Source organism: Chrysemys picta, chromosome 4 (assembly GCF_011386835.1).
Source record: "Chrysemys picta bellii isolate R12L10 chromosome 4, ASM1138683v2, whole genome shotgun sequence".
In the NCBI taxonomy this organism is placed as follows: domain Eukaryota; kingdom Metazoa; phylum Chordata; order Testudines; family Emydidae; genus Chrysemys; species Chrysemys picta.
In genome coordinates this window covers 105,055,856-105,632,571 of record NC_088794.1, presented here as the reverse complement: position 1 = coordinate 105,632,571, position 576,716 = coordinate 105,055,856, and the positions used below count along the sequence as shown (strand labels likewise).

General features: G+C 41.8%; 1 protein-coding gene across 12 annotated transcripts; it reads left to right on the top strand.

The window, feature by feature from the left end:
• Window positions 1–223,058: 223,058 nt before the first annotated feature.
• PRKD1 (protein kinase D1) lies at window positions 223,059–528,211 on the top strand. Of its 12 annotated transcripts, XM_065595402.1 has the most exons (21): window positions 224,007–224,089; window positions 396,483–396,558; window positions 398,335–398,473; window positions 426,050–426,144; window positions 447,047–447,178; window positions 452,165–452,325; window positions 457,355–457,378; window positions 485,773–485,983; window positions 490,194–490,271; window positions 494,203–494,407; window positions 495,087–495,210; window positions 496,087–496,164; window positions 497,399–497,678; window positions 500,547–500,599; window positions 502,147–502,219; window positions 504,014–504,120; window positions 505,139–505,300; window positions 506,353–506,451; window positions 508,532–508,799; window positions 524,462–524,547; window positions 527,240–528,211. In XM_065595402.1, the coding sequence occupies exons 5-21, from the start codon at window positions 447,139–447,141 to the stop codon at window positions 527,456–527,458; spliced, it is 2,268 nt and encodes a 755-aa protein (XP_065451474.1). In that variant the 5' UTR covers window positions 224,007–224,089; window positions 396,483–396,558; window positions 398,335–398,473; window positions 426,050–426,144; window positions 447,047–447,138; the 3' UTR covers window positions 527,459–528,211. The 12 variants fall into 12 exon arrangements, with proteins under 12 accessions (XP_065451467.1, XP_065451466.1, XP_065451465.1 ...); XM_065595395.1 differs by lacking the exons at window positions 396,483–396,558; window positions 426,050–426,144 and adding an exon at window positions 223,059–223,194 and having other exon boundaries at window positions 223,892–224,089; XM_065595400.1 differs by lacking the exon at window positions 426,050–426,144 and having other exon boundaries at window positions 223,615–224,089.
• Window positions 528,212–576,716: the final 48,505 nt, after the last annotated feature.

Genomic DNA, 576,716 nt, shown 5'->3' with positions numbered 1-576,716 from the left:
CCATGCACATCAAGCCTTAAGTGTGCACAGTCAAATTAGCAGAAAAGTCAGTGGAAATAGCAAAGTACTTGAAACAAAACAAACACAACAAGGCCTGGCAGAGTCAAAGGATCCCTATTTAGTTTTGATAGACTATCAAAACACACTACACAATGCTTTATTAGGATTCCCAGACTTATGGACAGAAGGACAAATACCTTGGAGCCAACATCTAACAAGCTTCTTGAACAAAACACAAGCCTGAAGTAGTCACTAAAAACCACCAAGAAACTAGCACAGAAGAAATAGTACAATGGGAATGCCAAACAGTTCCCCCACCTCAGTGCAAGTAGGAAAAATATTTAGATTTCAAACAAGAAGTGGCTGCCATTCTGCCACATTAACAGCCATACCATCTGCACACAGGTCATGCATCACAAGTATCCCTGAGGGTCAGTCTTAGAGGAGAAGGAAAAGACATCTCAACAAAATGAAGGAGGACACTGGCTCTGTGTGTCATAAGGACATTTGGAATGCTACTCATAGATTCAGACTTTAAGACCAGAAGGGACCATCATGATCATCTAGTCTGACCTCCTGCACATTGCAGGCCACAGAACCTCACTCACCCACTCCTGTAATAGACACCTAAACTCTGGCTGAGTTACTGAAGTCCTCAAATCATGATTTAAAGCAGGGATGGGCAAACATTTTGGCCTGAGGGCCACATTGGGATATGGAAATTGTATGGCGGGCCATGAATGCTCATGAAATTGGGGATGGGGTGCAGGAGGGGGTGAGGACTCTGGCTGGGCGTGCGGGCTCTGGGGTGGGTCCAGAAATGAGAAGTTCAGGGTGCGGGGGGTGGGGTGAAGGCTCTGGGCTGGGGGATGAGGGATTTGGGGTGCAGGAGGGAGCTCCAGGCTGGGACTGAGGGGTTCAGAGGGCGGGAGGTTGATCAAGGCTGGGGCAGGGGGTTGGGGTACGGGGGAGGGGTGTGAGGGCTCCAGCTGGGGGTGCGGGCTCTGGCGTGGGGCTGGGGATGAGGGATTTGGGGCACAGGAGGGTGTTCCTGGTTGGGACCAATAGGTTCAGAGGGCGGGAGGGGGATCAGGGATGGGGCAGGCTATTGAGGCACAGTGGGGGTGGGGCTGGGGATGAGGGGCTTGGGGTACAAGAGGGGGCTCTGGGCTGGGATTGAGGGGTTTGGAGAGTGGGAGGGGGATCAGGGCTGTGGCAGGGGATTGGGGTGCGGGGGGGCACTCAGGGGTGCAGGCTCTGGGCGGCGCTTATCGCAAGCAGCTCCCAGAAGCATGTCCCCCTGCCAGCTCCGAAGCACAGCCAGGTGGCTCTGTGCGCTGCCCTGTCCACAGGCGCCACCCCTGCAGCTCCCATTGCCAGGAACCGTACCTCCACATACTACGTAGGACCCGGAGGGGGGTCATGTGGATAAGATCCACCAGCCAGAGACATGGGAAAGAATTCTCTGTAGTAACTCAGAGCCCTCCCCATCTAGTGTCCCATCATCAGCCACTGGAGATATTTGCTGCAAGCAGTGATAGATCAGCTATATGCCATTGAAGGCAGTCTTATCATACCATCTCCTCCATAAATTTATCAAGCTCAGCCTTGAAGCCAGTTAGGTTTTTTGCCCTCACTGCTCCCCCCTTGGAAGGCTGTTCCAGAACTTCACTCTTCTGATAGTTAGAAACCTTTGTCTAATTTCAAGCCTAAATGTGTTGATGGCCAGTTAACATCCATTTGTTCTTGTGTCCACATTGGTGCTTAACTTAAATAACTCCTCTCACTCCCTGATATTTATCCCTCTGATGTATTTGTAGAGTGCAATCATATCTCCCCTCAGCCTTCTTTTGGTTAGGCTAACCAAGCCAAGCTCTTTGAGTCTCCTCTCAGAAGGTACGTTTTCCATTCCTCAGATCATTCTAGTAGCCCTCCTCTGCACTTGTTCTGGCTTGAATGTATCTTTCTTAAAGATGGGAGACTACTGACCAGACAGAGTAACCCATGCCCACCCAATCACTGACAATAAAACACACCGGCTCCAAGGTGCATCACCTCGATGGCTGAACAGGCCATGGATGAAGAGAATGTTTTGAGAAAAAAAAATTGTAGTGTCCCCAGAAAGCCACTGGGAGGAAAAGATAATAATTATTAATAGATGTTAGTGGATACTGACCCCTGCCCAGGATATCACCATTTGTAACCATGACCCATGAGCCAGAAAAATAAGGAGTAGTCTCTTAACAGCATTCCTGAGTATTTTGCCTGTATTACAAAATGGACTACGTGCTGCTGGTGCTCCAGCTTAGTGACAGTGCTGCACCTGGTCCCAGTAACCTCAGAGTTGATATAATAACTAAGACACATTTTAGTTTAATCCAGAGATGTGTACTGGTTATTTCCTGCAAACACCTAGCAATGTTCCCCTAAAGAATGCCAGTATCTTGCACCACAATACAATATCAATCCTGCTCCCATTAAAGTCCAGCAGATCTTTGCCACTGATTGCATAAAAGCAGGACTGGAGCCTTATCCTACTTGCCTTTTGACACAGATTTTATCCCTGGAAAAACATTCTGCAGAATTGCTATTATCACCCATGGAAGCAGAAATGAAAATATAGGCAGGAATTTTCAGCTGGGATTAGAAAAGGTGCCACAGAACTTGTGAGGTGAACGGATACAGGAAGTTTGTTGCAGACTTCAGCAGCTGCAGAGAAGACTGCATCACTGATGACCAGACTGAGAGAAGGGACAGAGAAAGTCCTATCAGTCTGAGATCAATCCCTGGCAAGATAATGAATTGGCTGATGTGGGAATCAATTAATAAAGAATTAAAGGAAGATCATGTAATTAATGCTAATCAAAATGGGTTTAGGAAAATAGATTCTGGCAAACTAACCTGATACCTTTTTTGATGAGATTACACGTTTGGTTGATAAAGTAATAATGTTTAGAAAATAGACTTCTGTAAGGTATTGACTTAATACTGCATGGCATTTTGATTAAAAAACTAGAATGATATAAAATTAACATGGCACACACAATCTGGCTAATAGGTTTCAAAATGTAATTTTAAACAGGGAATAATCAGATGGATGTATTTCGAGTGGAGTTCTGGGGGGCATGGATCAGCATTCACATTGCACTCACTGTCATTTCCCGGCCCAAGACGGAGAAGATAATGATCCAAGCAGCGGACCAAATTTGGTGATGAATCCTGGTCACATGCCACCTGAGGCACATTGTGCATATGCTAAGAAATGGGGTCCTGCAGGGATTGATTCTGGCTCTATCCTATTCAACATTTTTATCGATGGTCTGGAAGGAAATACAAAATCATAACTGATAAAGTTCGCCAATAACACACCCTCAATTTTTGTGCAAAGTAATGAAGAAGACAGATCACTGATAAAGACATCTGGATTGCTTGGTAAACTGGGTTCAAGCAAATGATGTGTGTTTTAATATGGCTAAATGTAAATGCATATACATATATCTAGGAATAAACAAAATAGGCCATACTTACATGATAGGGGACTCTGTCCTGGGAAGGAATGACTCTGAAGAAGATTGGAGGGGGTGAGGGGGCGTTGGTGGATAACTTGTTCACATGAGCTCCCAGTGCAATGTTGTGGCCATAAGTGCTAATGTGATCCTTGGGTCTCTCGAATAGGAGTAGAGAAGTTATTTTACCTCTGTATTTAGCACTGTGTGATTGCTACTGGAATACTATTCCCAGTTCTGGTGCCCACAATTCAAGAAGGATGTTGATATATTGAACAGGATTCAAAGAAGAGCCACAAGAATGACTAACAGGTTAGAAAACCTACCTTATTGTGATAGATTGAGCTCCATAATTCTATTTAGCTTAATAGAGCAAAGGTTTAGGGGTGACTTGATCACAGTCTATAAGTACCTACATGGGGAACAAGTATTTGATAGTGGGATCTTCAATCTAGCATAAAAAAGCATAACATGATCCAACAGCCGGAAGTTGAAGTTAGACAAATTTAGACTGGAAATAAACCATACATTTTTAATTGTGAGAGTAATTAACAATTGGAACAATTTACCCAGAGTTGTGGATTCTCCCACTTACCTTTTTTTAAATCAAGATTAGATATTGTTCTAAAAGATATGCTGCAGGAATTATTTTGCAGAAGTTCTCTGGGCTGCATTATGCAGGAGGTCAGACCAGATAATCACAATGGTTCCTTCTGGCCTTGGGATCTATGAATCTCTCCAGGTCCCTGGCCTCAACATTCCCCTCTCTTCTAGCACCAGAAGGTAACCTATTTTGCCTCATTGAAAGGATGATGAAGAATTTTAATGATTTGAAGGAATGGGGAAATCTAATCTATCTATCTATATAGATGCCACAAAAATATTCACTATATAAATATTACCAAACAGCAAATTTTGTTGGCTGAGAATTAAGATTTAGAAGTGGTATTCCAAACAACTTGTAAAATTACACAATTTAAATTTGAAACCCCAAATATTAAAAATATGGAAATCACTACTAAGGTTAGGAATACATCTGACACCAAACATCACACACTATTAACATTCCCCATATGCTCACTATCTACACAATGACAAAACAACCTTAACTCTGTCCCTGTGGTGACATCAGCCTCCAGTCTTTCTTTGCTCATTTCTAATCTAAGGCCTGATCTTGAAAGCCTTTGTACATGCAATTAAAGATTTGCAAGATGAGTCCCATACTTGTAAGAGCTATTATTTCTGAATGAACAATTGTTATGTATAGGCTTAAAGAACTATTTACACAGTGGCTGTGGACATATTACATTATAAATGCCAATATATTGATAGGATGAGGATAGTATCTTTTTTTCAAAATAATTGAATCTATTATATTCACACACATTCATATGCTCATTCATACTTATTTGTATACATAAAAACACACCCTTATATGCACTGGGTCTGAACTTGCAAACTCAACACAGGCAACCCCCCCATAGGATCAGAGCTCCTCTTGCATGTGTGTGCATCTGTATTTTTTTATATATATATATATACACACACACACACACACACACACAGAATAAAGAACATAGTTTAAAAAAATCCTGCTACTTTAATTACCATATAAGATATAAACCAGGACTTAGATTATGCTCTACACATTGATGGATGAAGGCTTGAACCTAAAGTTTAAAGATTTAATTTTCTGTTGCTCTTAATGAATATTACAACAGCAGCAGCCCCTGTGGCTTGGTATAAAAAGCAGTGTATATACCTACTACAACATTTGCAGACCTCCTCAGTTTTCTGTTTTTAATGTGATGAAAATTTGTACAAGTAACAAAAGAAAAATGTCATGGTAACTAAAACATTCCCTATACATGTATTTTAGAGGGAAACTAAATCAAAGGTCTTCAAAGAATTACTAGGGTTCTTTCTAGGAGGTTATTGACAAATATGTAGTTTGTCTCCTGAGTTTGTGCCTCTTTCACAGATTGGTGTATTTGTGATCCCACAGGCAGGAATAAGTGTCTGTAATTCATTTCTCCTTGTTAACTAGTGTGCTTTTGTGTGTAGGATGATTGACAGCAAACTCGGCTTAGTCCCAACGGATGAGCTTGTTAGCAAAACCCTAGCATCCTATCTCTAATAAAGCATATCAGCAGTACATTTTGTCCTATCTATTAGCCTCTCTGTTTCTTTTTTGTGAAAAGCTGAGTGTCCCTTTGAAGCAATGACAAATAAACCCCTGAACTGAAGTGCTAGGCTGCCTTATGGACAGCTGGATAGTAAATGTCACACCGTGTACAGAATGCCTATTATCAGAGTGAGCCATTTGTTCCATTCCTTTCAGTATCTTAATGTAATACAAAATTGCTAAATCAAGCCCCATGTCTGTGACAGAACATAATTAATGAGAAAGCAGGAGCCAATTCAACACTCTTTATTGGGACCTAATTGGCTCAGGCAACAGAGTTGTCACTCAACAAGAGACTTCCTTTAAAGCAATTTTGTTCTTGGTTGTATTACAGAGCCTATTAAATTGTCCCCTCCTTGATCACACAAAGAAGTATCTGCATGCAATAATTAGCTTTTCCAAGGGGATTTTTTTAACTCTTTCAATAATAGAACATTTTTAAACTCTGCTGGAGGAAACAGCCAGCCCATGGAGATATGCAACCTCCAGGCTCCGTAACTGTAATGCATGTTTCTTGGGAAAGCCTATGAGGAGCCTACAGAAGCTGCTGCTGGTGCATAATATAGTGACCTGCCTTCTGAGAGGGGTGGGTCAAATTGAGCAGCTAACAGCTGTGCTCTTCATGCGGCACTAGCTACCTATTTAGTTCCAGGTGCAATTCAAGGTGTTGGTGTTTAAAACTCTCCATTATTGGAGATCTGGTTAAGAGACCACTTCATTCCCTATGTAACACTGAAGTAGATTAGATCCATTGTGGGCAAGGAGAAGTTTTGCCCATCAGCGCCTGGAACTTGTCATCCCAAGCTTGACAGTAGGGAACTTTTACTGAGAATGCTCGGTCCTTGGAACTTGCTTCCCCCTGACTGTCCATCAGAGTTTCATGAGCCGCATGGGTTTTTTTGTTCAGTTGGTTATTATGAAAGGTAGAACTGTTTATGAGGTAGTGTGGAGCTCTGAATGCGTTTAAAAAATATTTTATAGCACCTAGAGAAACATGTCCATGTTCTGCAGAAACAGACAATTACTATGTAAATCACACATACACAAGGAGAAACCAGGTTTAGAAATCAGTTCCTTTATCTGCACTGCAAAAATACAAGTAGGTCCCTTGTGTTCTCAGTGGGCCAGTCACTATAGTGCAACATCATCCACAGACACATGCATAGCAGCATTATGATGATGACATTTTAGTGCCATTGTGCTAGGCACTGTACAGAGAACAAAAAAGATTGTCCTTTCTATCCAACAGAACTTGTATTTGGTGCTTTGGTTATACCTAACATAAAATAAATATAGCAAGCAATGAATATACCTGTCTATTTGCCAGCAAATTGTGGCAGCAAGTATTGAGCCACGTGCATTTTAAAAGAGCTAAAATAAAATGTAAAAAAATCCATTTTTTAAAAGAAAAATATTTTAACAGAGTGATAGCTGAATTTTAGGCAATGGGCCCACAATTCATAAGTAAATAATTGGTAATTCTGTTTTCCAGAATTTACTGAACTGCAGTCAGAATACAGTATTTAAAATAAACAGAAGTTCAGAACTATATTTTGCAAAAGTTAAACTTTCAGAAATAAATCAAATTAGAGATGCACCTGAATCAATTATTTTATCCTGAATATTCCCAGGTTTGGAAAAGCTTAGATCCAAATCTGAATTGGAACTTCACAGCTCTGGGCCTATATAAACTGTAATTCTTTTAGAGGCATTGAGGCCCTGCTCCAACTCCCGGTGAAGCCAGCAAGAGGTTTACAGTAGGAGTTGGACTGAACTTTACAGCCTCTGGGCGTCTATGACCTAGATTTACTATATTATACAATAGGAGCCAATCCTGCAGTCATTTCTCAGGCAAAACTCTGTCTAAAATGGAAACCCAGCAATAGTCAGCAGAAATTACAATGGAGAGCGTGCGCTATGCTTTACTTTTACTAGCGACATAATACTTCATGCCTCAGCCGCCTAGAAACAGACACTCAGCTTAGAAACAGACAACTTGATATAGCTGCTGGAAATATCTTGGGAGGCACAGAAATGGGAATGAAAACGATGAGGCTGGATAAACATGCACTTCTTTATTTTTTAAAACTGTGTATCTAATTTTTGTGATAGTGAAAACATTTTGAGCAGCCTAAATAAAGGAAAGCAATAGCTGATCTTTTACATTACAAACAGTTTTAATTTCCCTTCTGTGTCTCCAGAAGACTAGAAAGATATTTCTGATCTATATGGAAGCAGTTCTGGTTACATTCAGAGAGAGCTGTTTGTGGTAACACTATTACAGATACTTTCTTCAGTGTGGAAGTACCAGCTCTTTGGAAAGGAATGAAGAAAAACCTTGAAAAAGAAAGTAGAATTCTTTGTCTTTTTTCCCCCTTCTCCCATAAAAAGGTTTACAGGTGCTGAAGTGCTGTTAGCCCTTGGAATCTGCCATAATTATGGGTACATTAAGCACTTGTTATGTCACACCCATTTTGATTTTCTTGCACATATGGACAAAACAAAAAATTAGCTGTACCTGCTAATTGTTATTTACTGTAATATACCTAAACATGAATTACTTTCTCACAAACCTCTTTAAAACAGTGAGCTAGGAGAGAACATACAACTGCATTCACAATCTGAAAAATATTAATTGTTCCACAGGCTAACAAAATGTAAAACTAAAACAAAAATGAAAATATTAGTAAATAGTGTCCTTTCCTAGGTGACTCCTGCGCCATGTGAAAGCACATATTCTCAACAAAGATTTATTAGTTTATTCTAGTAACAAATGATGATAGAAAAAACTACCAGAATCTAATTTCCTTTAGTTAATCATTCGCAATCAATATCCTACTACCAAAGCTGCACAATGGATTAATTTTGTTCTTTCCAGGCTATTTCAGAATTATAGACATTATACTGCAGACATTTGATGAAACTGAACTTGAACATAATAAAAGTTGGATTAAAATTTTATTTCAACAACAGACATTTTAGAGTGCAATAGTCTGCAGATGACATCAAGTGAGTATTGTGTGTTAAACTAACCACAGAACTGATGAACAGCATTGTCAGAGTACATTCAAAACTCTGAATTCAAATGAACACTCATTTTAAATGTTACAGTAGATAAAATATATGCAATAAAAAAATCTGCTATCATCATTGTCCAATGTTTCAGCATTTATTAATTAACAAAGTGCTCAGTTTCTGTGGTTTTGGCCACAATATCTTTATACCACGAGCTAGCTGCCATGCTGCTTAATTCTAAACACCAGAGCCAAAAGATTGTTTTCCTCGGCATTCCAGAAGAGCTCAAACTCCAGACATTAGTAACACCTTCCCGACTACCACACAGCAAGACTTTGCATCTCCCCACATGTCCTTGCCTGGAACGTATCCATCAATGATGATGTAAGACTGGACTCAGTTGCGCCTAATCAAGAGAGAGCACTGACATCATTTGATGTGTGTGGGGGAGAGAACTAGGGAGTGAGTAGGCTTTCAGGGCTTACTGACACCAATACTGCACTGTCTTAACAAAAGACAATCACACATACTAGTTATGGATTAGGATCGCATCATCTGTTGAAATGATGGTCACACCCTGCTGTGCTATTCTACGTCTAGCTCTATGCTGACTGTGATTAGGAATCAGATAATCCATTTGTACATTTGCCTTTGACTGTACAAACAAACGCTCTGTTTATCATGCATGAAGAACATTATTCAAGTCCATTGGTTCCCCCTCCACATGACAGGGCATCACATGAAATATCTTGGTAATGACCAATTTGGGTTGTGGCACTTTAAACTGTTTGCTTTTGGGGGGCAAGTGCCATTAATTGGCAATGAAATTCTCACTGCCAGTGAAGCTGGCAAAAAAAATCTGTTTTGTGACAAAGTAACACCTCATTTTGTGGGTAACAATAAAATGCAATAGTCACCCTACAAAAATGACAAATTTTGTGTTGCATACAATTTTAGCATATTCATAAAAATATCAGATTTCTCAGATGAATATTGGTTGTTTTCCCCACCTCACCTAACAGTGTATAGTTTGTGCCCTGCTCACTGTTGAAATCACTTTGTGGCTGTTATTGGTCCCTGATACCACTATTTGCCATGGACTGGCTTTCACATGGGATACCTGTGATCAGTGCTTCCTATAAATGCACATTTTGACATCCCAAGTGGTCTTTTGTTGGATTTCAAGGCACCTACTATGATGGAACCTGCAGCTTATAGAGCAGGAGTACTTGTGGCACCTTAGAGACTAACAAATTTATTAGAGCATAAGCTTTCGTGGACTACAGCCCACTTCTGCAGCTTATGAATCTGTGTCATGCCAATGCCAACATCAAGGATGGATTTTCTATAGAACAGATGGCACTTGAAGTGTTAAGAATTCTCTTATGTCCATCTTACCTCGCAGTTGCTTGGCATCTATGTCTTATAGCTAAGGTCATACAATCTGAAAGTGAGTGTCATGTCCCCCTTTAAAGGGCCTGAGTATATGAACTGGTGTAAGTGAGTTCAGAATGCAAATTAATTTCTTTAGGATGGGATTCAAAAGTGAAAAGTTAGAAACAAAGAACAACAATATCTATTCAGAAGGATCTCAAATTGCTTTAGAAACTCAGCAAAATAGCATACATGCAAACTATAACTGGGATGACTTTACCCATCAATATATACAGACGTTAAATGTGAAAAGTCCTTTATTTTAAAAAGTGCTCAGCACTACTACACAACAATTTAGGACTGAAAATTAAAAAGAACAGTAGACTCTATAAAGAGAATGTTAGGTAGGAAGCATACTAATTAGTACAGGGCCAATATAATTACTTTTATAAAAAGCATCATGGGATATTTAATGACCATAAGATGTCCGGGCCTCTGTTTTAGATGACGGCACCTCCAGTATCACAATGACGGCTAATAACATGCAAGAGCAAGGATTCAAATCAATATTGAATCAGAGGGAAGTGTGCCACCTACTAAATAATAAGCACAATATATTGAAGCTTTTGCACTTTTTTGAGATTTAAAAATCAAATACAGACCAGGGCTGACTCTTAGTTCATAGGAATTATTGGGGTCTCACCCTAAGGTGCTAAGGCTGAAACATGTGCAGACCTATTCTTGCACACAGAAGGAAGAATGGTCATGGCTTTGGACTATGACCCAACAGACGTGGGCAGTGGGCTCAATTCCCGCAATATGACAACATTGGGCACTCTATGGGACCTTGCGCATGTCATTAATCCTTGGATTATGATGCTTCATTAACAAACAAGGACATGCGGATAAATTCATTAATGTTTGTGATGTACTCTGATACTGCACTGGTGAGAGAAGAGAGTATATATGTACTTAGAAAGACAGACAGGAGTGTGCTGAGATGAATGAACAGGAGTTAATCCAGTTAAGAGGTGGATTAACTTTCACTAAGAAAAACAGCTTCCTCAACCACAAGAGTTTTTAGTTAGGAAGTGTGGTAAACATTGGCATTACAGGGACGTTTACACACCCCTTTGGCAGTCTGAGAAAGACACTTGCAGAACTGGGCCAAATTAGTTTCCATGGCCTAGCCATGTGTCATCTGAATAGACTGAACAGGCTGCTCAAACCTATTCTATGACCACCTGTGGGTTTTCATACACTGAAAGGTATGCAACATTCAGCATGAATAAAACCCTGAGAAATCAGCTAGTATATTTGGCATTTTAGCTGTATTTTAATGTCATCTGCAGCATTCTCAGCTAAAGTAACATCTCCGCAATCAGTCTAGTATAAAAAGGCCTGTTTATAATAAATTGGTCAGCCTGTTATGTGCCTGTCTATCCTGATGGATTGAGAGAGAAGATTGCTACTGGTATAGTATGTGATATGGTTTTCAAAATGACTAGTATAGAGTGGCTCCCAAATTATACAAATAATTTCCTTCATTTTTATTTCTGTTTATCACCTTTATTTTCTTTATATCTGATCAGTGTTCTCAGAAAGAAAACACCTTGCTTCTAAATTGTAGGTCTTCACTAGATTATGTCTGAGATGTAGTTATGACACAGCCAGTAAATGAAAAACAAATTGTTCTACCTTTTATCATCTTTTCAATTAAGAGATCTGATTAACAATTGTGAACTTTAGTGGTCTGGACTAGAAACACTGGCAGAGTAAGTAATGTGCTACTGATTTGTATGAATATTCTGAGAAATAATAATCACTTTTCCTTGTTAGTGAATAATAATTGCCCAAAGCAAGTTGCCCCAGACCTCTGGAATCACTCAAAGCTTTCATGAAAGAATCAGCAATCTCTTAGACACACTACGGTTTATCTCAACATTGAAATTGTGTATTACAGATTATGCTTCTTGTAAATAAAAGGGACATTTTGTTATGCCTACTCTCAGTTGTCTTTCCCACTGTGACATCTTTAATAGACCCTGCTTGTGACCTATTGACAAATACAATGTATTATTGGTGAGTCTTTCCAGAAAGGTGCTGTCTGTTCAGGAGACAAAATGACTGATTAGGAAGAATAAGAACAAAACAACTTCAAAAGGTAACTTTGACCTTGACTATGGATTACAAATTCTTCATAACATTTGTCTGTCAAGGTGAACAAGTTGACTCAAGCACTGTACCACCTAAGACCTCTGGGAACACCATTACTTTCCAGCTCTATGTGAAATGAGTTTTGTAGTCTCAGCACAGTTTATGAAATGGCTACATGAATAGTTCAGCACTGGGCAGCTGGAGCAGGGACTTTCCAAAAACTGATGATGTCATCATTCAGCTATGTACAGTTTTTACTCTGAATGTTCTTTCCCCTCTGCTGATTGGTTCCTCACTCCTTTCAGCCTTTTACTTCTTCAGCCAAAATATTATTGCCTCATGCTCTTCTCCTTCCTCCCCTCCTTCTTCTTCCCTGCACTATCCCCATCACTCCTTCTCACTGTTCCCCTCCCTCCCTTTATATTTTCTTTTAGCCAATTCCCTCCTAAGATAAACCCCCCCCAAAATTGTTTTTTAAAAATTGTTTAATGAACTCAATGCTTGCAAATCATCACCCAGTTCATTCTGTTTGCATGTTAGATCCCTTCTCCTGCACACTCTCTTTACCTTGTCTATATGGATTGTAAACACTGATTGTCTGGTTGTACAGTACCTAGCACAATGGGGCACAGATCTAAGTTGGGGTCTTGAACTTCTACCATAACACAAATAACAAACATTAATAGTACAGCTATTATTTAGGCTGTAGATATCAACAGAGGATTCACTGACAATTACTGCAAATTCCACAATATTTCCATTCATACTTATTTTTAAAAAAATTTTTAAATGGAATATGATAAACCATGACTAGCAGAAGATCTACATGATAACCAGACATGAATAATTCCAGGTTCTATTGTACTGCAATTATCTGAACATGACACAATATGCCAAAGGACATAGAATAAACTAAATTAGTCACTCAGCTTGGTAAATTTAGAAACATTTATAGAAGTGATACACATGCTGGAAAGGACAGTGTATGAAAAGTAGCATTATTGCCTTCTCTTACCTGTCATCAAGAAGCACTGACATTGACAACAAGTGAAAAAAAGTCTTTGACTTGCCTTCATGACAAGGTATGCTCGAGAGCTATTTTCTTTCTATAGGTGTATAAAACAATAAGTAAAAACTAACATTTACTAGAAAGAAATAAGTGTGTTTAGTTACTCTGTAAGAAAGCATTAAATGAGCAGCTATTACTGATAGTCATTAACAATAAATCTAGATGATCCATTAGAATTTTGTATGTAGAGTCTGCACGACCAATGCAATACTTGAGATATAGGAAATATATTTGCATTTCATTATTTGGAATGCATGATTATTGAGATTTATTGTGGTGAAGCAGTTTAAAAATCTGTTTAATTTGTTACTAGTTTTCCTGTGTTACTGCACATTAAACACAACACACAGCCAGACAGTTTTTAGATTTCCCCCATGTAATATGGTACTAGGAGAGAAAAAACAAAACAATCCTGCCCCGTCCCCCACAATAACCTGAGATGGATTAGATGAAAGAAACTGTTGTATTAATTATTCAGGAGTAGGAGAAGACGCCTCTCCAAAGTTATGATAACCAGTTTTCCATTATGAGTATAATGCTGCAAGGTGCTAAGCGGCCTAAACTCCATTGAATTCAGTTCAGTTCCCACTCACTCTATTAACTTCAACAGTAGCCAAAAGTGCTCAGCTTTTTGAAACATCAGTTTGTCTCCCAATTCTAAAGAACTCACAAATGATCCTTTCCCCTTCACGTTTTGTAAATTAGTAAACAAAGGAGACTTTTACTGCCCAATTTGAAGAAAATCAGAGAAACATATTCTGAGACTTGGGGAATTTGAAATTCTTATAATACTATGTCTAAAGAATGCTTTGGCCTAGCAAAATGAAGCATGTTTTATTCCAAAGATCTTCATGAGATTTAGGTAAAAAGGGACAATTTTGTAGAAAGTAAGCATTGGATACATTACTATTTGCAATATATGCTGTCTAATGTACATAAGTTCTTCATATCAAAAGTTAAAGGTGTACTGTGTTGTGCTGTTCTTTTGTTTTGTTTTGTTTACAGTGAACAGTGTTAGGTTTTCTCATGGACATGGACAGAGACTATATAGCAGGGCCCACAAAGCAGCCTCTGTTCAATACTGATCTCATTATTCTGACTTTATGCATCATTTCCAAATTTAACCAAACAAAACTAGCAATGCAGTTGGATTTTTTTTTAAAATTTCGTATCACCTACATTTTTAGTCTACCCTAGTACTTATGACAGAGACAGAAACACACAGTATTTTCCACTCTGATAAATCTTTAGTTTCCAGCCATTTTGCTTGTCTAACTGTTGTACATTTTCCTAGGGTAACTGCTGCTTTATCTGTAGCAAAAGTAAAGATATTAAGTGATATCTAAGAAGAAATTTTGCTTGTATAGGCAGAAGGATGATTACATATGAGAGGAAAACTATACTTCCAACTTCTTGAATTAAATTAGCATGGACTTCTTTTAAAACTCCTTTTCAGCACTGGAGAAGAAATTAACATATACCAAGCTTCTAAAATATTGTTCTAGTCTTAATTGATGTTCACATGGACAGAAGAAAATATACAAGGAATGTGTCAAAAATATCTGATGTACTGAATAAGTTTACTGTAACATAATCCAATCATTTATATATATATATATTTTTTTTTTAAAAACCTATAAGTCTCCAACTAGACATCTACAATGCAACCAACTTTTATTTCCCACTCACTTCAGGAAAAGCACTGCCCAAAAGATGATGTCCGTCTTTGTTTTCTACCATTCTTCTTTCATTATCTTACTTGCCTGTGTCCTTTTGCTATGTCTTCTGATTAACTCTGAGTTCCTTGAGAAAGGAACAAATGTCATCTTTTCAGTCTGTCATTACTTTTATCACACTTGAGGAAAAGAATAAATGCATATTTTTCTATATTCCGCGAGCAAAGTTACCTGTCAGTGAACAAGGGAGTTATAGGACATGATGTACTATAACAAATTCATATTCCAAGAGAAAAAAAACTTTGTTAAAATTGAGTTAAGGTTAAGAGTGCATATCAGTAATCTGAGGGTAAAACATTACAGAGATCTAATTATCTGAAAACCAAGCAGTCCAAATCCAGGAAACTCAGAGTTAAGGTTTCACTTAAAAGAAATCCAAAAATATTGTGTGGTTCCGTATGATTCACTAAGGCTCATCAGTGATCCATTATAATAAAGACATGGATGGAGCACTTTCATTACTTTTTCTGCAGTGGAGTGCCCTAGAATATTTTTAAAATGCTGTCAGAAAGCTCTTTATAGCAAAACAGACTCCAAAGTGCAATATCCATTGCTACCAGAATCTTGAGGAAAGTATTTAATGCATTTCTGCTGGTCTATAATAGTAGTATCACTTTATGGAAAGGTTCCTGCTGGGCTGGATTCAGGGTTGAAAATGTACTTTTTCTTATTAAAATTCTAGTAAATCTGTGTTAGCCTTATATAATGTTAGGTGGATGATTAAACATATGATCTAGAATTCCAGAGGACTTGTCTGAGGATGACACCAATGGCGTTGGAACAATTTTTATAGTGGGGATGCTGAAAGCCATTGAACAAAACTGTATACCCTGTATATGATGGAAACCAGTTCAACCCCAGGGGCTGCTGCCACACCCCCCAGCACTCCTAGTTCCAGCACCCCCGGATATAGGGTTGCCAACTTTCTAATCACACAAAACCAAACACCCTAGCCCCACCCCTTCCCCAAGGTCCTGCCCCCCATTCACTACATTCCCCCTACCTCAGTGGCTCTCTCTCCCCCCACCCTCACTCACTTTCACTGGGCTGGGGTAGGGGTAGAGGGTTGGGGTATGGAAGGAGGGGAGGGCTTCGGCTGGGGGGTGCGGGCTGTGGGGCGGGGCCAGGGATGAGGGGATTGGGATGCAGGAGGGGGCTCCAGGCTGAGGGGGTGGGGCAGAGGACTTCAAGGTGTGGGAGGGGGCTCTGGGCTGGGGCAGAGAGTTAGGGTGCAGGGGGAGTGAGGGCTCCATCTGGGGGTGCGGGCTCTGGGGTGGGGCCAGGGATGAGGGGTTTGGGGTTCATGAGGGGGCTCAGAGTTTGGGGGGGCTCAGGGCTGAGGCAGGGGTTGGGGCTCAGGCTTACCTCCAGTGGCTCCCAGTCAGCTGTGCAGTGGGGGGCTAAGGCAGGCTTCCTTCCTGTCCTGACTCTGCACTGCACCCCGGAAGCAGCCAGACAGAGGCGCAGCAGGCAGCTCTGCGCGCTGCTCTCGCCTGCAGGCACTGCCCCCATAGCTCCCATTGGCAGCGGTTCCCAGCCAATGGGAGTGCGGAGCCAGTGCTCAGGGTGGGGGCAGCGCACAGAACTACATGCCCCCCCCCCCATCTGCCGGCAGCTTCCAGGATGCAGCGTGGAACCAGGACAGGTAGGGACTAGCCTGCCTTAGCTCCACAGCACCGCCAACCGGACTTTTAACAGCCCAGTATGCAGTGCTGACCGGAGCTGCCAGGGTCCCTTTTCAACTGGTTATTCCAGTCAAAAACCGGACACCTGGTCACCCTACATATATATATATATATACGCCCTTAAGTTGTACAGTAGAATAGTAACTCACCATAGTGTCTCACATGGTGACTCAGTCTCATAGACTAAACAAGTTTTGCATAGTATTCTCAAGTGGGTATGATGAACCACCTACTGGAATCTTTACTCCTATAGCATCACTGTGAGAGAAGATGACAGTTAAGTCATCTTAACTGCCATATGGACAAGCAAAATTTACATTGAAATATAAAAATACTTGAAAAAGACTCTTAGGACTCAAAACTACTTATCTCCTATCTTATGGGTGAAATCCTGGCCCCAGTGAAGTAAAAAAACCAACAACATTGACTTCAGTGGAGCCAGGATTTCACATGAAGGCCCTCTGAAACTCAAAACTAAGCATCCAAATGCACATAATTTCATTTCTCCTTTGTTTTCCAGTTTCTCATAGGTGGAAGTCTTCTCCATCACTGTACTCTTCTGTCACATAAAACTTCACCCAAAACTAACAAGAAATGACCATTCAGATACAGATCATCATCACACATTCATGTCAGTCAAAGCATTGCATTTTGGTTTCAGCAGATTGGCAGGATCCTGCATGTGGAGCAATTTTATATGCAATGGTCTTATATTGTCTGATTCATTGTTCTCTGCGAGTCCAAAATCGGGATGGTCTCATATTGCTTGTTGCAGCTCTTATCCCATGTCATTAGTATACATAAATAAGATAAACAGTTGCAATCGTGCTCCTTTAATATTTACTTCAGAACAAGATTAGAAACGTTAACCCTCTGAGGTTCCCTGGAGATCATTTTGTACCCTTCAGAGGCTTTTTGCTTTAGCAACTCCATTTTTCAACTTCAGGGCCAATGTTTTTAAAAGATATTTTCAACCTATGTGATCTATATAAAATGATAATTTTTTTAGAAATAGATATATGAAAATGTAAGATTATTAATTGTAAGAATATCCTAAGCACCATAAACAGCTAATGATGCTGGATATAGATTGAGGGCCTCATCCTGTTGGAGCTGAGGGCACTAATCACCACAACAAAGGATCAGGCCCTAAGTTGGCTAATAAGACAGATCACCTTTTATCTTGTTTTTCACTTGACCAGGCTATAGCTGTCAACAATACAGCATGCCTGAGAGTTATGGGTCATTACTTGTCCGCGTTGGCAATAAAGGATGTATTGTTTACTGTTTTTTTGTCCATTAAAGCTATATGCTCTCAAAGACACTGTTAGCACTCTGACTGCAAAAGCAGCAGCTACCATTAAATAAGCTTTTCAATACCTGTTCATATGACACAAATAACAATACTAGATGGCCCTGGGGACTTCAGAATGTATGAAGAAAAAACCCACTTTCATTATGCCCAACCAAGAAAAATTGTGTTGCTGCTCAGTGTTTTGGAAAAAAAGATGTCTGATGTGAATTTGATTGTTACTAGATCTCTGAACTACTAGAAGACCTGGTCTATGAATGCACCAATTTGTTCACAAGCCATTTCAAACCTTACCCATGCAAAACTTGCAATGGGCTTGCTTGCCATAAAAAAAGTAGGTCCCATGGGAGTGAATCATCTATCCAAAATGTATTTACATTCCCTTGACTTCAAAAGCCATGCTTCTTTCTGGGGGATTTCCCTTTACTTTCAAACATGTAGAACATTAATAGTGTTTACATGTTTCAAACATTTTATGATGTTCCTGTTTTATGTCTCATGGTTTTTCTTGAATAAACTGTTGAGTTTATTGTAAGATATGCAAAGATTGACTTCCAACAGAGAGAAACTGTAGGAATTGCATTCAGGTTATGTGCTTTATCCAAAGCCCATTGGATCAATGAGCAGATAATATTTTCCTTCTGATAGTGGAGATGAAGGAGCACTGCAACAACAAATCATCTGCACTTATGATAAGAACTTTTTTCTATAGCAAGAAAACTGACATCATGGTTGCTTTAAAGGAGATGCTAGGCAGCTCCTTAAAGATCTTAAGCACTCTAAACTCTCATTGACCACCTCTCATTAACCTCTCAGCACCTCACAAAATTGGATCCTAATATTTTATGATGAAGGTTGATAGAACCAAAATTTGCCCAATTCTTTCCTTTACCTATATGCTTTTAAAGTCCTTCAAATTTTTTATCTGTTTCTCTAAGTAATTAAATGCTTCTCCCCACTTAAAAACCAGTTGCCAGCATTATTAGCAAAGTCACGAGCAATGCTACAACAACAAACTTGGTGTATCTACATGATGAAGAATAAAAAGGTCTTTAAGGAAACAGATTTAAGTTTCATGCATCCAGGAGGTTATTTTATAGAATTGTAAAATATTTGGTTTCAAAATTTAAACTCTCTATTTAGCTTGATAGTGTCCTTTAGTATCACACAGTTAAAAAGCTGAGAAAAAACAAGGTTTCCTACAGGCATACTATCAAAGCTCCATCCAAATAGGTGCTCCCCTAAAATACACAAGAAAAAAAAATCACAGCACTGAACTTCATTGGAGTTCTATGTAGTAACTCTGGAGTTGTAGTAGTGAAGCAGAGCAGAATTTCACTGTAGTGCAGTGCAGTAACTCTGGATTTACAGTAGAGGAGCAGAGCAGAATCTGGCCCAGTGTAAATTTAGATTGGTTTTCCCCAGCGTGGATGAACTCATTCATCTTGTACAATCTGAGACTGATGGAAAATGAAAGGCAGGTTCTTCAAAGGAACACAGTCAAAGCTGGAAGCTCCCGAAGTGTGACTTTCCTGTGTACTCAGTAACAGATGCTCTTGAATTTGAATGTTGTAGGGTCAAAACAGTGCACATTTTGAAAAATTAAAAATAAATAGGCATAGCAGAGCTTATGCATTTTTAAAAAACAAATTCAAGTTATTGGCTAGACACAAACACAGGCTATAGCAATGTCAGAATCCTGTAAAGAAGTGTTAGAAAAAGAAACAAAAGATCCAGAAATCAAAGAAGCTATATTAGTAATGAATTCTGGAAAATGCATGCCTTGTGGGGGCATGGTAGATTTATACCATAACCTAATCAATTATATGAAGAAGGGCTAGAAAATGGCTCATTACCCTGATCAATGCTTCCTTTAATGTTCACAGTTCTATCCAAACCAAATAAGTAGAGTTGGGAAAATGCCACAAATGAATGTTTCATTTTTTAAATTCACGTGACTACTCAGAATTTGGTCTCTGTGTTCCTTTTGGGTAAGCCTTCTGTGAACATGCAAGTAATTGAGATTTACTCCCATACATGTTAAAGAAATCAGATTTTAGAGTGCAGGCTCAAATATTCATGGCTATTTAATTTTATACTTGCATATGGGAGTGTTTGTTTTGGAAGTAGGGTATTTTATATTGGATAGCACTCTTCTTGACAAAGCAAGAGGACAGAGGTCCAAAAAAATCCTTTGCAAGAGCTCTAGCACCCAGGATCTTTATTTAGAACTAGTACAGTAGCATTTTCCAAAAGATCTCCATCCTGAAAGAGGCCCTAATAGAATGTTTTGTAGATCACCTCCACTCCCATTTTTGATCATGCAGACCTCCCCTTCCCTTAATTTTTTTACAACACTGATGTGGCAACTAGCAATTGCTTGTGCAAATAAAAATGTTTGGAGATATATACATATTTTTAGCCCTTCAATTCAGTGTAGCAGCTGGAAATAATGAAGAGAGACCGGGCCATGTGACCAGCCATTTCTTCATGGCCCACCAGCCAGAGTTCTTCATAAACCACAGTTTTGGATACCATTAATCCATCAATATAATCAGTAATCTTTGGAAACACAAAATAGGTGTAAAAGAGGATTAAATATGTATTACTGATGTTACAGCTATTAATTTTAAGCTTTGAAGTTCCAGTTATATCAGTTCAGGGGGCACTGTCATTGAGAACAAAAGCCCTTTCAAGACACCTGAATTGAAAATTTGGCTCCTTTGAAGTCACTGGCAAACTCCCATTGACTTCAATGTAGCCAGGATTTCCCACTCTGTTAATGACTCATTATATGACTTTGGGCAAGTTACTTGAGCACCTTGTGCCTTAGTTACTCCATCTGTAAAATAGGATAAGAATGCTTACCCCACTTTGGAAAACACTGAGCTATACAAATGAAAAATGTCACACCTTGTCCATGCAAAGTACAAAAAAGGAAAACTTGCTTAAGAAGTGAAGTCTTAAAAATGCTGTGCTATTATAATATAGATTTCTTCTATTAGCTGACAAAAAAAAAATCTCAAAAGTATTCACACCATGACTGAAGAACAAATAGTGTAGTTCTGAGAGACACCACAGAGATCTGAGTGAGATTTTCTTGTTTTCTTCACCTATCATACAAAACTCCCAGTCTTGAAACTGCAACAACTTTAACCACATTTGTGCTGCTTAATGTATCAGATAGGTGGGGCAGAAAACAAAAAATACATGTCTTCAGTGCCCTGTGTACCCTATGGCAGAAATGCCAATGTTCGCACCTAATACTGCAACCATATTCCAGTTAATTCCAAGAAAAAACCTGTAATAAAAATTTATTTAAAAACCCCATTTACTTTATCTACTTCAACTTATATAGTACCTCATGCCATGCTGAAACATAACAAGGCACTCTGTACAGAATAAATAGAATAGTTTAATATTACAGTCAGCCAGTAGAATGAAGCTCATGTGCGGAAGGAAGTGTCTTTAGTTTTGATTTAAACAATGATAGTGACAGACTCTCTGACATTCCTGTGCAGGGAGTTTAAGAGAGAAAAGATGCTAAATGGCTGAATTAGTAGCCACGCATTCGCATTTTAAGGTATTGTTGAGACAAGCAGGTCAGCTTAAAATGACTTCAGCTATCACAGAAGGATATCAGTTTCTTCTAAAATTCACAAAGGGATTTTTTTTTTTAAGTCAAGAAGAGCATCTTGAAGCTCATACACATTTTGATTATCAACCAGTGTAACCTTACTTGAATTGGAGGTCAGAATCCTATCAGAAGGAATCTATTAATTGAAGAGAATGAAGGAAAGGCATGAACACAAACCTTAGCAATAGCAAGGGAGAGATGGAGAGTCACTCTAAACATATTCCTAAATTAGAAGGCAGCTGATCTTATCATGCCACAAACAAACAAATCAAAAGACTAAAAGCAGCTGGGATCTATAAGCTTCTAGCCATGGGTGAAGGCTGCTTTAGGACGAGAGCCACCAAGAGGAAGAGTAGAAGAATTGAATTGCACTGTTCAGTGTATTTCAGGTTATTTTTAAACTAGCATGGTGGTAACAAAAAGCATTCAAACTCTTCAGCCCTGAAAGAGATGAAAAGATTACTACAAAAGTGTGAGAAGGCAGAGAAAAAATGAGCATTAGAATATTTTTAGTACAAAAACAAACAATATTTTTCTATATTTAATTTTTTTCATTTAAGGTAGCGTTTAAGAATTGATATGTGGCCATGATAAAGACTCATATAAATACTTTCTTTCTTCCAATACCTAAATCTACTCTGTCTTCCCCTTTCAGCTTCACTGTAGAGCTTCTGCTTAACCAGATTGCCAATCCGCCCCTGCTTGGCTTCCTGGGACAGTTTTAAAGAAATCTATTCTCACAGGAACGTAACATTAACAGCCCAGGAGGCTGAACTCCTGTGCTAACCTGCAGAATAAGTATGGCACAGTGAAAAACATTATATGCCTCCTCACAGAGTCCTACAAACCTAACCTAGGTGGACTAGGAAATCCAATTCCTGGTTCTGCCACAGGGTTTCTGTGTGTGTTTGAGGAGGTCTAGTAGTTCCCATTAGTAGCAGATTCCAAAGCTGAGGGTCCACCTTGAAAAAACACCCTATCGTCAATCTCTCTTTCTTTTAAATGGAGGGAAGTCCAGCTTGAGCACCTACGCTCAGTGTAACTGTGGCAGCAGGGCAGTGGGAGAGAGGTGGTCTCTCAAGTAGGTAAGTCCCAGACCACTTAGGGCAAGACCAATATCTTAAATTTCATCTGAAAACAAAGAAACAGTTAAGTCAGATACAGAGCACCGATGTCATGCACACATGGTGATCAGTCTGCTTTGAAAGCAGGCTGTCACCTATGTATCAGTTAACATTTTTGGGTTGACTTAAGGTAAGCCCCATGTACAGTACATTATAGTAATCAAGACTTTGAGGGAAAAATCCATGGATCTGAGTAGCGAAGTCCACATCAGAAAGTTGCTGTTTCCTAGTAAGGCACAGACAGACAAAAGCATTCCTAGACACTGCCTCTATATGATCAAATGTGATCCAACAATATCCACAGAATCATTTTCAATGTATGCTTGCAAAAGCAACTTCATGTTTCTGAATTTTAAAAATAGCATATTTGATTGTGTTTTGCACCATACAAAAACCTGACACATTTAGTAAATTTTCTACCCACCTGTCAGCAGCAACAAAATGCCTGTTTTAAATAAATTGTGGGAGAGGGAGTGATTTTTTCCTCTTCATCACTTCACAGGAATTAAACAATGTGAGGGCAGATGTTTTCCCAGACTGCCAACAGGAGAGGTGTAATGCAAGATAATGGATGAAGCAATAATAAAAATACTTCAGAGTCTGTAGAATTCAAAATGATTTACAAGCTATAGGCCTGCGCCTGAGATTCCTGACTCATGATCAGGCCTACCCCTTTAGGAACAGTGTTACAAACTACAATAGGCATCCCTTAGACCAGGGGTAGGCAACCTATGGCATGAGTGCCAAAGGCGTTATGCAAGCTGATTTTCAGAGACACACACTGCCCGGATACTGGCCACCAGTCCGGGGGCCTTTGCATTTTAATTTAATTTTAAATGAAGCTTCTTAAACATTTTAAAGACTTTATTTACTTTACGTACAACAATAGTTTAGTTATATATTATAGACTTATAGAAAGAGACCCTCTAAAAACGTTAAAATGTATTACTGGCACGTGAAACCTTAAATTAGAGTGAATAAATGAAGACTTGGCACACCACTTCTGAAAGGTTGCTGACCCCTGCTTTAGACTCTAAGAACCCTACCCAAACAATAACTGTATACAAGTGCTTGCATAGCAATATAATGAGGACCATACTAAAGTCTGTGGTACCAAATTGGATTGCTTGGAATTAAGAAGAGGCATGGGCTAGTAATTCTGAAATGAGTGGTGGTGCCAAGGAAACAGTAGCAGCAGCTTCTTTCCTTTACAGCATCAGCAGCTTGGGTCAAGCACTGCCTCAGCGGAGGGCATCATGCTTCAACAATATAGCTAGTTGGTAATGCCATCCCCTCTACACTTCTCAGACTACAATGCGTCTACCTAGGTACTTACATTGCCTGCCCACCACCAAGACTGTGGTAGAGCCAGGAATTGAATCCAGGTCTCCTGAGTCCCATCATAACCCATTCATCACAAGACCATCTTCCCATTTGTGAGAGGCAACCTCCGAGAGCAGCAGGGCTAATACTGTTACATCTGCTGCAAAAAGGTTGTGGCAATGGTACAGATGGCCCTGAAAGGGACATTATATCATGAGTTGGTACACAGGGAGATGATGTGTGTTGGCACCAGCTTTCCCCCTCTGAATCTGGATGTCATTCTAATGAAAATGATGTCATTCTAAGCCCCAACTGTTCATATCACAAAACCACCACACATTTGGCATGGCTTCTTTTTGAGAAGCCTAGGACCAAAATAACAGGGATAATGCAACTCGGATTGAGATGCTTTGGCATGAAGCTGAAATGGTGCCTGCCTGCACTATGCTTGGCTCCAGAAAGTGCTAATTTTCACTTCCATGGGCACAAAAATCACTCCAAATCCAGTTTGAATAATGATGTGAAACAAAAAAACCCCTCATATTTAGCTTCAACAAAACCACATATATTTGTTTGCTTACTCCAAGCAATTGAATATAAGGGGTATACACTGGTCCAGATCTGTTACTATTTCCTAGAGGTTAGGTAATATGATGTTGGTAATATAGTTATATTCAAGTTGTTTCAGGCAGTGGTAACAGCAGGACACTGAAGTTCTAGATAAGCTTAGTTTACAAGCATCAAACAAATTAAATTTGTTGGGAAGGGGGGCGCTATTCTGTGGAAGCCCCATACAATGCTGTCACTGTGAAAGTTCACACTTGGCACAACAAAAGTATCCTTCATGAATCTTCTTCATGGGACCTGCAAGAATCTGCACTTTTAGATAGCAGTGGATTAAAATCTAAGATTGTTTGTCTGTCTGTGTGTTTTAAGGCAGTGCACATAATCAAGAGAAAGCAGCACAGATCCAGTCAGGTGGCTGTTACACATGTGGCATTTGTGGCCTGTAATAATTTTGGAGTCTGGATCCTACCAATGTCATTTCATTTCAGGTCATGGCTGGGGCACTCTGAGCATATCCACCCTCTCTTGTAGGCTTTATATCTATCCATCAAAGAGATGTCAATAGCAGGGACTACTCCATGGATGGCATGACCAAAGAAGATGATAATCATCCCAAATAGAGGCAAAAGTTGCAAGACATCTGGTACAGTATTCCTAGTGCTCTCGAAGAGATGTTATGATTTTTCAATAGGCTGGGTAATCTTTTTTAAACACTGAGCATATTCCCAGACAGTACCACATGTTCCTTTTCAAGCATGTATCATCACATAATTCTTGAGCTCTGTAACAGCTCTTTCAATGAGGCCAATCGCCAGCATTACTTTCTTTTTTTTTTTTTCAAGAAAATGACCTATGTTAAAAAAAATCAGATATCAAGGTTACCAACAGGAAGAGGCACTGGTGCCATCTTGGAAACTGCTCCTGAGAGATTTCTTGCTGTCCTTAAAAAAAATGTAATTTTTATTCAGTAGAACCTCAGAGTTATGAACACCAGAGTTACAAACTGATCGGTTAACCACACTTCTAATTTGGAACCGGAAGAACACAATCAGGCAGCAGCAGAGACAAAGACAACAAAACAAAAAAAACAAAACTTCCCCCCGCCACACACAAATACAGTGCAGTACTGTGTTAAATGTAAACTACTAAAAAAATAAAGGGAAAACAGCATTTTTCTTCTCTATAGTAAAGTTTCAAAGCTGTATTAAGTCAATGTTCAGTTGTAAACTTTTGAACGAACAACCATAATGTTTTGTTCATAGTTATGAACAGCCTCCATTCCCAAGTGTTTGTAACTCTGAGGTTCTACTGTAGAAATAAATGCACAACTAAAACACATTAGACATGAAGAGACATGGAACTAATATGGCATTCATTTTTATTATTTTATAAATAAGAAGGTTTCATAGCATAGTGGCCATGCAAGATTCTGCTGTCATTTTCTTTCAGGCTTTATGCAGTCTTTGCCCAAACCTCTGGGAACCAACACTTCATACTGTAATTAAGATATCTACACTATAGCTCAAGTACACACTAAATGCAGAAGCTGCCAGTTTGTCTGATTTATTAAGGTCACACACACAGTAGGTGGGTTTAATTTTTAGACAGCGTTTAAAACAGTTGCTTTGATCCTTAGCATATTTAGGGGTCAGTGGATAACAGCATGATGCCTTCTTTACTACTTGCCCTATGAAGGTAGGGATGGGGAGGCAGGTTTTTCCGACTTCTGTCAGTGTTAATATTCTATGATAGGTCTGAAAACGCTTGGCATCTATTTTGCCTCTCTAGATGCTTTGGCTCATCTTTCTAAAAGTTTTTGACAGAATTACTGTCAATAAAACTGAATTTTAATGGAATATACTAGCACTTTAAGGATGAACAGGGAAATTTGGGAGGAGGGGGGCATATAACTTTGTTCCAAGGTTGTAATTCAAACTAGAGTTGGGTGAGTAACTGATTTTTTGATTTGCTGGCAATTCTGAAAAACAAACAAATACATGTTTCAGGTTGAACTGAAAATGTAAATTTTTGGCATGGAATTTTTTAAAAGTTTTTTTTTTACTTTGGGTCAAATGAAACATTGTTTCAATTTGATCACTTTAAAACATTTTTTATTTTTTTAAAAAACTAAAATTAAAGGAACGAACCAAAAATCAAAACATTTCACTCCGAAAACACTGAAAGAAACCATTTTGGTTTTGTCTCCAAATTTGCTTTTCACTTTTTTTTTGCCAAAAAGTTTTATATGAATAATTTCATCCATCTGTAATGCAAACAGAGCCATAGAAAAAGGAAAAAGAGCAAGGAAGTGGTCCTCAGGTGGTAGTTTGTGGTCTCAGGGAAACTCAGGCTGCTGACTACATCTAGGCCTGTGACTGGAAACTTGAAATATGGGAGACTCAAAGCTCCTCTTTTCTCAGCCAGAAGGAATTCCTGTAGAGTGCAGTTCCAGAACTGTTAGAATTTTTAGGCCTCCCTCAGCAGACCATGCTAGGATAGGAGGAAAGGATATAAACAACCTGCTTCCCAGGTAAGAGAAGACATTGTGGAGTGAGCTGGAGAGCTGGCAGCCTTTCCAAAAGAGAGGGAAATTCCACCTGTCTTCTTTGAAATTTTCAAATATTAGGTCTCAGGGTATGTCTACATTACGAAATTAGGTCGATTTTATAGAAGTGGATTTTTAGAAATCGATTTTATACTGTCGATTGCGTATGTCCACACTAAATGCATTAAGTCAACGGAGTGCATCCTCACTACAGTGGCTAGCATCGACTTATGGAGCGGTGCACTGTGGGTAGCTATCCCACACTTCCCGCAGTCTCCACCGCCCATTGGAATTCTGGGTTAAGCTCCCAGTGCCTGATGGGGCAAAAACATTGTAGCAGGTGGTTTTGGATACATGTTATTGGTCGCCCCTCCCTCCATGAAAGCAATGGCAGACAATCATTTCGTGCCAGACACCAGGGCAATTAGAAGAGCACAGCAAGGCACACTGCACATCAGAGAGGCTTTGAAAACCAGTTTCATGACTGGCCAGGCTTTGGCGTGACAGTTGTGTGTGTTTCTCCTTGATGCAAACCCACCCCCTTTGTTAATTTTAATTCCCTGTAAGCCAACCACCCTCCCCCCTTCGAAATAAAGTAACTATTGTTTTGAAACCATGCATTCTTTCTTTATTAATTAAAAAAAAAAGAGAGAGATAATGGACAAGGTAGCCCAGGTGGGGTGAGGGAGGAGGGAAGGACAAGGCCACATTGTTTATTGTAGCCACACTAAAAATAAAACTGTTTGAATGACAGCTTTCTGTTGCTTGGGCCATCCTCTGCAGTTGAGTGGCTGGGTGCCTGGATCCTTCCCTCACCCCCTGCGTTCTTGGGTGTCTGGGTGAGGAGGCTATGGAACATGGGGAGGAGGGGAGGCGGTTATACAGTGGATGCAGCGGGGGTCTGTGCTCTTGTTGGCTTTCCTGCAGCTCTAATAGATGCTTCATCATGTCCGTTTGCTCTCCCAACAGACGCTTCATCATGTCCGTTTGCTCCCCCATTAGCCTCAGCATCGCATCCTGCCTCTGCTCTTCGCACTCACTTAATTCTTTCCTGGCCTCTGCCACTGAATACCTACAGGCATTAAGCTGTGCCCTATCAGTGTGGGAGGACTGATGAGCTTGGAAAACATCTGCGATGTTCTAATCTGCGATAACCTCAGGGACGGAGATGATAGGGGGAGCGTAGAAACAGTCTACCCTCTACAATTCTGGGGGGACTGCATGGTAACCTGTGCTGCTGAGTTCGCCACGCTGACCAAACAGGAAATGAAATTCAAAAGTTCCCGAGGCTTTTCCTGTGTATCTGGCTAGTGCATTGGAGTTCAAAGTGCTGTCCAGAGCGGTCACAATGGAGCACTCTGGGATAGCTCCCGGAGGCCAATACCATCGATTTGTGTCTGCACTATCCCAAATTCGACTCAGCAAAGTCGATTTTAACACTACTCCCTCGTCAGGGTGGAGTACAGAAGTTGATTTTTAGAGCCCTTTAAGTCGACAGAACGGAGTTGGTTGTGTGGACTCATTCATTTTATATCGACCTAACACAGCTAAATTCGACCTAACCCCATAGTGTAGACCAGGCCTCAGGGAAGAGTATGGGATTCCCCTGTGAGGAAGAGGTCTCAGGAAGGGGCTATTTTCTTTAGTTTGCACTTTACTACAAGGTTTCTTCAGTTTACTTGATTTTGAACTTTGACTGGCAGACCATTTGGTTCCCCAGATAACCACCTAGGCCCAGCTTCTGTGGATAACAGCCTGCTACAGGGACACTATTCACAAAACATGTTTTTCTAAAATTATAGTAATAGATTCAGAGATTCTAAGGCCAGAAGGGATCATTGTAATTATCTAGTCTGACCTCTAGTATAACACATGCATAGAACTTCCCCCAAATGATTCCTACAGAATATCTTTTGTTAAAATGTCCAATCTTCATCCACACAATCAGTCCCATCCACCACAACATGTGGTAAATTGTTCCAGAGATTAATTACTCTCAACATTAAGAAGTTATACCTTATTTCCAGTTTGTAGTTGTCTGGCTTCAACTTCCAGCTATTGGTTTGTGCTCTACCTTTCTTTAGCAAATTGAAGAACCCATTATTAAATATTTATTCCCTGTGTAGATACTTGTAGATTGTAATCAAGTCACCCATTAACCGTCTCTTTGTCAAGCTAAATAGATTGAACTCCTTGAGTCTATCACTATAAGGCAGGCTTTCTAATCCTTTAGTCATTCTCACAGCTCTTCTCTGAGCCCTTTCCAATTTATCAACATCTTTCTTGAGTTGTAGACACCAGAACTGGACAAAGTATTCCAGCAGCAGTCACACTGTGATACATACAAAGGTAAAATAACCTCTCTACTCCTATTCAAGATTCCCCTGTTTATGGATCACATTAGTTCTTTAGGCCATAGTGGATATCTCTACACAGCAACTAGACATCTGACTCGAGCTCGTGGGGCTTATGCGGTTGGGCTGTTTCACTGCTGTGTAGTCATTTGGCCTTAAGCTGCAGCCAAGGGTCTAGGAGCATGCGGGGTGGGAAGGTCCCAGAGCTCAGACTCCAGCCTGAGCCCAGAAGTCTGCACAGCAATGAAACAGCCCCACAGCCTGAGCCTGCAAGGAAATACCCACAAAGAACTAATAAAGAATAATATTATTCTTAATAAAGAACTAACGTGATCCTGGGAACTCACGTTCAGCTGATTATCCAACATGACTGCCAAATCTTCAGAGTCATTGCTTCCCAGAATCGAATCCCCCCAACCTGTAAGTATGAGCTATATTCTGTTTTCCTAGATGTATACATTTAGCAACATTAAAATGCATAGTTTCCTTGCATCCATTTTACCAAGCAATCCAGATCACTTTGAATCAGTGAGCTGTCTTCTTCATTATTTACCACTCCCCCAAATTTTTTGTCATCTGCAAATTTTATCAGTGATGATACAAGTTTTCTTCCAGATCATTGATAAATAGCGTAGGACCAAGAACTGATACCTAAGGGGACCTCCCTGGAAACACACCTGATTGTAAATGGGGATTCATCAATTACATTTTGAAAGCTATCAGTTAGACTGGTTTTAATCCACTTAATGTGTGCCATGTTAATGTTATATTGTTCTAGTTTTTTTAATCAAAATGTTGTGCCTTAGAGAAGTCTGTGTGTATCATGTCAACACTGTTACTTTTAACAACCAAACTTGTAATCTTATAAAAAAATATCAAGTTAGTTTGACAGGATCTATTTTTCATAAATCCATGTTGATTGGCATTAAGTACATTACTCTCTTTTAATTCTTTATTAATTGAGTTCCATTTCAGTTACTCTATTATCTTGTAAGGGAACAAGGCTGACAGGCTTATAATTACCCAAGTCATCCGATGTACCCTTTTAAAAAATTGTGTCTATATTAGCTTTTTTCCAGTCTTCTGGAATTTCCAAAACTCATTGAATATCTACTTTAATGGTCCAACAAGCTCCTCAGCCAGCTCTTTTAAAACTCTTGGATACAAGTTATCTGGACCTACTGATTTAAAAATGTCTAACTTTAATAGCTTCTGTTTAACATCTTCTTGAGATACTAGTGGAATGAAAAGAAGTTAACACCATATGATGAGATTAGATCATCTGTTTTTCCTCATTTACAGAACAGAAACATTTATTGAATACCTCTGCCTTTTCTGCATTTGTATTGATATTCTACCATTTCCATCTAGACAGAATACTGTGTTTCTATTCTTTTTAAGAAACTCCTTATTATCCTTAACTTTGCTGGCCATAGATTTTTCTTTTTGTAGGAGTGCTTTTCTTATTAGATTCTACAGTTCCTAACTTCTGATTTATATTCATTACTATCAACATCCCCTTTCTTCTATTTGTTATTTATTTTTTATTTATAGCTGCCTTCACTTCTCCTCTAAACCAGGCCTTTAAAAAAAAAAAAAAAAGAATGGCCTTCTTCCTTGATTGTGGCTTTTTGAGCATCTAGTAAGTTATTCTTAATGATTCTCAATTATCATTCACATTTTTCTGATTAAATTCTTCATTAGAACTGATTTAGCTCATAGTTGTTTTTAGCTTTGTGAAATAGCCTTATTAAAAACACCAAGTATATATATTTCTGGTCTGGACTTTATTCTGTTTGCACATTATAAATATAATCAAGTCATTATCACGTATACCTAAGCTATCAATTTTTAGTTCTGTGATCAGTTCTTTTTTATCTGTTAAGAAAAGGTCTAGTAAAGAATTCCCCTGTGTTTTTTGAGTTAGGGAATTGTCATCTATAATGTTTAAAAATTCCGAGGATGTTTTAGGAGTGGCAGTGAGAGATCTCCAAAATATGTCACTCAAGGTGAAGTCCTCCATGGCTATGCAGCCTTTTTCCTACACATTATAGGTAAGTGAGTAAGGAGGTGCTCATTCTTTTCCCTGTGTGATTTGGTGGTCTGTAGCAGACACCATCTAATACCCCATCTTGTGCTTTCTGAATTAGGACATTTATCCATAGGGATTTAAGGTCATTTTCTTCCAAGTTATCAGTTACTTGGAAACAGGTAATGGAATTTTTGACAGAGAGCAACTCCCCCTTAAAATTATTTGTTTTCAAATGTGCTTTTGCCCCAATTAAACTAGATCCCTATTCCTTGTTACTAGCATTTTCCCCCATATTTTCAACTGTAAACAGACACATTTGGCTTTTTGATTCCTCCAGGATATTTCTCAGTCTTCCCATCCAATTGAAAAATGAATTGGGTATGTTGCATGAGCAGTGATAGTATCAGGTTGTTTCTAAGACTAGATAAAATATGGAAAGGAGGAATTTTAAAGCAATGGATTATTGTTAGGAGAGGCTAATGAAAATCTTAATTGAAATATAAACACACGCACAGTCTGCCAAACTTCAAGCAAATTCTAATTATCACCCAGCTGCATATTTTGGTTATTTGTTGAATGCAGTGTAGCCAGTCCACTAGCCCTTTTGTACATAACATGGGAAATAGAAATGACACACAATGCTGAAATCTAGCTAGGGAAGGGATGATTTTTTTAACATACACCTGAGCTGAGGCAGGCAGAGTGGGCCTTTCCTTCTTCCGACGTACACTGCCTTAAGTAACATTCTAAATCCACTTTTGGCAGAGATTAGCAGGTCTGGTCATCAACCCAAAAATGCATAAGAGACAATACATTAGTCTCAATTTGCCTTGATAATGCTCCCCTTGCTTATGCTGGTACACTGATGCACCTATTATAGAGAAGACAATATAAATAGCCAACCCTAAGTACAAGTACTGAACACGAATATTCTCTTATTTAGAGTTTTGATGCACTCCGCTGGACATATGTGATGGTAATGGAATCTAATTGTTTCATTGCTAAGCTTGAATCAGTTGTCATTGGAGGCAAATTATTAAGGGACTTTTTGATAGTTCTATCATTCAGATCAGATGCTTGGTCAAAGCCTTATTTCAATTACCTATGTTAACAAATACTGTTAAAAATAGTAAAAAAGTGAGACTCTTAACAAATGTCAAAAAAACTATAAACAGAAAAATTAAATGATTTGCTGAAGACCAGAAAGCTAGAGTCAGGATGAGAATGCAGGAGTTTCTTTTTCTCAGTTCCATACTTAAACCAATATAACAGGATGCCTATTGTACTATCATGGTGACTCTCCTTGTAGCCAGAGGCCACAGTTGCTGCTCAGGGCATCCAGTTCAGTTGCAGACAACCAGTGGCTGGGATGGAGTTTAGTACAGACCTTGTGCTGCTAGAAGCAGCCTGTTATCTTGTACTATTTGCTCTTTGGCTATCTTGACTAAGTCATGGAAATGAGCACAGGAGCTATGTGCGGTGATAGTTGGGTCTTTCATAACACTAGACCTTTTCTAAATGTCAGATTCATGCTGTGCCACCACAGCCACCGGTCTCTTAACATAGGAGGGGTATTCAACATACACTGGGTATGGGCTAACTTTGGCTTTCATTTTACCCTGTTGTAAAGCTGTAGTCATAACTCAGCTGATTTGACTGGGCTTGTTCCAGATTTACACTAGTGTAACTGATATCAGAACCCAGCCCAACTGATGTAGCAGGTGGGCAGAATGGGCACTTTTTTTGCTGCCCTGGTGCACGCTTGACCACATAGAGACTTAGGCAGGGTGTTTGGGAGATTTAATTTTGCACCTCGTTGTTATTTGTGCCTAGTTTTGAAGGCAGAGGTTTGTACAGCAAATATCTTGAAATAATACACTAGCCTCTCAAATGTGGAATAAATAAATAAATAAAATCAAAGCATCAGAGACAATTCAAAAAGTATGCCCCACCAGCAGGCAACAATTGTCGAGTAGACAGCACATACTCCTACACAGTCTGGAATAGCCACAACAGCCACACAGAGTACATCACACAGAGAGCCCTCCCCCAGTAACATTTGGCTCTGCTCCAACTTTTACAGAGCTGCTGCAGTATGATGCATTTATCATACATTTTCAACATGTGAAGTTGAAGTATATTGCCCCAATAGACAAAAATGAAATACTGACTCTAGTAGCAGCTGAGTAGAGATACTGGCTCTCAGGAATGAGCTAGACCATTAATACTGAATGCAAAGAGCACTACAGTGAGTGCACATTCAGCTGGAGAAAACTACATATGTAATGTCTTCTATCATGGATATTACTGCTGATGGAGACACCTAGAACACGAGAAGATGTGATACTGCTCCCCCAATACCAGAACTCCCACTGACTACAATGGAAGTAGAATTGGACCTTTTTTATGTTAAGAAATTGGAGGGAATATTCTATACAATCTATGTTGCAGCTCCCCAGACCAGAACAAGTCACATTTTAACCCTATTTAAATAAATTTGCCTAAATTTGAATATATCCAAATAGGATCTAACCTCTGAATAAGACTGTCTTCAAATCCGAATAGTATCACTTGTTCACTACCTCCTCTAGCAAACAACTTTCATTAACGCCCCCGCCCCGGTCATAATGTTTGTATACATACAGTATATGTTGTTTGTAATGTGTGTTTTTCCTTTACATTGTAAACATGCTGTGTTGAAATGTGTTAAATTCATTTTAAGTGGTTTCATTTTAATATACCTTTAATTTATCAGAGACTGGTTTAAATCTACAAAGAGCCATATATTAAACAGCCTTGAATAGAGTCTATGAAAAGAGCTAATTTATGATGTTTAGTATTATGCATTATACAGTTTCTTTATTTTTCACTTACTTGATCATGCTGTGAAAATTCATGAATATTTAACTATTAAATGAAATGCAAAATTTTCATTATCATTTTATTGAAAACTTGACATCTTAAAATACCATACATACCATTAGTATTCTACTGCATTGTCACCTTATTGAAAAATGCTGCTAAAAAACAATACAGCCATTCAGAGAAAAAAAAATTGTCCGCCCAAGGCTATTAACTATAGTTCTACACATACATTAGTGACAAATAAGTGAAGCAGCCAATGCTCACAAAAGATGTCACTAAAATGCTAGGAAACAACTGTAACCATAGAAACCATCTCACACTGCAATCTGAACATCTTTTGTCAGTGTTTGACTAGAAATGAGATGCTTAAAATCATTAGGCTATCAAAAAATCTGAACATCTCTTCATTGAAATTTACATATTTAAATATTTTGAAACCTGCAAAAACTTCAACATGATACTTTCATAAAATATTGTTTCAGCTCTTAGCCCTCAACTATCACTTTAGATATAACAACAAAAATTATACATGAAGACTTACAATTCCCCCCCCCCCCCGACCTTTCTTTAGGCTGCGTGTACTGGATGAAGAATCTAAGCAAAAGGGAAAATGGGTTAAGAGTAAGGACTATTTATCAACCTCTCTCTACCCCAAATCTTCACAACTTTGGCATTCTTCACCTCCACTTATATATTCTTTTATTTTAAACCACCTACAGTCTTAAACACTACCCAGTGTAGTGACAAGATTAGAGATTTCATAAACCTTCATGACAGTAAGTACAAAATTGTCTCTAGATAATGAGATACTTGAATAAGAAATTTTCCAACTGGCTTAGAAAAGTTTTAAAACTTTTGAACATTAAAGTACCTATGCAATCTCTAATAGTAAAATACCAAGCATAACCTAATAACACATTCTTAACAGTCCCTACCTGGTCTGCCATTTATACTGCATTTTATACAGTGAATTTTAGACACACCAGTATGTGAAGTCCTTCATTTCATTCACAGTGTATGAATACCTCCTATAGAATGGGGATTTGTCCTTATTACAGTCTAGCTATGCTAGTGAAAAATCTTAATAGAAAAAAATGCAAACCATGGATTTGCACCCATGGAGTTTAAGTGGGTAAACAAGATTTTACAAGGCTAATTTTTAATCACAGAATTTTCCATGTGTTTTACTCACAGGCCAGAAGTACACATCACAAAAGCAGGTGAAAAAAAAGGCATGTGACTAGAAAGTATGATGTGATGTATGGTGAATCCATAAAGCGTTATTTACGACGTACTATCACTATTTAGGGATTTTTAAACAAGGGGTCTTGCAGAATTAAGCAAATGAGAATTTCCCCATTTTAAATCTGGGGACTAATTCTGCAAATCTTACTCCGCAAAAGTAATATGGATTTCACTGAAAGTTTTGCTATATAAAAACTGCAGAATTGTGCCATGTCAGAGAAAAAAGTTAATAAAAGTTCAAAAATACATTGAGAGGAGCAGACCATGAATAAAGTCTATAATTATTGCAGGAAGCATAATAAATGGTTTGAGAATAAAAAGTTTGTTAGAACAGACTGACTGTGCGTTGTGTGAAAAAATACTTCCCAAGGCCAGGAGGGGGCATTGTGATCATTAAGTCAGACCTCCTATAAAACAGAGGCCATAGAACTTCTCCAAAATATTTCATACATCATATATTTTTGAAAAACATCCAATCTTGAGTTAAAATTTTTCAGTTATGGAGAATCCACCACAGTTATGGAGAATCCTTGGTAAATTATTCTACTGGCTAACTACTCTTTGCATAAAACTGTATGCTTTATTTCCAGTCTAAATTTGTTCAGCTTCAACTTCCAGCCATTGGATTGTGTTATACCTTTCTCTGCTAGATTGAAGAGCCCATTATTAAATATCAACCTGTGGAACTCCTTGCCAGAGGATGTTGTGAAGGCCAAGACTAAGGGCTTGTTTTCACTACCCGCCCAGATCGGCAGGTAGAAATCGATCCCCGAATCGATGCGCGTACTCCACCAACCCAGGTAGGAGTAAGCGCCGTCGATGGGGGAGCCGGGGCGGTCGATTTGCCACCGTCCTCACAGTGGGGTAAATCGGATCAGATATGTCGAATTCAGCTACGCTATTCCCGTAGCTGAATTTGCGTATCTGAAATCGCCCCCCCCCCCCCCCCCGTAGTGTAGACATAGCCTATAATAGGGTTCAAAAAAGAACTAGATAAATTCATGGAGGATAGGTCCATCAATGGCTATTAACCAGGATGGGCAGGGATGGTGTCCCTAGCCTCTGTTTGCCAGAAGCTGGGAATGGGCGACAGGGGATGGATCACTTGATGATTACCTGTTCTGTTCATTCCCCTTGGGGCACCTGGGATTGGCCACTGTCGGAAGGATACTGGGCTAGATGGACCTTTGGTCTGACCCAGTATGACCATTCTTATGTTCTTATTTGTTCCCTATGTAGATACTTGTAGACTAATGAAGTGACCATTAACCTTCTCTTTGTTAAGTTAAATAGATTGAACACTTTGAGTCTATCACTATAAGTTTTCCAACTCTTTAATCATCCTTGTGGTTTTTCTCTGAGCCCTCTCCAATTTATCAACATCCTTCTTGAGCTGTGGACACAAGAACTGGACACAGTATTTGAGCAGCAGTCACACCAGTGTCAATCGTAGAGGTAATATAGCCTCTCTACTCCTACTCAAGATTCCCCTGTTTATGCATCCCAAGATCGCATTAGCTCTTTAGGCCACAGCATCACAATGGGAACTCATGTTCAACTGATTATCCAACACAACCCTCAAATCTTGTTCAGAGTCAATGCTTCCCAGAATAGAGCCCCCCATCCTGTAAGTATGGCCTACATTCTTTGTTCCTAGATGTATACATTTAGCTGTATTAAAATGCATATTGCTTTCCTGAGCCCAGTTTACCAAGTGATCCAGATCACTCTGAATCAGTGAGCTCCCCCCTTCGTTACTTATCACTCTGATTTTTTTTTTTTTTTTGTTATCTATGAACTTTATCAGTGACAATTTTATGTTTTCTTCCAGGTCATTGATAAAAATATTAAATAGCATAGATCCAAGAACCAATGCCTGGAGTACCCCGCTGAAAACACAGCTGCTTGGTGCTGAGTTCCCATTCATGACTACATTTTGAGACCTATCAGTTAGCAAACTTTTAATGTACTTAATCTGTGTCATGTTAATTTTATAGGATTCTAGTTTTTTAATCAAAATGTTGTGCAATACTAACTCAAACAAGACTAAGTATATTACATCAACACTATTATTTTTATCAACAAAACTTGTAATCTCATTAAAGAAAGAAAGATATTAAGTTAGTTTGACAGGACCCAGTATTTTTAATACTCCCATATTAATTGGCATAATTGCATTGCCCTCCTTTAATTCTTTATTAACTGAGTCACATATCAGCTGCTCCATTATCTTGCTAGGGATCAATGTCAGGCTGACAAGATTATTATTACCTGAGTGATCCCATTTACCCTTTTTAAAAATTGGGTCTATATTAGTTTTCTTCCTGTCTTCTGAAATTTCCACAGTGCTCCAAGAATTATTGAAAATCAAAATTAATGGTCCAGCAAGCTCTGCAGCCAGCTCTTCTAAAACTCTTGGATTCAAGTTATCTGGACCTGTCAATTTAAAAATCTCTAATTTTAGCAGCTTCTGTTCATTATCTTCCCAAGACACTAGTGGAATGGAAAGTGTTATGACCATAGGATGAGACTATCTTCTTTTCCCGCAAAATACAGAACAAATATTTATTGAACATCTCTGCCTTTTCTGCATTATTGATAAATTTATTATTTCCATCTAGTAATGGACCATTATCACTGTCAGGATTCTTTCTATTCCTAATCTATTTAAAAAACTCTTATTGCTAGCAGAGGTAAGGACAATAAGATTTTTCCTTGTGTTCCTCAGCTTTCCTTATCAATTTTCTACAATTGCTAACTTCTGATTTATACTCATTACTATCAATTTCCCCTTTCTTCTATTTGTTACTTTTTTTTATATCATTGCCTTCACTGCTCCTCTAAACCAGGCCATTTTTTAACCAGTTTGGCCTACTTCCTGTGGCTTTTAGGGCATCTAGTAATTCATTCTTAAATTATACCCAATTATCTCTCTCTCATTTATCTGAGTAATTTTTTCCTCTTAACTGATTTGGCTTATAATTATTTTTAGCTTTGTGAATAATATATATACTTGGGTGCTAGTAAAGTACCAGGTATATATATTATTGATCTGGAGTTTATTCTGTTTTGCACATTATAAATATGATCAAGTTATGATTGCTTGCACCTAAGCTACCATTAATTTTTAGTTCTGTGATCGGTTCCTCTTTATCTTTAAGACAAGTTTAAGAAAAATTCTCCCATGTTGGTTGCCACACTTTTTGAGTTAGGGAATTCCATCTATAATGTTTAGAAATTCCAAGGATGTTTTAGGATTGGCAGCATGAGACCTCCAACATATGTTCCTCAAATTCAAGCCCTCGACATTATAGATTGGTTCGTAAAGAGGTCCTCATTCTGTTACAGAACCCTGATTCATTCAATGAAAAAGGTTCTGACATTTCTTACTATACAGGCAATCATTTTAATACAATCCAGTTTTGTTTGGAACGGTGTTAAAATGTATCATCATCATTGCATGTGTGGAAGCCTGGTTTTCAAACAACTCATAATTCTGCCAAGACAATGTCAATATTCACCAGAACCCACGAAGGCACTTTTCCTCCCATGTCAAATTTCAACTTTTTTTACTAACCACTTTGAAATTAAAAAAAAAAATACAAGAATTTTTATATTACACACACACACACACAGAGGGGAAAGTATTATCTTAATTCTTTTCTCCTCAAAGACAGTTGAATTCTTTTGCTCAGACTATCCAAAATACATACACCCATGGGCAGAGACTAAGCATGGAATATTAAAGCCTAGAAGGGATTTTTTTTAAAGCTATCAGCAACTAGGGGTCTTTGATTTAATATGCTTGAGCATATTTAACTATATTTGGTGCTAGCATTTGAGCCATAATTTCAGGGGATCATGCAAAACAGAGCAGGTAGAATGATCAAGTCAAAAGAAAATCAGCTGTAATATTAAAGACCTAGGTGCAGAACATATACACAGAGGCAGAATTTGGATGTTGTATACAAACTGAAGAACTATAGATTACAGATGCCACATTCACCTTTCCCATGCATTGGAGAAATGAAACAATTCTATTCTTCCTTCCTACTTAACAGTGGGAGACAATACTATGTATGACCCTTATTTTCAGGACCCAAAATTCCGGAGAAAGCATAAGTGTTGTCATTTTAATAAGGGAAAAACAAATACAAAACCTCATTCCCACAAACATGCACACATTTAACTTCATACATTAGTCCCTTTGGTTTCAGTTTCTGTAAACATTTATTTATACTGGTTCAATATTTCAAAGAACTTCTTTATAGCAAACTGCAGGGTATTTCTTGGTAACATCATTTAGTGTTTTGTTTAGGCTGTGAAATTGTTGAACTTTTTGGCCATAGTTTAAAACCTAGCTCATATCAAAGTGAAACCGAGTTTTACCACATAGTTTGCAAAAATGCAAATCCTGTTTATGGGTAGTGAGACACTGAAGTAACAAAGATACTGCTGGTAGATTGGAGATTGCATTCAGCTTTGGTGAACAGCACACTGACTACCTGCCCACATTATGCCTGGATTACTCCTATGATTAGTGGTCATTAAGTCATTCACTTCCACACATTACAGTCACTCAAGAAAGAGACAATATTGACTGTTTCTGGATTTCCAGGTATTAGCAGTATTCAAGAATGCTTTCCCACCCCCCCTCAGTGCTTGAGTATGAGGGGCTTCAACCATTTCTTATATGTGTACAACTCTTTGAAACTCTATATATTTGTCCCCTCCATACTGGATTACTGCAACGTGCTTTCCAAGGAGCCACAATTCAAGACTACTCAAACCAGTGCAGAATGAGGCTGTCCACCTGCTTAGTTGTGAGTCCTAGTGGGAGTATATTTAGGGTGACCAGATGTCCCAATTTTATAGGGACAGTCCCGATATTTGAGGCTTTTTCTTATATAGAAGCCTATTACTTCCCACCCCCATCCTGATTTTTCACACTTGCTGTCTGGTCATCCAAAGCATATTACACTTGGGTTCCAGCAAAGTCTGCACTGGTTTTGTATTTGTTTCCAGGTGCAAACCAAGGCATTGGTTTCGAATTAATCAATAAAAGGTTTGAACCTCAGCTATTTTAGGATACTGACTCTCCTCATTTTAAAGAGCAGCAGTTCAGCGCAGCTGAAAAGCATGAGCTACCATAAAAATCCAAGATTCCAACAGGAGGTGTCTGCCAGCAAGGAATTTTCAGTGAGGTTCTCAACTCTGGAATTTTCTTCTTCCTTGCCCCAACAGAGCCCTAATTTGTTGGCCTTCAAGTCATATTGCAAAGTCCACCTATTTTCCAGGAGTTTGGTGTGTGTGAGTGAACATGAAGAGGAAGGAGAATATTAGGAAGGGGAAGTTATATAGGCAGTAGTCCTATTGGATTTGAGTATATTTTTGTGATGTTTGTGTGCTCATCTTGATTTTTAGATGAATGAATCTTTAGAAATCAAAATATACAAACAAAATATCTCAGCAATCAAACTGACTACGTTCCCAGAATGGTCAAGGCCATACACTTGATCTTGTGATGGACACACAGATTCCCATTGAGAACACATGAAGGGCTAGGACACAAAGAGCAGAACAATTCACGTTCCAAAAGCTGGTGGCAATATGCATTAATGGCTCTGTGGTCTCTCCTGATAATCATGCCATTAGCCTCTTCATAGTTCTTTCCCCCTCCCCCACACTCCCTCCATAACTTTGAAGAGAGAGAAACGTTCAGGCCAAACCCATTTTCCAAATCAGTTTTTTTTTTTTTGCTTTAGTTATTGAAAAAAAATTCATCAGCAACAAAGTGGTCTTAGAATGTATTTACATCGGCCTTTCTTTTTTCCATTTGTTTCAATGAGGGTAAACTGTGCCTAATTTTCAAATGACAATTTTAGACATTTTATTAATTCTGTCCTTAAAAACTACCTCTTCCATGAGACAATTTCAAAATCTATTTAATTTATCATCATTTATAAAGCACTTATCACTCTGGTTCTATACCTGACCACTGTACATGGATTAAATAGAGTACCACTAAGATTCCATTGGGTAATTAATAAGATGTACTGATGTTTTGAATTTAACAACATAATGACTTTTCCTCTAACTGATGGCAGGACAACAAAACATTAGATATTTCACATACTACTTTATATCAAAAGTATATGATAAACAATTTTACATAGTGGTTAATGCAATCCTGACAATTTGATTACCGTATAACTTAAGATTTCTAACATTCTGAAAATACTCAGCTGTTCTATTTTCAGACTACAGTTTTGATTCTCTCTCTTGTATCAATATGAAGTAACATGAGTATGTTCCTGTGGATCACAGTGCCATGTCATTGCCCACCATCTGGAAACAATATCTTCCAGTCATCATTGGTCAGTACATCATGACCTGCAAAATCACAAGTCACACTATGGTGGCAGACATACCTATTATAAAAACAGAGGAAATGCATATGCTTGTTCTACTTTGTGATATTTTAACATATGCACTTGTAGCAACACTTTCTGGTGAATGATGGAGAATGCTGCAATTTTCCTTTTCCTTGCATGCCAACTTTACCAATCACTGCTGCTGCTCTAATGTTGCATTTCACCTCAGTCACACTTCAAAAATTCTCTTTCCTATTTTTTCCAACTGAATTTAGGCAAGACAAAATTGAAAGTCTTCATTGAAGAACTGTTGGATTCACACAAGTCCAAAAGGGTACTGATAGACTTTTGCTTCATAAGCAGCAAAAGTTATATTAATGCACCATTACAGATTAGCTAGTTCCATAACAGTGGAGAAAGGGAAAAAAAACCAACTGTCTGATATTAAAATCTCTCTTTGATCCTATTTTCAGACCAGAAAACAAAACAAAAAATAACAATGAATCTATAAAAGGTACTATCTCCTCAGTTATTTAATAAATCTCCTGTCTTCTTGGTCCTAATGCTCAGCAAAGGAGCAGACTTCCTCAGTCCATCAAAGTAATTAGCTTCTACCTCAGTCACATTCCCACGGGGATTCCTCAATTCATATTTAGGATATATGATCTCATTAATCATAAAATGAAGACATTTCAGGCATACCTCTGATATCTCTCAGTTCAGGGAAAGGGCTTTGGGTGAAATCCTGGCCTCATTGAAGCCAGTGGTACAACTCCAATTGATTTCAACAGAGCCAGTGTTTCACCCATTAACATTATCCATGTCAAACCGCGCTTAGAGTCTGTGCATCCTGCCTCATATGAAATGAATCCCTCTGCTAGTATCAGACTAGTTCCTCATAGTGCCCACCAAGTGCTTCTTCTCAGTTTTGCTGGATCTCCAATAAATGGTTCCAGCCCCCATGGGTACCAGGAAAAAATGCAGTTTCAAGATTTCAATATCCAGTGCAGTATTTTATGAATACCAGAGTTGGAGAAGGATGCATATGATTAATGGAGAAAATAACCATACGAGAACTCTTTGGAACAGACAGGCAATCATTCACAATTTTATCATCAGCCTATGTTATTATACAATGTATTTTATTCAGTGAGAAGTAGAAAAGAAAAAAATCCTTTATTTCTAAAATCAGTCAGGGAAAATAATTCATCTTACTTATTCCTACAAATCAGAGTAAATGATGCACATTCTTATGCAGAACAACAACATTATTACTGGCAAGTCAACCGTGAAGATGTGTAGGGCTCTGATTCTGAATCTCTAAATGTGAAATACTATACCTAGTTGAAACATTGTCATTAAATCCAGATCAGTGTACTGTCTGGGCTAAAGCAAAAATGAAAGCCAACAGAAGCATTGTGCATATTTTCTCCTTCTGAACTTTAATACACATGATGAGCTAACACAGTTAAGCATGCATATCAGACTCACTCATATGGCTAGGTACAATTCCTAGTAAAAACAACACACATTATACTAAGTAAACAAACCATTCACACACTGTATACAGAGTAAACAAATTTCCATTTTTACCAGATTGTTCTTGCAATATGTTCTTTAGCTGTGAATTGAACATTAATGTCTTATGTTCAACCAAGCCACAGACAGAACCCCACTGTGTAGAATATTCATTTTTCATTCCTTTTCTTATTTAATACCTTTTACTGCTCACACCCAGGTCTCAACAGCTGAGTTGATTCTTTTACTGGGAAATGTCTGCAATAGGGTGACCAGACAGCAAATGTGAAAAATCGGGACAGGGGGTGCAGCCTATATAAGAAAAAGACCCAAAAATTGGGACTGTCCCTATAAAATCAGGACATCTGGTCACCCTAGTCTGCAACCGCACTGTGTAGTCTTCCTCTAAAGAAATGATCTCAATAACATAGTGATGGAAGACATTAAAAAGTAAGGAGATAAGCATAGTTTTTCAGGCTTTCATACCAAACATTGCAGTCACATGTTTATATTTAAAAGTAACATTCTGATTAATACAGTTTTCTCTTGATGACTTGTTTAACCAAGAGTATTCTCTGATTAGTGTTTACTGTTGCAGCCTTCTGCTTGAAACCAAAAGAGAAATAATTCTGAGATCAGTTTCCAAACTTTATTTTTCATTCTTCCCTTCACATTTGGTATGTCTAGAGACTCTACATTAAACTATCTGTGATGGTAATTAAAAATTTCTGGAAGAGATTAAAATCGAGAATCTCCATGGTAGTATTCTCTGAAATGCTCAGAGTCAGTTAGACAGGCAGAACTGCAGGGTCTCCATACATGTCTGAGATGATGGTGTTTGGAGGAGGGATTTAGGTTTATCAGGAACTGGGGAACCTTTTGGGAAAGGAGAAGCCTATAGAGGAAGGATGGGCTCCACCTAAACCAAAATGGAACCCAAATTGCTGACATGCAAAATTAAAAATGTCATAGAGGCATTTTTAAGCTAAAGGCTGGGGGAAAGCCAAGAAGTGCAAAGGAGCACCTGGTTTGGACAGAGATGTCTCGTAGAGGAGGCTCTATTAACAGGGATTCTCTATATCCTAGTAAAGAGGAGGGGACAGAAGTTGATAAAAGACAGGTGGGAACTGAAAAGAAACAGTCAAACAAAAAAGAGTTCCCTTCAACTACATCACATGGAGACAACTAAAAAGTGACAAATTGTATAAATGCTTGTATACAAATGCTAGAAGTCTAAATACTAAGATAGGTCAACTCGAGTGCCTGGTATTAAATGAGGATATCAATATAATAGGCATCACAGAAATTTGGTGAAATGATGATAATCAATTGGACATAGTAATACCAGGGTACAATATATATAGGAATGAGAGAATAAGTCATGCTGGTGGGGGAGTAGCACTATGTGAAAGAAAGCATAGAGTCAAATAAAGTAAAGTAAATCAAATAGTACCATAGAATGGACAGAAATTCCATGCTTGGATAATAAGAATGTAGCAGTAGGAATATACTACCAACCACATGACCAGCATCGTGATGGTGATTGTGAAATGCTCAGGGAGATTAGAGAGGCTACAAAAACAGAAAACCCAATAATAATGGGGGATTTCAACTATCCCCATATTGACTGAGTACATGTCATATCAGGATATAAATTTTCTAAACATCATTAATGACTGCTTCTTGGAGCAGCTAGTTCTGAAACCCACAAGGAGAGAGGCAATTCTCGATCTAGTCCTAAGTGGTGCACAGGATCTGGTCCCAAGAGGTGAAAACAGCTGAACTGCTTGGTAATATAGAATAATGTAATTAAATTTAACATCCCTGTAAGGGGAAAAATACCAAAGAAACACACCACCGTAATATTTAACTTCAAAAAGGGAAACTGCACAAAAATGACAACACTAATTAAGTAGAAATTAAAAGGAACAGTCACAAGAGCAAAATGTCTGCAAGCGGAATGGAAATTTTTTAAAAACACCAAAATAGAGGCTTAAGGTAATTGTACACACCAAATAAAAAAATATCATCAAGAGGATAAAAAAGAATGCCACCATAGCTAAACAGAGTAAAAGAGGCAGATAGAGACAAAAAGACATCCTTAAAAAATAGGAAGTCGTAGCCTACTGAGGAAAATAAAAAGGAGCATAAACTCTGTCAAGACAAGTATAATTAGACAGGCCCAATAAGAATTTCAAGAGCAACAAGCAAAAGACCAAAAAAACTAACAACATTTTTTTAAAGTATATCAGAAGCAGGAAGACTGCCAAACAATCAGTGGGAGCATTGGACAATTGAATGCTTGAGTGCTAAAGGAGCACTCAAGGAAGACAAGGCCATTGTGCAGAAGCTAAATTAATTCTTTGCCTCAGTCTTCACTGCAAAGGATGTCAGGGAGAGTCCCAGATGTGAGCCATTCTTTTTAGATGACAAATCTGAGGAACTGTCCCAGACTGAGGTATCAATAGAGAAGGTTTTGGAACAAACTGATAAATTAAACAGTAGTAAATGACCAGGACCTGACAGTATTCACCTAAGACTTCTGAAGGAACTGAAATATGAAATTGCAGAACTACTAATGTGGTATGTAACCTATCACTTAAATCAGTCTCTGTACCAGATGACTGGAAGCTAATGTAATGCCAACTTTTAAAAAAGACTTCAGAGGTGATCCCAGAAATTACAGGCCAGTAAGCATGACTTCAGAACCAGGAAAATTGGTTGAAACTATAGTAAAGAACAAAATTGTCAGACACATAGATTAACATAATTTGTTGAGGAGGAGTCAACATTGCTTTTGTAAAGAAAAATCATGCCTCACCAATCTATTAGAATTCTTTGAGGGTGTTGACAAACACGTGGACAAGGGTGATTCAGTGGATATCAAGTATCAGGGGGTAGCTGTGTTAGTCTGTATCTACAAAAACAACAAGGAGTCTGGTGGCACCTTAAAGACTAACAGATTTATTTGGGCATAAGCTTTCGTGGGTAAAAACCTCACTTCTTCGGATGCATCCGAAGAAGTGAGGTTTTTACCCACGAAAGCTTATGCCCAAATAAATCAGTGGATATCGTGTACTTGGACTCTCAGAAAGCCTTTGACAAGATCCCACACCAAAGGCTCTTATGCAAAGTAGGCAGTCAAGGGGTTAGAGGGAATGTCCTCTCATGGATCAGTAACTGGTTAAAATGCATGGAGGGAAGTGTAGGGTCAGCTTTCACAGTGGAGAGAGCTAAAATAGTGCTTTCCCCCAGGGTTCTGTATTGGGACCTGTGCTGTTCAACGTATTCATAAGTGATCTGAAAAAAGGTGTAAACAGTGGCAAAGTTTTCAGATGGTACAAAAAATTACTCAAGATAGTTAAGTCCAAAGCTGACCGAAGAATTACAAAGGATTTCACAAAATTGGGTGAATGAATGGCAAAATGGCAGATGAAATTCAATGTTGATAAACGCAAAGTGATGCACATTGGAAAACATAATCCCAACTATGCATACAAAATGATGGGGTCTAAATTAGCTGTTACCACTCAAGAAAGATTTTGGAGTCATTGTTGATAGTTCTCTGAAAACAGCTGATCAATGTGCAGCAGCAGTCAAAAAGTTAAAGAATGTTAGGAACCATTAGGAAAGCGATAGAAAATATGACAGAAAATATCATACTGCCACTATATAAATCAGTGGTATTCCCACATCTTGAATACTGCTCACAGTTCTGGTCACCCCATCTCAAAAACAGATATATTAGAATTGGAAAAAGTATAGAGAAGGGCAACACAAATGATTAGGGGTATGGAAAAGCTTCCATATGAGAAGAGATTAAAAAAACTGGGACTCTTCATCTTAGAAAAGAGACGACTAAGGATATGATAGAGATCTATAAAGTCATGAATGGTGTGAAGAAAGTAAATAAGGAAGTGTTATTTATCCCTTCACATAATACAAGAACCAGGGGTTGTCCTACGAAATTAATAGACAGCAGGTTTAAAACAAAACATAAGGAAACACTTCTTCACATGATGCACAGTCAACCTGTGGAACTTGTTGCCAGTGGATGTTGTGAAGGCCAAAAATATAACTGGATTCAAAAAAATAAATTCACGCAGGATAGGTCCAACAATGGCTATTACCCAAGAGGGTCAGGAACACAACTCCATGCTGTGTGTGTCTCTCTAAACCTCTGACTGCTAGAAGCTGGGACTGGATGACAGGGGATGAATCACTCAATTAAATTGCCCTTTTCTGTTCATTCCCTCTGAAGCATCTGGCACTGACCACTGTCTGAAGACAGGATTTTGGGGTAGATGGACAATTGGTATGACACATTATGGCCATTCTTATTCTCTTATGTGTCTAGTGCCTCTAGGTGCTACCATAATGCAAGTTTTAAACAACAAAAATAATTATTACTATAATAAATCTGCCACAACAGTCACTGACGTGAGTGGAACATTGATGATCCTGCTTGCATTTTGGTAAAGGAACTGACTAGATGCAATGACCTACTACTCCATTTGCAAACCAGTGTGAGTCTCCACCCTCAATAGCATCATTTCCATAGGGCTATACAAAAAGGGAACCTATAGAAATTACATTTCAATGTCTGGCAATGTCAACTAGATTAAATTATTTAGCTATTCTCAAAGATATGGGACTGTTTTCTAGAAGGGAAATGTTTTATGGACTGTTTCTAGAAGGGAAATAAAATTATGGTTATCTATTCACTAGTAGCTAGAATACTTGCTAGTGTCTATAAACATTGAAAACCACTGGCTTAGTCGAACTTGTGGTCTGTGGACCCCCTGGGGGTCCACAGACTATGTCTAAGATTTCCAAAGGGGTCTGCATCTCCATTTGAAAATGTTTAGGGGTCTGCAAATGAAAAAGGGTTGAAAACGCTGGATGAAACCGTGTTTCAGACGGAACATATCATAAGTTCACTACAATAGATCTAGAGCTTGTTGAAGAATGAGAAAAGAAACTTTGAAAATTTCCATCTTTGGTTTTTGTTGAAGATTTTGTTCTCATTTAAATTCTTTGACCAGCTCTAAATGGATCTCTACTATAGACATTTTTTATATCTGCAGATTCATATATTTTAAAGGCCAGCAGGAACCATTGTGATTGTTTTGAATGAGCTCCTGTATAACACAAGCCATAGGATTTGCCTGTATTTATCCGGCTTCAAGTCCAATAGCTGTGCATGAACTAGACCATATGTTTTACAAAAACATCCAATCTTGATTTTACAATTTCCAATATGAAGAATCCACCTCATTCTAAGGTACGTTGTGCCAATGATTTGTTTCCCCACCACCACCACCACCCACCCACCCACCCACACACACACAGTTTAAAAATTGTGCTTTTTTCTAGTCTGAATTTGCCTAGCTTTAGCTTCCAGCCATTGGTTTCTGTTATACTTTGTCTGCTAGATTGAAGAACACTTTATAATCAAATTTCTGTCCCCCTTGTAGATACTTATAGATTGTGATCAAGTCACCCTTTAACCTTCAGATTTTGCTTCTTGAGTCTATCACTAAAAGGCAGGTTTTCTAATCGTTTAACCATTCTTGTGGCTCTTCTCTGAATCCTCTTCAATTTTTCAACATCCTCCTTGAAGCATGGTCATCAGACCTGGACATAGTATTCCAGTAGCAGTCACACATATGCCAGATACAGAAGTAATATAACCTCTCTACTCCTTCTTGATACTCCCCTGTTTATGCATCCAAGGATCATACCTTTTTGGCCACAGTGGTGCACTGGAAGCTCATATTCAGCTTTTTAGCCACCATAAACTTCAAGTCTTTCAGAATAACTGTTTGCCAGAATATCCTGAAAATATAGCCTACATTCTTTGCTCCTACATATATGACCTTACATTTGTCCATATTGAAATGCATATTGTTTGCCTGCACCCAGCTTACCAAGTGACCTAGACCTCTGTTTTAATAACCTATCCTTTTAATTAATTATTTACCCCCCCCCCACCCACCCACACACACACTCCCACACACCAATCTTTGGCTCATATGCAAACTTTACCAAGAATGATTTTATATTTTCTCCAAGTCTTGATTAAAATAACTAAATAGTGTAGAGTCAGGAACGTGTCTACTAGACACACATGCACTAAACGATGAGTCCCCATTTATAATTACACTGAGACCTATTATTTAACCAATTTTTAGTCCTTTTAATGTATGCCATGTTGATTTTTTCTTAATCTAGTTTATTAATCAAGATGGCATGCCATACCTTTGTGGTAGATTGTAGATACAGTTTCTTGCTATATTTTCCAACCACCACAAGAAGTACCTACTATACTTCAGATTTCCACTACAGCAGTATGTGTAACTATAATCTCTTACTCAAGCAACAAGTCTAGGAACTGAACCATGGCTTCTAAATAAACACCTTTACTCCTTCAGACCATGCCATAATCCAGAAGAGACAGAGAAAAATGACAAATTCTTTTCCTTAATTTTAGGTTTTTTTTTAAGTATTGTATATCTCTATAATTATGGCAGCATTGTGCAGGCAGCCCTATCTACAGCAAGCATATGTTCAAAGATGACCAAGTAAGAGAACCCTTGTTCTGGTTTCATGTTCCATCCTGAGTCCTGGTAACCATTTCTTCTGAGTATTTGTATGTCGTTGAAACCCTCTTTATTCTTACGGAGAGGGAACTCCCAGCTCTCCTCTCCCATTCACACTGAAGTGACATGGGCACACGACTGCCTCCAGAGGAATGGAATTAGTCCTTTAGCATATGCTGTGGAGGCTCTCACTTGTAGATCCAGAAAAGTACTGCTTGTAAGGATAGACGGGGTCGGCAACCTTTCAGAAGTGATGTGCCGAGTCTTCATTTATTCACTCTGATTTAATGTTTCACGTGCCAGTAACATTTTTAGAAGGTCTCTTTCTATAAGTCTATAATATATAACTAAACTATTGTTGTATGTAAAGTAAATAAGGTTTTAAAAATGTTCAAGAAGCTTCATTAAAATTAAATTAAAATGCAGAGCCCCCCGGACTGGTGGCCAGGACCTGGGCAATGTGAGTGCCACTGGACATCAGCTAGCCATAGGTTGCCTACCCCTGGGATGGACTAAGGCTATTATTCTGAAGGAGAAGTAGACTCAAATGTTTATATCACCCAGGTTTTAGAGGGTTTCATGTGCTTTATATGTGTAAATGACATCAAGCTTTAATAAAAAGACAAAACAAAAGCTTATGTACAAATACCATTCGGCTTCTAATGTTTTCCCATAGACAAGAGGCAAATGTACTTTCAGAATGAATAAATCATAGAATAGCAGGATTGGAAGGGACCTAAGGAGGTCATCTAGTCCGACCCCCTGCTCAAAACAGGACCAATCCCCAGACAGATTTTTGCCACGGATCCCTAAATGGCCCCCTCAAGGATTGAACTCACAACCCTGGGTTTAGCAGGCCAATGCTCAAACCACTGAGCTATCCCTCCCCCAACTTAGCTTAGATTGAAGGAAACAACAAGAAAGAAAGGAAAAATATAACATCTCCACCAGAGATCATAATCTGACTCACTCTCTCAAACTAACCAACAGTGAGTGTGCCCTGCGGATTGATCAGGGACATTACTCTGAAAGGTGTAAATTCCACTCCTCAGGCCTTATAGTCCTATAACTACCTATGTCACCAGAGTGTATATAAACCAGATCAGAATGTTTGCAGCTTGAGTCAGTTTCTAACTTTAGCAATTGATGTATTTTTAAAAACCAGTTAGTACATAAATGCTCTTTAAAGCTGTTCAGTTAATAAGCATCATATGTTCCCAAAGTATATACTTGAAGGCTGAGATTTATTAGCAAGTCTTCCTTTAAGAATAAACATTGCTCATTGTAGATATGAATATCGTGTTAAAATGAAGTACCCGTTACTCTACATCAATAATTTTCCCTTTAAAATAACGTTGTTTCCTACCAAAGGCTTGGGAAAGCTTGTTATCAAATTTTAGAGTATTGTGCTGTTACAAATTTATTGTGCAATGTGAGAAAGTTTTATTAGTAAGGATTTTTGAAACCGTGCTGAGTTTTCTGAATTGTATATGGGGCAATATGCAATAAAGAGTTAAAGCACATAGTATTGTAAATGAAAGGAAAGTGCTTATTAAAACAGTGCTTTAGGTAGACCTCCTAGCAATACCATTAGCTACCTATTAAGCCCTTCTGTAATTAATTTGCTTAGACTATAGGGATAGCCACAAATATATTTTACTTATATTTGAGGATGTGCAGCTCTTGTCTTAGGGCAGGTCTACACTACCGGTTAAGTCGATCTAACTTATGTGCGAAAAAGCCCTCCCCCCCGAGCGATGCAAGTTTCATGCTGTCCACACTGTTGCCATGTCAGCAGGAGATACTCTCCTGCCGACATAGCTTATGTTTCTTGCAGAGGTGGAATAATTATGCCAATGGGAGAGCACGCCACAGACAGAGTTTTACAAATAAATGTTGAAAGCAACCTACAATTCTTGGCCTTTCTCCTTTTAAAACTTTTTTTTTAAATTGTCACTCACCATGTCTTTCAACTAATTAAGCATCTGATACTCCAAGATAACTAAGACAACAACTGCACTAGATGAATGAGCCAGAAGAAAGGGCAAAGTGTTTATACTGTCACAATAAGAAGGCCAGTTCAAAGAATCTAAGACTGGCTGACACTTGCAGTGGTAAGCCCTGATGACTAGCAAGACACTGCAAAATGTGTCATAAGGTCTGCAGTGCAATTTCTTGGGATCTCAAAGTGACCTAGAAAGAGCTCTAGTTCTAAAACCAGTAAAAAAAGTAATTTCTCAGAGTGAATGCTAACTCCATCATTAAGGGACAGATTGTTCCAAGAAGCTGGAGCAGAGCAGCATCAGCATGAATTTCAAAAACTTGCACAGAGCTATAAATATATTGTGCAATATTTTGCAATATCTAAAGTGTTTTTGGTCTAATGTTGAACATGCTCCATTGTTAAAAGCAGCTGTGTTCTTTCACTTCTTCATTTCTATAAAGCTATGATAAAGGCTGTCAAAGCAAACCCTGAAGCACTAGCCTTTCTTGATAAAAGTTCTATGTACACAGTACATAGTAATCGCAAGATGGAACTTTGTTTCAAGCCAGAACAAAATCATTGGCTAATTATAAGTGAACTATATTAAGCACAAAAGGCAATTTCAATTTATACTGAACAAAGTTACATTTTACTCTTTGCTTTCAAAATGCCTTTCTCACAATTTCTGAAACTAATTGCAAATTCATTTTGCTTAATTTTCTTAGGTTATTTCTTTTATTGCTTTTAAGTACTCTACACATTACTCTATACATGTATCCTCTATAAAAAAGATTAGTGGGGCTTTTTTGTTAATTTGTATTTAAAGAAGTAGAATAAGAAATGAATCATTCTTTTCATTACTTACTTCATATTAGTACAGCAACTACTAAACTAGCTCCGGTTATTATGAATACATTCAAGGCACTTGGAGAAAAATTACCATCCAGAAGTACTACATTAAAAAAATAGATCTTGTGTTTAAGGAGAAAAAGGAATAACAAGTAAGATTGTAACTTAAAGGTGGCCCTGCTAAAGAAAAAGGAATTGAGTTGTGTTTTTTAACTCCCTGCTTATTTTTTATATTAGAAATTTAGGTCTTGTCTAACTCTTTTTCCAGGAAATAATGGACAATCAGACTACTGACAGATTTAGGATATCATAGATACCAAGTGAGTGATTAACTGAGCAGGGAGGGGATTTGTTTGCAAACTGTTCAAAGCTCCTGACTTTGTGTGTGGTTTTGTTAGCACTTCGCTATTTTAAATACCTAGTAAACAACTGGGAGAAAAGCTCTCTTTATTAAAGATTCACAGTCCCATCTCTTCAACTAAAGAATGAGTCCTTGATCCTGCAAGGCAGTGAGCTCGCTAGCCTAATGCAATGAAACACTTAAGCATGTGCTTAACTTTAAGCACACGAATAGTTCAACTGAATTCACTGGGACTACTTACATGCTTACTTTTAAGCATCTGCTTAAGTGCTTTGCTAGAGTAATCAGCGGTTTGTAGGACTGAGCCCTCAGAGAGACCTCCCAATCCACTTACTTGGTCTTGCAAAGGAGCCCTCCAGCAAAAATAAGGAAGACCAGAAGTGATATTCATAAGATGAAAAATATAAGGGGTATGTGTAAAAAAACCCCAAACCTCTAAACCCCCTCCAACATGCACCCCTAACCACTCTGGCCGTCTTTATGCATAAATGCCTTATATGGTCATAAATCCAATATTTTTCCTTTGCAGGTTACTTACACACTTTGCACTGGGAGAAGAAGACACATTAGACAGCCTTCCTAGGATTTGTCTAGACTGGAAAAAAGGTCAAGTTTAGGTCAGAATTAGATAACATGTTTTACCTACCTCTGACCTTTCCCCTAGTCTACATGCAGGTCAATACCATTTAGCATGATTTACCAGCCAGGGTAGACCTAGAACAGCTAAAAGGTGTTAACCCGATACTACACTAGGGAAAAGGTTGAAGTTAGGACAAGGTTAGTGGAAACGCGATAGCTAATCCTGACTTAGACTTGACAGACCTCCATTGTATATCAGGCAGGGACAATGATTTATAGTCAAATGAGATTAGGCTGCAGTAGATTGACTTCTAACTTTCAAACTTTTATTTTTACCCCATTAGGGGAAGTTATACCAATATAGATGAGTCAGATTCTCTCTTACACATCACTTGTGATTTTGGCCCTGTGATGGTGGTATACAACCCCACCCCCAGGGGAAGGAGTTAAGGAGCTGCTTTGGGCTCGTGCAGCCCTACCCCTCTGCAAATCATGCCAAGACTGGAGGAGGAGTTAAAAGGAGAAAACTCCATTCAGATGTGGGGCAACCTTGGGAAGGGCTGTTGTAGTCCCAGCTCCCAGAGCGGGGTCTGACAGCCAACAGAGCCTCTGTCCTTGCAAAATGGAGAACATGGATCCCCTGGGCTAAGAAAGAGAAAGAGACTGAGGCTTGTACCAGAGACCCAGTCAACTCAGGAGTTGACTGTGAAAATTCCATGGCCCTTTGAAGTAAGAGGCATCAATACCCTGACTGCAGCTGCCTAAAGATTTTCTTCCTTTTCCATTATGCTTTTATTTAACCTCATTTGCTGACTGAACTGTTTTGTTTGTTTCACCTGGGACCCTGAGAGGGAAAGAAACAGTCAGCAGGCCTCAGCCTAGAACCCCATTAGACTGACACATCCTGCAGCACCGGCTGGGCTGGGGCAATTGGACCCAGGCACTGGTGCTCCCAGCCCCGCAGCTCCCAAAGGTGGTGCTCTGCCAAGGACAGATTAATGACTGGCCTACTGAGTCTAAGGCCTCATCTACACTAGAAAGGGTTTGCAAACAAATCCTCCTAGTGTAGACACAGCTTATACCAGCTTTTAAGAACACTTTTGATAGTTTTGCCAGTCCCCTGAACAAAGTAAGTTATACAGGCAAAAGCACGTTTTTGCCAGTATAACTGCATCTAAGCTAGGACTTTTGCTGGTATAAAAATGTAATTAACAAATCATACCCCAAGCAATATTACTATACTGGCAAAAGTTTCTAGTGCAGACCACAGCTAAACATGTCCAAGGGAGTCTTAAGCCAGTTATATCTTACATACCAGTAGAGTGAAAAGAGGGATATGGCAGGAAAAGCAGCTAAGAAAAATGGCAAGAAGGTTTAAGTTAAAGGATTCCATCCTGTTCAAGTTCTTATATCACATTCATTGCTGTGGTACAGTATCTGAACAGAGTGTGGCTTCCATGCTGAGATGGATGGAACAAAGCGCGAATAACTCCAGCTTAAATTCCCTTAGAGTGACATCTGAATTTGGTCCAGTGTTTCTCAGAACACTATTTGAGGGTGGGCCTATGTAGCCCCTCTTAACAAGCCCCAAGACAGACATGCGTTGTTAAATGGTTTACTATAATTTAAATTTAGATAGATTTTGAACAATATACATCTAGCTTTGTTAAGACCCTGTTTATTTTGATTTAAATCCTTTTCTCTGATTTTTAATATACCTTATTTTAATAAAGAATGTGGCTCTTTGGCTGGGATGTTCATGCAGTTCCTTCTCTGAAGAGAAAAAAAATGCAGGTAACCTCATTAAACATGTTTGTAAGCAAGAGAGTTCTGAGACCTGGAGCACTCCACTCTTGTCTAGGCCCAGTGGCACAGCTGGAAGAGCTCTCTCCTGGTAAAGTGTGTTTCAAAAGACTAAATGGCACATAATGCTTAAAGTGGAGAAGCCAAACCTAAATTTCTTCATACTGAACTCATTTAGCAGTGTTGTGAATTTCCCATTGTTTTCAATTACACTGCAAGCTCTTGTACATTATTTTTCCTAAATATAGTGATGTGTTCCTCTAACTCCAAAAATTACAAATGATAAGGAAGTGTTTCTGCTATGTCCATCTGCTATGGGATACCATATCAAGTTTATGGGAGAAGAGTTATGGCATTCAAATACTGGGAATAATCTGAAGAGGTCAAGGGCACACAATTATCACAAAAAGCAACAGAGGGTCCTGTGGCACCTTTAAGACTAACAGAAGTATTGGGAGCATAAGCTTTCGTGGGTAAGAACCTCACTTCTTCATGATCATCTGAAGAAGTGAGGTTCTTACCCACGAAAGCTTATGATCCCAATACTTCTGTTAGTCTTAAAGGTGCCACAGGACCCTCTGTTGCTTTTTACAGATTCAGACTAACATGGCTACCCCTCTGATAATTATCACAAAGTAATTTTTTTGTAGTTCACAGAGCCCATAGATCCAGCTCTAGCAAAGAATGTAAGCATGTGCTCAACTTTAAGCACATGACTAGTCTCATTGATTTCAACAGGAATGCCCACATGCTTAAAGTATGTGTTTAAATGCTTTGCTGGATAGGACTGTACATGTGAGGCAGAGCTTCTTTGCCAATTTCTTTTTGGTGTCCCACACTGAATATCTTCTGGGAATTTTTGGTTCTTTACTTTCGATCTGCCTATACTGATGGGCAAAACTCACCTCAACAGACTCTTTCAACATAGAGTATATGAGAAACACTTCACTTAAAGTCTTTTCATTTGACTTATTTTGGTACTGGTTTAATAGCATTAAAAAGAAATCATTTGCTATTCAAATGGATGGCACATTTACTCCTGTGTGTTTTATAATTAAGCATTAGCTAATGGACTGTTATGGCCAAAATTTCAAGCCCAGATTCTGATTTTTCATGTGCAAGTAAAAATGCATCTATTTTCTGCATCCAAATATGGGATATGTGAACAATCAGTTTTAGCTTAAGAAAATGTAGTCCTCACTGCCCATTAAGATAAGAAAGCAAATATAACTCCACCAAAACCTCAGCAAGTTGGACAACACCTTAACTTTTTTGGAAAGGTGGGATGCTAGGTTACTGACATCTTGAGACACATTTCTCTTACATGTTTGTTCCCAAGCAGTGAACAAACATCTATATAAAACTGGAGTAGTTTGAATAACTGCACTATTTTTAAAAACTGAAAAACCACTAATTGGTTTCAGATGCTGAGCACTTCAACATATTATGGTGATGTATGTTTATGCAAGTATGTAGCCTTTCAAGTTTGGATGTTTAACTATATTTTGTGGAATTTCACTTTTTTTTTGGGTAGTGAGTAAGATAATACATGGGCAATATTTTTCATCTGAAACTTTTTTTGGTAACAATGTAGATTTGGCAACACAAACAAATTCATGTTGATTTCAACAAGTTGTTCATGTAAAAGAAAAATCCAAAGAAGTTAAAATATTTTGACACTTTGAACTAAAAAAAAAAAATGAAAATGGTTTATTTCCAAAGTGAACTGAAACAATTTTTTGTTTCCAAAATTGCCAACAAGCTGAAAAAATTTCTTTATATGCAAGTCATATTTTATACTGGAAATTCTTGACTAAGAAATGGGATTTTATAATCTCCTAGTAATTTGTCATTTTGACCTGGGCATATGTTTTTGCAAGAAAAAGTTTGGCATCTGGTTTAAGTCAGGTGGCAAGGTCAAGGATTTTATGGTGGTGAGGAATTGGCTAGGTCCATTAAATGTTCCTTTCCAGACACTGACATTTTTTAAAATGTGCAGAACATGGATCTGAGGAGGCCCATCAAAACATCACTCTCATTCTGCAGATTTGAACAGTCCATAGCAGGTGTCGGTGGAAAATGAAGGATTTATGCCTGTGTCGAATATAAGGGAAGTATACATAGGAGAATAGAAAGGAAGACTTACAGTTTATATTAAACGTTTTTAAAGTTTGTATGTAGAAGATTTTAAACCGTGGATAGAGTATACTTCCCTCTGCCTCCTCATAGACTCATAGACTCTAAGGTCAGAAGGGACCATTATGATCATCTAGTCTGACCTCCCGCATGATGCGGGCCACAAAAGCTGACCCACCCACTCCTGGAATGATTCTCTCCCTTGACTCAGCTGTTGAAGTCCCCAAATCATGATTTAAAGACTACAAATCACTGAGAATCCTCCAGCAAGCGACCCCTGCCCCATGCTACGGAGGAAGGCAAAAAACCTCCAGGGCCTCTGCCAATCTACCCTGGAGGAAAATTCCTTCCCGACCCCAAATATGGCGATCAGCTGAACCCCAAGCATGCGGGCAAGATTCTCTAGCCAGACCCTCTGGAAAAAGTTCTCTGTAGTAACTTTTAATATCCCATCATTGACCACTGTTACTAATTACCAGCAATGGCACGTTATTGACCTATTGACTAAAATCACTTTATCCCATCAAACCATCCCCTCCATAAACTTATCAAGCTTAATCTTAAAGCCAGAGAGGTCTTTCGCCCCCACTGTTTCCCTCGGAAGGCTGTTCCAAAACTTCACCCCTCTGATGGTTAGAAACCTTCGTCTAATTTCAAGCCTAAACTTCCCTCCTGTCCTTTGGACCTTTCTTCTGTTCCTTCCCAGTTTTGGGCACCCTCGTGCACCTTCCTACACATCTTCCATGACCGAGAAATAGATTGGATGTCTCATCTATCTCTTTGAAATCATCTGTGATTCTGTATCGGTTTTCACTATGTACAAGGAAAATTTAAATCTAACTGTAACCCTTCAGCCAGGTGGAGCCGGCAGCAACAAGGGGCGATTTTAATATCTACGTGTTCCTTTTCAACAATACAACACAGAACTGGTTCGAGCCCCCACCCAGTAATCTGGGAAAATTACACACCACCCCTGGGTGCCTCTGAGAGGCAATACTTCCCCACTCGCAAGCACAGAGTCTGAGTGTAGAAAATAAACTTTTAATGAAAGGAGGGAAGTCACCTGACATTAATTAGGGAAAATGTCATAAGCAGGATTCATAATCATAAAACTATGAGCAGGACCCCCACCCCACAGTGCGTGGGGCAGTGCCTTCTGCCTCATGTTCTTGAATTCTACAACCAACAGTTCCTTTTATGTGCCCCTTTCTGCTCCCTCACCATACCCCACTCATGGACCAAGGGTTCAGAGGTGCATCTGTGAGAGTTGACCTCCCACCTACGGAAGAAGGCACTTTGCTTGCTCCTCTCCACTGCCCGCCCCGCCAGCCTCGGCTCTCCTCTGCTGGCCATCCCACCAGCAGTTCATTCTGCTCGCCGCCTCACCAGCCGCTTGTTTGACAGCTGACTGTCAGTCACCTTCTGCTGCCACCTGCCTCTCTACTGTGACTGCTGCACATCAGTCTCTTAGTGATTTTCAGGTCTTTGCAGACTAGGCAGAAACACTTCCCCACAACAAGTCCTTTCAGCTCTCATTTGAGCATTTAAAGATAATAAAAGGCTCCTAAATAAAGCCTATTTAGCTCAGTCTTTGAAAAGTGGGAAGGAACAGGTTAAACCAGACAGGGACCCTTGGGGAGAGTCCACACCTACCTGGACACCTATCCCCACCCCTTACTTTTACGGGGGCCTGGCATTTGAGCCCCTGGCTTAGCAAGTTCAGCTGAGGTGACCCCTCAATCAGGAGAAGCTCAGCACAGTTCTGCTCCCCTTTAGTCATACAATGAAGATAACATTTCACTACCTCTGCATTCAATATTATTAGAGTGATTGAAACCCAACACCAGCCAAAGCTGATCACTTGGAGCCACACAACTCCTAGCTACTAGATACTTACACAGAGTAGGTGTGTTCATGTAAATATAGTTTGCTCCTGAAGTCTTTCCCCCTTCCCGAACTAGCTGTCAGGGGATAGTTCATTCAGAGTCTGCTTACATATGCAAAATTTAAGAATGCAAAACCTAATCAGTGTTTTCATTGTTCTTACAAATTATGTCAAGCAGAGTTAAAAACAAAAATTACTCTAGAATAAGGTATTGGACAGCATCCTTCTAGAATCTCTCTAATGGAAAGACAGCATTAAGGCACCTGTTCAATATGTCTGTACATACTCCCTTGAGGGGAATGTAAGACGTGTGTTTGGCACAGATGCCAAATCTTCAAATTAATTTGATTTGGGATTCTGTTCCAAATTCAGAATTCAATGCTCATGGGACTTCTTGCTTTATCATATTTTCAAATGGTAAATAAATTAATGCTTGATCAATATATAATTAATATTCATGATTTAAACTAAACAACATACACAGTCATCATAGATTCATAAGGAGATTATTTAGAGTGAAGTTCTCTCTCCAGTAACATTACATGTTCAGAGCTAAGAGGCATTCAACAGGAGTAAAAGACAGTTAGAGGGCCTATGGTTCCCAGTGGAGAGAGAAAAATCCACGGATATCTTCAAGTCACATTGAAAAAAATTGCTGTTCATGACCAGCACCAGTAAGTCCAGCACACTCACTTTCCCCTCCCCCTTCTTTCTTTACATGGTTTCATTCATTTATGATCGACAAGTTTTGTGTAGCTAGGAAAACATAGTTACTCTCTAATCAGCTTCTGTATGAGATGAGTGGAGCACAGCTAATATAATGCTGATTTTTTAAAAAGGCTCCAGAGGTGATCCTAGCAATTACAGGCTATTACCACTCAAGAAAGATCTTGAAGTCATTGAGGATAGATCTCTGAAAACATCAGATCAACATGCAGTGGCAGTCAAAAAAGCTAACAGAATGTTAGGGTACCATTAGGAAAGAGATAGATGAAACAGAAAATATCATAATGTCACTATATAAATCAATGGTACACCTGCACCTTGAATACTGCATGCAGTTCTGGTTGCCCCATGTCAAAAAATATATATTAGAATTGGAAAAGGTACAGAGAAGGGCAACAAATTATTAGGGGTATGGAACAGCTTCCATATGAGAGAGATTAAAAAGGGACTTTTCAGCTTAGAAAGTAAATGAATGAGGTCTATAAAATCATGAATGTTATGGGGATAGTGAATAGGGAAGTGTTATTTACTCCTTCACATAACATAGGAAATTAATAGGCAGCAGGTTTAAAATAAACATAAGGAAGTACTTCTTCACACAACACACAGACAGCCTGTGGAACTCATTGCCAGGGGATGTTGTGAAGTCCAAAAGTATAACTGGGTTCAAAAAAGAATTAGTTAATGGAGGGTAGGCCCATCAATGGCTATTAGCCAAGATGGTCAGGGATGCAATCCCATGCTCTGCATGCTCTTACCCACCTTCTCCTAATTGTTGTTTGAGATGTGTTGCATGTGTCCATTAAACAATAAGGGTGTGCGTGTCCCATGCAACAGTGCTCAAGAGTTTTTCCTAGAGGTACCTCTAGGGGCAGCCTTGTCCCCAGGCAAGCTCCCCTTGCTTCAAAGTGAATCTATAAAGAGGGAGGGGGATACCCAGTCCTGCCCCTCCTTCAGTTTCTTTGTACCGGAAGTTGATGGTAGACTGATGTGTTGAGAAAGGAGGGTGGCTCATGTAATGGACATATGCAACACAACTCGAAGAATATAGTTACAAGCAGGAAAGTAACCATTTCTTCTTTGAGTGCTTGCATATGTCCAATACACTGTAAGTGACTCCCAAGCTGTTATGCCAGGCAGATGGGCTCAGAGTCTCATTGGAAGATGGCCCATAGGGCTGCTTTGCCTACATTTCATCTTCCCTTGATGCAGCAAACAATGTATAGTATCTGATAAATGTATGATGGAAAACCATGTCATTGCCCTGCAAGTGTCCATAATGGGGACGTGTGCCACAAATGCTGCAGAGCTCATATGTGGTCTGGTTGAGCAAGCTGAGAGTTTGTCAGGAGGTGTTACCCTTTTGGCAGTATAACACATTGCAATGCAGCTGGTAATCCATTTTGGGAGTCTGAGTTGTGATTCATTGAGCTCTCATATGATCTGTGTAAGAAGCACAGACCTGTGAAGAAACTCAAAGGGCTTTGTCCCACCTAGGTAAAAAGCCAATGCTCAATGAATGCTGAGGGTCTGGAGCCTTTGCTCATCCTTGTGAGTATGCAGCTTTGGGAAGAAGGCTGGCAGTTAGATATCAGATTTCCACTTGAATCAGTCTACTACCTCTATGAGAGGCTTAGGATGTTGTCTAAGAGGAACCACATCCTTGTAGGGTACTGTGTATGGCAGATCAGTGACCAATGCATTCAGTTCACTAACAGGGTGAAACACCGAGGTGGCCATCAAATGCACTTTAATGGAGCTGAGGGCTAGACCTGACTCCTTAAGGTGCCAAAGTTAGTCCAGAATTGTCTAGAGACACATTATGGCCATCCAGATAGAGAAACACTTCCATTTACTCAGGTAAGTAGCTTTTGTGGAAAGATTTCTGCTGTTAAGGAGAACATTCTGGACTCCACTGAGCAACATGCCTTCTTTGCATTCAACCACTGATGAACCATGCCATCACAAGCAACTTTTGAGGATCCATGTGCAGCACACAACCATGGTTCTGTGTTACAAGATCTCTGGTTATTGTAACAGTAAACAGTGTGCGGAGGTCTGAATACCAGAACTGTCTGAATCAGGCTGGTGATATAAGGATCATTCTGCCACGATCTTGCTTGAGGTGATCCTGAGACTCGGGGGTACTGGTGAGTGTGCAAAGAGCAGGTCTTTGTCTCATAGAAACAGGATGTTGGTCTGGACCTGTGACCACCCAGGAACAAAACTGGGGACACTTCCTATTCTGTCAAGTCATAAGCAGATCCATCAATGGCAAACCCCCATGTGGAACACCCAAGTGAGAATGTTCATGTTGAAAGACCATTGGTGGCCAAGTTGAAGGATCTGCACAGAGGATCCACCAGACAATTTTGAATCCCGGCAAATAAGACTCCTTGAGAATGAGCCCCAATGCACCAGTTCCACAACTTAGCTGCCTCCCAACAGGCTGTCTAACCTAGTGCTCCCTTATTCGTTCACATAAAACACCACAGTGGTGTTGTCAGTGTGAACCTGGACAGTCTTGCCCTGAATATGAGGCAGGAACTGCTGACACACAAAATATTATGTGCAACTCAAGAATGTTTATGTGAAGCCTCACCTCTTGGGCAGTATACAAACCCTGACCCCAAAGGTCACCCAGGTGTACTTCCCAATCCATGGCTGAGGCATCCGTTACCAGAATCATGGACAGGAGAAGGGGGAAATAAGGGTATTACCTGGCCTGCATTGTCTTGCCTCATCCACCAGTCCAGGATGCATGCCAGCTTGTCTACGTGGTGAAACTGATGACAATAGACCAACTTGAACCATGCCTGTCCTTTCCTGAGGTGCAGCCTGTTAAGTGGGGTCACATATTACCATGCAGCCATATAACCTAGGAGCCTCAGGCAATTCCTCATAGTGATCTGAAGATGATTGGGGATGATACAGAGGTCCCCCAGAGTCTGAAACCTGGAAAGAGGCAGGAATTCTCTGGCAGAGCTCAAATTGAGGCAGCCTCAACTAATTAGATTCTTTGCAAAGATGACAATGTTAACTTCTCTTTGTTTAATTTCAGGCCCAAGATGTTGAACAGACATAGCATTTGATGAACAGCAGCCTGTGGCTGGTGCCTGGAATGACCCTGAACCTGTAGATGTGTCTCTTGCAGAGATAGCTGGCCACTACTGACATGCATTGGTAAAGATCCTCAGTGCTGATGACAGAATTGGTAATGGTCATCTCCTATGAAAAGCCTCAAGAACTTCCTGTGGCCAAGATGGTTTGCCTCATGGAAGTAGGCATCCTGTAAATTGATGGCATTATCTCCCAGATCTAGGGAAGAGGTAATTCTAGCCAGTGACACCACACTTTTTTTCTTGATATATTTGTTCAAGTTCCAAAGATTTAGGATGAGTCTGAGACCTTCTTTGGCCTTGGGTATTAGAAAGTATCAGGAATAAACCCCTCTGCCCCAAAGAAGAAGGAACACTCTTCTATGGCTCCCAAACAATGTACAGTCTGCACTTGTCTTAGAACAAACTTGTGGGGGTCCCTGAAGAGGGACTGGGTAAAGGGGTGGAAGAGAAAGAAAACAGAGGTTATTACCCCAATTCCACCCATGCTTAGTCCCAACTTGTCTGAGGTGATGAAATAGGATAGTCTGTCCTGGAAAGGTAGGGAAGAACCAGTGAGATCCAAGTCAAGTGCTATGCTGTCATGGACATAAGAGTCAAATGAACTGTTTTGAAAAGTGTGGATGCCAAAATTAAGAGACCAAGGAAGTAGAAGGCATTGACCTTCTCCTGTGTGATCTTTGCTTTCTCTTAAGTTGGTCACCTGTTGGAAGAGTAAAATTGCTGCCTGTGCTAGTATTGAGGATGGTATTTTGTCCTCTTGGTCTCTGGAGTGGGGAGTCCCAAAGACTACCACACTGCTCTGAAGTGCATTAGCATGTGCAAAGCCTCATCGGTTTCGGATGAGAAAAGGCATTTCCCTCAAAAGGGAGGTCCTCAGTTGTTCTTTGCACCTCCACAGGAATCCCTGAGGACTGCAACCAAGAGGAACAGTGAATAGTCACTCCATAACCCTGGCTACAGAATCACCTGTGTCCAAAGAAGCCTGTAGAGCTGACAGGGAGGAGGTTGCCCTCAGCAATGAGTGACTGGAATTGCTCTTTGGAACCCTCTAGCAACTTGCTCGCAAACTGAGATTATGTCTTCTGGGCTGTTGATTAATCGCAGTTAATTCAAAAAAATTAATCCTGATTAATTGCAGTTTTAATCACACCGTTAAACAATAGAATACCAATTGAAATGTATTAAATATTTTGGATGTTTTTCTACATTTTCATATACATTGTATTCTGTGTTGTAATTGAAATCAAAGTGTATATATTTTTTTACAAATATTTGCATTGTAAAAATGATTTAAAAAAATAGTATTTTTCAATTCACCAGATTCAAGTACTGTAGTGCAATCTCTTTGTCGTGAAAGTGTAACTTACAAATGTTTTGTTAAATAACTGCACTCAAAAACAAAACAATGTCAGACTTCAGAGCTTACAAGTTCACTCAGTCCTACTTCTTGTTCAGCCAATCGCTAATACAAACAAGTTAGTTTACATTTACAGGAGATAATGCTGCCCTCTTTTTATGTACAATGTCACCAGAAAGTGCGAACAGGCATCTGCATGGCACTTTTGTAGCTGGCATTGCATGGTATTTACGTGCCAGATGTGCTAAAAATTCACATGCCCCTTCATGCTTCAACCACCTTTCCAGGAGTGGACTTGCAGGGTCTAAAATTTTACATTGTTTTAATTTCGAATGCAGTATTTTTTTATATACATATACATATATATATATATAAAAAAAAAACATTGTTTTAATTTCGAATGCAGTTTTTATATATATATATATATATATATATATATAATTCTACATGTGTAAGTTCAACTTTCATGAAAAAGAGATTGCATTACAGCACTTGTATTAGGTGAATTGAAAAATACTATTTCTTTTTTTTACAATGAAAATACTTGTAATGAAAAATATAAAGTGAGCACTATACACTTTGCATTCTGTTTTGTAATTGAAATTGATATATTTGAAAATGTAGCAAACATCCAAAAATATTTAAATAAATGGTATTCTATTATTGTTTAACAGTGCGATTCATCGCAATAATTAAAAAAAAATGCTTGACAGCCCTAATCTTGACACTAGGGTTGTGATTGGCAATGAGAAGTTGTAAACTCACTATAGAATACATTTTTCTACCAAAAAAGCCAAACTTTTGACACTTTTGTTCTTGGGAGTATCTTTAGCCCTGCCCTGCCAGCCTCTCTCATTCACTGCAGCCACAACTAAAAAGAGCCAGGTGTTGGATGTAAATAAAACTGTTTAAACTCCTGGGACAGAACCTGGTACTTCCATTCTGTTCATTTGGCCATAGGTGGAATGGTACCAGGCCTCAGGCATGTCTGGCTCAAGCATCCCAATCTCTGGCTGAAGTCTACTCAGACTCATGCCTCTATGAACGGGAGACAGGAATGAAGTCCTGGACTCTCAGTATCAAGACATCTGAGAGCTCACCTCAGAGTCCAATGAAGATTGAGTACTCTGGGAATCAGGGCAGTGTGGTACCAGGAAGGGTCCTCAGTGACTGAGATCACTATTTGCATCATGGACATGGCACTTGAGGAAGTCAGCTTCCTAGCTACCAGTAACATGCAAAGTGGAGACACTGGCCTTGAAGAGGAGACAAGAGGCAATTCTGAGCCCAGAGCTGGTAGTCCCAGACTACAGAGGTCTGGAGCGGACAACCTCAGCAGCTGCACCAGGCCTGGACAACAGTCTTCAGCTGAAGCAAGACTGACAGCAGTACTGAGAGGCACAATCACCTGCCCATGGCGTAGGTGTCTGGCATAGTTTGAATAGACCTGGGATGCTATCCTGAAGTAATCATAGATGACTTCAGCATTGTAGCTGAAGAGGTAGCCAGTCTTAATGATCCCAGGGAGGGCACCAGCGTCAATTGCTCTTGTCTGTCTGTATAAGCCAGTACTGGGGAGCAGCAAGCTGAAGGGCGGGCCCTACCATTGATACCAGACTGACCTTCAGTAGAGGAATCCTGCACTTTGGACTTCAAAGAGCCTCTTAGCAACTTTTTGTGTTTCTGAGGCCTGAACTGTTCTGAAGTCCCAGCTCTCAATGCATATAGTCCTGGTGACAGGGATCTCCTGTGGCTCCCTTCAGCGGGCAAAGCTGGAGGAGCACTGAAGAATTTTCCTTGGATGACTAAGGGCTTTCTGACACTTGTCTAAGGATAGTCTCCATGAGGATGTAACAGATGTTCCTCCTTCAGTGTCTTGTCCTGGTCTTGAAACCATGACAAATAGAGCGCCTATCTCTAATGTGACCATCACCTAAGCACTTGAGACAGTAAGAAGGAGGGTCACCCATAAACATAGGTTTTCTGCAGCCTAGGTATGGTAAACCCAGGAGACCTGGGCATATGCTCCCCTGGTACTAGGTAGGGCCTGGAGTCCATCCTGATTAGGAAAAACAGCTAACACTAAAATTCCGAAATAAAATGAAAATAAAAATTAAGATTTTAAAGTATGAGGCAGAAAAGTACCACTAGGTGGTAGTACTAAGGTTTTGTTCAGGAACACAAACAGTCTGACCACCAACCACTGATGGTACTGAAGGAGAGGCAGGGCAGCTGCTTCCTTTACATGCTCACGTCAGAGCATGAGGACCTTGCCTGGGGGTGGGGCCACAACTACGGGTATCGCTGTGGAAAACTCTCTGGCACCAGTGCCTAGGACATGTACGCATCTACGTGTAATGGACATAGTTAAGCATTCAAAGAAGAATTAAAAGCCTCATGGAAGTAGAGTTGCTGATTTATGGGAGGATCTGACTGAATATCCTCAGTTCCTTGGATATTCCATGGACTGGAATATGCTAATCACAAACACTTGGGGCTCCTCTGGGCCAGCTAATTTCTTAGTGAGCCAGGTGGGTGCTGAGTTAGTATCCAGGCTTTCCAGACTGCAGAGGTTGGGAAAGATTAACCACTGAATAGAGCCCTCTTAAGGTACAAACATTACTTAGCTGTGCTCAGCTATTTGCACTGCAGTTTCAGAGTATGCCTCTCATAGGAAAGTGTCTGTTACTGGAGCAGTTTATAAAAATTAAACACTTGCCATTATACAGTGCAACATTCATGAAGCAAAATGAGTATCTTCAGATTTAACATATGTTGCATCTCAAGGATGCTTAATATCAAAAGATCTCTAGAGAAATACAGCTCTTCAAGGATACATTGAGACAAAGCTGGGATATTTATTATATATATTATATATCTGCAGTTGCCACTATATTCCTTATATTCTGCTGCTTGCCAGAGATTATGGTGCCTGACAGGGAGGGGCTTTTCTCTGTTAGGGGAAAGGGAAAAATTATCATTATGCTCTGCTGAGCCTGGTGTGCGTTATTGTAGCATGCATGTTTTAAACCATCTTGAGAGAGTTGGTTTTCAGGTGGAAGCTCTGCATTACCAACAGAGGGTGGGTAAAAGGGAAGGGTGGAGAATCAGGTAGATCTTTTCTCTATATTAGAAACAATGACTTGTAAAGACTATTTGTGAATAGCTTTAGCTGCTTTGAAAAGACCTCCATTTTGCATCTTCTGGTGCAGAGGGGGTATCGGAGCCAATCAATCCCTCCTGCTTGATGATCAATGAATTAGAGATCCAGACAAAATTATTTTATGCTGAAGATTAACAGAAAATGGACTTAAAACTACCTGATTCATTTAACTTAGTTACATTTATATAGCTTTAAATACAAGTTGCATTGGGGGGAAATGTTCATTCTAACCAAATTATTCAAGTAAACATCATTCTTCATTTAAAAGAAGAAAACTCTACTAGTGTATTATGAACTGCCTTGCTTTGTTGTTAAAATGCAAAAGGCAGCAGATTTTGTTCCTAAGGATTATGTGTAGGGAAGGGATTCACTTTAAGAAATGGGGAGAAGAGTCAGAGAAAGGAAGCTTCTGAGACTAGGATTTAACAACAATCTCTCTGTGAAACATATGCCTAAATAAAGCCTGGAAACAGATTTTTTGGTCTTAAACCGCAATATTTCTCTACCACTATACCTACGACCTCAAGAGTAAAAGGCCAAAATTTTGTCCATTTACATACAACAGCTAAGATATTAACTTTGAAAAATACAAATATAAGGCATTAGGGAAGATATTCTACCTGGCACCACTTTATCCATTAAAGTACTGTTTACTGCTTCAGCTTTAGAGCCAGGAGCCTTTGACTGAATTTATTGAATAAAATACAAGTATTCCTGTGTTGTTGAATTACCACTAGGTGTCAGCACAGGACATAAATTCAACTCAGCAGCAGGGCAAGCCTCTGGAATTTTGACAGCTAAAACCCTACCTGTGGTTTTGTGTTTAAAACTGGCATAACTGTTTGTACATTTAAAAAAAATGTAACAATAAATTAAACATAAGGGGAAAAGGTTGCTAATAAATACAGCGCCAGACTGCTTTTTCAGTACCAGCTTAGGCGGATGGGCATTCAGACCTGATTGGTATCAAGGGGGAATTTTATTTGCAAAGTATGGATTTTGTACGGCTTGCGTAAACTGGTTGCGGTAGGTTTTGGGATTTTTAAAATTATCATTGTTTCATGTTGCCAACAGAAAAGTATAAACTAAGCAAGGTTGAATCAGGCAGTGACACCACTGGAAATGGATTGTCATTCAGGGATTTAATGGAACACCACAATATTTACTATACAAACTGTTTGTTATTTTCTTCAGAGCTGGTGGATAAATATTTTGCAAGTACTTAACTCAGTGAACTCGACATGGCAGATATTAGTCGTGTTGCTTTATTCATTGTTAGAAAGAGCCCGGCACCACAATGATGCATGGAGTACAAGAACCTAAATAGTTATTTTTCCTTCATGAAACATTAAAAGTCCATTCCAGTTTTGGGAAATAAATTAATTACAAATGAGTAATTGGCAGTCTAAGGAGTATTCACGAAGTATTTAATTTTGCCATTCGGATCTCATGCTTCAAACTGGTTATTCAAGTGACGTGGTTTACTTCAATGGTTTGCAAATGCCATCAGAACAGAGCCTTGCATTCACATGAATGTTCATGAATATGTATTTTTGTTGTTCAACCAGCTGTAATGTTCATTCAGAAGTTATTTAACTGATTATTTTTGTAGCTCTCTGCACTTCTATTGTTCTAAATGCAACATTTGACTGTTTGAATAAAAACAGGCTAATTATGAAAGTTTTGGTGTTCATACTATTTTTAATTGGATTTCCCACCCCCAAGAGAGTTATGGTACACTTGGGGGGTGGGGGTGGGATAAAATATACAGTACCTAACCACTGGCTTTACAATGTATGTGGGTGTGGCGAGGAGGTAAATCGGACCATGCATGGGATGGGAGCATCCCAGTATAACCAGTGGCCTGTGGTACATATGTGCAAATGCCAGTGAAAAGGAGGTAAGATCTAAGGCTAAAATAGGGAAAGAACAAGTTAAAAGTTAGATCTCTTCAAGTCACCAGGGCCTGATTAAATACATCCTAGAATACTCAAGTAGCTGACTGAGGATATATCTGAGCCATTAGCGATTATCTCTGAAAAGTCATGGAAGACAGGAGAGATTCCAGAGAACTGGAAAAGGGTAAATATAGTGCCAATCTATAAAAAGGGGAAAAAAGACAACCTGGGGAATTACAGACCAGTCAGTTTAACTTCAGTACTCAGAAAGAGAATGGAGCAAATAATTATGCAATCAATTCACAAACATCTAGAAGATAAGGTCATAAGTACCAGTCCCCATGGATTTGTCAAGAACAAAGCATATCAAACCAACCTAATAGCTTTCTTTGACAGGGTAACAAGCCTTGTGGTAGGGGAGAAGTGGTAGATGCGGTATGTCTTGACTTCAGTAAGAATTTTGATACTGTCCACATGACCTTCTCATAAACAAACTAGGGAAATATAACCTTGATGGAGCTTACTAAAGGATGGGTGCATAACTGGTTGGAAAACTGTTTCTAGAGAGTAGTTATCAGGGTTCACAGTCAAGCTGGAAGGATATATCAAGTGTGATCCTGCAGGGATCAGTTCTGGGTCCAGTTCTGTTCAATATCTTCCTTTTTGATCTAAATAACGGCATAGAGAGTACACTTATAAAGTTTGCAGATGATACCAAGCTGGTGGGGTTGTAAGTGCTTTGGAGGATAGGATTAAAATTCAAAATGATCTGGACAAACTGGAGAAATGGCCTGAAGTAAACAGGATGAAATTCAATAAAGACAAATGCAAAGTACTCCACTTAGGAACGAACAATCAGTTGCACACACACAATGTGGGAAATGACTGCCTGAGAAGGAGTACTGCAGAAAGGAATCTGAGGATCACAGTGGATCATAAGCTAAATGAGTCAATGGTGTAAGACTTTTTTGGGGGGCGGGAAGCAAACATCATTCTGGGATATATTAGAAGGAGTGTTGTAAGCAAGACACGAGAAGTAATTATTCTGCTCTACTCTGCAGAGACATGGCCTCCACTGAAGTATAGTGTCCAGTTCTGGATGCCATATTTGAGGAAATGGGCATGAAATCCAGAGAAGAGCAACATAAATGAATAAAGGTCTAGAAAACATGATCTATGAGTAGTGTGACCAGACAGCAAGTGTGAAACGTCAGAATGGGGTGGGAGTAATAGGCTTCTGTATAAGAAAAAGCCCCAAATATCAGGACTGTCTCCATAAAATCAGGATATATGGTCACCCTATCTATAAGGGAAGATTGAAAACATTGGGTTTGTTTAGCATGGAGAAGAGAAGACAGGGAGGGGACATGATAACAGTTTTCAAGTACATAAAAGGTTGTTACAGGAGGAAGGAGAAAAATTGTTCTCCTTGACCTCTGAGGATAGGACAAGAAGCAATGGGCTTAAATTGCAGCAAGGGCGGTTGAGGTTGGACATTAGGAAAATTTTCCTGTCAGGGTGGTTAAGCACTGGAATAAATTGCCTAGGGATGTTGTGAAATCTCCATCATTGGATATTTTTTAAGAGCAGGTTAGACAAACAGCTGTCAGGGATGGTCTAGATAATACTGAGTCCTGCCATGAGTGCAGGGGACTGGACTAGAAGACCACTTGAGGTCCCTTCCAATCCTACAGTTCTATATGGGGACAGCTAAACCTAACCAGTAGCATGACAGCACATATACTGATGGGGTGGAGGGGAAGGACCAGCTAAAATGAATTAGTGGCATTACAGCATGTATAGGCATATTTATGTGAGGGGACAAAGCTCACCAGTGGCATTACTGTATGTGCATTCTTAAGGGAGTGTAGGAAGCCACTAAATCCAAACAAGCATATGTGAAGGGATTAAATGTAACCAATGGAACTACAGTGTATGTTTGTGGGGCCAACAATCTCCCTTCCCCCCAGAAAACGGGGATTACAGTACATTATGTGAGAGAATTGGCCATAGCTGTTCGGGGAATGGTACATGTATGTTTCAGGGTAATTTAGGGACTCTCCAAGACCAGTGAAAGTGAGGTTATGGTGGTTAAGTGTGTGTGTTTCGGGGTGGGGGAACACTTCCTAAAGAAGTTAAAAAACACATGTAGAGTCAGTGGGACAATTTAAGAAGAAATAATGCCTCAGTGAAAAAGGCACCTGACCAGGACTTTCAAAACCTGGGTTCTATTTCTGGCTCTGCCACTGTCCTGCTGGGTGATCTTGGACACGTTACAGTATCTCTGTGCTTCAGTGTCTCCCATCTGTCTAATGGGGATGAGGATACCTACATCCTTGGTAATGCACTTTGAGATCTATGGCTGAAAGACCTCAGCATGTAAGAGCTGGTGCTAGTTTTTAGGAAGGACTTTGTGCATTTTTTAAATTTTCTCAAGTGCAATTACTGTATTCCCTACTGGCCTTCCAAAACTATAGTATTTTTTATGACAATATTGGTTCAAGTTACCGGTGTAACATTGTTGGTGCAGTGCTCATGGCTATTAATATTTAATCGGTAATTATTTCATAGTACAGGGAAACTCACTTCTTAATTTTGTCTTATTGTGGAAATGCAATGTTGTTATCTCTCTAATATCCTGGGATTGACACAGCTACAAGTGGGTGAGGTAATATTGTTTATTTGACCAACTTCTGTTGGGGAGAGAGAGAGAGAGAAGCCATTCCAAGCTCTTTTTGAGGTTTGTATGGCTCCAACAGGGTGACCAGATAGCAAGGGTGAAAAATCAGGACAGGGAGTGGGGGTAATTGGCACCTATATAAGACAAAGCCCCAAATATCGGGACTGTCCCTATAAAATCGGGACATCTGGTCACCCTAGGCTCCAAAGCGTCTCTCTCTCTCTCACCACCAGAAGTTGGTTGAATAAACAATATCTCCCCACCCCACCTCTGGTTGCGCTGGAAATGAATTTGAATGGAAATGTGAGAAGTTTGGTTCAAATTGCTGATTCAGCACCATGCAGTTGTACAGTGGGCTAGGTAACACTATCTAAAGTGTAGGTGCAATGTTCTATAAACTGTAGGTTCTCGCCTAGAGAGACAAGCAAGATTCAGTTCAATGACATGTAAAAGATGATGTTGGTTTTATTTCTTTGAACACTATTTTTTTTAAAATAAGATGCTTTTAATTAGTGATCACCACATTGGGACTCGCCAAGTATCAAACATCCCTGAGGCTGATGTCCTGTCTACGTCTCAGGGGTATATGCATCTGAGAAAGAGCCTTCCCTGTCCCCCACTATAAGCATCCTTTGGAATCAGGGGATGCCAACTAGACTGGGGACTAGGGACCACATTTGTACTAAAGTTTACAGTTATATGCAAATTTTCAAAATGCAAAATAGATTATTTTTATAGAAGTATGGAGGTGCATAAAATTTAGCAGCTATACCACCAAGTCGCTGGGGACTCAGACTCTCTCCTCCTCTTACACCTCAAGTTTCCTTCCCACTCAGTGTCTTTCCTCATCCCCCACCATCCCTATGGTTTTGGTCATTTATCACATCTGCTGGTGATTTAGAAACATGGCCTCTGATATCTTCTATTTTCCTGGGTAGATAATTGGTTGGCTCCCCCTATTGCTCCTGTTACAGGGTGCTTCAGTAACTTGATTACCAGGGGTAGCTAGAAGTTCCTGCTACAGGAGTGAAAACTTGACAGCTTTCCTTCCAACTGACCTCCTCTTAAGAGAGCCTTGCTGTTTTCCCCCTTATGCACTAGCCAAGCAGACAGCAGTCCTTGGAGCTTTATTCTGGCAGCAGCTCCTTACAAGGTCACTACATTTTGGTTGCACTTCTGGAAAGTTACACCCACAGGGCAGAATGAGGTAGGTGAAAAATCATGATTGTCGCTACCAAGGTTCAGCATGGTTTCCTTGACTGCCAGCATTTTGCATGACCAGAAGATTTTTTTTTTTAATATCCTAACCACACTAGCCAGACTGTGCTAGAGAGAACACTGGATTTAGAACAGTGCTCAGAACCACCACGACCCCTGCTACCTTGGTCAAAGAAACAGTTTAAGAACTTTGACAGCAACCATCATGTTTAAACAAGGCTGGCGCTAGCACGGTTCTATTTTAACTTGTGGACAGGGTCAATGTGTTAGTGGTCCAGTGTACCAGCAGAAAGTGAGCCAAATCAAATGTACCTGTATGAGGCACTCATGGTGGAAGGAAAAACATCGAAAAGATTCTGCAAAAAGATCTAAGCAGCAGCATACAGTACTGGAACCTAAAACCAGTCCACAAAATCTAGTTGAAAACGTGCAAAACTGGTCCAAATGAAGCAAAAAGCAGTTTTGAGCCATACTTATTGTAACATCTTTACTAATAATTTTGCATCTTCATTCAATTGTTTTAGGGAAGGATAGGACTTGCAAACAACTGGCAGTGGTGGCGTTTAAAGCTATATTTCAGTATGGAGGGTAAAGACAATTGGTTCTTGGTTCCTGTCAGTTTCTGTTCATATTGAGTATCAGAGTACAACATGGTAACATATTACCTGTAGATTTAATCATTTATAACAATAATTATTCCTATAATAATCTTCAGTATTTTGTTTATGTGCTAGTAGAGAGAGAGAGAAAAAAAACCCACACCACACTTTTAGGGCTCTCTCTTCTTTCTACCATTCTTAGTTCAAAACTTGTCAGATGTGTCTCTTCCTTACAAAATAAGTTGGTTATACTATGCTGTCTACTTAGCTGTCCCCTATTTAGGGTTATTAACTTTTGATCTCTTTGCCTGCACTTCCTTTCATAAATTACATCCCCACTAGATTGAGATTTTCTATTTCATCATGATTGATCTGTTTGAGTACCATCCGTGTGCTCAATGGAAGACATGGCCACTGCAAATGGAGCTTATCTAAATCCTGAATTCTTGTTTTGTTGGCAGAGGAATAGGTGAAGGAAGTGGACCTGTAGCAGTGAGGACAAGGTTTCCCAAATCATTACCTTTTCCGAGCAGAATGTCTTGGGGGTGGGGGTGAGGGGGAGGGGCAGAGATGCTTATGACTAGTCCAAAAAAAAAAAAAGGCTACATGCTCTACTTACAGTGCCTGCTGGAAGATACCTGCAGACAGTGAGAATCCAGTAACCCACTGCCAAGCCACCTGGCCATACCTATTTGGGGCTGAGCAGTACAATTGGGTGAGTTACCTTGGAATGTTAGTTTGTGGAACTGGCTGGAATAGGTGTGTTGGGAGGTGGGACCGATTCTACCTAGCTTCTGCACAATTCACTAGTCCCACCTCCCCTCTCACCCATATAAAGCCAAGTGGAACTTAGCCCTACTTTTGAGTTCTGCTCTCAAGCTACGCAATGACCAACAATTACTCGGTTCCACATATCAATAGTTCTTTATCTCTTTGTTCGTCAGTGATATTTAAAATCATCATATTAGCACTCTGGTTTGGGGCAGCTATCTGCGTGGCATGTCTTACACAATTTTGGATGTAACAGGAGATTTTTGTATGTTTTCAGTTAATCATTAGGATTCCAAACAAGATAGTCAGGGCTCCCTGAAACAACCAGTTTCCTATGCCAGAGAAATTGAACAGGTTACTTAGCCACTTCCATAAAGAACTCTGCTCTTCACAGGGAAGATATGCGATTTGTTCTAAGTGGCTAGCGCGATCTATTACGTCATTGGTGTTGTCAGGTATATACACACACAACATTATTTTCCAATGAGAGCACAGGTCCTTCCTTTAGCCGCCAGCACTATGTCCAATGCCTGACGGTTTTGGAGGGCCATCAGTCGGATCGCCCCTGGTTTTTTGTCCAGGGCTCTTAAACTTCCTCCGGTTTCATTTGCCATTATTTCAACTACTGCTTGTAACCTCAGGAGCCTTTTTGCATGGTGTATTACTCCCCAAAAGGGCACAGGATAATATCCTTACGAGGAGTGGTGTTATTTGCATGGCATTGAAAGATTGTATTGTTTTCACTAATGTTACTGTAGGGGAAACATGAGATTGATTTCTCTGTTTGATCCCAGGTTGAGAAAAAATTCATATCCCCATACACCATTGGCTACAATATGCTGAAGGCAATGGCTTTTCCCCAGATCCAGCCCTGTTCCATTACACACCCAACACCAAAGACCTTTTCCCTCCACCATACTTATCCACTTAGACACATTTATTCCCACCGCTTCCCAAGTGTCATTGCTGTTCCATGTTTTGTTAAACGGATGAGGTCCTCCAGTGAGGTCTGGGGAATTGAGTGGGATTGCCAGGACAGGAACACCAGTTTGAGAGTGGGCTGGGATGTGGCTGCAGATCCAGCAATTAGAAATATTAAGGGTCTGAGCTATCCACACTTGCTGCTGGATAAAATAATTGTTATTGTGGACTCCCCAGACCTTAAGACGCCAGCAGCCACGGAACAGGCACCACCAGAGGTGCATGTTGGAGGCAAGGCCCTTCTGGTTCGGACATCCTCAACTGAGGGAACTGTAGTCACCAGGCGCTACGCTTGCTACTGCTTCTTTTTTGGGCCTTGCTTTAGGTCGTCATCTGCTTCTGGCAACCCTTATGAGAGCATAGATTGTAAGGTATTGCAGGCTGTTCCTCTACATTATCTTCTGGAGTCAAAATTGACTCTGCGTGGTCCTGAGGTGATGATTGGTTCGCTGGGGGTGGTGCCTTCTTACACTGCGAAGCATGTATCCATGCTGCGATGCCAGATAGTTTAACAGTTGTCTGGATAGTAAGCAGTACCTGATGAGGACCCTTCCACTGGGGCTCCAATGCGTGTTTTCGATGATGGTGCTGTACGTAGACCCAATCACCTGGCTCAAGGTCATGGCAAGCATCAGAGGTGGGTTCCGTCGGCCAGGCAGCTCGAACCTGTAATGGAAGTGACTTACGGTTTGCATTAATCCCTTGCAATATTGAAGGAGTGTACGGTGAGTCAAGTTCAAGTCTGGAACTGGAGTAATGGTAGCCATAGCTCGCTTAGGGAATCCCATAACAATTTCAAAAGGACTCAATTTATGCCTTTGGGATGGAGTGGATTGCATTTCCATAAGGGCCCACAGTAAAGCTGCTGGCCAGCTTAACCCTGTAGAGTCGCAAATTTTAGCAAGCTTATTTTTAAGTACACCATTTCGTCTTTCAACTGCACCTGCGCCCTGTGGGTGGTAGGGACAGTGCAACAGGTGTGGGATATGTAATATACGATCCAGGTGTTGAACAAGTTGTCCGGTAAAATGTGTACCCTGATTACTGGACAGGGTGGCAGGAATTCCCTTGGCAAGCATAATATGATTTAACAAACATTTGGCAAACGACAGTGAGTCAGCCTTGTGACAAGGAAAGGCTTCAGTCCAACCAGAAAATAAACATACCGTAACCAAAATAAATTCATATAGTTGACACTTAAGCATTTGTACAAAATCAAGTTGCCAATGCAAGAATGGTGCTTGGGATGGGCCCCGGAACCCCTGAGCCACTTTTATAGGTTTACCAATATTGTGGCTTTGACAAGTGGTACAGGTGGCACAGTGGCGGGCTGCAAAAGAGTTGAAAAGAGCTGAAATGGGGGCCCACCATCCTGCCTTAGTTACAGCAGAGACCATCCCCTCCTTTCCAACATGCAAAACACTGTGTAGCAGGGCGGCCAGAGACAGGTAGAGTGAAAAGGGGGCCACAAAGGCGCCGGTAGGTGAATGCCAAAGGGAATCAGGATGTAGAGAGCAACCTTGGGCAACCCAAGAGTCTTTTTTGGCTTCTGGGGCAGAGTCTTGGAGCAGGGTGAGGTTAGTGAGGGACCATGAGGATAAGAGGAGAGTGGAGGACAAGGGATTCAGATATTTCGACTAGGCACGCCGTGGCAGCCACAGCACGCAGGCAGGGGGGCAAGCCTTGGGCAACAGGTTCAAAGTGGCAGAGAAATAAGCCACTGGGTGGTTCTTGTCTCCGTGCATCTGAGTGAGAACTCCAAGTGGCAGAAAAGGGTAAAAGGCTTAGAATAGTCAGGCAGCCCTAAAGCAGGGGCAGAAGCCAAACCCTGTTTGAGGGAAACAAAGGCAGAGTCAGCCTCAGGGGGCCACGGCATGGGGTCAGGCACAGAGAATCGAGTGAGTTCCTGGAGAGGTTTTGCAAAAAAGGCATATTGGGGAATCCATTGCCTGCAAAATCCAGCCAGGCCCAAAAACTTTCGTAAGCTAAGGATAGCTTGGACGCGGGCGGGAGAAAGTGTACGGGAACCCTGGAAGAGGAGAAAGCCAAGGTATGTGACAGAGGCTTGACAGAGCTGTAGCTTAGAGCGAGAAGCCTTGTGACCCTCGTTTGCTAGGGCAGTAAGGAGCACTAAAGAATCAGTTTCTGAGGCAGACAGCGAAGGGGAACAGAGGAGTAGATCACCTGCATATTGGACTAGTGTGGACCCGGACAGGAAAACAAGGTCAGCGAGGTCTCGGGCTAATGCTTGGGAAAAGTAAGATGGGCTTTCAATATACCCCTGAGGGATCCCGGTCCATGTGTACTGTTGCCCCTTGTAAGAAAAGGCAGAAAGATACTAGGAGTCAGGGTGACCCGGGACAGAAAAGAAAGCAGAGCACAAATCAACAACAGTAAAATGAGTTGCACCTGGTGGGATAGAAGCCAGAATCGTTGCTGGGTTAGGGACAACAGGAAAGGGAGAGAAAGATCATTGATAGTCAAAACACATTCACCCATGGGAGTGAGAGGTAGTAAAGGAGCTAAAATTTCCTGAGGTTCCCCGGCATCCCATCATTGCTGTGGGACAAAGTAAGGCTGGGGATTGTCGCGCTGTGCCGACAGGGGGTCTAGCTGGTTGTTTACAGAACTATTAGGCCGGCGCGGACACTCATTCTTCCAATGTCCGGGTTGCTTACAGTACTTACAAACATCCCAAAAATGTGAAAATCCAGTTCCATGGCCCCTTTGGCCCCGCCCACAACCACGTCCCTGTCCACGGTACTGTTTGCCCTGTCCTGGGCCATTAACTTTTGGGAGGACTGTTCCTCCTTTCCTTTTAGAGTGTGGTGGCAGTGCTCTGCCACTGCTTGCAATTTGTCCATGGTTTCGGTCTCCCACCCAACACTTATTTGCTTTAGCATACTGCCACTAGCAGGTAGGAGGCCATTAACAAACGCATGAGCCAGGGCACCCTGTCCATTTTCATCCGGCTGCTGTATACCAGAATGTTGCAGAAAAACATCAGTCAGCCAGGTGCGATAGTCGCCTGGGCTTTCTCCCTGTTTACAGCAATGTATGGCTGTCCAGTTGGTTTTAGGAGTCCATACTCGAGGGATGGCCTCATGTAGGTTTTTAGCTCGGTCTTTACTTTTTTTTCCCCCCCCCTCCGGTATTCAGTGTCAGGAACGGTTCTGGCAAAGTAGAGTGTCACTCACTGATGGGCCAATTGGCTGCTGTGAGCCATTTTTCATGCTCTCTAGGGGTTACAAGTAGCTTGCACAGCTGCAGGAGGTCTGCCTCAGTGGGTTCATAGGTGTCACACTAACAAAAATTCCTCTGCAAATTTGGTAGGATTTTCCAGGGGCTTCGGAAAGCTTTTTACAATTGAATGGAGCTTTGTACGAGTTCAGGGTTTATAGCTCCAAGTGGGACCCTCTTGTTGGCCCCCAGAATGCAGGATTTGGAGGGGAGCCTGGATAGTTTTAGAGCCAGAGCGCAAGCGTTGAGCCCAATCAGTATCCAGGCTATCTTCGTACGTATGGGAGAAAGCAGAGGAGTCAGGCAGACTGGAGGTTTTCAGGGGAACGGGTTTTTTTTTCTTTATGGGTCTGAGCGGTACCAGAGGAATGGGTCTGGGCAGTATTGGATGATCCGGACTGGTCTGAACTGGAGACCCCGGGAGTTGTTCCTGAACTGGGGAGGTTGGTGACCGTCTATTGATCCGACGCAAGTCTGCCAAGCCAATTAATGAGTCTTCCTCATCGTCATCCCCAGAATTTAACAAGGGGCTTTCTTCGTCCTCTTTCTCAATGAGATGGGAGTATGAAGGGGGTTGGGATCAATCCGAGTCTTCTCGGAGAACGGGGTAAAGGGAAGTGCTCGGTCTGGTGGTGGGAGAGGAGGTTTCCAATAAAGCTTTTAACCTATCATTTGAATCTTTGAGAGAGGCGAGTTTTGATTCTGTTCACCTACGATTTGCCTCTTCCCACCACTGCATGAAACAATCAACCTCTCCTTTAGCCAATTTAGTTTTAAGTTGGCCGAGTTTGTCTTTTAAGATGTCCACTTGGTCTTTGTCCCAAGCTCCTAACAGTGGCCACTGAGTTTTGGGATTCCCCTGAATTAGCCTAGACCATTTTTCCAGAAATTTACAGGAGTCTGGACTCTTCCTAAAATGCATAAAGTGAGCTGGTGTTCCTTTAGAGAACTGTCCTGACTTAGATGTGTGGTTACCCATACAGGAGGACTTCACACCCAAATTGCACAAGAAGGAAACTCTGGTTCGTCAGAGCAATGTGATTTGCAACACACAAAAGGAACCCACAGGCTACTGCCTCAATCGCCCTTGCTTTCACACCAAGGGTTTTATGCAAGGCACGGTGCGGCTACCATTGTGCAGATTTCACTCACTCAGACCGCAAGGACAGGAACCCTTTGGTTGGCCGATCCCCGGATGGAGACGGCGCCCAGACTCAAACACTTCCACAGGGAGGACGGATAGACACAGAGACAGGACAGTCCTCAATCCGGTCAAAACACAGAAATAATTACCTGACCAGATTCCTGATGTCAGATCCCGGGATCCCTACCAGAACAGAGTGGGAACCAACAGGTTCGATGGTGTAGACTTCACTGTGGTCATGCACCCTTCTGTTCCAGCGGAGGACCGCTCGGGCCAAATGCCCAGGTGCTGGCTGCCACAGTCATCCTACAAAAACAGTCAGGAATCACACGGCCCCAGTGAAGGTGGTTGCCATCTCGGTGGAACCTCCAAATTGTCAAAGTCAGACTCAGGACTCACAATTTGTTAGACCAATCTGTTTATTAGCAAAGCACTCTGCTAAGACACCCAGATAATGTGAGCACCATGCAAGACTCAAATTATCTTATTTATACAGATAAAAGGGCACGAACTTAACAAGATAACAAAAGGAAGCAGAACCAATAAGTTTACCTGGGGCTAGACATACATCTTATTTACTTACTAACTATTAACCATCTCCTGTTAATGTCCCACCATTAGCTTAAGTGGACCCATTGTTTCATACCTTAATGTTTCTCTTCCTGACAACTATATTTCAACATTCCTTATTCCTGCTTAAAGGAACATACAGCATTTCTTTAAACCATTCTATTTTAACAATATAATTCATTCTACTTCTCCTGGCAAGCTGCCAACATAGCTCAGCAAGGGACAAAATGTTGATACTCTGAGTCTAGTTCATCCAGCCACAACTACATGAGTGAGTAGTGGGGCAACTCCCAAAGCTGAGAAGTATGTACTGGCAAAGAAGGCCTTATCTGTTAACTATCAAGAGGTGCTACATTAATTGTCTATGCTACCCAAATTTTTAAATTGTATTTGAACCATGCTCTTTTTCCATCTTAAAAAAGTGTTTTCTATTAAAAATGCTAACCCAACTCTATAGCTCTACGCATTTCTGTTTTTTGAAAGAGCCAAGCATACAATATTGATTTAAATAATAGTATGGCATCTGCTCTGCTGGGTATAGTAATGTACACCTGATGTTACTTACACTTTGATGTCCTTTTAACAGCCGTTAAGAATTTTCTTTAAAAAAACCACCACAGAAGATGTGTGTAACAGAAACCAAATTTAGTTATTTGTTTTCTTGTTAAGAAAAAACAAATGGAAGGGGGTGGGGGGGGAAATCAGGATAAAGCTTTAAGTTACTCCAAAGCCAATAACATAAATTTTTCTTGTTAGACAAAGGCATAACCCATAAGACAATAAGTTGACCAGCTGCCATTCTGTTGGTTCTCATTATGAACAGAATGGCAAATAATATCAACATCTCCGTTTCAACAGCTTCTGTGTCTGTGCTGTATAAACTCTGGCGTGAGACAGACTATGCCCTGTTACACAGAAAGACCTGTGATGCATCTTTTGTTTGACAACAGCATGAGGTCTGTGCATTGACAGGGCAGTGTACATATGGCACAATATTACAGAGATTCACTTCTTGTCAAAATGCTGGTAACCTAATGTATGTTAAACAAGACCAAATCAAATTGATTTAACTGTGTGCAAAACTGCTCACAACCCTAATATGAAGGTCTAGCTTAATTTTAATTCTCAAATTATACTGTGTATTACTCAACATTTTGATTGTTAGTTAAAACTAAGGAGAATCTTCACAAAAGTTTTTAAACGTGCTCTGCTAATCACAGCCAAAAAATTAAACATAAAGTTGCTATATTTTTTCCATCAGTATATTTTTTAAAGTCAAAAACATCATATTAAAAATGCAGTTATCTTTGGTGACCTGAACCAACTTTAAATTTAGATCACTAGTTCAAATATTATTTAGCTTTAAGACAAATAAGAACCTGACATACAATTCATAGAAAAAGAACTGAGAGGTTTACAGTACTGAAAATTAAAGGGAAGAAAGTTTATATATGTTTCATGCATTCGCTTTCACCTAAAACATCAATTAGCATAAGAACATTCTAAGGGTCTCCAATAAAATGCATCAGAGAAAACACTGTAGCAACATGTCACTCAGTTACACACCATTTTGCATAGCAATTTCCACACAGGGTCAGTCTTAGGAATTTTGCCAATTTAGGCCAATTAGGAAGTATCCACCTCAGTAATGTTCAGTCAGTACAAAGTTACTGAATGTCTTGCTACTTCGGATACTTTACTCCTCTAGGCAACTAACTGTCCTGCATGTATGGGAGAACCCATGTTCATTAGTTACTAGTCAAATATGTTTAAGCCCAAGGCTTGCAAAGAACTGAGTAAAAATGGGTCAAATCTCTCTGAAAGATAAAAAGATATAGAAATAAGAAACAATATTTAAGAGAATTTCATGATCAGACTTTTATTGCTTCAGTATGACCAGGTAACTACTGCCAACCCTAACATTTAAAAAAATCTGAATCAAAGTGCAGTGTTTTGACCTGTCTTCTACACTGTCCCCAAATTCCTATGCTGTCTGCACCCTTCTTGCTGCTCTCCAAAATTCTCTTCACATCCCCCATCTCCTCCCCCCCCCACCATTCACCTCCCCTCTTCCCCCTTCCCGCTTCTCACATTCTCTTTGCCCCCCCACCATGTCAGTTCCTTGGCCTCCCAACCTCCCTCCCTGCTACCTGTGTCCCACCTCAGTTTCATTTTCTGCCCCTTCATGTTCCCTTGTCCCCTGCCTGGTCCATGTATGATGGAGGGGCCATTTTCTTCGATACCATGTTAGCTTCAGCACTATTGGAAACAATGGAAGGTGGTGAGCATTTAAAGTCTCACTTTCACCCTCTAAGACAGTTACAAAATGGCATCCATGGTTGCTGAGGGCAGTCTATAGCTTTAGCCCCATTGACAGTAATGGGCAATAGTGGCATTCTAAATAAAGGGAAATTTCATGAGTTAAAAACTTCTGATATCTGGCTTTTGAGACATCTTAAAAAACCAAATATCACAAGAATTGGAAACTCTACCTAGCCAGAGTAATCTTAGATCATGGAAAAGACTCCACGCTAACATGCAGACTTTCTGTAGAATAGTGACCAAGCTAGTCACAGTATAGCCAACCCCAAGCGTTCAAAAATCAAGTGTCAGGCCACAAGAAGGTAGAACATTTCTTTAAACACTCTCATGATTTTAAGCCATTCTACATTGAGGTTTCTTTTTCTGAGCTTTCGGAGACATTTAGGTTGCACTTGGGACACATTTTCAAGCCCTTCCCTGAAACCATATGGGCTAGAAATGTACTTTTTTAAAACATGAAAGCTGAGATTCCTCATTCCTCCGGGATCTGAGACCTTAAGAAAAACCACCAAATATCATGAGACTCACACTAAAATCATCGTTGTTGGCATCACTGCAATCATTACCAATGCTGGTAGCAAATCCTAGACTGCCATGTAATGCATATTGTGGCCTGTCCTGATTTAGTGACAAATTGAAACAAAAAGGCCCCAGGCTTACCTCATCTGCTTTGGCTGGGCCCAAGGTATGGTACATGGTATGCCTGTTTGGCCTACTTATTGTCCCATGTGCTTATTATTTTCCCATTTACTGTATCTAGGGGAGTGCCTGAAATATAGTAATTGCTCTGTTTGGACCACTCCAGATCACTCCTGCTCCTGGAGAAACGATACACAAAGGTCAGAGAGAACTGGTCTTTTGGTGTGAGCATCTGAGCAGAACAGACATGAGGTAACTAGTGGGAAGGAGAAAGAGATCCTTCCCATCACACAGAAGTAAAAGAGGCAGTAATTTCAGTCCTCTCTTTTTCAGGGTCTTGCTGTATTTTTCTGAAGTGCAATTGCTTTGTAAAAAAATAGCTAGATTTATTAATAACTGTCTAAATTCACAACATATACCAGTGCTTAGTAGTCAGTCCTAACACGATTACATAGCATAGTTTTACTGAATTAAGTAATCTTGACATAGTGAATGCATGTCTAGTGAATGGCATTGAGAGTTTATTGCATTACTAGCATGTCAAAAGCATATTAATGTGACATTTACCACAGATTGCCATATCTGTGGCCTTCATTTCTAGAGATATGCCTTCTCATATCCCATAATTGTCATGACAATGAGATTGTTTTAGTGGCTTCTAGGATGGGTGTAAAAAGATGGGAAAGACTACTGAATTCTAATAAGCTTGTCTACAGAACAGACATAATGCTAACAAAGATGCTTAAACAGCACTGTGTAAAGATGTTAAGAAAATATTTGTAGTGTTTCACACACACCTACAGACAAAAACAGTTCTTGTTGCTGTAGAAGCAACAACACTGTACAGCCTTAATTAAAGCATCATCTGACCTGTTTTTTTATGCTACAGTTGCAGAATCCTGCTAAAGAAAAAGGATTAATTACAGATGGGCTGTGTGTCATGATAATTAACTATTGCCGCTTCTCCTATTTGTCACATTCTGGTACTTTTTTCTGCTTTAGTAGGTACAGGGAATAAGAATTTTTATCACATTTCATGCCCGCACTCCCTGATGGAATTGTCACCCATAAATTTGCACAGCATACACAAATATTGAGCCATCAGCATTTTTATACCACACCCATCAGAACATTTCTTGTATGGGGAGTGCACTGTATTTAGGTGAAAAATAATCACAAATCCAATGAAGAGGATGATTAAACATGAAAATCTTACTACAAAATTAACACGGGACACTGCTTACATGATCTACTACATTCCTGAATGGTTACATAAATACTAGTTAATAGAATTAAATGAAGGGGAAGGACTACACAATGTCACTTTTTTCAACGTTAGATTAGTGGTGGTGATTTTTCCTCCCAGAGCACGTTAAGTGGGAAGAGGTTAAAGATGACACAGATCTGGTCATGCAGTGCATATGTTTACATGCCAGCTAGAACACCAACACAAGCCATATTCTCAAACTGGAGACTGAAGTCTCAGGACATGTGTAATTTGTTTCTTGTTCTATTTCTATCATCCTGGGCTTCCATGCAAATCCTACCTCCCATGCTATCAAACTTGGGTTATCAAGCAAATTTGCCTCTCAAAGGATTTTCTCTTTGCTCACTTTATATTATTTACAACCCTCAAATTTCACTCCAGATACTACCTTAGAAACAGAACTCCAGCTAAAATTAGTTGAACAGCAATACCAGTACAACAGATTGATCAGTCCCCATTGTGGTCTTCTGCCACCGTTATTTATTCTATACCTAAAAGGATACTGTGAATAAAAGCCTGTTTTCCTGATGTTTTATGTACTGTTGTCAAACCCTACTCCCACACTAGGTAATGAGAGTTGACTTCTATGGGACTAGGCTCAGGCCTCTGATCATTAAGTGCTAGGAAGAGACTAGTAACTGCATGCCCACTGAGATGCACTTTTCACCTTTGTATTACATTAAAAGTCATATTTTAAAGATTTTCATAGTTAATAGTTCTAGTTTCCTGGAAATTAATGATCTTCAGGGGGTAAAGGGCCTAACCTGAACTCAAGGGCCCTCACTCCTCCAATCAATTATTAGCTGCCAGGAAATGCTCTCTTGGTCATTATTTCTCAATTATCTGTCTCAATTAACAGAGTACTATATTACATACTTGATGTAAACATTTAAACATTAGTTGTAGTCTCAGTTACATACACGGACTTCAAAAGAAGTTACTCTCGGAACAAAGTCCAGGCAATGAACAAAATATTAAAAGATTCCCAGATGTGGCTACTTAGTATAAAAAATCTGGTTAATTTTGGCAGAGTTAAGTCAGCCCTTCATTCTCCCAATAAATTGAATTAAATGCAGTTTATGCTGAGTGGGCTCTTTTGGATGCAACTTCGACTGGGATTCACTCTGCTTTCTATGGATATTAAAGACCTCATTTGCACTAATGTCTTGGATTAAAATCTCCCATCTCCCACACTATTGTGCCATGTGCTGGGTGGTTGTCTCCCCCTACCCTAGAAGGGGTTGCATTTCAGTGCAGCTATCTCTAGATAGTATGCAAACTTTTTTGGGGTGGGGAAGAAGTTCGGAGGGGAGAGGATAGAAGCTAGACCCTGGTATATGTAAATATTTGACTCGCTTATGAACAAAGTTCTAGCTCTCTCTCATTATGGCTTCACTCATATATTAGAAATAACCGCTTTATTTAGGATCACTCTGGCACAAAATCCGTGCATTTTCCCAATCTCAATATCTAACAGAGTGCTACTATTGTTACTAATCCAGAATGCTCTTTGAGTTTCGTACTTCAAAGTATTTTGGGTTTTTGTTCACTTTGTTGACTAGCAAGGCATGTAGTGTCTTTACATTCAATAATAATAATAATATATGGAGATACACCTATCTCATAGAACTGGAAGGGACGTCAAGAGGTTATCAAGTCCAGCCCCCTGCTCAAAGCAGGGCCAATCCTCCTCCAATTCTTTTTTTGCCCCAGATCCCTAAATGGCCCCCTCAAGGATTGAACTCACACCCCTGGGTTTAGTAAGCCAATGCTCAAACCACTGAACTATCCCTCCTGCCAAATTTTTTTTTAAATATATGGAGATATACCTATCTTATAGAACTGGAAGGGACCCTGAAAGGTCATCAAGTCCAGCCTCCTGCCTTCACTAGCAGGCCCAAGTACTGATTTTTGCCCCAGATCCCTAAGTGGTCCCCTCAAGGATTGAGCTTACAACCCTGGGTTTAAGCAGGCCAATGCTTAAACCATTGAGCTATCTCTCTCCCCTAGACTTAGCTGTTTTTTTATTTGATTATTCTCACTATGAGGGTCTTCTTTTAGGTTCCCAAGTCAAGGCAATGTACAGTTAGCCTTCCAGCAAGGGGCGGCTGTCGGACATGTCAGGGCACCAGATTATGAGCCAACATCTCCGGTATTAATTGTGATGCTAGCAGTGAATACTCTTAGTTGGGTAAACTGAACATTTCAGTCAGTTGGTCATGTTCCTCTGCATTCCCTGGCAATCTTCAGATTGCTCATTTCACAATAAGAACTTTGCTTGACATTTTGACTTAATGCATGAGGTGAACAGTACTTAGAGAAAGACATGGAATGGAAAGCACTTAAAAATCTTTGCCAAAAATGAATTCCAAAGCATTGCTTTCTCTGACACAAAAGCTCCCAGAAGTATCCTGTAGTGCTGCCCTGTTTCTTTGTCACACTGATCTACTCAGGGATGCTCTCTTTGCCAGTGAGGTCTCTTTGGGAGAAAGCCAGATTGAAAGGGGTCCTGAGAACCCTTTTAATTGTGACACCTTTTAAGCCTCACACTACCCAGGTCCCTCATTCTAGCTGCATTCTCTGGCCAGGACTAGATTGAGAAACTCTGGTTGCTGTCTTCAGACTCAGTCAGCAGGGGCCCCTACATAGGGTGAGTGATCCTAATTCACTCAGGACTGCAGCAGTCCACAGCATACCCAGTCCCCCTCAACCCAAAGAGAATGAAGGTTAGTTCATAAATCCCTTTGAATCTTCTCCCTGCACTGGCCTATCCATATTTCATGTGAGCAGAAAAATATCTGACTTCTGCAGCTAATCCACATTTTTCCACTCCCCAGCAATATTACTGGCCTTGCCAGCTGTAATAAATAGTTTGACTATACTTGCTGTATAGTGTTGTCTCTGTGAGAGACGAGCTGGGCCTCTGTTCTGTAGCTTTGGTTAAAGTTACAGGGATAGTAATTATAGTAGTTGTGCACTATCAGCACACTGCACAAGAATTATACAGATGTCTGCTGACATTTATTGCAGATGTAAGTCTCTGTTAATGCCCCTCTTCAAAACGCACCCTATCTTAGTGCTCTAACCCTGCTAGATGTTATAGTGTTTGCACTTGTTGCCCCCTTTGTGACTAGTACAGAATGCCTTTCTCACTTCAATGCAGCATCATTCCCAAATAAAAAATACATATAGCCACTAATCAGGCAATCATTCTTGGTAGGAGCGGTTCTAACAACCCACCTTTGTATGCCCCAGGGCAAGTGGTCTCATTCTGTCTGAGGGAGATCAAGTTGCATATTCTTTAGGTCAAGTTGTCGTACCAGCTGACTTCAAATTGATCTGCAGTTACACTCCAGGACACACAGTCTACCACTACATGCTCACAGAGCCCTCTGTTGGATGCTGGGATTGTGTTGGCAGCTTCCCCCAACAGCCCCGATGCCCGCATGGTCTTCCATTGATGGTCTTTAGGCTGGTCAGAGCCGCCCTTCATCCTCAGATAGCTCCTCCCTTTCTTGCAAAGCACTAGTAGTGTGCACATACACCCACAACACACCAGCAGTGGGAAGGGATTCTGGTATGTGTGTGGGAAAGTTAGTCCTCACTATTCCAAGGTAGAAAACCAAAGATATTTTGGACACTGGAACCATCTCTCATGCATCTCTTTGGAAGGTCTGCTTTACAGGACCCTGAAAGAATAACCTCAAGACTCTCAGCAAGTTGACTGGAGAAGTGTAAAGGGTGAAACTCAGATTTCTTTAACTGTAATGTTGGAATCAATTATTAACTCTTTAAAATTATATGAAGAAAACAGTGTTGCACACCTTGTCCATCATTCATATTATTCCTGAGTTTTTCAGCTAAAGTGCTCCCTCACCTTAATTTTTCTTCTCTCCTTCCCTAGGATCTTGATCTTTTCCTTTACGGCTATTTACTAATGTTGCCCTCTCACCTTTTCAAAAGCAAGGATGTGGGTGGAGGATCTGTGCTGGAGATAGAGTTAGTTGGAAAACTCCCCCACCTCCCACATAGAACTTTCTTTTTTCCCCTCAAAAAATATTCAAATACACCCCATTTTGGGCCAAACCTGATTATTTTTGGCAGAAAACTGTCAAGTTTGAATTGGAAATGTCACTGTTGTGCCTCATGGCTCCATTCTCTTCTTACCAGCTGGACTTCATCTCCTATTAGGTGCCACAGTCCCTCCTCTTGCTGAAGGGACTGTCGTGCATCAAAGATTTAGTTCAGCGGGGTTCCCCAGCTCATACTGGAGAAGTGAGGCAGTTGAACTACAACACCCATGAAATACCATGAACAGAACTTTCTGAATAGAACTTTTTTGGCTGAAACTGTCAGTTTTGTTGGTTTAAGAAAAGTCAAAACCTGCAGAAAAGTCAAAACCTTCTGCAGAAAACAGATACTTGTCAATCAAAACACGAATTTTCTGTCCATAAAAAAACCAATTGCAATGAGAAATTTTCAGCCAATCTGACCTGGCAGCCAGGAAGAAAGAATAGCCACCACTTCATTCTACAAATATACATACACACAAAAAAAGGATTGTATATGGGGCACTGCCAGCTACCCTCCCTCATGCTTGAGTTCTCCTGAAGTGGAGACAGTTTTCCCAATCCTTAATGATCCCACTGTTACTATGGAGGATCTTTCTTAGGGACCTCCAGATGAATCCACAGGGCTGAAGTGCCCCACTCATCAGCACTCATTTATAAGCAATTTGACATTTGTCTTTCATAGAGGTGGCAGAGATCTTGTCCCCTGTAACCTCCGAAGGGGACTCAATGAGGTAATGCATGGGCCTACCTCTCAGCTTTTTTTTTTTTCCTCCTTCTGCAATTTCCCTTCTCTTCCTTCATCCTCTCTCCACTACCATCTACTCATCTCCTGCACTGGGATAAGTTCTACGATGGCTACTACATTAGTTATACCCAACAGAAGTTTAGGTTTCTCACAAAATGAATTTCATTCATCTATGGGCCCATGTTTTTTCTTTAAATATTTGTATGAACAGAATTTTACTTGCATGGATATTGATGAAAAGTGAATAAAAAGGGATATGAATGTCTTTAAATCAATTCTGAATTCACTAAACACTTCAAAGTTTTTTCCCCCCTTCCACTATCCACTAAATTCAAGTTATGAATCAATCAGTTTCATTTGGTGGGTTGCACATTCAATGCCTTCTGCCAAAATATCCAAATACTCAAAAAACTTATTCTCTTGTAGAAGAGAGACTTACCAACTAGTGCACTCTCTCATGGTTGGATATGGTGTAGCAGGCTGTCCTCCTGCAGCATCCCCTGCCAACAGCTGCTCCAGTTCTGCAGCATTCTGCTTCTTCTAATGACTCAACCCTCTGGTCAGGTCATATTCAGTCATTCCCATTCCTTCTGGTGTATCAGAGGCCCACAAAGCAGTAGTTCAGTGACCTGACACCAGGTCTTTGGCCCAACTCTGAGCTGAATGATCTTGCCACCCTTTATATAAGGGGACTTTCTGGCACCTTCCTCAGTAGATAGTAGGGAAATCCAGGCCCTTCTCAGAGTTCATCCACGACTCAAAGTTCCAGTCCAGAAATCCCATAGCAAGCTAAGATCTGCTTTCTCAATCTCCTTGATGCCTTCCCAGACTACTCCCTACCTCAGCCTGTGTCTAGCCCCTTTCCCTCAGCCCTTTCCTGGCCTCACTCCTCCAGAGACTTCACCTCTTCCTGGGCTCTGCAGAGTTCTTTCCTGCTCTTGTACAGAGCACTGCCTCCTAGGGTTTTCTTCTTGCCATGGTCTGCCACTCCCAATACTCTGTGTGTATCTGTGTCTCTTTCCTGCAGACACCCAACCCACAGACTGGCTCTCTCAGGGGCATTGCCCTTTTGTCAAGGCTCACCACAAAAGTCACCCCTATGACTTCTCAGTGTCTCTCCTAGCCCTTTACCAGAGCTCCCTTCTCAGAAGAAGAGCCAAGCCTACTCTCCCCTATGCCTCCCTTCTCCTAACCTGATGTCCTTCTTTTATTAATTGTCACCCCACTCCTCTCAGGTGGGACTCATCCTTAATACAAACACCCAGCTCCTCCTCAGCTGAGCCTAATCCTAAATTGGGTCCAGTCCACCCTCTAGATACAACTGGGTGCACTGACTGTTTTCTGGCTCCAGTTAACTCTCTCTCTACCACTGTGAGGTATGCACTCTGACACATCTCTCTGGATTTAGGTACTTTTGTGGCTCCTCCAGCATTGTAATCTGTTGTAGTTCTTCCTATTTTTTTTTAACTCTTCCTATTGGCCTGTTTGAAAATTAGGTGGGTTAGTTTAGAGTTTGTCTAAGTAAAACTAACTGAGGGAAAGCTACATTGAGAAATACATTTTGCAATTTGTTCTGAAAGCAATGAGGTGCATGGTCATTATCTCTTTTGGGAGTAAGTTCCCTAGTCTAGCTCTAGCTCCTTTGAAAATTCTATCTCCTCCACTCATGGGTCCCGTGAACAATGCAATTGGTCCAGTGGGATGTCACAGCCACAGAGGGAAAGGTGATCCCTCAAGCAGGTAGGATCCATCCTCAGAAAGCTGTGTATATTAGGACAGATAGCTTGAACTGGATATCAATAGGAAGAACACAGGAAGAGTGGCAGACTGCAGTGATGTGTTCATGCTGACCTGCATTGCTAAGCAGATGGGCTTTTATGTTTTGTACCAACTGTAGCTTTTTATGGATGTTTGGCTTCATTTCTAGATATAGGAAAAATGAAATAATCAAGCTTAGAGGTCATGAATGCAAATATCACAGTAGTCTTGTCTGCCAATCTAATTGCATGGAGTTCAATCTTCTAGTTAATTACAGACTGAAGTAGGGAGGTTTTCCTGCATACAGTCCAACTGAGAAGTCCACAAGGACCCACAGGCACTGGGTCAAGGGTTAACTTAACAGTGAGGGCAGATGCCCTCAACAGTGGAGAGATACAAGTTATTCAAAGTACTTTGATTTCCCTACCAGCATCAATCCCGGGCCTGCACATACTGGGGATTTCAAACATCAATGGTCAGCCACCAGTGGAAAGCCCTAGGATAGGAAATCAAGCTGCTATAAGTCATAATTTGCACTGGTGGAGTTTAACCCTGCTGAATCCAGGGCAAGTGCCCCAATGCAAGTCACAGCTCATGGCAGCATTGTCTGTCTTCATTAGGGGTTTGCACTTGTGCAGCTGTCACAGTGGCTGAAATCACGATGAACACCCCACATAGACAAGGCCTCAGTCTTTACAGGTTCAGGTTTAGCCAGTTATTCTTCAGACAGTTGTTGCTGAATTCAGCTGGGAGCTGGCACTGTTTGTTTGACAAAGAACCCTGCGGCTGGCTACTGTCTGCCTGCTGCTGCCATGTCTGCCTGTGTTCTCTCTCCAGCTCCCCGAACAACTTCAGAAAGACATTGAATAATGTGGGAAAGAAGACTGAACCCTCTGGGACACTGCAAGTCAGAGCTTTGGAGGAGGTGAACGGTTGTCCATAACAATACTCTGGGTTTGGTCTAAGAAAAAGAAACTGAGCACCTTGGGACAATTCCCACTCATCTTGGCAGGTTCTTGGAGATGGACCAGGAGCATTCGATGATCATAGGTATCAAATGTCACACAGGAGTCTAGAAAAATGATTATGAAGGTACTTCCCTTCTCTATGAACAAGAGGAGATCATTCACAAGAGCAATAAGTGCAATCTCTGTACCAGGCCTGGTCTGGTTCTTGACAGAGAGATCCATCATACTCACAGCTGACAAATGACTGTTTGCAAAAAAAATTTCTATAGCTTCTCATTTTGATTCCTCAGACAAGGGAAGTTAGGCAATGGGCAATGGTTTAAATGGTTTCTAGCAGTGAGCAAAGGTTTCTTTAGTATTGGTCAGTCTTCCTAAGCAAGTTTACTTTATTCTTCAGGTAAAAAGCACTACAGAGAAAACACATTTAAAAACTATAATAGAACCTACACACATGCTAATAAGCTTTCCAGGGACTCCAACCATAACATGGGCTCCAGCAGGAGCAGTCTTTTAACCACCATCCTAAGGCAGTCCTTGGGGTTACCACCAGTTCATCACAGCTTTAGCTCAGAATAAGCACCCAGCTTATGGGGCCTCAGTAGGCCCAGTCCTTCCAATCCTTCCTTAGGGATGGAGGTGGGGGGGACCTCTGTGGACCAGAGCTCCTGACTGTTGCTGAATCAGGAAGAAGACCCTGAATCTGTTTAGACGCAGGCTATTTATCCAAAAGCCTTTTCTTTGTCTGTTGGTCTCTGAAGAATCCAGTTTGAACCAGAATATATGTATCTCTTGCGAGGGGAGTAGCAGCTTTAAAGTACATTAGCATCGCCACCTACTAGAGAAGGTACATACAGTGCCACAATAACACATACACAACTGAATTTTTAATACAGTGTACCCCAAAGTTATTAACATTAATTCCATAAATTTAACTTAATTCAGAACATTCATCTTAATTCCGTAGGGTTTGTTCAGGAGATTACCAGTCTGTTGGAGGGGTGGGGGAAAGATTCTCCTTCCCTTTGTGCTCTTGCTGCTAAAAGGAAAGAAAAAGAGGGGAGGTTTGTACGCCTGCTCATGAATAGAGGGGGTGGGTTGTACTTTTCTTCAATTTTATTTAAGAGATTTAATATTTAGACGAGCAGTTGAGAACATAAATGTACAGTATAACATAGATATGAAATGTACTAACAAAACACACCTGATGTTTCACAGGGCTGCTGTGAGATAAGTACACTCAAAGACTCCAGTGCTATTCCATGCCTGCTGCCCATAAGAGGAACAAGAGAGAGCATTTGAATTTGATCCAAATGACTGAGTTTAGCCACTGCACTCACAAATCAAACTGACAAGGTAAAGTCATTTCATTAAACAATGTCATTATTCTGACATGTTTAATTCAACCAACAGTAATCCGATCATCCCTCTGAGTGTAGAAAACCTGAAGCTGACTTGGTTTCATCTGTTTTGGCACTTATACTGTATATTAATTAATGATGTGACCTCTGAACACACACTGCGGCATTCAGCATATGCTAACAAGCAGCCTTAAACTGTCTCCTCATCAACACTAGCTTGATTTTCTACTTCCGTAACCTTTCCAAGCGTTTTTAAAATGACACCTCAGGTTCCTTTTACTTCTCCCACTGAACTTTGCTTTCATTGGGACCTGTAATGAATGCAAGAAGGAATAATTAGCAGCCTTTTGTCATTGTCAATAACTTCTTAGAGCTTAGTGCTTATTAGTAGAGATTTCTAGCAGCAATATTTGGTTTTGGTACTGTTGTGGAAATTTTCAGAGCACACAAGTACTACATACATGGTCTCAAAGGCATTATCTATGAAGTTTGTAACCAGCTTGCATCACGGTTAATTTCACACACTACTCATATCTACACACACTATAGTAAACACAAGGTTCCCAACTGTGTGGGCTGTTTTCACTCTGCTTATAGGTACAGCCCAGTGTAAATCACAATTTTTTTTTTTTTTTAGAAAATTCACTTCTATGCAAATAGCAAAGTGTTGCATTTGAGAGTTTGCACAGAATGAATTTTACAACTATTGTGAGTTCAAATGTAAAAAGTATGTGAAAGTTCATAAAATGCTACACTAACCATGAAAAGTAGGCTAGGCTTTTTTTTTTTCTTGAGATGTTGAATGTTGTAGCAAATGCAAGAGAACCAGATGGAAAAAAAAATTGGATTAGTCTAAACCAGAAAGGCCACATTGATATAATCGAAAAACTGTTGAATTTATACTTCATAAAAACAGAAGATTTGGAAACAGAAGTTAATAGACCAAAATTGGTGTGATGAATATTAGCCCTAGTTGATGAACAAAATAATAAGGAGGATGAACTATGATGCCCACTTTTACCCTTGTGGGGATTCTTAAAAAGAGACTTTGAAAAAAACATTAAAAATTCAGTTCACTTCAGCTCTGTCTTTTCACATCCCATCCCACCCTGAATCCAGGTCATCTTGTCTCATCTTCATCTTCCCTCAGTTCATCCCCAACCTACCAGCACTGCAACTTATCTTGACTCATCTAAAGGACTTTCTTCCTGAGAGGAAGGTTCCCTGGCCTTGCTCCTGTTTAAGGAACTTTCACCTGTGAGTGCTGAAAGTCATCACATTATCATGACATCCATTCCTCAAGCCCACCAGTGGGGATATCTAATTATCAGCACCACAAAGGCACATAAGATCCTGTATTGTATTCCCGTCCCTTGTTGTGTTAATTTCTGCCCCACTGTTTCTTTCTTTCTATTCTATCTCATTCTCTTGGCTTTTTATCCAATTAGAAAGTCAATCTTATTGCATCCATCGAAACCTGCCTTGTCTAAGGAGAAAGAATCCAAACAGATAATGGCCCTGATGAGATCATAACTAACCAGGGTCCAAGCAGCAAGTGAGATGATCAACTTGCCAGCCAACGCATCCACTCCCAACAAACCATTGGTCCACAAACATCAACAAAACGCATATTTCACCCATCTTCTCTATTCTGCCTGTCCTCCATCTTGTGTCTGTCTGTTTGTTAAGAACAGGATGACTGAATGCCTTTCACATCAGGACTGAGAGTAAGATTAACCTTATCATTTTCAACAAAGGTTGCTCTGAAAATAAGAGACTCTGATATTTTGACTCCAAAAGGAGAAATAATTTGATAATGTCTGACTAAATTTGTTTTGCATAATCACTCAACCATAGTTTCAATATAAATGTCTGGTTTATTTTGTTGTTCTTTCTTCTGTTGAATCAATAAACTTTTAATGTTGGACAGTGAGAGAGAGTTTATAAACACCTTTAACTCTTTGGATCTTTGAGATCAATATCCATACAAGAGCATTGTATCCATACAATATCCATCTCCCTGACTCGCTCTCGTGCATGCTCTGGATTACTGTTTCACCCTTTAGGGCCTTTCTGACAGTTAAGAAAAGGGGACACATGTTCTGCAAAGGAATTTCTAAACCACACACACATTACTCATAGAGAAAGCACAAGAGATATACAGAGCTATAGAAAAATAACACGTATATGCAAGAACCTGTCTCAGTTTCCTCATCCTTCCTAAGAGTCCTTTTGAGTCTTAGTGCCTTTCAGGGAATTGAGGATTCTTCTGCACCCCTTCTCCTCCTGTCCAGTCCTCTTTTTCTTATCTCCCCTTGACAGAGAGAGAATATGTCATTTTAAAAAGTAGGTTTTAATTTTTTTGTGTCATTCCCCAACATTTGGTGGTGGTTGTTTTTTTTCATTCTCCAATCCTTTATGGTGTGTGGCCTCCAGCCATCTATCTTCACTACACAAATAAGACATTATCAAGTCAATAAGTTTTGGCCAATAGTTTCCATTGTCCTGCTAGGGAAAGTTTATTCAATTGTTGATGGCCCTTAATGTCTGTTCCATTCATGCACAGACACCCAGAAATAGACAGCTGCAGCAGCACAGGAGCCAGCAAACAGAGCTGTAAACAGGAGAGTTTCAGTGGGAGTTTGCAAGGGGAGTTTGGAGGGAAGACTAAGAGAACTAGGCAGAGGAATAGACAGGCTAGTGAAGGGAGTGGGTGGTGTTTTGGTGCCTGTTGGAGGTTTGTTTTGCTGTGGGTAGTGGTGGTTTGATTTGTGTTTCCCAGACTAACAGGTTTTAGGTGGGAAGGCTATAACCGATACAGAGGCAGCAGTGGAAGACACAATGAGGATGACTGGATGTGGAAGCTGCGGCATGTACATGATCCTAGAGGGGGTATCTGAAAAGAGTTTCATCTGCATGAAGTGCCACCTGATAGAGCTGATAGAAGAAAAGATCCGAGGATTGGAGATGCACGTGGAAACTCTGGTTGAGTTTAGAAGGGGGTTCGAGCAAATGATGGAGCAAAGACATGAGGAGGCTGAAGGAAAAAGCTCAGACTTGCAGATGGAAGCAGGACCAAAGAATTCTGAGGGGAGACTGCTGGGTGAGGAAAGCGGACAGTGGAAGCATGTGATTAAGAGAACCAGGCAGAGGAAAAGACAGACTAGTGAAGGAGAAATAGAGCTCAGGGACAGGTTTGCGGAGTTGGAAAATGAAGAAGGGGCACACCAGGTGGTCGCTGAAGGTGAGAGGGCAAGGAAGAAGAGAAGAGCAGCTAGTCCTATAGGAAGAAGGGAAGAGTCAATGGAGATAACAACACCAAATATGAGCCCCAGGAGGTTACGGGGTGGATTGAAAAGGATTGCAAGGAACAATAGAAATTGAGAGGACTTGCAGCCAGAGGGAGCAGGGGATAGACTGGAGAATCAGACCATCAACTGGAAAAGGCAGGTCTACATGACTGGGGACTCCTTACTAAGAAGAATAGACAGGCCTGTAAGTAGAGCTGATCCGGAGAATAGAAGGGTGTGCTATCTGCCGTGTGCTAAGATACGGGATGTGGACCTGAGGCTGAAAAGGATCCTAACGGGAGCGGGAAAGAATCCGCTGATTGTCCTTCATGTGGGAACAAATAATACGGCTAGATTCTCACTGGAACGTATCAAGGGAGACTATGCCAGGCTGGGGAAGCCGCTTAAGGAAATCGAGGCTCAGGTGATCTTCAGTGGGATTCTGCCTGTTCCTAGAGAAGGGCAACAAAGGTGTTACAAGATTATGGCGATCAACAGATGGCTCAGGCAGTGATGCTATAAGAAGGGCTTTGGGATGTATGGCCAATGGGAAGCATTCATGGACAGAGGACTGTTCTCTCAGGATGGACTTCACCTGAGTAAGGAGGGAAATAGACTTCTAGGATGGAGGCTGGCACAACTGATTAAGAGAGCTTTAAACTAGGAATTTGGGGGAGATGGTTGGGAGATGTCCAGGTAATCTCCACACCGAAATTTAACATTGAGAAGGAAGAAAACAAAGTAAGAAAGGATACAGCTGTGGGTATGAGAATGGACGTAAGAAGGAAGGGTAGTGTAGATACCAGTCTAATAGGTGATACTGGTGGTAGAATGTCTGTGCCTAATCGGGTAAAGAATGTCAGTGAAGCCAAATGGCAAAAATTAAGATGTTTGTACACTAATGCGAGGAGCCTAGGTAACAAAATGGAGGAACTAGAGCTACTGGTGCAGGAAGTGAAACCAGATATTATAGGGATAACAAAAACATGGTGGAATAGTAGTCATGACTGGAGGTATTGAAGGCTATGTGCTGTTTAGGAAGGCTATGTGCTGTTTAGGAAAGACAGAAATAAAGGCAAAGGTGGTGGAGTAGCATTGTATATCAATGATGAGGTAGACTGTAAAGAAATAAGAAGGGATGGAATGGATAAGACAGAGTCTGTCTGGGCAAAAATCACATTGGGAAAGAAAGCTACTAGAGCCTCCCCTGAGATAGTGCTTGGGGTGCGCTACAGACCTCCGGGATCTGATTTGGATATGGATGGAGACCTCTTTAATCTTTTTCATGAAGTAAACACTAATGGGAATTGTGTGATCATGGGAGACTTTAACTTCCCAGATATAGACTGGAGGACAAGTGCTAGTAATAATAATACTAGGGCTCAGATTTTCCTGGCTGCGATAGCTGATGGATTCCTTCACCAAGTAGTTGAAGAACCAACAAGAGGCGATGCCATTTTAGATTTGGTTTGGGTGAGTAGTGAGGACCTCATAGAAGAAATAGTTGTAGGGGACAACCTTGGTTTGAGTGCTCATGAGCTAATTCCGTTCAAATTAGATGGAAGGATAAACAAAAATAGATCTGGGACTAGGGTTTTTTATTTTAATAGGGCTAACTTCAACGAATTAAGGAAATTAGTTAGGGAAGTGGATTGGATTGAAGAACTTGTGGATCTAAAGGCAGAGAAGGCCTGGAATTACTTCAAGTCAAAGTTGCAGAAACTATCAGAAGCCTGCATCCCAATAAAGGGGAAAAAATTCATAGGCAGGAGTTGTAGACCAAGCTGGATGAGCAAGCATCTCAGAAAGGTGATTAAGAAAAAGCAGAAAAACTACAAGGAGTGGAAGAAGGGAGGGATTAGCAAGGAAAGCTACCTTATTGAGGTCAGAACATGTAGGGATAAAGTGAGAAAGGCCAAAAGCCATGTAGAGCTGGACCTTGCAAAGGGAATTAAAACCAATAGTAAAAGGTTCTATAGCCATATAAATAAAAAGAAAACAAAGAAAGAAGTGAGACCGGTAAACACTGAGGATGGAGTGGAGGTTAAGGATAATCTAGGCATGGCCCAATATCTAAACAAATACTTTGCCTCAGTCTTTAATGAGGCTAATGAGGAGCTTACGGATAATGGTAGGATGACAAATGGGAATGAGGATATGGAGGTAGATATTACCACATCCGAGGTAGAAGCCAAACTCAAACAGCTTAATGGGACTAATTCAGGGGGCCCAGATAATCTTCATCCAAGAATATTAAAGGAACTGGCACATGAAATTGCAAGCCCATTAGCAAGAATTTTTAATGAATCAGTAATCTCAGGGGTTGTACCGTACGACTGGAGAGTTGCTAACATAGTTCCTATTTTTAAGAAAAGGAAAAAAAAATAGGCCTGTTAGTTTGACATCTGTAGTATGCCAGGTCTTGGAAAAAATTTTGAAGGAAAAAGTAGTTAAGGACATTGAGGTCATTGGTAATTGGGACAAAATACAACATGGTTTTACAAAAGGTAGATCGTGCCAAACCAACCTGATCGCCTTCTTTGAGAAGGTAACAGATTTTTTAGACAAAGGAAACGCAGTGGATCTAATTTACCTCGATTTCAGTAAGGCATTAGATATGGTTCCACATGGGGAATTATTAGTTAAACTGGAAAAGATGGGGATCAATATGAAAATTGAAAGGTGGATAAGGAACTGGTTAAAGGGGAGACTACAACGGGTCGTACTGAAAGGTGTACTGTCAGGCTGGAAGGAGGTTACTAGTGGAGTTCCTCAGGGATCGGTTTTGGGACCAATCTTATTTAATCTTTTTATTACTGACCTTGGCACAAAAAGTGGGAATGTGCTAATAAAGTTTGCGGATGATACAAAGCTGGGAGGTATTGCTAATACAGAGAAGGACCAGGATATCATACAGGAAAATCTGGATGACCTTGTAAACTGAAGTAATAGTAATAGGATGAAATTTAATAGTGAAAAGTGCAAGGTCATGCATTTAGGGATTAATAACAAGAATTTTGGTTATAAATTGGAGACACATCAGTTGGAAGTAACAGAGGAGGAGAAGGACCTCGGAGTATTGGTTGATCACGGGATGACTATGAGCCGCCAATGTGATATGGCCGTTAAAAAAGCTAATGTGGTCTTGGGATGCATCAGGCGAGGTATTTCCAGTAAAGATAAGGAGGTGTTAGTACCATTATACAAGGCACTGGTGAGACCTCATCTGGAATATTGTGTGCAGTTCTGGTCTCCCATGTTTAGGAAGGATGAATTCAAACTGGAACAGGTACAGAGAAGGGCTATCAGGATGATCCAAGAAATGGAAAACCTGTCTTATGAAAGGAGACTCAAAGAGCTTGGTTTGTTTAGCCTAACCAAAAGAAGGCTGAGGGGAGATACGATTGCTCTTTATAAATATTTCAGAGGGATAAATATCAGGGAGGGAGAGGAATTATTTAAGCTTAGTACCAATGTGGACACAAGAACAAATGGATATAAACTGGACATTAGGAAGTTTAGACTTGAAATTAGATGAAGGTTTCTAACCATTAGAGGAGTGAAGTTCTGGAATAGCCTTCCAAGGGGAGTAGTGGGGGCAAAAGATATATCTGGCTTCAAGACTAAGTTTGATAAGTTTATGGAGGGGATGGTATGATGGGATAGCCTAATTTTGGCAATTAATTGATCTTTGATTATTAGCAGGTAAATATGCCCAATGGTCTGTGATGGGATGTTAGATGGGATGGGATCTGAGTTACTACAGATAATTCTTTCGTGGGTGCTGGCTGGTGAGTCTTGCCCACATGCTCAGGATTTAACTGATCACCATATTTGGGGTCGGGAAGGAATTTTCCTCCAGGGCAGATTGGCAGAGGCCCTGGAGGTTTTTCGCCTTCCTCTGCAGCGCGGGGCACGGGTCACTTGCTGGAGGATTCTCTGCACCTTGAGGTCTTTAAACCACGATTTGAGGACTTCAATAACTCAGGCATAGGTTAGGGGTTTGTTACAGGAGTGGGTGGGTGAGATTCTGTGGCCTGCGTTGTGCAGGAGGTCAGACTAGATGATCATAATGGTCCCTTCTGACCTTAAAGTCTATGAGTCTATGAGATGCCAGATCTCCTCCCCTTAACACAAGATGGATGATACAAATGTAACTCACATGCTTTATATTATACTTGCACCATTTCACTTTGTTTCTTCTGGGGAGGGGGAAAGAAGCAGTCAGAAGGAGGCATGCATCTCAGGGCTTGTCTACACAATGCAGACCACAGGAATGTAAATTGTAGAGTATTCTAAAGAGCTGTGTTCTAACTGCCCATGTAGACTGTTAAGTGTAGACTCTGCTGGCAGGAACTAGAAGATACTTACTTCACACTAGTGAGGACTATGTTAATACAAACTAGGTACTTTATTATTTGTGACAGCAGGCTCTACAGAGAGCAGTTAGTGTGCAACACTTTAGAATGCTCTACAGTTTACACCCCTGTAATCCAGGCTATGGAGCTGTGTAGATGAGATCTTAGTCTCTGAACATGTGAAGAGAGCAGAGCAGGGCAACTCAGTTAGAAAGATTCAGAAACTTCCAGAACAGGGTGCATTAGTTACCAGACATGCTTAGTAGCTGCTCTGTGGGCTTACAGGAAGTTTCCATTCTGGGCAATCCATATGCCAGGCCATACACTAGTTGCCCTCTGAGTACTTCTTTACACAATGAACAGTCAACCTGTGGAACTCATTGCCAGGGGATTTCGTGAAGACCAGAAGTATAACTAAGTTCAAAAAAGAATTCAATAAATTCATGTAGGATAGGTCCATCAATGGCTATTAGCCAAGATGGTCATGGATGCAATCCTGTGCTTTGGGTGTCCCTAAACCTCTGACCACTGGAAGCTGAGATTGGATGACAGGGGACGGATCACTTGATAAATTGTCTTGTTCTGTTCATGCCTTCTAAAGCATCCGGCATCAGCCACTATCAGAAGACAGGATACTGGGCTAGATGGACCATTTGGTCTGATCCTTTATGGCCATTATTATGTACTTATGAGCTGACCCAGTCAGAGAGTAAAGGGGCAGCTGTCGGGAAGGCTATAAATAGAAGAGTTTAACAGCCCTTTGGAGGCAGCAGCTGATCAACAGAGAACCAAGAATTGTGTCTACTGTGATGGCTAGGTCCCCCCAGGGGCGACTCTAGCTTTTTTGCTGCCCAAAGCATGGCAGGCAGGCTGCCTTCGGCGGCGCGCCTGTGGGAGGTCCCCAGTCCTGCAGATTCGGCGGCATGCCTGCAGGAGGTCCGTCAGTCCCGCGGCTTCGGCGTACCCGCCGCCGAATTGCTGCCGAATCTGCGGGACTGGCAGACCTCCTGCAGGCATGTCGCCGAAGGCAGCCTGACTGCTGCCCTCATGGCGACCAGCAGGGCACCCGCTGTGGCTTGCCGCCCCAGGCACATGCTTGGAGTGCTGGTGCCTGGAGCCGCCGTGGGGTCCCCCAATACCTGTACCAATTGGGACACAGGCTACAGCTGTGTTTCTCCATCAGCTGAGAGAAACAATCAGTCATTAACCTGAGGGCTGGAATGCTGATAGCTGTTGAAATCCCCGGACTGTTTGTTTGTTGAGAAATCCTGAAGAGTTTGAAAGGACCAAGCATTTTGGAGCAAGCCTCAAAGCCTGGGTCAGCAGACTTGGGCTAGCACTTTAAAAATAGTGGTCTAGAAAGAGCTTTGAAGTTGCATATTGGGCTGGAGCTTGGGCTCTGAAGCCTAGGGGGGCAAGTGGGCTTCAAAGCCAAGCCACAATTTTAAATTGCTGTCTATACAACTATTTTCAGAGCATAAGAACATAAGAATGTAAGAACGACCATACTAGGTCAGACCAAAGGTCCATCTAGCCCAATAACCTGTTTTCTGACAGTGACCAAAGCCAGGTGCTTCAGAGGGAATTAACAGAACAGGTAATCATCAAGTGTTCCATCCCCTGTCACCCATTCCCAGCTTCTGGCAAAACCGAGGCTAGGGATACCATCCTTGCCCATCCTGGCTAATAGCCATTGATGGGTGTATCCTCCATGAATTTATCCAGTTATTTTTGAACCCTTTTATAGTCTTGGCCTTCACAACATCCTCTGCCAAGGAGTTCCACAGGTTGACTGTATGTTGTGTGAAGAAATACTTCCTTTTGCTTGTTTTAAACCTGCTGCCTATTAATTTCATTTGATGATCCCTAGTTCTTGTGTTATGAGAAGGAGTAAATAACACTTCCTTATTTACTTTCTTCACACCAGTCATGATTTTATAGACATCTATCATATCCCCCTTTAATCATCTCTTTTCCAAGCTGAAAAGTCCCAGTCTTATTAATCTCTCCTCATACAGCAGCCATTCCATACCCCTAATCATTTTTGTTGCCCTTTTCTGAAGCTTTTCCAATTCCAATATATCTTTTTTGACATGGGGCAACCATATCTGCGCACAGTATTCAAGATGTGGACATATCATGGATTTGTATAGAGGCAATATGATATTCTCTGTCTTATTATCTATCCATTTCTTGATGATTCCCATCATTCTCTTAGCTTTTTTCACTGCCGCTGCACATTGAGTGGATGTTTTCAGAGAACTATCTACAATGACTCCAATATCTCTTTCTTGAGTAGTAAGAGCTAATTTAGCCCCCATCATTTTATATGTATAGTTGGGATTCTGTTTTCCAATGTGAATTACTTCGCATTTATCAACACTGAATTTCAGCTGCCATTTTGTTGTCCAGTCACCCAGTTTTGTAAATTTTTGTAACTCTTCACAGTCTGCTTTGGCCTTAACTATTTTGAGTAGTTTTGTATTATCTGCAAATTTTGCCACCTCACTATTTACCCTGTTTTCCAGATCATTTATTAATATATTGAACTGTATTGGTCCCAGTACAGACTCCTGGGGACACCACTATATACCCCTCTCCATTCTGAAAATTGACCATTTATTCCTACCCTTTGTTTCCTGTCTTTTAACTAGTTACCGATCCATGAGAGGATCTTCCCTCTTATCCCAAGAGAGCCTTTGGTGAGGGACCTTGTTAAAGGCTTTCTAAAAATCTAAGTACACTATATCCACCAGATCACCTTTGTCCACATGCTTCTTGACCCCCTCAAAGAATTCTAGGAGATTGGTGAGGCATGATTTCTCTTTACTAAAACTATGTTGACTCTTCCCCCAACAAATCATGTTCATCTATGTGTCTGATAATTCAACTAATTTGCCCAGTACTGAAATTAGGCTTGCCGGACGGAGCCTCTTTTAAGAATTGGCATCAAAACATTAGCTATCCTCCAGGAATCTGGTACAGATGCTGATTTTAATGATAGGTTACATACTACAGTTAGTAGTTCAGCAATGTCATATTTGAGTTCCTTCAAAACTCTTGGGTGAATACAATCTGGTTCTGGTGACTTATTACTATTTAGCTTATCAATTTGTTCCAAAACCTCCTCTAATGACATCTAAATCTGGGACGGTTCTTCAGATTTGTCACCTAAAAAGAATGACTCAGGTTTGGGAATCTCACTCTCATTCTCAACCGTGAAGACTGATGCAAAGAATTCATTTCATTTCTCCATACTAGCATAAGGACTGCTAACCCGAGTCTGTCAACCCAGGCCAGGAGGCTCATTCCAAAATAGAGTGTAGACATACCTTGAGAGCATTTCTCAAGCTCCGACAAGTCCCTCTGACACACAGTATATACAATGATCACACTATAAAGACTGAGAAATCATTTCTGAGAGAAGATCAGAGGGGAATGTGTTTTGATGTATGTGCTAAAGTATAGATAATATTATGCTGAGACCTCATATTTGAGTATTTTGTAACAAACAAAAGGGGGAAGTCTGTAAAAGGAACACCAGTAGATTTACTGTCTAAACGCTTTTGTTTAAAGTTATTCATAGTATTCTAAATATTATTTACAATGTTTTCTATTATTTACAAAGTTTTCTGTGTACACTGAATGTCTGTTTTATTTAAAAAAAGTGTATGGTACTCTCTCTCTCTCTCTCTGTGAAACTGACTGGGAACTATTAACGTCCATTTATCAGGTTTTTACATACAATAGACTCTGAGGTTTAATTATATATAATCCTTAAAAGTCCCCAAAAGACAGAAGTCTGGCCTGTACTTCAGCCAAGAAGGAAGAAGGAGAATGTAATAGATTTATACAGAATGTTGCCTAAGCATCCCCTGCCCCTAGTACAGAAGGATACAATGAAACAATAAAGGTATAAACATTCAGATAATTCATAAAAATAAAACTGGAATTCATAAGACACGTAGACAGATCCCAAACTGTCACACATACAAAAAAACATATGCATGACTGGAATATTGGTATAGAAGAGTACAGCTTGCTCATGAAGGATGGGCAGGGAAAAAAGGGAGAAGGTGTTGGTCCATTTTGGTCAATTTCATGGTCATAGGATTTTAAAAATAATAAATTTCATTATTTCAGCTATTTAAAACTGAAATGTAATGGTGTTGTAATTGTAGGGGTCCTGACCCAAAAAGGAGTTGGGTGGGGGGTGTCACAAGGTTATTATAGGGGGCGTTGCTGTACTGCTAACCTTACTTCTGCCCTGCTACTGGTGGCAGCACTGTCTTCAGAGCTGGGCAGCTGGACAGTGGTGGCTGTTGGCCAGGACCCCAGATCTGAAGGCAGAGCTGCCACCAGCAGCAGAGCAGACATAAGGATGGCATAGTATGGTATTCCCACGCTTACTTCTGTGCTGCTGCCTGCAGAGCTAGGCCCTCGATCAGCAGCTGCCACTTTCCGGTCACCCAGCTCTGAAGGCAGCAGTGCAGAAGTAAGGGTGGCATGGTATGGTATTGCCACCCTTACTTCTGCACTGCTGCTGGTGGGAAGTAAGGATAGCAATATTGCAACCCCCCTTAAATAACTTTGTGAGCCACCTGCAACTCCCTTTTAGGTCAGGACCCCCAATTTGAGAAACGCTGATTTTGCCCATGAAATCTGTATTGTATAGTGAAGAAGCACACAAAATACAAGATTTCACAGGGGGAGACTTGATTTCACGGTCTGTGACGTGTTTTTCATGGCCATGAATTTGGTAGGGCCCAACTTATATATTAAAAATGTATACACTTCAACTGAGGTTCAGATGGAAATAGGTGAGAGACTTGTTTAAAGTCTCTGGGTAAGGATAAAAGGGGTAAAAAACAAGGATGATGTCATGGTAGAGGTCTACTACATACCACGTAATTAGGAAGAAGAGGTGGTTGAAGCTTTTTTTATATACAACTAACAAAATAATCCAAAACACAGGACTTGGTGGTGATGGGGGATTTCAACTACCCAGATATCTATTGGGAAAATAGCACAGCAGGGCACAGATTTATCCAACAAGTTCTTGCAATCTATTGGAGACTTTTTTTTTTATTTCAGAAGGTGGAGAAAGCTATGGGGGAGAGGCTGGTCTAGATTTGATTTTGACAAATAGGGAGGAACTGGTTGAGAATTTGAAAGTGGAAGGCTGCTTAGATGAAAGTGATCATAATATGGTATAGTTCATGATTTTAAGAAATGGTAGGAGGGAAAAGAGCACAATAAAGACAACAGATTTCAAGAAGGCTGACGTCAGCAAACTCAGGCAGTTGGTAGGTAAGAGCCCATGGGAAGCAAGTCTAAGGGAAAAACAATAGAAGACAGTTGGCAGTTTTTCAAAGGTACATTATTAAGGGCACAAGAGTAAACTATCCCACTGTGTAGGATAGATAGGAAGTATGGCAAGAGACCACCCTGGCTTAACCAGGAGACCTTCAATGATCTAAAACTAAAAAAAAGAGTCCTACAAAAAGTGGAAACTAGGTCAAATTACAAAGGATGAATATAAACAAATAACACAAGTATGTAGGGATAATATTAGAAAGACCAAGGCACAAAACGAGGTTATACTAGCTAGAGAGAAAGGGTGACAAGAAAACATTCTACAAATATATTAGAAGCAAGCGGAAGACCAAGGACAGGGTAGGCCCATTATTCAGTGAGGGGGGGAAAACAATAACAGAAAATGTGGAAATGGCAGAAGTGCTAAATGACTTTTTTGTTTTACCAAAAAGGTTAGTAGCGATTGGACATCTAACATAGTGAATGCCAGTGAAAATGAGGTAGGATTAGAGGCTAACATAGGGAAAGAAAAAGTTTTAAATTATAAGTTAGATGTCTTCAAGTCACATGGGCCTGATGAACTACATCCTAGAATCCTCAAGTTGCTGACAGAGGAGATAGCTGAGCCATTAGCGATTATCTTTGAAAAGTCATGGAAGCTGGGGTGGGGAGGGATAGCTCAGTGGTTTGAACATTGGCTGGCTAAACCCAAAGTTGTGAGTTCAATCCTTGAGGGGGGCCATATAGGGATCTGGGGCAAAAATCTGTCTGGGGATTGGTACTGTTTTGAGCAGGGAGTTGGACTAGATGACTTCCTGAGGTCTTGTCCAACCCTGATACTCTATAGAAGAGAGATTACAGGGGACTGGAAAAGGGCAAATACAGTGCCCATCTATAAAAAGGGAAATAAGGACAACCTGGGGAATTACAGATCAGTTAGCTTAACTTCAGTACCCAGAAAAAGAATTAAGCCAACACCTAGAAGGTGATAAGTAACAGTCAGCATGGATTTGTGAAGTATAATTCTTGTCAAAACAACCTAATAGCTTCCTTTGACAGGGTAACAAGCCTTGTGGATGGGGGGGGGAGTGGTAGATGTGGCATATCTTGACTTCAGTAAGGCTTTTTGATAACGTCTCATAAACAAACTAGGGAAATACAACCTAGATGGAGCTACTATAAGGTGAGTGTATAACTGGCTGGAAAACCATTCCCAGAGAGAGTTATCAGTGGTTCACAGTCAAGCTGGAAGGGCATATCAGGGTTCAGTCCTGGGTCCAGTTCTGTTCAATATTTCATCAATGATTTAGATAATGGCATAGAGAATACACTTATAAAGTTTGTAGACAATACCACGCTCAGACAGGTTGCAAGTGCTTTGGACAATAGGATTAAAATTCAAAATGATCTGGACAAACTGGAGAAATGGTCTGAAGAAAATAGAATGAAATTTAATAAGGAAAAATGCAAAGTACTCCACTTAGGAAGGAACAATCAGTTGCACACACACAATGTGGGAAATGACTGCCTAAGAAGGAGCACTGCAGAAAGGGATCTGGGGGTCACAGTGGATCACACTGGGTCAACACTGTAACACTGTTGCAAAAAAAAAAAATCTGGGATGCTTTAGCAGGAGTGTTGTAAGCAAGACACAAGAAGTAATTCTTCTGCTCTAATCCATGCTAATTAGGCTTTAGTTGGAGTATTGGGTCCAGTTCTGGACACCACATTTCAGGAAAGATGTGGAGAAAATGGAAAAAGTTGAGAGAAGAGCAATAAAAATGAATAAATCTCTAGAAAACATGACCTATGAGGGAAGATTGAAAAAAAGATGGTTTAGTCTGGAGAAGAGAAGTGGGACATGATAATAGTTTTCAAGTACATAAAAGGTTGTTACAAGGAGGAGGGAGAAAAAATGTTCTCCTTAATCTCTGAGGATAGGAAAAGAAGCAGTGGGCTTAAATTGCAGCAAGGGCGGTTTAGGTTTGACATTAGGAAAAATTTCCTATCAGGATGGTTAAGCACTGGAATAAATTGCCTAGGGAGGTTATGGAATCTTCATCATTGGAGATTTTTAAGAGTAGGTTAGAAGGGATGGTCTAGATATTTAGTTCTGCCATCAGTGCAGGGACTGGACTAGACCATCTCTTGAGGTTCCTTCCAGTCCTACAATTCTATGATTTTATAAACTTAGGCCAGACCTCACTAACTGAAAGGAAGAGAGAGTGAAATGTTATTTGTATTCTTCATGATGTTGGGAAGCACCCAAATATTATGGTGATAGGGGTCAGATCAGAACCTAAATAAATTAGGTATTGTAATACATGTCTTACAGTATGGTATGTCACATAGTTCTGATGGTCATCTGAGCTCACTGAATTGGTGGAAGATTTAAAGACAGATTGCTCACATTTGTTTGGTCTCAAGTTACCTTAAATGTTGTTTAAGCAATTGTCAATTTGGAGTATTTCCTAGAGACTCACAACTGACTGGGAGTAATCATACAAATCTAGAACTGGAAGGGACCTTGGTAGGTCATCTAGTCCAGTCCCCTGCACTGAGGCAGGACTAAGTATTATCAAGACCATCCCTGACAGATGTTTGTCTAAACTGTTCTTAAAAACCTCCAATGATGGATGTTCTACAACCTCCCTAAGTAATTTGTTCCATTGCTTAATTACTCTTACAGTTAGGATTTTTTTCCTAACATCTAAAATGAAAATTCTCTTGCTGCAGTTTAAGCCCATTACATCTTGTTCTGTCCTCAGTGATTAAGGAGAACAATTTATGCATACAAACTAATCAATAGAACTGGTCATGGTATTGGGTTGTTTGCCATACAAAATTTTAACTTAATAAAAAAATTGGAAATGAAAATATTTCAATTTGGAAATACCGCCAAGGTGCCTCTTGGAAATTGCAGTTTAGGTGCCTTATACTGTCATTCTTCTCTAACAGTCAGGCTCCCTGGTCAGACTATATTTCCCATAATGCACCATAGTCTCTCCTCTTGGTCAGGGGAGGAGATGCATCATGGGAGATGGAGTCCAGCTAAGGACTTTGGACACTAAGGATATGTCTACACTGCAATAAAATCCCACAGCACTGAGCATTAGACCCCAGGTCAGCTTGGACTCAAGGGGCTCAGGCTGTGGGGCTTAAATTGCAATGTTGACTTTCGGGCTCGAGCAGGAGCCTGGGCTCTGAGAACTTCCACATTGTTCAAGAGGAAAAGTGTCAGAGCCTTGGATCCAGCCCAGCCCTGAACTTCTACACTGCAATTTTACAGTCCTGCAGCCTGAGCCCTGCAAGCCTGAGTCAGCTGACCTGGGCCAGCTGCAGCCATGCCATGGATCTTTTAATGCAGTGTAGACATACCCTAGAGGAGAACAGGGACATGAGGCAACCAAACTACAACACTCAGTAGGCACTTCAGGGGCATATTTGATCAAAATGTTTGGTTTTAGCCGAATACCACACTTTTTTTTCCCAGTCATTCAGTTTTTCAATGAAAAAAAAAAAATAAAAACAATTCTGTGGAAAGCAGACACTCAAAAATCCAACTTTCCATCTAAAATCAGTTGCAAACAGAATGTTTTTTTGACCAGCATTACTAATCAATTCCTTCCACCTGGTTATTAGCTCCCAGAGAGTGCCCTACATTGAAGTTATTATAAAGAAGTTTTTAAAAAAAATAAGTTTGTAATTTTAAAGTACCTTTATAATTTAAACTATTTCTGTGATCACTTTATTTTAATATCTTTTTAAAAATGACTCAAAAGCCTCATGGAACAGTGATAACGCTTTTAAGAAATGTTCGTGTTTAGATGAGACTCTGAGTGTTCTTTGTTCTCTCAACCCATACCATATTAGTCCTACTCATTCTTTTACTGGGAGAGGTGGAAGCGGGGGGGGGAAGCCACACACATCAGTCAGGACACTTCTCTGAATAAACCAATTTTAATCTTCCCCACACCTTTTACTATTGTGAAAAGCCTCACTTCAAGTTATAGGAGGCACTACTGTGGTGGATGTGGTGAAAGAACCTAGATAACAGCATCAACAACATTTTGTTTGGCGGTTAATGTCTTTGGACGTTGAAAAAAAACACATTTTATTTCTGCCTTTTTTAAAGAGAAGATATGGGGTAAAACATCCTGTATAAAGTTCTAACCAGAACTAATTTTTACATCCAAGTTTTAAAACCCCTTTTAAAAAGCAAATGAAGTGTTTCCATCTGCATGGAGTGCTGCACCTGAAGCCTGGATCAGAGTTGCCAGCATTCATACACTGATTACTCCTATAACATTTGAGAGTCATTTCAACTGCAGCACCTGGAATAATTGCAGAATTACTGGCAAATGAGAGATAAAGGTGATGTTAAATCTCCCAGTCACTGTGCAGCTAATAGATCATCAGAAACTATATGAAACATAGAGCTATGACCTTTTTATTTTATCCCTTTTCCTTTGAATTTATTGCCATGTTTTATAGCAAAAAAGGATAACCACCCACACCAGTTTCTTTTCCTTGTATCTATTGAAACTGAACATTAATTATATTAACAAAGAGTAAGGGAATAAAAAGGTGGCTACATCTGAAGAATAGACAAATGTGCAACTTACTGGATTGTAGTTGGTCTTTTTGTTGATTTGGATAGCAACAGGCTAGTTCAGATGCAAAACATGCTGTTTAATACAACCCACTGTACGTAACAGGAAAGCAGAAATCCCAAGTAACAAAGAGCATTTAAAATTATACATAATACATTAGCCTCATTTTGATTTTGTAATGCACTCATTTAAAAAGTCAACAAGTGGGTTTGCAGGTTATACTAAATCTATTAAGTTCAGAAAGATAAATGCTTTCAATCCTGTCTTTGTGCAACTTCCTGGACCACAGCAACTCTCTCTTAGAAAGAGGCCCTGGGACTCTCTTTACCTGAAGCAATGGGTGTTCTTAGGAAGTTCTCTCCCTAGGAACATTCTTGGGGCTTTGGATATCTGCTTCCCCATCTTCAGTCTTATGCCAGGAGGAGGACTGATGCCTCCCAAGTCCCAGTAGAGTTTTCTGGGATGAAGGAGTCCTGATCAACCCTGATTCAAAACAGTAAAGAGCATCCCAGCTACTGCCTGAAGGACATCCTGGACACCATTGTACAACAACCACAGAAACCTAGATGGAAGCTCTTGGTGCCCAGGGCAGAGGGCTGTCTGTAGTTTGATGCAAATAAGGGCAGAGAGTGTTGGAGTCTGGTAATGTTTTGGGGTCATCTGATCGATGTTGGACAGTACCTGAATTCTAAACAACGGAACCCTCATGCTACCAAATCCAAATACTGGCCTATCTACCCATCCCTAATGGCCAGGCACAATATAGGATTGCCTAATTGCAATGATATATTGCTTTTGAAAATACAATATAATAATATTGGTGGAAACACCAATTACCTTAATGTTTTTAAGACTTGATGTTGTTTTGGTTTTTTTGTTTCCATTTCCTTTATCCCCAATTTAAAAAAAAAAAGGGTTACGGTGTTGTAATTTTGTTATGGACAATTGTCCAGATAAACTGTGGGTCTGGGAGCTCCCAGAAGACTGGGAGAAAATTCTGGTAATGTTTATGTTATTTTATTCTCATAAGGAATAGCCAGAGAATGTCTAGCCTAAAATTTGTAAAATAAAACTCTCCATCAAACTCAAGTCCAGACCTCTGTTTAATTGGAGGGGGAAAAAAAGTCCCTTAAAGTTCTACTCTCCATGAATCCTACTGTGCTCCCTATGCCACACATAGTTCCCACCACTATTGCTTCCACTTCTCTTCTCCTTGCACATCCTTGCATATGTTCTCCAGAACATTTCCACTAGCTCATTTCCACTAGCTCATTTGCCCGGAAGCACAAATCACACCCAGACAGCTAGATCACTGCTAAAAGATTTACTGCAGAGAACTGCAAACCCCTCAATATCAGAGTGTTCACCAATACATCCTTCTCAGGCAGGGGGTAACCCACAGCTGGGTACTATAATTGCCCTACATATTTCTCCACCCATTTCCACCCTGTGGCTCCCCTTCATTCACCCCAGTCCCACCCCTGACTCCCCATGGTCTGCTGCAATCCCAGCCATCACACTTCCTAGGCCAAGCCCTCCTCTCACATTACCACCCACAGCAGCAGCATAAGAACCTAAAGATTGTTTGCCAGCCACCGCTGGCCCAGTGTGTAAACCAGAGGGCACTGATTTCTTCTTCCTGGTAGCTGTGCAGCTGACAGGTTCTACTCTTCCCATGGCTGTTGGGGTTTTGGTTCAGGCAAAGACTTTGCTGTGCCCAGGCCAGCTCAGAGCACTGCACTCCCTGTCAATGTCCGTAGCTGTTTCCCCCCTTGTGATTTCTGGTCTGCAATGCAGGATAGCAGAATCTGACCACTCCCTCCATGTCTCTTTTCCTCTCCTTGTCTGATTCTCCCCTTGGTTGTCTCGGGCCACTTTCCACTCTCTACCATACCCTCTCCCCTTGAAGAGGAGGAGAAGGGGTGGGGGACAAAGCAGCACTATCCTGAAGTGCAGTTCCCTCTCAGATTCAGTACCACATTGCCTCCTCACCTCCATTTCTCTAATCTCTCTGCTGGTGTCCAGCTCCTGGGCTCGCAAAGAAGAGGCCACTGAAACCCACCCTTGCTCCTCAGGCCCACCAACGTTCCAGGGAAAAACCTCACCAGCCTCTCCCTTCCCTCTTCCTGAGCTTCCCACACCCCATAACAGCCTCAGGAACCTTTACTGGCAGTCTCAAGAGTGAGACTACCCTACCCTTTCCCTCCAATATATCTTGTCCCACCTGCCCCATACTAGCAACGGCTGCATGGTACCCTCTTATCAACCCCTCCTCACCTAGTGCTTGGCCCATTGGCTCTGCTACTCCAACTGGCTGACTCCATATCACCTTCCTCTGGTCAGCAGTCCCTGTGACACCACCATCTGTACACACCACCAGTATCCCCACCAGTCCAGTTGTGGGACCAGTCTCTCCTCTTCTTCTTCCTGGGGTATGTCCACTGGTCGCTGTTGCTGCCCACTCCCAGTGTCAGCCATCAGTTGCCTTCCCAGTTGTCCCCTCCCCATCAGCAGTTCCCACAGTCTCCAGTACATGCTACGGTTCCCCCCGGTCCTCCATTTGGCAATCTCATATGTGGATTACTTGCAGTGACCAGTTCATTGTCCTTTGTGGCTATCTGCAGAATTGCAGCCTCTTCAGCTACTCCTAATGTTCCTGCCATAGCTGCTATCACTTCTATTTCTTTACCAGTCATTAGTGGAGCTCCTTATGGCTGCTTGGCTCCCCGGGGACACTCTCAATCCCTGCAAAAGGTTTTACCTGTCACTCCCCAGTTCCAGCAACTGCTGTGCTAGCATCCTGCTCTCCTTTGCTCCCCAGATCCCTCCCCCACAGCTGCATCCCCTGGGGAAGCCCAAAGATTCCCCCCCACAGAACCAACAATCACTCCAGGTTCCCGACTGTGCTCACCTGTTCTTAACAATGGCTGTACCCCTATAAGAGGTACACCATTCTCCCCACCTCACCTCCAGGTCCCTTGGGCTTTCTCCAGCCCCTTTTTCTCAACTCCTTCTAGGCAGCACTTGAGCCATGCTGTGGCACTAACAACACCTGAAGATGGTGAAGCTCCAGCAGCCAGGTGCCTGGCTGCAGAACCCAGACTTCTCCACCATCAACTTCCTCCCAGCCAAAGGGGGCCAGGTGCCTGAGGCATTTGGAGGGTGAGCCAGGCTTAACTGATGATGAAATGTAGCTGGGGAGGGGCTGGAAGAGGACTATAAACAGAGGAAGTTCAGAGCAGAGTCAAAAAGGCTGATATAACTTAGAGAATTTTTTCACTTCAAGGTCCCAGAAGCAAAGGCAAGGTTTTCATCCCGAGGCCACTTGGACCACAGCTCAAATACTACAAGGCCCTGAGAGAAGGAGCAAAGTGGCTTGATTTAGAATTTTAATTGGCCATTGTGGCTTAAATAGTCATCTGTTTTTAGTAAACAAACCTAAAGTTTGACAATGGGGGATGTGCAAGATCCAGTAAACAGCTGGTCATCTCCTTTGGGAGTGCAAAGAGTGTATTATCAAAATGGGGTATTTATGTGAAAAACAGAGGCTTTAAAGCAGGGGTCGGCAACTTTTCAGAAGTGGTGTGCCGAGTCTTCATTTATTCACTCTAATTTAAGGTTTTGCGTGCCGGTAATACATCTTAACGTTTTTAGAAGGTCTCTTTCTATAAATCTATAATATATAACTAAACTATTGTTGTATATAAAGTAAATAAGGTTTTTAAAATTTTTAAGAAGCTTAATTTAAAATTAAATTAAAATGCAGAGACCCCCGGACTGGTGGCCAGGACCCGGGCAGTGTGAGTGCGACTGAAAATCAGCTCGCGTGCCGCAGGTTGCCTACCCCTGCTTTAAAGTATCAATTTTTTTGCTGTAACACCTAGTAAGAGCATCAGAAAAATGGGGCCCTATGAAAAAAACAATACTGCAATTCTTTGAGAATACTGGGAAAGATGAAAGACTTTAATTCTTGATTTATCTGTGGTGTCCAGTGCTTGGTGGACACCACAGATACTCAGAGACTCAGCAGGTGAGTTTGCTTTGCCATTAAACGAGAAGAAAAAGAAGAAGGAGGCTGCAGAGACAGAAGGAAGAACTCTGCAGTCACACACTGGGAATAGAGAGGGTGTGAGGAGAAATCCCAGCTGGAGAGTTGGCTCTGGGAGCCTCTCCTGAAGTAAAAAATGTGAGGAGACACACACAGCAACCACCAGGGTGTAGCAGGCTCTGGTGACATGCCCTGAAAGAAGGGCAGGAAGCAGACCTCCCAGGGAGAGAGCCTTGGGAGGTGCTCAGCTGAGGAACTGTGCAGGGAAATGCAAGAGGGATGTATGGTCAAGACCAAGTAGAGTTACGTTTATATTTTTGGTCTGGGATTTAATGGAGGATTCCAGGGGGAGTCCTGACAGTCCTGGTCCTGGAAGTAGGGTGAATCTAGAGAGGTTGTGGGGGAGAAAAGTCTTGCTGACAAGTTACAGTAGGAAGAAGTCCAGGGAGACAGCACTAAGGAGTCTGGAGAAGAAGACCTTGGCTGCTACTTATAAGGTCCCTGAACTAGAAACTCGTGAGGTAGTGAGAGGCCAGAGAAGGGGCCAAGGATGACAGAGAAGTGTGGGAGAAGGGGTATGAGGACTACAGGGCCCAGAGTTAGGGCCAAAAACTATTTTGTAAGGACATTTGGATTTTTTAATTTGTTGCCCTGGAAGGGGTGGACTAAATTGTGACCTGGCTGGAGGGCCGAGTTAAGGGAAGAGAGAACACTGCAGGCCAGAGCAATCATCTGGCAGGGACAATAGAGGACAGAGTCTGCTACACCACACTCAAACATGAGGAGGTGCTCTAGAAGCGAGTCTACTTTTCTAAAATCCTTTCCTGTTGGTTCCTCCTTCCTGGTGGCCCGGCCTAGAAGAGGAAAAATAACACTGAGCTGGAGATGGGATAGAAGCTGCTGTCTCCTGATGCCTGGGACACTGGCCAGGACAGCAGTACCCTGGAATCGGTTTTAAAACCTGGAATTGTCCCAGTCAATCCAGGATTCTGGGCAGCCTCTGTTCTACTCTGAGCAATGAGACTGCTCCCCCACTCCATTGCATTGAAGCTCCTGGCTCCCCAGTCCCTGGTACGTTAGAGATAGGGCTCAGTAGTATAAATTTAGAGTATTGTGGTTCTCCTGACTGAGCTGGGTTAATGGGAAAAGCAAGGTGCTGGCCTTGGGCCTAGTTCAGTGGTGGGCAACCTGCAGCCCCCGGGCTGCAGCAACTCGTCAGGGTAATCCACTGGTGGGCCGCAAGATAGAGTTTACATTGACCATCTGCAGGCATGACCACCCACAGCTTCCTGGCCAATGGGAGCTGCAGGAAGCAGCACAGGACACTCCCTGCAGCTCCCATTGGCCAGGAATTGTGGACTGCAGCCACTGGAAGGTGCGGGCGGCCATGCCTGTGGACGGTCAATGTAAACACTGTTTTGTGGCCTGCCAGCGGATTATCCTGATGGGCTGCGGGCCACAGGTTACTCACCACTGGCCTAGTTGCTCTGTAACAGCAGTTCTTAAGGTTTAAGGCTTAGTGTAGCACATATAAAATTTAAATGTATTCAAATGTACCACCTTTGTAATTTTAATTGGTAGTTCCTATTTGGATATTGTACTTTAGACCAACATGTTTACCATCTGATTGTGGTCTGTGTACCAGATGAAAGAAGCACTTGTAGGGTTGCCAACCCTCCAGGATTGGCCTGGGGTCTCCACGACTTAAAGATTAATCTTTAATTAAAGATTATGCCATGTGATTAAATCTCCAGGAATATGTGCAACCAAAATTGGCAACCCTATGTGTGGCACTGGCAGACCAGTTAAACTGTGTATGACCCATAACAACTTAACAGGAGGCATTACAATTGTAATCAAGATGATCGACTTATGTATGGGTATCAAAGAAATGTTAATTAGGCTAACAATCCCCAACTCATTCACTTTGTATTGATAACAATCAAAGGGTAGATGGGAAGTGTATTTGTCTGTGTTTACCTACATCCTGTTAGAAGTTTAATAATGACACCAAATTAGCTTCTAGATGCTAATTCCCTTTCATGTCTTAATTGCCTTAATTATGTATGTGACTGTGTCCAGTTAACCTTTCGATCAAAGCTGTAAGATACGGCAGGAAACTAATAATATTATCTACACTGTCTTCAGCTTAACTATCTATGCTATAATGAAATACAGGCTAATTGCTTTATGTAACTAGTTCACCTATGTATGCATAGGAAAGAGATGATTAGCTTCAAAGCAAAGATGTGCATTGCCTATTCTTTCTCAGGGAAAGACCCTGCTGTGACAATTTCTGTGAGGAGGCTGGTTAGCCTGCTAGAAGAGCTATAAAGGAAAGCCCTGGTCCTGGTCCTTTCATTTTTAGTCTGCTTAAACTTTGAACAGGGATAGTATAAATTGTAAGATGGAGATTTTCCAAATAATTATTTGGAATACTCTGGAAAATGCATGGAAGTACCTGAACAGTCTCTATACCTGGACTGCCTATTGGATTATAACCCTTCAAACTGATTCCACAAACATTTTTACAAAGCCTCACCATCTCTGCTATGAAACTGACACAAGGACTTTACACATGTGTATGTATATTGATCTTTTAAACATTGCAACCCTCTTCTTTTTTCCCCTTTTAGTATAAAAGCTTTAGTTTTTTAGTTGCTAAAGGATTGCTATCGGCGTGATTATTGGGTAAGATCTGAGACTCTCACTGACCTGGGGATAAGTGTCCAGTCCTTTGGGATTGGTGAACCTCACATATGGTGAATCAGGTTTTCAGTAACCCCTACCTATATTAGACTTGGCTGTCTAGCCAGGAGCTTAGGGATAAATTACCTAAAGGGGACTGTGTTTGGCTTCTTGTTAACCGGTGTGATACTACAGCAGCTGTTTTGTTACTGGCTTGGTAAATCTAATTATAGAATAAACCACCAGTTTGGCGCATTGTCTGCCCTATTTCTTGCAGTCTGCCCTGAGTGAGGCATTCTCAGTGTGGCCCATCAAGGCACCCAGTCACAATTTGTCTAAAACACGCTGCCTGAAGCGGTGTCACCTTTAAATCCACCACTTGTTTCCTGTCTGTAAGCAATTACGATTATAGAGGGGAGAAATGTTTCAGATAAAGTTTATTTGCCAAAAAACGCAGTTTTGATCAATCTGAAACTAATTGCAAAGTTGTCACAAATTTGCTGAATAGCTGCTGCAGCAGTACCCCCAAAGGTTAGGGCACTCACCTGGGATGTGGGACACCTGTGTCAAATTCCCCCCTCTGTCTGAAGTGGAAGAAGGATCTGAATTTGGGTCTCTTCTGTCGCCATAGAGTGCCCTAACCACTGGGCAATAGGATATTCTTTCAGTCTCACCTGTGGAAGCTGTTCTATTTTATATAAAATATCTGAATAGTCATTAGGCCAGAGAGAGACTGAGAAAATGACTCTTTAGAACCAGTGGTTAGATTACTCACCTGGGATATGAACCTGGGTTTCCCACAGCTCACGTGAGTGCCCTAACTACTGGGCTAAAACTTATAAAAAGGACACCATTACCTCCTCCCATTTTTTAAAAAAAGCCTGGAAACAAAGGACTTGGGGTTGACTGACCAGTTTTGTTCAACCTGAAACTGATTTTCAATTTGCCTACACTTTTCAGAATTTTTATTTTGTTTTGATTTTAACTGATTTTCAATTTTTTGGAACTGCCACCGAATCAAAAAAATTGGTTATTCACCCTGTTCTAATTATTATGTTGTCTTCCAGCAGCGTTGGGAAGTGCCTCACATGGGAATTGGTCCTAGTGATGTTCTGGCCAAAGCTCTTGAATGGGACAGGCATTATAAAGAACAGTGTCTGAACTTTATTATGTACATGCAGATAGAATTCCTCCAAGAGGATCTTCAACAGCTGAGAACACCACATAGTCTGGTAACCAAATTCAAGTTTTTAGCAGTACCTTGTTTTAGTGTACATACCAAGTTGGGGGGCAGGTTTTGATATGTGTGTGTGTGTGTGTGTATATATATTCTGAATTTCAAGACCTTAAATTCAAAGAAACTGCCTGATGACACCTTGTCACTGTTGAACACTTATTACCACCTCCCACTGCACTGTTTCACTTTAATTGAATTTCAGTTACTTTTAATGAAAACTTCACACTAATATTTTGTTATGGAACATACTTAGCTAGGAGGGACTGATGTTATGTCTGTATTAGCAGTATACCTTGCTAGTATGCCGTCTCCACTCCTATCCCCAAATCAAGACACAAGGCTTATTCTTCTTGTACACTTAGAGTATGCTCACTTAAATTCTTAAATATTCATTCATGAGAATTAATATTCAAGTATTGTACAGTTATAGACAGTAAGATATTATAAATTAAACACACTCAACTGTTTTCTTTGTAAACTATGTTCTGGGAATATTGAATGGTATATGCAGTGATATGTACATTGAAATCCCCTTCATGAGGTATGACCATGGTCAGGGTGGCATCATTGAGATCACCCTGAAAACAGAAACTCTCATGAGTTGGGCTCTTAGCCTTCACACCTGGAATGGGCTGGTGGAAGACTTTGCAAAGAAATGACACCAATGAGGTAAGGTGGGTGAGGTAATAAGTTTTATTTGACCAACTTCTGTTCGTGAGACAAACTTTCAAGCTTATGCAGAGCTCTTCTTCAGGTCTGGGAAAGGTACAGAGTGTCACAGCTAAATACAAGGCAGAACAGATTGTTTAGCATAAGTACTTAACCCAGATTTCAAGGGACCATTCAAGGTGAAGTAGCCAATGAGGCACAAAATATGAGAGATCCACAAAGAAGAAATGAAGACAAGCTTTGATGCAGCAATCCACCCTCAAACCAACAGTTATGTGGAGAGAACCAACCAGATCCTGGAGCAATATCTTTGATGCTGCATAAACTTCTAGCAGAATGACTAGTCCTTGCTGCTACCTCAGGCAGAGTTTGCATACAATAACGCAGGATTCATGTCTACAGTGCAAAGCCCCTTTTGTTTGTTTTGTTTTCTTAACTATGGTTTCCACCTTCAGTTCTACCCAGAGCTACTTGCAGCTTCTCACAACCCAGCAGCCCTGGACTGGATACAACAGATACTCAAAACTGTGCCAAGAAGAGTTACAAACAATAAATGGACCATTGATGACAGGAGGCCAGAAGGCTCTTGACAAAAAACCCTACACACAAACAGCCTATTTTGTAAATTGGTCTACCAGTTCCTTAGCCCCTATCGAATTTGCCAGTAAAATAACCCAGTTGCCTTTTAACTCAACTTACCCCATTCTCTCCAAATACACCTAATTTTCCATATATCACTCTTGAAGCCCCACATTCAGGACCCCATTCCCTCACCACTCCCAACCACCTGACCCTGTACCAATACCCTGTTCAAGACCATGATGAGTATAGTATATTTTCCATGAGACACTTGATGTCAGAATCAGACAGGGTAGACTCTGGTATCTTGTGGATTGGGAAGCTATGGCCCTGAAGAGCACTTTTGGAAACTGGCAGAGAAGGTCTGTTCTCCTGACCTGGTAAATGTCTTACACAAAAACCACCCTGGAAAACTTGATTTACTACAACCCAGAGGGTACTGACAGGGAAAGGATGAGATGAGGAATTGCAGGCCTTGAACACAGGTCCCCAGGTAGTGCACAGACCACAGCTGCCATCCCGCAACTCACCTGAGCCACTGGAGAAAAGGGGCTAGTGAAGCTCTAGCTTGCAAAGAGCCACATTCATGAAGCTCCTGATTGGGGGAGACTTTCATCCCAATCAATTGGCTGGGAAGCGCTACTTAAATCAGAAAGAGGCACAGGAAATTGTCTGACCAACTATGTGAATCCTTGGCTGGCTGCTACTATGGATCCTGCTAACTTGCTTGACTCCTGAGCCCTGCCTGTTCTTGGTTCTCATCTTCCTTACTCCAGACCCCCATGTGTTCCTGCCTCGCTCCAGGTCGCTGCTTCTCTGCCCTACCTCAGAAACTGACTCTGGCTTGAGTCCTGATTCTATCTCCAGCTGTCACCTTTGGCTGGGCACTTGGCTCTGACCCGGGTTCTGGTTCTATGCTCCTGACTCTAACCATTAGGCATAGCCATACATGCCCCAGTCCCTACATCAAGAGCAAGAGACTTGAAGAGACAATGGCCAAGCCCAGACTGAGAGTCAGCTGAGTACAGCCACCAAATATTACTACCATGTTGGAAGCATGGCAGAAATCGTGGGAAGAGAAAATTGGCAAAAGTATCACATCAACACTAATGGTCAGCTTCTTACCACTACCAACTGAAACATTTATGTAAAATGAGCTCATCACCAGGCATGTGTGTGGAAAAGTGCTTTAGATCCAGATGCACCACCAGCTGATCTACTGCAGTATTCAGTTAAAAATTATATTTTATATATATATATATATATATATATATATATATATACACACACACACACACACACACACACACACACACACACATATAACTTAATGATCATTATAATGTGTTGAACATTTTGTGACAGCGTACCCCATAAGGCTTTATGGGGGGACCTTTATAAATGTATGTATGATATAACTGGCTGTATGCTTGCTTGATTTCTAAGTAAGCTCTGTGAGGCATTTGGTCAGCTTCTTTAGGAAGGAATTCACCAGGTTAAGTACCTGATCAGGAAACACTTGGGGAACAATGCATCTTGGAATGCTCCAATCCACATGAGAAGTCTTCCTGGAGACATGCAAGATGCCATATGGACAATGGCGTCGGCCTGCAAAGACTGAGTCATGCAGGGGCATGTGACTTGCCCAGGTGACTCCAAAACTCCATCTTGGAGCTGGACTTTGCAGAGGAGGGAGGAGGGGGGTCTCCACCCACAAGAGAGAGTCTATTTAAACCCAGGGGAGACCCCTCCATTTTGTCTTCAGCTGGCTAAAGAAGGGGCCTCTCCACCCCCCCCAGGATACTTGAAGGAGACTGAAACAAAGGACAGTAACTGCAGGGGGTGTGAGTGATTGCTGGACCCAGGCTAAAAGGAGATTAGCCTGTAAAAGGGAGCACTCTGGAACTGGTGAGGAAATTATCTGTATTCAGTTTGATTAGGCATAGATTCGCGCATTTTATTTTATTTTGCTTGGTGACTTACTTTGTTCTGTCTGTTACTACTTTGAACCACTTAAATCCTACTGTCTGTATTTAATAAAATCACTTTCTACTTAGTAATTCACTCAGAGTATGTATTAATACCTGGGGGAGCAAACAACTGTGCATACCTCTCTATCAGTGTTATAGAGGGCGAACAATTTATGAGTTTGCCCTGCATAAACTTTATGCAGGGTAAAACGGATTTATCTGGGTTTAGACCCCACTGGGAGTTGGGCATCTGAGTGCTAAAGACAAGCGCTCTACTGTGAGCTGTTTTCAGGTAAACTTGCAGCTTTGGGACAAGTGATTCAGACCCTGGATCTGTGTCTGGAGCCAAACAGGAGTGTCTGGCTCAGCAAGACAGGGTGCTGGAGTTCTGAGCTGGCAGGGAAAACAGAAGCAGGGGTAGTCTTTGCACATCTGGTGGCAGCTCCCAAGGGGGTTTCTGTGATCCAACCCGTCACACATTTCACATTAAAAAGAATGGCTGCTGTATCAAATGAAAATTTAGGTCTGTGCTATACCCCCAAACACCCTTGTCATATACCCCTATTACTTGAGTATGTATTGTTAATGATTGATATATTGTAAACATTAGATACAGCCACTTTATCTATTAGAACAAAATCAAGTCAGAAGAGTATGCCTCAGATCATGCCAACTCTTACTGATTATGTGAGAGAGGGGTGGCAAAGATAAGATGAAACCCTGGTAGCCAGGATGAAATGTTGGTATTTCAAAATGCTCAACAGTGATAGTGTCATCAGGCAGATTCTTAAAATTGATGGGTCTGTGATACAGAATCCACACACACACACAGAAAATTGTATGGACCCTAAAATAAACTTAACTAGAGTGACTGCTGGACTAACACTAAGATCACCAGTTCCTATGGGGTTTACTCCATCTGCCATATTCCAACAATCAGCTAAGATCAAAAGCATCTTAACTGCTCCAAAACCAGCTTCTCACATCTCCTACCTATACCACTAAATCAGAAGCTTCACAAAACCTCCCATTCACCTTTTCTATGTCTAATATTAATGAACCTTACTATTATAGCAAGGATGAGAAAAAGGAAAGTCAGGATGGAGAGGAAGGCAGATTTTTTTAAAATTAAGAATAGTATTTGTATACCCATCTGGCTCTCTGTATTCAGAAATTGTCATTATGATGTGTAACCCACTTCTGGTAGCCAACCAAATGTTCTTAGTTGTAGATTCTATTTTCATATCTCCCACCCACCCCAATCATTTCCCAATTACCTGCATCAATATGATTATGAAATTCCTAACCTGATAATACCAACAGAAGCAACATTTGGTGCAGATATTTTGATATGAGAAGATGTGGTAGGGGTAATACAGCAGTAATTGCTGGCTCATTTACGGACTATTTAGCTCGTGCAGTGAGCCAGATGAGAACAGCTAATGAGCACAGCTTCTTGCTGTAATTAGTAGAACAGTAGTGGCTCACAGATGATTTACAGTTTGCAAAAATCTGTGTATTTACTGAAGAGCTCTTGTGTTCTGTAAAGTTGTGACCATGAAATGACTTGGGAATTTCATGCTTCATGCCCTGGCATACCCCTAAAATTGATTAAATAACATCTTCAGAATAAGCAGATAAAAGCAAATGGAAATACAAAGCCTCCAATTTCTGTGTGCCTGCTCTCCCTCTCCCCATATTCTAGGTTATTTGAATACTGTTTTGCCATTTTGGCATTTTTTCCCCCTTGCGTATTATTGTTACATAAGTGAATTAGAAGGCAAATGGTGTTGGCCTAGTAGAGCAATGAAGACAATGCTGCTGTATGGATTGAGAATTGGTAATCCTGCTCATTCAATGGTGAGACTCAAGAATCCTGGGATCTGTTCCAGGTACTGGGGGAGGACTGTGTTCTCCAGTGATTACAGATCCTTTTGCCCTTGTCCCTGCAAACCTGATCACTGCTGGCCCCATCTCCTTGAGCCTGTTCTTGCTCCAGTCTCCCACCCACCCACCCCACTTAGCTCCTTGCCCGAGACTCAGTCCTGCCCCCCATGACTTTGTGTTGTACTCATCTTCACACCCTTGCTCTATTCTCCAGACCACCACCTCATCTCCTTGACCAATCACATTCTTCCCCACCTTGGTTCCAGTCTCAGACTACTCCTCAGACTCTTCATCCCAGTTTCCCTCTTTGTCATTCCACCTGGCCAGACTCCTCAGCCCTCTCCATCCCACTCAGGCTGTTTCCTCCTTGCTACTCGGGCACCCACAGTGAGAGCACTGAGTGCACAGAAGAGACAGCCACCCAGCCATCAGTTCCAGTGCGTGGCAGCCTTGTGGCCCCAGGCTGCTGGCCAGAGCAGTAGCAGAGAAAGTCCCATTCACACCCTGCAGCACTGGGCTGGAGCATGATTAATGCAGACAATCTTCTGAGCAGTTAGCTGCCAAACTCTAACAAGTCTCTACAGCGCATGTGCAAACTGAGTGTCACTTTATGAATGAGTTTTTGGAAATATTTTATTTAGCATAAACAACATCTCCCTAGACTTAGCATTTCCTTGGTCAGGTTCTATGCGAAGAACCTAGTTACAGAATCTGAATCCTAGATTTGAGTTAAAATTGTAATTGGGATATAATTATTTAACAGAAAAACCTTAAGGTGCCACTTTTGCATTTATTGATTTGACATTTCCATGAGAAATACATAATGCAGTGCAAACCTGTTAGGAAGAAATTGCCTTTTGCAAGAGAAAAGCAATACAAGTAAGAATTACATTTACTGTCAGGAGTAGTTGCCTTCAGGCACTTGGACATAAATACCGTAAGGACAGGATAGGAATTCTGGTTCCTACATGCTCTTTAGGCAAGGATTATCAGTGTAAAAATTACAGTAACTTCTTTTATATATAAACATCCCTACCCCAAACCTCTAAGAGAGATGAGTATTTTATCTTGTGTCTAGGAGTAGGGGTGATGAGAGGGAGAAAAAATGGAGTGGATCTAGGAAACACATGAAATATCTACACAGGTAGATTAAGATTGAACAGGAACCAAACTCACCAACATTTTTGTGATCATGTTTCTCATTTACAATTGTTTAGGAAAATACTCCTCCCCCCCAATCCCATTCCTTCAAATTCCTTGATATTCCTTACAACCTACCACTGGGGGGGGGGGGGGGGGGGGAATCTTACTTGGAGGCTTGTTCATAGGGTATCTGCCCCAGGCTTACCCTGTTTGGCCTATATTTTTTTAAAAATCAGTAAGAGTAGCCAGTATAAGTTTTCAAAGTCAAATGAAAGGATTTTTAAAAATACAGGGGAACAGACAGTACAGCACGTTTTATTGATTAAGGACCAACAGGTCCCTAAACCATTCCACAGAGGACAATGGGCCAAAGCCTAAGGTCTTTACTCAGGCAAACTCCCTTGACGATTTCAGTGGAAGTTTGCCTGACAGTTTTTGTTCAGTCCTCTGACTAAAGACTGCAGTAATTTACCCATTCATACCACCACCCTCACCCATTCCCTCTGAAAATGACTTTCCTCTCAGACAGACTCCTTGATTTTCCCTACACAGCAACCCAATGTTTCCCAATCCACTCCTATGCTCTCTGTTCTCTCTCCATTGGCCAGCCTGAACAAGCATCACCTCTTTCTTGTTCTCACTGCAACATTTCATTTTTTTCCAACTCTGAGATCTGCCTTAATGCTTCTATGAATATCCATCTGCCACAATATCAATTATTTTAGCTCATTATTTTGTATACATCTTTGTGGGGGAGTAAGAAGAGTGTGAACTACATAAGCTTATGAAAAATGACCATATTGACTATGACCTTACATCTCAGCATTATTTATCACCTTTCTCAATTCACTCATTAAGCATCATTGCTATAACTAGGGAACTTTTTTTCTGCCTATGGTTTCAAAGTTTTCTATCAGGCCTGCAGGTTCTGTCACCATGTCGCCTTCAAGTCTGTGTCTTCATGTTTTTACCAATCATGCCTCTAAGTTTGCTGCCAACACATTGTTTTTACAGAAGGATAACGATGCTGCTGTTGCACATACACATAAGTCTGAAGCTTTGACTATGAGGCAATTGCTAACTTGGGGAAAGGAATCTGAACACTGGACAGAATAAAGGATTTCCCTAAATATTCTCAGTGATGTATGTAGCATCTGGTATGGAAGTTGATGTAAATATTCTAAATCCCATGTCAATTCTTCATTATCTGGAATGGGGAAAGGGAAAAGTCCGTCCCTGGAACTCCATTCTGTCACCAAGACAATATCAGAGGGGTAGCCGTGTTAGTCTGAATCTGTAAAAAGCAACAGAGGGTCCTGTGGCACCTTTAAGACTAACAGAATTATTGGGAGCCTAAGCTTTCGTGGGTAAGGACCTCACTTCTTCAGATGCAAGACAATATCATTATTCATGACTTAAAGATAAAGATAGACACTGTTCTGGAAAGGATGTAAAAAAAGGCATGGGAGGCTTTAAAACCATATTTTTTAAGACTTTTAAAAAGAAGTACTCATTCAGATAGCAAGCATATTTAGGAGCAAAATATTGCTAAACACTTGAAATTCAAAACAAAACAGGCAGACCTTCAAGCTCTAATGTGAGCATTTTTGGTATTCTTTACAAAAACAAGACAAAGAAAGATACTGGCACAACTTTGAGAAGCAGGTTTGTGCCTGGATTTGCTGAATAATGTGCATGATGCTTTCACAAGTGTTACACAGTATGCTTCTTGGAGTATGCATGAATACAGTCAACTTAAAGTCACACATGCACAGCAAAACAAATCATAAATAATGAGATACTGAAAACCAACTGTCACTGAGGTAGCAATTATTTGTCTCTTTTTTGCTTCAGTGACTCTTGCCTTTTAGCCTGAGACATGCAAACAGAACAAACAATTAGTGCAATAATTGATGATCAGTACCTTCAAAGCTTGTGGTGACCTGGTTGATGCTTTGTAAGTCTATTAATGAGAACACCTCTTGCTTTGTGATTAGTGTGCTGCCTGGTGTTCACCGATGGTGCTCGGGAGGTACATCTGTATCAGACAAAAGGTTTTTATCTGCCCTTTTCAGTTAGTTAGTCCCTAATGAACTGATCTTTTGTCCCTTGCTGTTTTTAGATTCCAATTAAACTTGTTTATGGAAGAAGTGAAATAATTAAATACGTACTGTGTTTTCCAGTACTAAATATTGCCTTCTGATTGGATTGAGTTGGATGGCAGTGTATAAAATAAATGTAAGTATTAAAAGGCATTCCAATTTTATTCAGTACTTTGCCCTCCTTGAATTAATAAACGGTTGGCTTTTCTTTTGAGCTAGATACTATAATTATTATTCACTGCTGGTCTAATTAAACTTTTTTTTTCCTGAAGAATAAAATCAGTTTTCATTTTTATGCCTGAGAACCCCAAAACAGTGTAGTTTAGGCTACAGCTTTCATTAACAGGGCTGGATGCTTTAAGTTTAGGACAAACTGCCATTATGTTGTGTACAACAAAATACATTAAATAATAGAAAAGTAGCAGATCATGGTGGAAACCTCTACTAAAGCACATTTTTCTTATTTTATTAAATTCCCTTCATTCTCTCTTGTAGATTATATCCTTATACACAAGCAGCCTGCATGCCGGCAAAAGGTTTCCTGATGATCATAGAGCATACTAAGAGGGGGATGGGAGGTGGGATGAAGAGCTACAGAGAGCTATTCATCAGAGATTCCAACACCCCCGATAAGCCAGTCTTTCTCCAAAAATGCTTGCCAAGACTCCCTACCTTTACCTTTTGGCTTATGGGTAAAAGCCAGATGGAAATTTAGCCTATCTTGCCTAAGTAACAAGGAAACTCAAATCTCCCCAAGAGCCTTATCAGGGTGTTGTGGGATCCATAACATGGCACTGAAAGGATATGCCTGTGAACCAATTTCACATGGAGGCATGTGATGTTTGGTGCATGAATCATGTAAGAGGAAAACAAGAGAGATCTATAATTTAACCCTTACAATGCTGGTATTTTTCATCTGTATGTCTGCCAGAGAAATGTATGCGTAAGAAGATGCCTTGTGTGTGTGTCTAGTTATTTCATTGCTCTACCATTATACCACTTGGAAAGGTAACAGGCCTAGCTTCTCATGGGGACTGAGTTCTACAAGGTCCAATCCTGAGATTAAAAAGTCACCACTTTTAAGTCTCTTATGTGTAAAATGCTAATATATGACATCAATATAGATTTCTATGGCTTCCTCTGAGCCCCATACTGTAGTTTTCATGGAAACGCAAATTCTCACCTTACAGGGTGAAGGCATACAAAAATACAGGCCCACAATTTTTTCAAAAAATTCTAAAAGTTCTTAAAATGTATATTCTGTAAATGTCCACATATATTACAGAAAATGTAATGGCATACCATGGAATAAAAGGTTTTATGAATGTTTAACTAGAATGATTAGACTCATTCCTGGCTTCAGAACTCTTAATTGATGTCACTTTCACAACCTCATGCTGACAAAGGTCTTATCCCATACTACCATGTTACAAACACCTGTAATGTACAGACACATTATATAATATTCATAAATATCTCTATTACTATGAAATAGTGGGACCTCAGAGAATTTGTTCACATTTTAATAGATCTCATTAGAATAAATAAACCTGCAAGAGCCTGCAAAGCCCACTGCAAGATTTTCAAAAGAGACTTGCCACTTTCCATTGGAAGCCAGCATTACAGTTGTACAATATTTCCTGTGTATCACAGTAACATTCTGAAGAAAAGCTCTGTGTAACTCTAAAGCTTGTCTCTTTCACCAAACAAACATTGCTCCAATAAAAGATACTACTTCCCCCACCTTGTCTCTCTCAGTAGCATTATAGGACAGCTCTATACAATGCTGTGCTGATGTCATACAAAAGCAAAATTTCCAATTAAGTGGGTAAAACATGCTGGATACTTTAATAGATTATAAAAGGCTCTTGATCTGTAGAGAAAAACAGTGAAAGTCCTGGGTAAAACCCTCCCTAAAAATAAACAAGGTAGTATCAATTTGGGATCTACCTTGAATGATATTAGACATATGGAAAGCTGGTTTGCATGTACCTTATTCCTGCATTTCAACTGAAACCAGAGATGTAAGTGCCAAAATTGGACAGGAATAGTTACTCTAAAAAGTTGCAGTCCAGTTTTGCAAACTTGGAGTAGTTAAGATAAAAGTACTAACCTTTTGGGAGCTCTTCCAAATTGAAGTGAGACATTGAGTCTTTTGAAGTGCACCCATCACCATCTTACAACATTTACTTGATTTAAAAAGCAGTTATATCTATTGTCAGCTGTCAGCCTCCTGCAATGTGTGGAAGTAGAGGCAGGGGCTGGAAATATGATTCTGTATTGTAATTAAATTATTACTCAAAGCTCTGTATTAATATGTCTAATAAGGAATCTGTTTGTCAGAAAAACTTTTCCTGAAATTTTTTTGTTGTCTGTATTGTTACAGACATATTTGCTGACAGGTATTTGAAATAAATTACCAAAATAATTGAAACTAGTGTGATTATACTGTTATTCTGACAAATAAAATATGCAGAATTTCAAAATATTGTACACATAATTTTTAAGTTTTTGATGCAGAATTCCTCCAGGAGTACTGTACATAATTCATGATTACTCATGGAAATCAGATAGCTATTATGTATTTATATAGGGGGAGGGATAGCGCAGTGGTTTGAGCATTGGCCTGCTAAAGCTAGGGTTGTGAGCTCAATCCTTGAGGCGGCCGCTTAAGGGTCTGGGACAAAATCAGTACTTGGTCCTGCTAGTGAAGGCAGGGGGCTGGACTTGATGACCTATCAGGGTCCCTTCCAGGTCTATGAGATAGGTATATCTCCATATATTATTATTTATTTACCTGATTTGTGAGAGTAATTCCGATTTACAAGTACCACCATGGATTTGTTTGCCCCAAAAAGGATAAACAAGCAATTGTGCAGGCCTAGGTTCAGAGTACAGTTTGAAAATTTTCTCCTTAGAGCAGAATTCTCTCGTGTAAAGCTTATAAATTATAGGAAAGATGTACGTCAATGCTCTGAGATGCGGTGCTTTTGGAATTACAAGAAGGCATGGAAGGGAAGTCAGCTCACACAAGAAGTGCTCATTTACATTAAGCCCTCAAAAAGAAGCTGTGTAGAACAAACAGAAGCTCTGTGCACACTGGAAACACTATACCTGCATTTTACATACTATTTTATATAGTTTAAACATGCTGTTCTAGATCTGCCAAGTTTTTGATAGCTGGTCTCCATCACTGCGTCAGGTCTGTTGCAGGCACATGTTAAGGCACTTAGATTGACAACATACAGTGCCGGCTTTAGCAAGAGCGGGGCCCGATTCCTGGGGGCGGGGCTTGCTGCAAGCCCCGCCCCCAGGACCCGAGCCGCGCCGCCGGGGGCCGGGGGGGGCCGGGGGGACCCAAGCCGTGCCGCCGGAGGGGGCCGGGGGGGCCCGAGCCGCGCCGCGCCGCCGGGGGGGGCCGGGGGAGCCGGGGGGCCCCGAGCCGCACCGCCGGGGGGGGCCGGGGGGGCCCCGAGCCGAGCCGCGCCGCACCGCCGGGGGGGCCGGGGGGGGCCCCGAGCCGAGCCGCGCCGCGCCGCCCGGGGGCCGGGGGGGCCCCGAGCCGAGCCGCGCCACGCCGCCGGGGGGGCCGGGGGGGCCCCGAGCCGAGCCGCGCCACCGGGGGGGACCCGAGCCAAGCCGTGCCGCGCCGCAGGGGGGCCGGGGGGGGACCCGAGCCGCGCCGCGGGGGGGGACGGGGGGGCCCGAGGTCCCTTCCAGTTCTAGGAGATGGGATATCTCCATTAATTAATTAATTAATTAATATAATTAATTACCTCCCCGGAGCCCTTCTCCCGCCCCCACCCCAGCTTACCTCGTGCTGCCGGCCGGCCCTGACAACATAGCTATGGCACTCAGGGGTCTGAGACGTCCACCCTTCACAGCACTGACATTAGCCCCTGTGTAGATGCAGGAGGTAGATGGAAGAATGCTTTTGTTGACCTAACTACCATCACTTGGAAAGGTAGTGTTCCTTTAGTGAAGGAAAAACCCCTTCGATCGCTGTAGGCTTTTTACACTACAGGGTTATGCCTGCTCTGTTTTTTACGCCCCCAAGCACGGTAGTCAGGAGGCTTTTGGCAGCGCACCTGAGGGCGGTCCGCTGGTCACACAGATTCGGCGGCATGCCTGCGGGAGGTCCACCAGTGCCGGGCCTTCGGCGTCCCCGCCGCAGAATTGCTGCCGAAACCGCAGCACCGTCGGACCTCCTGCAGGCATGCTGCCGAAGGCAGCCTGACTGCCGCCCTCACAGCAACTGGCAGGCCGCCCCCCGCAGCTTGCCGCCCCAAGCACACGCTTGCTGCGCTTGTGCCTGGAGCCGCCCCTGGCCTGTATAAGTACAGTGCCATAGCTATGCTGCTATAGTCCCCATAGTGTAGTACTGAATAAATTTTATAGCCAGTTGTTTGGCTACACCTGTGGTTCATGATGAAAATTTTCAAGAAACCAAATAACCAAACTGAGCCAATTTATTGTCAAAGATAAAGTAATACAATATGAAAGGGAGACATACATACCCCTCCTTATGGGAAGCAATTATTATCTCACAGCAAGCTCATCTTACACTGTAGCTGTGCTTCAAAGGTCCACCCCTTAAACCATTTGTATTTATAGGATGGTTGCTTACAAGTTAGGTGACACATAAAGTGCTTTCTAAGATCTAACCCACCAGTTTGTATCAGTTCCATAACTTGCCACTAGCATTCCAGGTACTGGTCCGTGGAGGTATCACCCCAGCTTGTACTAGGTAAAAATATTAGCATATTTTGTCTTTGACCATTTTCCTATCCACTTATGCCAAATATTGAGTTGTATTGTTCCAAGGGATTGTAGGATATACCAGTGAATGAGAGTTAACAGCACTGTGGGGAATAAACAATATAATTCATTTAGTATAACTTGCCCAACATTCATACATAAAATATTCATACCACACACTTAACACATATTGATGTGGTATAAGTAATACATATAACATATACATTGGCTAACAATCTCCCACTTGGCAAAACAATTATTATTAAATCAGGGTGGCACCTTTGCCATATTGATATATAAAGCAGAGATAAAATAGTCTAAATCTCACAGAAATGATCTTAACAAACTGCCTAAGTGGCAGTACATAATTAATACAATTACAACTATAACTCCTTAAACTGGAATAGGCATTAGTATAGTGTGACCCACGATATTATATACATGAGTAAAATAGACATTTGGAGCAGCGGCATTACAAACGAGGTTCCCATACATAAATTTTAGTTACTAAACAATACTGTCCATTCATATTATACTAGTGTCACCCTGGTCACTGCCACATGATAAACTTTGTAGTGCAAAAGACTGGAACCACTACCATCTGTCTCATAGTACTAGTCCAGCTCATCATGGAGACACAATGTCAAAAACCACTACATCGACACCTACTGAGAGCCTTTAATAGAACAAGGCCCTCCAAGTTTGCATTGCTGAATGACACATCAGTAGCCAAGACAGATCCAGATGTTCCTTGTAGATGCTGTTTTTTAGGTAACCTACTGAGTGGATAGTAGCCACCTTATTACATATTGCGGTTTACAAAAAATATAAATGGAACCCGACACTGAGCATGATTGTTTTGAACAACATGTACCTTGATTAGGATGCGGTGTCACTGACCCCAAATTACAAATTGTGCTAAATTGAATTTGCCTACATGATTTAGCACGTTGCCAATTTACAACAGCCAGTTATACATGGAGGACAATACCATTTAGCTAATTGCCTGATTTTATTAGTGATAAGCTATTTCCTCTTTTCTATATTCCCTAATAAACTGGTTACAGTAGTTACTACACAACTCCCATTGGTAATACAGTTTCTCTACATGATTTTCCTTTGCCTTTTCATTGTTTTCTCTGATCAACTCATCATTTCATTAATTTTTATTTGTGTTTGGTTGAAGCGTTTAGCAATGTCATCTTGTTCAGCTATTAGGTCCTGTGCACCTTCTTGATAGGATGATATATCAATTAACAAAGTAGTATGCAATAATGATACATTTGCTTTTATGCAATAACTAAATTCAGCCATATTCCAATTAGAAAGATTTAAAAACAAAACACGTATATGCATAAACTCACACGGCTTAGTAACATTGAGCTTAAACAACAGTTAGATCTGGTTCAGTATAGTTGATTGCGATGAACTTAGTTTATTATTATACAGTAGAGATCAAGTCCAGCAGAAGAGTGCGGGTTGTCCGGTGTATTGCACTAAATGAAGCATGTATGATTATCTGCCTTGTGAGCAGGTGGCATATGCGTGCTTTTGGTGCAAGCAACACACAGCCCTCAGACTGAGTATGGGCTCTTGAGACCAGAGTGGCCGAACTGGAGGAGCTAAGGGATACAGAGAGGTACATAGACAAGACTTTCTGGGACTTAATACTGTGGGCCTGGCCCTCTGCCCCCACACACACCCTGACAGCCCCTGTGCTATTGATGATGAAAGTCTCAGGAAGGAGAACATCGAGCCTGACAGGAGGAAAAGTGATCCCATAGTGGGGACCCTCCTTCCAGATGATCTCATGGTATCCTCTCACACTGAGGATACCCCTCCATGGGCAGGGACCACTCTAATTAGGAAGACACAGATAATAGTAATGGGGGATTCGATTATTAGAAACAGAGTTGTTTGTTTTGTGATGACTGGGTCAGTCACATGGTGAATCGCCTGCCAGGTACAAAGGGCACAAACCTCTCAAAACATCTTATGTGATGTGGAAGAGCTGGTGGTTATGGTACATGGAGGTACCAATGACAAAGGGAAAAGTAGGAGAAAGGTACTGGAAGCCAAATTTAGGCTACTAGGTAAGATAGATTAAAGTCCAGGACCTCCATAATAGCATTCTCTGAAATGCTTTAGTTATACGTACAGGGCCAGCTAGACAGGCAGAATTTCAGGGTTTCACTGAATGCATGAGGCAATGGTACTCAGAGGCGGGATTTAGGTTTAGTAGTTATTGGGAAACTTTTGGGAAAGGAGGAGCTTATTCAGGAAGGATGGGCTCTAATTAACCGTAATCAGAACCAGATTGCTGGCATGTAAAATTTAAAAGGTCATAGAGGAGTTTAAGCTAAGGGCTGGGGGCAAAGTCAACAGGTGCAGATGAGGAGCTTACAGTTCGGAGAGACCCATCCCTTAGTGGAGGATTTATTAAAGGGGATACTCTATATAGTATTTCCTCAGTAAAGAGGAAAAGATATAAGTTGATAAAGTACAGATAGGAACTGAAGAGAAACAGTAAAATGAAAGATTTCCATTCAATTACATCACATGAAGGCAGACGACTAAATAGTGACAACTTTTATAAGTGCTTGTATACAAATGCTACAAGGGTGAACTTGAGTGCCTGATATTAAATGAGGATATTGATATAATAGGCATCACAAAAAATTGATGGAATGATGATAATCAATGGGACATTAATACTGGGGTACAAAATATATAAGAATGACACAATAAATCATGCTGGTGTGGGAGTGGCACTAGATGCAAAAGAAAGCATAGAGTGAAATATAGTAAAAGTCTTAAATGAATCATATTGTACCAGAGATTCTCTATGGATAGAAATTACATGCTTGGAATAATAAGAATATAGCAGTAGGAATATACGACCGACCACCTGACCAAGGTATTGATGGGGATTATGATATGCTCAGGGAGATTACAGAGGCTACAAAAACAGAAAACTCAATAATAATGGAGGATTTCAGCTTTCTACATATTGACCGGGTACATGTCACATCAGAACAGGATGCAGAAGTAAAATTTCTAGACATCATTAATGACTGCTTCTTGGAGCAGCTAGTTCTGGAAACCACAAGGGGAGAGACAATTCTCGATTTAGTCCTAAGTGGCACACAGGATCTGGTCAAAGAGATAATAATAAATAAATGGAGATAGTCTATCTCCTAGAACTGGAAGGGACCTTGAAAGGTCATTGAGTCCAGCCCCCTCCCTTCACTAGCAGGACCAAGTACTGATTTTGTCCCAGATCCCTAAGTGGCCCCCTCAAGGATTGAACTCACAACCCTGGGTTTATTAGCAGGCTAATGCTCAAACCACTGAGCTATCCCTCCCCCACTAGCTGAACCACTGGGTAATGGCAACCATAATGAAATTAAATTTAACATCCTTATGGGGGGGGGGGAAATACTAAAGGAACCAATCACAATAGCATTTAACTTCAAAACGGGGAACTACACAAAAATGAGGAAGCTAGTTAATTGGAAATTAAAAGGACTGTCATCAGAGTGACATGCTTGCAAGCTGTATGGAAACTTTTCAAAAACACCATAGGAGACTCAAATTAAACATATCCTAAATAATAATAAAAAAAATCAGCAAGAGGACCCAAAAAATGCCACCATAGCTAAACAAAGTAAAAGAGGGGGGTAGAGTCAAAAAGGCATCTTTTAAAAATTGGAAGTCAAATCCTACTGAGGAAAATAAAAAGGAGCATAAACTCTGGCAAGCCAGTCATTTTTGAAACTCTCTCACTGAAGAAATACTTCTACTAGGGCTGTCGATTAATCACAGTTAGCTCACGCAATTAACTCAAAAAATTAATAATGATAAAAAAATTATTTGTGACTAATTTCACTTTTAATCACACTGTTAAATAATAGAATACCAATTAAAATGTATTAAATATTGTGTATGCTTTTCTACATTTTCAGATATATTGATTTCAATTACAACACAGAGTACAAAGTGTACAGTGCTCACTTTCTTATTACAAATATTTGCACTGTAAAATGGCAAACAAAAGAAATAGTATTTTTCAATCCACCACCTACAAGTACTGTAGTGCAATCCATTATCGTGAAAGTACAACTTACAAATAATTTTTCTTGTTACATAACTGCACTAAAAAACAAAACAAAGTAAAACTTTAGAGCCTACAAGTCCAATCAGCCCTACTTCTTGTTCAGCCAATCGCTCAGAAAAACAAGTTTGTTTACATTTATGGGAGATAATGCTGCCCGCTTATTATTTACAATGTCACCTGAAAGTGAGAAACGGCGTTCGTGCGGGGACTTTTGTAGCTGGCATTGCAAGGTATTTATGTGCCGATATGCTAAACATTTGCATGCCCCTTCATGCTTTGGCCACCATTCCAGAGGACATGCTTCCATGCTGATAATGCCTGTTTAAAAAAAAAAAAGTGTGTTAATTAAATTTGTAACTGAACTTCTTGGGGGAGAATTGCATGTCTCCTGCTCTGTTTTCCGCATTCTGCCATATATTTCATGTTACAGCAGTCTCGTATGATGATCCAGCACATGTTGTTCGTTTTAAGAACACTTTCACTACAGATTTGACAAAACACAAACAAGGTACCTGTGATGGATTTGGGCCCTTTGGGGTGTCACCTGATGTGCTAAGATATCACTGAGCTTGTCTATTATGCCAGCCTGGGTCCCCTTTACTTGGCCTTGCTGGGTTAGGCTCACAAGCCTCTTCCAGCCAAGCACACAGGCAGGGCCACACCCAGCTGCACAGAGAGATAGTGATCTGCTCTGAAAAGATTCAGCTATAGGGCTCTCCCCAACACTCTGGTGCCCACTCTCTTTAAGGAGTACAAACCCAAAGGTTTTATGAAATTCGCCCCCTCCCTCAATGTGGAGGGAGATATGCACAACTTCTTGCCCCCCTCCCCCAGTTACAAATTACATAAACTGGGTTATATTATAAACAAGAAATAAGTTTATTAACTACAAAAGGTGAATTTTAAGTGAATATAAGAGATAACAGACAGAACAAAGCAAATTACTGACCAAATAAAGCAAAATACGCAAGCTAAGCTTAATAGACTTAAGAAACAGATTACAAAATGTAATTTCTTACCCTAAATGTTATTTTAGGCAGGTTGTAAAGTTTCTGTGGTTCAGCGTTCTAGTTATATTTCTTTTCAGACTGGACTCCTGTCTCAGTCTGGACTCCCCCGCCCCCCCGCTGCCGCCTTCCCTTCAGGTGGCTTTAGCAGTCTTCCTTCTTGGGCAGATAGGCCAGGGAGAGGAGGAGTCCCGTTTGCCTTCCTCCCTTCCCTTAAATAGGATTTACATAAGGTGGGGATACTTTGTTTCCCAAACTTGACCCCTCTACCCTTCCAGTGGAAAGTTACAAGAAGTCCCAGGCAATGTTTAGTATCAGGTGACAAGACCACCTGACTCTGTAGTATCACAGTATCCATGAGTCAGCCCTATCTTCTACAAAATTTCTGAAAGGGTGGATAAATATATTCTACCTATGTGCTGAAATCCTATTTTTAAGTGTTAATAACAGTTTAAGTTTAAGTTTACTTCTTTGTGTTTTAAGTTTAAAACACCTTATTTCTTATCTATAAGAGATCTTAATTATTAAATTCAATTATTTGAACTTCAGGATAATTAGTTTTATAAATTTTTCTAAGTCACAGAAAACTCATTTCAGTTTTTGTTAGAACATTCCAAACTCATTAATGTTAATTTGAACTATTTTCTTTGTTTTATCAGTGCCGTTTTTTCAATTTATTAATCTACTGTAAAAATTTACTTAAATTCTTCTGACATTAAGTTTCCTTAGCAAAGATGCAGTCACAGAAATAACACATCCATAACAATTACATTAATGTATTTTTAAAAGGCAGCTTTTAGGAAGAAAACATTCAACAATTGCTGGGGTATTAGAAAATGCATTGTAGAGAGGAAACCTGCATTGTCAGGGTGGTAGACTACAGCGGGTGATCTAATAAATGTTGGGTAGAAAAGCCTATTTGATCCTAGTTTTTTTACATAATTGGAAACACTCTTGAATGTTATTTCATATGCTTGGTACACAAGTTTGTCTTTAAATACCAGAAAGACTACTCTAAAAAGATGTCATTATATAAATGATTTTGGAGGGCCTCAGGTCTCCTTTCAGTCTTCTTTTCTCAATACTAAACATGCCTTGTTTTTAAAGCTTTCCTCATAGATCAAGTTTTCTAAACCTTTTGTCATTTTTGTTGCCTTCCTTTGGATGTTCTCCCATTTGTCCACATCTTTCCTAAAATGCAGCACCCAGAACTGGACACAGAACTCTAGCTGAGGCCTCACCAGTGCTGAGTAGAGAAGAAGAATAACCTCCTGGGTCTTGTATATGACACACTTATTAATATACCCTAGAATGATATTAGCAACTGCATCACATTCAATGAGTCAACAGTTTGTGATCTACTGTATCCCCCCAGGTCTTTTTCAGTAGTACTACTGCCTAGCCAGTATTTCCCCATTTTGTAATTCTGCATTTGATGTCAACCACACCTCAATCTTTTTATAATCCACTTAAAGCACAGAGAACAGAACTTTTTCCCTATATTAGCTCTACTGGTTCCAAAGCATATACTGTGACAACAATGAAAGAGGATAAACAACCAATAGAGGAAGAGTTACTCAGGACAGTGACTGTAGCACCAACTCAAGAAAGGTTAACAAAGAAGATCACAAGGAGATTTAAAAATCTTTATGCAATCCTTTCCAGATTTTATTTACACAGGATTAAACAGTAACACACACATCTCTTTTAAGTCAACATAAAACAGACTTCACAGGTACACAACTATGGGAAAAGATTTATTACACTTTGCATTTTTATATATGCAGTACTATCATGGCTTGAGTTGACATTTTAAGGGAGCTGGGGCTCAATCTCACCTGTGCCAGGAATAGCCTGTCTGCCCAGCTGATGACCAAATGAGTACAGGCATCATGTAACCTGAAACAAGGCCTGCGGGGAATCTAAGGGCAGCTGATGCTCACTCAGGTAGTTTGGGGGAGGAAGCCTGTCACTGTTGAGAATAGGACAGATGATCGCTTTCCAAAGTTCACAGGCAGAAAGTGTGGAGCAGGAGCCTGCTGAGTGATCTGGAGCCTATAGGAGGAGAAGCCCCAGCTAGGACTGCAAAAGATTGCAAGCCTGGAGGGAGGGCTATAAGGAAGGAGAAACCTTGATTAAAGACTAAAGAGATTTCTGAGCCTCACAGGACAGCTATGTAGATGCTGAAAAGCGCTATTAACTGAAAAGACTAAGTGAGCCAGAAAAGAGAGCTGGAAGGTTTATGGTTATGAACTACACCCACCAGGGAAGGAATAGTGTGAAAACATTAACATGGTGGTTTGTTTTAAGTGAGATGGAAAGTAACCTGAGCTAGGGGCAGGCCTGAAGCGGAGACTGATTAATCTCTGCTTATGTCACCAGATATAAAGCAATCATTTATGACTTATCTATAAAAGATGCTGAATGAAAGGCTATTTGATTTGTATATGGACATGGGGACCTCTCTATGGTCTCCGGAATGATTACTGAACTGCTGCAGTTAACTGGCATAAAGAAGCACGCATAGCAAAATAAATATTGTAGATGGTGGATTTTGACACTGCTATTGAATAGGACAGCCACTTAGGTAATATTGGCTGTAATCTATACGAGGATTTTATAGATCCAAACCCCATAAACAGACCTTACAAAGACAAGGTGGGTGAGGAAATATCTTTTATTGGATCAACTTCTGAGTGTATTCAGAGCTCTTCTTCAGGTCTGAGAAATGTACACAGAGCATCAGCACTAAATACAGGGTGGAACAGATTGGTTAGTATAAGTAGTGAAAACATTTCAGATTTGCAACTTTGCTAGATACTGAAAATCATGGACTGTTAGAAAAAAGAAAGGCAATTCCATTCTGGACTGTGAGGGGCACTTTATAAGGCCCAAATGAGGCTTCTTGATATTAGACAGAAACAAACACGTGATGCTATTACTGCAAGTGGACTCATTTCTGCTCTGAAATCAATTAAAGTAACAGGAACATTACAAGTTTATTAGTACAGCCAACGCTAGTGATGACCAACCATCTCCCGAAGACTTCATTAAAAAAACATAGTAATAGTAATAGGGTAATTACAAATAAACATAAGCTTTAGAAAGTTGTTTCTGCAGCCGTGAGAGCCAATGACCACTTTTCTTTCCTGCTCAAATCCCTTCCTTACTAACAAAGGAAATGCAAGACACCTTGAAAGATGTGGTCTGGGCAAAAGGCTAGAAGTTAGATTAGACCTCAAAATGTCCTCAGTGCGAACAAGCAGATTCCATATCCCAGTAACAAATAAGGTATTTACACACTGGACTAGTATTCACAATTTGCATCTTCCTCGGGCTTTCCTTTATTCATTTGATTCTTAAGGAAATCAACCTTAGCCTGAGCTGCTTAGAGGGCTGTTTCTAGGGTTTTTCCTTTGCTGAACAGCATTGAATATTGACCAGAGGCTTTCAATGAGTCTTTCAAAACTGCCCACATTTTCCTGAGTGGTTATAATTAATTTATAACTGAGTGGTATCCTTGAGTAGTCTGAGTTTACCTTATGTTTGTCAGCATTGAATTTCATCAGCTATTGTGCTCTGCATTCATGTAGCTTTAAGTCCCCTGAAAATTCCTGTCTTTAATAGTCTTCACTTAACCTAGATTTTATCATTTGCAAATTTTGCTACCTCACCATTCACCCCCCCCTTTCATATTAATATTTTAAACAATGTATCAGTCCCAGAAGGAATTCTTGAAAGTATTGTTTGTTTGCACTTGTTGCAAATTAAAGCTGTGAAAACTCAAGATGTTAGATTACTTATGCATAAAAGCAAGCACATACCTAATCAAAATTAATGGGGAGACTGTTTACAACTTGGATCCCTTTTTAAAAAGTAAATAGGTGAAAGAAACCTACCAGTAGCTAATGAGAGATATAAGAGTGACTGAGGAGGTCAGATCTGCCAAGAATTCAGAAGATCCTGCAAAAGAAAACAATAGGGAAAAAAGCTCTTACCAGGAACTACTAGTACAATAACTTACATCACATGTGTCACACATCAAAGTAGTAAGCTACTGCACTGCTGTTCTGATACAATCGGTTTCCACTTCTAGCTCCAACTGCCCTCCTTTTCAGCAGCCCTAGAGAAATGTAAAAAAAAAATGTCTTAGGGCTTGGCTACACTTGCAAGTTGGAGCGCATTAAATCAGCCCCAGGCGCCCTAACTCCTGAGGTGTCCACACTGACAAGGCACTTAGAGCGCCTGGACTCCATGTCTGGAGCACTCCTGGTCATCTACCTCCACGAGAAGCACATAGCTTGCTGTGCCCCGGCTGAAATGCCCGGGTGTCGGTGTGGACGACGTGTTGCATTACTGCGCTGTGATTGGCCTCTGGAAACATCCCATAATCCCCTGAAGTCAAGTGGCTACTCTTCTCATTGTTTCGAACTCAGCTGCAGGAATGCATCCCCTTTTAAAGCTCCGTGGCTGACAGCCAATATGCTTATCTGCTCCGGGACAAAGCAAACCATTACTGTGGAATGCTGCTGCTGCCGAGGCAGAGGTGTGTGTGTGTGTGTGTGTGTGTGTGTGTGTGTGTGTGTGTGTGTGTGTGTGTGTGAGGCGGGGTGGGGCTGATGTTGGGGGAACGCTGCTGCTGTCTGAATTTACAAGACAGCATGTTGATACACTCTCTGCCCCCCAAAACACTATGTCCCTCCCCCTACATACACACAACACACTCGCTGTCAGACTCCACCCCACCCCTCCATTTGAAAAGCACGTTTCAGCCACTTGCACACTGGGATAGCTACCACAATGCACTGCTCTCTGTGGCATTGCAAGAGTTGCTAATGTGCCCATGCCACTGCTCTTGCAGCTGAGAGTGTAAACACACGGCAGCGCTTTCCCTGCTGCGGTCTCCGAGGGCTGGTTTAACTCCCAGCACTCTACACCTGCAAGTGTAGCCAAGCCCTTAGAGTACATCAGAGCTGGAAGTTAGGTTAAAGTAGGTTGAATCTGGGGACATGACAAAAAGATGTGGTGTCAGCATGTGCGCTGTAAATGGAAGAAAAGCTATTATCATAAACACACTCAAAGCAAACAAAAGTAAGCAATATTATTGCAGACATTAAGGGTCCTAGAATGGTCTCTATAAATTAGAGTTCACGCATGGTGTGTAACAGTATGGGTGATCATGCTGGATTCATATCTCCTGTCATTTAGAACACAGTAGATTACAAATGTGTCTGTTTTATTGGGCAATGCTTCTGTCATAGCAAAATACACTCATTGTTTGAGTTGCAATGCGTTTAGTTTGGTCTCAAATACTTTGTTTTGACAGATGCTTGTCTCCCAGTTTCAATCCACAGCTCAAGTTTGCTGCCATTCTTTTCCTTGTGTATGTGTCTACACACATCCCTCACTAGCTGAAAAAGTAGATGGCACAAAGGGAAAAGAAACAAGTTTTGGGATATGGCAGACAATCTGAATGCAGACAGTACTTAAAAAATAAGAACGGAAGTTTGTAAAATACCTTTTCATCTTTTCTTCCATGCCATGATCAAAATTCAGCCTCTCTGGAAGCAGGCCCAAAATACTCTTGAAGCCAATGGAAGTTGCAGTCTTACACCCAGGCTGAATTTGGCCCTACCAGATTAGCCTTTGACCAGAGAGAATTTTATTGTCATTCCTGAGTGGTTGTACACAAGCACTCAGAATACAATTTTACAGAACTTGTTATTGCATGCCACAGCTATAGCAGAATGGTAAACTTACTGAGATTGTCAAATTTCTTTTGATTTAAGAATGTCACTTCTGGATTTTTGTTAGATATTTTTATTTAATTTTGTTTGCTTTCTACAGGTTCTGACTGAAGTGAAACGTTTTGTTAGACAGTAGATTTAATTTACCATCTCAAACCAAAAATTAATGTAAACTAAAAACCTGCAGAAACTGACTGCTGAGAATCCTGTTGGGAAGAGCATAATTTACTAGTGCCTTGATCTTCCTGTTCGCATACCCAGCATGTTAGTCAGAACATTTGACCAACTAGGTGACAAAACCACTCTAGGGAGTCCCTCCTCAAAACTCACCTTCTACATAATAACTATAGGACACTGTGACCTGCTAACAGAGTGAGGCAGCTGACAAGCTGTGATCAGTACTACTGACTGGCTAAGAAGGGCATACATCCTATTATATATGTTACTCCAACTCCCTCACATGTGTGCCTAAGCCTGCAGCCAACCTCTGACCCACAGCCATCACCAGAACAGATTAGGCCCCGCTGCTGCTTTAGTTGGGGGCCACTCTGCTACTGCTTGGCAGCAGAGGGGACTGTGACGAGTTGGACCCCCGTCCAGGGTGCCACCTGATGTTCTGGGGTCCCACTAAGTCTGCCTGTTCCACCAGCCTGGGTTTCCTCTACACTGTGCTGCTGTGACCGGCTCTCAAGCCCCCTTCCAGCACACAGACAGTTAGGGACACACCCAGCTGTAGAATCACAGAGAGTCTGTAATCAGCTCTCTGTGGGAGAACTCAGCTTGAGGAATTGCCCAGCACTCTGGTGCACACACCCTATGGAGTGTAAACCCAAAATTATATTATCTTGCGCTGTATAGAGATCTATACAGCATAAACTCATAAAATTCGCTCCCTCCCTAATGTGGAGAAAGGCATGCACAGCTTTTTGCCCCCCTCCCCTCCCAGTTATGAATTGCACAAACTGGATTTTGGAATAAACAAAAAAAGTTTATAAACTACAAAAGATAAATTTTAAGTGATTATAAGGGATAGCAGACAGATCAAAGCAGGTCACTGAGCAAATAAAACAAAACACACAACTAATCTTAATGAAATAAGGAATACTGGCTACAAATAATAATCTCTCACCCTAAATGTTGTTTCAAAGTGGGTTGCAGAGTTTCTTGAAGGTAAACTGCACTGCTTGCAGCTTAAATCTTCAGCGATTCCTTTCACAGGCTAGACCTTGCTTGCCTGGGCTCAGCCCCTGCCTCCCCCAGTTCAGTTCCTTTGTTTCTTCAGGTGTTTTCAGCAGTCTTCCTTTTGGGGCAGGGAGGCAGCGGAGAAGAGCCAAGATTAACTCACTTCCCAGTCTTAAATAGGATTTGCATATGGCTGGAATCCTTTGTTTCCTTGTTTGACCCACACCCCCTTCCCGGGGAAAAGCACCAGCATTTCAAGATGATATCCTGTACCAGGTGACATGATCACATGACCTTGAGGTGTCAAAGCAGCATCCTAGGAAACTTCTCAGGAAGGAGGAAGATTAGTATCGTCAAAGCAGGGCCGGCTCCAGGCACCAGCGTAGCAAGCAGACGCTTGGGACGGCCAATGGAGAGGGGGGCGGCACGTCCGGCCGTTCAGTGGCAATTCGGTGGCGGGGCCGTCACTCCCTCTCGGAGCGAAGGACCTGCCGCCGAATTACCATCGTAGAATGAAGCGGCGGTAGAGCTGCCACCAATTGCGGCGGCAAAAACGCTAGTGCCGGCCCTGCTTCAAAGTCCTATTGTCCTTCCTAACGGCTCATCCAGGCTGATGCATACTGTCTGGTGGGTGTTCCCCAAGTGCACACACAGTTGTAATTGTTACATAGTCAATATTCCTAACTTCAGATACGTAAATGATACTTGGATACAAATTGGATAATTACATTCAGTAAATCATAATCTTTCCAGTGATACCTCACATGACCTATCTTGCACAAAACATATTTTAGTTATGCCATATTCGTATCATAACAATATTTCTATGAAGAATGTGGGGCGTAAGATCACAGGGATCACCAATCAAGGAGAGAAGGAGTTATTCCAGGTCCTCTGGGTAGCTAGGGAAAGGAGGATGACATCCAGGGAAGAAGTAGACCCTCCCCATACCCCTTGCTACTAGGAGGCACTTTGAGGGGTGGCCCCCCCTTTGCCACAGAGAATAATCCAGCTGCTTGCTCTAGTGCACTCCAGGTTATCTGGAAAGGAAAGGGGCCACAGCCACCATGGCATTTCCCACCAGCTAGTAGAGAAAGGAGTCCCAGTCTTTGCAGGTCCTGGCTGGCAACAATAGTAGGGGCCAATGTTCCTGGCTCTTGGCTCATTGGCCCAGGTACCATGACTTTTCCTGGCCTATGGGATAGGTAGATCTGAGTCAAATCAAAGCCATAGGCCAATTCATGTGTGTGTGAATACTGTCTTCACTTACTATTTTATTCTCACATTACATTATGTGTACCCTGTACTTAATTAACCCTAGATCAAAAGCATAAGTGAGAATTTACTTGATGTGGAAACTTCATGAAAAGTAAGGAAAGATTGTTAACTAAATGCATTATGTATATCTCTGTAATTGGATTGCCCATCACATAAGACTGGAGCCTTGGGAATGTAAAAGATTGCTAACTTCAAAGCATAGGTCCTTGTGTTCAACAATGGAATTTCACAAGTTCAGTTCGCATTTAGTCAGCATAGGAAGAGCCCATGCTGTGATGAAAATACTTGCCAGATAGCTGTCTTCCCCAGAAAGTAATAAGATTGATCCTGTATCTCTGAACTGTTTTGGATTCTAACAGGCTGGAATACTGAACAAGTCGACAGAAATCACCAGATTTACCCTGGGTAACCCTGAAAAGACTTTTGTAAAACTAGCAGATTACTATATCTCTGCTATCACTTTGCACTTACAAACTTGGACTCTAATTGGTTAATGCATTTTATCTGCTTTAACCTTTCACTAACTCTTATTCCTTTTTCTTGACTAATAAACCATTAGTTCACTAGAGAAATTGGCTTCCAGAATTGTTTTTGGTGTAAGATGGAGAGTATACATTGTCCTGCTGTAAGGGACTGATCCTTTGAGATTGGAAGTAACCTGATATAAAATGATTTTTGTTTTTAATAACCTTTCATCACAAATTATGGTTTGTCTGCATGGCAAGATGCACTAGAGAGCCTAAGGGGGCGCTTTGTGAATCTATGGTAAAACTAATTTAGTAATCCAAGAGTACACATTTGTTACTGGCTTGATGAAATCTGATAATAGAATATACCACCAGTTTGGGGTGTCTGACCTGAAACTGGCACTCAGTTGTGAGCTACTCTAGACAGCCTGACACATATGACTGCAAGAAATCAAGTTTAACATACATGAGCACAGGAGAGAGAGAAAAGAGGTGCTAAATGAATGAGAGTGGAAGAAGGAGTGGGAATGAGTGACTGAAGAGGTAGATGGAATGAAGGATGGTGTGGAATAAGGAGGAAGGTGATGGGAGTGGAATTTGAGCTTGGGCAGCCATTCATTCCACACACACAAAAATAATTAGTGGGGACGTTCTTTGGAACTCCCACCCCTTAGAGCAGAGTGTGTGTGTATGGGTGTGGGTGTCTCTGCCAACACTCATCCTGCAGAGGGTTCTGTGGGGCAAGGGGATGTCATTGCCACCACTCCACCATAGCTTTTTTGTGGAGGAGGAACCAAACACAGAGTTGTCTGCTTGGATGTGGCTGGTTCTCTGCTCAGAAGGGTGGTGGGCAGAGTCCTCTTTCCTCCTAGATGGAACCCAGCCCTCCTGAAAACAGGGAGCAATGATACAGGAAGCACTTAGCCAGCACATGGAAGAGCAGTGGCTGGCAACCCAGCAGAGACCACTCTTGTGTCAGTGACCTCTCCACCACCCCAGAGAGGAGCTGGCTATGGCACAAAAGCCATTCAGCCATTACAAATTAAGTGGCCTTGAATAATATACACTGGGATTCTTAATTAGACTTTGAATCTGAAGGGGAAAAAAAGGTAAATATTCTCAATTTGTCCTCAGAGAAAAATCATCATCATTGCACATGTTACATGAAATAACTAGTAATGGATCCAGAAAGGAGAACACATAAAATTATTTGATTATTCCATGTTCATTGCTGAACACTTACAAAGTGCTGTCCTGTCTAGACTTAAAAGTTCTTCTTATGGGAGAAAGCCAAGTACCAACATTAGGTCTGATCCAAAGCCTTCTGAGATAAATGTAAGATCCCCACTGACTTCAACAGGTTTGGAATCAGTTCTATTACACTATAAATGTAATCAGATATTATGATCATCACTGAGTCCTTTCAATAAAGTAATTTAATAACTTCCATATTGGTAAAGCCCCAGAATTCATGAAAACTGGCCTTGCATCTGACCAGATGATTCACTGTAACAGTTTGGGGATTATGATGATGATGATTTTAATACCCCAACCAGTAGAGAAACCCACTTGAGGGAGAAGTTATATAAATGCAGAAAACACATTGGGCTCATGTAGCTCCTCAGCTGATATAGTCCCTTTGGCTTAATTCCCACTTGGAATCTGGCCAAATATAAGCAAGTCTCCCCTAGCTAAGAGAGACTTATGAAGTATAAGGAGAACTTTCTGATCATATTCACAGTGGAGTACCTTGAGTGCTACAATTAGGAGGAGAAACAAAAAAAATCAACAAATCTTGACATAGTGCTTGTGTGGAATGTCTAATGTGACCTCCAAACATTCTGTTTACATTGAACTATTCATTTATCACATTGCTATAGCAGTAGGAGTTACATAACCAAAGAATTAAATTACATTTTCACTAAAAATAGCCCCATATATTTTCCTCTATACTCTAGAACCTTTTGGCTTCTTTGACAGACAACTTCTATTTTTGCAAAAGACCCTATAAAATACATTTCCTGAAGACAACGTGATTGAGTCCCTAATAAGGGGAAATCACATGACTTAAATGTTCCTGCTTAATAGTGGAAAAATAGACGGACAAACTTTTTGCCCAGCACTATCAAGAGGAGCTCTAGGGCACTCTTCCATGAAAGAAAAACAAGTGAGGAAGAGGTCATTACATTTTCCATTTTTCCTTATATAAAATTATTAGGTGTGACAGTGCCTCATCAGTTGTGTATCAGTTAGCTATACCAAAATGCACAAGTACTGCTGCCAAAATATAAAGCATAACCCTCTCTAATATAGTGAAAGAATACTTACATCAGGGGTAGGGCAACCTATGGCATGCGTGCCAAAGGCGGCACGTGAGCTGATTTTCAGTGGCACTCATACTGCCCGGGTCCTGGCCACCAGTCCGGGAGGGTCTGCATTTTAATTTAATTTTAAATGAAGCTTCTTAAACATTTTAAAAACCTTATTTACTTTACATACAACAATAGTTTAGTTATATATTATAGACTTATAAAATGAGACCTTCTAAAAATGTTAAAATGTATTGCTGGCATGTGAAACCTTAAATTAGAGTGCATAAATGAAGGCCTGGTCTACACTATGAGTTTAGGTCGAATTTAGCAGCGTTAAATCGAATTAAGCCTTTTTTTCGACTTAAAGGGTCCTTTAAACCGGTTTCTTTACGCCACCTCCAACGAGGGGATTAGCGCTGAAATCGGCCTTTCCGGGTCGGATTTGGTGTAGTGTGGACGGAATTCGACGTTATTGGCCTCCGGGAGCTATCCCACAGTGCTTCATTATGGCCGCTCTGGACAGCACTCTCAACTCAGATGCACTGACCAGGTAGACAGGAAAAGCCCCGCGAACTTTTGAATTTCATTTCCTGTTTGCCCAGCGTGGAGAGCACAGGTGACCACGCAGAGCTCATCAGCACAGATAACCATGATGGAGTCCCAGGATCGCAAAAGATCTCCAGCATGGACCAAACAGGAGGTACGGGATCTGCTCGCCATATGGGGAGATGAATCAGTGCTAGCTGAACTCCGTTGCAGTAAACAAAATTGCAAAATATTAGAAAAAGTCTCAAAGGTTATGAAGAACAAAGGCCATAAACAGGGACGCAGAGCAGTGCTGCGTGAAAATTAAGGCGCTAAGGCAAGCCTACCACAAAGCCAGAGAGGCAAACGGAAGGTCCAGGGTAGAGCCGCAGACATGCCGCTTCTACGCGGAGCTGCATGCCATGCTAGCAGGTGCAGCCACCACTACCCCAACCCTGTGCTTTGACTCCATCAATGGAGAATCATGCAACAGGGAAGGGGGTTCGGGGTACAAGGAAGATGATGATGAAGACAATGAAGATAGCAAGGAAGCGGAGAAACTGGTTTCCCCAACAGCCAGGATATGTTTATCACCCTGGACCTGGAACCAGTAAACCCTGAACTCACCCAACACATGCTCCCAGACCCTGAGGGCACATAAGGGACCTCTGGTGGGTGTACCTTTGTAAATATTACACATGGTTTAAAAGCAAGCGTGTTTAATGATTAATTTGCCCTGGCAATCGCGGCCAGTACAACTACTGGAAAAGTCTGTTAACGTGTATGGGGATGGAGTGGAAATCCTCCAGGGACATCTCCAGAAAACTCTCCTTCATGTACTCCCAAAGCCTTTGCAAAAGGTTTCTGGGGAGGGCTGCCTTATCCCGTCCGCCATGGTAGGACACTTTACCACGCCAGGCCAGTAGCACGTAGTCTGGAATCATTGCATAACAAAGCATGGCAGCGTATGATCCCGGTGTTTGCTGGCATGCAGACAACATCCATTCTTTATCTCTCTTTTGATATCATTCACGGTCACCTGGTTGAAATGGGGTGATTTTATTAAGGAGACATTCAGAGGTGCCCGTTCCTGCTCGGCTGAACAGAAATGTTCCCCGCTGTTAGCCACACGGTGTGGGGGGGAGAGGTGAAGTGATCATCCCAGAGAATTGGGGGGGGGGGTAGTTGGGTTTGTGCTGCATGTTAACCCGGAAACTACGGCCCTGCCTTTTACATTACAAACCCATTTTAAATGGCCAACCCATCGGGTCCTTGGTATGGGAAATGAGGGCGCTGCTGTTTGAAACCATTCCCACATGTTATGAAGGTTAAAAAAGCCAAAAGACTGTGGCTTACCATGGCTGCCTGCAAGTCAAATTCTGTTGCCTGGCACTGCGTGAGTGATCTCTCGCACCAAACCGGCAGGCCCTCAATTTAAGAGGAAAAATGCGACCTTGTAACGAAAGCACATGTGCTTTGTAATGTGAACAGCAAAATTTAACGTGAAAGAGTGTACCCATTGTTCTCTAAAATGTGCCTTTTTTAACCATCTCTCCCTTCTCCTCCACCAGCTGCAAATGTTTCTCCTTCACAGAGGCTAGTGAAGATTAGAAGGAGAAAACAGCGGACTCGGGATGATATGTTCTCAGAGCTCCAGATGTCCTCCCACGCTGACAGAGCACAGCAGAATTGTGGAGGCAGTCTGGGGTGGATTGGCTGGGTGGCCGGAGGCCCCCTGCACTGCCTTCTTGGGCGTCTGGGTGAGGAGGCAATGGAACTTGGGGAGGAGGGCTGTTGGTTACGCGGCGGTCTCTGCTCCTGCTGCCTTTCCTGCAGCTCAACCATACGCTGGAGCATATCAGTTTGACTACAATTTCTTGCTCACGCTTTTTTAATTGTTTCCCTTCTCCATTCTTAATTTTTTTATATAGCATCAATTACAAAATAACTATAGTAGGTATGGAACAATAAGATTAAAAACGTAAGTGGAAACATAACTCTGCCTAAAAGTTTGCCCAACAGAAAACATCCACTTAAAAAAATAGATCAATCAGCACCACTACACAACTGACCCTGAATCTCTGTTCTCATTTGATGGTATATTTGAAGTTTAATGTAGTTAGAATAGTCAAAATACTTGTCAAAGCCTTAAATGGTATAAAGTGATATAATTCCACTGACTTCAGAGCTATGCCAGTTTATACCAGCTCAAGATCTGGCCTGTAAATCTACATCAGTAATATAGCTATTCAGTTTACTAAAAGGAGAGATTTTGGAGTTTTAACTTGCATTATTAGACCAAGCACTGATTTTTTTCCTCTTCAGTAGGAACCTTTGAAACCAAACCAAACCAAAAACCAGGGCCCAGCAGCCCCAGCTTGTTTAATGTCTTTTGCAGCTGCTTAAATGCATATATAGTGTGGCAGCATTTTCCTTTGGGAATTCCATTCATTTGAATGGATGTTCAAGACATGACAGGCCTGTCCAGATGCCCTGGATAAAGACATTTGCTAAATACATTTGCTACATCTTTCAGGAATGAAGCAATTAACAGTGTTAGCATTTAAGCAGTCACAATTAGGGTTCAAAGAACACCACATTTAGATGAATGGGGAAAGGTAAAACCTCTCTTGATGCTATTGTTTTAGTCTGACAGGGGCAGGAGTGTCAAACTCTTTGAGGAGACAGTTCAATTCCATTTTTAATTATTGTCCGTGATCTGGGTACACATTTAGGGCTTCTCCCAATCCGTAATGGAATGCCCATTTGTATCAAAGCTTGCCTCTTTCACCAACAGAACTCAATCCAATAAAAAAATATTACTTCACCCATCTTGCCTCCCTTGTATCAGTGGAACATGTGTACAATGATCAAGAAAGAATATGGCCTTTATGTAGTTATTACATTTTGAGTTATTACTCAGTACCTTAAGGTTTGTCTACATAGTGTGATAATACGGAAGGGGGGGGGGGGTGAGACACACCAGCAGGGTTTATATGCACCAACTAATGTGCAAAATGTTAACACTTTAGAAACCACACCCCCATAGGGCACATTAACCCAACCATGTAGATAAGCCCTTAGTGTTCAGGATCACTCAGTGGGAAAAATAGGTTCCCCTGTTGGATCACTACATTTCTGCCTTTTATTTCTCCGTTTTTCCTCCCTCTTTCCTGTGTTTGGGTGCCAACATAGTTCTTCCCTTTATATTTTCTTCCTTGCAACACCTCCCAATCTCTACTCTTGTGAGCTTCACTTGCATTCCTTCCCCACTCCATCCATTAAAATGATCAGCAATATAATAGTGTCAATGCTAACGTAGCATCATTGAGCTTTAGAGTTAAACACCACAGTGAGACTAATGATAGATATGGGAAGTTCATACCTCTCAGTAAATGGATCCAGGCTGTCTGCAGACTCAGGAAGACAATGTTGCATAAGTTTATATTTTGTTAAGACAATCTTCAAAAATGTGACCCATGAAGGCTAGATTTAAAAATAAAAAAATAAAAAATCTTAATATCTGACAATGATCTTTAAAGGCTCCAGCTGAGCATAGCCAGACAGTAACATGCTCTTGCCGCACCTCCTACCATCCTTCCTCCTGCAGAGGAGCTGGAGGGAGGTGGGCATAGAGGTTGGTTAAGCCAGGTCTGTGTCTCCTAGATGGGATACAGCAAGTCTTCGCTCCCTTTGAACTACCTGAAAAAAGCATCTTCACAGCCACATTGTCCAATATAGGTATAACTTTAAGAAATGTTAATCTTCAGTGAGTCTTTGAAAACTGCTCATAGACATTTACTTTTGAGAAATAAAGCTAAAATTCCCCTCCAATGAATTACAGCTCATATTACCATCCCACTCAGTTCCTCTCTGCCCATCTGGGCTAACCCAGCTTCTCTTGGCTTGTCACCTCCACCTTTCAATAAAGTCCACACCTTTAGTAATACTGGCTGTGCCCATTGTCTTCACAGTGTTTTAATTTCTTCATTATTCCAGCTGCTCAGCTAAACCATCAACAATTTGCTTCCCATCAGCTAAATTGGGCAACATTACTGCAATACAATATAAGTGACAATTGATTCAAATTAGGCAAAAGTTACATTGTTCCCAGGTTTACAGCCAGTTTGCAGTTTATGAAATTTAACCCAGATGAAGCTTAGTCAGTTTGACTCTAAGAAACAAACTCCAGCCAACAACATCCTCTTGAGGAAGGGGTAGAGTGTGGTTAATAGGGTCTGTCTTTCAGTGTCTGGGAGTATTCAGCTCCAGTATCCAGTATCTGTAGGGAACAATAAAAAGCAACCCCATTAGGTAAACTAAAGACATGCAGTTTGTTCACTGGCAGGGATAAAAAGTCAATGAAGAGGTCCTGTTGATCTAACACTTCTGACTCAACTATCTCATTGAAGAGAAAAGAGAGGGCCAAGGTAGACAGTGCCTATGTTCCTGGAAGCTAAAAAAATGGTGATCCATTAGTTGAGTTGGTGACTTTAGAAATGTATGACCAGTTTACATCTTAAAAAAACCCCTCAGGCTGATGATATATTGACACTGAAACCATGGGAAGAAGTGTTAGAATCTCAATGTATCAACATCACCCCCAGAAACAAGTATTTAAATAGAAGATGAAAGCTAATGAATATATGGAACCACAAGAGTGGGGGATCTAAATGCTTATCGATGACACACTAGAGAAAACATAGGATAAACATGACAATGTATTCTATTACAGAATGCTGCTAATACCGTCAAACATTTGTAATGCCTATGCCATATGGGCAACTTAAACAACAACTGGAAGGAATGGGAGACTACATCCATGAAAACTTAGAAATATTAGCAGCAGAGATACATCCAGATAACAGCTGTGTCAGGGATGGCTTCTATTATATACTGGATGTGTAATTTGTTACAAACTATAGGCCAGAGTCTGACCCTTTAGAGGATCAACTTCTAATCTACTTAATAAAAAAAACAACAACGTTGAATAGTTTGACACTACAACTATGAACCCCTCTCCCGGTTTGTGGTTTTATTAACAAGTTTTCTTAATATTGCTCTCACCTTGCCACCCCTATTACTCCGTGAAAGGGCCACACAAGCAAAAAGGAAAGTGACTAAATCTGGCTTTTAGGACTACTGAGCACCCACCACTCCAAATGAAACAACTGACTATACAGGACAAGTAGTGAAAATTACTAAACACAAAGTAAACACAGGTAAAGAATATTTAACACACAAGTGTTATTTTTAAATTGGGGTCTTTTTATTTGACCAAACCTGAGTTTGGACTAAAAACTTGACCCTATAAGAGAAGACTCTTCATTTGGCTCTTCCTAGATAGCAAGATAGAAACAGTCACTCCTTAGCTAGGCTTTTGTCAAGTCTAAAGGGTGGCAGTGGGCAACATCAGCATCCAGTCAGAAGTCACATCAAAGCCAGAGTCAGGAGCCATACCAAGAATAGGTGCCAGGGACAGAGTCTAAAGCTAAGCCAAGGATTGGAGTCAGTTACTAGAATCAGGGTGAGGAACAAGGAAGGAACAGGATGGAACTTGCTCTCAGAAGTCTAATCAGCAGTAGGCCTATCAATTAGCTGCTCAGATAAAGGGTGGGCAGGGACAGGAAACTTTATGCCCAGTGGTGTCGAATCAGAAGTCTGCTGTTAGTTACCAGGCCCAGCTGAATCAGTGGGTGTAACCTCTGGCCATGAGGTGTTAGCTGCAGTTCCCTTACAAGAGCTTGCAATGCTATGGAACAGTGGGTCTGTTTCTTGCTTAGCAACACCATGGGCCTAGGTTTGAGAACTGCTACCTTTGATCAGTATGCAGAATGAGGTGGTGCAATATGTTAGATACTTGTTCAAACTGCTACTTGTTTCAGGATCTAAAGAGAAAACTAAAGCCATGTAATCAGAGAAAGTACAGATAGCTTGGAGTTAATTAAGACAAACCTACAAAGTCTCAGTCAAGAAGAGATCAGAGTTAATAGATAAGCCATTGCTGGGAGAGTTTGTGAAGAGGCTCAAGGAGCAAGTAGCAGAAAGTAACTCCAAACATTGTTTTCACTGCAAATGATTAACCGGGGTGATCAGTACTTGAGTTAACCTAGTCCAAGTGACAGCTGCCATGCTGCAAAGCCCTACCCAATTCACTGCATCCTCACTAGTGCTGTACTTACCTGTGTACATGTGTTGCTAAGACTTCAAGGCATTTCCAATTGTTTCTTGTGGTGCAGTAAGCTGAGTCACTGACTCTTTCCTAGTGAGTTGTGGGAGAACTTGTTTGCCTTTGTGGGTACCTGAGGGGAGATGGGGAAAGGCATTAGAAGATTATCTGTACTCAAGCAATCTAGTCTGTGTTCTTCCTACAAAGTGGGTGTTTTACCAGTCTGAGTGAAAGTGGCATCTGAGCACTAGCCTATATCCTCAGCTGGACCATCTAGCCTGGGTTTAAAGTACTGCCAAACTCAGGTAAGAAGGTTATGTGTGGGGACAGGCATGAGTTTAGGAGCAACACCTGAATAAGAGCCCACATTAACTCTAGTGAAGAGACACCCTCAGACAGATTTATTGGAGTAATGGCATTTAGAAAGCATATGAGAAACTATTAGAGGGAAACTAAACATCAATTGTGGAAGAAATGGAGGCAAAAATCAGAGTATAAGAAGACTACAAGAAGAAAATATTAGAAGATGGTATAAATAGAAGAAAACTATGCTAATTCAACATATCTGAATATGAAATTTCCTCATAATTGAATTGTATCTCTTTTTCAAATGATAATTTGAGAGAGATTTCTATTGAACATCTGAACAGTAACTCTCCTGGTTTCATATTTGCAGACATCTTAAAAACCTCTACAGTTATGAGAGGAAAATTCTGCTCAGTTTGGGAGAAGCATCAAAGGGAAAGGAAGAACTTTAATCAGCAACTAAGACATCTAACCATTCCTTAGTAAATTGCAAATGTTTAATGGCTATCCTCAATGGACTTTATGCTATTGACAGGTTATGGATATGGTAGTCTCTTGATAGTAAAAGTTGTGATTAGCTTTTGGCTAGATTCTGATTTTAAAAACAATTTAAAAAAAGTTAAAATCATTGCTTCTGAAACTCCCCAGGTATGCTGTCATCTGCCAGAAGGTTCTTCCTCAGAAGATTTGTGGGTAATCAGCCAAATTGGTTGTCAGGTATGATAGCTTGAGGGTGAGGGATTGAGGAAATCAATTTCTACTCCTGCAAAATTTCCTTAATATTTAACGTCTTCCTTTCTTTCACCATAGTCCACAAGCGTTCTGGCCACACAGGCCTATGTTTAGGGTGTCATCTTTGATTTGACTTACACATCCAAGCCATGCCTAAGTCTTACCATTTCTACTGCTATAACGTCTCAAAGATCTGTCCATTTGTATCGCTATGGACTACAATGATTCTTGTCTAGGACCTTATCTCCTCCTCTCTGGCATTGATGCCTCCAACCTTGCACCTTTCATGTCTATTCAAAATTGCTTCTGCTTCTAGACTCCTCTTCTGGGACTGTTATTCTAACTGCCACATACCCCTCTCTGGATATCTTTTCTTCCTTCTCCACTGCATGACACACAAGTTTCTCTCCATCTTTAAGGCTCTCCCTTTCCCCCATATAGTCTGTCCTACTTTTCAAATCTAAATTTTCTGTGTTTTCAACCCTATATTCACTTCACTAATGATGTCAGGCTTGATCACCCATGTCTCCTCTTGTCTAGCACCACCTTTCTCCCATGCTGCCTCATCCATGATAAGGGCTCCCTGTTAAACTTCAGAAAATCACCACTTTCTCTCTCTCTTTCTGCCTTGATGCATACCACTCACTACCATGTGGTTCTGGTTTGGCTGACAACTACTTGTGACTATTGAAACAATTCTCTTCTATTAATTTGTCTTCCCTCCACCCCTGTTTATGCCCTATTACATACATTTACATTGTTCCAGCTCCAAGGTTGGTGCACAGGGTAGAATCCAATTTCTTCCATTCCTCTGTCATTTGCTGCTGCTTCCCTTTGCTCTATGGTGTTGAGATTGACTATTCTGCCCTTCCTGCTAAGGATTCTTCGAACCCTTATTTCTTCATACCAGTTGATTTCCACTTGATGGTTTCATATGGGAATCTGTGTTGGCATCCAGAGTACATGCCCCAAATATATTCCAGTGCTTCATTCTGATTCTGAAAGCAACCTGGTGGTTGGTGATTTTTCAGATCTCTTTTGTTAGTGATGAAGTCTTCCAAACCAGAATCCTTTGTAGGCACTTATGCCTTATTGCATATTGTCTAAATCTTAGACAATCTTCTTTGGAGCTGAGAAAGAGGAGATTTTTAGTAGCTGAATAAATGTCAGCTGACTAACATAGCAAGAGAAATCTACATTTTGGAGAGTTACAGCAAATACAAAGTATACAGCTATAACCTTGTGGTAGTGAAACATTTTGTTTTTTCACGGCTAAGGTCCTGCCATCCTCTTAGTTCTATGCACACAGGTCTTTAAGAGATAAAGCCATGATTCTGCAAGGCTTCTTGTGATTATTAAAGATCTCATGGCACTTTTCTCAAGTTCAGAGGCGTTAGCCAAAATTCTTACTCAGATAATTACACCCTGAGCTTGATTCCCTCTCCTGGTCAGCCTGTGCTTAGCACAGGAACAGAAGGGAGTGGTGATAAAGATGGCTTTAAGAAATCTTAATCATTGCCCTATTCTCAGGCTAGCCAGCTGCAGGCATAAGGTACAACAGCTTTGAGGCTGCTCTAACTTGCACTCAACTACCTCTGGCTCCAAGGAATCATTTTGACATCAGGGAAACGACTAGAGCACAATAATGCTCCAGCCACAATTCCTTCCCCCAGGGTCCCTTCCCCCAAATGTGCCCACTATTCTGGGGGCTGGGAGGGCATGTTGTAGATTCAGTGTAACTGCTCCACACCACTGAGCAATTCCACTTGCATTGGATAAATCCTCCAGTGGCCATATCCACCCATTGTGTTGAAGTGATGTAAAGATGATATTATGCAACAGAGATTCAGGCTCTGTCTGCCTGCTTTTCATCTACAGTTGTAATAGGATAGGATATTTTTTCCCCCTCTTTTAAACTGTTGGGAGAGACCGTGGCAACACTACCTAATTGCCACATCACACACAAGTTGGTGCATTACAGTAATTAGTAGAGAGATCCCTGTACATCTCCTTTCTCTACTTCAGAGGTATGCACTTTTTGCTTAATGCCTTTTGCCATACATTTTAATTAAATTAAGCACTTTTTGAACCTCACATAAAAGCAGAATGTTATTAAGGGAAAGGGCACGGCTGCACTTATTTAAAGTAACTCAATCGTTTATACATGCAGTAATGAATCCACAAGATTGTAAAAGCAGAAGAGGGTGGTAGCTTGTTTTAGTAACCATTATAAACATAAAAAAAGAATAATTGTTACATCTCCCAGCAACTTCTGTGATGCATCTTTTAAACTTTGGGAAACCTGTATTCTCTTATGGCTAACTTTGCTCCTCCTTAGGTGATATTGCAAAGAAGGAACAGACCAAATGTTGATTTTTAAAACTCCTCCCCCCCTTCATTTATTATGGAAAATTTGTTCCTTTTCTTTGTGTGGCCATTACGTAATCAAGAGCTAGTGTATATAGTGGCATATACACTTTTCCTCACAAGGGAGTAAATACAGCATTTAAAATGCAGTGATTGACTTTATTTAAGATTACATTGTAGAATAATTATTCAGACTTTCAAGAAATAGCCACAGGGAACCATGAATGTGCTAAAATAATAGAACAGGATTATATCACTGTACTGGTGTCACTTCTAGTAAGCCTTTAAACAAGAATTACTGTTTATTTCCAAACAAAAATTTGTGTATAGAGGAAAAATAGAAACTCGGAGTCCTTTTTTGGCACAATAAGTCAACACCAGAGTCAATAGCTTTGTTCTCCATTTATCAAGATCTACTGCTCAATGATGAATCACCAGACAATATAATGACTCTACATCAATCTGTCTTTACTTTTATACAAACCCAGATTTACTGTGTCAGTCTTGTCAACACTGCTGAATATTAATGTGAATAAAGTTAATTGCTGGGTGGATGAAGGTCTGATGCAGTCAGAGTGAAAAGGAAGCACCTAACTGAAATCTGTTGTTTATGACAAGCTGTAATTTATTTCTACCTCATGATATGTACTGACAGGTTTCAAGCCTTATTCAAGTCTTTACCATACATTTCAATTATTATAATTCACAATGACATTTGACCCAAGGGTTGTGACCTAGTTCACCACATATAAAAGATTATCTCAGAAAATTCTCTTGCAAACCAGCCTGAAATTCATTTTGTAATTCCTGGTGTGTTAGACATATATGATGAGCCATAAGAATTTACAACCTGCGCTACTTTACAAAGAGCATATAACTTCAGAGGGGAAAAGTATGATAAAATGTTTTCATGGGTGTTTGCAGACTATGATTATAACTGAACTTCCATATGATTATACATTTACTAATAAGTTGTAAAACTAGATGCTTTCATCCATGGTCCAGGATCTCCCTGAGACCGACGCCAGCACCCAGGTAGGCTCCGAGGGGGAGAGTGGAAGTAGCCCGGGGGCAGCCAACCCCAGTCTGGCTGCAGCACTACCAGAGCCTATGTCAGTGTGTTGCGGCCAGGATCCCCACTGACAAAGCAGCAGGTCTTCTGCCACTGCTAGGGCCCCAGGCTGGGACGCAGTGGAGTGGGAGGGCCTGCGTCCCCGCTGCCACCCAACCCGTTGGTGGCAGTCTCCCCCTCTCCCAGGCCTGTGAGGCTTAGGCCTATTCCTGTTGCTCAACCCTGACCTAGGGCCTGAGCTTATATACTGTGGTTACTGTTGCTCCGCCCTGACCTAGGGCCTGAGCTTATATACTTTGCTGACCGTTGCTCAGCCCTAACTGAGAGTCTGAGCCCGGATAACGTTGGTGCCCGCCTTGAGCCAGGGCCGGGCCTATTGTACTTTTCAGGACTGAAAGGGCTGCCGGGGAAGATTGTGCCACAGGACAAAGTGCCCCAGTCCCAGGGGGTAGTGAGTCGGTGTGGCTCCCCGCCACCCCGGAGCGGGTCGAGCCCCGTCCAACTCTTGTACACGGCCCCATTGAAGTCAATGGGATTTTTGCCATGGACTTCCCTTGGGCCAGGAATTCACCCATGGTCTTCTCAGGCCTCCTGCTTCTAAACAGTGTTAACAATGTTAGAGCTACAGCCCAGGAAAGAAACAGTGTGAAGACAATAACTTGATAGTTTTCCTCAGATTCATGCACAGTTCTCAACTGCCCTCCTTTCTTCTATCTCATCATCCTGCTTTTCTGGGACCCTAATGAGGGCTCCCTGTGGGGTTAGGATTAATGACCAGTCTCCCCCTTCCTGTTACACTGGTCTACAATTTTTGAGAAGTTGTCTGCTTCAGAGATCAAATGTGCTATTTATTATGTATTTTGATGTGCTGATTTCAAATATGACAATTAAAACAACTGGTTGGCTACTGTTTCTAAGATATTTAAGTTTTTACATTTTATGTCTATGTATATTGTGTAGATAGTAGAGTTTTAATCATAAATTGTAAACCTAGGTCTTTTCATGTGTTTATGGTTGCTTTACATGATAATATTTCATCTGTCCTGTTTATGTAACACTTTAAAAATCAGCAAAAGGGTTATATAAATAAAATTTATTATGAAACAAAAGGCAAAAAGCTATTATGTACATAGTTTAGTCCTATTCAGTGTCTACTCGGCGCTTCTTGGCTTGTCTCTTGTATTCATTAAATGGAGCATCTCTTGTCACTGTCCAGCAATAGTCTGCAAGCATTGATGGGCTCCATTTGCCCTGATAGTGTTTCTCCATTGTTGCAATGTCCTGGTGAAATCGCTCGCCGTGCTCGTCGCTCACTGCTCCGCAGTTCGGTGGAAAAAAATCTAGATGAGAGTGCAAAAAATGGATCTTTAGTGACATGTTGCAACCAAGGCTTGAGGAGGTTTTCCACCAACAACCTGTACTTGTCTGCCTTGTTGTTTCTGAGAAATTTATTGCTACTAACTGGAGGGCTTTCTATGCCGTCTTTTCCTTGCCACGCAGTGCATGGTCAAATGCATCATCTCGAAGAAGTTTACGAATCTGAGGACCAACAAAGACACCTTCCTTTATCTTAGCTTCACTTAACCTTGGAAATTTTCCATGGAGGTACTTGAGAGCTGCTTGTGTTTTGTCAATGGCCTTGACAAAGTTCTTCATCAGATCCAGCTAGATGTGTAAGGGTGGTAACAAAATCTTCCTTGATTCAACAAGTGGTGGATGCTGAACACTTTTCCTCCCAGGCTCCAATGACTGTCGGAGTGGCCAATCTTTCTTGATGTAGTGGGAATCTCTTGCACAACTATCCCATTCGCAGAGAAAACAGCAGTACTTTGTGTATCCAGTCTGCAAACCAAGCAAGACAGCAACAACCTTCAAATCACCACAAAGCTGCCACTGATGTTGGTCATAGTTTATGCACCTCAAAAGTTGTTTCAAGTTGTCATAGGTTTCCTTCATATGGACTGCATGACCAACTGGAATTGATGGCAAAACATTGCCATTATGCAGTAAAACAGCTTTAAGACTCGTCTTCGATGAATCAATGAACAGTCTCCACTCATCTGGATCGTGAACGATGTTGAGGGCTGCTATCACACCATCGATGTTGTTGCAGGCTACAAGATCACCTTCCATGAAGAAGAATGGGACAAGATCCTTTTGACGGTCACGGAACATGGAAACCCTAACATCACCTGCCAGGAGATTCCACTGCTGTAGTCTGGAGCCCAACAGCTCTGCCTTACTCTTGGGTAGTTCCAAATCCCTGACAAGGTCATTCAGTTCACCTTGTGTTATGAGGTGTGGTTCAGAGGAGGAGGATGGGAGAAAATGTGGGTCCTGTGACATTGATGGTTCAGGACCAGAAGTTTCATCCTCTTCCTCTTCCTCGTCTGACTCAAGTGAGAATGATTCTGGTGCATCAGGAACCGGCAGTCCTTCTCCGTGGGGTACTGGGCGTATAGCTGATGGAATGTTTGGATAATGCACAGTCCACTTTTTCTTCTTTGACACACCTTTCCCAACTGGAGGCACCATGCAGAAGTAACAATTGCTGGTATGATCTGTTGGCTCTCTCCAAATCATTGGCACTGCAAAAGGCATAGATTTCCTTTTCCTGTTCAACCACTGGCGAAGATTTGTTGCACAAGTGTTGCAGCATATGTGTGGGGCCTACCTCTTGTCCTGATCTCCAATTTTGCAGCCAAAATAAAGGCGATAGGCTTTCTTAACCATAGTGGTTATACTGCACTTTTGTGATGCAAAAGTCACTTCACCACAAACATAGCAGCAGTTATCTGCACTGTTCACACAAGTACGAGGCATCTCTCCTCACTTTGGCTAAACAGAAATGTGTCCCTTTGCAAAATCAAACACTGACAAATAAGAGAGCATGACACTGTATGATTTCTAGAGCTGATATAGGGCAATTTGTTTAGCAGAGTGATGTAAGCTTCGTTATGATTGCATCATCCATGACTTCTAGGAATAACGTGATGCAATTCGTATCATGTATGACGCAATACCAGCTTCAGATTGCATCATTCATTGTTTTGCCTAAAAAGCAAGTACTGTCCAAACCCAGTCATAGATTTATTCATAAATCCAGTCAAAGATGTATTTGAGTCATTTCTGGTTTAAATTGAGATCCCTTCCCTTTATAAGTCACTTATCCTCCGCCATTCCCAAGTCAAGGGTCGTATATACTGACCCAATAGCATATCTTGAAAACTAGAGCCAATCAACAATTTTAAGCATCATTTTCATTCTCAGTGACCCAGAATTAGTAAAGTTTGACTACATTTATTTCAGAAGCATTTTGGCTGTAGAGCAGTGTTATTCATACGTTACTATGGCTATGTCTACACTACGAAATTAGGTCAAATTTATAGAAGCCGGTTTTTTAGAAATCGTTTTCATACGGTCGATTGTGTGTGTCCCCACATAAAATGCTCTAAGTGTATTAAGTCTGCGGACTGCGTCCACAGAACCGAGGCTAGCGTCGACTTCTGGAGCGTTGCACTGTGGGTAGCTATCCCACAGTTTCCGCAGTCTCCGCTGCCCACTGGAATTCTGGGTTGAGATCCCAATACCTGATGAGGCAAAAACAGTGTCGCGGGGGGTTCTGGGTACATGTCGTCAGCCCCCCCCCCCCCATGAGAGCAACGGCAGACAATTGTTTCGCGCCTTTTTTCATGGGTTACCTGTGCAGACGACATACCACAGCAAGCATGGAGCCCGCTCAGCTTAGCTCACCATCACCATATGTCATCTGGGTGCTGGCAGAGAGTCCCACGTGGGACTGCATTGCTATACAGCAGCAGCTTCTTGCCTTTTGGCAGTATATTGTGTATTACAACTGGTATCCGTCGTCGTCCTATTGAACCGTCTTGACGATGATGGCTAGCAGTCGTAATGCAGCATCTTCTGCCAAGCACCCAGAAGATGCCAATGGCTATCAGTCATCCTGCACCATCTGCTGCCAGCCTAAGATGTAAAAGATAGATGGACCAGATTTGTTCTGTATTCATTTGCTTCTCCCTCCCTCCGTGAAATCAACGGCCTGCTAAACCCAGGGTTTTGAGTTCAATCTTTGGGGGGGCCATTCTGTGTGACAGTTGTTTGTGTTTCTCCCTGATGCACAGCCACCTTTGTTGATTTTAATTCCCTGTAAGCCATGTCGTCACTCACCCTTCCCTACCTCCCTCAGTCCCTCCGTCAGACAATAGTTTCGCGCCTTTTTCAGCCCAGACGCCATAGCGCTGGGATCATGGAGCCCGCTCAGATCACCGCGGCAATTATGAGCACTATGAACACCACGCGCATTGTCCTGAAGTATATGCAGAGCCAGAACATGCCAAAGCACAACCAGGCGAGGAGGCAATTGCAGCGCGGCGACGAGATTGATGAAGAAATTGACATGGACATAGATCTCTCAAAAAGTATGGGCCCCAGCAATCTGTAAATCATGGTGTTAATGGGGCAGGTTCATGCCGTGGAACACCGATTCTGGGCCCGGGAAACAAGCACAGACTGGTGGGACCACATCGTGTTGCAGATGTGGGACAATTCCCAGTGGCTGCGAAACTTTTGCATGCGTAAGGGCACTTTCATGGAACTTTGAGTTGCTTTCCCCTGCCCTGAAGTGCCAGAATACCAGGGTGAGAGCAGCCCTCACAGTTGAGAAGCGAGTAGAGATAGCCCTGTGGAAGCTTGCAACACCAGACAGCTACCGGTCAGTCGGGAATCAATTTGGAGTGGGCAAATCTACTGTGGGGGCTACTGTGATCCAAGTAGTCAACGCAATCAAAGACCTGCTGGTATCAAGGGTAGTGACTCTGGGAAACGTGCAAGTCATAGTGGATGGCTTTGCTGCAATGGGATTCCCTAACTGTGGTGGGGCGATAGACGGAACCCATATCCCTATCTTGTCACCGGAGCACCAAGCCAGCGAGTACATAAACCACAAGGGGTACTTTTCAATGCTGCTGCAAGCCCTGGTGGATCACAAGGGACGTTTCACTAACATCAGCGTGGGATGGCCGGGAAAGGTACATGATGCTTGCGTCTTCAGGATCTCTGGTCTGTTTCAAAAGCTGGAGGAAGGGACTTTCTTCCCGGACCAGAAAATAACCGTTGGGGATGTTGAAATGCCTATAGTTATCCTTGGGGACCCAGCCCACCCCTTAATGCCATGGCTCATGAAGCCGTACACAGGCAGCCTGGACAGTAGTCAGGACCTGTTCAACTATAGGCTGAGCAAGTGCAGAATGGTAGTAGAATGTGCATTTGGACGTTTAAAAGTGCGCTGGTGCAGTTTACTGACTCGGATAGACCTCAGCGAAACCAATATCCCCATTGTTATTGCTGCTTCCTGTGCGCTCCACAATATCTGAGAGAGTAAGGGGGAGACATTTATGGCGGGGTGGGAGATTGAGGCAAATCGCCTGGCCGCTGATTATGTGCAGCCAGACACCAGGGCGGTTAGAAGAGTAGAGCAGGGCACGGTGCACATCAGAAAAGCTTTGAAAACCAGTTTTGTGACTGGCCAGGCTACGGTGTGAAACTTCTGTTTGTTTCTCCTTGATGAACCCCCTCCCACCTCCCCCCCACTCTACTTCCCTAAGTAAGCTAACCACCCTCCCCTCCCCACTTGGAGCACTGCTTGCAGAGACAATAAGTCATTGTTACTTCACACGCTTTCAAGTTAAATTTTGCTGTTCACATTACACAGCACATGTGCTTTCATTACAAGGTCGCATTTTTCCTCTTATATTGAGAGCCTGCCGGTTTGGTGTGAGAGATCACTCATGCAGTGCCAGGCAACAGAATTTGGCTTGCAGGCAGCCATGGTAACCCACAGTCTTTTGGCTTTTTTAACCTTCATAACGTGTGGGAATGGTTTCAAACAGCAGCACCCCCATTTCCCATACCAAGGACCCATTGGGTTGGCCATTTAAAATGGGTTTGCAATGTAAAGGGAGGGGCTGCAGTTTCCAGGTTAACATGCAGCACAAACCCAACTACCCCCTCCCCCCCCAATTCTCTCGGATGATCACTTCACCCCTCCCCCCACCGTGTGGCTAACAGCGGGGAACATTTCTGTTCAGCCGAGCAGGAACAGGCACCTCTGAATGTCCCCTTAATAAAATCACCCCATTTCAACCAGGTGACCATGAATGATATCACTCTCCTGAGGATAACAAAGAGAGATAAGGAATGGATGTTGTCTGCATGCCAGCAAACACTGGGACCATACGCTGCCATGCTTTGTTATGCAATGATTCCAGACTGGCCTGGCGTGGTACTTGCCTGGCGTGGTAAAGTGTCCTACCGTGGCGGATGGGATAAGGCAGCCCTCCCCAGAAACCTTTTGCAAAGGCTTTGGGAGTACATGAAGGAGAGCTTTCTGGAGATGTCCCTGGAGGATTTCTGCTCTATCCCCATATACTTTAACAGACTTTTCCAGTAGCTGTACTGGCCGCAATTGCCAGGGCAAATTAATCATTAATCATTAAACACGTTTGCTTTTAAACCATGTGTAATATTTACAAAGGTACACTCACCAGAGGTCCCTTGTGTGCCCTGAGGGTCTGGGAGCACATGTTGGGTGTGTTTGGGGCTTACTGGTTCCAGGTCCAGGGTGATAAACATATCCTGGCTGTTGGGGAAACCGGTTTCTCCGCTTCCTTGCTGTGAGCTATCTTCATTGTCTTCATCATCATCATCTTCCTCGTCCCCCAAACCCGCTTCCGTGTTGCGTGATTCTCCATTGATGGAGTCAAAGCACAGGGTTGGGGTAGTGGTGGCTGCACCCCCTAGCATGGCATGCAGCTCCGCGTAGAAGCGGCATGTCTGCGGCTCTACCCCGGACCTTCCATTTGCCTCTCTGGCTTTGTGGTAGGCTTGCCTTAGCTCCTTAATTTTCACGCGGCACTGCTATGCGTCCCTGCTATGGCCTCTGTCCTTCATGCCCTTTGAGACTTTTTCTAATGTTCTGGCATTTCGTTTACTGCTACGGAGTTCAGCTAGCACTGATTCGTCTCCCCATATGGCGAGCAGATCCCGTACCTCCCGTTTGGTCCATGCTGGAGCTCTTTTGTGATCCTGAGACTCCATCATGGTTATCTGTGCTGATGAGCTCTGCGTGGTCACCTGTGCTCTCCACGCTGGGCAAACAGGAAATGAAATTCAAAAGTTCGCGGGGCTTTTCCTGTCTACCTGGTCAGTGCATCTGAGTTGAATGCTGTCCAGAGCGGTCACAATGAAGCACTCCGGGATAGCTCCCGGATGCCAATACTGTCGAATTCCATCCACACTACCCCAAATCCGACCCGGAAAGGCCAATTTCAGCGCTAATCCCCTCGTTGGAGGTGGAGTAAAGAAATCGGTTTAAAGGGCCCTTTAAGTAAAAAAAAAAAAGGGCTTTGTTGTGTGGACGTGTCCAGGCTTAATTCGATTTAACACTGCTAAATTCGACCTAAACTCGTAGTGTAGACCAGGCCTATTGAAAATTATTACACTATAGGCTATATTACTCTTTTCTACTGATCCCCTTCAAGTTTGGGGATCCTCATTTAAGAGAGACTCTAGGGACAACTGTAGCCAGAAAAAGCCCTTGTAAGGGACTGTGTGTCTGGAGAAGGTGGTGGAAGAGTGATTCCCAGTGCCCTAGAGAAAGCTAAGACATCTTCATTGAAGGCTCTGAGCTTCTTGCAGATCCCTTGTAGGTTTGCCCACCAGGGTATGTACTACAGCTATTTCCATGGCAGTGGGTGACCTGGCACTGAATGAAAAGAGAGGTAGTGGCTTGGCAGAGTAGAATGGGAGAGTCATTCCAGGCACAGTGGGTGGTCTGAAAATAGAGACAATTGTGGGAGAGCACAGAGGGAGGTCTAGAACCTGTGATAGGGTTGTAACATTAGATTTGAACATCAGTGGAAAATGTCATTGTTTTCTTTACAAACATATCCCTTTATTGTATGAAGCTGAACATTTGTACCAGTCCTAAAGTTTACCTAAGATCAGTGTTGCAGTTCCTTCAGTACATACATTCCTGGTATAAAAATTGTGTTTACCAGTCAGCCAATATAAAAAAGTCATTGTTGTCCATGCTTAAGCCATCTGGAGTTGTTTCTGTTTACAGATATATGGGAATGAATGAGATTTGTTTTCCTATTGTATGTTAAAGGATAGTACTGCTTCCACAAATGTCATAGGGTAAACATATTATGGAGATGTTTATTTTGCCTTAGTGGCACTCTATTGCCTAGTTTTGCCAAAGTGTTATTTAAAGTGCTGAAATTGTCTTACAACAAAAGAAATTTCAAAGCTTTTCCACGTATACTTTTCCTAAAAGAAGCTGCAACTATTTCTATTATAGAAAAAGATTGGGTATTGAATGTTTTCAGGACTTACACTTTTATTTGTAAACACTTGGAGAGTAATAAATAATAATCAAAAATGTACTGTAACAATGCAGCTTAACAGAAGGAGTTGGTATATTGCCTCAGCATAAACGGAAAATGAAAATAGTAGGAAGGGGCTAGACATATACATCCAAACTCAGATTAAGAAATCACATAAAATAGCTGGATATGCCACAGTGAAAAATACATCTTGTTTTTAAGCATTCACACTGTGCTCAGTGCTACAAAAATAAAGGTTTTCATTTACAGTATTTACAGAATGAACATAAAGTAGTGACCCTTCAAATAATGATGTCAGGGGAGTAATATCTAAGGGCATTTCTTGTTTCTTTGGGATGTGATTTCTTCCTCTCTCAAGAGATTTTGCAGCATTTTAGGCAATTGTATTGGTTGTGGTTCTTCGACTATGTGGCATCCACTTTGGCTTCTTCACAATTTGCATCAGGGTATTGTACACAATTATTTACGGACAAAAATTGCTTACATAGAGCTGTAATAGCTCTTCAGTTTAATGTATGCTGCATACTCGAACACCATGGTATTTAAGCATATATGATAAGCACAGTTGTCTTAGGGTTTAACTATATGGTTGGGAGCCCAGAGTCTGGTAACCTTTTGTCAATAATATTTTAATAGAGTGCACTATGAATGTGATCATAAATAAAATGCTGTAGATTGATGGTACAGCATTATATTACTCCTAGGGGAATCCTGTGCCAAAGCATTAAAAATTCTGTGCACAATATTTTAAAATTCTGCATATTTTGTGAAAATAATATAATATAATCACACCAGTTTCAATTATTTTGGTAATTTATTTCAAAATACCTGTCAACAAGTATGTCTAACAATACAGATAACAACAAACATTCATGAAATGTTTTTCAACAAATAGATTCCTTACTAGGCATATTAATACAAAACTTGTAGTTCAAATGAATTATTACTCAAATACAGAAACGTATTGCACTCACCCCACAGGAGCAGTGAAAAGGCTTGGGGGAGAGGTAATGGAAGAGCTGAGGGAGAGGGAAGTAATTACAGAGGAGAAGCCTGGTAGTGAACCTGGAGGGTAGTTGGGTGTGGGTGGGAGAGGTATGGAACAGGGTTTTTTGGGGGGGGGGGGTTGTTAGAGAGTTGGGGATCCTCCCCCATGCAGACCCTGGCTGACCCCTAGCCTTTATCATTCAGTCAGGCACATCTGCCCCCACTTCCATGTGGCCCTGCACACACACCCATCCCCATGTGACCCTGCACCCCCACTCAGCCATCCCTATGTGTCTCTGCACCCCTCCCACTGTCCCCATGTGTCCCTGTGCCCCCACTTCCATTCAGCACCCACCACAAACTGTCTCCCTACTAGCCCTTCTGAATCCCAGTTTGTGAGCCCCCAGCAGCCCCATGTGCCCCCATGCTGTCTATTCCCCCCCACACACACACATCCCATGCCTCCTCATCGGGCACTGTGAGAAATGCAGCCTTTTCCTTCTCCCTGGCTGGCTGCTCCTGACCAGGAGCAGCTGCCCTCTGTTCTGATGCCACAGCAGCCCCTAGTGGGCAAACGTTGTAACTTCAGCACCTCTCCAGAAGAATGTATTTTCTGCAGAGGAAAAATAGATTCTGTGGGGGACATGTATTCTGCCCAGGCGCAGTGACACAGAATTCCCCCAGGAGTATTATATACTAGGATACATATTTTGATAACTATTTAGGACTAGTCACCTCTGAGGAGAGTGCCCTAACCACTGGATTATGGGATTTTCTGATGTGAGTCTCCTTCAAACTCTCCTATTTAACTGAATAATATTTAATTGGGCCAGAGAAAATTAATATGACTATAGCCTAATCATAGAATATCAGGGTTGGAAGGGACCTCAGGAGGTCATCTAGTCCAACCCCCTGCTCAAAGCAGGACCAATCCCCAGACAGATTTTTGCCCCAGATCCCTTTATGGCCCCCTCAAGGATTGAACTCACAAGCCTGGGTTTAGCAGGCCAATGCTCAAATCACTGAGCTATCCTTCCCCTAAGAGGTGGCAAATCCTTGTTCAAATCTTTCTCATCGAGCAGTGGAGGGGGGGACTATGAACTTGGGAGTCTCAACCCCAGGCGAGTATCCTAACCACTGGGCTAAATATTATAAGGGAGATCATTGTCTTCCTCCTCCTCCTCCTCCCCCTCCCCCTCCCCCAAGTTGTGTGGGGATTTAGACAGCCTCAGATCAGGCCCTGCAATTAGGCAGCCCAATGCCTATCTTTCCCAGGGTTTATGGATCATTAAAAAAACAGGTCCCAAACTCAAAAAGAAGGGTGTGGTTTAGCATACACATCTCATTGACAACACTTATTAGATATGGAAGAGAGGCCAAGTTTTGGATCACGCGTGTAACATATCCTTTTACCCTCTCAAGTTGGTCCCTCCAGCCATAGGATTGAAGCATAGCAGGGCAGCAGGACTACTCTTTAGTGAAACTAATCCACCACTTTTCACCACCAGTAAAAGTATTTATGAATCATTGTCTTATCAAAAGAAGTTCTTTAAATCAAAGTTTCTAGACACTCATGGAATTAACTAAAGCCATCAAAGTCATTGAATCATATTTACTGTACTACAAACAGCATATTAATCTGCTGAAAGATAAATCTGAGCAGCAAGTTCATTTTGTCTAGATGTACACTGCACTTTTAATAAAGAGCTGACCCATTTTCAGGACTGTCTTTTCATTATGGTAGAACTGAAAGCAAAGGCCTTAAAAGTGGTTAGAAAAGCATGGTGTAATAACTAAGATACCATTATCCTGTCCCTAGCAGCCATTAGATGTAAGCTTCCTAAAGCTAGAACAGCAAATTACTCATTTACTGTTACCTGAGCTGTGTAAAGAAGATTGAAATCTGGGCTATTAATGATCTTTTCATTCTGTTTGGGAGATTCTCTAAGAGATTGTGTGTAGCACAGATGCTGACTGTCTACATTACCTCCAGACATATAATAAATTGTAGAGGTGGAGTGTCACCTATTTTAGATGAAATGAAGCTGAAAAACTCCCATCTCTGTCTGAGAGCAGTTCTAAGGAAACAATTGTATTCTAGTAATCCAGATGCAACTTTGAGAGAAAATTATGGTTTTTTTGTAATATTTGCTTAAAGTAGCAAGTGATCTACATTACTAGGTAACTTAAATGAATTATTAATTGAAATTAAATAGAATTTCTTTTTACTAATTTATGGACTGAATAATATCCCACAGCCAAACAAATCATGTATTCAAAACAAGAGTATCTGGCTGGTATTCTTCTGTTTTCTTTTGCTATGTCAGATGTGTTTTAATAATGGTTCAACTTTCATGGATAGCAAGGGGTCAAAATGCCCTCTAGCCAGCCACTAAAGGTAGCTTAATAAAGCATTGTGGTATCAGGGCCACTGGCTCCAACCTCCAATCTACAGGACTCTTAGAAACCAATATGTTCTAGCCCACTGGTTCTCAAACAGATGTGTACCCCTGGGGGTACACAGAGGTCTTCCAGGGGGTACGTCAACTCATGTAGATATTTGCATAGTTTTACAACAGCATACATAAAAAGCACTTGTGAAATCAGTACAAACTCAAATTTCATACAGACAATGACTTATTTATACTGCTTTATATACTATACACTGAAATGTAAGTACAATATTTATATTCCAATTTATTTATTTTATAATTATATGGTAAAGTAAGTAATTTTCAGTAATAGTGTCATGTGACACTTTTGTATTTTTAATTTTGTAAACATAGTTTTTTTAAGTGAGGTGAAACTTGGGGGACATGCAAGACAAATCAGACTCCTGAAAGGGGTACAGTAGTCTGGAAAGGTTGAGAGCTACTATTCTGGTGCCAGGGGCAGTGCACGGAGCCGCCTTGGCCGACCCTGCAGCTCCCATTGGTCACGGTTCCTGGCCAATGGGAGCTGCAGAGCCCGCCCTCAGGGCAGGGGCAGCGCGCCAAGCCTCCCTGGCTGCCCATTTGTCTAGGGGCTGCAGTGACCTGGCTGCCACTTCCCGGGAGCCATGGTAAACGCTGCCGGGACCCCCAGACCCCAAACCCTCTCCTGCACCCCAACCCTCTGCCTCAGCCCGGAGACCCCTCCTGCACCCAAACTCCCTCCTGGAGCCTGCACCTCCCCCAACACCCCAACATCCTGCCCCAACCCCCTCCTGCACCCCAATCCCCTCATCTCCTGCCCCACCCCAGAATCCACACCTCCAGCCAGAGCCCCCACCCCTGCACCCCAACCCCCTGTCCCATCCCAGAGCCTTCCCTGCACTCTGAATACCTCATTTCTGGCCCCACCCCAGAGCCCACACCCCCAGACCATACCCCATCCTGCACCCCAACCTCCTGCCCCAGCCTAGAGCCCTCTCCCATACCCCAAAACCCTCATCCCTGCCCCCCCCCCAGAGCCTGCATCCCCATCCGGAGCCCTCACTTCTCTGCCACACCCCAACCCCCCTGCCCCAGCTGATGAGTGAAGGTGCGGGAGAGCAAGCAATGGAGGGAGGGGGGTGGAGTGAGTGGGCCTCAGAGAAGGAGTGAGGCAGGGGTGTTCAGTTTTATGCGATTAGAAAGTTGGCAATTCTAGAATGCGCATCTCCTCACGCTGCCTCTTCTACCTCTTCTGAAAATGAAGCATGCAATGAGAGAGGGGAGCTTCATGGGTGTACTGTTTTCCTTAAGTTTCTTCGGGGTTAGAAGAAAGTAACTATTTCTATGCTTCATCATCATGACAGGTAAGATAATACACTGCCTCCTCCACGTCTTCTGTATCCAGCTATGTTTCAGAACTTAAGGGTTTTTTTTAACTTTCAAAAAAAGTGATATTTACCCAGAAAACTAAGTTAACTTTTGCACTGATTTTCACTAGGTTTTTTTTTTTTTTTTTTTTTTGGTAATAAACCGGTAAATTCCTGGAGATTTTTAAAGATAAAGCCTGAAAACAAAGGGCCTTACCCATAGGCCATGGCAGGAAAGCCAAAAATCTGCCTTTAGTACACTACAGCACATTCTTTAAATCTGTCATTCACTGTGATAGCTGAGTACCTTACTCATTTAGAGAGAGGACCGTTTCAGTCTCTGCATTCCCTAGTCCTTGGGTATTTCCGTATTTATTTTTCTTTTTGTTTGACATCAAGCTGCCTGATTTTTATGCCTCAACACAGCAAAAGCAGAAAAGGAGTTAAACTCCTTTATGCTAAACTCATAGGCCAGGCTCAGAGCAGTTTGATCTGAGGCTTTCCAAACATTCCAGAAAACTTGAAATGGTGTTACCATATTCCCCAGAAAATGTATACTGCCTCCAAGTAGACAAATTGTAACCTCATTGGAAAGGTCAGATTTTGGCTTTTTATTTCCTGTCTTTAAAGGAACTACTGGAATAAAGGCCTTCCTTTTGTTTTGCAGAGACTTCAAATGTGTACAGAAAAGGATACTGTTTTCTATTTATTGAAGTGAGCAGAACACGCTGGTAGCCTGGCCAAAATTCCCTTTCTGAACAATAAAGTTCTAGTGTCCAAAGCAGATGCATGAGCTACTTGATGGTTACAGAATGAATTAAATGGTGTTAATACATGAAGTATAAAGTGCTTTTAGACATGCTGTGTAAGAAAAGGAATTCTAGAAAGAAACTCATTTATGAAGAGACCCTTTCACTCAGAAGAAACCCATATTGTTTTATGGGCTGTTTATTGTTGTTTCTGGGAGAAAGTTACTCAGGACTATTCAGCAAACCTAGTTTACCAGCTTTACTTGATCAGACTTTCAAGAGGCTGCTGAGTTGTAATTGCACACCAGCTACTAGGCACAAAGATGATCTAGATTTCAAACAGCTAAATCCCACCTTGGTTAGCTTAATTTGTGATGGCTCACATGATTTCCTTTTGTTTGCTTCAGACAACAACTTTTACTACTTAATTAGAAATAGTTTTCATAACTACTATCCTACCTGTCATGATGATGCAGCATAGAATAGTTTCTTCTAACACCGAAGACACTTAAGGAAAACAGTACACCAATGAAGCTCCGCTCTCTCAATGCACACTTCGTTGTAGTGTTTTTGCCTAAAACCTAGTTCCACTGCCAGGCTTCCTACAACAGAGTTAAAGAAATGGCTCACAGCACAGATAGTCAATAATTATGTGTAAAGAGTCCTAGCTACTCTCTCCTGGAGCCTACTGAGTTATGCAAATATTTTACTTCCAACAGGAAAGCATTTCCCCAATAACTATTGCACAGTAGCCAAAGGGGCAGTGTGGGGTAGTAGAAGGCTTAATGGTCTAAGTTTATGTCTGTGATCCAGAAATTCTCTGGAATATTCCACTCCTGATGAGGTTGATTCAGTCCTTCATCTTTCTAAAGCAAATTAAAACTGAAAGTTACTGAATTTCTTTGAGGGATCTGTTGACAGAGTGAACATGACTGTCAATAGAAAGATAAGGTGGGTGAAGTAATCTCTTTTATTGGACTGCTACCAGAGAAATTTCCCAGAGTCCATTTGGTTTCCCTACTTCCATTTTGAAGAAGCAAGAGTCACTCCACCACTGGAAGCTGCAGGTCACATGGTATTTCACCACTGAAAGTAGGTGAAAGGTCAGATGAGGTAATCATAACTGAGGTAAACAATGGCAGTGAGCACATGTGAAATGTTTGTAATGTTGGCACGCATTCAAAAAATGAGTTAATATTGGCATGCGTTTAGGAATGTTTGGTACTGAGCATGTGCAGTCCAAAAGTAGGCCAAATGTCACATAATAGAGTGTAAACAAGGTAACTGTATGAAAATAGTAAACAATGATTGAAAGTTAATGGTCACGGAAGTGATGGACAATGATTGGAGAATAAAAATAGAATGAGCAGATACCCAGTGAAATCCTGAGACTAAAAATAGATAGTGGAAAAGAACTGACAGCTAGCATAATATAAAAGGCAGGTGATTAAGAGGGTGGAGAAAGAAGCTAGGAGTCAGAAGTCAGGAGCAGAGAGAGAGAGAGAAGTAAGAGCAGGCAGATAGCTGACCTGGCCACAAGGATCTGTAGATGAGTAAAGCTGACAGTGACGGAGAAAACAAGCAGCAGCAGCAAATATAACTCAGTGGAATCAACATACAGAGTAAGCCTGCCAGCTTTAATAATAGAAGAGTATAGCGTAATGTAGTATAGTAGTAGTGAGTATGTGTGTATGCCTGGGTTAATAAAGATGTATGAGTGTATGTTAATTGTAAAAAAAGTTTATATACATAAACTGTATTTAAGAACTGCTGTCAGTGATCTGTGACAGACTGGCCAAAGTGGGGTGAGGGAGTGCAATTCAGCTTAAAAAAAAAATTGTTCTACTTGACCAGGTGAAACTACTTTCATCAACAAACAAGGTGTATAGCCCAGCAGAAACCCCTGTATTTATTGGCTCGGCAGACTAGTATATGCAATACACTATTTGAGATGGTTAGTTAAACCTTTGAAAAGAAGCTAATTAAAGTTTGTATCCTGAATGGGCAATTTCTTAGGCCAGGTCTACACTACAGAGCTATGACAATATAACTATGTTGCTCAATGGTATGAAAGGTAATAGAGTCTTTCAGAGGAGGACAAAGACTGAGTACATGTCTATTCTGCATGGACATTAAGCTTCCCATGGCACTTAGGAACAGCTACATGCTTTTTCCTTGGCCAAAGTTTCCTCTTGTGCTGTGGACTAGCAGTCTGCCTCCCTCCAGCACAAGATAGCTACACCTCTACCCCGATATAACACGGTCCTCGGGAGCCAAAAAAATCTTACCGTGTTATAGGTGAAACTGCGTTATATCGAACTTGCTTTGGCCTTGAGCATTTCTGTTATTAATAGTCAGCAAATCATTTTTGTTAGAACTAACACAGTGTATACAGTAAATAAATCTGTTCTACAGTGGTTAAATTGTATCTTCTTTCTTTAAATTACAACAATTATTTTATAAGCTTACTTAAAAGATACAGTGTATTAACAACACAGGTGCTAAACACTGCTAAATGCAACCATGTGGGCTAGGTTTCATCATACATCAATCATTTGGTCTGCGTTTAATGCTTAGGAAAATGCAAAACTCACATAAAATATCAGAAAATGCTTTTAATTACACATCCTTACAAATTGTTGTAAAAAAGAATTTTGGTATTTTAGCAAATAGGAGCATGGGCCACTTTGTCATTTAACAATCTATGTATAACATAGTTGGCTAAGTAATATGAACTGTTAACTATCAAATACTGTAGTTTGAAAACATTTTGGAGATGGGAGTTTTTACTTATAGAAAAGGTTAAAATGACGCTAAAAAAGGTAAAGTAATCAAGTTTTAGAGACATTGATAAAATGGTAAATACCTTTTTTTGGTGTACAAGATGCTTTCTTATTTAAGATGCACCCCTTAAATTTTTTTTAATTTAAAAAAAAACTTGCTAAACTGTGTTGCTTCATGCTACTGCAAGCCTTCTTCTTCGCCAGGTCAATTATGGATTTTAACTGCAGTATTTGCAGTGAGTCTATCCACATCCTGGCTTTCTAGCCACTTAAGACCAATCTCTAACCCTACAACCGCATGAGCAGCTTTGGGCGGTTGCTCCGAGGGTTCTTCATCACTGTTCTCAGGGTTAGACATTTTCTGAGGCACCAGGTGGTTGAGGGTCAACATTATGAATTATATCTACATCTGTAAGTCGTTCATAGGTTGGACACATAGCATCCACCTCCATCCACTTTTGAACATCAGCTATCCCCCTTTGAGCCATAAGTTCCCTGGAGACTCGTTCTGCCTCCATGGCCTCTTCTTCCGTAAAGCCTTCAAAGTTGTTCTCATCTTCATCTTCTTACTCATCTTGGTTATCATCGCTTTCAATGACAAAAGCACTTTTGAGACCATGATGCCAACATTTCTGTATCATTGACAGAGTGATTCCTAGCTAGGCTGTCTCACCTAAGTTAAATACATCCAGCAAATTCAATTTCTTGATTGCATCTGTTATGCTACTGTTGTCCTCAACAATTTTCTTTACTAAGGCTTTATGATAGTTCATTTTAAATGTGGCTAGAATGCCTTGATCGAAGGGGCTGTATTTTGGACGTCGTGTTCTTAGGAAGGTAGCTCACTTTTATCTTCCCGTCTTTGCCGGTTAAGGTCTCAACTGGGAGGTGGGCGGGACAGTTGTCAAGTAGGATCAATGCCTTTGGCTCCAGGTTTTGTCTGCGTAGGTGGCTCCAGACAGATGGTACAAATATTTATTAAACCATTCCTCAAAAATATCCAGTGTCATCCAGACATTTTTTGAATAGTGATAAATGAATAAAAGCGAATCCATGTTCTTATGGTGGAAAGCCCTAGGTGACCTGGATTTGCCTATGCACAGAGGTTTAAGTTTATGTGAACCAATTTTATTCACACAGAAAAGTATTGTCAGTCTCTCTTTTATCACCTTAAAACCTTCAGCCTTTTGTTCTTTGGTCCTAGAAGCAAGTGCTCTATCCAGCAGCATATGGTAACATAAGCCGGTTTCATCAGCATTATAGATTTGCTCCGGTGCATAGCTACGCTCAATGATGATCTCTTGTAACTTTTTTCAGAGTAGCAGCCGTGTTAGTCTTTGTCCGCAAAAAGAACAGGAGTACTTGTGGCACCTTAGAGACTCTAATAAATTTGTTAGTCTCTAAGGTGCCACAAGTACTCCTGTTCTTTTCTTGTAACTTTAACAAGTATTCATCGCAAGCTTTTATATCTGCGGAGCGCGTCTCTCCTGAAATTGTGACTTGCCAAATGCCATGACGTTTTTTAAAATGATTAAGCCCTCCACTGCTAGTTTTAAATTTGTTACCTTGATGTGCAGAAGCATCCCCGCCTGAGTGTCTAAAATTGAGATCCTTCTTCAATTTCTCCGCTTGTTTCCTCATAATGTCACCAGAAATTGGCGTGCTGTCGGAGCGTTCTTGTGTAAACCACGTAAATACTGCTCTATCTAGTTGGTTATCCTGGGCAGTTTTTAGGTGCTTCCTTTCCAGGCCTTCACTTTCATCCAGTCCAATTAGCATTGATCATAATTTTTCCTCATCTTTGATCCACCCTCTTAAGATTGATTCGCCCACTCCTAGTTCTTTTGAGACCTTCGCTTGGCTCATTCCTGATTTCAGTCTGTCCAAAGCTTCCAATTTTTCTTTGACTGTCCATGCCTTTCATTTCCGTGGCTGTGAACTACTTGCTATCACGTCAATGGTATTTTAATATTAATGCTAACCATTGCTTAGTCTGTGCTGCACACAATTTAGAAACGAGATTAAAATAGGCAGGAGAGATGAGAACGCCTAATGAGACCATGGGCAGACAACATACGTTTACCCCTGCCTTTTCATTGTTGCACATTTGTTCCACCACTTTGATACATGCACATTTGTACAGACAATGTACTGTATGTGTGTAATTTGATACAAGCCACATTTTAAGAGCCGAGGCGCCGACCACGGATGGTTTTGTAACAACTTTAAACTGGCAAGGCAGCAGCAGGTTAGTCAACGATGAAGTTAGATTGAACTCTCCTTTTTGATAAATTAGTCATGATTATAAATACAAAAGCTGTTTTTATTATAACGTCTGTTGAAAATTAGCTACCACCTCGCACATGGTTTTGTTGTCTGCAAAATGAATTTAAACTTTCAATGGTTTTAAACTATCAATGGATTTAAACTGTCAGTGTTATAACTTTAATTAAGACTTGCAGACAGACTGTTTTTTATGCAATGAAGATCAGAGTGAAAGTTTAAAAATGCTGTAAATGCACTCGGCTTTGTGTTTCGACTTTCGATCCAAGGCAGGCTTGTAAAAACATACATACTGAATATGTACGCGGTAATCATTAAATGTATAAACTGGGATTAAACAGAATAAAAGTATGTTGTAGACGAGACAGAAAACCATTTTTGCTTTACCGTGTTATATCTGAATACGTGTTATATCGGATTGTGTTATATCAGGATAGAGGTGTATATTGCAGTGATGCTCTGTGTGTAAATAGTTTGTGACCATTACACAGGCATCAATTGAGACTGAAATAGAATAACTACTGTACTTCAACAACATTATTACAGGAGTTTTTAGGAGGGATGGGAAAAAAGTAACCAGTAAGTAGAATGTAACAGTGTGGACACTATTTAAAATAATGAATTTTCTAAAGTGATGGTAAATTCTAAAACAAGACTTCTAATAAATTCAGTGAAATGCTGTCTTAAACTGAGCATTCCAGAATCTGGATATACCTTTAGATTTCCACCACTACATTAATATAGATATGATTCAAATAGAAGTCAAAAGTTTCATCTTCCATACCCTAGGACATTTATTTCTTCCACACATAAAACATACACATAATAGGTAGCTAAAATTTGTCCATTTTAGATTTACAAACCTCAAAATAATTTTTTTATTGGATTGTAGGGAACATAAGGAGCTCACATTATATTGCTAATAGAATCAGAAAATTGCATTTCTCTGCAGCCAAGTCTTATTGTTTAATAAACTAAATCAAATCCTCCAAGACATGCTGCCCAAAATCCAGGTGCTGCCTAAAATTGATGGGCTGGGACAATTTGTTGTGACCTATTCTTTGTCTCAGACTTTCTATCAGCCTTAGTGGCCATGCTGTAAATGAATTACTATGGTCTATGTGACCAGAACTGGAGAGGTCAAGGAGAGGTGAAGAGCTCATGTACATACTGTAATTCACCTTCCCTTGAAAATCAACTGGCTTAGCTACAGTGTGTGCATTTTGGTAAAATACGTGGTACCTTTTCCCCCAGATAGGAACAAATTAGTGACTGAAAATGAATTATATTCCGCAGTCCACATCTGATCTGCTTAATAATGGCTCGTACTCCCTCTGAGTTGCATCTTGTGTAAATAAAGTTGGGAGACCCTTGATTATGTAAGAGGGGTTTTTAAACTTATTATCCTGTATTTGTTAATTATGACTTTCTGATTGTACAAAAGCTTGAATTGAAAAAGCTAAGAAAGTTTTGTTAAAAAAAACAGGTTTAATGTGTTACAAAGTGGTAAGAAAGAAATTAGGAGCTACATTGTAGGATTATTCTTTGGCAGAGTAATGAAAAACGTCACATGGCTCAAAATTAAGCCAACTCAAAACTGTTTTCCTAAAGCAAAAATTAGTCAAGCTGCAGTGATATTATCCCAGCCATATCAGACTAGTGGTTGAAAGACTGACAATGCTGACTAAATGCACCTTCTTTATATTTCCAGTAGATGGCAGGTACAGTACTTCAAACTTTTAAACCTAACAAAATTTTCAATTTACTCATATTTTGTAAATACCGTATGCTTTAATCTAAGAATAAGTCTTGTTTATAACTCTGCCATCTCTAAAAAGGTGTTGCTTTATATTTAATATGTTATAATACAGACAGCTGTAGCAAAAGAATAAAGTTTGAGGTGTAATTATTAAAAATTGAAAAACAGACGTGATGAAGTTGTTAAAATGCTGAGGGCTTAATAGAAAGCCCATTGAAGTCATTAGAAAGACTCCCATGAATGGAGCTGGGCTTTTGTTCAAAATGGGATTGACCTAAAGCACATCTGATTTTAAAAGATAAGTTTAGGATGAGAATTTTTTTATATCAGTTTGCAGCAATTTTTGTTTAATAATCTGCCATTTATATATAATTGCAACTGGGACCTGGGGAAAGGAGCTGTGAAGGCTGACTAATCTAACTCCAACACAGACTGACATATAAAGGCCAAAGCTTTTAGTACCAGGTTTGTTTGGGTATACACAACCACCACATTATATATTTACACATATTTACAAAAATTACATTAAAATATTAAGGTTGAAGAGTCAACCAGTCAAGAGTGAGGAATGCTAGAATTAAGACTGTCTGTACAACATTAATGCAATTCCCTTGTGCATATGCATTATGATACAGCCTTTAATTACATAATCACATATACCTCTACCCTGATATAACGCGATCCGATATAACATGAATTCAGATATAACATGGTAAAGCAGCGCTCTGGGGGGGAGGGGCTGCGCGCTCCAGCGGATCAAAGCAAGTTCAATATAACATGGTTTCACGTATAACGCAGTAAGATTTTTTGGCTCCCGAGGACAGCGTTATATCGGAGTAGAGGTGTACTATTTTTTCCTGTATCATGCAGTGGATGGATGGTGCTCAGTTAATCTGCAGCTATTTTATTTTATCTTCATTGTTAAGTGTGTGGCTCCATACCTTGTTGACTGCACACTACCCAAATCCTTGCTCTGAAAACAGTATTATTCATTTCCTCACAGGTTTTTCCTGTGGTGCTCATCACGATAGTGCAGGGGTTGGCAACCTATGGCATGCATGCCAAACACAGCACGCAAGCCGATTTTGACTGGCACGCTGCTGCCTACCTCGATCCCGGCCCCCAGACCCACTCAGCCCCCCCGCCCACCGCTCTCCCTTGCGGGGGCAGGAGGAAGAAGCTTCCCTCCCCCACTTCTTCCCCCAATGTGGTGCTTTCGTGCCCCTCCTCCTCCCCCTCCCCCTCCCTGCGCCGATCAGCTGATGGCCCTTGCAAGGGGGAGGGGGAAGCGGAGCAGAGCCGAGCGGCAACGTGCTCGCTGCTCCGTAGAGGAGGCAGAGAAAGGTAAGGATGGGACCTTAGGGAAGGGGGTGGAACAGGGCATATCCCTTCCAGCCCACTGCCATGAGCCGCTGAGGACAGGGGGCTGGGAGCACCCCCATGAGCCAAGCACCCCAGCCCTCTGCCCTGACCCCTGAACCCCCCCCACACACCCAGCCTTCTGCCCTGAAGTCCCCCCACCCACCCAGCCCTCTGCCCTGACCCCTGAAGCCCCCCATACACCCAGCCTTCTGCCCTGAAGTCCCCCATACACCCAGCCTTCTGCCCTGAAGTCCCCCCATCCACCCAGCCCTTTGCCCTGACCCCTGAACCCCCGCACACCCAGCCTTCTGCCCTGCACCCCCCACACCCCTCCAGCCCTCTGCCCTGATCCCTGCACCCCCCACACCCCTCCAGCCCTCTGCCCTGATCCCTGAACCCCCCACACCCCCACTGCCCTCTGCCCTGACCCCTGAACCCCCCCCACACAGCCTTCTGCCTGCACCCCCACAGCCCCCATCCCTCTGCCCTCACCCCTGAACCCCCGCACACACACAACCTTCTGCCCTGCACCCCCACACACACCCCAAGCCCTCTGCCCTCACCCCTGAACCCCCCTCCCAGGTCTGGGGTCCTGGCTGCCGGCCCCTTGCCAGCCGGCATCCTGGCCACAGGCCCCGTTCAGCCCACTGCCGGCCTAGGTGAACAGAACCCCAGGCTGGCAGCAGACAGAGCAGGCTGGTGGCATAAGATCAGCATTTTAATTTAATTTTAAATGAAACTTCTTAAACATTTTGAAAACCTTGTTTACTTTACATACAACAATAGTTTTGTTATATAATATAGACTTATAGAGAGAGACCTTCTAAAAAACGTTAAAATGTATTACCAGCACGCGAAACCTTAAATTAAAGTGAATAAATGAAGACTCGGCACACCACTTCTGAAAGGTTGCCTACCCCTGCTATAGTGTCTGCATGCTTCACAAGCATTAGTCTATCTCCTCACCTCACAGGGGAGGCATGGTGATATTATCCCCATATTGCAGAAGGGGACCTGAGACACAGAGAGTAAAGTCAAGAGTATCCACAAGCTTTCGGTGTCCAACCTGACACACTTACAAGCTAACTTTTCAGAGTACTTAGCATTATATAATACCTTGCTGTTTTAGAGCACTTTATACGTTTAAAGCACAGCTCCCATTCACTTCAGTTGAAGCTATGCACATTCAGCATATCTGCAAGTCAGGCCCCAGGGTCTCGAACTGACTTTCTCATTGTCTGGGTACACACAGTTAGTGACCACCTCTGAAAAGTTGGTTTAAGTGATTTACTTAAGGTATAGGTTCTCAAACAGAGGGGTGTTAAACTTTCTAGGGGGACATGACCATGGGCACCCAAGATGGGTGGAGAGAGGGCAAAGGGCCATTGCCCCCAACTTTTTAAGACAGGGCTGCACTCAGGGTCTTTAACCATGAGACAATCCTTTCTCTTTCAGTAACCCCCTGCCTTATTGATGACATACCTCCGTATATCTGCAACAAATAAAACTGGTGTCCTAGAGACTACAGCCCTCCTTCACTACTCAACATTAATTCATCCCTAGAGTAGGCCCATCCTGTGCACAGTGGCTTGGCCCTCCAGTTGGGTGTCAGTCAAAATGAACTCCTTCCAGCAAGAGTCCAACTGTCTATCTGCCCTGTCTATCTGCCCTCACCAGAGCCTTCAGCCTCAGCTCTGAGCCCTTTATATTCAGCCTTTCACTGAGGCTTCTGAACAAGCCTTGTCCCCTCCTCAGTATTTACACCATTTCACTGGTGGGGGAACCCAGGCCCAGCCACTACTTTAGGACTCAAACAGCTGGGTTTCACAGCCCTATGTTGTAGAAATTCAAATACCAGGGCTACCTATCTACCAACTAAAGCCTGAATAGAATGGCAGCCTATTAAAGACCTTACACCAAAACCATTTACTTCCTCTAGGACAATATGTCATAATGGATGCTCCATTGGTTACTGAGCCTACTCTGTTGCCAAATCATCTTGCCAGAGGTGAGTCCTGATTCTTGAGAATTTCTCTTCTGATGTAGATGGCACTCATTCTGTTCATGACCCTATTACTCTGATGGATGCACTTGGTTCTCCATAAGACTTATTCTGAGGAGGTTTACCCTGACTATATTGTGACAGTTTGCCACCCCCCCCCCTTCCATTGAGCTGCCTGTTCCACCAGCCTGGGCTCCCTTACACTGTCCTGCTGAGCCAGGCCCTCAAACCTCCTACAGCACACAGAAGTAGGGACACACCCAGCTGCAGAAAGATAGATACTAAGATCAGCTCTGCATGGGAAATCTCAGCTAAGGAACTGCCCAGCACTTAAGTGCACACCCACTCTGGAATGTAAATCCTAAATTGTATTGTCTTCTGCTGCACAGAGAATTGTACAGCACAAGCTCGTAACATTTGTTCCCTCCATGTGGAGGAAGATCTGCACAGCTTTTTGCCCCCCAGTTATGAATTCCACAAACTGGTTTTAGAGAAAACAAAAACAAGTTTATTAGCTACAAAAGACAGATTAAGTGATTAGAAGGGTTAGCAAACAGATCAAAGCAGATTAACTAGCAAATGAAACAAACACCCAAACTAAGCTTAATACACTAAAGAAATTGGTTACAAGTAGTAATTTCTCACCCTAAGTGTTGCTTTATGGCAGATTGCAGATGTTCTTGAAGACAAGCTGCTCTTGCTTGCAGCTTAAAACTCAAGGCATTTCTTTTGCAGGCCAGACTGCAGGCCAATTCTTTTCTTCCCAGCCTTTTCTCCCCCTCCCCCCACCCCTTTGTCTTTATTTCTTAAATATTTCCAGCAGTTATCCTGGGTGGGGATTCAGTGAAGTCAGAGCCCTGATTAAGTCACTCCCTGGTCTTCAATAGAGTTTACATATGGCAGGAGTCCTTTGTTTTCCAGTGTGGAAAATACTGATGTTCTATCATGGAGTCCAGTACCAGATGATGTGATCACATGACCCTGCAGTGTCAAAGCAGCCATGAGTCAGAGGTTGTCTGTGGCATCCCAGGAAAGCTTCTCAGGAAGGTGGGAGATTAGAATCTTCAAAGACCTATTATTCTTCCTAAAGGCCCATCAAATTGATTGCATTCTGCCTGGTGGATGTTCCCTAGGTGTAAACCCACTTGTAACTGATACATAATCAATATTCCTAACTTCATATATGGAAATGATACATGCATACAAATGGGATAATCATATTCAGTAAATCAACCTTTCCAATGATCTCACATGACTCATCTTCCATAAAATACATTTTAGATATGCTATAATCATATTATAACAACATTTCTATGAAGAATATGGGGCATGGTGTCACATATATGTTTGTATCCTGGACCCTCAGATACGCCTTTTGAGTCTGTTATATTGTTACTTGAACCACACCAACTTGAAAGTTCAGCTGAAAAAACCTCCTTTAAAGCCTGAGGTGTCCTCACTTTTACTTGAGCGAGATGTTTCCAGACTCTTGCATGGGCACACTTGAACATCTTGTAGGCAGGGACAGCTCACGGTTAATCTGGTAAAGTAGTTCAAGGCACCAAGGGGAACGAGTGATTCTGAGTTGGACCATTCCAAGCTGCACAACCCCACTGAAGATGAGAATTGTTAGAGCCAGAGGTCAGTAACCCTGGATCCTGATTAGACAATAAGACCACTTCATCTCTTCAGACTCAGGAAAAAATGTGAAATGTATACCCAATCATTATGCAAAAAAACAAATAAACAAACAAACAAACAAAAAAACCACCCACACACAACTTTCTAGCTTACAGAACTTTTTCCGTAAGTGCAGATTTGCGTAAATTGGGTTTGTGTGTCTGGGGAGCCTCTGTACCTAGTCCTACCATGAGTGCAGGAAACTTGACTAGATGATCTCTTGAGGTCCCTTCCAGTACTATGATTCTGCAGATTGGCATAGAGAAGGACTTGCTACACATTCATCAGTGCACTTGCATCACAATTGGATTGGAAATAGGAAGGACAAGAATAAGGCACTCTACAAAGAAGTGAACTTACTGAAGTATTGTGGCAAGAGACACAGCTAAAATAAAACATTGGGGATTTAACAAGGAATTTTAACAAGCATGACAATTTGCAAAAACTGCTAAGACTTTCAAAGCTTCAGGAATCTCCATGAATCACTGAAGGCATTTCTCACCAAGCCAACACAAATTAGTAAAATGATTAATTGACTATTAAGGGCATGAGGAACCAAAGATCTGACTGTGAGATGCATGAGAAACAAGACACAAACTCATGTGGTACAGATAGAACAAGTCTGACAAATTTTAAGACTGCACTAAAAAGATAATTCAGTTTATGGAGACTAGAGAAAAACATCCTGGTTTAAGCAATAGGCTTAGTTCTCTGGAATCTAATTAACCAATCTGACACTAACATCATTAGTCAAAAGAGTGACATGTAATTAACTCCAGATTCTTAAGAGACAAGAAAAAGTATGAGAATAATTTTCCTGACATTCTAGTGACCTGAGATTGTAAATGCAGGGTATTTCCTTAAGGTTAAAGAAGGGATTGTAATGAAAGAGAGCAATGGATGACAAAAATTGAAACTTAGAGAATTGAGAACAAGTGTTAATCACATGTAAAAGATTCTGTAGTTTGAGGTGGGGGAAGAGGTTTTTGATATTAGGATGAAGAAAGGAATAAGTGCATTTTGATATAACTAGGTAATGGAAAGGACATTTGACTGAATCACCACATCAGGATGAATCCATCACCATAGAAGCAGCCTAGAAAAACATTCATGGAGAGATGGAATGTAGCTGACCCTTTTGTGGAACATGCATTGGTTTGACTGCCCCATCCCATGTAAGGAAAAACCACCCCAGGAAGTAGATGCTCCTGATAGGAAGGGTCTGGGAACAGCAGAGTCCAATTTAAAAAAAAAAAAACACGGGAGGGGAGGTAACAAAAGAGACATTGAATTCTTGCTTCTGTAACATAGTATTACCTTAAGGGAGCTTTTTTAAAAAATGTGTTTTACATTAGAAATTTAGATCCTATCTCCACTGGAATGCTCTGACTAAAAGAGAAAAACAAATTACAATCTGCAAGTTTTAAATATAGCTAACCTATGTAAACTTGAGTTTCCCTTATGGTGGACCTCACCTCCACTCTCCAATCCCTCCACCTTCTGCTACATCCAGTGGTTGTGTCTCATCTTAACTGAGATCCTGGCCTGATCCTGTAATAAGGTCTGCTAGCACAGACCTGTGTGCACAGTAGGGTCCTAAGGAGGGAGATAGTGTGGGAATGTGTCCAACTGGATATTTCTGATAAAATAATCAGCAAATAGTAAAGGTAACATCAACAGTTTTTACATTTCAGTGTTAATAACCCATTGTGATGGGACAGTTCACACTTCAGACCTATTGTTTCAAGTTGAGTGCAGTCAGGAAGATATCACTGCATCAGTTGACATTTAGGTCATGTTGTCAAGTCTACTTTTGCCACCATGAGGGCTAGATGTTCCCCCTCCCCCCAATGAAAGCTGACATTCTAGATGATAATTTTGCAATTAGGCTGAATGCTGAATGCTGTGGTTGCGGAAATACAGAAACAAGGCCCCCACACACCCATCCACTCCCCCACAGCAGTGTATTTGTAAGTGTTACTAGGCATTAAATGATAATATTTGAATTGGGAACTTAATATGCATTTAAAATGTGTTAATGCCATGGGAAATAATTCCAATACCAATTATTTTGATTATTGGTTAATGGAAATTAGACTAAAAAGAGAATTATTAAATAAACACCAGTACAGGTAATGTTTAAGTCTTATGATACTTGTGTAATTGAAAGAAAAGAAGTATGAGTTTAAAGAGATTCTCCCCCCTCCCCCCCGGGAAAGAAGAGCAGGCAAGAGTATGACAAAGAGTTAGAATAAAGACAGTTTATGGCCTAAATTCTTCCTGTGGATGAGAGCAGGCACATACCATTGATAAAGATCTGCAACTGGCTCGCCTTTATTTTCATTTCTCTGAGGACTTGTCTATGCTTAAAATGCTGCAACAGTGCAGGTGCACCACTGTAGCACTTCAGTGACAACGTGACCTACACCAATGGGAGAGGGTCTCTCCAAGAGGTGGTAGCTAGGTTGACAGGAGAATTCAACCATTGACCTAGTACTGTCTACACTGGACATTAGGCTAGTTCAGTTCAATGGTGTTGCTCGGGGGTTTGGATTTTTCACACCCATGAGTCATGTAATTATACCGACTTATTTTCCTTGTGTAGACCAGGCCTTAATTCCTAGCCACCACCTCCCATAAAGTAAAACTATTGTATTACAATAAGGATGTAGGGACAAAGCAGGCCAAACAGGCAACTGTTAATCAGGGCACCCGGCAGACTGTGTAGTTACTCACTCTGTACATCTTCCAATGGTTAGATCTCTGTCAATTAACTGCTTCCTGAAAGCAATTAAACTTAAAGTAGAACAAACAATAGCATTAATGCATCCCTGAGCAGCCTACCACATTGTCTTTCAATGTATACATTAAAGTAGACAAGTTCCAGCTGCTCACAAGGACAAAGTAGGCTGCTGAGAGTTAATTTTTACCAAAATTAAAACTGTACAAACAGATGTTAAGTTTCAGCCATACTGTATAGCCACTGATGAAGATTTTAGAGACTTACTTAAATGAAAACTCCTATTTTCAAATAAAGAATGGTTACAACATATCACAGCCATCAGTACTCACTTGTTGAGAAGCACAGGTTGAGGCAAAAACTCTACTTTTTACAGGAAGCCTCCATTTGTGCCCATGGAATATCTATAAGTAGATCACAGTTTCCTTATATCAGTGTTTCCCAAACTTGGGACGCCGCTTGTGTAGGGAAAGCCCCTGGCTGGCCGGGCCAGTTTGTTTACCTGCCGCTTCCGCAGGTCCGGCCGATCGTGGCTCCCACTGACCGTGATTCACTGCTCCAGGCCAATGAGAGCTGCGGGAAGCGGCGTGGGCCGAGGGACGTACTGGCCGCTGCTTCTAGCTGCTCCCATTGCCCTGGAGCAGTGAACCGCGGCCAGAACTGCAGACGCGGCAGGTAAACAAACCAGCCCGGCCCGCCAGGGGCTTTCCCTACACATGCGGTGTCCCAAGTTTGGGAAACACTGCCTTATATGCATTTCTTACTGCAAATTTCGGAGTGAATTTTAGCTAATTGTTTTTAAACTATTGATTGATCACAAATAGCTCTCTGTACTTGCAATTTAAGCTTATTTAATTGTGATTGGTCAAATAAGCCACATGGTGGTGTTTTTATTCCCTAATTGTATGAATGCATCATCATTTCTGGCACAAATATTTTGTCATGTAAATGTATTTGACCTTGAAATTCATTTTCAGCATGTATTTGTGTCACTAAAACCAGATCACTTGAATGTTTGTGAAAAGGAAACATAATCAGCATGGATATGGGGGAAGTCACTAAAGAAAAGTAACATTTATGAAATATTTTTTGCACTGCTTGCCAACTTATATTAATTAACATTAATTTAGTGCTTTGAACAAATGCCAAGTCTTAATAAAATGAAAAAAACTTAAAACCAGTGAAAGGACCATTGTAAAGTCAAAAGCAGGAGCAATAGGGTATATCTAGTTAACACTTCAAAAAATCATTTGCAAAATATTAATAGAACTCCTCTCTATTATTTAAAGACAAATTTGTAGGGGAGTCTTGACTGATATCAATGGATTCCTTTTCTGCCAAACATGCAGTGTGCTATTCTTCAAATGAATAAGAAAAGCAGTCACAGCTTTTTTTCCTCATGAAACACTGTATTTACAACAGCAGAACTCTGTCTCCAACAGAATGAACTTCTTGACAAAGTTCTGGCAGAAGTGTTGAACATCTATCTTAATGAATGGTAATCTAAGTTTCTCATGAGGGACTTAGAGTGTTGACTGTAGGATTTATAGTTTATATCTGTTCCATTATAGTAAAGATAAAGATTTAATTTAATCCAACGTAACATCTGAAGATTTAAATACACAAGAGTCAGGAACTTCACAATTATAGTTCTCATAGCAACTGGCACGGAGACCCTTTACACAGATGTAATATCTTGTTACTGTAGAACTTCTGTCTGTGCAATGGAGCTGAATGACAGTTGCTGTGGGAAACATACATTTAAATTTCCTGACTTTTGCACAGTTCAACTGTCATCTTGCACTAAAGTAAATATTTGCACTACATATAACACTTATATGTAGCATTTTGCATTGTATTGCTTTTGGGGGTTTTTTGTTTTAAAAAGATGCTTTTGCATTTGAAAGAATGTATGTGATCTAGCAACCACAGATTCAGTTGAATGAGCTGAAGTATTTATTTAAATATGTTAATAGGCATTGCTTACAAATCCTAGGTTGAATGTCCTATGTATAGAGAAATTCCCCAAAGTGTGGCATGCTCAAATTTAAATCTGAAGGCTGTATGAAGAAAATAGAAAAGCTGCCTGACCACCTGCCTCCATTCTTTCCTCCCCGTAACCCCAAAGTACCTCTTAGTCCAGTTTTAGACCTATCAAGTTTATCTTTGCTCACTCTGCAGGTGTAGCATGTTCCTGGACTATGGGGCTCTGTGTCCATGAAACAAACTGAATGTGCTTGCCTATTCCAATTAACGTTGAATGAGATGTTTATGCTGAGGAACAGCTAGCAAGGATGCATGGATGAAACCAGATCATTCATAATGGAAAAGTTGTGACACAGGAGTTCACAGGAGAAATGAACTTTTTTGCTTAGACTCAATCACCTAAGTTAGGTCAAAGTTATAGAGGCCAATTTTCTCATGATCCTCTGAGTCCAGTGACCACAGTTACAGTTAATATGGACCCAGCAGGAAATGCCTAACTGTACCATCCCTGATTTTAATATGAAGATTTTCAGATAAAAGCCTGCTCTATGCTACATCTATTGGGATGTGACCATCTCAGTGCATTAAGAAAGGGGAGGAGAAAAGTCACATGCATGGTCTGGCTTTTCTAATACTTATAAATTTATTCAGAGATAAAATTTCTTCAAACGTGGCAGATTTATTGAAGATTGAGAACATGGCTGTCTAAGTATTTGTAATGGCCTTTCCACATTGGTATGAGCATTCAAGTCTAAATCTGAAGAAGCAGTTGGGATTATCCACCCACACACAAATACCATTTAAGGAATTTTTTGTTTTGTTTTGTAAGTACACACCTTTTCTCCACATAGGAAGCATGGTGCAGCAGTTAGTCTGGGACTGTGCTACTCTGGGTTCAGTTTCCTGTGTGATGTTGAGCAAGTCAGTTAGGCCTAGATCTACAAATGTATTTAGGCATTTAAATCCCAGATGTGCTATGGTGAACCACAAACCCCTGCATGCCTAAACTCACCTAGCACCTACATTTCTGCTGTAAACATTCTCTAGGTACTTACGTTTCATCCTTTGAGTATATGCACCACTGTCTCAGGCATAATATCTCATGCCTAAACCCCAACATAATCCTCAAACCAGGTGAAGAAGATAGACATTCCTTCCCCTACTCCCCATCTTGCCTGTAGGCCCACTCTGGGATGGGTGCGCTTAGAAGGTATCAGCTGTCTTCCCTCCTCACCCCCCCCCAAACTCCATTGCTTGTTAGTTGAGGGTCAAATAGGTTTTGTCTTCCAGATTTCATATTAAATTTACAGTATGTATTTATAATCCCTTCTCTCTCACATCTGTAGTACCAGTCTAAGGCCATGAGATCATCTAGTCTGACCTCCTGTACAATATGCACTATAGAATGTCACCCAGTTAGTATACACCTCTGTTGAGCCCAACGACTCATGATTGACTAAAACATATATTCCAGAAAAGCATCCAATATTAATTTGAAAACTTAAATGGAGAACCCACCATTTCCCTTGGTAGTTCATTTGAATAGATACTCTCTACTCACTGTTAAAGATTTGAGCTTTATTTCTAATTTGAATCTGTTTGGCTTTAACATCCATAACTGATTTGTTATGCTTTTTCTGCTAAACTAAAAAGTTAGTTTGTAGCTGTGTAACAGGGTCAGCACCCCACCTGTCATGTGTGCCCCCTTTTCTCTGGCCAATAGGGCCTGAAAACACAGTTATTTTCATGGGGGAGGTCACCCACCTCTTGTGGATGGCCCCCTTCACTTTCTCTCAGTTAGGTGTGAGCCTGCTTTTCTGTCTTGGTCTTACATCAGGATGGCACCTGCCTCTCACCAGCACTCCTCCCCCCCAGGTGCTGGTTCTCTTGGCTGGTCTTTGGCAACTCAGCCCTCCGGCCGAGCCACACATGCTGTCCCCCCCTTCCAGGGTATACAGTTCCAAGTTCTTATCACAGCCCTGGTATGGGGCAACAGCTCTTAGGCTTCTTCCCAGTGGCACTGCCTTCTTCAACCACCCAGCTGGGGCACATCTCAGTACCCACAGCTGGTGGTATTTCAGCTGGCCTTAGTCTTCAATCAGTCCAGCAGGGCACATCCAGTACCCTCACTGGCCTGGCCAGGTTTTGTGCTCAGTCCCCCTGGGCTTCAGCCTATCCACACTGACTTTCAGCTGGTCATAGAATCATAGAATCAGAGAATATCAGGGTTGGAAGGGACCTCAAGAGGTCATCTAGTCCAACCCCCTGCTCAAAGCAGGACCAATTCCCAACTAAATCATCCCAGCCAGGGCTTTGTCAAGCCGAGCCTTAAAAACCTCCAAGGAAGGAGACTCCACCACCTCCCTAGGTAACGCATTCCAGTGTTTCACCACCCTCCTAGTGAAATAGTGTTTCCTAATATCCAACCTGGACCTCCCCCACTGCAACTTGAGACCATTGCTCCTTGTTCTGTCAGCTGCCACCACTGAGAACAGCCGAGCTCCATCCTCTTTGGAACCCCCCTTCAGGTAGTTGAAGGCTGCTATCAAATCCCCCCTCATTCTTCTCTTCTGCAGACTAAACAATCCCAGTTCCCTCAGCCTCTCCTCATAAGTCATGTGCTCCAGACCCCTAATCATTTTTGTTGCCCTCCGCTGAACTCTTTCCAATTTTTCCACATCCTTCTTGTAGTGTGGAGCCCAAAACTGGACAGAGTATTCCAGATGAGGCCTCACCAATGTCGAATAAAGGGGAACGATCACGTTCCTCGATCTGCTGGCAATGCCCCTACTTATACAGCACAAAATGCCGTTAGCCTTCTTGGCAACAAGAGCACAGTGTTGACTCATATCCAGCTTCTCGTCCACTGTGACCCCTAGGTCCTTTTCTGCAGAACTGCTACCTAGCCATTCGGTCCCTAGTCTGTAGCAGTGCATGGGATTCTTCCGTCCTAAGTGCAGGACTCTGCACGTGTCCTTGTTGAACCTCATCAGGTTTTTTTTGGCCCAATCCTCTAATTTGTCTAGGTCCCTCTGTATCCGATCCCTACCCTCTAGTGTATCTACCACGCCTCCTAGTTTAGTGTCATCTGCAAACTTGCTGAGAGTGCAGTCCACGCCATCCTCCAGATCATTAATAAAGATATTAAACAAAACCGGCCCCAGGACCGACCCTTGGGGCACTCCAGCTGCCAACTAGACAACTGCTCAACTGGTCCTACTGCTCTTCCAGCCTGCCAGCCAGGCACTCAGTTTTCAGCAGCCTTCCCTGGGCTTCAGTCCTGTCTGCAGTGAACTCTCCACAATGAGTTGCCTGAAGTACTGCTGCTCTTTCAGCCAGCCAGTCTTCACTCCTCAAGCACCACCCAGCAACTGAACTCCTCTGCTCTGCTGCTTGTCTTATACAGGGCCCTTCTGGCCCCAAATTGGTCACTCCAGCAGCCCTTCTGATTGGTCGCTCTTCTGCAGCCACTCTAGGCTGTCTGGAGGACTTCTCTCTGCTCTATTCTGGGGGAGGGTGATGCAGGGCCATGAGGCCTCCAGCTGGGGGCTTCCAGTCGTAGTCCATCCTGCCAAGAGCTGGTATATTCTCCTTGTGAAGGTACTTATACACCAGGATAAAGTCACCTTGATTAAATAAACAGATTGAGCTCTTTAAATGTCTCACTGTAAGTTATTGTTACAGCCTTCAAGTAATTTTTGTGGTTCTTCTCTACACTATTTTCAACTGGATGCAATATTCCAGTGTAGTTCTCACCAGTGCCTCCCTACTCCTTCTCCCTACTCCTCTGTTTGTACATTAAAGGATCACCTTGCCACAGCATCTTTGTGGGAAGTCATGTTAAGTTGTTTGATTCCCTATGTCTTTTTCTGAGTCCTTGCTTTCCAGGATCCAGTCTTCCACTCTGTAGATATGGCCTGCATTCTTTGTTCCCAGATGTATGGTCTTGCATTTGGCTACATCAAAATTCATTTTTGTCTGAATGGGCCCAGTTTACCAACTGATCTGTGTGACTGCCCTATCCTCATCATGATTTATCACATTATCTTTGTGTCATCTACAGTTTGTATCAGCAATTTTATACTTACTTCCAGATCATAGATAAAAATATTGAATAGTCAGGCCTAGAACTAGTCTCTCCAGAACCCCACTAAAAACATGTCATTCATTGACAACTACTTCTTGAGATCCATCAGTTAGCCAGTTCTTAATCCATTTAACATGTGCTTTGATACCATATAGCGCAAGGATATGGGCACTAGAACCTGGGTCTGCAGAGCCTGGGATGACTGATATTCTCACAGTGTCCCCAAAAGGCCATGCACTACTAGAGCCAGGGAGTGCTGTGGAGAATAGATTCCACAGAAGCACTCCCCAAGGGATCCAGAGTGATAGTACCCTGCAGCCCTCTGGAAGGGTGGCCTAAGAAGTTGTCTGGGCAACAACATGCACTTTTGGCCTGCTGTGATGCCAGACGTTACCTTGTCTCCTGATCTGTGACCTCTGATCGCAGCCTGACTCTTGCCTCCTGACTCTAGCCTGGTACCACCTCTGATCTCCACGCTTCAACTCTGGCCTGACTCAGACCCTGATTCCTGCCTCCCAGTTCTGATCTCATACTACCTCTGATCTCCAACCCCGACTCTTGCTTATTGAACCTAGTTCTAGTGAGTCCTCTGACTCCTGCTCACTGATTACCATCCCTGATATGAAGCAACAGAGAGTGCTGTGGCACCTTTAAGACTAACAGATGTATTGGAGCATAAGCTTTCATGGGTGAATGCCCACTTCGTCGGATGCATGTAATGGAAATTTCCAGGGACAGGTATAAATATGCTGGCAAGAATCAGTCTGGAGATAACGAGGTTAGTTCAGTCAGGGAGGGTGAGGTCCTCTGCTAGCAGTTGAAGTGTGAACACCAAGAGAGGAGAAGCTGCTTCTGTAGTTGGCTAGCCATTCACAGTCTTTGTTTAATCCTGATCTGATGGTGTCAAATTTGCAAATGAACTGAAGTTCAGCAGTTTCTCTTTGGAGTCTGGTCCTGAAGTTTTTTTGCTGTAAGATGGCTACCTTTACATCTGCTATTGTGTGGCCAGGGAGGTTGAAGTGTTCTCCTACAGGTTTTTGTATATTGCCATTCCTGATATCTGACTTGTGTCCATTTATCCTTTTACCCTGACTTGTGTCCATTTATCCAGTAGTGACTGTCCAGTTTGGCCAATGTACATAGCAGAGGAGCATTGCTGGCACATGATGGCATATATAACATTGGTGGACGTGCAGGTGAATGAACCGGTGATGTTGTAGTTGATCTGGTTAGGTCCTGTGATGGTGGTGTTGGTGTAGATATATGGGCAGAATTGGCATCGAGGTTTGTTGCATGGATTGGTTCCTGAGTTAGAGCTGTTATGGTGCGGTGTGTGGTTGCTGGTGAGGATATGCTTAAGGTTGGCAGGTTGTCTGTGGGCAAGGTCTGGCCTGCCTCCCAAGGTCTGTGAAAGAGAGGGATCATTGTCCAGGATATGTTGTAGATCACTGATGATGTGTTGGAGAGGTTTAAGCTGAGGACTGTAGGTGATGGCCAGTGGAGTTCTGTTGGTTTCTTTCTTGGGCTTGTCTTATAGCAGGAGGCTTCTGGGTACACGTCTGGCTTTGTTGATTTGTTTTCTTATTTCCTTGTGCGGGTATCATAGTTTTGAGAATGCTTGGTGAAGATCTTGTAGGTGTTGGTCTCTGTCTGAGGGGTTGGAGCAGATGCGGTTGTACCTCAGTGCATGGCTGCAGACGATGGATCGTGTGGTGTGTCCGGGGTGGAAGCTGGAGGCATGAAGGTAGGCATAGTGGTCGGTTGGTTTTCGGTATAGGGTGGTGTTAACGTGGCCATCACTTATTTGTACTGTGGTGTCTAGGAAGTGGACCTCCCATGTAGATTAGTCCAGGTTGAGGTTGATGGTGGGGTGGAAGCTGTTGAAATCATGGTGGAATTCTTCCAGAGTCTTCTTCCCATGTGTCCAGATGATGAAGATGTCATCAATGTAGCGTAGGTAGAGGAGGGGCGTGAGTGGACAAGAGCTGAGGAAGCGTTGTTCCAGGTCAGCCATAAAAATGTTGGCATATTGTGGGGCCAGGCGGGTACCCATGGCGATGCCACTGGTCTGGAGGTATATATTGTCACCAAATTTGAAATAGTTGTGTGTGAGGATAAAGTCACAGAGCTCAGCAACAAGTTGTGCTGTGTCATCATCAGGGATACTGTTCCTGACAGCTTGTATTCCATCTGTGTGTGGGATGTTTGTGTAGAGAGCCTCCACATCCATGGTGGCTAGGATGGTGTTTTCTGGGAGATCACCAATGCATTGTAGTTTTCTCAGGATATGTGAGGCTGGATATCCCTGATATGTGAACTCCAGCACAGCTGTGACTGATAGGCCAGACGGCCTATGCCCCGGTCCCTTACAATCACTGATTAAGTTTGCAGAAGAGACAAATTGGAGGAAGTGATAAATAATGAAGAGAACGGGTCACTGTTTCAGAGTGATCTGAATTGCTTAGTAAAGTGGGTGCAAGCAAACAATATGTGCTTTAAGATGGCTAACTATATACATTGAGGAATGTAGGCCATGCTTACAGTCTGGGGGACACTGTCCTGGGAAGTGGTGACTCTGAAAAAGGTTTGGGGGTTGTAGCTGACATGAGCACTCAGTGTGATGCTGTGACCAAAAGAACTAGTGTGATCCTGAGATACATAAACAGGGAATCTTGAGTAGGAGTAGAGAGATTATGATATCTCTATATTTGGCACCGGTGTGACTACTGCTGGGGAACTGTATCCAGTTCTGGTACCCACAATTCAAGAAGGATATTGAGAAATTGGAGAGGGTTCAGAGAAGAGTCACAACAGTGATTAAACATGTCTTATGGTGATAGGCTGAAAGAGTTCAATCTATTTAGCTTAACAAAGAGAAGGTTAAGGGGTGATTTGAGTATTGGGTCTAAGTACCTACACGGGGAACACATATTTAATAATGGGCTCTGCAATCTAGCAGAGAGAGAGAGAACATGATCTAATGACTGGAAGATGAAGCTAGAAAAGTTCAGACTGTAAACAGTGTACATTTTTAACAATGAGTTATTGGAACAATTTTGCTAAGGGTCATGGCAGATTCTCCATCATTGACAATAAGAAAAAAATCCAATATCGATTTTAAAAAATTCTGGAGGAATTATTTTGGGGGAGTTCTTTATGGCCTGTGTTATACAGGAGTCAGACTAGATGATCACAATGGTCCTTTCTGGCCTTGGAATCTATGAATCTTGTTGCTCCTATTGGCATCTGGCAGAGGGATTATACATATTTGAATAAGGAAAATACCACCTCATTTTCTGCTCTTAAATTTGAAGCGTGAATTAAATGAAAGCATTATTCAAGGTTCATTCACTTTGTTTTTATTTCCTTGAGCAGTATTCAGTAACAAATTATTTTGTACTGCTGTTGTATTTGCTGCCTACAGGAATGGGAGCTTTGATTTCAGTGTGTGTTTAGCCAGTGAGGTGATCCTAAATAAACACAATTCAATCTGTAAGAATGAACACTTTACTTATTTGCATGGAGTATATGGAACTCATAATGTATGTCTATGTTGCAGACTTGCTGTATGCTGTGCCATTTTATCTCGGCCCAGATCCCTTTAATCCACACTCAACGCCTTCAAGCTTTCCTAGGCAAATACAGTTCCTGAGCTGGTGTGCCCATCTGGGGGTATGGAGCAGAGCAGGTGTTGAACTGTGACCTTACCTCCCCACCCACTTTGCAGAGTTGCAAATGTGCAGGTACCTGGGCTCCACTGCCAGTCCCACAATTCCCTGAACATGTATCTTCCTTCCCTTCTTCCTATGCACTTCCCACTCACCCTCTGTGTAGTTGAAGCTATCTTGTCCTCTAAAAAACCCTGCAAAATACCTTCGAAAGACAAGCCTGGGAGCTTAAATTCCTAACTCTGCTAGACACTAAAAATCATGGTCTCAACAGAGACTAGTTTTATGACTCACAACTAAAATTTGTAACCTATTAACCCTCTTTTGTCCTATAACTACAGAGACGTTAATCTCCCATTTCATTGTTGGTGGTTTCTTGCAACATTTTAAGCGTAAGTGGTTTACAATCTGTCCCACCTTGTATTTATTTGGTCCAGTAGAAGATATTACCTCACCCACCTTGTATTTCTGGAAGCTATCTGGCAGAGGAGTGAAGTTCTGTAACAGCCTTCCAAGGGGAGTAGTAAAGGCAAAAAAACCCTAACTGGCTTCAAGATTGAGCTTGGTGTGTTTTTTGTTTGTTTTGTGGCGGAGATTGTGTGATAGGACTGCTTACAATGGCATGTAGCCAGTCTGTGATGGCTAGCAGCAAATATCTCCAACAGCTTGTGATGGGATACTAGATGAGGAGGACTCAGTTATTACAGTTTTTCCCAGGTGTCTGGCTGGTGGGTCATGCCCCCATGCTCAGGGTCCAACCAATCGCCATATGTGGATTCAGGAAAAAATTTCCTGACCTTCAGATTGGCAGAGACCCTGAGGGTTTTTCACCTTCTGCTGCAGCATGGGTCATGGGCCATTTGCAGGTTTAAACTACAGTAACTCCTTAAAGTCGTCCTGGTTAATGTTTCATTGTTACGTTGATGATCAATTAGGGGAACATGCTCATATAAAGTTGTGCAATGCTCCCTTAGAACGTTGTTTGGCAGCTGCCTGCTTTGTCCACTGCTTGCAGAAAGAGCAGCCTGTTGGAGCTAACTGGTGGGGGCTTGGAACCAGGGTGGACCAGCAGCCCCCCTATCAGCTCCCCACTACTCTAAGTTCCCTGTGTGGCAGCTGCCCAGCAGGCTATCAATTGAAGGCAGTTCAGCTGTCCCTTCCCTGCTGTGTGCTGCTCCTGCCCTCTGCCTTGGAGCTGCTCCTGGGAGCCTCCTGCTTGCTGTGTAAGGTGGTGGTTGAAGAGGAGTGCTAATGTCAGGGTGTCCCCCGGCTCCTGCTCCTGCTCCTTTACCCTATCCGGAGAGGGGATACAACAGGGCTCAGGACAGAGGGAGCTTGCTGGCAGCAGCTGTGTCTCAACTTGCTGATCAACTTAAAAAGGCAGTGTACTTAGAGTGGGGTCAGCATACTTAAAGGGGCAATGCAGTCTCTCTCTCTCTCTCTCTCTCTCTCTCTCACCCCCACACTGTGTGCATCTCTGTCTCTCTCTGCCATACTGTCTCCCCTCCCTCCATTTGTGCAGCCTTGTGGAGTGTGAGGCTACAGTAACAGCAATGTGTTAACCCCTGAGGGCTCAGCCGAGTGCTAGTTCATCATTTAGCAGTAAGGCATTCCCTGGGAAATGCCCCCCGCCCCTATCTTCCACCCTCTGACTCCACCACCTCAACCAAGCTACACAATCATCATTGCTGTGTACAGTATTAAATTATTTAAAATGTATACTATGTATATATAGTCTTTTGTCTGGCAAAAAAAAATTCCCTGGAACCTAACCCCCCCCCCATTTACATTCATTCTTACAGGGAAATTGGATTCGCTTCACATCGTTTTGCTTAAAGTAGCATTTTTCAGGAACATAACTACAACATTAAGCGAGGACTTACTGTAGTGTAAATGATGGATTCACTGTAAGTGGAAGTCTTTAAACCATGATTTGAGGACTTCAGTAACTCAGCCAGAGATTATGGGTCTATTACAGGAATGGGTGGGTGAGATTCTGTGGTCTGCAAGATGCAGGAGGTCAGACTAGATGATTATGATAGTCCCTTCTGACCTTAGTCTGAGTCTACTTCAATGTTCATTTCTCACACAGCCTGCTTCAGTTTCTGCACAGCTCAGTCAGTCCTGTTCTTCCAAACAGCAACCTAATGTGGTGCTAGCTAGCTGGAGGAGCACACCAGTATTCTAGTTAACGTTTGGTGGAGTATTCCAAGTATCATGATTTTACCTGCAGGTCTAGGAACATCCACCAGGATATGGGCTGTCCTGCCTAATGGTTAGACCAGGAGTCAGCAATTGGAGCCAGGGATCATGGCTGAAATCAGAGGGCACACACAAGAGCCAAGTGTCAGAACCCCTGAGTCAGAGACCAGATGGCAGAGCGCAGGGTAAGAGCCAAAGTCACATGTTATGAATTGAAGCCAAGGGTTGTGACTAGGTTGCCTGGAGCGATACAAGGCAGGAACAGGGCTGGGAACGAGAAGGCATAGGAGCTATTGCAGCCATGAGCAAATGTTGATGAGCTGGTTGTGGTCAATCCTACAGCCCTACCTGAACACCCAGGGTTGATCAGAACCAGCTGACAAGCTTCGTTTGTTTGTTTAAAAACAAACAAACACATCTGTCAAGGCTGTATCCCCACTTTGAACTTTAGGGTACAAACGTGGGGGCCTGCATGAAGACTTCTAAGCTTAACTACCAGCTTAGTTCTGGTCTGCTGCCACCATTCCCAAAGCTAATTCCCTTCCCTGGGAAGCCTTGAGAAACCTTTCACCAATTCCCTGGTGAATACAGATCCAACCCCCTTGGATCTAAAAACAAGGAAAGACCAATCAGGTTCTTAAAAAGAAGGTTTTTAATTAAAGAAAAAGGTAAAAATCATCTCTGTAAAATCAGTATGGAAAATAACTTTACAGGATAATCAAACTTAAAGAGCTCAGAGGACCCCCCTCTAGTTTCAGGTTCAAAGTACAGCAAACAAAGATAAACACTCTAGTAAAAGGTACATTTACAAGTTGAGAAAACAAAGTAAAACTAAGATGCCTTGCCTGGCTTTTTACTTACAAGTTTGAAATATGAGAGACTTGTTTAGAAAGATGGGGAGAACCTGGATTGATGTCTGGTCCCTCTCAGTCCCAAGAGCGAACGAACTCCCAAACAAAGAGCACAAACAATAGCTTCCACACCTCCCCCCCCCCCCAAGATTTGAAAGTATCTTGTCCCCTTATTGGTCCTTTGGGTCAGATGCCAGCCAGGTTACCTGAGCTTCTTAACCCTTTACAGGGAAAAGGATTTTGGAGTCTCTGGCCAGGAGTGATTTTATAGTACTGTACACAGGACAGCTGTTACACCCTTCCCTTTATAGTTATGACAACATCTTAGCCTACACTAGGTGCAAATGGTGTTGAAAAAAGTGTTAATTAAAATGATTCCTGAACACCTACCTGAAACTAAGGATTGACCACAACCAACCAACACCTTTTTAAACACCCCTGCCTTTGTCTAAGGTGCTAAGTGGTGTTCAAAAACATTAAGTACATTAGCTAACAGTTAGTAATTGTAGTATTGTAGCCATGTTGGTCTCAGGACAATAGAGACAAGGTGGGCGAAGTAATATTTAATTTTGGATCAACTTCTGTTGGGAGAGAGATACTTTCAATCTTACAGGGAGCTATTCTTTAGGTCTGGGGTTTTCCGAGACCTGAAGAGCTCTGTGTAAGATTGAAAGTTAATCTCTCACCAACAGAAGTTGGTCCAAATCAAAAATTCATTTGGTAAACACACTTCATTTTTCTTGTCCATAGATAGCCACTGGGTCAGCAGAATTTGCTCACGTGATAACAGGGCAGATCAACAGGGGAACCCTGCATCCTTGTGCAGAGTCATAAATTCTGCCACTCTGCTATGATCGGATGTGTGGTACCATAGAAGGTTAATGGCCTTTCCAGAGACATCTGGCTCATTATCAGTTTTTCAGTGCTTAAAACTAGTAAAGTTAGGCTATGTCTACACTAGAGAGCTTACAGCAGCACAACTTCACCGATACCACTGTAAGCTCTCTAGTTTAGCTGCTCTAAACTGATTGACAGGAGAGATATCTCCTGTCAACAATTAATCTACCTCTAACAAGTGGCGGTAGCTATGTCGGTGAGAGAAGCTCTCCTGCTGCCATGATGTTCTCCACACCAGCGCTTATGTCAGTGTAACTTATGTTGGTTGGGGGTGGGGCGGGGCGGTTTATTCACACCCCTGAGCAACATAAATTATACTGACATAAGTGGTAGTGTAGACATAGCCTAAGGGCTGGTCTACACTGGGGGTGGAGGTGGGGGGCTGTGTCAATGTAAGATATGCAACTTCAGCTACGGGAATAGCATAGCTGAAGTTGACATATCTTATTTCGACTTACTTCGGGTCCTCACAGCGTGGGACCGACGGCCGCGGCTCCCCCGTCGACTCCGCTACCGCCGCTCGTCCTGGTGGAGTTCCAGAGTTGACGGGAGCGCATTCGGGGAATCGATATATCGCGTCTAGACGAGACATGATATATCAATCCCTGATATACTGCTGATTCAGCGGATAGTCTGGACCTACCCTAAGAGTAATAGATGACTCTTGCTGATGGGTAGTTAGCAGCTGACACCTCTTCCCCCAGACTGTGTGGGAATATAGGGATAGTATAACAATACACTCCACCAGCTCCCCAGTGTCAAAAACATGCATAAATTAACTCTACGTCAGCCAGGAACTGAACTTGCAGTGTTCTAATCCCTGGCACCAGAACTCTGGTTCTTTATTGAATCTTTACATCATTTTATGTGGAACAGACAGGAGCTCATTGGCACTAACCAACCAAAGAGATATTTGCACTAAGTGATAGAATCACAGTGCAGTGACTGTTTCCTTAGATAACTTCCTTACATCTATGATTCTGAATCCTTCACACACCATCAAATGTCACTTACGGCAGAAACACAGCTCCACCCTTGCTATTTATTGTGGGCCACTCTTTTCATAGCCTCTACAGTGTTAAGTCCCATAAGTTTTCCCTCTGTGAGTAGTGTTCAGAGGGATTCTTTCAGTCTGCCCCTTTTGTATGTTCTCCATCTGCCCAGCAGCACGTCTGCCATGGCAGGTGCTCTGGCTTCATTCTTAACACATGCCCCAAACAATTGATTCAAATAACTATATAATCATCCCAGTATCAAGTTACAATACTAGTACAGTTATACTTGCACACAACTTTTTAACTACTTGAAAATCAGATTTGTAGCCTTAGAAGGAGTGAAAGGGGAGTCTGAATAGTACCATAGAGTGTAGATGAACAAAGTTTGCACGTAGGCTGTATTTATATGTATTAATAAATGAATAAATATATGAAAATATACGCAAAAATACTGTATAATGTTTTCAAGATCTGTTATGTTCCAAGCTGCTTTCAACTAAAATATGGTACAATCTAATTGTTTTCAGTAAAGTATATATACACTCTAACTGAATCACTATGTACCATATTAAAAAGAAAAATCTGAAAATGTACTGTATATACTAACTGCTTGCTGAGAATGTACTGCAGCTGAATTGTTAGAATCCCATAACAATCATTTTTGAGGCAGAAACAACTACTATTATTAAGTCTGCCTGTAATACTTAGAAACTGCAGGTCACTTTAGCCCACCATTCTCTAGGACTGGATTACAGTGACATTCGTGAGTCTGTATTGTGATATGGTACAATATAAGAAGTAGGGAATTTGTCAGCATGGGTACTTGATATTGAATAGGCTATTTAGAAATGGTCTGAGAATGGCGTTCAGAAAGTTCTGGACAAATCATATGGTTCTTTACTCCAAAGTAAAATGGGTGCTTCATTTTCAGTGCCTTCAGTAGGAGGAGGAGTTGCCCTGATGACTGGGAGATCGCTCAGCAACATTCTGTGAGAATTCATTGAGAATTCTCACTTAACAGAATGGGACGCGTGAAGGCTGCCATCTTCCACTCCCACTTCCAATTCAATTAAACCCCCAACATACCTTGGAGTGAACTACCACAACATTCTCATCTTCCATGATTACCAAGGTCACTTGGAGTTAGGGTTAGGTTTCTTATGAGTAGGGCTCCCTGACTTAGACATAGGGTTCCTATGGGTAGACCACGTGGAGTTAGGGTTATGTTCCTAAGGGAGGGCTCCCCACCCTAGGCTTAGGGTTCTAATATGTAGGCCACTTGGAGTTAGGGATGGGAGTACCAAAGGGTAGGGCTCCCTGCCCTATGGTAAGGGTACTATAGCACAGCCGACTCTCCCCTGCGGCACCTCCTGCTGGTCATCCTCAGGAATTAGCTCTTCAACCCAGGAGCATGCTCTGCAGGCTGGTGATCTGCTTGCCATGGACCCCAGTGCCCTTATCTCAGGGTTCTGCCTCCTGCAGTACCCCACAGTCTTACTGGGTTTCCCTACCCCAGGGGAACCCCCACATCACCTGTGTCATGGCTACTTCCAGTCTCTGTTTAGCTCCCGTGCCCTGGGGTGGACTGCAGTCTATCAGCCGATCATCACAGGCAACAAGGGGTTTTGACTGGCTGCCTTTACCCACCCTCCGGCTGCCCCTCAGCAAGCCCTATACCTAGGAGGCCTAGAACTAGGCCCTGCAGCCTAGGGGGTTGCTGATCTAGGGCTTCCCAGCTCCTAAGGCCTTTCCCCAGCCCTGCCTCCCTCTAGGTCCCCTGGGTGAGTTCCCCAGCAGCCAGGCCTGTCTCCCTTTCAAGTCAGAGTGAGACTGCTCCCTCTGGCTTCCCTGGCCTTCTAATAAGGCCTATTGCTCAGTTTGGGGCATGGCCCCAGCTGCAGCCACTTCAGATAATCAGCCAGGGTTTTGCTCCCTTTCGCAGCCCCAGCTCTCTGCAGGGCTTTTCCAACCCCTTCCGGGCTGGAGCGGGTGTTCACCCCGCTACAGGTACCCCTGGGTAGGTCTCCCTGTGCTATAGTTAGGGTTCCTATGGTTAAGCCACTTGGAGTTAGAATTAGGTTCCCTATGGATAGACCACTTGGAGTTAGGGTTAGGGCTCCTATGGGTATGGCTCCCTGTTTTAGGCATAGGGTTCCTATGGGTAGACCACTTAGAGTTAGGATTGCGGTTTCTATGGGTATGGCTCTCTGCCCTATGCTTAGGGTTTCTTTGGGTAGCCCCCTTAGAGATAGGGTTAAGCTCCCTATGGATAGGGCTCTCCCCCTCCTCCCACAAGTCTAGGGTTCCTGTGGGTAGGTAATTTGGAGTTAGGGCTAGGGTTCCGATGGGCAGGGCTTCCCACCCTAGGGTAGGGTTCCCATAGGTACGAATCCCTGCCCTAGAGTTACGGATCCTAAGAGTCGGGCTCCCTGCCCTACAGTTAGGGTACCTATGGGTAGGCCTCCTCACACTACAGTTAGGGTTTCTATGGTTAACATACTTGGAGTTAGGATTAGGATCCCTATGGGTAGGCCTCTTGGAGTTAGGGTTTGGGTTCCTATGGGTAGGACTACATGGCCTAGGTTTAGGGTTCCTCTGGGTAGGCCAGTTGGATTTAGGAGTTCCTATGGGTATGGCTCCCTGCCCTAGGCTTAGGGTTCGTATCAGGAGGTCACCTGGAATTAGTGTTGGGGTAGCAAAGAATAGTGCTTCCTGCTCTAGCTATAGGATTTCTATGGATAGGGCTCCCCTCGCTAGGGTTAGGGTTCCTATTGGGAGGCCAATAGGAGTTGGATTTGGATTCCTATGGGTAGGGCTGCCCACCCTAGGGTTAGGGTTCCTAGGACTAGGCCACTTGGTGTTAGAGTGAAGCTTCCTATGTGTAGGCCTCTTCAATTTAAGATTAGGGTTCCTATGGGTAGGCCAGTTGGATTAGGCTTTCTATGCATAGGGCTCCCTGACCTAAGGTTAAGATTCCTGTGGGTACACCACTTGGTGTCAGGGTTCCTATGGGTATTCCTTCCCGCCCTAGAGTTCCTATGGGTAGGCCTCTTGGAGTTAGGGTTAGGGTTACAATGGGTAGTGCTCCCAGGCCTAGGATTAGGGTTCTTCTGGGTAGGGTTCCCTGCCCTAGAGTTATGGTTTCTATATGTAGGGCTCCCAGACCTAGGGCTAGGGATGCTATGGATTCACCAATTAGAATTAGGGTTAGGGTTCATATGTGTAGGCCACTTGGAGTTAGGATTAGGTTTGGTATGGGTGGGCCATCTGGAGTTAGGGTTACGTTTCCTATGGGTAGGTCACATGAAATTAGGTTTAGGGTTCCTTTGGATAGCGATCCCTGCCCTAAGATTAGGATTCATATGGGTAGGCCATTTGGAGTTAGGTTTAAGGTTCCTGTGGGTAAGGCTTCCTGCCCTAGGGTTAATATTTCTAAGGCTAGGACTCTTGGAGTTAGGGTTAGGGTTCCTATATGCACAGCTCTCTGCTCTAGGGTTAGGATTCCTATGGATAGGGCTTCTTGCGGTAGGATTAGGGTTCCTATAGGTAGGCCATTTGGAGTTAGGTTTCGGGTTCCGATGTGTAGGGTTCCCCTCCCTAGGGTTAAGATTTCAGTGGGTAGGCCGCTTGGAGATAGGGTTACAAGTCCTTTGGATAGCACTCCCAATGGTTAGGGTTGCTATGGGACGGCTACGTGGAGTTAGGTTCCATAGGTCCTATGCATAGGGCTCCCCGACCAAGCGTTAGGATTCCTATGGATAGGCCAATTAAAATTAGGGTTAGAGTTTGTATGCATAGGCCACTTGGAGTTAGGATTAGGGTTGGTATGGGTGGGCCACTTGGAGTTAGGGTTGAAGTTCCAATAGGTAGGGCTTCCTGCGCTCGGGTTAGGGTTCCTACGTGTAGGTCTTCCTGCCCTAAGGCTAAGGTTTCTATGGGAAGTCAATTTGGAATTAGGGTGACAGTTCCTATGGGTGGCATTCTGTGCCCCACGGTTAGGGTTGCTAGGGGAAAGGCACTGGAGTTAGGGTTAGGGTTCTTTTGGGTAGGACTCCACACCCTAGGGCTCCCAGACCTTGAGTTAGGGTTTCTATGGGTATGCCATTGGAGGTTGGGTTACAGTTCCTATGGGTAGGGCTCCATGCACTAGGGTTAGGATTCCTATGAGTAGGCTATTTGGAGGTAGGGTTAGGGTTCCTGTAGTTAGGGCTCCTCACCACAGAGTTAGGGTTCCCATGGTTAGGGCTCCCTGCTGTAGAGTTAGGGTTCCTGTGGGTAAGGGACCCGGCCATAGGGTTGGGGTTCCTATGAGTAGGTCAACTGGAGTTAGTGTTCCCATGTGTTGTCCACTTGGAGTTAGGATTAGGGTTGATATGGGTGGGCCACCTGGAGTTAGATTTAAGGTTCCTGTGGGTAGGCCATGTGAAGTTAGGTTTAGGATTCCTTTGAGTAGAGATCCCCGCCCTAAGGTAAGGATTCATAGGGGTAGGCCATTTAGAGTTAGATTTTAGGTTGGTGTGGGTAGGGCTCCCTGCCCTAGGGTTAATATTTCTATGGCTAGTACACTTGGAGTTAGGGTTAGGTTTCCTACATGTACAGTTCCCCACTCTAGAGTGAGGATTCCTATGGGATGACCACGCCATAGGGTTAGGGTTCCTGTGGATACGGCTTCCTGTGCTAGGGTTACAGTACCTAGGGGTAGAAGGTTAAGTTCCTATGTGTTGGGATCCCCGCCCTGGGGTTAGGATTCCTACGGATGAGCCACTTGGAGATAGGGTTAAGGTTCCCATGGGTAGGGCTCTCCACCCTAGGGTTAGGGTTCCCATAGGTAGGCCACTTGGAGATAGGGTTAGGGGTCCTATGGGTAGGGTTCCCCACCCTAGGCTTAGGGGTTCTATGGGTAGGGCTCCCATGGTTAGGGTTAGGATTCCTATAGGTAGGCCACTTGGAGGAAATCTAACCCTAGCTTAGGGAGCCCTACCCATAGAAACCCTAACCATAGCTTGGATAACCCTATCCATAGGAACCCTAACTCCAACTGAGAGTGCCCTACCAATAGGAACCCTAACCCTAAGGTGGGGAGCCTACTCATAGAAACCTTAACACTCACCCTAAGTGGCCTATTCAGAAGAACCCTATTAAGTGAGCGGGGAGCCCTACACATAGCAACCCTCACCCTAGGTTAGGGAGACTAAACCATGAGTACTGTAAACCTAAATAGAAGTGGCGTACCCATACAAACCCTAACTGTAGGGCGTGTATCCCTAAACATGGGACCCCTAACCCTAGGGCGTGGAACCCTAGCCATAGGAACCCTAATCCTAACTCCAAGAGGCCTCACATAAGAATCCTAACTCTAACTTCAAATGTCCTACCTATAGGAACCCAAACCTTTGCAAAGGGAGACCTACCCAAAGGAATCCAAACTCTAACTTCATGTGACCCACCCACATGAACCCTAACTGAATGGCAGCAAGCCCTAACCATAGAAACCCTAATGGTAATTCCAAGTGGGCTACCCATAGGAACCTTGACACTAATTCCAAATGGCTTACCCATAGGAACCATAACACTAGGGAGGGGAGTCCTTCCCATAGGAACCCTAACTGCAAGTGGCCCACCCATAAGAATCCTAACCCTAACTCCAAGTGTCCTACACATAGGAACCCTGACCATACGGCAGGGAGCCCTACCCATAGGAACCCTAACCCTAGTGTGGGGAGCCCTACCCATAGGAACCCTAACCATAACTCCAAATGCCCTATGCATAGGAACCATAACCCTCAGGTGTAGAGCCCTAGCCATAGGAACCCTGACTCAAAATCAAAGTGGCTTACCCATAGCAATCCTAAAGCAAAGATGGGGAGCCACACTCGGTGAGCCCCACGCAGTGGAACCCACTCCTAACTCCAAATCACCTACCGATAGGAACCCTAACTCTAGGGTGTGGAGCCAACACATAGGAACCCTGATGCTCACGCCAAGTTACCTACTCATAGGAACTCTAACTCTATAGCATGGGGTCCTATCCATAGGAACCCTAACCCAAATGCCAAGTGTTCTACCCATAGGAACCCAAATCCTAGGGTGGAGAATCCTTCCCATAGGAACCCTAACCCTAAATCTAATTGCCTATCTATAGGAACCCTAATGCTAGGGCAAAAAAGCCCTCCCCATGGGCTTTCCTATCTTAAAATCCAAGTCAGCCTACCCATAACAACCCTAACCCTAGGGCGAGGAGCACTATCCATAAGAACCCTAACCATAAATCCAAGTGGCCTAGCCATAGGAACCTTAACCCTAGGTCAGGGAGCCCTACACATAGTATCCTTAACCGTAAATCCTATGGGTAGCGCTCCCCATGACAGACCATCATACATATCAGCATCTAGTGCCCGATTTATAAATATGAAGGATGCATGACTAATAAATTCTGCTATTTGTGATGTAGCTGGTTGACTTGACCCCTTTCATGTGAAATTGTAGTTGGTGCTCTGTATTAGCCATAGGAAAAAATAAGTGCCTTCAGTACTGCAGGTATCAGCCTGAAATAGCACACTTTTAGGCAACACTGATTGTTTAGTGCTACACCATCAGTGACATATAACTAGTGAGAATGACGTACACCCAACAATGTCAGGGCACCTCTAATATTTGAGTGCATCTAATCAACTATCCTCATTTCAGCCCATATCTCATATCACCCGAAAGTTACTTTGACAGACATAGATAACTGGTCTATTTTAAAGAAGCACTGCATCACACGAAGCAATGATCTTTATCTCATGCAAAGAAGGGGATGTATAAAACTTTAAAATTAGTAATTTACTAATTAAAATTTTCCTCTTTCTGTTCATGAATTGCCCATGAACACATACTTTCCCCCCCAAATATATACATTTATAAAAACTCATTAAATAGTTTATGCAAATCTGGATAATGTGTAGATTTTGAGAAAGCTGCTCATAAGCAAACAAAGTGTTTTCAATTGGATGGGTCACATCAAGAATACATATTTGCAAACAAATGTGAACACATCACAGTTCTCGTGATTTATCTTTATAAAAAGCAGATTAATGAGTCCAAATTTATTTCAATATTTTAACCTTACTTTGCAAGATATTTTATATTAATTTTCATTGGCCCCTATACACCCAGAAAGCCTATACAAGCAATAAAAGAAATATATTACAAAGTTATATATTATAACAAATGTATTACAAATCTAGTAGTTTCCCAGAGAGAAAGATGTTCCAAGGATGTGTGTGACGGGGTTCAACTGACCGCTGTGGTGCCTCCTGCTGACTGTCCTGGGAATTAGCTTAGTTCACCCATGTGCCTTTGACTGTTGACATCTCGCCGCCATCACATCTGCTCCAGGAAGTGTGTTGTCCCAAAGAACACAGCGTCCTCTTCAGGACACAGCCCTCTGGCTGTGTCACACTGTTCTTGCTGCTTCCGGGGGAACCATAGTTCACTGTCCAGCCACCTTCTCAGGGGGCGAGGGGGAGACCCGGGCCCACCCACTACTCCAGGTCCCGGCACAGAGACCCTGTAGATGGCAGCCACATGCTGCGTCCCCTCCAACCTCACAGTCTACTTCCCTGGGCCACTTACCCATAGCCCCAGCATCTTTTCCACCCTTGTCCCAAGGCCCCAGCATGTCAGCACTCAGCAGTCAGTCAGGAGTTCACATTCACTCCTCTGATCCTGCCCAGCACCGCTCTGTCCAGATCTTGCCCTCTGCTTGCAAGGCAGCCAGTCCTCCTCCTTCCCCAAGCTCCAGGGAGTGACTGACCCTGCTCTGCTTTCTTATATGGGCCAGCCCAGCCCTGATTGGCTGCCTCCTGCGCAGCCTCCCAAGGGTCCTATTAGCTCTTTTTGGGCTAGTGTGGGGCAGACGCTCCATCACAATATGCATTATGCGTATTACTCCCTGTGATGTCCTTCGCTCCTGGAGAACATTGCCTAGAGGTCAGGGCTTAGGCCTTTCAACGTGGAGAGGTAAATTTTTGGTAGGGGAGCCCAGGCCCGCCACTCCACTGGGCTCTGGCAGAGGGCCCTGTGAGGGCAAAACAGGGGTCTGACACCCAGGAGCACCTGAAGGCTGTCCTTCCTTGGCCACTTCCTACCACCCTGCTATGGTCCAACATTTGCAATCTGTCACAGGAAGCTGTGAAGGGGGTCAGCTCACCATTTGGCACCTCTTCAAGGCCAGGTATGGCATAATAGCGCTCTCCTTCTTGGGGCAGCAACTGACTTCTTTAATGCCTTGGCTCTTCAGCCAGGTCAGTTCCAAGTCTCTCCCTTCCTGGAGTAGTCCATAAACAAAACACAAGGAATCAGCACAAATAAACTGGTTAGTGGAAATTCCACCCTCTCTGGGTACAATAGAAGGAAGTCCTCCCTTCCCTCATGGAGGGACCTTCAGGCAGTTGTTGAGGGGAAGAGAGTCTGCCTTCTCTCAGCTCTTTTCTCAGGAGTTGCAAGGTAGCAGTCCTTTCTCTTCCCTATTCTTCCCACAAGTGAGCTGTTCTGCTCCCTTTTAACAACTCCTACAGTTTGTGCATCTCTTGCAGGTGTGATGTGGCATGGCTGGCTGACCCCAGAACATCTCCTTAACCCCTTGCTGCCATCGCACTCCCTCCACCACAAATCTTACTCTAGGATTAATTTGTTTTTCATTTATAAATCATTATTCCTAAAATGAAAGAAAGTGATGTTGGATCTACTAAACTCTCAGGCTCATGGTCCAACTACAGAATGGGTGAGGGGATGAATTCTGAGAAATGTAGGTGTCTAGTATCAGGGGGTAGCTGTGTTAGTCTGAATTCACAAAAACAACAAGCAGTTCGGTGGCACCTTAAAGACTAACAGATTTATTTGGGCATACGCTTTCGTGGGTAAAAAACCCACTTCGGACTCCTTGTTGTTTTTGAGAAAATAGGGAATTTGTCAAACTTTTCCTCAAGGGCAAGAAGCACTGCACATGTGGTAGAGCTCTCAAAATTTTGTCATAAGGGAGTTTTAAAGTTCATCCAGTTTAACACAAACATTAAATACCAGTCCTTCCAGTCTAGTTTAAAGTTGGTCTCCCCTGAAGCCCCTGGGTCAAGTTGTCCACAGATAACCTCTGTTTCCCCCTTCTAAATAGGCGGGAGTTCATTCATAAAGGTCCTTTGTCTCCATCTGAGACATCTATCTTCTATCTATTACTAAAATGTCCCCTATTACTATAGTTTCTGAACATCACACAAGGCCTGCTTTTCCAGCTATCTGAGCATGGAAAGCAGGATACCCTAGTAGGAATGATGTCCAAATACAAGAGGAGGAGGAAGGTATTCTGTCTGTCTTGAGGAATATGTCAAATTTCTACACCAAAGATGATGCAAAATAAAAAAATATTTGTGGCAGGGTGCAAAGGTCTTATTAAAGCAGCAGTAAACAAATTCATAGAAACATAGGGTTAGAAGGGACCACAAGGGTCATCTAGTTTAACCCCTTGCCAAGATGCAGGATTAAACACATCATAAAACTAACTTGACATAATAAAAACAGCTCAACACGTGGTGGTAGCTAAGTTGGTAGGAAAGCGTCTCCTGCTGACATAGCGCTGTGTACACAAGTGCTTATGCTGGCAAAACTTATGTCGTTCAAGGGGGTGCTTTTTCACACCCTGAGCAACAAAAGTTTTTCTGAGGTAAATGCTAGGGAAGAGATAGCCTTAGTCTCCTGGTCTAGATAACTTCCACAATGAATTGATCTCTCACTTTGGCCCAATCATCAAAACTGACTATTGCGCTTTCTAAATTGTTGTAGCCAGGAATGCAGCACCCCAAAAGTCTTTCACAGAGCAAAGGTCATAGCTGCCTGTGAGCCTGAATGGAAGGCAGCTGGCATGCCATCAGCTTCAACTAAGTTTGTAATAATCCATTTATCAAAGACATGCTTGCTGGGAGACACCCAACCTGCACCATAACACCCCTAAGTTTGCCCTCTTCTCCTCCATTTCTTTCAGCTTGTCCCAGTCCCACTCCTGTCTCTACCCAACCCCTGAATCTTTGTCACAGTCCCATTCTCATAGTCTACCTAGTGCCAGTCTCCACTTCTTGGGCTTCTCATCCCAGTCACAGTCTCCTTTCCCAGCCACTCCCTCTCCAGGCTCACTGTCCAAGTCCCAATCCCACTAGCTACCAGGCTCAGTCTCCCTTCCTGGGCTGTTCCTTCAACCTCTACTTCAGCTCCTTTTCAGATCTGTCTCTCCTCCTCCTGCACCCTTCCTCCCCACTGGGTCCTAGTTTCAGTCTTCCTGTGCAGCCAGTCTCAGTCTCTCCTCCTCCTCCTCCTAGCTCCTTGTCCAGTCTTAGGCCTTGGCTACACTTGCAGATGTACAGCGCTGTGAGTTAAACCTGACTTCGTGCAGCTGAGTAGGGAAAATGCTGCAGTCTGTCCACACTGACAGCTGCCCAGCGCACTGTCGTGGCCACATTTGCAGCAATTGCAGCGCTATTGGGAGCGGTGCATTATGGGCAGCTATCCCACAGAGCACCTTTTCCCATTCTGGCACCGTGGGTTGTGGGAAGGGGGCGTGGGTGCGGGTGCGGGGGATTCTGGGTCCTGTCCCAATACCCCATGATGCATCGCTTGACATCCCAGAAATCCCTTTGTTTCCGTCCACCTTTGGCACCATCTTTCAATGGTTTCTGTGCAGCACGATCTGTCTGCGGGAAATGGAGTCCGAACTGCTGAGGCGTATGCTGACGAGTCTCGCCAGCACGTCATGTTTGGCTGTCGAACTATTCCTTAAGATCCAAAGTGACAGTGAGAGTGAGGGTGAGGAATCCGACGATGCTATTGAGCCACGTAATGCATACGACACAAAATTGCTTGTGGCATTCACGGACATGCTCAGCACCGTGGAACGCTGCTTTTGGGCTCGGAAAACAAGCACCGAGTGGTGGGATCACATCGTCATGGAAGTCTGGGATGACGAGCAGTGGCTGCAGAACTTTTGGATGAGAAAAGCCACTTTCATGGGACTGTGTGAGGAGCTTGCCCCCACTCTGCGGCGCAAGGACACGAGATTGAGAGCTGCCCTGCCAGTGAAGAAGCGGGTGGCTATTGCAGTCTGGAAGCTGGCAACTCCAGATAGCTACCGGTCGGTCGCAAACCAGTTTGGAGTGGGAAAGTCGACCGTTGGAATCATGTTGATGCAAGTTTGCAAGGCCATTAATCGCATCCTACTCAGAAGAACCGTGACTCTGAGTAACGTGCAGGAAATAGTGGATGGCTTTGCACAAATGGGGTTCCCTAACTGTGGAGGGGTGATAGATGGGACGCACATTCCTATTCTGGCACCTAGGATCCGAGTATGTTAATCGGAAGAGGTATTTCTCTATGGTTCTCCAGGCACTTGTGGATCACCATGGGCGTTTCATTGACATTAACACAGACTGGCCCGGAAAGGTGCATGACGCACGCATCTTTCGGAACACTTGGCTGTTCAGGAAGATGCAGGCCGGGACTTTTTTCTCGGAGCGGAAGATCACAGTAGGGGAAGTTGAAATGCCCATTGTGATCCTTGGAGATCCTGCTTACCCGTTAATGCAGTGGCTCATGAAACCCTACACAGGGAGCCTTGACAGCACCAAGGAACAGTTCAACTACAGGCTGAGCCGGTGCCGAATGACTGTGGAGTGTGCCTTTGGCCATTTAAAGGGCCACTGGCGATCTCTGTATGGGAAGCTAGACTTGGCCGAAAACAGCATCCCTGCGGTTATATCCGCGTGCTGTGCCCTCCATAATATTTGTGAAGGGAAGGGTGAAAGCTTCACTCAGGCATGGACCTCCGAGGTTCAACACCTGGAGGCTGAATTTGCACAGCCAGAGAGCAGGGCTATTACAGAGGCCCAGCGCGGGGCTGCAAGGATTAGGGATGCCTTGAGGGAGCAATTTGAGGATGAAAACCAGCAGTGATATCTGGTGCCCTGCACGGGAGTGAAGTGCAGTAGTTCCAATCTTTAGGAATCAGTGTTTGCTAAGCAGACAAGCAGACGTGCAGTGTTTGTTTATTTCCTGGGCTAAGGAGTTTTTTACTTTATGCAATAATAAAGAGTGTTTTCAAACCCAAAGAATCCATTTATTGAAAAGAAAAAAAATTATTTATTGAAAAGAAACAAGGGCTGGAGTGAGGAACAGTACAATCACAGATTCGTGTATGTCCTGTCTGGTGTGCTGTGCAGAGAGTGCTGCACTTCAGGACAGCTATACTGCATGGTGATGGGGTTGAGTGCAGAGGGTAAGGGTCGTGGGTTTCAGGGCTGGGTGGTGAAGATACTGGTGTTGGAGGCAGCGGGTGGCGTGAAGAACACGGAAGTTGGGGAAAGTGGGTTGGAGGTGACAGTGGGGCACAACGGAAAGAGTTTTGGGACAAGGGCTGTGGGGGGGAGGGGTGGCGTTTGCGTTTGCGGTACTGTTCCTCTTTCTGCACGGCTACCAGCTCCTGGATAGCGTCTGCTTGGCGCTCCAGGATGCTTATGAGCCTATCAGTGCTTTGCTGCCGGTGCGCGGTGCTTTGCCGCCGGTGCGCTGTGTTTTCCTGGCGGATCCTGCTTTCTCTCTCCCTCCAGTCCTGTGCTTTCTCATTCTCTTTAATAGATTGCCGCATCACTTCTTGCAGCATGTCTTCTTTGCTTTTTCGCGGTCTCTTCCTGAGTCTTTGCAGTCTCTGAGCAGGCGATAAGAGGGACAGCTGAGGTCTCAAGGTTGATGCAGCTGTATAGGCAAAATGCAACATTTAACAGAGGCAGCATTGTTTATACCAGACAGAGTAATGATTCCCCCCACACTTAAGGAGTAGAAAACACACAGGGTCTACACAATAGCATAATTTTCCCGTCCGAAACAGAGCACACATATCCCACGGGAGCCTCAAAATGGTGAATAAGGGGGACTGATTGTTTCAGGGCTGCACTGTCCTCTGGGTTTCTGTGCCTTGGGGAGAGCCATCAGCTTCAGGGGGCACCTACACTGAACACTGTCCCAACATTTTCCACAAGAGTTCGTCCTGGACGATATCTTGCTGCTGAGGGTGACCTGCGAAGCAAGGGAGGGTCTTCTACTGCAATGCGGCTTCCGCCCTGGCCCATATGCAGCTTGCCTGTGTGCAGCAATGGTCCCCCCGCAGCCTCGGGGCACAGTGGCGCAGACACGTTAGCCTGGCTGGGACAAGGACTACGGTGGCTCTCCCCCGCACCGGCTCTGAAGTGTCCATGGTGGTGCTCGGAGTGGAGGTGGGGTTAACCCCAAGTATCGCATCCAGCTCTTTGTAGAATCGGCACGTCCCGGGGGGAGCACCTGAGCGGCCGTTTGTGTCGCAGGCTTTGCGGTAGGCACTCTGCAGCTCCTTCACTTTAATCCTGCACTGCAGGGCGTCCCAGTCATGGCCCCTTTCCATCATATCCTTTGATACCTTCCCGAAGGTATCGTAATTCCTACGTCTGGAGTGCAGCTGGGACTGTACAGCTTTCTCCCCGCAAACACTGATGAGGTCCAGCAGCTCGCCATTGCTCCATGCTGGGGCTCGCTTGGCGCATGGAGGCATGGTCACCTGGAAAGATTCGCTGATAGGACTCCACACCACGCCGGGCTGAGCAAACAGGAAGGGGATTTTTAAAATTCCCGGGGAATGTAAAGGGTCGGTCACATGGTTGGTTACCTGAGGCCAGGGCAGTAGAGTTTGAACTGATGACCAGAGGGGCTAGAATAGGCATTGTGGGATACTGCCGAATAATTCTGGAGGCCATTCACAGCGCATTGGGCGGCCACACTGGCGCCGCAGCGCTGCAGCACTTCACTTGCTATTCCTCTCGGAGAGGTGGAGTACATGCAGCGCTGCAACCACGGAGATACAGCACTGCAAATGCCTTGCCAGCGTGGACAGGGAGTGAGTTACAGCGCCAGGGGCAGCTTTACAGCGCTGCAACTTGCAAGTGTAGCCAAGGCCTTAGTGTTTGCCCTCTTCCAGACAACTGGTTGCCTCATTTTTCTCACTGGATCCCAGTCCCTACCTAACTAGCCATACCCTCTCCTTCCTCCTCCAGTCCCCAGTCTTATACCATAACCAGTGACAGTCTCTCCCCAAATCGTCCCAGTTTCACTCCTTGTCCCAATTTACTTCTCTCACCCCCCTTGCAACTTTTGTCCCCTCTGCATTTGAATCAAGTAGCTGCCTCCTCCTTACTGTCTGGGTGCCCAATTTTTTTTTAAATTCTGCCTGAGGCAGATACCTGGCATGAAAAACTGTAGTGCAATTAAAGTTTGGTAAAGTTATAAGCAACTGAAAATAGGGCCTTGTAATGGGAAGTAGGAGGTGTTGTCAGTCCATCTGAAATCTAGTGTTTATCATTACTGGCAAGTATCAAATAAAAACACAGTAGTGAGGATTTCCAGACATCTCTGTGATAGCTGTAAGTTAAAATCCACAATACACTGCATGGTTAATATTATTACATAAGTCATGACTGCTTCCAATTAAAATGGGGGATTTTGACAAGATTAGAAGCAGGAAAATTTTCAGTGTCTGCAATGATTCTGGAAATAAATAATCCTGGAAAAAGAAGCAATTTAGATGCCTGTAGCCAGGCATAGCACATTTTCCGAGTTGCAGCAGTTCCAAGAAACTATAAATCCATTTTGAATATTTATGCCATAATTGTTTGTTTTCAGATTGTTCCAAAGTTTTTGTTCTGTCCTTATGCTAGATACAGATATTTAAATACCCCTCTCCCCTCCACACATTATAATTTACTTGGAGAGTGTGATACTAGGAACATATTAAAAGGAATTCCACATCTTGTATTCTTAACTTCTCCATGGAACTTAATCTTTTATAATACATTTCTGTTGTTGCTCTGCCCTCAGAACCAGCCCTCAGATGAGGGAAGGGCTGCAGAACCAAGAAATGAACAAATTATGGGGGGACAAAAAAAGAAAAAACAGGGATGAGGTTTTAGGTCATGGGTCAAAACATGGTTCCAGGGGGAGACACTGAGCAGAGAACCCCAAACAATGCCCACTATCTGAGGAGTGCAAGAAAGCAGTAGATCCTCCCTCCTGCCCAAGTGTGTGAACTGACAAAGGACCAGAAAAAGGACCAAGAGTTGCAGAGAACTCCCCACCCTATCTAGCTTCTTTCTCCTGGGCTGATGAATAGCCACTGGGTTAATACCAGGAGGAGATTAGTGAGGAGGTCTTTGGACTTTGTGGGGGCCACAGATGGCAAGTGAGTAGAGGAACAAGTGCAAAGAAAAGATGCAGTCTGAACCTCGATAAAAAGTTCTGGAGCAGGTGGAAGAGGGGGTGCAAGCTGGCATATTGCACAGAGGTAAAAAGCAGGTTCACCCTCTTGCCAGAAAAGGTGCAGATGTCAGTGGTATCAGTGAACCCCAACACCCAAGTACCCATAGGTGCCAACTTCTCCTGGTGCTGGTGGGTGTTCGCACCCCCCCCGCCCTGCCCCCATTCCAACTCCTTCCCCAAAGTCCCCGCCCCAACTCCACCCCCTCCCTGTCCCTATTGGACCCCTTCCCCAAATCGCAGCCCCAGCCCTGCCTCTTCTCCTGAGCATGCTGTGTTCCACTCCCCTCTCACCCTCCAGCTTGTTACACAAGTGCTGGGAGGAGAAGCAGGGATGTGGCGTGCTCAGGGGAGGAGGCAGAGGTGAAGGCTGAGGCAGGGAGGCGGGGCAGGGAGCTGCCAGTGGGTGCAGAGCACACACCAATTTTTCCTCATGGGTGCTCCAGCCCCAGAGCACCCATGGAGTCGGTGCCTATTCAAGAACCTGTGCTCCCAGCTCCACGGAGAAGCCACCAACTGATATTGCCAGCAGGCCACAGAACTGTGGTGAAGCAAAAACTAGCTCACAAGGGATCCTCACCATTGCAAGATGGCAGTCGAACCTGCTGCTTGGTCACTGAGGCAGGACATTGCATGAAGATGTGCATGGCAGGGAGCACAGAGCAATAGGGAGAAAAGAATAAAGGGGGGCTACTTTGCAGTGTCCCGGGCTAGACATTACTACTTTTGATTTCAGTACGGAAGGATCAGGCCCTTGTAATTTAAGCTCATTTGGGCATGGAACTATGTTATCATTCAAAGAAAAGTGGCAATGAAAGTACATCATCTTGTCATGATAGACAAAGATGTTAGGGATTTTAGATGTTTCTTTTTCATGAGCTATACACTTTAAATAGCTAGACTGAGAAGAGTGGAGACTTGAAAAACAGAACAAAGCCAGCAGCAGCAATGCAAGCATGGAAGTCATTTTAGTGGATGTGATAACAGCATCTTTGGCACTCCCAACTTTTGTTCTGTTGTAGGTGGAGGAGGTTAATGTTCAAGGATAAGCTGCTGCTGTTGTCTCCAGCATTGTCTTGTCAGTTTCCTTCTCCACACTGGGCTACTATTCTGTACAGAACAGTCTTTACAGCTCTGCAGAGGCAAACATTGAATTGACAGGAAGAATAGCAAAGGAATTATGTTAAATCATTTCCCTCCCAGCCACTCAATGCATATAAGAGATCAATCCCACAAAGGGAAAGAAGAGAGAGGAAATCCCTATTTCCCTGACCACATATATGTGGGGTGGAAGAAAAACAGATGATCTAGCAGCCTTCCATCTCATCCTATTCAAAAACCCTGGGGGAAGAACAAGGTAAAGAAACAATCTGCCCCTGGCTTAAGCAATGAGAAATGAGATGTTCCTGCCATTGAATCGTCCTCAACACAGCTGATGCACTATACATTGCTCTGGGGACAAGAAAAGAGCCTTGCATAATTGGATACACATGTTGAACAGATGAGAGTGTTCCACTGCTGTTTAGCAAAATACTCCTATGAAAATGTATCATTTCTTCAACAATATATGTCAGGTGTCACCAGGTGGCAATGTTATATATAATTGTCCAATTTCTTTTTCTAAGGCAGTTTACACTTAGGGGTGTGGAATAAAGGCACTACATGTGTAGCTACATGCTGCAGTGGAAGGCAGACTGTGTCCATGCTTTTCACTGTGATGCATATCTACACATGGCAGGGAAAGGCTCTGGCAGCTCCATTCTGCCACAGCATTTCATTGTGGTGGAGAAAAGGCTCTGGCAGTGGGGAGACAGGAGGATACTACCCTGCTATATAGCAGCATGGACATGGAAGGCACTCCTTGAACATGTAGGGAGCTGTGTACAGTACATACGCCAGGGGTTCTGGTGTGTAGGGCACCCTACTCACCAAAGGTATGCCTCACTGTCTACACTGCTATTTATACCTGTGCTAGTGAGATGTGCAGTGTATGTACTCTACACTATGCCATAAAGGCAGATGCACCTTTAGAGTGTCAGCAAAATATTCGGTTTTGGGAAGATATGCTATATGGTGGTGTTAATTTTATTATGCTAAATGTTGTGTCAAGATCTGTTTGAGCAGCAGTTTATTCTCTGCCTTGATCTATGATTGGAGTAAATTCTTGAGGATGAGATGATTCTTGGGATCCAGGTATTAAGCTGAGATTCCTGAAAGTATTACCTGCTTGCTGTTTGTGACCATCTCTGTTCTAGGACTGGTGTCTATGTCTAAATATGTCTAAATAAAATAACCTCACTTTGCATTACTGAATTCTCCTCCATAGGAAGCTGTCCTGCAAGGCCCCGGCCATCTGTTACTGATTGGCAGAGGGGCAGAAGTAGGTTTTTTTTGTTTTTAAGACCTCTGCAGAAACAGGTTCCTGCCAGCTAGAAGAGAGCAAGATATACTGGGCAGCTGTCATTTGGCAAATAGCCACACTAGGACTACAGGTGCTTTGCTCTGCCAAATTAAGAGGGCTAGCACCAGAAATGCATGGCTTCTATAAAAGTGCAACTCTAAAGCAGGGAGAATTAGTAGGGACCAGGAAACTGCTAGGGAAGATGTTGGGTTTGCTATCACATATGGTTTTAAAAGTGGAATCGCGGGATACTGTTTGAAGCAGCTAACCCAGATATGATATTGAGGCCTCTAGGCATTACTGTAAAACAAGTATCAAGGATATGTGATATCACTAAAACTTGATGGATCAAAAAGATTCAAGGATGGACAGTTTCTAGGCAACTGATATAGCGTCTTCCCCAAAATTAAAGGACCTTTGGCTATAGTTTTCCAGTACTCAAGGCTAGTTTTGGGTTATAAGGGGACTGCAAATAAACTGTCTGCTTTTTCAAAAGTGGTCATATACTGGATAGGAGGACAATAAAATAAGACAGCAGGAACTGTTATAAAACATTATTACTATTTCTAATAATAATGTAATCAGGATAGCTGGTATAAAAAGATGGAAGAGCAACTCATATGTATGTAATATATATAATAAAAGGCAACATTGTAGACTTAGCAGAGGCACTATGTGTGCTTTGCTGCAGTAAAGCCAAAATGGAAGAATGTATTTGGAAATGCTCATTTAAAACTAAAATGCAAACCTTAGCTTTTAAATGCAAGAAGAAATATTTGTGACCTATTAAAGTGACTGATAAACATGCTAAGATAGTCATGTATGGATAGTCCGAACATGCATAGTATTATGTAGAAGACAAAAATAAAAATAGAAATAATTTGAAGAAAATCTGGCAAGGAATATAATGATTCAGAAGAATTTACAGGCAACAAGCAGCAGTGTTTTGTGTGTGTGTGTGAAAAATTACTAGGTGGAAATAAAACCCAGTTCTTTAAACAGCAGACCCAGGTAAACATTGCCCTAATAACACATCCAGTTAAAAACGGAACATAAATGTTGACAATCTGTTTAGAAAAAAAAGTTTTGAAAATGTTTGACGAGCTCTGCTTATTGTTCTTACACTCATCACCGTCATGCTTAGATGCCATAGGAATAATTAAGAGACACTAATTTGGTATTCAGGCTATTAAAAGTTCATCCCAAAGTTCATTTCCAAAGGGAGTTCAGTACTGATAACTTAGGTTAAGTGTCACCTGCCATTGGCCTTACTGTATGGAGGCAAATACAAACAGATGTCACGTGCATTGTGCTTTAAAGTTAGAAAACCTGCCTGATCCTTGTGTCAGAGAGTTCCCACTTAGCAACTGAAAACGCAGACTGTGCGTTCCCTAGAGGGGAAGTTATTTTAGGGACGAGGATGGGATGGATTCCCCCGCTACCCTACAAATAAATCACCGAGGAGGAGCACCCTGAGCTAGTGGCACAACAACAGCCAGCAGGGAACTGCCAGCTCCCCTCCCCCGGTGCCATCCACCACCTCCCTCCCCCGCCAGTGTGTGACTGGCTCCTGGGGGGAATGGCTCCGCTGGAAGGGAACGCGTGCGACAGGCGGTAGGAGCTGGTGACAGGGTTGAGCTCCTACTTTCATGCAAATCTCCCCTCCCTCGCAAGCCAACGCTTGCGGTCCCCCAGCCCGGGAGAGCTCGCTCCGCTGCCACAGAGCAACCCCCAAGCTTCCCTGACTTTCTTCGCGCTCTGCTTCCAGGTGTCGTAGCCTCTGCTCTCCGGGCAGCAGCGGGAGCAGGGCAGCGGCCAGGATGAAGGCGGCTTTGAAGGTACTGCGCCCTGGATGGGGATGCTCGTGGACCAGACAGGCGCTCTCCTGTCTGGAGGGAGCCGGCTCGGGGAGCGCCGGGAGGAGGATGAGAGCGGGGCGGGAGGTGCGGACTCCAGGTGTCCCGGGAGAGAAGCGGGAAGCGGAGAACTTGGCACCGCGGGGTGGGGTTGGGGCTTGGCTGTCTTGAAGGGAGAAACGACGTGGTCCAAGGGCCCCTCCTCGCCTGGGGCGGGGGTGAGATCTCTAGCTGGGGGCTTGAGGGAGGCGGGCACCTCAGCCCCCTCCGGGCACTTGGGAGCTGGGCCGGCCGGCTGCTGCTCCGGCGGCCGCCGTGTGGTGGCTCATGGCTGCGCTGCCTCCTCCCTCCCGCTGGGCTCGCAGCGTGCGGCGCGCTGACCGCCGCCTTCAGTCCGCAGCCAGAGCCAGCAGCGGCGGCGGCACCTCGGCTGGGCTGGGCTCCCCCCTCGCTCTGGGCGTCTCGCCGCCTTTTCCTGTCTGCATCCGATTCCGAGTCCTCCCCCTCCCCCCGCCATTTTCACCCGGGAGCGGCGCCGGGGCTTCCCGGGCACTCGGCGGGGGGATCTGCGCCGCGCCTGGGGCTCCCACCAACTTTTCACGCGGCTGTCTCTCTCTGCCTCTCCCCTCCCGCCTCCCTGTCCCTCTCCCGCCGCCCCTGCTGCTGCTCCTGCGGGAAGTTTTCCATGAGCGCCCCTCCGGTGATCCGGCCGCCCAGCCCTTTGCAGCCGGCGGCGGGGGCTGCTCCCGGCGGCGGCATCTCCTTTCACCTCCAGATCGGGCTGAGCCGGGAGCCGGTGCTGCTGCTGCAGGACTCCTCGGGGGAATTCAGCCTGGCGCACGTCCGGGAAATGGCTTGCTCCATCGTGGACCAAAAGGTAAGAGGGACCCAGAGGCGGAGCTCTCGCCCTCGGAACTTCCCTGTTGCCCAGCTGGTCCCCCGCCGCTCGGGGGTCTCGGCTCCGGGATGAATGCAGCGATCGCAGGGAGAGACTCGCTCCTGCTCCCGCTCAAGCCTGGCTCCGTTCTCCACGGCTTGCCCCGTGCACTAGTTGTGCAAGTCTCGCTCGGGACGCCGGCCAGGCTGGCTGGCTGGCTTGCTGCTCGAATGGCTCAGTCGCCATGCGGGCAGGGCCCGGTTTACAAGCCTCCCCTCCATCAGTGCGCTTTGGAGGGGTGGGGAGGGGACGAAGCTGGCCGGGAGGGGGAGGGGGAGGGGGAGGGGGTGGCACAATAACTTCCTTCCAGTGTTACTCCCTCCCAGCCCCGGTGGCAGAGGAAACTTTCCACTTTACAAACCGGGAACCAAGCCAGTAGGTAGCGTTTCACGCGTTCTCCTTCCCAGGCAGGCCATGCCCAGCAATCCAGGCGCCCTCTGTCCCCTTGCGCTCGGTGCCATTTGATGCAGGCTTTAACCTTGCAAGTTGACACACTTATCATGTATTATGTGGCACTTTAATGCGGGTCTGCTAGCGTCTCCAGAGGACAGGGGGAGATTTTTTCTGCAGCTGGGCGGTAACATGATAGGGAGGGTAAACCGCAAAGATCTATTGCCCTAGTTCCCCATCAAACGATGACAACAGGCTAAACAAGCTCTTTAGCGCTTATGAAACGCTTGGCTTTTAAAAAGCATTTTGGGGACAAATTGAGCTGGGTGAAAACGGAAGTGATGATAAGTGGCAGGCGCCAGTCTGTGCAGTACAAAGGGATGTGGGGTAGAGGGAGGTCGCTGGAATGAGCTGGTGCTGAATTTCAGCCTTGGGAATTGGCAGGTGACCTCTGTGTAAAATGAGGCTAATTGAATCGCTCCCTGTCAACAGCCCTTCTGATCTTTGTAGTTGTAGAACCACTGACTAGCTGAAATCCTGTGTAGAATGCTGAGCAGAAATCTTTGTCCCAGGAAGTTATGAAGTGACAAACTTTGTAAAGATGACACATATTTGCTTGGTTTACTTTTCATTTGGAATTCTGGTATAATTATTAGTCAACCTGAAATCTAGTAAACGTCACATCTGCCCGTAGCTCTCTCCACCTCCCCTTCATTGGTAAACCCACCTAAACTGGCAATCACACATTTTCAAAATAATATTTTTTGCTCTCTTCTGTTGGAGTGGGAAAGACCCACACAAACAGGTGACTCTGACTATAGAGGGGAAAAGAGTGAAAATGATGAGACATGGTGTAGTCAGATACCCAAAATAAACAAACTGAAAGAGTAAAGAAACCATTTCTCTCTATTTTTTTCATTATCATGATCTCAGGTATAATAAGTAAAATAATTTCAGGCAGGGGCATGTGCGTGTTTTTAGGTTGATGGTTTCACTTTAAGTCTTGGTGTAAATCAGACAAAGTTTCCTTAAATGTGGTGAACTTTTCCATTTTGTTTATTACAGTGTATTTAATAAATGTGGTTTCAAAACAGTTTGAACGTGTCAGCATAGATTTTAAAATATCTACTTTTAAAACACATTTTAAGAAGAGGTTATTTGTTTTGATGTGCACACTTATTTAATTAAATTCAATATGGAAAACGTATCCTTTTGTTTAATATTACAGTGTTTATTTTCAAAGCTAGACAGAAGCAGATTGCTTTCTATATAGAAGGCAGACATGAAGTACTTTTATCCATTCGACCATTCATAACTTATTGTACGGGAAATAATGGAACCTAGATCACTGCATCCGTTGTTCATAGTTTTGTGCCCAGACTAACATATTTATTTAATCTGTTTGAAGTATTCCAGTGTGCGGTATTTTGTGTCTGCAACATCATTTCACAACACTAATATGTTGCCTAAAGAAGGACTACTAATTTAAATAAATTGGCTCTCATGTCTGATATACTGTTTTTAGTAAGAACTGGCATAAAAATCTTAAACAGCTATATTTAGTAACTGTAACATATAACTTCATTTGAAAAAGAAATAGATAATGAGGAGTTTTTCTTTGTAGTGTCCTCAAATGTGGGTCTCTCTCATTCCCATGGTCCATCAGAGCCCCAGTTTGTTTTTGTTCAGGAGATGCTGCAAAGGTCATCTGTTTTTCCAGGCTTTTGGGGGAGAGAAGAGCTTGAGGGAGGGGAATGGTTGAAGAAAGGTAGATTTGTTGCTGGTGGCTTATATCTTTTTGGTAAAGAGTAATTTATAAATTATTTGTACTGGAGGAATTTCCCCACCCTACAAACACCTACATAGCATAACTTTATTTGCATGAGTAGTCTCATTATACACAATATTATTTGCATAAGTAAAGTTACTCTTTGTTGTAAGTATATGTAGGATTGAGGTCTTAGTTTTGGCTTTTAAAAGATTGCACAAGCATCTCGAGCTACTGGGTAGAATATTTCAATATGTATGACTAAATTAAATACGTCTTCTTCTGTTATCATAAAGTTAGTGTACAAATATATGAAGCTGATGGCTGTATACATGTTGAAAGCACACTAGTAGCAGTGACTACAGTGTCAACATCTTGCAGTTGATTATACAAGAATTCTGAGATTCTTTCAATTAAGAAAGAAATGAAGAAGCAATAATAAAGGCTAATCTAGCAAAGAACAATTTAACCTTTTATGGAGTAAGTGTCCCTTCAACTCCTTATTTTCTCTATATTTTTATTCTGAACTATTTTATGCTCAAGAGCTTGAAAGAAGGTTTTTTTTATTGTTGTTGTTAAGAGCATGTTTTCCTGTTACCTTACCACATGCTTGTTATTTTTGCAAGAGCATAGCACTGTAACTTGTTTAAATTTTAAGCATTTGCTTACTTTTGATATTACAGGAAATTGTAACTTGCTTGTCAAGGTTAAGAAGGAAATTTCATGGAAGTGACTGTTGTACTGAAACATCTCACTGTTCTCAAGTACTTTTGTGCCTGTAAAGTAGGTACCTACTACTTACCAGGCAAGTACTATGTTTTATGTAATCTGTTCCAAATTTGTACCATGAGGCATTAGACTGGGATTCAGGAGATGCAATTTAAATTAATTTAATTATTCAATTTTGGTTGCCATATTAGACTGTAATATTAGACATATTAGACTTTCCCTCTTTTATGGTGATCATAAACTCACTCTAGCTATAGGGTTGCTCACATATGTCTCCCCTAAATTAGGCCACGATCCTGCAGGAAAGTCTGTGCAGACAGACCCTGTGCCTCTACAGAATCTCACTGAAGTCAGTGCAGCATTGCATGAATGCAGAGGTTCACTTGTGTTGGGTCTCGCTGCAAGACTGGTGCCTTTGCCCCGATCCTGTAAAGATTTATGCACGTTTAACTTTATGCAATGTAAGTAGCACTATTAAAGTAAATGAAACCTCTCACAGTGCAATAAGTTAAGCACATGCTTGTAGGATTAGGCCCACGTAGGTTATGGATCATGTGCATGTATATGTGAGTAATGATAGTATCTGAAATATAAAGATTAAGGTGCTTTTATTTTGTAAGCGAATATGGTTACATTAGCAACTAATAATGTGAATGACATGGGTGGTGAAGGGAAGGAAAAAGATTGTTGTCAAAAGTGTATTGTTCTGTGTTGGCCACAAAAAGCGCTATTGCATGAGTATCATCCTGAGATAGTTATATGGAGGGGGGAACATGTTGACCTTTTATCAGGGTGCAGTGGTACATGTCAATTGGCAACATGAACTCAAACATCTCTGAATCTGTTAAGAACTGCTCTGAAGCTGACTACATTGAATCCCCTTGAAATGTATGTGATTCATAGCTAGAACCGCTAAAACAAAATTCTTCGGGATTGTTCATGTGGGGTTATTTGTTCTTCATCTGAGGTGGAGTAAAATTGTCAAAGTGGTGATATAACTGAAAAGGAATGAGAATTACCAGAAAATGTCAGCACTTGACTTTTAGAATATTTCCTCCATAAGACTGAGAAAATATTGCAAAATAAAAGTTTTGTTGTCTGTAGACACAGAACTTGAATTATCGTCCTTTTGGGGTTTATCTGAACACAGTAGAATGCTTCTTCAGGCTGAGATTTAAGGGAACGCATTGTTTTGGCAGTCATTATGAAAGTAAGAATACCTTATTTTGTGCCACACACTGATAAATACAATGCGGGGGGGGGGGGGGTGAGCTGAATTTTATACAAGTTTTCTAATTATCTGAAAGTATTTGTTTCTGTTAGTATCTGATGTGTTGTTGTAGTGTGCTGTTGTACCGAGCTTCTTTGATTGAGACAATTCATATATTATTGCTAATAAAAATGCAGCTAATTGGTGGGGTAGCCATAGAATTTGTGTCATTTTACAAGCTTTCAATCCTCAAATGAATACGTTATTTAGTTCTCTGACATGAAGACATGGATTTTTATGAGGTATAACCATTAATATTTTAACATCAAACACTGGCTGGCTCGTCTTCTTTCCCTGTGGATGCTATAGGCAGCAGTAGACCGATGGGTGCAACTGTTGGGACCCAGTCTTGTCTCTTTCCAGGCCCACAGAGTTGACATTCCTCAAGCTCATGTGATAGGCTGTGGATGAATATTCCAGAGAGCTCAGCAGTCATGATGTGTGCCTTGTGTGTTTCAAATTGGTCTTTGTGTGGCTACTACACTGCCTCATGTTGGATTACTTCTGCTTCTGGGATGAGTAATCTGTGTGAGTGATATATGTGAGTCCTAAACTGGCCAGAATATGGTTACAGCTAATGCTACAGGAGTGTTAATTTGTGTCTGTTGTTAAAAAGTGAAGAGAGACAGATTTCGGCCTTTGTGTGCCATAAAACTTTATTCAGAGTCTTATAAATATAACCAATTATAACTTTGCAGTATTACTGAATTTTCACAAAAAAGAATGTTGTATTTTTACAAACAGACCATTTAGTAACAGAAAAATGGAAACAAAATAAAACAAAGGTAGAGATGTATTGCAGGCAGAATAATGCATCCATATACACTTTGATGTAGACATTTGCTGTTAGCAACAGGCATCTGAGTAGTAACAGACTGGACCTGGACACTTCTCATGAATTCCTGAACCAAGGTACCCCACCTCTCATGGACATATGATAAACATAATTAGCTGCAGAAAGTTACCTGCTTACAGTCTTCCTGGCTGTCTTTGGTCAGGGGCACCTAATATGGCCCTAACATAGTTAGCCACCGTTCTCTAATCAATGACCTGAATGGGGAAAAGGGACTTTTATCTAAGGAAAAAATTAATATTAAAAAGTGCTTTCCCTTGTCTGCAAGGGTTTTCAAACAGCCCCAGAAAACACATAGGGTTTATTTGTTCCACTCTGCATAAACCATCCTAAAGTAAACAAGAGTTTGACAGTAATCAAAGAAATCCCTTCCTAGGGGTGGGAATGAAGTAAGTGAGGTTAGTAAAGAGACAGACAGAGAATTGCTTCTTTGTCTTGTCTTTTAATTGCAGTGAAGGACATATACTCAGAATCAAGAGGATTTTCCCCTCTGTGAACAAAACTCATAGCCTTCCACTAAGCATGCAAGCAGGAGGGATGCCTATGTTTGCTACACATTAGGGCAGTGGTCCCCAAACTTTTGAGGGTTGTGCAGCCCCTTACCCCTGTCTGCGAGCCCCCCCTTCCCCCCAAGCTGGGAGTGGGGCCATGGCTTGGGGTGGGGTGGGAGGAAGGGAATATGGACAGGGTAAGGGGACCGAGGCTGGGGCTGTTGTACTTAAAGTACTGCACAGGATCTTTTCAGGGGGAATAAGGCAAAACGCCACATTTATTGGTAATACATGTATTCACTAACACTGTATTATATGCATATAATATATTACACTTACACTCACACACATACACAAACACACGCCGTCTTGTTGTTACCAATTAGTTGCTCCCCTTAACTTCACTGGCCAGGTGAGTTAGATGGGGGAGGAGGTGGAGCCGGGGTTCTGCCGATCCAGATCGATGCTCCCATGTTGACAAGACGAGACCCGGGGTCCTCTGCAAGACACCTCACTTTTATAGCAGCTTTCCTCTTATGCAAATCTATACCAGATTCAAACTCTGTGTCTGTGTCCATTGGTTCTTTGTGCTGCTTTCTTTTGAGTGTTGTCCCAATGCTGCAAAGAGGGTGTTTCCAAAAGAAGGTGTTCGCTTCTAACCCCCAAGGCCGTCAGTATGTCTGCTTGTCTTTAATGAGCCCACTTGACACGTTTTATTGTTCTTGGGTCTGGCTCCCAGCCCCTCTTCAACAGTTGAGGCTGTCTGGAGGTGCTGCCTTCCATGCCTTGCTCATCCACACCTCATTCATTCAACAGGACAATTGATTAAGAGTGAGGGGGGAGAGCTCTTGTTCTACTGCTAGCAAAAAGAAATTTTTCTTCTATCTTATTCTATCCTTAGGGGCTATAATATTATATTATATTATAATATTATATTATAATATTATAATAATATTATAATAATATTATAATATTAATAATATTATACCAAGGGCAATGCAAAGTTTCTAAATGAGGCTTTGATACAAAGTTCCATGAAAACAGAGGTCACACGTGGGTAGACCCACCACAAGGTGATATGAAGAGGCACAATGTAAAGTCATATGAAAATTATCAGAGATTGATCTACAGGGCCACAGCTGTGGGTGAGTCTGAGGCCTGCTCAGGGCGAGGGTGGGAACAGAGCCGCAGCCAGGCTGTGGTGGGGGCCAGCAGCTGGGCCCATGGCCAGGTGCGGCTCCCCTCCCCGCCTTGTCCCCAGCCTCAGAGTCACTGCCATTGCCAAGGCTGGGGACGGGGCCACGTGCGTGTGGGGCCGTGAGCTGGGAACATGGCTGGAGGGTGGATCGGAGCACAGTTAGGGGTGGGGTGGGGCTGGGTAGCGCTCCCTCCCCACCCCCGGGGAGCTGGCCAAGGCCTCCTGCTCCCCTCAGGTGGTCCTCCATGCCCCCCTAGGGGGGCGTGCCCTACACTTTGGGAACCTCTGCATTAGGATATACCTACATACCTTATCTTGTTCTATAGAAGAAGGAATGGATATTCCACTCACCTACACATCTGTATTCTCTGGGACCTTTAAACAGAGGCAGACAGGTAACAAAGCATTAAATCCCCAGTATGACAGGTATCACAATTTCCTGCAATATCCTTGGAAGGCCTTATTGTATTAAGGTGGGCCAGGATTGTATGTAATTTCCCTAGGGGCAAGATGTGACAGATGTGAGACCTGGGACATGTAAAGGAGTTCGAGACTATATTGAATTGTGCCAGATAAGTATGAACTTTCTAGGACAGTAAATGGATTTCCTGGGGAATTCCAAGGGTGTAGCAAATGCAAATTCCACATCTCTGATTATGCAAAACTCAAGGCATAGCTTCAAAAGGCTTGGTGAGAGGCCAACTGCCTGCTCATTCCCTATTATGGAAAGCAAGATCAAAGACCCAGGCTGTATAAAGATATGGCTGAGCTGCCCAAACTTCATTCTGGTTCCTGATCTAAAGATTTAATTTGAACTTTTAACCACAGGAAAAACACAATTTTGGGGTTTAGAAGACTGACATCTACCAGAGTCTTATGTTGGAGTTGGAGGTGGTCTATGGTAAGCTTTTTAGCATGAGTGTAGGTTCATTTATTGTTTTTATATGCTTTCTCTGTAATGCTTTTATTTTAAGAATAAAGGTGCTAGATTGGAAGAAGCTGTATGGTAACTTAACTGCTGGTAATACATAGGGTTGTCAGGCGTCTGGCTTTCGACTGGAACAGTCGAAAAGGGACCCTGGAAGCTCTGGTCAGCATTGCTGACGGGGCTGCTAAAAGTCCAGTCGGCGGCCTAGCAAGGTTAAGGCGGGCTCCTTGCCTGCCCTGGCTCCATGTGGCTCCCACGAGCGGCCAACATGTCCGGCTCCTAGGCGCAGGAGCGGCCACGGGCTCCGCATGCTGCTCCCACCCCGAGCGCCAGCTTCGCAGCTTCCATTGGCTGGCAGCGTTCAGGACCTCCGGCCCCTCCGCCTAGGAGCCGAACATCCAGGATGCTTCCAGGAGCTGCCCCAACTCCCTGCCCCAGCCCTGAGCCCCCTCCCGCACCCCAAACCCCCTCATTCCCAGCCCCCACCCCAGAGTCTGTGCCCCCAGCCAGAGCCGTCCACTCACACCCCAGCCCTCTGCCCCAGCCCCCTCCAGCCCCCTGAACCCCTCATTTCTGTCTCATCTGGATCCTGCACCCCCAGCCAGAGCCCTCGCCCCCTCCCGCATCCCAACCCCCTGCCCCAGCCTGGTGAAAGTGAGTGAGGGTGCGGGAAAGCGAGCAACAGAGAAAGGGGGGGATGGAGTGAGCGGGGGGTCAGGGCCTCGCAGAAGCGGTGGGGCCTCAGGGCTAGGGTGGGGGAAGGGTGTTCGGTTTTGTGCGATTAGAAAGTTGGCAACCTTAGCAATACACTGGTCATAGCCCAGAGAGAAAGCAAAGCACATGCCGCCTTTTAGGGAAACTGATTTGCTGGGGATATTGAATGTATGGCAGGGAGCTCTGCAGCCTTAAAACCCCTGGTCAGAGGGAATTAGATGTACATCTCCACCCACCCAAGGTGATGGCTGGGAGCTGGAAACCTTTAAGGGGGTGCCATTACGTGACCGTGGAGCGGGAATATAGGTAAAGTTATTCTGAAATTGTGATGCCCTAAATGAACTTTCTGATCTAACTTGAGCCTTTCATTCAGAATCTCTCTCTCCCTTCTGTGTACCTCCTGAATAAACAACCTACCTAGCCTTTTTTTTTTCCTGCTGAATGAATATAGGCCCTTTTTCTCTCATACAAAAGAGATACCTAATTAAAACTGAACTGCATATATAATTTCAAATAGGAAATATTCTTTTTAGAGACAAATCAACAGTATACTTATCTGAAACAGAGGAAGAAAGTGGAGATATATCTGAGCCATGGATCATTTTTCTAAGAGCAACATAAGCAGAGCTTCAGTATATAGTATAACAATATTATTGCAGGTAAATAACATTACAAGTAGTTTACAGATAACAGAACTGATTATAAAACGATTAGATAGTTTTGAAGTATACAAAGAACAAGATCCAGATAAATTTTGAAGTAAGCAGATAAATATGATCCTTTTTTAATTGGTCTTTAAAATTTTTTTAGTAGCTTTGAGAGATTTCTAAAGATTTGAAAGTATTAAGCTTTAATAAAAAAAGATCCAAAGGCAAACCCAGAAACTATAAGCCAATGTGTGTAACAGTAGCTTTTTGGGGGAATTATTTTAAGGAATGTGGTGAGGGAACAACTGGAAAAGACTAGTTAGATTAACAGGAGTCAGTTTTGATTAGGCAAAGGAAATAGTGGAGTAAGTAACTTTTGTGGTGGGGTAGTTGTATCCCTGCCATTATAGGCAAGGGAAATTTGGTGGGTATAGCATAGTTATATCTTCTGAAAGCATTTGACATGGTTCCATATTAGAGATTAAAGGCTACAAAAAGGAGAGTCACATAGAATGAGAGGTAGAATGAGGTGAGAATGGGCTTATCAACAGAACCATTGAAACTTTTGCAGGCTTGAAAGGGGTTACAAATGGAGTATTCCAAGTGGTTGTTTTAGGAACTCTGTACATTTATATATAATTAGGGCTGACAAGTAATTAAAACAATTAATCGCGATGAATCACACTGTTAATAATAGAATACCTTTTATTTAAATATTTTTGGATGTTTTCCACATTTTCAAACATATTGATTTCAATTATAACACAGAATACAAAGTGTACAGTGCTTACTCTATATTTATTTTGATTACAAATATTTGCACTGTAAAAAACAAAAGAAATAGTATTTTTCAATTCACCTAATGCAAGTACTACAGTTGCACATGAAAGTTGAACTTACAAATGTAGAATTATGTACAAAAAATACCTGCATTCAAAAATAAAACAATGTAAAACGTTAAAGCCTACAAGTCCACTCAGTTCTATTTCTTGTTCAGCCAATTGCTCAAACAAGTTTTACATTTGCAGGAGATAATGCTGCCCACTTCTAGTTCACAATGTCACCTGAAAGTGAGAACAGGTGTTATGGCACTGTTTTAGCCAGCGTTGCAATAAATTTACCTGCCAGATGCATTAAAGAGTCACATGTCCCTTCATGCGTCAACCACTATTTCAGAGGACATGCAGAACCTGTCATCAGCATGGATGCATGATAACAACCTAAAGCAGTGCGGACCGGCACATGTTCATTTTTATCATCTGAGTCAGATGCCATCAGCAGAAGATTGATTGTCTTTTTTGGTGGTTTGGGTTCTGTAGTTTCCGCATTGGAGTGTTGCTCTTCTAAGACTTCTGAAAGCATGCTCCACACCTCATCCCTCTCAGATTTTGAAAGGCACTTCAGATTCTTAAACCTTGGGTCGAGTGCTGTAGCTATCTTTAGAAATCTCACATTGGTACCTTCTTTGCGTTTTGTCAAATTTGCAGCGAAAGTGTTCTTAAAATGAACATGTGCTGAGTCATTATCTGAGACTACTATAACATGAAATATATGGCAGAATGCAGGTAAAATAGAGCCAGAGACATACAATTCTCCCCCAAGGAGTTCAGTCACAAATTCAATTAATGCATTATTTTTTGAATGAGTGTCGGCAGCAGGAAGCATGTCATCTGGAATGGTGGCCGAAGTATGAAGAGGCATATGAATGTTTAGCATATCTGGCACATAAATCCTTTGCAATGCAGGTTATAAAAAGTCCCATGCAAGCGCCTGTTCTCGCTTTCTGGTGACATTGTAAATAAGAAGTTTTATCTTCCATAAATGTAAACAAACGTGTTGTCTTAGTGATTGGCTGAACGAGAAGTAGGATTGAGTGGACTTGTAGGCTGTAAAGTTTTGCATTGTTTTGTTTGTGAGTGCAGTTATGTAACAAAAATCTACATTTGTTAGTTGCACTTTCATGATAAAGAGATTGCACTATAGTACTTGTATGAGGTGAATTGAAAAATACTGTTTCTTTTGTTTATAATTTTACAGTGCAAATATTTATAATAAAAAATTAATACAAAGTGAGCAGTGTAGACTTTGTATTCTGTGTTGTAATTGAAATAACTATATTTGAAAATGTAGAAAAACTTCCAAAATATTTAATACATTTAAATTGGTATTCTATTGTTTAACAATGCAATTAAAACTGTGATTAATCATGATTATTTTTTTAATTGTGATTAATTATTTTGCATTAATTGTGTGAGTTAACTGTGATTAATCAACAGCCCTAATAATAATAATTTCATTGTGAGCTAATTTGAGAACAAAATCTCAGAGCTCGATGCAGACTTCTATTACTTGTTCTATGACTGTTTCCTTTACTGAAATCCCATTGACCTTGCTGGGAATTCCACATTCTTAATATTAAAGAGATCCGGGCTATGGAGGAGAACTTCACAGAGAATTTTGCCTATAGTTTCCATATGATGATGAAGTTGGAAGTAGAGTATATAATGAGGGGCAATGCAATCAGATTAAAAAAGACTGGTATTACTTAGGAGACTTGCTCATGTGATGCTAAATGCAATTAAATGTAGAAAGGTTTATGATTATTATTATATACTGGGGATGAGGGAGGAACCTATCACCCAGCAGATAGAAGATCTGGGGATTATCTCGGAAAAATAATGGAACTAAGGGGCAATCACTATAAAGACAAACAATATACAAGATTTTATTGGTGGTGTGATGGATTGTAAAACTCTCACTATATGAGACATTGGTTAGACTCCCATCTGTGGAACTGTATGCAGTAGTGGTCATTGAACCATATGAGGGAAGTTATTTCCTTGAAGACAGTGCATTGTAGATCAATAAAAATGTTTGAAGAGCCTAATTTATAAAACAAGATTAAAGGTGTTGTGCTTGCACTTGCTGAAAAAGTGGCAGCTGAAGTGACTTAGTACATTAAGGGGTAAGTGTGGGAGGAGGGAGAGGAGAAAGATGAAGTTAATCTTAAGAGTGAAAGACTGGAATATTAGGCTATGTGATCCTTCCTGGTTTTTATGAGAATATGATAATTTGACCTAATGTCCTCTAAAATGTGAATGATACCTGGATTTGTTTTTCTTGCATGAGTTCTAATATGTTTCTGTGTTACTTTGAAAAATCAATAATAATTCTGAAAAATCTTAGCAAAAATGGAGTAAAGAGGGAAGGAATATTCATCACAGAATGTTAAGTTACTTGTTGTCACACATTGTGAGCAAATTCTAATGTCAATTTTTTGCCACCCAGTTGACATTGGACATATATTGGTGTTGGAATGATGTAATGCTGCCTTTTTCTGGCCTTATTAAGATCTGGAGGATCCAGGTATAGAATCACAGAAATATAGGGCTGGAAGGAGCCTCAAGAAGTCATCTATTCCTGCCCCCCCATGCCGAGGAAGGATCAAATACACCTAGACCATCCCTGACAGATGTTTGTCTAACTTGTTTCGTAAACCTCAAACGAAAGGCATTCCACAACCTCCTTGGGAACCCTATTCCAGTGCTTAATTATCCTTACAGTTAGAAAGTTTTTCCTAATATCTAACCTAAATCATCTTTGGTGCAGATTCAACTGATTACTTCTTGTCTTACCTTCAGTGGAGAACAATTGATAACTGATCTCTTTATAACAGCCCTTAACATATTTGAAGACTGTTATCAGGTCCCTTTTCAGTCTTCTTTTTTCAAGACTAAACATACCTATTTTTTTAACCTTTCCTCATAGGGTCATATTTTCTAAACCTTTTATCGTTTCTGTAGCTCTCCTTTGGACGCTTTCCAGTTCTTCCACATTGTGACATTCCCCAAGATACAATATAGCTCAGTGGTTTGAGCATTGGCCTGCTAAACCCAGGGTTGTGAGTTCAATCCTTGAGGGGCTCATTTAGGGATTTGGGGATTGGTCCTGCTTTGAGCAGGTGGTTGGACTAGATGACCTCCTGAGGTCCCTTCCAACCCTGATATTCTATGATCAGGACTGATGGCCGGCTGTGTCCCCTCAATTCTGCAAACTGGGGTGCCTTTTACGCTGCTTTGCTCTGAGAGCAACCACTCCTGGTCAGCTCACACACAGCCTCCAGCATGTACATCTCTCCCAGCTATATTGTATGAGTGCTGTAGTCATGAATTACACTGCAGGGCAACACCAACAAACTCCCAGTCCTAGACTTTCCCACAGAAATGTGCATCTTACACTGCTCAGCACCCTCCTGGGCAATCTAAGCTTATATAAAGTCCGTCATTTCATTAATAGAAAATGATATGCACAAATCTTGTTATCCCAAATGAAGTTTTCCAAACACTTCCATCCAAATACACACTGGTTTAGATAAAACGATAAAACAAGTTTATTAACTAGAAAGATAGATTTTAAGTGATTACAAGTAATGATGCATAAAAATCAGAATTAGTTACAAGAAAACAAAAGGTAAAACAAAATTAGTATCTTAATAATATCTAATTTAACAAGCTAAATAAATTCAAAGCAAAGGCTTCTCTCACCACATGCTCTAGCAGGCTTACCAACTGGAATCCTTTCAGCCAGGACTCCTCCCCCAGTTCAGTATTAATTTCCTTGCCCTTCAGGTGGTGGTGTTTCTGTGAGCAGAAAGGAAGGGAAGAGTAACTTGAGGCATCTGTTCCACATTTTCATACTTTGAGAATCATCTCCAGCTGAGGTTCAGGAGACAGAAGGCCTGGGGCACGGTAACCTCAAGCTATTTCTTTGCCAAAGTGTGGATTTCTCTCACACCCTTTTTCCTGCCGAAGAATGGCCACTTAACCAGGTGATAGTCCATTTGATTTTGTTGACACCTGGGTGAGGCATCAGTTTCCCTTTTGTCTTTGAGGAACTAGTTTGTGTCTGCTTTTCCGAACTTGGAACATATCTCAGTAATGTTATACAGTAGAATCTTATAATTTTACATACGGTGTTGCCACACATATTTTGCCAGGATAATAATGAGCAGCAAATTATGAGTTTTCAAATGATACCTCACCAGGCATCTTTGTACAAAATTTATCATAGTCTTGTAAAAGGGGTGAACATAAGGGTACAGGCTGTCCCACATTTTTCTTGAAGCGTGGGGCCCATAAATGAACAATACTGCAGTTGAGGCCTCATCAGATCTGAGTAGAGTGGGATGATTATCTCCTATTTTGTACATCTGACACTCCTGTTAATATATCCCAGAATTATATTAGCCTTTTCTGCAACTGCGTCATATTGTTGGTGCATATTCAATTTATCATCCACTATTTTCCTTCCTAAGTGTACTACTTTGCACTTGTATTTTTTGAATTTCATTTTGTTGAATTCAGATCACTTCTTCAGTGTGTCAAGGTCATTTTGAATTCTAATCCTGTCCTCCAAAGTGCTTCTCGTCCTTCCCAGCTTGATGTCATCCACAAATTTTATAAGCATACTCCCCACTCCATTACCCCAGCCATTAATGAAAACATTGGATAGTACCAGACATAGGATTGATCCTTGTGGAATCTTATGAGATATGCCTTCCCAGTTTGACATCGAACCACTGATTACTCTTTGAGTATGGTCTTTCAACATTTTTGCATCCACCTTGTATTAATTTCATCTAGACCACATTTCCCTAGTTTGCTTATGAGAATGTTATGTGGGACTGTATCAAAAGCCTTACTATAATCAACGTCATGTCTACAGCTTCCCCTTATCCACTAGGCCAGTGATTCCCAAACTTCTTCCGCCAGTTTGTTTACCTGCCACATCCGCAGGTTCGGCCGATGGTGGCTCCCAGTGGCCGCGGTTCGCTGCTCCAGGCCAATGGGAGCTGCTGGAAGCGGCGCGGGCTGAGGGACGTACTGGCCGCTGCTTCTAGCAGCTCCCATTGGCCTAGAGCAGCGAACTGCCGCCACTGGGAGCCGCGATCGGCTGAACCTGCGGACACGGCAGGTAAACAAACCGGCCTGGCCTGCCTGGGGCTTTCCCTGCACAAGCGGCAGAACAAGTTTGGGAACCACTTCACTAGGCCAATAACCAGGTCAAAGAAGAAAATTAGGTTGGTTTGTCATGATTTGTTCTTGACAAATCCATGTTGGCTATTACTTGTATCCTGTTATCCTCTAGGTGCTTACAAACAGATTGCAGTTTTGTTGTAGCTGTGTTGGTTCCAAGGTAATTAGAGAGACCTGAAGAAGTGCTTTCTGTAGCTGGAAAGCTTGTTTCTTTCACCAACAGAGGTTAGTTCAATAAAAGATATCACCTCACCCACCGTGTGTTTCTTCAAACTGATTGTTTAATTTATTCCAGTATCTTTCCAGTTAGGTGGAGTGGTCTATAATTCTCCAGGGCCTCTTTATTCCCTTTTTTAAAGATGGGTACTCTGTTTGCCCTTCTTCAGTCGGCTGGGACTCATCTGTCCTCTGAGTTCTTGAAGATAATGGCTAACTGTTCAGAGATTGCTTGTATATTTTAAGTTAATTTCCCTCCCCGCCCCAGTTGTTAACCCAAAGTGTAGGTGTGTTTACTTTAGCTATTACATCCACCATTTCCAAACATCTTAGTACAACTTTGAGTCTGTCAGACTCAGAAGATGTTATATTTTTGCATCCTTGTATTGCAGGGCAACTGATGGTATAGTGTATGCAGTAGAACCGCAGAGTTACAAACACCTCAGGAATGGAGGTTGTTCGTAACTCTCTGAAATGTTCGTAACTCTGAACAAAACATTATGGTGATTCTTACAAAAGTCTACAACTGAACATTGACTTTATACAGCTTTGAAACTTTACTATGCAGAAAAAAAATGCTGCTTTCCCTTTATTTCTTTAAGTAGTTTACGTTTAACACAGTAATGTACTGTAGTTGCTTGTTTTGGTCTCTGCCACTGCCTGATTGTGTACTTCTGTTCCAAATGAGGTGTGTGGTTGACTGATCAGTTTGTAACTCTGGTGTTCGTAACTCTGAGGTTCTACTGTATGTTGTGTTCCAGGGAACTGTACTAGTCCCTGAAAGACATTTGGGTATTGTACAACTAATCCTTCTTTGAAAATGGGGTCTTAGTGTGTGTTGTTCCCATTCTTCATACTTGGTTGAGCTCAGTGAAAACTTCTTTGTCTAGTAGTAGTGTAAGAATGAAAATTCAGAATCAGATTTTTTTTTCCCCTTTGGCTGTTATTGCTATGAGAATGACTTGTGCTCACCTACAGGTTCTATCCTGGAGCTTCAGTATATGCTCTTAGAATAACATAAGACTGCCTTCTTGTTTTGACTGAACCCAGAATCTGCCTTAGAATCATAGAATCATAGAATATCAGGGTTGGAAGGGACCTCAGGAGGTCATCTAGTCCAACCCCCTGCTCAAAGCAGGACCAATTCCCAACTAAATCATCCCAGCCAGGGCTTTGTCAAGCTTGACCTTAAAAACCTCTAAGGAAGGAGATTTCACCACCTCCCTAGGTAACCCATTCCAGTGCTTCACCACCCTCCTAGTGAAAAAGTTTTTCCTAATATCCAACCTAAACTTCCCCAACTGCAACTTGAGACCATTACTCCTTGTTCTGTCATCAGGTACCATTGAGAACAGTCTAGATTCATCCTCTTTGGAACCCCCTTTCAGGTAGTTGAAAGCAGTTATCAAATCCCCCCTCATTCTTCTCTTCTGCAGACTAAACAATCCCAGTTCCCTCAGCCTCTCCTCATAAGTCATGTGCTCCAGACCCCTAATCATTTTTGTTGCCCTCCGCTGAACTCTTTCCAATTTTTCCACATCCTTCTTGTAGTGTGGAGCCCAAAACTGGACACAGTACTCCAGATGAGGCCTCACCAATGTCGAATAGAGGGGAACGATCACGTCCCTCGATCTGCTGGCAATGCCCCTACTTATACAGCCCAGAATGCCGTTAGCCTTCTTGGCAACAAGGGCACACTGTTGACTCAAATCCAGCTGCTTGTCCACTGTAACCCCTAGGTCCTTTTCTGCAGAACTGCTTCTTAGCCATTCGGTCCCTAGTCTGTAGCAGTGCATGGGATTCTTCCGTCCTAAGTGCAGGACTCTGCACTTGTCCTTGTTGAACCTCATCAGGTTTCTTTTGGCCCAATCTTCTAATTTGTCTAGGTCCTTCTGTATCCTGTCCCTACCCTCTAGTCTAGTGTATCTACCACTCCTCCCAGTTTAGTGTCATCTGCAAACTTGCTGAGAGTGCAGTCCACGCCATCCTCCAGATCATTAATGAAGATATTGAACAAAACCGGCCCCAGGACCGACCCCTGGGGCACTCCACTTGAAACCGGCTGCCAACTAGACATGGAGCCGTTGATCACTACCCGTTGAGACCGACGATCTAGCCAGCTTTCTATCCACCTTATAGTCCATTCATCCAGCCCATACTTATTTAATTTGCTGGCAAGACTACTGTGGGAGACTGTATCAAAAGCCTTGCTAAAGTCAAGGAATAACACATCCACTGCTTTCCCCTCATCCACAGACCCAGTTATCTCCTCATAGAAGGCAATTAGGTTAGTCAGGCATGACTTGTCCTTGGTGAATCCATGCTGACTGTTCCTGATCACTTTCCTCTCCTCTAAGTGCTTCAGAATTGATTCCTTGAGGACCTGCTCCATGATTTTTCCAGGGACTGAGATGAGGTGAGGTGAGGCTGACTGGCCTGTAGTTCCCCGGATCCTCCTCCTTCCCTTTTTTAAAGGTATGTTCTGATAAAATATTTGTTCCAGTCTCAGCATCAAGCTTAAATTTTATACATATATTCCTTGTATAGAGAGTTGAATATCAAGCTTCTGTTGGGGTAGCTGCATGAGTACCGTCAATCCATGATACTGTCTCTCCAAGGAGTACAAACTGTCTGTTTCAGCCAGAGATTTGTACCCTTTCCTTTGAGGTGGCTTTGCTGCTCTGCTCATGTGTGCAGAGTGAACTCAATTTCATTGTCACATGTGGCCACAAACAGGACATGTTTACTGTGCTTTACCACTTTGTGAGAATAGGTTTTTTGTATGATGTGTATGCACAGTTGATTAATGCAGGTCCTCATGTGGTAAGATCTGAATAGCTGATGTAGACTTTTCAGTGTTTTGCCAAGACATGTTATCCATTTGCATTGTTCAGGTCCTGCAAATGTCCAGGACCTTTGGTTCCCTTCATAGCCTTTCTCTCAGCTTTTTGTCTAGCATATCATTTTCAATTCTACCAAACTCACAAGTTTGTGCTTTCTGACTCAGTTCTGTTACATTCTTATCTACATGCTCCCAGGTGAGGATGAAAATAGATTTGGTGCCATCCAAAAACAATATCCTTCTTAGGGTTAAAATAATTTATAAACCTTCTGCCTTTCTGCTATAAGTTGAACATTTCAAGAGCTTCCTCACTCAGTGCATGAAGTAGGTTTGTTACTTTTAAATCCTCCTCTTTTGTTTTTTTCTGCTGGAGAAGCTTTCCTAAAGATTAGGAAGCATTACTTCCATGATCTCTAGTTCTGTATCAAATTGCTATCTACCAGTAATGGTGCTGAAAGTTTGCATAGCTCCATGCATATACCACTAACTTAGGTATGAATTTTAATTTATAGTACTTTTTTTTTCTTTGTTGTTTTACTTCCATTTCTCATCTGCGCTTGCTATTTCTCTGAATCTCTGCACCGTCTGTTTGGTTCCTTGCAATTCTGTGTGCTTCCTCACTTTTGGATGAGAGGAAAACTTGCACTTCTTGCACCAAGCAAAATATATCATCTTCTGACAACGTGCCGCTGTCTGTAACACAGGTTAATGGTTGTGGGCTGCTGACTGTGCATGTGCTGCAGTCACTGAAACTCAGGAATTGTGAAAGGATCACTAAGGACAGTTCACTGCTGAGTGTATTAAACTATAGTTCTTAACAAAAGTAAATAACATGAATGTTACTTGGACGTGAGCCCTTCCTTTGTGTGTGCCTGAATTTAGAGGCTTTTCTGTTAGTGGCTGACTCCCTATAGCTTGTGCAAGTGTAATTTTAAATACATGACATACAATATACTACCATTTGTAAATTGGAACAGTAATTTTAACATTCCCAAATCCCATTCCTGTATTCACGTCACTCCTGTTCCTTTTTAAAGTGCACATTCCCTCTTTAATATGTGCGTATAATCTTAAAATATGTTCAGTTTGTCCTCTTTTTAAGATTTTAAATGGGTTTGTCTTAAAAATGAAACTATTTTCATCTTTAGGAAGAAATTTCCACAATAATCACATCAATTTCCAAATTACAGGGAAGATGCAGCTGTGACTGGGACAGCCACTTGGTCCAGTCCTAAAGACATTAAAAAATAGTGTCTCCTGAATGTTCAAATTGCACACCAGATCTAGGAAGCTTGGCATCCCCGCACCCTAAACAAATCCTCACACATATAAACTAAGACTGCTTGTAACTCCTCATTTAACGTTGTCCCATTTAATGTTGTTTCAATGTTATGTCCCTGCTCCATTAGGGAACATGCTCCTTTAAAGTTGTTCAGTGCTCCCTTATAACGTCGTTTGGCTGCCTGCTTGTAAGATTCTGTGGAAGAGCAGCGACTTTACAAGGGAGCATTGCACAAGTTCCGCTTCTCCGCCACCTCCCCCTCCTTCCCAGCACTTCCCCCACCGCCAAACAGCTGTTTGGCAGCGCTTAGGACTTTCTGGGAGGGAGGGGGAGGAGTGGAGACGCAGCGCTTCCCCGCTTCTGCCCCTCCCTCCCAGAAAGTCCTAAGCGCGAAGTGCTGGGAGGGAGGGGGAGGAGCGGAGACGCAGCGCTTCCCCGCTTCTGCCCCTCCCTCCCAGAAAGTCCTAAGCGCGAAGTGCTGGGAGGGAGGGGGAGGAGCGGAGAAGCCCCGCGTCTCCACTCCTCCCCCTCCCTCCCAGAAAATCCTAAGCGCTGCTAAACAGCTGTTTGGCAGTGCTTAGGACTTTCTGGCAGTTTGGGGGAGGATCAGAGACATAGCGCTTCCCTGCTCCTGCCTCTCCCTCCCAGAAAGTCCTAAGCACTGCCAAACAGCTGTTTAGCGGCACTTAGGATTTTCTGGGCGGGAAGGGGAGGAGTGGAGACGCGGGACTTCCCTGCTGCACCCCCTCCCATCCAGCACTTTGCGCTTAGGACTTTCTGGGAGGGAGGGGCAGGAGCGGGGAAGCCCTGCATCTCCGCTCCTCCCTCTCCCTCCCTCCCAGAAAGTCTTAAGCGCCGCCAAATGGCTGTTTGGAGGTGCTTAGGATTTGAGGGGTGGGGGGGAATGTGGCGTGCTCCGGAGAGGAGGTGGAATGTGCGTGGGAAGAGGTGGGCCTGGAGTGGAGCGGGGACAGGAAGAGGCGGGCGTGGAACATTCCCTGCAAAATCCAAGCCTGTGCTCCGGAGAAGCTGCTGCTGCTGCTGCTGCAAAGGTGCTTCCTAGTGTCCTTGCCTGCAGCGGGCTGTGCCTGTGTGGGGTAAGCCAGGGGCACTTCCCAACCACAGTACAGTACTGTACTGTATACAGTATAATGCCTTTTGTCTGCCCCCCAAAAATTTCCTTGGAACCTAACCCCCCCGCATGTATATTAAATCTTATGGGACAATTGGATTCGTTTAATATTGTTTTACTTAAAGTTGCATTTTTCAGGAACATAACTACAGTAACTCCTCACTGAAAGGTTTCAGAGTAGCAGCTGTGTTAGTCTGTATCCGCAAGAGACAGTCTCTACGTAAAAGAATTAATGGACACAAATCTGACATCAGGAATCTTAATACTCAAAAACCAGTGGGAGAACACTTTAACCTGTCTGGTCATTCAGTGACAGACCTGCGGGTGGCTATTTTACAACAGAAAAACTTCAAAAACAGACTCCAACGAGAGACTGCTGAACTGGAATTGATATGCAAACTAGATACAATCAACTTAGGATTGAATAAGGACTGGGAATGGCTGAGCCATTACAAACATTGAATCTATCTCCCCTTGTAAGTATTCTCACACTTCTTATCAAACTGTCTGTACTGGGCTATCTTGATTATCACCTCAAAAGTTTTTTTTTTCCTCTTACTTAATTGGCCTCTCAGAGTTGGTAAGACAACTCCCACCTGTTCATGCTCTCTCTGTGTGTGTATATATATCTCCTCAATATATGTTCCATTCTATATGCATCCGAAGAAGTGGGCTGTAGCCCATGAAAGATTATGCTCTAATAAATTTGTTAGTCTCTAAGGTGCCACAAGTACTCCTGTTCTCCTCACTGAAAGTCGTCCCGGTCAACGTTGTTTTGTTGTTACGTTGCTGATCAATTAGGGAACATGCTCGTTTAAAGTTGTGTAATGCTCCCTTCTAATGTCGTTTGGCAGGGCCTGCTTTGTCTACTGCTTGCAGGAAGAGCAGCCCGTTGCAGCTAGCTGGTGGGGGCTTAGAACCAGGGTGGACCGGCAGCCCCCCTATCAGCTCCCCTTATCAGCTCCCCACTCCCCGAAGTTCTCTGTGCAGCAGCTGCCTGCAGTTCAGCTGTCCCTCCCCCCACTGCCATGTGCTGCTCCTGCCCTCTGCCTTGGAGCTGCTCCCCGAGACTCCTGCTTGCTGTGCATGAGGGAGGGAAGGAAGAAGGGGGCTAATGTCAGGGTGCTCCCTTCCCCCTGCACCTGCACCCTGCTTACCCCATCTTCCATAGAGCAAGGGGGACAGACCAGGACTCAGGACAGAGGGAGCTTGCAGCAGCTGCCTATCAGCAAGCTGATCTAATTAACAAGGCAGTGTACTTAAGGGAAATGCACATATCTCCCTCCATTCCTGCTGCCTTGTGTAGAGAGAGAGTTAACCCTTGAGGGCTCAGCCAATTGCTAGTTCATCATTTAGCAGTAAGGGAAATATCTCACCTTCTGACTCCTCCACCTCAACCAAGCTTCACAATCATCATCACTGTGTACCAGTGTTAAATTGTTTGTTTAAAACATATACTGTGTGTGTGTATATATAATATAATATAGTCTTTTGTCTGGTTAAAAAAAAATTCCCTGGAACCTAACCACCTCATTTACATTAATTCTTATGGGGAAATTGGATTTGCTAAACATTGTTTCACTTAAAGTCGCATTTTTCAGGAACATAACTACAACCTTAAGTGAGGAGTTACTGTACAACGTTAAGTGAGGAGTTACTGTAATGCTAAAATATTAAACATACAGGATTGGGTTTCTTTGTGTTTATGTAATGAGCTGGTGAGTGAGTACTGACCCATGGAGTGCTGACCCACAGAGTATCTGAGTTGTTATGGCCCCTACCTAGACCATAGCTCTTTAACTCAAGCAGTAACAACTCATGCTTTTAACTCTGGAGGTTGCCGGTCAGTCCCCAATGTGTCAAGCAGGATGATCACATGTTCAGGTGCACAGTGGCCATTTGCACGATGTGAGTGCAGCTGTCACTAGTATAGTCTTCTCAATGTTCTTTTCCACTAGGGAGGTTGTCATTCTGAACAGAGCAACTTCTGCGGAAGAAGATTCTCTGCAGTGAAACTTAGAACAGTCTGAAGGAAAAAAGGGGCAAAATCTCTTGATTTTTTAAACACTGGCATATGTATTTTTTCATAATGCAACTGATATTTCTCTTATCTAACAGGACATCAGCTCTGATTTCTTTAGAAATCTCTGCATGCCCCTGTATCTTAGCAAAATTGGTAAATCAGTGTAACAAAAAGAGTTGTCTTAAATCTACCTACCAGATTTTTGGTTGAAATGTTATGAAAGGCACATTGGGAAATTCTCATTTCTCGGTGTTTCAACTGTCAAACCTCATCCAAACTTAGCTGCAGCAGTTAAAACCATAATTGTGCAAATAATAGAGGATGACACATAGTATGTAATGACTGGAGAAACAACAATGCAGAAAAGATTATCAAAATGAGCAGTTCTGGGGGAAAAAAACACTTGCACTATTCTGTTGAAAACACATGTTGCCATTCGTCTTCTATATTTTAGCTACATGAGCTATGCATTAATCTTCATGCTATCCCAAACTGACTTCCAAGAAGAGGAGTACTGTGATATGGAAAACTTCAGAATTCAGAAAACAAAGTTACTGCTTTTACTTTTAATGTCATAGTCAAGTGCTGTAGTTCCAATCATACTCTTACTAATCTCCCCTCTCCCTCCTCTCCTCTTCTCCCCCACCCCCTAATACTTGATTTTTGCTGGGGAATAACCTGGCTAAGGTTGGTAACAGAGCTGTGGTGTCTCAAATCTGCACCAAGGATTATTGGGATTATATTCCAATTTTGTGTTAAAATAGTTTAGTTGATCTGATCTCTGTTCCACCCCTCAATGGCTTTGTGTATTTCTCCTGAGTTTGTGGATTTCAGCATAATGATTAATGAAACTTTGGTCTGTTTAAAGTAATGCAGCAACACCCTCCACCTGATGCAGCTGGAATCTCTCTGGGATCCTCAAGGCACAACTCACATGTGGAGTGTGGAGTTTCCTGGCTTCAGTGATCCAAGGGTTTTGCTGTGTGTTGTGAATTTGCATTCCAGTCGTACTCACTTTCTGCTCTGGATAGGATACAGCTGGATTTACATTCAGTGTATATGTTGTCTTTTAATAACATGCCTCCAAGAGGCAATATCCAGAGAGGGTGTATTCTTAAGAATGATGCAGTCAAGCAGCTCTTCTGTTATAGTAGTTACTATAATACTATTTACAAGGTAACTTTAAAATATTGAAAGAGAAAGTAGGGAAAAAAGATAAGTGGCTTGCTTGATAGTTGGATATAATTGCAAAAAGCAAGATGGAAAATATTTGGTAAAATTTTTTTTTTAAAGAATGCTCTTATATCTTCATGTTGCCCATCTTGTCCCATTGTAATTTTTGGGTGAATATTCTGATTTATGGGGAAATAAATAGTGCCTATATGAAGCTGCTGAGTGATCTGAAACATTGGGTGTAGTCTTTGGGGAGGTGAGTTAATGACCAGAGTGCAGTTGAGGGGATAAACAATGCATGCTGAGTATAGTTTATCACATGCATATCACCTTCATCTAGATGGTGAATGTATGTATAGAATAAAACAGGAGATTTTAAAAATGTTGAAGACAGATTTAAGTTTACTCACGTAATAACCAAATGCCAGAACTAGGAGATTTATAAAAGAAGTAGCAATCTCCTTGCTGAATTTTATGCCAAACTTTCATTACAACGTCATTTGAGGGTTGTGCTAACTATAAACATTAATGATTAGCAGCCATAACTAACGGCAGTGCACCAGTCACACTGTTGTTACATGTCAGTGTGTAGGAATGAGATTCATTACAGTAGATGAGAATTACAACTATGTCTGAAAAGATTAAGACCTACTGAATCTCTTCTAATCCAGGGATAAATCCTATTATTTGTTTCCAAGCTTTGTGTTCAAAACACTTATACTCCTCTTTGTAAATGAGTTAATCCTAGTCGTTTTGGAACAATTTGAAAATAAGTAAAAGTTTGTTAAAGCAAATTATATCTTTATACTTCCTTCTTGCAGAAACAGCAAAACTTTGTTTACTGTATGTACTCAGTGTTATGAAAACAATTTAATTTTTCTGTATATGTGCAATATTTTTTCTGTTCTGTTTGAGTGAATAATCCTTTGCATTGGAATAATTAATGCTTACATTTTATTAATATTTTAATCCTAAAATCTATTGAAATATATTGGCCTGCTGGCTTTCTGGATATTGTAATTTAGGGGAGGCTGTGTGACCTAGTGCAGTGGTTCTGAACCAGGGGTCTGGGGTCCCCTGTGGGGCCGCGAGCAGGTTTCAGGAGGTCCGCCAAGCAGGGCTGGCATTAGACTTGATGGGGCCCAGGGCAGAAAGCCTTATGGGGCTGAAGCCTGGGGCCCCGAGCCCTGCCACCCCAGCTGAAGCTGAAGATTGAGCAGTTTAGCTTCATGGGGCCCCCTGTGGCATTGGGCCCCAGGCAGTTGTCCTGCTTGTACCCCCTAACGCTGGTCCTGGCTTTTATATGTAGAAAAACAGTTGTTGTGGCACAAGTGGGCTGTGGAGTTTTTATAGCACGTTGTGGGGGGCCTCAGAAAGACAAAGGGCACTGAACTGGCTCAGGAGAACTGAGTTTTATTCCCAGTTCTGCAATTGACATCCTTGGTGGCCCTGGGTAAGTCACTTTGCCACCTCGTGCCTCAGTTTCCCCATCTGTAAAATGGGGATAATGCTACTGGTTGCCTTTATAAAGGGATATGAGCTCTACCAATGAAAAGCACTCTGTAAGAACTACATATTTTTAATAGTGAGTTGTTAGCCCTGATCACTTAACTAAAATTAAGAATTAACTTTTAGAGACAGAAGAGTAGGATTTGTATGCACAGATTCTTAACTTTTTGTTAATTTTTATGTAATGTTTATAAAGATCCTATTTATTTATTACATATCTTATATTACACAGTTAGTACTTCAAATGAGTATTTCTGGGATAAAGCTTGAGAATGTAAGTAAAATGCTAACTAAGATTTAAAAAAAAAAATTAACATTCAGATCTTGTCTTCTTAAAACTTTTTTGAAAAAGCACTTCCATGTTGTATATTGGTGCTTATTGATTTTCTATTATCAATATACAGAGCTCCTTCATAATTTCAGAGCACTATATATGTGTCTGTTAACAAACACCTACTACACAGTACTGTTATTTAGATTTACTCAGCTGGTTGAGAAAGTGGTGCAGTATGTGAAATATTTTTACAGTGAAGGGAATATATTTCTGGCATTGAAGGTCTAGGTATCTTTCCCTGAATGCATCCTTGGTTCAAACATTATCTTGCACAATAAGTCTTAAAATTGGGTCCTTCTCTGTTATGTTATACAATTTTCTTTTGGTACACAATAACCCTGATGACAATAAACTGTTAGGTTTCTGTGGTATGTAATTTGATTAGTATTGATAATTTGTCATGTGCGTTGCTGTGTAGGAGATATTTAGCAGAGGCATATGCTTTTCCTGTATACCTCATGGTCCTAAGCATATAGATAACTTTGGCTGAAATGATAATGACAGGCATATGCCAACACAAGTAAATCTTTCTTATCTCTTTAAAAAATGAAAGGATGACGTGTTTCTTCCCATGTACTGTTTTAGATGACAGGTATTTAAGAAGAGGATCTTTGACATGCAGGGTTGGGTACAGAATTACTGGACTTTTGTGATGGTGTTTTTTCTTTTCTTTTTTTTATGTCTCAGTAGTGCATTGGGTATCTGTCTAAGCATGTAATTGTATTAATATGCAAATTTAAATACTGTAGGAAAAATCATGCTTTGACCCAAGTAAGCCAATTTTCCCCAGGAAGGTTCTGAAAGTATTTTTTAACCAAAATGATGAAAAAAATCGAAATGTCCTTTCTTTTTATACATAAAAATCTCTTCTTAAGTTAATTTTCAGATGTATAATAAACCATTGTTTAATTCTTCAGGCTTCTTTCTATACTCTGAAGAGATTTTTGTTTCAAAGTCCTCACCAGTTGATGGGGTCACTTGAGATCTCTGTAGTTTGTTGATTTTAAGGGTGTATTAAATGGGCCCCATGTTATTAGAGCAGGATGTCAGTGGAATTTTGGAAGTGAGGAAACATAGGGACTTCAACATAGGGAGGTTAGGTGGTCATTATGCGTATCCTCTCTCCCTCCCCCCCTTCTCCCCCCCCCCCAACTCACTCTTTGCCTCTTTGGAACATTTTGTGCAAAAAGGTGTGCTTCAGAAGCAGACTGCAGGGAATGTGTCATTTAAGGCTGTATGCTACAGCAGTGGTTCTCAGCCAGGGGTTCCGGGCTCCCTGGGGGGCCACAAGCAGCTTTCAGAGGGTTCTCCAAGCATGACCAGCGTTAGACTTGCTAGAGCCCAGGGCAGAAAGCTGAAGCCCTGTCACATGGAACTGCAGCCTGGGGCATCGAGCCCCACCACCCAGGGCTGAAGCCAAAGCCTGAGCAATGTAGCTTTGCAGTGCCCCCTGTGGTGTGGGGCCCCAGGCAATTGCTCTGCTTGCTACCCTATAACGCTGGCCCTGGCTTTTATATGTAGAAAAACAGTTGTAGTGGCACAGATGGTCCGTGGAGTTTTTAATAACAGGTTGCACAGTGGGGCTCAGAAAGAAACAGGTTGAGAACCCCTGTTCTACAAAGATTGTTATTGTACAGTGGTACAAAGAATTTACAGTGTTAGTTTTCCCTGCACATGCTACAGCCCAGCAGCCAGAGGACTGCTTCTTCCTCTGAGCAATCAGGATGGAAGGAGAAAAGAGGAAATGATATATAATGTGACACTAATAAATTGCCAACATTTCAAAAACAGACAGACAAGGAAAATGCAGTAACAAATCCTCAGCCATTAGAATGTAGATTATGTTGATATGTACAGCATTTAAAGTTCTTCTTCAATTTGGTTTGAAAATTGTCCAATGATTTACTTCCATCTGATGTTGTATACTGCCTAACCAGTCATTCCAATATGGGTTCTATTCATAATAATCTATTTGATTTTGCTATTTTGGCGCTGCCTGTTCCTAAGACTATCTCCTTTGGGGAGAAGTTAATAATTGTTGTTCCAGTAATATTTTTGGAACTACTCATACTTCTTTCCCAACACTACGATATTATATCAGCGCAACAGCTCTGCTATAGTTAAGGTTAAGACCAACTTTCTGTTTAAAGTTCGACTCTAAGTGCTCTAAAATCTGCACAACTACTCGGATTGTCTTGAACTTTGGTGCTTCTCCCAAGAGTGCGGGGTTCTGTTACTGATCTAAACTTGGGGCCATTTGACCAAGGGGTTCCTGAGATGCAACACTGGGGAAAAACAGCTTTTCTTACAGCTGGCAAATTCAAGCAACCAATTTTTGTGCACAGATACAGATGAAACCAGGCCTCAGATCATTGCACCAGAATCTCAGACATTGAAGGGCTATCCCAACAGAATGCATGACACCCACCAGCCCTTTGGGGGAAATCAAGTTAAAGCTTTATGTGAACAAGATTTTGCTGCTCCAATTTCGTGTGTCGCAAACTGTTCTAAGCCTCACATGCTTATTAACATGCCTAATGAATTACACTATGCATGTGCAGTGAAAGAGGCTACCTGGAAAACTCCCTTTACATCACAGGACCTATGTGGCTCTGAAGAAATGTTGAATCCAAGCATCATACCAGACACTGTTGAATCCATCCCAGGGCACAAAACCTATTGCTCCAATCCGCCTCTATCAAAGGGTTTTTTTATTTGCAGAAATTGTAATATGAGTACATTGCGAAGGTTGGAACTATTTTTTTTAACAACAAAATAAGAGGGGAGAGTTATTGGGGTGAAAGAGAACATGGAACTAGGTAGAGGTGGATTTGGGGTGTAGCAAGGGGGATTGTGGGGAGGGGGATGGATGGGGGGAAGGAGAAGGATGGGGGGGCAGGTGATAGGGAGTGGGAGAGGGGTGGGGCACTGAGAAGGGGGACTTGGGGAAAATAGGGTCAGTTCTGTCAGCACCACATTCTCCTACCCAATGGGTTTGTCTCCCCCCCCCCCCATGTGAGCTGGGATTTGGTGGGACTAGCTCTTGCTCCTGCTCCTGCTCTTCTGCGGTATCTGAGCCTATCTCCCTATCCTCCCCTCCCCACCACTGAATGTAAAGCTAAGAGCACATATACTGGGGACATGCACTGCTTACACTGGGTGAGGAGTTGAGAATGGACAACTTGTTGCATATCACATGGCCATTTGTCCTGAGGGGGATGGGAACACCCACTGACATGAATGTTGTTTGCTTCAGGCTGTAATAATTCCTTGAGGTGTTGTCACTGAACTGAGAGCATCTCATTGACATGAATGGGCCAGTTCACACCTCTCTGAGTCTGCTATGTTTCAGATGGATGTGTAGAGCTGTGGGTTGCTGCACCTACTGAAATTACATCGGGATGGAGAGGGCACCTGCATGAGGGGGAACCCAGACTTGCCAATTGTGCACAGAATACAGCAGCTTTTTGGAAAATGGTGGTGGCTTTAAAAAGTCCCTTTGGGTTCTCGCCTCATCCATAGGGTGGAAGTCTGATTTCAAGGCTGAGTCCATTGGGTTCCTGCATTTGTTAACAAGCTGGGGTTATTCTAAACCCTGGAGTACCTTCTTCTGTCCCAGATGGTCTTCAGATGCTTGTGGGGGATGAGTTCCTCATTTTCCAAAGATTGACCATCTGTGCCGTATTGCAGCTCTGGAGTAGGAGAGCAACTTTGCACTTCTCCTGCTTCCAGTTGATTGCTGCTTGTGTGTGCGTGTATGTGTGTGTGTGTGTAGTGGGGAATGCAATGGGTTCAGAGCCTGCTGCTTGTTGCTCAAGCCATTCTTTCATATGTGGTTGGCATCTTCTGTACTTGGCTATTATGATTTGGTGGTGAGAATGTGCTAAGATGAGAGACATGGCGCTGAGGTGGCATTGTTCTAGGAAAGTGCCTGACAGAGGGTCAAGCAGCAGTGTGCAGAATGTGATCTGTGTCAGACTTCATACCTGCAGTGTATGGGGAAGGGGCACGAAATGGATTAGATACTTCCAGTAAAGGCTGGCACAGAGATATAGACTACAACCATTCTCAAGTATCAGAGGGGTAGCCATGTTAGTCTGGATCTGTAAAAAGTGACAGAGTCCTGTGGAACCTTTATAGACCAGGGGTCGGCAACCTACGGCACGCAAGCAGATTTTGACTGGTATGCTGCTGCCTGCCACGGTCCCGGCCCTCAGCCCCCCCCCCCCCCCCCCACTCTCCCCTGCGGGGGCAGGAGGCAGAAGCTTGGTTCTGCGGCAGCCAAGCTTCCCTCCTCCCCCGCTTCTTCCCCCAGCGTGGTGCTTTCCTGCCCCTCCCCCTCCCTCTCCCTGCCACCGATCAGCTGATGGCCCTTGCGAGGGGGAGGGGGACGAGTGGCAGCATGCTCACTGCTCCGTAGAGGAGGCAGAGAAGAGGTAGGGACGGGACCTTGGGGAAGGAGGTGGAACAGGGCATATCCCTTCCAGTCACCTGCCATGAGCCGCTCAGGTCAGGGGGCTGGGAGCACCCCCACAAGCCGAGGACCCCAGCCCTCTGCCCTGACCCCTGAACCCCCCCACACACCCAGCCTTCTGCCCTGCACCCCCCCACACACCCTCAGCCCTCTGCCCTGACCCCTGAACCCCGCCCCCCAGGTCTGGGGTCCTGCCCCTTGCCAGCCAGCATCCCGGCCGCAGGCCCCGCTCACCCCACTGCCGGCCTAGGTGAACAGAACCCCAGGCTGGCAGTGGGCTGAGCAGGCTGGTGGCGTAAGATCAGCATTTTAATTTAATTTTAAATGAATCTTCTTAAATATTTTGAAAACCATGTTTACTTTACATACAACAATAGTTTAGTTATATAATATAGACTTATAGAGAGAGAGACCTTCTAAAAAATGTTAAAATGTATTACTGGCACGTGAAACCTTAAATTAAACTGAATAAATGAAGACTCGGCACACCACTTCTGAAAGTTTGCCTACCCCTGTTATAGACTAACAGAAGTATTGGAGAATAAGCTTTCGTGGGTGAATACCCACTTCGTCAGACGTCTGATGAAGTGGGTATTCACCCACGAAAGCTTATTAACCATTCTCAAATTCATGGTGGCTGCCGTTTTGACAATTAAAATATTATACTAGTGACAGTCTAGTCACATAGTTATTTGGAAGTATCCTCTCATAAGATACATTTTTGCAATGTAAAGAATAATATTTACTGTTAATAATATCAGAAAACGTACATGGTTATTACTAACTATATCAATTTAAAAAAAAAGGTGATTGTAACAAAATTTCTTCTTTGAGTGCTTGCTCATGTCCATTTCATGTTAGGGGTGTGTGTGCAGTTGGCACAGTCACCAGAGATTTTTTCCTCATTGGTATCTCTCGGGCCAGCTCTAGCGCACCCTGGTGCTGTGCACTCATGTGCAGATATAAAGGGCCCAGCCAGCGCTGCACCCTCTCAGTTCCTTCTTACCACCCGTGATGGTTGCTAGAACAACTTCTCTTGCTTCAGCAAGGCGTTCAATCACTGGTTCTGTTATTTCCTCCTTTCTTTCGCAAGTTTAGTTACTTCAGTTTATTCTCTAGTAGTAGTGTATATAGTAGTAGTGTAATAGGTAGATCCCCTCATTTAGCTTAAAGGGGTAGCCTCTGCCACTGGGGCTGGGCATGCCCCGCTCTCCTGACTTCAAAACTTGTGCCTCCTGCAGCAAGCCCATGCTGGTGAGTGACCCACACTCCAACTGTCTGAAGTGTCTGGGGGAAGCTAATGTGCCAGAGCATTGCCAGATATGCCGCGAGTTCAAGCCTCATATGAAAAAGGACAGGGAGGCTAGACTAAGGGCCATACTGATGGAAGCCACACTCATACTGGTGTTGGAGCCAAGCTGGTTGGACTTGGCAGCGGGTACCTTGGCTTTGATGTGGAGTGCTCCTTTGGCTGCATGGATTTCTTGGCACCATTTCCCTTCACTGGTACCGAGAAAGAAACACAAAAAACAACATTCTGAGAGGGGATGCTTCCCGGTACAGAGGAAGGACAAGCAAGGGGAATGCAGTGGAGTGCGACCTGCATCGAGCCACTCCTCCAGCCCCGCTCCGCAAGTGGCACCGACAACTCCGGCCTGCTCTCAGGTGCCACTGAGTCCAGTGCAAGACCATCCGCTGACACCACTGTGGTGCCAGTGGGATCGTGGTGCCATCCATCCAAGTAGCCTTTGCAGTGGGCAGGGACTTTATAATTATTTTTGTTAATATTATTCATGCTATGTAAGATTATTTTTTTTAATATATTGTACCTCTAATCCTTCTCCATTGAGAAGCTTGGACTAAAACTGTCTCTAACTGAGTTAAAAGCTACAAAGAGTCCTGTGGCACCTTATAGACTAACAGACATATTGGAGCATAAGCTTTCATGGGTGAATATACACTTTGTCACACACATGTGATGGAAATTTCCAGAGGCAGGTATAAATATTCAGGCAAGAATCAGTCTAGAGATAACGAGGTTAGCTCAATCAGGGAGAATGAGGCCCTCTTCTAGCAGTTGAGATGTGAACACCAAGGGAGGAGAAACTGCTTTTGTAGTTGGCTAGCCATTAACAGTCTTTGTTTAATCCTGAGCTGATGGTGTCAAATTTGCAAATGAACTGAAGTTCAGCAGTTTCTCTTTGGAGTCTGGTCCTGAAGTTTTTTTGCTGCAGGATGGCTACCTTTAAATCTGCTATTGTATGTCCAGGGAGGTTGAAGTAGTGTTCTACAGGTTTTTGTATATTGCCATTCCTAATATCTGACTTGTGTCCATTTATCCTTTTACGTAGGGATTGTCCAGTTTGGCCAATGTACATAGCAGAGGGGCATTGCTGGCATATGATGGCATATATAACATTGGTGAACGTGCAGGTGAATGAACCGGTGATGATGTGGCTGATCTGGTTAGGTCCTGTGATGGTGTCGCTGGTGTAGATATGTGGGCAGAGTTGGCATCGAGGTTTGTTGCATGGATTGGTTCCTGAGTTGGAGTTACTATGGTGCCGTGTGTGGTTGCTGGTGAAAATATGCTTAAGGTTGGCGGGTTGTCTGTGGGCCTGCCTCCCACGGCCTGTGAAAGCGAGTGATTGTTGTCCAAGATGGGTTGTAGATCACCGATGATGCATTGGCGAGGTTTTAGCTGAGGACTGTAGGTGGAGTTCTGTTGGTTTCTTTCATGGGTTTGTCTTGCAGCAGGAGGCTTCTGGGTACATGTCTGGCTCTGTTGATTTGTTTCCTTATTTACTTGTGCGGGTATCATAGTTTTGAGAATGCTTGGTGAAGATCTTGTAGGTGTTGGCCACTGTCTGAGGGGTTGGAGCAAATGCAGTTATACCTTAGCGCTTGGCTGTAGACAATGGATCGTGCGGTCTGTCTGGGATGGAAGCTGGAGGCATGAAGGTAGGCATAGCGGTCGGTGGGTTTTCGGTATAGGGTGGTGTTAACATGACCATCACTTATTTGTACCGTGGTGTCTAGGAAGTGGACCTCCTGTGTAGATTGGTCCAGGCTGAGGTTGATGATGGGGTGGAAGCTGTTGAAATCATGGTGGAATTCTTACAGAGTCTCTTTCCCATGCATCCAAATGATGACGATGTCATCAATGTAGCATAGGTAGAGAAGGGGCGTGAGTGGACCAGAGCTGAGGAAGTGTTGTTCCAGGTCAGCCATAAAAATGTTGGCATATTGTGGGGGCCATGCGGGTGCCCATAGAGGTGCCACTGGTCTGGAGGTATATATTGTCACCAAATTTGAAATAATTGTGCTTGAGGATAAAGTCACAGAGCTCAGCAACCAGTTGTGCTGTGGCATCATCGGGGATACTGTTCCTGACAGCTTGTATTCCATCTGTGTGTGGGATGTTTGTGTAGAGAGCCTCCACATCCATGGTGGCTAGGATGGTGTTTTCTGGAAGATCACCAATGCATTGTAGTTTTCTCAGGAAATCAGTGGTGTCATGGAGATAGCTGGGAGTGCTGGTGGCGTAGCGTCTGAGTAGAGAGTCCACATATCCGGACAGTCCTTCAGTGAGAGTGCCAATTTCAGAGATGATGGGGCATCCAGGGTTTCCAGGTTTGTGGATCTTGGGTAGTAGATAGAATAACCCTGGTCGGAGCTCTAAGGGTATGTTGATTTGTTCCTATGTTAGTGTAGGGAGTGTCCTGAGTAGATGGTGCAGTTTCTTAGTATATTCCTCAGTGGGATCTGAGGAAAGTGGCCTGTAGAATTTGGTATTGGAGAGTTGTCTGGCAGCCTCCTTTTGGTAGTCAGACCTGTTCATGATGACAACAGCACCTCCTTTATCAGCCTCTTTGATTATAATGTCAAGGTTGTTTCTGGGGCTGTGGATGGCATTGCATTCTGCACGACTTAGGTTTATGAGGGAAGCAATGTTGTTTTTCCAGGATTTCTGCCTGTGCACATCAGCGGAAACATTCTATATATATAGGTCCAGACTGTCATTTTGACCCTCAGGAGGAGTCCATGTGGAGTTCTTTTTGTGCTGTTGGTGGGGGGGGGGGGTATCTGTGTATCAGTGCGTTGTTCCGTGTTATCTTGAAAGTATTCTTTGAGTCGGAGATGGCGAAAGTAGGCTTCCAGATCACCGCAGAACTGTATCATGTTCGTGGGGGTGGTGGGGCAAAAAGAGAGTCCCCGAGATAGGACAGACTCTTCTGCCGGGTTGAGTGTGTAGCTGGATAAATTGACGATATTGCTGGGTGAGTTAAGGGGGTACCACTGTTGTGGCCCCATGTGGCAGGTAGGATTTTGGACAGTTTACGGTCCTTTTTCCTTTGTAGGGAGGTGAAGTGTGTAATGTAGATCTCCTGTCTTATTTTAGTAAAGTCCGTTTGTGTGGAAGGTTGGTTATTTATGAAAGTCTCCAGTCTCTTTTTTGATGTTTTCCTGTTTGCTGTATAGGATGCTGATCAGGTGGTTCCTCAGTTTCTTTGATAGTGTATGACATAATCTCTCACTGTGGTCTGTGCAGATTATTCACCTTCAGTCCATTTGGTATGATGTCCATCTGTTTGCATTTGGAAAGGAAGATGATATCTGTCTGTACTTGCGCAAGTTTCTTCATGAGGTTGATGGATTTCCACTCCATATGGCTAAATGCAGTGCCTTGCATGGTGTCAAGTATCAGAGGGGTAGCCGGCTACCCCTCTGATACTCTGAGTTATTTGTCTTCTGTTATTTTTATTCTGTGACAATGTTACATAACTGCAAATGTAAGTATAGGAGGAATTATAAAGCCCTTTCCTATTTTTATATTATTTAATACAAGACATTTTTTAATTCCCCAAGATATTATAATATTCTATGCCACTTTCTAGTAAGCTGTTTTACCAATATTTAAACCTTCTGAAAAAAAAACTTCAAGTTCTGTAAGTCAGAGTTTAAATGTACATATCTCTTACACTCAGACCATGGAAATATTTAAACTGGACAGTCTCTTTCACATATGAATCAAAGAGAATCATGTTTTTCATTATTTCAAATTGCAGATCTTTAAAATAGAGTTCCAAAATATTGCTTAAAGATTGGGAGTTCAGTTTTGCCTGTTGAAATCACTCATATTTGAGTTAGGCATGTGATTTGCTAGATCAGATCCTTACAGAGAACTTATTCCATGATCTGGCTTCTTATTGGAATTTTTACAGAAGAGAAGAGAAGCCTGCTTTATTTGTCTGGATTATATATGAGTAAGTGTTTTACATTTTTGTGGGGGCCCAGGAAAAATTGCATGAAATTTTGAACTTCTGCATAGTCTGTCTCTTCTGAATGTGCAATAACCGTTTTTTTTTTAAATATTTACTTCATAATGCAAGATGTGTAGCTAAAACTAGCTACCTCCTAAAAAACTGCAGGTGTTGAAGTAAGGGTTGCATAAGACACAATTACGGATGTGGAAATATTATTATTATTATTATTATTATTTATTTTTGTTTTGTGGTTTCACCTTTGGGTCATGTAATATTCATATTAACTCCAATTTTTACAGCTAAGTGGCTTTATTGCTAGAGCAAATAAAAGTAGTAACAATCAACATCCTTGTTACATTTCCTTTCTCCTGGGTATTTCTTTAGTTATTGAGCCATTTATCAAGATACTAACTCTTGGGGTGAAGCATAGGTTTATTTATTTGTTTTTTAAATTTTGGGTCATATTGTTCAAAACAGCTCATTAAAAATTGTCACTTGACTCAGTTGAAGGTTTTCTCTGTGTCCTGGATAAAAAAGATGAGTTGCCATGTTTTTTTTTTTTTTTTAACCAAGCTGAGTGGACTTAATTCATTTGGCGTCCTCTGTCTTCTTGTAACAAAGCTGTCTCCAGAAATCCTAAATTAAGGTCTTGGCATTAGTCTCTTCATAATGGCCATAGCTTGTAGTTACAGGTAATTTAAGGAAGCATGGCATGGCATTCACATATCTATTCCACTTCCCCTACTAATGAGCTATTTCTTCTAGTATCTCTAGGCAAAGACTGTCTTATGTAAATAAGTTAATCTTTTTTGTTCTTTCCCATGGCATCCTGCTATATTGGTACCTTGACATATTGCCTCCAGTATTCAGTTCTTGAGACATAGCTCTGGTTGTTCCTTCAGGCTCCCTTTCTCGAGGAGACTATCTGTGTAGAAAACCTTGTAATGTCTCCTTACGGAAGCATAATAGCAAATTTAATGAAGATAAGACTATATAAAGACATAGATGAACATCACAATAAGCAAGACTTACTAGATCATTATACTGAATTTTCTCTTAAGCCCAAACACTTGATCTTAAATATTAAATTATAAGTATGTGAGTAGCTCTATTGAAATCAAAACATACCAACACAGCAGGGTGCCAGTAATCAATGGTACTACTCTCTTGCTTAAATTTATGTCTGAGAGTGTTTACGGGAGTGGGGCCTTAATTCCTTGCTAGTGGCTGATAATGCTACAAGGGAATACTTTATATTTGTTTTTGTATGGCTCGTTTGACAATTATTATTAGAGGAAGATAGTCATACGCAGTGTGAGTCTTCAGCTGCTCCATACTAAGGTGGATTTGTGCTATCTCCTTGAATTTAGCCTTTATGATACATGGATAACTGATGAGTTTTGAAGATGAGGGATTAATACTGGATGACTTGTTGGATATAATTGATTATGGATTTACATCTTCTGTATCTAAAAACATAAGAATGGCTATACTAGGTCAGACCAGTGGTCCATCTAGACCAGAATCCTGTCTTCTGACAGTGGCGAATGCCAGGTGCTTCAGAGGGAATGAAAAGAACAGGCAATCATCGAGTGATTCATCCCCGGCTGTCAACTCCCAACTTCTGGTAATCAGAGTTTAAGGAAACTCAGAGCATGGGGTTGCATCCGTGACCATCTTGGCTAATAGCCATTGATGGACCTATCCTCCATGAACTTATCGTGTTCTTTTTTGAAATCCATTGTAGTTTTGGCCATCACAACATCCCCGGGCAATGAGTCCACATGCTGACAGTGTGTTGTGTGAAGAAGTACTTCCTTTTGTTTGTTTTGAACCTGCTGCCTGTTAATTTCATGGGGTGATCCCTGGTTCTTTTGTTATGTGAAGGGGTAAATAACACTTTTTCTCCACACAAGATTTCATAGACTTTTATCAAATCTCCTCCTCATCGTCTCTTTTCCTAGATGAAAAGTCCCAGTTTTTTAATCTGTTCTCATATGGAAGCTGTTCCCATACCCTTAATCATTTTTGTTACCCTTCTCTGTACCTTTTTCTTTCACGATTGCACTACAGTACTTGTATTAGGTGAATTGAAAAATACTGTTTCTTTTGTTTTTTTATAGTGCAAATATTTGTAATCAAAATAAATATAAAGTGAGCACTGTACACTTGTATTCTGTGTCGTAATTGAAATCAATATATTGGAAAATGTAGAAAACATCCAATTTTTTTCAAATAAATGATATTCTATTGTTTAACAGTGGGATTAATCGCATGATTAATCGTGATTACTTTTTTAAATCACGCGATTAATCACGATTAATTATTTTAATCGCTTGACAGCCATAGTATTATATAGTTATACCAGGCATTTAGTATGTTTGTTGGGAATAGGAAAAAATCCATATTAAAATTCAGAGAAAAAATATGTGGCATGTGAGCAATATGTTGATGGACATTTCTGAATTCAGTCATAAAGTTTAGCAGAACTGTTTTTAAACTTTGGGAATAAAATCAGTTTTTTTTTATTAAGACATTTTATACTGACTTTCCTTCCACAATGTATTCCGTCAATAATTTCCTGGAAAATCGGATTTTTATAGTGGAAATGTTGGCAGATTTTTTACTGCAACACAGTAACCAGAGCATCCCAAATGTTATGGAAAGTTTCTGACAGCGAGTGGATATTCAATCTTAAAGGTCCAATTTTGCTTCCTACCCTTTCATACCAAGGTATTGTTATAGCACCAGTGTTTTGTAAAATAATCTGAGTAGGTGAGTACTTCAGCCATCAAGTAATTGGTTTTCTGCAGTGAAATATACTAAAAAAGTGAGTACTGAGGATAGTATGTTGTATGTGTGGTGGGATGGGGGCAATGAGTGTAGGACAGTTAATGAAAGTGAGCCAAAGAAGTTCTCCATGTGCATGGAGCTATGTTCAGTGTACTTGCAATAACAAAAATCGGACATACAAAGTATATTTTCTGAAGTACTGGACTCCTTTCCTCTGATATGTAAAGTAAATGGTTTATACACAGAGTAAATCTAGGTAGAATTTGCAAAATATGGGCTTCTAAAGGTCACTTATTTTTTTTAAAAGGTAGTGAGTTCTTGTGGGTGACTTTTTTGAGTAGTAAATAAAAATAAACTAGTTCTTTTTCAAGTGCTTGCTCATGTCCATTCCATATTAGTTGTGTGTGCTCGCCATATGCACCAGTGCTGCAAGTTTTTCCCTTAGCAGTATCCGTAGGGGACGAGCTCTGGCGACTTCTGGAGTGGTGCCCACATAGCATGATATAAGGTTTTCCCCCCACCCTCAGTTCCTTCTTGCCACTGGTGATGGTGTTGGAACTTCTTCGACTAGCGTTGTTTCGTTCTCAGTTCTTGTGAACTTTGAAAACCTGTAATATACTTTTATATAGTTAGTAGTTCTTAGTTACCCTTAGTAGTAGTTCTCAACTCTTCGTTAATCCCGAACGGGACTGAGCCGGGAGATAGGGCATGCCCCGGTCCCCAGGCTTGAAGCCCTGCGATCGCTGCAAACGGCCTATTCCCGTCAGTGATCCACATACCAGCTGCCTAAGGTGCTTAGGCGAAGGGCACATAAGTGACAAGTGCCATATCTGCAAGTCCTTCACACCTAGGACAAAGAAGGAGTGCGATATCCATCTGAACACACTCCTGATGGAGTCAGTACTCACTCCAGCACCGGAGCAGTGGTTTGACTTTGCACTGAGCATCGCGGCCTCTGTGCACAGTGCTCTGCCGGCACCATCCATGAACTGGCATCGGTCCCCTTCCACAGCTCTGGTGAAGAAGCCGAAAAAGACTGTGAGGGGACGATCCCTTACCTCCTGTAAGGGAAAGGAGAGGGATGTGGGTGAGCCACGACCCGTACCGTGCAGCTCAATGGCCCCATTGGGAACTCGAGCCCCCGCTCAGGTTGAGCGGTGCAGCCCATCCCATACTTCACCTGCGACCTCGGATAGCAGTGCAGGCCCAGGCCAGCTTCAGTGCCATTGACTCCCAAAGCCCTTCAAGCAGCTCAGGAGATCCTTACCCTTCTGGTGTCGCCCACACCGGGTCCAGCAGTACCCCGGTCTTGGGGAAAACCCATGTTGGGACCTATACCTGTGTCCCCGCCTCAGCGGCACCGTTCCCCATCGAGAGATGGCCGCCCGAAGCCATCACACCTCAGGACTAGAAAGGCAGGCTCAGCTAAGCCCTCTTCGATCCCCGCACTGAGTGTACCGATCGAGGGACTCAAGGCGTATCTCGCTGGTGGACTGGCAAAGACCCTCTGGGGCACACGCCACCTGACAAGAACTCGGGACCGGCCCCGACCATCTCCAAGGGCCCAGTACCAATCCCCGGACTGATCGGACATCAGAGACCACCAATTGCAGGGCCATTATTGCCCATCTCCAAGAAGGAGATTGCCCTACTCAGGATGATCTTCCCAGCAACCGGCCTGTAGTAGCTCCTGGTCCCATTTGACATCCCAGTACCGGTTGAGTAGCATGAGGTGTGAATCACCGGGTATCCGGCGCAGATCTGCCGAATGCCGTCGGTCCCCGAGAGCCCGACCAAGACAATTTCACTCGGACAGGTCGGCTTTGGGACGCAGCGACCGGCACTGGTTGGACAAGAGCCACCGCTCAGCCCAATCCTGGTCGCCCAGTACTGACTGCTTTGCTGGTAGCTCTGGCTCCTGACGATGGGACAAGCCTCGGTACTGGCAGTGCCGACTACATTATCAGCACCAAAACCTGCCTCATGGCCCCAAGTGAAGTGGCCTGGGGGCTCACCCTGGGGATTCACCCAACCTTCCTAGGCTGCCCAATGGGTCTCGGGAGCCTCGGAGAGGCCAGTGGCCTTGGTATCCTGTCCCCCTCCGGTGGTGGAGGCTTCGGGGGGTAAGACCCTGAAGGTCCAGGAGGATCCAGGGGAGCAAGCTGCTGGACCACCAATGGACGTGGAGGTTCCTGCAGCACCAGCATTGTCCTCGTCATCGCCAGACGAGGCTATCACGGGGCCCCCTCACCCAGTTCCTCAGGAGGCACACCAGGAACTTTTGAAGAGGGTCGCTTTTAACCTGGGGCTTCAGGCAGAGGAACTGGAAGAGCCCTCAGACTCTCTGTTTGATGTCCGCTGGTCCTCAGGTCCTGCCAGAGTGGCCCTACCCCTTCATGAAGGGGTCTCCAAAATAACTAATGCCCTGTGGCAGACCCCTTTTTCCCTGGCCCCTAACTTAAAACGGCCGAATGTAAGTACTTCATGCCAACCAAAGGGCACGAGTATCTATACTCCCACCTATCCCCTAATTCCCTTGTGGTCGAGGCAGTTAACCACAAGGAGAGGCAGGGACAACGTGGCGCCACCCCCAAAAATAAAGACTGGAGGAGGCTGGATCTTTTCGGACATAAAGTTTATTTGTGTTCCAGCCTTCAGCTGAGAGTAGCCAACCACCAAGCCCTCCTTAGCCGATATGACTTCAATATGTGGCAAGCTATGGCCAAGTTCAAAGGGTTGCTCCCTGAGGCTTCCAAAAAGGAATTCAGAGTGATCCTCGATGAGGGCACAACTGCGGCCAGGGCAGCCCTCCAGGTGGCGTCAGATGCTGCTGCTGCCCACACCATGGCTTCCGCTATCTCCATGCGGCCAGTCTCTTGGCTGCTCCTCTCTGGGTTGTCCACCGAGGCCCAGCAGTCATTGCAGGACCTGCCCTTCAACGGTGGGGCCCTATTTGTGGAGCAAACAAACAGCAAATTGCATGGCCTCAAGGACTCCCGCACCACCCTGAAAACTCTGGGTCTTTACGTCCCAGCCCTGGCACGTAAGCAGGTCAAACCGCAGGAGCCTGAGGGCCCGGGGAGCCAGCCTCAGCAGGACCAGCCCCATAAACGAGCCAAGGGTTACAAGCGCCACCCAAGCCCACCCGCCTTCACCCTCTGCCCAGTCAGTCTCGACCCGTAATAAGCAGGGGGCCAAACGGTCGTTTTGAGGGTGCGCCTGAGGGCAACCTACCAGACTATTCCCCAGATCCATCTTTCCTAGTGTTCTCCGACCGCCTTTCCCCTTTCCTCCTGGCTTGGACCGCTATAATTTCAGACCGCTGGGTCCTCAGCACAGTGGAACGGGGTTATACCCTCCAGTTCCTTTCTACCCCCCCTTCCTACCCACCTCTCTGTCCCTCTTCAGGGATCCCTCTCATGAGAGTCTCCTCACACAGGAGGTAAAGGGGTTACTACAGCTGGGTGCGGTGGAAGAAGTTCCTCTTGAGTACAGGAACCAGGGGTTCTATTCTACTTTTTAATCCCAAAGGCCAAGGACAGTCTATGGCCCATCCTGGACCTGTGAGACCTCAACGAGTACCTAGAGAAGCTAAAGTTCCACATGGTCTCTCTGGCTTCTCTTATCCCCTCCCTTGTATCGGGAGACTGGTATGCCACCCTCGACTTGAAGGACGCATACTTCCACATAGCGATCTTCCAAGGACACAGACGCTTTCTCTGGTTTACGGTGGGGCCCCACCACTAACAGTTTATGGTCCTCCCATTTGGCCTGGCAACAGCACTGAGGGTATTTACTAAGTGCATGTCGGTGGTATTGGCTTGCTTCAGGCCCCGGGGTGTCCAGATCTACCCGTACCTTGATGACTTGCTCGTCAAGGGTGGCTCCAGGTCTCAAGTCTGAAGGGACATCGCAGGGCTTCAAGCTACGTGCCGCTCTCTTGGCCTACTGGTGAATGACAAAAAGTCTACATTAGTGCCAATGCAGAGGATAAAGTTCATCAGAGCAGTCCTCGACTCTACCTGCGCGAGGGCGTTCCTGCCGCTGGAAAGGTTCCACATGGTGGCAAACCTCATTACGGAAGTCTCTGCATTCCCTCTGACTACAGCCAGGGTCTGTCTGTGCGCCTGCTGGGCCACATGGCAGCGTGCACTTACGTGATCCACCAGGCCAGGCTCTGGATGTGGCCCCAGCAACAATGGCTGGTGATGGTCTATTCCCAGTCCCGAGACCCCATGGAGAAGATCATTACCATTCCCCACGTGATAGTTACCTCGCTGAGATGATGGACCAACCACAGGACAGTCCTGGAAGGGTTTCTGTTTGACAACCCTCCTTACTCCATCGAGTTGGTGTCGGACGCCTCGGACATCGGCTGGCGGCACATCTCGGCATACTCCAGACAGGGGATGTGGTCCCCAGAGGAGGCGCGGTTACACATAAATGTCAAAGAGCTCTGAGCAGTCCGGCTGGCGTGCGGAGTCTTCTTGCCCCACCTGGGCAAAACGGTATGAGTCCTGATGTAGAACATCGAGGCTATGTTGTCCATCAACAAGCAAGGAGGAGCGCGCTCATCGGTTCTCTGTCAGGAGGAGCTCCGTCTGTGGGATTTCTGCATCAGCCACAAAATCCACCTGGAAGCTTGTCACCCTCCCGGCATTGGGAATAGGCTGGCAGACCAGCTCACCAGGGACTTCTCCTCTCACCACGAGTGGTCGCTCCATACAGAGGTAGCCTTCATTCTCTTCCAAAGGTGGGGGACTCCCTAAGTGGACCTGTTCACTTCAAGACAGAACAGGAAATGCCATCGGTTTTGTTCTCGACAGGGTCTCCGATGCCTTCCTCCTGTCGTGGTCAGAGAGCCTGATGTACGTGTTCCCTCCGATTCCACTCATCCTTAGGGCTCTGGCAAAGATCAAGAGAGACCAGGCGTGGGTTATCATGATTGCCCCGGCGTGGCCTCACCAGCATTGGTTTGGCACGCTCATGAGCCTATTGGTGACCACTCTCTGGCCCCTGCCCAACCAACTGGACCTGCTGTCACAAGACCACGGTCAGCTTTTACACCCCAGCCTTGGGTTCCTCCACCTCTCGGCATGGATGCTGCATGGCTGAACCCGGAGGAGTGGACCTGTTCAGAAGGAGTCCAGCAGGTCCTCCTGGAAAGTAGGAAGCCCTCAACTAGACTGACTTACCTGGCCAAGGGGACGAGGTTTTCCCGCTGGGCGTCCGAACAGGGCGTCGCTCCCTCGCGTTCCTCCACACAGGCTGTCATGGACTACCTGCTCCATTTGAGGAACCAGGGCCTGGCACATCTTCCATTAGAGTGCATCTTGTGCCATCTCCTCTTTTCACCCGCCGATGTTCTCCCATGATGGTCAGATTCTTCAGAGGGCTGAAGAGACTCTTCCCACAGATGCAGGTTCCATCTCGCAGTGGGATCTTAACTTGGTCCTCTCTAGGCTCACTGGCCTGCCCTTTGCACCACTGGGTTCCTGCTCCATTTCCCATCTGTCATGGAAGGTCACATTCCTGGTGGTGGTGACGTCGGTGAGACGGGTCTCAGAAATTAAAGCCTTGACCTCAGAACCGCCATACATGGTTTACAAAGATAAGGTTCAGTTGTGGCCCCATCTTCTTGTCAAAGGTGGTCTCCACCTTCCATATGAACCAGGACATCTTCCTCCTGGTGTTCTGTCCCAAACCGCCCAAGACCAGTGAGGAGAGGCGTCTTCACGCCCTGGACTGCCAGAGAGCCTTGGCTTTTTACTTAGACTGTACCAAGCCTTTCCGTAAATTGACTCAACTCTTCATCGTTATAACGGATAGGATGAAGGGTCTTCTGGTGTCCTCGCAGAGGATTTCCAATTGGATCATCTCGTGCATAAGGACCTGTTACAACCTGGCGGGGGTTCCACTGCCGCCAGTTGTCAGAGCCCACTCAACGAGAGCACAGGCATCTTCGATGGCCTTCCTGGCGCACATCCCTATCCAGACATCTGTAGAGCCGCAACGTGATCCTCTGTCCCCACGTTTACTGCTCATTATGCCATCACTGAGCAGGCCAGCGACGACGCTGGGTTCAGCAAAGCTGTGTTGCAATCTACATGTCCGTGAACTCCTACCCACCTCCAAGGGTACTGCTTTGGAGTCACCTAATATGGAATGGACATGAGCAAGCACTCAAAGAAGAAAAGACAGTTACCTTTTCCGTAACTGATGTTCTTCGAGATGTGTTGCTCATGTCCATTCCACAACCCGCCCTCCTTCCCTGCTGTTGGAGTTTTCGGCAAGAAGGAACTGAGGGTGGGGGGAGCCAGCGGCGTCCCTTATACCGCGCCATGCAGGTACCAGTCCAGAGGGCGCCAGAGCCAGTCCTCTACAGATACTGCTAAGAGAAAAACTTCCGGCACTGGTGCATGTGGCAAGCACATACACCTAATATGGAATGGAGATGAGCAACACATCTTGAAGAACACCAGTTACGGAAAAGGTAACTGTCTTTTCCGATACCAGATGACACATTCCGATTGATATCTATAGAAAATGTCTCAATAAACAAGTGCAAATAAATTATGTAAATCTGCTAAAAGAAAGAAATTTACAATAACATCCAACTGTCTCCATCAACTTTCATTTTAAAGAATTTTGTTTTATTTTATCCAAACAAAATAGATATGCTCTTTCCTTTTAACTACAGAGTTTCTTGAAAAACAGAATGATGTGCATGTGCAGGTATAGTGATGGGGGAGGTGAAAAACATTTTCAGAATGTATAACTTGTAACCAATATTTGTGAGAGAACTTCATACTGAAGACTATAGATATTACATTCAGACAGCAAAGTTAAATAATTGCCATTATGGGTACTGTACCATATTAGCTGATTTCTTAAACAGCTTTGTTCTAAATATTCTTTCCGGTTGGTTTTGAATTTCTCTTAGACCCGTTTGTAATAAATATTTTCATATATTTTTGTCCATATTAAAACCATTTAGCAACTGTCTTCTTGTGGATTTCCCCCCACAGCAGATAAGTTTTAACCCCCAGTGCCCATAGATCTCTAGTCTTGATACCTTTTCAAGGTCCTGTGTCCTCTTGCTCTTCTGTTATGAGGGAGAGTAAGTAAAAGTGCCCAATTTATCTTTACTCTACATTTTCCTTATTTCTGTACTCCTGTTATCTCATCATGTTATCTCTTACTTGTCATTTCTCTAAACTAAAAAGCCCTCATCTGTTCAATCTCTCCTCAAATGGAATCCTGTAAATGCCTTAATCATTTTTTTATTGCCCTTCTTTGGGCTTTTTTCATCTACATCCTTTTTGGGACGGGTGTGTAACATTATGTTAAAGTGAAGGAGGGTCACAGAGTGCCATATTCAGAGACCTGAGATCAAGCTCTCCAAATACATATGTAGGCAACATGATTATCATGGGTATTTATAGACACTCCCGCCCCCAACTGTAGTATCTGTGTGCTTCACAATTTTTAATGTATTTATCCTCCCAACCCCTGTGTGAGGAAGTTCTGTTGTCCCCATTTTACAGAAGGGAATTAAGACAAAGAGAGTAAGTATATGTGTAAACTGCAGTAAAAGATCAGGTCAACTGACTCAGGCCCTCAGGGCTCAGGCTGTAAAATTGCAGTGTAGACGATGTTCAGGCTGGGGCTGGAGCTTGAATGTCTACATTGCAATATTTAGCCCCACAGCCCAAGCCCTGTGAGCTCAAGTTAGCTGACCCAGGCTCTGAGACTCAGTGCTGTGGGTGTTTTATCACCCACTGTGTAGAGGCACCCTGAGATCATGCAGGTAGTTTGTGGCACATCTAGGATTTGAACCTGGGTATGAGAGTCCCAGGTTAACTCCCTAACCAGTAGATCATCATCATATGATCTATCCTTCTGTCAACCTATTTGAGCATCTCTAACAGGCTTTGCACACTGTAAAATGCTGCATTTATTTTCATTTAGTTGCTGTTTCACAAATGTACTTTCACTTGCAGGTAGTTAATTTGCAGTATTTCAGGGGCCAGTACACATGTGAGCCATCTCAAGAAGATGGCATAATGGAACTGGCATGCAGCAAACAGTTGATATCAGACTTAAGTTATTTGTGGGCTCCAATTTTGGCACATCACTTACTGGAAAATTATGCTATCAAGTGCCATCTGCAGCTACCAAATGTGCCATTGGGAGGTGTGCAAGCTTCTTTCCAGAAAAATACTTGATGCCTAATGCCAATCATTTCTTAAAAAGTGTCAGTTCATTGATTTTAATAAGTAAGAGCAGGTACATTCTCCTATTCTTCTACATTAATGCAGACCCTAAGGTAATACTTCCAAACATGTGGCAGGTAAAACATAGTGAATTTGAATCTCTTATAATCCTTTTTAATTTTTTTGCCTTCATAAATTGTTCTAGTATATGTAAATAGTTAGATAATTCTCTTTAAGAAGTCAGAGGAAGTAGCTAAGAATATTACTTCACACTACCTTAGATTTCTTGGCTGATGAAGCTCATGTTGTATGAGTAGAATTGGCAAGAACTATGTCAGCAGTTGTTGCACAGAATGTAGATGCAGTGGTGGCTTGCTGAATCTGCTTTGGGAACTTTCTCCTTAATTTGCCATTTTAAAGGTTATATCGAAACATAAATTAGCAAACTTTAAATCAGTCTTTTTGTCATGAAAGAGAAGTAAACACCAGTAGCTCTGCCTTTCCTTCAGGATTCAGTAATCTTCCTGTGCCTGCTTCAGTTCCAAAAATTCAGTCAGTTTAGCCATTCAGTACAGCAAGTCAAAAAATGTAGTGGCTTTTTCCTCTTTCAATATTTTACACATTCTGTGCCTGAATGGCTGCCTTGCGCTAAATTAGAAGGCAGCATCCTCTTAATTCAGCACAATTTTTCAGTTTCTCTCAAAGTATGGGTATATAAGGCCTGTCTACACTAGGAAATTGACCAATTGGAGACAATAGTTGTGAGCTGTGAGCTCCTGTGAAGTGATGCTGAAATGGTTTAACTCTGAGTCTAAACAGTATAAATAGGGCATGCAGGCTTCACAGTGATAGACCTGTTATAATAACCTGACTTGAACAGAAACAACTTTGAGCACTATTGTGGGTGGAGCTAGGATTCAAGAAAACTTTTGTAACAGTTCTGAAAATGTTTTTGATCTGTCCATGCTAGTGCTGAAACTTTTTTCAGTTGTCAGTAGCAAGTTTCATAGCATAGACAGAGTTCTTGGTGAACATTTTCAGAGTTTTAAAAACCAGGTTCCTAATGTAACAGATGTCTTGAAAACATGGTTTTTCCTATGGCAAAGATCTAAAACTAGATGAGGGGATTCTCATTATGCAATAACAATACAAACAGAAATGCAGTTCCCTATATCTCTCAAGGTAGCACACGTGTAGGTTTGTTCAAGAGATTGCAGTGACATGCATAACAAGTCTATAATCTCTGGATACTGGGGAAATAGATACATTGCCTTATTTTCAGTGTAGTTGTTGGTCGCATGATATTAGAGAGGTGGATGAGGTAATATTTTTTTATTGGACCAAATTCTGTTATGAAAGAGAGAAAGCTCAGTGTAAGTTCGAAAGCATGTCTCTTTCACCAATAGAAGTTGGGCCAATAAAATATACTAGTTCACCCATCTTGTCTATCTACCCTGCCATAGTCTTAGTTTCCTGATATTTACAGGAATTTTAGAGCTTTTAAAAATCATCACACCAGATGATGTCTTTATACTTTGTATTCTCTGTTTGCTGCTGGCTGACCTGTTTTTCTAATTAAGATGTGATGACTTCTAGAAATTTCTGTTACTTAACCATAGAATGAACAAGGCCTTCTTTTTACAACTTTCTTACTAAAGTAGTCTTCAGAATCTTAATCTCCCAATATGCAAGCAAATAGAGCACTGGGCCGGCATTCAGGAGACCTAGGTTCTGTTCTTGGCTCTGCAGCTAGTCTACTGGGTGACCTTTGGGAAGTCACTACCTATCCCTGTGCCTTGTTGCCTCCATCTGTAAAATGGGGATAATTATACTGAGCTCCTTTGTAAAGTGTTTTGAGATCTACTGATGAGAGCTAGGTATTATTGTACAGTTTACTCAGAAAGAGAATGGTTTACCTTCCCTTCATCATAATGTAATCTCTAGCAACTCTGAATTTGCTGGTTGTGCGGAAGTCAAGATATTTCTTAACACGGTAACAAATTAAAATAGTAGCTTTTGTTGCACAGTGCTAAGTAGAGAGGACATTGTAGGAAAGTCTCATTATTGCCCCATGATTAGTAGCAAAAGTTCAAATGTAGGACCTTCCATTAGTGCTAATGGAACATTCTGCTTTTACTCTGCCAGTGAATGTTCTAATGAGAAAGCAGGAACAAACCAGTTGTTTCTGGCTGATTTCAGTCTCTCTTCATCTGCTGAATTATTGGTGCACTTCCTCTAAAATCTGTAATGGTGCAGAGCCAAATTTTATAGCTAAAGCAAAATTATTTGTATCTTCTTTCTAGAAACTTTTTGATGGAGAAAAATAGGCATGATCATATTTCCATGTTGTTCATGTTTTCATTGCTCAGGGCAGATTTGTGTCCTGACAATGACAACTGTATACTTACATCAGAGTCCATTAGCACTTATGAATGTAGGTCAGTTTTAGCCCAGCTATTAAAACTGAAAAACAACTTTGAGGGGTCATTGAAGTGTCTTCATGCTATAGTTTCTTTAGTGGTTGTACAGTTGTATTTTCTTTCATAGATAAAAGACCATTTTATTTTATTTTATTTCATTTCATTTCATTTTTAATTCTTGAAAATCCTCATGGAGAGAATACAACTTATGAAATGATTAATTTGGTGAGAAAGTGGGCTGTTGGACATGCTTGTAGAAGGTACTTACCAAAGATATGATTTCTGCCTATCCCTTGGGGTAGAATACCACTTACGATATAATTGATCATAAGCTGAAAGACAAAAAGTCTTTTCCCAAGTTCAGAATTACTAAGGGCTGAACATGTTAGTACACACTGCCACATTTACTTTAAAACAAACTCTGAGTTTGGAGCCTGTATAATTGGCTTAAATGGAAAGAAAGAAAGAAAAAAAAAAGGCGGCCTAATTTGCTTCCTGAAGTAATTTCTCCATAATATGTTGGCATTCATTAACTAAATGAATATGTGGGGTAGAGGGGAGTTTGATTTGCAACAGGCTAGACATGAACTCACAAAAATATCCGTAAATCTCAACAGCATGAGTTTCCACATGAATATGCTTTTGTTTTGACTGCTTGGTATACACTGATTTACTCCATAGCAACTGTCAAATAGAAATGTTTTTCCAAAGGGATAGAAAGAAAAGGAAGACATGTACGGTACAGTATGGAGGCTGGAAATTTCTTACTTCATGGAGAAAATGATGCCTTCTTTTCATGAAAAAGCTCACACCTTTCATCATGAAAGAAAATATGCATAAGCAACATCACCCACTCTTTTTTTTTTTTTTTTTATGGTTGGTTTCAAATATTAGATATGAAAGTCCAAGTCAACCTTTCTGAATCATGTTTATTCACTTTTATTTTTCTTGGTGGAAAAGTCAGCTCATCTAGGACCAAAACATTAACATGCTATTTAAAACGAATACAGTAATACCCAGACTATGTTCTGGTAAACATAATTGATTCAGTTTAACTAAATTTTTTATAATACACATTTTAATTAAACTGGTGCAAATGCCTGTGTGGATACACTTTAGTCCAGTTTACAAATGGCTTATATTTGTTTAACTTGCATCCGCAAAGATCCAGGAATTTCAGCAGCACTCAGACTAGGAAGCTTTTCGCAGGCTTATTTTCCAAGTAACTCATCAATGCAAGCTTCATTGTCTGAAAGACTCCATGACTATACTACTCTTTGCAATTCTGAGGCCACTTCTTGACTCTTAACAGATGACACAGTGTTATTTTCAAGTTCTTAAAAATATAAAAAATTGCAGGGGAGCAGGAATCTTTGTTTGCAGCTTATAGAGAAGTTGGCAGTTGCAAAAAAAAGTCTCAAACATGCAAATTCCTTTGATTGCAGCTACAAGCTTTTTCATGGACAGATGAGTAGAATGATATTCCCCCACTCCCGCTTTTTAACTTGCCAACAAACATTGAACAAATAAGCATTTGGTAATTGGCCATATGCTGAACGAATCGAATAGCTTCATAAATAATTTGATCTGTAGTTCCAAGGAACAAAACAATTCTAGTTCTTTGCAGGTGACCCAGTGAAGCAAAGGCTGAAGTTTAGGTAGAGTTGATTGTCATGCATTTTTTGATCCTCTCCAATCTGTGTTTTGCTGAAGGAAACTTAATAGATTTCTAAAAATTCCTGCTGAGTGACATATATGGAGACTTAAGAGAGCTGCTTTTTATCTATGTTTAGGCCTGATCCTACACCCTTGAAGGCAATGGGAGTTTTGCCATTAAATTCAGTAAGCACAGGATCAAGGCCATGGTAAACATACCTAAGCTGTTATGATTCCTGAATAAATTACAGTTGCTTTCCAGACTCAAACTTCCATCCATTTCTTTTATGGCTATCTAGGGGATGGAGCCTATTTTAGAAAGTGGTTCTCAGAGAAGCAGTACCAGTCTTCCCACTGTTACTTCTGCTTTCCAAACATATTTTGTTTTGTTAAATATGTATTTGTGAAGTATCATATCAAGTTTGTTTCACCTTCAGTAGCATGACTAATGTGACTAGGGTTCCCAACTTCCTAATTGCACAAAACCGAACACCCCTTCCCAGAGGCCACACCCTTGCCCTGCCCCTTCTCTGAGGCCCTGCCCCTTCCCTCCAGCCCTCCCTCCCTCCATTGCTCGCTGTCCCCCACCCTTCACTGGGCTGAGGCAGGGGGTTGGGGTGCGGGAGGGGGTGAGGGCTCCGGTTGGGGGTGCAGGCTGTGGAGTGGGGCCAGAAATGAGGGGTTCAGGGTACAGGACTCCAGGCTGGGGCAGCGGGTTTGAATGCGAGAGGGGAGTGAGGGCTCTGGCTGGGGATGTGGGTGTGAAGTTGCAGTCTATATGGTTTTATAAAAGTATGCTAATGAGTGAATATAATATAACTGGAATATGCTTCATGCAAAAGATCTCTTGTTAGATATCATTACAAAGCTTATAATCTATTGAGTGTGATCATCCTATTTGTATAAATGTACCACTCTTGTATCTGAAACTAGAAATATGAAATATAACTCTGAGGGCCTATTGTAATTATGCAAAGTGTGGGCCATTAATGGTGGTTTGGAATCTTGATGACTCCCATTAACCAGGACCATTGTCAGATGGCTGTGTTTTACCTGTAAGTCTTCCTGTATACATGTGTGCTGGCAAGTGGGCAATGAAGTCTTGCAGTGACATGTGATCATGTCACCTGAACTGGAATCCATCTTTAACCTGGTATCTTTCCATTGAGAAGGAGGGGGTGGGAACCCAGAGAGGGACAAAGGATTCCTGCCTTATGCAAAAGATATATAAAGGGGTGGAACGGAACAAAGGGAGAGAGGAGCCATCATGAAGAATCCCCTAGCTACTACCTGAGCTGGAACAAGAGCTGTACCAGGGGGAAAAATTGTGCCCAGGCCTGGAAGGTGTCCAGTCTGAGGAAAAAACTTACTGAAGCATCTCTGAGGGTGAGATTATCTGTATTCAGTTTGATTAGACATAGATTTGCGCATTTTGTTTTATTTTGCTTGGTGACTTACTTTGTTCTGTCTGTTACTACTTGGAACCACTTAAATCCTACTTTCTGTATTTAATAAAATCACTTTTTACTTATTAATTAACTCAGAGTATGTATTAATACCTGGGGGAGCAAACAACTGTGCATATCTCTCTATCAGTGTTATAGAGGGCGAACAATTTACGAGTTTACCCTGTATAAACTTTATACAGGGTAAAACGGATTTATTTGGGTTTAGACCCCATTGGGAGTTGGGCATCTGAGTGTTAAAGACAGGAACACTTCTGTGAGCTGCTTTCAGTGAAGCCTGCAGCTTTGGGGCAAGTAATTCAGACCCTGGGTCTTTGTTGGGGCAGGTGGGAGTGTCTGGCTCAGCAAGACAGGGTGCTGGGACCCTGAGCTGGCAGGGAAAGCAGGGGTAGAAGTAGTCTTGGCACATCAGGTGGCAGCTCCCAAGGGGGGTTCTGTGATCCAACCCGTCACAGCGGGCTCTGGCGTGGGGCTGGGGATGAGGGGTTTGAGGTGAGGGGCGTATCTCTAAGCTGGTGCCAAGGGGTTTGGAGTGCGGGAACAGGCTCAGGCCTGGGGCAGGAGGTTGGGGTGCAGGAGAGGGTGTGGGGTGCAGGCTCTGGGACAGAGTTTGGGTGCAGGAGGGGGTTCCGACCTGGGGCAGAGAGTTGGGGTGCCGGTGGGAGTGCGGGGTCTGGGAGGGAGTTAGGTGCGGGAGGGGGCTCAGGGCTGGGCAGGGGTTGGGGTGGGGGTGCAGGGTCTGGGAAGCAGATAGGGTGCGGGAGAGGGTTCCAATCTGGGGCAGGAAGTTGAGGTATGGGTGGGGGTGCGGGGTCTAAGAAGGAGTTATGGTACGGGAGCCGGGGCCGGGGGCAGCACACGGAGCTTCCCTGTTCGCCCCTGCTGTGCCTAGGGGCCAGACATGCTGGCCACTGCCGTAGCCCTGCTTTGCTACCAACTGGACTTTTAATAGCCCGCTTAGCAGTGCTGACCGGCGCCACCAAGGTCCCTTTTTGACCGGGCGTTCCAGTCGAAACCGGATGCCTGGCAACCCTAGTGACAGCACATATCTTAGTCTCCCAGGGACTAATTCTAATTTGTGATACTAGATCTGGCCTTAACATTTTTGATATGCAGGCATGACAGTTTTTGAACCCCAACTTCCAAATATAATGGACTTTTACCCAATATGATTGCACCTCTATGCACAGAGCTGCTTCTGAGATTTCAGAGTTAGTGTGTGAATGTGGGAGTACAGGGAAACCCCGCTATAACGCGCCCCGCGATAATGCAAATTCGGATATAGCGCAATCATAAGTTGGCTCCCGCCTCCCCAAGCGCGCAAAAAAAAACCAACAAAAAAAGGAACATGCCTTCCCCACTGCCTCTTCCCCCTTACCCCTGCTTCTCCTTTTGGCAGGAAGAGCCATTCTCCTCCCCAGCTGCTCCTCACTCCTCCTCTGCCCCTTGCACATCTCCCCTGCTCTCTGCCCAAGAGAAATTGACCGGCTTGAAACTGACCGGCTTTAAATAGTAAACTTTTCGTAACCCCACTACACCGCAACCCCGCATTTATCGCGATCGGATTTTTTGGACCCCAATCATCGCATTATAGCGGGGTTTCACCGTATCTCCAAATTTAGCTGACTCATTTATTTAAAATGTAATCTAGTCAGGGATATTCATCTTGGCACCTGCCCAACTGTTTGTGCTGGGGTCTTTGCAAATTTGACACCTGAAGAAGAGCTCTGTGTAAGCTCGAAAGCTTCTCTCTTTCACCAACAGAGGTTGATTCAATAAAAGGTATTACCTCACCCACTTTGTCTCTCCACTATTTGGAAAAGGTTTTTAAGGGACAAGTGTCCAAATAAGAATGCTAGGCCCCACTATCCAGTGTAGGGACTGCATCTATAGCTGCAGACTTTCTTATCCCCAGGGCATAGCTTTTTTAGTGATATGTTCAATAGAGATAGAGAATATAGTACCACAGAACTTGTGTGCAAACATAAGAGTGGAATTTTTGCAGTTCTTGGTGACATTCCCATATTTAAGATAAGACACTCATCCTGAATTTATACTAAAAGAGGAACTGTATAGGTCAGGGGTGGGCAAACTACTACCTGTGGGCCGGATCTGGCCCCTCAGGGCTTTGGATCCGGCCCGCGGGATTGCCCCCGGTGGCACTGCGGGCCCCGTGCCGCTCTCAGAAGCGGCCTCTGGCGGGGGGGGGGGAGGAGGGGGAGCAGAGGGCTCCACGTGCGTTGCCCTTGCCTCCAGGCATTGCCCCCCACATCTCTCGGCTGGGAATGGGGAACCCTGGCCAATGGGAGTTTCGGGGGAGGTACCTGGAGGCACGGCAAGGGCAGCGCACGCAGAGCCCTCCGCCCCCCCCCCCCTCCAGGGACCACAGCGCTTCTTGGAGTGGCGCGGGGCCGGGGCCAGGGCAGGCATGCTGGGAACCTGCCCTGGCCCCGGTGCGCGCCGCTGCCACCCCGGGGCCGCGTTAGGTAAGCGGCGCCGGGCTGGAGCTTGAACCCCTCCTGCACGTGTCCCACAACTCCCTGCCCTAAGCCCCCTGCCTGTACCTTGCACCCCAACCCCCTGCCCTGAGCCCCCTGCTGCACCCCACACCCCTCCTGCACCCCAACCCCCTGCCCTGAGCCCCCCATACATCCCTCCCGCCTGCCCTGAGCCCCCTCCTGCACTCCGCACCCCTCCTGTACCCCAACCCCTTCCCTGAGCCCCCTCATATACTCCGCACCCCTTCTGCACCCCACCCCCTTCCCTGAGCTCCCTGCTGCACCCTGTACCCCTGTGCATTCCAACCCACTGCCCTGAACCCCCTGCCGATCCCTGCACCCCTCCTTAACCCCAACGCCCTTCCCTGAGCGCCCTCCCCTGAGCGCCCTCATATACCCTGCACCTCTCCTCTGCCCCAATCCCTTGCCTGGAGCCCCTTCCTGCACACCGCACCCACTCCCACACCCCACACTCCCTCCTGCACCCCAACCCCCTGTCCCAGCCCTGCATACAATTTCCCCACCCAGATGTGGCCCTCGGCCCAAAAGGTTTGCCCACCCCTGGTATAGGTCCATACAGTTAGTGTGAGATCTTATAGTAAAACCCTCAGAATCAAGATTGTAAATACTTAGCATCTAATCTTGACTTTCAGTGAAATGTTTATCAAAGCCAACTGTATGGGAACCCTCTGATGTGGCAAGAAGGTCCCCCCTCTTCTCCTCTCCCCCCGTGGTTGCACTCCTGTAAACTGCTCCAAGTGCCAATAACCCGTACAGCAGAAAACTACTGTTTTCTGACTGAAAATTGCTTTTGGTTATTTGTTTTATGCTTTCAGAAACAATTTCAGATATTATAAACACTTGTTCCCTGGCAGGTTGGGTAACTGGGAATATGCCAAACAAGAAAAAAAATGCAACATATAAGATCATTAGTTTCACATGGAGCTTCAAACACAGCAGCTCTTATAAACAATTATTCCATTTACAGAACTGGAAATTGGCAATCCAGGCTCAGTGCTGCTTCTTGATTTGTGGGAAATAGTGTAAACACAGTACATGTTTATAGTACACAGGTAGATACCACTGCTGTTGAAAAACTGCTTATTGTGCTTTGGGTGACACTAGTGTTTGTTTTAACAATTTTTCATAATTTATTTAAGATCTATATTTTCAGGAAAAAGCTGAGAGGCACAAAACCACTAACACACACCTAGAGTAAAGTCTAGGTAATCTTAGTTTACATTCAAATCTCAAAATGTTTAACTGAGGTTTTAACCCTATCTCAAAGTTAAGGGAAGTTTGGATTCAGGATTCTGTTTTGGCTAGTATATATTTTTATAAATTATAACATTATTTTATATTTTTATTAATTATGGGGAGTGGGATAGCTCCCTGCTTTGAGCATTGGCCTGCTAAACCCAGAGTTGTGAGTTCAATCCTTGAGGGGGCCATTTAGGGATCTGGGGTAAAAACCTGTCTGGGGATTGGTCCTGCATTGAACAGGGGGTTGGACTAGATGACTTCCTGAGGTCCCTTCCAACCCTGATATTCTATGATTATAGTCAAAGTATAAAGAAACCTGCTGTTTTAAAGTTAAATTAAATAGCGTAAGTTGTTTCTAAATTAAATAATATCCACAGAGACTTCTTATGTGGCTGTATTCTCAAAGCACAAAAGTTCTCACTGTTCTGTACCTCAGCTGGCATTCCTTAAGAATTCATGATGCCTTTGTATTCTCAGTAAATATACTGAGAATGAAACTTGAAATGTTGAAACTTTCTGAGTTGTTAAATTCCTGTTTCTGCCATTCTTCCCACTATTAATGTAACAACACGCTAAAAAATTTACATTGTTTTTTGAGACTACCCTAACTGGCTAAATGTCAAAAAAATGAGCCCATTGTGTTAACTGTGTTATCTGAATTAAGTTTTTAAACCTGGGTCAACTAATGTTGGTTAAGTACGAGAATAGCCAGGGACCATCCATGAGTTCTCTAATGTAAACATTTAAAACAAGTTGTATAATGTAGTTAGCCCCTTAACAGCTTTTGTAGGTTGGATTTTTTGTTAGAAAAAAAATATTTGCTCTTTATGAAATATGATGTTTACTCTATATTGTCAACTTTGTGCCAACTTACACTATTATTGTTAAAGAAGTAACTTGAACAAGAAGCTGCAAAAACAGGAACATCATTTGTAAAGGATTATTTGCCTTTTCAGATGCGTGTCTCTCCCCACACTGCCAGTGAAAAAAATAAAAATAAATCTATCTTACCTCCTCTTTACCTGTATTTATTTTCCAGTTTCTGCTTCCTGACCTGCAGCATCACTTATGTCACAGCTCCAGAACCTGTTTAATCTAGCTTCAGAATGCAGTGAATGGAAAATAATGTGTCTCAGCTGCCTTTGCTTCTGTCAGTTACAAAATTAATGCCCAAATGCTCCTTTAAAAAACTTAATCACAGCTTGCCTGGGGAAGGAGACAGAAATCTTCATGTAATCTGTTTATCTAAAGAGAAGAATATTCAAACATGTAAATGAAGAGGATTTAAGCCACTATAATGTTCAGAAATGCACAAAGTGCCATACTTTAAAAAAAGTGGCTTCCCCTCCTTTCTTCCACAGCTCATTCTCCAGTCTGGATTTTATTTTAATTTTTGATATGTCTTTGTGAAAATAGAGTAAGTTTAGTTTACTACAAAATAAATTTAAAAAACATGAAGGCATCTTAGGGCTCTGTTCTATGAACATTCATGTCATTAACCGTATGCCTGTTCACGAGTTGAAAGTTAAGCTTATTTGTGTTTGCAGAATGGAGGCCTTACATTGTGAACTTTCTTTTCTTCTCACTGTGCTAGGGTTCCATTTAAAGACGTGAAAATTGGATGTATAGTCTGCTCACTTACCTTCCAGATCACTCTTAGTAGAAAACAAATGTAGCAGTTGATCTAAGTTAATATCAAGTTGTTAGTTGTTCTTACTACTTAACAGTAAAGCTTACTTTATATTTTTAACATTCACCCTAGCTTTATTAAACCTTTTTCTGAAGACACCTGCAATACTGCATTATGTGATTTGTTTGCAATGAGTATAAATATTTTTAGTTCCAGATAGAATATTTGGTACTTGGGTACAGTGTATTGATTTGAAGAGAAACATGGGGAATTAAGTGATTAAAATGAAAGTTCTATTTTAAAAAGCTATATGAAAAGCAACCATTTAATATTGCAAAAGATTATGAGAATGTTTTATTTTGTAGTGAGTCACATGAGTTTTCCCCTGCTCACTCACCTTTGCATCATTGGTTTGTCATTGTCTCACCTAGTTTTGTGTGGAAGCCATAAATTGATTCAGGTTTCCTGGAAAGTTTTGTGAACCTTAAGGAGATTTTCAGTAAACTTGGCTGAGTTTCCAGTGTGTAACCAAACCTGGCAGCATGTCAGTTTTGCATGTTTTTTGGAGGTTTTGTTACAATCTTTTTATTTATTTTTAAAATTTTTTTACAGCTCTTTTAGTTTTATAGATTAATTGTTGGATTTACCAAACCTCTAAAAAAACCCAAATACTTAAACTGAATAGTAGCTGAAAAGACAAATAATAATACCGGAGAATAAATCAGCTTTTGTAGTTTGTTAATTTCGTAGCCACAGGAAGAACTCAAGTGTCAGCTTCTAACCCATCAATAATATTCCATGTAGGGATTGCTAAGTAAACAAGATGCTAATTCTAGAACAATGCCTGCTCAGACAGCTTGATATCTGGGTCCTGAAATTGCCAAATGTGTCTCCTCAATGGGTCTGAGAGTGCTACCCATAATGCCAGACAAGGTATACAAACCAAGTGGAGCTATGAATTTTAGATTAAACATTTATGACATTTTCAAGTCAAGTAAGGTTTGTAGGCTAAAGTTTGTTGTTAAAACGGTGGAAAAGGAGATACAGTAGAACACCAGAGTTCCAAACACCAGAGTTACAAACTGACTGTTCAACTACGCACAGCAGAGATGGGGGGAGGGGGGGGAAGGGAAATGTAGAACAGTATTAAAAGTAAACTTAAAAAAATAAAGGGAAAGTTTAAAAAAAAAAGATGTGACAAGGTAAGGAAACTGTTTTTGTATTTGTTTCATTTAAATTAAGATGGTTAAAAACAATATTTTTCTTCTGCATAGTAAAGTTTCAAAGCTGTATTAAGTCAATGTTTCGTTGTAAACTTTTAAAAGAACAACCGTAATATTTTGTTCAGAGTTACAAACATTGCAGAATTATGAACAACCTTCATTCCTGAGGTGTTCATAACTGTGAGGTTCTACTATACATATTTCAATCCCAAGCTAATGTGAGATTTCAGTGTTTGCATTGCTGTTATAGTCTAAGGCTTGGTCTACACTAACCCCCCAAATCGAACTAAGGTACGCAACTTCAGCTACGTGAATAACATAGCTGAAGTTCGAAGTACCTTAGTTCGATCTTACCTCGGTCCACACGCAGCAGGCAGGCTCCCCCGTCGACTCCGCGGTACTCCTCTCGTCTAGCTGGAGTACCGCAGTCGACGGCGAGCACTTCCGGGTTCGACTTATCGCGTCCAGACAAGACGCGATAAGTCGAACCCAGAAGTTCGATTGCCAGCCGCCGAACTAGCGGCTGGGTATAGACGTACCCTAAGACTGGCAAATGTTGTTGGATTGTGGCAGTAATTTGTTATGGGTTTTCAGTCTATTTTGAGATAAATTGATTAGCATGTCTATACAAATGTGCCATTTATCAAGGCAAATCAAGCCATACATCTCAATATTTTGGACACCTGCAATTGTTGTTGTAGGATGTAAATTTTGCACTGCTTGTCATGCCGTTTGCTTTGATATTAGTGATCACTTATTAACAAAACTTGGATGTGTTGTAATCGTCTCCAACTCTAGCATTGCACTTTAAAATATTAGTATGCATGAATGCATGTGAAAAAGAAGTGCAGCTGAAGGGGAGTGTTTTTGCTCATTATGCATTGAAACCTAATTCAGGCCTTATTTGTTTCATGGATTGCATGAAATGCAGAGGAAATCTGAACTAGGGTTCTAATCAGTTCTGATTGCACCCATTTTCTCTCCTTCTCCTGTTGGGGGAAAAAAAATAAAATTACAAATTACCATGAACTTCTTTGGGTAATAGTGAAGTAAGGAGGTGCGTTACCAAGAAAGCAGAGAAGAGGCTGGTTGAAGTGTGTGTCAGTCATGTAAGCAATAGCTAATGCCACAAGAATAGTTAACATAGTAGAAAACACTAGGGAGATGTGGAAAATGGGAATTTTTCTTATTGCAGTCGAGAACAGGATCAATTTCTCTATTAGGGAAACATCCGGGGCTAATTCAAAACCAGATGTGGGGGGGTGAACATGTCTTATTCTTATATAAAAAAAGACAACCTTGAAAAACATTCTGTACCGAGGTAAAACATTATTAAAGCCAAAGCAAATAATTTAATCAGTTTTAGCAGGAGGCCTCAGGAATGCAATTCTGAGTAGCACAAAAATCCCATTTTTTTATTCCCCTTAGATTATCCTAAATATGCAGTTTAATGAAATGTACAAAAATGCAGTTAAACTCAGAAGTAATATGCTTAAAATACGTTCAAGAAATCACTGCCCATAGTTTCAGCCCAGCCTCTTCTAAAATATAGGTTGTGTTTTGATTTTATAGGCATTCTTCCTAACAGAATGAATTCAGCTCATGCTGATTTAGAAAATGCTACATTTTTGTTTTAATTGGCAGTTGAAATTATAAAAATTGTTATCCTTTTTGTGGTTTGGTCCTTTAAGTCTTTACAATAGCATCCAGCCAGAATTACATTAAACATAATAAATTCCTTCATTGATTATAAATAAGTTAGAATTCTTAACTCTTTTTGTAACCAGAATAGGTCTACTATATTTATTTCAAGACATGGACAGTCTCCAGGATGTCCTGAAAAATAGAAGATGAATAAAACACTTGTACAATGAACAGAAAGCTATCCTTATTGAATTTAAATCTGACCTTCCAGATCATAGAAGACCAGTCTGGGAATTTTTTAATCCACAACAGATTTCCAAAGTTATACCATTTTCCATTAAAGCATATGATGTATTTGTACATGTGTGCTTCTTTAAGTATTTCTAGGAAGTATTTCAGATTGTCCCCCCACCAAAATTAATCTGCTTCATGGAGAATTTAGTGCTTTCACCTTTAGGATCCTCTTCAAGGAGCCCAGTACTGCTGTTCTCTCTAGTAGTAGAAGCTTCTAGTAGCAGAAATTAATCAGCTGTGAGGATGCATTCTATCTGCAGATTCTTCAGAAGGCTCAGTGCTGGAATCCACTCCCAAACTTCCTGTAAAGAACCCAGTAATCCAACTTCTCACCTTGGTCTTATTCCACTGATTTGTTTATTTGTTCTTTTTCAATAGAAAAGGTCCAAAGGGTTTGTGCCTTTATTGGCTACCTACATTACTCTATCTTTGTTTATGCTATAACTACCTTTATCTGGTGCATTTCATCGATTAGATAACAGTAGACCCATGTCAACTGGGCAATTGCACAAGTGACACCCAAAGTGTCACTCATTTCTGGTTCCTTAACCCAGCAAGATGAACAAAAAAGCTTGCTAGGGAACAATAATACCTAATGGTGAATCATGTACCTCAGAACCAAAACAATATTAATCCTGTACCAAAACTTTGTTTAAACTGGTTTTGCCATTCTTAGATGAAGAACAGGAGGGAAAAAAAAAAAAACCCTTTCCCTAATTTGATACATTTTTATGGTTGTCTTGTTACAGAAAAAATGGCTCATTTATAAATACAGCAGTTCTGTCTCTACTTAGTCCTAATGTTGTTCCTTGCCTTGTAAATTTCAGGAAAGTCATAATTTTTATTTGTTCTATATAGTCTTGTTTTCTACTGGGGCTTTGATAGTCTTGATATCAGTTGGCAGAAGGAGATGTAGTTCATGGGGATGGGTTGTACAAAAAGAAAACTAATTTTGTTGCTTGTCAATGTAATTGTTGTTGTCAACATGGTTGTAGTAAATTTTCTAGAATATAGTCAACCTAAGATGCGTGGGTTAAGTAGGCTAATAAGGTGTAAACAGTTCAATTTTCCTTTTTTGTGTGTAGTCTTACAGGTAAAGATAATTTGTCTGCTTAAACATTTTTAAAATTATTGCCTTGTCTACACTAGAAAGTTTTACCATTTAAACTATGCTGTCATAGTTAAAACAATACAGTGCTAGTGTGATAGCAGTTATACCAATATTGCATATTCCTGTATGGAAAGAGGAATCATTTATACCAGTATAAGGCACATTTATAACCAGTATAACTATTGTGGTTTAAAAAAATCATACCCCAAACTAAATAGTTATACTGGTAAACTTTTAAATGTAGACCTAGCCAAACAAAGGAATAGAAAAGGGGTACCCAAGGATAATAGGGTTGAGATTTTGAGATATATAAATAATTACCCACAAAATTATGTTAAAAGAACTTTATTAAGGTTGCAAAGTCAAGCACTTGAAAGTTAGGAAATGTCAGAAATCAGGTTGCCCGTGTAATCTTTATTTATTCCCCTCATCCATATTCATTATGATAGTCTTTAATTACATGATTATGTACTCCTCCCCCCGTCTTATTCAGTACACAAGATGGACTTACTCTGGGGGATGAACCAGGATTGTATAGTGAAGGAGACTTGTTTGTAGGACCCCTACTTTATTTGTGGCAAAAGTTGGAAGGTACATAGTGAATGAGGCAGGGGACTGCAGGATGAGATCTCATGGTTAGGTAGCTGGATACTGGATTCTATCCCTGCCTTGCCATAGTATTCCTTTGTGATGCTAGGCAAAACACTGAAGCCATACTTTTCATACATGGTCTCTAATTGTGCATTCTTCATTTTCTGGGTGCCTGACTTGAGACCCTGGAGTCTGATTTGCAGAAGTGCCGAGTATTCACAGCTGCACCCGCAATCAATCAGAGCTGTGCTTTAAAACATAGGAAGTATTATATAATAGACCCTGAAAGATCAGGTTCTCGGTGTCTCAAATTGGACACCCAAAATTAGTGGATAATTTGGCCTTAATTTCTCTGTGCCTCAGTTCTCCATCTGTAAAATGGGAATGATATCCCTTCATTTTAGAGAAGTCTTGTGAGAATAAATTAATTTATTTCTTAAGCACTTGGATATGATAGTGGTAATCACTGTAGAAAAGGCCCTGAGGAAATTTAATAATTCTGCCTTCATTGCACGGTTTGAATTGTGTGCAATAAATATGGTCTTGGGCCCCTCCTTGAACAACGAGGAGAAGACAAAATATTAAACAGCTACTCATTAAGTGACCACCATCCATTTCTGTGCACTGAATGAGACAGTCGTCCCTTGGAAAAAATAGTATGTGATCATGTAAGTAAAGACTATATCATAATGCATACACAGAAGGAGGCCAAATTAAGATTACACAGACCGCTTTAATTCTGACATTACTTACCTAGTGTGTGCTTGACTTTGTAACATTAATAATGTTTTTTTAAATGTAATTTTCTGCATATAATTTCATAGGTTTTAAAAAAAGGAAACTGAAAAAAGAGAAATTCATAATAGTGACATCCCCATGAGCCATTGTCTGGTATGGAACCTTTAGACTGCATAGACTTCTGCCGCTTGAGCTAACAGAATAACTGATAGAAGTAGGAGGTGGTTGTCCTCTATGTGGAACAGCACTAGTGAGTGAGGACGCTTTCCCACTGGGTTTCACAGATATTTTTAATGGCAGCAGAGGAATGACAATGTGACAGGTATGGCAATTTCCTGCAGTATACTGAACAAACCGTACTGAATTAAGTTGATTAGGAGTTCAGTGTACTAATAATGCAAATGTTTATGTATCATTATGGGATATTATGTAATTTCTCTGGAGGGGGGGAGAGACATGACTAATATAAGCCTTCTGAAGTGTTCTGAGCTTCAAAGTACTCTTTTAAACAATGTGCCAGACAAGAATAAACTTTTAGTTGCTTGGGTTTCATAGGAAATACGTGGGAGGAGGGGAATACATATGCCCATCTCTCGACCCAACCTTTTGAAGCTACACCCTCAGGAGAAACCCATTGTCTGCTAATTTCCTATTCCCAGGGTCCCAAGATCAAAGGCTCAAACTGCGTAAAGGAACAACTCTCAGATTCATGGGCATTCTTGTTCTGAGCAAACGGTGTTAGGAATTTAAAACCCCTGTATGGGAATTTGAAGGACTGATTTCTATCAGAGCCCTTGCTAGAGTTGAGGTGATATCTGATAAGCCTATTAGCATGCATTAGGGCCTTTCATTGTTTTTAATATGTTTTCTCTGTAATGCCTTCACCTTAAGAATACATGTACTTAAGAAGAGCTGTGTGTGGTACCTTATACCTGTGGGCAATTACACTGTTTATAGTAGTGTTCTTCATTGAAAGGCCAGCGAGCCAGTGGCGGCTCCCATTGACCCTAAGTGCGGCTCCTTGTTGATCGCAATCTCCGGCAATCTCTGACAGTGTAACGGGACTGCCCGCTAAGGCTGCCTGCCTGCCCCGGCCCCAGGCCGCTCCCGGAACTGGACAGCACGCTCCCACGGCCCTGGGGGTGTGTGTGGAAGGGAGCAGAGGTCTCTGCATGCTGCCCCTGCCTGCAAGCACTGCCCCTGCAGCTCCCATTGGCCAGGAATGGGGAATTGTGGCCAATGGGCGTTGTGGGAGTGGTGCCTGCAGAGAGGGGCAGCACACAGAGCCACTTGCCTCCCCAGGGGCCGCAGGGACATGGTGGTCCCCTCTGCGAGTGGCGTGGGGCCGAGGCTGCCTGAAGTAAGTGCCACCCCTTCAATGGGAAGGTTCTGAATAACTGTGCAGCATTAAGGCCAGGAGTAGCATGAGTACAGCAGGCCCAGCTAACCTGGACCAGCATTTCTCCTCCACCACCCAACCTGAAAGCCTCCCTGGGCTAGCCCCCCCATACCCTCTCCTGCACCGCAAGCCCCTGCCCCAGCCCTGACCCTCCCTGAGCCAGCCAAAAAAAAAAAAAGAGAAAGGTACGTCCTTTGGAAGATGAAAACCGAAAGATTCAAGAAAAGTGGACTGGTGAGTTTTTCTTTGTGCTTAATGAAACATGCATGAAGCCTGTTTGTTCAATTTGTAGGCAGACGTGTTCTGCTTTTAAGCGCAACAATTTAGAATGCCATTACACAAGAGCGCATGCCAGTTTTGGTGGAAACTACCCACCTGCAAGTAACTTAAGAAAAAGTAAAATTGAACAACTTGCTGCTTCACTAAAAGGCCAGCAAAAAATAATACAGAGATCGAGGTCCATTGCAGAATGTTTGACAGAGGCATCTTTCGAAATTCATGGATTTTAGCAAGACATTAAAAGGCATTTACTGATGCAGAGATTGTTAAAGAGTGTTTTCTGGCTTCTGCGGAAATCCTGTATGCTGATTTCAATAACAAAAATGCAATCCTAAAGCAAATAAAAGGGCTGCAAATGTCTGACACAACCATAATGAGAATGGTGGAGGAAATCGGAAAAGAAATCCGAGAACAGTTAACTGCAGATATTTTGGCAGCACTGTGTTTTAGCATAGCAGTGGATGAAAGTACAGATATATGTGATGTCTCACAATTGTGTGTCTGGGTTCATTCCCCCAAAGAAGAATTATTCCTGAAGAAAACTGCTGTGTTTAATAGCTTTGAAAGATCAAACAAAAGGGGAAAACATTTTGATTGCCCTACTCAATTTTTTTGCTGAAAATAACTTGGACTGGACAAAGCTAACTTCCATGTGTACAGACGGTGCACCAAATATGCGAGGGAAGGAGAATGGATTGATTGGCCTGATGAGGAAACAAAAGGAAATACCCAAATTTGCTGTGTTTCATTGCATTATACACCAAGAAGCACTTGCAGGTAGGCTAAAAAATGGTGAAATGCAAAGTGTCATGCAGTTGGTTGTAAAGGTGGTCAATTTTTATTGTTTCAAGAGTGCTGAATCACTGGCAGTTTTGAGCATTACTGGAAGAATATGAGACAGGATATGGCGATGTAGTAATGCACAATGAAGTGAGATGGTTATCTTGTGGCAGGGTCCTTGAAAGATTTTTGGGTCTCCTTCCTCAGATTTGTGAATTCCTTGAAAGCCAGGGGAAGAAGGAGAAAGACTTAGAAAATCCAGAGTGGATAATTAAGCTGGCATTTTTGACTGACATCATTTGCCATTTGAATGCGCTAAATCTCCAGTTGCAAGGGAAACAGAAACTTCCTAGTAAAATGTTGCATGTCATAACTGCTTTTCAAAACAAGATTACAACATTATTCATTCCTGACACGCAGTTCGTTCACTTTCTAAAACTCAGTGCAGTCACCTCAGAAAATTCTGAGTTTTTGAAACACTTCAATTACAATTCATTTGTACAAGTGTTGGAAGAGTTATCACAAACATTTGTTCTGACCGTGCTAAACGGGAGAGTGAAATTGTGGAACTTCAGACAAATGACATCATGAAGTCTGAACTTAAGACATGTGTTTATCATTTCTGGATACACAATACCCATCTCTGAAACATTGTGTGCAAAAAATGCTGTCATTTTTTGTCAACCTGCGAATCCACATTTTCAGGAATGGATATTGTGGAAAAAACAACAACAGAGGAACAAATTGACAAACGAACATTTGGACTGCCTTACTAGGATTGCGACGACAGATTACAAATACTGCATGAACAATGTCAAGGAGGAACAAACACACTTTCACTCATCCAGTTTTTAAAGTAAGTTTTGCATTATTCTGCTCTTAAAAAGTTTATTCTCATAGATGCCTTTTTAATGCCATATATTTTCCTGGTTATTATTTTATAAAAGGAGTATCGTTTTATTGTTTTAGTTACACAAGTGGCTCTGTAACATTGCTTACTACTCCTTAATGATGTAATGTGTTAATTAAGTAGTTGATTTGGCTCTCACATTGAAGGTTTTTTGCCAGAGTGGCCCCCACTTCAAAAATAGTGAAGAGCACTGGTTTATAGGCTCTGAGGAGAAAGCAAAGCAGGTCACCTGACATAGTTTGACTTTCTGGAGAATTCACAGTGTAGGCAGAAAACTCTGCAGCCTGAAAAAACCTTGGTCAACAGGAAGAGAGATGGGTCTTTGTCCAAAAGAGGTAACAGCTGCGCAGCTGGGATCCTAAAAGTGGATGCTCCTGCTAGACCATGAGGGGGAAATACAGAAGCAGTTGCTCTGAACTCTGACAGATGAGGCTCAAGAATCTTGGGTTATATTCCAGGTTCTGAAGGGGAGTGTGCTCCTGTGGGCACAGACTGTTCTGCCTATTCCTCCCAAGCATGACCTCTTCTGCCCCATCCGCTCTAACCTGTCCTTGTCCCAATTGGACTGTCTCTTTCTCACCCCTGGCTTCTTTTTCCCAGTCCCATTCTCTTCACCTAGGCCTGTCCCAGTCTCCACTCCTCAGGCTTCTTACCTCAGTCCAAGTTCTTTCTCTGCTGTCCCCCAGTCTCCATCTCCTTGCCCAGCCATTTCAAATTCTACCCCCTTCTCCTTGCCCCAGTCAGCTATACTTAGTGTCACACACCCCCACCTCAGCTCCTTGTCCAGTTTGTGTATCCACCCACCCACCCACCCACACATCACATTCTTCATTCCTATTGACTCCCATTGCCAGTCCCCCGTCCCTGAACTCCTTGTCCAATCTCAGGTCTCCCCATCCCCTCTGAGCTCCTGATTTCAGTCTCTTTACCCAGACGGTCCTAAGTCTCCCCCACACCTTGTCAGATCTCAATCTCCCCACCTCCTTGCCCAGACCATGCCTTTCTCCTCTTCTCTCCTCCCACCTCAGCTCCCCATCTGATTTCAATCTCTCCTACCCACTGGCTCCCAGTCTCTCTCCTCCCCTTCCCACAATTTCTCTCTTTGCCCAACCAGTCCTATGTACCTCTACTTTCCACAGGTCCCCTTTCTCAGCTGCCTTGCCCAGCTGTCCCAGTCTTTCTCTCACTCCCAGTTTCAGTCTTTGCTTGACTCCCACTCTCCCAGTCCCTTTCCCATGCCAACTCACAGTCCCAGTTTCGCTTCCCCCTAACAGCCTCTAGTCCCAGTCTCCCCATCCTTTCCACAGGTCCATGTCTTGTCCCCTCTACATATTGAATCATAGAAGTGTAGGACTGGAAGGGACCTTAAGAGATCATCTAGACCATTCTCCTGCACTCAAGGCAGGACTACATAATAATTAGACCATTCCTGACAGGTATTTTTCTAACCTGTTATTAAAAATCTCCAATGATGGAAATTCTACAACCTTCCTAGACAATTTGTTCCAGAGCTTAACTACCCTGACAGGAAGTTTTTCCTAATGTCCAACCTAAACCTCACTTGCTGCAATTTAAGCCCCTTGTTTCTTGTCCTGTCCTCAGAGGTTAATGGGGACATTTTTTCACCCTCCTCCTTGTAACAACCTAGTATGTACTTGAAAACTGTTATCATGCCCCCCCTCCGCCCTGGTCTTCTCTTCTTCAGACTAAATAAACCCAATTTTTTCAACCTTTCTTCATAGGTCATGTTTTCTAGACATTTAATCATTTTTGTTGATCTCCTCTGGACTTTTTCCAGATTGTCCACACCTTTCCTGAAATGTGTGGCCCAGAACTGGACACAATACTCCAGCTGAGACCTTATCAGTACATAGTAGAGTGGAAGAATTACTTCACAGGTCTTGCTTATAAAACTCCTGGTAATACATCCCAAAATGATGTTCTTTTTTTTGTTTTTGCAACAGTTATGAATTAGGCAGCTTCCCCTCCCATTCTGCCTAGGCCCAGCAGGGGGAGCATTGATAGCAGAGGAGAGACAGGTACCCTGCTCTCAGTTCCTTTGTCTTGTGAAGTCGTGGCCTGTAGCAGCCCAGAGCTGCATTTACAGGGAAAGTCCTGCTCAGCCCTGAGTTGGAACATACTCATTGTGGATGGAATCTTTGAGATTTTAGCTGCTATAATCTAAAATGTCTCTATTGAGTATGTGCAAACTGTGTCCTTCTCCCACACCCCCCAGATTTATAATTTCACCAATTTGGGTTGATTTTCATGGGGACAGCAAAAAGCACATCTCTGCCACAAACGCTCCCTCCCCTGCCAAATTTGAAGTCCCTGCTCCAAAGCACGGGGAACTAGAGATTCTCAAAGAAAAGGTTGTCTACAGGAAGTAATCTTGAATCTTTTTAATATGGACTAAACAACGTTTTTTCCTAGTCTCATTCTCAGGAATGGCTGAACAGGGTTGGCTGATTTTTTTCCCAAAACATACAGCTTGGGGCAGACATCTGGCAGGGAAATTTTTCAGTCCAAATGGTTATCCTGGAAGCATTTGGGGTGAGTTTCTGCTTTGTGTGACACGACCATGTCTTGTTTCTTAAGTTTAGGCTCTAGTATGTGTATTATGATTTTACTTTACATACAACCCTTTGTTTCCAACCTGCCTGTTGTCATTTGGATCTCTGTTAATTGTGAAATAAACATAAACTTGCTTTCTCTATAAACAAATCTGAGTGCTGTGTGAGAAGGGGAGCTGTGTCCTGTGGTGTAACTGGTAAGCTGTGGTGTGCTGTTCCTTTGGGAACAGAGGATCTGGGAATTCTGTAAGTGTCCAGTGGAGCAGGGGCAGGGTACTGTAGAGAGGCACTTGGAGAATGCGGGGCTAAAGCATGTCTATCGTTAACTTGTGAAGAGAAAGTGGGGCCTGCGGAGGCCTGGAAGATAGTGCTTGTGTTGCCAGCGGTTGCTGGTATTTGGGAGTTGACCCACAGCAGACACAGATAAGGCTTCTTCACAGTAAGGGCAGGTGGTAGCGAGGTACCTCACAATCCTGGGTCCCTCCAGGAAGCATCACATCCCTTTTACTTCTGCTATGGTGAGATGTACGCATTGAGTATGCATTGGCATAGCAGGAACCAGGGATGGGAGGAGAGGCAGCCACGGGGACCTACAGAGCAATTTGATAGTGAAGGAGGATCCAGCAACTGAAGGAACAAACTATTCGTCTGGAAATGCACTCTCCCTGCACAGCAGGGAATTGCTGGCTCAGAAGTCCTCCCCCTAAGCCATGAGGTTTGAGCATAGGCTAGAACTGCCCTGGAGTGGTTTGTGCCTACATAATTGTATGCAGGATATACTGTATATTAAGAAGTTATGTGGATTTTCTGCATTCCTTTTATTGTCAAAAACTCATGACAGGCTGATCAAGCTTTTTAGCTGGAAAATATTGGACATTGTTCCATCTGGAGTCCAGCTCTGGAGCTGGCAAGGGGTGGCCATTAGGAAGTGATGCTGGGCACTTGGCTGCTGTGACCACATCACTCTGGAGTGGTGTGTGGTATCTGTCTAGGGAGATCAGCAAGGGCCTGCTTCAGCAGAGCACTGACCTGCCATAAGATTGCCCCCAGTATATTTTACTGACAGTTTTCTACTTTCATCCTGCAACTTCCCCTAGATCATTAGATACAGTTATTAAAAGAAGTTTATATACTGTTGCTACTCCAGGTTTTGAAACATATTAAATTTAATCTCTCTCTGAGAGCATGCCTACCAAACTGCATTTGAACAAGTAGTTAAGATGACTGTAGTAGCTTTCATGACAGAATTTTGTTCCCATGTTTCCTGTTCACTTTTTGTAAAGTATACCAGAAGAAAATCGCTGCCAGATCAAAAGACTTGCAGCTATTAAGTCATATTGGCATTTGTGAGTTGTACTCTTTGTGCATTAATCGGATTCATTTTCTGAAATGGTTCTAATTTGCTCCCAAATCTCTGCTTTAAAAATATTGTATAATTCAGATTTGAAAGTACTAATATTTTAACCAAATGCATTTTATATATGGTAACTTGTTAAACTAATGATAATGAAATGCACAGCAAATTGAAATCAACCCCATAATCTCAAATGGAGGTTCATTTGTCACCCTTCCAATCCAGTGAGTTGGAATTTAATGGCACAATTAACTTTACTTCCTGTAGACAACTAAATCTGCTGTCACTCTTGCATACATGTACAGGGCTTGAAGTTCCTATTATTTAGATCCCCTGAGGCAAGTACTTTCTGTAAAGGGCAGGTAGTTTGAAAAAGCACATGCCTCATGGGGCACATAAAATCTGTGTGACATTCCTGACATTCTTCTACTTCATTAAAAAAAAATCTACATCACCAAAGGATCATGATGTTCTTTTTTTTTAAATTAAAATAAATGCTATCCCTGTTCCCCACCATCACTGGTTTTTTTTTTGGGGGGGGGGGGCGGGGGAAGGGAGGGAGGGCACAAGTGGCATTATTTAATAGAGGACAATGCATTTCTTTTCATTTATAATTTTATAAAAACAGCATTGTTTTTTATTTTGATTTTTAACCCCCACCTCCAAACACACACAAAATAACTCTAAATCTTGATTGCTTGTTCCCTTGACATACGTTACCTCTCAACCTTCAAAGGCCCAAATCTGAGTCAAAGACATTTCTGTAATCATAACACAGCAAATTTATAAACCAGTAAACAAATCTTCAGAAGAGGCATCCAGATGTGGAAGGACTGATAGACATCTGAGAGAAAAAGTAGCAATACAAGTTTAATCATATAATTCAAGGACTAAAACCCTGCTTTCTGCAAATCTTTCTGCATTATGTAGTCCATGAGGGTTATGTTTGCTTATGTTAATTAAGAATGTTGGTGTGATTTCATTTTTAGGAATGGGAGTATAAATGTAGAGTTATGTTGTTATACTGCAATTCTTTTATGTATGCCAGCTTTAATATTAAATAATAAAATTTGGAATTTCATCACGCATTGTGGCACTCATTGTTCTTAGAATGAATTAAATAAGTTACCTGTAACCAAATCCAGGACCAAACCTTGGGCTTATGTTATTTTTAAATTTTGTATCTAAATTAAAGGTTACACTTGCCTTCAAATACATGGCTGCGGTATCCTGGAGCATTTATTGTAGTGATGCTTCCATGTATATCTAACATGGCTTGACCACTGTTCTGTAGCTTGGGGTAGGAGAGCACTCCATGCTGTGCCCTAACTAACTGAATACAGTGGAATCAAACTTGTCAGAATCCCTCTCACGAAGAAGTAGGGTGACCAGATGTCCCGATTTTATAGGGACAGTCCTGATATTTGGGGCTTTTTCTTATATAGGCTTCTATTACCCCCCATCCCATCCCAATTTTTCACACTTGGTCTCTGGTCACCCTACCAAGAAGAGAGGGTCAAAAGTAGGGGGGGGAAAAAACATCATTGCCTAAAATAAGCTACTTAATCAGCAAGAACACAGGCATGTTAGACTCGCTATATAATTATAGCAGTGCAGGACTGGAAGGGACCTCAAGAGATTATCAAGTCCAGTCCACTGCACTGAGGAAGGACCAAGTAAACCTAGACCATCCCTGACAGGTGTTTTGTTTTACCTGTTCTTAAAAACCTCCACAACTTCTCTTGGAAACCTATTCCAGAACTTAAATGCCTTTATGGTTAGAAAGTCTTTTCTAATAACTAACCTAAATCTTCCTTGCTGCAGATAAAGCCCATTACTTCTTGTCTTCTACCAATGGACATGGAGAAGAATTGATCACAATCCTCTTTATAATAGCACTTAATATCATAGAATAGAATATCAGGGTTGGAAGGGACCTCAAGAGGTCATCTAATCCAACCCCCTGCTCGAAGCAGGACCAATCCCCAACTAAATCCCCAAATGGCCTCCTCAAGGATTGAACTCACAGTCTTGGGTTTAGCAGGCCAATGCTCAAACCACTGAGCTATCCCTCCCCCAATATTTGATGACTATTATCAGGACCCTTCCCCACCTCCTAGTCTTTTTTTCTCAAAATTAAACAAGCCCAGTTTTTTAAACCTTTCCTCTTAGATCAGGTTTTCTAAAAGTTTTATAATTTTTGTTGTCTTCTCAGGACACTCTCCAATTTCTCCACATCTTTCCTCAAGCGTGGCACCCAGAACTGGACACTGTACTCCAGCTGAGTTCTCACCAGTGTCAAGTAGAGTGGGACAGTTACCTCGTATATCTTATATACGACATTCCTGTTAATGCATCTTAAAATTTATTTATTTTTGCAACTGCATCACATTGTTGACACATACTCAATTTGTGATCCACTATAGCCTCCAGATCTTTTTCACCAGTACTACAATCTGGTCAGTTATTCCCCACTTTGTAGTTGTGCATTTGATTTTTCCTTCCTAAGTGGTGTTCTTTGTGTTTGCCTTTATTGAATTCAATCTTGTTGATTTCAGACCAATTCTCCAATTTCTTAAAGTCATTTTGAATTCTAATGCTGTCCTCCAAAGTGCTGGCAACCCCTCCTAGCTTGGTGTCACCTGCAAATTTTATAAGCGTATTCTCCATTCCATTATCCAAGACAAGTCATCAATGGAAATATTGAGACAATTTCCCCTCCTTGTTTGTTTATATTCTCCTATTCCTTAAACTCCCTTCCCTCAATGGTATGTGTCAGTTTCTAAATAATTTTGGAACATTCCCCTTGGGACCCTTGTGTTCATGTTGTTATTTGACAGTGTAGGGCTCTGTGGAGCCATAGTGCTATACAAGGCCTTATCTACCTGAGAAAGTTGTACCAGCTTAGCTAGAGGTGTGATTTTTAAACTGATTTAGTTAAACCCAGTGCAAAAGGCTGCATGGACACTCATATTTTGGTTTAAACTGGCTTATTTTTGAATGCTACAGTAGTACAAATAATAATAATAATAATTATTGACTAATTAAGTCAATTAGTAACATGCTTAAGCTAAACAGTAATAAGTCACTCTGAAACAGAAATAATTGTTCACATAGGGGTTGCGCTGGTTTATCTAAATTGATTTTTAAAGAACAATTTAAACTGGGGCAACTTTCTCCAGTGTTTAGAAATATTCATTTTTTTAAAGTTTCTTTGCCATTTGAATGGTGACAATGCAAAAGTGACACCACCTTATTCAGGAGGTCCTTGTGTGGTATTTGTTTACTTTGCTAAATTAAGAAAAGGGCTGAATTCTGCTCAGAGTTACATTGGTGTAAATTCAGAGAAACACTAGTATTATGTTTTAATGTTTTCCCCTTGTTAGTGCATCAGGGGCAACAGAGTGAGTTAGTTTCTCTTGCTTCCCTGTATCCACAACAAAATTAACAACTAAGGTCATGATTCTGCAAGGATTTATACATATGCTTAACTTTCTGTGTGTGAGTAATTACACTGACATCAGTGGGACTTCACACACATGGAAAATTAACTATATGCATAGGTTTTTGTAAGGTTAGGGCCTAGGTCCCAATCACAGGGCTGGATTTTGCCCTCAGTTTCACATAGGGTTGCGGAGGTGTTACTGAGAGTGTGATTTGACAACAGTGGTCTTGTACAGGCATAAATGAAAGCAGAGTTTGGCTTGCAACTGCTTACTTCTGGTTACTGAATGAGACAGAAGGAACCCAGTTTGTCTTTTTACAGGAATAGCAGTTAGAAAAACGTGGGAGAAATTCTGCTCCATTAATATTAATAGCACAATTCCCATTTACTTCAATAGAGCCCAGATTTCACCCTAGATTCTTATTTTTAAATTGAAGAAATTTGTTAGTGAACTCTCTTACCATGTATGCCATTTTTATGGAGTCACATTCAAGTAGACTGCACTGTAAATAATACTAAAGGAAAAATATTTGTTTGTATGATCTCCTTAAAATTAAAATATATCAGAAGGGTTTGAATTTGCCATTGCTCCCTTTTTTGCTGGTCATATCTGATCCTTTAATTTCTTGCATCCTACGAAGTGGGTATTCACCTACGAAAGCTTATGCTCCAATAAGTCTGTTAGTCTATAAGGTGCCACAGGACTCTTTGTTGCTTTTTACAGATCCAGACTAACACGGCTACCCCTCTGATACTTTAATTTCTTGTTTCTTTAAAGTGATCACATGCTGTATTTGTGTGTGTTTAAAGAAAAACAGCAAAAGAATCATACAAGTTGAACACTAGCAAACAAAACTCATTGTTAATACACTATAACTAAATAAATTTAGTTTATTAAAACTAATAAAGGGGGGAGGGAAAGCTCAGTGGTTTGAGCATTGGCCTGCTAAACCCAGGGTTGTGAGTTCAGTCCTTGAGGGGGCCACTTGGGGATCTGGGGCAAAATCAGTACTTGGTCCTGCTAGTGAAGGCAGGGGGCTAGACTCAATGACCTTTCAAGTTCCCTTCCAGTTCTAGGAGATGGGATATCTCCATTAATTATTAGTATTATTATTTTTTTAAATTCTAATTCAAAAGACAAATATATTCGGTCTGGTAATTTTGTTTTAAAAGCCTCTGAATACAGAAGTTGTCATGTGGTATGCATACCCCATCCTCCTTTGGGGTGTGGTGGGGTTGTAATACCACTGCGGTTACAGTCTTCCTGGCAGTCTTTAGGCTGAAAGTGGCACGGCCCAGAGGCCGGAGACAATATGGAGACAATATGGGGTCAGGGCAGTGTGGCCCAATGGTCAGAGTCAATGACAGCGGCTGTTGCATTCAGGGCAGCGGGCCTAGTGACCAGAGCCAATATAACAGCCCACCAACACAGGGCAGTACGGCCTAGCAGCCAGAGTCAATTACAGCGGCTCTTGCATTCACGGCAGCGCAGACTAGTGGCCGGAGTCAATATAACAGCCCACAGACACAGGGCAGTCCTGCCTAATGGCCAGTATCCAGGGGGTCACCACCAGTGGGACAGTGGCCTGGGGCACTAACAGTGGCAGAGTGATCCACCACTGGGTCAGCGGGGAATCCCACCGAAATACACTGACCCCGCTCGGGTGAGAGATACCACTCATTCACCTTCTCTGGGTCACTTTCTATTGTACTTCCAGAAGCTGCAGTCCATGGAACATTGGGGTCTTCAGGCTCCAATGATTCCCTGGGCCTCTGTTGGCCACAGACCTCCAGTCCAACTATCAGGATCTCCGGCTCCCACAGGCAAAGGCTGTGACGGCTCTTCAGCTGGAGCCTCCGCCGAAGGTCCTTCCCTTCTGGCGGTCAGCCTAGAATGAGCTGGGCTGCTCCCTTTTATACTGAGGCAACAGCACAGTCTGAGGGGCGGGACTTCCGCTGCCCATAGCATGGGGTTGGCCCTCTCTTGTTCAGTGTGTGGTATGCACACCCCATCACAGAAGTAAACAAACCAGATTAGACAGGTTCCATTCTATATGCATCCGAAGAAGTGGGCTGTAGTCCACGAAAGCTTATGCTCTAATAAATTTGTTAGTCTCTAAGGTGCCACAAGTACTCCTGTTCTTCTTTAAACCAGATTAGAGAAACTCAATTACAACTGGCAAAATCAACTCATTTTTTAAAAGAGAGTTGGAAGCATGAGTTAAAAATGTAACTTGACTAAGAATAGCTTCCACGTATCTGTTGTACAAATATTTGGAAAGCTAGAGGAATCTTTTCCATTTCAAAATGAAAAATGCATTTAATAGAAGGCTTATTTGTGCACTCATCTCTGAGAATCCTAAGTTTAGTTATACATATAATATGTGAGCAGAAGGGGTTTTTCTTATTAGGCTTTCATGAAAATACAGAAAATAATTTTGCTCTGCTACATGTTCCATTTTTTGTGTGCCAGATCTCTCACTGACAAAACTTGCAGATGGTACACCTCTACCTCGATATAACGCCGTCCTCGGGAGCCAAAAAAATCTTACGGCGTTATAGGTGAAACCGCGTTATATCGAACTTGCTTTGATCCACCGGAGTGCGCAGCCCCGCCCCCCAGAAGCACTGCTTTACCGCGTTCTATCCGAATTCGTGTTATATCAGGTCACGTTATATCGGTGTAAAGGTGTATTTTGTGCTAATACGTCTTTATGCTTAATTTCACAATAAAGTTTGTTCATAAAGCAAAACATGCTTTCAATATATACAAATGATGAACACTGAAATAATTAGTATACTAATCTTAAAATGTGTTATAATAATAATAAATGGAGATATACCTACCTCATAGAACTGGAAGGGACCCCGAAAAGTCATCAAGTCCAGCCCCCTGCTTTCATTAGCAGGACCAAGTACTGATTTTTGCCCCAGATCCCCCTTAAGGATTGAGCTCATAACCCTGGGTTTAGCAGGCCAATACTCAAACCACTGAGCTATCCCTCAGACTACCTTATTTAATACTCTCTTCTCTCCTCCCCCCCCATACAGATTTATTTAAAGTGATAGATTTGAACTAAAATCTGCAATTGTGCTAACTCTGCACTTGGAGAGAGTTTGCTTATGGATACTGACTTACCTTGATATGGGAACTGCTGCTATAGGAAGTAGAACCTGTAAGCATGCCCCTGGGTACAGGGTTGAGATTGTTTCCTTAACTTACAAAGAAATGCACAAATAATTTATAAAAACAATTTCTAGTAAAATTACTACTGTAGAAAAATAAAATTAAAGAGTGGATTCATTTTGTAGGTGCTATACAGTATTATAGTTACAGTACATATGGTAGACCAAATCCTCTCATCCATTTATTATTACTGTTGCTTCTGAATGTATATTAAAAAGCTTCCTAACCTTTGTTCCTAAGGCATGTGTGTGTTATATAATATAAAGCAACATTTATTTTCTGCCATTAAATAATTAATCAATAATAAACTTTTTGTATCAGAGGGGTAGCCGTGTTAGTCTGAATCTGTAAAAAGCAACAGAGGGTCCTGTGGCACCTTAGAGACTAACAGAAGACTAACTCTAAGGTGCCACAGGACCCTCTGAAACTTTTTGTAGTGGCTTTTTCCTGAGAAATTAGTTTCCTAAATGGAACTCTTTAAGAGGCTATTTTCTTCATTACAAGCATTGGCAGTAGATAAAGCATTCTGAGATATTTTTCTTTTGTCTATTGCTTGCAGGCTGTATTAGGTTTGCTTTGAAACTACATAATTCAGACTGAGAAGAACAAACATCTTAGATACATATCCAGTCATCATCTTTTCCCTCAACTGTGGAAAATTCTTGCTTTGATAGAATTATTGATTAATACTCCAAAATAGTAGAGACTAGCAACCAGTACAGCATGGAAAGTTTCAGTGTATAATAGTAATTAACAGAAGCACACTTTTTACAACCAACTGTATTTCAGGTTTATGGCATTTTTCCAATTAAAATTAAGTCAAAGAAATACCATGAAGAAAAAAGAAATGTGGGCCTGAATGCTATCTCAGAGGAGAGAATAGATATAGATTTTAGAAATATTTTACAATGAAAGAAAGCTTTAGGATGTTTGTCTAGTCTGTGTACAATTTGTGTTAAAAAAACAGATGCAAATGAGTAATACCTTTTTTTTATTTAATTCTTTTCAGTGTAATAACCTCTTGTTTCCCCTTAATTTTTATTCTTCTTCCTCACAAGTGCTGCTGCACAGGTTAGTCTCCAGAATAATGTACTGCAATTTATTGAGGGTTAGATAGTGATCCACCATTGTGGTCACTGTGTATCCCTGCTTCAGCAGCCATTTTGGCTGCTCTTGCAGTTGCAGATGCCCCTGCCCACGTCAGAGGTCAGCAATAGAGCTGTATGTGTAAAGAGAGGGTGGGGTTTCTTGAACTTGCTGAAGAGAGTAACCCAGCCACATTTGGCATCATGACTTGTCAAGCCCTAGTCACACTGTTGCCTTCTGTTGGGGCCTTTGGGTGTCTTGCTGTTCATGTGTTCAACCAGGGGAGCACTGCTTATTTATGTATCTCAGCTCAGTTATCAGCAACAGTTGTCTAGGGCCAGATGACTGATGTGCCTCTCTGTGTATAGCTTGCTCCAGCTATTCAGCCAGCACAATTTGTGTCTGGGACAGCACACTCCCTACTATGTGTCTGTGTTGCATGGTCTGCATATGGTAGTTATTTGTATGACTGTGCGCCTTTGACATGGGGCTCCACCTACATTTATATGTTGTGCCCTGCTCTGTCATTGGCTTGGTGTTCAAGCTCCAGTGCTGTGTGTAACTTGCCTGGGATGCTTTTAATGCTTAAGGAATGGACCACAGTGTGAAAGTTTGAGCACCACTGTATTTTTAGTTTTGGATGCAAGCCAAGGGTCTTGGCAGGACAAACTCAGTAAAGAAACTTAGCGCCTCCCAGTTTTCTTTTGGCAGGTATATGTTTAAGACCAGGTCTACACTACCACTTACTTAGGTATAATTTATGTCACTCAGGCGTGTGAATAAGCCACCCCCTGGAATGACATAAGTTATACCGACTTAAGCACCAGTGTAGACAGCACTATATCGGTGGGAGAGCTTCTTCTGCCGACATAGCTACCGCTTCTTGCAGAGGTGGTCTTATTATGCTGATGGGAGAGTGCTGTCCTGTTGGCATAAAGTGTCTTCACCAGATGCACTACAGCAGCGCATCTGCATCAGTGCAGCTGTGCTGCTATAGCGCTTCTAGTGTAGACTAGCTCTAGGCGACTTCCCTCAAAGATTACCTCAGCACCTGAGATGTACCAAAGCACCATGTTCTGGATCTTGGAGAATTTGGGTGGGGTACAAGTTGTTGCTGCATCTCTCCACATTGTAATCTTATAACCAGCTCTTTGTAATTGCTGCTTGCAATTCTGGTGATCTGTTGAGTTGGGGGGGGGGGGGGGAATGAAGAAAAATGCAATGAGAGAGAGTGAAATGTTCTATAACATTTGCTAAAGACAAAAAAACCTCTTCAAGTGAACATGGCACATGATATATCTAGCTGAATGGATTTCATTATGTAGGACACATACTTTGTGTTAACTGGACCCAAGAAAAATGAAGGCAATTGTACAAATAGAAAGACTGCTTATGCCCCAAACATGTCCACATTTAAATTTGATGTAAGCCGGCAAAACCCAGCCTTTCTGTTGCCCAAATAACACTGCTTCCATAAAGGACACAAGTCCACAGTTGACATACTTCCACTGACACAATGCCAGTGTGGACAATGCATTACCTGTGTCTGTTAAAACAGTCCTCTAGCAATAGTAGAGAAGTGCCCCTGTCCCCATTACAGTGACTGCTTCAGTCACAATTTTGAACTACACTGACCAGGAGTCACGGTGACAAGAAGCCCCCCAAGATCCACTGCATCTTTTGGAAGTATTTCTTAGCAGACAATCATGGCTCAACACAGTCATTCCTAATTGTCCCAGCACCACAGAAAGAAAGACATGACACTGGGAATGTGGTTTAACTAGGCTGCAGCTTTACTAATGCACCTGGGAAGCTATCTGACAATAACTCATGCAGATCATCTTTCCACAATCCCTACCATGTGAGGAGGGATGCCTTCAGTTCTCCCTGCCCATTTCCAACCCCTTAACATTGCCCCAGTACTGTTGTTGGCTTCTCAACACCCCTTTTCTCATATAAAGGTAGGGAGTCTGGGGAAAAGGGGTGGTCCCTCACTATACCAGATATTGGAGTCCGATCCCGTCCCTACCTTCTTCATGGGGGCCCTTCCCTTAATATTGCTTCCAGTTCATCCAGGAATCAGGACATTTGTTAAGCACGTACCTCTGCCTAATTCTGACAATATGAACATGTTTACAGTCCTAACCTACCCATTAAGTCTCTGGGCTGCTGAGAGGAAGGGGGGAAACTTCCAACCCAGCCCAGTCTGGTGGTGAAGAAAAAATTCCCTGCCAGCCCCAGAAAGTAACTGGCATTTTGTCTGTAGTAAAACCAAGAAACGTGGCCCTACTCTAATCCCAAGGGAGTGGGCTGATGGTGGTGGGGGCAGGCATGATGCATTACTCCTGGGTGAACCCTGGGAAGGGGAGTATAAACTTTCCCCTCAGATCAGGGCCAGCTCTGGCTTTTTTGCCGCCCCAGGCAAAAAAGCTGCCGGCCGCCGCCCCCCCCCCCCTTGCGGGGGGGCGGGGGGGGCGGGGCAGCCAGAGCTCCGGGGGGGAGGGCGGCGAGCCCCGGAGGGGCCGGGGGGAGAGCGCCGGGGGGGGAGGGTGGCCGGAGCCCTGGGAGGAGCGCCGGGGGTAGAGCGGCGAGCCCCGGCCGGGGCTCCGCTCTCCCCCCGGCGGCCAGAGCGCAGGGGGCAGAGCGGCGAGAGGGCTGCGAGCCCCAGCTAGGGCTCGCCGCTCTCCCCCTGGCGGCCAGGGGGAGAGCGCCAGGGGGAGGGCGGCGAGCCCGGCCGTGGCCCCGCTCTCCTCGGGGGCCGGAGCGCCGCGCTGCCCCCCTCCAGGTGCCGCCCCAAGCACAAGCTTGGTGGGCTGGTGCCTGGAGCCGGCCCTGCCTCAGATGCCCAGGAGCCGATGGGATTCCACCACACCCTTTACTCCAGTAAATCAACCACCATACTAGCAGTCGCACAGTTACTACAAGGTTGCTGCCCTCTCAAGCCCATGAGGATGTTGCACACTCAAAAAGGGGTGGAGTGAGAATCCTTTAAGGGGCTCCAAGGTGTGTTTCCCTTGCTGACTCAGACAAAAACTCTCCCACTGCTGAGGCTTTGGGGGCGTGTGATGGGGAGCATCTGTCACAGTTTAGTGCCCTCTTTCAATGTGAAGCTTGAGCACAGTACAGAATGGCAATGGTAATAAACTTTTGGGAACTAAAAAAAAAAAAAAGTTGGATTGGGGTCAGTCCAGTGGCATGGGCTTTCCAAACACTGACCAAACCACAACGGAGCTATGCTCAGATTGAAAAAGACAGGCTGCCAGTTGTTTTGGTTGTTAGCTATTTAATAAATGTGTGTGTGAACAATAATAGGTGGAGAAGAGAAAGAGAGATTATAAACGTGATAGCCACATTACACAAACCATTTTGCTAACACTGCCTAGACTTTAGAAAATGATTAAGAAATTGCTTCAGATTTGGAAATTGAGTGGTATTAGTTTTTCCATTGTGTATATTTACATGCTCCCTTAGAAAATATATTAAATTTTTCATCAATGTTTTAAGTGACCTTTGATATTAGACTCAATGTTTGCCTATTGAGTAATTCTTTGTGAGAAGAAAGTTTGGCTGATTGGCAAGAGGGTATTATAATTTCAAGTGACTACATTGTTTTGAATTTCTTTCAACTGCCTTTATTAATTAAATCAAAGCATGTTTATATAATCCCACATTTTAAATTCATAAATGGATGTCTGATTTATTTATTTATTTATTTATTTATTTATTTGCTGCCTTCAGACAAAGCTTATAAATTTTACACATGATGTACTAGAAGCTGGGTTGGAGGGCATGATTTGGAGATCTAAAATAACTTTGAAAAAAATCCATTTTATATATTTTAGATCTGCAATTACATAAACTGTACAAACCATGAAAATAAATGAAACAAATATATTGATTGGGTTTATGGTTGCTAATATGTGAAGGATGAACCAGAGAATGCGAAAGAGACCTGCTTTTAAAACAAACTGTGTACCAGGAAAACAGACATATTATGGAAGCAGCCACTTGGCAGTTCCAATGGCCTGATTCTGTAATCTGATCTGTGCTGGTGGACTTTTTATCAAAGCCAGTGGAGCTGTGTGTGGGTGCAGTGGCACACTAACTCGAGCAGCTTAAAGGATCAGGGCCGCCTTAGATTTTAAGAATCTTGGGAGCAGGGCTGTGTTTCTACTTGTTGAATAGAATGCCAGGCATACTGTCAATGCTCAGCAAATGAATATATTATTCAAAGAAAGATAAGTGCAAAGGACTTTGGGTGAGGGGGAGCCAAGGAAGGAAGAAAGGCTACAAGTAAGGTCCCACTGAAAAATGAACACAAAACTGTGAGTAATAATACATTGCATATAGTGTCATTTCAATCAAGCATTATCACTACCTATTGTTAAAAAAGAAACAAATGTCTGTTGGTCCAAGAGACAAGCTTCCTAGCTTCTCAGAGCTCTTCTTCAGCTTCAGTAAGGGAAACCTAAAGACAACTGTATACAAGAAATGCACTGATCACCACACATACTTCCACATATCCAGCAGCCACCCCAGGCACACCAAAAAATCTGTTATCTACTGCCAGGCACTCAGCTACCACAGAATATGCTCCAAGGAGAAAATCTGGAATACATACCTTAAAACACTTACAACTGCCTTTACCCAAACAAAGACGCTCCATCAGATGTAGATCGCATCATGGAATGGGCCACCCAAATACCCCAAGAAAACTTGCTTCAATACAAAAAATGAATCCCCACCGACCAGGCACGTCTAGTTGTCACCTACCACTCCACACTGGAACCCATCTAGGGTATCATCAAACAGTCACAACCCATACTTGATGGGGATCACATCCTGAAACAAATCTTTCCTGAATCTCCTCTTCTGGCCTTCAAACAACCCCCGACCTCACCATGCTCATCATCGTAAACAAGCTTCCCACAGGCTAGGATACACCAACTCAGAGTGGTACCAAACCCTGCCAGAACAACATATGCAAAGCCTGCAGTCATATCTCAACTGCTATGGTGATCAATACTCTCCACAGCACACTTTTCAAGATCCCTGGGTCCTACACATACCACAACGTGTGGTGTATCTCATCCAGTCAACAAATGTTCCAGCAACAACTATGTGGGTGAAACCAGACATTCACTATACTCACAAATGAACACACACAGAAAAATGATAAAACACAGAAACACCTATCACCTGTGGATGGACACTTTTCACAAAGTGATCACTTCACATCTGACCTATCAGTTCTTATGCTCAAAGGAAACCTGCACATCACCATCGAAAGATGAGTCTGGGAGCTTAAATTCGAAACTCTGATAGACACTAAAAATCATGGTCTCAATAGAAAAACTGGTTTTATGGCTCTCAACAACCTGCTAATCCTCCTTTTTCCTATGACTACAGAAGTATTAATTGCCTACCTCATTTTCAGTGGTTTCTTGCAATATGTTAACTCCTTATGGTTAGCAATAGTCCCACCTTGTATTTAGCTGTGACACTATGAATACCTTTTTCAGACTAGAAAAAGAGCTTTGTGAAGGTTGAAAGCTTGTCTCTTCCACCAACAGAACTTGGTCCAGTAAAATATATTACCTCACCTACCATGTTCTTTGGCCAACACAGCTGCAATAATACTGTGGATGTTAAAACACAACTTAGAAACAGTTGTGCTTATATGGTAAGTCATGTATTGTATGTTCTTTATTTTTCTTTCTCCACTGTTTTCTAAAGAACAACATGTATTTTTATGAGATTGGGAGAATTTTTAAAAGAAATATTGGTGCTGATAGACAGTGATAACCTTTAAAAAAAATCCATTCCCCACTCCTCCTCTATGTTCTTTGATCTATGCTCTTTTTAACAAATCACTCTTCCTGGGAGTGACTGCTCAGCTGTTGTAGGTGTTTCTTGATGGATCAGATGATAGTGGATTCAGAGGAGAGTATTATACTATTACTTTTGCCGTTTTCCTCTCCATCATGAATGTTGCTATTCTGTGATCTTAGAACATAGCTTTATCTGTGTTTTTACTTTATAGTGGCATTGCTGCTGCTTGAAGAACCCACGTAATACTGTAGTAACTATGTAATAGTAATATGTAAATATAAATAGTAAAATGTAATATTGTAGCAACTAGTAATACTGTATCAAGTATCAGAGGGGTAGCCGTGTTAGTCTGAATCTGTAAAAAGCAACAGAGGGTCTTGTGGCACCTTTAAGACTAACAGAAGTATTGGGAGCATAAGCTTTCGTGGGTAAGAACCTCACTTCTTCAGATGCAAGTCTGAATACTGTAGTAACTGAGACAATTTCTGAGACAATAAATAGGGCTCTGAGATGTGGTGTTGACATCCAAACTTTATAGGGTGTGCTCAGTTTTCATTTGGAAAACATAGTTGATGATGAACTTAGGACCTTTGATGTTTACACAAAATTGTTATACAGGAGACACCATTTGATGCTAGACTGAGAGTCGGGAGTCTTTGAGTTTATTCCCAGCTCCGCCACTTACCTGCAAGTGGGCAAATCATTACAGCATTCTATCTTTGTTTTCTGACCTATATGATAGGGATAATGATCCTTACCTTTTGTTTTAATTTGCTTTTGAGATTTATGAATGAAAAATCTATCTGTAAGAGCTAGGTATGGTTGTTATTATGAGATGAGATATACCTTTGGATCATTTAAATGTTTATTATATGTCTTTGGTTCAGCCAAAGTTCTTTATAGGTGACTAATAAAGTAATACACTACTACTGGAGACCCCATAGGAGATCAAAGATAAATGTAGGCCTTAAAGAGACATAGTAAATCTGTTTTAGCTACCATATTATTCTTATATGTGAAACTGGCTAAAATAGAATTTAAAGGAGGGTTTTTATAGAAAAAAAGAACTGTGTATTTCCATGGAATTCTCTCCCTCAGCCCTTTAGTTTGAGCCAGACCCCAGATGGTAATTTATAAGAGTCTCCAAAGAGCAAGGAATAGTAGCATCTCTAAACATTTTTCACTCCTAAGAAGATGGGATGAATTTTCTTTTCTGGGTTTGTAACATGAAAGCATGTCTGTGGACATTGTCTGTGGTTTCTCTAGCTTCTATATCTGAATCTTTATGTTCCCACTTCTTTCATCGATGCATTTGCAATATGTATGTGAATTGTATCTATGCTGATGTCACCATTCCTGTTATCTATGTGCAGCATATTGCTAAGCAACAACTGTTTGAAAGACAGCATTTGCTTTTTATTTTATCTTCAAAAACTAGTGACACTGGTGTTTGAGGGTTCAGTGTCTGTCTTTTTCAGTAATCTATCCAAGAAGAATTAGTAGTTTTAGCTTCTCAAAAACGAGTAGAGGGTGGGGAAATAGAATGTGTGTTAAGGACTGGGGAGGATGTTCTTAGGTTTATCACTTAAATAAATAGGCTTGGTGTTGAAATAAATATATATGTGAATTCCTGGGCACTCATATTTGCTTGTTCATTGCACACAAAACTGTTGTTTCTCTTTGTATTTTTGTTCATCTACAGGGCCACATTCACTGTTGCAAAGTGGGTGTAAAATACTTCCATTCTGCTTTGGTAACATTTTACACTCATGCATTGATGTAAATGACTGCACAAAATGTAGGGCAATGGTGATTTGGGTGTTGAATATCTGTCTTTAGGTATTTTTAATAGGTATCCCTATGATTTTGGTATCTAAACGTTGAAGTACAAAATAAAAAACGGAGAGATAGTTTCTTGTGGCGCCTTAGATTTTGCACATATATGCAACTTCCTAAGCTTTCCTCACACATAGATCCTAGATTGTGTTGGCTTCTTTTGCTTCTGGATCATAGTATAATGCAGTGGTTCTCAAAGTGTGTGTGTGGGGGGGGCGGGGGGGCCAGGGGGAGCACCACGCTTCCAGCCCTGCTCCGCCTCCAGATCAGCTACACGTCCAACTCTGTTCAGCCCCCAGTCCTGCTCCGACTCAGGGCCGGCTCTAGGATTTTTGCCGCCCCAAGAAAAAAAATTTTTGGCCGCCCTCTCCCCCCTCTTTTTTTTCATGCCCCCCTGCCTCCAGCCCCGCCCCAACTCCACCCCTTCCAAACTCCTTCCCCAAATCCCCAGCCCCGCCTCCTCCCCCAGGTGTGCCGCATTTCCCCCCCCCCCATTGCTTCCTGCGGGTCCCCCCGTGACCTCCCGCCCTAGCTCACCTCCACTTCGCCTGCTACCCTGGATGCGCCACTGCTCCGCTTCTCCTCCCTCCTTCTCAGGCAAGGGAGGGGGGAGAAGTGGAGCAATGGTGCGTTCAGGGAGTAGGCAGAGCAGAGCAGAGGTGAGCTAGGGTGGGGGGTGCCAGAAGTAATGGGGGGGTAGAGGAACCACTCCCCGCTCTAGCTCACCTCTGCTCCACCACCGCCGCCTCCCCCGAGTGCCCGCCGCTCGGCTTCTCCTCCCTTCCTCCCTCCCAGCCTTGCTGCGCGAAACAGCTGTTTTCGCCCGGCAAGCCTGGGAGGGAGGGGGGAGAAGCGGAGTGGCGGTGGTGCGCTCAGGGGTGCGGGCGGAGTTGAGCTTGGGCGGCGGGGGCACTTTTTCCCCATGCTCCGGAGTCGGCACCTGTGATGGCCGGCGCCAGAATGCTGCCCCTAGAAATGTGCCGCCCCAAGCACCTGCTTGTTTTGCTGGTTCCTGGAGCCGGCCCTGCTCCGACTCCAGGCCCAGCTCCACCCTCACTCCCTCTCCACCCCCAGTCCTTCTGTGACGCCATGCCCAGCTGTGCCCTTGCTTCCTCTCCACTTCCAGACCAGTTCTGATCGCAGCCACAGATCCACTCTGCCTCTGCTCTCCCCCACAACCAGCTCTGCCTCTAAACCCAGCTCCTCCCTCTTCCCCAGTTCTGCCCCAAGCTCCACTTCTGGGGAAGACTTGACTGTGCAGTAATGGATGGGGTAGGAGTGGGGGGCATGGACAGATTCTGTTACAGGTAAGGGGGAGGGGGGCGTAACTGGAAAAGTTTGAGCACCACTGGTATAATTCATGCATCTCACTCATGAAATACCCACTGCAGGGATGTACAATAATTGGATAACAATGTGTTAAAATCAAGCACATTTAATAATCTATAATAAATATTGTTACAAAATTAGAGTTCTATTCTGGAAAGCTGTCTCCCTTCCCTTTTTATAATTGACAGGTCCTAGTCTTTCAAAGTGACTCTAAATCACAGGAGTCAGTCTGTGATGGGGGCCCTGGGTGTAACCTGGACTGTGGGACTGCCGGGACCACCAAACCCATCAACCTGGGTTGCCTCTCACAGTGTGATGCCGATGTAAAGCTACAAACCTCTGATAGGCACTGCACTTACACAGACATCCACATGCAGGGGCACGGAGGCAGCATGCAGAGCTGCCTGGCCACACCTCCACCTAGCAGCTGAGCGAGAGGGATGTCGCCGTTTCTGGGGAGCCCCCCAGGTAAGGGCCACCTAGAGTCTGACTCACCCCGTCCTGTGCCCCAACCCCCTACCCCCTCGCACACCCAAACCCAAACTGTGCTGCTACTGGGGTGGGGGCGTGGTGGCCCAAGACTGTCCCAGCAGCGGTCCATGTGACTGATGCAGGGACTGCCTGAGCTGCTCCTGAGTCAGGTGCACTGGCCGCTGCAGAAGTCACAGAAAGTCATGGAATCCGTGACTACCGTGATAAACTCGCAGCTTTAATTTTAAGTAAGACTGTGATTCTGCCATGGAGGTCGTAGAAGTCTTGGATTCTGTGACTTTCTGTGACTTCCACAGCTGCAGTGGCTGGTGTGGCTGACCCCAGGGCCCACCGAGCAGTTGGCCTTGGGGCCAGCTGCTCAGGCGCCCTGTGGCCAGCCACAACAGCCGCCGCTGGAGTGGCCCTGGGTCCAGCCACACTGGCCGCTGCTTGGGCTGCCCTAGGGAGCTGCCCCCGGGGAGCGCCTGAGCAGCAGTCCTGAGGGTGGCCCCGGGGACTGCCCAAGCAGTGGCGGCCCCAGGGAGTGCCTGAGCAGCAATAGTCCTTGGGGGGGGGGGGGGGCTCGGAGGCCGTCGGAAGAGTGGTCCCCAAGGGCCTTGGAACAGCAGGCCACTGGGGGCAGTCAGCTCCCACCGATGGAGCGGGAGTCCCCAGAGCAGCGGGGCCCCAGGAACAGAGATTTAGTCATCATGGGCATTTATAGTAAAAGTCATGGACAGGTCACGGACCGTGAATTTTTGTTTATTGCTTGCAACCTGTCCATGACTTTTACTAAAAATACCCACAGCTAAATCTTAGCCTTAATAATAAGTGGTAGTCATATAGGTCAGAGATAGTTATCTTAAGAAAATAAAAAGTAAAAACGCTTTCTAAATTCTAAAATGTTAGTCTAAACAGCTTTTCTCACCCTGTCAGATGGTAGAAGTGGGTTACAGTTCCTCAACACACAGACTGGACTCCCTTTCCAGCATGGCACCACTCTTCCCCAGTTCAAAGTCTTTTTCCTCCAGGTATTGAGATTGGGGGGTGGGGTGGGGGCGGGGAGAGGCCATGTGATGATGTAACTTCTCCTCCTTTATACTTTCTTCAAGATTGCTGGAAAGATCCTTGCTGTGACATGGGGATCAGGCAGTCCCCATTGGTCAAGCAGTCTCCCTTGCATATGTGCCTTCTCTCAGTAGCGTAGCTAGGGTGGGAGCGGGGCAGCGGCCGCTCTCCCACTGAGCATCTTGGCGCCTTTTTAATTTTTACTCACCCGGCGGCGCTCCGGGTCTTCGGTGGCACTTCGGCGGCGGGCCCTCATTCGCTCCGGGTGTCTTCGGCGGCACTGAAGGAAATGCCGCTGAAGACCTGTGGAGCGAGTGAAGATCCCTGCCGCCGAGGTACTGCCGAAGACCCAGAGCGCCGCCGGGTGAGTAAAAGCACCGCCCCGTCAGTAAAAGCGCCGCAGCAGGTGGCACCTTTTTTTTTTTTTTTTTTGATGCTCCCCCTGCTCCCTCCACCTGGCTACACTACTGCCTTCTCTAAGGAGTCTCTTTTGGATAGTGGATTCTTTTCTTGATGGGTGTTGATAAACCATTAAAGCTGTCTGGCTATTGATGGCTACTCCTTTGTTGTAACTGAAAGGTTTGTAGTGGGGGGTTCCTAGCCTCACAACACATTTCAGTGACATTCATAAATGATCCGGAAAAAGGGGTAAACCATGAGATGGCAAAATTTGCAAATGATACAAAACTATTCAAGATAGTTAAGTCCCAGGCAGACTACAAAGAGCTACAAAAGGATCTCTCAAAACTGGGTGACTGGGCAACAAAATGGCAGATGAAATTCAATGTTGATAAATTCAAAGTAGTGCACATTGGAAAACATAATCCCAACTATAGATATAAAATGGAGTCTAAATTAGCTGTTATCACTCAAGAAAAAGACCTTGGAGTCATTGTGGATAGTTCTCTGAAAACATCCACTCAATGTGCAGTGGCAGTCAAAAAAGCGACAGAATGTTGGAGATCATTAAGAAAGGGATACATAATAACACAAAATATCATATTGCCTCTATATACATCCATGATACTAGCACATCTTGAATAATGCGTGCAGATGTGGTTGCCCCATCTCAAAAAAGATATATTGGAATTGGAAAAGGTTCAGAAAAGGGCAACAAAAATGATTAGGGGTATGGAATGGCCTCTGTATGAGGAGAGATTAATAAGATTGGGACTTTTCAGCTTGTAAAAGAGATGACTAAGGGGAGGATATGATAGTGGTTTATAAAATCATGACTAGTGTGGAGAAAGTAAAGGAGGAAGTGTTATTTACTCCTTCTCATAACAGAAGAACTAGGGGCCACCAAATGAAAATAATAGGCAGCAGGTTTAAAACAAAAAAAAGTATTTCTTCACACAGCGCACATTCAGGTTGTGGAACTCTTTGCCAGAGGATGTTGTGAAGGCCAAGACTATAACAGGGTTCAAAAAAGAACTAGATAAAGTCATGGAGGATAGGTCCATCAATGGATATTAGCTAGGATGGGCAGGGATGGTGTCCCTAGTGGTTAGCCTGTGTTTGCCAGAAGCTGGGAATGGGCGACAGGGGATGACTCACCTGTTCAGTTCATTCCCTCTGGGGCACCTGGCATTGGCCACTATTGGAAAGCAGGAAAATGGGCTAGATGGGCCTTTGGTCTGACCCAATATGGCCATTCTTATGACACATATAGCAATACTTCATAACTTCACATATAACAACACATACAATCCAACAGGATATTAATGTTCAACAGATCAAAACTTACAAAATGATCCCTTACAAGGCATTCTTTGTACAAAACACATAATATCATGGTGGGTAATATGGGGGGTTCCAGCCCAGAGTGCTGCTTGGAGGTCAGAGTGCCACACAGTTCTTATATTAATGCAAGACTTTTCTGAGGTTCCCTAACCTCAGTGCTAGGAACTTGCACACATATGCAGGATAATTATTCAAACTCATCCATGTGGATCTTGCTAACTTCAACAAGGATGTGAGTGGCTGAATTGCCTGTTTGAGGCAGAGATAACCAGGTATTGGGAAAAGGAAACCCTGGAGAGAAACCTTTGTAGTCGCTAGGTTTAGGTAGACAATATAGGCAGAGGTGTATTTGTTGTCTGAGTTACCAGCAATGCCAAACCTCAGGAAGGGGGTAAATTTGAAGTGTATATGATGTGTGTAGACTCTCTTCAAAGCAGGCTGAGATGGTCTATAACAGGGGTTCTCAACCTTTTTCTTTTGGAGGCCCCAACATGCTATAAAAACTCCACAGCCTACCTGTGCCACAGTAACTGGTTTTCTGCATATAAAAGCCAGGGCTGGTATTAGGGTGTAGCAAGCAGGGCAATAGCCTGGGGCCCACAAAGCTACATTGCCCAGGCTTCAGCTTCTGTCCCAAGTGGCAGGGCTCAGCCCCTGGGCTTCAGCCCCATATGGTGGGGCTTCAGCTTTCTGCCCTGGCCCCAGCAAGTCTAATGCTGGCCCTGCTTGGCAGCCCCCTGAAACCTGCTCATGGTCCCTCAGGGGGCCCTGTAACCCTGGTTGAGGACTACTGGTCTATAATACTTAGTCCTGCCTTGGGTGTAGGGACCTGGACTAGAAGACCTCTCGAGGTCCTTTCTAGTCCTATGATTTTCTGAATCACCTTTTTAAACTTTGATTTTTATTCTTCAAACACTGTTGCCACTCATTAGATGTTAATTGTGCTTGAGTATTTATTTACTTGTACAGTCAAGTGTTCCTCCCCCTCTTACAAGGGATTTTCAATAGCTCCCAAAGAGTTCCAGTATCCGTATGGTTGTTAGTAGCAGATTCATTTCCTGCCCCCAGAAAGGACTTGGTCTCATACTCATTACTGACCTATTAGGAATTCAAAGTTGTGCTGGGGAGGGAGTATGTGCAAATGATATAGACGCTGTCCTCCAGCATTCTTTTGCTCTTCTTTGTCTGGTAGCGGTTGAGGTGGAAGTTAAAGATCTCAGGTGGAATGGGGATAACTCCAGAGTCTAAGTCAGCATTCTTATTGCCAGTAAAATAAGGCTGGGTGAATGCATAAATGCTAATATTTCCCTATAAAGTCATCTAGTTCATTACTGTACCAGTATCTAAATCTTAATTATTTTGTCAAATGCTTTGGGGGGTTAACCTAAGAATTAAAGGCACTTTACAAAATCCAAATTCTGTTCATTTACATTTAGTCACTTGCAACCGAAGAGGGTTTGAGTTTAGCTAAAAACTTGTATTTAATGCCACGTTTTTGTTCCTTTGTTGTTTTATTTATTTCACTTACATTGCTGAGCTGTTGGTAACCTTATCCGTGTGTGTGTGGTTTTCCTTTTAAAGGAAAATGTCTTTCCCAGAATGTTTGATTACAGAAAGGTGAAATCCATTATTCTTTCTTTGATATCCATTAATTTGCATGTTAATATTCTCAGTGGAAAGTAAATGTTAATTTCACAGCTTCTTAACAGATTCCTTAATCATGAGGACATTTGTATGTTTTAATAAAAATGAGGTAAACGGTGCAGCACTGTTTCACATAATTATACAACAGACCAACCAGAAAATAAAGTATACATATAACCACTAGGCTTCCTTGGCAGTGTGTAAATTATTGTCCTTACCAGAATCATTAGCAACTCGGATTTTTCTCTGTTTGCATTATACTATCAGTTTATTGTGTTGCAGAATCAGGGACTCAATATAATCAAAATTGTACAGTATGTCCTGTTCATTCTGTTGTTAATGACCACTTCAAATGAAGTTGTATCTGAATCTTTTTCATTCAGTTTTCTGTCAGAAATATTTGTGCTTTTTGTCTAGCATCAATGCATAGTACATTACTTTACTCCAAAGTCTGCATACTTAAGTATATTTGTAAAGTCTTTGTTAATCACTAATAACACACATATTTGCCTTGGTGCACTTGACTTTTACTTTTAAGTGATTTTAGTGGTCAGGATAGGTGCTGACAGCTCAGGAGAGTGGACCCTCTATGGAACAGGTACAGCATGGGTTGTGCACGCTTCCTAATACTGTCTCACCAATGTGTGTCTAAACTATTCTCTAGGAACCACCTGTTGACTAAGGCATTAGACTAGGTCTCATGGGATCCAGGTTCAGTTCTCATCTCTTCCATGGACTTGTGTGACGACCTTGGGCAAGTCACAATCTCTCAGAGGTATTTCGTTCTGTGTAAAATAGGGATGATACTTCTATATCTCTTAGATACATTGTGAGAATAAAGTACATAAATATTTTGGAGACTTTCAGATACTACAGTAATGGGAAGTGTAAGTCCTTAGAAGTAAAAATAGATAAGGGTAAGAGAGTAGCGCATTCCTAAGGCAGATCAGCCTCTGCTGACACTGCCTACAAGAGTAACAACTTGTTCCAGTTTTCATGGTGCTTTTGTGATTTAGACACTTTTACCAGCTCACTATACTGAGACCAGCTCATTTCATGTTGACCTGTGCATAGGGATCAGATGAAAACCAGGGCCTGATGTACACTGCGACTTTCTAGAAACAGCCAATTTAATCTGATGAGGTGTAGTATCTTTTATTGTACCAACTTCTGTTGGAAATGTTCTCCCAGACCTGAAGATGAGCTCTGTGTAAGCTCTGTGTAAGCTCAAAAGCGTGTCTCTCTCACCAACAGAAGTTGGTCCAATAAAAGATATTACCTCACCCAACTTGTCTCTCTCTAATATCCTGGGACCAACATGGCTACAACACTGCATACATTTAGTCCAATGTGAGATAAGGTTTTATATATATGTAAATTAGGTATAATCACACCAATGTGTTGACATAATGGGATTTTTAATAGGCTGCAGTGTGTGTGTGTGTGTGTAGATTTGCTTTCATAGCTTCTGATAAAATGCTCATTGGATTCAGTGAAAGACTTTAATCAGCTTTCGTAGAGTACAATAAAAATCAGAGTTGAAGATGTAAAGATCCTGGTTGGAAGATAGTCAATATCATTGACGTTGAGATACTGTACAAGTTCTCAAGCCAGCTACACATTTCTTTTTTCCTTTTATTTAAAAGGTGGTTTATACATATATTTTTCAATTTTAATTCTGGAGCATGAGGGGATTCGCAATGATAGCCACCCTAGCTTTCTTTATGGCTAGATGGGAGTACGGTCTGAAATTTTTCCTCTTGCAACATAGGGTTACAATATGTAAAAGATTGTGGACTTCTGTTGGAGAGCATCAAAACAGAGAACCCAGAAAAATATAATTTATCATTAGACCCTGAAGCTTGCATACATGCAGGTCCCAGGGGTCTTATTGCATAGATCTGATTGCAGGAATGGGACCTTAGTTTGTATTCTGGAGTCCAGCCTTTTATGTTTGAGGAAAAAAGTTTGAAATGTGACACTTAAATTAGATTATATATTTTTTCTGTTTATTTTAATTTGTGCTAAGGTTTTCACAGAAGTTTTAAGACTGTAACTGTGGGTTCATGGAGATTGTATCAAGAGAAAATGAAACTATATTAAGTCATTTCACATGCTGAGGGATCACATTATAATGTTAAGATTTCATGTAAGTTATATTGCCATTAACACCTTTCCCACCCCAATGCAATAGAAATTGTACTCTAAAATCTGCCAAAATAGCCTCTCTATGTTAGAGTTAATGCAGAAGAGCTAGGGAATTGAGTCCCTATGGCTGTCACAGATGGAATATGTATTCTCATTTTGCTTAAATACTTCAGTACATAGTCTTAAGAGTTTAAATAGAAGGTTGGATTGCAGAAAACCTACATTTTTCTTTATCCTGATTGTATTTCTGAAGTAACATAAGAAAGAGAATCTAAAGGGTTGGATCATGCTTTTGTTCATGTGCAGTAGCGTGTTTCTAGTAGTTCTGGAAAGAGCTTAGTGAAAATTACTAGGGTCATGTATTTAGGCTGAAACAAATATTTCAGTTTAATTATTGTAGTATGCACTAGAGTATCTTAGAACTATTAGCAGTCTTTCCCCCTCTATAATAGAAGTGTAGTTGTTGAGAAGCAAGCCAAGGTTTCAGGGATCTGCCACTGAAGTCAAAGATTGTTGGATCAGGTCCAAAATAAGCATAGATAGGTCATGTATTATACTTATCTAAGAAGTGTACAATTTAGTTATGAAGTAGTGTTTAAAAAGGAACGCTCTTGAAAGGTTTTGTGGTAATTTGTTGATGGAGTTTTGAGGAAGTGGGAAATAGAATGATTATGAGCTCTTCCTAATATTTAGAGAGTCATTTTCCCCTACCTATTAGGTCACACAGCAGGTTTTGATACACTGGGCACTGATTTCCTAGAATATAATTTGTAGAACTGGCTGGATGCCTTTTCAACCACACTAATCAATTTCACATATGATAGTTTGTTCTCTCACCTCATTTCCTTATTCTATACAGTATACATTAAATTATTTAAATTCTGGAAATTCATGCGATTTAGGGCTTGCTCATTAACTCCTGTTGGAGTTACGTTTGATGATCGTTGTGGTCCTGATGTCCTAATGAAAATTAGTTATGCATCTCAAGAGGCTATCCCAGTGAGCAAATTTAAATAAACTTAATTATGGTTTTATTGTCTCTGAACTCCCAGAAAATGTTTTCCTGTTCAGCTGTATTTCAGTGGGCTATCCTAGCTTTTTACAGCAATTTAAATGCCATTTTTTGGTGTTAAAAATTAATAAAGCATTCAATTATAAAACTTTTCCATGATTTTTTCCCTCATAACACTGCTGCACAGCAAAAATGCTTCTGAAATAAATGTAGTCAAACTTTACTAATTCTGGGTCACTGAGAATGAAAATGATGCTTAAAATTGTTGATTGGCTCTAGTTTTCAAGATATGCTATTGGGTCAGTATATACGACCCTTGACTTGGGAATGGCGGAGGATATGTGACTTATAAAGGGAAGGGATCTCAATTTAAACCAGAAATGACTCAAATACATCTTTGACTGGATCTATGAATAAATCTATGACTGGGTTTGGACAGTACTTGCTTTTTAGGCAAAACAATGAATGATGCAATCTGAAGCTGGTATTGCATCATCCATGATATGAATTGCATCACGTTATTCCTAGAAGTCATGGATGATGCAATCATAACGAAGCTTACATCACTCTGCTAAACAAATTGCCCTCTATCAGCTCTAGAAATCATACAGTGTCGTGCTCTCTTATTCGTCAGTTTGATTTTGCAAAGGGACACATTTCTGTTTAGCCAAAGTGAGCAGAGATGCCTCGTACTTGTGTGAACGGTGCAGATAACTTCTGCTATGTTTGTGGTGAAGTGACTTTTGCATCACAAAAGCGCAGTATAACCACTATGGTTAAGAAAGCCTATCACCTTTATTTTGGCTGCAAAATTGGAGATCAGGACAAGAGGTGGGCCCCACATATATGCTGCAATACTTGTGCAACAAATCTTCACCAGTGGTTGAACAGGAAAAGGAAATCTATGCCTTTTGCAGTGCCAATGATTTGGAGAGAGCCAACAGATCATACCAGCAATTGTTACTTCTGCATGGTGCCTCCTGTTGGGAAAGGTGTGTCAAAGAAGAAAAAGTGGACTGTGCATTATCCAAACATTCCATCAGCTATATGCCCAGTACCCCACGGAGAAGGACTGCCGGTTCCTGATGCACCAAAATCATTCTCACTTTAGTCAGACGAGGAAGCGGAAGAGGATGAAACTTCTGTTCCTGAACCATCAATGTCACAGGACCCACATTTTCTTCCATCCTCTTCCTCTGAACCACACCTCATAACACAAGGTGAACTGAATGACCTTGTCAGGGATTTGGAACTACCCAAGAGTAAGGCAGAGCTGTTGAGCTCCAGACTACAGCAGTGGAATCTCCTGGCAGGTGATGTTAGGGTTTCCATGTTCCGTGACCGTCAAAAGGATCTTGTCCCATTCTTCTTCATGGAAGGTGATCTTGTAGCCTGCAACAACATCAATGGTGTGATGGCAGCCCTCAACATCGTTCACGATCCAGATGAGTGGAGACTGTTCATTGATTCATCGAAGACGAGTCTTAAAGCTGTTTTACTGCATAATGGCAATGTTTTGCCATCAATTCCAGTTGGTCATGCAGTCCATATGAAGGAAACCTATGCCAACATGAAACAACTTTTGAGGAGCATAAACGATGACCAACATCAGTGGCAATTTTGTGGCGATTTGAAGGTTGTTGCTCTCTGGCTTGGTCTGCAGACTGGATACACAAAGTACTGCTGTTTTCTCTACGAATGGGATAGTCGTGTAAGAGATTCCCACTACATCAAGAAAGACTGGCCACTCCGACAGTCATTGGAGCCTGGGAGGAAAAGTGTTCAGCATCCACCACTTGTTGAATCAAGGAAGATTTTGTTACCACCCTTACACATCAAGTTGGGTCTGATGAAGAACTTTGTCAAGGCCATTGACAAAACACAAGCAGCTTTCAAGTACCTCCGTGGAAAATTTCCAAGGTTAAGTGAAGCTAAGAAAAAGGAAGGTGTCTTTGTTGGTCCTCAGATTCGTGAACTTCTTCGAGATGATGCATTTGACCATGCACTGCGTGGCAAGGAAAAGACGGCATGGAAAGCCTTCTAGTTAGTGGCAATAAATTTTCTCAGTAACAACAAGGCAGACAACTACAGGTTGTTGGTGGAAAATTTCCTCAAGGCATACAAAAGCCTTGGTTGCAACATGTCACTAAAGATACATTTTTTGCACTCTCATCTAGATTTTTTTCCACCAAACTGTGGAGCAGTGAGCAACGAGCACGGGGAGCGATTTCACCAGGACATTGCAACAATGGAGAAACGCTATCAGGGCAAATGGAGCCCATCAATGCTTGCAGACTATTGCTGGACAGTGACAAGAGATGCTCCATTTAATGAATACAAGAGACAAGCCAAGAAGCACCGAGTAGACACTGAATAGGCCTAAACTATGTACATAATAGTTTTTTGTCTTTTGTTTCATAATAAATTTTATTTATATAACCCTTTTGCTGATTTTTAAAATGTTACATAAGCAGGACAGGTGAAATATTATCATGTAAAGCAACCATTAACACATGAAAAGACCTAGGTTTACAATTTATGATTAAAACTCTACTATCTACACAATATACATAGACATAAAATGTAAAAAATTAAATATCTTAGAAACAGTAGCCAATCAGTTGTTTTAATTGTCATATTTGAATTCAACACATCAAAATACATAATAAATAGCACATTTTATCTCTGAAGCAGACGACTTCTCAAAAATTGTAGACCAGTGTAATGTCTTCGTATAGTAACTGTAGTGCCATAAACTGTTTGGTGTTTGGTATAGGGCTAATAACTAGGAATGAGTGATTTCAACACTTGGAAAACAGCATCTAATCAAAAAACCTCAAAGAACATTAAGAACTTTTGCCATAATTCAGTCTCTTGGAGGCAAAATAATTTATCGATTAAAAGATTGGACAATTTCACTAGATTTAATTTATTGGTGCAAATTTTCTTTTCCAGGTCAGTTTGACAGATTTAGTAAAATTAAGATTGTTATAAAAAAACTGCAAAAAAAAAAAGATAGTTTGTAATATACTATACATAATTCATAGCTATGGCTTTAAACAAATCTCAGATTAATCTTATTCTCTAATAATATGTTTAGGAGGCTGGGCTGTTAGAAGATTTTTAGCTTTCCAGATGCTCAAACAATGTGCTTTAAATACTGTATTCACAGACTCGCCCCAGAATGCAGTAGATTAGCTATTTTAAGATTTGAATTGTGAATAAATGCTGGAGGAAAAGCAACAACACTTGCAAATTTATGTAGTCTCAATTAGCTCATTTAAAATGTATTTACAAGTGAAGTAGACAGAGTAGCAAATGTCTGCACAAAACTGTTATAAAAATATTAATGAAGTAACAAAAAAAGCTTTTTGTGAATTCTGTCAGAGAAGATATAAAAACAACAAGGAGTCTGGTGGCACCTTAAAGACTAACAGATATAATTCGTCTACCTTTCTTCTATGTGTGTTTATTCTTATTGGGATGGAAACAATTTTTTATCACCAAGGGCTGGTTAGAACATCTTGAAGAATAATTAACGTAATCAAGTTTTAAGAAGAACTTTTCCGGTTTTTAGATGTCAGATTATCCGACTGGCAGGTAGAACACTGATCTTATTTTGCTTTAATTTAAGAATTGTGTGTTTTTACAATGCAGATACCGTACTGGCTATTCCCTGTATTGCACTGTCAGCAATGTAGTAGTTGTTCAAAATATCTTATTTTTATTTCTAATTTCAAACTGTTATTTAAAGTGCTTTTCTACTTCAAATATTAACTAGGATCTAGATCCTCTTGGGTTGGCTTCTTTAATCATCTTAAAGAAAGCTGAACTAATAGCTATATATATGCATACATTACTCCTTCATGAAGGACTTTCTTCAGATTGAAGAAGTATTTGTATTTCTTAAACGCTCTATCTACTCTCAGGTAAGTCATATTTGCCTCCCGCCAAATGAGTAAGTTGCACTGATTCTTTAATGAGAAACCAAAAACTAATTTTAACAGGTTCAGTAAACAGGTTAAAGCTGACTGAAGGCAGTTTTTATGGGTGGCATTGGGTGCCTCATAAGCCAAGGAGATATTGACCTTGCCTTTATTATAGGGGCTACCTGTACTTACAAATGAACACATCATAAAGTGTGTTATGCATTTGTTGTTAGGTTATTATAAGATAGCTGCATAAAAGTAGACTGTATTGAGTGTGTTCCTATGTGGCACCATGGAGCCAAATGATTGCTGTTCATTCCAAGCTGGTGCAAGGTGTCCCATTTTACTCAGCATGTAATAAAATATTCAGCCTGAAGTAAGGTTTGTGCAGCTGCCTTAGAAAGTATTCAATGAAAATGGTTTTCCTCTGTTCACATTTGAAAGTCATACTTTAGAGCATAGCCAGTAAAATACTAAATAAGCTGAAAAAAAAAGTCATTCTGTGGCTTGAGATGGCATGTTTTCTTTAATTTGTTTAAAGTTTATAGAGTCCGTGACTGTCATTACCATAGCACCTCAGATCAAGAACCCATTGTGCTAGGTGCTGTACAAACACTTAGGGCCGGGCGGGGGGGGGGGGAGGGGGAGACTGTCCCTACCCAACAGGGTTTATAATCTAAAGATAAGATAAGAGACAGTTGTTGGGTACAAACAGATGGGGGAGTATAAAGAAACAGTGAGACAGCATTGGTCAACTTGACAGGCTGTGGTATCAGCACACCAGCTGACTAACCATTGTCATGTTTTTGGTAGACATCACAGTAAGAGAGTTTTGAGGTTCGTAAGGAGGTAGCTTTGCATATGTTTACGGGGAGCATCTCCCAGGAGGGAGGGTGTGATGGAGTATATAAACCCCAGATTAGAACTGAAGAGGTTAAGGAGCAACTTTGCCCCTTCGCAGCTGCATAGCCTGCTCCAGCTGGAGGTGGAGCTTAAAAGGGAGCCAGATAGCTCAGAAGAGGGCAGACAGGTGAGGAAGTGTGACCTACCCTGAGAGCTCCTGAAGAAGGACATTACAGGAGCTTTTCACTGGGAGGAAGAGGCTGCCTGCAGAGCCTTATGGGGCTGTGTGTCATTATATGGATTAAAACATGACCAGGTAGATCATTGTTGCTACCACTATTATATAATCACAACAAATCTTATACAAAGTATGTCAAGTAAGGTGTCTCAGAAAAAGAGATGATTTGCTAAATATGATTATCCTATTTGTATTCCTTCATCATTTTTGTATTTGAAGTTATGAGTATTGGCTCTATACCTGTATTTCAAATGTGTTTCCTTCTGGGTAACATCCACAAGGTATTTATCCAGCACACTGTGAAAGAACTATTCAAGTTGAATGGCCCATCAAAGAACACTTAACTCATACTGGACCATGGAAGATTCCTATCTACACTTAATGGACTTTCCTGAGGCCATTCTAGCTAGAGCAGTGGTCACCAACCTGTCGATTGTGATCGATTGGTTGATCCTGAAGCCTGGGCCAGTTGATCGCAATTTCTGGGCTGCTAAAAGTCCTGTGGCGCATGGGCTCAGGCAGGCTGCCTACCTGCAGTGGCCCCACGCCACTCCCAGAAGCTGCTGGCTGGTCTCTGCGGCCCCTGCGGGTGGGGGGTGAGGCAGCTCCGCACGCTGCCCCCACCCCAGCACTGTCCCCGTAGCTTCCATTGGCAGGTTTCCAGCCAATGGGCACTGCGGGGGTGGCGCTGGCAGCTCACAGAGACCCACTGCCCCCTCCACCGCAGGGGCCCCAGCCAGCTGCTTCTGGGAGCGGCGTGGGACCATGGCAGGCAGGCAGCCTGCTTGAGTCCTGCTGCATCGCCGAGTGGGAGCTGCCTGTGGTCCGCGCCTCCCAGCCGGAGGCTGCATCTTGCACCCCCTCCTGCACTCCCACGCCCAAGCTCCCTCCCAGACCCTGCACCCCAACCGTCTGCCCCAGCCTGGAGCCCCCTCCTGCACCCAAATTCCCTCCCAGAGCTTGCACCCCTCACTCCTGCACCCCCAACCCTCTGCCCCAGCTTCAGCCCGGAGCCCCTCCCATACTCCAAACCCCTCAGCCCCAGCCCAGAGCCTGCACCTTCTCCCGCACTCCAACCCCCTGCCCAGTGAAAGTGAGTAAGGGTAGGGGAGAGCAAGCGATGGAGGGAGGGGGGAATGGAGTGATCAGGGTGGGGCCTCGGGGAAGGGGCGAGGTAGATCCTGGATTGATCTTAAGTTCAAAAAGTGATCTTGTGCATAAAAAGGTTGGCAACCACTGAACTAGAGTATGGGTAATGGTCTCTGCTATGACTAAGCGAAGCAGGCATAGACATGTGACTTGCCCATGTGACTCCAAACTCCATCTGGTTACTTGTATTTTTCCACAAGCTGTGCGGAGGGCTTTGTTTGAAACAATGGGTTTCCTTCCACATGGCAGAAACTATAAAAGGCTCTGGAAGCATCTCCATTTTGCCTCTTTCCTGCTCAAGCCTCTGGACTATGAACTGGTTAGAATGCTTCCATTAGTACAAAGGGACTGAGGATCTTCCAATGATTTGGAAGCAACCAGAGACTTAACAAGCCAGCAGTTTATTCCATCACTGTTACAAGCCTGATCCAAGAACTTTGCAAGTGTTGTATGTATTTGATTCCTTTAACCAATTTTAACTCATCTTTATTTCTTTTTATAAACAAACCTTTAGGTTTTAGATAAAGGATTGGCAGAGTGATTGTTGGGTAAGATCTGAGTTGAATATTGACTTGGGTTTCAGAGTAGCAGCCGTGTTAGTCTGTATCCGCAAAAAGAACAGGAGTACTTGTGGCACCTTAGAGACTAACAAATTTATTAGAGCATAAGCTTTCGTGGACTACAGCCCACTTCTTCGGATGCATATATAATGGAACATATATTGAGGAGATATATATACACACATACAGAGAGCATAAACAGGTGGGAGTTGTCTTACCAACTCTGAGAGGCCAATTAATTAAGAGAAAAAAAACTTTTGAAGTGATAATCAAGCTAGTACTGGGCTAGTCTCTAAGGTGCCACAAGTACTCCTGTTCTATTGACTTGGGTGTGTGGCTGATCCTTTGGGATCAGAAGAACCTTTTGTTTGATGAAATTGGTTTTAAATAACCACTCATAATTAAGTCTAGTGTCTGGGTGTTGAATCCAGGACTGGAATACGTAAGGAGGTTGCATTTCTGACTTCTTGTTAACCAGTGTGGTGAGACAGAAATTTACTGTTGTTGCTGGTTTAGTATATCTCATAGAAGAATAACCACCAGCTTTGGGGTGTGTCTGCCCTTTCCCCCCCAGCAGCTTGTCCTAAATTTGGTATTCTCAGTTGTGAGCCACTTTAAGCCTTTGTGAGGGAGGTGGATGGTAGGAAATGGCCCAGAGGTAGCATCGAAGTACTTCTGGGTGCTTGACATTGGTGCCTCTTGCAGGGCCTTAGGCCAGGCACCAATGGAGTGGAAGGCCCTGGTTTTCCTACCATCCAGCCTTGTTACAGAGAGGACAAATACCTTCACTTACATACACTTGCCTCCCTCAGAAATAAGGAGAGGGTAGAGACTCTGAAAACCCAGTGTCTGGCTTGGGCCATCCACTGGGGTCAGTAGACAGATGGAAGGAAGTCCCTTTCTGTTGTAAAGGCATGAGACCCTATATAGTCCTTGGGACTCTGTTACCCCGGAGAGGGGGCAGAATAAATTGGTGACCCGACCTGATGTCCGAGTTGACACCCACCAAAAGCTGGATGCCACACAGGTGATCTTTGCCAATGAGAGACATCAGAAGCAGGGTGAATAGAGACACAGTGACCTAACTACTAGGTGACACCACCAATGAGCTTTCCCATCACTGAGGGGCGACATGGTTGAAATAATGTCCTAGCAAAATGATCTTTGCAGCAGCATTCTGAATGGGTATTAATGGGGCAAGATTGTATTTGTGAAGGCCAGAGAGAAAGGTATTTGCAGTAATTGAGATGTGAGGTGATAAAAGCCTGGACAAGAGGTTTTGCTGTGTGGATGGATGGGAAAGGCTGTATCTTAAGATCTTATGCAGAAATCATCATCAAGACTTAGACATAGCCTGGATGTGAGGACCTAGAGAGACGTTTCAGTTTTAGATGGCACCCACCCAGGTAACAGGCTTGTGTGACAGGCAATATGGTGGTGGTGTCCAATGATGGAGAACAGAGTTAGTGGAGAGGGTTTGGGGATGGGGGAAAGATGAACTCTGTTTTATGAAGCTTCATGTTGAGCTTCAGCTGATGGTTAGACATCCATGAGGAAATGTCAGAAAGACAGGCTGAGATTTTAGTTTGGATAGAAGGAGGCAGATCTATGAGTCATCAGTATAAAGATAGTAGTTGAATTTGTGTTTGCAGATGAGATTGCGCAGAGATAAGGTGTAGGGTCAGAAGAGAAGGGGACCAAGAACAGAGCCCTGTGTAACCTTCACAGAAAGTTGAAGGGCAGGTTTGAGAAAGGGTCCTCCAAAGGACACACTTGAAGAAACAGAAGTAGGAAGAGACCCAGGAAAGGACAGAGGGAAGCACAAGAGCATGGTGACTGTGTCAAAGGTGGCTGACAGGTCAAGGAGGAGGAGAGTGGATTATCAGTTCTGAGCTTTAGCTAGGATGACAGAGATTTTGACAGGAGTAGTTTCAGTGGAGTGCAAGAAATGGAAGCTGCATTGGAGAGGATCTAGAATGGAATTGGAGGAGAAGGAGCTCCAGATAGCAATTAACAGTGTGTTCAGTGAGCTTAGAGATGAAAGGAAGATGGGGAGGTAATTGGAGGGGCAAGTGGGGGTCAAGAATGTTTTTTTTCCTAAGATGGGAAAGACCAAACCGCACTTGTATTTTGAGGGAAAGAGCCAGAGATGAGTGAGATGTTAAGGAGAAGTGCAAGGAGGGGATAAAAGTAGGCATGAGGGAGATCAGGATGGGATGTGTTTTTCGGGGCCAGTGGAGAAGTTAGAGGAGGAGAGCAGAGAGGGCAGTGCTTGGTGAAGTCAAATAAATGTCTCTTTAGGTGAAATAGGAGAGTTGAACTGAGACTGTAGGTCAAATTTAGAGGTGAGGGCAAGGAAACCTGCAGCTAAGGGGTCAGATGGGTCATCCATGCAGAAGTCAAAATCACAGAGGATGAGTGTGGGAGATTGTGAGGAGAACAAGAGAGATCCAAGGGTCCAAATCAGAAAGGAAAGCTGATGGGAAGCTGATTGGATGGATGGTATATGACAGCAAACATGGAAGGAAAGAGGAGAGAAGGGTCAGATGCACTGGTGTTCAAAAGAGGAGAAAGAGTGGGAAGGGAGAAGAGAAAGGGGTTGGAAGTTGCGGGAGCAGAGGAGAAGCCCAGCATGCTCACTGTAGTCTGATCCAGCGCATAGTATGTGAGAGGAGAAGCATCCTGGAGAGGCGGTGTCAGGGGAAGAAATCCAGGTCTTTGCGGGAGGGAGTGAGATATGAAGAGGTTGTGGCTGACTGACATCTTTTTAGAGATGGAGTGGGTGTTTAATAGGGTTACCATATGTCCGGATTTTCCCGGACATGTCCGGCTTTTGGGGGCTCAAATCCCCGTCCGGGGGGAAATCCCCAAAAGCCGGGCATGTCCGGGAAAATCGGGAGGTCAGCCGGGCCCGCGGGGAGCCGGGGGAGCCGGGCCGGCGGGGAGCCGGGGGAGCCGGGCCGGCGGGGAGCCGGGCCGGCGGGGAGCCGGGTCACCCGGGCCCGCGGGGAGCCGGGCCGGCGGGGAGCCGGTCAGCTGGGCCGGCGGGGAGCCGGGCCCGCGGGGCCGGGAGCCGGGGGGTGCGCCGGGCCGCCGGGGGCCGGCAGTGCTGGGCGGGCCGGGGGTGGTCGGCCGGGGCCGGCACCCCAGGGCCCGAGCTGACCCAGGCTGGAAACGCCGGGGGGCCAGCCTGGGCCGCGCCTCCTCCCCCCACACCCCCCTTACCTGCTTCAGGCTTCCCGCGAATCAAATATTCGCGGGAAGCAGGGGAGGGGGCGGAGACTTTGGGGAGGGGGCGGGGTTGGGCGGGGGCTGGGGGCGGGGCTGGGGGCGGGGCCGTGGGCCGTGGAGTGTCCTCCATTTGGAGGCACAAAATATGGTAACCCTATGTTTAAGAGACTACAAGAGAAGGGAGATGGAGGAAGGATGGGGATGGGTGTGAAATTGGGAATGGTAGCACAAGAGGGATGGAGTTGAAGGTGGGCATAGGTATGGGGGGTGGAAATAGTGGATATGGAGGGTGGACTTCAACCATGAAGTTTCTAGATTCCTGAAAGCACTTAATGAACAAAGACTAGCCCCTTTCCCCCTGGTTCCTGCATAGAACTTGAAACTGGTGCTGAATGTTCTCATGTTTCCTCCTTTTTGAAAGGTTGAATAATACTTCCCTGGAACTTTTATCCTTTAAGTCGCTTCCTAGTAGAGGTGCTTTTGGTCAGAAAAGTAAGGGAATTACGAGGCCTTTCCCGCAAGTGGCCATATGATTTTTTATTTCTCCTGTTAGGATAAGATCTTTTTGACAACTGTCCCAGAATTTAGGTCCACGGTATCATCAGCCTTTCACTTGAATCTAAGACATTATGGACTTTCTGCACCAAATCTGAGAATCCTAGAGAAGGCTACTTTGTTGTCCTTAGTTCCCTACAGACATGCATAGAAGGGATATCAGTCTAATACTTTCATCATTCACCAGAATTTAAAGATATTTTACTTCTTTTCAGTCTGCCTGGCTAGTCAAAGTTCGGGGCTCCAAGGGTGTTTCAGTTTGGAGTAGAAATTGACAATGAGTCTGCTATTTTTTATGCAGTTTGTTAATTTACAAGGAATGTGCAAAATCCTGGTTCTCCAAACATGGGAGGAATCAGAAACAGGGGGTTAGCTTTTTGGCCTATCGTCCCAAATCCCTTTAGCCAGCACCAGACCCAGAAGCACTATCTCTAGCTTCTGTGATGTACAGTCAACAACAAGCAGCACAGTGTACTTGTTCAGGCAGCCCCAGTCTTCCTTTTTCCACTTGGACATGCCTCTCTCCCTCGGACACAGATGTGCACACCAGTTCCGCCAATCAAAGCCTTACCCACAGCATTTTAAGCTCCTTGTCTTACATTAATCAGCTTCTATTAAGTGTCTCCAAGGGCATGTGTTTTTGGGTGCTACCTGAGCTCTGTTTACATCTTTGCCAAACATTATAGATCAGACTTTCAAGCATCACAGGTGCTACCTGTTAAAAAAATGCATTATAAGCAGTAGTCAAATGATGCTCCCTCTTATAGTAAAATGTTTAACTGCTTTCATATGGAAGAGAGAAGGGTCCAGTCCAGACTTCTGTCCTGTAGGGTATGGGTATCTGGTTTGACATTCACAGCAGTGAGACAATGTCACTGAGCTGTTCAGAATTAATGGTTGCTGAATAATAATGTCAATCTATTTTTTGTTTGATACTGCTTTCTAAATATTGAGCAGAAGGCTAGACCCCTATACGGATCATTGAAAATGCTAGTATTCTGTTTTTGTCTGCTGCTTGGAAGAAACTGTTATCCAAGTATTGATCTGGTGCTCTAGACTTCAGTGATAAAAATTAACAGATAAGGAAACATTTTCCACCACTCCCAACCAGGGTTACTTCAAACCAGTGGCCTAGAAGCGAAGGCTCACTATTGCTTGATCCATCTAGCATTCTCTCAGCAGTGCACAGTGAAGCTGGCCATATAGATAATGCTAGTTTTGTGCTCACTACATTATAGTCAAGCTTTACTTTCCTGAGGAAAGATTAGGGTTGCCAACTTTCTGACTGCAGAAAAATGAACACCCCTTCCCCTCACTCCATCCCCCGCCCCCCCCCCCCGTCGCTTACTCTCCCTCCTTTTCACTGGGCCGAGGCAGGGGGTTGGGGTGAGGGCTCTGGCGTGGGACTGGGCATGAAGGGGTTGGGGTGTAGGAGGGTGTTCTGGACTGGGGAGTGGGGCTGAGGGGTTTGGAGTGTGGAAGGGGGCTCCGGACTGGGACAGGGGTTGGAGTGTGGGAGGAGGTGTGGACTCTAGGTTGGGAGTACAGGCTCCAGGATGGGGCCAGAAATGAGGGGTTCAGGATGTGTGAGGGGGCTGTGGGTTGGGGCGTGGGAGGGGGTGAGGGCTGTAGCTGGGGGTGTAGGCTCTGGGGTGGGGCCAGGGATGCAGGGTTTGTGGTGCAGGAGGGTGTTCCTGACTGGGGGGTGGGGCTCAGGTGTTCAGGGTGCAGGAGGGGGCTCAGGGTTGGGGCAGGGGGTTGGGGCGTGGGCTCCAGGCAGTGCTTACCTCAGGCGGCTATCGGAAGCGATTGGCATGTTCCTCCGGCTTCTAGGCACAGTGGTAGCCAGGGGGCTCTGTCCACAGGTGCCGGTTCTGCAGATACCATTGCCTGCAGTTCCAAGCCAATGGAAGCTTCAGAGCCAGCGCTTGGGGCAGTGCCCACGCCGCAGGCAGGGGAAGCATGCTTTGAACTCCCCTGGCTGCCCCTGCGCCAATGAACCAGAGGGACATGCCAGCCACTTCTGGGAGCTGCGCGGAGCCGACCACTGTGGCCAACCAAACTTTTAGTGGCCCGGTCTAAACCAGGTGCTCCCGTCGAAAACTGGAAGCCTAGCAATCCTAGGGGAGGTTCTTTTGGCTGACAATGCACATCCATTGTAATGCACCAGCCAGATGCACAGAAGACCCAGAGAAGACCACTATAATAGACCTCTACACATATATGAGTACTATTTTTAGAAGTGTTAATTTTGTTATATTTTCTAAATCATTTGTTTCTCTAATATTGAAAAAACATTTTTGTTTTGTATTGTGTGCTTAGGATAACGTTAGAAACCTGTTAAGTCTGGGACTTGACCACCATCTGGGAGTTTGCTCGCTGCAAATAACTCACTTAAAATGCACATAGATTGATTAAAGTACTGAAGTGCCTTGAGCACTGACTTCCAACTGTGCATGTTCTGATTACACAGAAAGCTTGCAGAGTAGGCTGGGATGTCACTTTGTGGGGAACTGAAAGATTTTAAACGATGGCATCGCACTACTCACCACTAGACTATAAGAACTAAAATAGTCAATGGAGAAAAAAAACTTGTGGTTTCCAGTTAGGAATGGACTACTGTGATAAAAGAACAAATAGGCATTATTGTATAGTTAACAATGCAAATGGTTGATTTTTCAAATGCATTATATCAGAGGCTACTGAACCAGGATAAGAAGGGACAAAGAGTCCTGTGGCAAAAATATATATGGTATAAATTTATACCTGCGTCTGGAAATTTATACCTGCTTCTGGAAATTTCCACTACATTCATCTGACGAAGTGGGTATTCACCCACGAAAGCTTATGCTCCAATATGTCTGTTAGTCTATAAGGTGCCACAGGACTCTGTTGCTTTTTATAGATCCAGACTAACACAACTATCCCTCTGATACAGGATAAGAAGGGACAGTCTCCTGCTCTTATCTAGCAACTGACATGTGCTTCTAAATCTTTCTCCTCAGTTTTCTGACATCCCCACATGACTTTCTTCCTAAAAAGTAAGCTTTTACCTAAGTATTTTCCATACTATGGGGCTCCTATTTGCAAATATGGCCCTATTTGTTTTACTGGAGGATTATCTCCAGCTCAATTGTCTGAAGAGAAGCACCAGAGTATTTTCTAAAAATAATTAAGATGCTGAAATCATAGTAAAATACCATTGTAGATTGAACCCTTTTTTAAGGTGGAAATATTTTAAATGAGTGACGTAAGCATGTTATGAGGTTGGGGAGACATCTATCAGTGAACAATGCCGGATCAAATTCTTGCAATTTCAGAGAAAAAGGATTTGAGAATAATACCATCATCTTTGTTGCTGAAGCTACTAAATTTGATCTGCCGCTGCTGATTACGTTCTGCAGCTTGAGTGTAATGAATACTTTCAGTCAGATGACTTGATATTATTTATTCAAATGATTCAGCCAGAAAAACAGATCACTTTCAATAGTGACTGGGGAAGCAGATAACACTGAAGATCCAGACAGCGAGTTAATCATGATATAAAAAGAATTTACAATATGGAAAGAATTAGGTTCACAGAGTTGGTTTTAAGAACTGGTTGCTATTTTCAGTTACTGATTACAGGTATCATTTCTGTAAAGAGGTTAAATGATAGCATTAAATTGATAGTAGCTGTGGGTTGGGAAATCTAAATGTTTAAGGTTTAAACTTAAACCTTGTTTCTCTATTTTTTGTTGCTGGGTGGAGGGATTCACTTTCAATTAATAATTTCCTGGATTTGGTCTGTTTAAACTAGTATTTTGGGTTTTATCTGGGTACATTTGTGTTTCAGATAATGTATTTTAAGCAGAGGATTTTCTATATGAAATAATTGGCTTTTGGTCCCATCTTCTTTTTAAATTAAATTTGCTTGCTAAATTCCTTGTTTTAAAATGAATTACTATAAAAATGTAGTAATGCCATTACTATTATTGTCATTATTTAAAGTTGAGGTGAGTTTCTCCCTGAACCTTGGGATTCAATCCTTTTTGTTTTGTATAATAGTAAATACCTGTCTCTTAGACCTGGTCTACACTACAAGTTAGGTTGATGTAAGCCACCTTGCTTTGTCCTAGTTGTACATGTGTCTACATTTAAGTTGGTCTACCACTGATGTAAGTGCCCCGTTACACCGATGCAGTAACACCACCTCCTTGAATGGCATTGAGCCATCGTTGATGAACACAGTGTGAGCGCAGACATCGCTTTACCTATGTAGATCCTAACAGTCCTTCATCAGCTGTCCCACAATGCCAGACACTGATGGCTATGGTCACAATTGTGACCTCCACTGCCCAGAGGTCATGGAGACTGGAAGCCCATTCCCCCTTAAAACTTTGTGAATTTTTGAAATTCCTTTTCCCGATTGTCCAGCTTGGCAAGCACACCCAGCAGCTCTCCATTGTTGTGAGCAGCTGACCGGCTGGCTACATGCTCCAGACATGCTCTGGCTTGGAGCAGACAGGAGATATTGGATCTCTCGTGCCTGTGGGGAGAAGAGGCTGTACAGGCACAGCTACAGACCGGCTTTAGAAATGTGGACATCTACAAGCACATTGTACAGGGGATTCAGGAGAAGGGGTATGTCAGGGACCGGCAGTAGTGCTGTGTGAAAGCAAAGGAACTGTGGGAGGCATATTGGAAGGCCAGGGAGGCCAAGAATTGATCCAGTGCTGAGCTGCAGACCTGCTGCTTTTACCAAGAACTGCCTGCCATATTTGGCAGAACCACCATCACTACGCCACAGACCACTGTGGATCACTTCAAGGAGCCCAAGTCACAGGCTCCTGCTGTGAACAGCAGGGATGAGGAAAAGGAGGAAGATGTGGGACATGCAACCAGGAGCTCCAGCTATGCTGTGAACCAGGACCTGTCTGAGGCTTCACTATAGTCCAGTCAGTCCCAGTAGTCAAGCACAGGCGAGTCTGTTGCAGGAAAAGAAACCTCAGGTAAGTCTGCAAATGTATTTGACATTACAATGCTGTACCGATGGTGCCCCCAACTTAGCAGCCCATAGCTATGAACTTTTCATTAATTTACTCAGACTGGAAGAGGTAGCAGTACAACAAAGAGAGGTAGAGTTGTCACCTGCTTTTCATTCCTCTGTAGAGTTAGGTCGGGGAGAGGGGGGATACAGAGCAGTTTGTTTATGTACATGAGGATGTCCCATGAGTCCTCCTTAGAGATCTTGATGAAACTTTCATGGAGTAACTCTGCAATCCTCTCCTGAAGGTATCTAGGAATGGCAGCCTTACGTCTTCATCCATTGTAGGACATTTTCCCATGTCAGTTGGCTATAACTTCGGTAGACACCATTGCCACAAACAGGCTAGTGGAATACGGGCCGGACAACTTTGAGATGTACAGAGAGTACAGCTGCTGCTGGCCTTTGTCACCCTCATGAGTTAGATATAGCTAAAATCATCACTGCCTGTGGAAAAAGGTGCCAGTATTCAATGTCATTGCCTTATACTTAGTTTCTTGCAACCAAGCAATCCCTTGTCATTTCCCTCTTCCCTAGCAGGCCATATTCAACAGGACTGGTGCAGTGAGTGGTGCCATGCACAAGCACTCCAACGCAGAAGTGTCAATAAGCCTGTCTTGTTTGAAACTTCAGGGGAGTAAGGGAAGGTGGTTCTGAATCTTAAGTTTCGCTTTCCGTTGTGACTATACTGACACTAGTACTTGTGTCTTTTATGTATAGCTGCTGCTTTTGTGGCCTTGAGGGGGTTCCCCCTCAACACGTGCAGAATGCCTGAGCCAGATGAGGAGGAGAAAGAAGAGGACTTGGGATGACATGTTCAATGAAACCCTGCAAGCCAGTGCTTCATCAGACCTCTCAACATTCCATATGACATTAGAGGCCGCATCCCTATCCCTACCACACCACGTCCAGGGAATGCGTGGACAACCACAGCTTCACATACTGACCTATGAGAGCCACAGTTGCTAAAATGGTGCTAAAATGTTCTTTCCCCTTCTTAAGTTCTGTTCCATACATTAAGTTTTGAATGCATTTGCTTTTAACTTGCACAGAATTTTTTTGCAGTGTTTTCATTATTCAATAAAGTTCTGTTTGGAAAATAATTCATCTTTATTAAAACAACAAGGAGTCTGGTGGCACCTTAAAGACTAAGGGTATGTCTACACTACGAGAGTATTTCGATTGTACTTAAATCGAATATGTGGAATCGATATTACAAAGTCGAACGTGTGTATCCACACTAAGGACAGTAATTTGACTTTGTGAGTCCACACTAACGGGGCAAGCGTCGACATTGGAAGCGGTGCACTGTGGGCAGCTATCCCACAGTTCCCGCAGACCCCGCTGCCCATTGGAATTCTGGGTCGAGCCCCCAGTGCCTGCTGGGGAAAAAAATGTGTCGAGGGTGGTTTTGGGTAACTGTCCTCATCCAACCGTCACTCCCGCCCTCCCTCCCTGAAAGCGCCGGCGGGCAATCATTTCGCGCACTTTTCTGGTGAGTGACAGTGTGGACACCACAGCACTGCGAGCATGGAGCCCACTGCGACCATCGCTGCAGTTATGGCCGTTGTCAACACCTCACAGCTTATCATCCACCTTTTCCAGAGGCAGATGCTGAGAAATCGGGTGAGGAGGCTACGGCAGCGCGGTGAGGACATGAAGTCTGAGAGTGTCACAGACCTCTCGCAAAGCACTGGACCTCGCACAGTGAACATCATGGTGGCAATGGGTCATGTTGATGCTGTGGAACGGCGATTCTGGGCCCGTGAAACAAGCACGGACTGGTGGGACCCCATAGTGCCGCAGTTCTGGGATGAATCACAGTGGCTGCGAAACTTTCGTATGCGGAAGGGAACTTTCCTGGAACTGTGTGAGTTGCTGTCCCCTGCCCTGAAGTGCAAGGAGACCCGGATGTGAGCAGCCCTGACTGTCCAGAAGCGAGTGGCCATAGCCCTCTGGAAGCTTGCAACGCCAGACAGCTACCGGTCAGTCGCGAATCACTTTGGCGTCGGGAAATCTACCGTGGGGGTTGCTGTGATGCAAGTAGCCAACGCAATTGTTGAGCTACTGCTGTCAAAGGTAGTGACCCTTGGAAACGTCCAGGTCATCATAGATGGCTTCACCGCGATGGGATTCCCAAACTGCGGTGGGGGTATAGATGGAACTCACATCCCTATCCTGGGACCGGACCACCAGGCCAGCCAGTACATTAACCGAAAGGGCTACTTTTCAATGGTGCTGCAAGCACCGGTGGACCATAGGGGACGTTTTACCAACATCAACGTCGGATGGCCGGGCAAGGTTCATGACGCTTGTGTTTTCAGGAACTCTGGTCTGTTTAGACGGCTGCAGGAAGGTATTTACTTCCCGGACTAGAAAATAACTGTTGGGGATGTGGAGATGCCTATAGTCATCCTCGGGGACCCAGCCTACCCGCTAATGCCCTGGCTTATGAAGCCCTATACTGGCGCCCTGGACAGTGAAAAAGAACTCTTCAACTACTGGCTGAGCAAGTGCAGAATGGTGGTGGAGTGTGCTTTTGGCCATCTCAAGGGGAGATGGAGAAGCTTTCTGACTCGCTCTGATCTCAGTGAAACCAATATCCCTATTGTTATTGCAGGTTGCTATGTGCTCCACAATCTCTGTGAGAGCAAGGGGGAGATGTTTATGGCAGGGTGGGAGGTTGAGGCGAATAGCCTGGCTGCTGATTACGCCCAGCCAGACAGCCGTGCGATTAGAAGAGCCCAGCGGGACGCGCTATGCATCCGGGAGGCTTTGAAAGCTAGGTTCCTCAGTGAGCAGGATAACCTGTGACTATTAAGCTTGTTTAAAGAGAAGCTGAACCTGCCCCCCGTTTCTTTACCCACTTACTGTTGACTATCCTCTTCTGCTACATACCCCGTTCACCCCGTCCCACCCCTTCCAACACACGTTTAAAAATAAAATAAATGGAACTTTGTTAATGAACACCGTTTTCTTTACCGTGAAATCCGTAATAAAGTGTTGGAAGTGGGACGCAGACTGTGGTGGGTAGCGGGCGTACTGATGGAAAGAACGCTTCTAAACTTGAGGAATGACAGGCTCCTGCTCCTAGAGAGGTCCGCAGTGGTGGACTGGTTGTTTCAACGGAGCTTACCACCCCTCCTTTTCGAGATTCTGTGTGTGGGGGCTATGTGACTTTGTGGCGGGGGAGGACAGTTACAGATCCCCTGCTGCGTGGCTCTGTGATCCAGAACAAGGAGCACTGCATAAGATCTCTATCCGCCCTCCCCCGCCACAAAGTCACATGCCCCCGCCCCTGCCCCCACAGAACATGAAAACCACCTCCCAGACTGACCAGGGTGCCTAGTGACTGCAATGTGTGTGTGACCTTCTGCTGAACCTGCCCCCCTGTCTGTACCCTGGTAAAGGTGACTGTCCTCTCCAATTACCAAACCCCTTCCCCCCCTTCAAACACAGTCTCCCCTAAAAGAACATGATGGATACAGTAATTAACAGAAACGTATCTTTTATTAACAACTACACACTTAGGGCATGAAACTAGGACGGGGGCTTGGGTGAAATGGGAAGGAAAGGACTTATCAAATCTTTGGGAATGAGAGCCTTCTGTTACTTGAGCAGTCTGCAGGGGTGGAGTGACAGTTTTCAGAGATCCCAGAGTACTTGATGATAGCCTGGTGAGGAAAAGTTTCCTACTACGGAGGACACAATAAGGCCGCTCTCCCCAGGAACCTCATGCAAAGGCTTTCCAATTATCTCCAGGAGAGCTTCGTGGAGATGTCCCATGAGGATTTCAGATCAATCCCCGTACATATAGACCTTCTTTTCCAGTAGCTGCACTGGCAAGGACTAAAAAGTAGAGCGCCTATGACAAACTAATCATGATAAACCGGACATTGTTAGATTCTTTTGCAGTAGTTGCACTGCCAAGGTCTAAAAGGATAAGCACCTAGGGCAAACAAATCATGAAAAACCCATTGATAATATTCCTGTTCTGTTCAAAATAAATGTTTACATGTTTAAAACACTTACCGACTGATCCGTCCCCTGATTCAGGGTCCGGGTTAACGCCTGGGGAGGGTTGGTAGGGGATCTCTGTGAGGGTGATGAAGAGATCCTAGCTGTCTGGGAAATCAGCGTTGTAAGCGCTGTCGACTGCCTTGTCCTCCTCCTCACCTTCCTCATCTTCCCTGTCCGCTAATATCTCCGAGGAAGTGGCTGTCGACAATATCCCATCCTCAGAGTCCACGGTCAGTGGTGGGGTAGTAGTGGCGGCCGCATGTAGAATGGAATGCAGTGCCTCGTAGAAACGGCATGTCTGGGGCTGGGATCCGGAGCGTCCGTTTGACTCTTTGGTCTTCTGGTACGCTTGTCTCAGCTCCTTGATTTTCACGCGGCACTGCGTTGCATCCCAGCTGTATTCTCTCTCTGTCATGGCTTTTGAGATCTTCTCGTAGATTTTTGCATTCCGTCTTTTCGATTGCAGCTCCGAAAGCACGGACTCATCGCCCCACACAGCGATCAGATCCAAGACTTCCCGATCAGTCCATGCTGGGGCCCTCTTTCTAGTTTGAGATTGCTTGGTCACCTCTGCTGGAGAACGCTGCATCATTGCCAGTGCTGCTGAGCTCGCCACAATGTCCAAACAGGAAATGAGATTCAAACTGCCCAGGCAGGAAAAGGAATTCAAATTTTCCCGGGGCTTTTCCTGTGTGGCTGGTCAGAGCATCCGAGCTCGGACTGCTGTCCAGAGCGTCAACAGAGTGGTGCACTGTGGGATAGCTCCTGGAGCTATTAGCGTTGATTTCCATCCACACCTACCCTAATTCGACATGGCCATGTCGAATTTAGCGCTACTCCCCTCGTTGGGGAGGAGTACAGAAATCGAATTTAAGAGACCTCTATGTCGAACTAAATAGCTTCGTTGTGTGGACGGGTGCAGGGTTAATTCAATTTAATGTTGCTAAATTCGACATAACCTCCTAGTGTAGAGCAGGCCTAACAGATTTATTTGGGCATAAGCTTTCATGGGTAAAAAAACCTCACTTCAGATGCGTGGAATGAAAGTTACAGATGCATCAGTTATAATGCCTGCATCTGTAACTTTCACTCCACGCATCTAAAGTGAGATTTTTTTTACCCACGAAAGCTTCTGCCCAAATAAATCTGTTAGTCTTTAAGGTGCCACCGGACTCCTTGTTGTTTTTGTGGATACAGACTAACATGGCTACCCCCTGATACTTGTCATCTTTATTAGTTTCCACATGTGCTGCAGAATGCCTAGCAGTACTCAAAGCACCCACTTGTACAGTGTGACAACTCATAAGGATCAGTGACAGTGTAATAATCATAAATGTACAATAAGCACTATACAATTAATAGGTGCATTGACAGTATTATGTTCATAGATGTGCATCAAGCACCACACAATTCCTAACAGGTCCCGAAACAGCTGGGACAGGTAGAGCACAGTACACTTCAACACATTACTGTGGCTCATAGTTCAAGTGCTCTTTCAAGGTCTCCTGGAGATGTATAGCTCTGTGTTGAGGTCTCAGAGCCCTTGTGTCTGGCTGTTCAAATTCAGCCTACAACTTTTCTGCCTTTGCTTCATAGGTATTATGCAGGACACAGCAGGCACCTATCATTGGTATTTTTTTTCCACTGAGATCCAATCTTGTGAGTAAACAATGCCAGCGTCCCTTCAGTTTACCACGGGCACATTCAATTGTCATTCTGTATCTGCTGAGCCAGTAGTTGAATCTTTCCTTGGTGCTGTCAGGGTGGCCAGTGTTTGGCTTTGTGACACCACAAAGGGAAGGCTGGGTCCTTGCAGGATCAGTATTGGCATTTCAACATTGCTCATTTTAATCCACTGGTCAGGAAAGAAAGCCCTTGCTTGTAGCTCTCTGAACAGTCCTGTGTTTTTAAAGATGTGAGCATTGTTCACCTTCCCTGAGCAGCCAGCACTGATGTCAGTGAAGTATCCCTGGTGTTCAACCAACTCTTGTATAACCATAGAAAAGTAACCCTTTCTGTGGCAAGGTTGTCTGGCGCCAAAATAGGGATATGTGTTCCTTCTATCTCTCCACTGCAGTTCAGGAACCCCACTGCTGCAGATCCATCCACTACGTACTGCACATTGCTGGAAGTCCCGTGTAGCAGGAGATGACTAATGGCCCTGCATACTTGCATGACAATGGCCCCACAGTGGATTTTCCAATTCCAAAATAATTTCCCAGTGACTAGTAGCAATTTCTGACGTTGCAAGTTTCCACAGTTGCAATCACTACTCACTTCTCGATTGTCAGGACAGCTTTCATTCTGGGGTCCCTGCCCTGGAGCACTAGGGCAAGCTCAGCACACAGATCTAGGAATGTGGCTGTAATCAAGCGTGGACTCACCCCTGCGGCGCCTCCTGCTGGTCATCCATGGGAATTAGCTCACCAGCATCCAGAGCGCCCTCTGCAGGCCAGGTGTCCCATCTATCATTGGCCCCAATGTCCCTCCCAGACCCCGGTGCCCTTGGCTTAGGTGCTGCCCCCCAGCAGTACCCCACTCTCTCTGGGTCTCCCCACACAGGGGAACCCCCACCCCTTATCCCAGTGAAAGTGGGGCCCCCAATTTTTTTTTTTTTTTTTTTTTTTTTTTTACAGTGGCCGCTGCGCTGGGAGGGAGAGGGAGTCTGAGCCACCGGCAGGCAGCCCAGGGGTTCCCCTGGGTCAGAGCTGCCGCACGGATCCCCGGGCCGGGGGGTGGGGAGCTGCCACGGGGGGGTGTGTGTCTCAGGGCTGGGGGGGGGGAGCTGCCGCAGGGCTGGGGGGGAGGGGGAGCTGCTGCAGGGCTGGGTGGTGGGGGGGCAGAAGGTGGAAGTTTCGCCTTGGGCGTGAAACTTCCTTGCACCGGTCCTGCTCACTGAAGAACTAACATGGGGCTACCTAGATCATAGAAGGCATTAAAAGCTACAGTGCCTCTTGCTAAAAATGTCTGTTAGAGCAAGGGAGGCGGTTCACAGCCTAGCCTTCACAATAATCTGAAATGGTACAAAATTTGCTTGGTTTCAAGCATAATCTAAAATATCACTAAAATGCTAATGAATGATGAACTTGAAAAGTAAACTTTGTGCATTTTGGGTTTGTATTAAAAACAAGCCAACTCCAAAACAAGCTGAAAAGGATCTTCTGGCTCTATGTGATATCCTCACCCCATCTTCTGCCACTGCTGCCTTAGACTGAATCCGGCTTTCTTGTACATACTGGGAAAGGAACACTGGAAGCTGTCTACAACAAAAATGAGGAATAAAAGAAAATGCAAGCACATTTCTATTTTGTATGTAGCCTTAGAGTTTTTACATCCTCAGCAGCAAAAGCTAAACCTTAACGATAAACTTTTGGGCTGCCAAGATCTTTAGCATCAATTGTTAATGTGGGTATTCCATTGTCTATAGTAATGGAGTCATTTAGTGTAATTTATTTAGTTTATTGAAGGCACTGTCTTAGATGACAGCATTTACAATCTTCCAAAATGTAAAAATGTCATGAGAGCTGCAGCAATAGTAGAATTGGCATAGCTGTACAGAAGGTGAAAGGAAAAGTCAACAGTAGTCACTGTAGTTTATTAAAGGATAGGCTGAAGATGGATTTGTGTACACAAAATCTGGCAAGACGGTTTATCAAATTCTATGATGTCCTTGAGTTCAGTTAAGAAATGAGAAATTTATATGGCAGTTCATCAGTTTGTTGCAGGATAAAAGTGCAAGCAGTATGCGAGCTACTAATGCATTTTTAAAGCAAAATTTGCAGTAAATTAATATAAATTAGAGTCCAAAACTTGCTCTCCCAAATGTGTTTTCACAGTGCTCCCAACCCATGCTTCAATTTCCCCCAGATAGCAGTGTGCTAGGACATTTTATTGAAGGCTAGACAAAGAGTAAAATTAAGCAAGTTGTTATTAAACACTTTCATGCAATTTAAATATTGTACTTCTGTTTTTTTGTAGTATTTTGTTAGCTAGGTTTATTAATGATGAAGTACAAAGCAGTATATGTGCTTTGAGATTATTAGCAGGTCCAGTAATTGACCAAACATTTTATGTAAATAACTGTGGTTCCAAGTTTTCTAAACCAAAGTTAGGATAGATAGTACATGAGTGCTGGCAGCAATTTCATATTTTTAAGGGTTTTGTAAAACACAAACAAAACAAGTAAACCTGTAACAGGGTTTGACTCACCACTGTGGCGCCTCATGCTGTTGGCCATCAACAATAAGCAGATGAAGAGACAGAGTATTTTATGTAATACCAGAATGTAGACCTTCCTTTTTCAACCATATAAGTTGTAACGCTGTATTAGCATGACTCATTATTTTCTTGTCCTTCTGTGATATTTTTACATTATGCATATGAAAATATGAATATGATTAAAGGTTGCAACAGTCCTCGATTGACTTTCCCTACCCCATAAGGTAATGTGAATCTCTTCTCTGAGTACTTTATTGTGCTAGGAAAAGATTTAAAAAACAAATCAACTCAGAATGTTAGTTTAGTATCAGTAATAAAATATCCTGTTTATGGGTGGCCAGTATTCAATGTGTTTATTTCATAGTAAGGCAAAGATAATTTCCTTTCAGTTAATTCTCTACTTAATTTGAGATATTGCAGAAATTGAGGATCCCACAATATTAGGCTTCCCCCACAATACTAATTTTAATTAGCTTACTTTGCACAGCTCACAATTTAGCATACAGTTTTGAGGTTTGCAACACACCCTTTCCCCCCATTAGTACAGTAGAACTGCATTTATCTGAGCTAATAGCGGCTGGGGCTCAGGCTGTCAGCCCTGAGTGGCTGGGGTTCCCACTGTCAGCCCTGCACATTAATAACTGTAATATAGTTACAGCAAAATGTCTGGTTATCAAAATAATTATCAGGCATAACATAATACTTGAGTGTTTATAGTTCCAGCAATTTTTTCTTACACAAATAGGTCTTCGCTGGCTTTTCCGAATTACCGCAATTAATACTTTTCCGTGATTTTTCATTATCCTGTCTGCAACTCAGCCACAATTATTTTACACTTATTCTGCAGTTCAAGTATGGCCTTACTTACAGTACATAATATGGTTAGCATAGTACAGCTCAGAATGTATAGAATTCACACAGTATGAATCAGAGTAATTATTTATTTCAGTTTATAAATCAGACCATTTTAGTGCTCTTGGACCTAATCTGACACTGACGCTCCCAAATCCTGCAACTCAAAATGTATTTTAAGTTCACAAATCGGTGAGCTAGTGAACTGGCTGGGGAAATTAATTCCACCATTAAGAATCCCCTCACTGAAAACATCCTAACACCTGGCCCCACTTCAGATTAGGGTTTGTGTTAGTTTGGGTAATTCATTTTGGCACAGCTGCTGTATAATTACACAGAGAGGTCTGTGAGGTAACTAGGGCCCAGCCCGTTATATAAAGCACTGGGTTCTTTCATATAGTTTTTTGTGGGAAAAGGCTAGTAGTAAAACTAAGTGCCACTTTATTTAGCTGGGAATTGGTCCTGCTTTGAGCAGGGGGTTGGACTAGATGACCTCTTGAGGTCCCTTCCAACTCTGATATTCTATGATTCTATGATTTATTCTTCCCCCCACCCCCGTTTCCTCCTCCTCTCCCCCAATGTTGTAAAAACTAGAGTGAGCTTAATAATTGGTTTCCTGCTTCTGCCTCCAGAACCATCAGTACCACCGCGGTCTTTAGGGGACATGATAGTTGCACTGGATTGAGATTCAGGAGACCTAGGTTCAGTTTCTGAATCTGTTGTAGGCCTGCTGGGTGATCTTGGGCAAGTCACTTCCCCTCCCTGTGCCTCAAGTTCCCCGTCTGTAAAATAGGGATAATGATACTGACCTTCTTTTTAAGGCGCTTTGAGTTTTACAGATGAGAAGTGCTGGGTAAGAGCCAGGTATAACTATTTGGCTGGGAGGGTGTTTTCGTTATAATATTTATTAATAGCCATATCTGTGTGTAGCTCTGGCCATTATTATATGTTGCCACCTGCCACCTCATGGTGGTTAATCCTTGTTCTCCTTACTTGAAGAGGTTTCCTGAGGGCAGCTGTTGGCTGCAGTGGAGCCATATTGCCTGGAAGTGTCTGCACCTGCAGGGCGGGGGGAGCAGAAGGTTGATGGCCTTGCAGCCGATTGTCCTAGGCGGCAATTGCAGCAATTGTGTACATGGAGAGGAGAAATATTAGGGAAATTATGGTGTATTTAATTTCTTTTAATGACATTTTTGCAGTTGAAAACAGTGAGGGAGGAGCTGGCATCAGGTGACCACCTATCTTTCTGCCATTAACAAGTGCTCAAGAAAAGAATGGTTAAATGACTTGGGGCTTGTTTACACTGGCACTTTACAGCGCTGCAACTTTCTTGCTCAGAGGTGTGAAAAAACACCCTCCTGAGCGCTGCAGGTTTCAGTGCTGTAACATGCTAGTTTAGAGAGTGCACCGGCGCTGGAAGCCGTGCTCGCATGGAGGTGGGTTTTTTAGAGCGCTGGAAGAGCTCTCTCCCAGCGCTATGCTGTGACAACATAAGCCACATTAAAGCACATTGCCAGTGAAGATGTGCCCTAAGTCAGATCCCAAGATCATGCTGCAAGACACTCAAATCTCCACCTATCAGTGCAGGGGATTTCTGTAGTGATGAAAGCATGCCCACAACCCTGTCCACTTAATCGGGATCAAAGTATTTATTTTACGTATTGGATAAACTAGTTATGTCCCTCCCCCCCCCCCCCCCCCCCCCCGCCCCAACATGGAACTGTGGAGGGCTGTCAGTAGATATGTGATGGGGATAAATATACCACATACCTGCTTTTGTTCAATTCATTCATTCCTCAGTTCCAAATGACTGCCATGCTTTTGCTCGCTCTCCCAACTGGACAGTGGTGGGGGACTTGAGGGACTTAGGTCAGTATTCCAGTGCAATAAATGTCAGATATTTTAGTCACAGCCCATACAAGTAGGCTGTGTGTATGTATGTATGGATATGGGTATGTACATGTACATACACACACAAAAGCAGTAAATACTCACTGTTTTCTTTTGGTGTCTTAAGTAAAATAAACAAAAAAACCTCCCACATAACTTGGGTAGAATGTAGAGCATAGAGCTCTATACTCTAACACCTGTCTCCTGTAGGTCTCTTAATATCATCCCTTGGAGACTAACATCCATTATTCATAGTAATGTTTTGAATAGCAGTTATGTTTTGTTTTGTTTGCAGTCATTTGAATCAGAAGATAATGGTATTTTCACTAACAAGAGGAGCAGTTTCTCATCCTAGAAATAGTTTGACATGTCATCATTCTCAAATGAGATCAATTAAAAACAAATCAGGCTAATTTCATAGAACCTTTCTTGTTCCTAACAAAATCATTTCAAAGATTGCTGTCTGTTCACAAGCACTGTTGTAATTCCAATCTGACACACCTGTTGAAACTAACTAATGCTGAACATTTTAAAGCAGTAGGATACTCAAAGAACTAGGAATTTTTTTATTTGAAGCAAATCATGTACATTTCATGCGAGGATGTATGGTAGCTGAATCATAATTCACTATTTACTTCTTATTTTTTCATCATTTTCTCTTGCACCCACCGCAAGATATTTAGGATGCTCCAGAGAGAGAATTTATGACTTGCATTCTTATGTGCACAGCCATATACCATGCCTTTGGGTAATGGCAACGAGATCAATAGTAGAGTAAAAAATTATGTCCTGGTGAGTTCTTGGTATATTTTAGTGAACAAATAGTTTTTAACAAAGGAATAATGAAAAGCAATACAAATTTGCAGACTTTACCCATGTTGATAACTAATACACTAAATATGTGCAGGCAGTGTGTTACTTAAAATGCAATTGAAAATAATTTTGAGTGTAAATGCTTTAAGGGATTCTAGATATTAGGCCTTCCAAAGTCCACTCATACAATCAATACAAATATATTGTTAAGAAATTTCTGGATTAATTATATACATTTATAAAAGCCTTCTCTTCACTAGGAAAAAAAGGTGTATTTTAACATGTTAGCTAACATATTAAACTCCTAGCGTAGACAGAGCAGTTGTAAATTGAATGGTGTTAAGCCTAATATTTACCTTGGCCAGCTAACACATGTTAAACTTAAAGCTTGCCTTGTCCATGCTAGGATTTAACACATTAGTTAAGCATTCACTAATACCTGTTAAAAATATACCTTTTTTGTAAGATAGGCCCAACTGTAGTTGCAATATAAGTGTCTAATAAAAATATGAATAGATCCATCTAACTGCAAATTGAGTTTCATATTATGTTTAAGATTATAAATAAGGAGTGTGTTTGTATTCAGGTTAATATGTGTGTATGTGGAAGGCATAAGGATGGAAACTCAGATGTTTTAATCATGTGTAGTACTATAGGTATAGAATTGAATGAATGTTGTTTTCCCTTTGCTTAGTTAGCAAGGTGGGCCTAGATGTGCAAGGACATTGTTTTCCTTTCTCCAGGTTGAATTGTCATGGCAATAGCCTTGTGTTGATACTGTATTACATTCAACCCATCATCCCTGTTGAATTATATTAATAGCCACTGGAGAGGAACACACAGTTCTGGTAAAGTGAATGCTATGACAAACACCATGCTGAAAAATTAGTCAGTCACCTGAATGTGGTGGTGCCTCAGAGAAAGGTAAAAAATCTTTCTTGTGGGCAGGGCCGACTCCAGGGTTTTTGCCACCCCAAGCGGAAAAAAAAAAAAAAAAAAAAAAGCCGCGATCGTGATCTGCGGCGGCAATTCAGCAGGAGGTCCTTCACTCCAGCCGGGAGTGAGGGACCGTCCGCCGAATTGCCGCCGAATAGCTGGACGTGCCGCCCCTCTCCGGAGTGGCCGTCCCAAGCACCTGCTTGGCAAGCTGGTGCCTGGAGCCGGCCCTGCTTTTGGTAGATAACACATTTAGGTAATTCTGGCTGTAGATGGTCATATGGTCATTAGTTACAACCTACCTCTTAAACCTGAATTAAGATGTGAAGTTTCATCCATTGTAAATATCCTGCAAGGTTTCCATTTTTAGTATGTGGAGTAGGGATTAAAAAAAAAAAAGAAAAAGCCACACACACCAGTGGAAAAGAGGAAACTTAAACTTTCCCCTATTCGTTCACATTTCAGATAACTGCAAAGCCAAAAATGCACAATACTTATTGGGCTGTGTGTGCAGTTTCCAAAAGTGCTAACTAGCGAGGTTCTATACTGGGGGGAGGGGAAGTATGTGATGCAGCAACTGGTAAGTGGCACATGCACTTACCTGCCTGTTCTATTCATTAATTTGCAATGTCTTCTGCCTAGTGGATTGAATTAGTGGGATTTTATTATGTAGCTGTATATCTCTATTTCTAATGACAACCCTTTAATGTGTCTGATGAAGTGGGTATTCACCCACGAAAGCTTATGCTCCAATACATCTGTTAGTCTTAAAGGTGCCACAGGACTCTCTGTTGCTTTTTACAGATCCAGACTAACATGGCTACCCCTCTGATACTTGAACCCTTTAATAGTGAGTAGTAAATTCTGAGAGATAATAGATAATTGTTACTGCATGAATCCGGGAAAAGGAGCTGGATGAGGAAGCAATTTGTGAAAATGGAGGTATACCCATCAGAATTTGTGCCCATTGATTCCTTATTAAATATGAGGAGTAGAGATGGTAGCTGAAGAACATTCTGAAAAGAAGCTTAATCAAACCCTACATAGACATAAAACTTGGAAAGCATTTTTCTGCTTCTCTCTGTGTGGTGCTGACAGCTAGCACTTGCTTTTTCATGGTTGGAAAAACCAGTGTTCCAGCTGACAATGTCTGGTGCTCTAAGGTAGTATTCTGCTTGCTGCTGTACTTGTGTGACCTTTTCCTTCATCTTCCTGCTGTAGCGTAGCAGAGGGCAGGATCAAGCTCTAAACAAAAGTGAATATGTGGTTAAGAGGGCTGAAATAAATGTGATCTAACTCATAATGAGAATTCATGTAAATTTGTTCCAGACTCTCTAATTAAGTACCTCTTCAATTAATGATTGTTTTATGCAAAGAATATTTATATATTTTCTCATTGTGTTTGTTACAGAGGACAGGCTTACATGAATATGTATTAAAACTATTTATAATGACTTAACATTTTGCACAATAGTCTTTCGTTACTGTATTTTAGCCAAGAAAAGTTTTCTCTTTTGTCCCTTCTACAGTATGTTATTTTTTAATGTACAGTCTCTTTGACTTTGAGGGGAATTGATTGAAATTTACTTTGTTGCTGGGGGTTCTGAGTCTACATTCTTTGAAATGTAGAGTTTTTGGTATTCATATTGAAATGTTCAAAGGGACCATTGCAAATTCCTTACTAACCTGTATCTCAGGTGCAGGATCTTTCTGGCAGTGGGTAATTATCTCTAGCAAGGGACCACTATGATGTTTCATAAATAATCTGAAAATTAGTGCAAGCCATGTGCTAAATAGCATAGTGTATATAGAGGTAGAATAGATAGTTCAAGACCACTACTGGAGTGGGATGTTTTTTCTTTTTACTACTTTATTACTATCACTTTAGAATCTGAATCATTCTGATGGTTTCATTAACATTTTTAAACTATAGATCACATCTGTACTTGAATGAAATATCATTTCTCACTGCATTTTTTCATTGTGATTAAAAATAGTTTTAATACATACAAGTAACTCCTCATTTAATGTTGTCCCACTTAACGTTGTTTCAATGTTACCTCCTTGCTCAATTAGGAAACATGCTCGTTTAAAGTTGTGCAATGCTCCCTTATAACGTCATTTGGCTGCCTGCTTGTAAGATTCTGTGGAAGAGCAGCGACTTTACAAGGGAGCATTGCACAAGTTCTGCTTCCCTGCTCCTCCTCCACCCTCCCTCCCAGCACTTCGCGCTTACTCCTAAGTACTTTTGGGAGCAGGGGGGAGGGATGTGATGTGACGTGCTCTGGAGAGGAGATAGAGTGGGGCTGGGAAGAGGTGGGCCTGAAGTGGAGCGGGGACAGGAAGTGGTGGGCCTGGAGCATTCCCGGCAAAATCCGAGCCTGTTCTCCGGGGAAGCTGTTGCCGCTGCTGCAAAGGTGCTTCCTAGCATCCTTGCCTGCAGTGGGCTGTGTCTGTGTGGGGTAAGCCAGGGGCACTTTCCAACCACAGTGCAGTACTGTACAATATACAGTATAATGCCTTTTGTCTCCCCCCCCCCCCAAATGTCCTTGGAACCTAACCCTCCGCATTTACATTAAATCTTACGGGACAATAGGATTTGTTTAACACTGTTTCACTTAAAGTTGCATTTTTCAGGAACATAACTACAATGTTAAGTGAGGAGTTACTGTATTCTTGTTGGATTAATCAAAGAGAAAATACATTTTGTAACTTGGCTAATGTTTACAGTTGCATGAAAGTGAACTAATGAAAGTGAAGGAAACCAGAAAAATAAATAACTCTCTTCTGTTTTGAAGTATTTATTTACATTGTGTTGTAGACTGTGTCACCATCCTAAAAACCTGTGTTCTAATATTGAGAGAAGCAACTTAGATGTATTTTATTGAGACAGGCCAAAATTTTGTAGGAATGTATGCCCCAAATGGCTATATTTAAATAGATTTGTTAGTGACTTATTGTATAGAAACACAATATTTGTACACTTTTTTGTATTAACCAACTATACTTACAAAAGAAGGCCTAGACTGTGCCTTTTCAGTCTTCACTAAGGGGCAGCATGTTGCTGCCTTGCCTCTGGCCCTGACTAGGGAATGAATAATGACTCAGAGTTGTAATTCAGTCCCTGATTCCTTCTTTGCTGTATGGAAGAAATTATATGTGCCAGCCCTTTTACCAGGCACTGATAGTAGAGGGTAGTGGGTGGCTGACCTTGAGGCCCGGACCTAGCAGAAAGCCATCCGTTTATCTGGGGATCTGAAACTGTGTTGGGAGCAGGTGGTGCCAGGCTAGAGATAGGAAACAAGGGCTGTGCCATCTCTGTTCAGTGCTCTCCTCTGTTCAGTGCTCACAGGGAATTTGACACAAAGATAAGGCAGCATTAGGCTATCCTCATTTTTTGAGGCGCCCTCCAAGTATTTGGAAATGTTCTTTGAAGAGGGCAGTGGAACAGCTACAAACTTTGTCCCACCCCCAAAGATTGACCCAGGGAAAAACTCGGATGTATCTTCTCTGAGTTTTCCTTTTCCCAAAGCCCTTTTCCACAGGATTTGTTTGACTAAGATGTTCTAAGCTTCCTCAAGTCTGGTTTTAGTAGTCCTGCCTTTAAAACCAGGATTATTCTTTGTATGGCATATTTGTAAAGGGGTTTCATTGGTTATAAATATGCTTTCCATTCTGTGAGCTCTGTGCTTAAGATGTGCCATACTCATCAAGTGGGGTCCCTCTCCCCTCTTCCTCCCCCCAAGTTGACTGATAAGGAGGCAGCATGGTCTAGTCCAGGGGTCGGCAACCTTTCAGAAGTGGTGTGCCAAGTCTTCATTTATTCACTCTGATTTAAGGTTTTACGTGCCAGTAATACATTGTAATGTTTTTAGAAGGTCTCTTTCTATAAGTCTATAAAATATAGCTAAACTATTGTTGTATGTAAAGTAAATAAGAATTTTAAAATCTTTAAAAAGCATCATTTAAAATTAAATTAAAATGCAGAGCCCCCCGGACTGGTGGCCAGGACCCGGGCAATGTGAGTGCCACTGAAAATCAGCTCGCGTGCCGTCTTTAGCATGCGTGCTGTAGGTTGCCTACCCCTGGTCTAGTCAGTGAATGAAGACCTGAGTACTCCTTCTGGCTGTACCATTAACTTCCTCCTTTTGGGTCTGTTTTCTCATCTGTAAAACTGGATAATGATGCTTACCTGTCTTTGATTAGATCTTTCATATCTACAGATGGAGAATTCTATGTTAATGATGCTGTTAATATTAAAGTTTAAGCTAATTTTAGTAATGAATATCTTTTGTAATATCGAGCCATACTTACTGCCCACCAGAGCTATGTCCGTGTCAAAGTCTTCGCTGTTCCTATAATCTACATATGCCTCAGTCCCCAACAAAACAATGGGAAAATGTTCATTAAGATGGTTAGAGAGTGAAATGACCGAATGTGCCTCCCCTCCCCCCGCGCTTCTACCCTTCTGATACAAGTCCGTTGTGGAAAATTTCCATGAATGTTTATAATTTCCCTCTTTTTTTTCTTTAAGAAAAATGAGCATGTTTGGCAGTAGTGAAATCTGACATAACCTCCGAAGTAAAGAGATACATAAATATATATTGTTTATATTTCCATGTTCCTGCTACTGTCAGTAAAACATGATAAAGAAAACAATATTTAAAACAGAATATTAGTGTCTACCAGTAAATCAGTAGCATACATTGTAAAACTTCATATTTAATAGGCTCCTAAAATGACTCCTGTCTCTGAATGAATTATGTTCACCTGGGAGTTAGTTGATCCTACAGTGATTACAGACTATTAATAAAGTCAGCGTGTAGGTGCATTTTGAGGAAATAAAACAGGTAACTCCTGTTGTAAATGGGGATAGCAAATCTCGTTTCTTTCTTACATTGCATTAATAATTTATCCCAGATGGAATTTACATTTTATCTAGTGTGATAAATTTCCTCAATGAAAAATAGATTATGTTTTCAATAGTCCTATATTTTAATGCATTTTGCTTGTCCTGGAGCGTGTTTACAAATATATAGGGATTCATATTACTGCAGTGTATAAAATCATCACTTCATATATTGATTGTTACTGTAAGTATACTTTTTTCAGAAGAGATTCCTATTAAAACCTATTGCTGGTGTTCTGCTGGAAGTAATTGCTATTGACTAATGTCATGATTCACAGAGTATAGTATACCCACTGGAAACTTTAGCGCTTTGGAAAAATATCTACTCATTGAGCTAACGTTCTTGTCAAATCATTTTTGCCTTTCCTAAATAGTCTTCTGGTACCTGCTGATAGTCTAAGTTGTTAGACATTTGTCCCAATAGACTATCTTTTCCGCACATTGATTATATTCATTGCTTTGTGGAAGTTCACTTGTTGCTGTGGTAACTTGGTCTGAGAATGAGGATGAATTTTCTAGGAGTGGGTAAGAATAGGGAGGATTCTGTACAGCACTTTCAAGGTTTGTTGTTTTTCTGGTGATGCCAAATGTCTTTTGAATAGCAATAAAAATAAATGCAAAATGAATACTATTTAAATTCCACCATTTCTGGGCTGTAGTTCAATATGAAGAAGGGATGGACAATTATTCTTCACTTATGGTGCAGTATTAATAACATTTTCTTGAATGTCTTCTTGAATAACTTCATTCCACAATATAGAGAATAAAGAAGGCAAAACAGGTAATATGCCTGGGGAAATATTGTGCTACAGTGCAAGTGCAGAATGAGTGTCCCTGCATATCTCCCACCCCCTGCAGAATAATTTATTCTGATGGGGAAGCAAAGGGAAGATGCAGTTACATCTTTCACCCACCAGGGCTGATGTGACTCCAGAAGGGAGGGCAGCTGGCTCATGTGCCAGAGCAGCCAACCATGGAAAGGAAGGGGACATAGGCTGCCTTCATTACAGTTGCCTGCCCGTAGGGCCAGGAGAGATGGCATGCAATATGTGGGGGGGACATAGACAGAGCAGGGCATAGGTCTTGAGACCTTTAATAATTTTCGTTGCTCTTTTTTGGACTTTCTCCAATATGTCCACATCTTTCCTGAAATATGGTGCTTGTAACTGGATACAGTATTCCAGTTGAGGCCTAATCAGCGCAGAGTAGAGCAAAATAATTACTTCTCATGTCTTGCTTACAAGACTCCTATTAATACATCCCGGAATGATGTTTGCTTTTTTTGCAACAGTGTTACACTGTTGACTCATATTTAGCTTTTCACTATTATCCCCAGACCCTTTCTGCAGTCATTTCCCATTTTGTGCAATAGACTGTTCCTTCCTAAGTGGAGTACTTTGCATTTGTCCTTATTGTATTTCATCCTATTTATTTCAGACCATTTCTCCAGTTTGTCCAGATCCTTTTGAATTTTAATCATATCCTCCAAAACACTTGCAACCCCTCTCAGTTTGGTATTGTCCTCAAGCTTTATAAGTATACTTTCTATGTCATTATCTAAATCATTGATGAAGATATTGAACAGAACTGGACCCAGAACTGATTTCTGCGGGACTCCACTCGATGCCCTTCCAGCTTGACTGTGAACCACTGATAACTACTCCTGGGGAATTGTTTTCCAACCAGTTATGCACCCACCTTATGGTAGCTCCATCTAGGTTGTATTTTTGTAGTTTTGTTTATGAGAAGGTTATGTCAGACAGTATCAAAAGCCTTACTAAAGTCAAGATATATCACAACTATCACTTCCCTCCATCCACGAGGCTTGTTACCCTGTCCAAGAAAGCTATTAGGTTGGTTTGACATGCTTTGTTTTTGACGAATCCATGCTGTTACTTATCACCTTATTATCTTTTAGGTGTTTGCAAGTTACTAAATTATTTGCTCCATTATCTTTCTGGGTACTGAAGTTAAACTGATTGGTCTGTAATTCTCTGGGTTGTCCTCATTCCCTTTTTATAGATGGGCACTATATTTGCCCTTTTCCAGTCCTCTAGAATCTCTCCCATCTTCCATGACTTTTTGAAAATGAACGCTAATGGCTCAGATACCTCCTCAGTCAGCTCCTTGAGTATTTTAGAATGTATTTCATCAGACCCTGGTGACTTGAAGACATCTTAACTTGTCTAAGTAATTTTTAACTTATTTCCCTAGTTATCCTACCTCATTAACACTGACATTCACTATGTTAGATGTCCAATCACTACTAACCTTTTTGAAAGGTTTCTGAAAATTGAAACAAAAAAGTCATTTAATACTTCTGCTATATCCACATTTTCTGTCCTACCCTGTCCTTGGTCTTCCTCTTGCTTCTAATGTATTTGTAGAATGTTTCCTTGTTACCCTTTATGTCACTAGCTAGTTTGATCTCATTTTGTGCCTTGGCCTTTTAAATTTTGTCCCTACATACTTGTGTTATTTGCATATATTCATCCTTTGTAATTTGACATAGTTTCCACTTTTTGTAGGACTCTTTTTTGCATTTCAGATCATTGAAGATCTCCTGAATATTCTTCTTTTGTTGTCAGAGCCCTACTTTAAGACCAAGATTTTTATTTGTAGATCTCTGGATTATGCATCATGGTGGGAAATCTGTTCAAAGCAGGCTTGATAATGAGATCCTTCTTGATTCTAAATGTCCACTTGTAGATCTGAAGTTAAAAATTATTTCTCTTAAACTATTCAAACTAATATTAAGCTCTACTGAAATGGATATTATGTCAGCATTTAGACATTATGATGACAGGTGCTAGAGAAAACTCCAATATAGATATGAAAGAGTCCTACACTGGTACAAGTATTAAACATAATCACCTAATAATTCTTTTCCAACTCTCAGCTTCTCTTATTTGATTCTCTGTGCTGTCATTATTGATGAGATCCTGGTGTTATTTTTTTTATCAACGCATACTAACTGTTGGGGAAAAAAGTCTTTGGACATTTCTGGATTACTTACCATATTTGTTTAAAATATTTACAATTAAATTAGCAATTAATGTTTGCTTTACTGTGATACTTCCTTTACATTCGTAGGATAGAATGGATGAAAATTGATCCTAAAGGGGTAGTTGATTTCAGTTTTCATACTGATTTGGTTCAAAAGATTTTTTCCAGTACTGTTGTAGTCTAATGCACCTATGTGTAAGAGGATAACTCCGATTAACAAATTAGTCATGAATTACTGTTTTAGTAAGATCAGTGGTTATCCACTAAATTTCTTTTCAGTTTGCATATGGTCCAATTTTAGAGTACGCACATGGTAATGTTAGTGCATTATGTATAGAATGCTAGGATTTATACATAAAGCTAAATATCTTTCAATTTAAAAAGTGATTCTATTATTTAGTAAGGAATTCAAGGAAGAATAAAATTATTTTGATGTAGATCTTAATGGATGTTTTGTCCCCATTATTTGCTGGGGTTTTTCACCTTAGTAACTGATAAAAAGTGCAGCTTTTATCAGTGGCTGAAAGTTACTCATGCCATTGGCATATTCTGCAAAACCCTGTAGAAAGGAAACCTTTTCATACATTGTTGCACTATATAAAATAAAGTACATTAATCACTGCAGTTTAAATTCACTCTTCGAGTCCAGGATCTGCACAAGACTCTCCACTCTCCTCCCCAAAAAGCCAATTGGAACAATTGCACAAGGCTGCCTCCTACACAGCCTCTGTGAGGTGTAGGAAAGATCTCCATTCAAGTCCCCCCAATATGGAGGGCAGGGACACAGTTGGGTGGACAATGGAGGGGCTATAGGACTGTATTTATGATGCAGAAGGGCTCTGGCTAGTATTTTAACTCAAAGGTCAGGGAGGGGTGTGTGTGTGTGTGTGTGTGTGTGTGTTGCCTCCCTGACATAAAAAGAGATGATGTGTTGGTGTTTCTTCTTTGAGTTTCCAGTCCATATGTGGTTACCAATATGTGGTATTTTATAGAGCTGTATTTACCACATGGGGAATGACAGTCTCTGGTCTGTATTGGAAATATGGATGAGGTATGGTGGATGGCAGTAAGGTCACTGTTGTTGATAAGAAAAGCAAACAGTTCAGAATTAAGGTTATTGTGGAACTTACTTTCTTGACTTTCAAACTCTTGTAGTGAATTTTCCAGCTTTCCAATGTGTTTTTAACCACAACAATCTAATAATTTAATAAAATAATCTTGGTCATAGTGGGGCAGTTTGTAGGTGGTTTGTATAGTACACAGAGGCAGATATAGGAGAGCAAGTGCTGGAGGTCTTTTGATACTTCAACCCCTGTGGATGTTTGGCCTTTTTTATAGAGTTATGGTATTTTGCTAGTTTTTTGTTGAGCCACACCGTTAGACCACTGACGTGTCTTCCACTTTTCTGTTTCTCTAGATCATTCATTTCTCTGGAGTTTGCAGTTCTTTGTAGCCATTGATGGCAATATACAGGGGTACTTGTCCTAGCTAGTTCTAGTGTAATATGACCAAGTCATGGTATAAACAAAGTTAGATATTTTAGTTTTGTCTCCAAAAATTGAGGGGAAACAACACATATGTTTTTCCAGGTTCTTATGAGTAAAAGAAGTAATTGATGTGGATTTGGAAACATTGAGCCACTGGCACTGTAATATGGTTAAATGCATAGGCAGCATCTTTACTAACATCTAATGGCCACCTGAGATAAACCACTCCAACTACCTGGCAGGGTAGCTCCACTGTGAATTTCAACTGGTACCATGGGCTCCAGATGTACTATAAACTTGTGGGTGGTTGTGAAGACCAGGAACCCTCTACACCATTAGGTCTGCCAAGGAAACCTGACTGGAAGATAGCGTCCCAACTCACTCTTCTCCTCGTTGGACGTAGGGAGAGATGAATGACGGGAACCATGAGCTGTCCAGACATAGAAGCATACCTCCTCACCATGCCATATGAGTCCAGCACCAATGCCCAAGGATTTTAGGGCCCTGAACTGGTCCCTTCCACATGCACCAACTGGACTGGAACCTGCCAAAGTTGAAACAATTGTAATTTAAATCCCCCCAAATCAGACTTCCTGAATGCTATGGGGAAGGTAGAAAAACCCATAGAGCAGTTTGCCAATGTTGTCATAAGGGAAAAAAATCCCTTCTAAACTCCAAATCTGGCAATCAGCCTATCCCTTTGGGCATGGGAAATACAGAATCTATTAGTTAAAGGCAGGGACTGAAACAGGGAGTTACCTCAGGTTTGCTACCCCACCCAGGAAGCAAACTGTATTATCACCCTCCCCCACCATCACCATCAGATGGGAGCCAATCCCCTGACCCTGCACCATCCCCACTGCCCAGTGGCAGCACTGGTGGGTGGGACATGCCCCAGGGCCAGATACAGCAAGTGACTCCCTTCTCTCTCTCTCCCTCCCTCCCTCTCCCCACAACGATTCACTACAATGAAGGGAGGGGAGAAGGGCAGAGCAGGTGCCCCTGCCCAGTGGAGGTGAAGATGGGAATAAAGGAGTCGGTACGTGGATTAACTGTGTCAGTGGCTCCTGGCCAAGAATTTCCTCCCGGAGGATATCTTCACTGCTCGGGGCCCCATCAAAGCTATACTGGTTTTGTGGGGTGAGTATTTTTGCAGTTTAATGTATATGGACTTTGTGCCATATCTCCATAGAATGCAAATGCAAATAAAAGGATCAGCATTTTCAGTTTACATGAATTATTGATCATCAGAAGTTCTAGCGGTAAAATACAATCCTAAGCATTTCACTGCTTTCATTTGAATAATCACTTTGATACATTTATTTTTATTTATTTATTCCCCAGACTTCTAGGAATGGCATTTTTATGTAGTGACTGTAATATGACCTCATACAGTGAGTTATTTAGCCCCTTAAACTGAACTAGACTGTATGGAATAGTGACTTTTATTATCTTTTGAGAAGATCTGAAATTTTGGGTTTTTTTAATGGTGAATTATTTTCCTGATGAGTGTGTTTTGTACAAAATGTAGTTTATGATTTTTCAGCTAATTTGCTTTTTATTTTGAAGATTTCTTAAAGTCAGCATTCTAGAGATGACTGCTGTATTTGAAGCATGGAGTTGGATGTCCCTTACAAGTACCATTCTGTTTAGCAGGAACAACTACCATTTAGATAAAATTATAGTGCTCTTACAGGGAAAAATGGTCTTTTGCTACTCCTGTATATTTATGCATATTTTAGTTTAGCCAAAAGGAACTTTTTTCCAGTTTTGGCAGTAGCAATAATTTTCAGATTTTTTTTAATACCAATGTGATGACTTCTGCTACTACTTGAAACTCTCTCTGCATAGCTTAGTTATTTTTTCTTGCAGCTTTTTTCATAAATATAGTTTGATTAGGTTTTGTTCAAAATCAGATTGCTTTTTAATTCTGCGGACATTAGAGGTGAAATTAACTCCTCTCCTCACCAAGCCTTTGTCTGCCTTTGTGCAAGGAACTGAGTGATAGTTTTGGGGGGGTTGGCATGGAATCTTTGGTCTTTGCAACATTTGGACAGGCCATGGGAATACAGCTTAGTGTCTTCGCAGCCATAATTTTTTCTGGAACTGCCACTACAGTGCGGTTACTCTCCCACCCTTTTTTGGCTGTAACAACTTAAGACCAAAAAAGAGTTGGCCTATAGTTTAGAGGATTGATTTAACAAAAGACAGGCAAGTCTGCTGCTGAAGTGGCTTTGACAGAGGCAGCAGGAACAGCACATAGCTTCTGGGGGCTCTAAAGTAGCAATGTACTTTTTCTCATCTTTCTTGTGTAATTTAAAATATATAGAACAGTTACAGAGAAACTTTCTAAAACAGCCTACCGAGTCTTCCTGTAAATACCCTTTCAGGAGGACAGTGTTTAAAATCTTTCTTTCTTTCTTTCTTTCTTTCTTTCTTTCTTTCTTTCTTTCTTTCTTTCTTTCTTTCTTTCTTTCTTTCTTTCTTTCTTTCTTTCTTTCTTTCAATTTTGTATTCTCTGCTGTATCAGAAATAGAGACACATTTTTGTCCCTCTAATCTTAGCATATTCTGACTATCATATTGAATAAGATAGCTTTTTGAAGGAGAAGATTATCTATGCCCTCTACAGAGAGGCTGGTAATTCAGAATTGAGTGTAACATACTGTATGTGTCGTGGTTCAGTTAAGCAATAGTCTCTAGTCATGAAGTGATGTGCCAAAGAAGGACTTGTGGCCATAGTGGGCAAAATTATATGAAACCAACAGACATCATTGCAAGCTCATGCACAATTTGTGTGTGCACCTGCTGGTAGAGACAAAACCCACTGAAACTGCAAGCTTTAATATTTTATTTAATTTCAAATTTTCCTTTACTTCTTACTTATTTCCTTTCTCATTATTTCAGCTTTTCAGGTAATTTGTGAATAAATAAAAGCTTTCTCCTCTGTTCATAAATGGCAGGGGATGTGATTCTGATGTCCATAAATAAATGTAGGCAGAAAAGGAGTCTGATTATAAAGAATAGTTTTTGTGTGCACATACCTTGTTAAGCAATAGTCAAAGTCTTTGATTCTTGCTTTTGAATTTTTAAAAGCTTTTAGTGCAGCGGTTCTCAAATTTTAGCAACCCAAGGACCCCCATTTTGATTTAAAATTTTTCGTGGACCCCCAAACCCCTCTGCTCAGCCCCAAGCCCTGCCCCCACTCCACCCTTTCTCCCAAGGCCCCACCCTGCCCCATCTCTTCCCATCCCCACTCCACCCCTTCCCCACCTCTTTCCATGCACTCCCCCAAGTATGCCCTGTCCCCTCTCCTCTCTGTCCCTCCCAGAACTTCCTGCACACCAGTGAACAGCTGTTCCTTGGTGTGCAGGAGGCACCGGGAGGAAGGAAGTGGAGTTGATCAGTGGGGCGGTAGCCCCGGATATGATTCCACCCTCTCCCCTGAGTTGTTCCCTGGTGTGCAGGAGGTGCTGGGAGGGAGGGGGAGGAGTTGAGGGAGGGTCGGGGAGGAGTTGATCAGCTGGGCCCACAGACCCCCTGGAGTACTCTCAGTTTGAGAAATGCTGTTTTAGTTCATAGCAATTTGTGCTGGCTGGTATATTACATAAAGCTAGCATAGTCAAATATAACTAACGTGAGTCAGCCAAGTCTGTTTTTTTGGTGGGAATTTTGTGTGTGTGTGTGTGTGTGTGTGTGTGTGTGTGTGTGTGTGTGTTTATAGCTTAACAAGTTGCATAAGAACACTCACCAGACTGCTTCTGAAACTCATGGCCTTGCTCCTTTTACCCTGCAGAGAACGCTGGCATGTTGACTTGGCCTATCGGTGCACTAAATCCAATCTAGAGCACTCTCAAGTGCTTGTTTACCTTGTTGAGGAAGCATAGCAATTAACAATCAACACATGCTTGTGAAAGTACATTTGCTTAAATTGAATCAAAGGTAACATAACCCACTCTCTTACCTCTTCAAAAGTTATTTTTCCTCCCTTGGTATCCTGCTGTTAATTGTTTTATCTCATTAAACTGACCTCATACTTGATAAAGCAACCCCCATCCTTTCATGTATTAATACCTGCTCCTGTGTTTTTCACTTCATGCATCTGATGAAGTGGGTTCTAGCCCATGAAATTTATGCCCGAATAAATTTGTTAGTCTCTAAGGTGCCACAAAGACTCCTCGTTGTTATAACCAACTGTATTTTTCTTGGTTATTGTTATTTAGGATATGAATGAGACATTTGCTATTATACACATGGATATTCTGGCACTTCTAGGCAGTATACTGGAACACTGCACTCAAGTCATTTTTTTTTTACCATTGAAAATCTTGCTGTCATACCCCACTCACCAATCCAAAGGTGAGGAACTATTTAGTTGGATTTATCATAAACACAACTGGAAAAAACAAACAAAGCACAATCTTTTATTCATAATTATATTTTATTCATAATTATATAGAATCTGAAACAATAACGTGGATACATTTATTTCAGCCCCTATGGCAGATACATCCATGTCATATCTTATTAGAGACAATTAAAGTGGATGGTGCTGCTATAACCCACACAACTTCCTGGGTGTGGTGTTCTGTCCCATATAGTGGCACCAAGACCACTTAGAGAGAGAGAGAGATAAAATGAGTTTGCTCTACAGCCTTAGCTAACAGGCAGTTGGCTTTTAGCTCATGCGGTAGAGGCTCATGCACTAAGCTCCAGAGGTCCCTAGTTCGATCCTGCCCACCAACTACCGGGGTCTGTCGGTGTTACAAGTGGGGGCTTCTCCGGAATTTCAACTGGGAAGACTCTGAAGCTCGGGATGCGCTTCCTCAGCTAGGGGAAGTATGTAACCCACACACCTCCTGGGTGTTGTGTTCTGTCCCATCTAGTGGCACCAAGACCACTTAGAGAGATAAAATGAGTCTGCTCTACAGCAAGTTGGCTTTTAGCTCATGCGGTAGAGGCTCATGCACTAAGTTCCAGAGGTCCCGCCCACTGACGCCCGGGATCTGTCCGTGTTACACTGATGCTCTCAAAGATCCAGTAGACATATGCATTGAGCAGAACTTGGAAAAAAGATTTGTGAGCTGCATTGACCCCTGTCACAAACACAGCTTTCTTATTTGGCGTAAGAGTACCTAAGAAGATATAGCTAAAGAGCTCATTCTTCTCCTTGAATTTACTGCATGTGATGGCATTCCTCTTGCTTCTAACGAAATATGTGGCTGACAGTTTGTGATATTGATGTTATTTCCAAGACACCCCTGCCCCCGCAAAGTATTTCATAAATAGGTAGCACCACTTTGATCCCCTGAAAATACAGAGTTGTGACTGATGTAAAGAAATTATATGTTTTAGAACAACAGGGAAACTGACTAGTCCCTACTATAAATTTTTGAGATTCAAATTCATGTAAATAAGGCATGCCTTTCACTCCTTTTAGGATAACAGCCCCTACAAATAACTACTTGAATCTTTTCTAACAAAGAAGTAAGCCCAAACATGCTTTTGGTAAAGACGTCACATACCACCCTTTGGCTTACTGTTATGTAGACAGGCATTCTTTTTATGGAATTCTTTAATATTATAAATCACTCATTTTTATTACATAAGAGAGTAATAAATGAAGTTAATGAGAAGTGAGGCCACTTGGGAAGTAAGTAGTATCTCACAAGAGGTGCTCATCGGTGTCAAATAGCATGTAGGATCTCACAGGATCTAGGTCTATATTTGAACGAAGCACATTCATATCAACAGGAGCCCCATTCAGATCAGTCATTGCCAAAGGATACTATTAATGATCTTAGGACACGTCTTCACTACCCGCCAGATCAGCGGGTAGCAATCGATCTATTGGGGATTGACTTATCGCGTCTAGTGAAGACACGATAAAATCGATCCCCGATGGCTCTGCCGTCGACTCCGGAAATCCACCACAGCAAGAGGCGGAAACAGAGTTGCCGGCGGCACGGCAGCGGTCTACTCGCCGCCGTCCTCACAGCCAGGTAAGTCGACCTAAAATACGCAACTTCAGCTACGCTATTCACGTAGCTGAAGTTGCGTATCTTCGGTCGACCCGCCCCTCCCCCCTGGTAGTGTAGACCTAGCCTTAGTAAGTTGACTGCTGGAGAAAATAGTGTTGGTGATTAATGTTCCAGCAATCTGTCTGTTTCCTCTTTTAGTAGATGGTTGACCTCAACTCCCACAGAAATCACTCAGCAACTCACCAGATCGGACCCATTGGATGAAAAACCTAACAACTGAATATATGCCTTGCTGCCTTGGTTTGCTTTCTAGTTTGTTTGTCTAAACCATGTATAAGTAGATTAAAGTAAAGTGGGGGAAGGGAAATGAAGCATTTAAAAAAATGCACCCCCTTCCTTGATCTTCTGATTTTTGTAAAGTGAAATGTTTCTTCTTCATACTAAATGACGACTGTAGATTATTTTTTTGTGGTACTGTTTCTTTCTTTTCCTTCTTCTATCGCTCTCTAGAAGTGCATCACACTTTGGATATAAATAAAGAACAATCCTTGTTTTGAGGGGCTTAGAGCTGTTAGATACAGCATAGCATAGATGATGAACAGAGAGCATGGAGGAGGGGAACATAAGGGTTAGCCAAGTGTTACAACAGTAAAATCATGAGAGATATTTATATTGGGAAGCTAGACCTAAATTGCACAGTACTCTGGTGGAAATCTGGAAAATACTGAAGCAACTTCTGATAAATTAAAAAATTGAATTAAAATGGATGTTTTCTGCTGAATTAAAGATAGGAATGAATAATGCTTAGGGATTCTGGGACATGAAAATTAGGTTGATATTTCTGCTAAAATTACCAGCATTGCTAATAACTGTTGGTATTGATATTGTCATAAAGATTTGTTTTCCATCATAGACAGCTTGGCAGTACATATTTCTCAGAGTTGTTGTTCAAGCTTCATGCAAATTTAGGAGAAAGTGCTCCATTGGTTTATACTCTATTCTTGGTTTCAAGGTTACCTTTACAGTGACCGTCTTTTTTTTTTTTTTTAAATGCAAGCTTAAATTATGGATCATAAATTTTCAGTAAGATTTATTTTGTGACAAATTTTGAAGATCTAGACTAACAGAATAGTGGGGCCTTTGTTATGTTGTGTGCACATTTTTAGAATAATTTCATTTTAAGTTGTGTATATGATTTTTTAGAAATGTCAGGTTTGCATTTTCATTGCTTTGCATGTGGTGTTGTCATTTATACTTGTGTAAAGTGGGTGAAAAATGATCAGAATTTTTTTCCCCCGTATATTATTTGAGGGAGCTATGTCTGACAAGAGAACAGGAGTCAGCACTGGAAACAAAACACTTAGGAACTGAATGAAGCCATCCCTATTCACCAAAGCACTTAAATATTTTCTTAACTTTAAGCATTTGCTAAAATCCCATTGAAAATCATTGGGGCTGAAGCTCATACTTACGTGCTTTACTGAATCAGGGACAGGATTAGGGAGGATTATTCTAGCCCTAGATGATGGCATGAAAGAAGATGCAGAATCACTTGTAGGATTTGAGAGCAAGAGAGTGACAAAAGGACACCAAACTGGCAGAGCACATGTGTCGGCTTCTGGAATCTAGGTGGTCAGGCCTGGTGGTTGGAGCAGTGGTAGAGAACTGTACTAAGGGTTGAAACTGGATGCAGAGTTGGGACTGGGCTGAGGGTAGCGCTGACACCAGGGTCTGGGGACAGGCCATGTGTCAGAACTGGGATCAGAATCCATAGGCAAGCCAAATCAGGATCGGAGTCCAAGACCAGAAGCAGTCTGACCGTCAGTTGGAGTCAGTAAGGGTCTGGGGTTAAGAAGGCGAGCTGGAGCAGGTCAAGAACAGCTTTGGAGCAGGTTCAGAATAGGGCATGGATAAGGCTGAAGCAGGCTGGAACAAGGCTTGGGCAAGTCTGGGACAGGAACAGAGACAGGATCAAGAGCAGGCTGGAAGCATAAAGAACAGGAGTACTTGTGGCACCTTAGAGACTAACAAATTTATTAGAGCATAAGCTTTCATAAATTTGTTAGTCTCTAAGGTGCCACAAGTACTCCTGTTTTTTTTGCGGATACAGACTAACACGGCTGCTACTCTGAAAGCTGGAAGCATAGGGAATCTGTAACACTACAAGGCAGCAGTAGGGTTCCTAGACAAGTGGTGCTGTTGCACAGATTAACTTGTGGCTCTGGTGGTAACAGTGAAATATCTGTGCCTGGGGGTCATCTGACTCTGCCTAGGGTTAGGCTGCTGCAGCATGCCTGAGGGATGAGTCACTACAGGTTCTGCTTAAGGGATGAGTCAGTGCAGTTCAGTGAGCAGCCCTGGTCCAGTTGCAGGTTTGTCTAACAATGAGGGCAGATGAGATATGGTTGGGAACAGTTTTTCAAAGCTTGGAAAGTGAGAGTAATTCAGTTGAAGACAAATGAGACATGAAGTCAGTGCAAAGTTCAAGGGTGATGGTATGGTTCCTTTCACCTCTGGAAGAAATCATTTCTGAGAACCACCTCACAGATGGGTTAAAAGCTAAGGCAGCTTCTATCTTGACTTTTAAAATGTTTAAAAATATTCTTGAGGCAGCTAGGCCTGACTGAAATTAAATTGTCAAATAATCTGTCAGTGCTGAGTGATTGGGGGTGGACATGTATTCACCCACCACTGAGATGCAGAAACCTCTCTTCTGAAATGTGGGAACTATATTAATAACGTAGAGCAGTTCTGCACAATAATTCAGAATAGAAAAATGGGGAAAGCTTATCCAGTTGAACCTAGAGGGGGAATTTTAGGTAGGCTGAAAGGAATGTAGCCGGAATGTGACCTTTTAAAGGGAACATTGAATTGAAGAAACGTGCTTTACACATGCACTGTATCCTATTGTTCTTGACCTCTAACGGAGTATAATGGCTTCTATTGAATACAGATATGTAGGTATGTCTGTACATTCCAGAAGACTTACTGTAGAGCTGTTGCTTATAATACTTTGAAAACAAAGAGTTGAATGTAAACAACTGAAAATAAGCCTGGTTTAATCAATGGAAAGCCATTGACTTTGCTTTCTTGTAAAATGCCAAGTCACAATTTCAGCATCAACAGAATACATCATCAGAATAATAAGAATAATTTTCTCTTGTGTCTTTGAGGAGAAGCAGATTCTCTGCAGTTTTCACTGAGCCCAAGCGGATTCTCCCACCTTTCCCCCTTGTCTCCAAAACTACCATCACCACAAATTTTGGTGCATATCTTTGTAGGCTCACACATTTTAAGGCCAGAAAGAACTGTAGTGATCATCTAGTCAGACTTTGTGCCTAACACAGGCCATAGAACTTTCTGAATTAATTCCTATTTGAACTAGATCACATCTTTTAGAAAAAAAAAATTCCAAGATTGGATTTATAAATTGCCAGTAATGGAGAATCCACCACAATCCTTGATAAATTGTTCTCACTGAAATTTTTTTTGCCGTGTTTTGTGTCTGATTTTGTCTAGGTTCAGTTTCCAGCCATTAGATCTTGTTATACTGTTGTCTGCTAGATTCAAGAGCCCTCTATTATTAAATTTCTGTTTGAAATGTAGGTACTTGCAGTCTGTGATCAAGTAACCCATTAATCTTCTTGAGAAGTTAAATATATTGAGCACCTCAATTCTTTGACAGTAGGGCATGTCTTCAAATTCTTTAATCATTCTCCCGGTTCTTCTCTGAACCCCATCCCATTTATCAACATTGTATTTTAACTGTGGCTGCCAGAACTGGACACAGTTTTCCAGTAGTAGTCTCGCCTATGCCAAATACAAAGATGCTATAACATCTCTATTCATACTTGATATTCCCCTGTTTATACATCCACAAACCACATTAGCCCTTTTAGCCACAGCATCGCCCTGGAAACTCATGTTCAGCTGGTTGTCTACCACGATCCCCAAGTCTTTTTCGGAGACACTGATTCCCAGGATATAGTCCCCCCATTATGTAAGTATGGCCTGCATTCTTTGATCCTAGGTTATGACCTTACATTTGACTGTATTGAGTTGAATATTGTTTTGTTTATGCCCAGTTTGCCAAGTGATCCAAATCTTTCTGTTTTAATAAACTGTCCTTTTAATTAATTACCACTCCTCCAGTCTTTGTATCCTCTTCAAACTTTTTCAATGATGATTTTATTTTTTCCTTTAGGTCATTGATAAAAATGTTAAATAGCATAGGGCCAAGCACCAGTTCCTGTGGGACCCCACTAAAAACCCATTGATTCGATGAGGATTCCCTATTTACAGTTACATTTTGAGACCTATCAGTTAGCCAGCTTTTAATCCATTTAATGTGTGCCATGTTAATTTTATGGAGACAAGGAGGGTATATAGACCTGAAGAAGTGCTCTCTGTAGCTTGAAAGCATGTCTCTCTTACCAACAGAAGTTGGTTCAATAAAAGATATTACCTTACCCATCTTGTCTCTCTAATATGCTGGAACCAACACGGCTACAACACTGCATGCAACAATGTTAATTTTATACTGGTCTAATTTTTTAATCAAAATGTCTTGCAATACCAAACCTCACAGAAGTCTATATATATTATATGAATGCTGTTACCTTTATCAACCAACTTCTAATCTCATCAAAAGAAGATATCATTAGTTTGGCAGGATCTGTTTTCCATAAACCCACATTGATTGTCATTAATTATATTACCTCCCTTTAATTGTTTTTTAATTGAATCCCATATCAGCTGTTTCATTATTTTGCTTGGATCGATGTCAGGCTGACGGGCCCATAACTCTTTTTAAATATTAGGACAACATTAGCTTTATTTCAGTTTTCCGGAACATCCCAGAAAGTCAACATCAATAGTCCATTGAGTTCCTCAGCCAGCTCTTTTAAAACTCTGGAATGCTAGTTATTTGGCTGTACTCATTTTAAAATGTCTAACTTTAGTAGCTGCTGTTTAACATACTCCTGAGTTATTGTTGGAATGGAAAGCGTTTCATCATCATATGATATAGTCATATCATTGTACTTTTTCCCCAAATACAGAGCAGAAATATTTAATGAACACTTCTGACTTTTCTACATTATTGTTGACAATTTTACCATTTCTGTTAAGTAAATGACTAATTCCATTGTTAGGCTTCCTTTTGTTCCTAGACTATTTAAACTCCCTCCTATTGTCCTTAATTCTGTTGGCCATTGATTTTTTTTCTTGTGTTCTTTTGTTTCCCTTAATAATTTCCCACAATTCCTAGCTTCTAGTTTATATTCATTGCTATTAAATAGACTCCCAATCCCTGAACCAGCAAGGTTTTTTTAATCTAGCATAGTCTTCTTTCTCAGTTGTGGATTTTTTGGGCATCTAGTGAAATGTTCTAAATCATGAATTCTCTGTAACTTGAAGTTTTTAAACCATGATTTGAGGACTTCAGTAACTCAGCCAGAGGTTAGGGGTCTGTTTCAGGAGTGGGTTAGGTTCTGTGGCCTTCAATGTGCAGGGGCTCAGACTAGATGATCATGGTGGTTCTTTCTGAGCTTGTAGTCTGAGTCAATTATCATACACATTTTTCTGTTCAAATTCTCTCTCTCAGATGACTTGTCTCATAATTGTTTACAGCTCTATGAAATTAGCTCCTTTAAAGCACCAAGTTTATATATTACTGGTTCGGACTTTATTCTGGTTGCACACAATAAATAGCAATTCATGATTACTTGCAACTAAGGAACCCTAATTTTTAGAACAGACATCAGTTCCTTTTTATCTGTTAAGGTGAAGTCTAATATAGATTTCCCTTGATTGGATGCAATACTTTTTGATTTAGGAAATTGTCATGTATAATTTTAGAAATTCCAAGGACTTTTTAAAACTGGCAGTGTCAGATTTCCAGTATATGTCACTGAGACTGAAGTCAACTTTTTTTCCTGCACATTATAGATAAGTGAACAGGTCATCCTATTCTCTTAGTTCTTTATGCACTTTTACGAAAAACGAAAGGAAACCTTTTACTGGCAGACAAGCTAAAGAGGCAAACTGATAATCTGTATGAAAATTAGAACCAACTGCCTTAATATAGTTGTTAAAATGACATTTAGTTCTGTTTCACTGCAGCAGAGGGGAGCCCACTTGAAAGAATGTCAAACATTTCAAGGTATTTCTTAGAACATGCTTCCCAATGAGAGTATTTTCCATTTTTAATAAAAATAGTTGTAATCTGCTGAAGAGATGAAAGCACAAATTATTCTTAAAATCGCTCTATAGATTCTGAAATTAAGCCCAGCAGGTAAAAAGGTCCTACTCAGTTTCTCAAAGAAATCACACATTTTAATGCTAAAACAAGTTATTTTAAAATCTGGTTAAAGGAATAGGCTTGTTTAAAGAAACAAAATGATGTATATTTTTGTTACATATTTTACAGTGAAGCTTTTAAAACTTGCCTCTAAATTTTGAGTGTGTGGGGGTGTAGAATTTGAGTTGAAGATTTTGTTCTAGAAACTCTTGATGCTCCGTGCTAAGTTGTTATATAGTAAGAAATGAATGTGAGCTTCTTGTTTATGTTACAAACTATATCAAGTCACACATTTGTTTATTTTATTAATTGCTCATGGATTGAATAGTCAGGTTAATTAGGAGGTTCAGGAAGCTTCTTTAATCACACTAAATTTATAGATCATCTCACTTTGACAGCTTTACTTCAAACTGACACTGTGCACTCAAGGACAGACTCTGTAAGGACTACATACTTTTTTCCCATTCAGTTCAGTAAACCTGGCCCATGGACTTCAGTTAAATTTAAGTATTTGATTAGCAGTACACCTTATAGTCAAATTGTTGAAAACTTTATCACCCCCAACCTTTCTGTTAAGGGGGTGAAAGCTTCTACTCCAAAGTATAAATCTATGGATTATCCTGCCTAAACATTAGGAAATCTGATGTAACAGCCATTGCATTGTTCACTTGTGCATTCTTGCACCAAAAATGCAATGTGGGCTGCAGTTTGACTTTTTCTCTTGATGTAAAGTCCCCCATATATTAAAAATAATCTGATTAAATAGTTCTGGCAGAGGATCACCTTATGGGGTTGTCCTTGACGTTTTAATTCTGCTATACCGAGTACCTCTTTCAAAAGGCAACATTTCAAGTCTCTTTGTTGGTTTGACTGTATTTGAGCTGAAAGCTGTATCCTGAAACGTGTTTCTCAGGTCTCTGGTTGTGTATTCCTGGGCATACTGGGTTAAATTGTTAGTCACCACTTAAATGTTTTCCACATTTTTCTGGTCCACCTCTAGAGACAGGAAATGAATGCATACCAGTTCCAAAGCTTGCTGCTGGGGATCTTTATCAGATATATAGCTCTGATAGGTAACTTTTTCCTTTAAGCACAATAAGCACATTTCCTGAGAATATCTTCAGCTATCTGGGGACAATAGAATTGGCTCAAATGAGTTCTAGAGTTCTTTCCATCTCCAAATGTCCAAAATCATCATGCAGGGCTCATTAGTAAGGTTTTTGATACTGTCTCACATGACCTTCTCATAAACAAAATAGGGAAATACAACCTAGATGTAGCTACTATAAGGTGGGTGCATAACTGGTTGGAAAATCATTCCCAGGGAGTAGTTATCAGTGGTTCACAGTCATGCTGGAAGGGCTTAACGAGCTGGGTCCCACCGGGATCAGTTCTGGGTCCAGTTCTGTTCAATATCTTCATTAATGATTTAGATCAGTGTTTCCCAAACTTGGGATGCCGCTTGTGTAGGGAAAGCCCCTGGCAGGCCGGGCCAGTATTTTACTTGCCGCGTCTGCAGGTCCGGCCGATTGCAGCTCCCACTGGCCGCGGTTCGCTGCTCCAGGCCAATGGGAGCTGCTGGAAGCGGCAGCCAGTACGTCCCTCGGCCCGCGCCGCATCCAGCAGCTCCCATTGGCTTGGAGCAGCGAACCGCAGCCAGTGGGAGCCACGATCAGCCGGACCTGCGGACATGGCAGGTAAACAAACCGGCCCGGCCCGCCAGGCGCTTTCCCTACACAAGCGGCATCCCAAGTTTGGGAAACACTGATTTAGATCATGGCATCTATCCTGGCTCCTCTATTTACATCTCCTTTATTTACATCTACTCTATTTACTGGGAAAGGGAAAAAGTGCCTGATGAGTGGACCAATGGGGTTATAATGAAGATAACAAAGAAAGGAACTCTCAGTGATTGTAATAACTGGCATGGTAACACACTTTTATCTGTGCCAAGTAAAGTATTGTGTAAGATCATAGTCCACTATTATCAGAGGCAGTTGATAGCATTCTCAGAAAAGAGCAAGCTGGTTTTCGGAAAGGGCATGGATGCACAGACCAGATCTTCACTCTACGAAACAGAATAGAACAGTGCTTTGAATGGCAACGGCAACGCTACATAAATTTCATAGGCTACATCTACACTACAGGGGGGAGTCGATTTAAGATACGCAAATTCAGCTACGTGAATAGCGTAGCTGAATTCGACGTATCGCAGCCGACTTACCCCGCTGTGAGGACGGTGGCAAAATCGACCTCTGCGGCTTCCTGTCGACGGCGCTTACTCCCACCTCCGCTGGTGGAGTAAGAGCGTCGATTCGGGGATCGATTGTCGCGTCCCGATGGGACGCGATAAATCGATCCCCGAGAGGTCGATTTCTACCCGCCGATTCAGGCGGGTAGTGTAGACCTAGCCATAGACTTTGAGAAGGCTTTTGATAGCATTCACAGGACCAACCTATGGCACATTCTTCAGGCATATGGAATTCCTTTCTGTATAATCAACATCATCAAAAGTTTCTATTTCAACTTTACTTGCAGTGTTGATCACAGTGAGCTCAGTTTTGAAGTCAAAACAGGAGTATGTCAGGGGTGTATCATGTCTGCAGTCATCTTCTACATTGCGATCAATTGGGTAATGCAGCGTACAACTGAAGACATACCAAGAGGCATTAAATGGACACTCTTCTCATCCCTTGAAGACCTGGACTTCGCAGATGATGTCGCTCTCCTATCACATACCTAACACAATATACAAGAAAAAAACAACTCGACTCAATGCATTCAGACAGAAAATTGGACTGAAAATCAACCGCAATAAAACAGATATCATTACCTTTAATATTGCCTCACCATCACCAGTACGGATAGAGGATTATGTTCTCACCAATGTAGAAACATTCACATACTTGGGCAGTACCATCAGCCAGGATGGTGGAACAAGCCAGGACATCTGGAACAAAATCAATAAAGCCAGGAACACCTTCAGTCTGGAAATCATCAAAATACAACACCAAACTCAAGATTTATGAGAGCTGTGTACTTTCAACACTACTTTATAGTGCAGAATCATAGAATATCAGGGTTGGAAGGGACCTCAGGAGGTCATCTAGTCCAACCCCCTGCTCAAAGCAGGACCAATCCAACTAAATCCCCAAACGGCCCCTTCAAGGATTGAACTCACAGCCCTGGGTTTTGTCAAGCCTGACCTTAAAAACCTCTAAGGAAGGAGATTCCACCACCTCCCTAGGTAACCCATTCCAGTGCTTCACCACCCTAATGCTGGGGAATGAGAAAGTATGACATGTCCAAACTGTCTTTATTCCATACAACGTGCCTCAGAAAAATCCTCTGTATCTTTTGGTCCAGAACAATCTCAAACCAAGATCTGTTGACACAGTGCAGCCAAGACGATCTGAGCACCATCATTGGCAGGAGGCATTGGAGATGGATCAGTCATGTGCTTCAGATGGAAACTGATTCCATCACCAGAGTTACAATAAGATGGACACCTGAAGGCCAGCAAAACCGAGGCTGCTTGAAAACAACATGGCGAAAAGCTGTGGATGCCGAGCTGAAAAACCTGGGGCACAGCTGGGGAACCATAGAAAGACTTGTCAGAAATAGACAGGAGTGGTGGAGCTTCATTGCTGCCCTAATCGCCAGAGGCATAATAGGAACATGATGATGATGATGATAGAGAGTACACTTATAAAGTTTGCGGATGATACCAAGCTGGGAGGGGTTCCAAGTGCTTTGGAGGATAGAATTTAAAATTCAAAATGATTTGGACAAACTGGAGAAATGGTCTGAAGTAAATAAGATGAAATTCAATAAGGAGAAATGCAAAGTACTCCACTTAGGAAGGAACAATCAGATGCACACATACAAAATGGGAAATGGCTGCCTAGGAAGGAGTACTGCAGAAAGGGATCTGGGAGTCATAGTGGATCCCAAGCTAAATATGAGTCAACAGTGTAATGCTGTTGCAAAAAAAGCAAACATCGTTCTGGGATTTATTAGCAGGAGTATTGTAAGCAAGACACAAAAAGTAATTCTTCTGTTCTGCTCTGCGCTGATTAGGTCTGAACTGGAGTATTGTGTCCAATTCTGGGTGCCACATTTCAGGAAAGATGTGGTCAAACTGGAGAAAGTCCAGGGAAGAGCACAAAAATGATTAAAGATCTAGAAAACATGACCTATGAGGGAAGATTGAAAAAAATGGGTTTATTTAGTCTGGAGAAGAGAAGACTGAGAGGGGACATAACAGTTTTCAAGTACATAAAAGGTTGTTACAAGGAGGAGGGAGAAAAATTGTTCTTCTTAACCTCTGAGGGTAGAACAAAAAGCAATGGGCTTAAATTGCAGCAAGGGTGGTTTAGGTTGGACATTAGGAAAAAACTTCCTAACTGTCAGAGTGGTTAAGCACTGGAATAAATTGCCTATAGAGGTTGTGGAATTTCCATCATTGGGGATTTTTAAGAGCAGGTTCAACAGACACCTGTCAGGGATGGTCTAGATAATACTTAGTCCTGCCTTGAGTGCAGATGACCTCTCGAGGTCCCTTCCAGTTCTATGATTCTATAAGAGAAGGTCTCTGTACTTCCTGAGCTGCGTTAATTGATTTCATGGATTTTGTGCAGGGTCTGCTATTATTTGGTGCAACACTCCATTAATCTTAACAATAGTTGAATCTCTAGGGAGTACACAACATATCCAGAGATTTAGAGATCAATTGCTGACCTGTGCTGCATCATTGTCTCTTCAAAGAGTTTAAGACACAGAGAGCTGCAGGCTGCAGTGGTTAGGAAGATGGCACTGAGAATCATTGTCCTACAAGAGCTAAAGGGAAAGGATGACCCTTCTTCTGTTGTATTGCTGTGAAGTCGCAGAATAAAGAAAACCCTACAGAGTGGCAAGAGGCCCAACTGCATGGCAAGTGGTATCCAGGACACACAGCTTGCTAAAATGAAGAAACAAAATCCAGTAGGGATTATTCCATCCTCCCATTTTGGAAAAGTTATGTCAGTAGTTTGAAGTATTATTGAGACAAATATTTCTAATCTTTTTGGAAGGAAAACATATATAAAGTGATAATAGACAACCTAGCATCCTTGACTCAAATATTTTATTATGCATAATATAGCAACATGCAAGATTGTTCAGTACTCTGAGGTGCTAAAATAAAAGAATGTGTGCTCCAGTATCTAGAATCAATAAGTCTAAATTAGGAACTGTCTATTCCAGATTGTTCAAATTCTATTTGCATTTTTTTTTTGTTGCTTGTAATACAATGATATTTTAGTGCAGAATGACAAGCTTTACCTGTGCCCTTGTTGGTTGGATAGCATGCATTCCTCCGGGAGCTGTTTCCTTGCATTTGTTGTTGTGTCATTCTCTGAGAATAATGAAAGCAGAAAGTTGTCAAAGACTTCATGATTTCAAAACCACTTCTCATTTTATAGATTAAATCCTTCCTGATGGTGATCACAAAGTGGCTTCTAAATTCTCTTTTTATAAAAGAATATTCAGTGTCAGTATAGATTTTTCAAAACAGCCTTTTGTGTCAGAACACAGAAAAAAAATTAACTACATTTATTCAAGCAGAGTTCTAGTTTTCCTGCTCAATCCTTATAAAACAGTGGATTTATCTTCCCATCTTTAGCTGTTTTCAGGAGCACAAAACATAAATTCATTTGGGAAGAGGATCATGTCCTGGAGGGAAGGGGAGGAGGAAGAGACAACTGAAAAAGAGAAAAAGGAGGAGAGGAGACAACAGGGAATGGGAATTATTCTACATGATAAATTAAAGATAGAAAAGGAGGAAACTGAGTCATTAAGCAAAATAATACTTTACAATAATGATCTCCCAATATCCATTTTCCATTTCTTTCTGTCTTCTTTCCCTTCCTTCTTTTTCTCCATGCTTTGTTGTGAAAAATATAGTTAGGTAGCTTATCTGTTTTGGAGGATAAGTTATTTATGGTTTGTCTAGAGCTGTGTGGAAAATGGAAGTTCTGTTTTGGAGAGGATTTCAACATTAGGAATGAAACCTGAAAATTTCAAAATTCTTATAAAAGAAAATTCTGATTTTTTTTTATTTTGGATTGAGCAAAATGTTTTATTTCAACAAAATTGAAACTTCCATATTAATTTTTACTTTTTTATTGTATAATGAAATATTTAATCTAAAATAAAAACAATTTTGAAATACAAGTTTTGATGAAAAAAATCTAAATGTCAAAATGGGCAATTCTAGTTTCGAAGGAACTACATTTTCCAACAGAAAGTTTTTCCAACCAACCAGCTGTAGGCTTGTTTTCTAGCTTTTTTTTAAGAACAGTGCAGAACAAGACCTGGTTTTTAGACATCACTGTTTTTGCAGTCTTTTGTGGCTGTGTATCTAATCTAAATGCATAGGTTGAAATGTAAACCAAAAATTAATAGCTTTGCACAATTGTTTAAATATATTTTAATTCAAAAATTTAAAATAGTGATGGCCTGTTTGTCTAATTTTTGAAACCTAAGCTACATGTTGAAGAGTTTTGAAATAAAATTGCATGCTCTGTAAAAAGACACTGATGTAATGTGTTAGTTGAAAAAGAATTATATAATTATGGTTCTCCATCTTCTTCTTCCAAGCCATTCTGTAACACACAGTATTCAATGCTTCTATAAAATCATGTAATCATGCATTTTGCAGACCCGTTCAATAGAACTTTGCAACTGATGCCACAAGCTCATTTTACATAGGATTTCAAATTGCCAATAGTTAAGGATGATATTTAGTTATCATCACCCTGGGCTAGCTTTATCTAGCATTGAAAAGCACAGTAATGTTCATCATCTGTTTCAGTCTAATTCCACTGATCTTCATCGAAATGATCATCATCCAATCCAAAACAGAACTTCCAAATCATCTTTCTCAGAGCTCTCTACAGAGGAGCTAATTTCTGCATGACCGTAGTTTTGTATTCTCCTAACATTTCAAGTTTTTTGTTGAGGCAAATTGTCAGGCCAGTGTGTAGAATTGTGTCCTGCTCCCACATATGCAGTAGGCTCTCTTTGGAGTAACAGAGGACTTAATTTTCCAATGTTGTTAATTCATCATCTGTCATAAGCTTAACAAATTAACAATAAATAAAATATAAAGATTTGGAGCAGTGGAGTTGGGAGTAGGCCTGTTCGGAAGAGGAAACATCTACACTATAAATATCCTTGGGTATCTATACATTTTGGTATACCTATACCCTAATTCAAAAATAGTGTAAATGTTCAATGAACAAATAAAATTGTCATAATCAAGGAAGATAAGCAAAGTGGATTGCTAATTATGATAATGAATATTTTGCTTTATTGGTACAATTTGATGTGACATAGAGTTGCATGCAGATGATACATTGCAGGGCTAATTTAATCACAGAAATAAATAAAAGTAGCTAACTCTATAACTTTTAGTGATAATTACAAATATTTATATATAGAAGACAACCACCAGATGTTAATATTAAGCTATTAAATTGTGTTTGTTTTTCATATATGCTATGTTTGACCACATTGAAATTTGGTTTTCTAAAATTAGAAAAGGCCAGATCCAGCCATCAAATTTAAGTTGATTTTATCATTGATTTCAGTGGGAAATTCTGCTTAAAAACTGTGCTGAGTGAAATTCTGAATTTCCATTCTGTGGGTAGATCCAACATTTCAACATTTATTTTCATCCGAAAATGGAACAAAATATTGAAATCTTCCATGAAATGGAAATTCCAAAACATTTCAATTTGGAAACATCAAAATGTTTTGTTTCAATATTTTTTATAGAAACAGAACATTTTGACATTCTGGAAATTGAAGTGCTTCATTTTGGATTTTTGAAATGACCCAAAACACTTCCTTTTGAGTCATTTCAAAAACTGTGTTTCCCTATGTCACATTGCCTGAGGCAGTTGTAGATCAATCCCCCAATCTCTCATATGGGCCAGCTCTGTGGCTGGACTACAGCTCCATTATATACTCAGTCATGGAACTCACATTGTGCAGCATGCAGCTTTCTCAGACAGAAATGAGTGCACTGATTTATGGGAAATGTAGTCCTTCAGGGACCGCAGCTCATAGGAGAGAATGGGAAATACAGTTTAATGTTTTTTCACTGATTCAAAACTAAACCTTTTGGATTAGTTCAAAAAACAAATATTCCGATTTGAGTCAAATTGACCTGAAATTCAATACTTAATGTTGAGTTTCCTGGTGGAAAAATTAGAAGGATGCTTAAGTCCTGATGTGACTAATACTGCAGCACATTTAAAATTAAAGGGGGGATATGAAAGAGAAGAAGAAAGGGAAAGGAAGGAATTGAGAAAAAATAACTTTCTAGGCATTTGAATTTTTTTCAGTTTACAGGGGTGTTGGGATTATCACCACTTTATAGACTAAAAAATCTAGTGCATGTTCTGATGTTGTGATTGTTGAGCACCTGGTGAGACAGTCTGCCAAAGGCAAGGCTGGCACAGTGGATTCTGTGCTGAATCTTGACATCTATGTCTCTACGGCTGCCAATATAGGCAAAGTATTCTACATTTTCCAGTTCTTCTTTGTCAATGTAGATCTTCCTTGCTGGGTCTGATGATTGACCAGGGACTGGCTGGTGGAGAACTTTTGTTTTGCCGATGTTGAAAGTTAGCCCTAGACTTTTGTAAGCTTCAGAGAAGCAATTAAGGGCTGTTTGTAGATCCTCTTTTGAGTGTGCAACTACATCAACTTCCTACTGGAGTTTGGTTATAGTTGCTGATATTACTTTAGTTCTGGCATGGAGATAAGAAAAGTTGAAGAGGTTGCCGTCAGTCTGATATTGATGCCAATGCCCTGTGGTAGATGGTCTTGGGTTAATGTTTTCCTAGCTGCTAAGAAAATGGAGAAAAGGGTGGTGCCAGTACACAACCTTGTTCACACCAGTTCGGATGACAAAGGGCTTAGAGGTAGAGCCACTGCACAGGATGGAGGCAGTCATCTGGTCGTGGAGGAGTCTTACAATGGTGATAAATTTGCTTGGGCAGCCAAACTTTGACATGATTTTCCACAGTGTCTCATAGTTGATAGGGTCAAGGCTTTAGTTAGATCAATAAAGGCCATATACAGCTCCAGGTGGTGGTCTTGACATTTTTTCCTGGATCTGCCTGGATGTAAAAGTCATGTCGGTGGAGCCTTGTGATGGTCAGAAGCCACACTGGGACTCTGGAAGTAATTCCTCTGCAAGAGGGAGCAGGCAATTCAGTAAGATTCTAGCAAGAATCTTCCAAGTGTTGGAGAGGAGGGCAATGCCTCGATAGTTGCCACAGTCAGCTCTGTCTCCTTTTTTGAAAATGCACACCTACTATGTTAGGCAGCAAGCATCATGATTATTGTGTTAAAAGGGAAACAGACACACAGCTGTTCCAGGTATAGTAACAAAAGGACCAAGTTTGTTAAGGTTTGTACTAGAGAGGAAGTGATTCCCTGTCTAGCTTAGGGTTGGTCACAAGGAACTGCTTGAGTTCTCTTAGAGCCTGAGTGAGGCACACGAGAAGGTCACAGGGAGGTCAGTCTGTCAAAGAGACAATAATGAATGGAGACAAATAGACTTTTCTGTTCAGGAGCTCAACTGTACTTTTCCTCTGTAGTTGTTGGTTATCCCATAGATGGCAACTGAAAAAAAAGGAAGTAGTTTGCAGCTAGGTAAGGTCACTGTGTAGGGGTGAACTACTCACTTGTTCATCTTCAGATTGGATGTTATATGAAGAAATCAGATTTATTAATTAGGGTACTTTAAACAATACTTGGGCAACTAGTGTAGAATATTTCCTTTGTATTTTTTGACTTAAATGAATATCACTTGGGCTGGGTAACAATGTTTTTTTCCTCCCCTTTTGAGAGCTGACTCGAGAAAACGTATTGACTGTTCAAGTCTCCCTGCTTTATGGTCAGCTATGTGCTATTGGTGTAGATATATAATTATGGTTGAGTAGAGATGGGGGAGGGAGTAGAATAAAGATTTTTGGTAAAAGATTGAGGAGAAGAGCTGTGGGTTTTATAATAAATATGTAGGCTGTCTATATTTGGAAATATAGAAGATGTCCTAATGATAAAAGAAAAAGCATGTAATACTACCACCTATATCACAGTAGTTAGTATGGTAGCTAGTGGTGGATTAATGATTTTGCTGCCCCTAGGCCCTGAAATAATTGCTGCCCACCCGCCCCTGGCCCTGGCCCAACTCCACCCTTTCCCCACCCCCATACCAACCCCTTCCCCAAAGTCCCGTCCCAACTCCGCCCCCTCCCTGCCCTTATTGGATCCCTTCCCCAAATCCCCATCCCAGCCCCACCTCTTCCCCCAGCGTGCCGCGTTCCCCCTCCTCCCTCTCCCTCCTTGCCCCACAAAACAGCTTTTTCGCAGCGCAAGTGCTTGGAGGGAGGGGAGAGAAACAGGACGCGGCAGTGCGCTTGCAGAGGAGGCAGAGGCGGAGGTGAGCTGGGGTGGGGGCGGGCCGGGGAGGGGAGGGGAGCTTCTCCGTGGGTGCTCAAGTTTGCTGCAAATTTGCCGCCCTAGGCCTAGGCCTTGTCGGCCTAGGCGATAATACGCCGCTGACGGTAGTTTATTCCATGTTTGGAGGGCTCCATATAATCATGTGTCTTCTCTGTTTGACTTACTCATTACATTAGATATCAAACTTTCACTGTCTTTTCACAGGAAGAATTTGCTTCAGTAAAAGTGGGATCAATGCAGGTATTGCCCTGTGTATCTACTTTACAAAGTATCTTGAACTATCACTCAGACCTTAATACAAGACCAAGCTTACAAGTTGTCAGAGTATGTGAGAATTGTCACTTTTCCCATGCTTAACATCTTTGTCTTCAATCAGCCACCATGACTCCCCTTTCTAGCCCCCTAACCCAGATCAATAAATTGATCCCCCTTCCCTATCGTGAGATCCTTCATGATCTCTTTCCTCCAACTCAGATCCTTCTCACCCTTGTCATACTCTCTTCTGACCCTTCTAAGTCTCCTTTCCTTCTCTCATTCATGTAGATCTCTCTACTTTGCCTCTTTTCTAGGTGTATTTTCGGTGCCTCCTCTTCCCTTCTCTGCCTCTTCCCCTTCTTTGTCTGTTCTGCTTCCTTGCATTCTCTTTAGATCTCCTCTGCTGCTGCTTCTCTTTCCCATCTCTTCTCCAAATCTCCTGTGTTCTTTCCTTGTCTGCCAGTCTTTGTCTGTTCCTTTGCTAGATGGGCTTGGCCTAAAACCGGCCTGGAGATTAATACAATGTGGGCTAGGCAAGCCTGAATATCATCATGGATGGGCAGGACAGCATGTGCTGCCTCAAGCTTCTAAATACTAACTTTTCTTTCCTGTTGAGGTGAGATATGACTGGCAGGGAAGGAGGAGGAACAGGCAGCTACTGCCTCTGCCACTTGGCTGCTGAGGTCAGGCAAATATTGTGGGCACACTTAAAAATTCCTTTTGGTTGTAGAGATAATAAGTTTCAGAGCAATTCCCTATCCTTAAATTGAAGTGTTTATTACTATGCCTGTAATATTCTAAAACAAGAAGGGACTTCCTAAATGCACAAACTGTAGGTGCCACTGCCTGCCCTGAGGCTGTCTCCTCCTATTTACCAGCTAGTCCAGTGGTCTCATCCCTAGGCCCGGGTCTGTCTAAACTGCTGGAATGCATCGTTCTGCAGTAGCATATTGCTGTATGTGAAACAATTTTTTGTAATAATATACTGGTTCAGATATTCACATGATATAACAAAGCTGTAAAGTTTTTCAACAATTTCATTATTACAAAGGAAGGATAAATATTTTCATTATGTCTTGGGTTTTGTAGATAAGCCTTTTCAGTATATCACGTTTTAATGTTTAGAAGGTAGTACATTAACAGTGGCTGTTGTATATAAGCGAGAACCAAAAGCTTGTTAATAGGCCCCCTTGCCAAATCTGCTACCCATTTTTTAGTGTCATAAATTTTCAGTGTTGTAACTTCTGTAGGGAAAGGAAATCCTGAGTTCTAAAAATAAAGAACATTTGTATTTTAAGAAGCCTTAAGGAGAACATTGTGTTTTGGTAAATATAGTTGATTCAGATGTTTTAATTACCTTAAGCTAGTTATTGGTTCAGTGAGATGTGTTTTACGTTTGTTTGTTTTTTAAGTTTTTAAAGTATCAGCAAACTTTCAGTGTGCTTGGCCTTATCCACATGCTATAAGACAATGCTTACCCTCAAGTCCTGCTGAATTGTTAGTCTTCTGTCATGCCTAAAAAAGGACTCCAAAAGAGTTCCTGCTAGGGTCTCTCCTGCTTATATGATCCATGCTAAGGCCTTGTCTACACACATATTTTGCACCAATTTAACTAAATCAGTAGCGGGGGGGAAAAACAATTTAGTAAAATTGTGTAGATAAGCCTGTCTGTTCAGGGACAATCTATACCAGCAGCAACAATCATGGGCTTGTCCAGGATTCATTACAAGAGTAAAGGAACAAGCCAATATTCAACCCAGAACTCAGATGATATGAACAGTTCACATGTTAACTACACCTACAGAGGGAAACTGACTACACGCAGTCTTCATCCATTTTGTTCTGTAGCTGATTCTGCAGATAAAGGACAATGTGATGCACATCAAGGTCAGTGAAAGTCTTTATATTGGTTTTGTTATAGGCTTTGGACAAAGCTCAAGTGTTTCAGCATTTGTGTTTTCTACTGTGTGTTTTCTTGCAATAAAAAAGGTAGACCATAACAGATAGAATTGAACAGGGAGAGTTGGAAAAGAGAACAAGAGAGAAACATGATTTTAGTCAAAGGAACAGTGTGCCATGGCAGGTAAATAGTATAATGGCTAATGATGGTTAGGCTGGAGAATCTTGCCTATGTGCTCGGGGTTTTACTGATCGCCATATTTGGGGTCGGGAAGGAATTTTCCTCCAGGGTAGATTGGCAGAGGCCCTGGAGGTTTTTCGCCTTCCTCCGCAGCATGGGGCAGGGATCGCTAGCAGGAGGATTCTCTGCTAATTAAAGTCTCTAAGCCACAGGATTTGGGGACTTCAACAGCAGAGTCAAGGGAAAGGGTAGGGACGGCTTTGTGGCCTACATCATGCGGGAGGTCAGACCAGATGATCATAATGGTCCCTTCTGACCTTAAAGTCTATGAGTCTATGAGAAATAAATATGGTGCTAAATAGAATAAAATATAAGGTGAGATGAACGTTGGGGAAAGAACAAGAAAGATATGAGGACGAAAAGGAAAGAGACTAGTGGTAGTTCTAATGTTCCTTTTTTGCTTCTGAAAATACCCCTTCATATTTCCTGATACTGTTTTGCACTTTGGGCACTCAGGTGACATTTATTCTTAGTCTTTTCATAACAGCTTGAGGATTATAGTAAATGCTATAATATTGCAAATGGATGTTTGGTTGCAGCATCAATGCAATCATTTAAAAAGAGCAAGAAACCCACAAATATTGCCATATTATTGGTTTAAAATCTTAATAAATTAAATAAATTAATTGTAATATTTAAAGTAGAGGTACAGGGGGAAAATAATCCCTCAGAAACATCAAAACTTAAGGAGCTGCTTTTCTAGTTCTGTCAGGGAAAGTACTTTATGTGATAGGAAATTATTTTCCTTCCAGCAGTTCTTCATTGAGAAATACAAGTCTTTTACAACACTCAACTAATTATTTCAAAACAACCTGGTAAAGAAAGTGTACTTACTGTTTACATTAAAAAATTCCATCTTTCCTTTTCCTTTTGATTAAACTCTATGAAAATTTTATTTTAATAAAGCAGAAAGGGGAAAATTGAATATTCTTACTCATCCATATCATTTCATATGTGATGAATACAAGCCATTGAAAGACGTTTCCAATTCATGTTGGAAATAGGTATAATCATACAACAGTGCTAATTACTAGGTATACCAAATTTTAAAAGTTCTGCCTGTACGGTAATAAAATAAATCGACTGGCTGATTGGAATGATGTTGGAATCCCAAAATATGAATAGTTATCAACCATTTCCCCCCAATAGTTTGTCTTTGAGTCCTTGAGCTGTAAGAAACTATTAAAAGGATATCATGTACAATTTTAGATGGCTTGGGTGTGAAGTGTTGTTTGTTTGTTTTTGTTTTAAAGAACAAGTGAAATGCGGTGCTCCTCAAATTCACCTGGCTCACAACAATGGAAACTGAAGCCTTCTATTTAGGGAAACATAATTTGCCATACCCAATTAGATCATTGGTCTGTCAAGTAGGTTGATCCAGATGTCCAGGACAGGGCGATACCTGATGCTTCAGAGTAAGATCCCTACCTCTCCATTATTTGCTGGACAGTCATGCAAGTGTTTATCTACAGAATAGGTATAGCATGGCCAGCAGCAGTACAAGATTTCTTGCATTACCTCACCAGTGCGTTTTCACCTGGAATACCTCAGAGGGTCAGCATGTGACATGTATTCTTGGGGGTAAAACCCTGTCCTCATTGAAGTCAATAGTTGTTTAGTCACTGACTTCAGTGGGGCCAGGATTTCACACTTAGTCTGTTAGCTCAGCTTAGCATAATTTCACTTGTACCTATCTCAATACGAATTGTATTGAGTTCAATGACTGTCCTCATAAAGGTGCTTAATGAACCAACTGGTAAATATTTTGTGTCATTAAAGATCTGATGAAAACCCTTTCATGAAATCATCTGTATACAATTTGATGTTATTTTGACTGACTCTGACAGAGAACACATAATTTGCATAGTTGCCTGTTTTCCAGCCAATGAGGAAAGTTTTCAGGTGAATTTCTTTAAGTGTGTTAGAGGTATTGCGAAAATTTCAACTGATCCCTGTCACTTTGGTTTCTACGAAACTGCTGAGATGGAGCTGGCATGCAACATCACCTATCCCTCTGTTCTATGCTAAGGAGACCCTTGAGTGGTGGGAACATAAGGTAGGTAGCATCTTTCCAGATCATCTTGCAGACTAGTGACTAACATATCATTTCTTGAAGTCCCATCTTGAAGTCCCATTCTGAATCCACTCTGCAATCTGCAGACCATTTTTGCGGATATCCACAGATGTGTAGGACTTTACCCATCCAGTAGTGTTCTCTCTGAGGGGCTATTTAGCTTTTCTAAGGATACAATGTCTGACAATAGTTAAAGTTTGCTTTCTGGAAATGCAAGGAAGCTTATCAATTTTAAATACAATCTCACAGTTGATTTCAAGTACTAATGTTTTTTTCCTCTAGTTTCTAGTACAGTACTGACTATAATATGACTTGTAAAAAAAAACATAACATTTGTTTTATTTAAATCTTGAAGCAATTATTTATAATCACCTTTAAAAAAGCTTTTAAGAATGAATATCTATCAAACACTTACCAGATATGTATTTTTAATATCATAGCATTATAATACTTGCAGGAAGAAATTATCATCGTAACATTAGCTTCACTTCACTGAGAGGCAAAGATTAGAAATGCTTTCTGTAAACATACTTTGCTTTAGGGTGGCAATTGAACTAGGGCTCTCTCTCTGTCATGGACATTTATGAAAATAATTTATCCATTGTTTTTGTGATCATATTCATGGGGCTGTGATCTATTAAAACTATTATTCTGATCTGGGTGGAACTTTATTATGGGTTGGGTTAATACCCCCACCTAAGACAAGAGGAGTGAGTGAACCCACACAGGAGCTTTTGGCAGAATATTGTTTTGGTAGGGGTGTGTCTGTGTGTGGGTGGGTGGGGAGGCAGAACAGAAAAACTGGGAAAGAGAGAGTCAGCCTAAAGGAGCAGCTGAAAGCACAGTACTGACCCTGGAAGAAACCTGGTGGAGGTTTCTGGGCCAGGGTGTAGGCTGACAGGTGCTCTTGGTGTTGTGAGCAAAAGAAGCTGTTTCCTGCTATTTGATTCCTTCTCTGTTCAGAGACACAAGACTTTCTTAGTTTTATTTATTTAAATTAATGTACAATCTGCTATCAGCTCTGATCCTGCTGACCTTTATGTATGTGCCTCATCTAAATGGTCCCATTGACTTCTGTGGGAATACTGGAAAGTGAAGTTAATGGGGCATCAGGAAGTGCCTCCAATGGACTGTAAATTTCAGGATCAGGGCTTTTGGCCTGATCTATGCTTAGCTATTGTATCAATATAACTACCGGTATGTTGGTTAGGGTTGTGATTTTTTTGCCAAAATTGTTTTACCAATACAACCCTAGAGTGGATGCAGATATGCTAATATAAAGGTGCTACAGTTACAAACACCTTGGGAATCAAGGTTGTTCATTACTTGAAATTTTCATCACTCTAAACAAAATGTTATGGTTCTTTCAAAAGTTTGCAGCTGAACATTGACTTAATACAGCTTTGAGCCTTTATTATGCAGAAGAAAAATGCTGCTTTCAGCCAACTTAATTTAAACGAAACAAGCACAGAAACAGTTTCCTTACCTTGTCAAATGTTTTTTTAAACTTTCCCCTTTTTTTAGTAGTTTATGTTTAACACAGTACTGTGCAGTATTTGCCCTCCCCCCCCTTTTTTTTTTCTCTAAATCTCTGCTGCCTGATTGAGCACTTCCGGTTCCAAATAAGGTATGTGATTGGTTGACTGGTCAGTTTTTAACTCTGGTGTTCGTAATTTTCAGTTTCTACTGTACTTCTCATACAGAAATAAAATATATTGGTGTAGCTGTATCCTCGCGATTAGGTTTGTGCCATTTTAACTCTGTCAGTTTAATTAAAGCAGTACAACTTTTGTGTGTACAGAAGGCTTTAGTTTTTTACTAATTTCTGTCAGAAATTTTCCTTGTGTCCCTTGCCTCTAGTTCATTAAGGTAATGAATAAAACCCGTAGATTTATTATGAAGCATGAAGTTTTCTCTTTGCTATACTGACAGTTTTGTTCACGGTGTGAGACAGATAGTGTGAAGTGCTTTTTCAGTTGTAAATCCACACACCTAATTATTGTTGTGTGAATAAACTGAGCGTGCCTACTGAGATTTACTAATAGCTTTCACTAAGCAATAATCTGTCAAGATATAATACAGGATAATATGTTTTTACACAACAGTAGAGGGCTTCTCATTAATTATTGCCACCTATAGTTGATTTATGTGAACATTTTATTTTAAAGATTAGAATTCCTATGTAAGAAAACCTTTTGAATATCTCTAATGAGAATTATATGCACATTAATTTCTCATTAAATAGTTCCTCCTATTATCGATTAATGAAAAGGTGGTGTGATGGGTTCGGTCACAGAGATCCCCTTGGGACTGTCACCTGATGTGCTGAGATTACCTCTGAGCCCATTTTCCCTGTCAGCTTGGGACTCCAGAACCCTGTCTTGTTGAGCCAGAAACGCTAGCCTGCTGCAACACAGACTCAGGATCTGGGCCACACCCCCAAAGCTGCAAACTTTAACCAAAAACAGCTCAGCAGGTTACCTCTCCAGCACGCCCAGTTCCCAGTGGGATCCAAATCCCAAATAAATCCGTTTTACTCTGTATGAAGCTTATACAGGGTAAACTCATAAATTGTCTGCCCTCTATAACACTGATAGAGAGAGATACACAGCTGTTTGCTCCCCCGGGTATTAATCACTTACTCTGTGTCCATTAATAAACAAAAGAGATTTTATTAAGTGTGAAAAGTAGGATTTAAGTGGTTTCAAGTAATAACAGACAGAACAAAGTAAGTCACCAAGCAAAATAAAGCAAAACCACGCAAGTCTAAGCCTAATACATTAAGAAACTGATTACACTGGTCTACAATTTTTGAGAAGTCGTCTGCTTCAGAGATAAAATGTGCTATTTATTATGTATTTTGATGTGCTGAATTCAAATATGACAATTAATAGCATTTCTCCATTGCTGCAATGTCCTGGTGAAATCGCTCGCCGTCCTCGTCGCTCACTGCTCTGCAGTTCGGTGGAAAAAAATCTAGATGAGAGTGCAAAAAATGTATCTTTAGTGACATGTTGCAACCAAGGCTTTTGTATGCCTTGAGTAGGTTTTTCACCAACAACCTGTAGTTGTCTGCCTTGTTGTTTCCAAGAAAATTTATTGCCACTAACTGGAAGGCTTTCCATGCCGTCTTTTCCTTGACACGCAGTGCATGGTCAAATGCATCATCTCGAAGAAGTTCACGAATCTGAGGACCAACAAAGACATCTTCCTCTATCTTAGCTTCCCTTAACCTTGGAAATTTTCCACGGAGGTACTTGAAAGCTGTTTGTGTTTTGTCAATGGCCTTGACAAAGTTCTTCATCAGACCCAGCTTGATGTGTAAGGGTGGTAACAAAATCTTCCTTGATTCAACAAGTGGTGGATGCTGAACACTTTTCCTCCCAGGCTCCAATGACTCCAACAACCTTCAAATCGCCACAAAACTGCCACTGATGTTGGTCATCGTTTATGCTCCTCAAAAGTTGTTTCATGTTGTCATAGGTTTCCTTCATATGGACTGCATGACCAACTGGAATTGATGGCAAAACATTTCCATTATGCAGTAAAACAGCTTTAAGACTCGTCTTCGATGAATCAATGAACAGTCTCCACTCATCTGGATCGTGAACGATGTTGAGGGCTGCCATTACACCATCAATGTTGTTGCAGGCTACAAGATCACCTTCCATGAAGAAGAATGGGACAAGATCCTTTTGACGGTCACGGAACATGGAAACCCTAACATCACCTGCCAGGAGATTCCACTGCTGTAGTCTGGAGCCCAACAGCTCTGCCTTACTCTTGGGTAGCTCCAAATCCCTGACAAGGTCATTCAGTTCACCTTGTGTTATGAGGTGTGGTTCAGAGGAGGAGGATGGGAGAAAATGTGGGTCCTGTGACATTGATGGTTCAGGACCAGAAGTTTCATCCTCTTCCTCTTCCTCGTCTGACTCAAGCGAGAATGATTCTGGTGCATCAGGAACCGTCAGTCCTTCTCCGTGGGGTACTGGGCGTATAGCTGATGGAATGTTTGGATAATGCACAGTCCACTTTTTCTTCTTTGACACACCTTTCCCAACTGGAGGCACCATGCAGAAGTAACAATTGCTGGTATGATCTGTTGGCTCTCTCCAAATCATTGGCACTGCAAAAGGCATAGATTTCCTTTTCCTGTTCAACCACTGGCGAAGATTTGTTGCACAAGTGTTGCAGCATATGTGTGGGGCCCACTTCTTGTCCTGATCTCCAATTTTGCAGCCAAAATAAAGGTGATAGGCTTTCTTAACCATAGTGGTTATACTGCGCTTTTGTGATGCAAAAGTCACTTCACCACAAACATAGCAGAAGTTATCTGCACTGTTCACACAAGTACGAGGCATCTCTGCTCACTTTGGCTAAACAGAAATGTGTCCCTTGCAAACACTGACAAATAAGAGAGCACAGCACTGTATGATTTCTAGAGCTGATATAGGGCAATTTGTTCAGAAGAGTGATGTAAGCTTTGTTAAGATTGCCTCATCCATGACTTCTAGGAATAACATGATGCAATTCATATCATGTATGATGCTATACCAGCTTCAGATTGCATCATTCATTGTTTTGCCTAAAAAGCAAGTACTGTCCAAACCCAGTCATAGATTTATTCATAGATCCAGTCAAAGATGTATTTGAGTCATTTCTGGTTTAAATTGAGATCCCTTCCCTTTATAACTCACATATCCTCCGCCATTCCCAAGTCAAGGGTCGTATATACTGACCCAATAGCATATCTTGAAAACTAGAGCCAATCAACAATTTTAAGCATCATTTTCGTTCTCAGTGACCCAGAATTAGTAAAGTTTGACTACATTTATTTCAGAAGCATTTTGGCTGTAGAGCAGTGTTACGGTAATATCTCACCCTCAGAGATGTTCCAATAAGCTTCTTTCCCAGGCTTCTTTCACAGGTTTCCTTCCTAGTCTGGGCCCAATCATTTCCCCTGGTTCAGTCCTTGTTAGTTCCAGCAGACATCTTAGGTGGTAACTAAAGGTTTTCTCAGGATTGGCCACTGCCTTTGTTCTGTTCCACCCCTTTATAGCTTTGGCACAAGACGGGAAACTGGGTCCCCACCCCTCGTTCTAAATGGAAAAGTACCTGATTTAAGGTGGATTTCAGCATCAGGTGACATGGTCACATGTCCCTGTGAGACCTCATTCTTCATTACCCAGGGGCTGGCCCACACGTACACAGGAAGGCTTGCAGATAAATAAACCCATTCACAGTGTATTGATTCTGAAGCACCCTTAATGGCTTCCACTTAATATGTTTACAACAGTAATACAAATTTATATCTTATTCTCCTAACTCCAGACATAAAAATAATACATGCAAACAAATAGGATGAACACACTCAGTAGATTACAAGCTTTCTAATGATACCATAAAAGAGGTTTTTAACATAAAGCATATTCCCGTTATGTCATATTCATAAGCATATTTCCATAAAGCATATGGAGTTCTACGTCACAGCTGGATTATTCAAGACCACAATCCAGCATCCATGCCTCACGGCGCCCATCGGTATCTCGTACCTCTGACAGACCCACAGACCTTTTGGGCACGGGCACTGAATCTTCGGTACCAAGAGAGAAGGGCAAATGCCCTAGGAAAACGCTCCCGGTACGCAAATTGACATAGGTACCGCCAGCAGTATTAGCCCTCTCGGCACCAGAGAGACTGGCACAGATGAGGTCTTCATCTCCTCTGACAACAATACTGGAGTGATTGGTACCAGCGGAATTCCATCAGGGTGGTACCCTGAGCATGACAGAGGCATCTGACTCTTTGCCTTAAGGCACCAAGCCTTTGCCAGGCACGGGCATAGGCGCCAACTTTCCCCAGCGCCGGTGGGTGCTCACGCCTCTCCACCCCTGGCCCCGCTCCAACTCCACCCTTTCCCTATTCCAACCCCTTCCCCAAAGTCTCCGCCCCAATTCCGCCCCGTCCCTGCCCCTATTGGACCCCTTCCCCAAATCCCGGCCCCAGCCCTGCCTCTTCCATGAGCGTGCCATGCTCCCCCCTCCCTCCCAGTGCTTGCCGTGTGAATCAGCTGTTTCGCGGTGCAAGGGGAGCCAAGGGGGAAAAGTGGGCATGTGGTGCACCCAGGGGAGGAGGCAGAGGCAGAGCGGAGGCGGAGGTGAGCTGGGATGGGGGGGCGGAGCAGGGAGCTGCCGGTGGGTGCTAAGCACTCACCAATTTTTCCCTGTGGGTACTCCGGCCCCGGAGCACCCACAGAGTTGGCACCTATTGGCACGGGGCATATCCTCACAATCATGCCATGTCTCTCCACTGTCAAGTGAGAGGTCAGAAAGTGAGCCTAAGGAGTTTTCACAATACTCCTACCAGGCTCCATATGGGACTGTGACAGAGTGTGCCTACTCTGCACTGGGCCAGAAAGTGTAAACTGTGCATTGCAGGCTGAGGAGGCCATGCCCCTCTGCCTCTACTGGGCATGCTTAGCCTGGAGGCAAGGTATGAAAGGAAGCAGCCCAGCTCAGTATGGCAGGCTGCTGAAGGGGAAGAACACAGACTGCAGGCTTTCTCCTGAGAGCTGCTGCAGGCCCCGACCACAGAGTCAAGGTGCGCCGAGCCCCAGAGGGATTCCAGGCTGCCTGCGGAACCCAGAGAAGGGACCGAGCCATCAGGAGCTTCACCCACTGAGGACCCCAGAGATCCAGGGGAACCGTGTACTGTCACTGAGGAAGACAGGGTAGGAAGCAGCGCAGGGAATTTAGACATTGCTCTGGTTGGAGAACCAGGGAACAGGTCACCATGTTTCGGGAGGATCCTTTCTGACTCAGCACCCTTACCACTGCCGGGGCCCTGGGCTGGGACTAAGAGAAGCAGGGAGAGCCCAAGTTCCCTACCCTGGACACCACACACCCCTAGGTGGTGCCCCACTTCCCCAGCGGGACGATAGGCCAACATAGCTCCTCGGGGGTGGGAAGTTTTATTGACTGCGGCCAGTAGGCTACACAGCCCCAGGGATGTGGGTGACTTTATTGACTCCAGCCATTTGGCCACGCAGTGTGGAAGGGCCGCTCTGTTGACTCTGGCCATTGGGCCATGCAGCACTGTGAGGAAGGGCCGACCTATTGACTCCGGCCACTAGGCTGTACTATCACATTTTATATCACCAGCATAGAACAGGAGTCAGCAACCTTTCAGAAGTGGTGTACGAAGTCTTCATTTATTCACTCTAATGTAAGGTTTTGTGTGCCAGTAATACATTTTAACGTTTTTAGGCCTCTTTCTACAAGTCTATAATATATAACTAAAACTATTGTTGTATGTAAAGTAAATAAGGTTTTTAAAATGTTTAAGAAGCTTCATTTAAAATTAAATTAAAATGCAGAGCCCCCGGAACAGTGGCCAGGACCCGGGCAGTGTGAGTGACAGTGAAAATCAGCTCACGTGCTGCCTTCGGCATGAGTGCCAAAAGGTTGCCTACCCCTGGCATAGAACCTAACTGGCTGCAGTACAGCCTTTCCCTTTCTTTTGACATAACACCCCGTGATGGGGGTGTACCTACCCCATGACAGGGACCCATTATCAACAGTGTCTGGGAATTTCCAGAAGGCTAGTTGTACAGTCCAAAAGGATCATTGTACAGTTGCTGGGGTTTACCAAAAGTGAATACCCGGAGCTAACTAATATACTGTGGGCAGAATTCAAGACCAGTCTCTTAAACTTTCCACTTGCAGTTCCTTTTCAGACTGTCTTCTATTCTAGAAAACTGATTCTTTCCTACAGCAGCTTGATGTAGATCAAATTTGCTAAAAAGATAAAGTAACCGTTTCTTTCAAGTCCTGAGATAAGTCAGTGCTGAACCAGAAAAATGTCGTCAGAGGTAGCTTGAATAATTTGTCACCTTCAAGGAATTTGGGGACAAAATCAGACCTTAAGAAATAAGCAGGTGCCACTTCTTTAAGCTTGCTTTAGCTTACCCTAGCTGTGGGTTTTGTTCCTTAATATTTTAATGTACTGTAATATTTAGATACCTAAAGTATTTCTATTTATATTTGGGGCCATACTAAATAAATAAATAAATAAATCCTCCAAGATTCTTCTCTCCCTGACTGATGAAGATTATGAACAACTCTGTGTAAAAATAGATCTCCTAGGAATCTTGGATGCTTACTCAGATGTTGCCCACATTGAAAGTCTTGGCGACAGTTACTGTAGTTAGAATATATTTAGAAATTGATTTTCAATACTTTTGAAACTTAAACTCTCTTCCCTCCCTCTACTCCAGTTCTGAAGATGGGAGAAATTCTTTCCTTACACTCATATTGAATCCAAAGTACACAGTAATAGTAAGCCTCAGGGAAGTATAGATTAATGGAACACTTCTGCTTAATGGAAACATTTTTTTAGTTATTAGTATATGTTTTCCACCTGCCTACATTGTTTATCTTTTAAGTAACATGAAATTAACATTTCTTTCCTTAATATTATTTCCTTTTTCACATGGAGCTAAACTTAACAGTGTTGTTGGCGCGTGGGCATCATTGTTTCTTTGAGAGTAGTTCCTTATCTTTTTCCAGAGAAAATGCTTTTTTCCCCAGAGAATGTCAAGCCAGCAGAGGATACTTATACATTGGGATACTTCAGTTATAGTGGTATTATATAACTATTTTTAGAGCTAGGGTGAATAACTGAATGTGCAAAATTTCCCATCAGGGACAACTATGGAATAAATTGCTGATAATAGAAGCTTCTTCCCAACTATAGGCAGTTAGTAGTTTATCTATTCTTGAAGTATGAAGGCTTGTGTCACTTTATCAATTTACCTTACCTACCAAAATGGTGGTGTTCTTTTTTCCATGTAAACATCTAGTGTTTTTTTATTCCTACTAAGGTTTTGTCCTCAAATAATATCTTGTGGCAGTGAGTTCCACAAGTTAAGTAGGCACTAAGTGGGTATTTTTTTCCAGAAAAGTATTTCCTTTTATCAGTTTTAAGTTGCTGTCTTTACATTTCATTGCCATTTCACTAGTTTTTGTATGAGAGGAGGTCAAAAAGAGCATCTGACTTACTTTCTTTATTATTTTATAGACCTGATTCATGTCCCCTTTTATTAATCTCCTCTCTAAATTAAATAGTCCTAATCGATTAAATATTTCTTCAAATGACAGTATTTTCATGTGTCTGATCTTTTTCTGATGCATTTCTATTCACTCTAATTTCTCCTATTTTTTAATTGAGAGAGGGTGATCAGTGCTGAACACAATATTCCAGGAGAATGCATACCGTTGATTTATATAATGACATTCGTAATAATTTCAGTATTATTTTCCATCGCATTCTCTATACATTCTTACAATTGGTTTGCTTTTTTGACAACTGTGTTAAACTGTTTGTATTGATTCCCAAGTCTTTTTCATGAGTGTTTACCGTTAAATACACGCTTAGATGGGTTCTAAATTAAATTATTTCTTCCTGTGTGCATTGCATTGCATTTGTCAAAATTGAGTTTTGTTGTCCATCCTGTTGCTCATTCACCTAGCTTGGTTAGCTTGTGCTTACTGGGAACGGGTTGATTTTGTTCCCATTGCTTAGGCCCAATAAGATTGAAATAGAAAGTACTGCTGGATGAATTCTGTGCCAACTCCCCCTTCCCTCCCTTTCCCCCCAGTTGTCCAGTACTTACAACTGGTTGCTGAGCAAAGGCACAGGCCTGTTCACACATATGCTATTGTTATATATTATGTCAATTACAGTTTGGTATGTGCCATAAATTAATAGTATGTCAATTGTAGATCTACTCAAATTACATACATAAAAAAGAAAACCTTCAGCTAAAATTCAGCCATAGTTCATAGTAATTTTAGTTGGACCTTCTCTATTGATTCTTAGTCCTTTGTTATGAGCTTCTTATGTTTCTTGTAGTACATGTGAGTAATGCTGAACTTTGAATTCACTATTAAATGATACTAGTCCACTTAACCTACTGTAAAGATCAGTGCCAGGTACATAGGTGCTGGAACTCGGAATGCTGGAGTGCTGCTGCACCCTTGGCTTGAAGTAGTAATAACAACCCAAATACATGGTTTCCACCTTCAGCACCCCTACTATAAAATTTTTTCCAGCACCACTGACTTGGATATCCATGTATTTACCATGAAATGCAACAGGATTGTCAAAAATCCCTCATAACCTGGAGTTAGTTTGCTGATGTAGAATTGAATTGAACCTTTAATATTAAATTCAGACATTGGTGGCTATGTTTTCAAAATTACAAGTTTGGCTCCTTAAAATTGGGAGAGATTTGAAATCACTTATCTGAGATGTTTGTGCTGACAACAACAAAGACTCTGAAAAAACCTTACTGGTCTTGTAATAAGCTCAAGCTGAGTTTACAAGCTTTGAGCTTTTCTGAAAGCCTGTTTAGTGTAATGAGGGTTTTCAGATTTCAAAACTCAAACACCTTTACATAAAAACTGATGATTATTATCAAATTAGGGAACGTTGTTTCCCATGTTTATTTTTTCAGTGTGTTCTTTCAGTTATTGCAAGTGCTGCAGTGCAGTAGATCATTTTGCCTTTAAAATATTATTTAAGACAGTTTTTGAAAATCTCATATGCAGGGTTTCTGTTCTAAAAGTGTGATAGTTGAAAGATTATCAGCCTGTTTTTTCCCTATTAAATCAAAAGCTGATATGCATACACTTGTTTTGTCCCATAAATAAGTATTTAATCTGAAAAAAAAAAAGAGCCTTGGGTTCTGCTGCCATGACAACTAAACAGTGTCTGAAACTCTGCTGTCATGGTGACCTCCATGGCCCACACTGCATCACGCTGACGCCTTTTCTAAAGGGCCCAGCAAATTCAATAAGAATTCTTGTTGGTGAATCAAGAAGAGCTTTGTCTGAAAAACAATTGAACAGAATATTAAGGATACAAGCTGTTACATGTTGTCTGTGTGATTAGTTGCTATTCTTAAGTTAAGATGCACATTCTTATTTAAAAGTTGAATCACTAGCCCTGCTCTTCAATTTATTATATGAAAATAATTGCATGATTTTATTATTATTAGTAGTAATTGTAGTACTACACCACCTGACAGCATAATCAAGGAGCAGAACCTCATTGTGTTAGGTGTTGTCCATAGAACAAAAAGATGGTCGTGCCCTGAAGAGCATGTTGTTATTCCTGCTAGTTGTAATGTATTTCTGAACAAGTTTGAATCATCTGTGGCAAATAATATGAAATTAACTGAGTTGTTAGAAGTTTTCACCTTATTTAACCAGTATGTTATTGATCTCATTATGTTCAGTAGTTTTTAGACAAGATGTAGTATGCAGTTAGGTCTGGGAGGAAGAAAAAAACTAGAAACATTGGCCTAATGAAGTAGTACTATACAGGTTTTTTTGGTTTTTACCCACATTGTTCTTTTTCACACTGTGTTGGTACCAGATTTAAACTATTTAAAAAATGTATGTTAAAAAGATATAATGTTTGAAGATGGCAGTAAAATTAGGAAGAGCTTTTTAATAGCTGAGATGAATTCATAACAATGCTGTTTGGTTTCCAGTGTGTTATATTTCTAAATTTAAACATTCAGGCCAAGATTTTCAATAGTGGCCTGGTGATTTTGTGTTTCTCTGTTCTTGGATGCCAACCTGAAATGACTTAAATGGGCCATGTGATGTTCAATGGTCACTCAGTGCTTATGTTGCTTGCACGAACTCTGCTTTATTTGGTAAACAACTGGCTTTACATAACAAGAGCCCCACCGAGACTCTGCCTGAGAAGCTCAGGTACAGGCCTGATTTTCAGAATGTGCTGATAACCCACCCTCTGAAAATTCCATAAATTGGGCATCCAAAAATGGAAGTGCCCAAAATCTGTAGTCATTTTCAAAATTTTTGACCCAGGTGTCCATATGTTGAAATTAGATGTTCATGAATTTGCAGCATTTAATTTTATAGGGTTGGGGAAAATAAAAAATGGCTGTCTACACTACCGCCTAAATCAATGTAAGTTATGTCGCTTAGGGGTTTGAAAAAACCACCCCCCTGCATGATGTAACTTACATCGACTTAAAGCAGCGTCTACAATGTGCTATGTCGGCAAGAGATGCTTTCCCGCTGACATAGCTTCCCCCTCTCATTGAGATAGAGTAATTACATTGATGGGAGAGTGCTCTCCTATTGACATACTGTGTCTTCACCAGACACGCTACATCGGCGCAGCTGCATTGATGCAGCAGCGCCAATGTAGTGCAGTAGTGAAGACAGGTCCTTAGTTATGTATATGATCTGTTAAGCACTTTTCGGGAAATGTTCCTTACTGTCCTTATCTTTGTACGTAAGATATGATGCTGCACTATTGAACTCGTGAACTTTGCCATTCACGTATTAAGATGTAGGATCAACACCTAGTGCCTAGTATTTTCTTAGGAGAACTTTCAAATAATGACAAACTTAAATTATGTAAAGTGTTGAAACACTGACATTACTCCAGCAGGAGATGGCATTTCTGATGGGTAATAGGAGGCAGCTTTGGATCCCAGAATCAAGTAGGAGTTAGAGTTGGGCAGGTAGGTTGTTTTTATTTTAAAATATTAAAATTAAGACCTGGAAATGATTATTCTGATATCTAGGTAGACATAGAACCCTCCCTGCCCTGAAAATAAAATTGTAGGCAATGCTTTTATATTGTTCTATTTGTGATCCTCAAAAACCTGCCTTTTTATTATTTTATTCAGGCCATTGGAAACAGAACAAGTCAAAGATGCAGATATAGAAAAATGGGGCCAAATTATTTATGCATGTGTAGATCCTGAGTCATTCCAAATATTTTAGTGAAGTGACTCCAGATTTACACTGGCATTGCCAAGTGTCGAATTTAACCCATGAAGTTGAATTTTGCATTCATTTAAGCCTTTTGAAGGTAATATGCTTTCTTGGGTGCAACTGAGGGGCAGACTTTGGTCTAGGGTGTAGACACAAATATGCACAGACCAAAGATAAAATATGTATTAAAAAAGGAATGTCAGAAACCAGGTGTGACTTGGATTTACTCACCTTGACACTCCTCTATGGATAGCAGTAACAGAAGGCTATACTAAGAATGTAAAGGGCCATAATTTCTCAAGACCTCCAGTGGCAGAAACTCTTCTTAGAGGTGTAGCACAGCACTGCAAACTCTCACTCTCCAGGAGGAGAGTAGCCAGCTGTTGCTGCCAGAAAAATTGAGCTCTTATTTTTGAACAAGTGGGTGAGGCTGGCTTGGAGATATGCTGATTCAGCCTCTCTCCCAGGTAGCCTCTTCCAATGAGATTTGAATGAAGCCCCATCCTGAATTGAAAGGAGGGCAAAGTACCTCCTTTGGTACTTGGTACTTGGTACTTTGGTACGGGGGGGAGGGATAGCTCAGTGGTTTGAGCATTGGCCTGCTAAACCCAGGGTTGTGAGTTCAATCCTTGAGGGGGCCACTTAGGGATTTGGGGCAAAATCAGTACTTGGTCCTGCTAGTGAAGGCAGGGGGCTGGACTCGATGACCTTTCAAGGTCCCTTCCAGTTCTAGGAGATGGGATACCTACCCTCATACCTAGAATGGAATAAAAGTAGTGGGATGGACTGAATGGAGTGCAACCCTCATACTCCTCCAATCAGAAGGGATGGTTCCAAGAAAATTCCACATGGTAAACTGTATGGAGTTTGCCCCCATCTGTTGTCCTCCCCAGAGCTTTGCTGTGGGACAGCCTCAGGACTGGATGATGATAATTTGAGGTTTCTGAAGGAAACAATATATGGAATGAGAAAGGTATGGCTCTATAATGCTGAAACTCATGGCACTGATACGCAAAGGGATCTGGTTTTAGAATATTTCAGGATTCCCATTTACATTGAGATGAGAAATATCATGGAGGTGACTTGAGTTGAACTCCAGGGGCATCTTTTTCCACTTGATCTAAATAGTGGTATTAGCAATAGCATTAAGGGTAGGCTGGAAATCTGTAAGAAAGTTCTGTAGCAGTCGTTGCAAGGGAAGCATAAAAGAACCTACATGGGGGGGGGTGGTGGTGGGGGAACGGACAGCTCCAGAGCCTGAAGATAATCTAACTACAGAAGTATTTATAACACACACATCATAGTGCTGATATGGGTAATAAGCCTCATACTTGGGTAGCTGTTGGATAAGAAATGGTCCATCAGCTAAAAAAAACGCATCTACGTAAATGTGTAGCTTTGTCATATGTAAATCTGAGGACAGGTCCATTATCAAAAATAAGTGTTAGTTGTGTTAATTATATTTTACACATCTGTATTTTATATTATAATAATAAATATTCATGATTGTGTATTTGCAGTTTCCTGAATGTGGTTTCTATGGAATGTATGATAAAATTCTACTTTTTCGCCATGATCCTACCTCTGAAAACATTCTCCAGCTGGTGAAGTCAGCTACTGATATCCAAGAAGGAGACCTAATCGAGGTTGTCTTGTCAGGTAAAGTCTATGTTTTCTTGAGGATTGTTATCATGTTTTGTAATTGCGAATACCTACAATATTTTGGTGTTGTTTAGGTATCTTCGATTGTTTTATGGATTAAATGCTTAGCCAAAATCTGCCCTCAAATATATGTGTGCAACAGTTTGGAGTTGTGCACATATAACTGAGGACAGAAATTAGCCCTTAATGAATTTTTCATGGTATGCCTTTTCCCCCGTCATACTGCATGTTCTCTGATAGCCTGATTTTGCCATAATTTCTAATAAAGCGGCAACTTAATGTTAAAAATAAAGGATGAAATTATCTCCAACATAGGTAAAGAGTAATAAGACACAGTATACATTAAGGAAAAATGCTGATGTGGGAGGATAAATGTCTTCTGTGGAATAGGGTAAAACCAAAACATAGCAAATAAGATAAAAATACTTGAAATATAGCATGCATTTAAATTAAAAGTAGCTTAAAATGAGATTTATATAATAACATGCATCAGGTAGCAATTGTTTAATGTTTTAGTTGATCAAATATATACCAATGGCACAAACCATTATTATTATTATTTATCAGTAATACAAGTTTATGTAGGACTATACTTTTGTTTGGTGTTATATGGATTTTAAAACAGTATAGACCCAATCTCGAAGAACTTGAAATGTAAATTAGGCAGGGACAGAAAATGAAGATAACTAGCAAACAAAACGGTAGGGAAAAGAAGGCTGAGGTTTAAAACCATCATGAAAAATGAGTCATGTTGTACAGCTAGTGAATTTTATAAATTCTGATATTCTTAAATTATTAAGAAAAGGCAAGCATGCATGCCTTCAGATATTATACATTTAAATAAATAAATATGCACCTTTCTTTGTTCCATCTCCTAATTGTCTCAACATATGCACTTGCTTTCTTGGATTCTTATTCCTGCTTGCTACGCAGAAATTGTTCATGCAAGCCCTGATTCCTACTCCTCTTTATTTTCAGGTAATGCTTCAAAACCTATAAAGTGGGTGTTGCACAAACACTCACTTATCCTGAGGTTATGAGACTGAGAAAACCAGTCCGATAGCATTTCTTTGCTGATGGACAGAGAATATATCAGAATATATCAATATTAAGTCTAGTAATTGTTAGTTACAAACAAAAGCCACAGCGGGTTTTAAATGGAAAGCAGAAAAACAATATCTAGGAAAACATAAACAAAACCAAATATATGGAAGATGTGCTTGTTCAGTGCCTTTGATCAGTTGTCTATTCTCTGTCCTCCTACATACAAAAATATTAGGTAGGCAAAGGAGAGTTCCTCACATCAACACCTCGCTTCCCATTCCACTGAAGACAGGGTAAAGTAAGGAGTGGGGTTCAAATCAGAGGAGAGATAGAAGATAATGGAAGCCATAGTCCCTTCTCCAAGGAGATTCCAACCTAAGAGAACAGATCAGAGACACACATTTCTGGCTGACCAAGAGATAGAATTATCACATACAGGATTATAATGTCTTAAAAATGAATTAATAGTAGCACTTTTGCAGATGGTAGAATAAGTCTGTTATAGTGGATTATATATACTACATAGAATTATATTTTGAGGCGGAATGTGGAAAAAGGAGATGCTGAATATTTGCTCCACTGGGGTAGTGATGTTGTTACAGATATAAGGGAATAGTGTGGAAGAAGTCATGGAGGCAATAGGGAAAGAAGGAAGCTAAAGGAATAGGTAGGCACAAGGTAGTGTCAGAGTAAAGAGGAAGGTCAAAATAGACAAAAAACATAAGCCCTAACATGGAGGTGGGATGTGCATAGGTAGGGATATAAGGGGAGCAGTATGAATGGAGTGGTGAGGTGAGAGCATGGACTTAAGAAGCATCTTCAGTTGTTAAGGAGGCCAGAAAATAGTGAGTTGCAGTAGAAAAAGTGAGACATGAGCAGAATTTTGGTGATGAGGATGGAGAAAAAATAGAAGATTTTAGAGATGTAGATAGGATTTGACAACAGCCTAAATCTGGGGATAAATGAGAGAGGGAAATAAAAAATATGTTAAGTTTGAAAGGGTGGAAAACAAGGAGGATGCTGGAACTTTTAAGGGAAATGTGATGGGGAGGGAGATGAGGAGCTTGGCTTTTTCATGGGACATCCAGGTAGAGTGCTAGAGTAACCATCTAAATGCTTGGGAAAGGTCATGGGTGAGGAGAGAGAAGTTAGAGGCATCAACATACAGGTAGTAACTGAAGCCACAGCAAAAATCATTGAGGGATAACATGGAGAGCCAGAGTTTGAGTCCTGGGAAATACTGGCAAGAGGAATGAAAGGATAAGTTCATAATCATCAAAACCCAGTTGTTCTCTTTACCATAGCATTCCCATAAGGCTGTTGCATGAGAGAAGGTCTGTTTACAATACCCTTTGCTCAAGAAGGCAGAGATGAAGGCTATACAGTAAAGAAGTCAAGATCCAGAGCATTCCTGTAAGTCAGCAAGACGGCATTCATATTTTTCCATATCAGGAAGCAGATTACTCATTTTGAAAAGATGCCAACTATCCCTATTTTCTGTGCCATATTTGCTACAGTATGTAATCACTACAGTTCAGTAAATCAGTAATAATGCTACAGTCAATCCAGCACTTAGTCTTTTATTTGGTGTGTAGCTTATTCTCTTTTGAAAGGCAGACCACATAAAATGCTTTTCAGTTTGCCAAAATGAGAAAACCAGCTGTTTAAATCTTCAAAAGTAACACCTGATATAGTGCTTTAAGGCAGTAAAGGAGAATTGTACTACTGGAAAAATGTAAGTACTAAGGCATTCATGCCCTTAACTCACTGGTGAAACCTAATGTCTGTCCGTGAGAGTGTGCAAATATAAATAACTCCACAATATTTACACTAGTTATATTTGTTAAATCAGCAGCAGGCTTTTTGTATGGAAGTAAACAGCACCTAAGGTTGGTCAGATTCTCTTTTTCTGTTTCCCAGCTTGCCACACACCTCCCACACCTCATTTATTGAGATTTCTCTGGTCCAAGGCCTGGGATTTTGAGTCTGACAGCTGATGTCACATAGAGATGTCCTCTTCTCTGTCCAACTAAAAAAAAATTTCAGTTAAGCAATACCCCTGTGGTGCCCAATTATATACCCCCTCCCCTCCCCAGAAACTTTGCTCAGGGCCGGCGCTTCCATTTAGGCGACCTAGGTGGTCGCCTAGGGTGCCAGGATTTGGGGGGGGGCGGCTATTCTGCGGCGGGGAGGTCCTTCTGCGCTCCGGGTCTTTGGCGGCAATTCTGCGGCGGGTCCTTCACTCGCTCCGGGACCCGCCACAGAATTGCCGATGACGACTGGGAGCGCGGAAGGACCCCCGCCTAGGGCACCAAAAACCCGGGCGCCGCTCCTGACTCTGCTCTATAGTTCCTGACTATATTGATCAGCTTTATGGTTTTATCTAGTTTTGCTTATGACCAGCATTAGCACTGTGATTGATATCAGTTAATTACATTTGTTAGTCTCATACGAATTCTAGGTAATTTACATAATTGAATGTTTCCCCTTTACAAGTGCAGGGAATGCATTGAACAGTGTAACTGCACAGTGTATCCTGATTGGAAACAAAATTAAAATAGAAAATTGAGAATGTTTAGAATCTCTTAGTAGGCCAGTGAAGAAGTTTTGCATTCTTATGTTCTGATAGACTGGACTCTGAAAACTTCCAGATCTCAAATGAATGTGCAGATGCAAAACCCACAGCCACTCTGGCATCTGCAATGTGATATTTCATGAGAAGTGAGAGATGAGATCTTTGTTTTTTTAAATACATAATTTATGTAAATTAGTATACTCTGCTGTTGTTATATGTTGGCTGCTTGTGTGTGTTCTCTGTGTGCTGTCCCAGCTCTGCGCAGATAGTTGGCACCTTGATCAAACTGCCCAATAACCACAAACTCGGTTTGTAGCGAAGGCACTTAGTCAGGTTTATTGTCAACAAAGCATGGTCCCAATGTCCTGGCTCAATGGAACCATTCACTAACACATGTATGCCCGTTGGAATGAGTAGCTCAGTTAATGGTGGGACTTTCCATAATCCCCCTAGGCCAGCCAAAATCACTTCCTCTGAGACTTCATTTTATACCCCGATACAAATAAGTTATGTATTGCCCCCTAATGTGGGTTGTTACCACCTATTACCTTGTACATGTTGGTTGATCAAAACATCTCTATCCACCACACGATTATCCTGACCTTATCTTTAGGAGGGGTCAGTGTGTTCTCATACAACTTTAGGTCAGGCCTCATACCGGGCCTTTGGTACAAGGGCTTATGTCTCAGGCTCTCTTCCTACTACATTCCCCCACTTTTTGTCTTTTTTATGGGGAGGGTGTTTACCCATTGTCCTGGAAAAGCATAATGCATTGACTGAAGATGACCCAGTAGGCTAAACACTATTATGTGGTCACCTTACTTTACCATCCATACATTCATGCCCCATCTGTCCCGTAGTCTGCACATTCCCTTGTATGACTGATGGACAGATTTCATTTTCCAATTGTTTTCAGTGGACCTAGGAATGTTAGGCCCGGGACCATAACTGATCTGTGGGGTCTAGAGTTGTTCTTTGATAACTTTTGGGTGGCACGAGGAGGCCTTTATATTTATTTAATTGGTGATCAATGAGAAGTACTTTGGTCAGGATTATAAGTGTATTGTGCTTATATCTTATAGAGTAGTATAGGTATAGGTATATATATATATATATATATATATATATATATATATATATATATATATATATATATATATATATATATATATATAAAAGGGATTACATGATCCTTGAATAGATGAATACCAGATATATTTCCTATATAACTTCTGATAAATGGTAATATATGAATAATATGGATAGTTGATATATATATATGTGTGTGTGTGTGTGTAGATAATGCCTATGTGTAGCTATAATTTGGCTTTTTTGGTTTGACGTTGTATGTAGCAACACATTCCCATCAGAGCAATTACTGTTATGGCTTGTATTTCCATCAATATTACTCTAAGTGTCCTGACTATTGGATGTAGAATAACATCCTTTGGAATTTCCCATCAAGGAGTTTACACCTCTCTTTGCACACTTTCTACTTCTTCTATTTGTTGTTGGAAAGATGAGCTATGGGTATTAAGGCTTCCTTGGTTCTTGCTGCTAAATCATGTATGTCCAATTGTAATTACTCCACTCGGGGAAACAATTCAATTAATAAATCTTGTAGGTTTTCAGGAGGAGTAATAATTTCAGTGGCAGTCCTGACACTACTTCTTGGCCAAAAGGCATAGGTTCCGATTTGAATTGTGCTAGTGACTTACACACAAAATCTCGTATTGATTCCAGGACAAATTGTTCCATGTATGGAAAAATTGGAATATCCCAGAGCACCATACCACATCTTGTATTCATACCATCTGATTGGCTGATTCTTTTTGTACCAAACAAGCCCAGCCTCTTTTTGTGTTATTGGTATCAATTGTAGCATAGCATTCACACAGCCACCAACCATTATGTTTTGTGCAACAAGGCTGATTAATTTCTAAGCCAGTTTCAGTTACTAGGAGCACAGTGGGATAATGCTGTACATAAATATTATTTACCAAAGTTCCCATGCTGTTGGCATAGTACACCTTGACTGGATCTTGCATCCACCTTGGGATGGCCGTCATGATGTGAAGACTTTTGCAGTCATCATGATCTAAACTTGAAACCTTATCAAATTTACCAAATTGCAGAAATACAGGAGCAATATTATTTATTCCTTGCTACTGTATTTGTTTTAAAATGGCTGTGTGGTCTCGTACTCATGGCCAATTTTGTAATTGTAATAAACTTTGTTTGATCATTTCAATTACTCTGTCACAGAGGCCAGACAGACAACTGCCAGTGAAACATCATTCTTTTCCATGTTGTTAATAATTGACAAAATAGTAGAATTCAGGTGAATGAACCCTTGAGCAATTGAATGTTTGTTGTCAATGGTAATTGCATGTGGATCCAGCAATAGACTGCTAATGTCTCCTCCTGTTTTGACTGCCTTATCTATCCTATTAACAATGCTGTTTATTTTTAGATTGAGATTTTTGATATCTGCTGAATTCTATATGGACATGCCAAGACCTGAGCCTCCCAATACGGTGCCCATAAGACCTCTCTTCTTTCTCCTTTGCTGTTTTAGTAAGGGATTTTGAAAACCCTTCCAAAATAGCAATTGCATTTCAATTTCTGAATTGAACCAATTTTGTATTGTTAAGGATGTTGTATTGGCATGGTCATATTAGCAAAATTTAGTTTTATTGGCATATATATCCATCCCACATTCTCTACCACATATTCTGTGGTAGGGTTCAGGAAGAGTCCTGATGCGGGTCAAGGTTGTAGGTTTGGACATTCCATTGACGAGATAGTGTCAGTAGTGACGTGAGTGGTTGGGGGTAAGGTGGGTGTCTGAGTTGGACAGGCTTCTTCACATACCTGTACATGATAAATGCATTTCCTAATGGCTGAGGCCACGGTCCAAGTTCCTGTGTATATACCCTTATCTTCTAGCTAAATGTTCTTTATATAAATGGAGGCACTCCACCTATCCTCCAGGTTAACAAAGATGATTCTATTTGATCATAAACCATTGTTTTAACAATTCCTTTGATATAACCAATTACTGTGTAACCGACTCTTAACCAATTATACCTCTACTTTCCTTTGGGTATGATTGAATGTTATATGGTAGAGCCAGGTTATCTCCTACCAGATGTTCCCAAGTGATGATTCATTATTTGTTGTGTGGTTAATAAGACTTGTGTCTTTTATGGTGTTTCTGTTTTTTGTTCCTTAATCTGTGTGGATTCATGGTCAATGGATGCCTCTCAAGTATAGTACTAGAACTGGTATTAGGGGATACAGCAAGGGTAATACATTGTTCACAGTTAACATCCTTATGCTCCTTCCAACAACAATTATATTGTCTCTGTGTCTCTTTGGTTAAAGTCAGTTCTTTTTCAATTCATCATTTGGTTTAATTAATTGTTTTGTGGGAATATGCTGTGCCTGGGTTATGACTCCAATACTCATTCCCAGGCCATCTGTATGGCCACAGGTAATTCTCTAAGGATGTGTTCCGCTTCTCGTTTCCCTTCTGTTTCACACACCAATTTTAAAACCAGTCTGGCCGGACAGGTTTGGTTCACAGTATCCAGCGCAGTAGAGTTGCTTGGAATCTGCGTCCATGGGTTTCTGGCCATGGGATGTGTCTGATTTATCTTCTTGGTATCAGACAATCCTTTTGCCTTTTGGATCATTACCACTACACCCAACAGTCTCCATAGCCAGGTTGGCATCATAACGTGTGAAAATATAAATCAACAATCACTTCTCTCTCTCCCCTCCACCCCCGAAGGAATTTGGTCAGGTTTATTGTCAATGAAGCACAGTCCTAATATCCTGGTTTAATGGTTACAGGTACACTAACACATGTATGCCTGATGGAATGGACTAGCTTAGTTAATGACGCGACTTTCCGTTATCTCCTAGGCCTGCCAAAGACACTCCCTCTGAGACTTCATTTTATACCTCAATACAAACAAGTTACGTATTGCCCCCTGACATGGGTTGTTACCACCCATTACCTTGTACGTGTTGGTTTGATCAAAACATCTCTATCTATCACACGATTATCCTGACCTTATCTTTAGGAGAGGTCAATGTGTTCTCATTATCTTTGAGGGTGAGAGGTGTTTGTACCATACTTTGTATGGGGTGTTCTGGTACCATCTTTCTGGAATGTGTTTGCGTGAATGTCCTGTGCCTAGCCTTTCTTAGGAATGTGTGTGTTTTTGCAGTATCAGCCCTGTTCTTGCCAGGTTCTGTGAGCTCACAGCCTGTCTCTTGCTAACTTTTGCTTTATATTAGCAAGGCTTGACCATTACTTTAGTTCAGGCCTCAGACCTCATACCAGGCCCTTAATACAAGAGCTTATGTCTCAGGTTCTCTTCCTACTACACCTGCATTTCTATATTGTTTTACAGTTCCTTGCATTCTGAGGCCCAATCTGTTTGAAGTCTCTGTTGTGTATTTGGTTGTCATGGTAATAGAACTTTGTGTTGCTATGGCAACTGAGTTAGATTATTAGGGGATAGCCCGGCCAGCTTTGGCTGGCTGTTGGTTAGTCTTGAGTGTGGAAATAAATGGCTGCTACAAGGTTTACAGCTCTCTGTGTCTCCAGTGATTTCTTCCTAAAACTGTTGCCCCCAAGGATATAACAGCATGGCGACGAGGATGGGATATCTGTGCTGCCCCAGCAACAGAGGGAAGTAGAAGTTAAGGTACAAAAAAACAAACAAACAAACCTTGTTTGCTGCTGGAAGTGGGTGAGAACTGGCTTGTTTGCACTGACTGTGCAAACCTAAACTCAAATCATGGCTACACTTACAGGGCCACTGGAACCTTTTGAGAAGACTATAGTGCAATGGCATGTATATACTGAGTGTTTTGAGCTTTTTGTTATTGCAAATGACATTACAGAAGAGAAGAAGTTGCCAATATTCTTAAATGTTGTAGGGGCTAAGACCTACTCCCAGCTACGCAATTTACTGCACCCTGTTAAGGCAGAGACTAAATCTTACAGTGACATTGTGGAAATTCTGGGGTCACATTTGTCTCCAAAACCACTGGTAATTGCTGAAAGATATAGGTTCCACAAAAGAGACCAGATAGATGACGAAACAATTGTACAATTTGTAGCAACTTTGAGAAAGCTTGCAGAACACTGTGAATTTAAGGAGATGTTAAATGATGCTCTACGTGACAGGTTAGTGTGTGGCCTGCACAGTGAAGCTATACGGAAGGGCCTATTGTCAGAGGCTCAGCTTACCTTACAGAAGGCCATTGATATTGTTGTCTCCATGGAACTGGCTACAAAGGAGGCACAATCCATCGGTGCATCTCTTAGGGTGCATAAGGTGTCACAAGAACCTACCCACAAAACTGTGGGGAGTCAGGAATGTTACCGCGGTGGTAAGCCGGGTCACCCTGCATCAGAGTGCGGGTGTAAGGACCTGGTGTGTCGACACGGTGGCAAAAAGGGACACATTGCATGTGCCTGTAAACAAAAGAAAAAGAGGCCTGTGGTCTGGCTGACCAAAAAGGGAAATCTGCATACCCTAGAGCAGACCCAGGATGACCAAGGAGATACCTCCTCACAAGCAGAAGAGTCACTCCATGTTTTGTCCTTGGCAGTGGGCTCACATGAATACTGGGTAACCCCGTTGTTGGACGGCAAACCTATATGCATGGAACATCTCGACGAACCTCTCTGGTCTCACCTAACCTTGTTACTTACATGTCCAGGAGAACGGAGTTGTCAATCCAATCTGGTTGTTTGTTGTGGGGGAGACGTGTCATTATCCCACCACCACTGAGATCACAGATGTTAGAACAGCTCCATTCCGGTTACTGTGGAATAGTGCGCATGAAGGAAATTGCATTAAGCTATTTTTGGTGGCCTGGATTGGACAGTGCTATTGAAGAGAAGGCAAGAACTTGTATGTCATGTCAGGATGTGAGGAATGCACCCCAGTGGGTACCCCTACATCCATGGGCTGGCCTGAAAACCCATGGCAACGTATTCACGTTGACTTCGCTGGCCCCCTTGAAGGAAGCATGTTCTTGGTGGTGGTAGATGCCCATTCTAAATGGCCAAAAGTCTCTATAATGCAGTCCACTACTGCAGATAGTACTATCCAAAAACTACGAGGACTCTTTAGTCGTTTTGGTCTGCCAGAACAACTTGTGAGTGACAACGGATCACAGTTCGTCTCTCAGGAGTTTCAAAAGTTTATGAAGGCAAATGGGATACACCACATCACTTCAGCACCATATCATCTATTCACCAATGGATTAGCTGAAAGATTTGTGCAGACAATGAAACAAGCTTTGAAATCGGCAAGGGGACAATTATCCATTCAAAAGCATCTGGACACCTTCTTACTATCCCACTGAAACACACCTCATGCTATAATCAAGGCATCCCTGGCCTTTCTAATGATGGGACGTCAGCTGCGCACTTGCTTTGATCTGCTGAAACCTTCTGAACCCCGACAAATTGTGCAACGTCAGCAGCAAGATCAAGTCATCAGGCGTGCACCTAGAGCAAAAGACCAAACCTTTAGCCTAGGACAGCCAGTTTTGGCTCGGAATTATGCTTCTGGATCTAAATGGGTCCCTGCCACTGTCATTGCTCAAACGGGACCTGTTTCCTACACAGTCCGGACTGCAGAGGGTCTCACCTGGCGACGACATGTAGATCAGTTGCTGCCAGGTCATACCAGTCCTCAGGACTCATCTTTAGTTGAGTTGCCTGACTTCACCACCTCTGGCGAGACACCGAATCGAGAGTCACCTGTTCCTGATTTTCCCCTCCATTACTGCCAGCGGCAGAGATACCCCTCTGCCCGGCACAAGCTGATACCCCCTCCTCACCCATTCGCCCTACGAACCCTGAGCCCATTGTCAGGCCCGCGCCCAAGGGTGCAACAACACCAGAAGTTCACCGTAATCCACCTAGAGACAGAAGACCTCCTCGTCGGCTGGATCTTTAGCTAGGGCGAACCCATGGTTACGGGGCAAAATAATCCCCGGTGTTTAGCCGGGAATGGAGGCAGTCTACCCTCCTTCTCTAGTTTAGTGTTCGTTTTATTTAGGGGACATTCTTATTAAGGGGGGAGGGATATGTTGTGTATTTGGTTGTCGTGGTAATAGAACTTTGTGTTGTTATGGCAACTGAGTTAGCTTATTAGGGGATAGCCCAGCCAGCTTTGGCTGGCTGTTGGTTAGTCCTGAGTGTGGAAATAAATGGCTGCTACAAGGTTTACAGCTCTCTGTGTCTCCAGTGATTTCTTCTTAAAACTGTTGCCCCCAAGGATATAACAGTCTCTATTAATTATTATTATTATTATTAAACATTTATGTTGTTGTAGTGCCTGGAGGTATTTTTAACAGCTCAATGCTGGCCTCACTTTAGAGAGAGCAGAGTTAGGCAAATGCTTAACTCTCCCAATGTATAGTTCATACCCATTTTCACCATTTATGTCTGACGGTCAGCATAGGGTGCCCGTTTCTGCTTTCTTGAAAACAATGGCAAAATGACCTCAGTCGCAACTGGCTGGGTTCTGATTTTCCACATGATGGTGGAAAACTATTGTAACATGCAAATGGTGCCAACCATTAATTGGCTCCTGAATCTGAATATAGGCCAGTCTTTTAAAGATTTATCAGGAACAGATTAAATGGCAACAAAATTTGAAAATCAATAAATGGCTTAACCCGGTATGCATATTGGTTATTAGTAATTACATTTTGCTTCAGGCTTTTTGTTTTGTAGCTTTTATCTCTGTGGCAGTTTAGTATTTTCCACACACAACCTTAATAATTACAATTTAAATTAGGACTTGGCTTGAAAAATGTAAACAACTCTGATGGGGATAACTATTTCAAACAATGGATGTAAAAAGTTATCTTATTAGATAAATGCAACTAGTAAAGAAAACACGTGTTAAAATGCTTTCAGCAGTTCTGAGTGTTTTTGGAGGGATCGGGGAGGAGGGGAGTCTATCATAGGCTTCTCCATAGGATGATGGACTGTCTATACTTTCTCTCCCTTCCTTTCCCCTTCCCCTTCCCTCCAGTTTACAAGGTTGTGGGCCATGACAGGTTGTGAAGCACTATTGATATTAAAAAGGAGGCTTTTTTTCATTTACATGTTTAATGCTTTAGTTTTTCAGAGGCTGAAAATATTTTCAGTTTTATTTGCTATTTTCAAATTCTGCCCTTGATGGACAGATAAATAAAAGGGAGCAGGTTTGATGGCTCATGCGTCCTCTTCTGTGTGAATCCTGCTGGCAAGGCCCACAGAACAGGCTTGGATATGTGTAGCTGGGCCACCTTTTGCTGCTCTAGTAAGGAGCAACATGTACCTGCTCAATGCAACATAGGCCCTATCCAGTTTAGAGAACAGAGAGAAGGATAAGTGTCACATCATTATCAGGGCATGTCCCCTTGGAGACCTGGTCTGCAGGCCAATATGGGTATAGAAAAGTTATCTTCCCCACCTTGCGCACCTGCCCTAAATTTTGAACATTTAAAGTCAGTGGACCACAGATTGAACTAATTGATCTCCTTAAAAATCGCATGCTATATTTTCAAATAATGTATTATCAGAATTTTCTTCATCTTCAGAAAGTGGTGTGGTCTCGTATTTTGAAAGCTGAACTGGGAATCTGGAAACCTTGGCTTCTATTCCTGACTCTGCCCACGATGACTCAGTGGCCTTGAGACAGACTAAGTTTTCTCATCTGTAAATTGGGCCTAATGTCTGCCTATCTTGCAAGAATTTTATTGGAATTAATTAGAGCTGAATCACCCCTTGATAGGGCTCTGCAGTGACTACATCCACAGTGGTGGCTATATCAGAGGAACAATTCTTCATGGGATGGGAGAAGGCTGTTGTAATGGGATGGCAGTTTTAGTACATGATAGGGCTCCGTAGAAGCCTAACTTATGTGGGGTGCCATGGGGAAGTACCGAATCAGTGAATCTCTCAAGACCCCTTGCCTAGCCCTCTCCTCAGCAAACTCCACCCACTTTCTGGATTCTGCTGTCCAGTTCTGTAGACACACAATTGGTCACACTTTCTGCCTCTGAAAGGCTATAGCATGCATTCCAGTGGAAAGAATAGGGTTCAGTGTTTGTAAAGTGTTTTGAACATGAAGCCCAGCATATTTTTCATTAACTCTTCCATAAATGTAACTAATTAATGTCTGGCAGAATTCTCAGCACCCTTACATTCCTGGCCTGTATTTGACTTTCTAAAATTGTAGTTATCCAATCCACTGCCATGTTCCCATTAATGAGATCTTTAGAAAGGTTGGCCTGTAATTCAGTTTCAGGTTCCGCAGAAGAGGTTCTAGTCTGCGGCTGTTGTCTACTTGCTTTTCATTTTGAATAATCTAGTAATCATCTAAGCAAGAATAACTATCATTTTTTCCTTCAGATGGCATAAATGGAATGTGTACCCAATCTGTTATCTCTTGGTCTTCTGGCACTTATTATAGCACAGCATTGTGGGAGGTTGGATTGAGTTGAGGGCAAAAACACATAATTCACAAGCTCTAGATGGGCCTGTTAAGTGAGGCATAAATTTATTAAATTTAAAAAATCTCTCCTTGCTTCTGTTCTCATATTTCTTACTGTTCTCATCACCCCTCTTCTCTCATTTTATTATGTTTCTTAGGCAGATATGATGCAATAGCCTTTGGGCTCTTTGACTGTTCTGATGTTGTAGACTAAGGCTGGGTCTACACTACCCGCCTGAATCGGCGGGTAGAAATCTACCTCTCGGGGATCGATTTATCGCGTCCCGTCGGGACGCTACAATCGATCCCCGAATCGACGCTCTTACTCCACCAGCGGAGGTGGGAGTAAGCGCCGTCGACGGGAAGCCGCAGAGGTCGATTTTGCCGCCGTCCCTACAGCGGGGTAAGTCGGCTGCGATACGTCGAATTCAGCTACGCTATTCGCGTAGCTGAATTTGCGTATCTTAAATCGACCCCCCCCCCCCTGTAGTGTAGATGTAGCCTAAGACAGACTGTATAAAACCAGAAACCTCCTTCAACTCAAAACACTGGTTGGCACACATTTGGGATTCTGACGGTCTAACTCTCCTCCTTTCCTCAACTCTCCCAAGAGCTCTAAGGTGGGAAGGAAGATGAACACTCTAGGATAATAGTTCAACTTTTTCATTCTGCAGACTACTTTGTAAGAAGGATCTTCACATAAACTACCGTGTTTCTCAAGTCCCCAGCTTCTCTATCATATACTTGGTCTACATAGGTACCAGAACAAACCACCAAAAAGATATCTTTAAACCATTGGTGGCCAAAGGGTCCTGATGATCTGTGAATTCCACTCTTAACAAAAAGCAAGGGGAATTTTTGACAAATGCAGTTGTGTTGTAAGCTAGTTCTTATCGAGAAATGGTCTTTATACTTCATTTTATGCCTGACACACTTGTCAGCACTCCTTCAGGGAATTTCAGAATGTTGCTATACAGAACTTCTCTAACTTATTTGTGCTTTTCTTTCTTCATGTAAAAATGACATCTCAGTGAACTTGCATGTACCGCTTAAATATCCTAAATGCCGAGCACAGATGAAAGGAACCCAAATAATCAGGAGACAAAAAATTTATTTAAAATATCACTTTTTTATTGCCTAAAGTCTCATTTTATATTTTCAAATACTCAAATCTATCAGACAGTTTTGTGTTTGAAATATCTACACCTTGACATGTCCCATATGAATACCGATAACAATTTTAAGAAAATTTTGCAGTAGGATGGGTAATCAGAAAAACATTTCAGTAGGTTTATTTGAAAAACATTTTTGTCTTCTCATACATTCTGACCTTTAGTTCCTCTAGAGAAACATAATGCATCTTTGAATGCTGTTCTATAAATTTGAATAGGCATTTATTCTCAGGTGCTCTGTCTTTTCTGGCATGTAAAATTACAGGGTTCTTATATAATATCAAAAAAAAGGAGAAAGCTGTAGGAGTTTTACAATTTTGTTATGTCAAACAGGGAATACATTAAAACTTAATTTTTTAAAAAAAGTTAAAAATATATCTGCTGGGCAAATTGTAAGAATAATCACATCAAAAGAAATGGAAAAAAGTATGAAAGTGATTTACCTAAAATATAAAATCTTATGTCAGTGTTGATATACCATAAACAATTTGATTGTCTCAATTCTGCCCTTGGAGAGATACAGCTACCATTGTGTATTGGGTTCTTAATATAATGAGAGTAAAATGTGAGACATTAAAAAAAAAATCCTTATCCCCCTCCCCCAATTTGAAAGAGAAACGAGAAACTATCAAGCATTCTTTGCAAAGCTTCAAGAGAATTTTTCTTTAGTGATGGCAAATGTAATTGAGTTTTCTTTCAGTACCATTTTTATGTCTGATTGTCATATTAGGTCATATGAAAGAATGCTACCTAACAGGCTCCTTCACAGTAGTTAGAAACATTAAATCATACTCAGCCATATGCACATAATGTGCCAGTATGATTTATAGAGCAAGAACCTGAAAATGGAAAAAATGCATATTCAGTGTGCTTATAATATTAATGACAGTATAGTGGTGACAAATATCACGCTGCTCATCTATGGACACCATGCCTTCTAGTTAGCTGAGCTAATGTGATATGATGTGAAAATTCATAGTCCCCATTGAACTGGCTAGAAAATGCCACCATTTGCTATGTAGGATGGGGCATAGGTCACTTGCTGGTTTGAACTAGAGTAAATGGTGGATTCTCTGCAATTTGAAGCCTTTAATTTAAGATTTGAGGACTACAGTAACTCAACCAGAAGTTATGGACCTGTTGCAGGAGTGGGTGGGTGAGATTCTGTGGACTGCAATATGTAGGAGGTCAGACTAGAAGATCATGATGGTCCTGTCTGGCATTAAAGTCTATGAGTTTGAGCCTGTTACACAAACTAAGTTTTAAAAAAAAATTTATTAAGGCTTCAAAGTCAAACACTCAAAAGTTAGGAAATGCCAGGATTAAGGTTGCTTGTGCAATCTTAATTCAGCCCCCTTGTGTGTATGCATTATGATACAGTCTTTAATTACACAATCACATACTGTGTTTTCCCTGCCTCATTCAGTGCACAGAATGGATGGTGCTCACGTAATGGGCAGCTTTTCAATATTTTGTTTTCTCCTCATTGTTTAATACATGGCCCCAGGGCTTATTTACTGCACATTATTCAAACTCTGTGCTGCAGACAGAATTATTAATTTTCTCAAGGGCTTTTCTATGATGCTCATCACCATAATATCTAAGTCCTTCACAAACATTAAATTAATGCATCTTCATAACACCTCTGTGAGGTAAGGGGGTAGTATTATCCATATTTTACAAATGGGGTGCTGAGGTAGAGAGAGATTTAGGTCAAAAGTATCCACTGATTTTGGGTGCCCAAATTCAGATGCCTAAGACCTGATTTTTCAGAATACTTAATGTTATATAGTACTTTATATGTTCAAAGCACAGCTCCCATTGTTTTCAGTTGCAGCTCTGAGTGCTCAGCAGTTCTGCAAATCAGACCCAAGCTTGAACACACAGAAAATGAGGAATACACAATTAGTGACCATTTGTGAACAGTTTGGTTTAAGTTACTTGCCCAACATCCACAGGAGCTCTGTGGTACAGGCAGGGATAGAATCCAGTTCTCCAGGGCTGAATCCAGCTCCCATAACCAGGAGTGAAATCATCCCTTTTCTTCCTGCAATCCCCTGCCTCATTCATTGCACACCTTCCGACTGCTGCAACAAATGAGGCAGGGGTCCTAAAGACAACAGCCTCCTTCACTACACAACCCTGATTCATCCTCAGAGTCCATTGTTTGCAGTGAATGATGCGGTGATCCTAGGGAAAAAGTACTATGCAATCATTTAATTAACAACTGTATTGCTATCATATGGACCAGGGGACTGAATTAAGGTTGCAAAGGCAATCTTAGTTCTGGCATTTCCTAAGTTCTGAGTTCTTGACTTTGCAACATTATTAATATTCTCTTAACATTTTTGTGTGTATTTTCCTAGGTTATTAAAAAGTGAACAAAAATTCCATCATATGGCATCATATTGATACCCACATAGATCGCCTGTAGAGTTAGAATCTTTATAGCTACCACACCGACCACTGTCACTTGAGCTAATGGAATAACTGATAGGAGGAGTAGGTTGTCATCCTCTATGTGGAGCAGCACAAGATGAGGATGGGATGCTTTTCCAGTGGGTTTCATTTTCATAGATATTTGCTGACAACAGAGGAATGGCAGGACTCAGGAATCTTGGTTTCCATTCCAGGCTGTAGAGGGGAGTGTTCTCTGGTGGGCACAGACTCTCTGGCTCATTTCCCCCAAGTGTGACCCCTCTCCCCCTTCTACCTTATTTCCTCTAACCTGTCCTTGTCCCAGTTCTGTCTCTTTCTCACTCCTGGTTTTTCATCCCAGTCCCCATCTCCTTACCCTGCCAGTCCCAGTTCCCTTCACTCTTGGCTCCTCCTCTGATAGTCTTCCTTCTCTTCCCTCCCCCAGTTCTCTCTCCTCAGTGGATCCTAGTCCCAATCTTCCGTCTCGGTTTCCGTGCCCAATTTTAGTATCCCCACCTCCTAGTCCCAGTTTCCTTGTCCAGGCAGTCAGTTTCCTCCCTAGCTGTCAGACCCAGTTCCCCGCCCCCCCCCCCCCACACACACACAACTCCTTCTCCCACACTTTTTGTTTAGTTTTCTATAAGGCACTGGTATCAGCTATTTTAAATCTAGTTACTACCCATAACTGTTGCATACCTTAATATACTTGGAAAGATACCCCTTACAAACCCTGATCAATAGCTCTAAGCCACTGAGACCCATAAGTCCCACTATGGGAGCAAATAACTCCAAGACTAACAATTGGACCCAAGAGAAGACACAGGCCAGTTGAGTCTACTGTAAAATTACCCATTTCCAGAAAAGAATTGGGCTATCATGCACAACACCATCACATGATTTTCTCAACTGATGCAACTAATTATTGAGCTTCTCAGATTTGATCTGAATATCAGAAGTGAATCCACTCCCCCACACACCTTCCTGTAGTGATTACAAACTTAAGTCTGGGACTGGGCACCATAGCATGCCAACAACAGCTCACTGTTTGCTCCCTTCTGTGACCAAACTTGTCAGCCACGTGGAAATATACTTGAGCAAATGTACTTCCACATTCTCTGTCTCCAAGAAAGCAATAGGGCAATTGACAACATCGGTAGACCATAGAAGGAAGTTACTGCAGGAAGCAGCCATACTGTTTAATAGCTTAACCATCAAGCAGACAGGAGGACCAAAACAAGTAGTATGTCATTGGATTCATTTGCTGTGTACTATGGATTCAGTCTGATAGAGGGAGAAAAACTTCTGGGATCTGTGTTCTCTTGGGTGCAAAACTGCTGATCAATGGCATGCTCCTAGCTCCAGCAGAGGGGGCTATCACAGAGTAATAATCCGATATCATGGTGAGGAACCATCCTGGGTGGGGAAGAAGCCCACACAGGACAGTTGAGAATTTTTTTTTACAGCAATATAAAATGATTAGAAGAGTATTCAAACAATATGGGTTGATCTTAGAATAAAGAATAAAACAATAGCTGTAATTGTCTAACATATGTATGGTTGACATAGTTTCAGTTCGCTCCAAAATTCATCACTGGTGCATCACAAAGTGTAGGCATTGTTGCAGAATTTAGGATCACTGGGTTGGATAATACACAAGGTCATAAGTGTAGTTTGCTCCATTTACAAATAATAATGTTTCGGACACGTACTGAAAACATATATTTATGGCACAAATTCATTTTTTTTAACATGTAATTTTCTCCATGTTGACTATCAGGTTTGAGTGACAACAAAAGATACATCTTTAGAGTTTGACCAACTGGTAAAAGCCAAAGAACCATGCTACTTGTTTGGATAACCTATTCATAGGTTTTTCCTAAGTAAATGTTAGTTGTTTCTAAATTACATTCAAAATATTAACAAAAGTGTGCGTTCAAAATACAACATGATAAATGTTTTTGAGCAGACATAGTGCATAGCGCTATTGTTTCGTTGTATGCCACCAGTCTGGCCTATGGTTAACCTCCCCCTGGGGCCTTGATATCTGATGTCCAAAGCTATCCTGATCCACTGCACTTAATAATTATCATACACATCAATATTAGTCAGTGCAGAGAAAGTGGACTTGTCAGTGCAATTAGTTGTCAAATCCCAGCACTGTGTATCATCCCACGTATATAGCAGTTTGCTCCATTGCAAGGTCTTTTTAAGGACTTGACAACCAATAATTGAACATATTTTCCCCTTGTGCTTACTATTGTATTTATGTACCGTACAGTTTAAGGCAATACAAATATATGATTCTTTCTTTTTTTGTACTCTGGGGCTTACATTACATAATTTTAAAAGCGCTAGAAAATCACCCAGGAAAAGTTATGGTTATGATAAGCTATTTATCATTTCTTAAACGTGTAATTCCATTTTAGGAAAAATGTATTGGAAGTATTCAAATACTATCATTTTAACAAGTTTGTTCTAGATCTAAGATGTACAGTGCAATACGGAAAGTTTAATGTAATTTCTTGTGTGGATGCTTTTATTCTGGAATAAAAGTTCCTTATTCTGAATTAGTATAATCCATTTTGGATTTGCAGAACTGCATCCTGGTGGTCTCTGCATTTCTGCAGCTTACACTATTTCAGGTGAATGTCACATCCTCTTCTACAGTTGAATTTGGTTCACGGGTCTTGCGGTCTGCAGGTTCTCCTTTGATTTCCCTCTTTTAATATTGTCTCTGGTTCCCTCGCCTCTGGGTTTGGACTGCTTACTAATTCCCAGAAGTTCATACCAGAGCAGTAGAATGAGAGTTCAAACAAACAGATTTTCAGCTTGGTTTAAACTTTTTGAAACCAAATATATTCTGCTTAAATCCTGTGCCACTGTGGAAGGCATTTTTAGAGTTAATGATATACTGTCAGGCTTAGTGAGCTCATTAGAGGTGACTTCTGGAGCACATCCAGGTCACTACTGAGGCCTGGTCTACACTACAGAGTTAGGTCGATGTAAGGCAGCTTATGTTGACCTAACTCTGTAAGCATCTACACTACAATGTTGCTCCCACCGATGAAAGTTGCCCATTACCCTGACTTAATAACTCCACCTCTACGAGAGCCGTAGCACTTAGGTCCATGTAGTTAGGTTGACGCAGTGTCACTGACAGTTTAGTGTCAGTAGCTACATCAGATTATTCCGGCTGTGAGCCCTGGATAGCTGGAGCCCTGCCACCCGAGGCTGAGAGCTGGAGCTGGATGGCAGGGCCCCGGCTACCTGTGCTCCACAATGTCCCACACTGACAATTAAATCAGTGCAAGCGCACCTGATAAGGACACGCACCGCTGACAGAAGGAGCTCATGTAAATGTGCCAAACTGATTAAATTACTGTGGTGGCTGTACGTCAACTTAACTTAAGTTGATTTAATTTTATAGTGTGGACTTCCCCTGAGAAGGCTCTTAAGTCTTTTGTGGCCACATGTACCTCTCTTAGGCCTGGTCTACACTAGGAGGTTTATGTCAAATTTAGCAGCGTTAACTCCAATTAACCCTGCACCCGTCCACACAACGAAGCTATTTATTTCGACATAGAAGTCTCTTTACATCAATTTCTGTACTCCTCCCCGACGAGGGGAGTAGCGCTAAATTCGACATGGTCATGTTGAATTAGGGTAGGTGTGGATGTAATTCGATGCTAATAGCTCCGGGAGCTATCCCACAGTGCACCACTCTGTTGACGCTCTGGACAGCAGTCCGAGTTCGGATGCTCTGACCAGCCACACAGGAAAAGCCCCGGGAAAATTTGAATTCCTTTTCCTGTCTGGCCAGTTTGAATCTCATTTCCTGTTTGGACATCGTGGCGAGCTCAGCAGCACTGGCAACGATGCAGAGCTCTCCAGCAGAGGTGACCATGCAATCGCAGAATAGAAAGAGAGCCCCTGCATGGACTGATCAGGAAGTCTTGGATCTGATCGCTGTGTGGGGCGATGAGTCCGTGCTTTCGGAGCTGCAATCGAAAAAACGGAATGCGAAGATCTACGAGAAGATCTCCAAAGCCATGACAGAGAGAGGATACAGCCGGGATGCAACGCAGTGCCGCGTGAAAATTAAGGAGCTGAGACAAGGGTACCAGAAGACCAAAGAGTCAAATGGACGCTCAGGATCCCAGCCCCACACATGCCGTTTCTACGAGGCACTGCATTTCATTCTAGGTGCAGCCGCCACCACTACTCCACCACTGTCCATGGACTCTGACAATGGGGTATTGTCGATGGCCGCTTCCTCGGAGATGTTCGCGGATGGGGAAGATGAGGAAGGAGATGAGAAGGACGAGGCAAGGTGGTAACCCAGACCGTGAATCAGGGGAAACATCAGTAGGTAAGTGTTTAAAACATTTATTTTGAACAGAATAGGAATGGTATCTTAACAATGGGTTTTTCATGATTAGTTTGCCCTAGGTGCTTTAGTTTTTAGTCCTTTCCAGTGCAGCTACTGGAAAATTCTGTCAATATGTCCGGGGATAGAGCAGAAATCCTCCTGGGACATCTCCACGAAGGTCTCCTGGAGGTATTGTGAAAGCCTTTGCATCAGGTTCCTGGGGAGAGCGGCCTTATTGTGTCCTCCATGGTAGGAAACTTTTCCGTGCCAGTCTAGCAGCAAGTACTCCGGGTTGATAGCCTCGCAAAGCATGGCGGCATACGGCCCTGGTGCTTGCTGGCATTCACGCAGCATGCGGTCTTTCTCTGTCTCCGAAATCCTCATCAGAGTGATATCACTCATGGTGACCTGCTTTGAATTAGGGGAATGTTAGTATTGGGACTGATTGCCTGTTCCTTTACATAACTGTAACTGGCTGTTTACAGCCACGCGGTGGAGGTGTGACAGGGGCAGCATGGAGGGATCTTTCCCGGGGACAGCCGCAAGGGGGGTGGGACAGGGTCAGAGTTCATGCTGGCCGGATTGCCGGTAGCAGTAACTGGCCAACGCTAGGAGCATTGCTTGGAACGTGAAAGGAGGGCACTGCTATAAATTAAGTTTTAAGTAGCCAAAAATCTACGGCTTACCATGTCCGCCCGCTAGCCGAATTCCGTTGTCCGGCCCCGCTTGTGTGATCTGTACAGCAAGCCCCAGGCACTCAATGGGAAGACCGAAAATTTGACCTTGTCCTGAGTGCGCATGTGATAGGTGCTGTGCATGGTCTTGTTCACAGAGAAAGACTATATTCATTGTTCGCAAAACTGTATCTTTCTGAGGAATTCACTCCCTTTTTCCCATCCCACAGCTGTGAGTGTCTCCCGAGGTACCCCGTCATCCTCCTCCCAGAGGCTGGCGCAGATCAGGCGACGAAAGAGAAGGACACGGGACTAGATGTTCTCAGAACATATGGGCTGCTCCCAAGCTGAGGCGGCACAGCAGACCCAGTGGAGGGAGAACATGTCGCAATACCAGCGATCACACAGCGAACGGGAGGACAGGTAGCGGCAGGAAGACCAGCAGGCGACTCAAACGCGGCTTGGACTAATGAGGGAGCAAACGGACACGTTCCGGCACCTTGTAGATGTTCTGCAGGACCAGAGGACAGAGCCCCGCTGCAGTCTATCTCTAACCGCCCTCCCCCGCCACAAAGTCCCATCCCCCCCTCACCCAAAGTCCCAAGAAGGAGGGGCGGCAGGGGCCGTGAAAACAGTCACTCCACCCCTGCAGACTGTTCAACTAACAGAAGGCTCTCATTCCCAAAGATTTGATAATTCCTTTCCTTCACTCCAAAAGCACCTCACCCAAGCCCCCGTCCCAGTTTCATCCCCTAACTGTGTAGTTGTTAATAAAAAATATGTTTCTGTTAATTACTGTTTCCATCATGTTCTTTTAGAGGAGAGTGTGTTTGAAGGGGGGAAGGGGGTTGGTAATTGGAGAGGACAGTCACCTTTACCAGGGTACAGAAACGGGGGCAGGTTCAGCAGAAGGTCACACACACATTGCAGTCACTAGGCACCCTGGTCAGTCTGGGAGGTGGTTTTCATGTTCTGTGTCGGGGGGCTATGTGAATTTGTGGCGGGGGAGGGCGGTTACAGATCTTATGCAGCGGTCCTTAGCCTGGATGACAGAGCCACGCAGCAGGGGATCTGTAACCGCCCTCCCCCGCCACAAAGTCACATAGCCCCCACACACAGAGTCCCGAAAAGGAGGGGTGGCAGGCTCCGTTGAAACAACCAGTCCACCACTGCGGACCGCTCTAGGAGCAGGAGCCTGTCATTCCTCAAGTTTAGAAGCGTCCTTTCCATCACTACACCCACTCCCCACCACAGTCTGCGTCCCAGTTTCAACACTTTACCACGAAATCCTTAATAAAGAAAATGGTGTTAATGAACAAAGTTTCATTTATTTTATTTTTAAAGGTTTGTTGGAAGGGGGGGAAGGGAGTTGGTAACTGGAGAGGATAGTCAGCATTAACTGGGTAAAGATACGGGGGCAGGTTCAGCTTCTGTTTAAACAAACTTAATAGTTACAGGTTACCCTGCTCACTCTGGAACCTAGCTTTCAAAGCTTCCCGGATGCACAGCATGTCCTGCTGGGCTCTTCTAATCGCCTGGCTGTCTGGCTGGGCGTAATCAACAGCCAGGCGATTTGCCTCAACCTCCCACCCCACCATAAACGTCTCCCCCTTGCTATCACAGAGATTGTGGAGCACACAGCAAGCTGCTATAACAATGGGGATATTGGTTTCACTGAGATGAGAGTGAGTCAGTAAGCTTCTCCATCTCCCCTTCAGATGTCCAAAAGTACACTCCACCACCATTCTGCACTTGCTCAGCCAGTAGTTGAAGAGTTCTTTTTCACTGTCCAGGGTGCCTGTATAGGGCTTCATGAGCCAGGGCATTAGCGGGTAGGCTGGGTCCCCGAGGATCACTATAGGCATCTCCACATCCCCAACAGTTATTTTCTGGTCCGGGAAGTAAATACCTTCCTGCAGCCGTCTAAACAGACCAGAGTTCCTGAAAACGCGAGCATCATGAACCTTGCACGGCCATCCGACGTTGATGTTGGTAAAACGTCCCCTATGGTCCACCAGTGCTTGCAACATCATTGAAAAGTAGTCCTTTTGGTTAATGTACTGGCCTGGTGGTCCGGTCCCAGGATAGGGATGTGAGTTCCATCTATAGCCCCACTGCAGTTTGGGAATCCCATCACAGCGAAGCCATCTATGATCACCTGCACGTTTCTCAGGGTCACTACCTTTGAGAGCAGTAGCTCAACGATTGCGTTGGCTACTTGCATCACAGCAACCCCCACGGTAGATTTGCCCACTCCAAAGTGATTCGCGACTGACCGGTAGGTGTCTGGCATTGCAAGCTTCCAGAGGGCTATGGCCACTCACTTCTGGACAGTCAGGGCTGCTCGCATCCGGGTGTCCTTGCACTTCAGGGCAGGGGACAGCAACTCACAAAGTTCCAGGAAAGTACCCTTATGCATCCGAAAGTTTCGCAGCCACTGTGATTCATCCCAGACCTGCAGCACTATGCGGTACGACCAGTCAGGGCTTGTTTCCCGGGCCCAGAATCGCCGTTCCACACCATCAACATGACCCATTGCCACCATGATGTCCACGGCGCAGGGTCCCGTGCTTTGCGATAGGTCTGTGCCCCTCTCAGACTTAATGTCCTCACCACGCTGCCGTAGCCTCCTCACCCGATTTCTCAGCATCTGCCTCTGAAAAAGGTGGATGATAAGGTGCGAGGTGTTGACAACGGCCATAACTGCAGCGATGATCACAGCGGGCTCCATGCTCGCAGTGCTGTGGCATCCGCGCTGTCAATCACCAGAAAAGTGCGCGAACTGATTGCGCGCCGGCGCTTTCACGGATGGAGGGCAGGAGTGACGGTTGAATGACGACAGTTACCCAAAACCACCCTTGACACATTTTTTGCCCCAGCAGGCATTGGGGGCTCGACCCAGAATTCCAATGGGCAGTGGGGACTGCGGGAACTGTGGGATAGCTGCCCCCAGTGCACCGCTTCCAATGTCGACGCTTGCCCTGTTAGTGTGGACTCACAAAGTCGAATTACTGTCCTTAGTGTGGATACACGCATTCGACTTTGTAATATCGGTTCCACAAATTCGCTTTAAGTAAAATCGAACTACTCTCGTAGTGTGGACATACCGTTAGCTCCTTGCTCCTGCATGCACCACAACACAAGACTTTTATTCTTCTATTTTCTATTATTTTCTGTCATTTTAAAGAAATATGTAGAAAATGTGTAGCTAAAGGAACGAGCAACATTGCAAACAGGATAGTTCTGATATGGTGGCATTATTGATGTTAACTGGACAATGAGATGGACTGATGTTTAGTGTGCTGCGTCAGCAACATAGGTTATCATTCAATAGTATAGATAAATAATATCTTTCTAAAACAACAAGGAGTCCAGTGGCACCTTAAAGACTAACAGATTTATTTGGGCATAAGCTTTCATTGGTAAAAAAAACCACTTCTTCAGGTGCATGCCCAAATAAAGCTGTTATTTATAAGTCTTTAAGGTGCCACCAGACTCCTTGTTGTTTTTGTGGATACAGACTAACACGGTTACCCCCTGATATATAATATCTTTCTGAAATTCTCTCATCCCTCCCACACAAATGTGCTCAGAGCACTGTATAGTAATCTGAAAAACATTACAAAAAGACTTGATGAAACTACTGCAATACTGAACGCTTGGGAAAATAGAAAAGAAAAAGTATTGTATGGAGCAGGGGAAAAGAAAAGAATTTTACTAGAGCTGAGCAAATACTTGATTTTTCAGTTCAGTGAACAAACATATTTATATATAAATTCAGTTCATTTAAAACCAAACTGAATTTTTTGTTTTGTTTTTATCACTGAAACAGTTTCATTCAGGTTGAACGAAATGTTTCAAACCTTGTTTTGAAACAGTGTTTCAAAATCATTTCAAAACAAAATGTCAAAATGGTTTATTTGAAAATGTTGAAACAAACTGTTTTGACTTTTTGGAATTTTTTTCTTTATTTTTAATCAGCCAAAAGTATTCACTGAATTTAAACCTAATAAGTGAATAGTTTCAGTTGCCCCAAAATAGCATGTTTTGGCAAATGTATTTCTGAACGAAAAATTTCACTTAGTTCTAGATTTTACATATGAGGGCTGATAGTGGTTATGATTAAAAATACCTTAAATTGCGAGGAGTGAACCCATAACTACACATATGTGTTGATTCCCTCTGCCCCCAGCATGGATAATAATTAAAGACTGAGGCTTTAGCCCCAGAACACAGGCTTCCAATGCCTCAGCGAAAGCACTGAAGATCTCATAACTGTGCTTCCTCTCTATTGAAGATGTGAAAATAGATTATACAGAATATGCTCTCAAACTAGGAGGAGGAGTCCTGACAGCTTCTGATATGATTCAGAAATATCTGCTCTAAGGGAGGAATAAAAGGTGGTGGTTTTCTTCCAAGCTCCACCCACAACATAAGCTCTACAATTGTGAGTTGTCAAAATAAGATTTCTCACAATATATTGTGCAGATGTTCAAAATACATCTGTGCATGCTGTCTGAGATCCACTGGGGTCCTTGAGCTTGGCTCCCCTTGGTGGGGGCCTTGATATGTCCATGGGCTGTACTCTGACTTGAACGAACTTAAAAAAGTGATTTCTCCTAAATGCCACCTATTCGTAACATCACTCACAGTAAATTGTGCAGATCTGTGATTCTCCCTCTCATTTCTTACATGAGGAATTAAATAGTAAGCAATTATGATCATGATCACTGGGCACCTAATTTAACCTATCACAGAGATGAATGGAACAGAACACAACACTCAGAGCTATTGCTCGAGGATCTCTGCAGACTCACATACATATCTCTGCATCAGTTACATTTGGATCACATTTCTGAGGTTTTCTGCACAGCCATAACAGCTAGACTTATTTAATTTTAAATAAAAGCTGAGATTCAGCATAACAAGATTCCCACACAGAGAAGTGATGGCATTCCATACTGCCATGTTACCAGTTCAGTCTGAACCCTGATTCTGCCCAGACCCACTGAGAGGGCATTGCTTTTGAATCCTTCTCACTTTTCTTCTTGCTGGCATAGGAGATGAATAAGGTGTATCAGAGTTGATAAGAATTTTGTCTTAGCCAGGTGGAATATGATGGCTCTGCTGACATCTAGTTGGCACTATCTTATTTACCTAGGATGGAAAATACGGCTTTTATTAAAACTGTTTTTAAGCCACAAAACCACATAAATGTTGTAAGTTTCTATACTTTGTTCACAGAAAAGTATATATCGAACAGAAAAGACAATTTGCATGTGTTTAATTGTAATGTGTCTGCTTATAAAGAACTCCAATCATGCCCTTTTTACACTCCTTGGATTAAAAGGGATATTTGACTGATAATGAAAAGCAGAATCTGGATCATACCACCTAGTCAGAATCTGCAGATTGCACTCTGCCAGTCTGTTGGGAGGAATCGTGCCTGGGTTGACAGACTTCCTAGAGCAGGAGAATCTCATGGTAGCATCTCTGCTTTCCCTTGTTGAGCTGACCAGAGCAGGATTTGGTCCATTACTTTTGTTCAGAAATTGTTTTTATTTCATTGTCAACTTTACATAGAAGATCCATCATGTAACCCCTAAATTTGTGACATTCTATTGGAGTGCAAGACAAATGAAGCTTAAAATATATTTTATATGTGACTTTTTTCTGATACAGGAAAATATATCAAACTGTATAAAATCTGTGCAGTTACCATAAATGTCATATTTTAATACTTGAGGGAGTGTTACACTGCTGCCAATGTTAATTCTGCCCCCTTTCCAAATAGCGTATTACAATGTTGTGTCCCAAGAGCCCCTGTTGTGCGGATGGAGAAGTTCATCAAATCAAAGAGTTCATAACATTGAATATCTGACAATTACTGTGAGTAAAATGCATAAGTTGCACTTCTTGTCCTTAAAATCACTCCAAAGCATTTTTCAGTACATAGAAGGCATTGAAGCAGGAAGCTACATTGATTTGTTCTTTATCTACTCCTTTGTCGCTATGTGTTCCCCTCGCCCCTCGTCACGTGAAATGTATAACTGGTCATTCATAAGATTTGTGTTTTGTAAAACAGATGCCTGTATGTCTGGAGCATCAGGGACTCAACAGTGTTGTTGTCGTTTGTTATGTTTAATGTTTCTTTCATAACTACGAGGGGCTGCCATTGTTGCTATCTTGTGGATGCAGATGTCTTTCTTCCTCTGCACCCAGGTGCATTTTACCCCCTTCCGCTTTGTTCTGCTTCTAGCAGTGTTTCTTTTTCCGCAGCAGGAAGAGTGGTTGGGAGTGGGGGAGAGGAGGGAAGGAAGGAAGGTTAGAAGAGGAGTAGGCATTCCACCAGCACCATCAGCATCATTCTAGTCATAACCCCAAAACTGCAAGTTTAGCTGGCATCACCATTATACACTGGAAAGTGATGCTTGATAGGTTAATGTCAATAGGGAATCACTTAACCTGTCAACTTTGCTTGAACTACTATTGCAAAAATATAGGCAGTGCCAGTTATTCTTGTGTAGATGATTTAGTGTATTGTTTGGTTCTTATGATTATTTCAGCAACAGAGAAGTGTGAAAATAAGCACAAAAATTTGCATATGTAGCCTGTAAGAGGGAAAGTGGAATATTTCTTTATGAGGAGCAGAATTCTCTTGACATTTTTAAACAAGCCTTTTTGAACTCTAATAATTTCTTACTCATATCAAGCTCTTATGAGTCAGTTTAAAGCTAAAAGAGTAGGTAATTATTGGTAATGTCAGTTTGCATTCTGAAACTTTGCAGTACATTTTAGAAAAAAATGAGATTTTTATTTGTAGGCGAAGTTATTGTATGATGGTGAATTTTCATTGAGGGGAACTCCAAATATGTAACCTTTTTAAAAAACATTTTTTCTTGCATTCTAATTCTGGAAAAGATAAGGTGCAACCATTTTTATTTCATTACTATTTCATGAGTAAAGGCTGCATCAAATATTTGCAATATTTGAAATTTTACAAAAATCCCTCATCTCCAATACCATCTCCCTTCCTTCCACAAGATATTGGTGAAATCAGGGTTTGTTATTTTGGTCTTTATGTGTTTCTATCTGTCTGTCTGACCCTCCATCATGTTTTCTAAATATTTAAAATATAAATAATAATATCTTGCCTTTTCCTTTGCATACCTTAGGAGAATTAACTTGATTAATTCATTAGGGTTTTGTTTATGTGTGTATTGTGTGTGTCTGTGTTAATAACTTAAATAAGTCATAGGCCTGGTCTACACTTAAAAGTTAGGTTGAGATAGCTACGGCACTCAGTGATGCAAAAGATCCCTGAGCACTGTACCTGTGGTGACGTAACACACACTGTAGACGTAGCTTGGTTGACAGAGGAATCCTTTTGTTGAACTAGGTTCTGTTGCTTGGGGAATTGGAGTTCTTACAGATACAAAAAAAACCATCTGTCTCTGTAGGAAATGTCTATGCTACAGCACTACAGTGCCATAACTGCTGCACAGTAGCCGTGCCACTGTACCGCCTGTAGTGTAGACATGTCCATAGAGTTTAAGGCCAGAAGGGACCCCAGTACATCTAGTCTGACCTCCTGCACAACATAGGCCACTAAACCCCACCCAGTTACCCCTGTAATGAGCCTAATAACCTGGATTAGACCAAAGTATTACAGCCCTCTGGAAACTAAACTATTATGTGCCAGAGGCAAAGAATATGAGAGACCGAGGTATACCAATGCCCTAGGCCCCTGTAGTGGTTGAGAACTTATCTGATGAGATATGCCTAGAGGTAGAAAACACTTATTGGAGGAAAGCTAAATTGGAGTATGGAATTAGGTATTTAGTTTTGATAGTGGTCAGGTCTTATCACTTGCAGAAATGAGCTCTATAGTCTAGTCTAATGTCCTGTGAAAGTTCTGTCTCCTGCAATCACAATCCTCCCCATTTGGGTCAACTCTTCCACAGTTCTAAGGGAGTATAGATATTCATGGACGTTCATGATCACTTATAAAGAGGTGTAGATATTGTGAACTTTATTAATTGGGGAGCCAATACAGAGAGAGGATGTATTAGTGTCCTGTGTGCTAAGCAGAAGGGCTACTTTGATTTGTACTAATTTGAGCTTTCTTAATGTATGTGGTTTGATTCCTAAATCTGAGCTGCAGTTATCAAGTTTAGATATCATGAATGTGTGGATTACAATGTTCTATGTTGACCAAAAGATTGGGACTTAGAAACCTGGTTCAATGCACAGACTTAATCATTAAAGTTCTTGTTGCCTTAATTCACCTCTGTGTAAAATTTCAGATATTTACCATGTTAGTGAAATGTTCTGAGTTCTATAAACATATTAGATAAGAAGTAATCAACTAATTATTCGGTAACTTTGACAAAATAATCCAAGGTAGTGGTAAAGCAGCTGCATCACTAAGTTACTTTGCACTAAGTTACTTTGAAAAGCAGTTGTTTGCACCAACTTTATAAATGCAAGATGGGCATTTATATTAACACATAAAATAATGAAAAGATTCAGTTTATTGTAGACAAACTGGGGAATCAAAGTTCCAAGTTATATTCAAGGATAAACAGGGGAGAGAAGTAACTAAGTCATAGTTCAATTCCAACCGGAAAAAAAATGAACAAGGTCATAAAAGAAAATGTAATTGGTCAGAAAATATTTTTTCCTGGATGGCTGTGCTATGTCTAATTAAGCACACATTTGCAAAATTCTCTCGTCATAAATTTTACACTGCTTTATATTAGCACTTGTCCCACTCAAACTATCACTTATCCATCTAAGTCCTACAGCTACTGTAAGAATTTACTTGCAAAATTTATTGATAACTTTGAGGATATTTTTCTTTCATGTTACTGAAAGAGTTTCTTGTTCTATCCCAAAATAAATACAGAATGTTTGTCAATAATGCACATATATCATCTTATGTAAATAAATATATATTGCACATTATATTATACCTTTCTTTTCATTATTACACTCTAAAATATATTGAGCTACATACCATTGTAAGATTATTCCAACATGAAAATCCTAATTTGCAATGCTTATTAATAAATCACCTGGGCTTTGCAATACTGCCTTAAAAAGCTTTTATCTTTGTCCTGAAAATATGTTTAAATTATAATGTACTGCTGATTCATTATGTCTTTCTGGAAGCAAGGATGACTTGGAACATTGAGGAGAATTCCCTCAGGACTTGCCATATTACTTATCTTGTCTTTAGGTATGCTCTGATTAGAGTGCTCAGAATCCACCCTATTGGGTGTTATATAGCCTAGTACTGTACTCCTGCAAATTAGCCACCATGGCTGCCCATGGAGAATAATGAATTCTATGGCTCTCGGCAGTGTCCTGACGTATACTTAGGGCCCTTCGTTTTCAATTTTTATGTTATTTAATTGTTCCTGGGAATTTATCAGTATTTATTACCACAGCAAAAACAGGTGAAAATCAGTATAAAAAACTATTAATAATTTTGTAGGTAAATATCGGGATTTATTTTGGTGGATGGAAAGACAGAGGGGAAAAGTATTCAGTAGATTAATGATTTGAATTTGGTTCATCAATGTGGTTTGCTGCAGAACTAAAACAGAACTCAAAACACAATGCCACCTCTGAGTTTAAGAAAACAATATATCTCTAATCCCCAAATAAAACTTTTCATTTGAATAAACAGCTTGTTGTTGTAGACTTAGAACTATTAACCGCTAAATATTTACATTTAATAATTGGGCCACATCATTTGCAGTGTATACACTCAGCTTCATCCTTTTCTCCTGTTTTTTTTCTTTTTTTAAACTTTCGAATACTTCCTTGTGTTCTGAAAAATATTCTGATACTGATTTTTGTTTTCTTCCCATTTTAGTGTGTCAAATCTTTAAACCGTTATCTGCCAACAGCTTGAAATGTGTATGTGGTGGGTGTGAGATTCATCAGTACGTTCAGATGTGCGTGCACTTCAGAGCTTGCTTGCGTGTTTGTTTGTTTATTGTGTGGATCTTCTAGACTAATTCATAGCCTTACTTCAACAGGCAGCTTTACGTATACTCACAGACTAATGTATTATCATAATACATATGTCTCATGCAATAAATTTTATTTTCCTAATAAAACAAGTTATTTTTTATACATTTGAATGATACAAAAATAGGGTGAAAATCAGAAAAAAATGAATAATACTTTTTGTAAAACCTGGGAATTTTTTGGTAAAAATCAGTTTAAACTGAAAATGAATACTGTATTTGGACTACCCCACCAGCGAGGTAGCCATTCAACTCATCAACAGCTATTGGCCATTGAGGGGATTCTTAGTTCCTTGGTCCTTTGCAGTATACTGGTTGTCTTCTATGCCTGGAGACAGCTGTTGGTTAGCGGTGATACACAGGAATTGGAATATGTTAGTTGAAGATTGAAGTAGTGTTGAGGAGATTTCTGGTTTCCAGTCTTTTATACAAGGATTTCATGTGCGTGAACAAAGAAGCTGTGTTGGAGGTAGACACTTTATTTGTCCTCACCCACGACTGTGTCAAGAACTACCCACCTAAACTCTTTTGGCTAACATAGTCTGATTAACCAGACTGCTTCTCCCCATTAGTAGTTCTTTCAGTTGATCATCACAAGGAGTTTGCTGTGTTATCTGTAGGAAAGATAGACTGCCTCCAGGCAAGTTTTCCTCTGAATGTGTATGAGTATGAATGTGAATGTGTATGAGCCTTGGAATCCTGACAGACTGTCTGTCTCTGGCTGGGTACAGAGATGTCAGTGATTTCCTGGGTTTACTGAAACTTAACTGCATTTCTGTCTCCTCTCCATCCTAACTTCTTTAAATCAGTGAGGTGGTTGTGGGGCCATTGCTAACAGATTTATTGGTGATTCATTTTGTTAAGAAAGGGTGCAGACCATCTTCACACATGTAGAGGATCATTCCCTCCTCACTTCAAAAATGTGCTTGTCTATTCTTTCCCTGTCAGTAGTCTTCCATTTTTAGTGCAAGTAGTTAAGAAAGTAGTTGTTTTTTTCAGTTTCAGTGTTCCTTGACACCAGTTACGTCAAGGATAGGTGGTAGTCATTGATTTGTCCTTCTTTTGGAATTGATAAAACATGGTGCTCTGGGGTATGCAATGGGTTAATAATTTAGCCATCTGGCTTCCTTGGTCATACCAGATCTTAAGATTTTGATACAAAACAGTATGAGCTGTTCCTCCCATTACTAAAGGAAGTTGTAGATGTGTCTAGATCCCACCCCGTAGTGATTGCAGCAGCCATTTCTAGAATAGAGGAGTCAACCAGAAGATGGTATGGTTGCTTAGAGAGTAAAGTATTTCTGTTGATGGGAGGTTAATGTTTTGATATTTTGAAAAATATGCATAGTATACTTTTAGTATAATAAGACCTAAATAAGGCTTTTATTTGCCTTATTAATGTAGATTTGTTTGAAAAATATTGAGCCTCATTCTGGTAGGTGTCAGCGCTACCCACTTTTGGGGGGTTTCGTTGTTGCACTTCACGCTGACAGATGCTGGAACTGCCTTATGTTGTAGATTTCATTCTCCTTTAGCTCATTTCCACGCATTAAAAAAAACAAACAAAAAAAAACCTTAAAACACTACTTTTCAATTATAACCACTTACAGATCACTTTGTAGATAGAAGAGGATGGAAGACTATCTTTTTTAGGTTTTAGGAATGAAGTCATAGAATTTTGAAATATTTTGTCTGTTTTTATGTTGCTGGATTTTTTAGCTGTACTCTGAAAGTGTATCAAGCAGCATCTGAGTGGTCTGGGGTTAATAGGGTAAATAATAATAATATTATTATTAAATAATAAAATTATTTTATTATTAATAATAATATTAATCAATTCATATTTTTAAGATTAAAGTTTCAGCAAAGTAGACATTTTTAAAGTTACATCAGTGTAACACTGATAACTTTGATTGCTATATGGACAGAGGAAGAACAAGTATATATATGATATGATTTTGGCAATATATTTTACAGCAGGTTTGGGAAAGGATGGTAGAGTTGAAGGGTGAGTTCCATTTCAATTAGTGTTTAAAATAATGTCTGTCTATTTCCAAAGTAGCTGTAATTAGCTCCATATTTTTATTTCTGATTATGCAGTAGATAAACTGTCTGCTGCACCCAAGGTTTGCTTAAACCACATCTTATTTTTTGCCAGGCTCAAGCACACCATCTTTCATTTGTTTTTTTTTTGCCTTCTGTCTAGTATGATATACATCAGAGTCCCTCTGTTTTGAAGTGTTTTGTGTATGATCATTTTGATCTACTATAATAAATCCCTTTCAGAAATAGCCGAATAGATTATTCCAGTACTGTACTTCAGCAGCCTACTCTTTAATTGACCCTTTCTCATTTGAGGGGAAGGCTTTGAAGTCCTGAGCCAAACTTAGAGCTCATGATACATGCTGTCCTCTATTTTTTTAATAGATATTTCATTACATATTTGCCCTTTAACTATGGCAGTATCATCAGATTAGCATGTTGAATCCACATCAAGTGCTTATCTTATAATGCAAAAAGAATTCATCGCAGAAAACAAAGGTCCATATGAATACAAACACATTTTTGTGAAATGATAAATGCATTTTCTATTCCCTCTATTAGAATTTCAAAAGAGATATTTAGCCTCCCCCCCCCCCCCCCCACTTTATATAAAACATGGATGTGGCTACATTGCATCGTATGTGGCTTCTGTCTTTGTACAGTACTTTGAGGGCTATAACCCACCTCATCAGAGGTCTGTCCTGTAGTAGGTGACCTCTTGGTACCCTTCTGGCTCTGTCAATCTGGACACTCAATAACAGACTTTAAAGGACCGTCCATAAAAAACGTGTTTCCTCCCCAATCCGGTCCAGGTTGGGTAAAATGTTACAAGCAGAACCTAAGGACCCGACTCCAGTGAAGTCTCCCACTGCCAAGGAATACATAAAAAGAAAGATCCGCCAGTTCTGTCACCTTGGTATTGAAGCATAAGGATAGATACTCAACACTTCTGTCTATGAGTGCTAATCCAGACCCATTGTCAGTACCACCTTATCTAAAGACTGTCCAGTTACTGCTGTTGCACTGGATTCATCAGAATTAACTGCGGGAACCCCTCAGACACCAGGACATACCAAGACTTATATAACACTGGAGGATATATTTCTTCCTTATCTGCAGTTTCCATTTCTTTCTGGCCCGTCCCTCCTAAGGGATTTCCTTATTCCAGAGGAGGAGCCCACATCACTGTTCCAGGAGCCTTCTGACCTCCAACCATCCAGCAGGAGTGCCCTGGTGATGACTGAGCCACTGCCAACAGAGCAGTTCTCAGACTCCGATGAATCAGAGGAGATCGCTGAACCAGAATCTCTGCAGAGGCAATTAAGCCCCATTAGACAGTTGAAGGGTTATGCTTGCCGTTCCGCCACCTTACCGATTTCCAGGGGGTCCCCTGCAACCAGTCGATCCCTCTTTTTGGCCTCATTGGAGTCCATGGGATTCTTATGGCAGGCATCTTGGCCCCTCTCCGAAGTTATACTGCTCCTCTCCTTCTCACCCACCAGTTCCGTTGGTGTATGAGGAGGAAGAGGTGGATCTCAATCCACAGGTCACACTATCAAAAGGCTACCCTGGCAGATAAGGACAGGTTCTAAGACTGGACTTCCTGTGGAGGAAGGTCTCCTCCTCCACAGGCCTGCAATTTTGTGTCACTAACTACCAAGCTTTGTTAGTGAAATATGATTTTAATACCTATTCCAGGCTTGCAGACTTTACAGACAAGCTTCCCACAGAGAACAGGACCCAGTTTCACTCTCTTCTAGATGAGAGGATTGGCAAAGGCTATTGGCAAAGGCAGCCCTGCAGATGTGGCAGACATGCACTCAATGTGGCAGGTATGGATTCCAGAAATTTGGCCACTGATCTTGTCACGAGGAGGGACTCCTGGCTGCAATCATCAGGTTTCCTAGGTAGGTCCAGAACACCATCCAGGACCTCCGTTATGGTGAGTCAAATCTCTTTGATGAGAAAACAGATGATTCCCTGATGATACTCATTAAAAGCCTCAAGATTGACTCTGTGTTCCCTGGTGATTTATACTTCGACCCCTCAGGAGGAAATACTAGTGGCAACCCTATAGACTGAGGCCACCCCCGTCTCATGCACCTTTTTACCAACACAAAGACAAGCCACCGTGCAAATGTCAGAAGATTCAGAGGCCTTGCTTCTTGGCCCTAGCTGCTGCCACAGCCTCTACTCATTCTCAATCACCAATAAAGAGACACTTTTGACATATTGATTGAGACCCCTGTACCACCACTGATCCCAACCACCTCATCCCCTGTTACTTTTGGGGCCATCTTGCACTCTTTGCCCACAACTGGAACAAGATCACTATGAACAGTTGGGTTCTGGAGATTATCCACCAGGGACAGTCCATAGAGTTTCTCTCATTTCCACCTCACAAACTGCTTTCCTGATCCCTCTTCGGGGAACACTTTCACAATGTAATTTTTCAATAGAAAGTGGACTGCCTCTTACACCCAGGGGCCATAGAGCATATCTCACCTCATTACTATGGGAGAGAATTTTACTTCTTGAATTTCCTAATTTCCAAAAAAAGATGGAGAGTGAGACTCATCTTGGTCCTTTGGCAATTCAACATCTTTATTTGAAAACTGAAGTTCTGGATGATTATTTTGGCATGTGCATTCCCCTGCCTTCAGGAAGGGTTCACTGCTCTCCACATAAAAGACACATATTTCCATGTGGACATTTGCCAATCACACAGGAAGTTTCTACATTCTGTGGTAGACCACGAACGCTTCCAGTTTTGAGTCCTCCCCTTTGGGGTGGTTACAGCACCCAGAGTATTTACAAAAATTTTCTCTGAGGTAGTAGCCCAGATGAGATGCCAGGGCTATATGGTATTCCCATACCTGGACAACTGGTTCCTGGTAGGTCGATCTCGTGAAGAGGTCAGGTCAGCAACGAGGATTCTCATACAACTTTTAACAGCCCTAGGTTTTTGCATAAACAAAGAAAAATCTGTTTTGTTACCTACAAGGTCAATCAACTATATAGGGGCGAGGCTGGACTAGATTTATACAAGAGAATTCCTCCTCTCAGAAAGGTTTCATGCACTGAGCACCTTGATTTCACACATCACTTACAGACCATGAACCACAGTGCACTGTACCTTTCATTGTTAGGCCACATGCACCTACATGTCTCCACTTACAGTGCCTACAGGCTTGGCTCCACTCAATCTATTGACCAAGCAAGGACCATATCAACTCCAGGGTGATTGTTCCCACCACTGTTGTCACAATGGAGTACTCTGTTGTGGGACCTCTTTGCATCCCTAATGAATAGAAATCTCCCCCTATATTGATTCAAAGGAGCCATGGGTTGAGACTCCCATGGCAGTGCTCTGCTGATGTCTTGGACAAATGTCCTCAGATATGCCTTTCCTTCCCCTGCTTCCACAGGTCATAGGGAAGATAAGTCACAACAGAGCCAGCATCATTCTCCTTGCTCCCTACTGGCCCAGGCAGTTCTGGTTCATGGAAATTTTAATAATATATGCCCATCCACCAGTCAGGATTCACCCGTTCTCAGATCTCCTAACCCAAGATGGAGGGAAGACCAAGCACCTGAGTTCAGGCTCACTTCATCTCATGGTCTGGGTTTTGGGTGGGTGTTGGAAATAGAATGCTCATGTTTGGCCCCCATTCAGGTGATCCTTAACCACAGTAGAAAAGAGTCTACTAGAACCTGCTATCAAGCCAAATGGAGATGCTTTTCGGCCTGGGCACAACTGTTCCAATATTCTCCAATGTGAATATAATAAATCAGAGAGAAACAAGTATAAATGTAATGGAGGCATTGTGTTTAATGAATTTGTCTACTATATGATTTTAATCCAAATCAGACTGATTATAACAGAGTAAGATATTATAAGCTATTGTTTTACTGTCAGTCATTTGAATTCTTTAATATGACTAGTCAATGTCCATTTTGGATCCATAACTTAAATGAACTTTAATTACAGTATTCACTTTGTTTTCCTGTGTTAAATGATTATCTCTGAAGTGCAATTTTATGATTAGCAGAGATTGAACGTATAAACTAAGCTAGGGCTGATTTTTCCCTTGAGTATAAAACAGGTAAATTCATAATGAAAGGATGTTGTGTTTGGATTTCAAATGAATGCAAACTCTGTTCTGCTTTATAGGTTGTATTTTTAAAACTGTCTAATCACTCTAAAATTAACAGAAGAATATTAAAATTGAACTTCAGAAATACAGAAGTTAAATACGAGTCATATATATTGGCTACTCATTAATATTAATCTTTTTCCTCTCAGAAATTAAAAATGTATGTATATATTGAGCAAATATTTTTGAACTATTTAAGTTCCTAGATTTTAGTGCTTATTCCTCAGTGGCATAAAGCTGTGGTGGATAAATAAGGATATTAATTTCATTATGGAATTTCCTTGTAACCAAAATTTACATTGTTCACACGTGTTTACATAAATGTCCAGACTACATAGGAGACAGAAGTTTTCCCCATCTGAGTTTCCTTATCTCAGTATAAATTATTGGAGATATCCCATCTCCTAGAACTTGAAGGGACCTTGTGTCTAGCCCTTTGCCTTCACTAGCAGGACCAAGTACTGATTTTGCCCCAGATCCCTAAGTGGCCCCCTCAAGGATTGAACTCACAACCCTGGGTTTAGCAGGTCAATGCTCAAACCACTGAGCTATCCCTCCCCCCAAGTAGCTAAGTATAGATTTAGTTATATTAAAATGGTACATATCACTAATAAATGAATTTAAATAGGGACCAGGACAAATTAACTTTAAAGAAACAAAATTGGTATAAATCAATTCTCCTTTTTCCATTCAGAGAATAAAACAGTGGCCAGTCATTCTGTCAGCTGTGTACTTTTAATTTCCATGGAAGTCAATGGAAGGCCCATTGAATGAGATGATTGGGCCCCAAACATTAAAGTTAAGCTTAGTATAAGCCCCAATCCAGCTCAGAAATCCAGGGTCAGATCCTCAGCTGGTGTAAACAGAGCTTTGACAATTTATACAAACTGAGGACTTGCCTTCCACTGGTTGTCAAAAAGTCATATCAATGAAGAACAAAATGTCTCCCTGTGCTTTGCTATAATGAAAGAAAAGTGTAAATTCATTAATCATTATGACTGGATGAATGAATCCTTCCCAAAGTTCTTGTTATAATGTCCATGTTTTAGTATGGCTTAGAATTTCTTAGGGATGCTTGAATAGATGGCAACAAATGAGTTCTGAGTTAAATAATAGCCTATTATGAACTGAATCCTGCAACATTACCAAGCATAGCATTTACTACTGTGAGCAAGGTTAAGATTTTGTCATGGTTACTTTTAGTAAAAGTCACGGACAAGTTGTGGGCAATAAACAAAAATTCATGGAAGCACGTTGCCTGTCTGTGACTTTTACTAAAAAATAAGTGGGGATGGGGAGGAATGACAGCTGGAGCTCTATGGATGGGGGGCTGGCAGCCACAACCATGGGAGGGAGCCCAGCCCCGGCACAGCCATGTAGGTGGGGGGGAGAAGGGGCACGGCCCAGGAGGTGGCAGGGAAGAACACAGCCCTGGCTGCAGCCTCTAACAGCTGAAGCCAAAGAAGTCATGGATATCCTGTAAAGTCACGGAATCCATTAAATCTGTGACTAAATTGTATCCTTAACTATGAGTTAATGATTCATATTTGTAAAGGTATTTAGGCATTGAGGCATTCAGCCTAAATATTTTTTTTCTGTTCTGACCACCAGCCAGTTTTTATTTTTACATACAGGCACACAATGAGGAATCTGAAAGTTGAAACTTTGAACGTAAATAGTCCATGTTAAGCCTTTGCTACGTGTGTGTGTCTGCAAATATATATAATAATAATTTTAAAAGTTACAAGCAAGTGAAAAATCATTTTTGAACAGTTATTATAATTTAAGGAAGAACCTAATGAAATCCTGCTCCTTTTGGGCTTGTCTTCACTGGAAAATGAGGTCATCATAAAACATGATCTTGGATCATGATTAAACCCCTACTGAAACTAGCTTGCAGAATGATAAATGTGTCTTCACTAGAGAATTGGGTGATTAGAAAATACTGCAGACATGCAGCAAGAACAAGTTCACTGCTGCTTACATTTTTGTTTTTCCTGACTATTTTTATTTGAATTCTGAACACTTAATGTTGCATTAACATAATGTTTTGCATTTAACTTTGTTACAGATAAAATTGTTCTGTTTAATATTCTGCTTGCAGTCTGATTTAACCAACAAATAGAGTAGGCCATCACTATGTAAATGGTAGAAAGCTCAATTTTTATGCTGAGTGCATGAGCTATGATGACCTGTCAATTAATCTGCAGGGACCCCAGCTGGATCAATTACAGCTTTAGTAGAAGGGATGTCAATTCTTTCTTTACCACTTGAGTCAGCCTGGGAGAAAGCAAGGATAATACTGACGAACAAAAACAAAATGAGAGGATGACACTGAGCAACCAAAACTTTTCATCAGTTTATCCATTGCAGGTGGGACTGAATGCAGCAGTAGCAAAACTGCTTATAGAAAAATTAAATTTCAGATTCACTTCAGTCACACACTTCAATTTTTTTTTTAATCAATAGCTAATTTTGGGTACAACTAAAAATGATTTTTTTCTTTCATTAACTTATCAAACTAAGAAGGCCAACAGCATATTGGGCTGTATTAGTAGGAGCATTGCCAGCAGATCGAAGGAAGTGATTATTCCCCTCTATTCAGCACTGGTGAGGCCACATCTGGAGTATTTTGTGACAAAGTTCCTCCTCTACCTTGGTGGGTCCTGCGCTTATTGGCAGATTTGCTCACTTCACAGATTCACCCTGTGGGTCAGGAAACAGTCCAGAGACCTTCCCCTCTGGTAGAAGCTATAGTCCAGGTCAATTCCTCCTGTGTTTGATCAGGAGTTGGGAGGTATGGGGGGAACCCAGGCCTGCCCTCTACTCCGGGTTCCAGCCCAGGGCCCTGTGGACTGCAGCTGTTTAGAGTGCCTCCTGGTACAGTTGCACGACACCTACAACTCCCTGGGCTACTTCCCCATGGCCTTCTCCCAACACCTTCTTTGTCCTCACCACCGGACCTTCCTCCTAATGTCTGATATCGCTTGTACTTCTCTGTCCTCCAGCAGTACGCCTACTCACTCTCAGCTTCTTGCACACCTCTTGCTCCCAGTTCCTCACACACACTTCCTCTCCTCTGGCTGCCTGGCTTGACTGGAGTGAGCCCTTTTATAGCATCAGAGGGGCCTTAATTAGAGTCAGGTGCTTAACTGCCTCACCTGATTCTTAGCAGGTTAATTGGAGTCAGGTGGTCTATTAGCCTGGAGCAGCCCCTGCTCTGGTCACTCAGGGAACAGAAAACTACTTATCCAGTGGCCAGTATATCTCCCTTCTGCTACTCTGCTGTTCCCAACTGGTCTGGGTATATCACAATTTGTCCAGTTTTGGTCCCCCCTCTACAGAAGGAATGTGGACAAATTGGAGATAGTCCAGCAGAGGGCAATGAAAATTATTAGGGAGCTGGGACACATGACTTACGAGGAGCAGCTGAGGGAACTGGGGTTATTTAGTCTGCAGAAGAGAAGAGTGAGGGGAGATTTGATAGCAGCCTTCAACTACCTGAATGGGGGTTCCAAAGAGGATGGAGTTCTCAGTGGAGGCAGCTGACAGAACAAAGAGCAATCATCTCAAGTTGCAATGCGGGAGGTCTAGATTGGATATTAGGAAACACTATTTCACTAGGAGGGTGGTGAAGCACTAGAATGGGTTACTTAGGGAGGTGCTGGAATCTCCATCCTTAGAGGTTTTTAAGGCCCAGCTTGACAGAGCCTTGGCTGGGATGATTTAGTTGGTGTTGGTCCTGCTTTTTGAGCAGGGGATTGGACTAGATGACCTCCTGAGGTCTTTTCCAACCCTAATATTCTATGATTCTGTGATAAATAAAAGTTATTGCATTGTTCAAAGTCTGTGCTGTGCCTTTTCTGCATTGTATCTGTTGTCTAAAATATCATTCACAAATGAGCCTAGACAATAAATTCTCACTAAGCTCTGCAATTTAGCAGTCCATCCCTGCTCAACAAAGCACTTAAGCATGTGTTTAACTTTAGATACATGCTCAAGTCCCATTGACTTCAGTTGGACTTTAAATTAAGCATGAGCTTATGTATTTTGATGAATAGGGATGGACTTTAGCACATGCTTAAATGCTTTGCTGAACTGGAGCCTAAGTCAATTTTGGTATTCATAATTCTCCATGTAATAAATAATTTGATTATTAATATGTTAACAACAATGCTGTTGCATTTCCAACTGCCTATACCACATTTAGAGAAATAACCACTTGAATATGGCAACTAGATTATGTAATAGTTTAAGGTCCAAACCCAATAGACAATATAAAATAGTTTTGATTTACTTATTTATTCTGGCTGATGACACAGAAGGCAAATTTACTTTGACCAATGTAATATCTCACTGGCCTTCAAACCAGGCATAGATTTAACTGAATGTTTCAGGCAATACAAACATTTAAAGATTATTCCTATTAACACAAAGTCAGTTTCCCTAAAATAGTTGAATTTAGAACCTAAAGTATGCAATGTGTCTATTTCTAAAATATGACTGCATTATAAAATTAAGAATTTAAGTATTAGTGCCTATGTTTGTAATGCGTACAATAGGTCCAAGAAAAGTGAAAAATTTTACATTTTAAATACATTTTGAAGTCTCAGGGCTTGATCCCACAGTGTATAACTCACACTAAAGTCTATGGAGTTGCCAGCATGGAATGTATCTCAGAATCAGTTTCTTACTTTGGATGTGTAGATGCCAATTCATGTTGACTCCAAGCCAAAGTAAACTCTTGAAGGAGCCTGCTAAATAATGTAAAATCTATTTTGATTATTTTTGTTTATGGATAGCCCAAGGCCAACATTGACTTAACAATGGAATTGACCACTTTATTTTGAAAAACCCTAGAGCAATAACTCCCCGCGGTTGTTTTTCTTAGGTGATTTAAACCTTGGTTAGCTGAAATGCATCTGAATAAATGTATATTGTTTATCTGCAGCCCATGTTAAATAATTCAAAACTATTTTAATTATGAATCAGGATGTCCTAACCTATTGGACTGACTATAGGAAGGATGGAATTATTGCACCTGGAATATTAAATCGTTTTTTACATAGTCTATTAGGTAAATCTGAAATTAGAAACTCTCTACAAAACAAATGACACGCCACTGATAAAGGTTTTTTGACTGGAGTACATTTCTAGGGTTTGGGGTTGAGTAAAGTGGAAAAAAGGATTTGTTTAATTCCATAATAGTGAGTCATTTGATCCCATTTTTGATTTGATATGATGAAGATCTGTGATACAAATTCCCAAGTCTAAAAACTGGTGTGATTAGACAGAACTAACACTGTTTCTCTGTAGAAATTCTTAGAAATGTTTTTCCTGAGTGGTGCAACCTCAAACAGAGACAGAACTGACTTCATTGCAGCTGGCCTTTATTATAATCAGCTCTATAACTAGTGTAAAACCTCCCCTTGATTGGTATTTCAGTCCTCTTTCCATTAATGTGAAAGGAACAGGAATGGGCCCAGCAGGGGTTGGGTCTCAAGACTTTATTTGGATTGAACCATCAAAAATTAGCATGACATCGTGTGATATATTATTTAGGCCCCAGTTCCTGAAAATATTCCTATTCAGGACAGTATCTATGCATGTGCTCAATCCTGTTCACATCCATGGAATTTAAGCACATGCTTAAGTGCTGTTCTGAACCAGGGTTGATTTAAGCATATGTTTAAGTCCTGTATTAAACAGGCTTTAAGGTCTGTCATATCTTGTCTAGCTGTTTTATATAATGCCCATACCCATAGTATTTATGAATGCAATATCTGATCAATTAAATTATTCACAGATTAGTGCTGTGGTCAGCACTCACATGCAGCTTTAAAAGACATTTTTGTAGCTTTAATTGTATGATTAAAATATAAATACACCATTTTGTTCACACCTCCAGGGATATAACGTCTTTGCTAAGGCCCTGGCTCATCTCTCTGTAGTACTCTTTACAGCCTCTTCCCAATCCTTCCGATTGTTAGTTTCACTCCCACTCTTATAATGAGGCCAAACAAATCTTTGATTCAAATTAAACATCTGAACGCTGATGATCTGGAACCAAAATGTCTTTATATACTGTAGCTGCCTATTCTATAGTTTAAGCCAATCCCAAAATGATTATTCTAACTATCGTAGCTGTTCCAACAGTTGGAATTGTTGCACCTTTCCCAAGAGGATTTGAAATTACGAGTGCAGGTAAATTTTTGATCTTTCTGTGAAACTTCCTATTTTTGAGTGATTGCACATCTCCATTCCAATTTAGGTAGGGGTGTGTGTGTGTGTGTGTGTGTGTGTGTGTGTGTGTGTGTGTGTGCTCCGTCAGAAATTTTTCCCTCACTGATATCCATCGGGTTGGCTCTGGTGCCTGCTGGTGCCGCACGTCCATAGCAATGGCGTATAGTGCATTGGTGTTTCCATGCTCCCTCAGTTCCTTCTTGCCATCCAGGACAGTTGTTGGAACTTCTCTGTCCTTGTTCTTACAAATCTTCTTCAGCGGACTTTGTTGCCTACTTTGTTGTGCATAGTTTTAGTCATAGTTAGCTAACTTTTCTTTTGTAGTTGTTAGACTTTCTCTGTTTTAACAGAGTTTCCTTTGATACTGGTGCCGAGGGCTTGCACTCCTTTCACCATCTGAGAACCTTGGCACCTTTCACCATCTCCGGTGCTGAGGAAGAAACAGAAGAAGATGTTCCCCAACTCCTAGAATGGCCAGACATGGAGACTGCAGCAGAGCGCGACCTGCACAGGGCCATTCCGTGGCTCCAGCAACTCAGGCAGTGCCATTCACTCCAGCCACATTGGAGGTGCCACTGAGCCTGGCACGGATCAATCTGTCAGCACTGGAGGGTCAGCACAGTTCCAGCACTTTGGCAGTACCATCCACGCTGGAGACTTTTGCTGCAGCTAGAGACCTGCTCCTGCTGTCGGTGCTGGCATTGCCAGTGGTACAAGAGCCAATAGTGTCGGTGTCAGAAAAGAACATGTGAATGCTGGCTATAGCTCGGTACCGAGACCCTCAGTACTGTCTAAGGGGGAGCTGGTCATGATGGCCCAGTCCTGGTCTTCCCTGCCTTGGCACTGGTCACTGGCACAAGTTGGAACTGCTCCTCTCTGTTCTCCAGACAGAGATTCCTCATCATCAGACAATAGCAGGTGCCTGTACAGTGGCCCTTCTGGAACCCATTGGCGTTTCTCTCTACACAGGGTTCTCGATCGAGATGCTCCTACTCGGTGGCCTCTGAGGGAAGAGTATTGACGCCTCTTCGAGCAGAGCCTGATCCAGGCTCCAGTACCGGACTGGTACTGACTACCAGGAGCCAACACCATGTGACCCGGCCGGTGCCGAAGGCAAAGATCAGTACTCCCTGCTGGTGCAGGATTCCTCCTCCTCTTCTCCTGATGAGGCCTGTGGCAGGAGCTGACATTGCACGATCTCATGACAACAATAAGGCTCTTCTTAAGAGAGTTGTCCAAAACCTGGGCATCCAGAGGGAGGAGGTTAAGGACTCCTCCCACTCTTTGTTGGACATCTTGGCCACAGTGAGCCTGTCAAGAGTGGCCCTTCCCCTCAACAAGGCCATCAGGGACCCAATGAAAGCCCTATGGCAAACCCCAGCATCCCTACTCCCACAGCCAAAAGGGCCCAAAAGAAGAACTTTGTCCTGACTAAGGGATATGAATTTTTACATACTCATCCTCTCCCAGTATCCTTGGTAGTCTCAGCTGCCAATGAGCGAGAGTGACAGGGGTTACCACAGGTGACCCCTAAGGAAAAAGACTCTAAGAAGCTAGACCTGTTTGGGAGGAAGGACTACTCAACTGGGGGTTTGCAGCTCACTTTTGCGAACTAACAAGCAGGTTATGACTTTAATATTTGGGACTCCTTGTTAAAGTTTAAGGACTTGATGCCCCAAGAGGCCAGACACAAGTTCTCCTCTTTGGTGGAGGAGGGGAAGTCTGTAGCAAGGGCTTCCCTACAAGGGATCCTGGAAGCTGTGGATTCAGCAACCAGGTTCATGGCCTCCGCAGTGGTTATGCATAGAAGTTCCTGGCTCCAATCCTCAGGCCTCCCACAGGAGGTCCAACAGACTCTCCAGGATCTTCTCTTTAAGGGCACTTTGCTCTTTTCAGAGCAGACGGACTCTAAGCTCCATGGCCTCTAGGATTCCAGGGCTACTCTGAAGTCCCTGATCTTATACACCCCAGCCTTCCTTCTGGTTCTTTCCTCCACTGTCCCAGAAGGACTCACAGAGGAAGAGGAGCAGAGACTTCAGGCAGAGACCTCCACCCCAGTCCTCTCGTCATCAGTGGCTGCTTCCCCAAGACATTCCAGGCACTCTAAGCAGGTCTTTTGATGGGACTCATGGGGACAGCGTACCAGCCACAGAGACTTTGGATCCAACCTGTACTTTGTTTGCGGACCACTTGTTCCACTTCCTTCGGTCATGGTCCTGTATTATTACAGACCCTTGGGTACTAAGCACAATAGAAGTGGGATATACCCTCCAATTCAATTCTCTTCTACCCACCCCATCCCCCTCCCTGTCTCTCTTCAGGAACCCTTCTCATGAGTAACTTCTAGCCCAGGTAGGGTGACCAGACAGCAAGTGTGAAAAATTGGGACGGGGGTGGGGGGTAATATAAGAGCCTATATAAGAAAAAGACCCAAAAATTGGTATTGTCCCTATAAATTCGGGACATCTGGTCACCCTAAGCTCAAGAGGTGCAGAGCCTTGGAAGAGGTTCCACAGAATTTAAGGAGTTGAGGGTTCTACTCCCATTATTTTCTAATCCTGAAAGCCAAGGGAGGTTTCAGATCTATCCTGGACCTGTGGCAGCTCAACAGTTATTGGCACCATGTTTACAAAGTGCATGGTGGTCGTAGTGGTCTTCCTAAGGAGGCAAGGGGTTAAAGTTTACCCTTACCTTGATGACTGGCTGGTCAGAGGCTGGACTAGGGCTCAGGTGGAGTCCAGCATACATCTCATCCAGTCAACCTTCTGGGACCTAGGCCTACTAATGAATAAGAAGAAATCTACCCTTTCCCTGGTACAGAGGATAGAGTTCATTGAAGTGGTGCTCAACTCTGACCAAACCAGAGCCTTTCTCCCAGAAGGGCAGATTCAGGCAATCATGATGCTTATAGAGCACCTCAAGGAATTCCTGATTATAATGACACGGAGTTGCCTGAGGCTCTTGGGTTAAATGACCTCATGTACTTATGTAGTTCAGTATGCGAAACTTCAACTCAGACCTCTCCAGGCATGGCTAGCTTTGGTGTATTCACCAAAACCCCATCATCTGAACACGATCCTCATGGTTCCTCCCCCCGGTTCTCATCTCCCTTGATTGGTGGCTGGACCCGCTGGTGGTTTGCGTGGGCATTCCATTCTCATGGCCCCATCCATCGCTGTCCCTTGTGACAGACGTATCAGCACTGAGCAGGGCACGCACACACCTACATTGGAATGGACACATGCAACACGTCTCGAAGAACAACAGTTATGGAAAGGTTAGTAACTGTTTTTGGTTTTTTTAAGCATTCGACTGGGCAAATGGTAATATGCTTCCTGTTAAGAAATGGTCTGCATCAGTGGCCCTTCTTGATCCACTTTCATTTTCCGTGTTTGATAATGACTTGCGGCTACAATGCTCCCATGCAATGTATCTTAGCTTGTGTCTATCTTCACATAATGATGCAATCTTATAAAATAGTGCTTAGAAAAATTTCTTGAAATTTGGTTGAATCCTTTGCTAATTTATGGCAAAGGTTTAATGCACTGATCATTCTTTATGTCTTTGCTAGAAAACAGATAATACTCATTCTAGATTATATTGTTTATCACATTGCCTCAGAGAGACTCTTAATAAATCTGGATGAATGTAGCAACTACCTCATACAACCATTATGAAAAAATGGCAAATAATCACACCTTTAAATTTTGATGACAACATTAAAAACAATTTAAAAATTAAAAAAAAATCCTCGGTAAATACATTATGATATACTATAAAAATGAAGGATTTTAAAATAATGTAAATGACAGGCTTGGACATGAGTTCAATAGATATTACGAACAAACATTTCATAAATACACAGGTTTTAATAGTTGTCAATATGATAGCTCTGGTAAGAGATCAGTATTATTCTAAGCAGTACAAAAGTTGGAAACGAAAGTATAAAAGTTTGCTGCAACTTTAGTGTATATCTGAAGGACTGGCAAATATACTTGGAAGCACACTTTTAAATTTTTCTAACATTCATTTTGGTATGGCTGATAGTTACTAGCATTTTATCCTTGGGATATTTACAAGCAATTGCGAATCCATACTTCTCTTTCTATAAATTAAATTCTGCATGAATAAAGAATAATTCCATATACAATAATGACCACAAGAGAGAAACTCAAGATAACAATGATTATATTTCAATCATATCTGAAAAAAATATCAAATTATCTATTACAATAAAATATCATGTAATGACACAGATCAGTTATGGTATTAATTAGCTTCATCTTTGATATGTTTTTGTTTTTACAGCTTCTGCCACATTTGAAGACTTTCAGATTCGTCCCCATGCTCTGTTTGTTCATTCATACCGAGCACCAGCCTTCTGTGACCACTGTGGAGAAATGCTGTGGGGTCTTGTGCGTCAGGGACTTAAGTGTGAAGGTAAGTTACATTAGCATTTGCTTTCCAATCTCAGTGAGTCAAGCATGCCACTTCTGTGCTTGACAGTATCTCAAAATAGTGTGGGCACTATTCTTCTGGTCTCCAAGGGGCATCCCATAATGCATTGTGGAAACTGGTCAGAATATAGTGAGCCTGGAGCCAATCCAAGGTACTTCAGAGTACTTATTGAGACAGCAAAGCAGTACAATCAATGCAGCACAGTGCTGGGTAGACATATGGAATAAAATCCTGACTTCACTGAAGTCAATGGGAGTTTGCTTTTCATGGATCCAGGATTTCACCCATGGTTTCTAATTCAATATGGGCTGTACTGGTGCAAGTAAAACAGTGTGAACACTCAGTTGGTTTATTTAAATTGGTTTAATTATGGTGGTATAAGCAATAACAATGCAACTTTTTTATATGGACAAGGCTTTTGATAAGCAAACAGAAATTCTGATTTTGTATTTGCCATGTGACAGAGAATGCTTCCTTATTTAAATAATCCCAGATTAAAGATTTGAAGGTAAATATTTTCATGGTTTGTGCTATCTCCTATACTACTATGTCAAGTAAATCCACTACCATTTCGCTAGTCAATATGCAAATGCACCCTCAGTTAAAATTACTAGGAGTTGTGTGTGTATGAAAAAAAAGCACAAAACTCATTGCATACCTATTGGATGGCATTCATTTCAAGGGACAATCACACAACGTGGTCTCAAAGTTCCCTATATTCCACATTAATTTGGTGTTCATTCCCTTTTTGCTATTGAATATTATTTACATAAAAAATGAAGAATATCTGAGATTATAGCCAGAATTTTTTGCACTAAAAAGTGGATCCCACATGTTAATTTTCCTCTATGAATTTTTTTTTGTTTGTTTTCTTCATTTTCGGTATTTGGTGCACACTGCATATTTGAACCTAGGCAGGTTGAGAGGCATGGGGGCTATCAGCGGGGGCTACACTGTTATCAGCGGGGGCTACACTGACCAGGGTTACTCCAGCCATCAAGGAGAATTTTTTGATAAATGAAAAATAAATTTGTTTTTCTCATTTTCTTGTCCAGTTTTTGGCCCTGAATCTTTTTTAAAAATTGTTATTGGAGTCTCCATTATCTTCCCTAACATTAAGTAATGATGCAAAGCCATTAGGCTTATTGGAGTCTTATGATTTGTACTCCGGGTGTTGTTGGGATGGATACACTGGCAGAAAATCAGAAAGGCGTGTGAATTTGCCTAGAAATGTATTCATTGCTGAACAGAGTCCTTACTGGTTAATCTCACTCCCCTCTGAATTGCTTATATATAAGCATTTAAATGCTTATAATGACCTGTGATACAGCATGGCCAGAGAGCAGCAGGAGAGGGTTAGAAGAGAGCCTTATTTCCTGTAGAGGGAAGAAAGTTTGCTATAGATTAATTAGAGCACCTGAAGCCAATTAGAGCACCTGAAGTCTGTCACCTGATAAAAAAACCCTGCTTCAATCAGACAGGGGAAGGAGTTGGAGCAGAGAGGATTGGTGTTGGAGCAGAGAACAGTTTGAAGGAGTAGAAACAGTGGATTGGTGTTGGAGCAGAGAGCAGTTTGGAGGGAAGCAGAGGGAAGTTTGGAGAAGTGCTGCGGAGGGCTAAGAAGACAAAGACCCAAGGTAAAGGGACACCTGGCTTGTGCAGAGGGAGGGCAGGAAGCCCCCACAAGCTGAAGGGCAGGAGAGGGAAGTATCCCAGGGGAAGGAACCGCTAGTTCAAGTGGTTTACCACTATCCTTAGGGCCCTGGGCTGGGTCCTGGAGTAGAGGGCGGGCCCAGGTCCCTCCCTCTCCACTCCCCTCCTCTAGGACACTAGTGGGGCAGTTAATATCCCAGTTCAGGGGCAAGAAATGGCACCCTGACCCCTCCCTCTCCCTCTCCCCCAAGAAGAGAAAACACGAGACCCATCATAGTAGTGCCGGCAATTTGCCACAGACCAGAGTAGATTATTTAGGCGGAGGAGTTCAAGAGGCATAAGCCATTATTCTGCTGGAGAAATGGGATCTATTCTATAGATATTGTGTTTAAATAAAGAGTAAATTTTGTATGGTTGTCTGACCTAACTCATTGATAAATTGAGATGACAGAAAAAGGACAACATGAAAATAAATGTAGCAATTCCTGGAGTAAAGCTAATAATGGAATAAAAATATTGTGGGAATTCAAAACAAGATGCTTTGTATGACTAACGTAACAAGGATAGTGATGATGATCTTTCTCCTCCGGGCCTAGAATAAATGAACAAATTGTAGTTGAATGACTGAATCTAGTATCAGAGGGGTAGCCGGGTTAGTCTGTCTGCACAAGCGAGGAGTCTGGTAACACCTTAAAGACTAACAGATTTATTTGGACACAAACTTTCATGGGTAAAAAACCCACTTCTTCAGAAGCATGGAAGAAGAAGTGCATCTGAAGAAGTGGGTTTTTTACCCCCAAAAGCTTATGCCCAAATAAATCTGTTAGTCTTTAAGGTGCCACTGGACTTCTCGTTTTTCTGAATCTAGGGAACCTTTCTTGAGACAACACAGTAAACTTTCTGAATGTCTGCTGCTTTGGAAAGTCCAGCTATTTTATGGGTACATTTGCAATCCTTACTCTTCAAGATATCCAGGCTTCTTTAAAGGGGAAAAATGTATACCCCATGTCATCCATAGACAAATAGTAATACTGTTGGCTTCAAAATATTGTACTGTTTGAAGTGCAAGGATAACTAGATTTACTACTATTGATGTTCACCTTCATGTGTTTAGTTACAGGCTGTGTTTACACTACATAATTTACAGAGGCACAACTGCAGAACATTTGGTGAAGATGCTGTAAGCCGATGAGAGAGAGCTTTCCTGTTGGCTTAATAACTCCTGCCTCCATAAGAGGCGGTAGCTATGCTGGCGGGAGAAGCTCTCTCACTGACATAGCGCCATCTACAATGGCACTTGGGGTGGTATAACTTATGTCACTCAGGGGTGTGGATTATTCACACCCTTGAACGTGAATTATACCAAAGTAATTTGTAGTGTAGACATAGCCTTAGTGTTTGATATTAGTTGTTTGTAAGTAATAACTTTTTAAAATCCCGTGGGTCCAAAATCTTATATTGACTGGCATCCTCGGGAATGCCACTGGGTTCATTGGGATTGAATTGGATACAAATCAGCAAAGAACATGAAACATTTTTTGTCAGCGTTCACTTTCCCCCGTCTTTATTTAGCCATAATCTGGTACTGCTGTCTCCAATTGCAAACTCTCCTCCCCTCACAACACCAAATGCCAGGCTAGGCTCTCTTCCTCATGAGGTCTTGTCATACTATCAAATCCAGAATTTAGGCACAGAGGAGGGTGTGACCCAGGAACCTTTTGGTGGAAAAGGGTGCATAGAGTTTTACAGGCATCCCCAAGGTCAGATGTATGCATATTAAGTGTACCAAAAGGTGGCATGTGAGATCTCTACCAAGAGCCAAGAGTCCATTGGTCATCATATGCATTGCAAAATGTATGTATGGATAATGTCTAAGGAATTATGTATCTGTGCTGAAAATTATGTTCTTAGGTATATTAGTTAGGCAGATCAGCTCCTGTCAGGTAGGAAGGAAGAGACACTTTTATCTCTCTCTGACTGGTAATGTATGTATTGAGTGTTGTCCGCTTCACAATGGAGGCCTAGCTACAGTCTGAGCCATATGCTAATCAAGAGATTGTAAAATTGCCAAGAAAGAGGCACACAGGAAAACAACAACAAGCAGGGAGGTGTCCTGCTTATGAATAAAGATAATGGTTGTGGCGGTATAATTGAGGATACAGGGAGACATCCTGAATCTTTTCCACTGAGGAGGAAAGCTGACAATTTAGCTTGTCTCTTGAACAGAAGCTCCCAGCCAAGCCTGCCTGTAATATGTGGGAAGGATTTTGGGTGAGCTATAAGACATGACAGTAACTCGTTAGTTAAGTCTAGGCTATAGAATGAGTGTTATGATTTTATTTTGTATGTAACAATTTGTTTCCAATATTTCTACTTACCAGCTCTCAAATTTCTATACTTGGTTAAATAAAAGTTTAATCATTTGCGCTATAAACTTATCTAAGGACTGTGTGTTAAGTGCAGCTGTGATCTGAGGTGTATGTAGTAAGCTGGGGTGTACTGTTCCTTTGTGAGCAGTAAACCTTTGAATGCTGAGAGCATCCAGTGGAGTAGTGGCTGGGCACTCTAGAAGGATGCTTGGAGGACTCAGGGTTTGGAGTATGCCTATCGCTAACCTGCGTAGGGCCAGCAGAGCCTCCGTAGGCTAAGCGGGGAGTGCTTGTGTTGCCCATGGAGTCAGGAAGCTGACCCACGACAGGTACAGGCAAGGCTTTCTCACACTAAAGGCAGGTGGAAGCCTCATTCTGTACCCCCAGGAGGTGTCACAGAAGGTTGTCCATGTCTAATCTATATCTGAGGAAAGGCCTTTCTATCATGTAAATTTCTTACACCTTGGGCCTAATTCTTTTATCTGATTTTATACCAGTGTAACTCTATTGACTTCATTAAAGTTGCTCTTGAGCAATATTGGTAAGAGATCAGAGTATAGATATTTGCTGTGACGATTCTCACTTTACCCAGAGCATCTGTACTGAGCTCCTGTTGGAATGTTGCTAATGACTGATGTGAAATTAAATCTTTTTTTCCTACCTCCCATGTACTGAGTGTACAGCCACTATAGTGCCTTCCGCTCATAGATTCTTTCAAATGAGGGACTAAGACTGAGGTTTGGTCATGGTGGTAACTTTTGGAAGTTTATTGAATTATATATAGACCATTGAGATTTGCCTTAACAAAACTTAAAGCTAAATAGCAATGCTGAATAACAATAGCTTCAGAGAAAATTAGGGTGCCATTTTTGTTCAATATAAAAATACATTTCTACTTTATTCTGAAATAATCTTTAATAGGAAGGTTTCATGTTTTCCTTTTCAGGATGTGGTCTGAACTACCATAAGAGGTGTGCATTTAAAATCCCTAACAACTGCAGTGGTGTACGTAAAAGACGACTCTCAAATGTTTCCTTAACGGGACTCAACACTATTCGGACAGTATCTGCAGAACTCTCACCTACCACCCCAGATGAGGCCCTTCTGGTATGCAATTATCTAATTATTAAAATAATAGACTGTTGCAAAAAAAAATGAAATTCAACATTTTGGGATTTGTTCTTCCTACTAGACACAGCGAGAGAAGGGTATGTAAATTTACCACACTTTGTTGTGAAAAAGAGCACCTTAACACAACAGGAAGGACACGGTCTCAGCATATGAATGCATATTGGTCAAGCTCTGCTTCCATCAGAACCCTAATACAGTAAATAATCCATTTTTGAAGGATTATGGTATTTGAGGGTCTGGTGATGTAGTCCCAACTGATTGTAGAATTGGCCCATATAAATTAGAATTGATATGACAAATATGTTTACTCCATAATTGAAAAAAAATCTTTCATGTCAAAGCTGCATATGTATTGATTTGTGGTACAGTGAAAAATGGCCTCAGGAGAACACTTGAAATGGGGGCTCATTAAATATCTGAATAACTTCTGCTCTTGGTTTTGTGTGTGTTCAGACATTTTTCATCTGTGTAGTGCATGAACCACAATGATTCCTACAGCACTTTAACTAGTATTCGGAATAGTTTACTCTGCAAATAATCCTTTTGTATTTAGTGATGTTTATATGTGCATCTTGTTTTAGAAAAGAGTATTAGGAAGAAATTTTAGGGCTTGTCTACATGGCACCAGCAAATTACTCGGGTGTGATTTATCAAGGACTCTAATATGCTGCACTCTAACTGTCCCATATAGCTCCTGCTGGCACACTCTCGTTCACGTTAACATTAATGTGCCAGCAGGGTCTACATGGGAGAATTAGAGTGCTTTACTAATCATGCTGCTTTGTCACATGCTTTGTAAACAAGCACTTAGTATAAGGGTGATAACCAGCTTCACTAAAATAAAATACGTGTATTTATGTATTTCATTTAAGAACAAAAAGTTAATGACTAGAATAAGTTAGGTTACTATATATTTTTTGTCATGGAGCGGGATACCTAAATAGTATACACATTGCCATAATTAATATATTTTAATAGCTAAAAAAGCTGCACTGTGCACACAGAAATGAACCTAATAGTAAATAAAAGTTTAAAAACATTTTAATTCAAAAAAGAGGAAAGAATTTATAAGCATATGAGAATAATCATTGTCTTGTTTTCTTTCCAATTAAAATGTTACACTTATTGAACCTGACATACGACAAGAGCGTTATTCAAATGACATAGGCCTAGTGTTATATGCAACACCATCCATGAACCCCAATTATCTACAGATGCCATTTATTATCATTAACCTACTTAGAAATTCAGGTGCACATTATGAATACATACTTTTTTTAAATAAAACCCTACTTAAAATATTTAGAACAAAAGAAGTTGCAGATTGTGCTTTTCAAGGTTTATTTTAGAAATGCACACTTATTAATGTCATTACAATATTGATAAAAATAGAATTAAGAGGCAATGTGACACTATTTTAGATTGTTTCCAGAACTGTTGTTAAAAGCGGGGTGGGGGGGGGACTGCCACTTTATGTACATTTTAAACAGCTTAAAATTGCTGCAGGACTTAGTACTGCCAAAAAAGACACATTGGATTAAAAAGGATAAGATGCTTCTCAGGAACAATAAATAAACATTAATATTTAATTATTATGTAACCCTAGGCTGAATTTTGAATGCCATGTATAGAAAGGGCAGGACATTATTTTTTACTTCACTTGATGCATGATTACATCTTGAGAATTTGCTGTTCCTAAAAAATAATTGTTACAAATAATTTTGGGAGGCAGGATGTGTCAGAGGATTGGTGACCGAATATGGAACCTTTTTCATTTAGGCCATTTGTCTGTATCCAGCCCAGTTAAGTAATGATTCAGATGATCATCTAATGTCTGGTTGGTGTGGCCTACATATAGTAATTGGGTGTCTTAGTTGAGGGTCTCAAGGCTGCCATTATTGTATGTGTTCTGAGCATAGTGGACTTCGGCTTTCAGAACTGTCATTAAAGCACCTTTCTGGAACATTAAATAGATAGTTTTTGCTGTAGAATGCTGAACAATCCTATTGATACACTTTTCTAAAGTTTAGGGGTGTTCTGGGCTTTGGTTCAGGCCTCTCTATATAAATGCTCTGTTAGTTGTACAGCTCTGTTGAAAGTTTCAGTTTGTTAGACTTCTAATTCTGTGACTAAAGGCCTGCCTGTCTGCTTGTTGGACACATGTTCCTTGAATTATTTAAACACCTTTATTAAATGCCATTTAAAAAAAAATATTTAAAAAAAATCCAGATTGTTACTCTGGATTTCAATATGAAGAAATATAGTAGGGTTCATAATGAGTGGCAGTGCATATATATTAGTAACATTTATTTTCTTTACAGATCATTAACTCATACAATGCTATCATTTTCCTACCAAATTATGCTTCAGAATGACATATAGATGGATAAAATAAAAACCTTTAACAAGTAGCAGGTCAAATGCTTAAACCTTGAGAAATTAAATAGGTAACTTGCTAATTTTCCTTTTCTTCCAGAGGTAACAATTTCCATGAAGAAAATGCTCCTCATTTAGGGCCAAATTCTCAAAAGTGACCTCTAAAATTGTACCCACTGTTTTTGCATGAATAGTTTTCCCCATGCTTGTTTTTTGTACATATACACTGTTAGCTCTCATCATTCTAATCCCTCTTTTGGACTCTCTCTTTTTCTGCAGTGTTCATTTAAAGCCAATTTTTTGTTGTAATTTATATTGTGATAGCAGTTGAATGCCCCAACTAAAGATCTGCCTTGGTCAATCCAGAGTCAGACCGAACATGGCCAACCTGAACCCAACCTGAGAGTTCTAGTCATTTTCAGACCAATCCTGTCCCAAACCTGACACTTCCCCCCCCAAACTTGTGTCAGCACTGCCATCTCATCCTTAGCACTCGGCTTGGTGAGGATTTCCTGCAAGCCTAGGCACATGATTCATCTCTGGCTGCCTTGTGCCCATGGGGTTGATGCAGCAGTGGCTATGTGCCCTGATCCTGCTGGCCACCATTGCCTTGCTGCACTGTGCTTGCTATCAAGTGAGAGGCACTACAACTTGTCAGCACACACTTCACGTGCACACAGATTTCTTTAAGGTGGTGCTGGCCGGCAGGACGAGGCGCACACATCCACTGCTACATCAATCCTATGGACAGGAGGAAGTGATCAGAGATAACCTCACCTCACCCAAGCCTGAGAGGGTTAGGTGGTTTTCCGATCCAACCTGACCCAGATCCGTTGGTTTGGAGACAGGTTGCAAGGATCTAGTCCTAATTTGGACAGCGCCCAATTGCATTTGGTGCTGTACATACAAAAGGAAGACATCGTCCCTTTCCCAAAGAACTTAAAATTCATCATCAATCATCATCATCACATTCCGTTGAACCACTAACCATGTGCTCTAACTGCTATGTAACCTTTGTCCTTCCACTCTGTCCCCCTTGTTTCTTTCCTCACTATTCTTGTTTTGTTGCATCTTATATGTCATTGTAAGATGCTGCAAGACAAGCACCATGTTTTTTTTCTCTCTATTTGCTCTGTTCTGTGGGCATAGAACATTTGGGGGCACTACAAATAATAAGATGAATAATTTGAACACACACAAAAATCAGGTGGCTAGATATCTGTCTAATACAGATATAAAAGGCCTCATTTTTGTGTGCACAGATTTAAGCATAAAAAATGCATGCATAAAACTTGTATATGCAAAATGACTGCAGTTTTAAAGAAAATGTGAAGATGCTGTATTAAGATGCCATATTTTCACAGAACATTCAACCTTGCCTCTAATTCTGCTGTCTCAATCAGTTGTGAGTGGGCAGACACACTCAATCAAATACATTTCTCATAAGCCTTCCCTCCATCTCTTTCTCCTCTTGTTAGTCTCCATAAAAGAGTGTGACAGCTTTCTTACTGAGATGATTGATTTGGGTGTATTCAGAATCAATTCTGCTTGGTTTAGTGACTAAAAGAAATGTTAACTACTTTTTACTCCTGTTTACCCTGCAGACCCAACACAGCTGAAAGTGAGCAAGTTAGAGTCTATTCCCGGAAATGTACTATCAACAGAATTGTTAACAAAGTTTGACTTCTGTGTGAACCCAAAAGAACCCAGCTTTAGTTTGAGACACTTAAGACTATGCTATGTCTACATTGCCCTCTGTTCGGACGACAGGGGCATGAATAGCAATGCGCACCAAAGTGCTGCTCTGTAACTCCCCTGTGTGGACACTGCATGCATGGGGGTTCCTAGTTTGCATTAATATAGTCCTGTTTGAAGAGGACCACATTAACGCAAACTATGAATCTTTTAGGTTGTGCCCTCAGCGTCCACACAGGGCAGTTACAATGTAGCAAGCACTTTGGTGTGCACTGCTATCATGCCCTTGTAGTTCAAACTACAAGGCAGTGTAGACAAGCCCTTGGTTTGAAGGGCAGGCAGTTGGGGGGGAAAAAATCTCTTTACTTTCAACATGAGTAATTGACATAGAAGTCTTTGAGAGACAATAATCATGGAATGCCAGAAGGATGTTTTAATTATCCTTGTACCACCACACTTGAAACTTGTTTATAGTGCTGTATATGTATTTGTTTACTGATCTGAGAAAACTTTAACTTCCCACTTTATGAGCATACATATCATCTACATACATAAATCAGCCAGTAAAGCATCTAAATTATTTCATTTGCGCTCATAATTGATAATGGGTCTACATTTAAAGGCTGTTTTTAAAAAATCTAGCTCCAGAATTCTAAAGTTTTGACAGTGATTTATTTGTCATTCTCAATTTAGTAATAGTATACTTCTTATTCAAACAGACATTTTAAGAATGTGAAGATCAAAGAGTAGGTTACATAATCTAGTAGTTCTATCTGAACACCTAATCAGTTTTTATTTTGATGTTCTACTGCGTAGTAGCCCCTCAATGTAAAATGATAAAATATTCATGCTTCCTTCAAAAGTAACATTGTTTTCTTTTCTTTTTTTTTCCTACTTTGTTCTGCTTTTTCCTCTTTCCAACTTGCTGTCTCAGTCTCCTTTCAGCCCTGGCTATGAGGTATGTACTAAATTTACTACATTCTCTCTCATAATATCAAGAACAGATGTGTTAAAAGTTCAGCATCTTTTATTTTACAGCCTGATGTTAGAACTCGTTTTAAGACACACGTGGGTTAATTCAGATTTGTATGTCATGTTCTTCAAAATTCAGAGGTGTTTAGTTCCAAAGTTTTGATTTGTCCTTGAGAGAGAGAATGACCAGCCACACAATTAAGAAGTACATTCAGATTCCAAAATGCACATCCACCGAGAGTTAGGAAGTTCAAAGCTTACTGCTTGTTCTTTGTTGTATTTATAGTAAACAAATACAACTAATTAAACATACAACTAAAAAGCCTTTAACTCTTAAATTTGATTCTGCTATGAAAAGAGGAGATGTAAAATTGGCACCTTTATTCTTTATAAGGTCATTCAACCATAAATGAACACATGATTTGGACTGTAGAATCTTTATTACCAGTGATGATGTACGGTAAGGAAAACCCAGCTTCACTTTCAGATATCTGTAAAAAGCAACAGAGAATCCTGTGGCACCTTGAAGACTAACAGATGTATTGGAGCATAAGCTTTTGTGGGTGAATGCCCACTTCGTCGGATGCATATAATGGAAATTTCCAGGGACAGGTATAAATATGCTGGCAAGAATCAGTCTGGAGATAATGAGGTTAGTTTAGTCAGGGAGGGTGAGGTCCTCTGCTAGCAGTTGAAGTGTGAACACCAAGGGAGGAGAAACTGCTTCTGTAGTTGGCTAGCTATTCACAGTCTTTGTTTAATCCTGATCTGATGGTGTCAAATTTGCAAATGAACTGAAGTTTAGCAGTTTCTCTTTGGAGTCTGGTCCTGAAGTTTTTTTGCTGTAAGATGGCTACCTTTACATCTGCTATTGTGTGGCCAGGGAGGTTGAAGTGTTCTCCTACAGGTTTTTGTATATTGCCATTCCTGATATCTGACTTGTGTCCATTTATTCTTTTACGTAGTGACTGTCCAGTTTGGCCAATGTACATAGCAGAGGGGCATTGCTGGCACATGATGGCATATATAACATTGGTGAACGTGCAGGTGAATGAACCGGTGATGTTGTAGCTGATCTGTTTAGGTCCTGTGATGGTGGTGTTGGTGTAGATATGTGGGCAGAGTTGGCATCGAGGTTTGTTACATGGATTGGTTCCTGAGTTAGAGTTGTTATGGTGTGGTGTGTGGTTGCTGGTGAGGATATGCTTAAGGTTGGCAGGTTGTCTGTGAGCAAGGACTGGCCTGCCTCCCAAGGTCTGTGAAAGAGAGGGATCATTGTCCAGGATGGGTTGTAGATCACTGATGATGCGTTGGAGAGATTTAAGCTGAGGACTGTAGGTGATGGCCAGTGGAGTTCTGTTGGTTTCTTTCTTGGACTTGTCTTGTAGCAGGAGGCTTCTGGGTACAAGTCTGGCTCTGTTGATTTGTTTCCTTATTTCCTTGTGTGGGTATTGTAGTTTTGAGAATGCTTACCTACAAGATCTTCACCAAGCATTCTCATTAGTGATCTTCACAGACCTTGGGAGGCAGGAAAAATCCATGTTGAAGTTTGTTTAATGTTGTACACTGCCAAAGTATTTGAAATGGTGAAAATTTGGCATCTTTCCCTTTGTAACATCTGTCTGAGATGCACCCATGGAGGAAGAGCAGGCTTTGAAAATTTCCTCATTGTTGGTAGGAAAGGAAGAATTATTGATCAACAGGTGTACGAAGTGTATTAAAATGCTCAGCTGAAGATTATATCAAGATTGGTAGTCCAGTCTATTAGAAACCATGTCCCTCTGGCTGAAAAAAAAAAATCTGGGTTTTTTAAATTCTGTAGCACTACAACCAATTAACCCCAAAAGTATCCACCCACAAAGTAGTACAATGCAAATGGATACATAGGAAAATGTTTTTGTAATGCATAGCATCATCTTTATTATAGATGTGTGCAATAGTTGAAATGCGAGCAATTAGGGATTATACTTGGTGGTCTATATAAATCACGATTTATCTGTTTAGAAAATTCATGACTGTGTAAATGGCAAAGTATTAACTTTCACAGAGTTCACATGGAGAGAATTTTACAAGTAAATTTAGTCAATTTCAAGGACAGAATGAATTTTACAAGTAACATTTAGTCCTTGAAATTTGTCATATTGCAGGGCAACTGCACCAGTATTCCCTCCTGTAAGCGCCACCCAAGGCACCTGCTCTCAGGCTTGCGGCTCCTCAGTTGTCACCTCTCTTGGGTGGAGACACGCATCTCTCTCCCGCCGGACTGGAGTTTTTTCCAGGCTAGACAGTTCCCTGCCTACACTGTGAGTTCCCAGCAAGTCCGACTGCCTAAGCAGGCCTGCTTTGCTTTCTCTTCAGAGGCTATAAACAGCATAATTGCCCACAGTTATAAGTTACCACACAGCTCTTTCCAAACGTTTATTCTTAAGGTGAAAGCATTACAGAGAAAACATTAAAACAATAAAAGAACCTACACTCATGCTAATAAGCTTACCCCCCAACTTCAGCAAAGCCTCTGGTTGGAGTCAGTCCTTCAAGCCCCACACAGGGATTTTCCTGTGGTTACAAGTTCATAACAGCTTTTGCTCAGCACAAGAACACTTATGAATCTATCAGTCACTCCTTTATATGGTTTGGCCTTTGATCTTGTTTTCATGAACCAGATGATAACAGACAAGGACCCCTCTCAAGGCAGAGCTTCAAAAAGCTGATTTCTTGCATAACTGGAGGAGATATATTTGTATGCACCTTGCCCTAGAGATTTCCTATGAAACCCACTTAACTTTAAAAGTTCATTCTTATCTGGCACATTGTTTCAAATAGTCCTTTGAAGCTTATAACACTTCCCAGGGTTTACATTACTCATGCCTCTTCCCTTCACCCCACGAGATGATGTATACAATCCCACAATAATACATAAACATTTGCATTTTTAATACAACGAACTCCTAAGATACTTAAGTTAAATCTTACTGAATTAAGTTTAATTCAGTAAGGTTGGTCCAAGATATTACAGGAAATTGCCATATCTGTCACAAAATTGACTAAATTTACTTGTAAAATTCATTCTGACTTGAAATTGACTAGCTAAGGTAATTTTTTATATTAAAGACTGCATTGTAGACATTTTCCTTTTAAAAATAATATTTAAAAGTTCACGGTTTTGGGGGCATTTTCACGATTCCTGTGCCCTCCATGAAATCATGATTTATACACAGACCATAATTATACTGTATGTTTAGCATTTTAAAACACTTTTGAAACAGATTTCACTTTTGGGAAGACAAACTAAGCTAACCATTTCCTTCGTAAAAACAGTATCTTAAACAAGCTTTGAATTTGCAAATTCAAGTATATTGTTATATAAAATAGAGGATAATAGTGTACATATTAGAATGTTGGTTCTAAATGGAGATGTTTCTAAAATGCTGAATTTTAGAAGTAGGTCTGAGTGGATTTATAAGCTCTGAAGTTTTACATTTTTTTGTTTTCTTTTTGAATGCAGTTATGTAACAAAAAATATACATTTGTAAGTTGCACTTTCACGATAAAGAGATTTGCAGTACAGTACTTGAAATCCTGGCCCCGGTAAAGTGAATGGAAAAACTCTTATTGACTTCAGTGGGGCCAGGATTTCAGTCAAATTCCAGAGTTTCTTATCCCAAAAGATTACTTGGTAAGTTTGCCTAGATATTTAAAAAATATAATAATTAAAATGTAAAATATATATCCCATATCCCAAAACAACTAACCCAATAAGCCAATTGCAAAGTAAGAGACAGATTCATCAGTACTTTCTGTACTCTCTGCACTGCTCTACAACAGCACAAAGTAACCAAAGCACAAAGTGAATCTGGCTCTAACAGTTAAACATTAAAATATGATTTAAGGTTGAGTCTACATCTCTTCAACTCATTATAGATATCACATGGTATCAGTCTCTTTGGGTCTCTTGTTTCATATTTATATTTCATTTTTTAATATTTTTAAAGCAATTCCCAGACATAAAACTGTTAAACTGGCAGAAAGGGTTGAGAGTTTATATCAGTAACTTGAGAGTAATAAATAAACAAACACACTAATTGTTGCCCAAACAGGCATGACAAACCCAGGAAATTCAGAGTTAGGGTTGCACTTAAAAGAAATTGAAATACGTTAAGATATAGAAAGCACATTTCAAAGACATGCTCTTTATTACATACTACTGTAAGGGGCAGACAATAATGGAAGTGCACCGTGTAGATGCTATACATTACCTATAATAGGCCTTGATTCTCTTGGGTAGAAAGGGGTATATTTAAATTGTTGGAAGTCAAGTAATTTTATTTTTAAAATTACTAAAAATATTGTGTTTATAGAAAGAAGTGGTAGGCCAACTCTTACAAATTGTTTCTCTTATTGACATCTCAGGGATCTCTCTCCCACTATTTGGTCAAAGGGGTTCTTTTACACACCTTAGGGGATGCCATAATTGAGACGAAGGAAAATAATTACAATTATTAACCATGGCTAATTTATTATTAAAGAAAGAAAAAGAAAACATTAAACAAACAACACAAATGACAGAACACAAATGATAAATTGCTTACTTCCATTATGATCTGTTTTGTATGTCTCTCTGTGGAAAGCTTTTAAGAGAGATTACTGTACTTCCTTGAGAGTGAACCTGCCTTTGGTGAGGCACTTGTCTCTGGGTAATTTGAGACCAAGGTCTATTATTTCTCCCAAATTATTGTGAATCTATTCTTAGTACCTTATTAGAAACTTAAAACTGTTTATTGTTGGGCAAAAGAATTTGTTTAAGGGCAGGAAGATCCTGTTGTTTTTTTAAATAAATAACTAGCTAGTTTACTGTTGGGCAAAGTCAGTTATCTTAACTAAATCCTATGAAATTGAAGAAAATATTTAAATCAGTTACTTAGACTAATCCATACAAGGAGTTGTATTAAGACAGGCCAATTATGAATATTAAGAAGCTTATATACAATTAAATCCTATTATTTCTCTATTTACTAGTGTTTGCCCCTGTCTTCTTTCCAGGAATACCTGTCTAACCATTTGGTGATTAATAAACTGTTAGTTTTTTAAATTGCAGCAGCAATTTCATATCTCAATAAAATCATTACAAGAGTTTAAATCTAATCCCTTCATGCAGTGCTTTAGTTAATTTTGTCTCACCAATCCATGTTGAAGTCTTGGGGAGGTTTTCCTGGGGTTGGCTTCCTCTTGAGTATGCATTTCACAAAGGTGTGTGCCATTTAAGAAGTACACAAAAGTTTTACAACATTTCAAACTACATATGTTTTTCCTGACATTTCAAACATGCAAGGCAATGCGTTTCTCTGAAAAGTGGGGTTGGCAGGGCTAACTTTACTCCTAGATTTATTGTTCTGACAACACATTCTACCTTTCCTTTTACAGTTAGGTCTTTTCCTAAGACATTAATGTTTTACATGGTTTGTCTTCTTAACACAATCTCCTTAGAGTTACGGTTTGTTTGTTATAGCAATTAAACGTCTATTAAATATTTTGCACAAAGCTCGAATTTCAATAACCAATTAATCTTTTAAACATATCACAAAGAAAATAATATAAAGTTAAAGCATGGTAAAGTTTAAAATGCAGCTTTCCTGGGTCACTTTTAAGGGCCATAAAAGACTAGGGAGGGTTTATCTTTCTGACATTTCCTTGTTCTTAGGAGATAGAAGCAGAAACCTTCTGGAATTTCTTTGATTAGCATTAACATTTTGTAACATAACTAGCTAAATATAATATGTATTGTTATATTTTCAAGCATTTTAGATATAACATACTTGTAGCTATGTCTTAATATTCAACACAGAGGCAAACAAGTAACCTAATAAAATAAGTTATAATCATTTTATTGCTATCACTTTTGCGTTAATATTGCAATCTCCCTCCTTCCCTAAGGCTATTTTACAGTGCTCTGGTAGTGCAAAGGGGCCTCGTGCGATATCTCTGTGCTGCAGTCATGGGGTGTGATGGCAGCTTGAGTAGACATAACCAGGCTAGCTTTAATGTAGCAGTGAAGGTCTACATTGTAGCAGTGAAGTTCTGGCAACATGTGCTTCAGTGCAGGCTATCCCCACAAGTAATTACCCAGGGTTTGGGGCAGGTTTGTACAACCTGTGCTGATGTGTGTGCTGCCAAAGCTTCACTGCTCTGGGACCCAGCTAGATTAAAGCTAGGTCAAGCTGCAGTCAAACCCCATAATTGTAGTACAGACATAGCCAAAGTAGGGGTGACACTTTAAAGCCACTTATGCTTCCATAGTGGTTATGTATAAATGAGAATCAGCCAATTAACATGACTGTAAAATATTATAGCAACATGATACAGGAAAGCAAAGTAATTGCACATAGAAGTTTTCTTGTTTTGCATATTGTCTCAATTAAAATGTTCAACTCCGGCTGAGAGAACTTTGGGGAGATTTGGCATTAAAGACTCTATGCATAACTCGATGCAGTTCCAGCTAAACCTGCCTGGAATTAGTTTTACTACTCTGGCTATTCTTGTTATCTTTAAAGAAGTAACAAAATGTTGACATGTAGGTGGGATAATATAGAAAAATATAGTGTATCTTAAGGTAAATATGGGAACCTTTTCAGGTTTAATGACCATTTACATTGTTAAAATAGATTGAGACACGGTATGAAGCATTTAGTTCCTCTACAGATTGTTTTGGCACAAGCTCTGTGATAATATAATGCTACAATGTTTCGTTATTTCCCTTATTTGTACTGAGTCATTTTTTAATTGAAACAAGCTTTGTGGTTTTAAAATAAAAAAAACTAATATTTTACTGTCTGCCTTCCCATAAAATGACTCATTTAATTACTTTTAATTCATAAAGCCAAAATACCATAAGATACCATAATACAAGGCTGCTTTATCTACGCATTAGTGATATCAATTATAGTATGGTACATTTTAGCTTAGAAAGGGATGTATTTGTATTGCTCTTGAATAAATATGAAAAGCAAAGCACCCATTAATGAATGACAATCTTTAATGCTAAATCATTATTTTATTTAATAAACATGGTGATTCAAACTGAATTAGAGGGTAAATTTTTCATTTCAATCTGCTTCACATTTGCTACATGAGACAAATTCTCTAACACCTAAAATATAAACTAAATAATTGTAAAACATTTAAGGTGTCATCACAAATAACTTTAGATCAAAAAAAATTTTAAACTAAAATTTTATGTCTTCATATGACTGTTTTTGTTACTATATTAAAGGGTCATCATAGGTAAAGTTAGAGAAGACCAATATGATAAAATCTATCCCCTTTAAGGTATAGGATACATATTACGCTATCTATCAGGTACATTATCTCCTGTTTAACATTGTTTCGTTATGTTGCTGATCAATTAGAGAAAATGCTCGTTTAAAGTTGCGCAATGCTCTCTTATAACATCATTTGTCAGCCGCCTGTTTTGTTCACTGCTTGCAGAAAGAGCAGCCCGTTGGAACTAGCTGGTGGGGGCTTGGAACCAGGGTGGACTGGCAGCCCCCCTATCAGCTCCCTAAGTTCCCTGTGCAGCAGCCACCCAGCAGGCTATCAATTACTGGGCAGTTCAGCTGTCCCTCCCCCCGACTCCTCTGTGCTGCTCCTGCCCTCTGCCTTGGAGCTGCTCCCAGGAGCCTCCTGCTTGCTGTGTGTGTGTGGGAGGGGGGGTGCTAATGTCAGGGTGTCCTCCTCCCCCCTGCTTCTACTCCCTGCTCCTTTACCCCATCTGGAGGGGGGACACGACAGGGCCCAGGACGGAGAGAGCTTGCTGGCAGCAGCTGCTGTCTCAACTTGCTGATCTACTTAAAAAGGCAGTGCATTTAGAGTGAGGTCAGTGTACGTAAAGGGACAATGCGCGGGTCTCTCTCACACCCACGGTGTGTGTCTCTGTCTCTCTCTGCCATGCTGTCTCCCCGCCCTCAATTTGTGCTCCCTTGTAGAGTGTGAGGCTACATTAACAACAATGTAGGAACCCTTGAGGGCTCAGATGAGTGCTAGTTCATCATTTAGCAGTAAGGCATTCCCTGGGAAATATCCCACTCTCTTCCACCCTCTGACTTCACCACCCAACCAAGCTTCACAATCATCATTGCTGTGTACAGTATTAAATTGTTTGTTTAAAACGTATAGTGTGTGTGTGTTTACATTAATTCTTATGGGGAAATTGGATTCGCTTAACATCATTTTGTTTAAAGTAGCATTTTTCAGGAACATAACTACAATGTTAAGCGAGGAGTTACTGTATTAAATTAATTCCATAGTCAACCTTTGCTAAAAGCCCAAGTGAATAAATAGGAGAGAAGAGAGAAAATTGTATCAAAGTTAAGTTCCACACTTGCTGAAATATGATAATATAGGCCATGTGCCAAGTAAAAACTTTTCCAGAGGATCACAAATAAAACTGGGTTAAAAAAAAAATCTAATTCCCTATAAGGAATATTAGTCAGTAATTCAAGTGTGTTATGTAATTGAATCATAACATGAAAGGATATATTTTCTTCTGGAGCATATAGACTATTCCATGGGGTTGATCCTCCCTTGGTTAATTCAATCTGTATAGGTTTTTATGTTCCCCATCACCACAACTGTCAAAAATAATTGTTGACTAAAGCTTCTTTCTTTCCAGCTTGTGGAACTGAAACCTTGCCCCATAGGTCTGACTCAACTCCCACTCAAGTGAATGGAGAGATTCCCTTTGATTTTAGTGGGAATCTGGCTGGACACTTTTTAGAGACGGGGTTGAAGTAGATGCACGGAGCATGATAACTCACATCTTCACAGTCCCTTACTTGGAGACCAAGGGTGAAATCCTGGCCCCATTGAAGTCAATAAGAGTTTTTCCATTCACTTTACCGGGGCCAGGATTTCAAGCCAATATTTAATTATAACACTTTGCAAATTAAAGCATCATCAACATTGAGAAGTTAGTAATGGAAAAGATTTATTAAGTCATCTAATGCAAGATTGTCCCTCATAGCATATTTTATGAACTTTATTTATCCATATTTAAGGATCTTAAAGAACTTTATTAGCAATAAGTGTCATAATGCCCTCATCACACGGGGCCACTGAGGCACAGAGGAATTAAGTAACTTACCCAAGGCTGTACAGTGCATCAGTGGCAGAACCAGAAATAGAACCCATGGAGTCCTGGTTGTCAGTTTTCTTTTGGATTCACAAACAGAATAGCACTTACAGATCTGGGTTTTTCCTCACACACCAATGTGCACGTGGTTTTTTTAAGTACATACTAAATTTGCTAAACTGTTGAATACATTTATAAGGCTCAATCCTGCCTTATAAAACATAGCACCTATTGCTCTTGTATCTGGCAGGTTTGTTTGAAGTTTTTGAAGAAAAACCGGTGTTGGGGGTACACTTACCTCTAGGTAGAGGTATTTTCACTTCTACTCGTGTTACCTATTTTAAATACAAGGAATCCCCCTAAAACCTGTCCTATCTCTACAATTGCTTTTTAGTGAAGGCCCTATATATGACAATATGCTAATCACTTCCCTTTGTCGGCCTTTAATACTGCTTGGAGCAGACGTATGATTTTTATGTTCATTTATAATTTTAGTACAGTGTGCACAACTGACCTACCACACTGTTTTTTTTAATGCGGCCTTATTAGTTACAAAGCACAATATAGAAGTACAAACTCAAACCAAGCCAGAAATTCCTGCAACAATATTCAGAGACTGCAGTGAGCAGAAACAAATAGGTGTCTGTATGAGCCCCTTGGTATCTGCAGTCCCCAGCATGCTCTTTGCTTTAGTGCTGGGAAATCCCCAATTCTGCCTGTAAAGTTTGTAAAGTTTCATAAATGCTGTTGAAAGCCAGTAATTGTTTCTTATTACTTCACAAAATGAGGCAGGCTACAGACGGCATTCAAAGCAGTGTTTACTGACATTGATGTCTGAGCAGGGAGTGCAGGATACATAATTTCCATGTGTGGATGGTTTCATGCTAAAAGACTGTACTGACAAAACTTCTTTGATGTACTCATTTAAGTATTTTGAAAACATTAGCTATCCTTGTTTTAGCGCTTGCATGATTAAATCATACTTTAGTCCAGGGGTCTCAAAGTCCCAGCCCGCAGGCCATCTGCGGCCCGAGAACCTCCCCACTGCGGCCCGTGGAGGACAGACGCATGCAGCCATGCTGCCGGCAATGTCTGCTGCAAGCGCCTCCGCCCCCCACAGCTCCCATTGGCTGGGGGAGAGGGACAGGGACACCATTGCTAGTTGTCAGACAGAGTCAGCCATGGAGGCAGCATCACTTTTTTCCACAATGAATATAAACAAGTCAAAATACCGAACACAACTATCTGATGCACACCTTGCTGCAATCCTGAAGGTTTGAACTGCTCAGTCACTCAGGCCAAACATCAACAAACTGACAGAACTGAAACGTTGCCAGGTGTCTGGCAAACACTAAAAACTCTCTGGCAGGCGAAAAATTGTATAAAGTTGTATGACAGTTTTATTATTTCTAAGAAGTTCAAAATAAAAAATATAAATGTTTTCTTTTCTGAACACAATCTTCAGTGACATTATTGGCCCGCTGGGAGGATTTGAGCACTGGCACTGGCCCTAAGGTAAATTGAGTTTGCGACCCCTGCTCTAGACTTAAAGAGAAAGGTGCTAAAACATGGAGAGGTAACAATTATGTGTACAATAATTCTGTTTTCAGTCAGGTGACTGCACAATATTTCAATATCTTTCACTGAAGTTTGGTTTCCTTGAGTTCAAAGTAATCACAGCCCTTCAGATGAGATATGTAGACTAAAGAAAACCAACACCGATTGCATGAAAACTCAGGTAGTTTCTGTGGCCATATATATAACCTCACTTGATACCAACTTTCTGTCAGATACTCATATACTAAGGCTAGTATTAGTTCTATATATGAACTATTGCAACAGGTATTCCTGAACACTGGAAATGAAATGTCACATGGGTGGTTCTTTTTCTTTTAGATTGTTGTTCTTCACTGCACAAATTAACAAACCAACACACTGCAGATTTTAAAAAAAAATGTTCAGAGCAATGTAGAGATACAGGTAATAAACTGAACTTACTTAGTTTTGTGGTCTTATTGGATGCTTTTTGCTGACACACAACATCAATATAGTGCACAGGAATAATTTCATATACATTTTATATTTCACACATTTGCTTAAATTTTGTCCTCCAAAGGTAGCAAAAAGCCCCAAAGCAATGGAGTCTCTGTGGATGGTTTTGAAAAACTTATTAATGGAATAGTGTAAATGTGTAGCATGAAATTATTTCTGGTGACACAGTTGACTTCACCATGCTTGTATAAATGTAAATAGGAGGAGAATTTGGTCCTTTGTGTTTAATTTATTATTAACATGGCACAAACAGACAGATATTGAAATCAAACAATTTTTCTTCTAATAGAAGCTTGTCAACTCATGTGACATTTATCAAGAATTCCAGAGTATATTTTTAGGAATATTTTTTTAAAGCCTCTTACAATTACTCAAGCAGCTAGTGCTTTTTGCAAATTTTAGACTAGTCTGATCTGTTGTTTTAGGGTGTAGTTTCTGTGTTTGGCCCCAAGAGGCCAGTTTTCCACCCATTGAGCCAGCTTATTCTGCTCCAAAGTTGTCTTTGTCCTTTCCTAAAGTTCCATTCCTTTAAGTGTCTGGGGAGTGTGCGATAGAGGTCATCCTCGCCCAGAGAGAGCAACTGTCAACTCCACTTTGCTAGTTTTATGTGGCAGTGAAGGGGTTTCGGACAGGATAAGAATCTCAGGGAAGAGAGCAGGCAAAAAAGGAATCTTGGGAGTAATACCATCTCCCTCCAGGATTGCCAACCCTCCCAGATTGGCTGTGAGTCTCCCAGAATCGGTCTCGAACTCCCTGAGGCTACTGAAACAAATCTGGGAGATTTGAATAGGCTGCTAAAAGTCCGGCGGCACAGCAGCACTAAGGCAGGTTCCCTAACTGCTCTGTCTCCGCGTGGCTCCTGGAAAGGACCGGCACCTCCCTCTGGCTCCTAGGCACAGGGGCGCGCTAGGGGGTCTCTGCACGCTGCCCGAGTGCCAACTCTGCAGCTCCCTTTGGACAGGGACATTGCCTGCAGGCATGGACAGTGCGCAGAGCCGCCTGGCCGCCCTTGAGCCTAGGAGCCAGACATGACGGTTGCTTCCAGGAGCTGCTCAAGGTAAGCGCTGTCTGGCTGGAGCCTGCACCCCTCGCCCCGCTCCCACAACAAAACCGCCTGCCCCAGCCCTAAGCCTCCTCCCCCACCTAAACTCCCTCCCAGAGCCTGCACCCCCTTCTGCACCCAAACCCCCGTCCCAGCCCAGGGAAAGTGACTGAGGGTGGGGGAGAATGAGTGATGCAGGGAGCAGGGATGGAGTGAGCGGGGACAGGGCCTTGAAGAAGGGGCGGGGCCACGAGGAAGCGTGCAGGGCAAGGGAGTTTGGGTTTGTGCAATTAGACAGCTGGCAACCCTATCTCCCTCTTCTCGTGGATCTTCCTCCCTTGGGTTAGCAGCTTCTTACAGGCCCAGCTGCCTCCTTCCTGCACAATCGGCATGTTTCAGTGTAGTGGCCGCATCACCTGTGTCTGACATAAACTAACTGATGCATTTCAGCTACTTTAGTGAAGCTCATAAATTGCACAGACTGGAGGCAACTAAGCAAGAGCAAACAGGCCTGCCAAGCCCGCTTTTCAACATGTAGGAAGAGTAGTGAGGGGACAGAATGCCTGGGGCAGAGGGTAGAAATAAGTGATCTATGGTGTGTCCCTCTTTACATTCAGGACAGAAAGAGTAGAACTGCCTCTCACCATTAGAGAGTTGAATTTTCAAAAGTGTAAACAAGTTGTGTTGGTTGGTTGGTTTTAAATCTCCTGACTTTTAAGTCATGATCTGGCTCGTGATTTTTCAAGTCTCTTTGTTGGATCAATTTCACTGTCTCAGTTTAACATCCATATAGTTAAATAACTGCACATTCTTCTTTGTATTTACAAAAGACACTTGAAATACAATATTTTGCCCTGTTAAAAGTATGCTACCTTGCTGGGAAATTGTTATACTGGACTATTTAGTGTTTGGAGCAGTGCTGGCTGTTCTAGTTTCCATAATGTAATCTAGTTAAGCAATCATTTCCTGGGAAGCTTCCAGACTTGCTGAGTCAATAATCTGGCTGACTACCAGGGGGAAAAAAATTATATCTCTACCAAACTAAACACATCAACTAAAGAAGTAGGTGCCCACTGGATAGGATTCTAGCTTTGACAATGGTTTCTAGAAGACATAAGATGTTACCACTCTATCAAAAATAGTTCCCTTTCCTTTCCTTCTGGAGACTTGAAATTGTGTCAGAGAAAAGAATCAGTTCTGAAGGCATATTTAAAAACATTTAAAAATCCCTGATTGAAAGGAGGAGACCATGAGTATTTTTGTAGCATCACTGGTAGCCGCATCCCCTCAGAAGGGATCCTTCCTTCTAGCCCAGCATATCTCCTGGGCCCACTTCAAAAACCCCTTGATTCTCCCTCTCACCTACCAGCAACTCTTCAAAGTGGTCAGATCCCCATAAGTGCTGGCTCACCCTCAATTCCCAGCCCCTTAGACAGCTAGAGGAATATACTAAGGAAAGCTGCTTCCCTACCTCGTCAAAGCTGAAAGAGAAATTTGAGATGATCAAAAAATGGAGAAAAAAAAGTTGATGGATCTTAATTGTTTGAAAGATCCATTGGACCCAGTTCTTTGTTTTTAAAAATGTAATGGATGTCTCTTGGTGGTAGAATTTCTTCCTCTTTGTTCTCATTAAAATTATGCAATTTAGTCCCAACAAAATTCAACTATTTCTTGGAGGTTCACCCCTTTACTTTAATGTGAGTCAGCATAGCTTCCATTAAAGGAATACTGTGCAAGCGCAATCTGCTAGAATTCTTTGAGCATGTTTTTAAAAAACTGAGTAAAAAGATAACTAGATGTAACATATTTGGACTTTCAAAACTCCTTTGCCATAGTCCCTCACAAGAGGCTGTTCAAGAAACTGAATCACAGGGCAAAAGATAAAACTGTGTCAGATTAGAAGTTCTAAAGTTTCTAGTAGAGAAAACCAGAATTAGGAATAAATGGTTATTTTTAAACTAGTTAATATTTGGGTGTCTCAAGGCATCTGTGTTGTGTATTATATAAATTGTTTTGAAAAAGGGAGATGAAGATTGAGGTGGCAAAATGTACAGATGATACAAAGTTTATTTAGCTTAATCAAGACTAGACGGGGTTATGAGGGACTCCAGAGGGACATAACAAAGCTAGGCGACAATAGGATAAGCATATGGTAGGCAAATTCAAAAGAATAGAATAAGGCTTTCAGTATGTAGTTCTAGTGACAAGACTTGTAAATTGAAACTCTAGTTTGTGCCAATAATATAATGAAATGAAAGCAAACTGAATGTTTCTGAATGTTGCTACTCCCCTTCCACCACACTTAAATCTTTCCATCTGTCCCTTCCAATTTAAATAATAATAATAATTAATAAAAACCCAACCATGTCACTGCATGTGAAAGGATCCAAAAAATGTCCACCTTTCAAGACCAAGTCAGACAGTAGGACATTGTGAAAAATGCTCCACAGATGATAGTTAGAAATAAGGCAACCCTTTCAAGGATTAGTTTCTTCAGAAGTAGAAAGTGCTTAGATTAAAACGCAGTGTGGCACATGTATCATTGATTGTGTCCTGTGTGCGCAAAAGGGCAAATCCGGAGCTCAGTATCTGGCCCTGGGAATGGGCAGATGCCTGGGAGGAATGTATCCTTTTCCAGGACACAGCATTGTCCCATGGATGTTATTGAGGCATAATGGCTAAAATATCCTCTGCTTGCCCTTTATACCACCCAAGGGAGAGGTGAAGGCAAGGGGATCCATGTAGCAGCAAAATCTCTAGCCCTTCCTCTGATTTGCCCATTCCTCCTGAATGCTGCCACGTAGAGAACTTGTGTGGAGCGGGGCTCTTTGCCATTCACAGCATGTGCACACACATGTGCACACATTTGCTTGTGCTGCAGAACCAGACTGATTCCCCTGCCAAAGGGCTCACTGTGGCTGTGGAGGGGGGAGGGCCTGCATTTCATAATTGGGCTTGTAAAAAAGTGAGAGTTCATCATGACTTCACTTAAGTTGACACAATCCCATTAACTCTGTGTTCTAGCTGTAAACTGTTGCTTAGCCCCGTGTTTTTTACAGACCCATTAAGAGCAAATATTTTAAGAGAAACCTACAAAATTCCTTGGAAAATGGATCTATTAACCAAAATGGGAGGTGTTGGCTGAAGAAATGTTTTCACTTTGTTTCAGTCATAGGGAGTTTCACATACCATCCACACATTACTAAATGTCCTTGCAGAAATACAGCTGAAGAGACTGGTTGACAAAAAGCACATTTTTAAATGTACAAATTTAAAAAAGGCTCTTAAAATTTAAAAGCTGTGGGCTTTTTAAGTATCTGATTGACAGAACAAAATTTGTTTGTTCACTGGAAATGTGAATTCTGGTAAAGAAACCAAAAATATTTTAATATTCTCCATTTGCCCTTTAATATTCTTGTCAAGCTGTCCTACAGTGGCTCAAGATGGTGAGTAGCAGCCTCAGGGCACAAACCGCAAATTGACTGTGATATCTATGCTTTGATTTGACCAACCAAGTACCAAATATAAACTCCTCAAGCACTATAACAGCCTAACATGGAGTCACAGACGGTCTTCTTGGGTTGATGGTCTCTTACACCAAAAATCACAACAATATTCAGGTTACTCCCAGTCCCAAAGGACCAGTCACTTACCGCAAGTCAATTGCACTTTAGATCTCATAGCAAAACAATTAGGAAAAGAAAATAAGGGAGTTATTTTACAAGGTTTAAAAAGGTAAACATATGTACAAAAATGAGTTGCAGTCTTAAGTTTCAAAAGGTAATAGAAGCTTTTATAATAAGCAAGCTCTGTATCAGGGTGGCCAAACTTAACGACCCTCTGAGTTGCATATGACAATCTTCAGATGTTTGAGAGCCAGTGCGTGCCTGCTGGGGTTCGGGGCTTCTGCCCCAGAGGAGGCATTTGTGGGGCTCGGGGCTTCAGCCCTACTCTTGCTGAAGCCCCAAGCCCTGGCAGGCACACCCCGCTGGGCAGAAGCCCGTACTCCACCACCCTGCTGCAAGGCAGAGTTCCCGAGCTCTCCCTGCCACCGCCAGTCTGGTAGGTGGAGAATGGGGGGGAAGCATGGGGGGCTCCAGGAGCCACACTAACTGTAAAAGAGCTACAGGTGGCTCACAAGCCACAGTTTTGCCACCCTTGCAAATGTCCCGTAGCGCAACCCAGGCTAACATTGGGAATCTTTTGCTTATGCCTGGAAAGCCTTACCCCTGAGTGTCCAAGCAGCTTAGAGTTTCTTCTTGTTAGAGGTTTTTATCCTATTCTCTGAGCAGCAGATCTCCTCTTCATCGTGGAGGGAGAGCAATCAGCAAAGTCTAATGTTGATGGGTAGAGCCCTGCAAATCCATGCATATCCGCTTCAGATCTGCGCATATCCGCATCTATCCGCAGACCATTTTTGCGGATAGTGGATCGGATGTAGATACAACTGCGCAGGGCTCTATTCACCAGCAGCGCCTGGGACTGGGTGGCAGGTCAGAATTTGGATTTTCCAGCACCCACTCACCGTTCCACTTCCTGTCCAGCAGCTCACGCCCCTCAGGCATCCCCACCATGACGCAGCAACACTGGCCGCACTCCCAGTCCCAGGCTTGGCCCGCCGGCTCCTAGGCAGCAGGGCCCGCCCCCAGTGACGGGAATTGGAGCTCATGAGCCCTTGTGAGTAACACATGATGTGATGCCCCTTCCTCCCAGTCCCCCCCCCTCCCCGCGCCGTCTCCTTGATACCCTACCCCCATGCTGTCCCTCACCCCCAATCCACACCCTCGCGCTGTGTCCTCCCTGCAAGACCCCACCCCACAACTCGCTCCCTTCTCCCCACCCCCATCGCTGGCCATTGTGAGACAGCTTGCTGGTGCGGATGCGGATACAGGTAAAAGACAGCTAGTGGATCGCGGGTGTATACTGGTGGATGCAAATCGGATGCAAATCCACATTTTTTTAATCTGCGCAGGGCTCTTTGTTGGAGATAACACCTTCTGTTGGAGACTAGTATTTCACACTTGTTAATGCTTCTCTCCTGTCTATTGATTTACAGTTACAGAACAAAGCAACAGAGGGTCCTGTGGCACCTTTAAGACTAACAGAAGTATTGGAGCATAAGCTTTCGTGGGTGAATGCCCACTTCATCAGACGCAAGTAATGGAAATTTCCAGAGTCAGGTATAAATCAGTCTGGAAATAACGAGGTTAGTTCAATCAGGGAGGGTGAGGTGCTCTGCTAGCAGTTGAGGTGTGAACACCAAGGGAGGAGAAACTGCTTCTGTAGTTGGATAGCCATTCACAGTCTTTGTTTAATCCTGATCTGATGGTGTCAAATTTGCAAATGAACTGGAGCTCAGCAGTTTCTCTTTGGAGTCTGGTCCTGAAGTTTTTTTGCTGTAAGATGGCTACCTTTACATCTGCTATTGTGTGGCCAGGGAGGTTGAAGTGTTCTCCTACAGGTTTTTGTATTTGCCATTCCTGATATCTGACTTGTGTCCATTTATCCTCTTGCGTAGTGACTGTCCAGTTTGGCCAATGTACATAGCAGAGGGGCATTGCTGGCACATGATGGCATATATAACATTAGTGGACGTGCAGGTGAATGAGCCGGTGATGTTGTAGCTGATCTGGTTAGGTCCTGTGATGGTGTTGCTGGTGTAGATATGTGGGCAGAGTTGGCATCGAGGTTTGTTGCATGGGTTGGTTCCTGAGTTAGAGTTGTTATGGTGTGGTGCGTGGTTGCTGGTGAGAATATGCTTAAGGTTGGCAGGTTGTCAGTTTCTCCTCCTTTGGTGTTCACACCTCAACTGCTAGCAGAGCACCTCACCCTCCCTGATTGAACTAACCTCGTTATCTCCAGACTGATTTATACCTGACTCTGGAAATTTCCATTACTTGCGTCTGATGAAATGGGGATTCACCCACGAAAGCTTATGCTCCAATACTTCTGTTAGACTTAAAAGTGCCACAGGACCCTCTGTTGCTTTTTACAGATTCAGACTAACACGGCTACCCCTCTGATACTTGAGTTACAGAACAAACACTTCAATAGTACCTTGTAACATAAGGTACAAATACAATAAGTGAGATTAATGCATGCAGCAATTTACAATCACTTCATAAAGTCTAAACACTAAACACATTCTTATAATTCTAGTACCTATTTTAACAATACTAACACACAGATGAGCCAGGGAGTTTCCAGCTACGTATTTATCAGTGTTCATTTGAGATCTAGGGGCCTTTGCTGAAGCTGTCACCTGGTCTGCGGGCGTCACAATTCTGACCTCTGGTCTCTAAAATTACAGCTTGTATGTTCTCTCCATATATTTTTTTTGTAACATGAGACTTTGTGGGAAATGTTAAGTGAGTCACACTATTGACTGAAAAGAATAAATAAATGTAACTCTAAACTGTCACCTGTTTTTTATATGTAGAGCTGTTTCCTTGTGTGCATTCCTAAAGCTCATGAAGGAAAGGGTTAACATAAGGACATAAGAACGGCCGTACCGGGTCAGACCAAAGGTCCATCTAGCCCAGTATCCTGTCTATCGACAGTGGCCAATGCCAGGTGCCCCAGAGGGAGTGAACCTAACAGGCAATGATCAAGTGATCTCTCTCCTGCCATCCATCTCCACCCTCTGACAGACAGAGGCTAGGGACACCATTCCTTACCCATCCTGGCTAATAGCCATTAATGGACTTAACCACCATGAATTTATCCAGTTCTCTTTTAAACTCTGTTATAGTCCTAGCCTTCACAACCTCCTCAGGTAAGGAGTTCCACAAGTTGACTGTGCGCTGCGTGAAGAAGAACTTCCTTTTATTTGTTTTAAACCTGCTGCCTATTAATTTCATTTGATGACCCCTAGTTCTTGTATTATGGGAATAAGTAAATAACTTTTCCTTATCCACTTTCTCCACATCACTCATGATTTTATATATCTCTATCATATCCCCCCTTAGTCTCCTCTTTTCCAAGCTGAAGAGTCCTAGCCTCTTTAATCTCTCCTCATATGGGACTCGTTCCAAACCCTTAATCATTTTAGTTGCCCTTGAACCTTTTCTAGTGCCAGTATATCTTTTTTGAGATGAGGAGACGACATCTGTACGCAGTATTCGAGATGAGGGCGTACCATCAATTTATATAAGGGCAATAATATATTCTCAGTCTTATTCTCTATCCCCTTTTTAATGATTCCTAACATCCTGTTTGCTTTTTTGACTGCCTCTGCACACTGCGTGGACATTTTCAGAGAATTATCCACAATGACTCCAAGATCTTTTTTCTGACTTGTTGTAGCTAAATTAGCCCCCATCATATTTTATGTATAGTTGGGGTTACTTTTACCAATGTGCATTACTTTACATTTATCCACATTAAATTTCATTTGCCATTTTGTTGCCCAATCACTTAGTTTTGTGAGATCTTTTAGAAGTTCTTCACAGTCTGCTTTGGTCTTAACTATCTTGAGCAGTTTAGTATCATCTGCAAACTTTGCCACCTCACTGTTTACCCCTTTCTCCAGATCATTTATGAATAAGTTGAATAGGATCGGCCCGAGGACTGACCCTTGGGGAACACCACTAGTTACCCCTCTCCATTCTGAGAATTTACCATTAATTCCTACCCTTTGTTCCCTGTCTTTTAACCAGTTCTCAATCCATGAAAGGACCTTCCCTTTTATCCCATGGCAGCTTAATTTACATAAGAGCCTTTGGTGAGGGACCTTGTCAAAGGCTTTCTGGAAATCTAAGTACACTATGTCCACTGGATCCCCCTTGTCCACATGTTTGTTGACCCCTTCAAAGAATTCTAATAGATTAGTAAGACACGATTTCCCTTTACAGAAACCATGTTGACTATTGCTCAACAGTTTGTTTTCCTATGTGTTGGACAATTTTATTCTTAACTATTGTTTCGACTAATTTGCCTGGTACAGACGTTAGACTTACCAGTCTGTAATTGCCGGGATCACCTCTAGAGCCCTTTTTAAATATTGGCGTTACATTAGCTAACTTCCAGTCATTGGGTACAGAAGCTGATTTAAAGGACAGGTTACAAACCTTAGTTAACAGTTCCGCAACTTCACATTTGAGTTCTTTCAGAACTCTTGGGTGAATGCCATCTGGTCCCAGTGACTTGTTAATATTAAGTTTATCAATTAACTCCAAAACCTCCTCTCGTGACACTTCAATCCATGACAGTTCCTCAGATTTGTCACCTACAAAAGCCAGCTCAGGTTTGGGAATCTCCCTAACATCCTCAGCCGTGAAGACTGAAGCAAAGAATCCATTTAGTTTCTCCACAATTACTTTATCGTCTTTAAGCGCTCCTTTTGTATCTCGATCATCAGGGGGCCCCACTGGTTGTTTAGCAGGCTTCCTGCTTCTGATGTACTTAAAAAACATTTTGTTATTATCTTTGGAGTTTTTGGCTAGCCGTTCTTCAAACTCCTCTTTGGCTTTTCTTATTACATTCTTGCACTTAATTTGGCAGCGTTTATGCTCCTTTCTACTTGCCTCACTAGGATTTGACTTCCACTCTTTAAAGGAAATCTTTTTTATCTCTCACTGCTTCTTTTACATGGTTGTTAAGCCATGATGGCTCTTTTAGTTCTTTTACTGTGTTTCTTAATTTGGGGTATACATTGAAGTTGGGCCTCTATTATGGTGTCTTTAAAAAGCGCCCATGCAGCTGTCAGGGATTTCACTTTAGTCACTGTACCTTTTAACTTCTGTTTAACTAACCCCCTCATTTTTGCATAGTTCCCCCTTTTGAAATTAAATGCCACAGTGTTGAGCTGTTGAGATGTTCTTCCCACCACAGGGATGTTGAATGCTATTGTATTATGGTCACTATTTCCAAGCGGTCCTGCTATAGTTACCTCTTGGACCAGCTCCTGCGCTCCACTCAGGACTAAATCTAGAGTTGCCTCTCCCCTTGTGGGTTCCCGTACCAGCTGCTCCATGAAGCAGTCATTTAAAGTATCGAGAAATTTTATCTCTGAATTTCGTCCTGAAGTGAAATGTTCCCAGTCAATATGGGGATAATTGAAATCCCCCACTATTATTGAGTTCTTAATTTTGATAGCCTCTCTAATTTCCCTTAGCATTTCATCATCACTATCACCGTCCTGGTCAAGTGGTCGATAATAGATCCCTAATGTTATATTCTTATTAGAGCATGAAATTTCTATCCATAGAGATTCTATGGAACATGCGGATTTGCTTAAGATTTTTACTTCATTTGATTGTACATTTTCTTTCACATATAGTGCCGCTCCCCCACCCCTCGCACGACCTGTTCTGTCCTTCCGATATATTTTGTACCCCGGAATGATTGTGTCCCATTGATTGCTCTCAGTCCACCAGGTTTCTGTGATGCCTATTATATCAATATCCTCCTTTATCACACAGCACTCTAGTTCACGCATCTTATTATTTAGACTTCTAGCATTTGTGTACAAGCACTTTAAAAACTTGTCACTGTTTATTTGTCTGCCCTTTTCTGATGTATCAGATTCTTTTTTATGTGAATGTTTATCATCTGATCTGGCCCCTACTTTATCCTCTTCCATCCTCTGCTCCTGACTATAACCTGGAGATTCTCTATCATTAGACTCTCCCCTAAGAAAAGTCTCTGTCCGATCCACATGCTCCTCTGCAGCAGGCAGCTTTCCCCCATCTCCTAGTTTAAAAACTGCTCTAAAAAACTGCTTTTTTAATGTTTAGTGCCAACAGTCTGGTTCCACTTTGGTTTAGGTGGAGCCCATCCTTCCTGTATAGGCTCCCCCCATTCCAGAAGTTTCCCCAGTTCCTAATGAATGTAAACCCCTCCTCTCTACACCATCGTCTCATCCACGCATTGAGACTCTGAAGCTCTGCCTGCCTACCTGGCCCTGCACGTGTAACTGGGAGCATTTCTGAGAATGCCACCACAGAGGTCCTGGATTTCAGTCTCTTCCCTAGCAGCCTAAATTTGGCCTCCAGGACCTCTCTCCTACCCTTCCCTATGTCATTGGTACCTACATGTACCTACGACCACCGGCTCCTCCCCAGCACTACACATAAGTCTGTCTAGATGCCTCAAGAGATCCGCAACCTTCGCACCAGGCAGGCAAGTCACCATACGGTTGTCCCTGTCATCACAAACCCAGCTATCTACATTTCTAATGATCGAATCTCCCATTACTAATACCTGCCTTTTCCTAGCAACTGGAATTCCCTCCCCTGGAGAGGTAACCTCAGTGCGAGAGGCAACCCCAGCACCGTCTGGAAGGAGGGTCCCAACTATGGGTAGGTTTCCCTCTGCTCCCGTTGAATGCTCTGCTTCCCTGGGCCTTTCATCCTCCTCAACAGCGCAGGGGCTGTCTGACCGGAGGTGGGACAATTCTACAGTGTCATGGGAAGCCTCATCAACATACCTCTCTAACTCCGTTAGTTCCTCCAGTTCCGCCACCCTTGCCTCCAAAGTCCATACGTGGTCTCTGAGGGCCAGGAGCTCCTTGCACCGAATGCACACATACGCCACCTGCCCACAGGACAGGTAATCATACATGCTACACTCAGTGCAATAAACTGGATAGCCCCCCCTCTGAAGCTGGGCTTCTGCCTGCATTGTCTCCTAGTTAATGAAGGGGTTGTTTAAAGCAAGAAGTTTTGAATGTAGTTTGGTTTATAGGTTTTAAGGGGAATAAAGGGTATAAGATAGACCCGGCAAGGGACCCGTGCTCCCTTCCTGCTCCCCTTCTAAACTCCCTTGCGAAACTCCCTGTTAGCAGCCCCTCTTCACAAAAGCTCCCTGGTCGCTTGTGTGCTGTTTTATAAAGCCCTGGCCTGGGTGAATGCCCCGCCCACTGATTAAGGCTCAGCCAATTACCAGAGGCTTCTAGCCTTCAGACCTTCCTTTGAAGCTCACAGCTTCCAACTGCCAGCCACAGCACACAGTCCTTCAAACAAACAGACTGACAAACAACAAGCTCAGCACACAGCAAGTAACCCCCAAACACAAACTACAGACAGTCACTTACTCCAAGGGTCCTGTATTTGCTCCTCCTTCACCGGGAGAACTCCCTTGCGAAACTCCCTGTTAGCAGAAGCTCTTTTTTTTTTTAATATTGAGATATACCTATCTCATAGAACTGGCAGGGACCTCAAAAGGTCATCGAGTCCAGCCCCTTGCCTTCACTAGCAGGACCAAGTACTGATTTTTGCCCCAGATCCCTAAATGGCCCCCTCAAGGATTGAACTCACAAGCCTGGGTTAGTAGACCAATGCTCAAACCACTGAGCTACCCCTCAATTCTCCATATTAGACCTTTTGCATGTACTTGTAACTGCATGTAAAACTTTGCCAACCCATAGGATAGAACTTGATTTCTGTCTGTGCTGGAAGGATCAAATATTTCTTTCTGCTATACTCCATGGATTGGAGCAAGTGTATGATGGCCATGTGTAGCTGAGTCATAAATTAGAAAAGAAGGGGAACAGTGCAGATATTTCCCTGAGTTTACAAGAGTGCACCGCACAAACAAGGTACAGTTGAGATTCCAGATGAATTTGGGGATCATGACCCACTAGCAATGAGCAGCTCTAAACTGGGAAACAAGCAGATTTCTCAACAGTGCAAAAAGAAATGAATGCTGCTCATAGGATAGAAGCTAGCCAGCTTTTGGAGGGATGTGATGATTTTTCACAGGGGGGCCTGTATTGAAGACACACAGTAAGGAAAACATTGGCAAAATGGACAACTGCTGAGCTGCTCCCCTCCTTGGAGCTTTCTAGCTCAAGGTGCTGCAGATCCTCTGTGCTCCTGGATTCTCAGATAGCAAGATGCAAAAAAGAGTACTTTCACCTTTTGCTGGCCAGGAGATTGCATAGAGTCCTCTCAGATACAGACCTTGCTATAGTAGCCTATATTATTGTTGTTATTTTGAGCATAGACAATTACAGCAAGCTAAATCTGAAGGTAACTTTGAAGTCCATTCTGATGCTTCAGTTAGTACAATGTACAACTGCCTGTCTTTTAGGTAGGGCAGCTTGCTAGGGCATGGCACCTGTGATCTGTACTCTATATTACCTGCCATTCACTTCCAGGTGCCATCAAAGTGCTTGTTACTATCTGCTAAACCTTAAATGACCTAGCCCTCATTAGTTAGACCCAACTTCTACTGCTCTGCTTTAACTGGAAACTGTAGATATGTTTCAGCTGTCTTTCGTGTCATAGGGAGAAGTTAATGTAAGGAGTGGACAGAGCAATTCTCCATGTCAGACCTTTTGCTATGAAATATGATCGTACCATATAAATATCTAAATACTTTTAGAGGAGAAGATAGGCTACATCTTTTTGTTCAGATTTTTCTACCAGCTGCCATTCTCAGCCCCTCATGGATCATTTGAGGGTGGCTAGTTTGATTATATGAAGGTTGATAAATAGAGCAAATAGAAAAATGGAAATTAGTTTTCGATGGAAACATTCTAAAAAAATATTTAAAAAAATTAAAAATCTTGTTTTTCTTTTTAATTTTCTGCATTTTTTTCTTCTCAGTGTTTCACTAAAACAGATTTTCAAAAGCAGCTTTAGGTTTAAAAAAATTACTCTACACTGAAAATGTTATGATTTCTTGCTAAAGAGCCAAAATGTTTCTGATGAAACATTTAATGAACATTTTCCATAAACATTTTCATTTTGGCCAAAAAGCCATTTGTAATTGAAAAATTAGGCTTTGACCAAATTTTTAACCAGCTCTTACCATGAAATATATGCTCCAAGCTTTGGGAAAGATGGTGTTTGATACCATTCTAATTTATGGAAAGTGGACTCAGATTTGGGTAGGCAGCATGCTTACTGTACATTTTACTAATCATGTTTTTATTTAGGAAGTTTTAACAGATTTACAAATCGTAGCCATGTAAATACCAGAGGCAACAACAATAATTATTGCAATAGTGAGCTTTTGTTTAAAGAAGCCTAGCAGTTACTGGCAGATGAAAGATTAATTCTTCATTTCCTTTTGTGTGACCATTTCTGCTAGGCAGCTTTAGGGGGATTACCAAAGGATCAGTGGGTAATAAATAGGGCTGTCAAGCGATTAAAGCGATTAATTGTAAAATGCCATTTATTTCAATATTTTTGGATGTTTTCTACATTTTCAAATATATTGATTTCAATTACAACACAGAATAGAAAATGTACAGTGTGCTCACTTTATTTTTATTACAAATCCTAGCACTATAAAAAAGAAATAGTATATTTCAATTCCAACATTACAAGTACTATAGTACAATCTCTTTATCATGAAAGTTGAACTTACAAACATAGACTTGTGTAAAAAAAAAACTGAATTCAAAAATAAAACAATGTAAAACTTTAGAACCTACAAGTTCACTCAGTCTTACTCCTTGTTCAGCCAATCGCTCAGACAAATAAGTTTGTTTACATTTGTAGGAGATAATGCTGCCCACTTCTTGTTTACAATGTCACCTGAAAGTGAGAACAGGCATTCACATGGCACTGTTGTAACCAGCGTTGCAAGATATTTACATAGCAGATGCACTAAAGATTCATATGTCCCTTCATGTTTCAACCACCATTCCAGAGGACATGCGTCTATGCTGATGACGGGTTCTGCTCGATAATGATTCAGAACAGTGCAGACCAATGCATATTCATTTTCATTGTTTGAGTCAGATGCCACCAGCAGAAGATTGGTGGTTTTTTGTTTGTTTTTGGTTTTGGTTTTTTTTGGTGGTTCAGGTTCTGTAGTTCCCCATTGGAGTGTTGCTCTTTTAAGACATCTGAGTGTATGATCCACATCTCGTCCCTCTCAGATTTTGGAAAGCACTTCAGATTCTTAAACCTTGGGTCGAGTGCTGTATCTATCCTTAGAAATCTCACATTGGTACCTTCTTTGCGTTTTGTCAAATCTGCAGTGAAAGTGCTTAAAATGAACAACATGTGTTGGGTCATCATCCGAGACTGTTATAACATGAAATATATGGCAGAATGCAGGTAAAACAGAGCAGGAGGCATACAATTCTCCCCCACGGAGTTCAGTCACAAATTTAATTAAAGCATAATTTTTTTATGAGTGTCATCAGCATGGAAGCACGTCCTCCGGAATGGTGGCCGAAGCATGAAAGGGCATAGGAATGTTTAGTATATCTGGCACATAAATACCTTGCAAGGACGGCTACAAAATACCAATGAATGCCTGTTCTCTCTTTCAGGTGACGTTGTAAATAAGAAGCGGGCAACATTATCTCCAGTAAATGTAAACAAACTTGTTTGTCTTAGCGGTTGGCTGAACAAGAAGTAGGACTGAGTGGATTTGTAGGCTCTAAAGTTTTACGCTGTTTTGTTTTTGAGTGCAGTTATGTAACAACAACAAAATCTACATTTGTAAGTTGCACTTTCACAATAAAGAGATTGCACTACAGTACTTGTATGAGGTGAATTAAAAATACTATTTCTTTTGTTTATCATTTTAACAGTGCAAATATTTGTAATAATATAAAGTGAGCACTGTACACTTTGTATTCTGTGTTGTAATTGCAATCAATATATTTGAAAATGTAGAAAAACATCCAAAAAAATTTAATAAATTTCAATTGGGATTCTATTGTTAAACAGTGCAATTAACACTGTGATTAATCGTGATTAATTTTTTTAATCGCAATTAATTTTTTGAGTTAATCGTGTGACTTAACTGTGATTAATCGACAGCCCTAGTAATAAATAGCCAATAATTTGTGATATTTGATTACAGATTACACCTCAGTACTCTTTAATGACTGAGCATGTCCACCATATATGCATATATTCTCATATATATGTATATATAAAACATGACTGGTGTGAGATACCATTGAAACGGTATCTATACACTGAGGTTGCTGGTCCTCTTTTCCAAATCAAACCCTCATTCTCTGGGGTAATTGTTCTAATCATGTCTTAGGAAAGTTCTCGGCAAAGATAGAAAAAAATTAGGTGTTTTTTTTTGGTCAGCCACCATTGCTTCTATTAGAGTTAGTTTTCTGTAGAAAACTGCTTTTCTAGAAAGTTGAGACCCATAATGCCTAAGTACTGGTACCAAGGGAGAGTGGACTAGTTAAAGTTAGTTTTGTTCTCTAAATAAATTTTTAAACTTTCTTTGCTGAATAGCTGGACTGCAATATGTATTCCATGCCTTTCCTGGTCTTCAAAACTTTCTGTGTTGTGATATGAGTTAAGATCTGGATTGTCTGCAATGGTTGTCATTGGTGAGAGAAAATAACTTATTTTATTTCTAGTTCTATCCCAAACCCACAGAGTAGCCTTTTCTAAAGGATGTGTATATATTTCTGGAGGATGTGATTTTCTTTATTAATCCATGGTAGCCTAATGAAGTGAACACTGCTGCAGTTTTCTTGTTCAATACAGACCCAGTGTCTGGTTTGGTAGAGCGCACGCACACACACACACACACACACACACACACGCTCTCTCTCTCTTTCTCTCTCTCCCAGGCCACTTACTGCTTTGAGCTGGCTGGCTTCGTAGTACCACAAAACAGCTAGCTCACCCTGTTTAATGTGCCTCTGCAAATAGCTGCACTCACTCTTGGTCTTTTCTTTTTCCATATACATTCTAACATCATCCTCTGTATTCCTGCTAGGATTTTATCTGGGATGATGACAGGAAGATTTTGAAACAAAAGAGAAATCCATGGCAAAATGTTCATTTTGACTGTGGCTGTTCTTCCCAGCCACGAAATTGCATACTTCCCTTAGCACTCCAGATCTTTTTTTCATTTGCTGTAATGGTTTGACATTTAAATCATTGAGCTCTTCTAGGGTGTTTGAGATCTGAATTCCCAGGTATCGTATACAATTCGTTGCCTATTTGTACCTAAATGTTTTCTGTAGGAACAACTTCTCAGAGTCTGGCAAAATTATAGTTGGCATTTAAGATTTGGCATAATTTACTTTAAATCCAGATGCTTTCCCAAAGTCATGGATTTTCGGGTAATATTTGGTTTTTGCTTAGCTATTTATAATTACATTTTAAGATTAAAGACTTTTTAATTTTTGTGGCAAGTGGGCTTGAACCTTACATTCTTTAAAAATCAGTGACTAACCTAGATGTGTCTAAAATGTTTCTTCTCTGTGTATTTACAGCAAAAGACACCATCTGAATCATTCATTGGGCGAGAGAAGAGGTCAAATTCGCAGTCCTACATTGGACGACCTATTCAACTAGACAAGATTTTACTTTCCAAGGTTAAAGTGCCTCACACTTTTGTCATCCACTCCTACACACGCCCAACAGTGTGCCAGTACTGTAAGAAGCTTCTCAAAGGGCTTTTTAGACAGGGCTTGCAGTGTAAAGGTAAGTGTGATCAACAATATGCTAATTGCATCATTACAAGTGAAGACCAGAGAATTTTTAATAATACTATTTTTTTCAGGCTGTAATCTGAATTTATTAATAATTGTGTGTACAGTAATTTGTAATTTATATAAAACATCAATATGGCTATCCTTTTCTTGGTTCACTGCATTGTTTTAATATTTTTATGTGTGTTAACAATTTACAGGAATCAAGTGGAAGAACCCGTTCAGGTGCATAATAACTGAATATATGAAACATCAATAATAACAGTTCAAAATATTTACCATGTAGTGTTAGAGTCGTACTTATATTTTGGTTGTGATGATCATAATCCCTCATTGATCAGATAGCTGTTACTGTCATTAAAGTGTCTTTAAGGCCTCAATCTTGCAAAGACTCCTGCTTAAAGTTAAGGACCTAAGGATTTGTCTTGATTATGATAAAAGGATGTGGATTTTATAAGAACATGTTAGCTAGCATATTCTGACTAATGTGTTTTAAAACTCTAACATAGACAAGGAAAGTAGCGTGTTAGCACGTGTTAGCTGGTCAAATTGAAACTTAGGCTAGGAGTTCAACTTGATGAGCTGGCACATACTAAAATAGCAGTCTTGTGGCTGCTTTTATCTTAGTGAAGACAACCTTAAATTATCCACAGTTAAGTCCCTCTTGTAATGTTGAGCAGCATACTTTGAAATCAGCTGTTTAAGGCTATGTCTACACTGTGCACCTTACAACGGCGCAGCTATGCCGCTGCAGCCATGCCATTGTAAGGTACAGTGTAGCCGCTCTTTGTCGCCGGGAGAGAGCTCATTTAGCGTTGCCAGAGTAGACTAGCTCTTAGGCTTTGTCCACACCGACACTTTTTGTCGTTAAAACCTTTGTAGTTCAGGGATGGTTTTTTTCACACCCCTTAGCGACAAAAGTTTTAATGACGAAAGTGCCAGTGTAGACAAAGCCTAAGGGCTAGTTTACACTGACAATGCTAAAGTGCTGCTGCGGCAGCCTTTAACATGGCTTGTGTGGTCACGGCACAGTGCTGGGAAAGAGCTCTCCCCGCACTCTAAAAAACCCACCTCCAGGAGAGGCGTAGCTCCCAGCGCTGGGAGCACTGTCTATACTGGCGCTTTAAAGCACTGGAACTTGCTGCGCTCAGGGGGGTGTTTTTTCACACCCCTAAGTGAGAAAGTTGCAGCGCTGTAAATTGCCAGTGTAGACAACCCCTTAGACTAGGGCCTTGTCTAAAGTCAAAGTTATACCAGTTTAACTAAAGATGTGGTTGTAAACTGACTTAAACTAGTGCAAAAACTCTGTGTGGACACTCTTAATTTGATATAAACTTGTTTTAATTAGCTTAACTTGATTCCCTACGGAGTTAAGCAAATCAATATAAACCAAGTTTTAAAAGAAATAAGAGTGTCCACACAGGGTTTTGCACTAGTCTGACTGAATCAGTTTTTAAACCAATTTAAAGTTAAACTGATATAATTTACAATATAGACAAAGCAAATTTCCCCCAGTCCCTCCTCTTTAGTATATTACTACTCTTGTTTTAAGTTAAAGCCGTCTCCACAGGGTAACTGATAAATGATAAAATGATAAAAATTATTCATGGAGTCTAATACTAGTAAAGGGCTACAGTAGAACCTCAGAGTTACAAACACCTTGGGAACCTATGAACACCTATGATGAGATAACTGGCTCTGTGGATGAGGGAAAAGCAGTGGACGTGTTATCCCTTGACTTTAGCAAAGCTTTTGATACAGTCTTCCACAGTAGTCTTGCCAGCAAGTTAAAGAAGTATGGGCTGGATGAATGGACTATAAGGTGGATAGAAAGCTGGCTAGATCATCAGGCTCAACGGTAGTGATCAGTGGCTCCATGTCTAGTTGGCAGCCGGTATCAAGCGGAGTGCCCTAAGGGTCGGTCCTGGTGCCGGTTTTGTTCAATATCTTCATTAATGATCATGGCATGGATTGCACGCTCAGAAAGTTTACAGATGACACTAAACTGGGAGGAGTGGTAGAGACGCTGGAGGGTAGGGATAGGTTACAGAGGGACCTAGACAAATTGGAGGATTGGGCCAAAAGAAATCTGATGAGGTTCAACAAGGACAAGTGCAGAGTCCTGCACTTAGGACGGAAGAATCCCATGCATTGCTACAGACTAGGGACCGAGTGGCTAGGCAGCAGTTCTGCAGAAAAGAACCTGGGATTACAGTAGATGAGAAGCTGGATATGAGTCAACAGTGTTCCCTTGTTGCTAAGAACCGATGCTGTCAGGAACCAGGCCCTAGCAGAATTGTGTATGTTGGAGAAGGGAAGCCATTGCCCGAGGAATGCCAGTACTCATATGCAGGTTTTCAACCAGTTCTTTCAAATGGTTCATTAAGTTGCAAGTTGTTAGAATGACAGTAAATGTGTTTTAAAATTTAGCTTCAGATACCTAGGAAATGACACATCTTGATACCGTAACAATGTAAGCCAGAATCAGCAATAAATACCTAGGAAATGACACATCTTGATACCGTAACAATGTAAGCCAGAATCAGCAGGGGAAAATGTGCTGGGTGCCTGTGTGCTAGAACTGGCAATAGCAGTCATACTAACCATAGTGAATATGCCCCTATGCCTGCTGGTGAAGAGGGTTTACAATTATACATGGGCGTGGGGAAGACAGGACACCATCATTTTAGAACTTGATGTCTCACTGCATTTTGGGCTGTATAAGTAGGAGCATGGAGAGCAGATCGAGGGACATGATCATTCCCCTCTATTTGGCATTGGTGAGGCCTCATCTGGAGTACTGTGTCCAGTTTTGGGCCCCACACTACAAGAAGGATGTGGAAAAATTGGAAAGAGTCCAGCAGAGGGCAACAAAAGTGATTGGGGGTTGGAGCACATGATTTATGAGGAGAGGCTGAGGGAACTGGGATTATGTAGTCTGCAGAAGAGAAGAATGAGAGGGGATTTGATAGCTGTTTTCAACTACCTGAAAGGGGGTTCCAAAGAGGATGGATCTAGACTGTTCTCAGTGGTAGCAGATGACAGAACAAGGAGTAATGGTCTCAAGTTGCAGTCGGGGAGGTTTAGGTTGGATATTAGGAAAAGCTTTTTCACTAGGAGGGTGGTGAAGCACTGGAATGGGTTATCTAGGGAGGTGGTGGAATCTCCTTCCTTAGAGGTTTTTAAGGTCAGGCTTGACAAAGCCCTGGCTGGGATGATTTAGTTGGGGATTAGGTCCTGCTTTGAGCAGGGGGTCGGACTAGATGACCTCCTGAGGTCCCTTCCAACCCTGATATTCTTCTATGAATGGAGGTTGTTCAGGACCAGAACAAAACATTGTGGTTCTTTCAAATGTGTACAACTGAACATTTACTTAATACAGCTTTGAAACTTAATTTAAATTAAACAAGCACAGAAACAGTTTTGTTACCTTGTCAGATCTTTTTTTTAAACTTTCCCTTTATATTTTTAGTAGTTTACGTTTAACACAGTACTGTACTGTATTTACTTTTTTTCTCTCTCTCTGCTTCTGCTGCCTGATTGTGTATTTCTGGTTCAAAATGAGGTGTGTGGTCGTTGGCCGGTCAGTTCGTAACTCTGAGGTTCTACTGTCTATACAAATGTGCAAAAATAGAGAAGAAAAATTGAGCCAAGTTTAAAAGTATCACAACAAAGAGAAAAATTACCGAAACAACTAAACACTTAAATATATCCTGAAAATACCATACTAAAATTATGTACCATTGTAAAGAACAGTCATATTGTTATCTAAAACCCTAGATAGATTTTTCTTATTCTCAATATCAGTCTTCAGAATTGGAGATAGTGCCCCATTCTGTAGCACCAACTAGTCAGACTGCAGCTCACTCCCTGGAAGGACGAATAAAGGTCTTTAAACCAAGCCCTCGGGTCTTTGCGTGGATAAGGCTAGGACTTCACCTCCATTCTGAACAAGCCCCCACCCAGATTGCCATAACTAACATCCCCTCCTCCCCCACCCACCCGCCAGGAAAACTTCTAGTGTGTGTATCCTGTGAGTTGCATTGGCAACTGGCATGTGGCCAGCATAGCATTCTCTGGCCACCTCAGGTTAACTTCCCATTAATCAAATGACAGAGATGGTAACTTTTATGTGTAGAACTGTAATTGTATCAATGAAAAAGGGAAATCAACAAAATTATCTCCTTTTTGTTTTAAATCAGATTGTAGGTTCAATTGTCACAAGCGCTGTGCACCTAAAGTGCCAAATAACTGCCTTGGTGAAGTAGCCATTAACGGAGGTACGTTATCTTCATGACTGTTACTGTCTCTGTTTAAACTAACAATTAAAGGAAGGAGGAGTTTTGTAAAGCAATTTGGAGAAAGAGTTTTTTCCCATTGCCTTAGCATGGCTTTTGCTTTATAATATTTCTGTTTATGTATTGAAGATGAAGTGTGGGAGGAAACCCACTGGTGGTTCATATTTCGTGTTCATCAAAAGGGGTTCTCCAAGATATTTAGCACCTGTAGATAGGCACAGCTGTACCATATTGGCAGAACAAACAGCAGGTTATGACCATAAAATGTTTCACTGAGTGTGGGCTATCAGCAGCATACATTTTGTGGGGTATCAGTGGCTGCCAAAAAACTTCCAACCCCCTAGGCAATAAAAGAGGACACTTACCTATCGGAGACAAAACACAAATTGTATTTTACTCTGGGAAGGAACATGTGTTTACTGTAGGATAATCTTCCTGAGCAGAAATGTATACCTGAAAGAACTGGGAAGGCCCTCCAGGAAAAAAATTCTACCCCTTCCTGTTGGCATGATGCTCATTACATCAACTGCCTGCCAGAAATGAAAGCTTGAAAATCTGCCCACTTTCCCCTGCACGTGGTGTAAGTTTTGTGTCAAGCGCAGGAATGTAGGGATAGGCTTGACAGACGGCACTGGGGGAAAAGAGGGTGGTTTTAGATTAGTTGCTGATTACTTTGAAAATGTCATTTTCCATGAGATAAGGGAAGAAAAAATGTGGTCAAGTGTTACATTTCCTAATGCGTGTTGCAATATTTTAAGTTGTCAGCTTGAACTCTTCATAACTTAAATAAAATACACACAAGGTTTTTATTAAACAATTTCCTCTGTTAAACCTTGTTTCTTAATTCTGTGCTTCACTAAACAGATATTGAGAGTAAAATAAAGATTTTTTAAAAATAAATGTTGGATAAAGTGTCGTTAAACTAGGGAAAACTGACTATAAAAATGAGACTGTTCAATGTTTATTGCTAGTTGGAGAGGGTGAAAATGATGGTGAAGGTTTTAAAAAATAGCTAGTGATTTTGAGTGCCCAACTTGAGACAACTTATTAGGGGCCTGATTTTTCAGAAGGTGAGCACTCAACAATTTCTATGGTCAGGCCCCTATTAAGTGGGCACCCAAAACCTCTGGTCATTTTTTAAAATCTTGGACAAGATGTATACTTAAATTCACCATAACCACTCCTGCAATATACCTCTGTTCGGTCAGGGTAACTGGGGATGATGCCCAAGTAAGGAAGAACACAGCATAATTTTCAAATCTAAGGGCCAAAATATGCTGTAAATTGTTCATATGTTAATTTTATTGATGATGTTATTGATTCTTCTCTATAGAGAACTTCCAGTTGCTTTTAAAAAATTAATCTATGCAGCTTTTCCAATCCAACTTGTATTTTGACAGTGCAAATACCTATGAGCACAGAGCTATGTGGGGTCAGAGAGGGACCATGAGTCACGTTGCTGTCTGGCTGGGGGTACGTAGGGCAGTGCTAAGGAGAAGTGTGGTGTTAAGGAGTTGACCCACAGGCAGAGAGAGGTGCTGTTTTTCAAGAGCTGGGGTGAATGACCAAAGCACTCCCTTAGTTGCTCCTTAATCACTGCCTGAAACCACCTGCTTCCCTCGCTGACAGCTGCAGTCCATTTCCCAGTCACTCCAGCCTTTCCCTTTGGAAAAGTACCATGCTGCTTTCACTGACTTCCCTCTTACATGTGTGTCTGGTGCCAAGCTGATGACAGGCACATGGTGCTATCTCTGTGGAAACGATAGAGTGAAGCAAGCTTGTCTGAAGCTGCTGCTGGGGAAGGAGGCAGACAGTGTATAGAAGGTGCTGACAGGAAGCCAGTTCTCTCTTCCCCAAGTACAGCTCTTCAGAAGCAGGGCTCAGCCATCTGCAGCTCCTGTCCCCCTATACAGTATCTGCTTAATGTTGCTTTCCCCCAGTACCTAGTGAGTTCTCCATCACCCATCCACACCCAGCATTAGGACTCTGTGTGCTGCATCCTAGATGCAGGAATGTAGGGCCCCACTACAACAGGAAGTTTCATCCTTGTATCTCATTGTATTTGTTTAAATAGAGCCTTGGATAGGTATCTTTCTAATACTTTAAATATAAATAAATAAATAAAAATAAAAATGTCACTCTGCCCATCTGCTCTGTGATGCTTCTCCCCCAGAATAGCAATTGAAGGCTGGAGCTATGAAATTCAAAGTATGATTTCATTAATAAACAAATTGAACACTGAATATGAGAGATTATTTTTAACCACTTGTGGGTTTATTTACATAAAGATTAAAAATGCTTAAGTGTTGGGGAAAAAACAGAGCCCCAGACCTTAATGTGCCATCCATGGCCATATGATTACATCTGCCAAAGATGGAGTACAATATGTTCCTTGCACAGCCATATATAAATGATTAGAATCCAAACTGTATTAAACCATTGCCTCTGAGTTGAATGACTAACATACCTAATCATCTGCCACAGTGATCTTTCCTCCTCTCTCTTCCCCTCCAACCCCTTGCCATTTGTGTGAAGTTGATTGACAGGAAAAGCTTTCATGTTCTCTTTCTTCACTGGGCATCCTTTACTGTCAGACTGACTTTATTACCTGACATTTGAGAAGAACCTCCCCCATAGATAGAATGAGTGGGTCGTTGAGAATGCGCAGAGTCTTCCAGGTGATATTTCCCTGTCTCAGATTGCTATAGCTGAGTGGGAACAACTACAGTGTTAATAACTGAAAGGGAATACCCCAGAAAATCTAATGCTGTCTTTCCTATCTGTCAGCACTAGAGGTTTTGGGTGGTTGAATCATAGCCTGCGTAGCATCAGGGTTAAAATAGGCCAAAATAATTTGCTTGAGCTAAAGAGATATAGGTATATTGTATATAGTACATGTTATTTCTTGTTCTAATCTCACTTAGGCAACTCATATCTTGAAGTGAAGAAGAAAGTTCAACACCATGTTAGGAGAAACAAACATAAACACAATATGAAATTTAAATTACTGCTGAAGGAGCACATAACGTAACAGAATCAAACTGGCTCCAGCTAGAGATTGAGTCTAGTTTTAGCAACCACTAAGGAGATGCAATCTGTGTCGCATCTTAATACTTGGAAGGAGGGGGAACCTAATCACTGGTAATTTGGCCTTGGTTTCACCTATCCCTGTCTTTGTTTCACCTCTACAAACTCCACATCCATCCTGAGATGAATCCATTTTGCAATGCTGTCTTATAATAGAACTGTTGAGATCAATCTACTATTTTCATGTTAAACATGGGCACCTTCTGTTCAATAATATGCATTAACATGCCATTCTTTGCAACTTCTATGCAAAGGGGGGGGAAGTGGTGAAAAGGGGGTGATATTTTCCTTTTAGTTAATATATATATATAGTGCTATGGTAAATAATTACCTTGGGAGTTTATTTTAATAGCTTATGGTCACATAACAGGAAATTGCTAGGTTTGAAATTCCTGCTCTCCAACCTAACCACACATCAGTTTGCACCTGTGGACTGCCAACAACTATCAGGCATTGTGCACATCATTCTAGCTGCATAGAAAATCTGCCAAGAATTATAGAGGCTGAATGCCCATCTGTACAGAGAGTTTGAACAAAGGCCCATAGATTAAAAATGCCTGCTTTGACTTTGGCAGTTTTAACAGAAGATCATATTTCAAATTTTCTTTCTGAAAGTATTGCATTTTGACAGGTTTGGGGTTCTGGATAGTAATCCCCAATAATTAGTTAAACTTCATACTTGGTCAGTGTAATAGGTTTACTTTTGTGGAAGAGATGGGCCTAGAGGCTGTAGTGATCAGATGTGGACCTGAACTTTCCCTAAGTCCATGGTTTTGATTTGACCTATCCCTGCTATTTTTATGTAATTCTGAAAACCATATTCCAGATTTGCTTAGTCCTGGTGCTGAGTCAGATGTGGTCATGGAAGAGGGAAGTGATGACAATGACAGTGAAAGAAATAGTGGTCTTATGGATGACATGGACGAGTCTATGGCTCATGATTCTGAGATGTCAATGACAGGATGCCACAGTGACAATGGGGAAATGCAAGATCCTGATCCTGACCATGATGATTCTAACAGAATGATCAGGTGAGCCAGATAGCACAACCTTTACTGCCATATCTTATTGCACCTACTATGTCTATAACTGAGTCAAAAGCTTGAAAAATCTGCAAATATTCTGATTCCTAAAGAGAATGGATTCTCAAATAACTCTTGTAGATGCTTCACTGGATAAATTTATAAGGGATTTGAGAGAGGACTATATATAACTGTCTTGTAGATAAAGCAGCAGCAAATTGAAAAGAAAACAAGCATCCTAGGTCTGTTTGGTTATGAAGTAAAACAAGAATATTCTCTTTTTAGCACGCAGTAGATTTTGATTTTTACTTTTTTCCTGCTATTTTCTAAAAGTAGTGTTAGAATATTTGTGGTTTCAACTGAATGGTTCTCTCACCCCCCTCTTGAGATGTAAGTATATACCTCTCCAATGGGGATGAAAAATGATGTAGCACATTTAGTTGTGTGCTTGTTTCTCAGAATCAGGACCAGTAATGGCCTCATCGGATTCCTCAGCTTGGGGTGGTCACTGAAAGTCAAAGATAGTATACCACACACACACACACACACACACACACACACACACTGGCAAATCAGCTAGTAACAATAAATGTAGACACATGACATACTATGTCATGCTTTGAAAGGATTTTCTTCTGTTTTGTCTAAAATTGTCTAATTTTTTAAGAAGCTTTTATTGATTTTTAAGCCCTTCAACAAGCAACAATATTCCACTAATGAGAGTGGTGCAATCTGTCAAGCACACAAAAAGGAAAAGTAGCACAGTAATGAAGGAGGGATGGATGGTTCACTATACCAGCAAGGACACAATGGTAAGAAAGAATGTTAACAAAGACATCTCTTACTACACATAATTTATAATACTGAAGGACCTGATCCTGCAAATAACTTACACACTTTGTTCACAAAAATAGTACCAAACTACTCAGTGTTTGCAGGATCGGGGCCTAAAGTTGTAACTATTTTATATCTAAGGTCCAATACTCAAAGCCTGAAGCACATGTAACAAATATTCACTCCTCCAGGAGAGAATTAGTTAGAGCACAAAACAAATCTAAAGGTGTCAGATTTACTGTAGCAAAAAGAATATGAAGAAATTTGAAAAAAAAATCTAAGAAAACAAAATCAATATATCTCTCTATTACCTGAGATGTTCTAAAAAATAGCTTTAACTTCTGACTGTCATTTCTTAGCTAGACATAAAGGAGAGTCAGGGCTTTTGTAAAACTGAAAATTACACTATCTGATGCAAGAATATCCACGTCTACTAAGAGGGACATGGAAAACTTGGAGGGGGGAAAAAGTTATTTACCTTCGTAACTGCTGAATCAAGGATAATAAGTTCCGTTTTGTGTGGCATGCTAAAGTGAAACACTAGGGATCATGCTCGGTGCAGATGGAATGTTGAGTGATTTTAGCAGCAAACCTCTAGCAAACTCTATTGAGCATTATGCAGATTGAATGGATCTGAACAGATTTTCAAGGGGACAGAAAAAGGCACCTCTCTGAACCCAAGACTACTCCCCTAACAAATAGAGTCCTCCTGCAAATCATTTAATACAGATCCCTTCACCTAACCACTGTAGAGTTAAATAAAACTTTTGCAAAAGTGAATTTTAATACCAATATCTTGTTCATTTACTTTAAAAAAGATGTTAAGAAATTATTTTATTATTTTTTTATTATAGAGGAAAAGACACTACTGGAGGCTAGACAGCAAATGCATTACACTCTTTCAAAATGATACTGGAAGCAAATATTACAAGGTAAAGATATTTTATGGCTTCTGATATTTATGCAGGGCTTTTCAATCTTTTCCAGTACTGACATATAATGATCAAGAATTGGAGTGAATAGCTGAGTTAGTTAATACTTATTTGTACTACACTAGTGGTAAATCTTTGAACTACACTGTTCAATATTTGTTTTCATCGTTGAACTTGAATACATTTACCTTTACCTTGCCTGTCACAACCAAAACACAGTAGAATTTAATGTTACGATGGCCAGCATAATACTCATGCTGTCAAAGTGATAATATTTGTACTGTTGGTGAGAGATTCAGACTCTGCTGAAAAACCCATTTAGGAAATGATCTGTGAACAGAGGGTTCATTTTCTAACATTCCCATCATTCATAATATAAAACCTATCTAAATGACTATGTATATGGAGGGGGATGTTTTAATTTTGTCCATTGGGCAATTAGTGGTCTGATTTAGACTTGTAATAGGTATGGCTTTTGTTCTCAGGTATTCCTTGTTACAAAGGTAGTTGAAACCTGTGGGCATCATGGCAATAAAAATGTTAAATAATAAAGAATGTTTTAAAGTTTTTGCTGTCACCTTTGACCTTTTGGGCCCTGATTCAGGAAAGCACTTAAGCATGTACTTAACTTTAAATAGGTCCCATTGAAGTTAATGGTCATTAAACACAGGATCATGTGTTGTTGTGAATGGGGCCTTAATTTGTGTCTTCTCTCTCACTTCAAAGCAGCTGAATTCTCCTACACATATACCTTACTTATGGCAAGAAAGGGCAGGGGTGCTGGAACAATTTGTATAATGGGAGTGCTAAGAGCCATTGAACCAAACTGTAAACCTTGTATATGATGGAAACCACTTCAAGCTAGGGGGTGCTGCAGCACCCCTAGTTCCAGCACCTATCAGAAATGTGGCATTTATTTTTCTAATGGAGGTCTGCTTATGTATGGAGCAGCCCTACTCATACCTGCCTGACATTGCCCACTTCATCTCTGTGATGAATTCACAATTATCATTTAAAAGCGCTACTTGGTCCTGCAAAGGACCACTTGCCTCCCAAACAGACCTGTGCATTGTGAAGTCCAAGTTACAAGGTTAGACTCTACGTTAGTTTATAAAAACACATTGCTTTTAGTTACACAACCACAATGAAATTAAATGTGGTCCATGTTTTAATCTTATTTGACAGCATGTTGATAGATCTTATTGAAAAAAAAGTATATATCTTCTCTCCTCAGGAAATTCCATTATCTGAAATTTTGTCCCTGGAACCTGCAAAACATTTTTCTTTACTGTCGCAAGAAGCCAATCCCCATTGCTTTGAAATAACCACAGCAAATATAATTTATTATGTTGGAGAAAACCTAGAAAACCTCTCAAGTGTACCACTGAATAATAGTGTTCTCACCAGTGGCATTGGTCTGGATGTTGCGAGAATGTGGGAGATGGCAATTCAGCATGCTCTGATGCCTGTCATTCCTAAAGGGGCTTCGGTTGGATCAGGACCCAGCCTGCACAGTAAGTTGATTTACCCAGTTCCATCTTTACATAAAGGCAGTGGATTAAAATATATATGGACCAGATCTTCCATTGGTGTAAATGAGCATAGTTCCACGGACGTCAACAAGGTTGTGCCCATGTACTCCTGTGGAGGAGCTGGCCATCCATATATTTTAAGTTGTTTGTAGTTTCTCACCGGAACATTTTGGGCTAAGTTTTGCATGAGTGTATGCATATTCAATATACAAATTTATTAGCAAGCAAACAATGTACAAGAAACTTTAGAGCTTGTCCTAAAGTAGTGCATCCTCCTTCTCATAACTGGAGTTACTGACATGACTACTGACCGTATTCAGACTAGGGCACATAGTGTACTGAGGGAGCCTGAGCCCCAGAAGGCTGCATACATTGCTTGCACTTGGGGGATGAGGCCAATGCAAGACCAACAAGAATAAAGAAGGTTATGCACCTTTGGGTTGCTGGAGAGTCTGTAATTGAGTTCTCACTTCCTTTTGTTCCATTTTTCTGATTGTGGGTTCCCTCCTTTTCCTTTCAAGTGGAGTTATGCAGCGGTTTGTGTGAGGGGGGTAGGAACCGAGGGATGGAGAGGATGGGACAAGAGCTGGGTCATAGGAGTTTCATTTGTTTTTTGAAAAAAACTATATTTCAAGGAAGGCTAGGAAATATTCCACTCTCAATTTTGGGTTATTTAGAGCAATAATGAAGTGTAGGCTTTTCCTCTGATCATTGATCATCTTCTGTTGGAGGGCTTGCTGGTGGGCAGAGCCAGATAAAGGCACTCACTCAGCTCCATATGGAGCCCCCTGTAGTCCTGCCTATTCTTGGGGTAATAGTGGCTCTCCTGCCAACAAAAACACCTGCTGAGTTGGTAGGGGGCCCATTGCTGCTTCCCTGTGGACCGGATAGAGTTTCTTCCACTTTCTAGATCACTGATCTGTGAACGACACAAAGCTCTACTTACACTTCGCCACATATGACTTATACAACTATCACCCAGATGGCACAGTGCTGGGACAAAATCAGTTCATGGATTAAGAACAGCAGATTGAAGCTGAACCCAAGCAAGACAGCTATAGTGCAGTCTCCTTTGGTTGAAAGCAAACTTGCACAATTGGTCAGTTCAGTATGGAGTTTAGGAGTGCTCTCAGACTCCTCACTCATTCTAAGCTCTCACCTAGCAGCATCAGTGAGTAGCATTTTCTGTGCTCTCTGACTGACTAGAAGACGCCATTCCATCCTTGCATAAGATGCTCTCATCTCAGTTATACACACCTTTGTCACTCCCCATTAGTATTATATTAATGCAGTATACCTGGGCATCACACCTCCAGTCCTTAGGAAACTCCAGCTTGTACAAAACACCGCAGCACATTTCCTCAGCAACACCAGCTACAAAAAGCACACCAAACCTGTCCTCTGCTCTCTTCATTGGCTTCCCATACAATTTAGGGTTAAGTTGAAGGTCTCAGTCCTTGTTTTCAAGGTGTTCAATGGCCTGGGCCCTGTATATCTAAAAGGTGTTCAATGGCCTGGGCCCTGTATATCTAAAAGATCGCCTAAAGTCTGGGATGAAGATGTTGCTCACAACTCCACTCTTTAGGCGTAATGGAACTTTCTATCATAGGGTAAATAAAGCTCAGCTGCTCAGGAGACATTGCTTTCTCAAGGGCTGGTCCAAGACTGTGGAATGAACTCCTACAGCAACTAAAGACCGTCACAGTCTTCACCACCTTCCGCTCAAGGTGCAAGGCTCTTTGACCTGCCTTCTCGAATGTAAACACAGAGCAGAATGTACATTTTGAATCCTGTCTTACAAAAACAAAACACTGCAGAGGATGAGAAAGAGAATGAGCCACACATGACAGAGATTAGTCATGTTGCTTAATAGACTATTTGAAGGTCCTCAGATACTATTCTAGTGAGGGTGTTATAAGAACAAATATAGAATAGAATAGGGTTCTTTGTCTTCAGGTGGTTGAGATCTAACCTTTAGAAAGGGAAAACTCAACCTCAGGCCCCTCAAGACAATATATAGGCTTTGTATGACTGTCCCCTCTTGAAGGTCTGGAAAGCACAATGGGTAATAAGGGTAACACCATAAACCAGTAATAAATACTAATAATTTGCCCCACATGCAATGACATTTACATACTGAAAAATTATATTTGAAAGGTGTAAATGCCAAGGATAGAATGGAATTGATTAAAGTGATGAAGAGGTGATAAGCAGTAGTAATAGCATGAAATTGTTCAAAGAAAGATTTAAATAATGAAATTTTGTCAGACTCTGGAATCACATCCAAAAGGAAGTGGAAGCCAAATTGCTCAAATCATATAAATGTGGACTATATACAGTCTTGGCGGGGAGCTGAATAAGATGACCTAATTGGTCCAATTTCTGGATTGTCAGTAGGTATTAATATAATGTTATAGAAAGAGACTTTTAGTAACTGTTTGAACTAAAAGCACAACTATCTAGAGCAGTGGTTCTTAACCTGGGGTGCAAGATGCCCTTTCTGGGGGTGCAAGACATGCCAGATTTTTTTAGAAAGTAAATCATCAAAAACACAAATTAAGCACAGGCACGTACGTATAACTACTTTGTTTCATCAAACCTATGTATTTATTAATATTATAAATTTTTAACGATTACTGCGTTAAATTTGAACTGCAAAATTTAAATAAATATATAATTCTATCTCTTTCATTCTATAGTTATGATATATCTAGGTTTAAAGAACTGACCTACTTTAATGATTTTTTATAAGAGGGACGAGAACATATTTTTGAGAACCAAAGGGGTGCAGGTTGCAGTAAAGGTTAAGAACCACTGATCTAGAGTATTTATTTCACTTTTTTCCCCCAGGGGATATATCCATCAGTATTTCAGTATCAAACTGCCAGATTCAAGAAAATGTGGTGAGTGTTCTGTGAATGTTGGTGTTAGACATATGATAAAGCCTGTGAAGAAATTGATCTGTTTTGGTAAGAGGAGTGTTTGAGAGAATTGCTCATCAGCCATTTTTCACTTGGTGATATTTTGCAGAAATACAATTAGGTCTTAAGGAAATCTCCCTTGCAGTACTCTTTTCTTCAGACAGAAGAATTACATTTTGGTAGCTTAGTTGAATGGGTAGCTTAGTTAACTTTTGTTGCAGTATGTTGATTATTAAAGGCAAGACAGGTAAAATTGGCCTGCATAGGTGTTGTTTGTAGAAGGACTGCAAAATATACACCTAAGAGGACAGTCTCAAATCTTAGTAAATATACATTCTCCTGTTGCCAAAGAAAGAGTAGGCATTCTGCACTGCACATCTTCCCAAGAATGGAGCTATGCCAGGGCCTGGATCTGTGGCTCATAGGTGCACATCTCAGTGCACATCACCGGTTAAAACTGGGAACTGTAGTTAACAGGGCACATGACTAGGAACAACTATGTGACCTGCAGACTTCCTGACTCTAAGGGTATATCTATGCTGCAGTCATGAGGTTGCATAGACATACTCGAGCTAGCTTTAATCTAGCTAGATCGAGTACCAGAACAGTGAAGTTGCAGCAGCACAGGCTAAACAAGCTTGCCTGGAACCCTGGTTATTAACTTGGGGGTAGCTGCACAAAAGTTTGTAGTACTATGGCTTCACTGCACTGGTACACAAGTTACCTAGATTAAAGCTAGTTCAGGTATGTCTATACTTCCTGATTGCAGTGTAAACATATGTATAGGCAGGGATCACAAACCAGAGAGACCCAAGATCACAGAGGCCCTACTGTAGCTCTCCATATTAGCCAGGAAAGAGCTATCTCCTGTCCAGCTGCAGAAAACAGAAACACGCTCTATTAAAAGAGTTGTATATCATTTTGAGCCTTTCTGCACCTTCCATTTATTAAACAACAGCCCTGAAGATAGGGATGTGGAACTAAACTTGGGCATTTGCCCTTTATTTGGTCAGCCCCAACTGGCGAATCTGCCAACTGTCTTACACAAGCCTCTTACTCTACCCTGCAATTAGGCACTAGGAATTGATGAGGGGAAGTTCACTGAATACCCTAATATCGAGGGGAGCTCTTTTCTTTCTGCACCTCTCTCAGCTAGGGAAGAAGTTTAAAGAATCTGAAGCCCAAAATTATTAGGTTTTCTCAGACTCACAACTTGTTGACATTATTCTCTCTGGCTGTGGGCTTGGAAAAAGTAAAAAAAGCGCCTCTAAATTCTGCACCTCTACCCACTCATAAAAATTGAGGGGCCAATATTGTCTAGTTGATGGTTACTGCGTTCCCCGCTGTCATCACAGTTAGCTGTTTGCTTTAGAAAATCCATCTGGATGCCCCAAGACTCTCTGTTACTCTAACATTTCATTAAAATGTGCTAATCTAAAAATATGCTAGCTCCCATTTGAAAAATATTTCAAAAGAAGACTTTATTTCCATATCTCAATGCTTAATATGCATTATATTCATACCAACAGGATATTAGTACAGTATACCAAATCTTCCCAGATGAAGTGTTGGGATCGGGACAATTTGGAATTGTTTATGGAGGTAGGACCAATTGTTTCTTAATATGTTTTTGATATAAAAAAACCAAGTCTCAATGACAGGTAACATTTCCTAAACGTTCAGGGTATTTGGATTTTGAAATGAATCTGTACCATTCAGGAAATTAGCTGTCTGTTTAATATATTTCCTACTAAGAAACTAAACATTTTATTTTGCTTTAGTTTACAATATGTTACTTTATTTTTATTCTGTTTATAATTGGCAGCATCATTTCTCTACCCAGCACAGATATTACGCACAAATTCTCCATAAAGTTTAGTGAACACAGTAAACCTGAAGTTCACAGACATAAGTCTCTTGAAAGAGAAGGCCAAAAAAAAAGTCACGCCTTTTTCGAAAGAGAAATACTGTTGTTTTAAAAGTCACATATCTCATGAATGACTCATCTAATCCATTTCAACTTTGGGGAAAAAAGTCTCCTGGCAAGAGATAAAACATGCCAAATTTCAGATGGAAAGTACCGTTTTGTATGTAAAATCAGAATCTATTTACTCAAGTTCCCTGTTTTTAATTCAGTCATATCTGCTGACCTTAATGACAAATGTAAGTTTTTATTATGCTTTACTTTCATCAGCACTGCAGAGCGAACGTAGCTAGAGGAGAGTAAATAGGATTCTTTTCTGGCTTGCAAATCATGAACAGAATTGTTCACTGAATTTGAATTGCAGAATCTTTTTCTGGCAATAATTTATAAGCCAGAAAGAACACAGCTTGACTTTAAGATTCTGACTTGAGTTCACAGGGGTGTCAGTTGGGGGGGGGAGGGGGGACTTTTTGCTTGTAAACCGTGTCATTGCTATTTTTACAAAAATCCTTTCATTAGACTATAACAACAATTAAATAAGGAGCTGCTACTGCAACTCCATAGTATGGGAAATTATTTTCATTTAAACTATTGTCAGAAGGGTGGGAAAATAATTGTTTTTGTCAAGCAAGAAGAAAATAGAAATACAATGTCACAAACATATTACAATATGACTTTCCCTCTGGAAAATAGATATTAAGACATAATTGGAAAGTTGGTTCTAGTAATGGCCTGAATGTCATGTCAATGGAGAGAAAGAAAAGGGAGTTTTTAGTATAGGGCAACTAATCGGAAATGAGGTGATATAGGTTTATGCTTAGGAATGGAGCTGGATCAACCTCATAAAATTGTATTTCCTGTTTATCTTTCAGACTATATCAAAAAATTACCTCATTTGAATTTAGTGCTGTGAGAAATAAACAATGAGCACATTAGCTAATTTGGAATGATTTTCAATGAAGTGTGTTCATATTTTTGAGATAATGAGATTCGATTTGTGAATCACGTGTAAAATACATAGGAGTTAATCCTGCAAGGTGATGATCCATTAAAGCACTTAAGCCTGTGAGTAGTTTCAATGGGACTACTCAAATGCTTTGCTGGGTTGGAGTCATAGTGTTCAGAATCTTGCAGCTTTGAGTCCATAGTCTGAAAATCATATGGTTGAATTATTAAGGTCTGACTACACAGGTTCTTTTCTTTTCTTTTCTTTTTTTTGAGTATAGCCCAAATTAATATCATGTTTGAGCAGCTTTGTCAAATGATGATTTATTTAACATAAGAAATGCTCATTTGCTTAAAAAAAAACAAAAGAAAACCTCTAATGCCTTATACAATTCTACTCATCGCAAGCCTTCTCTTGAAAATGCTTGATTATTGTCCTCATAAAATACCGTGAAGATGAGATCTAAAAAATCAAATGCTTATCATCTCCAATCATGCTAATTGGTGTATTTTTTAATAATGTGCAGGAAAACATCGCAAAACAGGAAGAGATGTTGCAATTAAAATCATTGACAAACTAAGATTTCCAACTAAACAAGAAAGCCAACTTCGTAATGAGGTTGCAATTTTACAGGTATTTTTTTTTATTTTATTACCATTTATTTACTGTATTAACTTCACTTATCGCGATGTAAAATTCATATGATCCAATCCGGGTGATAGCTAATTTCATTGGAATGGTGCAGTGAAGTCCTTGATAAAGATCTTAAATGTGTTAAGTGATGCTTCTTTTTGAGAAAGATTTGAAAACAACTGCTTTAAATAATTCTTACCAAAATATTACTGGCTTGGCTAATCAGCATCCATATAAAGAGCATAGAAAAAATGTACTGGGATATAATTAAATGCTACAGATGTTTATTATTGTGAGCTGGCCAGTCAATGTGCTTTTTATTGATGAGGAGTAACTGTACCTCTGTGTCATTTGATCCTGATAGATAAATGTCTGCACTTGGAATCGTAAAGTCATGTGTTTTTTCCGGCTCACAGACCACCATCAGTAAAAGCTTCACAACTTCCAGGCACAGAACTAGCTTTTTGATTATTGGTTTTGTTTTTAGTTTTACCCTTCTGCACTGGAGGTCTCCTCCCCATAGGACAGATTGAGCTGTTGCAGCATTGGTCTTCTGCACATTGCATGCCCTGGAAGACACTATATGTTTTCTTTTAAACAGGCCCTTCCCTAAATTATCATTGAAAATCTTAAGAACTTTTTCACAGAAATACTGTTTTATCTGTTGGTTCACTATATAGAGCAACGGGGCCTCAATCACAATTGGTTTTAAAATAATATGAAATGGGCTTAGAGACCATACATTCTGACAGGCTACCATAGAAATTAATCTGTGCATGATGGGGTGTTAATTAAAACCTAATTACCATTTTATGGTCGTAAAATGCGAGTTGAAAGTTTGCAGATATGGATGAGAAAAAATTGTAGACCTTGAAATTATGCCTAAAATGTTCAACTGTCTATTTTTAATAAAATGGGGTGTATGGGGCCTGAAGTCTGAACAGCTATATAGAAATAGAGCTCACTACAGTATTGGGGGAAAACTCATTTGATTCATTGCTGTATTTGTCTTTAACAGAACCTTCATCATCCTGGTGTAGTAAATCTGGAGTGTATGTTTGAGACACCGGAAAGAGTGTTCGTTGTTATGGAAAAGCTCCATGGAGACATGTTGGAGATGATCTTGTCAAGTGAAAAAGGCAGATTGCCAGAACGAATAACAAAGTTTTTAATTACCCAGGTAAGAACCTAATTATAGAGCCAGAAAGATATTTAACATTGTGTCATCATTATTTGCTACATTTTCCTTTGTCATAATTTACACCAGTAATTTTTTTAAACCTGGTATTATATTATTAAGGACTGTGTTGATACCTTCGTATGCCCTGCCTATCATCCCCACAGGGCCCGATCCAGTAGGCATGCTCTCAGCATGCCTAATATCCACACAAGACAGTTAGGGTGGTGGGGAGATTTGAACAGAGGTTCCCTACTACTCGGGTGAGCACTCTAACAACTGGACTACGGTATATTCTGATGCAGGGCTCTGCCTCGCTTGCTGAAGCTGTTCTGTTGTAATTAAATATTAAGTGGGTCAGAGACAGAATGAAAAGGACTCTATACTCCAGTAATTAGGGCACTCACTTTTCAAATCCCTTCTACTCATCAGACAGAAAAGGGGAATTGAAGTGGTGTCTCCCACATCCCAGTTGAGTACCCTAACCACTGGGCTAAAGGCATGTTTACCACTGTAATACCTAATCCCTCTGTGGATCCAGGTGGCCCTCCCTATTTTCTTTCCACAAGCTATAATTGCTGTGAAAACTTTGAATGCACATTTTGAAAATGATAAAATGTAAAACTTGAACAGTAGAGCTTTGCAAGCCAAACTATGAAGCATTTTTGGAGTCCCAAAATTTCAGGGGGAAAAAGTAGGACTCCAGAACTCAAGGAAAGGAATTTTGTGAAAATTTGTAAATTGTGTGTTCATTTAGAATGTAAACTGTTTGGGACAAGAAGCTATCTTATTTCATGTTGTAAAGCATTTAGGAAACTTTCAGGCACTCTATAAATAATAGCCAGTGATGATAATAGAATTTTTTAGCAACTCCATTTTTTGAAAGTTTGGTAAAATTTATGTTTCTATTTGATTGTGTATTTCTCTAAGAAACTCTGAAGTGTAATCAATGATCCTCTGTTTATTGTTGTTGATATTACTGTCAGGAATTGAAATTAAAAATAAATAGAATGAAATTCTAAACTGAATGTTAATGATTATGAATTTCTTCATAGATCCTTGTTGCCTTGAGGCATCTTCACTTTAAAAATATTGTTCATTGTGATCTCAAGCCAGAAAATGTACTGCTAGCATCAGCCGATCCTTTCCCACAGGCAAGTGGAACACATTCTCTCTATATAAACATTGATGTACATTAAGAAGTCCCGACGTTAGATAATATTAGTTATGGTTAGGGCTCCATTTTTGTCACGGAGGTTGCGGAAAGTCACAGATTCCGTGACTTTCTGCGACCTCTGTGACTTCTGTGGGGGCCAGTGTGGCTGACCCTAGGGCCCCCCAAGCAGCTGGCTCTAGGGCCAGCTGCTCAGGTGGCCCCGGGGACAGCTACAGCCAGCTGCACCATCCGCTGCTGGAGTGGCCCCAGGCCCAGCCGCACCAGCTGCTGCTCAGGCATCCCCGGGCAGCTAGTTCTGGGGACCACCCAAGCAGCAACTGGTGTGGCTGGCCCCAGGGACTGCCTGAGCCGTGGTCCCCAGGTGGCCCATGCAGCCGCTGCCGGCGGCAGACCCTGGGCAGCTGGAGTAGCCGCTCCTCCAGTGGCGGTCCCCAGCCTGCCAGTGCAGTCGCTGCCAGCGGCCCCCAGCTGCTGGTGCCGTGGCTGGCCCTGCCCCCCCCACACCACAGCAGTCCCCCAGGGTGACCACCCCCCAGCAGCAGCTCACCGGGACATCCTCCCCCCACCCCAGCAGAACCCCCCCCAGCTTTTCCCCCAGCAGCAGCTCCTCCAGATGTTCCGCTCCCCCCCTACCCTCCAGCAGCAGCCCCAGTGCCCTCCAGAAGCAACCCCCTTAAGATTTAGCCAGAGATATTTATAGTATAAGTCATGGCCAGGTCACAGCCCATGAATTTTTATGTATTGCCCTTGACCTGTCCATGACTTTTACTAAAAATAGCCATTACTCAATCGTCGTTTTAGCTATGGTTATTTGCATGGACCAGGATTTTCAAAAGTGACTGGTGATTTTGTGTGCATTTGTTTATGTGTACCCAACTAGATACATCCAAAATCACAAGCTATTTTTGAAAATCTTGGACTCCAGTCTTTTTTTTTTTTTTTTGCAATAATCTTTGACCTGATTTTCAAAAAATCAGCCATGTCACTTTGTGTGCAGAAACTTGCAGACAATTGGACATCTAATTTGTACAATATTAAAATGCAATTCAGGTGTTTTACACATGCAAATGGATGGTTTTGGCCTTGCTGATTGGTCATTTGCACACACAGCCACAATAATCACACATCTGTCTGTCTGAAAATTTGGTCCATGATTGTGAAGAATGTGGGAAATATCTGTATTAATTTCATGAACATTTTATATATATATATATAGAGAGAGAGAGAGAGAGAGAGAGAGATCTGTGGGTCTGGTGGTCGTAGCAATTCAGGCTAAAGGGTATCTAAGGGTGAAATCAGTCTTAGTTAGTTTTGGATGGAAAGAAACAAAGTAAATGGCTGTAGATATCCCCAGTTGCTGGTACTGAAATGGATAGTGGAGGTTATAATTCCTTTTAAGTTTGCTTACAGTAATTTGGAATTGGGAATCTGACTGGGCCCCTGGGGGGTGATCCCATATTGAAATTGCAGGGACTTTCAGATGGGAACTCTTAAACAAGGAGCTTGAAAGTGATTAAAGGCTAAGCTTCTGAAGAGACAGGGAGATGTAGGTCTGCAGAAGAGCAAATAGTAGCTTGGTCCTCAGGAGAGCAGGGAGATACCAAGACTACATCTGGCCTATCTAACTGATTGAAGGAAATGTTAGGCTTAACATTTATGTATTTAGGCTTTTGTTGCTTTAATCCTTTTCTCTCTACTTATTATGTTCCTATAGATAAATAAATAGCTTGTTCAAAAAAAAAAAAAAAAGTATCTGGTGTCACTGTGTGTACCAACTGGTCACAGTTCCTTGAATCTGCTGAGGAAAGCACAGATGGGAAACTGTTGATCAAGGCTAACAGTGGGTTGAATTGTGTGATTCCCCTCTGAGAGAAGTGCATGCATAGGCCTGTTACTTGAAAGAGGTGCCCATGGAGAGACCGAGAGAGACAGGACAAAGACACAGCCCACCCCTGAGCCCCAGCAATGAATTACAAAAGCATCTGAAGTAGGCAGACAGTAAAACAAAATTAAAATGTTATTTCTATTGATTTTACTATAACACTTTGTTCAAACAGGTAAAACTTTGTGACTTTGGCTTTGCCCGAATCATTGGAGAGAAGTCATTCAGGCGCTCAGTAGTGGGCACACCAGCTTACCTAGCTCCAGAAGTGCTGAGAAACAAAGGCTATAATAGGTCTTTGGATATGTGGTCTGTGGGAGTCATTATTTATGTGAGCCTTAGTGGTACATTTCCATTCAATGAAGATGAAGACATTCATGACCAAATCCAGAATGCTGCTTTCATGTACCCACCAAATCCCTGGAAGGAAATCTCTCATGAAGGTAACATCCTGTTTTTGATTCTAGAATCTGTATGCCTATACAGTATAACTATATTGCCTTATATTGGGTTTTTCTCCATTTGACAAGTGACAAAAAGAGATTAAAATTACAAATCAAATCAAGTATCATTCAAACTTTTTAAAACATCACTCTTGTTAGGCCTTCTACCATTAGGATCATTGTTAAATTACAATGAACTTTTGTGTTATCAGTGTGGAGCTTTTTGTTATGGAAATAATAGTGTGATGCAATGAGAATTTTTCTTGAGTCTCCACGGGATTTAATATTCTGTACCTCCTGCACTGTCTGACTTGTGGTGAAATAGTGCATTTCAGAGTGTGGGGGTGCAGTGTTAGACAAAGTCTGGGCAAGAGGGCCTTGAGTGAGGGGCACAGTTATGTTCATGTTCCTTAATTCTTCAGGCACTATAAGGATTAAAAGAGCACGCTGAGCTACATGTTGTATTGTAACAACTGGAGTGACTTCTGACCCTTGGACACCGTGGGTTCAGGCAGGAAGGATTTTTTAGAGATGCTGGGTGTGTGAGCAGCAAGTTGGAGTGCATTTTTTTCTTGCCTTACCTGCCGCTTTCAGTACTGATAGTTCCTCCAGGTAGGGTTGCCACCTCTGAGGTACAAAAAAACAGAACATCCATCATGGAGCCAGAGCCTTTCCTGTGTGGTCTCCGCTTTTTCAATAAGTTCAATAATAACCTGGCCACGCCCTGTTCTCGAGTTGGAGGTGTTGTGGTTATGCTATGGGAGTGGTCAGAGCCAAGGTAGCCAGCAACCAGCCACCCGGATAGGGGGAGTGGAATTGTGTTTCTGTTGGAAGCTGTCAGGGCTAGGCACAATGTGACCCTTCCCCTTTCTGGTTGAGCTCCTTAACCCTCCCCTCCACAGCTGGAGCTTTGATCAAAATTGTGGTGAATGGTATATTATTACACAACTGACAAAAACTGGAATTTTTAATGTCCCAGGAATACTTACAGATTTCCTGGGACAATTGCCTCAAAAAAAGGATGATCCTGGGGAAAGCTGGACAGGTGGTGACCCTACCTCCAGGGCATTATGCCTCTGTGGGCTGAATACTGCTTACTCCCCTAGCTAGAATCAGTTTCTGGGGGCCACCTTCCACTGCTACCAAAGCATAAATGCAACTGGACGCTGCTCTCTGCTGTTTGTGGGAAATGCTCACTTTCCCTGATTTGAGGTTGAACTGTCTCCCTGCTGCTGCACTTATCTGCCTCTGCACCTCCTCTTCCTCCATCCCCACCTATCTCTACAACCCACTTCTCATCTACAGATTGCTTCTGTATCTTGCCACTGTCTCTGTAGGTGAGGTAAAGGGGGAATTAAACAATTACAGAGCAGAGGGAGTCACAAACAGATTGGTTTTCAGGAGCAGAACATGAAAACAGCACCACAGGAGAGACTGTGGAGGGAAAGGCTTAGCAGGTAAAAGTGTGACACTGGGAACTAGAGCACTAGTCAATAGTATCAAAGACTGCTGTTAAATATAAAAGAATCAGTATGGATAACTGACCTTGGATCTCTCTAGGGAGATCATCAACCAAGAGTAGTGAAATATCTGAACCAGGCCTAACCAAACAGAGCTGACTGAAAACTAACTGCCTTCAGGTGATGGCTGCCTGACTTCACCACAAAGTGTTTGTGTGTAATGGATTTCCTCAGCCAAGTTGAGTTTCCATTTTTAAACAGTTGTTCTATCTTATTTCTCTCTCGACCCCCACATCCAAAAATATTTCTTTTTCTAAACTTCCTTGGTGAATGTTGAAGCAAAAAAAAAAAAAATCAATAGAAATAATAGAATCCTAATTTAACTACATATGACAATATATACCAGGGAGAGTTAAAGAAGTAGAATTTAAAATATCCTGGGGAATGTTCCTCTAGTGGTTAGAACACTTGGAAGTTAGAGACTTGGAAGCAGGAGTCTGGCTTTTATTGCTGTCTCTGATTCATTATGTGACTTTGGGCAAATTAACTATCTTCTCTGTGCCACCGCTGACATGTTTAAAACATATATAATAATACCTCCCTCAAAGGACTGCTTTTAGGCCTAATTAATTGTTTATAGAGTGCTTTGAGACCCTTGGATGAAAGGGGCTAGAAAAATGAATACATTGTGTCTGTTGCTGCATTTACAGTGGCAGAATAAAGTTTGATAAAATCAACTGAAAAAAAGAGTTTAAAATGTTGTAGAAAAGTACACATAGAAAACCACCAAAAACCTCCACAACTTTTTATATTATGCATTCTGATTGAATCTGAGTGTTGTGCACGATGCTTTACCTGGCATTAGAGAGATAAGCAGACAGCAATCAACACAGAAGAGGCAGCAGGAAATTGTCTCCCACAAGTCCCCACTACGGCAGACAGAAGATCAATCTCTACATTCACAGCTGAAGATTCTGTAGAAGCATCTATGGAAAACCCACCTGCTGTGGTGTTATCTCTACCCTTTCCAGAGTCACAGCCTCAGTTAGGAGAGTCATCAGGTATAATTCTGCAGAATGGAGAGTCTGAGCTTGTCATATATAAAATGGGGGAGGGGGAGAGAACCACCATACATTTTAACAAAAGATCATTGATTTTAAAAATTGCTTACACATTGTGGTTGTTTTATATATTTACAGTTACTTCATTGTTTGATCAGTTAGCCCGTATTGGAGATGAATTGAACCAAAATCCCCAGTCACAACAACCTGAATTTGTTTGAATTCAGGCAGGAAATTGGAATCTGAATGCAACTCCAAATTTCGCAAGCTGGATTTTATCTCTAACATAGACTAAATAAAACTCTCACATCTAAACACTACCCATTAACTTTAGTATGTTCAAAAACAGATGCATGCTATCTATTTTGGGGCCAATTCTTGTCTAGATGATATTCTCGATAGTACAGTGATAGTTGAAACATACTATAGCTGGACAAAAAATAAAAACCTATCGGGAGGGATTTCAGTTATTCTGAAATGTTCAAACAGACTAATTTTTCAATTTCATTATTTTAATATATTTTATTTTTATTTAAAATGTTATGAAAATGGTTTTGATATTCACTTTTTCAGTAACTTTCAACACATATAAAAAGGAACATTCTTGTGAGGAAATTTTTAAGGAACATTTTTCAAAAAATAAAAGTTTCAGCAGCCCTGAAGGTACCTGATGGATTTTACATTAGAAATCTGGGGACTGGGATAAGTGAATGACATAAGAAAATCATATAGCCTAATGAAGCATGCACTGACGTCTGACATGGTATACTATACCCCTGTGCAGCTGAGCAAGCACTGCAGAGACAATGAAGACATGCTGGATAAAATGTTTTCTTGAACAAAGGGATAGAGACCTCAGGGGATATTTACTTTCTTAGGGTATGTCTACAGTGAAAAAAAAAGGCTGCAGCAGTGCGTCTCAGGGCCCAGGTCTACAGACTCATGCTCGCACTGCAATGCTAAAACTAAACACATAGGTGTTCCTGCTTGGACTGGAGTGCTGGCTCTGAAGCCTGGCAGAGGAGGTGGGTTTCAGAGCCTAAACTCTAGCCTGAGCAGGAACACCTACACACCTATTTTTAGCACCAAAGCACGAGCACATTGTGCACAAGCCTGAGACTTGCTGTTGCAGGGTTTGTTTATTGTTGTTTTTTTGCATTGTAGACATACCCTTAATTGACTCCAAAGAAGTTAGTTCTTGTAGCCTGTGGTCAGGTGAGAAGCCCTTTTAGGTCATATGAATTCAGGGTCTGAGAGGTTCAAGTTGGAACTAAAAGTAAGAAGATAATTGAAAATGGCTTCCAGGTCCAATGGAGATCCATAGCTAGAAGAGAATTCTGTGGTATAACCAAGTGCATTCTGTAGCTAGTAAAATTCCCAAGATAAACCTGAATTAAACCTCGTCAGATGAAACCTGGAGCAATTCAGTGGAATTCAGAGATTAGCTGAGACTGGCTTGACAGTAACTGAAGACAGAGGATATAAACAAAAGGTTGCCAGTAGATAGCAAGATGAGATGTTGAACGACATAATTAAATCTGTTTTTGTACAAGATTACCAAAGAAATTACATCACCACAGTAACCCAGATTACTTCCGTTATACGCCAGAATTTAAAGGCATTGAACAGCATCCAGCTTCCAAAGTGAAGTTAATGTGTGATTCGCCAAAATGAAACAAACCACCACCTTTGTTTGTGGACACAGGGCACTTTAATGTGAAATAATTTGAGTTCACCCACAACAAATTTCAAGAGTAGGCCAGCCCTAAGACTAATATATATACTTAGCTTTTTGAGAGATGTTTCTCATGAAGACAGGTTATTATTACAATACACAAAATCAGAGGTGGAGAAAATGCATTTGCTTGGTTGTAAAGCACCTTATGTTAGAATTGTTTACCAAGTTTCTGGAGAGAATTGTTCAGTTTTGGAAGCCCAGAATGTAACAGTTCTTTCATATCATCTACCAGCTTCTTCCTCGCCCCAACCTTATGTTACTATGTTTAGTTAACAATTTTATATTCCTAAAGACATAACCTGGATTACAATTACATCCGGTTTATAAAACAGCTAATGATACAAAGCTATAAAACATGTTGATTGGATTTTTTTGGTCATTATTGTACTGTGTGCAGTTCTTAGGAAATTTTGTAATGTGTACATTTTCAAAAGGATGCTGTAAATATAATTCTGAAGGTTATTTGTTTCCCAAAAAATCAATTTACATTTTATTGACTAATATGTGAAGGAGGGCGGAACCAGACACAGACATGACAGTAATAATAATATAGTGTACTGGAGAGTATTGTGTGGCTGTGTTGGGACTTTCCTTTTCTTCTTTTTGGCTTTAGAAAGTAGCAATACTTGCTTTTAATTTATATATGAAAAAATGACTTGAGCTTTCAAGGGGGCATTTATGATTTTGAAAATCTAAATATATAAACCAGCATTATATAATAATACCACTTTGCTATTTTATAGCATTTGTGACCCTTGATTTCAGAGTGCCTTACAGAGGAATATAGGAATATCATTATCCCCATTTCACAGATGAACCACACACACAAAATATTTGACATCACTCTGTGCATAATAAATAGAAAAGTGTAACCCTTTGGTTACATTTCAGAATGCTGTTGTGGTTACTGAACTAGTCACCCAGGGCCAGAAAGCAAGCCAAAGGAGAAAACTACAAAAATACTGATAACAGGCTTGTTTGTTCCAAGGAACAATGACTAGAATGGACATGTGATTTACTAAAAATTGCTTATTGTTCCGACTGTTCTTTGTGTTTAGATGGTCAGATTCAAAGCAAAACAGATGGGGTATTAGACCAGAGCCAGAGGAAAATTGGAGAAGTAAAAAAGGTCACACTCCCTGCTTTCAGAGTATTTACATTTCTTGCTGTTTTTTCCCCCTTATGACTATCTTTTATTACTTGTATTGTGGTAGTGACTAGAGATTTTAATCAAGGATCAACTCCCATTGTGTTACGCATTGTACAAAAACACTTAACCTAAAGATTATTCCTGACCATAGAGAGCACTCCCATTGGCATAATTACTCCACTTCCGCAAGAGGTGGAAGCTATGTTGGCTTTTTCACACCCCTGAACGACATAAGTTAATTAGCTTAAGCGGTGATGTAGACAAGCCCCTAAGTGTACAATAAGGCGGATTCAACAGACAGGGAGCACAAGTAAACAGTGTGATGATACTGGTTACCATGATAAGGAGAGGTTACAGCACACTAGCCGCCTAATCGTTGAGTTTTTGTAGGCATGATAGCAGAGGAGAGTTTTAAGTAAGGATTTGAAGGAAGCAATAAAGGTGGCTTTCTGGATATTTACAGAGAGCTCCTTCCATGCATTGCGGGGGAGGGAGGGTAGCATGGGAGAAAGCATGAAAGTGTTTGTTGGAAAAGGGCAATCAAGACTGGCATAATTGGCAAAGTGAAGGCAGGCATCATCTTCATAGCCCATGAAAGATGAAAGGTAGGGTGAGTATAGGCTGTGGAAGTCCTTAAAAGTGAAGGGAAGTAAAAGAAAGAGGGAGGTGGGGGAGGAATGCAAATAGAGAGGAGAGGAAAGAGACGAGAGGAGGATATGGTCAAAATAATGAGCCATGATCTTTGCAGAAGTGTTTGGAATGGATATAAATGGGGCAATATAAAAGACAGGATTTGTCAAAGTCATAGAGGAGGAGGTTGCAGTACCGTGAGATGAGATGAGGTCCTTGGAGAATTTTAGCTGTGTGGATGCAGAGGAAAGTCCAGATGTTCTGCAGGAATACATGGCAAGATTTAGACATGGCCTGATCTAAGGGTCTACAGGAAGGATGAGTCAAGGATTATGTCTTGTTTATGATCTTGAGTGATACATAAGATGGTTGGTGTTGACCATGGTGACAGAGGTGAGGCAATCCTAATTATTCTTCTATTATGGAGCCCCATCTAATTTTTTATGCTTGTGCATAGGTTAACATTGTTCAGCAATATTCTTGCTAGGTACATCCAGTAGGTCTGAACTGCTTGAATGGAAAATGATTTTTTTAAATGTTCTCATTATGTTGAAAATCTTTACGTGATATATAACTTTCTATTGGCAATCATTCACTCAGCTTTGGCTGTTCTCCACATCATAATGAGCAACGCTGACATACTTTTGAGTGGTGAAAGAGAAAATACAGCCATGACGCCCAAAGCATTCTCAGAGGATTTGAGCATTTATATTATGCACACGAATCACAGTAATGCGTAGCATTGATTGTCATAGATGGTAGCACAATGGTGCTAAACTGACTGCATAGTCAAACTTAGTCCTGCAAAAAAACTGAGACAGGTTACATGGTCTTGGATTTATGGATGTAGTTTTCATTTTTATTTTTTTTAGCAACTTTCCTAACTGTAAACTCATGGCCAGATTTTCAAAAGTGGGAAATGTTGGGTACAGAGCTGTTATTAAAAATCTGGTTCTCAGTGAAGTTGATTATTTTAGACATCTTTTGGACATTTATGAAGAATACACTTAATACTCTTCATGTTCTGTCCATTAATTTAGTTTATGTAGTAACATGTTGACAAAATGGACGAATCCTCTTTCTTAACAAAGTCCAACAGTATCACAGTTTAAAGAGATCTAATGCCCTTTTCACTAAACATATTGTTCGTTTACTTTAGCACTTCTCTCATCTGTAACAATGACAATAGACTAGTCAGTTTTGTTTTCAGGATCTCGCGTAATACTGGATCAATGCTTCAGCTTTTGAGTTGTGAACAATGCAAGAAAGAGTGTGGTTGTCTACAAAGTTTTACAGGAAGGAGAAATTTTATGTAGATATTTGTATTAGTGTTTTATTTTGCAAAATGTTAATACAAAATAATTAAGTTTTGGTCTCGAATTTGACCTGACATTCAGGCTCCTACTTTCAGTTGGCTCACTACCGTATCAGATCTCTGAAAGTTCAGTGTCTTTCCTTAAAAGGAAATGTATCATGGAGAGGTGTTTTTTTGGTCTTGGGTTTTTTTTGTTATGATGAAAACATACAGCATTTTTTGAAAGAAAACTATTTTAAGTCTCCTTCAGACTACAAGGTACTTTCAAATCCACCAGACTTAAACTGAGGATTTAATTAATATCTAGGACTCTGATGACCCCTTTGGATTCTGCTGTGGCATTATGTCCCAGAATTACTATAGTACTTCCCTTGTAACGTTAAGTGTATATTGTTCCTATTTCTCATTCACATTCTTTTTTTAATAAAATTATGATAAATCTTATCTCCTGAACTGCAGAACTGTCAGCATCCTAAAGTATAGTTAGATGCCTCAATCCATTTGGTATGTTATTACTTTATAACCATAGGTGTATGTAACATAATGCCATCTATGTTTGGTATCTCTTTTAGAAAAAAATAATAAAATGATGGCAAATAAGGTATTCTCTCATTTGATGATGTGCACTTCCACAATGAGTAATAACAGTTCTTTACAAAGTAAAACTATCCTGGATTAGATACATTTATATTATGGAGGTATTGGTAGTGGCTCCTTAATTAAGGTTGAGATGAGTTTTGCAGTTGAAGCATGGATTCAACCACTTTGTTATGTATGAAAAATATATCGTTCCCAAAATTACAACACCTACTCCTTGAGTACAGAATTAACTTTGAGAATTTATAAGGAAAGCTCTTAGTTTAGAAAGTAAAATTCATTAATGATGTTTCCTTCAAGAAATTTAGTACCTAATATCAGAATTGTTTTTTGCCCCCAATAATCTCATTAACAGAATGACAGATTCTTTAAAGTTCCCATATAGTTAAAACTTATGGAAATCTTGGGCGTAAACTACATTGCTCAGGTGTGTGAAAAATCCAAGTGTACTTAAGCCAAACTAACCCCTTGCATAGACAGTATCAGGTTGACAAAAGAATTCTTCTGCTAGCCTAGCTACTGCCTGTCAGGGAGGTGGATTACCTACACCAAAAGGAGAGCCTCCCATCAGTGTAAATTCTTCTTCGAGTGATGGTTCCTATTGTATTCCACCAGGGTTATGTGCCTGGAGCCAGAGCTGTTGAAAGCAATACTGTTTGGCGGTCTGTGCATGCATCTTGTGCCACCTGTGGTTTTGCCCGAGGCAATAAAGGGGGCAGCGGGCTGCTGGCGTCTCCAGTTCCTTCCTCCTGCTGCATGGAGCGAGTCAGAGCTTATCTCTCCTATCGTCCTTGTGATGCACTTTCCGAAATTTTACAAAATATCCTTAGTACTGTTAGTAGTTTAGATTTATTATTTTGTTTGTTTGTTTTTTTTGAATTTTCCTTTCATACTAGATTTAGCACTGGTGATGCTGCTTCAGCGGTTTGCAATCCATAGTGTTTGAGTCTGAGGTCTGATTATTTTAGAACCTGGTTTTAAAAAAAAAAATCAGTCTCCAAGTGTATCCTCTCTGATGGACTGCAACCTTGTCATGGTGGAGAGGCTTGTGTGGGCTAAAGACCCTCAGAGCTACATCATGTGGAGCTTTCATATTCCTGATAGGATCCCCCTTTGCAAGCAGGTCTGAGATGAGGCTCCTGACTAACCACGGTCCAAACTTCACAAGACCCCAACAGTGGATTAGGCGCATATAGAGGACCTTTAGTACTCTGCGGCTGTGAAGGCAGATCAGGGTTGCAGCAGGAGGGAGGCCCGTGGCTGTCCTGGTTCTCCTTGCCCCTGGCTCAGGGTTTTCCTCCTGTCAAGTCTCTTGTGGTCAATGCCTGCACACCAGTTTCCCCACGTTAAAAGATTTCATGCGCAGGCCTCTGCCAAAGGGCTCACACCCGCACAAAGCCCTGCAGCGATGGACAAGTGGCGGTGAAGACAGGAGCAGTGATCTCTGGGAATCTTTAGTCATAAATTTGCATACAGGCGGCAGCCGTATGACAGTTGTCTTTTGCTTGGATGAGACAGAAGTGCATTTCAGCATTAGCAATTGTGACTGAGCAGGTCTTTTTAGGATCCCCTCCGTGCACCCCAAATGGGGAGGGGGCTAGAAAAGTTGCCCCAAACATAGGCTGTCTCACACTCTTCCAACTGGTTGGCCCTATCCAATGGGATCACTGAACTCCATGACCAAAGCAAGAGATAAGACAATGAATTTCGCCACCTGGAATGTCTGCACTCTTATGGACTCTCAGCACAGTGAATGCCCAGAAGGACAAACTGTCATAATTGCCAGAGAACTGGCAAGGCTCAACATTGACATTGCATCTCTTAGTGAGACCTGCTGAACCAATGAGGTCCAATTAAAAGAATGGAGGTGGCTATACTTTCTTTTGGAAAGGAAAGCCATCTGAAGAGAGAGACATTCATAGGATTGGCTTTGCCATCAAAAATACTATCGCCAGTCAGCTTTTGGAGCTTCCCGTGGGCTCAATGAGCGTCTCATGACTCTTCCGCTCAAGCTCAGCAACAATCAATATGCCACAGTCATTGGTGCATACGCCCCAACACTTGATGAGGAAGACAACAAGGAGCAATTTTATAGTGCTCTTCATGCAACTGCCACACCTAAGGCAGACAGACTCCTGGGAGATACATCCTCACTCCAAACACTGACACCTCCTTGACTATGTTATAATCAGAATTCAAGATTACACAGATGTCCATATAACACGAGCCATGAGATGTACAGATCACTGTTGGACAGCCCATTGATTAGTAAGCTCAATCATATACCTGCAGCTCCACCACACCGCAAACACCCCAAGACTAAGCAAAAGCGGTACAACAGCAAAGCACTTCAGGACCAAGCCAGCTGCGAGATGTTCCAGCAACACCTGTCTGAGAAACTCTCTAACTTGCCTGATAACATCATTGACACTCAAGAGCATTGGAATCAACTTAAAAATACCATTCGCAGTGCTGAAACTATAGGATATTCCATTCATTGGCACCAAGACTGGTTTGACTAAAACACTAAGGAAATCCGAGCATTAATTCAACGGAAAAGAACTGCATTCTGTAACTGGCAAAATTATTCCTCTAATCAATGAAAACATGAGGCTTGTCACTTGCTCAAAGACGAAGTCCGAAGGAGGCTACATGACATCAAAAATAAGTGGTGGCAAGAGAAGGCCTCTGAGATCCAGGGTTTCATAGACCAGGATGACATGGGAAGCTTCTTTCAAGTAACAAAAGCTATACATGGGCCAAACTACTAAGGCCCGACCCCTTTACATTCCCAGGATGGTGCCACCCTCCTCAAGGAAAATGCAGCAATTAAACAACGATGGAAAGAACACTTTGAGAGCCTACTAAGGGCATGGCTACACTTGCAGATGTAAAGCGTTTTGAGTTAAGCCAGCCTTCCTAGAGCGCAGTAGGGAAAGCACTGCAATCTGTCCACACTGACAGTTTCAAGCGCACTGGCGTGGCCACATTTGCAGCACTTGCAGCGGCATTGGGAGTGGTGCATTATGGGAGGGGTGGGGTGGAGTGTGACAGGGGGTGTGTTGTGTGTATGGGGGGGAGATAGAGTGGGTTTTTGTGGGGCTGAGAGCATGTCAGCATGCTGTCTTGTAAGTTCAGACAGCAGCAGACCTCCCCCTTGCCCCCCACCCCTCTCTGTCTCTCACACAGCATTCCACAGTAATGGCTCGCATGCCGGCTGTCAGAAACAGAGCTTTGAAAGGGCATTTTCATCATTCCTACAGGAGTTCAAAACAATGACAAGAGTGGCCACTTGACTTATGGGATGTTTCCGGAGTCCGATCAGAGTGCAGTAACGCAACATTCACAGTGATGCCCGGGCGTTGTAGCCAAGACGCAGCAAACATTATTCCTCTCGCCGAGGTGGAGTACCAGCAGCACTGTAGCCACGGAGTCAGATCGCTCTACATGCATTGCCAGCGTGGACAGGTAGTGAGCTAGTGTGCTTGGGGCTCCTTTATTGCGCTGTAACTCGCAAGTGTAGCCAAGCCCTTAACTGCGAATCCACAGTCTCTGAAGACACCATCGAGTCTATTTCACAACACTCGGCAATGGAACACCTTGCTGAGCCCCCATCTTTTGAGGAAGTCTGGCATGCCATCACCCAGATAGAAAAAAAACACAAGACACCAGGCCCAGGCGGCATCCCAGCTGAGGTTTTTAAAGCTGGTGGAACAATGCTCTAGCACAAACTTTGCCAACTCCTCGACAAAATCTGGACCTGTGAAGAAATTCTACCTGACTTTAAGAATGCCAACATTGTTACAATATTCAAGAAAGGGGACATATCTTTGGGCTGGTCTACACTGGGGGGGGGGGGGGGGGGCAGGAATCGATCCAAGATACACAACTTCAGCTACACAAATAGCGTAGCTGAAGTCGAAGTATCTTGGATCGAATTACCTGGGGTCCAGACGGCGCGGGATCGATGGCCGCGGCTCCCCCGTTGACTGCGCTACTGCCGCGCGCTCTGGTGGAGTTCCGGAGTCGACGGTGAGCGCGTTTGGGGATCGATATATCGCGTCTTAACGAGACGCAATATATTGATCCCGGATAAATCGATTGCTACCCGCCGATATGGCGGGTAGTGAAGACGTACCCTTTGTGTGGGAACTACAGAGATATTGCTCTCCTCTCCATCGCAGGGAAGATCCCTGCCCGGATCCTACTAAATCGCCTTCTTCCCCTGGCCAAGGAACACCTCCCCAAATCACAGTCAGGCTTCAGGCCATCCTGAGGCACAACTGACATGATTTTCATGGTATGACAGATTCAGGAGAAGTGCAGAGAGCAACACCAGGAACTATTCATGGCATTTATCGATCTAACCAAGGCCTTTGACTCTATCAATCATGATGCCCTATGGAAGGTGCTGTGTAGGTTTGGCTGTCCACAGAAATTCATTTCCATCATCAGACTACTCTATAATGGAAAGACTGCCACCATTTTGTGCAATGGCTCAGAGACCAAACCATTCATCATTCGCACTGGTTTCAAGCAGAGCTGTGTCATTGCTCCAACACTTTTCTACATTTACCGTGCTGTGATCCTGATTCTCATCCGTGACCACCCTCCTGATGGAATTGGGATTGAGTATCATATGGATGGCCAAATCCTCAATCTCTGACATCTCCAAACAAAATCTCAGATCACAAGAATTGGCATCACTGACCTTCAGTATGGAGATGACTGTCATTTTCTCTCTCTTTCTCATGTGCGCGCGCACACACACACACACACACACACAGACACACGCCAACATGCAAAGTACCCTAAATCTTTTTGCAGATGCCTTTCACAGCCTGGGTCTGTCTCTCTCTCTCTCTCTCTCAGCATTGGGAAAAACAAGGTACTCTACGCAGTCCTCACCTGCACAAACTACTTTTCGTACTCCACAAATCACCATCGGTGGAGAACCCCTGGAGAATGTGGATCATTTTCCATACCTTGGTGGCCACCTCTCCCAAACAGCCAGCCTTGACAAAGATATTGAATACAGGATCCACTGTGCAAGCACATCCTTTGGAAAACTACTCAAATGAGTTTTCAATTATAAGGATCTGCAAACAGGCACCAAATCTTGGTTTACAAGGCAGTTGTCATCCCCACCCTTCTCTGGGTGTGAGACCTGGGTAACCTACGGACAACATCTCAGGCAGCTGGAGTGGTTCCAACAGCGCTGCTTCAGGACTCAGGAGGATTCTCAGGATCAGCTGGGAAGACCGACACACTAACATCAGCATTCTCTCTGCAGCCAACATCAGTAGTATAGACGTGCAGGTCATGAAACACCAACTCTGCTTGTCTGGCCACTGTGTACGTATGCCTGACACTCGCCTCCCAAAGCAAATACTCTTCTCTCAGTTAAGTCAGGGAAGAAGGGCTCGCGGAGGGCAGTGGAAGCGTTTCAAAGACATACTGAAAGTACATCTTAAAAAGGGAGGCATCAACCCAACAAACTGAGAGGACTCAGTGCGGAACACAGCACAGTGGTGCCACACCATCCACCAAGTCACAGCTCACTTTGAGGAGAACAGATGTACTCATGAGACAGAGACGTGACAAAGGAGGAAAGAAAGGGCACAAGAGTCCAGCCAACAACTATGTGTCTTCCAAGATTCCACCTGTCACTCCTGTGGGAAAATCTGTAGGGCACAAATTGGGCTTCTCAGACACTTAAAAATCCACCAAGGAACCCCCTTGGCAGATATCATCCTCGCATCGAGGGATAGCCGAAGTGTGACTTTGTGAATCTCCAATACTTTAATAATGCAATTAAATCAACACAGATATTATAGGTCTATTTTCAGAATTCTTTCCATTGTTTGAATTGCCCTTTTTTAAAAGAACTCCTATTGAGGTTGAAAAAAATGTATGATCTTTGAGAACTCATAGCTGAGGTCCCATACAACGGCAGAAGGGCAAACATAGCACCTATCTTTAAAAAAGGGAACAAAGAGGACCCAGGAAATTATAGACCACTAAATCAATTTGTAAGCATCTAGAAAATAATAAGGTAATAAGTAATAGTCAACATGGTGCCACGCTTCAAGGTTCAATTCAGACCAGTGGCGGGGGGAGGTGTCACCACTTGACCTACAACCTTGGGTGCCTTTCAGTGCTTTGCTGCTGTAGCTCTCAGCCTAGGACACTCACAGCCAACCCACAAGTATTCAGGTCACCCCGAGTGTCTGTGTGCTAAACAGCTCTGGTTTAGCAGCCGGTCTACAGCCCCACGCTGGCTTTCACCAGGCTTGGTTACAACCAGCAAGGTGACCTCAACACACTCCCAGTACCAAATTTCCACAAAACCATGTGCCCTGAAGTGTCCAGCCCTCTCCTGGACAGCTCAGGGAAATAAAAAAATTTGTTGCTTCTTTAAAGAGACAAAAGCACATTGCAGCTTATTAACTTAACTGGGGTAAATACATTCTTCCCTTCAAACACTGAGTTGGTTTGTAGTAATAAACAATTAACAATAGGACATAAGTTAAGTGATCCAAATGAAAGGAATAAAGTTAGAAAAGATTACAAGGAATAAAAGTGAGGACATGCATCCGAAAGTGTAAAACTTAATCTAGCAAGATACAGGCTTTGTTCTATGTGGTTTTGCTCACCAAACCTTCATTCTTCCAAGTCATGGTTGACTTTCCCGTAGTCAGGGCCTTTCACAGAAGTTCAAGATGGTGTCTTCCTGAGCACATTTCTCACCTATATTCAGTTCTCAGAGACTTCAGCTCCCCACTCTCCTTGCTTGAAGGACCCATCTTTCTAAGCTTGCAAGAGCTCTGTTCGCTTGTGTCTGTATAGCAATGGAAGATAGCTTCTGCTCTTGCTTGTATCTTCCAAAGTTCAATTACCTTGTTTCAAGAGGCAGAGTGACCTCATGCTGTTTTTCCCTTCCTGTGGGCTTCCCACCCCCTGTAAATTGGGCTTCCTGTTTTTGATTACACCATGCTAAAATGTACATAGAAGAGAGGTAAATAGCTGTCATGTTCACTCCTGTCTGGCTGTTTTTTGCTTTGTTTAGAAACAGACGGTAAAGCCTAATATCCATAATTCCTTATATAGTGTTAATATATATATTTTACAATGCTGTTAATCACTATTGTATTATAGGCTTTCATAAACACCTCACTTGACAAACATTTATAATACAGTAATATTGTATACAATCAGTCGATTCAGTTGCTTATTACTCGAGGTTCAGACCCCTTGTCTTTACAGCCCAGATAAAGTTTATCTTCCCTGCTGGAATCTGTCTCTGCCTCTTCCGCCCACCCCCACCCCGTGCTTTTTAGCACTGTTTACTTTATATGTAAATGGACCTTCATTGTCTTTGACTGATAACCAGGCAGGTCATAGAAGTAAATACACAGGAAATTCTTTTGTGTAAGGCAGAGCTGATTACCAACTCCCTTTTGATATGCCTGGCTTTAGTCATCATTCCAGAATAGATCCGTAACTCTTAATACACACATCCCACAAGAAGATTAATGATCATGAGTTATTAGTTTTCCAATGACATATTACATGACACCTTTTGGATACAGATTATAACCACACTGAATTGGTCAGACCAGCTGAAACTCATTATCTGAGACCTGTGAACCCCTTCCTGCCATACATTTTTATATTTCAGCATGATATGTTTTGAAATTATTTTTTTCAGCTATTGATCTCATAAATAATTTGCTGCAAGTGAAAATGAGGAAGCGCTACAGTGTGGACAAGACGCTAAGCCACCCATGGTTACAGGTAAAGCTGCACTTCATGCTTTTTCCCTCCTTCTCTATGCATATTTAGATTCTAAACATGAACATTTTTTGGTCTTTAAACAGAGTAGAAGCTGTAAACCCTGATAATTTTCTCAATTCCAGGCAGCCTTTTCCCTGTGCACAGGATATTATTTATTTTTAAGATAGCAAAGTTTCATATTACTAAGACTTCATTACTTTTACAAAATATGCTACTTTACAATACACTAGTGTACTGTGAAATACCATAAAAAACTAAGCTTGTCAAACTAACTGAACAGCATACACTTCGTGCTGTAGAATCTTTTTTTTTTTAAAAATCCTGATCTTAAACCCATTATAATTGATAGAAAGACATTCACTTCAGTGTGCTTTGGATCAGGTCCTAATTTGCTTATTTACGCAGCTAATTAACTGGTAGCAGGTCTCCCATGCATCAGTGTGAATTAGCGAAGTTCTACTGTGTCTTCAAGGAGAATACAGCATTGTTATTATTTTTAATGAAAGGAAATTTTGCAAGTGTTAAAGCTGTTCTTGAACTTTAAGTCCAACAGTACCAGTTTCTCACACTGAGTCGTAGGCTTTACTATCCAATGGAACTGTCTTCCAGTCAGTTGTATGTTGAGACTTAAGTTGGAAGCAGCCAAAACCTGTTGCAGGGTAAAATACAGAAAACTAAATGGATGCAGGCAGTGGGTGTGCATTGGGTCCCCTATCAGAGAGGTTTACCATTCAGAACCTGATTCCGCAAGGTATTGAAAGTCCTTAATCTTCCACTGAAGTCAACAGGCATTCAGAGAGGTGCCTGCAAAGCACCCTTCAAAAGAAGTTGAGAATTTTCATCACTTCACAGGAACAAGCTGTAAGAGTGGGGTGAGAGGGAGACAGTTGTGTTCCTGATGAGCCTGAAGTACTGGCATGTATATTAGGAGCTCCTAGACTGTACTGGTATGTAGGCTTTAATTTCAAAGTTATCATTTGTAGTCATGAGGCAGTGAGAATCCTGGGGGTCATAGAAGCATTTGCCCCTAACCATTTGGAGATATGTACTTTCCCCCTCATTCTGTAAAAGGCTCCGGAGTAAGTAGCTTCTTATACAGCTCCCACGATTGTGATATTTAATCACCTCCCACAGATACAAAGTGTACTGACAGGAATATTTCTATCTATCTTCTCCTATTGACAGGGACTAGGTATTTATGAACTATTTTAGCTACTGTTTGAGTGAGAAACCAAAATAAATCACAACAATGAATGTGGAGGTGCTTGGTTTGTAGCAAGCCTTTAAGGCACTACTATTAATGTTTACTGAATCTGTCATATTGTTCAGTTGTTTTACAGGCTATGTAATTTTTCCACACCACATTTTCCATTTAATTGGACATGAATTACTCTTTTTGCTGTCTTATGAAAAGATATTCACATTGGTAATAGAGCCTCTTCCACCCTTGTACATCTCTCTCTCAAATATCAACATCTCCATTAGGAACCGGCTATAAAACTCAGTTTCTGAATTAAATTTTAAATTTTGGGATGTTTGTTCCTGCCCACTAGCATTTGTTGCCATTTCTCTAGGCTGCAAATCAGACTGACTACATTTCCTGTTTTAACAAATTTAATAAAATTCCCAATGTCTGTTAATCTAGGTTCTTACATTGCCCTCCTCACCATAGTATTTGATCTATGTAATTAATGGATTTTTCTCCTTTATACTCCCCCTATTGACATAGGGATTCCCATTTTACAGATGCGGAATGGAGGTAGAAGCAGAGCCGTCCCTAGGGTATGGCGAATCAGAGCAATCGCTCTGAGCCCCGTGCTTTGGGGGGCTCCGCGGTCCCACACAATTGGCCGGTGCGGTCAGTCCCGGAAGTGACGCATTCATCACTTCTGCCCTGGGCCCCGCTCCCCACTAGGGACGGCCCTTGGCACAGGATTAATTAAATTTCCCCAAGTCACAAGAAATCTGTGGCTGAGTTTGGAATTAAGCAAGGGCTCAAGTCCCAGTTTAATGCCCTATACCCCTTTTCTACCCGTAAAATTGACTGTGCAAATAATTTCAAGGCTACTTTGGAATCCTAGGAGGCATGTATTTTTACCCAAACAAATTGATGCTGGCTTAGGGTTTGAAAAATCAGAGCCTCATGTCCAAGCTGACTCCTGATCTTGTCACCAATTACTATACACTGAGATTATGAAACTGCCTTGTCTATTATACATTTGATGTGGTATATAGAATATAAACTGGGTGGGGCAAGGAAAGAGCTTGGTATAGTCCCCCATGCATTATATACCTGGTGGGAAGGGGCATCAATCTGATTTGCTATCTGTGCGTTTTTCCCCCCTTGCCGTTTTATTCAAATGATATAAGAGCCCCTAGTCTGCCATTACAGCCCATGTAAGGCATAATAGAGCCTTCTGGGACATCTTTGTACTACTCCAATGGTACAGTGTATTATCACACAGTCTAATCAAATGAATTTACTAAACAATCATATGGAAAAAAATGGATAACCATCAATGCAGGCTAATTTCATGCTAGAGTAATTACTCCGGTCAGAGGGAACAATATAAGAGGAAAGCAAGGCATTTAGACAGCAAAACAGAATGGTACATCTCACACTACTGGGAGAGGGATTACTTGTTTTTACAAATACTCAAACTAATACTTCCCCTTTTGGTTTTTCATGCAGGACTATCAAACCTGGTTAGATTTAAGAGAGCTTGAATGTAAAATCGGAGAACGCTACATCACCCATGAAAGCGATGACTCACGATGGGAACAGTACGCAGGAAAGCATGATTTGCAGTATCCAGCACATCTTATCAATCCAAGTGCTAACCACAATGAAAATACTGAGCCAGAGGAAGCAGAGATGAAAGCCCTCAGTGAGCGTGTCAGCATCCTTTAAGTTGCATCCCCTATCATCTGTCAAAACACTGTGGAATTAATAAATACATACGGTCAGGTTTAACATTTGCCTTGCAGAACTGCCATTATTTTCTGTCAGATGGGAACAAAGCTGTTATACTGTTACCACTGTTGATGCATCCGAGTTGCCAAGACAAATCAACAGAAGCATTTTTATTTTGTGTGACCAACTGTGTTGTATTAACAAAAGTTCCCAGACACACTAAACTTGTTATTGTGAATAATTCATGTATTAAATGCATTAAAACCTGTCTCCGCTGTGCCTTTGCAAACTAGTGTTTTTCTTACTTGAGCCTCATATTGGTAAGAGAGAACCTTTCCATACCAATCTCTGTTGTGTGTGCACCATTAGTATTGTAAGTGTAAGCAAACTCTTGAAGAGTAGATTATTACTGCTGTTCTGTGAACAACTTCTACCATTTGGATAAAGTGTTTATTTGCTATGGAAAAAATATATTGAGATAAAGATATAAAAAAGCATGAAAATAACAAATTACATAATACTGTACAGTTTCAAATCAGATGCACCGTCTGTGTATGTGTATTTATATAGACACAAGCACAAACGGTGCAAACTGCTCTAAAGCCTAAATGCCTTAGTAATGTAAACTGCAGTATATGTCAGTTGTATTTCCCCTTTTCTTAAAACATTCTGCTCTAACATGTAAATTCAGAAGCTGAACAACATGTTGCCTTTGTGTATGTTTTCAATAAAAAGTCTTGTTGAAATAAATCTGTTTGATGGTGTTATCCTGAGTTGCTTTTCCTGGCTTGGTTGGGACTAGGAGCATCTTTCAGATTATTCTTTCAGCCTGTGGAAGTGAGTTATATGGAACCACTGAGGGAGCCCTTCCAAGTTGGAGCAGGAATGTGCCATCTGCAGAGCAAGGATGAGTTGTATAGTTAAAAATTACTTTCCCCTTAAGACATGGCTATCTCTATGACCACCAGGAAGATTTAATATACTGAGCACAGTCTGATTTGGAACATACTTTTTGGAGCCTGATTTTTGCACCAGTTAAGTTAGTGGGAGCTTTGACTTCAGTGAGCACAGGAATGGGGTCTTTCTCAGGATCAGGAGATTGAGGAAGAAACACTCTTAGATCCATGGAGATGTTTGTTTTCCTTTTGAGTTTGACTCCTTCGATTAGCTCACAGGGTAGTTAACATACATGAGCTTGAGAATTCGTATCCTCTCCCCTATGGCTGTTGGAAGTTATCCAGAAAAATAATACGGCCACACTTCATTTCTATGCAGCTTCCCTATAGGCCACTGTTAAGGTTGCTAGGCATCCGGTTTTCGACCGGAATGCCCAGTCCAAAAGGGACCCTGGTGGCTCCAGTCAGCACCGCTGACCGAGCTGTTAAAAGTCCGGTCAGTGGCGCAGCGGGGCCTAGGGCTAAGGCAGGCTCCCTGCCTGCCCTAGCTCTGCACAGCTTCCAGAAGCTGCTGCCAGGTCCCTGCAGCCCCTAGGTGCTGGGGTGGCCAGGGAAGTGCTGCATGCTGCCCTCACCCCAAGTACTGGCTCCCCAGCTCCCATTGGCCAGGAACTGCGACCAAGGGGAGCTGTCGGGAATGGGTGCCTGTGGGCATGAAGGCAACACACATCATGCAGAACCACCTGGCCGCCCATGCGCCTAGCAGCCTCAGGGACCTGGCGGCCACTTCCTTAGAGCCGCGGTAAGCGCCACTGGGAACTCGCCCCACCTCCCACTGCATCCCAATCTCTTGGTCCAATCCAGAGCCCCCTCCTGCACCCCAAACTCCTTATCCCTGCCCCACCCCTGGCTGGAGCCCTCACCCCCCCACACACACACCCCAACCCTCTGGCCCAGCCTGGAACCAAGCCCCCTCCTGCAACTCAAACCCCTCATTTCTGGCCTCACCTCCAGCCAGAGCCCTTCCCCCTGCACCCACCCCCCCGGTCCAGCCCGGAGCCCCCTCCCACACCCCAAACCCCTCATCCTAACCCCCTGCCCCAGCCCGGAGTCCCTTCCCACACCCCAAACCCCTCATCCCCAGCCTCACCCCAGAGCCCATGCCCCCCACCCCAATTCTCCAGCCCAGAGCCCCCTCCTGTACCTCAAACCCCTCATCCTCGGCCCCACCCCCAGCCAGAGCCGTCACCCACACCCTAACCCACTGCCCCAGCCTGGAGTCCCCTCCCACTCCCCAAACCCCTCATCCCTGGCCCCACTCCAGAGCCCACACCCCCAGCTGGTGCCCTCACACACCCCCAATCCCTCAGCCCAGCCCAAAGCTCCCTCCTGTACCCCAAACCCCTCATCCTCGGCTCCACCCGCAGCCGGAGTCCTCCCCCCCCCCGCACCCTAACCCACTGCCCCATCCTGGAGCCACCTCCTTCACCCCAAACCCCTCATTCCCAGCCCCACTTCAGAGCCTGCGCCCAGAGCCCATACCCCCTTCTGCACCCCAGCCCAGTGAAAGTGAGTGAGGGTGCGGAAGAGTGAGCGACACTGGGAGGGAGGGAGCGAGCTGGGGGGCGGTGTTTCAGAAGGGGCAGGACATGGGCGGGGCCTCTGAGAAGGGGCAGGACAGGGGTGTTCAGTTTTGTGTGATTAGAAAGTTGGCATCCCTAGCCATCATGGGCAATGGTATTGCCAGGGAAAGGCCACTAGGAGCCAATGTGGAGGAATAGGGTCTCTACTCAACCAAGGGATTCCTTGCAAAGCTGTCCATGCCAAGAGCCCCATCCATAGCTTTTTACATAGGGTGATTGGGCCAGATAACAGAAATCTTCAACAAAGTGCAAAGCAAAAAGAAACAGACATTATTTGCTGCTTATTAACTTACTTTTGCTTGTTTTGATCTCAAACTCTTCAATGACAGGTTTCAGAGTAGCAGCCGTGTTAGTCTGTATCCGCAAAAAGAACAGGAGTACTTGTGGCACCTCAGAGACTAACATTTATTTGAGCATAAGCTTTCGTGGAAGTGGGCTGTAGCCCACGAAAGCTTATGCTCAAATAAATTTGTTAGTCTCTAAACTCTTCAATGGATGAATGACAATCCAATCACCTTTTACTATAACACTCTTCAGGATAATCCAGTTTTTAAAACATAAGGAACTTAGAAACTCTTAAGCTATAAAAATATATTTTAAAAATAGTAGGTTTTGTTCAGTATATTTTGTGTAATTATAATTTAGTTTTATTTGTCCGGTTAGGCATGTCGCAGTAAAAGAGCAACGTTTATGTATATCTCTTGTTTATTGGTGGAAGTTAAAAATGAATATTTAAATCACAATATTTAGTAACTGTACAAAACACCAATTTGCAAGAGATGTTTGGATTTTCAGACATTGGAATAGTTCATGTGTGAGGCCTGCTTTGGACATTTGTAATCTGTTCTCTGGGTGAAGGGAAAAATGGAGTCAGATTATTGTCAAAAGGAGCAAATTATTTTCAGTTCTCTTAGCAATATAAAACAAAATGTATGAAAATTGACTTTAAAACCCCAAAAACCTCTACTGCCCCCAAAAGGAAAAACCATCCCCCTAAAACTCAAAGTACCCTCCCCGTTTCATCCACCCCCCCCACCCCCCAAGAAAACTTTAAGTAAATAAAAAGTCTTTGCAACATGGCCTGAAAGTCAAGAAATTTGGACTCTTTCGTGCCAGATTTGTTGACTTTCAGAACATGTTACACAGTCTATCTATTTGTTTAGGATTTTCCTGCAAGGGTGGTTTTTCTGTGTGTCACAAGAATTGCTAGCGGCACTATTGAAATTTTTGTCAGTCTTGATATTTCTCTTTTCTATGCAATTTACATTTGTGTAAGTGTACTTAGAGAGGCATAATATAATCAAATTAAAGCCATACCCATACAGCATGCTTGCAGCTGGGCGTAGAGTGGCTGGTACAGAGCCAGATGTGAACACCCACCCCAGGAGCTGAGGTTCCAGTTTCCTGAGACTGGTGTGTATGCTCCTCATTCTCTTCTCCTTGTTTCCTTCCACATAAGTCTAGCATTTCTGGCCTTATAGCTTTTCTCTACAACTTGGAGGGGAGAAAAGAGGAGAGCCCCAGTTTGTCAGCAGCTTCCTGCCTCATGGACCCAGCGGCACCACTGACTCCTTCCCCTAGCTCCCCCTCACATCTGCCTACTTGCTTCCCCTTCCCACATCCCTGGACAGAAGAACAAGTGGAAAAGAAACCTAGAGGCTGCTCCCTCAGGGGAAGATTAGCAATTTGCAAGCCATAATCATTCCAACTATGGGCATTCATTTTAATCAACTGGGGAAATTTCTGGTTTGGCCAGCTTGCATGAGATCTGGTGTGTTTCTCTTAAAGCATCAGCTCCAGGAATCAGATTATTTGGTGAGAATCATCTCAGCTTTCATTTTTAAAACACCATAAGTTTCTAGCCCCCATACTTGAAATTTAAAAATGTGACCCCCTATAACATTCAAGGCAGTGGGGTAATAAAAAGAACCCAATATTTACTAGTTTAAATTTCATGATTTTAAAGCCAATCTCATTTTTGGAGAGACTGACTTGTGATTTTGAATGTTTAGGGCTAGCAATACTGTTGTAGGGAGGAATTGGGAGGAATGTGACAATGCTACCAAACATATTGCACATCTGATGGGCCACACCCAGACTTCAGTAGAAATGGGACAGCTACTGCATGGCTTAATATGCACTCTGGTAGACAGGGGAATCTTTGCAGACCACTTTCCTTAAGTGTGGGTGGAGAAGGAAGAAAAAAAGTAAAAGGAGTTCTCTAACTGCTGCCAGGAGAAGGCCAAAATTAGATTAAAATAAGCACACTGAATGTTAAAGTTTTTAGTAAAGTTATTGAAGAAAAAGGATGGTCAAGAGAATAAAACAGGAGCGATTAGATTATTTTATTCCTGTTATAAAAATCACTTTTAAGGACATTTTTTAGCAATACAGATGGGGTGTCAGAGAGCTGCCACTGTAGTGCTTCAGTGTAGACACTGCAGCAATGGGAAGGGTTCTCCCATCACTACAGGCACTCCACCTCCCTGATAGGCAGTAGCTAGGTCAATGGAAGAATTCTTCCATCAACCCACCACTGTCTACACCAGGGATTAGGTTGGCTAACTCAGGGCAGGTCTACACTATCGGGCTAAGTTGACCTAAATTACGCAACTCGAGCTACATTATTTACGTAGCTGGAGTCAACGTACCTTAGGTCGACTTATTGCGGTGTCTACACCGCGCTGGGTCGACGGGAGAAACTCTCCCATTGATTTACCTTATGCTTCTCGTTCCTGTGGAGTATTGGAGTCAACAGGAGAGCTGAGGCTGCGGGGGAGGGGGAAGAGCAGGGGAGGGGCCGGGGCTAGCCTCCTGGGGCAGGAGCTCGTGGGCTAGGCAGGACGGTCCTGCGGGCCGGATGTGGCCCGCAGGCCATAGTTTGCCCACCCCTGCCCTACGTGCTACCTAAGCCGCTTTAAGTGAGATTCCATTAGGGGGCTATCCAAAGTGCACCTCATGGTCAGGGCCTTTGTCTCTTGCCTCGCTGCAGCCTCTCTTCCTCTGGTCTCTTCTTTCTGGTACTCTTTTCTGCCCACAGCTATTCCTGATCCTTTTTTACCCCCTGGCTATTTCCACTTCACTTCCATCTTCCTAAAGATTATCAGGAGCACCATGTGCCACCCGAAATCCTGAGCCTCTTTTAACTCTCCTGTTCCTCCCCTTACTCTTCCACCAGCACTCTCATAGCTGAGTCAATTTGCAAAACTGCTTGCAGGTATTCAGGAAGTACAAATGTCTCTATATTTCAGCCTTGCTTTGTACAAAAACGTCAGCTGCTGGGTTTATGCTAATTCATATGGGAGTATTTAAGATATACTCACAGATGACTGCAGGAGCAAATTTAGTGATAACAACAAACAAACAAGCGACATGCTGTGTAGACTTAAATAATCTATATTAGAGTGACAGTTAAGTTCTATACAGGAAAAAATATTGGATTTAGTATATGAAACATTGACAGTGGCAGAACAAACAAGTACTGGGGGGAATCCATTGTTCACTGAGGTTTTCCAGCTACAGTTACATGCAAGCCTACTGTTTACACAGCATAGTGCAGACTGTTGTAAGTATTAGAGTAGAAATTCAACCAGTGGTAGAGGACTGGTGTAACCTACTTGGTTCAGTGCTCTGTCCCCTTCTAGGGGCACCTCAGCCATCTGGAGCAGGGGTCTCAAACTCAATTTACCTTAGGGTTAGTGCCTGTCCTCAAATCCTCCCAGTAGGCCAATAATGTCTCTGAAGATGGTGTTCAGAAAAGAAAACGTTTATATTGTATTTTTTATTTCGAATTTCTTAGAAATAATAAAACTGTCATACAACTTTATACAATTCTTCGCCTGCAGAGAGTTTTAGTGTTTGCCAGATACCTGGCAACGCTTCAGTTCTGTCCGTTTGTTGATGTTTGGCCTCAGTGACTGAGCAGTTGAAACCTTCAGGATTGCAGCCAGGTGTGCATCAGATAGTTGTGTTTGGTATTTTGACTTGTTTATATTCATTGTGGAAAAAAGTGACACTGCCTCCATGGCTGACTCTGCCCGGCAACTAATGATGCCTCCATGGCTGACTCTGCCCGGTGACTAGTGATGGCATCTTTGTCCCTCTCCCCCAGCCAATGGGAGCTGCGCGTGGTGGTGCCTGCAATAGACATTGCCGGCATCGTGTCTGCGTGTGTCTCTCCTCCACGAGCCGCAGATGGCCCGCAGGCTGGGACTTTGAGACCCCTGATCTAGAGATTGATGAGTCTGCTATAACCTTGGTTAAAAGCCAGGTGGCTTTTAGCTCATGGAGTAGAGGCTCATACACTAACCTTCAGAGGTCCCAGATTCAACCCCACCCACCGAGAACCAGGATCTATCAGCATTACACTAGCACAAACCATCTGTACTGTATCATGATTAATGGAACTAGAGACAGAGGGACCCAGGTACTCTGGAGATGCTGTAATGAGGGGTCACCAGGGAATATCGGGAGTTAGATTGGAAGCAACTAAGCCACATGGATAGAGTAGTGGCATGGGATTTAATAGAGATTCACTTGTTCAGCTTCACCCAAATTCAGCTTCAATCTTTTTAAATGAAACATCCATCACTTCTGGCCTACAGTGAGGTTTGTGGGGAGATGATTGCCATGGTAGCAGCTGTAGAGCAGAGATCTATATCCCTCCACATGCCATGGCAGGAAACTCCATTCCAGCCTTCTGTAGCATAGGTGCAGACCAGGCCACATGTCACAGAATCTGAAGTTACGTGGACCCAGTATCCCTAAGACCTTGGCCAAGCGGTGCCTCCCTGGTTTCCTGCATCCCACATGGAAAACAGTCTAATTATTCTGGTTTTGTGTGAGGGTGAAAGTCACTACACTATCTGAGCTGAGGTCACCTTCAGTGGAGACATCACTTTACTCTGTCTGCCCTGCAGTCAGTACTGTATAGGTGATATGGAACTGAAGCCAGTAACCCTGAAAGCAGTCAAAACTCATTCCAGCTGTAGCCCTGTAACCTAAATCTGAGTCCTAATCATATAATTTAAGACTAAAACCTATTTTGTCAGAGGAATAACACAGCTACATGTACAGAATGTAAATTAGTATGAGTCAGTTTTCCAAATGCCCGAGTCCCATTTCCAAAAGTGTCCTAGAAGCCTAAGTTTCATTTAAAAAGGGGAGGTGGGGAGGGGTCTTATGAGTGTCCAACATATTTTTTTTAAAATGAGATTTAGGCTCATAAGTCACTTAGGTGACTTGGAAAATGTTACCCTTTGTTAATAAGCTAGGGAAATATTCAATTAACAAAAGGGGGTACTTGGCATTCAGTGACATTATATAGCTGTGCTTTGGACCTTCAAGGCAGAAAGTGAAAGTTCTCTTGTGGAATCTATTAATATATTTAGGCATGTCTTACAGTGCACCCCCTCACAAAGAGGGATTAGTCATAAGAACATGGAACATCAGAACAGCCATACTGGGTCAGACCAAAGGTCCATCTAGCCCAGTATCCTGTCTTCAGACAGTGGCCAATGCCAGGTGCCCCAGAGGGAATGAACAGAACAGGTATTCATGAAGTGATCCATCCCCTGTTGCCCATTCCCAGCTTCTGGCAAACAGAGGCTAGGGACACCATCCCTGCCCATCCTGGCTAATAGCCATTGATGGACTTATCCTCCATGAACTTACCTAGTTCTTTTTTGAACCCTTTTATAGTCTTGGCCTTCACAACAGCCTGTGTCAAAGAGTTCCACAGACTGATTGCATTGTGTGAAGAATACTTCCTTTTATTTGTGTTAAACCTGCTGCCTATTAATTTCATTTGATGACCCTAGTTCTTGTGTTATGAGAAGGAGTAAACAACAGCCAGCACAGACAAGGCATAGGGGAGAAGGCTCCCCTGATAGGCAGCAGGGCTACTCAGCCTGTAAATGCCAGGCCAGGCATCCTATGCAGAGTAGGCCTGGCCTGGCTGTTGGCTCCCATCCCCCTGCTGGGGCCCACACCCATCCCAAAAGCGTGGGCAACATAGGGGCTGGAAGGCCAGTTCCTGGCCTCAGGCCCCTCCCCAGCATCAGTCCCAAAACATCAGGCACAGCATAGCAACAACAGTATAGTGCCCCCACATTGGGACCAGGTTTTGCTGAGACTTTGAATTCCTAGTTCTTCCCTCACAGAGACTCTCCCATCTAGAAACACTCTTCCTTGGTTTCCTTTCATGGTGAGCTCCCTCACTGGGCTCCCCATGAGAAGCCCTCCCCTTAAAAGCTTTCAATCTCAGTGTTCTGGGGACTGTTCCTCTCCCCAGGAAACTCTGGAGTACCCCAGGAGTAGCTTCTTCCTAGGCAGCTTCCCTTAGGAGTTCTTACCTCCAGACACTTCCTCCCAGTGTTTTCTCCTACCTAAGCACACATAACCCTTCATAAGCCCCAGGTGCACCTTAACTAATTAAGTATTGCCAGCTACTTAGGCAATCCATTATCCCCAACTGGGTCTGGGCTGGCTCAGTCTCTTCAGCAGAGCAACACATGTAGGCTGAGAGCCTGACTGCCAGCAGAGGCCAGCCAACCTGTGACACTGCCCTGCTCCCCCTCCCTCTCCGTTACATTACTATCCCATACGCTCACTCCATCCCCTGCCCACCTCAACATTAACGTCCCCTAATACTGACCCCACCCCCAGTTATATAATCATCGCACATGCTCACCCCTCCCCCACACCAGCCTGGCACCATGGTAGGGCAGCCTGGACAGGGGTCCCGGCCCTGTCTTGCAAACTCCCCAGTAACCCAGCCAGCTCCACAGGCCCCCACTGGGCTCAGTCATGGGCAGGCAGGGGGACTCCTGCTTAGCTGTTATGCAGACAGCTATGTCCCACTGGGGGACCCTGTCTGGGCCTTACATGCAGGGCGGAGGTGATGCATGAAGGCCGGATCATAGCAGCCAGATCCTCCTTGCAAGGAGCCTGCTCCAAGGAGTAGGCCAGACCCAGGGCCATGTACCATCTGGCTGAGACACTTGTGCTCGTCAGCCTCCTGGACCCCTTTTTTTCCCTCCTCCCAGCAGAGAGGGGTCAACACTGACCCTGCAGGGAGTGTGGAGTGGCTTCTGATGGGGATACAGGGTGGGAGGGGGGATGTGTCTCTTTGATGGTTTAGAAGAGTGGGGTGTGGGCCCATGGAATGGGCCAGATGGGAGGGACCAAGTGACAGATGGGAGGGATGGGCTCATGGGATGGATGGGTAATGGGCCTGTGCAGTGGGTGGGGATGGGCCCACATGGTCAGCAAGGAGGGAGAAGGGGATATGGGCCCCCAGAGTGGATGGGGGACATGGGCTGGGAAGCTGCTCCTCAACAGTGAGGTATGTATGAGTTCACCTTCAATTCAATTCCATCCCTCCCCCCAAGCACTGGAGTTCGGGAGAAAAGATATGAACAGGAGTTTCCTGACTTTTAGAAGCACAATCTAACTACTGAGCTATCAGCTATTCTGAGCTGAGCTTCCTCCATCTCCCATGTTGTAGCTGTTCTACTTTGCATTAAATAATTGTTGAGCTGGGGACTGGAAGCTGGGTCTCCCCGCTGCCAGGTGGGTGCCTTAATCATTAGCACTTGTGCTCTCTCTCGCTCACCCAATGACACTATGTATTTAAACACCAGGGAACTTTTTCAACAGAAGAGACTGAGGAAGCTTCACACCATCATAGCCTATAGCTCAGGAGTAAGCACATGATTCTAAGAGGTAGGAGACCCCTCTTTTCTTTCCCCGCTGGCAGAAGGTGGAATTGAACTCAGGGTTCCCACATCCCAGGTAAGTGCTCAAATCACTGCACTAAACATTATAAAGGTGGCCAGTACCTCTTTTCTGGCTGGATTTTGAATAGGACCTGATCCAGTGGGAGGCCTCTAAGCACACCTACTGAGATAGACATGGGCTTTGGAGGGAGATAGGCCTCTGGGTGCCTAGAGTGAGGCAGCAGTGTGCATGCTTGGGACAGAAACTTGCCTGGGACAGGCACAAAGGGAATTTTTACTGCAAAGATTTAGGCACCAAGTAAGTTTAGGCATCTACAGGGGTAGGCGGCAATTGAGTGGGAGTTTTGTGGATTGCAGTGGAACCTAAATTTGGGACTAGGAGCCTAAGTTTGGGGGGCTAGGCAGCTCAGTATCTTTGTGGAGCCAGGTCTTAAGGTATTTAGGTGCCTAATTCTCATTGATTTCAATGGGAATTACGAGCCTAAATACGTTTGAGGATCCGGGACTTAGGAGCCTAAATCTCATTTACTTTACATGAGACTTAGGTGCCTAAATGTCCTCTGAAAATGGACGATGGGGGGTGTGTGTAAAATGGTAGCGTAAATCTTTGGTTCACATTATGTATTTGCATGACTGGAAAAAAAATAGTAATGAGCAAAATGAGGCAAACTGATTAGAACTATGATAACCGAATCCTTCTATAAGGAAATGACGGACTGGTCATTCGGTACTTGTCTTACATTCCTGGATTTAGCAAAGCTTTCACTTAATCCTAAAGGGCAGCCTTGTAAATAAAAGGTTCAGGGAATGAGATGGGTTCAAAAGTGACTACTCTGAGTCCTGTCAGTGTCCTCATCTCATTCATAGAGGCCTGAAAAAAGCCTTTTCTCCACTTCAAAATATATATAGTTAGATGATAGAAAGAAAGTTCTCCCTAACATTCAAAATATATTATGAACCAGACCCAAAATATTAAGCCCATTGAACTGAAAGTCTTTAATTCAGTTCTAAAATCTGTGGGAAATATTCATTGGGGAAAAATTGTTTTGATGACTGTTGCTAAATTTCCATTTACAACATTTCAACGAAATCAAAGAAAAACTTCCTTTCAAGAAGAGATGTGTTTGTGGGAGGAGGTCTCCATACTTACATGGAATGAACACAGGGCTGGAAGACCAGACCTCCTGAATTCTATTCACATCTCTGCCACTTACAAGCCTTTATAAAACTATGTACTTATATAGCACTTTACAAATATTAGTCAGGTCTCCTTGATTAGGTACATATTACTATTCCCACTTTACACATGGGGTAACATGAGGATGAAAGAAGTTAAACTACTTGCTCAAGGACACATCGCAAATCAGCTTCAGAAACTGTATTGGCACCCAGGTGTTCTGCCTCCCATGCCTGATCAATTTAGTACTCCGCAAGCAAGTCACTTAAGCTCACATCCTCAAAGGTATTTATGCACCATTGATTTCAATGGGAGTTACTCATCTAAATACCTTCTGAGGATCTGAGCCTTAACCTCTCTATCTCAGTTTTCCCATCTGTAAAGTGGAGGGAATTCATAGATTCCAAGGCCGGAAGGGACCATTGTGATCATCTAGTCTGACTTCCTGTATAATGCAGGCCATAGAGCTTTCCCAAAATAATTCCTAGAGCACATCTTTTAGAAAGACATCCAATCTTGATTTAAAAATTGTTCGTGATGGAGAATCTACCACGACCATTGGTAAATTGTTTCAATGTCAAAAAATTTATGCCTTATTTCCAGTCAGAATTTATCTAGCTTCAACTTCCAGCCATTGGATCCTGTTATAGCTTTCTCTACTAGATTGAAGAGCTCATTATCAAATATTTGGTCCCCATGTACAGGGCCATCCCTAGGGAGGTGCTAGGCCCGGTGCGAAAGTGACATCACTTCCAGGACCGACCCACGCTGAGGGTGGGTAGGAGAGGATGGGGAGGCAGTGCCTCCCCAAACAGCCAGGCATGGCCCTGCCCACACTCCGCGCCCCCAGGGCTCCGTTTCAGTGGCGCTGCTGGGCTCCAAAGGCTGGGGCTACGCTGCCTGCCTTCCCAGGGCAGGGGAGGCCGCAGCAGTGCCGCGCGCTCTCCCTTCCACCGTGCTGTTCCTCGGCTAGAAGGGGCACGGCTGGGGGTAGCCTCTCTGTCAGCGGTGCACCCACTGCCCATGCGATGCTGGCCAATCGGACTGACCTGTGGGGGCCCCCCAAAGTACGGGGCCTGGAGCGGTCACCCCGATTCACTGTCCCCTAGGGACGGCTCTGCCCATGTAGATGATTACAGACTGTAATCAAGGTATCCCTTAACCTTCTCTTTGTTAAACTAAATTGATTCAGAAACTTCCCTCTATCACTCTAAGCCATATTTTCTAATACTTTATTTATTCTTTGTACCTTCTCCAATTTATCAATATCTTTGTTGAATTGTGGACACCAGAACTGGACACAGTATTCCAGCAGTGGTTCTACCAGTGCCAAATACAGAGGTAAAATAACCTCTCTACGTCTACTTGAGATTCCCCTGTTTATGTATCCCTAGATCTCGTTAGCCATTTTGGCCACAGTGTCACACTGGGAACTCATGTTCAGCTGAGTATCCATCAAGACCCCCAAATCTTTTTCCGAGTCACTGCTTCCCAGAATGGAGTCCCCCATCCTGTAATTATGGCCTACAGTCTTTGTTCCTAGATGTACACATTTACATTTAGCCATATTAAAATATATATTGTTTGCTTGTACCCGGTTTACCAAGTGATCCAGATTACTTCTGAATCAGTGATCTGTCCTCTTCATTATTTACCACTCCCCCAATTTTGGGGTTAGCTGCGAACATTATCAGTGATGATTTTATATTTTCCTCCATGTCATTGATAAAAATGTTAAATAGCATAGAGCCAAGAACTGATCCCTGTGGTACTCCATTGAAAACACACCTATTTGATAAAAATGTAGTACCAAGTTTAACACCTTAGAGAAGTCTAAGTATATTAAGTCTACACTAATACCTTTATCAACCAACTTGTAATCTCATCAAAAAAAGATATCAAGTTATTTTGACTAGATCTATTTTCCATAAACCCATGTTGATTTGCATTAACTATACTACCCTCCTTTAATTCTTTATCAGCCATTCCATTATCTTTCCTGGGACCGATGTCAGACTGACAGACCTATAATTACCCACGTCATCCAATTTACCCTTTTTAAAAAATTGGCACAACATTAGTTTTCATCCAGTCTTCTGGAACTTCCCCAGTGCTCCAAGACTTATTGTAAAGCAATATTCATAGTCCAGCAAACTCATCAGCCAGCTCTTTTAAAACTCTTGGATACAATTTTTTCTGGATCTGCTGATTTAAAAATGTTTAACTTTTTATACTAATGTGTAAATAATTATACTTACCATAGGCAAAATCCAAAACTATGCAGGATTTACAATACTCGCAGCCAAATTCCCATTATATGTATATATTTATCCCCATTTATAGACATGGGAAAGAGACACATAGATTAAGTGGTTTGATTGGACGCACTGTGGTCTAGTGCAGTAAGCACAGACTTGGAATCAAGAAAAGGTTAAAATGGTGGAGAGCTTCTCTAATCCTTGCAGGCCAATTGCACACAAAGCACTAGGACCCTGTGAAGAACTCTTATCGGAAAGTGTCAGGATTAGTTGTGAGGGTGAAGTAGGGAATAATCAGAAGCTGAATGTTTTCTTTGAATTTGATGAACTTTTAAGAGAACTTGCAGGGATTGTTTGTTTCCAGAACTTGCCAGCAAAACTGCCACAGGGTTCACAAAATCTCTTGATTTGTGCTGGTAAAAGGTGCCAGATTCATAAGATCTGAAGACTGAAATCCACAGAGCAGGCACAAACCAGGCAGCAGTCACATAAGGTTCCCCACCAAAATGTTTCAGTCTTCATGCAAAAGGACTACTCCTAGATAATCTCCATGCCCATTTTGTTCTGTGTCCATTTTACACACAGTTTTTGTACCAATATCACCATGTTGGCTGTAGTGTGTGTGAATTTTTACTGATATAATTATGGTGATACTGTGGATACAGTTATACCGGTATAAACATCATCTTACACCAGTACAGCTTACTCCCCTTCTCATGCAGGAATAGCTAGGGGTATGTCTACACTTGCAGAGTTTTTGCGCTATAAGTTTCACCGGTGATAGGGAACCAGTGAAAGTAAAGTGCTGGTTTGTGTACTCACTTAATTCCTCAGGCATCAGAGTGTGTTTACACTAACAGCACTTCCATCGCTGATGAAGGCAGTTATCCTACAGTGCAGCTCTCTCAATAGATCTTGTGGGAAGAGGCGGGTGAGCGGAACGCATTCTAGGTCCCTGCTCAATGCCCCGTGCTGCAATGCTACACATCCCAGCAGCCCCATTACTTCCTTGTTTCTTTCGTGACATATTTTTTTGAAACCCCCTGCTGTCTGGCTGCTTTCCCTGCCACATCTACAAGCCAAGGGAAAGGGAGTTTCAAACTTCCCGGAGCTTACAGGGGGAGGGACGGATGTCCGTTTACCTGGCGTCAGAGCAGTGGTGATGCTGGCCAGAGTAGTCACTTTTGGAACTGTGGAATATCCTCCGGAGGCCAAAAGGTGTTTACACTGGTAGAACATGTCTTCCCTTTCACAACAGCACAAAAAAAAAAAAAAAAAAAAAGGCGGTAAGAGCTGTATGCCTGTCGTGAACATGGTTGTCTTTTTGCGGTGAAACTTCTGAGTTTCAGCGCAAAAAGTCATTAACAAGTGTAGATGCTCCCACGGTTTTAGAGCAAAAAAGGGACATTTTGTGCTTTAAATGGCAAGTGTAGACATAGCCTATGTATAAGCACCTTTATTCCACTATAGTTGTGTTGATCCAGGGATTCTATTGCTTTAAGTTTACTGGGTATAGCTAAAGCAATACAACTTGCATCCAGAAAAGGCCTTAGCCTCTTTTCTTTGACTGCAGACAGGTTTGCCAAGTAGCTGTCATCATTCCACAATGTGAACAATTGTTCACTGGGCTGAAATCACCAAGTCCATCTTGGTGGGACCTGTTTTGGTCCATCTCATCTGGGCCAAACAATTAACAACTACTACCCTGAATTGGATTCAAATCAGTGATCAAAGGCAAAAAGCTCTGCAGCTCATTTCCAATCTCCTGAACCATCCAGTCCTGGAGGTGATATTGTCAGATTCATGTTAGCTGAGCAATGGGCCCAAATAGCTTATTCATCCTCCATCCCCATTCATACTTTTACTTGAGCACAGGAAATGACCAGTAAGAATCATTAGTAATCACTGGGTTCCAACCCTAAGCACACTTTTAGTATTAACTATTATATTCAACAAAGTACCTTTCTTCTGGGATATTGAAGATGATGAATCCGTTCTTATAATCATTATTGCTAACAAATTCTCATACAATTTGTACTTTTTTGGTTACAGGAGGAATATGTTTCTTTGGTGTATTTGTGTACCTTGCCACCTTGTGGCTGTTTTGGATATTTACATGAAGGTGTTAACCGAGACATACAGTATGTGCTATGTCTTGAATCGAGGAGTCTTCGGATGAACTAACCAGAAATGCCTCTGCATTTTAGTTATCACCTCACACACGCACAAATATAGATATTGTGCCAATGTTTTGATTTTTAATAAATATAGTAATGTGAAAAAAGAGCTCTAGCTGACTTTTCTCCCTGACTAATTTTGGAAAGAATGTGTCTTTCACAGCTATCACTACTATTTATATTATGCTATACTGAGAATTGCTGTATACTGAAGAACCACAAGCACCCACTTGGATTTCCTTAACAAAGGCCTAACATATTTAAATATAGAAACTCATCCCCAGGATCCACACAGCACTCTTACCAGCTTAGAAGCCAGCAGCCTTCTAGCTAGCAGAGCTCAAGTTGCTTTACTGCAAAACTTTATCTTCAGACAGATGGCTGCAGACCAGTTTAAAAATAGTTGCAGATTAGAACATTATTTACAACAATGCTTTTATTGTCCACAAACACTTCTTGCCAATAAAAACATAACAGCACACACAATCCAGCATAGCTCACATGCATACACTGTGAGATAAACCATGTAATTGCTTAATTAACATGCTGTGCCAAGCACTTATGAAAAACTTAGTTTGCATAAAGGTCTTTAAAGAGTTTGAATATCAGCAACACTTTGATAGCTTTTCTAAACAGGTGTTGGAAGAAAAAAAAATCATAGTATCAATTATAATGAAGCCTGTGCTGTATTCTAATCTGGGAGGAGCCACTGACTCACTGTGTAAACTTGGCAAAGTTCTTTGACCTCTCTGTCTCAGTTTCTCTGTTTGTAGATGGGGGATAGTTCCCCACAGAGGAACACATTGTTGTTTCTGAAGTTCACATATATGTAAAGTGTTAAGTATTAGTAGCCTTCAGTTTGTTGCAAAGCTTTGCTAATTTACTTCTTTTATATATAGATCAGTGGTTCTCAACCTATTTACCATTGTGGGCTGCACATGCACCCCACAATGTGTTACGTGGGCTGCATTCAATATTACCTGAGGATGTCACATGGGCCAAAGTTCTGTGCTGAGTGGGTTGCAGGTTGAGAACCACTGATCTAGATAGATTAAGTTTACTTAGTACTATTTTAAAGACTGCATGGTACTAGTACTATGCTGTAGATACTTTGTTGCTTTCAGATTTTATGGTGCAATATTCCCTTGCATAAAACTTTCTCCATCACTTAAGTAAATTTCCTTGTAGGTTCTTGTAGCAACTTCATCACCATAGTATCAGAGCACTTTCCAGTAGTGCTTCAAACACCATGATCAGCATCTGCCCTGGGTGGTTGATTTTCTCACAACCATCTCAACCGGTAAACAAATCAGAACTACATGGGACACAGAAAGATCCCCTTCCCCAGGACTATCTTCCTGTGTGATTGATTAGTTCCTACTAACCCTTGTCAGTTTAGGTTTGCTCTTTTACAGGAACAGTTTCCAGAATATCTTTCTGGTGCTGGCCCTTTAAATTTGGCAGAGCCAAGAAACTGCAACCCTAAAGTGGCCATTCTGAGCCTGGATGTTTGCTGCACCTTTCTGTCTCTAGCTGGTAAATATTCTCAAGTTCTTGTTATGTTTCCCCTTTGTTTCTAAGGTGATGGCAAATTCATACAGTTGTGAGTGTGAAGGTGCTGTGTAGCTATATTTTAAACTGAAATAGGGGAGCATGGAAACAAACACATGGTCAAAGGAGGCAAATGACAATGCAGGATTACTTTGCTTCAGTCATTAGCCTGTGACACAGGCGCAAGGTAAAAAAGAGACATGCTGGGAAAAGGATAAAAGTGGGGCGAGCCACTACCCATCAAACTATAAGGCATCACTTCTGCACAAATGCAGAGAGGAATATATTCAGCATTAACTTCTGTACTTCACAGAAAAATAAATAGCTTACCATGTACAGCATGTGAGGTGGAATTCACAGCAGCAAAGCTTTCAGCAGGTGGAATTCACGCCCATCCTTGTTTGTGAGTGAGACCAATCTACATTCAGGAGCTGTGAATGCTTCTCAAATGCCAGCTAAATTTAGTGCCTCCAAGATGGTGTCCTATCCACAGCTGAGATGTTTTCCTCCATGCAGCATGTGCCATTAAAGATAAATATTTGTCAACTATTGGTTATTTCCAACCCTAAATGGAGGGTGGAAACTGTGGTAATCTCAGATAATACTGTGTGGTTCAGTGTTGGGAATATTGACTTTTTAATGGTGACAACTGTACCTGTATCTTTTGTGGCATGTTACAGAGATGATCAGACTAACTGTGCTGTATTCTGAGAGTCCCCTAAACTTCCCAAATGTCTGTCTTGTGTTGTGTTCATCTATCTGCACATTTCCTATTGACACTGTCTTTAATGTACCTGCTACAATGTATTACACAAGCTTTAATCAAAAACAAGTTATTGGACTCAATATAGGGGTAACTGGGTGAATTTTAATGGCCTGTGGGATAAAGGAGGTTAGCGTAGATGATTGAATAGTCCCTTCTGGCCTTAAAGTCTATGAAAGCAAGCAGGAAATCCACTGGGTTTTCAATTCATTTGCTACTTTTCCAGCCATGACTCATGACAATTCCAGTGTCTGAGCTAAACTGAGAGTAGTGTGTAGCAGATCATCCCTCTTTTGTCTGATGCTCATTCTGGAAGTCTTGCTGTTTGCAGTATGCACGTTTAGACCTCATGGTACAATTTGGTCCCATGTCCGGTGACTCTTCTGAAATGTAATAGGCCACAACAGAAACTCAAAAGTATAAAATCGTGAGATGCATGTTTTATTTGTGAACAGTCTACTTGTCTGGGTTTTGTTCTGGCTCAGCCTAAGTATGCTGACATCAAATTGTATATTCTTTTCACTATGGTATATAAACTTATGGCCAGTCCTGGAAATGGGGTACTGGAATTCATTCCCAGTGGTCTGATCTCATAGTGCAGATGATATTCTTAAATTAGAATGAGGTGCTTTTGCTGTGGAAAGGAAATTTAGGAAGAAGTTTAAATAAAATTTTATTAGTTTTGAAGACATTTTTAACTGTACATTAAAAATAGATCCTTTAATATACTACATCAGTGACTAGAGCCCAGATCCTGTAAAAAGCTACACATTGATGTACAGAGACCCATAATTTCAGTGGGGTGCAAAGAACTCTATCTGCATGGAGTTATTTGCAGGTCCAGGGCAAGTCCTGGACCCAAATCTTACACCTGCTAGAAGTTGCATAGTCAAACTGAAATCTCATTTTTGCCTGAAGATTTCATTCTTACTCTAGTTACAAGCAGCAATGAGGGTTACTATAGCTGAAAAGAGCAGGGGGAAATTATATTTTTATATTTTCAGTTTACTTCATGCAGGTATCTGTGCTCTGCTTGTGGAGCAGGCTTTGTGCCTTAGGACCAAATACTGGGGCGAGGGGGGGGGGGAAGAGGAAGTGCAAAGCCCAAATAAACATTGTTGTGTGCTCAGGAAACAGATTCAAAACCCATAGGACTAAAGGGTGGATTCTTCAGCCCCAAAATGCAGCCAGTACTGCAGGAGCTGAGGTGAAGGGGAGTAGTGTATGCAGTCCATTGTTTCTTCCTACATGAGAAGCTTGACCAGTGTGGAGGCTCTCGCTATGTCCTCCAATACATGTGGAGAGGTGCTGTGGAGTGTCCATTTATGCTGTATGTGGTGTGCTTGGAATTCTTATGGCTAATTATTGCAGTTTATAGGATATAAAAATGTTTCATGCTTATCTCCGATCTCTGCAAAATCCCTAAAGGATAGAATGACATAAACTAGCAAAAGAGGCTATCAATGTAGTTATCTGTGCCATTATCTTACTATTGAAGTGTGAGGCGGTGTGATGGAGTGGGCAACACACTGGATTGGGAGACAAAAAACCTCTAATCCAGGCTCTACCATTGACTTGCTTTGTGTGAGACTGAGACTCCCTTAGGTCTCAAACCACAAAGGTAATTAAGTGCCTAACCCCCATAGATAGATAACACTGTGATTCACAAAACTCCCACTTGGCTGCTGCCAAACCCTGTGGGTGCCTGAACTCGCTTAGCATCTAAGTTTGTGCAGTAAAAACTCCCTAGGCACCTATGTTTCTGCTTCTGGGCATATTCCCTGTTCCCTCATCTTAGGCAGCCAGATGCCTATGTCCCACCTAAGCCCCAGAAGACAGGCATTTCTTTGCCTAAATGCTGTGTGGGGCAATCTGGTAGGTGTACTCAGAGGCCACCTAACTCCCCATGAAACAGTGGAGGAGGACATGCTTTCTTACAAACTTTAACCCAGTAATTAGGGTACTTACCTAGGACGTGGGAAGGGACCACCAGGTCAAGTCCTGTCCCCCGCCTGATGAGGAGAAGGAATTATGAACAGGGATCTCCCATCCCCTGAGAGAGCCCTACCACTGGACTATGGGATTTTCTGATATGGGTCTCCCTCAACCTCTCCTATAGAAGTTGTTTCACTTTAATTACATAATTAAATATTAACTGGGCCGTAGAGAATGTCAGAATGACTCTATAGACCAGTGATTAGCATGCCCACTTGAGAGGTGGCAATTCTGTTCAAATCCCTTCTCTTCATCAGGCAGAGGGGGGACTTGAGCCCACATCCCAGGTGAGTACCTTAACCACTGGATTAAATGTTACAACAGCACACCCCCTCTGCTGTTTGTGTGGAGTTAAATGGCCTTGAGCATTCCTACTGGATTGGCCCTGCATTAGGTGGAGAAATGCTATCTTCCCCTAGTTGGTGCAGTGTTAGCAGAGATAGGCACCTCTCTGCAACCTGGATTTAGGTGTCTATCTTTGTGAGAGGTCACTGGCATCTCCCATTGGCTAGTTTAGGCAGCTTACTCAGTGTGCTGGCTTTGTAGATTGCATTCTAACTATCTATCCCCTTTGATTGTATAGGAGCCTGGCACCTAACTCAAGCATTTTGGTAGTGTTGTTTCTGTGATTTTTCTAGGCACCTAAAGTTAGGCCTTGCGACAAAAATAAAAAATCCCTTTTACTGTTAGCAAAAACAACATACTTAAAGTCAATGTTTTTCCCCTCAGGAGGATGCATGAAAATGTGTTGCTAAAAACAAAAGCTATAATGTAATAATACCCAAGGGGCTCCCTTATGGAGCTACATTCCTTTCATATTGCTTAAAGTACTAGTGATATTGGGGTGGGGAAAATGCACCTTCAGTGCTGCCCATTGTATTGGGTTTACCTAATGTACCATCGTGACTACAATGAAAGAGGGGGTGCTACCACAATTCAGCAGTGGTGTTGGAGCAACTTTTATAATGCGGGTGCTGAAAGCTGTTGAACAAAACTGTAAACCCTGTATATGATGAAAACCACTTCAAACCAGGGAATGTTGCCACACCCCCAGCACCCATAGTTCCAGCACCCCTGCAACCCAGATGCCAGAGTGGATGACTAGCTGTGAAACAGTTAATATGAAGTATACATTCAATTTTTGGGGGGGAATGGGGAGGGAAAATACTTCAGTCTGCCTTAGCTCACAATTAAGTAAGTGTTTTTGGGGTAACACACAAATGATTCAGAGATGAAGGATTAGGTATGTTCTTCATTTGAAAGTGGTGCATAGGTTGTGTAGTAAAGCACGGTACTGTTAAATTGGCACACCTCACATCATGGGTAGCTGCAATTCAGTAGTGGATGAAGCAATCAATGTATAGTTCATGTGTAGATCAGTGTATAGTTATATATCAGCCAGTAAAATTTGTACAAAGCAACAGAGGGTCCTGTGGCACCTTTAAGACTAACAGAAGTATTGGGAGCAATAGCTTTCGTGGGTAAGAACCTCACTTCTTCAGATGCAAGCCATCTTTGTACAGCACTTTGAGAACCTTTAATGTGAAAGGTTCTGTCTATGGTAAGAGAGTGTAGCATCAGGGCTATTTAGGCATTATTACAGCGTCAGAAAAGTCCGACAAACTTGAATGCAGCCAGAGCCCTTATATAGTACCAGTCTTCCTTAGAGCTGGAGATAGACAGATCCACCTATCAAAAGATCACTTTGTTTCCATTTCTATCCCCTCCACCCAATGTCTCTCTCAAACCACACACTTGTCGTAGCCCATTACAATATTATTAGCCAAGCTTGCAATGGCAAAAGGACTTTGGCTCCATATTACAGTTTTTATTGAGAAGCTGGTCTACACTAGACATGACTCCAGGTTGTGCTATTAGTCTCTATCATTTTTACAAATGGTAAAATCTACTATAGAGAATCACACAAAAATAATGAATTACCTTTTTACACACTGCATAATTAGCCTGTGGAATGTACTGCTACAGGAAAGAACGGTGGTAATTAGCTTGGTGAAAATACATCAAGAATTAGACACATAGGTCCGACTCTGGCTTCAGTGGGAATTTCATCTGTGAAACCAAGGGCAGAATCCAGTCCATACAGTATATATATGAAGGAATAGCATCCCATTTACACTAGTTAGAAATAGAGCTGGGAAGGAAATGTTTTCCCATCCTGTGAAAAATTTTGTGATTTTTGGAATTTTTCCTATTCTGAAGTGGGATGACATCGACTTTTTTTTTTCCCCAGGAAAAAAAATTAGATTAGCTACCTCCGTGATAGCCAATAGGCCAGTGGTGAGGACACTCACATTATCTGTATGAGATCCAGGTTCAAATCCCTACTCAGGCTGATTTAAAAAAGGGGACTTGAATCTGGGTGTTTCACATCCTCTGTGAGGGTTCTAACCTCCAGGCTAAAGAGGTGGGTTTTTTTTCTGCTTTTGACTAGTTATTCTATCATAGACCTGAGAAACCTTTCTGATTAAAGTTTGTTGAAGACAGTGTGTTCTTATGAAAAGTTTGTTTTGATGAATCTGCATCTAAAATAAAATTGTCAGAAAAATCGCAACTAGCTCTAGTTAAAATGTTATTTAGTGGCTTTCTGTGTTTTGTAGTACCTGAAAACCTTGCAAATGTTTATCCTCACAACTTCCCCAAGAGGGAGGAAATGTTATTTTCCCCCCATTTTATGAGGGATGGTACAGGGAACTGAGTCACAGACAGATTAAGTGATTTGCCCAAGGTTTCCACAGAAGTTTAAGGTAGAATCAGAACATAGATCTCCATAGTCCATGTTGCAATGCATTAACTACAAGATTAGGCTACTAACAAGTCGATGCTACTAAACTTCATGCATTGGGGGGTAAGGTCACCAGTTACTTTCAGGAAGTCATTCCCTCACATAGTCTAATCCTGCTGAATTAGGTGTACTACATAGATGTTTCCTTCCTTTTAAGTGTGTGACATTGCCTACTGTGAGAGTCAAGGATTTTCAAAAGTGTGTGCCTCAACTAAAGGGACCTAACTTAAGACATCTTAAGGGCCTGATTTTATAGGGCTGGTGCTCAGCACTTCTGAATATCAGGCCCCGATAAGGTTCTCAGATTGGGCACCCAAAAACTTGAGGTACGGAAAATCACTAGTCCCTTTTAAAATTTTAGGCCAGGATACCCTTTGGATAGTGGTTTCCAACCTGTGGTCTACAGACCCCTGGAGATCCGTAGACAATCCCTATGATTTCCAAAGGGGTCTACTCATCCATTCAAAAATGTGTAGGGGTCTGCAAATGAGAAAAGGTTGAAAACCACTGGATTAGATGAACCATTGATCTGTTCCAATACGCAATTCCTATGTTCATGTGTCAAGCATTGCCTCTGGCTTGTGATTAGATATGAGCCCAAGCTGCAAAATTTGGGTCCAAATGTTAATTTCCTCAAAATTTGGGGATTTGAAATCTGGGATTGTAGCTGGAGCCATCTCTGTCTGTGAACAGCAGTTACATTTACTTCCAATATTGATTAAATATAAAAGTAAGCAGTGAAGAAATTCTGGAAAAATTTGCAATGAAAAAACTTACTTTTCCAAAAAAGAACCAAATAAACATACACCTTATCAATTATTTTCTACAACATTATTAAATAAGGGTTTATTTAATAAACTGCCTTTCTGTTTACAAATGCCTTACCAATGTCAATTCGTTTTTTTTTTTAATTTATCTCCCTTCTATGTTGTTGTAGTTCTAAAATAAATGTGTAAACCTTTAACAAGGTTTCAGGGGGCAAAAATGAGTTAAGCAAATAGCTACCAGGAGATGGCACCATTAACAAAATAATTTGAGAGCCACACACAAGCTCTTTGCAGCCATCTGTATGTCTGAATGCATTGGCAATCCCAGGTGTTCAGTCTGGGCCTGAAATGGCAAATCATTCATCTAAGCAGTCCTTACAGGTGAGTGGTCCCAGTGATGCCAAAAGGACCACTTGTGTGACTAGTGACTGTTATGTTCGGGTTTTCAGTTCAAGCCCTGCATCAGCATGTAAAATGCAAGAAAAGAACCAACAAAAATCACTCAATGGTCTTTTCATTTCAGATTAGCAAATTCTGATTCGCAAAATGTGACTGAAAATGCATTTCCTAATTTCCTTATCTTTTTGTTCCATGTTAACCTGGATAGGCTGACCCTGTATTGCCAGAATAAGTGTTTCTAAATCCTCAAGAATTGATTATGTGAAATAGACTAACTTCAATTAAAGGCAAAAGACTAAAATGCAGGGATTCAGTTTAGAAGAGGAGCTTGGAAGAACTGCATTCTTTGGAGACACTGGAATCAACCTCAATGAATGTTATTAAAGACATTCTAGTTTTATTTAGAGGGATTTTTTTCAGATTAAATGACCAATGAAACATTGTGGGCCTGTGACTGTAAGTACTGAACCCCTGTGAGCAGAATACCCTATGGGTGAAATCAGCAAGTTAAGATCAAAACTCCTGCTGACTGTAAATAAGGTCAGGATTTCAGGCGTTGACTCTGAGTCAGCAGGAGTTCTGTGCACAAAACATATGCAGGATTGGGCCCCAGGTGTGAGAGGAAGTGAAATATTTGCCATATGTTTCATTTCAGTTCAAGAGCCATTCAGTTTTGAATCCTTACGGTGAAGTATCTAATGTCTGAATACTCCACCCCGCTTGTTGTTTTTAAATAAACCTGGCTATAGTGCCTATCATGAATCAAAAAGCTGTTGAGGCTGGGAATATACTTGGACTGTAAGATACTTCTTTGTGATTCATGGTAGCTGGTCTCTCACATTTTGCTTTACCCTCCATGAAGCTAAATTTCAGGTATTTTGGTTTAGAGGACTCATAGATTTAGTGTTAACAGCTTTCTCTCTCTCTCCCTCTATCCCTTCCTACCAAAAAAAACCAAATGAACCACCCAACCTGTGTTAGTGAGCTGTTGTTAAACTCACATTTCTCACCTGCCGCAGTCCTACAGATAAATCTTTCATCTACTGCAAGTTCAACCAGATATCAGTTTAAAAATAGGTTTTTACAAGCACTGCAGTAAGCTGTTCACAGGATAGTCAAACTCTGGCAAACAAACCCCTGTAGGCATGCTTAAAATATCCAGGCCCAGGATTCCTCTTGCCCATTAGATTCATATTGAGCTTTTAGACAGCTGATGAGTAAAAGGAAGAAAGAGTAGTCTGAAATTCTGACTTTGTGATGGGCTCAGGGAGGCAGAGGAGGACACAGATTGTGTGTATTACTGCAATCAAGCCAGAAGGTGACAAAAGTGAGGCTGACAGTTGCATGGTCCATATTACACATGTTCTGAAAAAGACAGATATTGTCCTAGCCTCTCTAACCTGATATAGTCCTTGCAACTATCAGCCTCACCTGCCCTGGTTTGAGTGCTGTAATTTTCTCTACTTGGGGCTCCATTTGTCAACAGCTGTGGCTAGTGCAGAATACAGCTGCCTGCCTCCAGAGTGGTGTCCTATGAGAGTCCTGTTCAGGCCTCTGCACTGGCTTTTCATTCATTTCTATGTGCAATTCAGTGTATGGGTGATTACATTTAAAGCCCTGGATGGTCTTAGATCTACTAATTTGACAGACTGTGTCATACGCTGTACCTCTTCTCAGCTGTGAAGATTGGCAGAGAGGTTCCTACTGTTACTTGCCTCAGTTGAACAGACTGTGATGGGTGGCAGGACATTGTTAGGTGAAGGCCAGGGCCTTTGGGATTAGCTCCCCTTGGCAGAACAAATTCAAATGCAAATGGGCTTGTTTTGGACCCAGTTTATTTGCCGCCCTTTCAACTACTTGCTTATAACTAAAATTATACAAAACAAATGGAAACTTCTATAATTAAAGATTAGCTAGATGGGGTGTTGTGGGCAGGTTGGCTGGAGAGGGACAGGGGTGCATTGGTTGGAGGATTGAGAGTGAGTTTAGGACAGAGAAAGAAAGAGGTATGAAGAGACAGAGGCCGGCTAGTTAGCTAGGCAGCTTCTCAGGGATTCAGCACAGGGGAATTCCCCAGCTGGGGGCAGCAATTGAACTGGAGCTAAAGAGAACTCAGAATAAATCTCCATCCAGAGACAATAGGAGTTGGGGAGTGGAAAGGGAGCAGTGAGGTAGGGGGTCATAAATTCATAGATTTTTTTTTTTAGATCAGAAGGGACTATTATGATCTAGTCCTGCAAAATACACTTATACCTCCCCCAGCCCATCCCACAAACTTCAAACACCCTCTGACACTATTGCACTGCTCATGCCTTCATGTCTCACAGCTGGTTGGTGGGAGAGGCGGGGTTGTCTTGGCATTGGGTGGCTTCAAAAATCTAGGCAGAGGAGGCAACCAAGCTCTAACTCTTTACTTCCCTCTGGGAACCCCTAGCCTGGGGTCCATACACCCACACATGCTGCAGCCTGTGAGAATTGGCCAGTTTGTCAGGGCATGAGTCCAACAATTTAAACTTTAGAGGAATCTAGTGATGTCTATTATGTTTAACATTTGATGGTTCTTCTGTTGCCCCTTACGCTTGTGACTTGCCTATCTGATTTAATACATCACTTCAGCACCTGACAGAAACTTGATGTAGTGACCATGCTAAAGGCCAGATGCATAGAGATGGAACAAACCAGGACACTTATGACAGGAAATGTTTAATGCAGGCAGCCCTTAGTGCAGGTCTCACTGTACTCTAGACACTTATTGGAAAGTCATGCATTAAATCCAGGTAAGTTTAGTCTATCTTTCTCCAGGTAAATCAATATGCATGACATCCCTCTCCTGGTCTGTGTTTCATGTAATCTCTAATCAAGACTGTAAACTCCTAGATCCAGGGCCCTTTATTCTATCTGTGAAGTGTCATGACCAGATGAAGAAATCTGTATAGTTTGAGAGTTTGTCTCTTCCACTAACAGAAATTGGTCCATTAAAAGATATTACCTCACCCACCTTGTCTCTCTCATGAACACCTATGGCGATCATATATATTAACCTATAAATAATAAAATTTATGCCAGCTGTGGAAGACTTGCTGTGCTCCTTCCCTCCCTCTCCATTATGACAAGCTGTTTAGTGTTGAAAGCTGTAGAATCTAGACTCTTTCTGGAACCAGAGAGGTAAAATCTCAGCAGGAATGACTTGGCCCTTCAGTCTTCCAAAGTATATAAGTCAAGTAGTATGGTGGTTACCAGCCGTGGATCTTTAGGATGAGCTAAGGTCCTGTTACCCCTTCACTAAAGATCCCACTACCTCTTCTAGCAAGAGGTAAGGGGTAACGCTTCCCCTCTCCCAATTTCACAAAGTCATTGGTGGTTGTCCTTATTTTGTGGAGATACGCATTTCAATGGTGCCGGCTGTAGAGAGCTGTAAAGTGGGGGCTGGTCAAAAATTTTCTCTCAACTTTTGTTTGTTTGTTTCTTCAACTAAATGAGACTGTTTATCAACAGTGGCTGCTGTCCTGGAAAACTTTGACTTTTCATCAAAAACTCTAAAACCAACACATTTTGTTTTTTGACCAAAACATTTTTGGTTTGTTTTTGGACAAAAAGTTGAAATTACAGCTGTACAGTAAAGTGCTTTGGGATCCTCTTGTCTGCGAGGGTTTTTGACTGAGGTATAAAGGTTTTCTTGGGATGACTGGATTACTCGGGAGTGAAGCCATGAATAGGTTATGTAGGTCCTCACAAATGAGAAATACGTGGCTTGAGGAGGAAATGCCCTCTCTTGGCAGAAAGAGAAGAATGGGCTGGCAGGATGTACCTTTTGTAGCCAACATTTGACAGGTGGGGCACATGAGGTGCTTGTTGACTCTAAGGCTTGCTCATAGAATAGAGTCAGTCTAGATATGGAAGAAACCTTTTAAGTTATCTATTCCATTTCATCTCCCTGCCAGTGTGGAAATCATAGACTCCAGAGATTTCAAATTCTGGATATCTTTAAACAAAACAAAAAAGGTTAGGTCCACCTGTGTTGCAGGGTCCCACAGCTCTGCTTTTTCTCTCCTGTGGAAATGTAGAGCAAAGCATTAAAAACGGAAGTCAAACCATTAGAGAATTGTTCTTCAGATGCTGGATTTATTTCCCCAGAATAGGGAAATAAGTTGTAACTGCACTTTGCCAAAAGACATTGTGTATATGGGTGTGAGTGTGTGAAAGATATTTGCTAACTGCTGCAGTCGATGTGTTCCTTTTCCTACTCCCTCCCTCTAACTTCTCTCTCTCTCTTTAAGCCTTGTAATTGCAGCTGAAGCGCTTTAACTTCCCTGTAAACCGACAAGAGATCAAAATCTGCGTCAGCTCCACATTATTTAACTGTCAAAAAAGGAAAAGATCTTTCTGATTTACTTGTCAAACTGTATATCTATCAGTGTCTTAGGAGGAAAGTCCTCATTAGTGAAAAGGTGTCAGTTAAAAAGAAAGAAACAGATCTGAAGTAGTGGTGGCCAAGTAGCCAGAGGGGGGGATTTTTTTTTTTTTTTTTTTGCTATGAGAAATAATGTCCTGTATTGTAGGAAGGTCAATGGGACAGATCAGTGGTGCAGTTAAGGAGGTGCTAATAAAGACTCCTCTCAGGTGAAGTAGGGAATCGATCCCGCCATAAATGAATGAGGAAGGAAGGCATAAGAGGAAGGAAGGAGGAAAAGACTGTGTAAGCGAAAGGATGGAAGATGAAAGCAAGACTTGAGGGGCTGAATTAAGGTATAGCGGGACCTTTTCCTAATCTTACCTAGATATCCCGCAAAGCAAATTGTGTCTTGTGCCTATCAAATTTACAAGGTAGAGCAGTAGTAAATTTCAGAGGGCAGGTGACCTCTCATTTGCCCATTATCACTGCTTCTCAGAGCAGGCTGGGTATCTCAGATCAGCTTCTATTTTCTTGTGTGTCCAAAAATTACAAAGGAAAAAAATGTATTTGCTACCCTATGGACTTCCAGCTGAACGATGTACTGCCTGATTTGCTTGCTGGCAAAAAATGCCGCGTGCTGTTATTCATTATTCGTGTTGCGGTGGTCCCTAGAGGCCACCAATTAAGGAGTAAGGCCCCAGTGTGCGAGGCACTGTAGTATAACGAAAAGATCATCTCTGCCCCATGGACTTTGCAAGCAAAGTAGCGGTACAGTTGAAATGTTCTAGGCATTCTCTTTACCTTTGCAAACAAGGTGTTCAAGCAGCGTTATAAAAGGGGCTAAGGTCTTTGCTGTGCACAAGCCTTTATTCCACAAAGAGCCCTTTTTTTATATAGAATTGGGAGATATTCCTGCACACGCCTAACAAGCAACAAACTTTCACACTCCCTTCCTATCAGCACAATTTGTTTTCACCACTTTATCTTAAGAACTAAAAGTGAAGTAAGCTAATAAAACTCATTAAAGACAGAAGTTTGGTAACTACTGTCATTAGCATATCAGAAGTTTTTTCTTCTGTGTATTAGCACCACCAATGCTAGGCTGATGTTTAGCAAAGAGCACCTGTCAAAACAAAAGAAGAGTTTCACACCTCGTAATTTTAAGCCCCAGGTAAGAAACTCAGCCTGGTGGATCGGCAAAGAGGAAGAGGCTGCAACCTGAAACAAGAAGAATTGGAGCAGAGTAAATGAGATCCCTCTGGGTACCAAAAGGCTTTTGTTTGAAACGATTAAACCCTCTTTGTTTCATTACATACATCAGTGCAAAAACAAACAGCCAGATCAAGATAAAGAGCTGGCAACACTTCTTTCTGTCCCCATCGCAATTGCGACCTCTTTAGTGGACGAGCTTAAAAGCACTGACTTTACTCAGATAAAATTGATGAGACCTGAAGAGCAGGTGTACCAGAGAGCTTTTGGGTTTTTTTTTTTTAAAAAGCTTGGAGCTCTTATGTCAATGACCTGATCAAATGATAAGCAAGCTCTCTTCCTTTGCTTTCTAATTAATTTTTCTTTCTGTGTTGAAAGGAGTGTCTTAGAATCGCATGGAGCCCATGAAAAGGTTTAAGCCTGGGCACCAAAAGAAACACACACAAATAATGCCCTCAAGGGAAAGCAACCATTGTTGTAGGGTCCTGGGTTGTATGAGCCCCAATATGGTTGCAACAGTGTTTCGACTTGCTCACAGTTTTAAGCCAAACATTACTTTTAAAAAATTGCTGTTATTTTATTGTTACACAATAGAGTTCCTTGCCCTAAACAAAACAAGGATATTGTCGGTATGCTAGCTACATAAAGATGACAGAAGCTGGGGTCGGATAGATTCACATTTTAATTATCTCTTTTTGAGTCAGGAACATCATTAGAAGTTTATTATCTTCTACTGTATTGTAATGTAATTGGCTTTCTTTATAAATTCTGATCTCTGCCTGCAGACATCTAGTGCAGTTAAGTGAGGTAGTGACCAGATCAAATGACATTTTTTACAATGCCATCGTGTGCATCTATATAATAGACATCATTCTGTGTTTTTACTTCTATTGAAAGGCAAGAGTTGGCTTCAACGGAATGTGTTTTCAATAGTATGTAGGTGCAAGAGGTGACGAGAAGAGATTTGTGATTTTATTGCAGAAAGGCTGATCCGGAAAGACCAGTGATACAACATGCAATTTTTTTCAGGCTTTGCAGTGGAGGTGGGAATCTGAATAAATATATCTTGCAAACTAAAAAATTTTAACTACTGAAAGTTTATTGACTCCACTTAGAAAAACTGCACAAGACCTGGGATTGAATTCATTATTGAGTTAAGGTGTAGAACTGATTGCATTAACAGTTTGCATCATTACAGCTGACTTGACACTTATGGAACATATCTGTTTAGACAGCCTAGGTATGTTGGTTGGGGTGAGGAAACGGTTTGTAAATTGCACATTTGTGATAAACTTGGGGAAAGAGAAAAGATGGCCCAATCTGATGATTACTCATTTTCATGGTGTTTTCCTTTAATTGAAAGAATAGGTTTCCACAAATGAAGCATGCCTTACTGTGTTTATTTACTCTTGTATATACACGCACACACCTGGGTGTGAACAGCTCTTGTCTTTTTTGACTTTGGCGATCTCCATTGTAAGCACTTCCAGTGTTTGCATCCTATCTTTCAAGCTACTTTAGGGTACTGTCAATCTGTGCTAAAAATATTCAGAGGCACAGATTGACTTCTTAAAGCTGGATTGCAAATTCTTTAACTCCTGGTTGCAGAAATAGCTCACAATTTGTTGGAAACAGGCTAAGAATCTGATGCAGAATAAACAAGAATTGGAAGAATAGTGGGAGACCAAGGGTAAACCTTTCAATTTAATCAGCAGAGATTGAACAAGGAAAAATGTAATCCTCTGTAGGCTAATTATTGAAGCTGAACTGGAAATACAAACTCTGTTTCTATGCTAATTATATATTGCATGTTGGTTTGATTTATAGGTTGGTAAGTGTCTGAACTGTAAATTTATTGACCTTTAACAATATATTATTTTGATCAGTAGCTATCTCAAGTTCTAAACATGTCATAATTTTAAAAACAATAATATTGAACACAAATTTATAAACTTAAAAAACGTATGGAATTGCTCAGACCTCACATAGGTCAAGATTGTGATAACCTTACTCATGTAGAATAGTGCCTTGCAACCTAATTTCAGTGGTGTGATAGCACAACTTCTGGCATAAGACGCTACTGACTGTGAGTATATTAGTCTGGCCCATGATAACAATCTCAACACATTAATACGTACCATCTTCTCCCCACTTGAGAGAAATAAGGTGTTTGTTGTTTGTTTGTTTTTTTGCACTATAAGTGGAAGTCTTTGGTGATGAAATTGTTTGTGTGCTCACCTTATTCAGTCTTAAGTCGTCTTTTTCAGATACCATACAAAAACAAACAAATAAAATGCACTTGATCATATAAACAGGCTATGGTCTCTGACCTGTTTTGAAATCAAATAAGAGTCAAATATACCTTGGCGTGTCCACTGTGACAAGAAAACACCATCCACACTACAACTATAGCTATCTGGGACCAGTTTAGAGCACACTTGCCCATTAATCCAATCCCAATACTGTTAAATTTAGTACTTTAGTAACTGTGCCCCTGTAACTGGGTCAAAAACCTGGAGTGTCCAAGGCTTAACAACTTTTAACCATGTTGTAATTGGGTCAGTGGATAACCATATTGTGACCAGATCCCCTGTCTGTATCACTGTGGCAGTGTTGATGGAGCCTAAAGACAGTGGTGGTGGAATGAAGGTGAAAATGTTGCAAGCCCAGCAGTGCTGAGAATATTTGTATTTATTTCAGTAATTTTCCACTATGTAGTGCCCTATCATTTATAGGAAAATACAATTAATATGGGTATTGAGATTGGAAAAATAATAGAATTTCAGTTTCTTGTGTTTTTGAGATGTTGTCATATTCACTCATACTCAGAAGATGAACTCTATTCCATTAGTCAAGCAGAGAATAAATAAATTTTCAACAATTCTTTTTTTTTAAAGGGAGCCATTGATGGAGAAGCTAGAGTGGATAACAAGGGATGGATCATTTGATAAATTGCCCTGTTCTGTTTATTCCCTCTGAAGCATCTGGGGATGCTTCCACTGTTGGAAGACAGGATGCTGGGCTAGATGGACATAGGTCGGACCCAGTATGGCCATTCTTAAAACATGCTACTGGGCTGCTTTTCTGTCACAGATCCAGCCAAACTGTTAGTAAAGCAGACATTTAAATAAATAAAAAAGACCATGCTTAATTATGCAAATTCAAATGATATTTATTGCAGGTATAATAACTTGTGTGTAATATAGCAGTCACCATCAGGCAGTTCTGGATGTTCAACAAATACTGTCTTTCATCCTTTCCCCCAAATGATGACACAGCCATTTGGTGGCTCTACTTCATTTGCCTTTGCGTGTGGAGGAGGGGGAGGGGTGTATTGTGTGTTTTTTTTTTTTTTTTTTTTTAACCCGGTTATCCTTAACTAATGAAAATGTATGGTTCATTTTACATCCCGGATTGCTCCAATGGATTCACCTGAGGGATATCCCATTTATGGGAGGAGCAATTTTTGGCTTTTATATTCAGAAGTTTGCTTAGTATTGAGAAGTTGTTATAGGGGAAAAATGCAGCTATTTAAAACATACTGTGAGGGGGGAAAAGGCACAGAAACACCATTTTAAAAAAAGAGTTATTGAGAGTGCCAATCATTTTTAAGCAAGGTAAAAAAAAATACTTGCATTTCAATATTTATATTTGTATTTGTAATGAGAAAAAAGTTTTTTTGGAAAAGGAAGGTGCAGAATAGGGCACTGCTTTAGCTAAATATTGTACCTTAGAACATCAGTCATTTCCTTCTCAATAGTACTGAAAGGGTCTAATTTATAAGTTTTTTTCCATTTTCCTGTTATGCTGGTTTGTAAGTTCTGACATTGCTACTGGTATGTTAATGAGAAGCTAGTGTTCCATTAAGAGTAAACCATATGCTCTACCGCATACTGTGAAAGAGAAAGCATATAATGTGACTGTTGCCTTAGTAACACATTAATTCATTTTGTCAGTGTTGGCACAGATCATTTCATTTATAAGAAAACAAGTATAATAGTTTACCACATCTATAATATTTACAGTGTTTCTGTTACAAAACAGTGACAAAATGAGTTTTAAAAAATAGAGTTGGGATAATATAATTAAAATACAGAATTTGTGGTTAAAAAAAATTTCCCTCATACAAATTAAAGACAAGATTGGTGTAAAATTTCTTTTCCCATTTTAACTCCAAACTGTTTGTTTTTTTGCATATTTGTATTCTACTAATAACGTGTAAAAAAATGTAGTCCATGAAAAACATAAGTGCATTAGCAGTTTTTAATGAACGTTAAACAAAATATTTCATACAACAGTTTTGTTAAATTACAACCATTATAAACCTAATCGTATGCTAGTGTGTTACTCATAACAAGGCTAAACATTTATCTAGTTTTATCTGTTCTTCCAGATGTTTCTTAGTATTCTAACACTCCTAAAATATTTAAATTAAACACTCCATTCCCTCAAATGAGTGTATTTTGTGTTTTATTCACTGAAAAGAACTAGTCACATGTCTAGCTAAATAAATATAGTCCACTATATGCACAAGTGATACTTACTGTGAATTGAGACCCTCCAAAGGCAAGATAAGGAAAAGGGAGTGGGGAAGGAGAAATAACAGGAACTTGCCTTTTGGAGTCTGCACCTGCACGAGAGGGTATCCGCTCTACTCATCCTCAGGGCGTTCCACACCTGTAGACACACATTCTTAGCAACAAACATTTTACATGTGTGATGCACACCGACCATCTCATACCAAAATAAAGAGCATAGTATTTCAGGTATCTCTACACATTTAGTATTATAACTGGTCTTGCATGCACACCCTACCCCACTCTTTATTTTATGGTTGTTATGCTTGGACAACTGAAGACATTATACAAAAGATGCAATACACCATGACTTAGTCATATAGTATACCAAGCCAGATTACCTTCTGAAAAATGCAACATAAAAAGACCTTTTTAAAATATCAATTGAGACGGTCCTTAATATATCTGAACCATTGCTGCTCCAGGAAGCATTTACTGATGAGTAAAAATAAAGCTATAAACCTTGGGGGAAAAGATCTCTTTCAATTGCAGGCATTCCAATAATTAAAAATTACTTTGTCATTGTAAAATGGAGTTCAGATTTCTCCACTGAGGTACTATAATACCCTTAGCTGTATCTGTATGTAAATCAAAGATGACTGAATATAGTAAATAACAGTGGATGGGTCTCGAATACTATAGGCAATCAATTAAATTATCTCCCTTATTATGACAAAAGGGGGGGCAATTCTTGTGAGATGTAGTAATGCAGGTATGTTTCTGCATGGGAGGTACATATTCTTCTGAAAGGCCTTAAATCCCCCCTGCCGGTCACACATTTTTGCTAATTTCTAAAGTTTGATTTAAAAAAAATCCAAACTAAAATTTTAAACATATTTTAGCTACTGAAATTGAGGTCTTTATGTTGTTAGCTTGTTAAATAAAATCACACGTTAGAAGCCTATGTCACACTGGGTAAGATCACATATTTATGTGGAACACTTGCTTTTAAAAGACCATTTTTAATGTAACAAGGAAAACTAAGAAAGAGAAAAGCTTGTAGAATTTAGGGATCCATAACATTATAGTGCATTTTCATCTACATTTGACCCATACATTATGTACAACGCCTGATTTTCCTCTTTTACTAGTGCAAATGAAAAGTAACTGAAGTAAATGGAGTTACATCAGTATAAAATCTGTGTAATTGAAAGGAGAATCAAGCACATAATGTGAAGAAATGTATAAATGTGAAGAAGAGAGAATTTGAGTAAGCAAAGAGAGAAATATTGATTTATAGTCTGATCAAGGAGTTCTGATAATAACCTTTGCTGACCATGTAATCAAAACTCAGTTTTTTTCTGATGTCATTAATATCTTGAGATGTTTTCTTAGCTTTCCTTGCATAGTTCTGTATTATCTTTTTTTGTGGGCAATACAAAATTAAACAAGATCATTAAGTCTAAAGCTGACTGCGAAGAGTTACAGAGGGATCTCACAAAACAGGATGATTGGGTAACAAAATGGCAGATGAAATTCATTGTTGATAAATGAAAAATAATTCAATTGGAAAAAAATAATCCCAACTATGCATACAAAAAGATGGGGTCTCAATTGGCTAAAGAAAGAGATCGTGGAGTCATCATGGATAATTCTCTGAAAACTTCTGCTGATTATGCAGCAGCAGTCAAAAAAGCAAACAATGTTAGGAACTATTAGGAAAAGGATAGATAATAAAACAGAAAATATCATAATACCACTATATAAATCCATTGTATGCCCACAGGGCCGGCTCTAGGCACCAGCAAAACAAGCTGGTGCTTGGGGCGGCACATTTTTAGGGGCGGCATGGCCGGCGCCAGAATGCCGCCCCTAAAAATGTGCCCCGGCCGTCCTAGCTCACCTCCGCTGCTGCTGCCACGGCGCACGAAACAGCTGATTCGCACGGTGCTACTCGCCCTCCCTCCCAGGCTCTCAAACCTGGGATGGGGGGGGAGACTCCGAGTGGCCGCGGTGTGGGCGCCGCTTCTCCCCCTCCCTCCCTCCTAGGCTCGAGAGCCTGGGTGGAGGAGGCAGGGCTGGGGATTTGGGGAAGGGGTGGAGTTGAGGCGGGGCCGGAGGTGGGGTAATTAAAGAATGGGGCGGGGGGGGGCGGCCAAAATTGTTTTTGCTTTGGGAGGCAAAAATCCTAGAGCCGGCCCTGTATGCCCACATCTTGAGTACTGCATGCAGTGCTGGTTACCCCATCTCTAAAAAGATATATTAGAATCGCAAAAGGCACAGAGAAGGGCAACAAAATGGTTAGGAGTATGGAACAGCTTCCACAGGAGGAGAGATTAAAAAGACTGGCATTGTTCATCTTATGAAAGAGATGACTAAAGGGGGGTATGATAAAAGTCTATAAAATCATGCATGGTAAGAAGAAAAATGAATAGGGAATTGTAATTTATTCCAACAAGTAACACAAGAACTAGGGGTCACCTGATGAAATTAATAGGCAGCAGGTTTAAAACAAAACAAAAAAAGCAGTACATTGTCACACAACAAACAGACTGCCTGTGGAACTCATTGCCATAGGATGTCATGTAGGCCAAAAACATTACTGGGTTCAAAAGAGAATTAGGTAAGTCCATCAATGGTCAGGGATGCAAATCCATGCTCTGGGTGTCCCTAAACCTCCGACTGTTGGAAGCTGGGACTGGACAATGGGCTGGACCACTTGAAATTGCCATGTTCTGTTCATTCCCTCTGACGCATCTGACACTAATAACTGTCAGAAGACAGGCTAGTGGGATAGCTGAACCATTGGTTTGACCCAGTGTCGTCATTCGTATGTTCTTATGGATTGCATAAGCAAACAAAAATAGATATAATCAGGACCCATGGGGGCAAAATATGATTTCAAATCAAAATGATCTTACCCCTGTGTGTGTGTGTGTGTGCGTGTGTATATATCTATATCTATATATCTATATCTATATCTATATCTATATCTATATGTATATCACTCACAATTCAATTTCAAGACATTTATGGAGTAAGTAGATGATGGGTTTGTGAAATCAAGATGATTCAGCTATCAGAAAGCTTCTTTTTTATTGAATTCAAGTATTTTGTCCATTTTCTAACTAAGAATAAACATTTTATCCTGTTAGGCTTAACTGTGAATTGCAAACCAGGTAATATAATAAGCAGCTCAGTACTAGAAAGGGAATTCCATTGAGTGTAGACAAGTGAAATTCTAAATAATATGAATGCAGCTTTTATTAATGATATCATGATAACTTATTGGCCACTGTTTCAAGAGAAACCATAAACTTAGGGGTTTTCTTCACCCCTTATAACTATGTTGTACTATATGTTTACAAGGAAAAGTTACAAAATTGAAAGCTCAAAATTACTATTTTTTTCAAAAGTGACTATTGATTTTGGGTACTTCCATTTTTAGGTGCGTAACTTGATACACCTTTAAAGGGGCATGATTTTCAGAAACCCATCTTAAGATAGGTAACCAAAATAGGTACCTAATATCACTAGTCACTTTTGAAAATCTAGGCCAGTGGGTCTCAATGTTACATTCCTAATTCAGTTAGTATTTCCATTGGTATCAATGTGACTTTTGAGTCAGAATGCAATGTGGGCCTAGAACTTTACAGACTGGTTTATAAGTACATTAACTGTTCCGTATCTCTACAGTTCACTTTTAATGGTTCTATATTAACAGCTTGTCAAACATTTCAGAGCTGGACACCATATTACATGCTTCTGCTGACACCTGAGTGCTATATATTCATAGTTAATATTTACTAGCATGAGTATAAAATAAACTGTACTGATATTTCATCACATCTACATGGAGACAGTGGAAAAAAGAGACAACCTTCTTATAAAATGCTTGGGGAAATTTAGAGAGGAACAAAAATTGAAATATTTGACCTTCTTTTCAGTGGGTACCAACCAAGTGGTGAAATGTAAATGGATAACTCAACCCTTCTAGTAGTTGAAAAATTGAAATGTTTCACATAATAGCTAAGCTCTCTACTCCTGGGAAATTGTGTATGTACAACTTATAAGTCAAGGTGCTCTGCTCCAGTCTGGCCCCTAGCTAACATACCTCCATCTCACACATGCATCACGACAGGAGCACATATAATTGTATCTCGTTGACTCACTTGCTTCTGCAGGTTAGGCTAGATGGAAGCACTAGTATGAAGGGACTAACCTAAAGATAGACTCAACCCTTGGAAAGTGCATGACCCCTTTTTGGAAACTGAAAAAATGTCTGTCTTGAGTTACAACTAGTGTTGGGTGGTTTTCAGTCTGAATCTCTGTCATCGAATGATTGGGGATGATGGCTGGAAACTAGAAATAAGAGGACGTACTGAAAAGGCCTAAAACTTCTTAAGTGTGAAGCAGAATTTTTTTAATGGATGTTCCACGCCCGGCTCCATGCCAGCGAGCCGGGCTTCTTACCCATTTAAAGTTTGAGAATAGGTTGAGATCGTTTCGGCCCCAAGACCTCTAATCAAATAAAGCGAATGATTAGAGGTCTTGGGGCCGAAACGATCTCAACCTATTCTCAAACTTTAAATGGGTAAGAAGCCCGGCTCGCTGGCGTGGAGCCGGGCGTGGAATGCGAGTGCCTAGTGGGCCACTTTTGGTAAGCAGAACTGGCGCTGCGGGATGAACCGAACGCCGGGTTAAGGCGCCCGATGCCGACGCTCATCAGACCCCAGAAAAGGTGTTGGTTGATATAGACAGCAGGACGGTGGCCATGGAAGTTGGAATCCGCTAAGGAGTGTGTAACAACTCACCTGCCGAATCAACTAGCCCTGAAAATGGATGGCGCTGGAGCATCGGGCCCATACCCGGCCGTCGCCGCAGTTTTATCTGGTAAAGCGAATGATTAGAGGTCTTGGGGCCGAAACGATCTCAACCTATTCTCAAACTTTAATGGATGTTGTTCTCCAGCCTATGTCAGGGTAAAACATTTGTCTTGTGACATGTCTTGCAGATATGTCCTCAGTGGCATGTAGCACAGTAGAGCTAGTCCTATCTGGAACACAGCATTTTACGTTGATGTGACAACCGTATCCAGAAGTTTATTTAGATTTAAGTGGCAGTGGGGATGAATCTTCTGCAGTTGAAAGAGTAGCCTAACAACTTGTAATACATTCTCCCTATCCCCTGGTGAGCTGTATCTTTTGATATGGAAATTAGATGGAGCAGGCAGTTGTATAACCTAGGAAGCATTGAACTTTTGTCTTTATAGAAGTATGGTGGTCATGCTAAGCAAAGTCCCTGTGTCTATAACAATGCCAGCAGCAACCCTGAGGGTACATTCTGAATGAAAATATAGCTACTGACCACTTCCAAAGGGACAAGCCTAATTTGGATACAACATTTTGATCCCTTATGACAAAACTGTTATAATATATTGCACCCAGAGGCCTCAGTCAGGATCAGGGCCCAGCAAGGTAGGCACTGTATAGAGTCCTAGAATTTAAGGCCAGAAGGAACCACTAGATCATCTATTCTGACCTCCTGTATGTCACAGGCCGTCAACACCACTCAGCGCCTGCATACTAAACCCAACAACTGAAATTAGACCACGGAATCACAGCTGACAGGAGACTAGACTATTATGTGCCACAGGAAGAGAATAGGAGGGACTGAGGTGCACCAGTGCTTGAGGTCCCTGCAATGGCAGGGAAATAGGAGACCTAGGAAGAAACTGCCCTGGCTGGAAAAAAAATTATAATCTAATTCAAGATAAGACACAACAAGTGGGTGTAGCAAACTGAGTGAGGGAATGGGGGAGGGAAGAAAAGGGTTGACAGCTCTAGGAACTCGTGGCTACACAGGCCAGCTATGTGCATAATTAGCAGATTGAGTCATTTAAAAATATATATAAATAAATATCCGTAAACAACACTAGATGGTGTGGAAACTCCTGAAGAGAACATAATATTTTGTCAACGCTGAGAACAGACATCTTCACACTTCTCAGAATAAGAAAGTTGGGGCCATGCTTATCATGGTAATATTTTCTTTCCTTTTCTTTCTTTCTTTTTTACTGTCAATGTAAAGGCAGATTGAGTCTTTCTGGGTAATTCTGCCATCCTTTAAACTGGTGAGATAGGGCCCAAACTATGGGCTCATTTGTACTCAGAGCAGTGCAAACACTATAGCTACTTTTACTGTGTGTGTTAATAGAGCACTGGTGTTTCACTAGTCTCCTTTGCACTCAGGGCCGGCGCAACCCATTAGGTGACCTAGGCGGTCGCCTAGGGTGCTACAATTTGGGGGGGCGATGACCCCAAAGGTATTTCGGCGGTGGGACCTTCCGCCGCCTCTGTGGGGGGTGGCATTTTGGGGCGGGACCTTCCACTGCCTAAGGCGGCAGAAAAGCTGGCAGCACTCCTGTTTGCACTCAGTGTTCAAATTATGATGACCATCACCAGAACAATATAGAAAATCCTCTTGTAACTTAAGGATATGGCATATTAGTATACAGCAATGCAAATCAAACTGCGGTTTTTAATAAGATAAATATTGTTGACGTAGCTTTGTTGTTAAGATCTTTACCCAGACATGATGTTCCAGTACATAAACAGCATAATATGCATCTTTTCTTTGTTTAATGATATACTTACAATAATGTAGTGAATTAAATCAGTGCCTGATGCATCTGTAGGGTGCTATTTCTTTCTAGACAGAGAAACGTAAATTACTGGAGTGCTATATAAGATGGGAATTCCTTGTTAAGCTCACAGAAAAAGATGAGTACACTATTCCCCTTTTGGCCAAGTTTCCAAAAAGAATTGCAAGAGGGGAAGTGTGTAAATAAATATAAAATATTCATAGTGTTTTGTGTTGGTGTAGTGCAGTGAAGTCCATCACAAATGCTGTGTGTGTTTATTGCTGAATTCAGAATAAATGGACCTATATAATTCCTAAATTACCAGTCACTGGACTGTCTGAAATGGTTTTGGACACCTTTAGACTGCCTTACTTTACGCTGAATACAGTTGGTGTTATTTTAGTGCCTTGGAATACATGTCCAATATGCTCAGAAAGAAATAGTCAGGTGGAAGGAGGGGAACTCCAAATTTATTTTTTCTATATATTAGAGTGATATGCATGACCTATTCTATGTTAAGAGTGAAATATTGCAAATTTGCTTTGGTTGAAATGGAGCTGGATGATGCAAAATGCAGCTTTACATTTGCTCCAGAGTTTAAAATTGAGGAAATCAGTAATGCCTCCGTGATCCTAAGGCCTAATCCACCTCCCACTGAAGTTTCCCATTGATCTTAGGGGGAATTGAGCCAGGAGCCTACACTGGTTGTCAGTAAACCATCAGATTCAATTCAATGTATTACAAAAAATTTGTTATGTAAAGCTCTTAATTTTCTAGACCCTGTGTACTGTGGAGCTAATGTCTCACTCCATAAGGTAGGCTGCATTGTTCTTGCTCTCCTTTCTGAGGCTTCACTGGATTGGCTGGAGTAGGGTGTTCTTGCTTAAGGACCCTCCCCTATGGAAATTCATCCCCGAATATGTCCACCAGAGGGACTATTCTAAGGAAAATCCCTGACTACACAAACAAATCTAGGGAGCAGAAAAGGGTGCATCTGAGGTGGAGATTTTTCAACTTCTCTTATAATCAGAGTCAGGGAAAATGGTTTTATTATTCACAAATTTCAATTTCAAAATTCCAGGAACCAGGGAGCAAATCTAAGAATGGGTGAGGTATGTGTCATAGTGAGATACTTTCACTCAGTTAATAAAATCTAACAGATCAGGAAAGAGTACCGCCCAACAAATAGAATATAATTAGACAATTATATACTCTGTGACGATAATGAAATGAAATTCTGTTACAACTCAAAGAACTAACTACTTTTTTCAAATGCATATTCATTTTCCTATCTACGCAGAAGATGTTAAAATAGGCCCTATTCCATCACAATCATGTTGTAGCTTTTTTAAAGTTGCAGTGCAAGGTTAATTGCAGTCCAATCTGTCTATTTTGGCCTTTTTTCTAACCATTTTTATATTTAATATGGTCTGGGAGGTTTTGCTTGTTTGTTTTTTGGCCAAATTTTTAGTTTTCTGTATCATCAATACAGAAAACAGTCCTTTGAACTATTTGCCCCATCTTTATTTTAATTGTTTTCTATCTTTTTGATAGCACCCAGATGTACTGTAATGTACTATACTGGTGTAAAGTTTTTCTTTGAAAAAGGTACCTAACATATGTGTCTCATAGTAGGCTTTTTAGGGCCATGAGAGCTAGTAAGTGTTGGGTAATGCCAGGAGTTGGATGCTTATCCTAAAATCTCTGGCCCTCCACCCCCCCAAAAAAAAGTACTCAGAGGGAGCCCAACTAAAATAAATCTTTGATCCTTAACGTTACCATTTATTTATTTTCTTTAAGGATTTCAGCATCCTTTGGCTGAACTGCTGTGCTGGGTATGGAGCAAGTGTAAAATCAAAGGTAAAAAGACTTGCATTTCTGGAGACCGTCACGAGAGGGCATTTATGGACTAACTCTAGACTTCTTTCTACACTTTCTATAGAAGCACTGAGAAACATCCTAAATTGCATTATAGTGATATGAAAATTTAAAATGCTGCTTTACAAAAAAGAAAAGGAGGAGAGAAGGGGACACACAAGCATGTTTTGACTTAAATTAATGCTACATTTCAAAATAGAGATGCTGACCAATGGTTATACTGGCTATTCTGAAATGATTATTTTCTCTCTATTGTACATTTTAGGTATTTTGAATTTACTTTGTCACAAAAACATTGAAAAGAAGGTAATGAAAAGAGAAAACAAATTGAGAGAAAATAAACATTTGTATCCATACTCAGTCAGCATTAATTTATCAAAAAATTTTTTTAGGACTGTTGCAGTTAAAAAAAAAAATACAACTTTTTTTTTTTTTTTTTGTAAAGAGATGATTTCAACTTCTGTGCTGATAGACAAGCTAATTAATATTCTTAAATAGCAGCCTCTCAAGGAATATTATCATAAATGTTCTAATAAAAATAACAAAGAGTTTGGAGAAATTATTAGGAATCAGGTAGTGCAAGCTGACATGATGCAAAATAGTAGGGCTAAGTCCATAAAAATATATTTATATAACTATTAAAAGACTATGCTCAAAATTGTTTGAGGTCCCAATGAGGTAAGAATCCAGCACCGCAGTTAGAAATGTCTTGCACATCAGGTGAAATTTCTTTTGAAGGAAGGTATGCAGAACATTGGTGCAAAATACAGAAAAGTGTTCAGCAGCAAGGATTGCAAATATTTCAACAGGATGATACTTAGGAAAGTGAACTCATATAAAGCATATTGCTGAAATCTACCATAGTAATATGATTCTAAACTGGATAATTAGAGCAGAAATGCTAATATATTGCAGTATTTTTTTTAAAAAAAGCAATAGGCAAAAATGGAAAAGTAGGAAAAAAGCAACATCTTTGCAGCTGAGTGAAAAAATCTAAATATTAGGTGAAGTAGGGGCCCTGGTTCTGCCTGCTGTTCCACACAGGTAGAGTCCAATTTAAGTTAATGGGACTTTGTGCCAGAAGTGGGGTTTGCCCATGCAAAACAGATTGCAGGATTGGGGCCAAGAATATTATTTTAGAAAACATGGGTGCTCATTTCAATATTGCCCATTGTGCAGCTTTACCATACATGTAACAGCTTTTATCTGAAAAAAAATTGTGCGGAAATTGACTTTGGTAATAAAGCATTTAAGGGTGAACTTTTTTTTTTTTTGCTGGATATATATATAATGCACACTACCATTCAAAACATGCTTTTCCTTGGTATCAGGATAAACTGTGTATTTACTCTTTTCTTTTCTTTTCTTTTCTTTTCTTTTCTTTTCTTTTCTTTTCTTTTCTTTTGAAAAACCTATATTTTGACTATTGCAAAAACAAATTATCATTTGCATTTGTAATCCAATGCTTACAATAGCCAAGCCTATTGATATAGTTCAAAATCTTGCACACACAACCCAAGTGTTTTGTGGTTTTGTTTAATACACAGTCACTCTTCGGGAGTCCAATGCCAGTGAGTGTGGAATTGTGAACAATAAACCTTCAAATCTGCTCTTGCATATCTTGTGAACTGATGTAGATATTACTTCAAGCATGTGAAGATCTAGTTCCATTGAATGATTTTTCATTTGTATACAGTGCTGATCAGAAACAAACACATCAACTGCATCACAAATTCATAAAGTGATACAATGCCAATTAAAGGACACAATCCCCTTCCAACATCTCAAATACCAGCCTCTATTCCATATATCTCCCCAGACAAAACCTGAATAATTATACACAGTATGTCCTGAAATTCAGCAGAATCTGCTTCTTGCAGAGTGCTGTGTGGAATAAGTTCCAGAACTGAGGACCCTTCATTGAGAATGCCCTGCTCCTCCCATTTAATCCTGAAGGTTCAGGTGGTCTCAGATACATGGGGAGAGGCTTTCTGCAAAGTAGCTACATACCAAACTATCCACAGCTTTGTAGTTCAGCCCAGAACCATGAATAGCACACACAAAGGAACAGCTATATTGCACCTGTTAATCCAATTCAATGAAAGTGCAATTGCACCACTGGTAGAGAACAACGCATACCATATTATTTTCCACTTTGGACCTACTATATGAAATCAAACATTTACTCTGAAGCTGAATTATAAACAATACATATCTTTCCACTTTAAAACTTAAATTTTCTTTCTAAGATGAAAGGAATTGGTTGTATAGATCAGTGGTTTTCAACCTTTCCACACTACTGTACCCCTGAAGCCCAAGCCCTGCCGCCCAGGACTGAAGCATGTAACTTAGCTTTGTGGGGCCCCCTGTGGCATGGGCGCCCAGGCAATTGCCCTGGTTGCCTCCCCCTAATGCCAGCCCTCCACCTCTGACACCCCCCCCAAACAGTCCCACAACCTCCTGGGGGGTTGCAACCCCCAGGTTGAGAAACACGGATCTAGATAAGTTGACCCCCTGGAAGACCTCTGTGAACTCTGGTTGAGAACCACTGGTATAGATAATTCCTTCTGTGAAGCCTACATGCAAATCTGTGCTCAGTCTGACCCTCTAAGATGTCATCATTTGGATCTGTATTTCAGATATTCTTATTAGAGATTGATGAATAGATTTTAATACTAATATTTTCTATAACTTATGTAGAGAGAACACATGATGACTTGGTTGAAAAAAAGGGGATTATTATTCCCATGGCCATGCTTCTTGCCAAAGGGTATGTCTACACTACGGGATTAATCCGGATTTATATCATTTGAATTTTGGAAACAGATTGTATAAAGTCGAATGTATGCGGCCACACTAAGCACATTAATTCGGTGGTGTGCGTCCATGTACCGGGGCTAGCGTCGATTTATGGAGCATTGCACTATCCCATAGCCATCCCATAGTTCCCGCAGTCTCCTCCGTCCATTGGAATTCTGGGTTGAGATCCCAATGCCTGATGGGGCCAAAAACATTGTCGCGGGTGGTTCTGGGTATATCCTCCCCCCTCTCCAGGGAAGCAACGGCAGACAACGGTTTCGCGCCTTTTTCCTGGGTGAACAGTGCAGACGCCATACCACGGCAAGCATGGAGCCTGCTCAGCTCAAGACAGCAGTCACGAACATTGTAAACACCTCGTGCGTTATTGTGCAGTTTATGCTGAACCAGAACCTGCAAAACCAGGCGGTGAGGAGTAGGCTACGCGGGACCCGGTGCTTTGGAGATCATGCTGTTAATGGGGCAGGTTATAGCCGTGGAATGCCGATTCTGGGCCCGGGAAACAAGCACAGACTGGTGGGACCGCATAGTGTTGCAGGTGTGGGACGATTCCCAGTGGCTGCGAAACTTTCGCATGCATAAGGGCACTTTCTTGGAACTTTGTGACTTGCTTTCCCCGCCCTGAAGCGCCAAAATACCAAGTTGAGAACAGCCCTCACAGCTGAGAAGCGAGTGGCGATAGCCCTGTGGAAGCTTGCAACACCAGACAGCTACCGGTCAGTCGGGAATCAATTTGGAGTGGGCAAATCTACTGTGGGGGCTGCTGTGATGCAAGTAGCCAAAGCAATCACTAAGGTGCTACTACGAAAGGTAGTGACTCTGGGAAATGTGCAGGTCATAGTGGATGGCTTTGCTGCAATGGGATTCCCTAACTGTGGTGGGGTGATAGGGATATGGGTTCCATCTATCTTGGCACCAGAGCACCAGGGTACCCAGTACATAAACCACAAGGGATACTTTTCAATGGTGCTGCAAGCACTTGTGGATCACAAGGGACGTTTCACCAACATCAATGTGGGCTGGCCGGGAAGGGTTCATGACGCTCGTGTCTTCAGGAACACTAATCTGTTTAAACGGCTGCAGCAAGGGACTTACTTCCTGGACCAGAAAATAACCGTTGGGGATGTTGAAATGCCAATAGTTATTCTTGGGGACCCAGCCTACCCCTTAATGCCATGGCTCATGAAGCCATGCACAGGCAGCCTGGACAGGAGTCAGGAGCTGTTCAACTACAGGCTGAGCAAGTGCAGAATGGTGGTAGAATGTGCATTTGGCCGTTTAAAAGGTCGCTGGCGATCGTTACTGACTCGCTCAGACCTCAGCCAAACCAATATCCCCATTGTTATTTCTGCTTGCTGTGTGCTCCACAATCTCTGTGAAAGTAAGGGGGAGACCTTTATGGTGGGGTGGGAGGCTGAGGCAAATCGCCTGGCTGGTGATTACGTGCAGCCAGACACCAGGAAGCACTGAGAAGCTTTGAAAACCAGTTTCATGACTGGCCAGGCTACAGTGTGAAATTTCTGTTTGTTTCTCCTTCATGAAAACCCGCTACCTTTATTGACTCATTCTCTGTAAGGAACCCACCCTCCCTCTTCCCCTAGCTTGCTTTCAAAGGAAATAAAGTCACTATCGTTTAAAAATCATGTATTCTTAATTGATTATAAACATAGGGAGAGAACCGACAAGGTAATCTGGGTGAGGTTTGGGAGGACAATAGGAGGGAAGTAAAAGGCCACTGAAAAAAATTCAATATAATGACAGCCTTTTGGTTGGGCTGTCCACTGGGGTGGAGTGGGAGGGTGCACGGAGCCTACCCCCCCCCCCGTGTTCTTACACGTCTGGGTGAGGAGGATATGGAACATGGTGAGGGGGGAGGGAGGTTATACAGCGGCTACAGCGGCAGTCTGTTATCCTGCTGCCATTCCTGAAGCTCCACCAGACGCCGGAGCATGTCCCTTTGATCACGCAGCAGCCCCAGCATTGCAGGCTGCCACCTCTCATCTCGAGCGTCCCTCATGACCTCACGTTCACTGGCATCTTTCCTAAATTTAGATACCGTGTCCTTCCACTCATTCAAATGAGCTCTTTCATTGCGGGTGCATTCCATTATTTCCGTGAACATCTCGTCTCGCGTCCTCTTTCTCCGCCGCCTTATCTGAGATAGCCTTCGGGATGGAGGAGGGAGGCTTGAAAAATTTGCAGCTGCTGGAGGGAGGGTTGAAAAAAAGGAGAGAAGTTTTTAAAATGATACATTTTACAGAACAATGCTTATACTCTTTCACGGTGAACAACACATTCACATTACATAGCACATGTGATTTCAGTACAAGGTCGCATTTTCCATCTTAATATTGAGTGCCTGTGGCTTTGGTGTTAGAGATCACAGATGCAGGTCTGGTCAACAGAATTCAGCTTGCATGAGGCAATGGTAAGCCATTGTCTTTCGGCTTCTGCACCCTCCTTTCCCACATACCAAGCAAAGCCCATTGACTGCTGCGGTTTTCCTGTTAACCTTCAGCAGCAGAAAACAAACTAACTCCCCCCCCCCATCCAATTATCTGGGATGATCGCTTTATCCCTCCCCCCACCGCGTGGCTGGTAACAGGGAAGATCCCTGCTAGCCAAACCCGAAAAGCTCAGGGCCAATTTCCCCCCTCCCGCCCACACATGGCTAACTGCAGAGAAGGATTTCTTTTCAGCCACAGACAAACAGCCCAGTAGGAACGGCCACCTCTGTCCTCTTAATTAAATTCCCGTATTTCAACCAGGTTACCATGAGCAATATCACTCTCCTGAGGATTACACAGCAAGATAAAGAATGGATGTTGCTTGAATGCCAGCAAACATCGGGACCATTCGCTGCCAGGCTTTGTCAGGCAATGATACCAGATTACTTGCTGCAAGCATGGCGTGGTCAAGTGTCCTACCATGGAGGATGGAATAAGGATGCACTGCCCAGAAACCTTGTGGCAAGGCTTTTGGAGTACCTCCAGGAGAGCTTCATGGAGATGTCCCTGGAGGATTTCCGCTCCATCCCCAGACACGTTAACAGACTTTTCCAGTATCTGTACTGGCCGCGAATGCATCCCAAGTCCACAGGGCAAAGTTAAAAAACGCTTGCTTTTAAAACAAGTTCTATATTTTAAAAGGTAAACTCACCTGAGGTCCCTTCCATGGGGTCATGGTCTTGGATACTGGCTTGGGAGGGTTGGGAGGGTACTTCAGTCAGGCTGAGAAAAAGATCCTGGCTGTTGGGGAGAACGGAGTGCTGGGTGCTCTCCGCAAGCTCGTCGTCCTCCTCCTTCTCCTCTTCCCCGTCCACAGAATCCTCAGGTGTAGCTGATGAGACTATCCCCGACCCGGAATCCACAGTCAGAGGTGGGGTAGTGGTGGAGGCCCCCCCTAGAACTGCATGCAGCTCGGCGTAGAAGCGGCATGTCCGCGGCTCTGACCCGGAGCGACTGTTTGCCTCCTTTGTTTTTTGATAGGCTTGTCTGAGCTCCTTGACTTTCTTGCGGCACTGCTCTGAGTCCCTATTGTGGCCTCTCTCCATCATGCCCTTGGAGATTTTTTTCAAAAGTTTTGGCATTTCGTCTTTTAGAAAGAAGTTCTGCTAGCACTGAATCCTCT

Bases quoted from the DNA above. Each gene is read 5' to 3' on its own strand.
- PRKD1 (XM_065595391.1), top strand. From the start codon at position 223,540: ATGGCTGCGCTGCCTCCTCCCTCCCGCTGGGCTCGCAGCGTGCGGCGC. The intron at 502,220-504,013 runs GTAGGACCAATT...AATAATGTGCAG, and splicing joins ATTTGGAATTGTTTATGGAG to GAAAACATCGCAAAACAGGA. The intron at 506,452-508,531 runs GCAAGTGGAACA...TTGTTCAAACAG, and splicing joins CAGCCGATCCTTTCCCACAG to GTAAAACTTTGTGACTTTGG.